This window comes from Gouania willdenowi, chromosome 1 (genome assembly GCF_900634775.1).
Source record: "Gouania willdenowi chromosome 1, fGouWil2.1, whole genome shotgun sequence".
NCBI classification, from domain to species: domain Eukaryota; kingdom Metazoa; phylum Chordata; class Actinopteri; order Blenniiformes; family Gobiesocidae; genus Gouania; species Gouania willdenowi.
The window spans coordinates 30,500,336-31,077,051 of record NC_041044.1 but is presented as its reverse complement, the minus strand read 5'-3'; the positions used below and the strand labels follow the sequence as shown (position 1 = coordinate 31,077,051).

Genomic DNA, 576,716 nt, shown 5'->3' with positions numbered 1-576,716 from the left:
GCCTTCTCCTAAAGGTTTACGAACACTTTTCTCCTTTGCCATTCTTCCACTTTTGTGTGTGTGCTTGGTCTTTAACATCTTTTTTTTCCCTCTATGATACGACATCTCCCTTTTGGCAACTACTTCCCAACTCGAGCACTATCAAATACAATAATTGCAGAAAAAGTTGTAAATGCAAAAAATGTGCATAGGAGTTCAGGATCTTGAAATCTTACTGATGGGGGCACAACATTATTTAAATTACTTGTAGGATTTTCAAAAGTAATATAAGTTCCTATTTTATGATACATATCGATACATGGCTATCTTTTGCCTGTCCCAATTTTAGCTACGATCTACATATATTTCAGTTATTGGGATTCGGTTTCTGTTTTATTCACCTGATTACAATTTTATATCACAATTACCATATTACTCATTAATATTGTTATCCAGCCGTAGCAGTTTCAACCCTCAACAATCTGTTTGGTAAAGAGGAAATCCAGATGTTCACTTTAACTTTCTGCTCTGCATTTTTCACCGATCATGGCGCTAACCTCGCAGTGACCAACTACTTTCATCTCCAGCATCTACATGACGACCATCACTCCAGAAGAGCCAGCCATCTGCCCACCTTGTGTTGGGTATTTTAGAGGCCAGCTCGCAGTTGTTTTACTAAGAAATATTGTGGTCAAACCAATGCAGCTGAAACACAAAAAGCCTTCTCATTTTCCAATTCATTGACAAAATAGGCACCGGAAGAGCTTTTAATTGTTAAGGTCTTGTTAAATATTCAATGTCTGAGAAAGATATAGATATAGTAAGATACTGCAGGTCAATTTTGTCACTGACAGAGTGGCTGTGTGAAGTTTCTTAAAAAAGGTGATTGATTTGTTGGCCTCTTGTGCTACAAAGTTATCAATTTCAGTATATACTAATAAAATCTCAGTATTTTCCCCATTACCTAACTAAGGGTCGTTACAAGAAATGGTTCGGACAGAGACAGTTTATACATACCAGTGGTGTGCTGAGTAATGCAACAGTTCTTGGTTCATGGGGGTACTTTTTGTGTTGTGTTATTAATCCCAGAGGGAAATTGCTTTCGTTACAGCCACTTAAGAAAAAAAATCCGAAATAAAAGAATGAAATGTTTAACAAAGACAAAAGAAAGAATAAACATTAAATACGTGTATAATTAAGTAAAAGACTGTTAAAAATAAGGATCGGATACACACACATTACAGTAGTAAAAAATAAAGTAAGATTAATTATAATAATAATACAAATATAATTTGACAATTTATCTCTGTTAGCGGGCTTCACCTAACCCAGGTGTCTAACCTAACCTTTACACTCTAAGGAGCCATTTTGAAAAACGTATGGTACGAAAAGCAAGTCCATTATTTTAAAGTAAATTAAGATACAAAATTGGATTAAAAAAAATTTTTTTTTCTCCTTTGTGTCACTTCAAAGTGTTATAGTGGGAAATGGTGTTTTTCACTGTGTACTGTGTTTGAAATGATTGGGAATTGTGTTTTTCTGACAAGGTCTCACTGCCCTACAAATGCGTAGATGAGCCCAACTCCATTCATGTGTGGTGATGGTTTAACACTGCTTGTTAAGATAGTAATAGCACATATTAATTCTGTCTCCACAAAATCCCACAAGACATGTCTTTTATATAAACAACAGTATCTTTTGATTGGAAGTTAAGGGCAGATTGAAGACTTTAAGTGGTTTAACACAGGCTGTCATGTTTGGGGTTGGTAAAAGTTGTGATTTATTTGGAGAGCGCCGCTTTTCATAATTTTGTTCTTGGATGAAAATATCCAAATACTCCAAAATATATTCATTTTGATTTTGTTGGTCCATCCATCCATTACAAAGGATCAAATCCAAGTTTTAAGGGCCTAACGCTGATACCGATTATTGTAAATGGCACCAGCTGAAACCAATAACATAAATTATTAAAAATGTTTAGTCATTTGTCACAGAGCTCTATTCGTCATTAAACTATCCTAGACTGCTTTGTATAGCAAATGTTTATATGAAAAGCTGAGAAATGATCATAAACTACCAACTTTTCTCTATTGACGTGTGTTCAACTCTCAAAACTTGAAACAGCCTCTACTAGACAGTAGTGGTTTATTACACCAATCAGTTATTAGCTGCAATATAAGAAAGTACATTCAATAAAAAAAAAAAAAAAAAAAAAAAAAAACAATAACCATAGAATATCTTTATTGATCCCGCAGTGGGGAAATTTACTGTCATGACAGCTCAAAGTGAAATAAAAAAGACAACAGAAGGCTACACACAGAAAACCCAAAAAACACTCGATAATAATAGATAAAATGAACAATACAATAATAGAGGATATATATAAATAGAAAAAAAGAATAGAAAAGAAAATATAAAGAATACAGATATATACATATTTACATGGTGGGGGCAAGGAGAGATATTTACATATTTACAGGAGGGATGCCCTTGACTGTTTAAAAAAAAAAAGAAAAACACCAAGCTGCAACTAAATATATCCACTAAAGAAACAGGTTAAATTCAATACACATATATTACAAATAAACTAAATGGAAACCAGTAACAAGTGCAATTGAATTGAAAAGAAAAGGAAAAAAAAGAGGCTATAAACAAAATAAAGGTTTTTGTGTTGTTTTTAAATATTTTTTTAACTGATTTAGTAAATATAAAAAACATGGTATATATAGACCCCTTAATGGCCCACCTCACAAGAGCCGTGGCTGGAGGCAAAAACAGGAAATGCCGCTGGCTGAAGACTGTGGAGGCTAGTATTGCTACAGCGTTAGAATGTCGTCTTGTTGTGTGTTTGGGTGCCAGAATAGGAAGAATAACATTAGTGGAGTTTTATAGAATTCCAGCGGACACTCGTGCTCGGAAAAAAAAGCCAACTGTGGTTTTGCCTCCATGCTAAGCCCCACCCAACAAAATACATCACAATGTTTGCAAACAATCAAGTACATAAAATTAGGTCTCAAATTCATGGAAAAACAAGGACTTCTCTCTGCTCTATAACCAACGCCTCTAACTGACACTCTAGGGGAGTGTCAGTTAGAGGTGCTGGAACCACGCCCACACATGGGAAGAGCGCCGCCTCCTGACTGTGTCTATGGGAGAGAGCAATGTGAAAGCAGCTCCAGCGTCGATAGTGCTTCCAAAAGTGCTTGAATCGGGTCAAACAAGGTATCAGCGGAAAGGTCTTCTCCGCCCGAGTCCGAATATGTGCATCCCTCCTGAGTAGTCAGAACTTTGCCCGCTAGAGGCGAAAAACAAAATTGAGGTGTATATACTTGCTCATTTCATGGAAAATGCGGCACCAGCGGACGCATTTTATTCCCCCGAGTCCGAATATGTGGTTTGTTTTTGCTAGGGGCCAAATTGCGCCCGCTGGAGGCCTCAGAAGTTTAGTGTGCTTCAGCAACAGGAACATGTTTATGCTAATGAGGGCTCCGATACCAAACGCGGCCCTGATTTCTGACCCGCCCATTAAATCCTGAACACAGAAATTGGACACAGTTTTTAAAACCTAGCTCCACAATTAAATTATAAATGGTTGAATGGTTTTGAACATGTATTACGGAATACATTTATGATCCATTTAAATGTCTCAGAGTTTGCTTTGCACGGTCTTTATTGTTTGTGTCCTTGCGTAACACACATGGTTAGGTACAATAGGTAAATATTAACCCATAAATAAATTACATTTTAAGATGCTTAACAAAAACATAAAACATTGTTTTCTGTCATTGGAAAATAAACAAGGGCTTTTTAATGCTAATTTGTAACAACACACTGCCACAACCCCCTAGCGACATGGCGGCCAATCGCATAGCGATGCGTTTCCTCGACAGAGAACTACAGTATCACGTTGACTGCATAGGCCCTGACGCATGAACCATATACTGTATCAGGCTTAAGCATTTTACGTTCTCAAACGTAAAATGCTTACATTGCATGTGGACAAACATGATAAACATTTTGCAGGGTTTAATAAAGGATTATCTTATTTTAACACTGAAAACATTTGACATTTAATACAGAAAAAAAACAAAAACTTTTTTAACATACATCATCTTAACACTAAGACTTGCAAAAGTTTGTCTCCGTTTTATATATTCATTGATGGCTTTGGGCTTTTTTAGTTAGTTTCTCCACATTTAGCACCCTCATCCTTTTTTCATCATTTTTTGCTTTTAAAAATGCATTGATCCAAGTGGGGGGATCTTTTTTTTTTCAACGCTTTTAAAGATGTGAAAATTGTAGTCGTTGAAAGAGTATAAAAGGTTAGGGTTGCATGCACCTTAAGATGAGTGTTAGAAACCCTTCTCCATGTCTACCAATGCACTACACAATCCATCTTTTCAGCTTAGTGTGTTTATTTGAGTTTTTGTTTGGCACTTTATTTTTTATTGTAAAACAATTAACTGGAAATTTTTGAAAGAAGAAACCTTAAATCTCTCTAATAAAATCCAGAATCCAGAGATGTCTTGCCCTCTTGAGATTTGTCCATTTTCCGGCAAGACCTAATCTTCAAATAAAAGCAACACTGTTTCTCTTAACAGCTTTTTTTTTTTTTTTTATTATTATTATTCCGTTTTCATACGTATTGATTTTGTGCTTTTTAAAGTGCTGACCTCTAAAGATTAACATTCTTTAAAAAGAAAAGCTTCACTTGAGCAAGAGCACTTCTATCTTACCTCATCTAATGCTGTCTGTGTTTGGGGTCATGTGTCTGTTATCTCTTCTTCAAACATTAACGTTATCCCCCCAAAGGCGAACAGTTTATGTTTTCAAGCTGCAAGAGAAGCAGAGCTGTTTCTGAACATTGGTGTGAAGATAAGAATGTGTCGTGTAATATTTACTTTGCTGTGTCTTCATGAACACTATCCTGTAAAATAAAGCCTTTTTTCTAATCCTCATGCTGCATAGGATTACCAAATATACATTGTCTAAATCTGATATCAATTCGTCGAGAAAATGTCTAGCGTTATTAAAACTGCATGTTATCCTGTTGATACGCCATAGAAATATACATATTTGAAAAGGAGTATTAATAAATATACGTTATAAATTTCCCATCCTTCTCTATTAATGACTAACAAAGAACATGTGTGGTGCGATCTTATCTAAACCTGTCTATACATTAACATTACATTTCATGAACACTAAAAAACTTGTGAATTTTTAAGTTCAAGCTTTGAATATTATTTGAGCCACTTGATAGTCCACAATGTCTTTTTATTTGAGTAATTTTGACTGTAAAACTAATGAGTTTAAAGCAACTTTTATTACATTAATGTCACTATTAGTGCAAAACTTAGAAACAGGGGAGCCCCATCAATTTTCACATAAGGAATCTCGAACAATCTCAGAATGGATCTTTCTGACCAATACGAGTTAATGTGAGAAAACTGGATATAAATTGTTTTAGTAGACAGGAGAAGCTACATTGTTCATTGCTCCCATCAATGCCGTCGCTGTTTATAAGCTGTCATGAAGGCTGTCATTACGCTCTCATTAAAGGATCATAAGGCAGGATTTGAGAAAAAATAAACATTCATTTTTTTTTTTTTTTTTAATGCTAATGGATGATGAAGCGCTCTAAACCAAAGAGAATGAGTCAACACATATTCTACCTTTTGTTTTGAAAAGATTGTGTGATACATTTTGTACTGCTTTTCGGAGCAATCAATTTTGATTCTGCGAGTGTGGAGTCAAATGACGCTGATGGTGACGTCAAATGACGCTGGTGTGTGAAAAAGACGGCTTGGAGACAACCACAGTGGACTAAACTACTGTTTGGTTCCGCAGAGACATGTGCACAGGTCTTGCAGTAAACAGTCAATGAACGGAGAGTAAATAACTAACCGTGTCACAATTCGAGTGCGGATCGGGATGCATTTTCTCGTCCAAGTTCGACCCAACAGTGGAAAAACCTTTTTTTTTTTTTCCTCAAAGAATTGACATATGTACGTTTGTTTTAGTGGTAAGCACCAATTTTATTAACAAACAACTATTAACGTCAACATCAGATCAGCGCACGAGTAACAAGAGAAAGTGAAACATAAACAGTGGCGCAGTGCACACAAGAGACCCATCAGATCTATTAACATAATCCATGTATCAAAGATAAAGATAATTTGTGTTATTGTGCAGTAAAAGGAATGTTTCAACGGTGTATTCCTTTATAATTGTTCTCTGCTCCATTCTACATCTACTGCGGATCACTGCGTTGCTACGTAAACGACACTATGTTTTTCCTGCTTGCTCTCAGAAGAGAAGGACGCTATTTTTCCCTCTCCCTCTCCCTGTATGCTGCTCTTTTGTCTTGTTTTGTCTTGTTTAATTCTAACCGGAGCTTCTATCAGCATCCCGATCCTGAATCTAATCATGGAATTGATTATCTGGTCTTTTTTTCGCTTTTGGTCAAGTCTTTCTACTAGAAGAACGGGCAATGGGAGAGTTCGCAAGTCCTGAGGACGTGGAAGACGTTCACCACCAGATTGGAATTTATGATATCGTGTCTTCTGTTTCTTTGATCTGGCGTTTTTCTGATCTATTGCAAAATTGGATTACGTTGGCAGCACTATTGGAAGCCGCAGTCAACGACGAAATGAGCCAAACTCTCCGAACTCCCTCAGATAAATTCCACCATGGAACTTCAAGAGGAGGATAGTTTGTCTCACAGGAAATGGCCACACTATTGGAATACTTATTGAACAGAACAGTAGGGCTGGCGGCCATGTTATGGCTAGCCCGTCTCAAAACACCTTCTCTATTCTCATTGGGCCCCCCCAAATGAACAGCCTGTGGTCTGTTTTCTTCTCTCCAAACTCTCCAAGAACGGAATGTTGATACGACGCTCTGACCTTTCCATCCTTTTCATGTACACCTGACAACAAACTCTCGAGGTCATCTCTACGTGAGAGTCAGCAGCAGAGTCTGAGTAAACAGGCTTATCTCAACGAACACTTTTACTTCTCCTATATCACTACAAATCCTATCTTTGTCACCATCTCCTCTGGCTCTAACCCTCCTCCTTCCCAGTGGTTGGTAGTAGGAGGCGCGCCATAAGGGTAGCGCCACACTGTGGCTGACCTGCGAACTACCCATCCTAAAGACCCATCCCTGTGCTAACGTGCTGTTGTATTGAATTGTATATTGTGTTTGTTGGTTTCTGTCGCAATGTGGCTGAAGAGTCTTTTTCATGATCCCAAACTCTGCCCCTCTCTACAAGGGCCTAGTTTGGTTTTTGCCTTTTTTACCTCTTCTTCTTACCCATTGTTGTTATCTCGTTTCTCATCTAAATAAGGGGCGCCGGCCTTGTGGCGAATCGCAGTTCTCCCGCTCCTGTGCTCCCATGTTATGTTATAAATGTTATGTGATTGTCTTTTCATGTTTTCTTGGACGGGGTGAAACTGAAATGTAATTTTGTTGCTCTGTAACATGTGCAATGACAAATAAACTCAACTCAACTCAAATCATGTGAGCAAACCCGAACACCAACTCTAATTATCTGTCCAAACCCGACCCGTCCGGTGCCGTTTGGTCCCATCAGGGTTCAATCAGGTGTCCATCCTCTATCCACAGTATCAGCTGTGCTCCGTAATAATTAACAGTTGATTCCCGCCCCCGCGGTTGATTGGCTGATGTCTCCAATTACGCTAACCACAGTGTTGTCACGATGGAGTATGATTTCTAAATCCTACCTTATGCTCCTTTAAGTGTTGTTCACTAAATGACACCTTTTGCTAAATTATGACACCTTTGGGGCAATGTTGGCATTTTTGGGGTCAGTGGAGGGTGGAGGGATCTAGTGGAGTTAGGTACGGTTAGTGTAATGAAGGGTAGATGACACCTTATTCATGCTAATGACAGGTGTCATGTCATAATAATGACAGCGTAATGTCAGGCTTTATGTATAAAACTTTGAATAAAGTGTTACCAAATATTTTTATCCTTGTTTAAACGAAAAGCATGACTACCTTCTTAGGATGTTGTCTTTAACAAACAAGCGTTATTCATCTTTGCAAACTAGACTTCGTGGTTAGACATCAGCTCAACTAAACACAGACTTGGTTAGCAGTGGTCTAACCTTTACAGGGATTATTGCTTCCGATTTTAAAGACAACCCTGTAAAGGTAAGCTGCAAACTTTTTTACTTTTTATAGCACCGTTAATACTCTGCTATATCCTTATTATCTTTGCACATGCTTATAAAAATACTTTTTTCTGTTATTGAGAAAAACCATTCAAACACAATTGACATTATGCTAACATTTAATTGTCTAATCAGTTTCCCTCTTGTCTACTTGTCATTTTTATGGCGAGAGACATAGAATCACGGAGTAGTTTTAGTGTGTGTTTTACTCAGTCGTCTGCAACTATGAATAATTTAGGAGCTGCACTGACTACATGGCATATTGGCCCTTTTATTGAGGACCCGAGCCATAATAACTATGATTATGAATAATGTACATTATTTTACCAAGTGCCCATGCATGCTTCATTAATAAATGATGAAAGGTTTAATGAAGAAATGTAACAAAATAAATGCTTTTAATACTCAGGCATTCAGAAACAGTTATATCATCAGTTGTATCCAATATATCCAACTGTGATCAAAGAAAAAAATAATAATTTATTATTTTTAGGACTATTTTGACTGTTACATTCTTCAAATCAAATTATCTCTATACATGACAGCATATGTGATATATACATTATTTTAATTGATTGGTTGGCAGGTCTTGGTGACTGATGAAAGGGTAGTTTCAAGGCTTGTTCTTTTTTTCAATATCAGATTCTCATTTTGGTTTATTTCAATTCAATTCAGCTTTATTTGTATAATGCAAGTTACAACAAAGTCATTTCAATGGGCTTATCAAAACATAATCTTCATAATAAGAAAGAAAAAACCAACAAGATCCACATGAACAAGCATATAGCGACCGTGGGAAGAAACAACTCCCTTTTAACAGGAAGAAATCTCCAACAGAACCAGGTTCAGAGGTGGCAGCATCTGCCTCGACTGGTTGGGGTTAGTGGACAGAAGGATCAACAAAGCAGGATAAAGAGATAGAACATTCTCTTTATCCTAATTGAGCTGTGAACCACAGATCAGGAACTGCCATCATCAGCTTCATGACACTTGAAACAGAGCAGAGAGAGAAGGGCGAGGAGAAGGCACTGACTGCAGAAAAACATGATACATTATTATCAAGTCAGCCTGCCTTGGCCTTGGGCCTCACTCCCAGTGGCCTAGTCATCTCTTCCCATTTATTGGTAAGCTAACAGTGACTCTAAGTGATTAGGTCAGGTCAGGGGTCTGCAACCTGCGGCTCTGGAGCCACATGTGGCTCTTTGACTCTTTTGCAATGGCTCCTTGTAGCATTTAAAAAAATATGGTATTGATGATTAATGACAATAACTTAAAATAAAATTATGATAAAAGAATTGGTTACCCTAAAAATGAATCACATTGTGCAATAACTTTGCCACCATCCTACTTCACCTCCTGCAACATCTACAGATCATCAACTTTCCTGCACCTGTGGCTAACCTTAAGTTTTAAATCCCTGCTAAGATTACCAAACCAACAAAAACACTATTTTGGAAGAAAATAGAGATTTTAATTGTGTGGGAAAAGATTTATTTAATTGCCAACATGTCGGCTCAATATGCATAATGCATGCTTGATTTGTTGCAAGAAATTAGCTATTAGCATGTGTTGACCGACAAGATCACTCACATGTCATCAAATTCAAGTTATTTTTTGTAGCCCTTCAACTCCATAAACTCATAAAATTATTTTATATTATTTTAACTGTATAGAATCTTAACACTGTATTGTCTTTATTGAGAATTTTTTTTTTTTTTTTTTTTGCTTCAGGAGGACTTTAATCCAGGCGAGATTAGGCAAAATGGCTCTTTTGAGAGTAAAGGTTGCAGACCCCTGGGTTAGGTTTTGATTCAGTCCTGTTTATGCAGACTGTAAATCATTACCAGCTATATCAGAATTTGAATTTCTTCCCATTTATTGAACCAGTAAATGTGACCGTTTACAGACGAGCTAATGTCCGCTCTAGCAATTAGATTATGTTATGATTCAGTCCTGTTCATGCGGACTGTAAATCATAACCAGATACATCAGAATTTGAATCTCTTCCCGTTTATTTGTAATCTAACAGCAACTCTAAGGACTGTAAATGCGACCGTTTACAGACGAGCCAATGTCCGCTCTAGCTGTTAACTTAATGCTATTATACGGTATAATCTTCAGCAAATAAGTAGGTTTTAAGTTTAGCCTTAAAGGTGGAGAGGGTAGCAGGGTTAGGTTAGAGAACAGCTAACAGGCTGGATGAACTGGACACATCATCGCCAAGACAGTTAGCTGTACCAGCTGCGTCTCCAACAGATCCCGTTGATGGTAAGTATAGTTTTGAGTTCCTTTGTAAACTATCCAGACAGTGCACTGCGAGCAGGGTTTTTCGTATCATAAATTGATCCGATTACAGCTGAAATATATCCTTACCCCCAATTTCCACTGGATGCGGCTCCGCTGCGTTACATCTCCACTGAGCCACCGGAGCTGATAGATTTCCACTTTAGTTTATGTGTTAATTTCCACCAGGTCTGCTGTGCTGCGTGTCTGCTCCTTCCCAGCTGAGGCAGTCCGGTGCTCTCCGCCAGTTATATACAGGGCTTCTATTTTTGGTGGACACCGGAGCACGGCGCATCAATCAGCACATAGCAAATGAAGCTAAACAGGAAATGAAGCACGTACTCCGCAATAAAATATCCAGTTACTTTTCAAAATAAAACACTTCAGATTATATTTCAAGTAACTACATCACCAAAATGTTATAATCTGTAAAAACAAAATCACATTCACTATATTGTTTCCTCTCATACTGTAACTGCACTGTAAACTACAGCACCTTTGTTTTAGTTCATGTTTTACTGGTGCAGTTTTATCTCTTCTCTTTTGACTGTTGCTAAAAAACTTGGCTATGACCAATCCAGAGAGTCCAACCTTCTTGTACTTTTTCGTTAGGAACACTGACCTGTTTATCTGTTTATTTTTGCGTTAATAACACATACCTTTAACTGCGTTCTCACGCGAATATATAAATATTGTGAGAACTCTTCTGTTTTGTGACATCATAGTCGTCCAACCGGAGTGCACCATGGCGCTCTCAAAATGCCACCGGTGGGGATTACCGGACAGCGATGCAAAAGCGGATCGGTGCCGTGGCACAGCGGAGACGTATCCAGTGGAAATTTGCAAATACGTGCATGAGTACAGATTTTTTTTTGTGGTTAACATTGTTGGAGCGATAGCCTAGAATAACAACTGTATTGCAACATTAATGTACATATTTACATAACTGAAATGTGGAATAGAGTGAAATTAGCTATTATTAGCCCCACACAGGGAAATGTGCAGAGCAGCAAAGGGGAATAGCAGAAATAGAGCACTCAATGAAAAAAGATAATTATAAAAAGTCAATGTCAATGTAGGCCAGGGGTCACCAACATTTCTAAAATTGTGAGCTACTGCAGAGCTACTGAAAAGTCCGAAGGGTTACAAGTTTGAAAAGCACTTCTTAAATACTGAATGTTCACAGTTTCACTTTAATCAGAGGGTAAGATAATAAGGAAAGCTAGCACTAACTTAAAAAGGTAAGAAATGTTTAAGTTTCAACATGCAACTCTTGATTTCTCCTAATTTATACAATTGTTTCATTTTGATCACATTTCATAGAAAATTATCATCTTCCTATTTTACTAGCTACTAACAAACTTTTAACTAAGCGTATAACAAAACATTTGCAACAATTTTGCCATATTTTACAAAAATCCACCTTGTGTTTTTAAAAATATATCTTATATATCATATTATATATAACATATCACTGACTATACAACAAATATGCAACATATAAAAACATTTGTCACAATTTTTCAGTGAAAATAAACATTTAAAGATGGTTAATTTCATACTAAAACGTATCACATGCTGCAGTATTTATTTAACTCTAAGTACTAACTACATCTGCCATTTGTGTTTTTTTGTGAGTTTGAATCCTTGAAAGTAAAGTTTAGATGGAGATCATTGGGGACCAGAGCCCCTGAGGGCACCTGACATGGTCCGTGCGGGCTACCTAGGGCCCGCAGGCACCGTGTTGGTGACCCCTGATGTAGGCTATTAACTGTATGTACAATATAAGAAAAAAAAAAAAAAGAAAATATTTATTTACACAGTAATTGTAGATAGATATTCTACATTGGGAAATTGCATTGACAGTTTCTCTGTTCTGTCTCAAAGTTAGACATTCTAATATTTCGATTTAAAAAAGAAAATAAAAAAAAAGTGTATACAACTATAATCTTAACTATAATCAATAAAACTTTTTTTCCTGTTTCTCATAGCCGCGGTGACGAGACTATTCCTACCATATCAGAGCATATCAAGGTCTCTAACCCCACGTCACAGGCCAATACCTTGTAACTTTGATGCTAGAGAACTGTTGTTCCATCATACTCACACACCTTGTGCTGTTTAACAAAAAAAATCTACAACCATGGCCCCAAATTGCTATCAGAAGCTGGAGCTGGCGAATGCAGGTTTGGGTGAGAGAAGAAGTACTTTTCAAGGAAAGCTTATGCTAAAGTCAATGATAACGCATACTGTACATAACATACTGCAATTTCTGTGGGAGTGGGAGTGTGTGATGAGGCAGGGAACAGAATTCTGGACATATTGTACCTTAGAGGATACTATTGCAGTAGTAAAGTCTGGATGTGATGAATGCATGGATGAGGTTTCAGCGGCAGAAAAGGAAAGTGACAGGTGGAGGAAAGCAATGTTCTTGAGGTGGAAGAAGACAGTTCTGGTGATATATGTCAGACAAAAGATACATGTCATACCTGACATGCTTTGAGCTCTTCACGTCTCATAGACTTATGATCAAAAATTAACATAATGAACTGTTTTGGGCTGTACTAAGTTTAACTTAGTTTTTTCACATATCCGATTTATCAAATGACATCATATTAGGAATTCTTTCTTTTGGGAGCCAAATGGTTCCAGGAAACAGAGTTTAACCTTTAACAATCTTATTTATGTTTTAATATGCTCCATCTGAAATGCCAATTTTATTCACAAACCGTATTTACTGTTATTTTGAATGCATCTTCTTTTGCAGGCATCTTTGCCTACAAAAGAAGATGCATTCCGGTGAATTCCGCTGAGTGAAGCTGGGAGATTTGAGCTTCTTAGGATTCGAGGCTCAACATGATGCCGGGATTTGTCTATAATTTCCTGCCCAAATACAGGGTACAGCGGGAAATATTTGAAATCACTACAGGCAATGATAGGGCATGCAGTAATTTACATTCGGCCACTTCAGAGAAGCCTGAACATGGATAAAGTGAGTAGAAAGGCAAACAAACATCCAATATTACTAGTACACAATACATGTTTACTCAAATGTTTATTTCTAGGCATTTTTTAAATTTTGTAAATATCTATGATCACCTTTCTTTTCTGTTTTTTTTTAAACACAGGAAGCTAGTGAGTCCTCAGACACACCTGGACCTCTGATTGCATGTCTGTCTTGTGGGGGTGTAATAGGCAGGTTGTTTTTAAAAACCCTCTAAATCATCCTAAGCCTTTATTTGTCCATCAAAAACAATTTATTTAAATATTTCACTTTAGACACTAGACACAACATTATTTTATTTACAGTCTGCATAGCTGCTGTACTTTATTTGTGCATAATGTTTAACATCACTTATTTAATGTAGTGTTTATATTGGCAAATGCATAGCTTTTACATGTACCAACCTTCCATAAATGGCACTTTAGTCATTTCAAAATGTTATAATGTGAATCAGTTGTACTTGAGTAACTTCAGCTTACAGTACTTATTCTGTTTCATAGTAATATTAGTTCAGTAAAGACTTTTTTCCTTTAGTTGTTTACAGTATTGAAGTTATTCAAATTGAGGCTCAAGTTCTGAAATACTGAATGTAATCTTAAGGAAATTATGGGAGTGACATTAAATAAAGCCCAAACTTCAATAAACACAGTGGCATGCAAAAGTTTTGGAACACCCGGTCAAAATTTCTAGTAGAAGAAGAAATGATTTCCAAATGGCATGAATTTACAGACAGATATTGAAAAGAGTGTATCATGTATAACTTTATGCTTTTTAAGAACATTTAATCTTCCATAATTTCATCTTCCACAATGAGCAGTAGAATACAGATCGTTTCACACAAAATACCAGTTTCAGAGCAAAAAGCTGAGAAAACAGCCTTTTTCTGAAAAATCCTGTCAGTGACTTTTTTTTTCTTTAGTGACACTTAAACATTGGTTTCCCTCGATAAAACTACAAAAACAACACTGAAAATGGGCTTTTGGTGGCAAAATTCTTATTATTATGTAGGAGGATGAGTTATTATTAATGGGTTATATAACTAAGAATATTAATTATGATTATTAATATTACTTCAAATTTTGCGGGGTGCCACTCGTTTTAACAGGAGAAATATGTCTAAGTTTTTAGACTAAACTCATCAATATGAAACCAGGGAAAAGTGAATTCTAACAGCAAATCTACACCATAATCACAGCTTTAATGAATCAGAGGAATCAAATATTATGTTTAACCTTTTATTCAAAAGTCAACAATTAACACAGTCAAATTATCAATTGAAATGGGATAATTAAATCATGATAAAATGCATTTCTAGGCTAATAAAAGTGAGGATTATATGTAATAAAGTGAAATCACTATTCTAGGAGAATGCTAGTCTACTAAATATTGAATAAAAATGCAGGATACATATTCGAATAATAAGATCATAAAATCAAAGAATAAAATCATAAAGAGAGCTCATAAAACAAAGAGAAGAAGACAGACAGGGGAGACGAACAAACATGAATGAGATGAACTGTGTGTGGAACATGTTATGAGTGTGTGTAAGTTTTTAGTTATGGAAGTATGTATGTGATCTATTGTGGATGAAGTTTGCTGATGAAAGTTTATTCAGGTACCTTGAAGATGATGTCAGGGTTGGACCTGGAGGTTCTGTATTGTAGAAATGCAGTAGGACGTGCCACCGTTGAGTTCTGTTGCGTTTCAACAGAGTATAGCCCCTTCAGCCGTTCCAGGCGGTTCTGGCCTTCGCAGCTTGATTAGAGAATGGCTCGTGGCTTACCCCAATGGGTCGCGGGCCGTGCTTCTTTCGGCTGGTACGCACGTCACTAGATGCTGGATTCGTCCGAACCAAGCAGCTGTTGATTCCAAAAATCTAACTGTTTCAACTAAAAATAAAATGAACTAAATGAAAAGGTGGGGAAGGGAAACGCGTTGAGCATGAAACGCCAGCGTCCCAAAACTGAAGTTAGGAGCGGCTTTCTTCCTTATAAAAGGTTATCTTTGGGACTTCCCTCCCAAGAAGGAAACTTCGTTGATTGGTTTAAAGTTGCCAGCATCTCAGCTGGCTGCCTTTGGGTGTGTCTGGGGTGTGTGTTTATGTGAGACAAAGACAAACAGGAGGGATGATTCCTAGATTTACACATAAACCATAATAATGAGTTCAGCATATTCAAATAATCTTTTCAACATCATATCTTGAAATATCATGTATTACGAAAGAGTTTGATACCAAACACGACTGGAAAATAGCCTAGGATCACTTTAGGAACCGGTTAATGAATTTTACTTGTAATTACTCATAAACATAAATGTCAAAAATCATGTTACGCCTCTTCTTTACTATATGGTTGCAGTAGATACCTCAAACTAACTTTTGTGATGTTTTCTGGTATTTTAAGCACTTTTTAAATGATGGAAGATTTAAAATAGCATTCTGTGGGTATAAAATTATCTGAAAAGAGTGGAATAGGACAGACAATATTTGCAATTTCTGTAGAAACGATTCCAATAATGTTTTCATTTGTAACTTTTCAAACATAATACAATTTTTTTGTAAATCTGGAAAGTGTCCTTCTGTGACATCTCACCACAGGGGGTCAGTGGAACAGTTCTGTGATCTTACATCATCCCAAAAGTATCTGTTTGTAAAGGAGGGAGTAGACGGATGTTCTTCCCCCGTGTGGAGTCGTAAAAAGAGTTCGTACTGAATATTTCAAAGAGTTGGGTCAGTCTTTTCAGCTACGGTATTGGGTTCAAAGGCCGCATAGTGGGGTTAGCTATGCACCTCAAAGTTGTGGGGGCAGTTATTGTGTAAACAGTTTGTGATAAAGAAACAGGCTCCTTGGTTAATTCCTGCTAGGGAGAGGGTCTTTAGGCTTGATGTGGTTTGGTTTCCTACAATTATTATTATGCTACCTGGGTGAGAGTTGTTTGTTTTTCTTTCTGTGTGTTGGTCTTCCTCCAAGTCTATTTCCCCATTAAACTCCACACACACACACAACTTCCTCCTCCTCCCGAACATGCTGAGTCTCACCGCTTGCTCCGGTTTGTTGATCGTTTTCTCTCATGAATGCAACACTCTCAATAGTCCGCTTAGTTCCACACATGCTCTGCTCGAGTGTGAGCTGCTGGAAGCTTCGCAATCTTCACCCGTAACGCCATTTTCTGCCTCGTACCTGGCTTTTCCCTCCCAGCGATAGTGATAATCATAATATCTCATCCAAAGGTGCGCTGCTGCCACCTACATGGCACCAGTTGGTCACCACATCATAGTACAAGGCTGATATTCATGGAAGAGCTTCATCACACAGTCTCCTTGCAACACATGTTGAAAAACACATTTGACATACATATACATCATTGGCAACAAGTGTTTGGATTTGAAATTACGTATGTGGCAGTGAATGAGTTAAGCTCACGGAACTGGCGAAGACGAACAGCTGATCACTCCTCGTGAGGTTCCTCGTCATATCCATATATTTGAAGATCGCACAAACTGGACATAACACATTCGGCCGCTGCTCACCCTGTGAGGCAGAAAAGGCCAAAAGGTCAATGGGAGAACATGAGCCTACAACCTTCGGCACAAAGGCCGGGTTGGATCTCAGAATGATCCTCGCATCACCTGGAAAAAGCTGAGCGCACGATGGGTGTACAGAGAGTGCATGGATGTCACTGACCCTCTTGGCTGACGCCAGAGCCAGTAACAAGACAGCCTTAAGAGAGGCGAACTTCAGACCCGCCTCCTCTAGTGGTTAGAACGGAGGATGTTTAAGTCCCTCCAGAACCACCGTCAGATCCCACGGTAGTACCAGTGGTCTGGACAATGGAGCCTGCATGCTCCCTTCATAAACCAGCAGATCAGTGGGTGCTGACTCGCCGATTTGTGCCGAAAGTCAACGTGACAGGCGGCGCTCGCCTGCAGGTCCTGCAGAAATGACAAAATCACTCTTGAAAATGGATGTGGCTCCTCTAGAGCCACCACCCCTCAAAAAGCCTCCACCTTGAATCAAAAAGAGATCTGGTGGAAGGGACTCGAGCATTCTGTATGGTGGAAATTGCGCTCTGATGATCCCACGGCGACAGATTGAGCCACTCAGGGGCCAAGCCCACAGTGCCAGATGGTCTGGGTGCGGGTGGAAAATTGTGCCCATCCCCTGTGACAGCAGGTCCCTGAGCAGTGGGAGCTGTCAGGGACGAGCACACAGCAGCTGGTAAATCTACGCCAGCCAGTGCATGGTCGGCCAGAGTGGAGCCAGCAGAATCGGCGTGTGGCCGCATTCCCTCTCCCTGGACAGGGGTGAGAACCAGAGCCAACTGGGGGAACGCGTAAAGAAGCACTCGCAGCCAATCGTGCGCTAGTGCATCTACGCCGAGGGGAGCCTCCATGCTGCGCAGGGAGAACATTGCGCACTGCGCATTTTCTTCCCCTGCGAACAGGTCCACCTCGGTCCGTCCGTAACTGGCCCACAGCTGTAGCACCACTCCCGGGTGCAGCATCCATTCCCAGCCTGTCAGGGTGGTGTCTGTGGAGATTGCCCATATGCGACCCTTCCGTCAGGAAGCCCGTGATAGCCCAGAGGAAGGACCGATGTGCACACGGGCCCGTAGGCGCCGAGGGCAGTGGGACCGAGACAACGGCAAGGTGTGCTGAGGTCAACGCACTGGCCTTGTGGCACGGATTGTGCAGCGGGGCTAACAACGAAGTGAAAGTGCCGCTGGGGACCAACGTGTGCCGAAGCAACAGCGTTGGAAGGAGCCATCAAAATTCTGATGAAGAGAGTCTATTCTTTCAGAATCTTATTTCAAATTATCATTGTACAAAATATTCTGTAGGTCTTGAAATATCAGTGAAAATCATCTAAAACGCCTGGCAATATATGGTTGGCTGCTCTGAAAATTACTGGCAGTGAATGAGTTAACAGCTTTTCAAAGTGTTTTTAAAAAAATATTTCCTTGATGGTATCACCTCTACATTTATTTCCATTCTGTCAATTGTATACTTGGTACATTTTAAATTGTGACTTTGATCTGGAAAAATCCAGCATCCATACTTACTTTGCAAATGTACACCCTGTCATTTCAGAAGACGATGGATCATCCTAATCCCTGCTCTGGGATTATGCTTGTGGATGTCTGCTACAATGCCATCAAGTTCATCGTCAGTCAGTGTAGTGTACAAATCTGACAACCTGCCAAAAGATTATACTGTACAACAGCTCTATTGACTTCTCAGTAAGATTTATTTATTCATTTTAAAAGTATATGTTACTAGTGAATACATTTCTTATTGTGTAAACAATATCAACAATAAAATTAAGATCTATAAAATACTCATTCAATCCATGGTATGCCATTCTCCTTATGATGGTTCTAGTTGACACTCCAAACAGTTCACCTATTTTGGCAGCGGGTAATCCCAGAAGAACGTATGACTCCATAATGTCCCCCCGTATCTCTAGTCAAGGTCGTCCAGATCCTGACTGCCTTGCTTCAACAACTAGTTGCATGCGTACCTAGGAAACCGCAACCATGATATCGGAAAAGAATTATGTGTAACCACAATATACTTTCTGAATCTATCAATGTACAGTATGTCTGATCCAGGCTATTACTGGAAAGTTTCATAATGCATGATTATAACCAAGGCTTTAAATTAACTGTTTAGATCACCAGCCAGCATGACTAGTAGATTCTTAAAGTTACTAACAAACCAGTTTTTTTTCCAGTGAAAATAAACTACATTATGAGTGCCACAGAATGGATTTAAGCGTTCATGTTTCTTTAAATATGTTTTATTTTAGTTGATTGCAGAAATACAATAAAATGATAAAAAATATAAACATTTAATTTAAAAACAATGTTGTAACAATGCCTAAATGGTGCAATATGGAACTTGTGTGGTATGTCGAAGAAGTGAAGCTTTTATAAAGTATATTCTCATAACTTAATAAACAAACTTTATTCAGATGAAAATTGGATCCCTGGAACAGCTTAGAAAGAATAGAAGTAATCAGTACTAAGAATTACATATACTGTAGAGAAAACATGTTTTACTAACATGCATGCTCTTAAATTGTAAACAAATCCCTCTCCCCACAAACTGTATAGTGCACATTTTAAAGGTGAACACATGGCCGAATACCGTCACTCATGATCCGACATGCATTTAGTATTAAAACTCCTCAATTTCTTCTTCTTTTCAGATCCTCTTTCATCTTCATTTTGCCCTGTGTCGGCAGCAGTTCAGGTTTTTCAACACCCGATAAATATTTCTACGTTTGTTTGTTTTTTCCTAACAAATTTTACAACTTGATTTTAGCCCCTATTGTTTGTTTTGCCCCTTTCCGTTTGTCTTTTCCGAACCCAAATGTAGCATGTATGCTATCCTATTTAAAGTACAGTTTAGGTACTAACAGATAGCGATACAGTTATGATTTGGTCTAGACTCAGAAGACTAGGTTTGACTTTAGGAGTAGAGAATGAGACACTGAACATGGTTTAGATTTTAGTGATACCATATATTATAATAGTGAAATCAGCCAACATTAAACATTAACAACAATAGACATAATAAGAATGAGAATATTAATGGCCATTCATAGAGTAACACGGGTAGTACAATTAAGTTTGTCATTGAACATTAAGTCATTTTGCAGTGCACATATGGTCCATAGATGCCCAAAAAAAGAGTTGAAGTTTTGCCTGTAATGGCAAGGCGTAACCACAGTTTAATGGCTTAACGGTTGAGTATCCATAGGTGGGAAAAAGAAGTCTAAGTATTGGAAGGGGAATATGTGTAGTGGTGCGTGGGCCGTTAATGAGTTGCGAGCAGGCACAACCAAGGAAGAGGAGCGGCTGCACAAAAGAGCCTCCTACCAGCCTGACCAGAGCAGTAAAGGCTCCGTTGGTTCGGTCCCAAGCACAATCTTCAGGCTTAGTGCCCAGACTAGGCTTCTAGCTCACCATCAACCTGGCCTGTATGAAAAACAGGTCCAATTAAATATCTGGTGTGTGCACACATTATCAAAACCATTCAGAAATACCAGTGCTCAATAACACAAGCTGCATTACAATTAGCAGTATTTGAATTTCAGTAATCCAATATTGTACATTATAATCAGTTTATAATATATAAATATGAATTGAGTAGGTAATATAATATTTGTTATTAATGCATTCATTACAGTGCTCAAGTATCAAGTAGACCAGCATCCACAAATAAAGTGCATGGAAGCCCAGTGATTAACTGGACTGCATTAAAGTGCATTGGATACCAATACAAATAAACTGGCTCAAAAGTGCTTAAATTGCATTCATCATTATTAAAAAGATAATACACAGTCATAAAAATAAGTTTCAACGCTAACGTTTCATTCAGCTTATCATACTCAGAGAAACTGGGCATACAAGATGCTATAAACTGCACCAAACAATCAACAGGTAGTGATAGTGGCTAGGCTAAGCTAACCCATTCAAATGAATAACATTATTCTGTTGTTTAATCGGTACACAGCTCCGTCTCAGATGCTCGGCGGCTCTGGTAGTTGCCTCCTGCAGTTTGGCAATTATTGCGTATAGTTTCGTGACTTTTACTGTTAAATTAAACAAACAATGATACAACGTACCTTCTGCGAACCTTTCCCAAGCTTGACCCTCTCTCTACTTCCGACAGCCAGCCACAGCTGTGTTTATGTTACCGTGATTGGGCACACTCTGTCACGTGACGGCGGAACGGTGTGATGCGACGTCACAATCAAGCCAATTGTTGTATGACACATCACAACATAGTGTTCATGGGCAATGTAGGATTTGTACAACCAGCGGTGTTGCCAGAGATATATTACGTTTTAAAATCTAAACACTCAAAAACCCTCAAATTTCTTAACCGAAAACAGCCCAATCTGGCAACAATGACTAGTTGCATCGTTTCTGCAGCCTGTTGATTCAAACAGACGCAGTGATATCTGTTAGTAACGTGACAATGTTACCCGCCAAAGTAAATTTTTACCTGCAATTGATGGGTTGGCGGGTGTTAATTTAAAGCCCTGATTATAACCACGGTAAGACTGACAGACCGGGGACCAATGAAGTGCTCACACAAACTTGCCGTTGTAGTAATTTACTGAATAAAACTGTACCAACACCTTTTTCACCTCAGCACACTGTGTGCCTCGGCTCTAATTTGTCCGTTTGTGTGAGCTGACAGGATCGTATTTTACGCTGGGGATAAGACACTTACCTCCTCAAGATTGCTCCACACAGCTTTGTCCATGTCTGCATTCGTCTGCACAGATATTTCTCCAAGACTTTCCATGACATCTTCCACCAACCTTAAAATGTAGTCTGTTGGAAAATGTTCCTCCACATACTGAGCAATTGCTAATAATTGTTGTCGAACGCCACTTCTCAAGTCGTCCACATCCGCCATATTTAACTTTCCTTCTTATACTTCAGAAAAATGTGTATGCATGTCTACTTCCTGTCCGTGACCCTACTTCCGGTCACCCGCGCTAAGAGCTAACAAACAGCTAATATATAACCACTGCAAGCAGGAATCATGTGATCAGGTATCGACTAGTCACCCTGGACAGAAAGACCCAGCAAGGGCTGTGGGCAGATCATTGTTTTGACATTGCTTTTACTTGACAGTTTGAGCCATCAAGTAAAAGCAATGTCAAAACGCAAATAGAAAAGACAAAGACAAAAGAAAAAAAAGCAACGACAGAATGTTTTATGTCAACATTTACTGCAGCAGATCTCTGCGTGTGTTAGCACCTGCTTGCCACTTGTGCTTTTTTCCAGTGCAAAAACAATCACCGTAAACAGTTCCAGATTTGATACCTCTTCCCATTTTTCTGCTCCCCTTGTAAGATCCACCTACTTTATATATTTATGAGAGGGGAATGCTCTAAATGGATTGAGGGCGAATTCTGACACGCAGCAGCCACGCACTCTTGATTCCCTGGGATGTGTACCCTTTATTAGCGCGTGGAGTGACATTTGCACACGTTGTAATACCCCTAAACCTTTAGTGAATCTAAAAAAACAAAACAAAAAAAGCAAAGTAAAACCATACCTATGAAATGATGTATTGAAGTCCCTGTTGTCCCTGTAACAGCAATATTTTTTTTTAGCTTTATAAGCACTCTTTTATCTACCAAAGGAAAGCTTTATTGAATAAAGTATATTGAACTTGCCTTTGATGCAAAATGCCATTTGAAAAGATAGCCCTGTGTTTCAAAAATCACAGCCCTGACACTGCACAGATAAAAAGGTTTTGAGTGACATTTCATTGTCATTGACTTGGGTGAAACATCCATTTCTAGTACTGTTGGTTTGTTGTGCGGCCTTGATGCTGTGAGCCATTAAATATCTGTGCACGGAATAGAAAAGTAGAAAATGGATGAATGATCTTTTACAGTTTTTGGCCAATTCAGATATTAGCTGGATGTGAAAATGTGATTTCTCTCGCTGGTCACGAATCTCAGCAGATTACTAGGACATTTGTACCCTGAAGAAAAAGAAGTTTGATTCTAGGGCTGCTAGTGTCTAACCTGTGTGAGCCCAGATGGGGTGAAATTATGCATGGCAATTTGAGTGCTTATCACAGCAATGCAGATGCCTTTTAGTTTTCCTTACTCTGTCAATGTTTGGGAAACGGAAATAGCTGAAAGCGACAAAAATGTCTTTCAATCAATCAACAAATTAAATGGGTGGAAGAAATCAAGCTTGTGTTTGTTTGAAAAAAGTACCAAAGAGGAAAACTGATCTGTCGTAAAAATTGCTGGATATAAAAATGTTTAAAGTATAAAATCTTGAAAGAACAATCTATGCTATGCTAACTACCTACTCAATACTCACTATACCTCTCTATTCATAATTCTCTCTATGCAACGTACTTGCCAGGATTGTAGATTTGACAGGTGCTAGTTTTTATAGGGAGGGGCGGTGCCAACAGTGGTGGTCCGTGATATAAGAAGTCACCAAAAGCAGTCTCGGACTGTCAGGGCTCGCAAGGCCTTATCTGCTGGCCAAAACATCATCAGAATACCATAGATATGTATTATTAAAGTGTTTTCCAAGTTCATTCTCTTCATTTCAAAGCTTTCCTTTTTGCTGCACTGCTTCCAGCATCAGGTTGGGTTTCTGGTGGTTGGCCTCTCTGCCATTATGCCTTACCAGGGTCCAAGAAATCTGCCCTCAGAATCAACAGTGCAGCACCCATAGCTTAAAGTGAATGGAAACGTGAATGAGTTTACGACACAGTGTCGAGTTACTGTGGATACCGGTGGAGTCATGTATGTCGGCTCACGTCTTTTGATTAGATAAGCACTTTTGAGTGGCAGCTATGTAGAGCTGAAGCTGTTCATTTTTACGTATAACGTCTGAAGGAGAAGAGAATGATGTTGTTGCAGATGTTATTTATATGGCGTTTTCAAAACAGACTTCAAGAGAAGCTTTCCCTCTGGGGAGAGGTAGGCCAAGCCTGAAGTTGGCGAACTTGACTCCTCCGGTAAAGCGTTTGTTCGCCACCCCAGAGCACTGCCTACGGAGCGGGACCAAAGCCCCTGATGAGTTATTGTCTGGAATGGCTGTTATAGACTTGGTGTTTAGAGTCACAGAAGTTTGTAACCTGTAAGGACTCAAGGCGACACCACACCACGACTGGGCTTCTCCAGGCTGTGGTGCTTATGAGAGCGTTTGGGGAAGCCAGAGTTGACCTCCAGCTCAACGAACAAGTGTGATGAAACGGAGCTCCAGAGAAATATTGAAAGCGTTTTGTGACACTGTTAACCGAGAGAGAGTCTGGTTTGAGGCTATGAATGTTTCCACTGTGCGTAGGCCATATCGGGGAGCAATCTGTGCACAGAGAGGCCAAGCTGAAGACCTGAAGACATATGTCAGGAATATAGGACATGTCACTTGCAGCGTTGGCCTCCTTAGCAATAAAAATAAAGGTTGTACTGTTGAAACTTAAAGTCATTGAAGTATCTGCTGTGCAAAGAAAGGAGGATGGATTTAGTCTCTAAAGAGTCAGCATGTACAGTATTTTGAATGTAATGCATTTTTAAAACTTTGTGTAGGATGAAGTTGTGCTTTTTTATGTATGTTTGGAGTTGGTTCATGGGTTTCTTGTGTTAGCCTCATTTGCGTAATAAATGCTTGTATAGTGACGTCATAGTGGTGTTATTATCAGAGGTGTAAAGAGTACTGATATATCCTACTCAAATAGAAGTACTGTTACTTGATTAAAACTGTACTCAAGTAAAAGTATAAAGTATGTCATCCATGCAATACTCAAGTAAAAGTAAAACGTGGCTCAATTAAATAGTACTCAAAGTTAAAGTTACTAGTTACTTTCACCCCCCACGTTTATTTTTGGTAATAAATCTTGCTACGGTTCCCTTGCATACGATTAACATCTATGTATGAACTTAAAAAAGAAGACTTCTTGCACAAAGGCATCTGTATGAAATAAAAAGGTTTGCCAGAATGTACAATTATTTTTCAAATAAAATAACACCAATGAATTAAATTCAAAATAAAGAAACAATTCTCAGGCTCCAAGTATAGCTACATTTATGAACTCTAAAACGGTGGAAAAAAATGTTTTGACGCCGTGCATTACATTTAATCTGGTTGGTCGGCTATGATGTGATGCATTTGATTGTTGTCTGGTTATTTATTTTTATTTTTTGTAGTTTCACAATTTCTGTTGATAATTTTGAAACAAAAAAAAATAAAAAATTACTCAGTAACGGTTGGGTGTAGAAATGTAACGAATTACTTCACTTCTTTTAAAAAGTACCTAAGTATGAAAATTACTGATTTAGAAATATACTCTAAAAAGTACAAGTACCCTTAAGAGCAACTCAATTACAGTAATGTGAGTACTTGTGAACCATTACTTTCACCTCTGGTTATGACGGTCGAGGTACCAATATGCATGGTATTTGTAATGACCAGGTTTCAACCCATAGATTATAATTACAATTTCAATTTCATTTAGCTTTTATCCACAGTGATGTAGTGATGTACAACACAAGCAGTTGGGGTTCAGGGACTTGCTAAACGTCCCACAGTGATGGCCCAGGTTGGATTCAAAACCTTGACCCACGATTACATGGCCGCTTCCTTTACCTTTACGCCACCATCACCTATAGAGGGCAGTCACTTTCACAACAAAACATGACAAAATGGAAATACTTAATACTAGTTGATTTATTTTTTAGGTATGCAGTAGCAAAAGGGAAACAGTTTTCAGACTCCTGCTGAATCTTTAAAGCTTTAACTGTGGACCTTTTTTGGTATTTAAGCTACCTTTTAGATGATTCTCCACAGTCACACCAGGGTGTTGAGATTATTTCAAAATACTAAAAACAATTGCTCAATGGGATATTGATATTTCTCTATCAAATACAGTTTTTGAGGATCAACACTGCATACTAACAGGGCGTTGTATATACAACACAAACTCTTATTTTCTCTCTTCTGATTTTCCATGAATCTGTCTGCTTTAGTGTTTGTTCAGCCATATTTTTCTTGTTTTTGAGTTTCTGTTTTATTTCGTCGGGCACTCCTCTTCTACCCTCCTGCATGCGCTCTCTTGTTACCATAACAACCAATGAATCGTATGCCCTTCAAATCAATTGGCATTCAACAGAGTCGCTCCCTCCACCACAAGCCACATTCATCCCATCACAGAGGCTCGTGGGTCCTGGAATAAGATCCAGTGTATAGAACATATACTAATGTTTTTCATACGTGGCATTTACACAACCATAGGTCAGTACTGAATGAACTGTATACTGATTAAGATGGGTCAACCATTCCCAAAGATCAATTCAAAGAAGAAACAAACCCCACCCGTACCATCACAGCTTTATTGTTACATTCTAAATGTGTCTAAGATTAATGCCCCATGTTCAAAAGTGTTTGTTTTAAATATAGCTTTCTAATTACTTTATGTCAATCTCTTTACTGCACGCACAATAAATGTTGACTTATCATTAATTAGATCCATCTATTAGACACTAGTTTAACCACATTTGCACATGTCTCACAAACCTGAACTCTAACTGTGAACTCAAACAATAAATCTGCTTTGTTTATGCTAACTTGGCTAACTAGTGTCACAAAATTGTCAACAAATTTATCTTCGGGCTGTCACCTATCAAGCAGGGTACAAACATAAGGATTTTTTTTTTTTTTTTTTAAATCTGAAGGGATTTTTTTCCTCTAAACAGAACCCATTAAAAAAAAAAAAAAAAAAAACAGGCATAGAACATAATTGATCATACTATGTGTGCCTCGATAATCTCAACACAGCAAATCACACACATTACCATTCTGTCCCACCATTGATCATTCTCCAAGCCAGAAATCTCACATGATTAAACGAGATCTTACAACGTGATCTAATGCTGCGTTCCAAGAAAAATGGATCTCTGGATTTTCAGACTTCATACTCAGTAAAGCCGGGGAAAAAAATCTAATATTATACAGATCAGCCATGTTTGAGATATTTCAACGTGCTGCCAAGGAACTCAAAGATTTGAATTTTCAATTCAAAAGTCGATTTCTGAGTGCCTTGGAATGCAGAGAGACTCGTCAACTTTCCCCACACATGGGCAGAGAACAAATTCAATCGTAACACACCTCAGACCATAGGATAATCTTATAGGATAATAATAAAACATAAGATAATCTGCCGTTTGTTGGGTAGAGGGAAAATCGGGACAAAAACTGCCTTAATGTGTTTATGTATATGCCATGCCTTAGTCAAACATTCCTAACATTTCTATTCTGTCAGTTATTCACAATAACCTTTTTGCTTTTAACTATGTTAATCCAACTCAGTAGTTTAAGTTTACACATGTTTTCCTGTAATGTAGGATGAGACAAGAGCAAATAACTTAGTTATATTTTGAAAAGTACGCACAGTAAAGGCGGGCGGACACTGTGCAATTTTTTTAATCACTGTACTCAGCTCCAGCTCAAATTGTGCGACTCAGTTGCAGTGTCTGAATGTGTGCAGCTCACGAATCTTGTTCTCAGACTGTACAGACCGACACTTTGACACATTCTGACTGCTCACACTGTATGTCCATACACGACACGACGGGGTCTTGTTTCCGGAAATGCAACATTAAAAATAGAAGAAGAAGAACTCTGAAGCGTCGCCATTAAAACAACTTCAACTTTATTTATATAGCGCAAAATACAACAAAGTAATCTCAAAGCACTTAACAATGTAAAATTCATAGTAAGAAAGAAAGCACTCAACAAGATCTACATGAACAATCATTTGATACAGTAAGACATCTCCGGCAGAACCAGGTTCAGGGGTGGCAGTCATCTGCCTCGACTGGTTAGGGTTAGTGGACAGAAGGACAATCAAAACAGGATAGGGGGATAGACCATCACAGTGTCCCAGACTAGTTGAGCCATGAACCATTAACCAAAAAGTGCTAGCTCCAGCATCAAGGCACCATTAATCAGAAACTGCCAGCTCCAGCATCAAGACACCTGAAACAGAAAAGAGAGCGGAGGGCGAGGAGAAGGCACAGACTGCAAGAAAAACATGATAGATTTTGATACTGGTGGTTAGGTTAATAAGAAGATTAAACAACTTGCGGCTTCCACCATGCTCTGAAATGCTATCACTACAGACAAGGTTTCGTCTTGTACTGGGCGCACGTAGTGATCTCAGCTATCACTACAGAGGGGACATTGTCTGCTTTGAATTATCGCAATTATACTGTGTACACTCTAGTAAATAAGTAGATTTTGATTGTAACAGTCTCTCGCAATGGTCTGAGGTGTTGACCATTTACGTTTAATGGTCTGTGATTGTGACCAAAACAACAAGACCATGTCCGTTTTAGGTTATTGCTATTATAGCATATACGCTTTAGTAAATAAGTAGGTTTTGAGTTTAGTTTTAAAGGTGGAGAGAGTAGCAGCCTCCCATACTAAGACTGGGAGCTGGTTTCAAAGGCGAGGAGCCTGGTAGCTGAGCGCTACTTCGGTTCAACTTCTGGACACTTGAGGAACTTGAAGAAGACCAGCAGACTGAGAATGGAGTGTTCTGCCTGGACTATAGGGCACTTACAGGTCTTTAAGATACACAGGAGCTTGATCATGTAGAGCTTTATAGGCTAACAGGAGGATTTTAAACTCTATTTTAGATTTTACAGGAAGCCAATAAAGGGAAGCCAATACTGCAGAAATATGCTCTCTCCTGTTAGTACCTGTTAATATTCTGGCTGCAGCATTCTGAATTAACTGGCGACATTTTAGTGAGTTACTAAAGCATCCTGACAGTAGGGAGTTACAATAATCCAATCTAGATGTAACTAATTCATGTATTGGTTTTTCAGCATCACTCTGGGCCAAGATATTCCTGATTTTAGAGATAATACAGAGGTGGAAGAAAGCTGTCCTTGTGATTCGTTTATTATGAGTTAAAAGTTAAGTCAGTATCAAAGATAATGCCTACGTATTTTACTGTGGTGCTGGGTGACAGAGTAATGCCGTCCAGAGACACTAATTGATCTGATAATTTCTCTCTAAGGTGTTTTGGACCAAATAAAATGACTTTGGTTTTATCCTGGTGAAGAAGGAGAAAGTTACGGTTCATCCAGGATGTGATGTCTTTAAGACAAGCCTGGAGTTTTAATAACTGATAAGTTTCGTCTGATTTAATTGACAGATAAAGCTGTGTATCATTCGCATAGCAATGGCAATTTATATCATGTTCTCTGATAATGTTACCTAGTGGAAGCATGTATAATGTAAAGAGTATTGGTCCCAAAACTGAACCTTGTGGAACTTTATGATTAACTCTGGCGAGAGCTGAGGAGAGATTATTAACATGAACAAAGTGGGTTCTGTCAAATTGGTAGAATTTAAACCTATGTAAATAAAAGCTATATGTTGGAGATACTGTATTTCAGGAGCTGTTTTGTTCATGAAATTATTGAGCACTCATGCAGGGGGGACATTAGTTTTGTTTCTAATTGTTAGAATGTTATCACGAAAGACATTGATGAAGTCGTCACTGCTGAGGTTGACAGGAATAGAGGGTTTGACAGAGTTGTGGTTTTTGGTGAGCCTGGCTATAGTGCTGAATGGAAACAGGATTATTCTTGTTCTCCTCTATTAAAGTTGAATAATAGGATGTTCTAGCTTTGCGGAGAGCTTTTTTATAAGCTAAAACTTTTTCTCCAGGCAGTAGGAAGTTCTACCATGGAGAGCCACTTCCTTTCTAATTTTTGCGATGCCTATTTTAGAAGACGTAATTCAGATTGCATTGTGATGGACCAGGAACTGGCTGGACAGACGTGGGCAGTACGGTCCGTCAATTTTACAGCTGTCCTACGGTGTTCGCGCATGCGCAGTGTGAGAGTTTGAGGCAAGCGGGTCCGTGGAGTGACCAGGATTTCAAATAGGTTTGATTTCCTTACAACCATACGATTGCTGATTGGGAGCTGGTCGTGAGGTGTTAATCACTTCTCGTGACCTCATGTAAACTACACGATGCACGACACGCAATTTAGCAAAGACTTGGCCCAATCCCAAAAAATGGACGCACGAATCAAAACTCAGCTCAAAATGGGCCAAAAATTGTAGTGTATGACCGCCTTTAACAGCCGAAGAACGCTGAGCACTGGCAGTAGGCCCGGGCATTGTTAGGGGAACCTTCATAACAGTAGGTATTGGGATAAAAGTCTCTACCTTTAAATTATTATTATTTTTTTTTTTTTCTCCACACCTTAAAAAAAATTGTACGCACAGTGTGTACAGGTTTCCGGCTGGCGGCGCCACTGTGAACAACTGAACCCTGTGACATGACATGCTGTCACAGGAAACAAGAAGTTGCCTCTAGCTTGCTATCTGTTTTTAAAATCTGCTCTACTGAGAAGCACTAAAGGTTTTCTATGGAGTTAGCAGTCCTGACTGGATTCAATCAATTAATGTGACATTGTTGCAAGCTGGCAGTCAAATGGAAACATTAAATCATCTTTCTCAGTATTCTGGCACCAATACACCGCCCCAGAGAGAGGCCGTTAGCTTGTAGAGAGTGATGCAGATTAATGCCCCAAAACATTCTAATTGACTAATGAACCTTTTTTTTTCTGGCAGCAAGACCGTTAGAAGCTTCAGAACCCTTGAAGATGAGCCCAAAGTCAAATCCAGTGAAAAATGACTCATTTTACTCCTGAATATAAGTTGACACATTTTTGTCCCCATTTTTTAAATAAATGAGCATGTGATGATGAATAAGGAAAGGCAAAAATTAGTACATTGTGTTTTACATCTGTACCATGCATGATAAATTGGATCAAATGGACACATTATCTTGCCTGTGATAAATATACCTGCAAGACTTTAAGCTCCAGACTAAAACTTTTTTTTGCCAGATATTAGGCCATGTGTTTATTAGAATATTGAATTCTTTCAGTTCCTTTCAACATCAGTTCCTTTCAACAGTCTGGTTTTCATCAGTTTCAATCAGGGTTACCACCATTTTTTCCAATTACAATTTAACTACATTTTTTTTTTTTTTAAATCCTCAGAAAGTCAATTACGATTAAGTTCTCAGTTACTGAAGTTCAATCACAAGTACTGAGCCTGAAATAAATAACCTAATAAAAGTTGACCTTCCTCTTGGTGTTAGCTTTCTGTTAGCATCACTTATGATAACGGGTCCTAAATCAGCTGTTAAATACACTAAAAACAAATATCTGTCGTCTAATTTCTTTCCTATCTATTGGTTTCCTTTTTAGGCTTCCGAATCAATCAAAATATAGGTTTTGATGTTTTTTTAAATGGTAAAATGTTGGAAAGCTTGATATGAAACACATTTTAATAATTAATAATAATTGTAACATGGTTCCCCAGTTTTGTGTTAAATTATAATTGACAACTTTTATTTTTAGTTTTCATGACAATTACAATTACAAAGTCTAAGCTCAATTACAATTTAATTATGATTATGACAGCAACAGATATTTTAAATTACGATTATACTCGCACCATAATTGTAATAATGATCAATTACACAATTACAATTACAATTGACCCCAACCCTGGTTTCAAGTGTAAGCACACAGAAATTCTGATGAGGCAAACAGGCATGTTCCTCAATTGTAGGTGTTTTCAAACAACATATGGAAAGATAAGGTTGATTCAAACTGTTGTTTCAACCTGATATTATATATAAGATATTACTTCAAATGGTAGTCATCAATTGTAGCATCCTGCAGGTACCCCACACTACTTGGTAGTAGGAGATAGGGGCTCAGGTGGTCAACAAGGTGAGGCTAAGCTGAAGGCAAAACCATTCACTTTGGATGACTGTGTTTTTGCTCACATGTTGAATGGTTGATTAAAGACCTATAGTTAAGATAAAGGTTCATTGTTTTGTCAGCCTGAAAAACAAATCAAAATGACCAAAAGGGGCTCAGCTGGATGAGTGGTTTAGTGTCTGGATCAAGACCTTCTGTTTTCATTCCCAGTGTCGAAGTGGCTTGAAGCACGGGAGACACTGAAGTCCAGACAGCATACAATGACAGGTTTAACATAGTTGAGTTTTATTAATGGACAGAAGAAAACCTCTTGTGAAGCTCTAGATTCTGCTCCCACAAACACGCAGGGAAACTCAATCTTTTCTGTTATAGAGGCTAAAAAACCTCCTGCAGTGGTGTATGTTTCAATAGTGGGTAACACAAAGCAGACAACTTGCAACACAGACAACGGTAAAAGATCAACCTTATTGTGTCACTATCAATCTCCTTTGAACCAAATTTGGAAGAATTTGTTAAGCCATATTGAACTGTAGAAGTTTACATATATATATATATATTTTTTTTTTTGTTTGGAATTTGTTGAAAATTGTTGGAATTTGTCAACACTACTACACAATAGTATGACACATGATATGTCTTAGCTGTTTATTGATTCATTTTTAAGGTTTGAATGGATTTGAACTGAAAATATTAGCAACTGTGAACCACATTTCAGCTCTAAAGTTGCAGATATGCTTTTAAAGTGGACTTTTTACAATTTTCCACATTTTCTTAAACATGTGTGTGTGTGTGTGTGTGTGTGTGTGTGTGTGTGTGTGTGTGTGTGTGCGTGTGTGCGTGTGCGTGTGTGTGTGTGACTATAATATCTGTAGAGCTTTATGCTGCAGTAAAGAGAAATACGCATGTTTTATAGCTTGTCCCTGAATGCACATTTCCCAAAGCTGAATGACTCTCATAAAAAGCTGCTACCCCCCATGCAGTGAGTGGCTAAACAGGCAGTAACTCGCTCAAAGGGACATAAATGCCCTTTTAGTGACTGCCAAAGCTCTACCAGCCTCCCAAAAAAGGTAGGATTTGACAGAAGCTTTTCATCGCTGTTGGCATCTGTGCATGCAGCAATGTAGTCTCTATCTTGTTGATGGTTGAAATCGGTCAAAATTACCTACAGCACTTGTTAGTATGTATATACCCATAATGTATATGTATAATAATAATGATAATTATTATTATTATTATTTTAGTGTGTTCATCGCACCATCCACCAAAATGAATTTCTTGTTGTTTTTTAACTGTAGTTTTTCAGACAAATTGATGCCCTTTGAATCTTTTCTGTTACAGACTAAAAAAATAATGTTAACATAGTTATTCTTTGATGTAAGTAGATCTATATTTCTTTCTTTTTTTGTTTTCTTCAATGTTAATAAGGATACAATGTTATGCAGAGGTGTACTGATAACAATTTTATAAACAAATGATACTATTTTTAGTCACGGCGGAGACTGGATGCAAAATATTATTGTCTTCCTAAGGGGGTTCTACACTTTGGAACTTGTAATGATGTCATGGGTTCTCTCAGAGTCAACAGCTCAATGTTGACAGGTAGTCATGGTAATCCTGAGTCTACCATGTTACCGTGACCGGAGCGTGTTGGCTGAGCTTGAGCTGCTTGGCGGAGGTCTGCACTCTCAGAGTGCTTTTCCAATTTATATATAATGTATAAATTATATATAATTTTTTTACTTACATTGTTTAATCATGTGGGGTGTGAGAAATTATACCAATGTTGTAAAAGCTGAAATAATAATTACAAAAACAAAACTGGTGTACCACAAATGTTCTACACAATTAGCATATTATAAATAATGGAGACAATTAAACCATTTTGTTGTGCTTCATTTGAACTCTGTGTCACCCACTTCATTGTTCTTACAGTAGTCAATATCTGAAGCTGGACTCAGGGGTATCATCGATTCTGTTCCTTTGCCACCTTATTTTCACGCCAGGAGGGATGTTTAGCTGCATCACCCGTTTGTGAGTCAAGCTCTTAGCAAGACTATACTAAAATAAATATAGAAAGCTTCTTTTTTTCCCTGTTTATGTTTTTTTTATTTTGGCTGTTTTTCTACATGATAATTACTGACATGTTTAACGTGGCAGTCTGCCTTTGAGTGTAGCAGCTTAAAGTGACATTTTTCTACACTATTAGGGTTAAAAAGTCTTCAATTTCAAGAATGTATTTGTTCCATTAGTTTTTCTACAATATTACAGCTAAGCTGTCAAGTACACATCCAGGATTTTATGTATTGTAATCCTGACTTAAGCATTTAAATGTTATAAAATTATATATGATAAAGTCCAATAAAATCTAAAGTTTTCCTAATGAATAATAACATGTAAATGGGTGTTTCTATCCCACAAAGTGTAAGAAGATTAACAACATTTTTAGGAGATCATTGCAGTAACGTGAGTACTTGTAATCCATTACTTTCACCTCTGTTGAATTGATTACTATACATGATGTACTTTATGAAAAAATATAAGTTGTGTTGGTGGTGGCACAAACATTTCAAATAAACACTTTATTTAAAACTTTATATATATATATATATATATATATACTTTTATTTTCTCTCTTATGTTGGATTTCACCAGCATTGGCTCTGGCAATGAATGTTTGCAAAGCATAATGCTAAAATACATGAACCATTCACAGGCTTAATTTCAGATTCAATATATTTGATATGCTATCAAATGAAATTAATCAGAACTAAATGAGTCATAAGGTTATGAAATAATGATAATAAGTCTGTCACGACTACAGAACAAATTTAAACTCGCTAGCAAGTGATTGGAATTTAAAAGTCATTCAGATAAAGAAGTACTTGTCCTCTGCCTTTCGGGGACTACACATCTATTTTATGTCATTTCATTTTTAATTGGAGATTGAAAAATACCACAGGCTCTTTATATGTGAATGTGGCATGAGTTAGAGTACATAACACACTTAGATATAGACTTTACATTGATATGCATGCACATCTGCAGGTCAAACACACAAACCATTTATAACGATAATGCCAAAAAGAGGGCTGGTTAAAAAATAGGACACAATGACACTACCTTTAAGATTATATATAGTTCAACTAGAACTAATTCTATTCTTTCCCCTTTATTTCCTAAAATATGGCACTTCATGAAGCTTTTTTTTTTTTTATAATCAGGGTTCTTATACACCCAGGGACAGTTAAATGATGACGCATGAACACATTGTTGAAAACTATTTTATAAATTCCAGTGTATTACTCACTAAGTGTACAACACTGTGTTAATAACTGAAATATAATAACTACATCTAACGCCTTTTCTTCACCTTTTTTCAGCAACAATGGTCTTTTCAGCTCATCTGGGTTTGTATTCCCTGTATTTTGATTTAGCTCCTCTATTCACTTTGGCCATTCTTGGCTCTATAGTTTTGGCGTGGTTTGGAGTTCTGTATTTACAGCTTTTTTCTGCTGTCCCTAAATCGGCAAAAAAAAAAAAATCTGTTGGCAATAGGAAAGCAAACCACTTCCCTCCCTTCACTCCAGTGAAGTGTTTTTTCTATAATTTCACAACAGTTTTCTGGCCTCTTGTTGTAACATTGTATGATGACAATGTTTGAACAAGGTAAGGAATAGATCCAAATACAGGAATGATGGCTTTTTTAGTAATCACGTGCATGACGTAAACATGTAACTAATATGAACGTGAGATTTTTTTACTTCAAAATCCTATGCACTGGTCTTATTTTTTCAAATTTTACACAAAATTCAATGTGTACCTTAACAAAAAACACTATGTCACAAACTCATCTTATGAGAAGACATTTGTCCCTGTCACTAAGCACATTTTGTTTACCAGCACAGACACAGACTGGCTTTCTTTGCACTGAGCAAACCTAAAGAAAATCACAAAATCATTGGCAGCATCCAAAAGTTTACTCAAGCCACTTACAAACATGCCAGCATGCTTGGCTCGCTCCAGTCTGTAATGAGGACCAATACTGGGAGTAAAGGACTGGTAACGGTTGCTTTCATTCTTTTTTTGCTACAGTCACGCTGTTCATTATGTTTGACTTTCCATGGTCAAACATATCATGTTTATTTGCTTTGTCAAACATCACATATGAGGTAACTTTAGTGTCCACCAGCACACAGCATGTGAAAAAAAAACCATCCAGTCATTTGTTTGTGGTCTGTGTAAGTATTATAACACAGAAAAAATTGCTCCATTTCAAATTTTCTCAGTTTGTGACATCACAAGCGAAGAAAATACACTCCCCTCCGCTAGTAACTCCACCCATGGACTCCATCCCCAGTACCTGTTATATTGCCTCGTATCGCTGATCTGACGTGTTTGTGACACAATCGATGCAGCGGTTGAACAAAACAAATGATTATCACCTTGAATGGACTGTTCTTGTAGTTAGAAAAGAATACGAGGAGGAGAAATTGAGTGTGTGCGAAGACGGGTGACGGGAGAGAGAGAGCTGATCACTTCTCCCAGCACTTATCATCAAGAGGGATGCAACGATTAATCGTAAGGCAGTTAAAAATCGATTCATAGGTATCACCGTTCACATCGATACTGCGAAAATTGAATCACAGTACTTTTTTTAAACAGCAGAGGGCACTATATATTTATCCTTCTCTTCTCCAGAAGTGTTGGCGGCGGGCGGAATCTGCTACTACTTTTTTTCTGGCCGCCTTCTACTCTTAAACATGTTAATAAATGATTCCTTACCCTTTAGCACCGAAAGAATGTCTGTAATATAACATGAATATCTGTAAAAGTCACATTTTTCTATTAGCTCTGTCTGCTAGCTTAGCATCTCTTCTTCACTGCAAGAATTTCTGCATGCCAACCGACCACTGGGTTACCAGCACCCTCTGCTGGTCCAAACAAATATCTGACGTAAATACAGTGAAATTAGTGGATTTTTTGTCCAATTGTTAAGGCACAAAATACATTTTCAGTTGCACTTTAAAAAAAAAAAAAAAAAACTATTATACAGTTTTGCATTGTTTACTATAGAACCAGAATTTACATTAATAGGCTTCTTCTTCATTTTATTATTCCTTTATTTTTTTCATTCAAGATTTATTTTTAGTTAAATTGCATTGTTTTGAATAGTTTATCAAGGGATTCTTTTGACAATGAAAAATAAAAGGAAAAAATTTGTGTACAGTCCCATTTTGTAAAATAAATTGTGCGAGAATGATATCGTGAAACCAGTATCCCGAATTGAATCATAATGGGAGTTGAGTGAATCGTTACATCCCTAATCATTAACAGCGCCGCTTTTACGGTTTAAATTATTAACTTACGTAGTTACTAAAGGATGAGTTCACTCAGAATGTAGGCTGATTCAAGAAGTTAACCGCTTAAATTTTGTCCTGGTAAGTTGCAGCTGCAGCCGTGTCACTGTAGCGGGAGGGCGCTATCACAGAACTCATTTTTACAGGGTCTTAAACCTCTTCTGTTATTCATGTTATTCATGTTATGTGTTGACCAAACATCAGCACAGATATGTCATTTACACCACAGGGAACTGTTTTAAAAGGTAAACATTTGTCATAATATGTCCCCTTTAATCACAATTACTAAGCTTTTAATTGAAAAAAAAAAAAAAAGCTATATACACAAAAAATATATTATAATCTAATTAGTTTCTCATCTCTTGGTTACCATGTCAGGCTTCCTAATCAATGAAAATATGGGTATTACTATTTTGATCTGGGTGTCTGTCAGTTTATCCCTAGATTTCAACTTTTTTTGGTACAGTGATCCTAAAGAGAACGGGTAAACTTAATGTGAAACATGTTTTAATAATGGTTTACTACATAGGCCTATGTGTAAACCATATAACTCAGTTTCGCATTTAATTACATTGTAAATGACCGTTTTTATGAAATTTTCATGCCAATTACGATTACAAAGTAAATTATCGGAACTCAAATACAATTCAATTACGATTACCACAGCAACATATTTTTTCAATTGCGATTTCAGTAATTATTACATCATAGTTGTAATTAATTACCAATTAAGCAATTATAATTATAATTGACCTCAACACTGATACATACATACATACATACATATTCTTAATACTGACATACAGAATAATGTTTCAGGGAAAAATACATAAATAAAAAATAAGATTAAAAAACTGCTTCCTTTCATACACTCTTCTGTAGCCCTGAATCACCTATGTACTTTAACTTCATAATATATTTGTGCCTTTTTAAAAAAAATACCTGAACACATTCCTACTATATATCAATTCATTTGATAATCCATAGCTTCACCTCACAGACAGATATGATTCTACTTTTCATGGTTTTGTTGTGGATGGGCTGTTTCCAGTTTAGTGGAAGTGGGCCAGTCCGATACGCTATGTAAGTGGAGGCAGACATGGTAACAGGTGATTGAAAATGGTCCAAAAGTGGTAAAAACGTGGCAAGAAAAGAGTGAGAAGTAACTAAAATGGTCCAAAAGCAGTCAAGTGTGGCCAAAAATGGGCAAAATGAAAAGAAACCAGGTGGTATGTAATGGCAAAGGGTAGCTTAAATGAACAAAATGTGGCAAACAGTTGTGAAAAAGGAGAAAAAAATGTAGAACACAAAGAGGCAAAATGTGGGGAAAAAAGAAATTTATTGGGCAAAAGTTAGCCGATTTGGATGAAAAGTGGCCAAAAAAAAAATAATGAAAGGACAAAAATTAGATAAAAGTGTCAAAAAGAATTTACAAAAAATAGGGGAAAAGGGATAATTATTGGATGAAGGTAGCTAAAATCTGAAAAAAGTGTTAGAACTTTTTGCAAAGGGGCAAAAATGGGACAAATGAAGTCGCAAAATGGTCAAAGGAAATAGGTAAAAAGGGGTTCAAAAGTGTCACCAATTTATGGTTTTCTGGGGGAATATTAATTAAAATTAGGACATAAAGAGCCACATGTTGAGCATCGCTGACTTACTGTAACAACTGCTTATACGTGGTGTCACTGATAATGTAGAGGGCTGGTCTGGACAGAAAATGCCAGAGGTGTATTTTTGTCCCAGTCCACCTCCGCTTCTATCCCATGCTGCCATTACATACAGGTGTTCTCTAATATGTGGTTTTGAAAAGTTACATTAATCCTGAATTGTTCTCTCATTGTAGATAATTAAAAAAAATTACCAAAGAAGATTACCATGAGCGATGTTGATTAATAAGGATGATTTTCTGTCAAACTGGTGGGATGGCCCGTTTGATTTTGATTTTGTATAGCCAGAGGCTGTTTGATTAGAGGTCAAATACTGCATTTCTAGCACTGTTAATTAAGCAGAGCTTAAAAGAGTTGCAGTCTTCAAATTGTAATTGAAAGGTCAGACAACATAATCACACTTCCTTTTATATCTAATTAAATCCTCACCTCTCGTTTACTGGTGCAGTAAGTACCGTTGAAGTGATTCTCCTTTTCATGTGAGCCACGATGTTCCTGCTGGAGACCACAGATCGGAGACTCAGATGTCCTTGCCGTCATGTTTATTGTGATTTTAAAGACATCTTTTTGAATCTTTACAAAGCAAAGCATTTGGACCGAGTTTGTGTCCAATAAATTGAACTGGGTAAGAGTTGAAAAGAGGTGCCAGGTGATATGATAGCTTTCATATCCCTAGGGAAATTAAACCAGCTTGGCGTATATCGCCTGTTGTGAAAGCATGCACTGGTCCTCAACAAATACAAAGAGTCTGAGCTTTTTCTTGGTGCAAGCCTTTTCATGTGTCACTAGCAGAGCTAAAGATAAAAAAAATAAGAAACCAACCTTGAATTTTGAAGGAGAAAAGCTCCCAAATTACTATGCAAGAATGTTAGGTTTTTTTTTTTCTTTGCTTTCCTGTATCAAGGATTACAGCAAACATCAAAGATACATTTTCCTACCCTTTCTATGTTCAACTACAAAAAAGAAAAAAAAGTCCAAATACTATGTCAAGCTTTTAAATGACTTACGGTACATATCTTCATGTGATCAGCAAAAGTGAGGTTGCCATTATGTCACTGCAAAAAACATGAAATATGATCATGTATTCATTTTTCAGGTCATGAGATCATGATAACTGTGGAGAGTCATTTTATTTGTTTTACAGATCTTTGCATAGTGATAATTCCGTTGTTATGTTATGTGATATTATTTCAAGCAGTAAAATAAGCACCTCGTCAGATTTAGCAATTTTACTCCAATATATAAATATTATATATTATATAACACCTATCACAAGGATTACAGGATTTAATGCTCAATTGGGAAACCTTGTGTAGAACATTATTTGATAGGGATGCAGTGATATCTAGAGTTCTCTGGACGGGACGATATACAATAACGACACCGGTCGACATTTTTGGAAAGGGGAAAAAATAAATATCAATTTGAAAAATAACAATCATTTTATTTGACTCATTTTGGGTATACTTACCCTGGGAATGAACTTTTCTACTCAAGTAAATATAAAATAAGAAAAAAAACAATAACATACATGAAACCATTTTTTCCTATTTAAATGCAAAAAGTGTTACGCTGCAAATAGAACGAGAAAGCAGACAATTTATGCTAGACTAAGATTAAAACCAAATCATGTCGTCATGACATTCTTCAAAGAAATATTGTAATCTGTGCATGATTTGATTTTAAATGCACATGTTTTTTCAACAATATTAGCATATCTACATTTTATCGCAGCAATTGAGACCTTTGAAAATGTACTATCATTCCCCCCCACGCCAAAAATGAAATTCCATCGAAGATGAATCTTGTGAGTGTCACATATGCAACATCCCAATATCTTGTAGCACGATACATCGTTATATCCTCACTAAATATGTATAATTTATTTATCATTTTGAAAGGGATCATGGGATCAGTTTCAAAAATCTAAAACTCTCTATCTCATAATTGGCAAAATCTAAAAAAGTCATATCTTGACTCATAATTGACTGATCTTTATGAAATTTGTCTAAGTTATGTTGGGTTCGTTTTTCAATCATCCTACTGAGTTTCATACAGATCGGATCCGGATTGCCCATTTCATCATAATTTCATGAAAAAATGGGGGCGTCCATATACTGGGCCTACTGTATCGTTATTAATTGAGACGGACATTTCTTCCAAGCCTTTACAGTATGAATGATCATGGTACCATGATCAGATTACTACCAGTATCTGGCAAAGAGGATATTTGACACTTAGTGCAGGTTTGTGCGCTCTCGTGTTTATTTATGCAGTTTTCTTCTGAACCCATTTATCACAATTTGTTGACATTTATTTATTTATTTTTTCTTTTGATATCTGTTACCGGTCCCAGATCTAATTCCGTTCTGTCATTTTGTAAGTTAGAATGAAAATAAAGAATCTTGACACCTCAAATATTTGAATGAGTAATGTTATTTAAACGTATTAAACCATGATATGCATCATAGTAATACATTATTTCATTTAGTCCAACAACTACATAAGACAATAGATAAATGCATTTACATGCAGTTCAAGAATGAATGAAACACTGTTATTCTAAATGAATAACACTTTGCACCAAAAACTACTTTGTAACTTAGTCCTTGTCCATCCTCTGAGGCTCTACTTCAATAAATTCTACTTTCAAAGTTGGTACAGTAACATAACTAGATATCCAAAATAAACGTTTCATTTATTTATTTATTGCTACTGTACTGGCAAAGCAGGAGTTATCAGGTTTGGTATTTTGAAATCTCTTTTGATGTATTAAATTCATTATTACAACACAAATATGGGTTTATATTAGGATCTAATTAAGTTCCTTTAAAGCCTCACTTATAAAAAGATTTTTTTTTTTTTTCTGATAGCGACCTGCAAAATACAACTGCCGTTTAAACAATAAGCACAAGTACATCCATATATTTCACATTAAGTTCACTTTTATTCCCCGTTATAACTAAACCCCTTTCTTTTACTAAGTATAGGTTTTCCAACACTGGTAATACGTTCTAATTAAAATTTAAATAATACGTCTCTCCCTCTATCCCATTTCCAATTTAATTTGCCTAATGTCTGAAGACTATGTTGAAACCAGCTATCCACACAAATTAATTTAAATCCTTTCCAAAGCTTATAGCAGAGAATGGTTCTGCTCCAACAATTGAGAGGGTCAGGGATATTTTACAAATGATAAAAACATTATTACTTCCAACAAATTACATTATATGTGTGTGTGGTTTTATTTTTAGATGCTGCAAAAAAAAAATAAAAATGAAAGCAGTATTAGATTTTTCTCTGGCAGAAAGTGTCTTGAATTATGAATCATTTGTGCTGCTATGTTGTCTTTTGTCAATTGATTTAATACTAATTCATTACTAGGTTATTGGATTTTTACTATTGTTGCAAAAGGAACCAAACATCATCAGCAGGGTAAACCTATCAGACTGTTATTCCCTCTAGTGTTATGTTATTTATTCATTCACCAGACGGATTCGAGGAACATGACTGTCGTTTTTCAAAAACGCTCATTAAAGCAAAGCAACAGAAGAATTTAGCTTCAGTTGTGGGTGAAAAATCAGAGGCTTTTGCAGTGCTGGAATACACCCTATTTCTGACAGATTAGGTTCATACTGCACAGTCTAAGCGGAGGCAAGGCCGAGTTGATAAACAACATCTGTGACTGAAAAATGTTACACACAGTACATTAGTACGGCCTGTTATTGGTTTAAACAAACCTGATCACAGTAGTTTGCTGGTTATTGTGGTTGGTGGTTATTGGTTAGTGTATTGGTGCAGGGGGATATCTAAAAGTCAGATGTATTATACAGTATATACCGGTACATAGGGCAATGGTTAAGGAAGAAAGCTTGCAATAGGAGGGTCACCGGTTCAAATTCCACCTGGGTCACACTGTGGGACGTTGAGCCAGTCCCTTAACTACAGTGTTGGGAACGTTGCTTTAAAAAAGTAATTAGTTATAGTTACTCACTACTTGTTCAAACAAGTAACTGCGTTAGTAACTAAATTACTCTATAATAAAAGTAACTCATTACCAAGGAAAGTAACTATTTGCGTTACTATTAAAAAAAAAAAGTTGCTCTATGTCAAATAATTCACATTTTTTAGATGCGTGTGTCATGAGGTGCTTCATTAATTTTGAGTTGCTTACAACGGATGTCGACAGTCTTCTCTCCTGGATATAATGAACACTTCACATATACGTTCTTGTCTTTGACCACAATTAATATAAAGTAGTGTTTGTATCGTCACCTTAAAAATGTCAACCTTTCATCAGACTGCTCCACGCTCGCCATCTCTGCTGCTTCATCCAATCTGCTCTGTGTGTGTGTGTGTGTGTGTGTGTCGCGTCGCATCGCGGGTGCTGGCACGTCACCTTAGCCAATCATAATCGCTCACCTTGTTTTTAACCCACCTCCTCACAACAGTTGAGTCAGAAGCCAGGGGTGCTTTCAGATAACATTTTATCCAATCAATGCATGTAACGCACCGCATTTAACGTTCAGTAACGATAACGGCGTTGTAAAGGCGTAAAAAGTAATTAGTTAGATTACCCCGTTACTGAAAAACAAACGGCGTTACATAACGCCGTTATTTTAAACGCCATTATTCCAAACACTGCTTAACTATAACTGATCGCTGGGCACCACACCCACTGCTCCCCAGGGATGAGTTAAAAGCACAGAACTAACTCCTGTGTTGTAAAAATTTAACCTGCTGTACAAATAAAAGACAGCGATCTGATTAACATTTGACTGATAGCAAACAAAAAGCCCTAACCAGAAACTGGTACAATGTCAAATCACCAACGAAAGAGGACTGGTTTGAGATCATCCAGGACATCTATATGATGGAAAAATTGACTCACCACCTAAAGCTTCAAGGTTATACCCATGAAAAGAACTGGCAGAAGTGGACTGTTTACAAAGAAGTGATGTGAACAACAATTAACTGGGTCACTTGAGAATGACTAAGAAGTAAAATGCACCCAGGAAATGCCCCTGAACATGTTTACCCTTTGTTAAATTATAACCTCCACCAAGCGTGAAGCGCAGAGCAAAAGGTTATGTTTTACCCTGTGTTTGTCTGTCTGTCTGTCTGTCTGTCTGTCTGTCTGTTGGCAAGATAACTTGAAAGGTTATGAATGGATTTGAATGATTTTTTTAGGAAATGTTGATAATGGGACAAGAAGCAGGTGATTCAGTTTTGGTGATGTTCTGGATTACCAAAAATGAGAAAATACCAAAAATATAGGAGAATAAGAGCTGTGCCTGAGTAGCTAATTGGTAATGCGCGGTAGCTCATGGGTAATGTAGTAGTGGTAGGGAACTGCATCGTGTGTATGTCCCGCCCGCCCAGTACTCGTGCTGTACTAGGTGGAGTTTTTTCATTTATTTATTCTGGATTTGTGGTGGACAGACATAGCTTTAGCCGTTGTCTTCAAAAGAAATATGAGTAACTTTAGCCATTTTCTGCTGCTACGGTAACAGACAAATAGGAGCTGTACCTGAGGCTGCACCTTTAAGCGCAACGGCTTATGGGTAATGCGCGGTGGCTTGTGGGTAATGCAGTAGTGCTAGGGAAGTGCATCATGTGTATGTCTCGCTCGGTACTTGTGGAAATAAATGAGCTACTTGAGTGCTTTTCTATTTGTTTTTTTTCTTCTGTCTATTTAATTTTTTTTTGTATTTTTGTATATATATTTTTTTTATATTGTTTTTTAATGTATTTTTTTTTTTTTTTTTACTTTTATTTATATCTAATTTGTATGCTATAAATTGCAACAAAAAAAAGCTTGGTAAATAAAAGCACAGAACTCATATTGTGTACGTACCTGTACGTATATGACAATAAAGATTGATTATTATTACATAAAGTTGAGGTCAATCACCCATGGCTCCCAACGCCCTCACAGGCATGTTTGTAGATAGGCACAAATTCATGATAGAATACGATAGTATATAATAATAGCCATGCTTTTATTTCACTTTAACTAATTTCCTTTCTTCTTTTGACTCCTGACACACTTACTGTATATACTAACTCTGGGTATGACCTTTTCAACTCAATAGGAAAATAAAAACAAATCACAACATTCTGATGTGTAGTAGATCATTTGGACTTTTCTATTTGACCCCCACCCTCTCTCGCCTCGTACCCTCAACGATATATCTTCTGAGTTGCCTTGTGTGTGAAATGCGCTATACAAATACATTTGCCTTGCCTTAAAATCGCCATATCTTGTCACATGATATATAGTCCCATCTTTAGTTTTAGACCATTTTTCTTATTTCTGAGTAAGGTAGGATAAAGTCTGACACCCAAAACATACATAAAATGAGAGTATGGATGGATATCAGAGCTACAGACAACTGACAACATTGACAGCGTTATCTTTGCTTTTTTGTGTTTATAACATCAAGCATCTGCAAAATGTAAACAGAATTAAACTCATTATAAAAACTGAATAGTATAGAAATGTTTAGCAAATTTGTAATCTAATTTATTTATTTTTTTTAACTAATACAGATATAGTTGATTTGTTGGTCATACATTTTAGCCTAATGTGAGCATTTCATTCACACTACAGCAAAAGCAACGAACATTAAACCAAATGTATTGTATATTCCCTACAATTGTGTTAATAGTTTGGCATCACCTTTTTATGTAAGTCATTACTTGTTGATTAGGATTGGAAATACATGTTATTGATTAGTTGGTCATCTCTCTAATAAATCACGCAAGTTCTGCATGTGTGTGCTTGTGTGTGTGTGTGTGTGGGTGTTTGTGGAGGGAATCTCTCCCTGACGCGGTGTCTGTTCGACCTGAAACTTTTTTGACTCCTTGCACATAGGTTGAGTGTGTGCATGCATTATTTTGGACTTATTTGGTTTTGCAAAATGTTTATTTTAATTTTATTTAGCTCGAACAGCACCTTGATGTTTACCCAGAAATGAAACCTATTCAGCTTTTGACCTCAGTGTGAGGGGGCGCTAGCGCACCAATCTGTTCATATACAACCTCTAATAATCAGTAGAACAAGACCCTCCTCCAGTCCACCAAAGAAGGTCAATATTGCAGTGTCTGTTCTACCTGAAACTTTTTTTTAACAGCTTCCACATGGCTCCATGGTGTGCATCCTTTATTTTGGACTTATTTGGTGTTGCAAAATGTTTATTTTTTGTGGTACTTCCTAGTTTGTTTGTTTTTTCTCTCTCAAGTCCCGCGCATTGGGCGTGAGACACGCATTTCAACAGCCTGTGACGGAGTATGTGCATGCGTGTGTTTGAGAGAGAACTCTCAAAGAAGATGGAGAGAGTCCTACAAGGCAAACCAGGAGGACAGGTAGCCACACACACACACACACACACACACCACACATAAGGTATTTATATGAAAAATATACTAAATGAATAAAATAAAACAAAAAACTAAACAAAATTTATACAAAAAGTACACAAAACAACAACAGAAATGCACAAAAATATACAGAAAGCCTCTAAAAACACACAAAATGACTCCAAAAAAACACCAATTACAGAAAAATACACGACAACAAAAATATGAAAATGAGTCAAAATACACAAAACTAAATATTTATACACAAAATGACAACAGAAATGCACAAAACTACACCAAAAAATAAACAAAAATATAAAAAAATTACTCCAGAACTGCACTACAATGGCAACAAAAAACAATAATTACAGTATACAAAAAATGCACAAAAAACACAACAGAAAGATACATAAAATACACAAAAAACGTACATTACCGAAAAATATACCAAACAAAAAAATATAAAAATTAATAAAAAAATAACAACAAACACATTTATCATGCACATGTCCCATAAAATTAAACCAGGGATATCACACACGCTATTTTACTTTGTACCCACAAATAAACCCCTTTATAACACTACAGAGTACAGAGTATGTACACCTCTTTGTACATCCAACCTACAAACACATACTCATTTGGCCATAATTGACAACTCTACTTAAGCTCCCACTATACATACTTCCAATGGGCACTGTACTAGTTTATATTAAAACTGTTAAGTCAGGACTGATTTCAAGCATATTTTCAGGTGACAACTGTTTGTGTTAGGCATCGTGTTTTAAAGCTGTGAAACAAAACAAAGGAATGAAACACGTCAATGACTTAAAACACAGAGGCTTTACTAAGTACCAAAGCATTTAGCAGCTTTAACCTGAAACATGTTTTTATATTCAAGTCAGAGCGTCTGCGTTTAAATTAGTGCCTATGTCTCACGAATGACTGTTATCGCTGTTAGTGTAAATTCATTTACTGCCTTATACAAAGTCAATTAAAATCTTTCAAGGACTGTTTGTCTTTAGTGCAGTTACTCAACTTTGATAAGGTAGCTTAGGTGTAGAATTTTGCGTTGGAATTTTTGCTGAAATTGATATAAATGTAGGCAAACATATTGTAGCTAAATCTTAATCTGTGCCTGCAGACCATTTGTTTTGCGCATTGTTCTTTTTAAGCTACAGTCACTCTTTGATGAATTGCTCTGTATGGTGTGAGCACGTCTTTTCCAAGCTCACATTTTGTGCTTATGCCCTGAATTACTCTGACATTTCATGCTTGAATGCTGTTATGACATTTGGTTTAAGGAAATATCATGGTCTGTTGATTTGGCCACGACTAACCACAGACACAGATGAATGTCAAATACATGTAAACCCTGTACTAAAAAAACAAAAAATAAAAAAAGTGTTTGCCTTCATCATAGTATAATTCAGATTGTAGAAATTATAACCTTTAAAAATGGTTCATGTGTTACTCAGCCTTTTTCCAGGTGTCAATTCCTATCTGTCCTCAGGTAAACATGACACTTCTGCCACAGTAATAATTTCATCAAGCATTCCTCTGTAATTACTTCTCTCGTTTAATAATTTTCTGTTTTTTAAAGGAAATTGAAAAGGCTGAGTGATTGCTTTGAGATTAAAGAGCTATTTGATGAAATTGAGCTTTCTATTGTTTTTCAGTTCTAAATCAATCAAAGACACCCAAATGATATTTACAGCCTGCTTTTTCCCCAGACACATTTAACAAAACATCACTCTACGGAAAACATAACGTGTAGTGCTAATTTTGACAGCATGTTGATTGAGTTTTACTTTTAAATGCAACTTAGTTTCAGTTACTTTAGCTATAGTCTAGTTTTAGTCATCTAAAGCAGTGTTTCTCAAATGGGGGTACGCGATGGTACTTAAAAGAGAAAGAGTGGAAAATTAACAAATATAGTGTCAGTCCAACCCCTGGCGTGACTGGAAATGATAAAAACTTTAGAAATAAATTTATTCAGGAGCCACTAAATCAGTATTTTTCAACCTTGGGGTCGGGACTCCATGTGGGGTCGCCTAAAATTTCTGAAAAATAAAATAGATTTTTGAAATTGTTATTATTATGATTATTATTATTATTATTAAGATCCGAAGGCCAGAATCGCCAGAAAGACCATATTGTAATTGCTTTTATTATTACTAGTACAGTGCCTGTCTGAAGTGGGAGCTTAAAGCTGCTATCCGGAGTTTCTTAGAAACGTCTCAATGTCGCGTCCTAAACAGCCTCACTTCCTCCCACTGCTTCTGCCAATCTACCAGAAGCCACGCCTCTACTTTTCTGCACGCGCGTTGCAGAACATAACAAGGTCACATCGGGTCACATTGATATATATATATAGGTCAGGTAAGAGCCAAAATCATGTTTACCTGTTTGCTGTTGTGACGCACTGCCTTGTTTCCGTGCAGTGTATTTACTTTGATTGACAGACTCATAAACAGGAAGTTGAAGCCTATTGGCTGGGTGCACTAGGCGATCGTTTTCATTTGTATAGGGGTCTATAGGACGAAGGAGGGACTTATATTCATTAATGTATATGAATGACCACCAGCAGTAGACCATAGTAAAAGACTAGATATTTTTCGCATTTCAAAAGAATCATACATAAACATAGATTTCTCAGAAACTCCAGATATCAGCTTTAAGTAGAGTTGTCAATTATGGGCAGATGAGTATGTGTTGGATGTATGTACTCTGTACTCTGTCGTGTTATAAAGGGGTTTATTTGCAGGTGCAAAGTAAAATAGCATGTGCCATTTCTCTGATTCTGTAAAACTCATTCATTCTATCATTATGCTCTAAAGTTGTTTTTAAATAGTTTTTTAAGCAATTTGGATTCAGAAATAAAAGACATAGCCAAAAAAGTTTGAGAATCACTGATCTAAAGGTCATTAACATTTTAGTTAACTACATCTGTTACAGATACAGTCTTACATTTCATTTATTTAAAAAGATTTTTATTCATGTCAACATTAATGAATGACATACAGGGGCAAAAATGACGGACAAATCCATGTTTTACATGTTATATAATCTGGAAAAAAGTGTAAAAAAAATAATTACTTTGTATTGTGAAAATCAGGCATTTTGCTTTGAAAAAAGAGAAGTACAGTTCATAGCAATGCTGTGTCTCTTCTATGACTGCAGTCTACTAAGTGATACAACTGTTATATTTTGCTTAATAATTGATGTGCACTTGCATAAAAAGTAAAGATGGCTGCGGTTAATGGTGGGGGATGGATGTCATAATAGCAATGTGAGTTTGTCATGTAAATGGACTTGATTTTTTATATAGCGCTTTATCACCACACTGAAGGAGTCTCAAAGCGCTTTACATATCAGCTCATTCACCCAGTCACTCTCACATTCACACACCAGTGGGACAGGACTGACATGCAAGGCGCTAGTCGACCACTGGGAGCAACTTAGGGTTCAGTGTCTTGCCCAAGGATACTTCGACACATAGTCAGGTACTGGGATCGAATCCCCAACCTCTCGATCAGAGGACGACCCTCTACCACCTGAGCCACGGTCGCCCTCATGTGTATCAAAGCCTTCGGGGATTTTAGTGGTTTATTGGCAAAGCACTGTAGGGAAATACAGTGTCAAAGGCTGAGGAAGATAAGTGAGGTTGATGCAGTACACAACTTGGATTAGCCCCCCTCCACCTCGTCCTTTTTGCATGTGAGTCTTCTGTGGTGACTAAATGGCTCTGACACCTGAGGTTAACATGGCAATTAAATGGTGTCAAGGAAGTTGCTCGTGTGTTTTAATACATGCCTCGTTTTCCCATTCACCTCACTGTCACTTGGCATTGAGTGTCTTCTGGGACCTGGCCTCTTTGTACCCATCTCTTTATTTTTGTAAATGTGGGTCTATGGTTTAATCTTTATCTCTTCCTGTCAACACTCTGAAATCAAGGAGAAAAGCACTCTGGTTGGCCTTGTTGGATGTGTATGGAGGTTATGAGAGAGTTTAGTTACTGAAGACACATGTTTTAAATATGGTTAAGTGTGTTGCCACAATGATCACCGCTTTCTTTCTTTTTTTAACGTATTATTATTTTCATAGCCCTGGTACAATATTTAGCCATTCATTTCATTTAAATTTCCAAAGACTGAGAAAAAAAAAATATTATCATCGAACCCTAGCACTTAAACTAATTGGCAAAATACTCTTCAAATGTCTAAATCACAAGTAATCCTTGTAATTAAGAGACACTAGAAGAGTACAAAATAATGTGGGTATTTGTATTACAGAATAATTAAAAAGTTCATGGAATAGTTTTAATGATTTATATTTTTCTCTTACCAGTGTGCTAAAACTTTCAACTACTGTATACACAAACCATGGAAAAATCTGGCCTGAAATGTGCCTGTCGTCTCTTTTCAAGTAGTGTCACATTGTGCAGTGATGCATCGCACTCGCAGCTCCTACAACACTGAGAGGGTCCCTGAAAGTCTCATTCTTCAAGCACTGCCAAGCTCCATCTGCAATGTGCTGGATCTCCTATATCGTGTCAAAATGACGATCCTTTCCACTTGATCTTAAAGAAAAAGACAACTTTCCTTAACTGGAGATATCTAGCTGTGTTGGCATTCCGTAGTTGAATTCAATTCAATTTGACTTTTATATAGCACCAATTACAACAGTCATCTCGTAGTGCTTATCAAAAAATCAAAATCTTAAGCAAAAATCCAACAATTCCACATGAACATGAATCGGCTACAGTGGGGAGAGAAAAAAAACTCCCTTTTTATGGGAATAAATCTACAGCAGAACCAGCCTCAGAGGTGGCAGCCATCTGCCTCAACTGGTTGGGGTTAGTAGACAGAAAGAGGAAAAAAGAACATGATAGAGAGAAAGAACATCAGTGTCCCAGACTAGTTAAGCCACAAACTACAGATCAGGAACTGCCAGCTCCAGTGTCAAAACACCTGAAACAGAAAAAAAGAGAGAGAAGGGCGAGGAGAAGGCACTGACTGCAGAAAAACGTGACACAGTATTAGCAGGTCTGCCTGCATGGAAACACCTCGTGCTACACTATGTTCACTTCTATCTCTTTTTTTGTCTTCTTCAAAATTTAGTTCATCACTTCTCACTTTAGCGGCCCACGCTTACATGTAAGCAAGAGTCACATTTGACACTCGCTCACCTCTGAAGTAGACTGCTCAAGCATCACAACCATTTCAAAGTGAGTGTTCCAACTCCCCCGTAGGTTTGACATCCTTAGAAGCAAGTTTTTACAGCAAATTACAAAAGAAAGTGTGGCATAGCCCAGGAGTACCATGTGAAAAACAGTCTTAGAGGTTTAAAGCATTTGAAACATAATCGCAGCTGAACGCAGTGTCGCACGGAGCTGTCAATCAATGCTCTTTGAAGGCTGAGAGAGCATGAAACACAAGTCCTTCCTCCCATCTTTTATAGGAGGGGCGGGGCCAACAGTGACGTTTAGTGATGTCACCGAGAAGCAAACATGTCACTGAACCTAATCTCAGCCAATAGGAGAAATCATTTGTAGAGGGCAGTCACTCTGATATTTTACAAATGAAGACGCTAAATTTAAATACTTTGACCAAAATATGAAGAGTAGCACTAGGATCAATAAACTATATTACATCATACCTACGTACATATTGCCCAGGTATTACAAATTTTATAGTAATATGTTTGAGAATTGTATCAATCACCATCTGAAACAATTTTTGATAATAGTTCAATGTGTCGGAACAAAATTACCTTCAACAGCAAAGTGTCACAAGTGTCCTCTGAGCTTATCTGGTCGTAAGCTGTGCTGCTTTATCTAAATGAACTGCCTCCAAACAAGTGGGACGCTGCCTAAAACAGCTGTTTCAGAGTGACCTTTGGTTGCTGCAAAGGTACCACGTTCTTTAAACAGAGCCTTCTCTTGTATTAAGTGCTCTTTTTTCACCTAGGTAGCAATCTTGTAAAAATACACAACCATGTAATGCAATTATCTTCATGACATAGACTTTATAGGGTCAATGTCACGGCTTATCTTATTAAGGGTGCAGCTTATAGTCAGTGTATGGTTTTTTTTTTCTAAAGCAACACCCTCTTCACCACAACTAAACTATATAATGTTTTGATAATGTATTTACTATTTAATAGAAACGAAAATGTGCATCCTTTATCCCCGAATAAAAGCTTGATAGTCCTATTTAGTACTCCCATTAAACTCAGGCCACTGTGGCCTGTAAAAGTGTAGTTTATTGTTGATCCAAGTAGAAGATCCGGGCTAAAGTGTAGAGATTGTCTTAATTACTAAATGTGCTCCCCAATACCTTTATTGTAATGCATCTATTAACAGCTGCTACAGGCATTGTGTATATACTAAGTGGTTCCCAAACACTGCCTTTTAACCTTTCAGTGCAAATGACAAACATATGAGGGTATGTTTGAAATGTAATAACACCATCTCTAATGTCAACATAGATAGCTCAACACAACATGCTTTGTGTTATTCTTATTACTTGAAAAATATTAGAACTGTAGGCCTATGGTGGGAGAAAAACCAGCTCAAGTTTTCCTCCCAGCTAAGGCTTTTCCAGTCCGTCGGCTCTTCTGCCAATGAATTTGTGTCCAGCTGTGTGGAGACAAAGTCTGGATGAATCCACAGTCCAACACATGGGCAACATTAAACTTAAGTAATACATCCTCACCCTCTGGCAAGTATTGAAAACCTGACGGGTTTGTTCATTCTATAGAAGAAATAGTATACGGTGGGTTTTTGTTGTTAAAATGAAAGGCTGACATTCTATTTCAAAAGCAGATACATTGTGGTTTTGCACAATAGAAATTGCTTTTAATGCAGACCCAAACCCAAATAGGTAATAACTGCCTTCATTTTTCATTAAAAGTGTAAAAATTTCTAAACAACTAAACACGATGTACATGTATTATTATACAGACCCAGCCAATTTGTGGCAATACAATTGCAAAGGACAACAAAACAATCTAAAATAAGCTGGTCAACCATTTTGCAAAACATTATAGCAATAGTATAGGGTGGGACAATACGCTGAATACACAGTTGAATTTGATAGACGATAATGAGCTCCTGATAATAATACAATATTTCTGAATGAAAAAAGAAAACAAAGAACATTGTAATTGGAAAAATATCCATGCTGTTATTTTATTTGGCTTTAAATCTGGACATATTTGCATATTTACACAAGGTAAGATGTTTTTAACTCAATAGGAAGAAAAATACATAATACCAATAATAATAACACCCTGTGACCCTGAAAACAGGAACAATCGGGTCAGAAAATTGATGTGTGGATAAAAATAACAATATAGTGGGAAGTAGATTGTGTGGAATTTCACCTGACCTCCCCCGTGATACCACTCATACCCTCAACAATACATCTTTTATCGTCCTACTTTTAGTGTTTTTCCTGTATTTTGGTGTTACATTGAACAAAATCTTACCTTCAATTTAACCATCCCACTGTATTTGTTTCTGTCACATGTGGCACAGGTTTCCTATAAATATCCACAGCTGGGAGCAATTTTAGTGTAACTGAACAGATGTTTATCTGGAGTATCATTGTTGGCAATTCTGCAGCTTTGTCTTTATTAGCTGTTGTGGGCTTTGGAATGGTTGTCTCTAAGTCCATCGTGTGTGTGTTGATGTCAGGACTGATCTTGACACGCCCTTGTGACGTAGATGTGTGGCTTCTTATTCCAAAGACTTGAGCTGCTTCTTTAAGCTGAATCTGCTTAACAACATTTAGCCACAACATGTGGCAGGTGTTTAAAGACTGCTCGAAGCTGTTCACACAGCAGAACTAAATGTTTAGGTAAGTGCTGCATGCATTAGGCAAAGCAAAATTATTTAACATTTGGAAACAAGGCTTTTTGTTGTTGTTGTTGTCTGTAATTTTTAAATGTTGTATGTTTAAAAGTATTTACTGTATGTATTTGTCCAGAACTGGTCTCCGGACTCGTTGTCTCAATGGGATTACCTGTATAAAAGATATGAATAGTGGGTATAAATAAAATAAACCAATTTTCTTCATGTCAAATTGGCCGCAAAATTGTCTTAGATTTGAAGTGTTTTAATGTATGCCATGTTTTTAGTTTGAGTGGGATTTCCATTCATCATATTATCTTGCTTTTCTGTGGGTTTAGTTTCATTACAATGGTTCCTTATGGGTTCCTTGGTGGGCTTTGTTCAGCCTTGTTTGAATTGTGTCTTTGTACCTTTCCTGTAGGATGTTGAGATGTACGTCTAAATCGATGGTGTTCGTGTTAGTGTCTGTGGCTTTGAGCCCCACTGTGTTCGACTGGTGTAATGTTAAATGTTAAGGGCTTTATCTGATCGCCATCCTGTGTCGGCTGTGATGGTCTAAAGCAATCCCTGCAACCCTTTTTAGTTGTTTTAGGGCTTTTCTCAAAGGCGGTTTCTGTTGTTTTTCCTATGTCCTGTCCCTGACTGGAGCTGTGTTTTTCAGCATTTTAATCATTCAGAACCTGTCTTGATATTTCACCTGTTGTTTAACATTAACCACTTCTTTTAATCTTCTAATGTAATATATTTTTCTGTCTGTCATTATTAGTACATTTTAATCCTGCCATTGTTTGCTTATAGTTAATTGTTAGACATGTACTAGACTATTTTGCAAAACTTAACAATTTCTTCCACTGCAGTTCAATCTTGTATTAATGAGTAGAGGGGTGTGAAGGTGACATTCTCACGACCTATAAAGGTTACTAGTGTAAATCTGATGTCTGTCAATGAAGATACGACCTAAGATAAAATAAATAATGAAATAAATATACTTCTAATACAATTATTAAAACTAAACAATAACAATTGCATTTTTTTTTTGCACAAGAACACAAATAATATGCATTATATTATGTAAAAATCTTTAATGTAGATCAACTGCATTTCTTTCAGTTAAAAAGGTTTAAATGCATGGAAAAAAAAGCCCATCTCCTATCAATGCACTGACTTTGAGACTCACTTATCTGCAATCTATTTTTTTTTTTAAACTGTCAATATTTTCAGCCATAATTAGCATGATCTGTAACCCTTTTAAAGTATTTCATATTTTTCCATCACAATAATAATAATAATAGTATAATATTATAATATTTATGCAAACTTTGTCCGATTATGCCCATTTTATGAGATATTATGCGGTAAAAATCTTTATACGTCAGTGATCCATGTGCTGGGTAATAAACAGCAGCTATAGCTGCTACACAGCAATGGTAGGGGCCAGGCAATTTTAGGCAAAATTAGACAATTCAGGGTAAAAGTTAATATGGACTAGATTTAAATATTATTTTCCACACACAATCTACATCGACTCTCAAATGAAATATGATGAATTTTGAAAATGTATTTAGCAAGAATTTGCAAGTATATGTTTACATTACATTTACAGTCAATCAAACCTTTTGAAGCCCTGTAGTCTCAGTTTTCGATCAATCAAAAATCTGTGTGGATTGTCTGTGAAGGACAATTTGAATATTTGTAAAAGTTGCTAATCTGTAGCACATATGGCTGATTTATTGTGAATTTCCAAAATGATAAAGTTAAGAGTCTTCCTGTAGCACCACCTTTTGGACGACTGGCCTGTTTTTGCAGCTGAGCCACTCTGGCATGGAACTGGACCTTTGTGCAAAATTGGGTGATTGTTCGAGCATGGGAAGTGGGATTACTTTGGTAGAAGATGAACGAAAGAAGAACATGCAGGATAACAACAGGTTTAAGCTGCCTGGAACCTAACTAGACAAAGTCCAATGCTACCTTCTGCACTGAGGGTAGTTTGTTCCGCTACTTGCATGATTTGTTTCAAATGGGATTAGAGTTGGATGTTTAGAAAAGTTACAACACACACAATGAAGATGACTCATAATGTTTAATTTATTACATATTTAATCTAATTATAGCCAGTATTGAAATGGAAGTATTGTATCCTGTGACAGTGATATATTAATATGTATGTCTAATGGTTTCATTGACCTCTACGTAAGCAATTCGCTTTTCCACTGGAAGAGTCCTACCCTTTTGACCTAAGGCCGCTTCCCTCAAGTCATCTTATTATGGAGTCATCGGCCTGCTGTTTGATGGGCAGTTACCTTGTGGACTGTGAGTCCTCATAGGATGCTAATTAACTAGAATGACAGGATAATTATGTGCTTGCAGAATGGACCTAATTCATATTCTTCATTGATTAAGCAATACAGACAAGGGTTAAAGCACAGTATTCTATCAAGCATTTTCGTTCCACTGTATCAGACACATGTTAGGGCCCAGTGACCAAGATTGTTGTTTCACCTGTAATAAGATACTTTTTGATCAAATTGTTTTGGCAGGTTCTATATTAAGCGGTTCACATGCTGTGTGTCAAGTGTCGGTCTTGGTTAGGTAACGATGAGTGAGTAAAATGAGGTGAGAGGTAAAACTACTAAATGACAAAATCAAATTCTGTGAGCAGTTATAAAAAGATGACATCATCTAAAAGATATTAAAAATTGCACCAATTAGCCATTACATTATGACCACAAGCCTAAATCATTAACTATCACCATTAGTCACCTTTGGTTGCCCTATCCATGTAGCCCGTTCACCTCATTTATCTCTTTGAACCAGTTTCGATGGACACTGATGATATTTTCAAGCATCACAGTCAGAAGTCAGTTTAAAACACTCACCAGCTTCTCTCCTTTTGAACCCAGTTGTCCAGTTTTCATTGAAACCATGCACAAAATCCTGTCAAATAAAATTTGAATATCAATCTGTTGAACATCATATGAATCGCCCTGTTTTGATTTCATTATTCATGCCGACTTTACTCAGCCCCTACCGTGGCAGACAAGGTTGAGCAAATACATCCTCAAATACATAAAAAAAATACCCACGTTGGGTGAAATGTGAGTTATGATTTTTTCATCCCTTGTGTGCATGTTTGCTGAGGTTTAAGCAAAGTTTGCTTTGTGTAATACTGACGTATATCAGGGGCAAAATTCCTTACTTGAGTGACGTTTTGACGTAGCAGGTACGCCATTTTAACTGATGACTGACTTTTGAGTGTTAAATGGTAGTAATTTAACAGCAGTCTTTAGTTAATGACATTTTTACTTAAAAACCGGTGAAGCCAACCCACTCTTTCAAGTTTACTGCAAATGTACCAATAGTATGCATGATAACTTATATCATGTGAAATGCTATTAGATTAAACTTACAGGATTTTTATCGGTAATGTCACCTTTATATCTCTTTACTATATTGACATGAATGATACCAACTGTTGTGTTGTGGCTAACTGCTAATTGTTTTAATTTTGTTTTCATGTTTGGGAGACGTGTCCATAACAGAGGAACATTCAGCTATATTTGTCCCAAAATGTCCAAAGAATGATGACACTTTTATGATCAGCGAACTAAACAAAGTTAAACAATGTGAGAACTATGACATCAATATGTTACGAAACCTCTTTTCATAGAGATTACCAACAGGTCTGGCGCTTTATCGTAATTCCCTATATTTAAACATTTTAAACATCACAAACAACTCGTAAAATTCTGTGCAGTAGGTAGTTAGAAGCAGAGCAGAATCAAATACATACAAAGGACAATTCAATCTTCTCTTATGACTTCTTCATCTGACATTAAGGATAATAGCCTCTGTCATGCTGTTAAAGGTTGGTCCAACAACGTCTCTGTCACGTCCTACATTAACCAGTATTTCCATAGCCTTGTCACTTTTATTGCAACATAAATCGGTATAAGGTCAGGAGTGTCCTGGCAGTGAGGATAGTAACAGGGCATGAGGTTAATTAAAAGACTGTATATATGAACCCCTTGAACTGTCTTCCTAAAAGAACCATGACTACTGTACAGACATGTGGACAACCCCTTTGTCAAACATAGAATAAATTGCATGTGTAAGCCCTGATGCACACCGGTGCTCAGTATTGAGTGCTGAAACCTAGTGCAGCATGTAGTGAAGCAATGCAGGCTCCCTCTCTCTCAACCGATGTGTCTGCCACTACGAGTTATGCTCACCTCTCCGTTAATAGTTTCTCCAGGCTTGAAATTAGCACAATTTACCTCACCGTGTGACACATCTTGGTAAAAAGGAAACTGGTTGCGCCCCTCCTTGCTCTCAATAAGCCCAAACGACAGAGCGAGCGAAGAACACGAGGGTATATAAAAGTTGTCAGCTTACATGACCAAGTAGTGTTGTGTGAAATGGCTTTAGCCTGACATTGTTAATGCTGAGCGGGCTGCCTACGCCATGCTCGATAAAGACAAATAAAAGGCCTGATAAAACCTTGATAGAATGCCGTGTAGGTGTTTCGGAATGTTTGTTAGTAGTGGTACAACATATATTTGGCCTCTATTATTGTAAGTGTTTTGGAACACAGGCACCTGTGGTTCGTTCAGCCTGAAGAAGTTTTCCCTTCTGTGTGTGTCACTTATTCCAATTTCTTCAATCAGTCAAAGATTGTGTGCAGGAGACCGAATGACACAAGTTCATCTTAAAGAATTTCAGAAGACACATTTAGTGTTTTTGGTCAGGACTCATTAAATAAATATGTTTGTTGCTATTTAAAAATGACACAAAACATTTGTATTAAACAACAACTATCCATCCTACTGTATTTCGTTTTCATACATTATCAAGAAAGAAAGAATGAAAGGAATACCAAATATTGATATTTCAAAATTGTGTAACACTATATTTCCAGGCATTCAAATGGTGGACCTGTTAAATTCGCGTATCATTTGTTAATTCGTTTTTCATTTTGTAACAAAAACATGAAAAACAAAAAATTATGGTATAATTGTAATTTTAAAAATATATTGCTGTCATAATCATAATTAAATTGTAATTGACTTTAGGTAATTGACTTTATAATTGTAATTCCCATGAAAATTCTATGAAAATTGTCAATTATAATTTAACGTATAACTTGGAACCATGTTACAGTTCTATGTGCAGTTCTACACATATGACGTTAACAATTCACTTATGTTTCATATCAAGCTTTCCCACATTTTACCATTTAAAAAAGTATTTTACAGCTGATTTATAACCTGTTATCATTAGAGATGCTAACAGAAAGCTAATACAGGAGGAAGGTTTTATTAGGTTATTTATTTCAGGTGCAGTAATTGTGATTAATTGTAATTGAACTTTAGTAATTAAGAAAGTAATTGTAATTGATTTTCTGAGGATAAAAGAAAATCTTATAATTTAATTGTAATTGGAAAAAATGCTGGTCACTGTAATTGTAATTGAAAAATGTAATTGACCCCAACCTTGATTGCCATCCCATGTAAACCCAGCTGGATACAGCACCTGACTATCAAAGACAATAGGTTAAGAGCCAAGAGCGAAACTCAAACCAACAATTTCAGCAACCTCGAAGAGGACGTGATACAAAACATGGTACCACTTAATAGTTCTTAAAGCAATTTACACAGAGATCATTATAGAATGAAGAGCTGGCACTGGAAACAGATAACTTGCATGCATTAAATAAAAAAATATAGACAGGTGTAGCACTGGGATCAAACCTTAAACTTCTTGATTAGAAGACAACCCTTCTCTGCCACCTGATCCATAGACTTAGAAGCCATTGATATGCAATTGGTTTTGTTTGTTTGGCTTTGCTTCAACTGTCTGATATTTTGAAAATACTTATATGATGACACTATCTGAACCTGTCTGCAAAGCTTAATTTTGCCATTGAATGGTTCGCGTAGTAATAATAAAAATGTGCATATTTGGAGCATCAGCACCCGCATAGAGAGTTATTTCAATCACAGACAGGCCAAGAAATAATCCCCTTTCCAGGCAAAGGCATCTGATATATTTGAAAATCCATAAACCAATAAACAAAGGACACAAACCACTTTTATTTGCTAAATTAGGCTACAGCCAAATGGAACCAGTTAAGAGTAGTGAGCCAGCTTTTCTGTGAGAGTAGAGACAATAATATTCAATGGTGAAAAAAGTGAGCTTCCCATGACTGCATAGTGTTGCTATTATGTGGTGGTCCTCTGACTGGTTAAGCTTGTAACCAAAGGGTCATCGGTTCAAATCCAGTGTGGGACATTGAGCAAGTCACTTAACTCTATCTGCTTCCAGGTCATCATATGCAAATTAGAATCTTCTTAACTTAACTGGTTAAATAAAGGTAAAATAAATAAATCCAAAACAATCATGGTCAGCTAATTTGAGTATAGTTTTTGAGGAAAAACAACAGTTAAACTCATCTAAGAAGCATAGAATCATGGCTAATAAGACCACTCAGTGTAAACCTCTGCCAAGTGCCAAATCTCTTCTTTTTTGCCAGATATTAGCAGTTATCTGGCTCAGTGATCCTGATCATGGTACCATGATCATTCACACTTTAAAGGCTTGTAAGAAATGTCTATGTCTTTTTATTAACTATACACTACTTCCAAATTACCCTGCGATGGACTGGTACCCTGTCCAGGGTGTACCCTCGCCCAATGAGTGTTGGAGATAGGCACCAGCAGACCCCCGCGATCCTGAAGAAAGGAGTAAGCGGGTCAGATAATGGATAAATGGGGAGTTCCAAATGTATGGGAACCCGTGATTCATTAGAAAAATTGAAATAAAATGTGCAATCCTCATTCGATCCGGATTAAACTAAGTAGCATGATTAAGGATCTAAACCAAATGGGGCTTAACTGAGTCAAATTTCATGAAGATCGGTCACTTACAAACAGATATAAAAATTTGAAATTTTGCCAATGATACGAGATTCTTGATTTTTTTCAAACTGATCCGAATCCCCTCCAAAATTGAATGCAGTCTTCCATGGCCTGACATTTATCTTTGTTTGAGATTTTGTCGTACTCCTGCTAACAGACAAAACCAACAAAAAAAACATTAACACCAGTAAAAAATATTACCTCCTTGGTGGAGGTAATAACACAGATAACGAAGGAATGTCACATAATTTAATTCACTTTTTTCATCAATTATTTGCTAAAAATGTGTCTTTCTTGAGTTTAGTATTAATGCAAACGTGTTTTTACAAAATCCATTAAACAGAAGAATTCCCACAGCCTTGATGGCCCACTACGATGGCCCACTAAGACCTGCATCCAATGATTTGGAAATGTTGTTTTTGCAAAACATTTACGAGTGTTGTCATTAATGCAAATCCTAATTTCTCCAAAAAATAACCCTAATAACAAGCTCCTTTTAAAAACTTCAGGTAATATCTTTCTATGTTGATTTTTGTACATGCTTATAGCCATGTGAGTACCAGTGAATTGATGCGTATTCTAGTTGACAATATGTTACAGCAACGCTAACGCAGATTGTCAGTAAATTACACACAAACACGGTCCTGTTTACAACTAACATACTGTCTCTAAATACCCACACCTATATGCACAGGACTCTTGACAGCTTAATTGAGTTCATATTACTCTAATGTATAAAGTGAGTAGTAACAGTGTACCTGTTTCAAATGTCACAGGGGAAGATTGTCATATCCCGTCTATCGCTTTCTGCACTCCCTGTTAATATTCAGAGTTGTTCTATGCAAACCAATCCCACTGTATCCTTTGGAGTGTTGTGTTGTGGAGGAAGTGTTAGCAGCAGAATTTGAGCCAAAGCTCCTCCAGTGGACTGTAGGGAAAATGAGTGCATAAGCATAACCAAACACATGCCAAAACCATCAGTCTATTTGATGAGCACATCCTCCTTATAGCTACTGGCCATGTGAATGCTAATTAGCATGAGTACAATTCTTTATTCCGGGGGACATGAGAGTTGTTTCAGAAATATAAGCCTTTCTTAGTGTCTGCTGCAGAATATGCTTGGCCCCCCTGGCCCCCTCTTTTCTTCCACCTTAGTATTTGTTTCCCTGTCCTTTTTTAGACCTAGCTGAATATTAATTTGATTCCACTGTTCAACTGAGAGAGGAAGAAGGAATGGCAGACTAAGGGGGAAAAAAAGGCCCCCAGCCATTACAATTTAGCCAGGCGTGTCTAAACTAGGGCTGTAGTCAACCAAGGAAATGGTTGGTCGACCAAGACTTTGGCACACGTAGCGATTAGTCGACCAAAAAAAAAAAAACGGAGAATGAATGAGCAGGTGCAGAGGAGGACGAGGAGAAAGAAAAAGAGAGGCAAATATTTAGTTCAGTTTTTTTGTGGTGCCGATTAGCTTTTAAACACACACCATTTATGATATGAACCTTATTCAAGCTTTGACCAGAACCCTGTTATGTTTGTTTTAGTGGTAAGCCTGCTTTTATAAATAAACAACTGTTAATGTCACCATCAGATCAGCGCACAGGGAAACAATCACAGGTGCACAGTGCGCACCGCGGCGCTAGAGACAGCATTGGATCTATTTACATAATCCACGTATCAAATATAAGGATATGTTCTTGTGCAGGAAAAGGATTGATTCAATAAGGGATGCTTGTGCTTCAAACCTGTCTTAATTTGTTCCTTCTCTGCTGCGATCAGAGTAGACTGCTCTGATCGGAGCAGAGAGGGAACAAATATATTATTCTATATTCTATATTATCTCAGCGAAAATTTCACATTTTCATTTGTTGATATTCAAGTTGAATGTTTTACTTAGTTGGGCTAGGTTAACGCTCATTTTTTGATGGTGAAGTTAGTTGAGAAACACTACATTATAAGGTATGTTTCAGCAAATGTTTATTTTTTTTTTAAGTAGATCGGTGTATCACAAATGCTCATTAAATTTGGACCACCCCCACCCATGAACAGATTAACACTCCCCACCCCTGCTTTGCCCTTGCCAGAAAGGAACTCTGCACTGAGAATTGTCTTTCTACGTTTGTAGCAGTCGATGAAATTGTGGTATTTTTTTTCCCTCCGCTCCATAATATGTATAAATGCAAATGGTCATTTTATCTGATGTGAGGTCAGGTTAAACGGGGAATGGGACACAGAGGGATATGATATATTTTATGTTAAGATGGACATAATAATGAAATATACTTAGCAGAAGCACTATTTTAGAGTATGTGGTTCCATTAATCGGCATGAAATATGGTGACATACAGTCTTTAAAGGAGAAGTGCTGATATATTTATGATTTAGTTTAGTAGTAATTTGTGACTTTAAGAATTAATTCACCACCTTTTTGGTAATATGCAGCTTTTCCCTAACTCTAACCCTTAAGAGACCAATGTCTCTGCATCTTATTTTATGTATTTATACATTATACGATTTAATTTCATGTGTTCTGGATGACTTACATTATATTGCATCACCTCAGTGCTCTGTCCTTGGATGCTGTATATCGACACCCATTTAAGGAGTCATACTCAAGGTCTACTCCATTCTGTGTCTATGTACACATTTCTCATTTACTGTCACTGATGCTGAGCAACATTTCCTACTGGATTTATAACCCAGAACTTTTTTTTTTTTTTTTTTTTGCTTTCTCTTGTATTTCAGACAGCAGCCTTGTAGGGTTGTTTGTCTGGAGGGAGATGGAAAACCAAAAAAAACTTAAAATACTTGTCTCGTACAAAGTGCAGTGGAGATAATAAAATAGCTATCAATTCAGTCCATTTGCAGCCTGATATGAGAAAAAAGAAAAAAAAAAAAGAAAGTCTGAAATCCATGCATGCTGACCTGATTCGTTTCTTTTGCGTGAACATTGCAGTTTCTTTCCTCTGATAAAAGTTAATGGTCTTCAAAATGGCTTCAAGCACTTAGCCATAAAAGTCAGTTTTTAGAGAAAAAAAAATTGCATGATTTTGTAACACCTTGGTAGTAATAGACCTATGCATGGAGCTCTGGTAAAAATTTCACCCAAGCTTGTGATGAACATGCTTTTAGCGCCTTTTTGCCATGAGGTGAAAGATCTAACCACTAAACCACCATTTGTGTTTGTAAAAAGAGAGAGCGCTAATCTTTGCAGTGTTGTATATTAGTATACATATATATAATATATATCTTTATTATATTTTTATTATTTATAATTTTATATATTTATTATATTTGCGGCCAATATGGCAGAACAAAGCCATTGTGGCCGAATGTAGCAAACCGAAATCGTCAAATATCTTCAAAAATATTCGTCATAGATACTCTACCTCCTTATGTCAGCGATACAAGTACACAATAAGACATATTTTTATCTTAGCACAACTTCCCTCAAATTGGACAATTTCTCCAAGTTTGCGCTCTCCAAAAATGTAGGTGTAGCACAAGTACAGCTTCGCCGACCGATGGTGTTTTGGCTGCATTTGGAGCGGAAGCGGTTTGATGCGAATTCGCGACTAATCAACCTTAATGAAAAAGTGACTTTTTTTTTTTTTTTTTTAGCTATAGATTTTGAATGGCAAAACAGAATTAGTAGTATTTAAAAAGCTGGTAAATTTAACCAAGTAGTTGAGCTATGTCTTACAGGGTCAGTTAGATATATTTTACTGTATCATACATGTTATTATGCAGATTATAGTGTGAAGTGTGTGTTCAGGCTAGAGGAGAGGGAAAAAAGAATCCTCTGCAATGTTCGCCAGCCTGTTACTGTTCTTTTATTGGGTCATTTGGATGAACTACTGACATCATGAACATAGTGAAGTGTGAAGGTGGTAAGTGGCATATGGATTTATTTGTTAACTGCATACACTTATGTTCATAACTTTATGTGCCAGATGAGTCTCATGATTTAATCACACCAAGTAAACACTTCTGGCCTATTTTTCATCACAGATCAAATTAAGACATTATTCTAAAATTACCAAACCATTTCAGTAATGTCTCATTTCTGTTTGCACATGTTGAGCCAAAGAACTTTCACACAAACCATATTTTTCCACTTTAATTTTTTTTTTTTTTTCTTCATAATTATGCCCAATTCTAAGTGTATTAAAGCAGAACTAAGTAACTTTTTCACCTTAATAAATCCTTCTCGTAGTCCCTGTGAGGATAATACAAGTGGGGTTTTTAACCACCTTCAGTGGTTAAAAACATGCTTCTCTCAGTTAAGACTATACATGCCTGTCAGCTTTGTTGAATGTCCATTCCCCTAATGCATGGCTTTCCATTTAAATTATCTTTACGGAGAGTTCAAAAAAGAACAAAAATTATTTGAGAGCACTATGTCCAGATTCAGTGCACTGCTTTCATTTCATTACAGGTCCAGCAATTAGCTTCTCCTCCCTCCCTCTCTCTCTTATAGCCTGTCATACGCATTAGTGCTTTTGCCTTTCCACTCCATCCTGTTCCCCTTTAGACCTTGTCAATCGGACAGACACCTCCTAAGATATTTAGGGTTGTGTTTAATGATTGCTTAAGCTCTGACATTAGTAAAACTGTCACTGATTATGAAAAATTACCTCCCCTTTTGCCCTTCTCCAGTGTGCTCTAAGCTCACTCTAGAAAATATGTTTTTTCAGTTTTTTTTAATAATCAAATGTGGTTGCTTTCTTCTTTCTGCCTCATTAGTCCAGGATGGTACCATGGCATCCAAAAGTAGCTCTTACACACACATCTGTTGTAAACACAGAGGCATGTCTGGGGCTTTGGGCGGAGGTGTAAAAAGTACTGATGTATGTACTGTATCCTACTTAAGTAGAAGTACTGTTACTTGATTGAAATTGTACTCTAGTACAAGTAAGTCATACATAAAATAATCAAGTACAAATAAAAAGTAGCTCAATTAAATAGTACTCAAAGTAAAAGTTACTTCCACCCCTCCATGTTTATTTTTGGTAATAAATCTTACCACGGTTCCCTTGCATACAGTAAACATCTCATGTATAAACTTAAAAAGGAAGAGACCAAATCTTGCTCAATTGGAACCTAATATATTTCCCACCGAGGCATCTGTATAAATTAAATAAATTCTAAAAACATTCTCAGGCTCTAAATATAGCTACATTTATTAACTCAAACTGAAAGAATAACAGCCATTCAATGCTGTTTTGGCGCCGTGCATTACATTTATTCTGATTGGTCGGCTATAATTGTTGTCTGGTCATTTCCTTTTTTCCAGTTTCACAATGTCCGTTGATCATTTTAAAACTAAAAATAATAATTGACTCAGTAACGGTTGGGCGTAGGAATGTAACAAATGACTTTACTTTTGTTAAAATATACTTAAGTACAAGTAAAATTACTGATTTAGAAACATACTCAAAAAAGTACAAAAACCCATAACAGCAACTCAATTACAGTAACGTGACTATTTGTAATCTGTTTCTTTCACCTTTGGCTTTGTGATAGCTTACGTTCTGACATAACTTCGAAATGTTTGCTTCAAACAGCTCTGTCACACATGTTCGCGCACACTCTCTTCACTCATTTCTTCATTGTGTTCGAGCATCGATATGCTTCCCCTAATATTCTCTCTACATATGTCTCTACACTGGCACAGCAGAATTCACTCCTTTACACTATGGTAGCATCACATTGTACCAACAGCAGTGTTAATTTTGATTTAGTTTTAGTCAAAAATCAGTCATCAGGACTTTTTATGGTCTAGTTTTAGTCAACTCAATGGCATTAGGATTTTAGTCGACGAAATCTGTTACATCATTTTGTCCCATGTGACAGAATTATGTTTTTGTTTCTAATAGTCGCCAAAAATATGAATATATTTTTGATATAGTTTTCGTCAACATGATGATTTTGTTAATTTCATCATAGTCTAGTTATTGCCACTTGAAAAAAGTGTAGCCAATAAAAACGTTTAGTTTACAAAATGAACACTGACCAACAGCACCCTCTGGTCCTTCTTTGTAGCTGTCCTCCCTAACTCCTTTACCCCTGTATTTCTCCCTCACTCGGCTGTAACACCGCACTCTGTTTATATGTTTTTTCCCCAAATACAGTCTAGCTAACCCCTTCCTTAGGGAGGCTGGTGAGGGTCACAGTTATGCAAAATAACAAACGTAAGTGCATAAGCAGCTATTTTATCATTGAACAAAATAATTACACAAAATGTTATCTCAATGGCATGCATGTATCTAACATGTACATAGTATAAAGCTGGATAGGCAGTTACCTGTAGAGTCAGTGATAAGCAATGCCATTGGCTACTTCAGCGGAATCCTCTCGATGTCAGGAGAAACAGATGGTGGAGGGATTGTGTTACATTAATGAAAAGTCCCTGATTCACTTGAGGTATCTATCTTACTGACAGCCTACGTCCCTGCTGACGACTTATCAAAGTTTCCTCATCATTTTTATTGAAGTTTTATGTCACCTCCATTGGCGTTAGCACTCATTTTTAACAACCTCAAGGCCAGCTGAAAGAGGAGGGGGCGATTATGATACCTTCACCTCTTGAAGAAGGCACCCAAGTGTCAAATGACAGCTTCTGCATTAACAAGATAAAAACATTCACTCTTTACTCACAGTACAGCCACAATTCTATTTATTAAGAAAAAGGGTCACATGATGTAGCAATCTCAGCATTTACACTGATTCATTTAATATTTAAATGAAAATTATATTTCATATCAAAATCAGTACATGTTTTATAAAATTGCATAAAGGAGAGCCTTGTGTGAAGCAAGCAATTACAATTTTTTTGATATCTTTGCTTCAGCCAAGACGAGCCCCTGCCTCTCCAGCTTATATAAGCAACAACAATTTTCGGGTTCATTCGCTTGAGATAGATGAAAATTTTAAATGACAAACTCTGATAAACACAAAGGAGATATCTTCAGATGTTTATTCTTTTAAATCACTTTTTTGGAATCTAAGTCTGTGACCATTTAAACTTCTTAATGCATTTTTGTGCATTTAAAAAAAGATGGAAATCTCAGAGCAGTGTGACACAAGTGTCATCATAGTATCATTTATTATTATGATCATTATTAATATTATATGGATTGGGTCATATCTGACTCTGTCTGAATCAGTTGTGCAATATTTTACCTGTTTTTTATCAAACAGAAATGCCATCTACAGTGAACCTCAAAGTTTAGAATATTCACTTCAGTTTATTCAGTTTTGTTTTTTGTTTTTTTGTTTTTGTTTTTTTTGTTTCAGTCTGATACAAAAAATGTTCAAACCTAAATCACAATTTAAAAATACATAACAAGACTGAAACATGCAGAAGCAACGATGTTTATATGCACAACATAAATAACATTCAAGTTACCTTTTCCAATAATACACAAAAGAAATGCAAGCATTTGAGTTGCCTTTGTTAAAATGCAGCAAAAATTAAATATATACATATATATATATATAAGTGATGTCCAAAAGCGCAGGCGGTGGTCGGAATCACCTGTAACTCTCTTTCTGGGCGCCTTCTACTCTAAGGTGTGTATACACCATACAAGTGCAGTCACTTCAATCACACGTGATGAGACACTTGAACATAGTGGTGCTTTTTGGTCACTCCATCACTTCATTGCACCAGTGATATGATGATCAGGTGTGTGTGTGTGTGTGTAGCCGGGGGTTGATCACTTCTTCTCCGGCCACTTATCATTAACAGTGCTGCTTTTACGGTTAAAAATATCAACTTATGGAGTTACTAAAGGATGAGTTCACTCAGAATGTAGGCTTATTCAAGAAGTTGCCCCGGTAAATTGCTTCCACTGTAGCAGGAGGGAGGAGCTGCTGCCTCGGCTCTACAGACAGTGATGGACAGGGGAGTTGTTGCTTGAAGTCGCGTCATTTACATTGATTTTGAATGTAATCTAGTCACTTCAGTCGCATTTGGTGTGAACGCACCTTTATCCTGGTAATTACTGTGCGTGAAATATACATGGTGTGGCATGTGAGTGTGTGAACAGGTTGAAATGCATGTGCCTCACGCCCAATGCGTGAGACTTGAGAGCCTTGCATATACTGCTAGCGCACGGCACACACAAACTTCATAAAACAGTGTATTTCTGACTCACAATCACAATAGCTGCTTAAATAGCCATGTGTTTTACTGTAATGTGTATTTTTTTTTGGTGAAAACAATAATAAAAGTGTGTGGATAGCATCTACAGACACGCCTACTCATGAATATGCTTAAGTGGGCTGCGAATCAGCCCTTTTTAAAATTGCTCAGAAAGTCTCATTTCAGAGGCTAAAACTCCTGAAAACAGGCGAGTTTGGGAAAATAAACCTCAAATACTATGTTGTTGGGGTTCTTAGAACAAATGGAGATGGGTGAAAAATAGATAAACTGATAATGATGCTCAATTCCTTGTCATCATTATCACGGATACCAGATTTCAAATGCATCATGCAAACAAAAACTAGGTGAGAAAATACATCATGCTAAGAAAAGTGCTACAAAATAAACAGAAGAAAAACCACAGTTACACTAATATAATTCACCAAAAGCCTACAGCTTTTTAAGCCTACAGCTTTTTTTTTATGAATATCTGACATTTTCTTTTTGAAAATAGTGTCACTCATTTTTATTTCTTTATCAACAGTATTCCACAAATGAACCCCCTAGAACAGACAGACATCTTTGTTTTACTTCTGATCTTGTTTTTGGTCAAATAAACTAATCTCTTAAGCTATATTTGCTGGTCTGTAGTGAGACGTTTTTTTTGAACGCCTTCTGGAAGAGCGTTTATTTTTGCTTTGAACATTATCTGTGTTATTTTATAATAAACAATATTTTTAAATTTCATGAGTTTTGATGTAACAAATATTTGGATGTGTATGGTCATAATATCCTGTTTTGTTTATCAATCACGCTGCCTTTTTTTGCAATAAAAACAATATATCTTACTAAGGTTTACACTCGGTTTACGGTAGTTCATATATGGGAATATCAAAGTGCAAGGAACTGTCATTACGTAAATCTTTTGTTTTACATAACACACCAAGTGTTTTTGTATATACTCTCGTTACTGTAACATTACACCAATCTGCTTAATATGTGTTGGTCTGTGTTTGCGTGAATGGAGTAAATAAGTTAGAAATGAAATAACTTTAACCACTTTCTTTGTCAACCAGAGTCTGCTTTTTCAACAAAGTGAAGTGCAGAGGTTTGTTTGATTCGACCGCATGGGTCTGTTTCCTCTTTCATTTTGCGTTGATCAGCCATGACCACCTTTCTTGCTTTGATTTTCACAGCATCCTGTTAGAGCATCTCTACAAACTCAGACATTGATGAATGAATGAAATTAATCATTATTTATTCATTTCATTTCAAAGTTTGAGATAAACAAAGAACAAATCAAATAAGAAGAAGCAGCAAAAACATATCTAATGTTGCAGCTCACTACTGAGATCTGGTTTACCTAGAATGAAAATGATGATTGCAGAATAAAAGTAACAGGACCACAGATCCTCATAAATGTTGATTGTCATGCAACCTTCGCCAAACTTGATTAGAATATTCAACATAATTATACATATAAATACGCACAGTAAAAGTCATTAAGATAGTTGCTTTTTTGCTTAACTTTCATGCAAAAGTGGTGAGTTCACTCTTTTTGTAAATTAATCCTTGAAACTAGTTTTAAACATATTTAGAACTGCATTTTTATTGATCGAAAAATAATGTATATTTGTCATAAGAGAGCTATTTATTGGCTACTGGATACATTCTGTGTTTGAAGCCAAATGATTTGGTGAAATGTGGAATAGTTTGTAAATAGGTGAAAAAGTTTGCTGCTCTTTCTACCAAATACTAGAGAAGTAATAGAAAATCCAAGAGGGAAGCAAACCCTCTGCAGGAGTTTCCCATTAGTGCAGTGTCCTTCTAACCCCAGTGACACACTGACCTCTGATACACAGCAGGCTAAAACTGCCCTTTCTCTATTACATCCTCCTACACTAAACACGCACCACTGACACATGTCACACATCACAAGGGAGGACAGAGCAAAGAAACAGGGCCTGGCCAATGAATCCAGACTGTTTTACATGGTAGTTTGTGCTTTACAGAACTGCCACCATGGAATAAAACCCCTTTAGAGATACCTCAGAGACAGAGTGGCTACAAAGTAAAGTCCTGCCAAACCAGGTAGGCTGCCTTCATAAAAACTGATGCTGAATCAATGTTTTATCATTTCAATTTGTTAGTACTGTACGTCTACTGAGATTCTGTTCGAAAACTCTTTGTTTAGACTATTATTTTATTTATTGTTTTTTATTATTAAATCTTCATTTTGTTTTTCAAATGCTGCAGAGTATCCAATACACCTAAACCTAAGCAAATATATTGTAAATTATGGATCATACTCTATTATTAGCATCTGTCTGTAGAAACAAAATTGATCATGTTCAAAGATGTTACTGCAAACTGTTTGATTCCTCAGTTGCTCCTTTATGTATATTTGACATTATACAATATACAATAATCTATATAAAGCACTACATTGTTAGTTACATTGACTCATTCACAACCTTGATGGTGAATGCGGTTTATTGTCTGACTCATTGATACTTGGGCACATGGACATGGTTAGCCTGGGATTGAATCACTGATCTTTTGTTCAGAAAGCAAAACCGCTCTACCACCTGAACCCGTGGGAATGGGCACCAGTTCATCTAAATACTGGTATTGGTATTTTTATGTTAATTCTTTATATGGAACCAAACAGAAATCATAGCTGCAATAGCAGAACAGATAAATATAGAAAGTGGCATTCTTTTTTTTGTATAAAACATTCACAAACAGTTGAAAATAAGATGTCGGTGTGCAGCTACATAGTAAGTTAACGATATAATACATTATTTTTCGCTTCTGCATATCCTGTTTTCCCCAGTATGATATGATTACGTCTTTAAAACATTCATATTGTAGCATTTCTTCTCTCTGTGTAGTTTATAAGGTGAGGTGTTCATTATGCCTATAGAAAAACAATATTGTGAGTGCATCAGATTTTTTTAGAGGCTTTCAGGTGAAATCATTGCTAAAATTATGTGGGAGAAAAAAAACAAATCTGACAACTCCAACCACCAGAGTTACCCTGCGTGTAAGCGGCAGACTGTAGCACCATCTACCTTAGATTATGTCTCAACGATTAATATAGCATCTCTGTACGATCACTTAAAAGAAGGTTAGTGATGATCCAGGTGGGAAAATGTTTACGTTTTTGAGGAAACTTTGCCCACGGGTTTTGAGTAGCAACTGCACACATGGACAACGTCAACAGCAAACCTGAAACAGCAGCTATTCAGTCCACAGTAACAGCTGTAGCTTTTTAACCCCTACAGCCTAGGTTCCCAAAGTGGGGTACGGGTACCCCCAGGGGTACGCAAATTGTCATAGTGGGTACGTGAATAGAAATTAAAAACAGACAACATTGGAAACTAGAATAGAAATAGAACAGTTAATATAAACGCTAGGCTAATGCTATTGCTAGGCTAATGCTAATGCTGGGTTAAAGTTAATGTTAGGTGAATACAAATGCTAAGTTAATGTTAGGTTATTGTTATAGTTAAGCTAATACTAGGTTAATGTTAATGCTAGGCTAATGTGCTATTGCGAGGCTAATGATAATGTTAGGTTAAAGTTAATGCTAGGTCAATAATAATGCTAGGTTAATGTTATTGCTAGGTTATTGCTAGGCTAATGCTAATGCTGGATTAAAGGTAATATTAGGTGAATGTTAATGCTAGTTTATTGCTATTACTAAGCTATTGCTAGCTTAATGCTAATGTTAGGCTAATGCTATTGCAAGGTTAATGATAATGCTAAGTTAATGCTAATACTAGGTCAATAATAATGCTAGGGTAATGCGGTTAAGGCTATTGCTATGCTAATGTTAATGCAAACCCTTCTATTCTCCCCGTGAGTTCGCTTCATTCATCCTGGTTGGTGTGTACATCCCACCGTCAGCTGATGTGCGCGAGAAACAGCACACACTCGCCGACCAGATCCTGTGCATGGAGCGGACCTACCCGGACTCTTTGATCATTGTGCTTGGTGACTTTAATAAAGGGGACCTCTCACACCAGCTCCCCAAATATAGACAATTAATTAAATGTCCGACCAGAGAGGAGAAGACACTGGATCACTGTTACACCACACTAAGCAGTGCTTATCACGCCGTTTCCCGTGCTGCACTGGGCCTATCGGACCATGTGATGGTCCACCTGATTCCTTCATACAGACAGAGGCTGAAGCTCTGTAAACCTGTGGTGAAGGAATCTAAACAGTGGACCAGTGAAGCAGTGGAGAAACTCCAGGAGTGTTTGGACTGTACTGACTGGGATGTTTTCAGGTCTGCGAACAGTTCTCTGGATGAGTTTACAGACGCTGTGACGTCCTACATCAACTTCTGTGAGGACAGCTGCATTCCATCAAAGACCAGGGTGAGTTATAACAATGACAAACCCTGGTTCACAGCTAAGCTCAGAGGGCTGAGGGCAGACAAAGAGGACGCTTTCAGGAGTGGAGACAGAGCCAGGTACAGAGAGTCGAAGTACACGTTTGGAAAGGAGGTGAGAAAAGCCAAACGTTTGTACTCAGAGAAGCTACAACTTCAGTTGTCTGCGAATGACTCGGATTCTGTCTGGAGAGGGCTCAGGCAAATTACAAACTACAAGCCCAGAGCCCCTGCTGCTGCTAACGACCTCTGCCTGGCCAACAGTCTGAATAACTTCTATTGTAGATTTGACAGACAATGGGACAGACCTGACTCCAACCCCCCTCACACCTCTGACCAGCCTCACTCCAACACCTTCACCCCCCACATCAAAGCTACAGTCTCACCACAGCTGCTTACAGAGGCTCTCTCCCCTATCTCCTCCCCCCCTCCCACAGAGACACCTTTCTCCATCAAAGAGAGAGATGTAAATAGACTTTTCAGGAGACAAAACCCCCGTAAGGTTTGTGGACCGGACTCTGTCTCTCCTTCCACCTTAAAGCACTGTGCTGATCAGCTGTCTCCAGTGTTCACAGACATTTTTAACACCTCACTGGAGACATGCACCGTACCAGCCTGTTTTAAGGGCTCCACCATCGTTCCTGTCCCTAAAAAGCTGAGGATCACAGGACTTAATGACTACAGACCCGTCGCTCTGACATCTGTGGTCATGAAGTCCTTTGAACGCCTCATGCTCTCCCACATCAAGGACATCACCGACCCCCACCTGGACCCCCTGCAGTTTGCCTATAGATCCAACAGGTCTGTAGACGATGCTGTAAACCTGGCTCTCCACTTCATCCTCCAGCACCTGGACTCCCCAGGCTCCTACGCCAGGATCCTGTTTGTGGACTTCAGCTCTGCTTTCAACACTATAATCCCAGCTCTCCTTCAGGACAAGCTTTCCCAGCTGACCATCATCGGTCTCATCTCTGATGGAGATGAGTCTGACTACAGGTGGGAGACAGACCGGCTGGTGTCCTGGTGCAGCCAGAACAACCTGGAGCTCAACGCTTTAAAGACAGTGGAGATGATAGCAGACTTCAGGAAGAACCCAGCCCCCCTCACCCCCCTCACCCTGGGAGACTCTACAGTGAGCTCTGTGGAGTACTTCTGCTTCCTAGGGACCATCATCACTCAGGACCTCAAGTGGGAGCTGAACATCAGCTCCCTTATGAAAAAAGTTCAGCAGAGGATGTACTTCCTGCGGCAGCTGAAGAAGTTCAGTCTGCCAACAAAGATGATGGTGAACTTCTACAGCTCCATCATCCAGTCCATCCTCTGCTCCTCCACCATGGATTGTGGCCAACCCCTCCCACCCCGGTCATAAACTGTTTCAATCTCTCCCTTCTGGAAGGAGGTTTCGGTCCATCAGGACCAGAACCTCCAGACACAAAAACAGCTTCTTTCCCTCTGCCACCATCCACATGAACACACCCCAAGTCACCCACTGAACCCCCCCCCACCCGATCACCACCTCCATGATGACATTATCTGCTGCACTGTATATATATATGTATCCTATTTATCCTTTATTCTCTATCTATCCTTTATTTATCCCTCATCCTTTATATTTATCATTATTATTATTATTATTATTATTATTATTGTTGCTGGGTTGTTCTTTGTTTTTTTTTTTTTTATTTTATTTTCTTTGTTGTTTGTTTTGTGCACCAACTACCAAGACAATTTCCTTGTACTGTCCTTAAAACTGTACATGACCATTAAAAACATTCTGATTCTGATTCTGATTCTAATGCTATTGCTAGGTTATGGCTAGGCTAATGTTAGATAATGCTAATGATAACTAATGCCAATGATAAGCTAATGCAGTGTGACGCAGGCCAGCATCTACATCCTCACTTGAAATGCAAATATTCTTCCTATTATATATTATTCCTCAACAGGATAGGTAAAATTCACTGTAGCGCTACATTATATATATACATATATATAACATTACATTATTATGTGTCCTGTATTATGTGCTGAGGTAGGGGGTACATGGCTTCAGGCTAACTGTCTGAAGGGGTACTGTGAAAAGTTTGAGAACCCCTGCCCTACAGTATGTGCTCCAGAGCACCTTTGGGGGAAAACTTGCTCTGGATTTTATTGAGAAATCATTTAAATGAAAACATTACAGTGGATCTAAAGGTGCAATAATTTTAATATTGCGCTATCTTGTCTTATGATATATCCCACCTTTAGTAGCTACGTTAGTGGCATTTCCTCCTGCTCGTCTTCATGACCGAGGTTATCATACGAGTACTGAACATAATGTTGTCGATGGGAAGAGTAAAATACTATTTTAATTTTCTAACTGCTTAGATTAAGAATCAACTGTTCATGAAACAAAATCTGTTTTTCTCTCAGTGAGAATCACTTAATTTCCCTACAGGCTAGACGGGCTCTTGATTTAAACAGTGTTCCAATGTTCGCTTCTGCATATCCTGTTTTCCCCAGTATGATATGATTACATCTTTAAAACATTCATATTATAGCACTTCTTCTCTCTGTGTTGTCCTGTGTGTAGTTTATGAGGAGAGGTGTTGGTGATGTGGTCAAGCACATCATGGCAGACTATTAACAAACATACCGCAGTATTCTCAATGGATGATTGTGATGGAGCACATGGATCACACTTGAAAAATGAACATTTTTGGATTGAGAAGGGAGGTTTGGGACACACCAACCACTTTTGTTTTTGGCACCAGGGTCCACCTGCATTTTATAATGACGTACTATCACTGATCTGTGAAGGAACAAATGGAAAATGTCCCTTTTCGGGAGGGAAAAGCTTTCCAAGCATTGTCTTGTTCTCTGGCTGCTATTGAAATAAAACGACCAATAACAGTAATGTCCTCGTTCAGTCTTTGTAATCTTCATCTGATATGCATACAGGTACAACTCTTTGTTCTTAAATATGCCCCTGGAATCAGTACTGCAGTAATACTCAACAATTTAATGCCCTATGCAGCAACTATATTTGCTTTTATGGGTACTTGTACTTTTTTGAGTACATTTCTAAATGATTAATTTTACTTGTACTAAAGTATGTTTTTAGAAGAAGTAATTGATTGCATTTCTAAAAAACATCATTACTGAGTAAATTATATATTTTTGGTTTTAATCGGACATTGTGAAATTACAAAAAATGAAATGACCGGACAACAATCAAATGCCTCACATCATAGTCGTCGACCAATCAGATTTAACGTAATGCATGGCACCAAAACAGCATTGAATGGAGGTTATTTTCTCTATTTTAGAGCTTATTTAGCTATACTTAGAGCATGATCATTTTTTTAAAATTTTGAATTGAATTAATTGGTGTTAATTTATTTTTAGAAAATAAACGTATATTATACAGATGCCTTTGTGGAAAATAAAAGAAGTTCCAATTATGTAAGTCATTGTCTCTTGCTTTTTAAGTTTAAATTAAATGTTCACTGTGTGTAAGGGAACCGTGGCAAGATTACCAAAAAAAAAAAAAAAACATGAGGAGTGAAAGTACCATTGAGTACCATTTGATTTTGCTACTTTTTACTTTACTTTACACCTCTGCTATTTAGTCATATCACCTATTCACACATTTTTGTATACATTTTCTTGCAATCAATTCTGTATTAACATGTACAAAATGTGACGGTATAGCTTTACGGTCAGGGACAGGTAGCGATGGAACTCCGAGGAGAGTGAAAGTGGAGGCAAGAGAATCTGGAGCAGTGGATCAACCCTAATAGCCTAGGGTACTATGCATCTTTAAAATGCACCACATGACACTTGTGCCTCCCTATAGTTCTGGAGAGGGGGGAATTTATTATCAGCCCAGAGATCCCTTCATGATGGCCAGCCTGACAAAGTTTTCCCCAGGTTCAATCAATCACTCATGTCCTCTGTAAAGAGGCACGACCACAAGGGGCCCTCGGAGGCTTTGCCAGCAGATTAGTCACAGCCAACTCTCATTTCTGCAGCTGTAGCACCACAAGGATGGAATGATGAAGTAAGGATGGCAGAGGAGTAATAGGTGGGGGGTAGACGAAAAGTAAATGAAGGGAAAACTGTGAGAAAGAGGAGAATGAGAGCAGGAGTTGTGTGCGAGTAGAAAGGATGGTTTATAGGACAAAAAGGAGACAAGAAAAAACAAAATCAAAAGCTGAATAACAGACCTCGATTATCACCTACTGTGGCTTTTCTATCATCTTCCATGTCTCAGTGAAACAGTATCTTCCATGTGTTAAAGGTTCATGTGATTTTTTTTTTTTTAAATTTCACCCATTTTTTTTCATGAAATTTTGTTTTTCAAACCAACAAAGGGTAATTTTAGGAAATTAGGATTGATTTAATTCACAGCTGCTGATACTTTAAGTGCTGCGGAGCAGTAGTTCACAATCAACGGTCCGTCATAAAAACAGGTACAAGTATTTTAACATTTATCACTGAAATAATTACAAAAATTATTCAAATTATAGGTGGTGAGCCACTTCTTTCTGTTAAATTATTGAGGAAACTCTTGTGAGAGCAAAAAACATTCCAAAGATAAGTAGCTAACCTTTACACCAGCCTCGTTATCCACTCATCTATGAAGAAGTACAAATAGGTGCTGTTGGAAACAACCAAAAGTTCTTGGACAGAGATGGGCAACTTTTATCATGCTGGAGGCAACAAATATGCGATTGTTTGATCCGAGGGCCACATTATCAAAAGTCATGTCAGCATTTAGAATAATGGCTAATAAAAGCATTAATTCAGAAAAAAAAAAAAAATAAGGCTGTGAATTTTTGTTGTCGTCATTTGTTTATTGAACCATTAAAGTGTTGAACAGATTTCGACATTTTTTTAAAAAAGTTTTTTAAATCAAAGATAAACTTTATGGCATGGAAGAGTCCATTAGATTTTGGTGGGGATTCGGATCAATGTACTGTTTCTGGATCTGTTGAAAAAAGTAAAAATTGTGTGTTGTAGTCATTTTGTGTGTGTTTTTAATCATTGTGTGTATTTTTCTTGTCTTTTAGTAAACTGTTCTCTCATTTTGTATATTTTTCAGTAATTTTGTGTCATTTTTGCAGTTTTTTTTAATTTATTTTCCTATAATTTTGTTTAGCCCTCAGGCTGCCAACTGCCCATTACAACTCTAGGAGTTTATTCATGTCCATGTTCACCAAACATTATAAGATATCTTGACTTGTAAAGACCAAAGTTCTATTTTTTATTAATCATCAGTATGTTTCATTCCAAATAGTTTGATTTGATAGTTTCATTCTTTAGCTCTGCAGAAACTCTGAGCCTTTCCTGAAAATCACATATATTGCTTCAGGGCAACGTCTAAAAACTGCTGGACTGCAGCTCTTCAGGCCTGGGTTTGCACACCCCTAAATCATTCTGCAGAAAAGTTCATCTTTTAAAAAGTTGTCCACACCAGAAATTTGCAGTCGGGACAGACAAACACATGTAGTTCAGCGCTTTGCGATGACTTTTGTTGCAATTAGTGCTATATGAATAAAGTTGAATTAAATTGAATTGAGCCTGGTAGTGCTATTGGTGACATTATTCCAGCATACATGATATAGATAGACATAAATCCTCAGGCAGAGTGACACTTTGTAGAACTTCTTTGTACTTACTTTATATAGATAGCTTATTTTTTGAAATCCCATCTCCACAGCAGACACATGCCACTTTCCCATCTGGAGATATACTAAAAGCTGGTTCATCAGGTCTTATCACCAAGGCACAGAGACTTGAATTTTCTCATGCCATTTCTTAACTTTTTTTAGCATAGCATTGCCTCTCACTCCTCAGCAGATCCTGCTCTATTTGTGAGAGCAACTTGCACTCACTCTCCAGAAGTTAGTAATACAATCAAATAAGAATGTGTGATATATCGTTGTCCACGATATATCGTCAAAAACATTCTCACCAGTAAGAATATGTCATCCCACGATGGAAAGGATAAATACCCATGTTGGAAATTAGCAACGCCCACGGGCCATTTGTTCCTCAATTTAGCCAAGAATGCCTTTAAAAACTTGTTCCAGGAGCCAAAATTGCCCACAAGTTTGTTGTCAACAACTTATTATTCTCTGGAGCGGAACGCTGTTCACGGCAGCTCCGCGGCGAAGCCTCCATGGTGTGCACCAACGCCACTCCCGCCCCCAGCCCTCACACCCACAGACGGCGGTGTTCGTCACGGCTACGTGAAGCTGCCATGCTGCGATACAACACGGACCACTACTTGGTTAAAACCAGACAACCATCCAACAAAGTGAACCAATCCAAGTTCCTCCGTCAGATCCACCCAAAGTTCCACAAACACAGGTACAGAGATGAACCAGCAGCAACGATTATGAACTGGAAACTCAACTAAAGCTAACTATGCTAAGCTAACCTACCGACACACAGACTGGGCTAGGAGTTAATAATCGATTTGTTTATGGTCAGATTTAACACTTGTATAGAAGAATAAAAGCTAAACATGTCACATGTTGTGTCAAATAAATGTTAGCATAAATACTAATGTCACTATTCACTATTTTTTAATTATATTTCATGTTTTTACAGACAAAGCTGGTCCCATTACACTAATGTAACTATTGAGATTATTATTATTACTGAATGATTAAATCATCAGCTTGATCTGGTTTAATTTTAGGAAATCAGAGATATATTTAGCAATCATAACTTTATGTAACTCATTATAAGATATATGAAACAAGATTCAGCAGCAGTAAAAACACTAATGAAGTTATTTGTGCTTTTCATGTGCATTTTTTTAGGAAATAATTTCATTTTAAATGAGGAACTAAATTAATTACATACAATAACACTAATAGAGTGATCCACATGCTAATAAAATAATGTATTCCATAAAATATCAGCTCATGAACTCTTTTAGTCAGCAGCTATTGTAGCCTTTTTAAATGTGTTGTGTTGATGTACTCACATGTATTTGCGTTTGTAAGCAACCTGTTTACACTTTAAGTTGGGAATTATTTTATTTATTTATAGTTTTTTTTTAAATTTATTGTGATGTTTATCGTTATTGTGATAAATACCAGAAATTATCAGGATCATTTTTTTTTAGTCCATATCGCCCATCTCTACAATCAAACAATATTTTTTTGTATTCGGCTATTTTGTAAGATGTTGTCTATTGAAATGTCAATCTACTGTTCATTTAAAACTTTTTAGAGCAGCAGAGGCATCATATTAAAGCTGCACTACCTGATTCTTGAACCATGACTGAGGGGCATGGCTGAATTTGAAGCGTAAATCCCGCCCTCCACTCTGATAATCCCTCCCAGTTTCCTCCTCTCATGGAAGTGCACAAAATCGTGCACGAGAGCTGAACGTGCACTACCGGTAAAACACGAAATATCAGAATATCAGTTCAAATTTAGTCCAAGACTGAAAACTAGTTTGCACCGTGCACGTGTTTCACGATATATTGCGGCAGCCAATGAGGAGGCTCCTTTGTGGGCTCTGTTCACCCCTCCTTTCTCTAAATCCTGTGATTGGAGTTGGAGGGGGTGACCGCCAAGATTTTGTCTTACGGGGTTTTATTAACTAAAATACTTCATTATAAGGCTCAGACAACACGGATTATTATTACTTTTACGATATACTATATGATTTTTTGTTTTTTAAATTAAAGATAAGAAATTGAGTACCCCAGCTTTAAAGAGACATCCATTCAAAATTGAAACCACAGGCATTTGGAGGGTTCACATGATCTCAACATAAGATAAAGAATCCTCTTTTGATGATATTACGTAACATCAAACGCCACCATTTACAACTTTTACACATTTTTTCTAAAAGGTACACTTCTCATTAGAACTTTTTATTTAAACTGGCCAATTCTGCACTGCTTTGGTGACTAAAAGCAGAATAATGTTTCTTAAAGCAAGACCACACAACACTCAGCAAGGGTTCAGAAATGACCGAGAAATGATATTTCACCTCCTCCTTCTTTCTGTCACACACACACCCACTCACTAAGGTTCTCTTTCTGTTCAATGTCACTGCCAACTTAGAACAACACTCAAACCTCTTTGAATATCTGCCTCCGTCACAGACTTTACAGTCAATCTCAAAAAGCTTTACTCTTTGTACCGACATGAGGTAAATGTTGCTTGATGTGTTTGCAAGGTTCAAAGAACAAGGACAGGCAATGCATAACGGAATGTAGTCAGAAAATGTTAAGCTTTACCTTTTTAACGAGTTTTCTATAAAATATATTGGTATTTTTTTAACATGTGCATTGATTAAACAGGAAAAATCCCTGCTGCTTCATTCTTGTCTCAAAACAGCTTGAAATGCATACATGTGGCACTAAAGCAGACATGTTTCTATTAGGGATGCACTGAAATGAAAATTTGTGGCCGAAGCCAAATAAAATATAAACGCTTGGCTGAATATCGAATGCGGTTGTTGAGTTTTTCACTATTTCTTTTTTAGTGCATAAATAGCCTAGAATACATTTTTAGACATGTTTTTCAAAGAAAGTAAATGTTTATTGAATATTCTGACATTTTTTTTTTTTTTTTTTTGATATTCCAGTAGCCTTAAAAAGTTGCTTTAAAAAAAAAAAAAAGCACAACAAAGTTTTTAATTTATATTAGACCTTCAAATAAAACAAAAAAAAAAAACTAAAGTGCATTAAAGGGGAGGTATGATGAAAAAAATCACTTTATAATGGTTTTACTACAGTGACAAACGTTCCTTTAGCCTCATTCAGAAGGCCAAATTTGAAAAAGTTAGTCTGGCTGTGTTTGTGTGCGGAAAGGAGGAGCTGCTGCTGCTCCTGCTGCTTTGCTCCTGCAGCAACGCGCACACACTCTTTCGACTCAAAATCGCTACACGTTGTTTGATTGCTTCTTACGCTACTATTTGGCCTTGCTTTTAACTCACTAAACCGAAAGCCGAATGTGGCTTTTTTTGCAATATTTGGCTGAATATATTCGGCCACCGAATATTTGGTGCATCCTTAGTTTATATGCATTGAACCTCCTCATTAACATTTCCTTCCACTCAGAGGTAAACTAGAATGAGCTCCTTTTCAAAAGCTAACTTAGTCAGCTGGGCCTTGCATGAACAAGGGTCAGTACCGATCACTGGATCAGCATCAGCATCCGTACCTGGAGTAGCTGAGGTCCCACATTGCGTCAAAGCCTTTTTCTGTGTGCAGTGTCTTTATACAGTTTGATGTAATGTTCATTAGCATCACCGCTGTGTACAAGTCCATATTTTTCGACTTATAGTAGTCTGTTAGGTGAAATATATGCCAGTAGGTAGATAATTTCAAACAAATGTGCTAAATATATTGACGTCACTTCCTTTTCGACTCGGCTGTTGCTGTGTAGATTTAGATTCACATATAAAATAAAGATCATGCACAAACACTATTGTTTCTTTATATTTTTAATGTTAATAATAATAAATGCAAACTTACAATAACAAAAAATAGGTAGTATCCTATTTAAAAAAAAGTGTCACAAGTCGGTGGGCACAACGCTTGCGCTGGGCGGGCCTAGCGACAGTGATATGTGCATTTCTATAAAACACCGAAAAAATCTCCACTAACACAAGATAAAGTCCTTATAGGGGGGTTGAGTTTCAATTTCTGTTTTCAAATGGAGCGGAGAGGATTTTTTTTCCCCGCACTTTCAAAAAAATTGTACGCGCAGTACAGGATTCCGGCTGGCGGCGCCAATGATTCAATGTGCTTTACATGATCAAAAAGTTCAACAGACAACAATCAACAGCTTAAAAATCTATAGGAACATTAAAATCTGCGGTAAAAACATTTAAAATCATTAGTAAAAATATTAAATAAATACTGCTGAATGTCAGATCTGAGTCAACACCAAGGTTTTGGACTTGGTCCTTAGCTTTTAAAGATTGAGACTCAAGATAGTCTCTGACAGCAGTCCTCTTTTCCCTGTTACCAAAGATAATCACCTCCGTTTTGTCATGATTTAGATGAAGGAAGTTTTCACGCATCCAGCAGTTTATCTTTTCTTAGCAGTCACACAACACCTCTATGGGACCATAGTCATCTGGGTTCAGTGATAGTTCTGGTTGTGTGTCTTTTGTGTAGCTCTGATAATCAACTTTACAGTTCTGTAGAATTTGTCCTCAAGGAAGCATATAAAGCCTGAACAGTAGGGGTCCAAGAACAGAGCCCTGAGGAACCCCACAGGACATTGTTATTCTGTGAGATTTCCAATGCTTACAAAATAACTTCGCTCCTCCAAGTAGGACTTTAACCATTGCCATTTTTCAAATGTACGTACATTGTGATAAATGCATACTTTTTGTCAAAAGTAAGATTACAACGTTATTTACAACAAACCTGTACAAGAGAACTTAACCGCTCACATCAAATTCTCCAACCATTCTCCTATGAAACCATATAGCTCAACACAATCTCACATAGAAATGTGACCCTCTCAACAAGATAGAAGTTTCACTGAACTTTCATCCAATAGTGACTATATTGCATTTTTTTTAAATCAGATTACGTAAATGGACATATTTTTTATCTGAACCTACATTGTGCTGGCAATGCAACATAGAGACGTCCTGTCCAGGGCTGTCCCCCCATCTCACTCCAAAATGTGTAATACCTATGTTTTTCCATAGCGCAAAACTAAGCAATTTCACGAAAAGGGCTAAAGCTACAATAGCGTCCGTAGCAAGAACCATAGCAACAAATAGGAAGTGTAATATTCTTTTGATATGATTTTGCTAAAAAACAACAAAGATTGTACCTTGAAACACAAAAAACTACAGATCATAAATAAACACAATGGATACTATAAGAATGAAGGGTACATATGTTTTGGGCTGTAGACAAACATGGGTATTACACATTTTAGAGTGAGACAGGTTTGCCATCGAGCATCCTATATGATAGAGAGATAGGTAGCTGCATATGCCTACAAACCTATGCAGGAGAAAAATGAGTAGAGAAGATGAATGAATGAATGAATAAATTAATGAAGTACATCAAAATATGATAAGCATGGATTTTAAAATGTATCTGGTTAGAATAAAAAAAAAAAAAAATAGATGGACACTGTAAAGATGGACAAAAGTAAAATGTAAAGCATCACATTTTGCCACGATCAAAGAAATCTGCCTGAATACTCCAGAATTCCTCATAAATTATTGGTGTTTTAAGTGCATATTGGAATGTTACAGGAGGAAAAACAGTTGCACATTTTGCCACGGAGAAAGGAGTTGAGGTGCATCCTTGAGCACTGAGATGAGCTCTCAAAGAACTGGGAGCATGGCCAGCACTCTGGAACCTGTGAACGAATTATAATGTGTTCCAAAAAACATTTCTTTCACTCTTTTGTTGCCCAGATATTACACAGATTTTTAGAAAACCAAAAAACTATTTTTTAAGATGTATGGCATACCAGAGAAGACTCCAGTAATGCCTGCAAAACCCATTGAACGGAATAATAAAAATATTGGCACGCATTATAAACTGGGAATGTTAGCAACAGACTCTGTCTGACATAACCAGCATGAACCAGATCAGATAGATAAATTAATGAGCAAATCTTCATTAGTCAAGAATATCAGCTAAGCTGGAAACAAAACTCAAATATATCTGAGTGACCTTCAATTATTTTCTCAATTATCTGAATTGTTAACTGGTGTTGTATCTCTACATGTAGCGCACAGGTACATTGTAGGGGTGTAACGTTTAGTTTTAGCAACGATTCGATTCGAATCACAATTCAATTCAAGGATGATATTGGTAAATTTAGGATTTGATCCGAAACGATTAACTTGAAATCGATTCAGAATCTTTTCAGCCAAAATAATAATTCAACCAGTGTGATGGTGAAATAAATACCTTTATACTGGACAGAGCAGGTTAGGTTTCATATTTTCCTGTTTCTTGTAAGGGAATTGTCTATAAATTAATTATGGACATAAATATTCAAGCAAACAACATTTAATGGCAAATAAAATAACGTCTAACCAGCACTTCAATTTAAATTGACGTGGCGTTAACTTTTCAGCTCTCATTTTCAATATTCAATACGTTTTCAATAAAAACACATATTAGGTTTACTTGGCTCTTCTGCTTGTTTTTTATACATGAAAATATTCTAATATCAATATCCAAAATGAAGTGCAACCAACATCTGTTCAGGCTAAATGAGCATGATGCTGAAGCCTGATGAGGCTTCTGCAGAGCTAATGCTAACTTGTTAACACTACCACCAGAAGGGCCCGGTGGTGAACACAGTTGTGCAAATCCTTTAGAATATCTCCGTCTGTGCTAAAGCCAAAATGTTTCCACACACTGGAACCCAAAGGTGGACTGATGAATTCTTCCTTCGCTGGCTTCTCGACTTTAGTGCCGTAACATTTTTAATATTAAAATTGCTTTAAAAAAACACATCCATATGAATTCTGTTGTGCTTAAATCCAATGCCTTATTTCCTTGTATTGATAGAATCGATTTATTGCCTTTTAAAATGATTTAAGATCGATTAATGTCATATGGAAGACTAACATGACGAGCACAGATCGATGTCGTTGGATCGTAGGAATATAAGTCGATTTATTGATCTAATAGACGAATCGTTAAACCTAGTAAACTGTCTTGAACATTATTCATATAAGAATGATCATCACTAAACCAGGCTTCTGTGCTTTTTTTATTGTACAGGGAGGAGAAACTATTTTTCAACTTGTTAGTTTGGTTTTTGTATGGAGGATAAGGTTGTTTTTTGTTCAGCTGGCCGTACCGTGGGGTCACTGTCTGGGGTTAACATAATCAATGGCAACCTGGACAGCCGTGGCTACAGGGTTCAGTGTATCTGCACCAGTATAAGTGGTATGAATGAATTTGGCTTTATGCGCACTCAGACAATGAAAATGCTACAAAAATCCAAGGATATTACTATGAATTTTAATATTTCTAATTAAGGTAATGGGAGGGTTATTGGAGTTAATAACACAAATTTCACGTTCAATATCTCTTTGTATTTGAGTTATTCTACGTTCATAGATTGGTACTGCTTACAAAAAAATAAATGAAAACAGGGACTTTTCTTTATAAATCATTAAACCTTTCACAGTGGTGTATGGTCATAATTGTGTTTTTCACTTATTCATAAGGTTTTAAAAGTTTGGGCTTGTGTTCTTTGATTGGTCAAGATAAAAATTCTTGGATTCTCAAGTGACAGAAAGCCATTTTTTATTCAATTGCTGCAACTCATCACTTCCTTCAGTGTCTTCCATGCACACAGTTATTGATCCATCTTGTAATTGTTTAGCCTTAGCTTTATGAATTTTAATAACGGCATTAATTTAAAAGCATACGCTATAAGTGGCTTTAAATTGCATTAACCTTTACCAAATTCATTCAGAATTTGAACTCCAGAAGTCTGTTGGATTTTGAAATGATATAAACCATTTCCTTTGTTAAAATCATCTTCCAATTTGTTATTCAAAGATCAGGAATCAAAAATCAAGCATTCTTCTGAAAAAACCGATACATCATACAATGTATGAAGTAAAATGAAAGTACAAATAACTATGGGGCCATCTTGGCACTTTTGGAAAAGCCAATGAACCTATGATTAAAATAAATGTTAACATAAAGCACTCACTTTGTTCATTCATACCATTTATAAGAGTAGCCTACATACTGTATGGGTTTATATGACCATGTTTCATATACTGTACAAACTCAGACACTGTTAAAACAGAAACAGCTTTATGAAAGGCTTAAAACATTAGAAAACAACTAAACCAGTGGCTACCAACCTTTTTTTGGGTCGTGACCCCATTTTTATATCACAAATGTGTGGCAACCCCAGAGACATTTTTTCTCTAGAATTTGTTTTTGCTTGTTATGCTGTGTTCCAGATATGATAAACAACAACAATTAAATTATGTATATATATATATATTTTTTTTTTTTTTTTTTTTTTTTTTTTTTTTTAATCAATTACTATTTCAATTCCAGGCGACCCCAAGGTTGAAAAACACTGAACTAAACCATGAGGTGTTGGCTGACGTGTCTAGACTGGTTATTTAAAATATGCCTCGCTAACTTGCTATTCAATATCTTTCATACGTCTCTACATGCAAAACATATTTTATAATAATATTACCTTATTTTACAATTTAATTGTTATTCATCAAAGTGCTATTTATTTCAAAATGTTGTTTTTATTTATTTAATTATGAATCTTTTGGGCTTCCATACATGGTTAACATAAAATTGTGTAGATTTTCTTAACTTTATGTTAAGAGAAAAAAAAAACAAAAAAAAAAAACTCATCTTATCAAAGGCTCAATGTGACACCCAGGTGTTTCTTTCAGAACCGAACAGTGTTTCACAGAACTTGACAAAAAAGTCCTGCTAGAAAAAAAAACTATGTATATATATATATATATAATTATTATAATCAGATCTGAGGTGACTGGCACCCTGTCCAGGGTGTACCCCCGCCCAGCGCCCTATGATTGGCACCGGCAGACCCCCGCGACCCTGTTAAACGGGAATAAGCGGGTATGAAAATGGATGGGTGGATGGAGATCTGAGGTGCTGTTTACATGCCCACCTCAACCAAAGCTCCTTTATAAACACTTCAATATCTAATTACAACAACACTATATTATTGTTTTCTCTGTAAGTGAATATATTGATTGTACTTGACCTTCATTTAGGTATTGAAATTCTAACTTCTTAAAGGAGTGACAATGATCTGAATTGAACACTCGGCTAAACCCTTTGTAACAGTTAGATATTTGGTCAAATCTGAAGTATATTATTATATTAGGTTATCATTAATTTAGGAAGTAAGTATATTAACTCATTGATAAGTGCAAAAATACAGGATTTCGTCACGTGGTGCGACTCTAACCACCTGCTCCTCAACGCCACCAAGACCAAGGAGATGGTGGTGGACTTTAGGAGAACCAGGCCGCACCTTGAGCCTGTCAACATCAAAGGTGACTGTGTGGAGGTGGTTCACACTTACAAATACCTGGGAGTGCAGCTGGATGACAAACTGGACTGGACTGCCAACACAGAGGCCCTGTGCAGGAAAGGACAGAGCCGTCTGTACTTCCTCAGAAGGCTGGCGTCCTTCAACATCTGCAAGAAGCTGCTACAGATCTTCTACCAGTCTGTAGTAGCGAGCGCCCTCATGTATGCAGTGGTGTGTTGGGGGGGCAGCCTCAAGAAGAAGGACGCTGGACGCCTGGACAAACTGGTGAGGAAGGCAAGTTCTGTTGTTGGCACAGAGCTGGACAGCCTTACATCTGTGGCAGAGAAACGGACTCTGAACAGGCTACTGTCCATCATAGACAATCCACACCATCCACTGCACAGCGCCATCTCCAGGCAGAGGAGCAGCTTCAGTGACAGACTGCTGTCATTGTCCTGCTCCACTGACAGACTGAGGAAATCGTTCCTCCCCCACGCCATGCGGCTCTTTAACAACTCTGGGGGGGGGCGATAAAATCAACCATAGAACACTGGACTTAATGCTAATCACACCATGCACCCTCTGTCACACACGCACTTTATCACACACACACATCTACTGTATCTTGCACACTGTCATCTGCACAACTGCACTTCAACTGGACTGGCACACACTATACTGTATTTCGATATTATACCATTATATTTTACCTTAGTACTTTCTTTGCACTGTTTTAAATTTTTTCTTATTTTTAAATTTTTAAATTTCTACATTGTACTTTCCCTGCATGCCCCTGTGTTCCCATACCTGTAAGCTGCTGGAACTGTGAATTTCTCTTGGAGATGAATAAAGTATCTATCTATCTATCTATCTAAAAGCTATGAATTATTTTTTTGCTTGCTGTTTATTTGTGGTTTTTCTTTTGAAAAACGATATACCAATAACAGCTTTCTAAGAAATTGTTTTGTTTGTATGTATTTTTTGTTTTGTTTTATATGATGAAAATGTCTTTTTAGCTGTTTAAAACTATTAAAATTACAATTCATAGCTCTGGCTCACTAGCTAGGATCACATTTTCAATACATTGCAACAGCAATAATATTGTTACACCTCAAAAACAAGCTCATGTATGTAAATTGGGGACTCTTCTCAAACTGTACTGTTAGCTTCTTAGGATTTGGAGGTATTTTTCCCAATTTTGAGCAGCACGGCACGCGCACCTTTTGGCCGATTGATTTAATTATTCAAAGTGTTGACAGAAGGTGTATTCTCCCTGAAGGCGATGCAGGGCACTGTTGTGCTCCAGGGCTGCGCACCTAAGTTACGTTAAAAAGATATTCACAGATTCCATTTTCTCATATTGATGTTTAATGTCCAAAAAAGTGCCACAAGCAAAGCTTTGCACCTGTTTGTTCTCAGCGTAACACATAGAACACACTTCAGAGCTGCTTTCTTCATTAGAGTCTGTTTGCTGAGCTAAAAAAATACAGTGATGTCAATGAGCCGCAGATCAAGAGGGAAGTGGGCAGGGACCGTCTACAAAGTGCAACATTTAAAGGACAGTTCAACAATAAAATCAGTAAATTATGTTGCTGTGGAAATCATGTGGAATCATAACTGAATCATAACATAATCTAACCGCTAGAGCGGACATGGGTTCGTCTGTAAACGGTCACATTTACTGGTTCAATAAACAGGAAATTCTGATGGCTCTGGTTATGATTTCCTCATAAACAGGACTGAAACATAACATTACCTAAACGGTCGCATTTACAGACCTTGGAGTTGCTGTTATCTTACCAATAAACAGGAAGAGATTTGTCACCTTTTTAATAAGTGCTGACTCGGCCACTGGGAGTGAGGGCCAATGCCAAGGCAGGCTGACTTGATAATACTGTATCATGTTTTTCTGCAGTCTGTGTCTTCTCCTCGCTCTTCACTCTCTTCTCTGTTCCAGGTGTCGTAAAGCTGATGATGGCAGTTCCTGATCTGTGGTTCATGACTCAACTAGTCTGGGACACTCTGATGTTCTATCTCTCTATCCTGTTCTATTCATCCTTCTGTCCACTAACCCCAACCAGTCGCAGCAGATGCTGCCACCTCTGAACCTGGTTCTGTTGGAGATTTCTTCCTGTTAAAAGGGAGTTGTTTCTTCCCACTGTCGTTAAATGTGGATCTTGTTGGGTTTTTTCTTTCTTATTATGAATTTTTTTATTTTGATAAGTGCATTGAGATGACTTTGTTGTTTAATTGAGTGTCACGCTGATCATATTATAACTGCTTTTCTAAAAATGGACTATCTCAATGAATATTATTCATAAATAATGCTCACTGTTATAATTTATTTTTTTACCATATATACTGTATATGAACATAGAAAACACTTAGCCTGATTGATAGTATGAATGACTCATAAAGAGACATTGAGGAGAGAAATGTAAGCATCATGTATGGTCTCATTCCAGCCCAATAACCAAAGGCCGTTTTTAGAAGACCAAATCCCAGGAATAAATGCCAAGAGCTTAACATCCTTACAATTTCCTTTCCATACTTGAATAAATGTGTATGCATACATAAAGGTGTACCATATATTTCCTTTAACTCCATTCAGATTTGCGATCAGTTCTGATCAATTTGGTTGAAATTTGCTTAACAAATGTTTTGCTTTTTGGAATCTTGCTCTGAAATAATAAAATTACAACATCTTATCAGTTAATGCTCTGACTGTACGAAGCTGAAGGGAGCACTTGATAACCTTTATACTGTCATTCCACCCACGTACGTGTCAATGTTTAATTCAGCAGGCTGCTCACTCAGTCAAAAGTAGAGTAAGTGTGCATATACCGTGCTCTTCTACGACAGCATTTTCAAATTACTAGATAAAGGGTATACATTTTTACATAAAACCATACCAACAGATACATTTTTTAATTATGAAGAATGTCAATAAATTAATTTTTTTTTATCTTAATGCAAGCAAATAAGTTTTTTTTTTTTTTTTTTTTTTAAGTAAAAAAAATTCTACTGAACTGGTTTTATACTGTAATCTATCCAAGAAGGATTTTATTTATTTCGCTGAGCAGTTCTTTTGCTTTTGTGCCTTATTGTCCTCTTGAAAATACATCTGTAAGGACAACCCTATACAATATCACTCATCTGTTTCTATCTGTGTTCATTCACCTTGCATGTCTTCTTATACACCTTTAATAAATTGAAATACAGTTCAGTGTTGTGACTTGTAAAAATACACACACCTTTTTTTACTTGAAGGCAGCAGGATGCAATCATGTGAGTATCTTTAAAAGGACAAATGAAATGTCCATCAGGTTATTAACATTAATGTGATGTTTGTTGGGACGAGAAAGTGGTTCCACAACTACAGTTTCATTTAGCAGACACGACATGAGCAGATAGAGTTGAGGGACTTGCTCAACATCCCACAGCCCAGGTTGGATTCGACCTGGTGACCCTCCGATAACAAACACGCTTCCTTAACCGTTACGCCACCATCGCCTGGGGTGGTTAAGTCTCAAAAGTAAACAGCAATTTTCAAATGGATGGAAAAACAGTGATTTACCCCTCAGTAATTTGATTATACTAAACAAATCCCCTAATCACAGCTTGACTACATGTGTTAAAGTAACTGCTTGTTACGTCAGCCACGCAGCACTGACTGGGAAACGTGATCTGGATAATTATAGGAGAAATAAAACCTAGGTGGACCTACGGTGCCCTGCAGCCTTCCTATTCGTCAGTTCACTGCTATGCAAATGCTAACCACTTTCACCCACCGTGTCTTTATATCAAGAACAGGGAGCGCTACCTTATGCTAGATGCTTGTGGTTAGAATGTGAATTTTAATGCACTGCTGTAAGGTATATTATCGTTTATGCAAATATATATATGAAACCACTTGATTCAATTGTACCTGCTGTTCCTAAGAACAATGGCAAAAGTAAAATGTATTCAGGCAATCTTATCTTTCAGTGAACTGAGGATAATAAAAGCACTTATAGATATGAAATATTATAATAAAATCTGGACTGTACAGGTAATGCCATGCAAGGTAGTCTTTTTTTATATCGTGGTATTCTGTATATGCTGGGTTTTTTTTAAATAATGTTTAGAAGCAAGGTCAGTTTATGAAAGTCAGAGAATTATATCATCTAACTAGACTGTAAGGATTGTACTGAAGCTACGAAACCTCGGGGCACGCATTGAAGAAGATAAATGAATAAAGTAATTCACTTCAGCTGTCTGCTTAGTTCTGTTACTGTTTTCCACTGCTAAATTTAAAATCTGAGAGTAATTACGAGAAGTTAATGCACGTCCTTCTAAGTCAATAGATGAGGAAAGAGGATCGAGAAGAATAAGATATGTGGTATTTTGAATTATCCCATAAATTATTATTTTTTTGTAATGATTCAAAACTATTCCCCCTCACTTGATAAGAACTGCAATGCTTATCAACCTTTATTGAACTAATGCAACTTTGAGCTGTGCTGGCAAGGTGTTGGTGATTTTTCGGATTGTATTATATTATACTATATGTCAGACGTAGGCAACTGGCGGCCCTCGATCTAATTTTATGCGGCCCCCAAAGTGAACTTACAAATTGAGAGAGAAATAGAAATACACAAAACAAAAGCAAGAATACATGGAAAATACAGTAAAAGACGGGAGAAAAACATGGAAAACACTCCAAAAACACACAAAACTACTCAAAAAATGAGCAAACGAGCAAAATTATAGAGAATTATAGAAAATGACAACAGAAATAGACCAAAATTACTCCAAAAAATTTAATATGACAGCACAAATACACATTATGACTCCAAAAAACACACTTTACAAGAAAAAATACACAAAAGGACAACAGAAATGCAAAAAAATGCCTCACGACGTGCAAGACAACATACACGGCGTGACAGAAAAACACACATTATTAATATAAAAACTCTTTGTAAATCCCTTTATTAATGCTCAGATCGCTCATTATTCTAAATGCTGACATGAATGTTGATAATGAGGCCCTCCGATTAAACAAACACAATTTTGTGGCCCCGCTGTAATAAAAGTTGCCTACCTTTGCTATATGTATCCATGATCTGTTTTTAGTTGTAATGCAAGTAGCTTAATGCATGCATACTAGATCATTAGCGTAAGGGGAAATTCATTCTGAAAGAAATGTCTCAAAATATCAATATTGCAGTATTTACTGGATCCTCCTTCATATTGACTTTATATTTCACTTGTGAGACTAATATATTAAAGAAAGTAAAACAAAAAAGTGACTCTTCTTTTTCTCCTTGGATTTTCCTCAGAGGGGTTGCTGCAGTGCATTATCTCTCTTCACTATCCTAAAATGTGACGACGACTAAGAATAAATTGACTACAGCAGTGATAGTAGCGTAACATAGGTACTTGATGGCCTGAAAAACACAATGTCACAGCCACAATTTTATTTTGCTCTCTGTAAATAATAGACATTGGTTTGTCTAGAATCCCAGTTCGCTTATGGTAAAAGGCAGGGTGCACCTCCTGTACCCTGAACAGACGACAGAAGCCAAGCACATTGTGATGTTTGCTCTTCAAATGGTCAAGTCCTCGCAAATTGATTCCTGTTTATTTTTCTTTAGTTCAGGCAGTCGGATTTAAGTGATTGCTCAAGCTCTTCATTCGAGCACTCATTTTATGATGAGGTTTGGCCATTTAATGAAGTTGTAAATGTGAAAATAACAGGAGGAAAAAACAAAGAAGGATTTGTAACTATAAAATAGCTTTTTGGTCTATCAGTGTTTTTCTGATATTATTTTAAAAGCCCAATTCTCTGGAGAATACTTCATACCCTTTTTTCCCTTATATATGCTGTGTTACAGCGCCAAACTCTTCCTGTACCACAGCCTACACCACATATCAGAGTAATCAATTTGCAGCAGTTTGCTCAGAGAGATCAATAACTAGTTTAAATGCAAAATGCCACCTCACATTTATGCAGCCTATATATTTATTCTGACAGTGAATATAACAGGCAGCTTTGTCAATTTGTGGAAAATATAAACAATTATTTTGAAAGAGTCAAAAATCTGCACTGCTTCAAGGTCAACACATCTGAACTTTATTTTGACCTTCCAAAGTTACACTTTGTTTTGCATGTAGTGGCCTATTTGTAATTTGAATAACTTTGAATTCAATTATATCAAATTTAATATTATGAAAAATGTAGCCAATGTTTTAAAACAGAGGGAATGTTTTCTTTTACCTTCTGAATTCAAGGTTTCTTTCACTTTCAGTGATAACTCTCAAGGCTCCGCTTATGAATTGGAAAAAATCTTAAATGACGTGAAGTTCTTATTAATTAACCAATTTGAGACAATTAGTTACGTAAACCTAAAGTTAGTCAAATATATTTTGGTGTTTTGTCAAGTTTGTTGCTGAAATGTTTCTTTTTCTTTTAACAAAAAGACCTGAGCTATGTTTCACTAATGATGTTGATTGATGGTTTGAGTTTCCATCAATATGATTGGATTGTCACTCAACCAATATATCGATCCAGTTCAATGGATCGTTACAACCCTAGTTATTACTGTACACATATATTGAATGAACTGTTGACAGCAATGTATTTAAGTATCCACCATTAAGTGTACCATGTTTCTTTATTATTCACTGCCACCTACTGCCGTGGATTTGGTGGTAGTCCAACATTTAAAGGGCCCATTTTAAGCTAAATAGACTTAAACATGATAAAAGTGCTGTTAGGGCTTCATACACATGCCCAACGTGTTTTTTTCCATTGACTCCCTCAATCGTTAGTTAGAGGTGATTTGCTCCTTTCTTACTGCAGGGTGAGCCCAAACACCTCGCTCCAATTTGATGACGAATTTGACGCGGCACTGAGCTGGAGAAGCCGCGCCTCCAGGAAGCTCTCTGCTGTGATTGATATGTAAACAGACACGCCCACAAAGGTGAGGATTTCAGCGTCCTTTGCACAGTGCTATGTATGTATTTTCTATAGTCTGTGTGTAGCGGTGAACGCGCCCCGCCCCCAAGCTCTGTCTCATGTTTATAAAGCAGCATGAGCTCGGCTACGGAGGGGGTGGGAGGAGGGCGGGCCGTCCTCTGGCCCTACGTCACCTTGTGGAGAAGAGGAGCCTGTTAGTGTAGAGTTGCTCAGAAAGTGACTTTTCAGAGGCTAAAACTCTGGAAAACAGGCGAGTTTGGGAAAATAAACCTCAAATACTATGTTTTTGGAGTTCTTAGAACAAGCTGGGTGAAAAATAGCATTATATGGGACCTTTAATCACATAATTAATAATAATAACCTTCATATTAAGAAAATAGAAATGATCTCACAACACCAATAGAAGAGGAGCTAAAGATGAAGAATGGAACATTTTTCCTTGGTGGATTTGCTGCAGTTTACAGACACCAGGAATGTTCTTGGCATTACCAACTCAATGATTCTGTCTTGTGATTTCTGTCGGGAGAACAGAAAAAAAAGTTTGACCTTTAATGCCAAAATTGTATTTTGTATGACACAAAAGATTTCAGTAAAGCGTTGCAGGCCAATACTTGTAATGTCGTGGCATCTATTGTCAGATACTGTTGAGTTTTTCATTAAATGGGAAACAACGGACAACAGAAGAGAATTTTGCCCGTTCCTCATACTGTATGTGTTCACCAGTTTTGTCAGTTGAGAGGTCTGCACACACAGATTGGTTTTTATTACTTTCCCTTATCAAAAGCTGCTTTCTATATCTGTAATAACTTTTCTGCTAGAATAATGGTACCACTTTCTTTACCGAGTGTCATTGCAGAGTGCAAATGGAGACTTTTTAAAAGGGGTTTTAATTAATGCTCCACCATTTTAATTATAATGTTTTTTTCACTTAATAAAACTAAAATATTTTGTGACAAGGTCAATGTTTACATTCATTTTCATCACCAAATGTTTAACAAGGTGATCAGTAACAATTCAGCAAATTTCCAAATGGACCATGATATCCATCTACCATCATCATGACTGGTATCAAGGATAAAAGAAGAATGAACGTGTATCCTTTGTAACGAATTGAGAAGCATACTGTATGCATTTATTGACTTCTGCCAATGTTATCCAATGTTATGTGAAAAAAAAGCTACAAAATTATAAAAACAGTCACATTGGGTGCTTGCCTCGTCGTATGCGCATATTCGCTGGCAAAGTCTACATCCCTGGCTACTTGCCTTTAGGCCCTAATCTGAAATGTTTCAGCATGTGCACACAGACTCTCGAGAATCTCACTCTCCATGTTGGCGATCTCAGTAGGTGCATGACCAGCCTGGCTCTCCACAATATGCACATTTGCCTTTCTGCACAAATGATTCCAGCAGAGAAGAAATGAAACAGAGTTGCTTAGAATTGCTTTAATGATGCGTAGTGGTGGAGTTCAATAACAAGCCTCTGGGAGAATCAGAGATAGGAGAGAGCTTAAAAAACACAGAGAATGAAACTGTGGAAGAAATAGTGTGACAAAAGGATTAGCAGGTCAAACGAGAAGAGAGACTCCGAATGCACACAAAATTAGGACAAGAAAGGAAAGAAGCAATGACTATTGACTTTGGTTTGGTTCGATCACTACAGCTAAATTAGATTTGATGTCTTCTTATTTACATAATGAGAGCACACTCTCTGCAGAGACGTTATAAAACCAGGGTAACTGAAGGACAGCAGATCTCACACCCAAGCATCCAAATCAAGTCTCATGTGAGGGGAACAGCCACATGAATGCATCAGGTAAGCATTGAGTGTCACGCTTTACACTGTGCAAAACCTTTGAGAGCTGACACTGAAAATTATTATTTCAAGAGAGGACTTGCATTGACATATTTCCCCAGGGAGACAGGCTAAGTAAGCCTAAGGCATATATTACCCACACTGCTTTGGGAATTCTCATAATTCCCAAGACCCATTGCTAATGTCCCTTACTGTACCTCTTTCTCATCTATCATACTATCAAGTGACCCAAATAAGACTATGTTCGAAAATAAAAGTGTGGATATCTTATGTATTAATCCCCTTGGGGGTTCAATAGAAAAAAATGAAAGTATGTAATATTTAGACATTTGAATATACCACGAAAACTCCATAATACAATAATACATCTTTTTTCAAACAGTGCCTTTATTGACATACAGTATTTGCAATACCTGTCAAGGTACAAAGAAAACAGTCATGTTTATGGTCTTACTTAGAGATGCATAAAAAAACAAACACAATATTATGGTATGTCATAATGTTTAAGAAAAAAAACATTTTCTCACTCTCTAGGCCAAGGTATTATACAACATTTCACTGGCGTTTATTGTTTTTGTTTGTCTGTTTAGCAGGTTTACGTCGAAAATACTTAATAGAGTTTGCCAAAATTGTCACCAAAGAAAAACCAATTGTGCCATGTACTGTAATTTCGGAGAAGATCTGAAACTGGATCAGTTTTAAAAATCAGAAAATCCCGAGCTCTCATCATTGGCGAGATTTCATTCAAATTCATGCAGATCGTTTCCAGATTGCACGTTTCATTGTGGCTTTTCAAGAAAAATGGAGGACCCCATACATTTGGACCTATTGAATCATTATTAATGGAGGTAGAGATTTCTTACAAGCCTTTAAAGTGTGAATAATATTCATGGGGAGGTTTGTCCTTGGTGGAGTTTTGTGCTTTCTGTGTGAAATGTGAATCAGCAACAGCAGTGTCCAACAGTAGTGACCTTCAGTGACAAAAGAAATGAGCTCGCAGGCAAATTACACAAACATCAATGTGCCTTGAAAATTGACATTAAGTATTTGCCACAGCAATCATTTAGAATGGAACAAGCGTGAAGATGTATCAGAGAATCTACTGAGGCTCTCATTCAACCGGCAGCTACAATCATAACAGCTTCCATAATGATTTTAATCAGCATTATGCATTTGTTTCATAATAATTAATGTGGAAAAATCAATAGAAAATAATGGCAAGAGAATATTTTCTCAGTAAAAAATGTATGAACTCTAACCATCTATTATTAATTTGAAGAAATATAATATAATTAGAAAAAAAACATTTGTACTGCCAACTACATGGCTCCATGATTAGAACATTTGACGTTGTACTTTTACATACAACAAGAACAACTATTGTTTAAAATATTAGTTTAAATTTTAATTTGATGCAGTTTTTGATAGATTTATAAATAAATGTAAAATTATAATAATATTCAGACATAATTGGATGACTGTTCAGAGTACTAATTCAAGCTGTAGTCTCAATGTGGCACATTAATCTTACTCTAAAAGAGAGTCAGAAATATGGGGCACCGATTGAAAAGTTGCACTTGCTAAATTCAATCCTGCAACATTCAGCAACAAACCACGTTTTACAAAACGTACGTGAACTTTTTTAATGTTACTTTTGACCAGATTTAGAGCAATATTTGTGATTTTTTTTCTTGTAAAAATACAATCAGTTGATGTTTAATCTAAATCTACATGTTAAATCTAAATCTGAATGTTAAATATTAAATCTAAATGTTGAATCTAAATTTAAATGTTAGATCTAAATGTTAAATCTTAATAATAAAAAAAATGTTAAATATAAATGTTTAAATCTTAAAATTAAAAAAAAAATGTTAGATATACATGTTTAAATGTTAAATCTCAATGTTAAATTTTAAATCTAAATCTTTAAATACTAATATTTGCATATTAGCTAAATATTTAGTTTCACCCGTGTCGTTTAGTTTTAACATGTATATTTAACATTTAACATGTACGATTTACATTTAACATTTAACATGTAAGAGTTATATTTAACATTTCTATTTAATTGCAATATTTACATCAGTGACATGTTAGTCAGGTATGAACCCAGCAGGTCTCTCAGATCTATGGACACAGGTCAGATAGTGGAGCCCAGAGTTCACAGTAAACATGGTGATGCTGCTTTTAGTTGTTATGCTGCAAAGAAGTGGAACAAACTGCCAGCGGAGCTGAAGTCAGTATCTAATGTGAACATTTTTAAATCAAAGTTAAAGGCACTTTTTTTCTCTACTGCATATGATTGAGAGAGAGATTTTTTGTCATGTTGATGTAATTGATTTTACTGATGATTTTAAATGTTCTTATTGATTTAAATGTTCTTATTGATTTTAAACAATTGAATGTTTTATCATGTAAAGCACATTGAGTTGCCTTGAGTATGAAATGCGCTATATAAATAAATTTGCCTTGCCTTGCCTTGCCTTACATTTAGATGTATTAGATAACATTGAAATTCAACATTGGTTTTCTATATTTATGAAAAAGTTAAAATAAAAAATAAAACGTAGTTTGTTGCTAAATGTTGCAATTTTTTTTTTTTTTTTTTTTTTGCATGCGCATTTTTACAATTGGTGCCCCATACAGAAATGTCCCAGTTTTAACAGAGAAATCCAGTTAAGTCGCTGCAGGCTTAAAGTCATATATATGAGAGGATATGTTGATTTGCTGTGGTTTTCATTGAAACTGCACTTTTCAAAGCTCCAAACTGCTGGTAATAACCATGTAAACATGAGTTTATCCATTGCTTTACATTACATTGTCCCTTATCTTTACTGTAAAGGGATATTGGTAAATCTCATACTGCCTTTCACACAAACATTTTAAAAAAGGATCTTAATCCAGAGAGTTTCCAGAAGCATCTAAAACACCTGCTCCTCAACAGGTGGATGGCGTGTATGAATACATAACTTCCTGTTTACAACAGACGCATGTACTCTACTCTCCGTGTATCATTCGTTCATTCATTTTTCATTATGCAACAAAAACATGAAAAACAAAAAAAAAACACTATTGATATTTGTTTAAAAAACCAAAATGAAAAAAAACCGAAAATGCCTTGTTTTCCAAAATCAAGCTCTTTTGCTTCGGTACAGAAAACAAAAAACGGAAAACGAACACCTTTATTTGTTTTCTCCATTACCGATTGGCCAAAGTACGTGACACGGAAGTGAAGCGTTACACATTCCGAGATATATTTAGCTCAGCAACGCTTAAGAGTCTCTAAATCCTCCGAAATGTCCGTGAGGAGGTTCTGTGTCCAACAACAGCTAAAGCAAAAAGGACACGTTTGCACAGTTGGAAGCAGCGATCTTGTCATGCCGAATTGCCGTTAGCATAGCCGTTAGCGTCGGATGAGAGTACACTTCCGGGTCATGTACTTTGGCCAATCGGAAATGGAGAAAATGGATAAAGGTGTTTGTTTTCCGTTTTTCATTTTCTGTACCATAGCAAAATAGCTTGAATTTGAAAAACAAGGCATTGGTTTGGAAACAAATATCAAATAATTTGTTTTTTTAATTTTTCATGTTTTTGTTACATAATGAAAAACAACGGATTCCCTATGTTAGGTTTAGACACATCTGCACATAAAGAGATCCATAATGGCTTTACAAGCGTAAAAGCAATGACCCTGGTCCTCTTTTGGAACATCTGACGTTGATGCAGCAACGAGTTAAACGAACAAACGTTGGTAGCCACTTAGAAACTGTAGTCGTCTTTGTCCTGTCTGGCAGCAAAATGAGACCTACCATTATGTAATTTCAATATGCATATTTATAAATCACATGTAAAGAAGCTTTTAATGGTTTCTCTTTCATTCACATCTAAGTAGGAAGTCACAATGCATATATGGTCATTAAGCTCACAAAAGATAAGGATGTTCTAAACCAGATTCTAGCAATCTGTAGTCCTTGCAACTGTCATTATTTACATACAGAAATACAGAAATTACATTTCATAAAAAACACATTCATCTTAATTGAAAACAGTGGCGACTCATATTCTGGAGAATATCAGAGATGGGGAAACTTTTATTGATGCTACCGTCGGATTTGAGGATCAGATGATCAACATTCATATCTGCACATCAGTACAAGAAAAACCAAGGGGTTTTTTTTAAGTCGTTTTGTTGTCCTTTTTGTGTATACATATGTCAATTTATAGTTTTTATGAGACATTTTATGCATTTTTTCTGTTATTAGTATGATTTTCGGTCATCTTGTGTGTTTTTAGAACTCATTTGTGTGTTTTGCTGTGTTTTATGTATTTTTCTGTCATCTTGTGTGTTTTTAGAACTCATTTGCACATTTTTGCTGTTTTTATGTATTTTTCTGTCCTTTTGTGTGTTTTAAGGGCTCATTTGTGTATTGTTGCTGTTTTTTTTTTGTGTATTTTTGTTGGGTTTTTTTTTTGTGTATTTTCCTGTCATTTTGTATATTTTTGGAGTCATTTTGCACATTTTGTTTCCATGTCTGTCATGTATACATAAATTGAGTCAGATCATAATTAGTATAACGATGCTTACCTGTCACCTAATCTTTTTGTCTGGATTAAAAAGGACATTGACAAAAGGAATATGTATTTTTTTTGTCATTCATATCCAACCTTGGACAATAATAAGGTAGATCAAAGAGTAGCCAGCAGTTCGTCCCGTATGCCTGGCAGTTTTCAGATCAAAGCATTTATTTAGCTCTCAAAACCTCAATCAAATTTGCATAGAACAAAAAGATTAAAAAAATGACATTCTTCTCACATTCTCCTTTAATCTAATACTTTTTTTTTCATTTAAAATAATGCCAGTGTTCTGCTGTGGCCCTTGGTCACCTGTCAACAGAGGACGTTATTTGAAGCCGTTTCTAGGAAGTGTTAAAGTTTATCCCTCCTTTATTCCTTTAAATTCTATTAAACAATCAAAGTTTTTAGTTTGTAGAATGTTAAACAGAAGTTATCCAACTGTGTTGCTTATTTAATAGCCAATTTCATATTAATGACTTTTAATGCATTTTGAACATTATAGAACCAAATGATAGATTACAAATCACCAAGCATCTAATATAAGTTTTCGCGGCTCAGTGCTCGGACCCCTTGAATCTGCTGTGGCCCAATGATTATGAATAAATAAAAATAATGTATTACCTAATATAGGGTCTATTAAACCACTCCTAGATTAAATAAATAGCTCACAAGTGATGCAAGTGTATGCTAATAGTTGTGTAGTTTCCTCTGGCAGCATCGTTTTTAGAGTTTTACATCCCAAAGCACGTTTTTAAGATTAGGGTAAATCATGGCGCTGGGCTAGAAGCCAAGCTACCAGAAACATAAAACAGAGAGCTTACTTTAATATTTAAATATAACAATTTGCCTTTTTTTTTTATTGTTTATTCACATGCACTTTGCTCATTTCATATTGTGTTTGAGTTGTTGGGCAGGTATTGAAATCGTAGCCATTTCCAAATAGAAGACAACATTGTTTTAACTCCTGTTTTACATTCCTTATATAATTAGACTTAATATTATCATATATAGAAACATGTACTGTCCAGCAAATTAGGGATTTTTAAACATTCATTCTATCATTTATCAGCTATTAATAGTAGTTTCCTTACATAACAAAGTAGTTTGTAGTAGGATCATGACGTCGTGCAATAAAATGTACAACTATTCTGTTTTCATAAAATGTACAATATCTCTTAAATCTTAATGCTGACTTTTTTTCATCAGATAAATCAATAATATATAGGCCTCATCGCTCAATAAATCAAAGATGATTTAGGTTGAAATTTTTTGCGGAGACGGGTGCAAATAAGTGTGAAAATCATTTTTATTCTGATATCAGAGGAAATATTGTGAACAAACTCGAACAAAAATAGTGTCAAACGAATCACTGTCATCCTTGTTTGACAAAAAAAACTCAAGAAATCACTATAAGAGTGAAGTAAAAATACTTCCATGTATTCGTCTACACGACTATAAATCCAACAATGGAATGTGCGAAATAGTCACCAAACGAAGTGTTTATTGTGAAAGTGAAAAAAAAACAACTTTCAAACAACAAATATGAGCATTTAACCTTTGTTTTGCAGTAAATTATGTTTGATTCATTGATTGATGAGGTGTACACTATGATTTTATATAATCAAAAAATACCAGGGGTTGCAGCTTCAATACACATCTATAAATCTTCTCAGGGCTTATTCTGTTCCTCGTGCTGGGCAGCTGCATCAGCAAAGTCCATTGTCCACTATATCTATCTACAGTATATCTCTGTGTACGTGTCCAAACTTCTCAATCTCACCTTGCATCTTGATGTATGTCGGTTGTATTGCATCTGATGACACGTGGGAACCTTCATCATTACAAAGAAGTCCCTCTAATGCCCTAAACCTATTACTCTGACCTATTGCTTCCTTTTTCACAAACATCTGTGCTCCTGATATCCTTCCCAGCACCACAGCCCTATTACAACTATTAAAAGGTTAAAAACGTAACTAAAAGTTTGGGCCTTTGTTCTATAAATTACAGTTTTGGGGTTGGCGCCATGCATAAGTTGGCATCAAGGATTGTTGTAAATGTAAATATATATATATATATGTATTAAATAAAACACACTGCAGCTTAAAAATTTTATCATTTATTGTTGGGAAAACACAAAAACTTTTGGGAAAGTATAATCCTTGAAAAAACAAACATGCTTTTTATTTTGAGCAACAAAGCAAGTTTTAAATGTACCTTCTTCTGCCATGTGATTCACTCATTCATTTATTCATTTATTCAGATTTCCCCACAGTTAGAAAATTAAAACATCTGTTTTTACTTTTTTTTTTTTTTCCTCGCTCATGAAAATGAGAGATTCCATTATTATCTTCTACACTTCTTCTACCAGTACAGGGTCCTGAGGCTTCGCTGGTGCTTTTTCGAGCTCCCTTTGGGTGCGAGTGCAGCAGCGCCTGTGTGTGTCATGTGCACCAGGCTTGAGATTCTTATGTGCATTTTTATTACATAACATAATATTATAGGAAATAGATAATCAGTAAAAGAGTAAGTAATCAGAATCAGAATCAGCTTTATTGACCAGGTACAGTTTAGAACAATACGAGGAATTTGATTTATTTATAAAGTGCTTTTTGCAGATAAAATCACAAATTGCTGCACAGAGCAATGGAGAAATGATTACAACAGGTGCAACATCATAATAGATTAATAAAAAAAATTTAAAAAAATCCAGTTAACTAAAAGCTTTTCTGAAAAGCAAAGTCTTCAACAATTTCTTAAAAGTGTCCACACAGTTGAGCTCCTGGAGAGACTGGTGCACGTTATTCCAGAGTCTGGGGGCCACAGCCTGGAACGCCAGGTCTCTTTGGGTTTTAAATTTAGTTTTTGGGATCTTTAGGAGACCCTGACCTGAAGACCGAAGCCTTCGCCCTGAAGTGTAGGGGCACAACAAGTCCGGAATATATTGAGGGGCCTGACCATGTAACGCTCGGAAAGTCAGAACTAAGATTTTATACTTTATGTGAAACTTGACTGGAAGCCAGTGCAGAGTAGAAAGAATGGGGGAGTGTTGTGTTCAAGACCACACTATCCGAGACCAAGACTTGCCCGAGACCAGAATGCACCGAGACCAAGACAAGACCAAGACTTCTGGGAGCCGAGACCGAGTCAAGACCAAGACTGAGACAAACCAAGACCAAGCCCATAAACATTTTTTTTTTAAAATTTAAAAAAATATATAAATAAATAAAATTATGACAAGATTCGACAGTTAAATAACATTCTCTCTTTAATTTTAATTTATTTTAAATACATTTGACGGAGAAAAAAGATGCCTGCAAAAAATTAACTAAAATATTAAAACTACTACTGCTTCTGATAAATTCACAATTATTCTACATTTGAAAACAAGATTTTTATGTCAGCTGAATGTACAGCAAGTGTTTAAAAGCATTTTGGCCAAGAAATAACATGGTGAAACTAAATAAAACAAACTCAAACCCTGGAACAGTCAAGTGACAAATCAATCAACAGTTCTTGTTGAGAAAGATTGTTATTATTCTGGATACAGTGGAAACAGAAACTATGAAAAATAGCTATATTGTGAACCTATTTATATTGTATTTATATTATGTTTATATTATATACAAATATGTAATTGGAGTCTAAAGCCACAAAAACACCACTTTAAAAAGAAAATACACTAATATAAGACCTCTTTACAGCGACTTGCGGCGATGACGCGCTGGTGACGACATAATCCAAAATGGCAGCGGCCCGGACTACAGCCGACACTACAGTACGTAATAAAAGCCTTAAAAAACATGGATATAATGAAAAGAGTGGATGGACATAAACATGCAGACTTTCACATGGACACACACAGACTTATTAAACACACGGACCTCGATAAACGGTACAGGCTTCACCGGACGGTAGGCACTAGGACCCAGAGGCGGAGTAAATGCGCCCCGTACTGCATGTACAGGCTGTAATATCACCAGTTTATCATATTACCTGTTGTTAGAGCTATATATTTACCAGGGAGCTAATATTTATTTCTGGTGATTGTTTTCCGGAGTTTTACTGGGATTTTTACCGATGATTAGTTTCTATCTCTCTTCCACTCCGCGGTCCAAACTGAAACCGTAGCCACACACACACACACACACACATACACACACACACACGTCACTCAGTCACATTAAGCAAGGTTGTGGTCATTATACGGGGTGGATTAAGGAATGAATAAAGGATTGTTTTATCTCGTTCTTCTCCTTGTTATTATCACATTATAAAAAAGTTTAAAAATAGCAGGAATTAGTGCTGGTCTCGAACGATCTTGAGGGCAAATTCCGAGTCCAGACAGCCCATGGCCAAGTCAAAATGCTTCCGAGTCCGAGACGAGACCGAGACCTTTAAAATTTGGTCTCGAGACCAAGACCGCTTTCGACTATTACAACACTAGAATGGGGGTAACGTGGGATGTTTTGGGAGCACCGGTCAAAAGTTTGGCAGCAGCATTCTGTATGATTTGGAGTCTGTTTAGGGTCGACTTATTAAAACAAGTGAAAACAGAATTACAATAGTCAATACGGGATGATATAAACGCGTGTATGACCAGTTCCAAATCTGATTTTGATAACAGATGCCTCACTTTAGAGATATTTCTCAGGTGGTAAAAACTGTTTTTAGTCAGAGCCAACATTTGCAGTAGGCAATGAATATGTTTTGCGAATATCACACTCTCTTTAATTTTTATTCCGTTATTTGGTTTTATTCCAAACTTTGCTCTTGACGTGGCGGACAATACCGTAATGAACATGTACTCAACAGCTGAGACTGATCATAAAGGAGCCAATGAAATTCAACTTTATCATATTTTTCAAGTTGACATTATAATAATAATTATTATTATTACGTCATTGGTGACGTGATAAGCCCCTTTCAGTCCATTGAACAGCAGAGTCGCCCCCTGTGGCCACAGATTTTTTCGGGTCACGGTTTTAATGTATTATTTCTCAGTAAACAAAAGATGTTTACATCAATTGTTTTTATTTTTTTTAACTTTTACTGATTTTTATAGCAAAGACTAAAAGGGACTAATCACGTCACCGATGATGTCATTTAAACATGGCGCCGCACAGGGTAAAGTAGTCCCAGTTAAAAACAAATATGGTGCAAATAATGTGTTTTGTTAGACATACATCTTCTAATAAGGACATTTGTAAAATCAGTGGATAATCCCTTTAAGAGTGGGCTAAAGCTTTCACCAGTGACACCTATGAGTCAGCAGCCCATTGAGTCACAGGGCAGTGTAGCTCAAAAAACCCAGACTATGACACCATCTGTTTATTTCATCATTAGTGCTAACTTTGACTTGAGAAGGTCACCACTTGCCTAGAAAAATAGGGTGTAACCCTGTAAGCACTGAGCATCCATTTTTCAGCCTATAAATATATCATGGTTTACTGAAACAAACATTACTGTTCTTTTCTTGATTTTCTTCTTTTATTGATCTAAATTTCTACTTATGACACCTTGATTCTTAAAAAATATGGCTAAATGTCCTGCACTGCACACTTGTCTCAGGGCTCATCAAGTTAATGCTGACGTTCGACCACAGTTCGACCACAGCATATGTGGAACAAAGTGGACTATTGAGAGTATCGTGATGGTGAGAGAAAACGATTAAAAAAAAAAACAGGCAAGCGGTGACACTCGGCATGTACATATTTTCTTTTAGTTTCTCATGCTCACTTGTGGTTCTCTGGCATTCACTAATGACTTATTACACACATTTTTTGCGGACTACATCCTTTAACACTTTTTAAAGCAGTGTATTTGTGGCGCTTGCTGATTTTTCATGGTGACTTATCATTCCTTCCCCGTAGTGGACGCTAAACGTGTAACTGTGTCTCATCCTGCTGATCTTTAGGAGGGTCAATTCTCTGTCCCATTTTCCAAGGTATTTACGCAAGTTCTTAGTTTTTTTCACTGGAACATCTTCTTACATTCATCCATCTTTCTTCTTAGTTGTTTAGACTAGCGTTCCTGCGTCTCCTAGCTTCCAGGCTAGGCTAACGTCACCGCCAGTGCCGGCTCCCACACCAGGCCGCCAACTCTACTTTTTAATAGAGGTTTCACAGCAGCTACTTTCAGATATTTTGGTAAGGTGCTTGACTGGAATGAGAAGTTAATTATCCGACACAAATCAGTGCAGTGCTCGGACAACTTAGCTACAGCTTAGAACCCTGAATCTCGAAGACCTCTGGTAAAGGACCCAAACTTGAGGAAGACAAATATACCACCCCGAGAGGATGAGAGGAAGATGAAAAAATGTATATTAATAGTGAGACATGCAGATTGAATCTGTATTTCTAATGTAAAATATTTCCAACGGCTGCGACAAACTTGGAGCTGTCAGATAACACCCAGCTCTTGGTGCTGATGCTTGTTTGAAAGAAAAACATCAGAGCAGACTGAGCTGACACCTTGCAGGCAAATCAGTGTGTCCACAGTATCAATGCTGTTTAGTTCATGATGCATCAAAATTCTTGGTTGATCATTATGTCACCTGCAATGTAAATATGAAGCAAACTGGGGGAATTCCAAGTGTATTCCTTGGTATATGTGTTTGATCACAAGGAAAAGAGACATTCTTTGATCTTTGGTGCAAAGTTGTCATCTATTTCCAGTAGAAGTATGCAGGTTGTTCTTAATATAAGCGCTAGATGTGCATCGATTACCTTAAATGTGACGGTTTAGACAGATTAGGAGAATTGTTGTTTAACATAATGATCGTATTTCTGTTAAGATGTGCTACCTACCGATTGCTTTAAAAAAACATGCATGTGTGTGCACTCCTTTAGTTCTACACTGACACAGCGTGGAGCATGAAAAGTCGTGGACTTTGCAGTCCCTAAACATCTGTGTTTTGTTTAAAGAGTAACGTTGAATAAAGCTATAACCATCAATTGTTGTTGAGCTGTGTCCAGGTACATGATTTTAATTCATTAAAAAGACACCGTATATCGTCTAGCAGATTGTCAATTTTGTTGTTGGTGTTTACCATTAGGATTATCTTTCTTTGAAGGCAAGTGTGAAGATGCCATCTTGTCTGCTTAGTCCAACCTGTAGGCAATTTTGTGGGATTATTCGTGGGAAATTGCAGGATTTTAGAAAAAGGAAGAGTTCTTTCAACAAATTATGTCAGCAGTCGTGATATAGGCGCGAGAAAATAGCAGGGCCCTGGCAAATACTCTGGAGTTTCAATACATTTATGAATTTGGCAGGACTGAGATTTCTACAACTAAATAATTTGGTATGTTACACAGTGATTAATACTTCTTCTCTCATTTTTGCTTTCTTCTGTGGCTTTAATTGAACACTAAAAATGGCTGGATTTTGGCCACGGGCCTTGAGTTTGACACGTGTTAGAGTGAATTATTTAGTTACCCAACTTTGACCACATAAGCGAAAGATAGAGAGTCATTTGGGCATTAGACCAACAAAGAATAAACTAACATTTACTGTACATATCAAACGGAAATAAAATTATTCCTGCCTGAAGATCTAGCAGTTACAATTTTTGCTTTTGGCTGAGAATGGAGGTTTGTGACATTTTTGTGGCTTCTTACGTCACGAATCAGCACTGTTAGCCCCGCCCCTCAAATAAAAACTAGCGCCTGTTAACTCTGCAACCTGTGGCGAGTAGGTTGGATTGAGGGAATTGTGAAGAGAGAGGTATAGTGAGTATTGGGTAGGTAGTTAGCATAGCATAGCATAGCATAGCATAGCATAGCATAGCATAGCATAGCATAGCATAGCATAGCATGTTCATTGGATATTTTATAGTATAGACTGGGCGTGTCTTAACTGCTCCAGGAGCCACGCCCATAATCAAGGCTTTTTTTTCTGCCTAGACACATGTCGGCCAAAACCTCAGGGTTTAGTTTCTCTTGAAGTATAGCAGGTTAATTGTTGACAATATGAAGCATTCTCTAAAGGATATTTTATACCATCACTATTGAAGTTGATCTTAATGTCACAGTGACAAAGAAACAAAAACAACAAAAAAAAAGTGGAACCTAAGAATTGAGAGATGGTGGAGAGGTCTGTAGGCAAATGTCAGTGATTGTGGAGAATGAATTGTTCTGGGCATTGCTACACTTATGAGCTGTTTCCCACTTAGTTCATTACACTCACACACACATGCACGCACACACACAACGCACACAGGCTTATTCAGAGCTAGCATGACAGCTTGGCCCTGTGATGCAGAAAGTGATAAGCTCATCTCCAAGCCTCTGTGGTGCTGAAAAAAGAGAAAATGTGAAAAACGGAGGGGGGAATAAAAGGAAATGAGACCAGTAAATCCTCCAAAACAAAAAACAAAGTGCAGTGTGAGAGAAAAGGAAATGTTATAAAATGAGAAAACAGCAGAACTAGGCCAGTCCAGACAAGAGAACATTGTAGGTTAGTAAATGATCTTCAGTTTCGTTGTAGCAGCTATTTGATGAGAAATTAGATTTTCTTTGTACGCTGTTTGGAATATTAAAACGGAAACGTTGGATGTATGATCAAAAACCGATACCCCAAACTGAATCCTATTGATGTCTCAGCAAAAAACATCGAAACCATAAATATTCCTTTGCTAATCCTTTCCCAACGGGTTTTGCTTCCACCGTAATTCTGAACCACTGACCAATTTCCTTCATCATCGATTGGTGGAGAGAAAGAGGCAACTCTTCTTCGCTATGGATTTTCATGTCATAACGATGACTGACTGCAAATAACCACTCGCCAATCATGTCCTACTTTCAGAGTGACCTTTCTTTACCACTGCTCAATGCTTTAATACAAAATTGTTTTCATGACAGGTGATCTCTGTCTTAAACTCGAACATAGAGGGAGGACATGGGTTGTAAATGTAAACTGAGGAGACAAAAATACATAATTTTTTAGCTTCTTTTTACATAAAAATGTTGTTTCATTTGAGCAATACGTTTCTTTAAACCTAGAACACTATCGGCGGGTGATTTTCAACCAAGCAAACATATTTACATTATTTTCATGAACTTTGTCTGAGTGCCTTCATTCCGGAGTAGCTTCAACATCTTCTCTTATGTTTTAGAGGCCCACTGTTTCCTTCAGGCACATGTTTGGATGACTTTTCACCTGGCAATAGTGTTAGTGTCCCAATATTGTAATACTACACTATGTACCGACTGCTTCTAAACAATAAAGAAAGTAAAAGTAGTCCTAACATTTCCATGCTATCTTTATTTCGTTCAGTAGTTAATAATAAATATCACAAAGTAGTGATTTCCAAAGACATTCATACAGTGATAAAAATGTTTTAGTCGGATAATATTTTTTATCCAATCGAAAAATGCCAGTTTTTGTTCCATTCTCCTGCAGCGGTTTGTGTATCAAGGAGACTATGCCTTCACCAGGGAAGCCTCAAATACCCCAGAAATGGGTGGACCAAAGACCAAGTTTGCAGTTTCATTTTTCAGTTTAGTTTCTTTTTTCTTTTCTGTAAGAATTTTTTGTTCTTACGTTCTGTGGCGGCTGGCCAATAGAGGGCGCTAGGGCGTCGCCCCATTGCTCACCACGTTTGTTTGAATAAGACATGAAAAAAAGAATGAAAATGAATAATTAATTAAAAATTATATGAAACAAATGTATATCTGTATTTAGATCATCAGAATAAATAATATATAGATAATCATTATGTGTAAAGTCGTTTTATTTATCTGTGTCTGATTGGTGACGTGTTTCCTCCTTGGGGCGCAAAAATCTTTACTGTTCACTCTCGTTAAAAGTTGTACATGCGCAATTAACTTTAATACAAGTCAATGGAGTGACTCTGGGCACAGCTTACATGCGCCCAGAGACAATCTGCGGCTGTGCAGATTTGAATGCAGCCAGTTTATTTACACACCACCCCATCCCCATTATGTATATTCATTTACCACTTCCTTTGTCAGCTTGTTTTCAATTACTTGTTAAACTAACTAAAAAAAAAAAAATAGGGAAAATCTGAAAAACAAAATTAAAAAAAATTTAAAAAAATAAATTTCAAGAAGTATAATAACCCTGACACACACTCATTCACTCTATTGTAAATACCAGAGTTTCTCAAATTAGGGTACGTGTACCCCTAGTCGTATGCGATGGGGTTACTTCAGAGAGAAGAAGAAAAATGTACAACTGAAATCATTACAAATATAGGGTTTTATAATGTTTACTTTTAGTTCAAAATGATAATAATACGAAATATCACCAGCAATTCACAAAACGACAAGAAACACACCAAATAAGAGAAAAAAATATACTGAATAATAAAAAGAAAAGACAACCAACAACAAAATACGCAAAATTACACCAAAAATACACAGAGAGAAAAATACTTACTATTTCCAGCAACACACAAGATTGCTACAAATTACACAAACATTACAGAGAAACACACAAAATAACATAAGAAACAACCAAACGACACCAAAAAAAAGACTGAGATGGAATAATTTAAATAATACTTACCACACACAAAAACAAAAATCACAATATTACATCAGAGACACACAAATTGACAGAAAACACACAAAATGATGATAATAGAAATGATCTTGACTAGTACATGAACTGAAAAAACAAGAATCTTTCTCCTGGTCCCACATCAGGAGGGAGATGATCATAAATGATAAAAACTACAGAAATAAATCTATCCAGGAAGCACTAAATACTGTTTCATTCCACTTATTTACATAATTAGATTCTTGTGTGTTAAAATGTGTGTTATCACTCATTCATTCCATCCTTATGATCTATAGTGGGGTTTTTTTTCCGCAGAATTCTAAGCAAAATGTGGTAGTTGGACATAAGGGGGTACTTGGATTCAGAAGTGAGAGAAAGGGGACACTTGAGTCAAAAAAGTGTATTTCTGTGGAAATAAATGTGGTTAGTTTGAAAGCAGTTCTGTAACTGCAATTTTCCTTACTTATTTGTTCAAAGCTAAACAAACCCTGTTTTTGGTGTTTGTCTATTTTGGAGTTGTAGCCCCCACTGTTGAAAAATACACCAGCTGTTACTGCTTACATTCCCAATTTTTCAGTAATTTTGGTTAATATTTTTAGAATCCACCCATGGTAGTTTTTTTTTTTTTTTTTTTTTTTTTTCTTTCACTTTGTTAGTCATAGCATATACAATAAAATGATACAACTCTAATTTATCATGTGTTGTCATATTTTGAATGTCTTTATTATGATTACTTTTTATTATATATATAAATATATATAGCGATATTATAGTAATATTATAGCTCAAATGATCATTGGTCATTGCAGAGTGGGTCAGTGTGGGTTAAAATCTGTTAATATATTGATTATATGTATACATATGCACAAAATTGATGGAAAAATCAACCTCACTGTAATTTTTTTAGTTCATTTTAAGGCCATTTTCTTTCTGGGTAGAGTTTGTGGGTTCCCCTTTACAATACAGTGAGTCAAAAACTAGATGCTTGTTTTTTTTTTTTTTTTTTTAGTTATTTTAAAGCTTTGCTTTCCAAATGTACAATCAGCCCAATCAGGCTTGGCTTAGCATTCCACACTAAAAAGGGTGACACATAGAAATTGAATAGGTGTATAATAGATGTGACGTCTAAAAGTATTATTTTATTACATCAGCATATATTTGATTTTGCACAAGCTTTTGTCAGAATTCACACAATCCATTTGAACATCTCATTCTAAATGTCATCACAGTCATGGATCTGCTCACTCAGACACAAGTTTCAGCCCACATCCATTCTGCTCTCACACTTTCATTCATTTCCCTCGTGTAAACTCAAAAAAGATATAAAAAAAAGTATGAATCTAAGAAAAAATTCTGAAATAGATGCAAAATGATACTGTTGTACATTTAATTTTGAAATATTATTGTTTTGTAATAGAATTGCCTTGGTGTGACACTAAAGTCATTTGTTTTAAATGCTTATTATAAAAATATAAACAGATCATTTTTGTGGCCTCTTGGAGAAAGTGCATGCTTGTTTCTAACTAGGAAGAAAATGACAAGAGGTTTTTGGTCATACCTCTTATTAAGATATTGTCGAGTTTTTTTGTTTGTTTATTTGTTTTTTGTTCATTACTTTTGAACGTATTAACCTTTAACAATACATTTTAATATTGTGATAAACAAATGAAATCAAATGAATGTGTATTTATTTTTGGATATTTTTACAACACAGAAACCCAGCAGAGAATGCTGAGAAAACGTTTCAAATTAAAAACTAAAATGAAATATATCATAAAATAGTAAAAAAAAACAAAAACAAAAAAAAAAAAAACTGTTATGACTTATTTTGTCTAAATAAATAAATGATGGAGAATGTTGTAGCTCTGATTAGCTTTGCAATAATATGTATGGCTATGAACCTGCTACACATTTATACTACCAGTCCCTTATACTGACCAGCCTGATCAAATTTGTGACATCTCTTTTCATTAGAGCTACAGGATGCAGGATACAAACACAGACACTCAGTAGTGAGTCATGGATTTTGATTTTCTGGTTTTAAGATATGAAATCCATAAAAGTACCACTCTGTAGTCATAGAAACACTTTCTCATCTAACTGCTTGCAAATTCAGAGCGAGAGATATGTATTAAAAATGCATCGCTGTTTCTTTTCGACTTACTTTATGTGCTCATTACTGCGTCCATTTCCAGTGACTGAATTATTATAAAAACAGTGCTGAAATATTGATAGTCTATGTAGTTGCATGATGAGAGACAAGTATGGGTGAGCTGTCTATTTTACCTTTTATTCTAGCTTTCTGTAAAAGACTATTTTTAACTATTTAATACATCAAAAACCTTTGTATCAGGTGCACATGTACTCTTCAGGTTGCAGAGCACGTGGGTATGCCAATATAAAAGTGCTTTTTTTATGCTTATAAAAATAAGAATATCACAATTATTACCAAAAAACAACGCAACAAGGCAGTCAGTAAAGCTCTGTCCACCATTCCAGTAAAATATATCTGTCTAACATATTGGTATACAACTTAATAAAAAGAAGCCGATAACATTTACCTATGATTTTACTCCCAGCGTGTTAAAATTTATTGAAACATTGTTCCAAGGTAATCCTTTGAAAGCAGGTCAGGCAAAGAAAACTGATCTGCTTTCTGTCATTGTTTATGCTTCTCATTGATTAATGGGTGTTGCTTCGTCTTCCGGTACAACAGTGGCAAACGGCCAAAGTCTAAAAGTAAAGAATATTAAAAGATCATTGAAAAGTTGGAAGGTGTTATTATTGATTGCCTTAAACGAGAAGTGAAACACTCCAACAAGTGTCCTTGATTAAGACCATTGGGACATTTATTAAACATTATGGCCTTTTTCACAAGTAGAAATTTATTTCATGTGAAAATGTCCATGTGTTACTTTTAGCACATATACACTGTTCCGTTAACACTGTCTCACTCTCTTTAGCGTTAGTATTCGACACACGAGGTGACCCTTTGGCGTTCATCTTCGATGCTGTGGGTCCGTAAGATGCTTTTCAACAGGCAAACGTTTGTTTTTCAACGAGCTGACGTCAGGTTACTCGAGTTTTTCTTTGCACTTGTTGAAGTGTTCATGTTGCTGTCCATATTTTTATGGTTTTAACAATGTGGCCCAGCCTGTGACGTTGCAGGCTTAAAAAGTTGCAACTGTCAAAGGCTACAAATTAATCAAAATAGTTTCATTTCCTCGTTGAAGTGCCAGTTTACTTCAAAAACTATGGTTAACACAAACAGAAACAGTGTCTACAATGTCACATAGCTAGGAGTGGCATGCTAAACTCTTATTATCGATCCATTTAGCTCATGTATAGTAATGGCAGAGGCCATCATAAATTTCTAATGTTCCCAGCTACTACATGCTACTGTACCTCATACCATGTTTAAATAAGTGAAGCGCATGAGTGAATCAAGCATGAGTTGACATGGGAGCATTTACAGCCTAAAGCCCCATATGTTATTACCTAACTGCCTAACTATATTTTAACCCCAATTTAAATGTGCTCATCATATTTGAACTAGTTTTTAGGGTCTTATGATAGTTTTATCTCAAAAAAAAAAAAAAAATGGTTTTCCATTTTTTTGCCTTACTTTAGCCCTATTTTCGATTTTTATATTTTGTTAATTTTCACATGTTACTGTGTTTTAACCCCAGATTAAATGTGCTCATCATATTAGAACTAATTTTAGGGTCTTATGATAATTTTATCTCAAAAAAAAAAAAAAAAAAAAAACTAAAATGTTTCTATTTTTTTGCCCTACTATAGCCTTACCTCCGATTTTGGGCAATTTTCAATTTTAGTTTTATCACAAAAAAAAAAAATTGGTTTTCCATTTTTTGGCCTTACTATAGCCTTACCTCTGATTTTGGGCATTTTTTAATTTTTTCTCATTTTTCATGCCTAACTACATTTTAACCCCAGTTTAAATGTGCTCATCATATTTGAACTAGTTTTAAGGTCTTATGATAATTTTATCTCAAAAAAAAAAAAAAAAAAGATTTTCAGTTTTTATGCCTTACTATAGCCTTCCCTCCGATTTTGGGCAATTTTCAATTTTTTCTCATTTTTCATGCCAAACTACATTTTAACCCCAGTTTAAATGTGCTCATCATATTTGAACTAGTTTTTAAGGTCTTATGATGATTTTATCTCAAAAAAAAAAACAAAAAAAGATTTTCAGTTTTTATGCCTTACTATATAGCCTTCCCTCTGATTTTGGGCATTTTTTAATTTTTTCTTGTTTTTCATGCCTAACTACATTTTAACCCCAGTTTAAATATGCTCATCATATTTGAACTAGTTTGTAGGGTCTTATGATAATTTTATCTCAAAAAAAAAAAAAAATGGTTTTCCTTTTTTTGGCCTTACTTTAGCCTTACCTCTGATTTTGGGCATTTTTTAATTTTTTCTCATTTTTCATGCCTAACTACATTTTCACCCCAGTTTAAATGTGCTCATCATATTTGAGCTAGTTTATAGGGTCTTATGATTATTTCATCTCAAAAAAAAAAAAAAATTCAGTTTTTATGCCTTACTTCTGATTTTGGGCATTTTTAATTTTTTTCTCGTTTTTCATGCCTAACTACATTTTAACCCCAGTTGAAATGTGCTCATCATATTTGAACTAGTTTGTAAGGTCTTATGATAATTTTATCTCAAAAAAAAAAAAAAAATCCAAAATGTTTCTATTTTTTTGCCCTACTATAGCCTTACCTCCGATTTTGGGCAATTTTCAATTTTAGTTTTATCACAAAAAAAAAAAATGGTTTTCCATTTTTTGGCCTTACTGTAGCCTTACCTCCGATTTTGGGCAATTTTTAATTTTTTTTCTCATTTTTCATGCCTAACTACATTTTAACCCCAGTTTAAATGTGCTCATCATATTTGAACTAGTTTTAAGGTCTTATGATAATTTTATCTCAAAAAAAAAAAAAAAAAAAAAAAATTCAGTTTTTATGCATTACTATAGCCTTACCTTCGATCTTTGGCAATTTTCAATTTTTTCTCATTTTTTTGTTTTCACCTTGCTATGTTGAGCCTTATTTTAGAATTCAGAAAAAAAAAAAAACCTTCCATTTTGAAATCCAAGTGGTCTCCCATCCAAGTTCTGACCAGGCATAGCTCTCCTTAGCTTCTGAGATCTGACAAGATTAGCCAATCACAGGCAGGTATGAACATTTGTGGAGCTTTCTTTGAAACATGGCATTTTTTGGGTCTTTTTATAAATGTATATAAAAATAAATAATTTAAAAAAAAAAAAAAAAGGTTTTCAGTTTTTATGCCTTACTATAGCCTTCCCTCTGATTTTGGGCATTTTTAAATTTTTTCTTGTTTTTCATGCCTAACTACATTTTAACCCCAGTTTAAATATGCTCAACATATTTTAACTAGTTTGTAGGGTCTTATGATAATTTTATCTCAAAAAAAAAAAAAAAATGGTTTTCCTTTTTTTGGCCTTACTTTAGCCTTACCTCTAATTTTGGGTATTTTTTAATTTTTTCTCATTTTTCATGCCTAACTACATTTTAACCCCAGTTTAAGTGTGCTCATCATATTTGAACTACTTTATCAGGTCTTATGATAGTTTTATCTAAAAAAAAAAAAAAAAAAAAAAAAAAAAAACCAAATGTTTCTTTTTTACCTCCGATCTTGGGCATTTTTTAATTTTTTCTCATTTTTCATGCCTAACTACATTTTAACCCCAGTTTAAATGTGCTTATCATATTTAAACTAGTTTTAGGGTCTTATGATAATTTTATCTCAAAAAAAAAAAAAAAAAGATTTTCAGTTTTTATGCCTTACTATAGCCTTCCCTCTGATTTTGGGCATTTTTTAATTTTTTCTCATTTTCCATGTCTAACTAAATTATATCGCTAGTTTGAATGTGCTCGTCATATTAAAACTAGCTTTTAGGGTGTCATGATAGTTTTATCTCAAAAAAAAAAAAAAAAATGGTTTTCCATTTTTTGGCCTTACTATAGCCTTACCTCTGATTTTGGGCATTTTTTAATTTTTTCTCATTTTTCATGCCTAACTACAATTTAACCCCAGTTTAAATGTGCTTATCATATTTGAACTAGTTTTTAAGGTCTTATGATAATTTTATCTCAAAAAAAAAAAAAAAAAATCCAAAATGTTTCTATTTTTATGCCTTACTATAGCCTTACCTCCGAATTTGGGCAATTTTCAATTTTTTTCTCATTTTTCATGCCAAACTACATTTTAACCCCAGTTTAAATGTGCTCATCATATTTAAACTAGTTTTAGGGTCTTATGATAATTTTATCTCAAAAAAAAAAACAAAAAAAGATTTTCAGTTTTTATGCCTTACTATAGGCTTCCCTCTGATTTTGGGCATTTTTTAATTTTTTCTTGTTTTTCATGCCTAACTACATTTTAACCCCAGTTTAAATATGCTCATCATATTTGAACTAGTTTGTAGGGTCTTATGATAATTTTATCTCAAAAAAAAAAAAAAAAAAAAAAAATTCAGTTTTTATGCATTACTATAGCCTTACCTTCGATCTTTGGCAATTTTCAATTTTTTCTCATTTTTTTGTTTTCACCTTGCTATGTTGAGCCTTATTTTAGAATTCAGAAAAAAAAAAAAACCTTCCATTTTGAATTCCCAGCCGAATTCACCCGCAAGTTCCTATCTGCTGCTCAACCGACCAACGGTTGAGCAGCGCACAACAGACCAATCACGGAGCGTTATTCTTCAGGCCGTCGATCGATAACTCATTCATTCAGGTAAGACGCATATTTACGCTTTCATTTTAGCTGTTTATTCAAGACTGGGCTTTTAAATATACAAATCTTTGATAATTATGTTGAGAAAAGGCTATTCTGACCTTAACCAGCCAGTTTTCCAGCCTGTTTCTGGCTTCGTTTTGTTCGTATGATCAAGCACTTTTCATATTATCGTCTTGGGAAAACGAACTAAAAACAAACAAAAAAAACAAACAGAACAAATTGCCAATTAAATGTGGGTTTTGCTGTTTGGAATATGGCTCTTATACAGTTTTAGCTTGTACTATTTCGATATAATTTGAAGTGGGGGGGCGATCGTTTTGCGCATAGCAAGCTAGCGGCTAAAGGCGTTAGCCTACATTTTAGCCGTGTTTATATTGTGTATATATGTTTATATTATATTATTGTCATCATTCTTTACTCGTTTTTAACTCTCCACTGCTGCTGCAACATCGAGAATTTCCCCAATGTGGTAAAAATAAGGCTCATCTTATCATTGTCTTATCATTATCTTTATTATTATCTTATCATTATCTTTATTATTATCTTATCATTATTTTTATAATTATCTTGTCTTAGCTGATTGTCATGCTTAGCTCACCTGTGGAGGGGTGTGTGTGTGTGTGTATTGCAGGCGTCCTGTGTGTTGTGTAATTTTAATGTTGTTCCAGCCTGATGAATGGTTTATTCATGAATTATAACAGTAATAATAATAATAATAATGCATCAGTTTTATATTGCAATTTGATTTAACACGGGGAAGTTTAAGGTGACAAATGACCAAATAATTGCCTTTAGACTAGTAAAATATTTGTTATTTATGTATGTTAACCATCACAAAGCTGCCCTGTTTGCTGGAGCTGATTGTTATGGATAGCTCACCTGTGGAGGTGTGTGTGTGTGTGTGTATTGCAGGCGTCCTGTGTGTTGTGTAATTTTAATGTTGTTCCAGCCTGATGAATGGTTTATTCATGAATTATAACAGTAATAATAATAATAATAATGCATCAGTTTTATATTGCAATTTGATTTAACACGGGGAAGTTTAAGGTGACAAATGACCAAATAATTGCCTTTAGACTAGTAAAATATTTGTTATTTATGTATGTTAACCATCACAAAGCTGCCCTGTTTGCTGGAGCTGATTGTTATGGATAGCTCACCTGTGGAGGGGTGTGTGTGTATTGTGTGATGTATTGTGTAATGGGGAGGAGAGAGCATAACAATGGCTGTCAGTTTTAAATCAGTATCTATTTTTTTTAACTATGAAGGCTAATAATGGGCTATTGTGACTAAATACTCATATGAAATGTTTTATTATTCTAGATTACAACGATAGAGATGGAGAGCAAGAGCCATGAATGCGACGTGTGCAGCAAAAAGTTCACTGGAAAGTCGAACCTGACGCGGCACATGAAGCTTCATGGTCCAAAGATGCACAACTGCAGCGTGTGTGGGAAGCTGTTAAGCACTGAGCCCCTGTTACGCGCCCACATGAGGATCCACCAGTACCCCAGCATCCCTCTGTACAAGCAGGGCCAGGCCCGGCTCCAGTGCAGCGATGCAGCCACGGCTGTGGCAGGGGCTTCCAGCAAGGCGGTGGACCCGACCTGGCTGGATCCCCAACTGGCGGAGGCTGCTGCCAAGCAGACTGGTGGGGAGCTGTGGAGAGGCCAGTTGGTGATCAGCTTCGGGAAGTATTCTGGACAGTCATTCCGATGGCTCCTCGAGAATGATGTCGGCTGGGTGGTGTGGCTGCTGGCCGAGTATTGCCAGAAGGGTGAGAGGAGCGAGCAGCTCAAGTGGCAAAAGGAGCGCATGCTGGAGTATGTGCGGGACTTCCCTTCTGTCACCTGTCACCTCGACAAGAAGTTGAAGGTATGCTCATGCTTTTTTTTAGTCAGCACTGGTGTTGTTGTACATAGCAGAGCTGTGTGTGTGAGTATCTTACAGTTGTGTGTGAGTATCTTACAGTTGTGTGTGAGTATCTTACAGTTGTGTGTGAGTATCTTACAGTTTCACACTTTATTTTCTGCAGAAAAAGGCAGCAGTGCCTGCGGCTAACTCGCAGGCCCAGCATGACTCTACCTACGCCAGCGACGCAGAGCTGTTGGCTGCTGCAGGTAATATATGTCATGCTAATATGTACATGAAATATGCATTGCATTGGATGTTTGTGCTATGTTGAATTTATTATCACATCAGATTTAAAGGAGCCATCTGTAAGATTCTGGGTGAAACTGGAACTGCAATCATGTGAAGCCGTAGCCGATGTAAGAAATTACTAAAAAAATGTCCAAAATAGGTCAACAAAAATATCCACAGAAGTTCTGGATACTTTAGAACCCTCCACCTCCCCCCGATTGGGAGATTTCATCAAATATCAGCACAAAATCTAAACAACAACATCACTTAGGGGCTGCAAATCCGTTTTTGAAATGAGAATATCCTGGCTAAATTACGGTTGTCAGTGATAGAAGGATTTAAAATTAACATTATTTTTTAATGTCTTGTAACATATCAGCACCATTTAATGATAACTTAGAATAAAGATGATACATAATTCTTATGGTTCCTTTAAAGCAATAGGCTTCATGTCATGTCTTTTCTGTTTGTGTGTGTGTCTTGTGTTTTACAGAGAGTTTCCTGGATGAGTCGGAGATGTCAGTCTCCACTCAGCTCACCACCTTGGGAGAGCTCGCTCCATCCACCAGTCAGCCACCGTCAGCGTCCCAACAGCTGCTTCCCTCTTCCTCTGCCGGCATCCAGCTGGAGGGTTGGCAGAAGTACTGGGAACAGCCGCCCGCGTCGACCCAAGCACTTGGCATTGCCCCGGCCAACATCAGGTGGCTCAAGTGTGACGGCACCTACGGTCTGTATGAGAGGGCGTCAAAATACAGGAATGCCAGAGGAGAGACTGTGGAGAGGAAACTGCTGAAGGAGAAGATGGAGTTCCACCCACCTCCACCTCCTGTGTGTGTTAAGGGAGCGCTGCCCAGCATGCTGGCCTTCTTCTCCACCCCGGCCTTCTTCTGGCGGCCAGTCGGTGTGATGAAAGCCAAGATCCGCTGCCCCAACACCAACTGCCCTGCGCCGCCTGGAGAATTCCTGGAGAAGAAAGGCTTCGGCAGCTACGCCAGGCAAGTGTGTGGCATGACGCACAATTACACCCTCCTGACGGAGAAGCTGAAATGCCAACACTGCAAAAAGCTCAGGAAGGCAGCACACGGTGACGGTGATGACGATGAGGAGGAGGAGGAGGAGGAGAAGGAGGATCAAGGGCGGCAGCAATACATCTGGCTAGCCTACAGTCCCAAGATCCTGATGAGCCTCGCCCCCGCCGTCAGAAGCATCTTGCCGGCCATCCTGTGTGGGAAGCGTGCTGTGGACAGAGGAGTGGTCACCCTGCTGAGGCGACCGGCTCAACGCTGTCAGCATGAGCAAGGTGCAGCGACTCCTGCAGCAGGGCCACGACCAGTGGTACATGGAGCGGCGTGACCTGTACCAGACCCTGCTGTATGAGGCCCACACGGCTGGTTCCTCTGCAGCGGCAACAGCATCTCAGAGGGGCATCCTGTCGTTTGTGAAGCCTGCCGGCACCTACACCCCTCCCATCCCCCAGTCTCCCCTTCCGTCGGCCCGCGTGCTGAGGCGTGCCCACCTCATCATGGAGATGGAGAAGATGCCCGTCTACCGCAACCAGATTCTGAGTGTGACCGGCGAGATCCTTTGTATCGACGGCACACGAAAAGTACGTGGTCGTTACATTGATTATCACATTGTGCATCATTGGACACATGATTAGTGTTTTAATTTGCTGTGATTTATTTCCACAGATTCTGAAGAAGATCTACGGAGAGGGCAGGGGAACCATGCAGTATGTCACCAGCGTGCTGAATGAGTGGGGTCAGTTTCTGACCACTGTGGTGGTAGCGGCTGAGTCTGAGGGGTGCTACGCCCGTATGGCGCGGGGTCTGGTGGCCCGGTTCGAGCGCTCCAACGCTCCTGCGCCCAAGGTCATATATGCAGACAACAACTGCTGCCGGTATGTTTAAAAAAAAAAACAATCTCATTTAATAATTTAATAATCATTTAATCATTCAGTCATTTTGATAATTCAAATCTCACATGAAAATGTGAAACAACACTCGATCCAAACACCTGCGTGCATGTTGTAAAACACTGATTTTATTTTTCATAACTCCAGTGACAGTGGCTCCTCCTTCCTGGAGACACTGTTCAATGACTGGGCGCAGAGGGGGACCGTAGTTCGCCTGGACATCCGTCACTGGCTCCACCGCTGGGACTCAGTGGTCCTGAAGCAGAGCCACTCCAAGTACGGGGCGTTCATGAGTGCCATGGCGGGGGCGGTGCTGGCCTACAACCGGGGGGACATGATGCTGTTGGTGCAGGCCGTGAGGAGTGGCAGTCCACAGCTGTACGCCCAGTATTCGGACGAGGAGATGGTGGGCTTCCTCAAGTACCACCAGGTCAAGTCCTACGTCAGGCGCCTCACCCGAGGGGTTGAGGTATGTCGATGTGTGCGTCGTATGAATTCCACTCTGAAAATCAGTGATGGTAACCAAACTCTCCACTGTGTGTGTTCCAGGAGACGGCCTCTGTCGTCGAGGTCATCCTCGCGGACTTCAAGGGGCCAGCGGGTCTGGACATCGACGGCATCCCCCTCTTCAAGTCCACAGAGGCTGTTGATGCACACTGGGCGACAGCAAGCAAGCACCTTGGATGCATGCAGGTGGGTTCATGTCTATGGCTAACATTCATCAGGTGTCAAGACCAACATGCCAACTGCACACCAGGCTATTAATATGTTAGTTAGATTTATTTATTCATTTAGTATTTTCTTAGATATATATTTCATTGTTTATTAACATTATTATTCATGCCAATGCTACAAGACAACTAAGATTGTGATGATTTATTGTTGAAATTTAGCTACTTTCCTCCTGTTTCTAATATTTCCGTTAATTAACACCTTCCTCCATAATTACATATTCTATATATTCCCCATGATTTATCAATATTAGAACTGTATTAACTAAAGCTGTGCCATTTTTATGGATGTAAATATGTAGATATACTTTACTGTCATCATTAGTATTGCTAGTGTGATGTTTTGGGGGGGTTTCTGTTTTTTTTCTCACTATCCTGTGCTAATCTGTCACTAATCTGAGTCGAGTCACCTTTATATTATTTCAAGATGCACACAACAAATTCAATTTTTTTTATATGTATATTCCCTCCCTCCTTTTTTCTCTTCTTCTTTTCTTCCCTTTTCCATGTGCTATGTTATGTCAAAACATTTTTTGTACCGATTGTTTATTTGTTCTTTCGTGTGTTAATACAATAAAAAAACAATTAAAAAAGGCACACCAGTCTAAGAGCCATGTTGTGTGCTGTTGTGTTTAACAGGATCCCCCTGGCATTCAGCTGTACGTGGCCGTGAAGACGGTGGTCCTGAACGGCGTGCAGCTGAATAAGTACAGGTGTCGACGTGGCAGCAACTCGCTGGAGGGGCTGCACGCGCACCTGTACAACGGCATTCCCTCCAAGAGATGTGGGATCATGCCATTCCAGGTGAGCCAAAAAGGAAAACGCAACCAAATTCTTTGTCAGTGTTTTTTTTAAATTATTCATTACATACAGCAACACATGACATGTTTTTTTGTGTTTCAGGTGTACCTAGTTGCTTTCGCTGTGCAGTGGAACAACCGGATGGAATCCCTCCGGGTGGCTGGTGGCCAGGGTCGGAAGACCACCTGCATGGACCCCCGGCAGATCCAGCGCATGAACCGGCAGGCCGAGGTGCTCTTTGGCAAGGAACACGTGCCGGAGCCCAACTTCGCCGCTCCTCTGCCCTACCCTGAGCAGTACCGGGACCCGGATGAGGAGGAGCTCCTTGGTGTGGAGTACGCCCTGTGCCAGTCCACTGCCTTCACTGCAAGGCAGTACTACGCTCAGAAAGGTAAGGCATTCTTAAACAAGCACACACACACATATAAACTGCCTTGTCACACTGTACTCATCAATAAAATTTCATGTTTTCAGCGGAGGAAGAGCAGTCTCGCCAAGAGGAGGAAGAGGAGGAGGAGGATGAGCTGGCTGATGAGGGTGTGGCCATGGAGGAGGAGGAGGAGGACCCCATAGACGGTGTCTGTGAGCAGCACGTGGTCCTCACCCAGGCAGTGAAGGTGGAGGAGGAGGACAGCCCAGCCCTGCAGGACGTGCTGGTGTCCCAGCGGCATCTCCATCTGCCAGGGATACAGGAAGTGGAGGTCCTGGCCATGCTGCTGCTGGAGCTGACCGATGACGCCGACCACCACCACCTCGTGCCGGTCAACCTGAGGCAGAAGATCCTCACCGCCGCGGGCTGTCTCCACGAGCACGACCGGACTGCCGCCAACTTCGTCAAGAAGTACGAGTCCAGGTGGGGCTACACCCTGTTTGGCCGTTGCCTCGGACCGGACACCCCCGATAACCGCGCCGCCCAGAAGACCAAGTTTGGCTGGATGAGGTACCCTCAGGCTGCACAGGTGACAGAGGACAACCGGCTGCTCTACCTCCTCATTAAGATGCTGAGGAACCGCCCGCCCTCCAGCCGCCTTGCCTCTCCCAGCAAGGTGGCCGCCTCCATCAAGGCACAATATAAAAGGATTGTGGATCGCGTGACAGACGATCCCGTCCTCTGCGGCCTCTCCATCCCACTGCCCAACATCAACAATAAGTCCATCTCCAGCTTCTTCTCTCGGGAGGAGAAGGCTGCCAACTACAGAGCTACGGTGCAGCCCAAAGCCAAGCCCCACCGCACCGTGCTGTCTGACCAACCGCTGCCCGACGCTCTTGCGTTGCCGTCGTCGCTGCCACCACCAGACCGACGGCAAATGCAGTTCGAGCAGCCTCGCCACACGGCCGGGAAAAGGCGCGGAGAGAAGCGGAGGTGAGCAATCGGGCTGTTTTCACTTTTTCACTTGTGTGTGGTGTTAAAGGGCTAATCCTGATAAATGAATCCTCATGGTCTGTTTTCTACATCTGCAGGTTGGACTTTGAGGAGCCGGACCCAGAGGCGGGACCTTCAAATCGGCCCATCCAAGCCCAGCCTGCTGCCGCCGCCCCCCTCTACATCCTACCTGCAGTCCGGGCAGCTCCCATACTGCTGGTGGTCCCAGCACAGCCGCGCGCTCCATCAATCCAGTTTGCCGGGCCTTCCTGCAGGCAGGTATTCGCCCCCGTTCTGCCCCCCCCTGCTTTCATCCCCAAGCCCATCGTCCCCAATAAGTCGGGGAGGCCCTGCGGGGCATGCAAAGTTACTCAGTGTGGTGGCCGGAGGAAACGCTACACGCCCTCCAAGGACAAAGCGGTTGGAAGCAGCCAAAAAATTTACACTTTTTGTCCTGCCACAGGGAAGTCAACCACCCCTGGCTTTGAAGGCGTGGTGTACACCAGCTTTGAACACTTTAAAAGTGTGGTGGACGAGGAGCTGGAGAGGAGGAGAAGCCATTAACACTGACTGTTGACACACCTGTTGCTTACTGACTGTTGACACACCTGTTGCTTCTCCCATATTTTATATTAATAAAAGTTGTGTTGTTCTTTAAAAGTGTGTCTTCTTTGTAAAAACAATGAAACAATTAATAGTTAACAGTGTTGGCCCAAAGGAAAAAGGAGTTATAATCAGTCAAATTAGATTTACAATGATTATTGCTGTTCCTCAACCTGACCAGCAGGTGGCAGACGACCTCAAAGATCAGATCCAGGTTTTTGCTCAATCCAAGGACCGAGAATAGGGCCTTGGGGGGGTCATGAGCCATTCCCAGCCGAATTCACCCGCAAGTTCCTATCTGCTGCTCAACCGACCAACGGTTGAGCAGCGCACAACAGACCAATCACGGAGCGTTATTCTTCAGGCCGTCGATCGATAACTCATTCATTCAGGTAAGACGCATATTTACGCTTTCATTTTAGCTGTTTATTCAAGACTGGGCTTTTAAATATACAAATCTTTGATAATTATGTTGAGAAAAGGCTATTCTGACCTTAACCAGCCAGTTTTCCAGCCTGTTTCTGGCTTCGTTTTGTTCGTATGATCAAGCACTTTTCATATTATCGTCTTGGGAAAACGAACTAAAAACAAACAAAAAAAACAAACAGAACAAATTGCCAATTAAATGTGGGTTTTGCTGTTTGGAATATGGCTCTTATACAGTTTTAGCTTGTACTATTTCGATATAATTTGAAGTGGGGGGGCGATCGTTTTGCGCATAGCAAGCTAGCGGCTAAAGGCGTTAGCCTACATTTTAGCCGTGTTTATATTGTGTATATATGTTTATATTATATTATTGTCATCATTCTTTACTCGTTTTAACTCTCCACTGCTGCTGCAACATCGAGAATTTCCCCAATGTGGTAAAAATAAGGCTCATCTTATCATTGTCTTATCATTATCTTTATTATTATCTTATCATTATCTTTATTATTATCTTATCATTATTTTTATAATTATCTTGTCTTAGCTGATTGTCATGCTTAGCTCACCTGTGGAGGGGTGTGTGTGTGTGTGTATTGCAGGCGTCCTGTGTGTTGTGTAATTTTAATGTTGTTCCAGCCTGATGAATGGTTTATTCATGAATTATAACAGTAATAATAATAATAATAATGCATCAGTTTTATATTGCAATTTGATTTAACACGGGGAAGTTTAAGGTGACAAATGACCAAATAATTGCCTTTAGACTAGTAAAATATTTGTTATTTATGTATGTTAACCATCACAAAGCTGCCCTGTTTGCTGGAGCTGATTGTTATGGATAGCTCACCTGTGGAGGTGTGTGTGTGTGTGTGTATTGCAGGCGTCCTGTGTGTTGTGTAATTTTAATGTTGTTCCAGCCTGATGAATGGTTTATTCATGAATTATAACAGTAATAATAATAATAATAATGCATCAGTTTTATATTGCAATTTGATTTAACACGGGGAAGTTTAAGGTGACAAATGACCAAATAATTGCCTTTAGACTAGTATAATATTTGTTATTTATGTATGTTAACCATCACAAAGCTGCCCTGTTTGCTGGAGCTGATTGTTATGGATAGCTCACCTGTGGAGGGGTGTGTGTGTATTGTGTGATGTATTGTGTAATGGGGAGGAGAGAGCATAACAATGGCTGTCAGTTTTAAATCAGTATCTATTTTTTTTAACTATGAAGGCTAATAATGGGCTATTGTGACTAAATACTCATATGAAATGTTTTATTATTCTAGATTACAACGATAGAGATGGAGAGCAAGAGCCATGAATGCGACGTGTGCAGCAAAAAGTTCACTGAAAAGTCGAACCTGACGCGGCACATGAAGCTTCATGGTCCAAAGATGCACAACTGCAGCGTGTGTGGGAAGCTGTTTAGCACTGAGCCCCTGTTACGCGCCCACATGAGGATCCACCAGTACCCCAGCATCCCTCTGTACAAGCAGGGCCAGGCCCGGCTCCAGTGCAGCGATGCAGCCACGGCTGTGGCAGGGGCTTCCAGCAAGGCGGTGGACCCGACCTGGCTGGATCCCCAACTGGCGGAGGCTGCTGCCAAGCAGACTGGTGGGGAGCTGTGGAGAGGCCAGTTGGTGATCAGCTTCGGGAAGTATTCTGGACAGTCATTCCGATGGCTCCTCGAGAATGATGTCGGCTGGGTGGTGTGGCTGCTGGCCGAGTATTGCCAGAAGGGTGAGAGGAGCGAGCAGCTCAAGTGGCAAAAGGAGCGCATGCTGGAGTATGTGCGGGACTTCCCTTCTGTCACCTGTCACCTCGACAAGAAGTTGAAGGTATGCTCATGCTTTTTTTTAGTCAGCACTGGTGTTGTTGTACATAGCAGAGCTGTGTGTGTGAGTATCTTACAGTTGTGTGTGAGTATCTTACAGTTGTGTGTGAGTATCTTACAGTTGTGTGTGAGTATCTTACAGTTTCATACTTTATTTTCTGCAGAAAAAGGCAGCAGTGCCTGCGGCTAACTCGCAGGCCCAGCATGACTCTACCTACGCCAGCGACGCAGAGCTGTTGGCTGCTGCAGGTAATATATGTCATGCTAATATGTACATGAAATATGCATTGCATTGGATGTTTGTGCTATGTTGAATTTATTATCACATCAGATTTAAAGGAGCCATCTGTAAGATTCTGGGTGAAACTGGAACTGCAATCATGTGAAGCCGTAGCCGATGTAAGAAATTACTAAAAAAATGTCCAAAATAGGTCAACAAAAATATCCACAGAAGTTCTGGATACTTTAGAACCCTCCACCTCCCCCCGATTGGGAGATTTCATCAAATATCAGCACAAAATCTAAACAACAACATCACTTAGGGGCTGCAAATCCGTTTTTGAAATGAGAATATCCTGGCTAAATTACGGTTGTCAGTGATAGAAGGATTTAAAATTAACATTATTTTTTAATGTCTTGTAACATATCAGCACCATTTAATGATAACTTAGAATAAAGATGATACATAATTCTTATGGTTCCTTTAAAGCAATAGGCTTCATGTCATGTCTTTTCTGTTTGTGTGTGTGTCTTGTGTTTTACAGAGAGTTTCCTGGATGAGTCGGAGATGTCAGTCTCCACTCAGCTCACCACCTTGGGAGAGCTCGCTCCATCCACCAGTCAGCCACCGTCAGCGTCCCAACAGCTGCTTCCCTCTTCCTCTGCCGGCATCCAGCTGGAGGGTTGGCAGAAGTACTGGGAACAGCCGCCCGCGTCGACCCAAGCACTTGGCATTGCCCCGGCCAACATCAGGTGGCTCAAGTGTGACGGCACCTACGGTCTGTATGAGAGGGCGTCAAAATACAAGAATGCCAGAGGAGAGACTGTGGAGAGGAAACTGCTGAAGGAGAAGATGGAGTTCCACCCACCTCCACCTCCTGTGTGTGTTAAGGGAGCGCTGCCCAGCATGCTGGCCTTCTTCTCCACCCCGGCCTTCTTCTGGCGGCCAGTCGGTGTGATGAAAGCCAAGATCCGCTGCCCCAACACCAACTGCCCTGCGCCGCCTGGAGAATTCCTGGAGAAGAAAGGCTTCGGCAGCTACGCCAGGCAAGTGTGTGGCATGACGCACAATTACACCCTCCTGACGGAGAAGCTGAAATGCCAACACTGCAAAAAGCTCAGGAAGGCAGCACACGGTGACGGTGATGACGATGAGGAGGAGGAGGAGGAGGAGGAGGAGAAGGAGGATCAAGGGCGGCAGCAATACATCTGGCTAGCCTACAGTCCCAAGATCCTGATGAGCCTCGCCCCCGCCGTCAGAAGCATCTTGCCGGCCATCCTGTGTGGGAAGCGTGCTGTGGACAGAGGAGTGGTCACCCTGCTGAGCGACCGGCTCAACGCTGTCAGCATGAGCAAGGTGCAGCGACTCCTGCAGCAGGGCCACGACCAGTGGTACATGGAGCGGCGTGACCTGTACCAGACCCTGCTGTATGAGGCCCACACGGCTGGTTCCTCTGCAGCGGCAACAGCATCTCAGAGGGGCATCCTGTCGTTTGTGAAGCCTGCCGGCACCTACACCCCTCCCATCCCCCAGTCTCCCCTTCCGTCGGCCCGCGTGCTGAGGCGTGCCCACCTCATCATGGAGATGGAGAAGATGCCCGTCTACCGCAACCAGATTCTGAGTGTGACCGGCGAGATCCTTTGTATCGACGGCACACGAAAAGTACGTGGTCGTTACATTGATTATCACATTGTGCATCATTGGACACATGATTAGTGTTTTAATTTGCTGTGATTTATTTCCACAGATTCTGAAGAAGATCTACGGAGAGGGCAGGGGAACCATGCAGTATGTCACCAGCGTGCTGAATGAGTGGGGTCAGTTTCTGACCACTGTGGTGGTAGCGGCTGAGTCTGAGGGGTGCTACGCCCGTATGGCGCGGGGTCTGGTGGCCCGGTTCGAGCGCTCCAACGCTCCTGCGCCCAAGGTCATATATGCAGACAACAACTGCTGCCGGTATGTTTAAAAAAAAAAACAATCTCATTTAATAATTTAATAATCATTTAATCATTCAGTCATTTTGATAATTCAAATCTCACATGAAAATGTGAAACAACACTCGATCCAAACACCTGCGTGCATGTTGTAAAACACTGATTTTATTTTTCATAACTCCAGTGACAGTGGCTCCTCCTTCCTGGAGACACTGTTCAATGACTGGGCGCAGAGGGGGACCGTAGTTCGCCTGGACATCCGTCACTGGCTCCACCGCTGGGACTCAGTGGTCCTGAAGCAGAGCCACTCCAAGTACGGGGCGTTCATGAGTGCCATGGCGGGGGCGGTGCTGGCCTACAACCGGGGGGACATGATGCTGTTGGTGCAGGCCGTGAGGAGTGGCAGTCCACAGCTGTACGCCCAGTATTCGGACGAGGAGATGGTGGGCTTCCTCAAGTCCCACCAGGTCAAGTCCTACGTCAGGCGCCTCACCCGAGGGGTTGAGGTATGTCGATGTGTGCGTCGTATGAATTCCACTCTGAAAATCAGTGATGGTAACCAAACTCTCCACTGTGTGTGTTCCAGGAGACGGCCTCTGTCGTCGAGTTCATCCTCACGGACTTCAAGGGGCCAGCGGGTCTGGACATCGACGGCATCCCCCTCTTCAAGTCCACAGAGGCTGTTGATGCACACTGGGCGACAGCAAGCAAGCACCTTGGATGCATGCAGGTGGGTTCATGTCTATGGCTAACATTCATCAGGTGTCAAGACCAACATGCCAACTGCACACCAGGCTATTAATATGTTAGTTAGATTTATTTATTCATTTAGTATTTTCTTAGATATATATTTCATTGTTTATTAACATTATTATTCATGCCAATGCTACAAGACAACTAAGATTGTGATGATTTATTGTTGAAATTTAGCTACTTTCCTCCTGTTTCTAATATTTCCGTTAATTAACACCTTCCTCCATAATTACATATTCTATATATTCCCCATGATTTATCAATATTAGAACTGTATTAACTAAAGCTGTGCCATTTTTATGGATGTAAATATGTAGATATACTTTACTGTCATCATTAGTATTGCTAGTGTGATGTTTTGGGGGGGTTTCTGTTTTTTTCTCACTATCCTGTGCTAATCTGTCACTAATCTGAGTCGAGTCACCTTTATATTATTTCAAGATGCACACAACAAATTCAATTTTTTTTATATGTATATTCCCTCCCTCCTTTTTTCTCTTCTTCTTTTCTTCCCTTTTCCATGTGCTATGTTATGTCAAAACATTTTTTGTACCGATTGTTTATTTGTTCTTTCGTGTGTTAATACAATAAAAAAACAATTAAAAAAGGCACACCAGTCTAAGAGCCATGTTGTGTGCTGTTGTGTTTAACAGGATCCCCCTGGCATTCAGCTGTACGTGGCCGTGAAGACGGTGGTCCTGAACGGCGTGCAGCTGAATAAGTACAGGTGTCGACGTGGCAGCAACTCGCTGGAGGGGCTGCACGCGCACCTGTACAACGTCATTCCCTCCAAGAGATGTGGGATCATGCCATTCCAGGTGAGCCAAAAAGGAAAACGCAACCAAATTCTTTGTCAGTGTTTTTTTTAAATTATTCATTACATACAGCAACACATGACATGTTTTTTTGTGTTTCAGGTGTACCTAGTTGCTTTCGCTGTGCAGTGGAACAACCGGATGGAATCCCTCCGGGTGGCTGGTGGCCAGGGTCGGAAGACCACCTGCATGGACCCCCGGCAGATCCAGCGCATGAACCGGCAGGCCGAGGTGCTCTTTGGCAAGGAACACGTGCCGGAGCCCAACTTCGCCGCTCCTCTGCCCTACCCTGAGCAGTACCGGGACCCGGATGAGGAGGAGCTCCTTGGTGTGGAGTACGCCCTGTGCCAGTCCACTGCCTTCACTGCAAGGCAGTACTACGCTCAGAAAGGTAAGGCATTCTTAAACAAGCACACACACACATATAAACTGCCTTGTCACACTGTACTCATCAATAAAATTTCATGTTTTCAGCGGAGGAAGAGCAGTCTCGCCAAGAGGAGGAAGAGGAGGAGGAGGATGAGCTGGCTGATGAGGGTGTGGCCATGGAGGAGGAGGAGGAGGACCCCATAGACGGTGTCTGTGAGCAGCACGTGGTCCTCACCCAGGCAGTGAAGGTGGAGGAGGAGGACAGCCCAGCCCTGCAGGACGTGCTGGTGTCCCAGCGGCATCTCCATCTGCCAGGGATACAGGAAGTGGAGGTCCTGGCCATGCTGCTGCTGGAGCTGACCGATGACGCCGACCACCACCACCTCGTGCCGGTCAACCTGAGGCAGAAGATCCTCACCGCCGCGGGCTGTCTCCACGAGCACGACCGGACTGCCGCCAACTTCGTCAAGAAGTACGAGTCCAGGTGGGGCTACACCCTGTTTGGCCGTTGCCTCGGACCGGACACCCCCGATAACCGCGCCGCCCAGAAGACCAAGTTTGGCTGGATGAGGTACCCTCAGGCTGCACAGGTGACAGAGGACAACCGGCTGCTCTACCTCCTCATTAAGATGCTGAGGAACCGCCCGCCCTCCAGCCGCCTTGCCTCTCCCAGCAAGGTGGCCGCCTCCATCAAGGCACAATATAAAAGGATTGTGGATCGCGTGACAGACGATCCCGTCCTCTGCGGCCTCTCCATCCCACTGCCCAACATCAACAATAAGTCCATCTCCAGCTTCTTCTCTCGGGAGGAGAAGGCTGCCAACTACAGAGCTACGGTGCAGCCCAAAGCCAAGCCCCACCGCACCGTGCTGTCTGACCAACCGCTGCCCGACGCTCTTGCGTTGCCGTCGTCGCTGCCACCACCAGACCGACGGCAAATGCAGTTCGAGCAGCCTCGCCACACGGCCGGGAAAAGGCGCGGAGAGAAGCGGAGGTGAGCAATCGGGCTGTTTTCACTTTTTCACTTGTGTGTGGTGTTAAAGGGCTAATCCTGATAAATGAATCCTCATGGTCTGTTTTCTACATCTGCAGGTTGGACTTTGAGGAGCCGGACCCAGAGGCGGGACCTTCAAATCGGCCCATCCAAGCCCAGCCTGCTGCCGCCGCCCCCCTCTACATCCTACCTGCAGTCCGGGCAGCTCCCATACTGCTGGTGGTCCCAGCACAGCCGCGCGCTCCATCAATCCAGTTTGCCGGGCCTTCCTGCAGGCAGGTATTCGCCCCCGTTCTGCCCCCCCCTGCTTTCATCCCCAAGCCCATCGTCCCCAATAAGTCGGGGAGGCCCTGCGGGGCATGCAAAGTTACTCAGTGTGGTGGCCGGAGGAAACGCTACACGCCCTCCAAGGACAAAGCGGTTGGAAGCAGCCAAAAAATTTACACTTTTTGTCCTGCCACAGGGAAGTCAACCACCCCTGGCTTTGAAGGCGTGGTGTACACCAGCTTTGAACACTTTAAAAGTGTGGTGGACGAGGAGCTGGAGAGGAGGAGAAGCCATTAACACTGACTGTTGACACACCTGTTGCTTACTGACTGTTGACACACCTGTTGCTTCTCCCATATTTTATATTAATAAAAGTTGTGTTGTTCTTTAAAAGTGTGTCTTCTTTGTAAAAACAATGAAACAATTAATAGTTAACAGTGTTGGCCCAAAGGAAAAAGGAGTTATAATCAGTCAAATTAGATTTACAATGATTATTGCTGTTCCTCAACCTGACCAGCAGGTGGCAGACGACCTCAAAGATCAGATCCAGGTTTTTGCTCAATCCAAGGACCGAGAATAGGGCCTTGGGGGGGTCATGAGCCATTCCCAAGTGGTCTCCCATCCAAGTTCTGACCAGGCATAGCTCTCCTTAGCTTCTGAGATCTGACAAGATTAGCCAATCACAGGCAGGTATGAACATTTGTGGAGCTTTCTTTGAAACATGGCATTTTTTGGGTCTTTTTATAAATGTATATAAAAATAAATAATTTAAAAAAAAAAAAAAAAGGTTTTCAGTTTTTATGCCTTACTATAGCCTTCCCTCTGATTTTGGGCATTTTTAAATTTTTTCTTGTTTTTCATGCCTAACTACATTTTAACCCCAGTTTAAATATGCTCAACATATTTTAACTAGTTTGTAGGGTCTTATGATAATTTTATCTCAAAAAAAAAAAAAAATGGTTTTCCTTTTTTTGGCCTTACTTTAGCCTTACCTCTAATTTTGGGTATTTTTTAATTTTTTCTCATTTTTCATGCCTAACTACATTTTAACCCCAGTTTAAGTGTGCTCATCATATTTGAACTACTTTATCAGGTCTTATGATAGTTTTATCTAAAAAAAAAAAAAAAAAAAAAAAAAAAAAAACCAAATGTTTCTTTTTTACCTCCGATCTTGGGCATTTTTTAATTTTTTCTCATTTTTCATGCCTAACTACATTTTAACCCCAGTTTAAATGTGCTCATCATATTTGAACTAGTTTTTAAGGTCTTATGATAATTTTATCTCAAAAAAAAAAAAAAAAAATCCAAAATGGTTCTGTTTTTTTTTACCTTACTATAGCCTTACCTCTGATTTTGGGCATTTTTTAATTTTTTCTCATTTTTCATGTCTAACTAAATTATATCGCTAGTTTGAATGTGCTCGTCATATTAAAACTAGCTTTTAGGGTGTCATGATAGTTTTATCTCAAAAAAAAAAAAAAAATCTAATATGTTTCTGTTTTTTTGCCCTACTATAGCCTTACCTCTGATTTTGGGCAATTTTCAATTTTTTCTCGTTTTTCATGCCAAACTACATTTTAACCCCAGTTTAAATGTGCTCGTCATATTAAAACTAGATTTTAGGGTCTTATGATAGTTTTATCACAAAAAAAAAAAAAAATTCAGCATTTTTAATTTTTTTCTCGTTTTTCATGTCTAACTACATTTTCACCCCATTTTAAATGGGCTCATCATAATTGAACTAGTTTGTACGGTCTTATGATAAGACAATTTTCAATTTTTTCTCGTTTTTCATGCCTACCTACATTTTAATGCCAGTTTACGTACAAAGGCAGTGTAGAGAGCTGCATTGAGACGTAAATGCTATACGTAAGTTCACAGCACATTAGTGAATTGATATCACGTGACCGCTGCTGCTACGTTCTCTAGCTAGTGGGTGGGATTACACTACAGTGTGGATGACAGCGCTAGAGATGATAGAGAAACTTTGTTTTGAGGAAAAACGACAGCTTTTAAAAGATGGGAGACCAACATCTGAGTTACCAGAGCTTTAGCAAAGGTAAGGTCAGAACATGTTTCATACTTTTCACAGTGAATGGTACAAAAGGAAGGATTGACTTTGTGGATGCTCCTCACTGAGGCTGTTCTAAGTTGTTGTCATTTTTTCCGTGTTTCTGTGTTTCCAACACAAATAACAGATGTGCTGCCGTGTCATGAGATATATCTTGTTGGAGAGTATGGAGGCTATATTAAATAATTGTTAATGTTTCTTTAATGGTGTTTATGATGTTTATTTTGTTAGATGGCTAAACACTTGTTCATGTGGATCTTATTGGGTTTTTTCTTTCTTATTATGAATTTTATATTTTGATAAGTGCATTGAGATGACTTTGTTGGAAATTGCTTTATACAAATAAAATTGATTTGAATTGAATTAACACTTGACAGCAGAAACATGTGAAATTGTCATTGGTGATCTCGGTTTGCAACGTGCCTATCCAACCCTAGTGGTCACGGCATGTCACTGCTGGTAAATGTGAGGAAGATTTTGAAGCCTGAAGGTGGTGAGCTCATGTTCTCCTGTTGGCCTTTTCTGCCTCACAAGGTGAGCAGTGGCCTCATGTGCTGTGTCCGGTTCATGCGGTACACACTTACATGGACATGACAAGAAGCCTCAGGAGGAGCGATCAGCTGTTCGTCTCCTGGGCTAATTCCCGTAAAGGGAAGCCTTTTACTAAGCAACGCCTGTCCCACTGGATTATGGAGGTTATTGCTTTGGCTTATACAAGTCAGGGTCTGCGGCAACCTGAGAGTCTGTGCACACACTCAACTCAGGGTCTTGCCACATCCTGGCCTTTGTTCAGGGGAGTGTCTGTTCAGGACATTTGGGCGGCGGCGTGTTGAACCTCGCCTCCCACGTTTGTTCGCTTTTACATGCTGGATGTCTCCGCTCCGTGCGTGGTACGGGCGGTTTTACTGTCCTAATTTGTACACATATCAAAATGCCAAACTATACAATGTGGTGTTCCACAGGGTTCAATTTTAGGGCCAAAACTGTTCATTCTATACATAAACGACATTTTCAAAGTCTCAAATTGCCTCAAACTAACGTTGTTTGCAGATGACACAACCATTCTATGCACAGGCAAAGACATTAACACTCTAATAGAGTCAACAAATGAGGAACTATTAAAAATTCAAACTTGGTTAGATGTAAACAAATTAGCCCTAAACGTCAGTAAAACAAAATTCATTAATTTCGGAAAGAGAACAAGTAAAAGAATATAGGGTACTAGGAGTGTGGATGGACGACAAGCTGACCTGGAAAAAACATATACAAATAGTTAAAAACAAAGTTGCCAAAAGCAGTTACATCCTATGGAAGCTTCAACAAATCCTACATACCAAATCACTTAAAACAATCTATTCTTCACTCATAGCATCGCACTTAAATTACTGCTCCGAAATATGGGGTAATAACTACAAAACGTATCTTGAACCACTATTTAAACAACAAAAAAAAGCTATAAGAATTTTACATAAAGTACCACACAACACACACACAAACGATTTATTTGAGAAATCAAAATACCTAAAACTGCAAGAAATAATACACTACAACACACAAATACACGCATTTAGGGCTGCATCAAAAAAACTACCACATCGAATACAAAAACGTTTCACATACAATCAAAATCCCTATGAATTCAGACATAATAATGTGTTTAGACCAAACAGGGTCATATCAAACGTTGGCAAACATAGTACTGTGCATAGAGCCATGAACCTCTGGAACAGCCTTGACGAAGAGACACAACAGTCAGATAATCTGAAACAATTTAAGGACAAAACGAGGAGTAAATTTTTACACACATACAGATCTCAAGTCAACTCTTCATTGAACGCTACAGCGACGACATGGAACTCATTAACTGGTCATTGAGCGCCATTGACAATGGCCCCAGTTCTATGAGTAATATGAGTGAGATGTCTCACCAGACAACCCTTCTTGCTTGGTCGATTGAGAAAAGGTGGTTATTTTGAATGATGTGTGCCCGTCCGCCTCTTCTTCTTACGTATACATTTCACCAGCCAATCAGCATTGGCAGATCGAGAAAAATGCTTCTGAGTGCTGCAAATGGGAGTGCATTCTACATTTACACATCTCAGTCATATAGCTCATAGAACCGGGGTGATGTAAATAACCTAAAGATTTCTAACCATCATTGTTGTGGCACTTTTTTTTTTCATTAGAACGTTATCAATGACTTCACAAGTCACTGCTGTTAACCAAAGTAATGTTTTGGGACAGTATATAAATAAACTAGTGTCAAGGAACAAAACTTTACAGTTTATGTATAACTGTTAAACTTACTTTATTCGGTCTAAAACAATGGTACACTATTGCCATTATTAACTGCATTTAAATAAAAAAAATAGATCAGGACTCATGTTTTCACCAGGAAAGGATTGTGTTTAAAACTTCCTCCACATCAGTGGGAGGCAGTTGGCAACTGTGATGATCTTCCTACTGCCAAGGTTGCAGATTTTATGACAGTTTTCATTGGATAATATTTATCTTGGATAAGGTGTGCCATGACTAATTTCAGTTTAAAACGCTGCACTTTAATCATGTAAAGCACATTGAGTTGCCTGGTGTGTGAAATGTGCAACTCAAATACGTTTGCCTTGCCTTGCCTGAAGGTAACCTTATCATAGTTGTCGTGAGCATGCATTTGTAGTATAAAGAACTTTGCCCATAATAAACAGTGACTTGTTTGTGCCATATAATGACTTGGCTTCAATCCAAATGCTTACTAAGAAGGAGTTTTATATTTTGTCACTGACTCTAATTCTGCTGTCATGCACCTTTTTATCAGAAGTGGCCTCCAAGCGGATGACCTTCTTTTGAAATAGTGTACTGTGCGACAGATCGTTGCACACCTTCAGAGGTGTAGGGAAGATGTATTAGGACTGGCATTTCCTTCCTCAGTTAATATTTCCTAACAGATGGCGAACACTCAGATTTATTTCTTTTTACCACATCTGAGGTCACACAGCAACTAGAAACTCTGAGCATTTTGCATAAAGGTCTTATATTATACTGTTTTTCATCACTTTCACACAGCTGTCAAAGGTCCAGCAACACTGTATTTGATATGCGTTGCCCCAAACAACATCCGTGGTCCTGATTTTCAGCTGTCTAAAAGTTGGTCAAATGAGTCCGGTGAACAGGCTGTTTCTGTGCCTTCACCTTTAAATGCTAATGAGCTCTGTCTGTTGACGCCTACTTCTGTAGCTGGGACAGAATATAGGCACTTATGTTGATTTGTACAACACACAATACAGCAATTTGCGTCGCTAGCTCTGAGCAACGACATTGCGTAACACTTCTGCTATCTCACCGCTGGACACACCAAACCTCACCTCGGGGATGAACGCCCCCTTCCCTGATGTTTCCTATCACCACTCAGAGGGGGTCGGCCTATGTAGACGACTTTTTTGGTTACGTAACGACAGGAGCTGAATCTGAACAGCCTGAAGGAGTGTCGTTTTACCAGTGGGTGGGCTGCAGAGACCATGCAGAAATATTTTATTTTCCTCATTCTGGGAGTTGTCAGGCTCAGGGAGGACCAGTTTATTAAAAAATGAGTTTTTCATAATATGGGACCTTTAATGACCTAGTCAATGACTGGACTAACACTATATGTTAGTGCCTAGGTTCCCAAAATGAGATACGGGTACCCCCAGGGGTACACAGATTGTCATAGAGGTTACATGAATACAAAAAACAAATTGAGAACTAGAATATACAACCAGTAGTCAGGACATTTTTTTTATTATATATTATTCCTCAACATGATAGGTAAAATTCAGAGTCACATTTCACTGTAGGGCTACATTGTATGTGACCTTACATCAGTGGTTCCCAACCTTTTTTGGGTTGGGAACCCCATTTTAATATCAGATATTTTTTTCTTTCTTTCTAGAATTAGCTTGTGATAATGTTTGTTATTACAAAGATTAGTGCACAAAGTGACAAGCTGCACCCTCTCAGATATTTCTATACTGCATTTCGTTTGAACTAGATTTATGTTTGGGAAAGTGAAAGCATAGAATACAGTTATTTAATAAATTTTTAATCAAAAGTTATTTCATTATTATGACTTATTAAACATTTCAGGGGACTCCATTTGACCCAAGGTTGTAAAACACTGTATTACATTATGTTTTTTTTAACTGTGTAGGGGGAACATGGCTTCAGGGGTATGGGAGTGTGAAAAGTTTGTGAACCACTGTGTTAGTGTATATGCTTTTTTGTTGATTGTGTATAGTGCAGATAATGTAATAATGAAATCCCGATGATGAACACTAAGACCCTTGTGATTCCACGAACTTTGCCTTTTGAGTAGAAAAGTTTATTTACTTAAAAATTTCAGTTTTTAATGTATTTCATTTGAAATGGTTTCCTTTCTTGCTCTCTTGAATCTAAATAATCAAATCTTTTAGCAGACGAAAGATTGTGTGATGCAATTTGAAGACAATCACATGGGATATGCATACTTGGTCCATTGGGATGTGAACCATTTTCTTTCCTCAGCTCGCATACTTCACTGCCCTTAGAATACATACATTTGCTCTGGATGAATGATCTTTCCCCTCATTTCAATTATCAGAATATACAGCTGTGTGAATATTAATTCAAAGTGTACTGAGCCATATTTTAACCCTCAGAGCAAACGCATCTTATTCGGTGGGTAAATATCTGTCTCTGTCATTAAACCTCTGTCATTAGGGTCAGGGTTGTTTCTTCTGCACCAACATGAATGGAATGGTAGCATTCGGGGCCTGAAATCCAATAATATGAAATCCTTCCAAAACATTGAAACTTACTCTTTAAATAGGTTCCTCTAGAGTAGGAGTCAGAAACCTTTACTCTCAAAGAATCCATTTTGCCTCATCTCGCCTGGATTAATGTCCTTCCGGAGCTGAAAAAAGTACAGTCTCAATGAAGACAATACAGTGTTTTAAAATCTATACAGTTAAAATAGTATCAAACAATTTCATGAGTTAATGGATTTGAAGGGCCACACAAAATTACTTGAATTTGATAACACATGATCATGTGATGTCACATGCTAATTTTTAGCAACATATCAAGCATGCATATTAAGCTGGCATGTTGGCAATTAAATACATTTTTCCCCGCACAATCAAAATCTCTATTTTCTTCCAGAACAGTTTTTTTGTTAGTTTAGTTATCCTACCAGGGATTTAAAACTTAAGGTTAGCTATAGGTGCAGGAAAGTTGATGGTCCCTAGATGTTGCAGGAGTTTAGGTAGGAAGGTGGCAGAGTTATTGCACAATGTGATTTATTTTTAGGTTAACCAACGGTTTTATCATATCTTTATTTGACGTTAATGCCATCAATACCCTGTGTAAGAAATAATTCATTATTTAATTTTGGGTTTTTTTTTTAAAGCTACAGGGAGCCATTGCAAAAGAGTCAAAGAGCCACATGAGGCTCCAGAGCCGCAGGTTGCAGACCCCTGTTCTAGAGCAGGAATGGGCAACTCTATCACAGCGGGGGTCACAAACATGTGATTGTATCTGATCCAAGGGCAACATAATCAATATTCATATCAGTATTTAGAATAATGACCAATCAGAGGTTGTTGTTGTTTTCTGTATTTTCCTGTCATTTTGTGTAATTTTGTGGACAGTTTGCTTTGGGGGCCGTAAAAAACAGCATTATCATGTTTAACATATTTGTGTGTGTGCTTGTTTTTGAAATAGCATTTTGATTTGGAGAGGTAATAGAGTTTCACAGGTCTGTCCGATGGGACACATTCAGAAGAGGCCAGAGGTTCATCCCTGTTTAACCTATGTCCCTCTTTCCATTCTCCACTTAGATCAATAACAAGCTCCTTAGCCACAGATGGTCTCCAGGGACACAGACCTGGAATCTTCCCCCCGTCAGCTCATTGTCTGCTGCTGACTCTGACAGCTCGGGGCATTCAGGCCTGACCAATGCACAAAGCCTAAGGGCCTCTGCGGAAAGGGGACATTCTGTAGGTAAAGCCCCATTTCTGAATGTGGATATGTATTCCTACATCACACAATTATACTACAAGAACACATTTCATATTTCCCAGCATCTTATACAAGCCCTTCACTTTGTCTTTACTTCAGAGGGAAGTGTACTTAATTTTCTCTGTGTGCATTTTCTTTTTTTTTACCTCCACTAAGAAGGACATATTTTCACAGTTTCACACAAAATTTTACCAAAGATAGACCTTAGGCCATGGAGGATTAACTTAAATTCTGGAGGGGTTCTGGATCAATATACTGATTCTGGATCAGTTTCAAAAAATCGAAGCAAAATAAAAGCAATGAAATCTCATCCCGCGAGACTTCGCTGCAGGAAGATGGACGCTCAGAACCTCCTAATAACAGTCACACATTCTTCTGTTGTTTCATGTCGAGTTTGACACTAATCATTTTTAAGTATAATGCTAAGAAATGTCCCAGTCTTCTCTTCTGTCCACACGTACCGCGTCATGTTTACTCAGAGAGAAATGGTCATGTGACCAGGTATGTCACATCCTGTGATGTGTATTTGCGGAAAATGTGTTTTTTTTCTTTTGCGACACATTTCAATATCAAAACATCAGAAATTTCTCCTCATGAAAACGTAAAAACTATAGTTTATTTACATAACCCTGGTTCTCTGAGTAATAAGAGTGAGATGTCTCACTATGGGATATTTACGTCATATCTCAGAAGCCAATCTCATTACGCCAATCCTGATTGACTGGTGAAATGTATTCATCCATGGCGTATATACCATAGTGGCGTATATATACCATAGTGGCGTATATATACCATAGTGGCGTATATACCACAGTGAGACATTGAAACGAATGTTATGAAAGAGAACTTTTTAGCGATCCTGACCTATCAGTTTGACACCAATGTACCTCAAAGAACTCATCAATAGTCACAAACCAACCCGACATCTCTGCTCTTCTGACAGTCCCAACTGCATGCCCCCAAGACAAATCTTCGCACTATGGGAGATAGGGCCTTTCAGGCGGTTGGGCCTCCACTGTGGAATGCCCTCCCCAACCACCTGAGGACGCCACAGTCTATTGAGGCTTTAAAAAAAAAAAAACTAAAGACCCACTTATTTTGTATTGCATTTTTAAAACATGTTTCTTGCTGTTTTCACTGTTTTATATGTTTTGTGTTTTTATCTGTCGCACCTGTAGCACTTTGAGATGTGTTTTTACGTGTAAAGTGCAATACAAATAAAATGTATTATTATAATATTTTTTAATATTATTATTATTTAGATTTTGCGCATTTCCAAGAGTAATGAAAACGCAGCTTCTTATCATTGGGGAAATTTCAAAAATTCATATCTGGGGTTGTAATGTATCAAGTTTAATTTGAGTCGGATCCAAATTGTGAATTTCATCGCAATCTTTCCACAATATATGGGTACCCATACATTTGGACCTACTGTAAGGTTATTAATAGTGATAGAAGTTTGTTACAAGCCTTTAATGAAGTGAGAATGATCATGGTACCATAATCAGGATCACTGATCCAGATCACTAAATATCTGGGAAAGAGGATATTTGGTGCTTGGCAGAGGTTTGTTGAGGTTGTTGTTCTTGTTAATTCGCATTAATGAACATGGGCTCACAAAATGCTGTTCTGTATTTTTCATACATGAGTGTTTTGTGGTTGATGATACTGATATTTCATATTGCTCTGAGATTAGGTTGGTTGAAATCTATTAATTGTTTTCTCTTTCTTTTTTTGGTTTTCAGTTGTTCAGTTATCTTATGCTGATCATATGATCAGTATACCACACTCTGGACAGAATCCCAATCCATCAGAAAAGTCAGACAATCTCCGTCATAGTCACTTTTAGAGTTTAGATCGGGCCCAAAAAATCCAGCCCAACCTGACCCGAGCCTGCGTGCATAAAGCCCGACCCGACCCATTAACTTAAAATGTAGGACCGAGCCCCAAGCAAACCCAACAAAAATTATTATTTTATTGAACGTATTGCAGCCGGTAGATTAATAGCGCGGTGCCTCACTTAGCGAGGGGGGGGCGCACACACTCACCGCAGCCCAAAAGGTATTGTAATGACGTGACTCGAGCCGTTATCAGAGTTTTACAGGCTTTAATGGAGGTCGTAGTAACATGGCAAAAAAAAAACAATCAAACACACAAAGAACCATCTTACACCGTCATACACTCACACTACCGTGGGAAGAGAATTGTTCACTCTTTTCCCCGCTTACGCCCTCCCAGCCAATCAACACTCAGAACACATGTAAACAAAGACACACATTGGCATAGAAAGCTCAGCATCAGTTAGACACTGAATATCCACAAGTGGAACATAACCAGAACATAGAACCCAGTCCGTTGCAGCATTGCAGACCAGACCGGGCGGAGCTTGCGTGGAGCGCAGACCTGACTGAAGCACGCAATCATGTTTGTTCCCTGGACTGCAGCAGCAAGTGAGGAATGAGCAAAATCAGCAAATAATATTCAGTGAATGTGAACGCTGAACAACAAAACGCAACACAACGCCGTCAATATCCCGTCCCATTTTTGCATTTATTAAAAAATAATATTAATGTAATAGAGATTAAAAAAAAATAAATTTAAAAATGAAGCCGAGCCTGGCCCGGCCTGACAGCTGAGCGAGAAAATGAGGCCCGCGCTCGGCCCGAACTCAGGTCGAGCTCGGGCTCGGAACAAGAATCTAAACTCTAGTAACTATAACCAACAACTTTTTCAAAATATTATGATAAGGCCATTATTGCTATCTATCAAAAACAATGAGCAGCATGAATTGTAGAAGGAGTTGTAGGAATAGGTGTAGTAGTGAGAATAGTTGTGTTAGTCATCCTAATAACACTTCTAAATTCCCAAATAATCCCCTAGGTTTCAGATTATGAAGGATACAAAGACCTTGGCTAAAAATCACAAGAGGCTTTTGGGGTCTGTAAACATACTGAGAGAAGAAACCTTTCTTTCAGCATTTGAGCTGCACAGCATGCTGTCACTTCTTAGAATTGCTTATAATAAACGTCTTACACTTTTAGAGATACTGTATGCCTCAAAAGCTACTTGAAATGCTGGGGTGAAACTAGGGGGTGGACTAGGCACACTAAATAATAAAGTACATGTTAGATATCAGACTGGAAAACAATATTTTCTGCTTCTATTTTTTCTTTAAGAATGTATGCCCTTTGTATTGCAGAGACTTTACTGCCATGTGTGCAGTTGCTCAATGATGGACTTGCGGGGTGTCTAATGTCTAGGTAGGCGTAGGGCAGGGGTAATGAACCATACAACCCTTTACAGGATAGGAGGATAGGGAGGTATAACAGATGCATGAATGAAGGCTTGGGTTATGTGGATCAGGTGATCTAATTAGCATATATAGGAAAGGTTTATTATTCGCAGCTGAGGTTGGATTTGCCATCTATTTGATCCATTTTTGATATTCCCCTTTTTTTCCATATGAGGGCTGTGAGATGAAAAATCAATTATATTACAGCAATACAGACAGCAAGGCACAGTGCACCCTGGACACATCATCAGCTTAAAGTTAATTAGGTTAACACCCAGAGGCAGCCATTTACAGACACCAACACACACAGCAATCAAATTTGAAACAACAAATAACCTAAAATGGAATTTACACTGTAACCTCTGATTTGGGCCATGAGTCAATTTTTCACCTTTTTTTTATTGAGCCAGTAATTTTCCTATATAACATTGTAGGTTTATTGTCCTTCAGTTGTCATTGAATGCCTTTAAGTTTCAGTGACTTCATCGAGTACAAAGCTGCTGTGTTTAGTTAGTGATCTTTAACATGTTGATCTGATAACCCCTGAGGTCAAGACATCTGCAATTGTTGCCAGATTTCAGCATTCAGAAGTGGGCCTTTGCAATAGGATAGGGATGGTACATTTAATAGGTAACAACCCAATTCCATCGGTACTACCGTATTCATGTAAAATCAAATGGTACCTTGTTTTGGCATACTTAAATGCATCCTTGTGACTTAGGGAGTGGAAGAGTAGGCGGTCAAGAATGTAAGAACATCAATACCTATGGGTTCAGCAATCATGGCTTAAAGAAAGCATTTTCAAAATACAATGCAGATTACGCTCGCTGCAACATTTTATTGTCTTTTACTCTGATGCTGTAATAATCTTTAAATAAGCCTTTTCACACTCTGGAACTGCGCATGTGCGACCTGGGGGGTCATAGGTTGAGAGGAATAAAAACGTAAACAAGCTAGTTCACTCTGTTGATATTTCTAACCTAACAGCGATTGTAATTTTATTCCTGAGATCTTTAGTGTTTTTAATAGTGTTTATATTATTAATATTACACATATTCAGACTCGAGGAGGGGACCAGGGATTTCCTCTGATGCCACATTCGACCAATTCGAGCACTTTGAAAAACCGATGGAAGCAGCTCAGCAGCAGTGTCGAAGCTAGGGCAGTCCCCTCGCTTCCACACAGGTGACCCCTGGTAGACGAAAACATTGACTACCTGAGTTTCCAGGGGGCAAAATTAGGACTCAACCTGTGAATGATGCACATAGCCGAGCACTTTTGTAAAACCGATGAGAGAAACAGTAACACAGCGACAGTAGAAATTCTGAAAATGGCTGGCACTGAATGAGTTAAGAAAGAAAACTAGTAGTAAAGAGTTTCCATGTTGAAGAAGTTTGTAAAAACAACAAAACGCGATGTTACAATATGAACAGTTCACAGTTGTTTTTATAAATTTGTTAAAGTTTATATATTGAGAAATGAATATATGCCGTGCCATGGCAAAGCCAGGACCAAGTTGACACAAGACAAACAAAGACAAAGCTCAAAAACTTTTCTGAAAACATAGTGATTTTTTTAATTTATTTATTTTTTTGCAAAATATGCTAGTTGAAGCTATAAAGAAAGCACACCATGCTTCAAATAACTGTATCAGAGGTTTTAAAATGGTGAACTTTTTAATGGAAAACGGCTTGTTTTAGAGCAAGATTTCTACCGAGTTGCTTCTCAATTTCAACAGCTGAATACCAGACCAGCTTTTTTCATAGGTTTGGGCCAATGAACTACCCGTTGTAGTAAAACACATTTAAGCATCTGTTCTCATTGTGAGACGACAAACGCTGCTTCAGGAAGTGTGTGTTCATCGCAGCAGCAGCAGAGTAAACCGTAACTATAGTCAGGCGTTTGATAGTCGCTCATTGCAGACACACAAATTGCTTTATCTCCTCCTCACTTCTTTGACCACAGAAATAATGCATTTCAGCCATTATTCATTGGTTTTTTTTTCCAACCACTACATCGCATTGAGTTGATCAAGTGGAGAACACGTCAGCTTATGCTATACAAACGGCTCTTAATGGTGAAACTGTTTCTGAATGCTCATGCTGGCTTCAATTCATCTATATACTGAACAGAAAGAGACTAATTGTTGATAAATTGCTTTAAAACGGTTAAAACAGCTACTCACGAGAATCTTCCTTGTGTATTTTAGAAAGTGACAACATTCAAATAGGCATAACCTCTTCAAATATTACTTAATTTATATACCACTTGTGTAACACAATTGGAAATCTTAGAACTTTACGTATATGTAGAATATTTCTGGTTTTCTCATGGCCCATCACATATGTTAAATAAACATTTATTACCACACAAACACACACAAAAGTGCTGAAAATGGGTACCATTGACGGCGTTGAGTACTGATACCAATTCCCAGGTATCGGGTATCAGTACTTCATCAGTTCAAATGTGAAAGTTACCCATCCCTAGAATAGAATGATGTCCAAAGTTAGCTGTAAAATAATTTATCCACATAACTGTTTTAAAATACTGATGTGACTTCACAATGCTGCATTCTTGTCTGGACATTTTAATTGCAATGAACCAAATCACATCATGTTTTTAGTCTTCTGTCACACAGCCTATGCCAAAGATTTCCCTTCCATTCACTACTATGCACAAAGTTGCACGTAAGCATTGTGTTTTGTCTATTTACCCCGTCATCCCAATTTATGCATATATCTTGTCATTGTTCACATCAAAGCAACTCTGATGGCCTTCATAATCTATCCCTAAAACTACAGGAGATGTTGGCTTATTAAAAAATAATACAACCTGTTTCATGAGGCAGAAAATGTCTGGAGAAACATCTGTGAAACAAGTTGTGTATTAAATATGTAGGAGCTACATTCAAAATTCCTTTTTGCATGGGATGGCAGAACTATAAAGAGAATCCAGAGTGTGAGCCTCCGGGCTCATTCAAGTCTCCTTACATCTGACAGTCAAAGTAGAATGATCTTGTTCCTTCCTCACACTGTTTTCCCAACACTGAGAAGGAAAATGTGAATATATTGTAGTCACTCCAAAAATGTGTGACTCAGGGATGTTTCCGGGTGTTTGAAAAAAAAAACAAAAAACATTTAAGACTTTCCTTTTTTGTCTTCTTAGCTGTTCTATAAATGAAACCGCGCCAGCTAAAGAGTTAATTAATGCTGTTTTTGAACTGAAGCAGAGCCCTCCAGAGACATCCAGGCTCCTGGGGCTGGAAGAAAGAAGGAAGGATGGAAGAACGCAGCAGTGCAACAGGAAAAGGGAGAACAATGTCAGTAGTTGGATTAAAGACACTGGGGTTCAAAGCCTTCTAACAACCTTTAACTGTAGCGATTGCTTCATTTTTGAGAGCAGGTTTTAAAAAAAAAAACACTACGTAAATGTTATTGGGAGGAGGAGCGGGTGAAAATGATCTTCTTCACCAATAGATTCTAAGACAATTTAATGAAACGTATTTTTTGCGTGTTTTGTTTAAAATTTATTTTAAATACTAGATTCAAACATCTATTACAAAATACTAAAAAGTAAAATTATATATATATATATATGTTCGACAATTGTTTTTCTGCTGATCTGATGGGGGTTAAAATACACGTAACATTCAAGGAGTTCAGGCTTCTTAAAGCTAAAATGAAGGCTATAAACATATGACTACATAAAGCTCAAAATTGAAAATGCTATCGACAATTTGAGTGTTTTTTCAATTTATTTTACATATTAGAAATCAAGGAGCATGTTTAGCAGAATGTTCTCAGAAGCCACACAATTTTAAAGCACTGAGAATAAAGCAGGTATTAGTTGTTGTTTTTTTTTAACCAAAACTTGAGAGTAATTATCTCATTCTAAAGATCTTGTATATAGATAAACAAACTCAAACCTAAACCATCTCTCTTGCTAGAAGGTCATTGGTTTGTATTGTGGTTCTAAAGCACAGAGTTTGCATGCTCTCATGGAGATTTTTAAGAACTCTCTATTTCTCCACCAAATTTCCTAATACACAACAGGACATGCTTAGAGCTCAAAGGCAATGCATGTTATTTTGTCACAACTAGGGGCTGTTAGGTGTATTGTGAATTTTGGCCTGATGAACAAAAGATGGTCTTCAATAATAACGACGCTAACTAAACAAACAGGCAGACTGCTTTTCAAGTCAAATATCAATTGGAGGCCTTTCTCGACCTTCAAATGTAAATTATTGTCATTCATGCATGAAAACAGGAGTCTAAAGATAGCACATGGAATGGTTCTTAGAAACTGGCTGTATTGACTGTAGATCCTCTCAGGCAACAAATGCAAAGTCAGATCATTTGAACCTTACAAAGAAAGACGTCGTAAAAAAAAAAGTAGGCAAAGCAACAACAGTGTTGAGGTTTGGGTGCTTTATTTGTGACAGTCGGTTTAAGAAGTCTTTGAAACACATTGAGTGCCTCGAACAGGCAGGCAGACCTCTCAACCTCGATTGAAATGTCAGCGTGCACAATCGCGCACCTTGTATTCCTCGTCCTTTCAGAAACGCTCGTTTTATAATGCACAGCCTTTTTCCACATGAAAAGGCTGTTGCTTAACCAGGGAGCCACTCTGGTCAACCATTGGCTATCACGTTGTACGCAGTTTACCTTGTTGCTTAGCAAACTCATTAAAACTGGGGCTCAGAAGTCTGTTTTATATATATTTAAATATATTGGATTGAAAATGGCCCTGTGTGAAAATAAGCTGGTTGTTAAAACAATTATTCATGCTGCATCAGGCCTTATTTCCACCCCTTTTAAAACAGTGCAAATGGTACGACCCACATGTGCTTCTGCTGCACCGTGGATGTATCAAAGAGCAGGAGATGCACAGATACACAGCAGCAGCATGTTTTTCCTCAAAGAAAGGAAAACCAGGCCAAAAACAAAAAAAGAAAGAAAGAAAGAAAGGAGAGGGAAAGAAGGTGAAATCAGGGAAATCTGCTGCTTACTCATTTTTTTCAGAGGTAAGCTTTAAAATATGCATCTTTTTTTAGGCAACATATTATTTTGTTTGAATAAAACTACGTGCACTGCTGCATATTTAAATGCATTTATTAAATTAATTATTAAAAATAAGAAATATTTTGAAGACTGTTTTGCTGTCCCTATGATTCTAGTTATTCTATCTTTACCTTTTATTAACCTTTGTACACGTTTGCTTTTTGTGTGTGTCAGTTATACCCCCCCCCCTCAAAAAAATAAAATAAAATGAAAAATTACCAGCCGCCCCTAAATTGTAGCAAAAATATGTCACCAACACAATATTCAATAAATAACTAAAATATCGTAGAACAGATTTATAAAATACAAGGTGATTGCAGTTCTTTTCAACCTTAGGGTCAGGATCCAATGTGGGGTCACCTGGAATTAAAATGGGGTTGCCTATAATGTCTAGTAATTGTAAAAAAAAAAAAAAAAAAAAAAACTAAATAAAATAAAATAAAACAGAGGTGAAAGATGGTTTAAGAATGTATTTTAAAATGTTTTTGAATTATTATTTTTTCAAATACACATCACACACAATAAATGTCAAATAACTGTATACTATACTTAAAGTTTCTCAAATATAAATCTAGTTCAAATAAATAGCAGTATAAAAATACCCACTTGTCACTTTGTCACTAATCCTGGATAATCTCTAGTTGTAACACACTTTAATAAATATGATCAAAAAAATGTCTCTGTGGTCACTGGACATTTGTGATATTAAAATGGGTTCACGACCCAAAAAAGGTTGGGAACTTCTGGGTTAATGTGAAGAAAAAAGAACGTTTGAATACTAGTATAATTTCTGGGCGGAAAAAAAAGAGAAAAATTGTACATAGCTTACATTAGGGGCCCAACAAGAAGGTTTGTACCCAGGGCCAAAAATGTGGTGCTACGCCCCTGCTTCTTGGTCAAACAACTCGTCAGTTACATTGCCCCACCCACCTCAATGTATTTATTTTCTAGGGACCTATACTCACAATATGGAATCTGTACTGTGCCTAAGCAGCTGTTCAATGCTTCACGCTTCATTAGCATTGCAGAATTGTAAAAGTTTGCTTGAGTATAAAAAACTTGATCATTTGTGCACACGCTCAGTTACTGTAAGTATGCAACAGGCAAACATTGTGATGTATGCACTGTGTAACCATTTTCCCACAATAACAATAGCAAAGACAATGACAAAGGGTTCATGTTGGTCTGAGGAACAAGTTGAATGTTTCTTGCACAGTTTGGGCAAGGGACAGTAGGCTATCCTTATTTCTGATATTGAAGGTTCTTGTTCATTGTTGTGTAGTGTGAGTGCAAGCCAGCAAGGGAAAAGTGTGGTGGGGGTTTCGTGCTTCTCCAAGGTACGGAATAGTGATGTAACGGTTAGGAAAATGGGCTTGTAACCAGAGGGTCACCAGTTCAAATTCAACCTGGACCATCACTGTTAACAATGTTGAGCAAGTCCCCTAACCCAAACTGCTTGTGTTGTTTGTCACTTTGCATAAAAGTGTCTGCTGAATAACATTGTTCTCTTGAAAAATAGCCAGCGCTAATGCTTGTGCACCCTGAGATATCCTGTCCAGCAATTGGAGGCCCGGGGGCCACGTGCGGCCCTCAGTCCAATTTTTTAAGGCCCCAAAAGCAAATCCCCAAAAAGCATAATTCAAGAAGTTGGAAGGAATATGAAACCCAACATAATACACAAAGTACACAAAAACACACAAAAAATGAATTTCAAAAATACACAAAATGACTCATAAAACCTAAAATTACAACAAAGGCAGACAACAACCACTTAAACAAACAAAATGAGTCGAAAAACACACAAAACAACAACATATTAGTGAATAGCTCCAAAGACACACAAAATGACAGGAAAATACAGAAAACAACAACTAAAATAAAGAAAGTGACCCCAAAAACATACAAATTGGCCACAAAATAAAAAAAAACACAGAAAAATACACAAAATGACACCAAGAATATAAAAAAATGACAAAAAACAAATATTGACTCTGACAACACACAAAATAACTAAAAACTGACAAAACATCAAAACCACAAAGACAAAAAAACAAAACCCTTTTTACCCCCTGTATTAATGCTGTTATTGGTCATTGACATGAATATTGATTATTTGACCCTCAGATCAGATACAATCACATTTTTGTGGCCCCCGCTGTGATAGAGTTGCCCATCCCTGCTGTACAGAGTCTGCTTGTGTTTATCCCAGCTCAGACTGGGACATGAGGCATGGTAAACCTTCAATCTGTTACATTTACTCACACATTTTAGAGACTTCAGACTGTGTTTAAAGTGCTGCAGGAAACTGGAATGCCCAGAAAAGATTGGTACAAACACGGGTGAACAAGCAAAATCAAAACACTGTTTGGTCTCCTTGCAGTAGGGCACACATGGTTACTCTTACACTACAGCAGCATCATTGGGTGGATGTCATTGGACAGGGCCTGCATTGTTAAATATTGTTGGACTTCCTGCCCAAAAATGTATTTTAAGATTTTATTTGATATTTTTTTTTTAGAGATACAGCAAAAACTGATGATAAAACCATGTTTTCTATGAGCCTTTAATACTTTTTGGGAGCAACAATGTTTTAAAACACTAAAGTCTAACATCTCTGCAGAAAGGCCCGCTGAGAACCGGAGCGTGTAAGTAGGCCTCTGGTACATGACTTAACTATAAAGCCTATTGCACTCCTATTGTGCAGTCAAAGGAGAACTGGATCTCTAAGTGGTTAACAAGTTATCCCTCTTGCTTGGTTGAGTGCACAAACATTTGAGAGAGTAAGGGTCGATCTGGCTACACGATTAACTATTGAAAAGTTAGGTTTGCTTTGTTTATTGTGAAAATAAAGCCTGATATTTAACAAATTAATGTTGCACGGAACCTCTGACACTTCTGTATAAGGAGACTTTTGATGGGCTGAAGAAAAATACAAGTTGTTTTTTTTTTTCTTAAGCTTGAAAGCCTTGATGCATCCAACCAACAAAAACCAGCAAAGCTTCTGAATACTTGCACAGCTTTTTGTTTAAATACACAACCTTATGTTGCTTTACCTTAGTCAACTTTAAGAAAATGTTTCCAACCCAGCACAACCTCTCTGATGAATAGTTGGTTTGTTTTATTACCTAGTTGATAACATTTTGTTTGACGAGCAAATCAATCACCGAAAAAAAAAAAATTTGAATGTTTACACAAGTCCTTCTTTCTGCCATTCATTTTCCATCCAAACAACGTAATGTGTTATTCAAGTTATTTTGTGATGCAGATATTACATTTATCTACTTGGCCTTGGAAGCCTTAGTAGATCTTTTCATCCAGTCTGATGGAAAAATGCAGAAGGTCTCAGAGCTTTAGGTGGATAAATATTTCATAAAGATAAACCAACATTTTTATTGAAATATTATCCTTTGTATGTTTTATTTGCATGATTAAAGTGGGTATGAAAATGATGATGCTGATAAATGGTGAAATCAAATCTTATAATTGTAAATTTTTCCTTCCTTGCTTTTTGCCTCTTGTCTTTTCTTAAGTTTTTTTTCACTCTGCACACGTATTGGCTGATATTTCCTTTGAATCTTAACATTTCATCATGAAAATACAGGCATATAAAATTGTGGATGCATATACCGGTAGGTTAGTTCAAGTGCAGGCCTTGGTGTATCTTCTGTCTGGAGAGGTACCGTATATCCATTCAAGGACCATCACAAAAAGCCCCAGATTCCACTTTATGCCTTTGAACGATTACTTCTTCTCGTCTTTGAAGTCAAGCATTTGTTCAGTATTCCAACAAAGACTGATGCAAACAGAACGGTCCAAGGAAAACCATGAATCATTTCAGCTGTGGCTTGCTGTGATGATGCATTGCCAACCGTAGAGTTACTAGTCCTCTGGCCCCCTCCCGTAGAATCAGCTTGTACTGACATTACAGCTCAGTGTTTGTGTGTTTGCGTGCATTTTTGCCATAGTGTTTGTGTGCGTGTTGGACACCCACGGTTAGATTTATTGGATTTGGTGATCTCTCCTGTTGTGTTCTCTGTGGTACAAGTGGGCTTGACTTAGTTTCTCTGTGTGACACCGGCAATGCTTTGGACTGACCTTGCAGTAGAGGTGTCACTTCATTGAGTTGCTGTCATTAGTCAATTAGACAGAATTAGGCACTGGCTAACAGGACAAAGGCGTGCTGTGAAAATCTTCTCCCAGTATTATTCTGGGCTTGGCAAGGTTAATGGTAATGGAGTGGGAATGGAATCAGTCACAACAGGTCTGTTTTTAATGTGTTGATATAGAAAGCCTTAGGATATGGTTACATCAGCACCTCACAGGGAGAACCATATTGGGTGGAAAAAAATGAACCACACTCCAATGAGCACAGAGGTTAATGAGATGTCAGGTCAGGATAAATCCTTTAATAGCTCTTTCATACAGAAGTGTGCCGCTCAAACCTTCATTGGTAGTCAATTTCAGTTTATCAACTGGCACCATGCAACCGGAGCTTAATCCAGATGTAGTAAGTAGGAGTATTTTTTGCTATAAATATTTAAATATCATAGTTTGAAGTGTAGTTCGCGTCAGTGTCACGAAAAAGACTTTTAATACATTTTTCGTGCTTGGAAACTCATATTCTCGTGTGACAGGCACTATATATTTTCATTTACACAAATTTACGTGGCCCATTTTTTGTTCACCCTGCATGTCACAAAATGTTGTTGCGCTTCCGGCTGAGGAATGCAACGAGTTATCAATTTAACCATAAACCAAACCCGAAAGAAAGTGTTGGGATATAATGCAACTGAACAACTTAACTTCCAATCGCAACACATTGGCCACGTTTACATGGGAGCTTTAATTCCCTTTTAATTCAGAATAAAAGTTATTAGCCTCACGCTCCGTGACCCACGCCCCATACAGTTGAGGCAGAGGTGCTGGCTGCCTCACCTCATGCTTTTTTTTAGTGCGGTTGTATGTCAACTCGACAAGAGCAAATATGTAATAAACACACGTGAAATACAATACCTATTCTATGGAAAGTGAGGACGTATAATAAAAATGTCTACAAATATTACATTGGTGACAAACAGTGAGAAAACAAAAGGCATACGCTCAACCCAGTTTGTAGAGGATTTGCTGCTGCCTCACCTCGTCCTCATCTGAGCTGAGTCGCCTCCCACAGAGAAAAATGTTTGAAATGTTCAGGAATCAAACAGAAATTACATTCACTGCACAGATCAGTTGAAAAAAAATTATATATTTTTTATTTGATCATTAATAGTTGTTTTTTTTTGCACGTCACTGAAACACTAAGCAGAACACTTTATAATTTAATTCAGAATAATTCATTCCAAATGAAAAAAAAAACATCATGTAATCTTGGCCTGTGAGTTTGAAAGTTGTGTAGGGCAACACAAAAAAAAGGGATTTTTGGTGGAACGAAAGAAAAGTTATTATTTTAGTGACGGTGACGTTTCCCAATGAGATTGTGTTGTGTATCCTGCTTTAAAACAAAAAAACAAATAATGTAGATGTATTTTTCAACAGCTTTAGCCTTTTTTTTTTTTATTATTGTTGGATTATTATGGTAAATAGATGAACTTTGTAATGAGTATAACTGTTTTTCTGTATTGTCTGGGAAGACTAAGGAAATAGGCAAGGGACTAAAAATGTTGTTTGAATGACAGACGTGAAGACAATGGAGGAATCAGATTTGCTATTTCACATATTGAGCAGAAAACAACAGTTTTGCAGACTTGTTAAAGACAACATTAAAGTATGAAATCACGCCACTGCAACATTTGTATGAAACATGTCAGGTACCAGACTTGAACGTGTCTGTGCTAAGTATCATATCGTGACCACAGTCATTCTTGTAGCAAAAAAGGCTGTTTAGAGGGAAAAAAAACCATTTTAAAATCAACAATAACAGCTAATCAGCAAATAACAGGCTAAAACAAATGCTTTTAATATGTGTTGAAAAAGCTTTTTCAATTCCTCCTTATGCCAAACTTATTAGCACATAAAGCATATTTTTGCTCCATTGTAATAAATGCACTGGCTCATACTGTGTTTTGAGCTCATACACTGTAATTGCATTAAATGTTGAGTTCATTACACTCCAGCTGAACGCAGCACTGCTTACTTCCATTGTGTGAATCTTACAATTTGAATGAACTTTAAAGATAAGGGCCTTGTTTCTTGATAAAGCAGTTATCTGTATTTGACGGTTACAGCTGAATGATTCATAAAAAGCTGCTGAGCAGGCAGACTAATGGTTAAAGTGCCATCCATCAAACACTGGTAATCCACTCTTTAACCCTGTTGAAGGCTCATCTCCCCCCCTTCCCCCCCGATGGGCAAATATGGTCTCCTGCTGATGAGTTCCTTGCATGCTGCTCATTTTAAAAAGCTAATGATGAGTCTATACTCAAGTCATTAGATGTAAGGACAGTATTAGTTGCTATCAGGAGGTCATGTGTCTTCTCCATCCCTGGGGTGTGATGGACATTTTCTCCTGATTGCTTGGGTTTCAAACTCAGTAGGGGTCACTTTCCTCATTCAATTACAAATAGAAATAAATCACACTGTTTCTTTAACCATGTAGACCAAATGCTGACCGCTTGATGATGACTTTGATTTTGCTAAGGTTATTTTCCTTCCATCTCTCTCTCTGTCTTTGAGCAATTTTACACAGTGACACTGTTCCTCATTAATGAACCAGCTGGTGAAATACCCAGCTGAACAAAACAAACTCAGTAGTGTGAAGACCTCCAGCAGCTTTTAACTCCCAGTTTTGGATAATACCCAAGCTGTTAGTAAAAAAAAAGAAGGTGAGCATGCGGCGCAATTTGGTATCAAATGCCCACAGTTTCAACTCTTCCCCAAAAGGGAAAGAAATGATTGTCTAAACTGATGTTGAATGTATTTCTAAGATGCAGTATGCAATGTTTGGAGCTTGTGAGGGCACTTCAAGAAATGTTCAAGAGAAAAAAAAAGATGTTCCATGGAAGAAAACTGGCAGCCTTGAACACATTGAGAGAAAAGGGCAGAACTTTTAGATGATTGTGCTTTCATGAATGGTCGACTGGGCAAAGAAATGTTACAATTTAATGAACCCAATCCACATCCCAGTATGGTTCGACTGGAGAGTGGCAGATAGTAAGGCTGGGGTTAGAGGGTTTGAAGATCACAGGAAAAAGCAAGTAAGAAAAAAAAACAGCAGTTCATAACGTGTGACCAAAGCATGCTCTGCCTGCGTGTTTGGAGAAGTGAAGAACGACTTAATGTACCACTGTCAAGCCTTTGTGAGGTGCAACAATTCACCCACATTGTTATAAACATTAAGACTACCCCAGCTCTGATGCTTACCTATTGACGCACGCTTAGCGCTTCACTTATTGCTGTTGCATGTGCTGCGGTATACAGTCAACAAAAGCTGCTAAACAGGCCACACAATATTGTTCTGCTACTCGACATTAAGATACATTGTTCGACCGCAACATTTTGCTTAGAAAACTAATTAAGAACAACTATAGAGCATAATGATAGAATGAACGAGTATTAACACACATTTTTAAAGAATCTAATTTTGTAAATAAGTGGAAAGAAACAGTATTTAGTGCGGTGGTTCACAACCGTTTTTTGGATCGTGACCCCATTTTGATATGAAGAATTTCTGGCGACCCGAGAGATATTTTTTTTCTAGAAAAAATGTCTGAGCTCAGATATATATATTTATTTTATTTTAAATGCATTTTAGTTTAACTATATTTTTTATTTCACCAAGTGAAAGTATAGAAATACAGACAAACAAATTCAACCTTTTCCTTTCTTTTTGGATAAATGATGTTTGATCAATTGATTTATGAAGCTTACACTATGATTTTATCCAAACAAAAATATTGGGGGTAGCAGCTTTGACAAAAAAAAAACAAAAAAAATGTTATTATTTTCACTAAGACTTCATCCCACTGTTTAAATCTATATTTTTTTGTAAGATAAATGAGACACAACAAAGTGCAGAATATTTTACTTCCCACTGGTAAAATAAATTTAACAAAGTTGCATTTTCTCTTTTTGTAAGAGGAAAATCACCATTTCACATATTTCCCAGTTTGAAGAGCTTTCTTTAAAAACAGTTTCTAAAAAGGTGTGAGAAGCCGGGCCCAGGCCTGCTATTGCTGCCCATCACCACACGTTGCTCTAATGGGACACCACTCACAGCACCTATTGCTCGCTAACACTACTCATATCTCACCTTCTCCCTGAAAAAAGTGAAACTGACAAAATAAGAGCACCCCCATTGAAACTGTCCATCACTCAAAAGGTCAGCACTACACCGTGGCCTCGGTCCCTCTCCAAACTCCTCACCCTGCAGAGCTCTGTCCATTATAGCCCAAGACAGTACCGTGGCCCTGCACTCTCCATCCCCCCATCTGTCCATCACTGCCAAGCAGGGGAGAAGGTAATTGGGGGAATTCTGGCAGAGCAAAGCAGAGGCTTCTGAGAGCAAACACAGAGCGCAGAATATGCAGCAGCGCTTTGACAGCAGCTGCTCAACACATCTGTGGGTATCATGAAGACTTCTCTGGAGGTTGCAAATGTAAGAACGCTCAAAGTCACACAGTTTCAACATGCCATTTCACAATAGAGCAGTGTTTCTCAAATCAGGGTACGCAATGGTACTACAGGGGGTAGTTAGGAGAGAGAGAAATAGATTTATGTACTGTATTTGTAAATAGTCTGTCCGTTCATGTATGTATATATACATATGTGTTTGTGTACATGTATGTATATATGTATGTACATGTATAACCCATGTGTATATGGATATATGTAAAACCATGTACATAATCTATTACCCTTTTATAACACAAGTTTACTGTGTAACATGATTGTACATTTTGTTCTACTATTGGTCAAAAAAACACCCTAATTTTTCCAGTTATTTATTGCAATTCAAGTCGTGCAAGTCCAATGAATAGCTTGAAATAGTACAAAGGTAAGTATTGAACAGCCAGAGGTTAAAAAAAAGGTTTGGTTACCCAAAAGTGAAAAATAATGCTAATAATGCTTTTTTTTAAAAAATATTTTTTTTTTTTTGTGTGTGTACATTATCACACTTGCTTTGGCCATGTAAATGTGTTTCCCATGTCAATAAAGCAGTTTTTGAATTGAATTGAGAGAGAGAGACAGTGGAAAATGAACAAGTAAAAATGTCAGTCTTTAAATAGAAATCTATTCAAGAGCTACTAAATCAGTGTTTTTCAACTTTGGGGTTGGGAACCCATGTGGGGTTGCCTGAAATTTCAGAAAAATTAAAATAGATTTTTGAATTTTTTTAATTCTTCTTCTTTTTTTTTAAATTAAAACAACATGCAATATAAACAAATGTATTTGCATACTTTCACTTTGTGAAATAAAAATCTAGTTCAACTAAAATGCAGTAAAAAAAAAAAAAAAAAAAAAAAAAAAAAAAAAAAAAAAATAATAATAATAATAATAATAATAATAATAATAATAATACTGAGCTCGAACATGGTCAAAAACTATTTCTAGGAAAAAAATGTCTTTAGGGTCACCAGAAATTCTTGATATCCAAATATGGTCAAAATCCAAAAAAATGTGTGTTATCACTCATTCACCCCATCATTACGCTCTATAGTTGTTTTTAAATAGTTTTCTATGTAAAAGGTGGTAGTCGGACAAAGGGGGAACTTGGATTCAGAAATAAGAGAAAGGTGTTAGACGTACAATAATAGTTTCACATTAATAAAATATCCCATTTTTAGATGGGCTCATTTTCAACTGAATCTGTAAATATCCCAAGAAAAATTGCTTGGCAAAGCTGATAAAGATGAATCAGGGAGAAATAAATAGTCACAAAGCTCATCAGCTGCCTACCCTTGTCATGTATCTTCAAAGCAAGTGTGCAAATAGCTCAGTGTTCCAGCTTGTTTCTACATCACATGATTCATGTCCATAGCAAAATGGTTCAGGAAAAATAATGAATTAGATAGATTGCTCCTTATTTAACACAGTAAACAAGGTGAATAAAGGAAGCAAGTGTGTATTTGGTGTCTAAGCGAAGCTTTTCACCTTATGATTTAATGTTCATTTTTGCTTATAATCATACTGGATTCTTAATTAGACTGAGTACCGAGTCACTTATGAGCCATACTTTTCAATTTAATTAAATAGTTTGAGAGAGAAAAAAATTCAAATTAGGCAGAAATATGAACTTGCAATCAAAGTCCTGCTAGATTTGAAGTACAAATGGTTTTCTGACAGGAATCCCCCAAAGGAGCATCATACAGGAGCTGTTTCGGTCCATTAAAGCTTGTTTTGGGCAGGAGCCTCATAACTCCTGTGTAATCTCATCACGTGAGACTTCACTGCAGGAAGACGCTCCAAACCTCCTTATAAAACTCTGTATTATTTTGTTGTTTCACGTCAAATGTGGCTGGCAGTAATAATTTATAATATAATAAGTATAATACTAAGAAATGTCGCAGCCTCCTCTTATGTCTACACATACCGTGCCATGTTTTCTCAGTCATGTGACCAAGTACGTCACATTGTCATGTTCTGTTGGTTAGTTTAGTTATTCTGTCTTTGTTGATTTGGTTTGTGCTTAACTCTTGTCTGTGTTTCAGGGATTCCTGTTTGTGGCTCCACCCCTCAGTGATGTCTGTGTGCTTGGTGATTGATTAGCTCCCTCATGTTTTCACCCAGGTGTGGTCCATTCCTAATCAGGCCTCCTCCACTATTTAACTGAGTGCTTGGTCACAGTGTGGTTGCTGGTTCGTTGATGTTGTCAGGTTCGTTGTCTCCCTCTTCGTGTTCAGCTGTGTCTGGTCTTGCTCCCTGTTCCCTCCTGTTTTGGATTTAAGTTTTGTTTTAAGAGGAATAAACATGGACTGGTTCCAAGAACGTTATACCTCTATCCTGCCTCCATCTCTCCTTGCATTTGGGTCCACACCCACACCGGACCGTGACACACATCATGTGACCATGTACATCACTTTCTTCTGTGACATTTCGATATCGAAACGTCTGAAATTCCTCCTTATGAAAGTGTAAAAACTTTTTAGGGATATGTCAGGTTTTTTTTTTTTTTTTTTTTTTCAAAACTCAGTCAATTCAATTCAACTTTATTTATGTAGTGCTAATTAGAAAAAACGTAATCTCAAAGCGCTATCAAAATATTGAATTTGTGATTAAAAAAAAAAAAAAAGGAAAAAACCCACCAAATCTACATGAACAAGCATAAGCAACACATATCTTATCTTATCCAGTGTTAACATTTTTAAATCCAAGTTAAAGGCTCTCCTTTTCTCTGCTGCGAATGACTGAGAGGGAGATTTTCAATCATGTTATTGTTAATTTAATGTTTTTCTTGTTGATTTCAAAGTATTTGGTGTTTGTTTTTGTTTCTTTATACATTATTTTTATTCATGTGATGCAGTGATTCCCAAACTGGTGTACGTGTACCTGTAGGGGTACGTAAACACCTCCCAGGAGGTACACAGAAACATTTTTCAGTTTATTTTTTTAACATTGTAGATTTTTTCTATCATACATCAATAATAATATAATAATTTGTGGCTCAACTCTTTAAAATACACCACAAGGTGAAGTTCAAAATCTAAAATGAGCAAAACATCAGAAATAAATTAAGTAAAAGGCCTAAATTTAAGGTTCATGTTAGACGGGACACAGGAAAGAGTTTAGACGAGCCTGCGCAGACACAAATGAATAATGTATAACATGAGCTAAAGGGTACTTGCAATAAGAAATGAAGGTTAAGGGGTACATGGAAAATAAAGATTGGGAGACAGTGTTGTAAAGCACATTGAATGGCCTTGTGTATCAAATGTGCTATTCAAATAAATTGGCCTTGCCTTATGAATAATGTTTTTCTCAAGCTGCTTAGAAATATCCAATGATTCATTGATAATTAGGTATAGAGTACTCACTGTGAATGTGGAGACCCCCTACCGACTGTTGACCACGTCTTGACCAGCTACCCTAAACACCAACCACCAAATGGCGACCTAGGCCTAAGGAACCTGGACGGCGAGATGCCGGGATGGCTTGCTGCAACAGAACTGAGGCTCTGAAGACATACGCAAGAAGAAGAAGATTTAAAGTAGAGACACACACTGTTCTGAACATTTAGTCTCACAACAGATATAAAGTGTTTTATTTGTGTTGAAGCAGCTTGAAAAATCCATTTGTAGGCATCTCTGATAAGGTCTACGTACCTTCTCTTTATGTTAATGAATACAAAGGCATTATTGAGTTGTCTTGGGAAAAGGAGCTGGAATTGTTGTCAGAGAAAAGTAAGAAGACCTTGGATTTGAGCTTAAAGCTTGTATGTGAAAATAACTTCAAAACGAGTGGAATTTAACTCTTTAACACCTGTAATATTAACATCTCCACCTGGGGTTTTTTATGTGCTTATTTTGTCTATAAAATGATCAGTAAATGTCTTATGAGGAAATGCGTTTAACTTTTTTCCCATAACACTTTAGGCTTCCAATAATTTTATTTTTTAAACAATTTATGACACTAGTGCAGTGCCCGTAGGAAGTATGTATTGCTGTATTGCTATAGAAAAGTGGGAGGTTTAATATTTAGCACTGTAATATAGGCTAGCATACATCTGCAGCATACTGAGAGAGAGGTGTGTGTGTGTGTATGTGTGTGTGTGTGGCACGAATCAACTAAATGGACTGTGCAGAGCATAATATTTAGCACATAATATAGGCTACATATTTATAGTGAAAGTCTATTTTGTTTTATTATTTTTTTATTAATATTATTGCTCACATTAGTTACAAACATTGCTCACTGAGGACACCTGCTGGTCAATAATTACAGAGTGTTTATTTTAGGATATTAGTCCCACCTTAGTCGTTTTTAAAAGCTTTTTGTGCAGTCACTCCTGTAGATTCTATCAACTGAGTTACCATGACTACCTGTCAACATTGAGCTGTTCTGCAAAGCTGCATTTAAGACAATTTTATGAAATAATTTATGAAGGGTATCATTGCAGTCCAAACAAATCCGACGTTGCGCACCTTTTAACCAAGCAGCAGCCATGTTGAAAGTCTCAGGTCAATCTGAGCCTGATTTGCAAAGATATTTGAGGAACAGACACACAGACACACACACACACACACACACACACACACACATACATACAGACAGACAGACAGAGATTCCTTGCTTTTATAGATATTCTACCAGTTCTACCAGTGTAATATCAGTTTAAAATGAAGAAAAACACAAAAACAAATAGATTTAGTCAGAAGAAAACCATGAAAGCTCACAAATATATAAAATCTAGAAAGTACAGACTATTTACAATTAAAAAAATGTTTCCATGTTTCTAAATGTGATAAAATAGGCCATTTTATGGCAACTATAACAATTGCAAGCCAAAACAATTTATTTACGTGCTTTCTACAAAGGAGGGGGACGTGATTATTGTAACGTTTATAGGTTGTCAGTAAAGCGCAACATGTTAGCTTTTAGAAACAGTTGGAATTTTTCCAAATGAGGGAGTTTTAACAGAGTTACAATCATTTTAATGTCCGCATATCAGGATGTGTCGCCGGCAAAGTGGAATTTATTTATCTATTTTTTAAATACCATGCAACTTTTATGTGATTACTTCAATAGAAAACAGCGGTAAATACAGATTGCTTTGTAAAATGTAGCTAATTTTAGTCTCCTATAGTGTAAGAAGTGTGATAAAATGGCTTCTACAGCCTAAAATAATCCTGTTTCAATAATCTACAAGAAAATATAGTGTTTTATTAAGCAATATTCATGTTAGTTTGCGGTTATTTGTTTTTTTTTCTTTTTCAAAAAATAGCTTAAAAAGGAAAGAGGAACATTTCCCAATTATTTTCAAGTTGGATGTTAAATCATTCCGGGTACCTCCTGCTATGTGCTCCCCCTGTTTGGGAACAACTGGTTTATGGTATTTCCCAAATGTCTCTTTCATCAACAATATATACTTGAAATAGGTTTTTTGATTATGTTAAGAAATAAGTTTTCAAAAAAGTTTATATTATCTTGATTTAGTTTTTCGATTATTTTGTACAAGTAAGCGAAAACAAATATTTCCATGGCAGCCTGACAATCAGATCTATACTAAATGGTTTGTAAAAACAAGCAGCCGGTTCAAATAAACAGTTATATAAAAATAAATGAACAATAAACAGAGAGGGAGGGAGATGAAAGCAAGAGATAGAAAGGGCAGGATGAAGAACAACGATCAAAAGCCTGTGTGCAATTGGCACATACGAGAGTTTTCTGAGCAAAGCTGAGCTGGAGGTGAGGTTAGATGTAGGACACGAGTCTCTGTCAATGAGCTATGCCTTCAATTTTTCATATCTCGAAACCCGCGAGTCATTTTTGCAGCAGCTCAATTCACAAACCTCACCTCAGTGCTGCACTTTAGCATGTGATTCAGGTAGGGCCGCATGTTGTCTCACATCAACAATCAAGACGTGCAGCGAAACTCACTAGAAGAAAAATGGTTTGCTGGCTTACTCTAAGTTGGGCCACTTGCAGTAAAATCCTCTTTTTCCTCTCCTGTTTAAAACACAATTGGGTTGGTGAGAAATGATTCTAATTGTCATTATTACCATGCTAATTATCACAACTATTATTTACAGCCAACACGGAACAATTCATCAGATAGTCAAGGGGAAAGATCACCTTTTTCAATTTATTCATCTCATAATTATGTTTAAAGGTGCAGTCTGTAACTCTTATAAGTAACTTTTTGTCATATCTGGTATAGCTGTCACTATGTAAGGACAGGCTCATTGAGTTCCTCCTGCTGCTCCTGCAGCCTTTGGCAGATTCCCAAAATGCACTGCGACCGAGCAAACAGAACCAATCAGAGCCGGGATTGTGTTTGATGGACTGTCTGACAGCTGTTGCTCACAGTCCCCACCCCCTTCCGCTGTGGCCAAAACACAGCAATGCTCGTTGCAAGGTAGTGTCTGGAGCGCCGTTTTTTTTTTTTTTTGTTTAGTGTATGGTCTGCAGGAGTAGAAGATGGAATTGGCGACTTTTCTGCTTGAAAGGTAATTACTGCTGCTTGATTTACACTCTGTGTTGCATGTGATGTTTGTTCGTGTGCACGCTGCCATCACTGCAGCCTTCGTGTGGGCTGCTGTGAGTGACACTGTGTTGTTACACTGCTGCTGCTGATAGATTGGTGTGTGCACATTGAAAGAGAGAAGCGCTGCAGTAACATGCTTTTAACAGAGCATATTTTATTACTGTGATGTTGCTGTCGGGCTAACGTTAGGTTGTTTGCTCCGCTGAGAGAGGGACTTTAGAGGCAAGGCAAGAGAGCAGCAGAGAGGGAGGGGAAGGGAAGGATCTGAAAGTAATGGACTGCACCTTTAATAAGTGTTTTTTTTTTTTTTTTTTCCAGCAGCTTTTACTTTCTGCTTCATACAGTAGATACTGTATGTATACATGTTTAACTGTAATGGCACATTGCTCCAGTATTGCACTGCAAAACGCTGTTTTTGACATAAAATCCATGTTTGTACTTGTACTAAATCTTTTTCTCTCTCTCTTTTTTTCCAGAATCCATTTAACTAAGCTTTTAGTTTAAGGTTAGTGCAAAGGGGGAAAACAACATCTCTCAGACTTTTGCTCAAACCACAGATGACGCTTAGCGTTGGAGAGATACTAATAAATTTACATTTTTTGATCAATATCAGCAGTAACAAAGAATGCAGAGCTGCTTTTGGCTATAGGCGGCGTATGCAACTGCACAATACCCCCATCAGCCACTACAGGTGAGTTTTAGCAGAGCCATAGATGAAAATTAACTCAAGTTCTACAAACTAACTAGAGATGTTTGATTTTAATTAGAGGTTGCAATGACTAACTTGTTTACAACGTAAATAGTTTTTGAAAACAGTTTCAAATTTATTCAAGGGTGTATGTTTTAGTAAACAAATTAAAACTTTAGTTTGGATGACTAAATGTAAAGATCAAATTCATGTAAATATTACTGATTTGAAATTAAGTTAATGTGTTGTTTATCCTAATGTATAGGGTCATCTAAACCCGACAGGAACATATTTGGTTGTGGGTGGAGTTAATATTTTTATAGATCAACCAGCACAGGTGTGCAGAACAGTGTTTTGTTTGTTCAGTGTGGACACGATGAAATTTGCAGAATGAACTACATTAAACCAATTTGACATTTTCTGTTTTGATCGGTGAGTTTATAAAAAGGCTCTCAAATCATGAAATAAAAGAAACATCGGTAACACTTTACTTGACGTTATATACATAAAGGCTGACATTACACTGTCGTCATTATGGCATGACACCTGTCATTAACATGAATAAGGTGTCGTGAAGTCTGTCATTAAAGAGCAACTAAACCCCAATTTTTTTTTACTGACGTGCCACTAGGAGGGAAATTCAAAAAATGCTTTGATTATGGGCGGGGCTCCTGGAGCAGTTAAGACACGCCCAGTCTAAACTATAAAATCTCCAATGAACCATTTATGCTATGTTAACTAGCTACTCATTACTCAATATACCTCTTTATTCACTCTTCTCTCAATCCAACCTACTCACCACAGATTGTAGAGTCCACAGGTGCAAGTTTGTATAAAAAGGGGCGGGGCTAACAGTGCTGTGATGCAAGATGGACCCAAAACGTCACATGATCTTGTTCTCAGCCAATAGCAAAAATCAACTGTAATAGCCGGATTTCAACCCATAGATGGCAGTCACTCTGACATTTTACAACTAATAATGCCAAATTGATTGTCAAGAGTTGGACCAGGATCAAGAAACAGCACTACTTCATACCCAAATACATTTGTATTCTACAGAAAAAAAAGGTTTGTGGGTTAAGTTACTCTTTAAGTGTCTTTCATTACCCTAACTCTTCGTTACCCTAACCCCTAACCCTAAGGCAAGGCAAGCAAATTTATTTGTATAGCGCATTTCATACACAAGGCAACTCAATGTGTTTTACACCACCCTACCCAAAAAATGCCAACATAGCTTCAAAAGTGTTACAATTTAGCAACAGGTGCTAACGACAGATAGTGATAGCGTAACGTATAAAACTTCAAGTAAAGTGTTACCGAAACATCAAATGCAGGTGTGAGAGTAATGGAAATATTTTCACTAAGGTGGACATGTGTCATAACATCAGTTACGCTCGCATTATTCAGGCGGCTTTATAAACTGGGAGGAATCTGCCACTACAGGAGTACTATTATCTCCATGTCGTTTGGTAAACTTTGGGCCCCCAAACACAATAATGCCTGATTGTATTATTGAATATAAATAATTCCTGGGTTTAATTCCTGGTGTGCACTTGGGACACGTTTGCAGTTTTCATGCTCTTCCTGGGCGAGCATTAAAAACATGCAGACACCATAACAATCAGTTGAACAGCGAGATAACAACCCACCACTAATTAATTACAGTGAATGTTTCATTTATTGAAGACCAATAAAAGAACATCTCTATTTGACCAGGCTTTGAGTTTATTGTGGATTGAAACACTTTTTTATTGTTGAACATCAAATATGAAATGTCAGTCCAGGAGGTTGAATCCATTGACACAGAACTGTCGTGCCCACCAAAACCTCTGACACTTTCAAAAAGATGACTTGGAGCAAAAGAAAGCATGAAAGATGGACTTGTAGGTTCAAGAATTTAAAATAAATTCAGTGTGTGTCTGTGTGTATTACCTACAATTTTACAAAGCCGTGCCCGAGCCTACAGAAGATCATAAGCGCCTTCATAGAAAGGTTGGGACTTTCTATGAAGAACATTAAACGGGCAAAGGAATATTTTATTTTATGTCTTTGTTCATCGACTGACTGAAAGTGAAGCTGTGATGTTGGTGAGTTTAGGGTGAACGTTACATTTTCTGCCTTTATCTTTTTTCTCACAGATGTTTGTCCACATCAAGAGACTCTCCATTAAAGCTGTGAAACATGCAGCACACTCCATGTAGAGCAAAGGCCGTTCACGCTGTTGTTTGTAAAGGTTTATTATGAGGATAAGTTACTCTTTCAAACATCATTATAAAAATGGATGAAAAAAGATACTTCGGAGGTCAAACAAGGTCAAGCTCCCTCATTCTCCTTTTGTGTTGCATTATGAAGAGGCCAAAGACAATATAGGCATCCCTTTACAGCACCAACTTCCATGTGCGCAGATGGCAAAGCGTCGAGTGTCAGAAGGATCTTGATACCATGGACTAAAAGCCAATAGACCATAATGCAGCATCTGCTTGGATGCAGTTCATCACCATTTTCCCTCTGGACTTCTGACACTTATTTTCCTCTTTGCATATTTCCGTGGCAGGCCTGAGAAAAGCTTGTTTAGGGCAATCAGAAATCAGTGTTAATCCTCATCATAAAGCCCATCCTGTTTGGATATCTCCCCCTCTCCTCAGTTTGCCCTTCTCTGCATCCATATTGTTGCAACACTTGCTGTTTGTGTGTTCTGGGGGTGAGCGGTATAGTCACTGTGCCATGTTTCATTTGACTGATAGAGATAGATACAAACAAGAAGGATTATGTCACTAAACACAACAACACAGTCAAGAAATAATCCCACTATTAACTGAATGGTGTTGCCACATTTCCCCTGTGGCTCTGCTTTCTGAACTGAGATTATTCTGGGATGCACGGATGCCTGATGCATGTTGTGTTTAGCGGTCATTAGCAGCACAATGTGGATACATACAGTAGGAGAACCCTGTTCATTATCAGCCATGGAGTGCACAGTTATCTTAACTCGTGCTACTTTAGCCATTATTGGAGCAATTACGCTTGTCGATGCTTTTGATTTGATCCACGAGGGATCAAGGTCATGTTGGGCAATTAGCTGATTTGTTCTCGACGTTTTAATGGCAGGGAGAGTCAGCCATGCCTTCAGGGACCTGACAGAGCCGCTTTTTTTTTTTTTTTTAAAGGAATACATCGTGCTGTCCCTTTAAAATGAGCTAATTCACCAGACTCAGTGGGCATGAAGAGAGGTTACAGCAAAGCCGTATAAAGCTCCCATGGATGGGATCAGTGCTGACCTTTCCTCGCCTCGGAGCAGCTCAAACTTTTCAATTGGCAGGACTTTGTGGGGGCTTCTTATCTCGCTGACTGACAATCTCTCAACACCTGAATCCCAGCTCTCTAACAGCTGATCTTCTTTCCCCAACCTTTGTTTCCTCCCCATGACAACTCAACAAGCTTAGAAGGGATTGTTGAAGACTTCAGTGGTTAATGCAAGCATATGCTTTTAACGCAGCGTCAGCAGATACCTTATGAGCCTGATGGGAAACTGATATGGCTGCAACTATCCGTCAGATGGGATTGGATTTTTAAAGACAGAGTATTTTTTGTTCTGCAGTATCTTTTAGTGAAGATTGTTGTTTGCTAGATGTACATACTTATTCAGCTTACACGCACACAAAGTACAGCCCAAGATAATGGCTTTACCTTTTATGATAATCTAACCTTCAATAAATGTGCGTTTGAAAATGCTTCAGAAAACGATAAAGACGCCAAAGAAAGGAACATTGCATCACATTCATGGCTTAATCCATAAGATAATGGTAGATACAGATAATGGAAGCCCAAATGTCATCCTCATGGTAGTAAAAGTAAAGGGGTCAGCAGACCAATGAAAAAATAAAAATAAAAATCAATTATTCCTACAGAAAAATCAAAGATGATTTGATCTTGAAATACCTGCAAAGAAAAAGGAAATACTTAATTTTGCATTAAGAAACTGGTAAAAACATTGTTTTGATCCCATTAACAATGAGACCTGATACCATTCATCTTGAATGCACAGTCTACTAAAGATCTCTGACCCAGAACTGACCTTCTTCATCTTCAAGTGTTAAGAACTAATGGATTTTTGAGTTTATCAGATTCCTCAAATTAAAAGTTGTATCTTAAATATAATCAAACAAGTGCTGTGGACTGAAATTTGAAAGCAATGAAAAAAAAAGGACACAACAAAGTCTAGAATGTCAAGTAGAGGGATTTATTAGCGAAGGCTGAATATAAAGGTGTTGTATGCAGGGATTTCTATTCTTTGAGCAAATCACTAACCACAAACTAGTCGAACCTCTTGGTCTATCAGATACGCTACACATATTCCCTCATCAAAGTTAGTGATGTAATCATTAAATAAATCAGATTTAAAAAGGCATTACAGTAGACCATAAGTGTGCTTTGGTAAAATAATAAAACACCATATGGATTTATATTACTATTATTATAATTATCAGGAACAAGGAAACTACCGGGTTGCCAGGTTTCTTAAACATAAGTTACTCCTAGTACTACATGTTAACATTCAAATTGAAAGGGAAACATATCAAGAGGGATCGCACCATTGTCGATATCGCCCCTTAATAACTCCTTTACCGAGCCATTCCAGAACGCCATTCTGTTTAAGTGTATATAAGCAGCCAGCCAGTAGCACGTTAATGGTACAGCAGAAAAAAACAACATTGCTCCGAACGCCACGCCACTTCCTACTGATATGTTTCTTTCTTAACTTCCATCTGTAGTAGAAGTCGTGTCACGTTTCGGCCCTTACATATTAGGCTACAATAAGTTTCATAAATACTGTTGGGTGAGTGCTGTTGGCCTGCAAGCCAAGAGGACCACAGCGTCCACGGCAGTTTAATGCATACTGTAGTCCTCCTGAGGTGGCACCAAGCACACACAGGGCAAAGAGGTGGGTTCAACACAATGTAAAGAGGAACTTTTTCAACAACTTTTTTAACTGCAGGGGATGGCATTTTTCTACCGTATTACTTGTTTGAACCTAAAAGGAGTCCATGGCCTTGAATTCACTGAGAGCCTGGACAGGGGAGATGTGTTTTTTCTGGGAGCCTCGTCGTACGCGTGTCTGGCACTCCTCGGGCTTCTCCCTTTTTACAAGTGGCTTCTTCTCTGGAGCTTTCATACGCCAAGACACCACCGGTGAGTTGACAGCGGCTGTTCCGTACACCTTCTGGTATTTGGTGGACGCTACATACGATGCCTTCACAGTCAGCACTACGGCATTCATGAGGTTCTTGGCAGCTTGGATCAGGGAGGTGGCACTATCCAGCTACAAAAAGGTAACAAGAAACACATGATGAGAAGAAAAACACTGCAACGCATGTCAAATAAGTCAGTGTGCCTGCAAGAAGGAGGGCGAAGGCTTTCTTGGATTTATCCGTATTAGGTCTGCAATTAAGCAGAATAAAAACATTCCCTCACTCTATGACATCTCATATTAGCAGCATTTAATTAGGGAAGGCGGGGGTCAACTCTTCCTCGGTTTCTTGCTGTTTTGTTTGGATGACATTTCAAGGGTTGGGGGCAAACGGGCCTCTTTCTATATCACACTGAGACGAGTCAACGGTTGAGATTTAATGAGTACGGACTCCAGCTGGTCAGAAAAAGTTCAAATCTCTGCAAAGATTGCATTTGTAGACGAGACCCACAGTATGTCTTAGTGAGTTTTTGCCAATTTGTGAAGAACTTTATCAAAACCAGTACAAAAAAAGCCAAATGTTATTTCATCACACCCGCAACACGGAAAAAAAGGAGAGAGCAGGTCAGAAAATGGTTGATTGGATGGATGGATATTCCTTCACAGCACATAAGTATTGAGAGATATTTTTGCTCAATAAAATGAAGCCTATGTATATTTATGAAGCTCTGAGTCTGCAGGGATAGGTTCCAGATCCAATGGTCCAAATGATTGGTACTGGTATGCTGGACCATTGGTTTCTGGGCTGCAATTTAGGAAAAAAAAATAATTAAAAAAAATACATTTTATTTATTTTTTAAGTACATTACTCTTACATCTGCTTTTGCACTAACATCCTTTACTTATCTGCACTAGTGCGATCCTTGCTGGAGATCATATTTATTGCACAAAAGGTGCACAAGATTAAATCCCATCGATCTGAAACATGCTTTTAAGCTTTTAAAAATCTGGCTCTTAATTTTCCATTTGATGATATAAGCTTAAGCACCAAAACAGCTAACATTTATTTAACAAAAACAACAACAACATACTGCTAAATAGCATGAAAGCGATTAGAACAAAATCATCGTCTTGAGTGAGCATTAATAATAGAATTGATCAAGCATGAAAATGTGAAATTGAAAAAGAAAAAGCTTGTGGCCCAAAAGGTATTATTACTTGATAATCTAATTGCTCCAGTCCAAATCCGCGTGACCCTTCCTATCATTTTCTAGGCTTCTTCATGACCTTGAACTAAAAGGTGTATTCACCTGCAGAGCCTGATCATTCAACAATAAAAACCATTTGTGTTCTGTAACCGTGACCCTGAAAAATGGGAACCAGTGGGTCTGAAAATAGATGGATGGAAGTGTTCTGTGATTTGAACAGATCAACCTACCCCAGAAACGATGAGCTCTCCTCCCAGGTTCTGGACCTCGGCTTTCACCTTGCTGCAGATGTTGAGCTGATGACAGTACAGAGCAATTCTCTGCAGGTAAGCCAGCAGGTCCTGCTTGCATGCTGAATCAGGGCACTGAATGAAAGGGTGGCACAAAAAACAACACAACAACAAGGATCACTCAAAGCTGGATATTTGAACCCAAAGTAGTCGTTTGTCTGAGTAGCAAAGCGGCTCAAAATGAACACTTTGAAACCTGACAGATTGTTTGTGCTCTTTAAAATCAGATTTAGAAACAGCCAAACATCTAACTGCAGTCATTTTAAGGTTTACTTTATATTTTCATTTAGATTTTTATTTTCTGGTTTTACTTTATCTTGCTTTATATATGCAGTCTTGCTTTTACTCACATATTCTTTATAATAGTGTATATTATACAGTAGACATATATATATATATACACAAATATTTTATTCAAACTAAAATGTGGCAGCAACAAAGCCGCAGTGATGCCATGTTGGCGAGAGCAAACAGCTAACATCCCACAGCGGGAAGCTTCATTTTAAAATTAAAAAAAACAAAAAACCTTTTTGGACATTTTTCCTAATCAGTGTGTGATGCAAAAAGGTTTGTTTAAGGTCCCAGATGGTTTGTGATTGTGAATTAAGGCATCAGTGCTTGCAACCAAAATACGGAGGTACTAATTACACACTAAATTGGAAATGTTCAGCCCTTTATTTATTTATTTTTTCCTACTGAGGTAGTTTGTTGCTGCTGTATGCTTCAAAGGCACGCTGTGTTAAACCTCAGGGAGCCAAGCTTCTGCATTTCATATAAAACAAGGCTGTCACAGCATGCAGCACAAGAAGAAAACCGATCAATCAACAATGAATGGACATAATACTTTGCAAAGCAGCTGCTCTTCTGCTTATTTCTTCCCTTCCCTTTTTTTTTTCAACCTTAGCTTTTGAAACTAGCAACATCAGTTTTTGTCGAGCAGCACCAAGTCAGCAATGGCCACGGTTACATGATGTTTTTTTTTAAATTTATTTTTTATTATTATTTTTTATTTTACTTTTATTTTTGTTGTAGGTTTGAAGCTCAACAATAACATACGATTTCACTTTCATCCGCTGAGCAGGAGAAGGGAGATGGGAACTAATCGCCGGTAAATAAAACCCAGTAAAACTACGGAAAACAATAACCAGGAATAAGAATTTGCTCCCTGGTAGAGATAGTAGCTCTATCAACCGGAACAATGATAAACCTGGTGCAAATAAGCTTCATGTCTCAGAGGAAGCCAGTTTCATTTGCCGATGTCCGTATGTGTGTAATAAGTTAATGTGTCCATGTGAATGTCTGCATGTTTATGTTTCCATCTATCCACTCTTTTCACTATGTCCAAGTTTTCTTAGGCTCTTATTAATTAAATAGTCTCGTCTCAAGTCCGAGCGGCCATCTTGGATTATGTCGTCACCAGCGCGTCATCATGACCGGCCGAGCATGTGCAGAGCGACCGGACTTCACTTAAAGCAGAATAAAGTGTTTACAAGTATTTAAAATCGGAATAAACCAGCCACCTAATTCAGATTTAAGTTGAATTTGATATTACCATTTTCATTCAGAATTAAGTGTTTACAAAGTCAGTTTATAGAGGACTTAACTTTTATTCTGAATTAAAGGAGAATTAAAGCTCTCATGTAAACGTGGCCAATAAAGGATATACTCACACAGCATAGCAAAGGAACCAATAGGAATACGAGCAGAGCCTATTTTTCTTCACATGTTTCTTAGTTAATTCAGTCTGGATGCCTTCCAGGAGTGAGCTCTGGCCCACTAAGCTCCCAGTGGGTTAGGAACACTGCATCAGCTGCTTAAACACTGTGAGCATCATTCTGCTGCAGCACCTTTCTTTCAACTATTAATATTAAATGTTCCTAACTGGGACGTTCATCAGCACTGCGTGGGTAAGCACACGGCTCATTTCCAGGTCTTGCGGGCTTGAGCGTGAGGAGATGGTTAGTTAAACATTGAGCTGTGATATGAATATGCCCCCCTCCAGACTCACGGCTCTGCTTGTCGCCTTCCTGAGAATAAAGGCCTCGCATGTAAAAACAAATACTATTGACTTGCTACAAGTGCCATTCACTGCTGCTTTGGAAATAGCGAGTCAAGCCCGTTCTAGTGTCGCAAGATGAAACGTTTGATAGCACAGCCTATAAATGTAACTACAGGGAACAATTCAGCTCATTATTTACTTTATAGTGTCTTGTTTCTCTTTCAAGGCAAGGCTTTGAATAGCACCAACTTCCTCTCAGCTAGAGTCTAGATGAGTTTGAGTTGCCAGCTCATAGAGAACCAGTGAGGCAAGTGGAAAAGCTTCTCCTTGGGCATTATCCCTGCACCGCCAATCCTGGCTAACATGGCTGCTAACTGCTCTTCACACGGCTGGCACATGCTCACATGCACACGGCTGCCTGCGGCAACTTTGATGCGGACGTGACACAATTCCCCCCCTATTGTAAAGCTGACTAATAGCTTGCTTCTTCTACCGATTCCCTGTTGATGTAAATAAATTGTATGGGCCATTACTTTGCCAAGCTCATTTAACCTCCCTCTCTGTCTTTATCCGTCATAGTGGAAGCGTATTCATGGCTAACTAGTCAGGAAACACCTTGTGGATGCTGACCTGACTCAGCCATGGAAAAGCATTTCATTTTGACACACAAAGGAAAAAAAAATTGTGGTCAAAAGTCATCCATTACACTTAAAGCCTGCCTGTGCTGACCCATGAGGTGAATGTGTCAATACTTTAGGAAGGACATTGTTTAAACATCAACATGCTAGATGATTTATTTATTTCTGCATGTTTGTTGATTTTGCAATAAAAAAGTAAATGAACTTGCAAAAGGATTTTTGTAGTCTGACACACCTTCTGATCAAAATTAAAAGTAAAATGATCTTTACCTCCTCACGACAAATAAAAAGCTAAAGAGGGAACATTTTAATTTGATAATATAAATTGTAACAAAAGGACATAAAAGCAAAGCCGATATGAGTCATGCAATCATCAGAGTGACTCGAGGTAGCTGTGCTGTGACAGTGGTGTAAAGGAATAAGGGCGGCTTTCACAATAAGGGCAGCACTTACATGCACTTAAAGTTAGTCATCCACCATAATGATGATGTCTGGAAATGTTTGCATCCAAAACAAGAACAATAAAATGTTTAAAAAATTCATTTTGGTATTATATTTGTAAATATTTCTATTATTGGATTGAAGTGAACTCGTTGTGTCACTCAGATAATCAAAGCTCTACTTATTTATTTCAGGTTCAGCATGTATTAGAACAGAGATGGGCTACTTTTATCTCAGCATCTGAGGGTCACATTATTAAAGGAGCATAGAGCAGGATTTAAAAAAAATAAACATTCATTTTAAGTTTTTTTTAATGCTAATGGGTGATGAAGCACACTAAACCAAAGAGAATGAGGCCACACATATTTCTACCTATTGCCTTGAAAGCACAGTAGACCAAACTACTATTTGGTTCAACAGATGCATGCAGAGGCATGAGCACCATTCTTGCAGTAAACAGTTACATGAACGGTGTAAATAAATAACCGTGTCACAGTTAGAGGGCGGATCGGGTCGCATTTTCTCATCTGAGTCCAATCCAACAGTGAAAACCTCATTTTTTTCTAAAAAGAAATTACATAATTATGTTTGTTTTCTCTTGCACGCAAGAGACCCATCGAATCTATTTACATAATCCATGTATCAAAGATAAGGATAATCCATGTTATTGTGGAAAAGGAATGTTTCAACGATGTAAAATTGTCCTCTGCTCCATTCTTCCTGGACCGTGGCTCAATGCTCTCACTGCTACAGATAAAGTTGTATTCTTCAGGGCTACAGCAGCTGCAGCAGGAAAGGAAGAACGCTATGTGACCGAACCGGACCACGAGTTCTAAATATGTCTGTGCAATGTTTTTTTGTTGTTTTATTTTTGTGTGCTTTTGGAGTCTTTTTGTGTATTTTTGTTGTTGTTTGCTAAATACTTCAGTTATTTGTGTGTATATTTTAGTCATCTCGTATGTTTTTGGAGCAGTTTTGATTATTCAAGTCAAGGGGTGCCTGTACTATGAAGCTGGGTAAGCATATACAGGATATCTCTCCATCAGCAGGCTTCAATTAACATTCTCTGTCAGAGATCCCCTGTACTACAAAGCTGGTTATCAACACGTTCACTGAAGCCAGGTGATTTTAACCTGGCTTTGTGTGCGCTCTCGTGAAAGGAGCGGAGACTGCAGCGTCTGATCAATCACAAGCACAGAGAAAACGTGCAAAGCAACTTACGTCACAATTGAGGAATAATTCTGTAAAAATAAGATTTAAAATCCATAATTCAGACTAAAAACAACACTGTTAATGCAGCAAGAGCAGGAAGGAAGGAACGCAGGCAGATAATTGATGATGTTAATGCTTAAATCTATGTGATTATACAATATCAAATAGGGATGTAACAATTAATCGTAAGGCAGTTAAAAATCGATTCATAGGTATCACGGTTGATATCGATTTTCTGAAAATTGAATCGCAGTACTTTTTTTAACCAGCAGAGGGCGCACAAGTGTATCCACAAGTGTAGGCGGCGGGCGGAGTCTGCTACTACTTTCTTTCTAGCTGCCTTCTACTCTTAAATATGTTAATAAATGATTCGTTACCCCTTTAGCACCGAAAGAATATCTGTAATATTACTTGAATATCTGTAAAAGTCACGTTTTTCTATTAGCTCTGTCTGCTAGCATAGCTTCTCTTCTTCACTGCAAGATATCTGCATGCCAACCGACCACTGTGTTACCAGCACCCTCTGCTGGTCCAAACAAATATGACGTAAATCAGTGCAATCACTGTTTTTTTTTTTTTTAAAGTCCAATTGTTAAGGCACAAAATACATTTTCAGTTGCACTTTTAAAAGAAAAAGAACTATTATGCAGTTTTGCATTGTTTATTATAGAACCAGAATTTAAATTAACAGGCTTCATTTTCATTTGTATTATTCCTTTATTTATTTCATTCAAGATTTATTTTTAGTTAAATTGCATTGTTTTGAATAGTTTATCAAGGAATTCTTTTGACAATGAAAAATAAAAGGAAAATAGTACCGTATTTTCTAGTTTTTTTCCCAAAAAAAAAATTTGTCTACAGTCCCATTTTGTAAAATGAATCGTGAGAGAATCGTATCGTGAACCCAGTATCGTGAATCAAATTGTATCGGGAGTTGAGTGAATCGTTACATCCCTAATATCAATATATTGGAGAGTACACATGGAATAAATCCCGTAAATGAGCACAAACTCTGTGACGGTGAATGTTTAGTTAAGTGAAGTTCGCTAACGGAGAGATATATTTATCCAGCTTCGTAGTACAGGCCCATAATGATAATAAACAACACCAAATAAACACCATAATAAATACATTGCAAACAAACAATTATAAGCAAAGGGTCAGTGTTAAACATTAAAGATTCCTTTTCATCTATGCTTGTGCGCCGGGCAGCACTGCCAAACTGTAGCATTTGTTTTTTTTACAGAGAAGATTCTTAATTACACATCAGTTACACTTGGTTTCACTGCTGTCAGCTTAGGTGACAGGAGCTTAGTGTTTGTTCTTATGCACTCTGTGTCACAATGGCTTCCTCTGTGACAGTTAAAATATAATATTGAAGTCTGAGCACTTCCTTTCAAACACCTGCACATTTGCAGCACTTACATACATAAACAACTCGACTCATAACAAAGGTTTTTAACAAAAGTCAGCGCCGACAGCAGGGGTTCACTTAAAACAACAAAACACAAAATAAATGACTATAAATAAATGAATAAGAAATAACAAAGCAAGAAAGGTACTTTTTTTAAGTGATGGTAATACTGAAGACAAAAAGTCATTGTAACTCACAACCTTTTCCTAAATGTCCTAAATCTAATTTAGATGTATATATAAGAAAATATTATCACATCAGAATATAAAATTACTAACTATCTTAAACGTTTTCTAAGAAAACCTGTCTCCTTTGAACATACCTCAGAGTAAAAAAAAACGGCACAAGGGCAGTAACTCCAGAAGAAATAATTGCGCGCTTCTCATTTTCGAACTCCATCAAGGTATTGATACCCTGAAGCCACACCCAAAATTTGGTTATCCTATCTTAAACGGTTTCTAAGAAAAGCTGTCCCCTTTGAATATACCTCGAACAGAGGAAAGAAAAACAGAATAGGGGCAATAACTCTGAAAAAAATAATTGCGCGCTTCTCATTTTCGAACTCCATCAAGGTATTGATACCCTCTTTGTTTTAATAGAACAAGGATTAGCACAAACCCAGAGTTCAGTCTAAAGTTGGAGAGAAGGTAATGTGGCTGTCGAGTTATTTCAAATAAGTTAACAACTTCCTTAGTGATTTTAATAGAATATATTTATATATCTCACGGCATCTATTTCACAAATTCTCATGCTTGTGTTGATTGGTCCCATTCAGAAAATGTTCAAAGAGAATTTAGGATTTCACTCACATTTTCCTTTACTTTTTTTTTTTATTAATCCAAGCTAATGAAAATCCTTCATTCTAAAAGGAAAATGGTAGCAGATGACTTTCTTCCTTTTACAAAAAAAAAAAAGCTAACAAAAACATATTCTTGAATTATTAAATGAAAAGTGAGACAAAGAACAACTACTAATACAAACTGTTAGAAACAGTTACTAACAATATTCACAATGGGAGAAAAATCTGCATTTTTAGTTTAAACTGAGTGGCAGAAACAGCCAGAAGAACCTGAGTGCTTATGTAAATAAAAATCAATTAGATGTAAGATATGCATGTATTGGCTAACACATCAAGCAGAAACAAGAAGAGTGAGGGATGTAGGGTAGAAAGGAATGAAATGGGTTGAGGTGTCCCTGGAGCTTTCTTTATCTCAAGGGCTGTGTTTGAATGACTATGAAGGAGCATAACATGCAGTTGGCCTTCCAAGCGCAACAGTTTTGTGTTTCACGTGTTCATCAATAGGGCTGACGTCAAGTCATGACGACATGATTTGCTACTTAAGGGACCTGTCTGCGAGCAGTGGGGCTGCTTTTATTTCCAATGAAGCCACAGTGCTCCTGGTTATTTACCTTAATGTGAGAATGCAAAATACTTGTCCTTTATGATTACACAGAGAAAAGAGTATTTACAGTTAATGTATCTGTTATATAAATCCATTAAGGGCCAAGAAGAAAGAAAACTTTTGATGTTTTCACTTGATGAACTCTTCTTACTTCCTAATAGACATTGTGAGGGAGTTACCCACAGACAGAGCATTAGTGCATTAGTATAAAAAGTAATGTTTTCTGTAACAAGAGCTGTCTGCTCTCATTATCACAGCAACTCTTGACAAACTCGGCAACATATCAACATGTGATCACATCCATCACTACTTTCTACGTAAAAAAATAAAGTAAAAGTAAATTTGAGGACAAAAACACAAGTTCAGGCCTGCTTTGTTCAGCCCATCTCTGATTAGCCTTCAAACAACCTGATGTTATTTTTTTTTTTTTTGCTTTCCTGGTTATAGTTTCACTTTGTTTAACTATTTAATTATCAAAACTCTACATGCCTAAAATAATAATGTAAAAGACAGTTGTACGTTATTATTCTTTTACTAGCTTATAGTAACCAGTGACAACTTCAACAACTTTAACTAAATAAATATATTTCAAGTTCAGTCATTTGATTAACAGTCTGTGAAAGCTGATTTGTGAGTTTCAGAGTTTGAACCTACTATTGCTGAGTATTCAACCAACCTTTAAAATTATACATTACCCAGGTACATGTGATATGTTATAGTAGTCCCATTTTAACAGAAGAAAGCCCCACCTAAAGCTGTTGGAGACGACATTCTTTATCAGATTAAGACATAGACTCGCCGCTGCCGCACAGATCAACATATCAAAGATCAAAGTTTGTTTTGATCTCCACTGTAAAAAAAACAAAAAAAACCTGTTTATTAACATTCTCTGAAAAGTTTCACGCACTGCATTGTGGGATGTGGAGTGTTTTTACTTTATTCTTATTGTGATTTCTTGTGTTTGTCCTCAAGAACTCTGCTAAAGTCACTTCCCAACACATTCTATAAAGCTTTATATTACAGGGAACACTGGGAATAAAATAGAACAAGAATGGCGAGAAGTGAATCACTGTCCTCCTTGTCCAATAACGAAACACAAGAAACCAAGGTAAGACATCCCACAATGCAATTCATGAAACTTTTCCAACACTGTCAATAAGAGAGTGTTTACAGTGGAGATCAAAAACGTTTTAGCAGCGATTTCAACCTTTTACATGTTCTTTTTAATTCAATGATTTTTGATGTATTGATCTACGAGGCCTACAAGATGCCATTATCTGGTCAAAATGACCGTCTCCATCAGCTTTAAAACACTTTTATAATAGTTTGTTGAAATAAAATCTAAACCAACGGATAAAAAAGTTAGTAATAGAAACTAAAAGAGGGCTAAGACAGCAACAGCCATTAAACACCCATTAAAAACCCCTCTATTAGTGACTTCTGTATGTTGTTGTTGCTTATTCTTCTCTGTCCTTAGACGCTAGTGGCTCTTTATTTATAAAAGGCTTCTTAAACTGTTTTCTTATCTTTAATGGTCAGAGTTCAAAATCATCATTGGCTGAGGTGCACTTAGGATTTCTTTAAAAAGGTTAGTTTCCAGAATTAAAACATAACAAAGCAAGAGAGTTTAGAGCTTGGAAAAATCTTCTCATTACAAAACATGAAAATAATGGTTTTGAACACAGTTTTCAAAAGTTTTTATCCTTTTACTTTTCTAGATGTGATTATTTTTAATAAATCTCCCTTCCAACCTAAAACAGAAAGCAAGAAATTACGTGTCGCTTTAAAAAGTGAGCATGTAATGTAGAAGACAAATCAGTCATGTAAGTTATAACTAACTAGTAAATAAAATGTCCCCCCAGTGGAACAAGCATCATTCTAACTTGTTTACTGCGGTAGTGAGAAGAGTGCAGCGGTGGCGGCTGCTCCTCCAGCCCATAGACTGTAGCCGCGGCACGAGCTCAGCCCTGCTTCACACCCCAGCCCTGAGAGCCAATCTTTATCCCAAAGTTACGGCTCTGACTTGCGGGCTTCCTTTACTAAAAAATCCACGTTTAACTGAACTATCACGGCGATTTGTGCACCATTAACCTAACACAAAACTACCACGAAACTGTTCTTTTGGTGGTAAACAGAGGCTAACTTGTTTCAGCTGCCCACAGCAATGGCGCTGGGTTGGGAAATGCCTGTATGTTGTGACGTCACGTGGGAACTATTTATATCCAAACCTGTGGTCACGTGACTGCCGTAAAGTGAAACGTTCTCCAGGCATTCTTCAGGTCACGTGACCTGGCCAAAGACGATCCGTCTCTCCAAACTTACATACTTCAAGAGGGAAGCCCCGCTCGGAGCATTGATACTGTCTGTATATTGGCATGAGGAATCATTTAAAAGAACTCATATGGGTCAACTCTGTAGGTCAAAAAGTCCACGGTGTGCCTTTAAAATCACTAAAATGAAAACGAAACATTACCGAAAATACAACCCACTTAATTTGCTGCTGTTGTATGATGTTGGTGAGTTGTCTTTGTGATTAGTTTTGTTCATTTGGTTTAACGGTTTGGTTAGCCTATGGTCATGGGTTGAAGCCTCTTCTGTTGGAGGTTTATTGGCTTTAGTCGGTCATGATTTGGTAAAACAATTATATTTGAATGTTTGTGTGGGTTCAGTTTATTCCTAGTCTCCTTCTGTGGGTCGTTGATTCCTGTCTGTTTAAATAGACACATTTTTATACTATTTTATGTGGGAAGTTGTGCAGAGTCCTTTCATTTGTTTGCACTCAGGTGTGCCTAATTTCCTGATCGTCTCCTTGCACTATTTAAGTGCTGGTGCATTGTCCCTGTTCTGCCTCTCCCTGCCCAGTCTCTCAGCATTTATCATGTAGTTTTGTTCACTCTGCTCTATTCTTCTTTCAGTGTTTGGCTCTGTTTGTTCTTATATTTGATTTCTACTGTTCGCAATCTGTGTTTCCTGTACTTGGCTTTTGTATTAAATATGTATTTATTAGTTGAAAGGTTTTCCTGTCTCTTGCTTTCTTCAGCCACCTCACCTACACGCACAAATGTGACAGTTGTGTACCCGCTACTTCATTTGCTGCACACACACTCGCAATACTATTTTTGGATACACCCTCTTCCCTCGACAAGCTGCTGATTGATTTGATATTGAAAAAGGTCTGTCAGCGTGTTTTGGAGAAGTACTCATCTGATAATGAATGCAACATCTCGATTGGGAGCTAATTATGTTTGAGACACAACTTGGTTCTACTTCCTTGCTCTCTCAGTGTTAGCCCCGTTGGGAGGCAAAGTCATGCACCAATACAGCCCACTGCTCTCGATATGTTCATCAGCTTTCACATAATAAGGTTTCTATTCACCTTGGCCATATTCTCAAACCTCAATCTAGAAACTACTGAGCGACAGTCAGAAACACTCTCAGAATACATGAATGATAACAAAAGTGAAACTACCTGATCCGCGACAGCACGAGCCAATTTGTCCATCCTGGAACCAGCCTCAGCGATCTTCTTAGCGGCGTTGATCACATCTGAGGAGTTCTTAAGAGGACCTTTCCCTCTTGAAAAGTGTACGTGCAACAAAGAAAGAAATCAAGATTGTTAGCTTTTGGCATCAAATTTCCCAACAATATGAATTTTTATACATACTGGATGAAACAAACGCTTTACATTTAGCTCAGGTGAATAATTTAGGAAAGTGTGTATTTGCACGGTTGCCATACGGACAACCCCCGTTGCTATTGGTACGGTTACTGAAGTACACGCACGTAGTGTTTTAGGGTTAGGATTAGGATTAGGTTTAGGTTATAACCCAATATGGCAACAGTTTTTAGAGTTTGGGTTAGAGTTAGGTTTAAGGTAAGATTTAGTCTTAGTTATGCAATGTAAACTGACCAATGACTGACCTATCACCTAAACTGGCCAAATAGGGGCGCTGCGTAAGGATGGAATGTCTGTATATTGATATTTCAACCGTACGGTTAGCCACTGCCATAATTTAAAGAGTGTGCTGTGAATCACAGAAGAAAAACACTATTTATGTAACACAAGCAAAAACAAAGAGAGGGGGGAGATTTCTGAGCTTTTAAATATAATCCATAAAACAAAACATGAAACAACAAACAGTAGAGGACTGGAATGTGGGTTTTTTTTTTACATAGAGTCACAATATACTGAGTCATTGGGATCACAGCCAAAACCCCATTTTGCAGTTTTGTTTGTTTGTTTAAAAAAAGTCCTCAAGGCATTTCATTTGTCTTTAATATCAAAACTCTATATCTACACGTATATAAAATAATGTATACTGAGTGTATACTGAGATAAAAGGCCAGTACGATGATGTTGTTTCCATTGCAATCCCATTTATCCACCTCTACATTTATATATATATGTACTTGTATAACCGGACGCATATGTGTATGTATACAGATATACAGAATGTAAAATTCTGTACATAACCTTTTCCCCTTTTATAACACTTGTAACTTAATTGTAAAAAAAAATTCTATATATATATATATATAGTGAAACCCTATTTTTTATTTATTTGTATTTATTGTTTATTGATTAAAAAAAGGAGAAAGAAAAACTAAGAGCTGCATTTCATAATCGACACGAGTCAGCATCTGAAAAAATAGAAACATTTAGGGGAAAAAAGTCATTGTCAACAATGCAAGCAAAAAAATTAACTACCGTTTAGTCATTCATCAGCATCAAATTACAATCCTATTCACATCCTATAAGCATAATATTATTTACCTGGTGAAATCTGTCATCTCCATCATGATCATACACATCTGCTTGGCCAGTACAATGATGTCGTTTCCATTGTCGTCCCATTTCGCCACCTCTGCATCCAGCTTACATTTCTCCTGTCTGAAGCTCTCCACCTGCTCAGCAATCTTTGCCTTCTCCTCCTGAGGAAGCTGTGCCATGATGGCCTGCAGGGAAACACGGGAGTAGAGAAGAAATGCAAGCATTAAGATAAGATGAATGTTGACATGGATGAGAAGGCCATTTTGTGAGTGTGAATTTGAGCAGAATAAATTGCCAACATGGTGCCGAATGGGAAACACCAGAGGAGAAGAATTTAGGTAAACGAGAAAGATAATATGGAAGAAAGGGAATGATATGGAAATGAAGCATGAAGTGGTGGTGGGATGGGTGGGGGGGGATGGGGTGTTGGAGAAGGAAGGATTATTGAAGAAAGATACCGATAAAGCAATGAATATAAAGAAAGAGTTTGAGCTCCGTTTGTTCATTTCATTTCTGAGTGGTGTACTTTTTAATCCACTCTGTCGGTAAGTTTGGAGCCTGACAGCAACTGCCCTTCTAAAAAGCCTCAAAAAAGTTCAAAACTTTACATTTAATGACTCGACTTTTTATAACCTTCAACCATCTTATACCCATAAAAAGCAAATCCATTTCTGCTATGAGAATACATTTGCTCTCTCAGTGGCCTTTGGAGGGGGAAGTGGGGGGTGGGGTGGGGTGGATGGGGGTGCGTGGGTCCAGGATGGCATAAATCTTGTGGCAAGGTCACAGGCACAGTGAGGAGCTAGTATTATTTTGGAGATAAATGTATAATTACCTCACTCCTTGGAACAGAGAATGAATAATGCATTTGTCCAACATTATGTAGGGTAGACAGAGGAGTAACCTGGTTTCCATTAGGTCAATTCTATTGACTCAAAAAGATGGAGAGTGGATGGATACAGTAAAACAAGGAGAAGGCATTTTTTTTCTTAATCTAATGTTTTTTTTTTTTGTTTTTTTTTTAAATCATCCAAATACTGAGTTTCTCTTTTCTTCCTGATCATTACTCCGGTGGCAAAGCAAGTAGGTGGTGTGTCAAAAACTCCATCATTGTGCTTCTTTACACCACTCAAAGGTGTTAGGAAGAGAACAAATAACATGCACAGTCCGTCCCGAGCAACAAACAACAGCGATTGAAATAACAAACAGACGGACAGTGACACTAAAAGAGGCAAATGCATTCATTAATTGGGGGTTGGCCTTTTGATCAGTCAGTAATTAGTGCTGCAAAGCTTTAATGGTGCTTAGAAACTATGCAGCAAAAACAAAAAAACAAAAAAATCCACCCCTAAAACCCAATGTAGATTTCCTCTGCTGCTGGTGCCAAAACACACAGCAGCAGCAGCAACAACAACAACAACAACAACAACAACAACAACAACAACAACAACAACAACAACAACAACAACAACAACAACAACAACAACAACAACAACAACAACAACAACAGTGTGGAGGAAAATCCTATTAAACAGTGTGTGGGGTGAAACCACTGAGAACATTAAAAACAATCCCAAATTAATATGTGTTTATACTGCACAGTAAGGAATAAACAGCAAAAAAATACTAAGCAATTCCATCTGGAAGAATTGCATGTACGCTTGTAATCGTGCTAAAATGTGTAATGAGAAAGGGAGAATGGTAATGGGAGACCACAAGAGCCTTTAAATGAGTATTTTTCAGTTTATGACTCTGCATTCAGTAAGTGCACAAAGTAAATATACTTACATTTATGATATTTCCTATTTCAACTGATTTTTATCATGTGGTAAGCAAGTTGTTAAAAGCTACAAACAGCAGCAAGTAACCAAATATACCGTATTAATAAAGACAAAAATTAAAAAAAGCTAATTTTACAACACAAATCATTTCAAGGAGATGAAGGTACTCTATAATCTCAATAACAATGCTGGTTTATTTTCCATTTACAAAAGGTTTGGCTTTTGGTTGTAGGTTTTTTTGGACGAATGTTTAACAGGGGATCATATTGATGACACTTCTCCCCCACACAATCCTTACATTTCTCTCAGCTTTTAATGTTTAAACCACCCACCCACCCACTCACTCACTTCTTTTGTCTATGTCATATTGTCTTCTAACGATGCTCTTGTTGTTTTTAAGATGTAAAGTGTCTTTGAGTGTCTCGAAAACCGCTTTAAAATAAAATGTATTATTATTATTATTATTATTATTATTATTATTATTATTATTATTATTATAAAGGTTTCACCACATTACATTTTAGAACTGTTCCCTGCCGACCTTGGAGCTAATTCATATTTTTACAAAATAAAGTGGGTTGATGGCTGGTGGGTAAAGACAGAGTAACATAAGGTACATATAATAAAGGTAAACTGTTGCAATGGGGTAGTTGTTCCCTAACTGGTGGTGAGCGTGATGGGAGGTGGGGGGGTGTATAGAATTATTATTATTTTTTTAAAGAAATGTATAATTCTGTTCTAAAATATAGGATTACACATTTGATGTTATTTGTGTTTTTAGTTTGAAGAATAATAGTCAACATTATTTATCTTTTTCAATAAAGGTTACATTTTGTTGAAATTTTGTTGCGCCTGAAAACTTCTTTTAACTCATTGAGTGCCATTCACGTCTATAGCACTCAATCTATAGACGTGAATTGTGTTTTTTGGCTGGGGTTGCTAGGAGACAGTGTGAAGAATGTCTCCGGTGAATATCTAACTTATACCATGATGTAGTGACCAACCGATGACATGTAGGTGGTAGCAGTGCACTTTTGGATGAGAGATCACCCGTGACATGCAGAGCTCAGAGGGAGAGGAAAAGAGTTTACGAGACAGAAAATGGCGCTATGAGAGTTGATGCTGAAGTTTCCAGCAGCTCACAGCAGCACACACTCGACCAGAGCATGTGTGGAACCTAAGTGGACTATTGAGAGCGTTGCAATGGTGAGAGAAAACTATCAAAAAGCAAGCGGTGACTCTCGGCATGTCCAGGAGGAGGAGGAAGTTGCGTGTGTGGGAACTAACGGGGGAGAGACTTGGAGGAAGGCTAAAATATAGTAAGCGAACCATTCAGAAGAACGAAATATGCTCGAAACAAAATTATTTTTTCTGATGAAATTAGAGACTTTAATCTTTCAGGATTCAGATTGTGATAGTACAAAGTATTCTGTAGGGCTTTAAAAATTAGTCAAAATGTTCTAAAATGGATGACACTGAGGGCGTAGAAAAAGTTTGGAAATCACAACAACAGGGTAATCCTGAAATGACAACAAAAAACCTCAACTCTTGTCTAGTTGTCTTTTGTTGTTTCAGTTAACTCAGCATTTCTGAATATAAATGGGTCAGTGTATGTTTTGGTCATTGAATTTTCTGTTCAGAAAAGGAAATCGAAAAACAAAAAACGAGTGTTTTTTTATTTTTTTTTTCAAATTTAAAAACCAAAATTGAAATTTAAGGCATATTTCTTTATCAGGGTGAAGAAGGGATAAAAATAAATAAATAAATAAATAAATAAATAAATAAATAAATAAATAAAAAAAAAACATTTAAAAATTGGTATATATACCAGAGGTCAAAAACAAACAAACAAAAAAGGTTCGTTTTTCATTATGGTGAGACCGGAAATTGTTCTTTTCAAGATAAGAGCACACACTGCTGTTTTTCTGGTGCCAAAATATATGAATTATGGCAAAACAAGGCATGGCATTAGCAGAAATTGCTGCAAAAATATTGAACAAAAGTGGGATTTACAGCAAGACGTAAGGAGAATTTTGCACAGAAAATGGTTTAATCCGACTCACTGATATATCTATATCTATATAGATAGATATACATCAGTGAGTTGGATATATGTAATATGTGCAATATATTTGTAGCAATTTCTGCAGATGACAAACCTTGTTTTGTCATTTCAAAAATGATTTCAGAATACGGTTGAAAGACATTTTAAACAGCACACAAAATATAGAGATAATTCATATATTTTGACACTAGAAAAACTGCAGCGTCCTCATATGTGCTCTTGTTTTGAAAAGAACAACTTCCGATCTTAGGATCGCCAAAAGCAAAGTTATCTTTGCTACAAGTATGAATGAAGCTCAACAATAGCTCAGGATTTCTCCCTCCATCTTATATTCCCAGCAGTCCCTCGCCTGACTCGTCTACTCATTCTGTGTGTATTTATGCAGCTGTCTTGTTTTAAGTGTATGCCCTTTAATTCTAACTTTTCATCTCCGGGTTAATGTTACTGAATTGAATTTTTCAATACTTAATTTATTCAGTCAAAGGTTTTGTTCTGATCCTGTTTCTAACAGAGACTTGTGTCAAAGCACCGCTCGCCTTTGTCTGAATTGTTACACTTTGGTTAACTGTTGTTGCTGTCAATTAGCTTACTGTGTGACTAGTGGTCCAGGTTTAAACTTTGGATCCTCTAAATTAGCTCATATATTCAGTTAACTCATCCAGGCGCGTCTCACCTATTGGCGGATGTGGGGTATGCGACACCCGCACTTTCAAATAAAAAGGAAAAATCCTCCTACTCATATTTTACAGAGAGATTCAATGTAGAAGACATATTGATCCAAAAAAGAGTTAACAGGTAGTATATAATGACAAAAGGTAGCTTAAATGAGCAAAATGTGGCAAACAATAGTGAAAAAGGGCATAAATGTGGAACAAAAAGAGACAAAGTGTAGGGAAAAATAGAAACAAGTATTATTTATTGGGCAAAATGTAGCTTTTTTGGATGAAAAGTGGCAAAAACGGTTAAAGAATTCACAGAAATGGGAAAAAGTGGCAAAAACAACTGGCACAAATTAGAAAAAGGGATATTTATTGGCAAAAGGAAGCCAAAATCTGAAAAAACTAAAAAGTGTAAAGTTTTTTGAAAACGGGGCCAAAACGGGACAAACGAAGTTGCAAAATGGCAAAAGAAAAAGGTGAAAAAAAGGGTTGAAAAGTTTCTCCCCTTTAAGGTTTTCTGTTGGAATAATAATTAAAATTAAGACATAAAATGCCACATGTTGGGTATCATTGACTTAATAACAGCTTTATCATGGTTTTGGTAAATTAATTTAATAAACTGAATTGGGAGCCGACCCTTAGAACACCCTCACTTTTAAAATTGTTGCTCCCTGAATTCATCAGTGAAGATAACAGATGAACAATAATAAAACAAATACATGTTAAAACAATAGCTGGTTTGGGGACTAATTTTAGTTACCACGATGCTTCCATTTCCAATTATTAACAGCCAATTAAACAAGTTGTTACAGTAACTAATGTTGACAACAAGAAATAACCAATAAAATGTTGCCTGATCAATAGCTGCCTCTCTGCAGGTAGTGACACCGGGCAGAAGTCCTTGACCTCAGAACTATAAAAGAAGATTTGCTGGATTCTAACCCAATCTTCTACCCACTGGTTCAGACTTTAATTATTCCATCTCAGCTGTTACTATAATTACGCCAAGCTGCTGATGTCAAACCACGGGTAAGCTTGTAATGCGTAACATGATAAATATGAAGGGAGAAAAACCTCTTGAATAGGAAACAAAATTAGAAGAACAAAGTTTTCTTCTTAAAGTCATGGAGTAAAGAAGGTTGGGGAGTGATTGTGGAATTTGATTCTTATACCAATACAGTCTGAAAATTGTTCAACAAAAGAGCTGCATATCAGTGAGGAAGAGAGAGCGAGCACAAAAGATTGCTGCAGCAAAGGGGTAAACAAATGCACCATTTGGGAACGTCAAGGGAGCAGGAAGGCCTTTGGTGACGCACCTCCCTACTCCCTTCCTTGCTCTCTAGAATTCACTTATCCCCAAATCCCCATCCCCGACTTTTATGATAAGAACAAGGAGCGGGCCTAGGGAGCTTAGCATAGTGGCAAATCCAGCCAAGAGAGTGCTGTGCCAATACACTCTGCGACTCGGCTACATCTGCAGGGATTAGAGCGCTTTCCGGGTTTCTTCACCAAGTGCAGCGTCTTGAAATTACTTTAATTTGTTTCATTTGAAATAAACTGCCCAACCACTCAAGAGTTCAATTTTATGGATGACCTATCAGCAATGTTATCCAATAACTGTGTTAAGAAATGTTTGGTGGGCTTTCAGTGGGGGTGACTTTGTGCCTGCCCCTCTGTGCATCATCTGTAGCGTGTTATCGAGGAAAGGTTCGCATTTCCAGGTTGTAATGCAAAGAGACTTTATATGTCGGCCTCGTTCCCCAGTGTGTTTGTGTGTCTACTCATTATGCACGTTTGCTCTAATAACTCAGCTCTATGCATAAGCATCATACAAGTGACAAGTAGAGCACCGTGCAACTGGAGCCCTGGGAACAAAACCTCCAGGGACGAACCCCAGACTTGATTTATTTCTACATTGAGCACAAAGTGACAGTGAGATAGAGAAAGCAAAGGTAGAGACCTCACGTCTCTCTTATGTGGGTGATACTCTCGTCACTGGAATGACTTGAAGGCAGGCGTGTCCAGGGTTGGGAGGGCTACTTTAAAAAAGTAATCCGGTACAATTACAAGTTACTTGTTAAAAAATGTAATCAGTAACTTACTCTGAGTATCACTATATTAAAGTAATGTAACGAATTACTTTTAGTTACTTTTGGATTACTTCAATACAAAACATGCAAATAAAGACACAAAAGGATAGGATATGTGTATCCTGCTCACTGTATTATTTTAGACGAACATTACATTAACAACAACTACATTCAAGGAAATGTTTTAGTTTAACACAAACTGGGAGAACCCACAGTAGTTTAAATAAATAAAGCATTGAAAGATTAGCAATCAATGTATTCATTGATTATGAACAATTCAGTTCAGAATCATTGCCCGAGATCAAAGACCATACTATAGCGATTATTGTATGGTATATAATAATTGTTTTTTCAGTTTTATAATATATGTAACACAAAAAGCACCACCTGAAAATGGAATGTCAGGTTTTAACAAGTTCTATAATAATAGCTACAAAGGTTACTGACAACATAGTAAAAACTGTCATTTCTATTAGAAAAAAGTAGGTGTTTTAGATATGAACATGCTCCAAAGTTAGCTGTAAGTAATTCCCCTACACTGGTGTTAGCATTGTCTTTTATGTGCCATGTAATGTACAGGTAGTGACGGTAATTCAATATGTGCCAAATACAATTTGCTGAAAATGACTTCCTTACTAACAAATGCAGTTAACCTGCATCCTCTCTAAGAAGAGCTTTTAAAAGACTGGTTATAACTTACAGCACAGTGTAGATCAAATAATACAGACTATAAGACATAGCAAACACATATACAGCCATTATGTTACTGCACACTATGATCAGAATTAGCTGTTACGATAATAGGTTTATATTGTAACAGCTCTGCTGTGTTTTAGATCTGTTTGTTGTAGATGTTCCTAATTCCTACAGTGTTGGTAGACAGTGAAGGCAACTGGAGAATGCATGGCACTGAGAGAAGGGGCAGAGGTGTGTGTGTGTGTGTGTGTGTGTGTGTGTGTGTGTGTGTGTGTGTGTGTGTGTGTGTGTGTGTGTGTGTGTGTGTGTGTGCGTGCGTGTGTGTGTGTGTGTGTGTGTGTGTTGAGGGTTTGTCGAAACTCACAAGTTAACTTTGGATTCATCCTCGTAAAATTACCCCTCTGTGTTTTATTTGGCGTGATCATGACCAACAGTGACCAGATAATAATGGTGCATGCTTGTGTTTACGAATCAATCCAGATTCTTTACAACGTCCGTACAAATGTTACGATACCAACTAGTTTTTTGTGGACAAACTTCAGCACCTACATCCATTCTTTCCTAATACTTAGTTACGTCATACTGTTTTAGGCAATAAGTAGTAGCGTCAGGTTAGCAAGCTAACAAAGCTTTACTTTATCTTGCTGTATTTCAAAAAAAAGGGGAAAAATGGGACAAAGAAAGTTGCAAATTGGCCAAAGCGATAGGTAAAAAGGGGTTAAAAAGCTTCCCCCGTCAAGGTTTTCTAAGGGAATAATAATTAACATTAAAACAAAGAGCCAAATGTTGAGTATCAATGACTTAATAGCAGCTTTTGCATGGTTTTCGTAAATCATTTAATAAACTACCATAAATTGGGAGTCGATGGTTGCCCTACCCTTAGAACACCCTCAATTATACAATCGCTGCTCCACCCCTGCTTGGAGGGATCATGGATGTAAATGTCAGCGTACTTATTTCACCTCCTATAAAAAAAAAAAACAAAAAACAATTGATTACTCATCCTCTTGTCTGTTTAAATACAAACACAGAGCCTTTGTGTGGATGGTGAGGTGTAATCCTGACGTGACAGGCTGGAGAAAACTGGGCAGATCACCAACCGTTCACTTCAAACGCATTCCTTTATGAATCTGCCTAATACTTAAAAGAACATACTTAAATCGTTTTTTTTCTCAGAGGTCAGAACCAATATGAGCAGATAAATAGGCAATATTGCTCAATATCGTGAGAAGATCTGTCAGTCTGCCAGTTATAAAGCATGCAGGGAATTATACTTCAAAATGAAGAAACAAAATGGGGTCATCAGTTTTTCAGTGTTAAAGTGTGAAGTGTTAATGCTATGATTTTTGCTGCCAGGCTCTTCTAACCTCCTGAACTACTTAATGGTCTGGAAAAATTCATTTTTGATGTTGGTTAGTATTTACACTGAACCACTTGAGAGGTTATTTAGGTTACGTTTACTATACAAAGACCCAAAGATTATCCTTTGATTTTACTTAAAGGAACACTGTGTAACTTTTGGCCACTAGGGGCGCTAGACCGGTAACTTTCACGCAAGCGCCCCTAGTGGCCACAAGTGCCACAGCACTGTCGCAAAAATCAACAGTCAGTCGGGCCAGCCTCACTCGTCTTTTGACTGTGTATGCAGACAGTAGTTGACCTGTAACTTCGGGATTAGGATTGGCTCTAAGGGCTGGGTCGGTCGGACTGGGGTGTGGAGCGGGGTTGGGCTCGCGCTGCGGCTGGAGGAGCAGCCACCGCCACAGGGTCGGGGCGGACGACGGATCGGCAAAGGGGGCCAGGTCTCGGCGGCGTCTTTTTAGCCTCCTAAGAAGCAGTTTTAAACTTTTTGCAACCTTGGCATCCATGTGGAGAGAGAAATCTCCACATGGATATCTTCAAATGCTGCACATGTATATAGGTTTAGGCAGGTACATTTAAATTATGGCAAAAAAAATTGTTAACAATAGTCTATACATACGGTTCCCTTTATGAGCAGAGAACTACATTAACTGCAGAGCTGAGAATAATTTTCATTTAATAAAATAACTTAGCATATAACACACAGCCATCGCCACTTTTCTGACTACTGGTATATCCACCAAGTTATAACAAAAGGGACTTGCTGCGACTTTAAAGTGCTCACAAGAAGAGCTACCCACTCAAAACTCTGGCATTGCCAGACAAACTGGAATGCAGTTAAGTACTCTGTGTCTCCTTTGTGTGCAAGCAATGGAAGGTTTATTATCAGATGGTCCAGCACTCTTTACGCTGCGGGTGCCTTTGTGGGAGTGCTTCACACTTAGGACCCCCATAGACCTTCTAGCCCAGTTTAAAGTGAAACTTTGTCATTATTACTTGTCTTCACTTAGTTTTAAAAACACAAATTACCAAGATTATCAGAATTACCAAGAGCCTGACACCAGCAGTGTAGTGGGCTCACTTTATATAAAAAGAAGCAAATTGTTCTAAGTGAACTGGATGAAACGTTTAGAGAATTTACCTTTACACTGGAAGCAGCAAACACTCTAATGATAGCTCGGGTATAGCATAAGGAATAGCAATGTGACGTTACAAAACTCACAGTGTCAGTGTTCTACTGACTCACTACATTGCACACTGTCTGACAGTACATACAGTATGTAGCTAAAGCTGTCTGCTTTATTTGTATGTAATATTCTTCAGATGTACTGCACAAAATACCTTTTTGGGAAAAAGACAGATTTGAATTTTATAAGTCGAGTCTTTGATCAAATGTATCTGTTTTTTCCAAGAAGACGCTTTCAGATTGATAAGAGAATGTTTCAGGACTCAAAACACAACATATTCATTAATATCCAGCAGTGTCTGAGATTTTTAGTCCTGATATTGGGATGTGCATTGATCAACTAGATGTAAAAGGGTTGGATATCTAGCTTTAGTAGCATTTAGCATGAGAGCAAAATTTTGTCTAACCTAAGAGTTCCCCAAACAATGTTAAGGCTCATAAAAAGGCTGTGTGTCTGATACATTTGGAAAATGAGGTACTATGACTATTATAAAGCCAGCTTCGCATCATTATATATTAAATGTTTCAGAGTTCACACGAAATTTTTTAAAAGCTACCTCTTGAGTTTCCAAGACTTGGCTTTTTGTAGCGAATGTATTCTCACTAAATGGAAGGTTGCAAAGCAACTTAAAAACCAAAGAGTTTGTGGTTTAAAACTTCTTCTTTAGTAAATTCTGTTGTAAATAGAAGGAAAAATCTCTTCTGTCATTATACACAGTTTGTCACCTCCAATGCACATCATCCTCAGTCATTTTTCTTGTGTTACTGGAGGCCTTTTGCTGTATTTGCAATTGATTCAGATGTTGAAATGACAATATATCATAGAAGGTAAATAGAACTCACTATAATCCTAATTTTGCCTGCATCTTTAGTAGAGATAGCCTGTGTGGGCTGTTGTACCGTACTTGTTTTATTTACCCTTGTCTCTTTGAGCATTACCTCTGCCTGTGCACACTGTCATTTTCAGGCCTGTGCCACAGGGAAGACAGTGAAGATCCAAACAGCGCCGCTGCAATCTACTCGACATGCAACACACCGCTAGGGCCTCAGTGTTTCTAGAGTGGAGCAGTGCTGATGCTCTCTTTGTTTTCTTTAAGATAAGCCTCAGTTGCAAAAAAAAAAAAAGAAGCTAATGTGCAACAGAGCAGAAACCTCTGTGATAATAACTGAAGTCTTGGCATAGAGCTCTGTTGCATTGTGTCTCATGTCTACTGGCAAATATCAATGCAACAATATATCGTTATACTTCATTGCGGTACATAACATTATTGATACACTAACGCTGAATTATATATATATATATATATATATATATATATATATATATATATATATATATATATATATATACATATTCTACAAGATGTATATATGCTGCTGAATTTCCACATTTTGGGACAAATAAAGTGTTATTTATCTTACCATAATGATCTATATGGATCTTTGTGCTATTATTGTGAAACAAGTTGGATGTTTTGATGTTGGGCGGACCTTTTGGTTCAGCTTGGATTTCAGCCTCCAGCTGAAGCAGCTACGCATTCTTAATTAAAATTCTTTAAGGATTTATGGCATAGTGACATTTCAGATAACTTCATCTTGAACTCACCCTTGCACTTTGTCCAGCGATGAGTTGATCGTCTTCAGTCTGCACACTAGTCCTGCTGCGAGTATCATAGTCCTCCTGTTCAAAGTCAGAGTCATCTTCCAGCTCCTCAGGTGTCTGCAAAGCACATATAGACATGGTCAGAAAAAAGGAGCTGAAATTGAAATTAGAATAATAAAAAAGAAATCAGAAGGCGGGTGGAAAAGGCAAACTTTCCCTTGCCTTCTAAATTTGGCTTAAGGGAAATACTAGCCTTGTTTGCTTCACTCTGGGTTATGTGCTAAAGAACCTTAGCTTAAGAAATAAGGATTCCAACAGCTGAATGTCAAAGCTGTTGAATACAATGCAGAATAAGTAATGAGACTGCGACTGTACAATAATGAGCATTTAAATAATCAAGATCGAATAAATATCATACACAATGCTGTTTAAAGGTGCTGTATTATGAAAAATTCACTTTAGAATGGTTTTGCTACAGTGATATACATTCCCTTTGCCTCATTCAGAGTCAAAGTTGAAAAAGTTCTGTTTCCTCACTCCTTTGTTATTCCGCATTTTGTAAAAAGTCAGCTCCAAACGGGTGAGTTGGATTTTTCTTGCGTTGTGATGTCACAACACCGAAACTCCTCCTCCTGACAATCCTGGCTCCTCCTACCCTACATAAGAATGTGAGCTCCTCCCTCTCAAACTACCTCACAGGTAAAACAAACACAGCGATGGCAGGTTGATATTACAGTAAATATATTTATGTTCAGTTTATAGATTATCCAGTATTTAGATAAGCCGAAGAGCGTTCACAATCAGTTTAATTTTTAGTAGGCAGTTATACCACCTTGTATCGCCTGTATGGGATGATCTGACGTGTTTGTGACCCAATGCGATGCAGTGGTTGGGCAAAACAATGGACTATTGTCCTAAATAGACTAGTCCTGTGGTCATAAGAGGCATGGAGGACAAGAAAGCGGAGTAGCAGCACAGGAGTGCTTGAAACTTCCTGCGGCGCAGCGTGTGGTCACAATCAGTTCCGTTTTTAGTTGCCGTTATACTGCCTTGTATCGCCTTTGTGGGATGAGCTGATGTGTTTGTGATCCAATGCGAAGCAGCAGTAGGAAAAAACAATGGACTACTGTCTTAAATGGACTATTTTTGTGGTCAGAAGAGGATTTACTGCCGCTGCTGCTGTAATAAACACACCCGCTGAAGTAGCGTGTGTGTTTAAGCCCACTCGTGTGTAAGCATGAGTGGGCCCAAAAAACAGCCTGTTTTTGAGAGTGCTCTAAAAATGACTTTTCAGAGGGCTAAAGCTCCAGAAAACAGGTGAGTTTGGGAAAATGTTGTTGTTGTTGGGGTTCTTGAAACAAATGGAGATGGGTGAAAAATAGCATGATACTGGACCTTTAAAAAAGGGAAAAGAAACTGGATTTCTGTCATGATTGGAATATGTTTCCCAATCATGACAGAAATCCAGTTAGCTTCAAAGTAAGCCTTTACAAACTGTACAGAAACATTGAATCAATACATCAATATATGACTATGTTACAAGACCTTGACACACCTAAATATTTTTCAAGAGGTGATAATAAATCTAAGGTTTAGTGGCAATAGTCACACTGGCTATAAAACAACAACTACAAAGTAGCAGCTTGTTGGTGGATTATCGCCTTTGGCAGCAATGAATAAAATTTACAGATGTAGGAGCCGATACAATGTAGCCAATCCCAGTAGAGTCAATGAGGTGACAACAGAAAATAACTAAATGAAATGTGTTCCTACTGTTCTCTAATGAGCGTTATCAAGAGAAAGCTAAAGATCTACTCTTTGAAAATTAGCTCCAGATAATTAATTCACGCAGAGCTTAAACCGTATGGAGTGTCATTAGGACCCCTTTGTTCAAGTAATCTTATTTATCAACAGTTACAGCTGCAAAATGTTTTGATGTTCACATAATGCACTTTATTTTACACAGAATATTTTAAAACAATACTTGATTTCAATTGAATTGCATTTTATTATAGCAATACACAAACCATCCCATGAATGGACTTTAGATGACGAATCAAAAGCTGAATAATAATAATAATAATAATAATAATAATAATAATAATAATAATAATAATAATAATAATAATAATAATAATTTGCTACAAATTTGTGTCAGAAATTTCGCGCATAATATCCCTTAATATGTGGGCATCGCCATTTTGGAGATTTCAGCCAATCAGCGTTCACATACAAAGTTTGTCCGACCCTTTAAGCGCTCAGTTACGTTTCATTACGTTATTTGGACATGCTGATATTATTGCTAACAAGACCAGGAACCTTATGGTAGATGGATTTTGACATTTTATTACAAATCCACGCATGCCTTTCAGCAAAACAAGAAAAACAACTTAAAATGGGTAAATCTACACTACCAATGAACTTCATAAAACTAGTTCAAAATGTAATATATGGAGCACGTCCTTGAGTAATTGCTATGTCAGTCTTTCAAACATGTTGACCAACCAAACGTGCATTTAAAGCATTTTTATTACAGTTATAGCTTCTAAATCATCTGTCATTCTTACGAGTAAACTTTACATATAATAGTCTTTTAGGCTAGCTATGTTGACACAATAATTTCCCTTTATTTTCTGTTTCAATCACACAGTTTCACCTAATAGGGACAGTACTTATTTGCCCTGGGGATAAATAGAAATTGAAACGACAGAGAAAAAAAAAAGGTAATGGCAAGGGAATCAAGGCACCGATTATTGTTACACAAATAAAACACTCAAAACTGATCATATACATGTCAAAACTTTTAGTCCAGCAATGCGACACCATTATTAAATAGTTAGAGTTAGGGTTTGTATCTTAGCAGTCATGCTCACAGCCTTCCTGAATGAGTTTGCATATCCTCTCTCTCCAAAAACATGTATGTTTGATTAAATGCAGTTTCTATATTGACTGTAAAGGTGAACTAAAGAGTACAAGTCATGTTTGTTCAGTAAAGAACTGGAAGCTAGTCTGGGATGAATCCTGTGCTGTGAACAAGCTGGGATTGGCTCTGAGCAGTAAAACCTTCCATTCAATTTAAGCACAAATATAAGTCAAACCAATGACTTCTAATTACGCTCATAGATAATGAGTCCATTACAAGTGGAAATATAACTGGACGATCAACCAATCAGGACTATGGGCTGAAGGGTTTTTATAGTTTGTGATTGTAGTGTATCCACTGTCTATAATGCATTTTTTTTTATAGAAAAGTCTTAGTAATGAATTAGGTGCGCTTTGTTTTTCCTGTTTTTTTATCTTTTTTTTTATTTTATTTTTTAAACAAAATCTATGCAATGAAAGCAAAACTGCTCCAATGTCAAGATTGTGTTTATTTACAGTGCATCACCATAAATAAAGATATTTACTCTACAGTTTGGCTGAAGTCATGCTCGCACGTCCATTAAAGACCGTATAAAGGAAACCTTCTCAATCATTCATTTCAATGAGGTTATTGTGCAGTGCAGCAGGGGTGCCAACACAAAGGACGAGATTGCTTTGATCAGTGCACAAAGTAAATCCACTCTTTACTTTGTGGACGTTATATCGGAGAGATAAATCATTTTGTTACTGTGCTAAGTTTTGAGGCTTCCTGCCTACCTTCTGAAATCCCAGACTGTAGTGTCTGGCATCTGATAAACCCTATAGGATCTATTACTCAAGCACACTCTCCGTTCCAGGGATTATAGAAACCCTGAACTATAACTGCAATGTTCCCTTGTCTACAGTTTCTCAATGCAGAGCCATTTATTCAGTTTTAGGTAAAAGTCAAACTTTATTTACAAGATTAGATGCAGGTCAGTGTAGGAGCAGAAAGTTAAATAAACAACTGTATGCAATATTTGATACTGTGTCCCCGCATGTAAAACTGTTTTTAAAAACTTCTTATTCTTCTTACACAAACTTCTTTCATGTCCTGCCTCATATTTTTAAACACTGTGGAGAATTGGATTCCTAATCTATGGGCCAGTGTAGTCCTGTTCTCAAATAGCTATTATTCAGTTTAAGTACACACACTGAGAAAAAAAATAAAAACCTATTATTTAATGCAAGTCGCATCAATGATTGCCATCTATATGACATAATGTGACACTAGAGAAAGTCAGAATCTTCCATGTTGTTTCCTCAGTAAGTAATTGAACTCTGAGAGGATTATGAAGCCAGCTGGTCCCGCACAGTTCAAAGCTGCCTGTTTTACATTATTTACCAACATCAAATTATTTTCTATAATTAGATTTTTTAGAGCTACGCTGGGAAACCTTCCAACAAGCCTACAGTTGAATAAATGAATTACACGGTGAACAGAGGTGGGCCAAGTCGGGTGTAAAATGAAGATACCGTAACATTACAGTGGTCTTGTGAGGCAGAGGAGCTGAGGATAATAATAATAAAAATGTATATTAATAAATACTATAGCAGCCTCATGAATCCCCCCCACACACACACACACACACACAAATTGGTTTCCAGAAATGTACAGGTGACTACCTCAGAAACTGAGATAGTTTCTAATAACCAAATATAGAATTTTTTTTCTACTTTGTCTACACATGCTGTCAAAGGTCAACACTACAAGAAGTGCAATATTTTAAAGACAGCAATGCATGTTTTGTCATTGCAATTAAATGAATGAAGTTATTTTATTGCATAATTGCCATCACCAGCCCTCCTTAAGGAAGGGTAAGAAACACTTTATTATAGGGAAGATATAAAAAAGAGAGGGCAGTGTTACACCTAGATAAGGGAGAAGGGAACTGGGAGTCACGGTAGGAAATGGAAAGAGCATGGAAGAGTTGACTGCTTTAAAGTGAGCGTGAGATTGAGATGTGATGTTATAGTTGTGCATATTGTGCTTATTGTGTTGTGTAATCCGTTCAGCCAGTCTGGTAGTAAGTGTGGAGCTTAAGTATAACGGTAGTGGCCGTGAACAGAGGGCAGGAGTGAGTGGTTATACCTAAAACTGGTATTTGGGATCAACGTCCAGTGGAGGAGCAAAGGCCCACGCCCAGTATACGGCCAGAGCCGCGTCAGTCAGCCAGCCAGCGGGCACCCACCGGCAGGCCCATAGCCAGCAGAGGCCGGACCCCACGCCAGAAGGAACCGGAACAGAAGCAGCACCGGCAGCAGCCCGCCCAAGGACGACGGCCATATCCCCAGCTGCCAGGGCCACCAAGGGGATGCTGCAAGTCGCCCCACCAGCCCCCAGGCGTACCGGCCGAGCGCCCCAGATCACCCTTCATCGATGCTGCCACTGCTATGAGCCTTAGTTATTGTCAAAGTCAGGACCCTCTCCAAGGGCCCAGCCAGACATTCATACTGGTATGCGGCGCGCACAGCCGTGGATACATTTAATAATATTGTAATCAGAGCCGGCCTTCCCGCTAGGCAACCCAGGTGGCTGCCTGGGTTTTTAAATAAATTACAAAGGAATAATAAACATGAAATACACTTACAGTCACTTACATGTTTTCTCTTAATTAATTATTTCTATTAAAAATCAGTAAATTATAATTTTTAAAATAGGTTGTGTACACCAACAAAAAAATAATTAAACGTTATTGATTTTTATTCATTGATACACATTTACCATTGACAAAAAATTAAACCCCAATCATATGTCAGGTATTAGTGAGGAATTCCAAACACTTTATGAAAAATATGTTTTTGTTCAGCATTTCTTTACTCAGAGGAGGCAGCAGACATACCCTTATCATGAGGACAGCTTTCCTGATGTCACGGACGCCATCATACACCAGACGGGATGCATCAATGAACTCATTCTCCTCGAAGGCCTGTGGTGGGTTTGTACTCAGCGCCTCAATAGCAACCTCCACTTGTTCAGCAAAACGAGGCATGACTGCAAAAAGGGGGGGATGTGTTTCGGCAAAGAAAACAAAAGATTACTTGTGAGTCTTCGACATTTTCAGAATGGGTGACATACAGAAAGGGGAAAATATGCTCTGGAACATGCAGTTGTTGGTTTTTCATTACAGTTGAGAAGTCATTTGCCACACTTTATTATTCTTGCAGGAGAGAAAGGTGAGATGACATCCTTAACATCTGTGTAAATGACAATACGCTGCATGCACGTCGCACACCAATTAGCTGCTTCACCTTCGCTTACCCAGCAGGAAGTTGGCTGGCCTGTCACACATCAGTTTTTGCAAATGAGGTTGTGTGGCATATGGTTGGATGTTTGTGTGCGAATAAGGGAAGAAGCTGGGAAATAAACGTGTGCGCTTCAGCGTTACAGGACAAGGATGGTTACTTGTGAGCTCAGCCTGTCAAGTCGAAAATGTCGATGAGTGGAAACAAATTCATCAAAGACTTTGAATGCTAACAAAAGCAAACCAACAAAAAACAAGCCCCTATTGACCATAAAAAAATTGTTGGTTTTATTGTCTGTATCAACTGGCCAGACCTGCCGGAGAAGCATTTTGCTCTTTGTGTGTTTTAATGAATTGTGCTGCATGTGAATAGACCGTATTAAATATTCAAGAATACAGGAAAAGGGTTAACATTTTTTTGCTGAATATCAACCCCCAAAATATTCAGCACTCATAATAATTGAATGCAGTATAAAAATAGATTTTTGACATAGACTTTATGGCCACGGACATTACCATAACAAAAAAAACAACTTGGGTTTACGTGCACAGCTGTGGGTGCTCGGTTACAGTAATTGCAATGCTTTAAAAATTGAGTGAAAACACAACTCTGTCCGCTGTAAACGGTTAAGCTTTTGAACGCGGAGGTTTATTGTTTTCACTTAAAGAAAGAAGTAATATTGTTTTGATGTTTTACATTGTATCTTTCATTATTTGTGCAAACAAAGGCACTGTAACGTCAAAGAGCTTCGGTTGCCATTTTTTCTATTTTATTGCATTTTCAGATATCCTTGTGTTTAGCAAACCACATGTTTTGTTATTAGGAAAGTCTTGTTTATGACATTTTTAACCCCTTTTAGTACAGTTTTTCTGATTGAATTTAAGAAAACAATTTTTTTTTTATGTATTTACATATTGCATTTATCTATAATTTGGCATCACTGCATGGAGAAAACATTCCTCTGTCAAGCTAAGCTAAAGCTGTTAAAAATCTGGCACAACAGAAAAGCGTAAATACTACTAGTACTAATGCGCTTTTCTGTTGTCGGTGTAAAGTTTACATAAAAAAAATAATGTATGAGGCAAAACAAATGGGGACATGGGGTGTGGTTTGTAAATTTTCATTTGTCATTTTGTGTTTGTAAAAGAATAGTGAACATTGTGTGGAGTGACGGAGGAAGGTTGGTGGGGTCATTAATTATGTATTTATCAAGTTAAGGGGCAGAAATATAAGAATTGTATTCTTCTTACTGCTCCTTTCCAATCATGAAAATGTTTCATTTGGACTGTGATATTACAGTATTTGTTGATTTGCATTTTTATGAAAGGAACACGTAAATCAAAATAAAATAAAATGTAGTCGCATGTCGTGATTGTACAAAAAAACATAACCTGCAACAAACTACATCAACACTAGAGTTTTGAAGCACAATGTAAGAAAAGGAGAAATGTACAATAAGGACAAGTGCAGAAGAAATAGCATCACAATGTGGAATGATTACTGCAGCTGAAATGGTACGTCAACACCACAAAGTCAACATTGAGTCTATTATTAATCTCCACACTTACACGTACACCCACTGCTCTCATATGAACAGTATACACAACCAATTAACCTGTTTGCACTGAAGCTCTAACTGAAATTCAGAGAAAAAGAAAATAATAAAACGCTATTTTATTTTTTCCAAAACATGAAAGGCATTATGAAAAGTGTCTTTTTTTAATTTCATATATAAGTCACTTTAGTCCACCTAATGAAAAGCGTAAAATAGGCTTTCGGGAATTGCTGGGAAGGCGATTTAAATGGGGAAAATTTAAATGCTCTCCGAGCTCTTAATGGGCAAAGTTGCTGATGGTAAGGAGCAATTTTACTCATTCCGGTTGAAAAATGATGAAGGGAATTAAATGTGACCATATAGGAATTAAATCTTTTCACCCTCTACGCTTACACGTGACCAAAGTGGAAAGAACAATGAATGCTTAAAAACATCAAAGCAGCGATGGTGAAACCAGGGTGTATAATAGGATTAAAAAAAAAAGACAGCTCGACCGACACATAAAATTTAATTTCGTCAAAGGACATAAATAGAAAAAGCCACAATAAAATAAGGAAAAAAGGTATGTGATTGTATATACCGTATCATTGTCACATCTACCTTAGTATTTTTATGAGCAGCTGAAAGGTGCTATATAAAGGCTATATTCAGACTGCTTAAAAAAGCAAAGTTTCTTTTAACAAAGAATGATTCTTAAACAATTGCTTATAGATGACAAATTGAGGCATTACATGTAAAAATCAATAAACCAATAACCATCCAGCCAGTGCTTGTGCCTGAAGTGCTGGTACAAGAAAAAAAGCTTTAGCGTAGTAAAGCAATGATTGTTGTTATGCTATAGAAAAGCTTCTCAAGGAGTTCATTACAACCTTAAAATACATCTGTTGGCAGTGAAACACATCTGTTGATAGATCTGCTCCATCTGATCAGAAACATACATAGAATGAATAAGATACACCATTGGGCAGGACCAACCACTGTGTTCACCTTTTCCCAAAATACATGTTACTCACTCACTCAGGCATGATCTACCAATAAAGCCTGCTCTATGTTACACTATTACACCTAAATGTATGCTGTAAAGATGCACAGCATTAACAACAGTTGGGTAGTAACTTAAACATTTTATTGTATTTTTTTATTTCATGACTCATTTCTAACCAAGCCTAATTGACAAAGACTGTGGAATTGGACTTTTTTTTCTTCCTGGCAGCCCTTTATACAGTTTTGTTGCCTGTGTGACCAATTTTTGACTAGGTAATAAAGTATTTATGATCTGACTTTAATATTAATGTCATGTATAGAGAGCCGGCCATAACAACTACCAACAAGGACCCCACTGAGGCAACTAAACATTGATTATCTCACTATAGTAGTGTCTGTCAAAAGGTTGGATGTATTGGCCAGTCGAAGTCCAGCCAGGTCCTAAAGCTGATATTTTACATTTATAGAAAAATGAAGTTAATGGATATCAGAAGCTTGAGTTTGTCGTGGATAGGAAGTGGATTGAAAGCATTCATAACACATGAGTATTGTTAAGGTTTTGCTGGTATTCAGGGTTGCACTTTAAGCCAGAGAAGTTACAGGGACTTCTAAGGAAAACTCAGCATTCACATAATGAAAAGCACATTGAAAGGCCTTGTGTAATAAATGTGCGATGCAAAAAATGCCATGTCTTGCCTATATCTGGCTTCAAAAACACAGACCACTAACTATATTTTAGAAATCGATCATATATTATTAAAGACGGTGGCAAGATTCATTTTTTAAAGGTCCCACACAAGGTTTCACCCATCTCCAATTATTTTAAGAACCCCAAAAACATAGTATTTGAGGTTTATTTTCCCAAACTCGCCTGTTTTCCAGAGTTTTAGCCTCTGAAAAGTCACTTTATGAGCAACTCTACACAAACAGGCTGATGGCCTAGTTATGCATATTCATGAGTGGGTGTGTCTGTAGACGGGACACTAATTTCCTCCTCCCTGGCCCGCCCTTCTCCCACCCACTCCGTAGCCGAGCACATGCTCAATGCGCACATTTGTGGGCGTGTCTGTTTACATGTCAATCACGGCAGAGAACTTCTTGGAGGCGCGGCTTATCCAGCACAGTGCCGCATCAAATTTGTCATCAAAGTGGGAACGTGTCATCAAATTGGAGCTCACCCTGCAGTAAGAAAGGAGCAAATCACCCTCTAACTAACAACTGAGGGAATCAATGAAAAAAACACTTTGGGCATGTGTATGAAGCCTAAATAGCACTTTATGATGTTTAAAGCACAGAAAAGTCCATTTAGTGTAACGTGGGCCCTTTAATACCTATCAAAATGTGCTGCACAGATGTAAGACCTTAGAAAGATTTTATTGTCTACGTTTACTAGAACAGGAAGTATGGACACAATATGAAGGTAGTTTCAATGTTGTGGTTCATTAGCTTAACACATACAGTGTTATTACTGGTTGGGTCCCCCACACTGTGATGATAGGTTAAACTGTTTCACCTCTATCCTTATATCATCCAGCTGCTTGCATAGCATTGTTCTTCGTCAAATGTTTCCCTCTTTACTCGTGCACTACTAGACCTCACCTCCTCTCCCATACTTTCACCATCTGCTTTCCATTCTATTTGCACAGCTAAAGAAGCAGACATGATACCGTAGACCACCAACAAGATGCCCTCAGGCCTGTTCTAACAGCAGCATTAGTCATCAATTAGATCTCTCTGAAATCTGATTTTCTTGCCAGGTTTCAAACTCACAAAGATAAATACAGATAATCTTTCAATGTTTTTTTCTCACTGAGAGATTGTAGCAAGTGTTTCTGAGTGTCGCAGATTTGGTGTATGGGTTATGATAAGATATGTTAGTGGATTTTTGTAAAATATCACATAATTGTTAAACTGTACAAATCCTATATGTTTTATGATTAGTTAAAGTTGTAATTTAGGGGATAGTAAAAAAGGAACATGATGATTTTCTGTGAAATGTAACAAAAAGGAATCAATTGCATACACTTGGAGAAATTAAGTGTTGCATGATGAAACCGCAATACCTTGTTGCGCAATATATCGTCCCGTAACCCCAACTGTTCCACAGACTCTACACTGTTGCTTAGGGAAGGGTTAAATACAGTAAGAATTTCTTATATGTTCAACACGAGCTTACGTAGAAATGCGACACAGTCACGAATATAATTGTTTCACCACGATTTTCACTTTCTTTTCGTGCCGCGCGACACGACTTTTGAAACTCAGTGTGTTTCGATTGGAAGTTATGTTGTGCAACTGCATCTTATTATAAGCATCTTATATTGAGAAATTTATCAAAGTCCATTACGTAAGAATGGGCTGGTATTTACCAGTAATTATGTAACAATAAAGTAATCATTTTTTTCAACTAATTAACGCAATTTGAGAAAGTGCTAAAATCTGATGACCATTTATATTGTAAACTAATTTATTTTTCTTTTCTATTCTTTTATTTTTATCTCGGCGTAAACATATGTTGGCAGACGGTGCTACTCCTGTGAGTGTATTCTGAATAAAGATCTAGAAAAGGATCCTGACAGCTATTATTTCAGTGGTAGGCAGTATAAAGTGTCTTTGCTTTTTATCTCTTGTTGCACCTCTATTTAGCGGATTTGATCTACTGATTTACAGGCATGACATGTAGGTGGCATGTGTGGCATTACTCACAGCGAAACCCTTGCTAAATCCTTCACTGTGGCTGGATGTAATAACAAGGAGCAATACGACCCAACCTTCACTATAGGGCACACGGACATGGGCCATATATCAGTGTTTTAATCAAACCTCTCTAGGCTACACATTAATGATCAACTTTAAAATGTGTCCCCCTTTTTTAAGGAGAAGATTAGTTTAAACACAGGATGTAAGTGGACAGAGTGGGTGCACCAGGGTTGGAAGAGGAAGAGTGAGAAAAGAGAGCAAAGCCATAACCACTTTCCCATTAGGCTATTGATTTTTCACCCTCTCAAGGACACACTTCAATTCTGGGCCCATGTGTAGACTGTCTGTCAGGAATCTATGGCTAAGCTTTACACAGAAGAGTTGTGTGCTTTGGCAGCCTGTATTTGGCCTGGCTATAAATCGGACCACACTCAATATGAGAAAGAAGGATGGGAAAATTGAGACAAGGTCAGGGGGCATGTTGTCCTGATGATTGCAGCATCAATGTGGCAGCTGTCAGACGTACAGACAAGACAGTGGTTGTGACTGGCATGAGTTGCCTTCAGCATAAACACAGGGGCAACATAATAATAATAAAAAAAAAGCAATGACGCCAACTCAATTGACACAATCTTGGTCATTGGCTGAATGTTTCACACATGCGCACTCTGCCAAGAAATGTAGAAAACAGGGGGTGACTACGCCAATGGATTCCGCTAAAATCCTTGCTCAGATCGCTTTGAGAAATCCTCTGTGACAGTAATTGATTTTTTGGTAGAGTCTCGTTAATTGGACTCAGTACCCTCTAAAGGTATGTGTGGTCCTATCTCCTCTGCCTTTGTTCAGCTACACTTAATCATCTTTCCTTCAGCTATAGATTTCTTCTCGACTGTGTTCAAATCCATAAGACAACGGATCTGTAAGGACTGAGAGGAAAAGCAGGCGAAAGTTAACAAGGATCAATAAGTGCTTTATGGCTGAGATCAGATGTGCATGGTAGACCTTAAAAACCCCAACTGACAATAAGAGGGGAACAGGAATGAAAAACAAAATAGCTCTTCATCAAAAAGAAAAATTGAGCCAATGAAACGCTGGCCTAAGACAGGCGGCACTTTCCCCACTTTAATAGCTCAATTAGCATTTAGAATTGAAGATGGGGACCTGCTTACAAATTTAGAGGATTGTTGCTTTGGAGTGAACTTTATTATCTTCAAACCCACTACTTAAGTATGCATCCAATTTCTTGTTTTCTCCCACTTTAGGTTGTTAGCTGTAAGACGCTGAAATAGTAGAGTTCATAAGTACCGCTGAGATTCCGTCTAATTTGTATACCCTGCTGGTTAGAAAAGGCAGAGAAGAAAGACAAAGTGGTGATTTTAATTGACGACATTGGCTTAACACAAGAGGGTCACATTTAAAAAAAAAAAATCATAATGTGTGCGCTTTATCAAAATCCAAACTGTACTGTTTGAGAGAAGGATTGGTTTAAGGTCACTTCACAACAAGAGCTTGCATTTCTGTGTAATGTCAAAAAATTAGAAAGCCTTAAAACTTATATTTACAAGTGTATATCCTTATCGCAAGTTTCTCAAATGTAATAAAATACAATTATCTTGAACCTGATTATGATGCATCCTCTTTCATCAATATTGCATTGGTTTATTAAATATAAATCCAACCACTTAAGCATATACTTATTGGGAGATAGGAAGTACAGAACAAGAACCCACATCTGGGCAATGAAACAATAAACCCACAGAGAAACAGTTGCTGTTCTGTCCAGTTTAAGCCTAATCACTCAGAATGTACTTTGATTCCAGGAAGAAAATACTTCACGAAGGCTCCAAGCAGAAATTATAACAAAGTGACAAAAAACATTATCAAAAGATAAACAGATGGTTTAAAAGTAAAATATAGTTAAACACAGAGACCAAGACACATGTTGTATTTACACAAGAATAATAGATGAGGATCAAAAACAAATATAAGTACAACTATAATACAAATATACAAGTCAGGGTTGGGGTCAATTATAATTGTAATTGCATAATTGAAAATTAATTACAATTATGGTTACAATTATTAATGTAATTGAAATTTTAGCAATCTGTCGCTGTCGTAATCGTAAGTACATTGTAACTGACTTTAGATAATAGACTTTGTAATTGTAATTGCCATGAAAATTCTACAAAAAATGTCAATTATAATAAAATGCAAAACTGGGGAACCATGTTACAGTTGTATGTACATTTCTACACGTATGTAGTTAACAATCATTAAAATCCAGTATGTTTCATATCAAGGTTTCCCACATTGTGCTATTTAAAAATAAATACATACATATAAAATTGAGGGGTATACTGACACAAAAAAAGCTCAGATGCCAACTTCAATAATGTTAAAACCTATATTCTCATTGATTAGGAAGCCTAACAAGGTAACCGATAGATAGGAAAGAATTTAGATGATAGATATTTATTTTAGGTCCTGTTATCATAAGAGATGCTAAGAGAAAGCTAACACAAGAAGCTGGTTAACTTTTATGAGGTTATTTATTTCAAGTTCAGGACTTGTGATTAATTGTAATTGAAATTTAGTAATTGAGAATGTAATTGTAATTGACTTTCTAAAGATAAAAAATGTAAATGTAATTGTAATTGGAAAAAATGCTGGTCACTGTAATCGTAAATTGAATTGTAATTGAACATGGACATTTGAAGACATACTGCAGTTGTAACTGCAAAATTTAATTGACCCCAAACCTGATACAAGTATAGTCCGTAACTCCAAACTACAATCGTTGAAGGCCCTTTGTCAAAGTGAAGAGTTGTGAAGTTTGATGGCCAAAGTCAGGGATGCACACTAATACTCACAGTGTTACAAAATATATTTTAAAAATATGAAAGATACATAAAGAAATTTAACAAAAGTTCACTTTTCAATGAGTAACCCAGTGGTGTCCAAACAATCTCACCAGTCAATCAGTAAAATAGAAGGTTTACAAAGCTTGTGGGTTTGAGCTGCACAAACACAGCATATGGCATTAGTCAGCTGAACCCTTTACTGACACATTCCCATATGATGTAGTATCGCCTGTAGCACTGCATAAGCTTGCCAATAAATTGGGTGTAAAGTATAAAGTCTGTCTTCCAAGACTCCAACAAGAGGAAAATAACACTGATTTTATACTAAATAATTAATGAACAAATTTAAAAAAGTAACTAAACCCTGAGGTTGTGGCTGACGTGCGTCTAGGCTGGAAATGAAAAAAAACGCCTTGATTATGGGCGGGGCAAATGGAGTGTTTAGGACACAGTTTATTCTATAAAATATCTATAGAACAATCAATGCGATGCTAACTACCTAGTGACAGCCATTTTCAGAATTTCTACCCCCTCAGTGCCGTTTTTGAGCATTTTGACTGATTTTTAAAGACCCATAGAATATTTTGTACTATGACTATCTGAGATCTGACACCAGATTCTGAAAAATTGAATCCTCTACTTTCGTTTTGTTTCTGGCTTCTTTCATTCTCCTGTAATTAGCCATCGAACAGAGAGCAAGCAGCGATAGAGTAAGTTTTACACAAATCTTCAGTGTCAGAGCAAAAAGCTGAGAAAACCGCCTTTTTCTGCCAAACTTCAAAGCTTTTTTTTTTGCTTTAGTGACATCTCTAACATCTGAACATTGTTTCCTTATATAAAACAATGAATGTATTTCTTACTGTATTCTGGCATTCCTCCAAGTTTCTCTCCCGTTAGTCTGAACACACGCAACTTCCTCTTCCTCCCGGACTAAAGGTCCACACATGCTCTGGTCGGATGTGCGTTGCTGTGCGCTGGTGGGAACATCGACATCATCTCTCGTAGCGCCATTTTCTGTCTCATAAACTAATTTCCTCTCCATCTGAGCTTTGCATCCAAAGGTGCACTGCTGCCACCTATATGTCACCTGCTATTTTGCTATCTGGCTCGCAGTTGAGGCCCACCCTCCCACACAGACATAATTTATTCTTCCTCCCGACATGCAGCGCTGACCCGGTTAGTTGATGGTTTTATCTCACGATTGCAACATTATCAATAATCTACTCAGGTCCACACATGTTCTGTGGTGCTGTGAGCTGCTGGATACTTTACAATATCACTTCATAGCGCCATAATCTCACTTGTTCCTCCTTCTCCCTCCCAGTTAATGGTAACATCAGTGGCTAATCTCACATCTAAAGGTGCACTGCTGCCACCTTCAGGGCACCAGTTGGTCACTACATCACCCTACAGCTTAGATATTTATGAGGGACCGCCGCCAGGGTGTATTCTAGTAATCTCCGTGAAAAAACGCAAATGACGAGTTTTCTCGTCAATGGCACTGAGTGAGTTAATACTGACTATACCTCTCTATTCACGATTCTCTTAATCCAACCTACTCATCACACATTGCAGTCGGCAGGTGCTAGTTTTTATAAAAGCGGCAGGGCCAACAGTGGTGGTTCGAAATGCATGAAGCCACCAAAACATCACAAACCTCCATTCTCAGCCAATAGCAAGATTTGATTGTAATAGCTGCGTTTGAACCCATAGAGGACAGTCACTCTTACATTTGTATAACAAAATACCAAATTGAAATGAGTTGGAGAAAATGTAATCAACAAAACTACTTTATACCCAAATACATTTGTTTTTGGCAGAAAAAAAGTGTTTTTAGGGTTTCTTTACTCTTTGAGGCTGAAACACGGAGACGTTTTAAACTATAATGGTCTTTACTTGATAATGTCACCAAGCCTGGACAATGAGTGAGGAAACAGATGAGAATCTACAGTGTAATTGTATTATTTTATTTCACTTTATTCATGTGAAGGCTACATCCAATTCAAGTGTGAGAAATATTATAATTATGTCTTAAGCTTCCTCATGTGAAAATGTTGGGTTGTTTCATCATAACTCTTTTGTGATGAGTGCCATGAGACTATTTATTTTTGCATTTCTCGTTAAAAAAAATAAAGGTGAATTTAATGAATTATTACTCAAACCTGTCTCATTTATTTTTACTTTAAGCCATTAAGACCTCTAATGTTACGTCCATATTTACATGGTAATGTAAGAAAATAGCAAGCATATCATGACCAAATTTGGAATTGATCTAATGTTGCTACATCAACAGTTCTCCCATGTAGCGCCAATAATGCTGACATAATGCTTTTGGATCTTGCTGACTCTTGAAACAAGTTCCTTGCTCTATGAAGGATTAATAGTTACACCAGCACTATCATAAAGTCCTCGGCTGTGACAAGGTTATGGTCATACCAAATTAACCTTAAGTGTGCATGAGACGTCGTTACTGGGCCTAATCAATTAATTACGTCAATCAATTAATCTGATATAAGCTATAATGGAACAGAATGGCTTAAGACACCATATTACTGGGCCTTCAAGTAGGCTATTACGACGCGGTAGAGCACCGAAAGAAGAGCTCAGACAGAAGTGTAAACATACAGTATATAACCTGCATTATGCTGGACTTCTAAGCTCCCAAAATGTGGATCAGATTGTGTCTCTAGATTTTCACAGCATATGAAAGTAATGAGCAAAACAAAAAACACAACACCTCAGTGAATGGACCCTAATAAGAGAAATAGAAAGCCGAGTGACAAAAAATAATAACATCAGGAAGATGGCAGCATAGGCTGATGTGAACAAGGGATAGTAGTAGAATATATTTATATGGGCAGGTAATTGCTAAATGACTTCGTTCCTTTCATCTTGTGCTTTGTTTTGTTCACCTTGTAGGCTGTGGATTTTTAGTGCATGTACAAGGATATATTTTGGGGGATTTTGTTAAGTTTTAGATTTTCCTTTAGCCGAAATACAGGAGATTTGTTTTTGTATAAAAACTCTAGAATGAACAGATCCATACTACTCAAGTGACCCCAGTGTCCCCCTCTGCGCACCTCATCACCAGGGGGAGCAGAACTTTCAGTCGCTCTTCTCCCCAGCTCTGGAACTCACTCCCTCCTGACCTCCGAAACGCAGATTCACTCACCACTTTCAAATCTCTAAACCCATATTTTTCAACTTGTCTTCTTCCTCTGATCAACATTATTCCACTGATCTTCCATTATTGTCCACCTTGTTTTTTCTTTTTTTTATTTTGTTCTCTACTGTTTTTTAATCTGTTTTTCTGTACGGTGACCTTGGGTACCTTGAAAAATGCCTTTAAGTGTATTATTATTATTATTATAAGTTCATGTTAAACACATTAAACAATTAGAGCACACAGAAAGGCTTGGAAGAAATTTCTTTCAACATCTATCTATAAAAGCAAGGGAGGTCTGTGTGTGTAACGGACCACCATTTAGTCTGGTTACAGTCTGTGTCACGATACCCGTCCATTGGGTGGTAGTGACTGCAGTGTTGAGTCAGATCAGTAAACGGTTAGACAGGCACACACAATAAACGACAACAAAAAATATGAAAATGACTCAAAATACACAAAACTAAATATTTATACAAAAATGACACAAAAGACAACACAGAAAAACACACCAAACGACAACAAAAACATGAAAATGACTCAAAATACACTAAACTAAATACTTATAATCCCACATGAAAGCATACTTCCGACGGGCACTATACATTACAGAAAAAAACATCACACGGAAAAATATATAAAAATGAGTTAAAAATAAACCAGGGAAATTGCACACGCTATGGGGTAATTGAGGAACCAACCCGACATACAGTAGCTGACTAAAATTTCATGAAGATCGGTCAATTACAAACCGAGATATGAATTATGGAAATTTTGTTAATGATTAGCGATAGGGATTTTTCTTTAAAATTATTATTTAAAATTTAATGGGATCTTTCAAGGTATGAGGTTTATCTTTGGTTGAAAGTTTGTGAAAATACTTTAAATACTTTTGACGCTATCTGACAAACAGACAAACAAAAAAAAATAAAATTCTCTGCATAGTAACACAGCCTGGCATGCCAAGGTTTTTATGGTCTTTGGTTTTATCATCAAACTATCACATTCCAGCTAAATGACTGATACATTAACAATCTGTAACATGTTAATGTGTTTAATATTTGAAGAATCATTTTGTTTAACCATTATACGCTTTTTTCATAGTTTCCCAAAGTGTACTTTTTACGTGAATTCAGACAGACATTAATGAAAATGTTCTCATTTACAACACGACCAAAGATCTAAAACAACAAACAAAAATCCAATATTTATTTGGAAGTTGTGCATTCGATTTTTTTTATGCATTACAAATATTAATATTTAAAATATAGTGGACAAAATGTGACAAAGTAAAGCTTTAAGCAGTAATAGTCGCTGACATTTACTGGTCTTTTTTTCCCTCTGGGCTCACTAAAGGGATACCCACTCATCCCTAAAGACATTCAATGAATGACCCAAGATGACTTAACTTGTTAATAGCCTCTGTGTCCTCTCCCTGTCACACATTATTTCTGCTTGCAACTCACTGTTTAAGTCACTACTTAAGAAACTTTGGGATTCTGTTTACGTACTTAAGTCTGGCTAAAGATTTAGTGCTTCTTGGATGACTATCCTAGTAGCTTGTTCTTGCTGAATCACTTCACTTACTTGCTACATTTTTTTTTTTTTAGATTAATATCGTTGGAGGTGAGACCATGACTTTTCTAACAATTTATGTACTGAATAAAGAGCCTTAAGTATTTCTCAAAATACAAAAAGAAAGGAAAAAAATCAGATTGCATGCAGTGTGGGACTATCTCTTGGCTATGGACACAATAGTGGTGCCTTGTAGCACAAAGGCACAGTTAACTAAACAAATAATCAAAAGCAATTCTGGCTCATTACATCTTGAAACTCTACACTTTACTTTTCATTGTATTCTCACAGTTTAAACACTTTCTTGCCAAAGGTAAATCTAAACTTTATCACCACAAAAAATATTAAAGCAAACAATTTTCTCCTGGCAACTGATAAACTCACACCAAAACATCAGAAGGTAATGTTTGCAATGCTTTAAAGTAGCAGTAGGATTACGTGTGCTGTTAGGGGCATACTTGATTAATTGATTTCCAAGTTAATTAGACTATTTTCCTCATTATTTTGAAAGACACGGGGACACTGATTCCCATTTGTCAACCACTTTGTTGCCGAGATGTAGTAGCTACTAGATTTCACTTTGACATAATGACACATTTGACTGCAGAATATTTTGTTTCAAGGATATTTCATAAAACGGACATTTGCACAGGTGGCTTATGTATCAGAGCGCCACACTTCAACTCACAGCGCTCCCGAGAGCGACATATTCCTTCACTAATGTTTTTAGAAAGAGGTGATTCTACACATAGATAGGATTCTTTGGAAGGGTACCTCAATAGTTTAGTAAAATATATATATAGGAGGTAGTTAAAAGCCCTGTTTGTCCACCTGCCTTTGTTCCAGACAAACTCAGGCCTCCGGGAGTTGATATAGATGCAATACACACACCAGGGTTGGGGTCAATTATAATTGTAATCGTGTAATTAATAATTAATTACAATTATAATTGTAGCTGTCACTGAAAACATCTGTTGCTGTTGTAGTCATAAACTAATTGCAATTGCGTTCAGATAATTCACTTTGTAATTGTAATTGGCATGGAAATTATATAAAAACTACAATTTCATTAAAATGCTAAACTGGGGAACCATGTTATAGTTCTATGGCTTACACATAGGTAGTTAACAATTAGTAAAATATGTTTCATGTCAAGTTTTCCCACTACATTTCAGTTCACTTAGGATCATTTTACCTTTTTATTTTACATAATATAGAATTTAGTGGTATACTGACAGAAAAAAGGCTCAGACGCCCACACCAAAGACATCAATACCAATGGTTTTATGGATAAGGAAGCTAACCAAGAGATAAAAAACAAAGTGAATGAAAGATAATATTTTTTGTGTATTTTACAGCTGATTTAAGACATGGGTCAAAACCGACAGGTGATGTTAACAGAAAGCTAACACAAGAGGAGGGCGATCCGATCGCCATCAGACATTCCTGCACAGCTGCTCCAACGCCAGTCAACCCCGATGACAGAGGCTCCACTACAGCCAGTTGTGATCTACTGATCTATTCAAAAAAGATGGTGTCCATCCAAATTTAGATGGAGCGCAAATGCTAAAATCAAATTTATGGTCTATGATTCAGAGCTCTGCACGTGCATGACTAGCTGAGAATAAACAAGCAGCTAGAGACACCTCCATAGATAAGCCCCCTACTCAAAGCACAGAGCAGTAGAGGAGTTAACCATAAAATATAATCAAAATTAAAACTACAAACAGAACACAAAACAATGAAAAAACTATTAGATTTGGACTATTAAAGATCAAATCGCGTTCACCTTAATCTCTCTTAGTGAATGATCTTATAACTGACCATCAATAAGGTTTATTATGCCTCACAGAGACTTGGCTCAAAAATGAAGATTTTGTTGTTCTTAATAAAGCCAGCCCTCCCAGCTATGATAACCACCATATTCCCCGCGAGGGCGGTTGGGGAGGGAGAGTGGAAGCAGTTTTTCACTCTAGCTTATCAGTCACACCAAAAACCAAACTTAACCATAATGAAAATAAAATGAAATAAAAAAAACTCATACTGGTTATAGTTTACCGTCCTCCTGGTCCATATTCAGAGTTTCTCTTTGAATTCTCTGACTTTCTCACTGATCTGGCATTGAGCACTGATAAAGCTATTATAGTAAGTGACTTTAACAGCCTAAATAAATTATTTACCTCACTATTAGATTAAATTGGCTTTACCCAAAATGTAAACAAACAAACATATTATCTTAATTATGCCCAGGACCTTGTTCTAACATATGGATTATATATTGATCACCTGACAATATACCCTCAAAATAATAGTCTTTCAGATCATTTTTGTCATCCTTTAAATTCAGAATATCAGTTTGCTTAAACTCTGAGAGAAGAGTACACTATAGTAGATCACTGTCTGAAAAAGCTGCAGCTAGATTTAAAGATTTAGTTCCATCACTGCTTAACTCTGATCCATATGATATCTCAATAGAGAGTAGCTATCATTGTCTTACGACAGAGAAAATAGATGATTTTGTCATCATTGCAATGTTGTCACTGCACACAGCTTTGGATGCTGTTGCTCCGCTTAAAAAGAAGACGGTATGTCATAAAAAAAAGTTGCTCCTTAGTATAATTCTGAAATGCGTCTTTTAAAACAGGCATCGCGAGCATCGGAAAAGAAGTGTCTCTCTTCAAACATGGTAGAAGTTCATATTGCCTGGAGAAAGAGTTTGTTAGCTTATGAAAAAAAGCTCTTCACAAAGCTAGAACTTCCTTTTACTCAAATTTAATAGAGGAAAACATGAATAATCCTCGTTTTTATTCAACACTGTAGCTAGGCTCACCAAAAGCTCCAGCTCTGTTGAACCCTCTATTCCTGTCAACCTGAGCAGTAATGAATTCATCAACTTCTTTACTGATAAAATTCTGACAATTAGAAACAAAGCAAATGCCCCCCAATTGGTCTATCTGAACTGACCTCAATAGTTAGTGCTTCTAAACCAACGACCTGTCTTTTAGATTCATTCCCAACTCCACTATTTAAATACGTTTTTCCACTAATTAGCGCTAGTGTGGTGAACTGGATGAATACATCTCTAGTAACAGGTTATGTACTGCAGGCCTTCAAAAATGCTATAATCAAACCTCTCTTAAACAAACCTATCCCTGATCCAATTTCCCTTTTGTTTCCAAAATTCTTGAAAAAATCATTGCAGGTCAACTATGCAATCACCTACGTAGGAACAATTTTTACGAGAGCCTCTTAGCCTCACTCGCACACACTGAATAAATACTTGTATATGTGACCATTTTGGTCGCAGTCTCAAGCCCTGTCAAAGATAAATTATGAGAGCAAATAGTGTCTCTGTATGGCACCATGGCACCCAGCACCACAGTAAAAAACTCAATCAATCAATCAATCAATCTTTATTTGTGTAAACTTGAGCGTTATCTTTGATACTGACTCATCCTTTAACTCTCATATTAAGCAAATCTCAAGGACAGCCTTCTTTCACCTCTAATATCTCTAAAATCAGGAATATCTTGGCCCAGAGTGATGCTGAAAAACGAATCCATGCATTTGTTACATCTAGATTAGATTATTACAGCGGGTTGCTGTTCGAGTCTCACTCGGGCCAACACTAACCCCAATCCAATTTCTTGAAGTTGAATTTAATTGAATTTAATTATGTTTTATGAGCTTATTAAAGGCTCAGTAATTGTGATTAATTGAATTTGAACTTTAGTAATTGAAAACATGATTGTAATTGAAAAATATAATTGACCCCAACCCTGATACACACACATAGATGTGATATAAACTTGACAAATAACAATGTTTAGGAGTTCTACAAAAATGTTGAGAAATGCCAGCATGTATTTTCAAAGACACACTACATCTAAAGGACACTCGGCTCAGCAGCAGCTTATGTACACTACCTGTCAAAAGTTTTAAAACACCCTAATTTTTCCACTTATTTACTGCAATTCATGTCATGCAAGTCCAATGAATAACTTGAAATGCTACAAAGGTAAGTACTGAACAGCCAGAGGTTAAAAAAAAGGTTTGGTTACCCAAAACTGAAAAATAATGTACATTTCAGAATTATGCAATTCTTTTCAGAGAACACAAAGTGAGTTAACAATTTAAAGCTGTTCTGCAGCAATGAAGGTTGAATCAGCCTTGAAAGCTGGTGCTACTAATTCCTACAGGTGTTCCAACTTTTCTTGGTTACTTACAACCCCCTCTGTCAGCATAAAAGCAGTGTTGGAACACACTGTGGTACCAACCCTCATGAGCATCAGGTGAACAGTATTATTCATTGTTTCCATTATTTCTTTTTCAACTCAAATTGCTTATTTGTTCTATGCTTTCATTTCAGAGTGCAATGACACAATAAACTGAATAAGTTTTAGTAAAAACTGGAAAAAGTGTGGTGTTCTAAAACTTTTCACCAGTAGTGTATGTGCATCTGTTAGTCACTAATGATGCAAATACATGTGTAAGTCTGTGTGAGTGCGTGTGTGTGTGTCAGGCATCTATATGAATTAGCATTAGGGAAAAAAAGGACTTTTACCAGTATGTGGCTGCACAATTTGCATGATAAGGTGACGGGTTTAGTTCTGCAGCACTCACCAGTCTCAGACAACAGCTTAATGGACTCCAATACACGCTCGGTGTAGACCCCTGGTTCGTAGTTCTCCATCTCAGCGTTAATGATGTGGACCACACGTGCAGCTCGGCCGCGGATGGCTCCAGCAGTTCTGTCCAGAGTGTCTACATCTCCCTCTTGTAGCGCAATCACACATTTGTTGACATCTTCAAGAATGTGGTTCTCTTTTGGAACAGAGATAAACAGTGAACACACTTGAATAAAGTTATTCAACCCTCAGGAAAAATAACAGCCATGTAAAATAAAAATGGTAATACTCATACGTATAAACTATTGATGTAACGTGGTTCCTATCAGTGTTTTTTTTAGAGCTTATTTACTGTTACCTGCTTGGGAAATTTTCTTTATCAATAATATGAATTCATAATATTAAAACATAGAAGTTATACAACAACACTTTACTTGAAGTTTTATACATAAGGCTGTCATTATCTGTGATTAGCATGAATAAGGTGTCATGAAGGCTGTCATTAAGTGTCGTTTGTTAAACGCGTAATGTCAGCCTTTATGTATAAAACCTGAAGTAAAATGTTAACAAAATTTAGGGGGAAAAAAACTATTTTAGATTCTGTTAGTTCTTTTCTATTTATTTAAATCATCAGACCCAAAAAAATCATTGGCTATAGTTAAACAATGAATCGTACCTGACACAGAAAGAAAATCATCAACAGAAGTAATGTCATCCACAGCCTCGGTCAGGATGCGTACTTGCTTCTCCCACTGATCCTTAAAAACATCCATGTTGTCCTGAGCCACTTTGCTTTGGGGGCGAGCAGCCAGCGTGAGAGCGGCGTTGATAACCTATAAAAAGGTTGTTTTATTTTTGCAAGAATACAACATGACTTCAGATGTTTCAAATTGTTACATTTCTAAAACATATAATGGCCCAGGTGAGGTTTGAACCAGCAACCCTCTGATTACAACCTCAGTTTTGGATTCAGCTGTCTGACAGCTGTTGTTCACAGTCCCCGCCCCTTTTTCGGAGCTAGAGCGCCATCTTTTTTTTACTGTGTATGGTCTGGAGGAGTAGAAGATGGAATTGGTGACTTTTCTGCTTGAAAGGTAATTACTGCTGCTTGATTTACATTATGTTTGATTTGTAATTGTTACACTAGAACTCTGTGGTACATGTGTTGTTCATGTGCGCGCAGCAGCCTCCATGTGGGCTGCTGTAAGTGACACTGTGTTGTTGCTGCTGCTGTTGAGGTGTGTGCACATTGAGAGGGAGAAGCGCTGCTGTAATATGCTTTTAACAGTACATGTTATTTTACTGTGATGTTGCTGTCGGACTAACGTTAGCTTGTTAGCTCCTCTGAGGGAGGGACTTTAGAAAGTTTGGATGGAGGGCAAGAGAACAGTGGGGAGTGATGGGGAGAGAGGGATCTGAGAGTTGTGTACTGCACCTTTAACTCATGTTGCAAAAACGGCAAAAGTCACTCAACAATAATCACCGCAGCATTACAATCCCAAAAGAAAGTTTTCACAAGCGGAGCCTTGTTGGTGTTGTAGCAGCATCTCAGCGGCTTATGCCAATGACGACATCATCATTTGTTACCGTGTGATTGGCTAAAACGAATCATGGTGGACAGGCCCTTCACCCAATCAGCTTCAAGCATTCTGTTCATGTTCCTCCCTGGTTCAGAAAGGATTCGCCAGACACAGACTCAGATCAATGTGGAGAACTCGAGTTAGAGGGAGGGCTACATATCAGTCAGGTTAACCTAAACTGAAAACAGAGAACAATGTCCCGCTCTTTCTTTCATATCTTCTTTGTACATCCATCCATTTATTTTTTTTTAGTGTGTCACGAACTGCCAGCATGTACCAGGAGAAATGTCTCTCTTAAGTATCCCAAATTAGTGAGCACCCATCAGTGAATATGTTTGAACATGCAATTATTAAAATAATAAAGAGATATTTTAATCTCTCTTCATTTTTTCCCTGACATAAAACTATGTCCAAACCTTGGTGAAAGAAACAGGCTGGTAACCTTGGAAATATAAATAGATACCGTCATTCAGTGGACATTTTGAAAAAAGGCTACTACACAGAACGAAAAAACAAGCAAAAGTGCACTAGTATTTACAAAGTTGACTAAGACTTTGATGATAAGTGCATTATATTGTGATGTATAGCATTTTAAAAGTCCTCACCTGTGGACAAAGGCTGTCAATTTGAGTGGCAGCCATCCGAACCAATTTCACACCTTCTTCATTGTTGGAAATGGAGCATGCCAGGTTTGCTACCTGCACGGACAAAGGAAAAAAAAAAAAAAGGTTAGTTGCATTAAGTTGTACCCAGAAAACCCTCTTAATGGTCAGGTGAGCACACCATTTATTTTCTAATAACTTGGCATGCAGATATTTTAACAGAAATGACTGTTTCAACAGCATCTTGTAACTAAACTGGAAGCAAATTTTTGGCTGAGACAGTTTTATTTTAAATCTGGCATGAACATGACAGATTCAGTAAAAAAGGCCTTACCAGGGTTCCTGTGAGTAAAAACAAATTGAGGGAAATGAGTTACAATAATAAAATAAAAATGGCATTAGGAGTATAATAACTCAAGTTTGTGCTGACTTTCTGACTGGTAAAAATGAAACACAGATACCAATAGACAGCAACTTAATGGTAATTGTGTCTCTTAATAGAATGTAGTGTAGATGAACATTTGAAGGCTTTATTGAACAGAAAAGGCAGAATGTCATTCAAACACGGCCATCTATATTGTACAAGTGGGATGAGGATCAAGTCTTCCCAAAAGGTTTGCCTGATTAAAAATAATATAATTGATTGTATTTAAATAACTGAAAATGACCCGTTTCTGAATGCAGGAGGTTTGTGGTAATAATGTACATTTTTAACAGGCCTAGTTGTCATGAAGTCTGGTTCGGAGAGCAAGTTGTCAGATCGCACAAAGTTTTCATTCTGAGCGTTTGAACGTCATGTTAGTAACTTTAAAGCAAACAGAAAGAATCTGTGTGACAAAGCAGAAAGATGAGTTGAATTTAATGTGTAAAAATGTCATCAAAATCCTTGGATTTCCTGTGAATTTGCACTTCCATGTTCACACCATATGTATACAAAGGACTGAACTCATTAGGGTGACATTTCCCGCATTGGCTGTGATGCATTAGGAGCGTGCCTAAATAATTACGGGGCCCGGTGGTGCGACCACATGCTTTATTGTGTAATTAAAATGCCAGATGGTTCAAACGTATGCAACGACTTTTTGTTTGATTTATGTAGGTTTTTAAATAGAGGTATATAATATGTTTTCAGCTCCACTCTTTATCTTTCTTTAGACAAAATCAGGTTACATTTCTGAACCGTTTGTGGAATTAGACCAGACATGTGTTAGCGTTAGCCAACAGCTCTAGAGTGTTAAACTCATCATATGTACTTGATAGTATTTGGAAGACTGGTGGTCTCTGTATATAATAATAATAATAATAATAATATATACTGTATATATAATATATACAACAGAAAAGGATATTCTGGGAGGAAATGTATGCCACCATGATATATTATTTTACAGTGTGGCAGAAGTGAATGATCTGCTCCATCCATGAAAGTCCTCAGATTTTAGCAGAGGTGTAAAGAGCACTTATATATGTTACTTGATTGAAATTGTACTCAAGTTAACTTAAGTCACACATAAAATACTCAAGTTCAAGTAAAAAAAAGTAGCTCAATTAAATAGTGCTCAAAGTAAAAGTTAATAAATACTTTCACCCCTCCACATTTATTTTTGGTAATAAATCTTGCCACGGTTCCCTTACATACAGTAAACATCTCACGGATAAACCTAAAGAGGAAGAGACAAAATCTTGCATAATTAGAACTTCAATTTTTCTTAAGGCATCTGTATAAAATAAAAGGTTTGTCAAAATGTACAATTCTTTTTAAAATAAAATAACATCAATAAATTAAATAAAAAAAATTGAAAACAGGCTCTAAGTATAGCTACATTTATCAACTCAAAAAGTGAGAAAATAACCTCCATTTAATGCTGTTTCTGGCACGGTCCATTACGTTTAATCTGACTGGTCGGCTATGATGTGATGCATTTGATTGTTGTGATTGTTGATTTCATTTTTTGCAGTTTCACAATGTCTGTTGATCATTTTAAAACAAAAAATATATATAATTTACTCAGGAGCGGTTGGGTGTAGAAATATAAGTAATTACATTACTTCTTTAAAATGACTGATTTAGAAATGTCCTCCAAAAAGTATTAGTAGCCATAAAAGCTACTCAGTTACAGTAACGTGAGTACTTGTATTCTGTTACTTTTACCTCTGCGGGCCAGCTCATCTGTCAGTAATTATCAACACATTTTATAAAACCTACAGTATGCCAGGGTTGGGCTCAATTACATTTTTCAATTCCAATTACATCTTCAATTAAAGATTAAATCATATATGGTACTTATATATATAAATGCCATATACTGTATGTTGTTATATGAAATATGTCCTCTGCATTTAACCCATCCCTGAGGAGCAGTGAGCAGCCATATTGCGGCGCTTGGGAAGCAGCTGGGGACTTGCTCAACATCCCACAGCAGTGGCCCGGGTGAGATTCGAACCAGCAACCTTCCGATTACAAGCCCAGCATCCTTAACCAGTAATTGTTGGACTTTAGCTATATTCTACCTAATTGAAAACATGTATCTACTTCTTACAACTAATCCCCATTTCTCACCGAATCAGTTCCTATATGAGCCTATGATTGAAATTTAGCTAAACAGACACGTTGCCTAGTTGCCAGTCTGCATTAGTGCTTGTAGTGCTCACATGTCTCTGATTAGGACAAATTGAGAAAAATCTAATATGTGTTGAGGACTCTTGCTGAGAGCTCTGCCTCTTTAGCACTGACAGCAGTGAGAACGTAGATGAATAGCAGTCCAGTGCGAGGCACAGGGTGTGTACGTGTTTAAAACAGGTCTGGGAGAAAAGGAGAAAGACACTGTGATTGAGAGCTCGCCGTTGACACAATGTGACTTTTCAGAAAGGATTTGGTTAGAAACTGGAGAAAGCACATCTATAAGTAGCTGAGATTAGCGTACTGCTGGTTGAACCTATTGTAAATTGTAAAAAAATTATTTCAGCTATTTCATTCTTTCCTGCCAACAAGAAAAGGTTTCAAAAGATCCTATGTGTGTTAATAGGTTTGAAAACTCTGACCATTACTCTTAAAATGTGTTTTTGTGTGTGTGTGTGTGTGTGTGTGTGCGTGTGTGTGTGTCTTTTAGCTTGTTTTTTTTAATTTTTTTATTTTATTGATCTTAAAAAGCAATTTATCATTGTAAGAATGTGCATTGTTCCCACAGTACATTACATTGTGAACTACAGTTGAGTAAAGGACTTTAAAAAAGATAAATGGTGAAGCACTACACATTCAGCACATAATTGCATTAAATTGAACCATTTAAGGGGTAAAAATGTGTATTTCTCTATTTTTCTATCCACTTATATACTGTAGTTTTTGGTCTCTGGTTTTGCTCAGCTTTCCGACTCCTGCAGTGAAGCCATGGGGAGCAACAGGTCAGAGGGTTTTCTGGCTACCTCCCACTCCCCCCTACATATATAGTGAAATAGGTCTTGACCATAGCTTGAAAATGCAGCAAATAAAATACTAACTGTACGTATCAGAGGAGGTGCTTCTCCTTTGGGTTTTTTTTTTTTCTCTGAGCAGAGGAAGAACATACCAACACGGATGGTTTGAGTGAATACCACGCAAGCCTAATGCTGATATGGTCAAAGATGTCGAACAGAATGTGTAATTTAACGAAAAAGGCTTGCTCCAGGGAACGTGCGTGTGTTAGTGCAGTCAGTGAAAGAGAGAGAATCCAAGCCCATTCTTCATTTTAACCGCAAACAAAAGAACTATTGATTTGGTCTTTTTGCTCTGTCTTAGATAATCACTTCAATTCTAATTTGATGAAGGTTTCCATGGCAGTTGCAGAGATTGGTATTCTCAGTGATCCAAATCACCAACATGTATCTGAGTAACAGGAAGTTGCTCTCATAGTGTGTGTGTGTGTGTGTGCGTGTTTTTAGACTTACAGTAACATCTATTGGCAGGGAGCACTGATTATGATGACACATATCAACAGTCACACTCATTATTAACTTTGTTTGCACGCCTCTGAATATAATGACTCAAACTTTATGACAGATGATGGGATTTTTCCCACTTTTCACAGTGTGCACAGAGAAGCAGCAGGATGTAGAATACAGCAAAAACAATAATAATAATAATAATAATAATAATAGAAATAATAATAATAATAATAATAATAATAATAATAATAATAATAATAATAATAATAATAATAATAATAATAAATCCATAAACCAGGGTTGGGTCAATTACATTTTCCAGTGACAATTACAATTTAAATTATCCATGTTAATTTACAATTCAGCTGTTATTACAGAGACCAGCATTTTTCCCAATTAAAATTAAATTACAATTTTTTTTTTTTTGTCCTCAGAAAGTCAATTACAATAACGCTCTCAATTACTAAAGTTAAATTATAATTATCACAATTACTGAGCCTCTTGTGTTAGCTTGCTGTTAGCATCTCTTATGATAACAGGTCCTAAATCAGCCGTAAAATACACTAAAAACAAATATCTATCATATAATTAGTTACCTTGTTAGGCTTCCTAATCAATAATAATATAGGTTTTAATAATCTTGGTGTGGGCGTCGGCCTTTTTTGTGTCAGTATACCCCTAAGTTATTTTTTTTTTTACATGGTAAAATATGGGAAAGCTTGATATGGGACAAATAACATGGTTCCCTAATTTTGCGTGAAATTATAATTGATCATTTTGGACTTTTTTTTTTTCAACTTTTTATTGACAACTTATAATTGACAGTTTTTATAGAATTTTCATGGCAATCACAATTACCAAGTCAATAATCTGAACTCAGTTACAATTTAATTATGATTACGAAAGCAACAGATTTTTAAAAATGAAAATTACAATTATAATTATGCCATAAATGTAATTAATTATCAATTAAGCAATTACAATTATGATTGACCCCAATCCTTCTTAAAAACATCTTTTTTACTAAAAAGATTTTAGCTGAGCATAATTAAAAAAAAAAGAAAAACACACAGATAGATAGATAGATAGATAGATAGATAGATAGATAGATAGATAGATGATAGATAGATGATAGATAGATAGATAGATAGATAGATAGATAGATAGATAGATAGATAGATAGATAGATAGATAGATAGATAGATAGATAGATAGATAGATAGATAGAAAGATAGATAGATAGATAGATAGATAGATGCATTTGAACAAAATTACGTTGCATTAGCCACAACAAAAAACAGTTGAATAAGCAGCGAGAATACAAGAGTAAAAAGAATAAAAACCAGGTCAGGTCAGACAGGGATTCAGTATAAATATGTAAATATATCAGTGCAAAGAGTATGTGCAACAAGAGGTAGATAGAATAAATAATGTGGAGGTCTGTTAAAATCTGAAGTTGCTTAGTGATATTTAGTATTTATAGGTGTTATATTACAACAAATCTACAAAACTACCAGAACTTCTAACTGCTTTCTTATGCTTCCTTATTGCAGACTGGTGCAGGGATTCAACACTCACATGTGATACACACACACACACAGACACTGAGTAAATAAATCAGTCTGTCAACATAGATGCCGGAGAACATGCAACAGGGGAATACAGTATTCAGACTGTGAAACAATTACAGGTCCGCCCCCACAGGAGCACCTCTATTTGTTTTAGTCACAAGCCGTTGGCTCCCAGAGGTGATGACTGTACACTCAGACACACTATGGACTGAAAGTGACAGAAGCTGGTTAAAGTGCATGACATCAGGCAGAACATGCCATGGAGGTGGTGTGAGGAACAGGACTTCAGGGGATGAAGTTGTAGATCAGCCGCAACTGACTACAAACCACACCTTCAGAAATCAATCCCTATTAAGGAGTAAAGTGCATATATCGCCTCAGGATGAATGAAATGCAATAACTTCAAAGGGAGGAACAAGCGTGGAGCATACTAAGCAAAGAAGTTGTAAAAAAAAAAAGAAAAAATAAAGAAAAGAAAAAGAAGGAAGGCTACAGAAGCGATAGATTCTCATGCATGGTCACATGATGTCTCTTCTACAGAAAAAATGAAACCTAACTACCTATAGATCCTAGCAGTGTTGTATTACTCGAGACCAGTCTAGAGACCACATTTTAAAGGTCTTGGCATTTTTACTCTGTCTTGTCTTGGTCTAGGACTGCCCAGACTATTCAAGACCAGCACTAATTCCTCCTTTTTAAAACTGTTTTTAAAATGTGATAACAAGGAGAAGAACTGGATAAAACGATAGACATAATGTGTTATTCACGCATTAATCCACACTGTATAAGGATTGTAATCTTCCTAATGTGACTAAGTGACGCACACACCACTACACGCAAACGAGAGAGAGCAGTGGGAGGCTATACATTCGTTCACGTGACCTAAAACTCTTGTTTTCGTGTAGTTGAGTTTTACATACATGACAGAGTTGCACACATCTTTTTTGTCCGTCAAATGTGTTTAAAATAAACTAAAGATAGAATGTTATTTAACTGTCAAACGTTTTCATGGTTTTATGCTCATGGTCACGGTCTTGGTGCATTCTGGTCTTGGGCAAGTCTTGGTCTCAGATAGTGTGATCTTGAGCACAACCAGGTTCGCAAAATGAGGCACGGGTACCCCATTGATACACAAATTGTCATAGTGGGTACATGAATGAAAACTAAAAACAGCGTGACAACATTGGAAACTATAATATAAATAGAGCAGCAGTCAGGAGCCTCCGTGCACTGCGACAAATAACACATTGGTGTCTCTAAGACAACCGGTGACAGAAAAAACGATCTTATTCAAAAAACGCAAATAAAGCAAGAGCTACATTGCTCTGCACAAGTCAAAACCATGATGCCTTTGTGTGAAAGTGGATTTTTAGCTTTGACAATAATAAAAACAAAATACAGAACAAGACTTTGCATCAAGAACGATTTAGGACTCAGATTCTCAAATTTAGACAAACTTTGCAGAGTTCTCTGCATCCTCTCAACCTCAACCTTCTTTATTAAAGTTGTAGCGAGTAGCAGAGGTGAAAGTAACAGTACTCAAATTACTGTAATTGAGTTGACTTTATGGGTACTTGTACTTTTTTGAGCATATTTCTAAATCAGTCATTTTAATTGTACTTCAGTACGTTTCAAAAGAAGTAAAGTCATTCATTCCATTTCTACACCCAACCATTACTGAGTAAATTATTATTTTTTGTTTTAAAATGATCAACGGACATTGTGAAACTACAAACAATAAAATGACCAGACAACAGTCAAATGCATCACATCATAGCCGACCAATCAGAATAAATCCAATAAAATATACATATATATTTATGGTGTTGTACATAATTCTATAATTTACAGGTCGTGCATCCAGCAGAGATTCCACTCCTGTTGACAGAGCTAAGAAAAGTAAAAAAAAAAAGTATGTTCTCCACATCACACTGCAGTAAAAGAAAAGAAAAAAAACAATAAAAGTATGGTAATTGTATATATTTCTGTAATTTACAGGTTGTGCATCCAGCAGAGGTTGTGGGAAAGACTCTGGCTGGCATCAAACAGACTGGCAGCCAAATGTGCAAACCCTGGACCCCAGAATGCTGCCACAGAGCTGGATTTCGACGTGCCAGCAGCCTTCCTGGAGCTAACGTTCCTGACTGACGAGCTGCTCCAACGTGTTGTCGATCAGACAAACCTGAATATCAATGTCAGTATTTTCAGGCACATCCTGAAAGTCTGCCACATAGCAGAGGTAATGTTTGGACTCCAGTGTCAGTTACAGAACTTTAAACTTTCTTTTCCCACAGGTTATGTCAAAAAGCCAAACCTTGAACTGTACTGGAGTGTGGATGAGGTAGATGCAACACCCTATTTCAATAAGAGGCTCCTTCATTTCAATGACAAAGCATCACAGGATGCATGTGACAAAATGTATAAAGTTCGCCCAGTGTTAGATTACATTGTGGAAAAGTTCAGAGAGATGTACCAACCAGGGAGAAATGTTTGTGTTAATGAGGGAATGATGCAGTGGTGGGGCACCTTTCTTCCAGAGTGTACAACCCACAAAAACTAGTGAAGTATGGGATCAAGTCCTACATACTTTGTGTCTCTGCCACAGGGTACTGCCTCAACATGTGGCCTTATGTAGGGGAAGCTAGTACTCTGTCAGATACCGTGTTCTCACTCCTTGATCGTCTCCCTTCAGGTTAAATGTCTGAAGGGGTACAGGACTGTGAAAAGTTTGGGAACCACTGCTATAAATCAGAGGTGCCCAAATTATTTCCAACGAAAAACCAAAAATGAATCGCAGCGGAGGGCCGCAGGCCAAAACTAAACATTCATGTTCCAGTGCATGAAATTAAATATGCCAATAACATAACTGTGCAAAAAAACCACTTAAAGTAGTTCTGAAGTTGAAGAAAACTTTTCTTTATTGTGTTTCATGGCATAAAATTATGAAATATCTAACATTTAGAGCAATACAAATTCAACAAAATGGGACACAGCATAGCCCGCCTATACAATCAAAACACTAAATTTTTCGTGCCTTGAAAAATCCTTTAAAACTCGAAAAAAAATGACGTAATTGGACCTAGGCTTTAATAATAATAACAATAACCATAATCATAATAATAACAATAAATTACTTTTATTCAGCGCTTTCCAATGGAAACTCAAAGTATGTAGCTTTAGATTTTTTCTAATAAATCACTGTACTGTATTTCATATATTTTTATATTCTAAAAAATATCAAAAAATAAAAAAAACAATTTCAAAAACTGGCCAAAACGAATCGCTTGCGGGGCAACTTGAGATGATTGGCATTGGTAATTTTAATGCTGATGTGTTCATATGATGATGCTAGTAATGCTATTACGTTACTGTATGGTGTACAATTAAAATAAGAACATTCCTTTGAACTAAATCGTTGTTCTCTTTCAACTTAATATATTTTCCTACTCCACACTCAACTCAAAGACAAAGTGGAACAAAATTGCAAGTGACTCTAATGCACTCAGGAGACCTCTCTCCTCTTCCTAACTCGGGATGAAAATGAGCTTAAGTCCCACTTTACTAAGTGACAGGTCCACTAATATCAAGGCTGACTAGAATGCAATCATACCCTTCCTTGACTAGTAATCTCCTGCAGACCCCCAATTTTAAACACCAATGCAGCTACTCCCACATACACAGCAAAAATTGCTGTGCTTTCTGAATTATAATTAATTGTGGTAAAATGGTCTGTTTATTTTCAATGCTGCGCTACTCAAAGGTTAAGTATTTTATTAAAGCATTCAAAACTATACTAGTTCATATGAATCAAAACCAGAAAGCCATTCACTACAATAAAGGTTAAAAGGCCCATGTTAAGCTAAACGTGCTTTAAACATGATAAAAGTGCTAAATGGGCTTCATACACATGCCCAAAGTGTTTTTTTCATTGATTCTCTCAATCGTTAGAGGGTGATTTGCTCCTTTCTTACTGCAGGGTGAGCCCAAACACCTCGCTCCAATTTGATGACGCGTTCCCACTTTGATGACGAATTTGACGCGGCACTGAGCTGGAGAAGCCACACCACCAGGAAGCTCTCTGCCGTGATTGACATGTACTGTAAACAAACACGTTTACATTTCAGCGTCCTTTGCGCAGTGCTATGTATGTATTTTCTACAGTCTATGTGTGTACTTTTTAACGTCCCGCCCCCACGCTCTCTTGTGTTTATAAAGCAGCATGAGCTCGGCTATGAAGTGGGTGGGAGGAGGGCGGGCCGTCCTCTGGCCCTACGTCACCGTGCGGGGAGGAGGAAGTCAGTGTCTCGTCTATAGACACGCCCACTCATGACTATGCATAAGTAGGCCACAAATCAGCCTGTTTGTGTAGAGTTGCTCAGAAAGTGACTTTTCAGAGGCTAAAACTCTGGAAAACAGGTGAGTTTGGGAAAATAAACCTCAAATACTATGTTTTTGGGGTTCTTAGAACAAATGGAGATGGGTGAAAAATAGCATGATATGTGACCTTTAATAAAGAAGTTTACAGATCTAATACACACAGGCTAGTATAACCCCTATGCTCCCAATAAACTAAGCACAATCCTGCAAAGAAACTGCATTGTGTTTGTTTCTTGTATCAACTGTCCTGTATAGTTGTGAAATGATTGGTTCTGTTAAACTACAAGCAACCCAGGTTAAAATATCTACAAATGCTCCTCCATAAACAACATTTAAGTTCAGTGACCCGATTTCACTCGGTCAATGAACAGCTAACAATGCTGCCACAAGTAGAGACCCAACATAACCACGTGTTGCTCACCATTACAATAGGGACATGCAGAGGTCTGTGTGAGGGTGAGACTGATATCGGGCGTGCAGAGGATAGTCCACTTAGACTGAGAAGGTTTTAAGTCATAAGGAATTACTTGCACATGCATTAGCCTTGATTGTAGGAAATTCTTCCCATGTTGGATTATAACAGTGTTTCTAAAATGTTTTTCTATTGCACCCCCTTTGAAGAACGAACAGTTTTCAGGTGCCCCCCCCCCCAAAATTTCAAGAAAATGTGTAAAAAATGTTGCCTTTACTGAAAAAGGTAATACATTGAGACTATTGTTCTTCTATGCAATCACATACTTTAGAACATTAATATTACAGTTTGAGTGCAAAGAAAAATGTTTTTTTCATTCTTCATGCTCAATGTTCAAGCCCACCCCTGCCCCCACGTTTGGTTACCCATGAGGATTGAGAAAAAATCATCCTTTTGCTCTGCTCCTTCTCTGCACATATTAATTTTATTTATATATTTATCACTTCTCCGGTTTGCATAATATTATAAAAGTACTGATGGTATTTAAAAAAATCTATTACACACCCATGGGCGGATTTTGTAACTGCAGATGTTTCTACAGTATATGGAAAATAATTGTCTACCTCAAAAACAATTTAAGCATGCAGAGAAGTTAGCTTATTAATTTTAATTAATATCAAGGCATTTAAAGAACTTGTACACAAATCCAAACTGACTCTTGTTCAACTAATAAAAGAAACCTTCCCACATTTATTTTTTTGGGGTTTTATCTACCCTCCCTTAATAAGCAACAAAAAGTTAATTTGCAAACCTTACAACACAAAGCACAACACAAAAATCAAGTTTAAATGATGTGTTTATAATTGATCTTATTAAATAAGAAAAAGGAATGGAGAATTTCAAACAGAATTTAGCTTTAAGGCACAAATTTAAGCAGCCAGATTACTGAGTTTCACTAAAAATGCCAGAAATGAATTAAATATAACAGTTCTCTAATAAAAGTAATGAAATAACAGCGGGGCATTTGTAATGAAAGCCAGAAGTCTGTTCACAGTAGACATGCTGTGTGTTTGCACCTTGAAAGGTCTAGAACCAGTGGTTTCACCTGTGACAGTATTGAAATAGGCTTTAAACTCTGATTTATTTATCTTGAAAATTGAAAGCTCAAATGAAGAAGACAGTATTGAGGGAGAGTGGGCAGCTAAAGATAAATACCCACAATAAAATGTATTGGCCTCAACAAGAGACACAGAGAGGTAATTGAAAGCAATATAAACAAATCAAATCATGTGTCTACACATGCTGTGGATTACTGCGTCTCTGTATGGAGTCTTGGAAATTGCATTATTCTGTGCAAACTGTTGGGAATGACAGAGCATTGGGAAAGGAAAGGAGAGGCAAACAAATGGCTGACTTACATTCCCTTTGGCAGAGGTGAAATGTGCACACACACGCACACGCATACGCACACGCACACACACACACACACACACACACACACACGCACACGCACACGCACACGCACACACACACACACTCACTCACTCACACTTCTTTTGGCCTCAGTGTCTTGCTGCTTTGCTGTGACTGAAAAGCAAAGGCTGGATAGATGGTCCTTTCGTCATTTTTCTAACTGCACTCGGAGTCAGATGGGGGGGCTCGCACTCAGCGCCACCTATACATTCGGATAGCAGTGACTGCTGAGCTCGTTCTACAGCGGTTTGTTCATCTTACAACATTTATTGCCTTTTGCTCAAGCCGCTACTGCAGCCACAGGGGTCAGACTACCTCTTACCAGCCCACTACAACCACAACCCCCCACTACAGAGAGAGAGAGAGAGAGAAAAAAAGCATTTTCATCACAAGTATTGATTTCACTTTGCTGACTCTCTCCTTGTTTTTGAGAGTGCTAGCCAAGCAGTCAGACCTGGCACCAAAACATAATTATGAAAATGGACCTCTGGGTTGTTTCTTTTAATGTGTTTGTACAGCCCATCATCCCTCCGCAAGACATTTAAAGCTAGTTCCAGAAGGATTGAAATGCTTGACCCAGTCTAGCGTAACTTATATTCTTAACCAGGTCAAGGTCCCTCACCATGATCACATTATTTCAATTTGAGACTTTTGTTATTATTAATATTACTACTACTACGACGACGACAAAGACGACTATTACTACTTATAATAATAATAATAATAATAATAATAATAATAATAATAATAATAATTATGGTTCATGGTTTATTGTTACATTTTTTTGATTTATCTATGTTTACTGAATGCTACACAACTTTATATTTAAATGGTTTTTTTTTTACATTGTATTTCAGGAAATACAGTTTACAACAGCTATTGACCAAAATATTGAATTTTGGCTTTCATTATCCCCCACCCCCATCAGACCTATAAATCCCATATTGGTCGGGCTTTATATTGTCAGTACTCTTTTATCATTGGCAGCGTAATTAAATATATCTCTGTGTTAGTCAGTAGTATGACTCATAATAAAATATTTTAGAATTATGTTTTGAAAATGTGTCTCCTAACTAGGTAGCAACACAGTTTTCTGCAGCAGATTTCCATGTAATAACAATCCTTAATCGGATTAATGTTTGTTTCCATTTAATCCGTGTTAGGGTCTAATCTTTATCAACACAAGCTGAAATGAAGTTACCCTATATCTTGCTGGCAGTTCCAATAGTCTCTCCAAAAATGCATTAGAGCATTATCAGTACTTTATTTGATTTAAAGATTTGTATGATATTTGTGATTGTCTGCAGGGTTATCTAATGAATATTGTCACTTATTTCACAAGGTGCCACCAACCACAGTGTATAGTCCCACACACATTCTCAACAATGCAACACCTTGACATTTCTCTGTGCTTTTCTTCATCTTCCTAAGGCAAAGAATAAGCATGATTAGTCCTGTTGTATAATAGATATGGAGTAGGAAAGGTCAGCGGTTGTCAGTCCTTAATGTTTCAACCTTTAAATTAGGGGTGGGATGAAGTTCTAAAAAATGAGCTTTGAGCATGACTGAAAATGAATAATTACTTATTATGAATTATACAAATGTAACAATGAAGAGGGAGGAGTAGATTTATACAACACAAGGTCAGGGAAATCTTTCAAAAGAAGAGAAACTAAACAATTTACCACAGCAACATTTAAATCATAAAAAGCCAACACTCAAAACTTACAGACATGATTTTGTAACCCTTGTTTTTAAGGGTTTTTTGAGATTTCAGTCGCACAAAAACACCTCCTCCTCCTCCTCCTCCTCCTCCTCCTTCTTATATATAAAAAAAGTCCTCGTAAAGGTGTTAATTACACCTAATATATAATGCAGTGTGTTGTGAAGCTCCAGCACTCTGATCAGTAAAAATCTAAATGGTGATGTAATAAATACATGTTAATGCATTTAGTGATGTATCTTTTCACAGCAACAGTAAAAACATGGTAACTACAACACACATGTATTTCTCTTTTGAATATAACAAGTCATTGTAGGGGCCTCTTTTTGGTACTTTAATGCCAACACTAGTTAAAAAAAAAAATCACAGTTTTTTTTATGAATGATGTCTGTGTTAAAAAAATATATTATTTTTTTTTTAACTGTAGAGCCACAAATAAATAAATACATACATAAATAAGAAGAAAAAAAACACTATAATAATCAGCGTTATCTGCATTTCCAGTTAAATAATGAAATTGTTCTATTACTCTGTAACATTATTACAATTGGCTACATTTTGATTGGGGATGTTAAATACAACAGCTCAAAGGACCCAGTAATGTAAGTCAAACCAACAGTCTGCAAAAGCTATTGGTGCAATGACTCAAACTATGGTATCACTTCTATAGATAGAACTTCATTTGGCTTCAAGTTTACTAAATCACATTGACCATGGAACCACATGTGTTACAGGTGCCATTCTGGTGAAATACAAATTCTGTATTCTACATATTCAGAAAGTTTAAAAATGTAACTGCAGTTATCGCGCCTTGGGGACAGTGACCCACAGCTTTATATTTCCACCTCTTTTAAATGAAACAGTTAGTGGTATGCTAATGCATCATTTAGAAAAGTTGCTATCAGTTGGTGCCCGTATGGGAACATTTAGGGGTTAGATCCAGAACAGTAGACAGCAGGTCCTGCCATTATTAAAACATCTTTGTCGCTGTCCTCCAAGGTTCTCGCTGCATTGGGTCATTACATATTTCTTTGAATGGTTGGCTTTGCAATAACCCAAATGTATTTATTAAAACTGTCTGTTACTGACCAATTATTGTTGACACAATAAGTAAACTTTGCTATTTAGGTATCAAGAAATGTTCTGTTAATGTATACATTTAAGTAGCTAATTTTTCAAAAAATTAAAATAAAATGAATGAATAAGGAAATTTGTAAATTACTGAAAGATGAAAGGGTTAGATTTGGATTTTAAGGGTCAACACATTAACTAGGCAAGTACCCTTAAAAAAAATAAATAAATAGATAATAATAAAAAAATTAAAAAAAACAAAACAACTGAAAAAAGAGAAGGGAGCCAATGGTTTCTATCTGGCTGAAGGAGACATACTGGTATTTATTACTGCTGGAGCAACAATAGTTCTTTCTGCAAGTTAAACATTTCCCTCCCAATTACTTAGGGTTTGTAAGCTTTTTAAAGGGACGGTACTATGAAAAAAATCACTTTATAATGGTTTTGCTACAGTGATATACATCCCTTTAGCTTCATTCAGAGCGCCAAAGATGAAAACGTTCTGTTTCCTCCCTCCCTTGTCAGCTCCAAAACGGCAGTTCCATTTTTAGTACCAGTTACATCGCCTCGTATCGCCTTCAATTTGATCTGACGTGTTTGTGACCCATTGCGACACAGCGGTTGGACAAAACGAATGATTATCACCTTAAATTGACTATTTCTGTGGTTAGGAGAGGAGAGGAGGAGAAGAACGCGACATAGTAGCTCTGGTGAGTGATTCTGATTCTGAAAACAGCTGATAACCTCTGCTGCTGCTGCTGCCGCATACACACAATGAAACAGTGTTTGTCTGACTCACAATTACAATAGCCACTTAAATATCTATGTGTTTTACTGTAATGTGCAGTTTTTTGACTGAAAACAATAACAACAGTGTGTTGATGGCAAAGGAATATCGCTTTGGTGATCACTGATCTCCCTCGCAAGAGCTATGAAGTCAGTGTCTATAGACACACCTACTCATGAATAAGCATAAGAAGGCCCTAAACAACCCGATTTTAGAACTGCTCAGAAAGTCACTTTTCAGAGGCTAAAACTCTGGAAAACAGGCGAGTTTGGGAAAATAAACCTCAAATACTATGTTGTTGGGGTTCTTAGAACAAATGGAGATGGGTGAAAAATAGCACAATACTGTATCTTTAAAAGTAAGTAAGTAATGTTTATTTATACAGCATCTTTCACAGACAGAAGTCACAGAGTGCTTTACATATCAGCTCATTCACACACCAATGGGTCAGAGCTGCCATGCAAGGTGCTTGTCAACCACTGGGAGCAACTTGGAGTTCAGTGTCTTGCCCAAGGACACTTCAACGTATAGACTGGGATCAAACTCCAAACCTCTCGATCAGACAACAACCTCTCGACCACCTGAGCTAGAAATACCAGAACTATAGTGTCTTAAATGAACATTTTCAAACTCACACACTCATCTTCTGCACCCACTTTATCCTGTACAGGGTCTCAAGGATGTGGTTGTCTTTCTAGCTTACATCAAGGGGCAACACCCTAGACACGACACATGTCGAAGGGGCAAAAAAATACAAATAAACATGTTTTTGGACTGTGGGAGGAAGCCATAATATCCAGAGAAAACCCATGCAAACACTGCAAAAACAGGAAAAATCCCTATGTAAATGTCCAGCTTGGGAATCAAACCCACGATATTGCATCTTGCCAAGAGGAAGAAGTGCTGCCCTTAAATGTCGATCAGAATTGTTGATTGGATTATTTTTAGCACACTGATAATCTTATCTATTTTTATCATTACACAAATTACCAAAAAAAAAAAAATCATAAAATATTTCTATGAGTAATATGAGTGAGATGTCTCACCAGACAACCCTTCTTGCGAGTGAGAAGAGGTGCTTATTTTGAACGAGGAACTGTACATCCACCCCCCTCTTACAGAGGGTGAGAGTGTCCCTGGTGGATGGACAGTTCTTACCAGACCAATCAGCCAGATGGGCTTCTGAAGGCTACGGGGAGTGTATATCCCATAGTGAGACATCTCAAAAAATATTATGAAACAGAACTCCCTTTTGCAAAGCTGCAGGTGCATATTTTATTATCCATGCAAAAATTTAATTCGGGAGTGAGAAAAAGAACTGGGACAACCAAGCAACATTGTTTAACTTAATGCAAGCAGTGCTGAAATATTAATCAGGGAAGACTTGAATCTGCTGCAATTATCCTTCATACAGTTACCACAGAGGTGTGAGTAATTGGAATGAAGCAGTGAAACAATGACGCTCTGAATTCCCTGCATGAGTAACAATTGTTCCTTTTTCTTGGCAAAGTGTCTGTTCAGCTTTTTATTGTATTTGCTACATCCTTTGAAGTAAAAAAAAAAAAGAGAGACTTGTAATTATTTTTGGCTGAAACCCTTGTGGTAGTTGTTAGTGGGTTCTTTACATATGGATGGAAACAAATGATGAAATAATCAATGATATTAACAGTAAAAACATTTGAGTGTGACAGCCTAATCTTATCATCTGAGAATGATAAACAATCAAAGCTACACTACACCCTGTGTGTCTACTTGCCTTTACCTTCTGTCATTATATCTTCTTTGTTTCATGTTAGTGCCATAGGCAGGTTGGGGTCAATTACATTTTCAGTTACAATTATGTTTTCAATTACCCATGTTCAAATACAACTCAACTACAGTGACCACCATTTTTTCCCAGTTACCATTAAATTACATTTTTTTTTTCTCAGAAAGTCAATTACAATTACTTTCTCAATTACTAAATTTCATTTACAATTAATCACAATTACTGAGCTTGAAATAAATAACCTAATCAAAGTTAACCTTCCTCTTATGCTAGCTTCCTGTTAGCATCTCTTATGATAACAAAAATACACTAAAAACAAATATCTATCATCTATTTTCTTTCCTATCAATTGGTTACCTTTTTAGGCTTCCTAATCAATGAAAATATAGGTTTTAATATTTTTGGTGTGGACGCCTGAGCCTTTATTTTCCTAAATGGTAAAAAATGGTAAAAAACAAACCTGATATGAAATATATTTTAATAATTGTTAACAACATATGTGAATAACTGTACATAGAACTGTAATATGGTTCTCCAGTTTTGCATTAATTGTCAATTTTTAGAGAAATTTCATTATAAAGTCAATTATCTAAACTCAATTAGAATGTAATTACAATTACAACAGCAACATATTTTTAAAATTACTATCTTAATTACGCCATGATTGTAATTAATGATTAGTTACAATCAATACAATTATAATTGACCCCAACCCTGGCTACGGGGCTTGGTATTACCTGTTTTGGTCCCTGATTAAAGAAGGCTCAAGAAGTTTGATTGAAAACTGAAGTTTATGTTGATTTGTATACAGCTAGTATTTCCTGTTTCTTCACTCCACCTGGGTTTACAAACACTATTATGATCTCCATCTCCGAGATCATCTTTTGGTTCTGAACAGTAATGTCTAAGGCTTTCTTTCCTGGGAAAAGCTGACGACATTCACGAGTCATGTTAGAACACATCGTTTCCATCTTTGTGATTACATGAGATGAGTAAAAAGGTGTTAGTAGGGCAGTGTCAACTGCCTAATCACCTTCGAATTTAGACAAAATCATATCCTCCCCTTCATTTTCTCCTCTCCCTACCACTCTAGAGGGAGAACGGATGGCTCCTTCTGCTACATTAATCTAATGACAATGCCCCGTGACTAAGACCAGCTTAGCAGGCATTGCTCATCCCCATTGGCTTCTCTTTCACTTTGCATGCCATCTTCGCATGAATGCAATAGGGGCAATGACAGAGGAGAAGTAAAATGAAGAGACAGAGGGAGACAAGCAACGGACGGATTACACTGCACTGATGTCCGTGGTTACTGGCCAAAAGATACCAACCAGCAAGGATTTTTGAAAGATATCATTTTTTGAAAGTGACAGAAAATAGTTCAGAAAAATCCCAGATCTAATCTGTAAATAAACTAAAACAGAGTTATTCTACAGAGCTTGAGAAGACAGACAGACCATTATCAACCAAGTCACAAGTACGACACAGTCTTAGCTGGAAGCAAAACAGCAGAAAAATGAAAGCAAAAATTCCACTGAGCAAACACTTCTATCTGACTGTGATATTGAGTTACAGAAATTGCAAGAGGAACAACACAACCCATCAGTTTTACCACAAACTCTGAGTTCTTGTGCACACAAACAACAGTATAACGTCAGGTGTGTGCAAATTTTTAAGTCACTGGTTAGGTTTTTGATGCTAAGGTAACACTAACCACAACCCAAACAAACAACTGCAAGCTTGGCTTAAGACAAAAGCACAGACAAGTTCCTTCTATTTTTCCCTAAGAAGACACGCCTAAATATTCACGTCCTCTTTTGTGGACACAGGCCCGTAGCAAGAGCGTTGGTATGTGGTAGCAAGACATTGGTGTGTGGTAGCAAGAGCGTTGGTGTGTGGGTGCACAGTGTTGGTGTGTGCGCAAGAGTATTGGGGTATGCGCGCAAGAGCATTGGTATGTGTGCGCAAGAGCATTGGTATGTGTGCGCAAGAGCATTGGTATGTGTGCGCAAGAGCATTGGTATGTGTGCGCAAGAGCGTTGGTGTGTGTGTGCGCAAGAGCGTTGATGTTTGTGTGCGCAAGAGCGTTGGTGTTTGTGTGCGCAAGAGCGTTGGTGTTTGTGTGCGCAAGAGCGTTGGTGTTTGTGTGCGCAAGAGCGTTGGTGTTTGTGTGCGCAAGAGCGTTGGTGTTTGTGTGCGCAAGAGCTTTGGTATGTGTGCGCAAGAGCTTTGGTATGTGTGCGCAAGAGCGTTGATGTGTGTGTGCGCAAGAGCGTTGGTGTGTGTGTGCGCAAGAGCGTTGGTGTTAGCGCGCAGGAGTGCCTATTCATGTCAGAGGGGGATGTTTTTACTCAAATGACAATTTTGTCAATATAGAATGAGGTATATCTGCAATGTTCATTTTAACCAGGCAGTATTGAATTGTGGATACATCTATAGCAGTGGTTCTCAACCTTTTCAGCCCATGACCCCCAAAGGGAAGGTTCCAGAGACCGGGGAACCCCACTGTACCTGAAGGTGGTTGAACACAGACCTGTGTATCCTGGATAAACTACAACATCCATTGTAGTATAATGTATTTTTTTTTAAAGTCAATTGTTATAAAAAAAAAAAAAATGTGTAAGTGCACCTATTGGTGCCAATTATCAAAACAGTGCCTCTGTATATATCCGAGCCCATTTTATTGAGTATGGACTTGTGTTATTGATGCTAAAAAAAAAAAAAAAAATAGTCTAATAATTGTGCCCACCCATGCTTTTTACATGCCCCCCTAAAGACCAAGGTCTGGCGACTGGTCTGTGTGTACATCCGGTTTGTTTAACTCCAGGAAGCCAAAACTGCTTTTTCTTTTCTTGCTGTTCTTTTTTGCCCTTTTCTCCAGCCTTCCAAAACATTTGATTCCCAGTTTTTGATAGTGGGAGCCCAGTCCAGTAGTTCATAGATGATTAAATCAAAGGAATTTCTTCCAATTTATTTTTTCTCAATAACATTCACGGTAATTTAGTGTCTTAATAATGCTTGGTTGCCTGGTCATGGTGATTGACTTTTGTTCACACATAAATCGAGTGTGACTTACACAACATAACATTCAGTAATCATTCAGTTCTTTCTGTTTGTCTGCAGTGGGAGTTGCTGTTTATCATCTTTCGTCAGTCTTCTGTTAGCTCTTTTGTCTTCTGGATTTGTATTTTTTTAAATGGATACATGATCCATGTCCTGTCTCTGTATCCTGCATAAACAGTCATTATTCATTCATTATCTGACCCACTGATAGGGATACACACAAATAGACAACCAAGCACCCACACACTCCCCTTCATGTGACATTAAACACTAATTCCTCATTTTTAGTTTATGGTTTTTAGTTTAAAAATTCTTGTTTTTGTCAGTGTTAAATAAATACAAATACATGTTTTTTTTTTTCATATATTTTAATTTAATTGTAGCCAGTTTATATCCTGTGAGAGGTCAGGTCTACAAAACCAGCAACACATCAGAGAACACTAACTACTAACTACCAGAGGTGAAAGTATTGGATTACAAGTACTCACGCCACTTGTACTTGTACTTTTTTGAGTATATTTCTAAATCGGTCATTTTAATCTTATTTTTGTGGAACATAAATTAAGTTCCAATTGTGCAAGATTTGGTCGTAAGTTTATACATGAGATTTATTACCAAAAAATAAATGTGGGGGGTGAAAATAACTAGTAACTTTTACTTTGAGTACTATTTCATTGAGCTACTTGTTGCTTGTACTTGAGTATTTTATGTATGACTTACTTGTACTTGTACTTGAGTACAATTTCAATCAAGTAACAGTACTTCTACTTGTTTCTGCTAACTACAAAACATAACATTGTTTTTACAATTGGATTGAACAGTATAGGTAAATAAATGTGCTGAATATCTTCTTTAAAAAAATAATAATAATAAAACACAAGCTTAAACTAGTCTATGCACTGCATTAATTTTAATTGCTGTGAGGGGCTTTAAGCTCAAACTAATAAAGAATGTAGCAGAAATATCATTTTCCATCTGACACCTTTGTCAACCCTTTCAGTGGCCTATGCAACGTTTTGCCGACGTCCACAAGATGAACAGGCTGTGCGTAATGTTGGCTTTGCATCTCATTGGAGGGATGTCACTTCAGCCTTACCCCTAGGGAACCAGCGACCAGAAGTCAGCTGTCAAAACGCAAAGCAGCTAGAATAGCCTAGAATAGCACAGGGTCAATGAGAAAAAAAAAAACAGTCCTTCCACACATTAAGAGCAGCGAAGGCGTCTACATTAAAAGTGTGGCAGATGAGGTCAAGCTAACTGCCAAATAATCTTTCCCACATTAAGAGTTAATGGAACAGATCTGTTTGGGTGTGACAAAGCCACACAAAGCTGAATAGCTCACATTATAACGCTGCGGGTTATACAGAACAGCAAGCTGTTCTCTTTCCGCTATCATGTCTCTTTTATTAGAATGACAATCATTCAAAGTTACTGAACTAATTCAAATAAGGCTCACCAAAAACGTGTCACAAGTTTTGTGAGAATCATATTTGTTCGTCCAGACCAGGGTTGAGCTCAATTACATCTTAAATGATCCATGTTTAATTACAACTCAATTATGACTACAGTAACCAGCATTTTTTCCAATTACAGTTAAAATTAGAATTTATTATTTTTCCACAATTACAATTACCTTCTCAATTACTAAAGTTTAAATTCAATGAATCACAATTACTGAGACTTTAATAAATAACCCCATAAAATGTAACCTTTGTCTTATATTTGTTTCAGTTTGATCCATATCTTAAATCAGCTGTTTTTTCTGTCAGTAGACCCTTTGAATTCAATGTATTTAATATTTGTAAACTACATATGTGTAAGCCATAGAACTCTAACATGGTTTTGTGTTTTAATTAAATAGTAGTTTCTAAAGATTGCCCATGCCAATTACTATTACAAAGTCAACTATCTGAACTCAATTACAATTCAATTATTATTACAACAGCAACAGATGTTTTTATTTAGGATTACAATTGTAATTATGCCATAATTGTAAACAATTATCAATTACACTTAGAATTGACCTCAACCCTGGTCCAGACTAAGGCTATTATTACTCAAACAATCAAAGTGCGAGTACTGATTGTGACACATGTATAATTCATTATCAAAATCTATTTCATAGAGTCAAACCTCAGTTTTTTGTTCCTACAAACTTTTCCCAGTTTGATTTGTAGCTTTGCCAGCGCTACAGGAGTTAGGAAAGCGTCTCTATGCTAAACCAATACCTAAACAGACAGCACTGGTCTGAAAAACATCAACTTTACACAAAGGCAAACTTCACTGAGAATACCTTGGCTATTCTTATTTCCAAGAGATTTCTCGAGAACATCCTAAAGTAGAAGCCTTGTTTTTTTAAAAAATGGATATCCTCTGTAATAATTCTAGATCTGGAATACTCTCCACTGCATACACTGGGCTGTTGTTAAGCAACTGATATGATATTGATAATAATTTTGTCTTGAAACTCATTTATTTAACAGCTACTACTGTGCTCACCTTGTAGCCTTAATGCATGACAGGGTTGGGGTCAATTACATTTTAAAATTACAATCACGTCTTCAAATATACATGTTCAAGTACAACTCAATCAAAAAATTACAATTATTATTTTTCTCCTGAAAGTCAATTACAATTATGGTCTTAATTACAATTAATTACAATTACAGAGCGTTTAATGAATAAGCCCATAAAACATAACCTTCCCCTTGCGTTAGCTTTCTGTTATCATCTCTTATGGTAACGAGTTGGTATTTAAATCAGCTGTAGAATACACTAAAAAATGTTATCTATCATCTAATTTGTTTTCATCTCTTGTTTACCTTGTTAGGATTTCTTATCTATGAAAACATTGGTATTCATATTTTTGGTGTGGGCGTCTGAGCCTTTTTTGTGTCAGTATACCCCTCAATATAATTTTTTTTAATAGTAAAACGTTGGAAAGCTTGATATGAAACATATTTTAATAATTGTACATAAAACTGTGACATGGTTCCCCAGTTTTGCTTTAAATTATAATTGACAATTTTTATAGAATTTTCATGGCAATTAAAATTACAAAGTCAATTACAGTATCTGAACTCAATTACAATTTAATTATGATTACAACAGCAATATATTTTTAAATTACAATTATAATTACATCATAATTGTAATTAATTATAAATTACTTGATTACAATTATAATTGACCCCTACCCTATTTTCCACTGCCTACACTGGGCTGTTAAGGCAGCATCTGTGCGATTTCACTCTTGCAATTCCGAAAATAAAAAAAGCAAATGCATGGTAACCCAAGTACTTGTGGAGTGTTCAAAATGTCTGATTTTTGATCGACTGAAATAAGTGCATGAGTATGATGTAAGTGGATGTGCAAAAGTAAGGTGTGGAAAACATCCACCCTGTCCTCTCTGGACAGCTTCGGACCATTTTAAAACTTAACCTTAAAACTAAGGATGTCCCGATACAACATTTTCACTTCCAATACGATACTGATATTGCAACCATGAGTATTGGCCTATACCGATATCGATCAGATACATTATCAGCACAAATCATACATACTTTTATTACTTATTTTGTAGTGTGGAATGATAGAAAAGGCTTGATCAAGTGAACACTTTCCCTCTCCATGATGGTGTGCCCCAGGGCTCTGTCCTGGGGCCCCTCCTCTTCATCATCTACATTCTAACACTTGGTCACATCCTTCGTACACACAATATCCATTTCCATTGCTACGCGGATGACACCCAGCTCTACCTCTCTACCAAACCATCTTCATCTCTTTATCCATCCTCCCTTACCCTCTGTCTACAAGAAATTCATTCTTGTTTATCTTCCAACTTCCTCAAACTCAACAGCTCCAAAACAGAAGTCCTGCTTGTAGGCACCTCCTCCACTCTCTCCAAATCCAACAATTTTGCTATTTCCATCAACAACTCATTTGTCCTTCCTTCCCCTCAGGTAAAGAGTCTGTGTGTTAACCTCGACAGTACACTCTCCTTCCATTGTCACATCAATAGCATCACCCAGCCGGCATATTTCCATCTACATAACATATCTCGTCTCCGCCCCTCTCTCACCCCACGCCACCACCATCCTTGTCCACAGCCTAGTCACCTCCCGGATTGATTACTGCAACTCACTTTTGTTGGGCCTCCCCAACAAATTGCTCCAGAAACTGCAGCTCCTCCAAAACTTTGCAGCATGGATCATCACATGGACCCCTACCACTCACCATATTATCATACCTGTCAAGTTTTGGATTTGAAAATAAGGGAAATTTTCCATCCCACGCATCCAACCAAGCTCCAGTATCCCTTATATTTTAAGACAGGTGTACAAGAAATCTAAAATAGCCACTTGTCAACCACTTATTAAATACAATTATGTGATTAGAATCTGGTAGGTTGATCTTTATTAAAATTGAAATGCTGTGAACATTCCTACTAGGGCTGGGTGATATGAACCAAAACTCATATCTCAATATATTTTCTCAAAATGGTGATATACGATATAAATCTCAATAATTTTAGTCTGACCAGAAAGACAATTCTGGTTTAAATTTGCTGATGCAAAATGCCACACAGGGACTTTTATTAAGATATATATATATATATTTATATATTGATATGCGAAATAACGTAGTTTTCTATATCGCCAAAATAGAAAACTCGATACATCTTGAATCTTGATATATCGCCCAGCCCTAATCCCTAAATTATAAAACAGCCTAAATAAAAACATAAATGTGTATATGAAGCACATGTGTTTATTTTAGATATTACAACACATCACATATTTACTGTTAATTTCACATTGCTTGTCTTTAAGTTAGACATTAACGTTTTAATTTAATTATATATTTTCTTATAATTTCTCATGCTCACTCATGTGGTTCTCTGGTATTCACTAATGACTTATTAGACACATTTGTTGCAGACTTTACATCTTTAACACTTTTTAAAGCAGTGTATATTTGTGGCGCTTGTGACTGGCTGATTTTTCATGGTGACTTACGTCGTTCCTTCTGCTGTGGTAGATGCTAAAATCTCAGTTACTAATCTAACAGAACGTGTAACTGTGTCCCATCCTGCTGCTCTTTAGGAAGATAAACTCTCTGTCACATTTCACAACGTAATTACACAAGTTCTTTGTTTTTTTTTGCCGGAACGTCTTCATCCATCCATCTCTTTTCTGAGTTGTTTCCGGTTTTGTTGCCGCTGTCGGCACTAATCTCGCGAGAGCTGCCACTCAGGTATGTACTGTATATCACCCCGGTTATCACAACCTGGCCCCTCCTTACAAATCTGACCTCCTCCACATCGCCACTCTTGCCCACACACTCTGCTCCTCCTCCACTCTCCAGCTCTCTGTCCCACCGGCCAAAGTCATCACCATGGGGCACAGATCTTTCAGCCGCTCTGCTCCCCAGCTCTGGAACTCTCTCACCCCTGACCTCCGCACCATAGATCCCCTGCCACTCTTCAAATCCAAACTCAAAACTCACCTGTTCAGACAGTCCCGCACCACCTAGTCACACACTCACCATCTCAATTTTGTACTGTTTTATTCCGTTGAACCTGTTTTTTATTGTTTTCATTCTGTTGCCCCTGTTTTTATTGCTTTTATGGGTGTTTTGAAAGGCGCTTTTAAATAAAATGTATTATTTTACTGAAACAGAGAACAATAGTCAACAATTCAAGTTCACTTCAGTTATTTTTTACTGTCAGTATATGGTGGGAACAACTGAGGGCGGAGACAAAAACAACAAAAACTTATCGGAACACTTATGTCGGAGATTTTAGATGCAGTTCGAAAAAATCCGATATTCATTTTCTGGCTGATATCGGACCAATATCTGATATCAATATCGGATTGGGACACCTCTATTTAAAACATAGCTGCAAACTAAACCATTGTATGAACAAGGTGATAGAACATGAGTCACCCACGTGTGTGACAGAAGGCCATGTAGAGAGGCTAGCTCAGCAGACATTTGCTGCAAGATTCAAATATAGTGTAAGGTTAAACTGTGCAGGTGTGTAGCAACATGTTGGTCGTTTTGTCACATTATATCTACAAAATTTGCACATTTAAATAGTCAAGAATCATACCTAGAGTTAAAACTATTAATTACTTTAAGTAGGCAATTATTCAGCCAAATATTTTCTTCGATTTACTTTAGAAAATACTTTAGAAGCCAAAGCTATTTTTTAAAAAATGTGAAAAGACACATTTTAAAATTACAAACAACCATGCACCGGATATCATCTCAAACAATAGTATGAGTAAACAAACCACACCTAAAAATAGGTCAAGAAACTGTGAATTTGAGAGGAGGGAGATAGATCTAAAGAGACAAAACTACAATGGGTTACATATAAGAGGAAATGAAATTAGGTATAATATCCTGTTTGTCCTTTCTTGGATTTAAGGTTCATCCTGCATTGCTTTTATATTTGGGGGGAAAAAAAGTGAGCTGTTACAGCAGCAGCTTTGTGGGCATGAATTTAGAGATTGAAATAAAACATGATTGAATGTGGCCCAGATAAACAAGTCTTTTTTATTAATGGATAACAAAAAAACACACACAGATTCAATGAATGTGGATGACAGGGTAAAACAGGAACAAATATAAGATGACAGATTTGTTATAGTGCAGATTCTACTTTAGATTACACCTGTAATGACAACCCTTTCAACTTTAAGTATTTAATCTAAAATGCAAAAAAGTAACAACATTAACACATACAGTATTTATATCATTTTTAATTAAAATCTCCAATTCTGTTCCTGAAATAGTCACTAAACCCCAAAAACACCAATTTTTTCTACTGAATACATACAGTATGTATTTGGTATTATGTAGTGCTGTTGATTGATTCTCTCAATCCAACGTACTCACCACAGATTGTAGAGACCACAGGTGCTAGTTTTTATAAAAGAGGCGGGGCTACCAGTGCTTGTTTGTGATGCAAGATAGTCCCAAAACATCACATGATCTTGTTCTCAGCCAATAGCAAAAATCAATTGTAAAAGACAGGTTTCAACCCATAGAGGGCAGCCACTCTGACATTTTACAACAAAATATGCCAAATTGAAAAACTTTGAGAAAAAATGTTGAGAGTTGGACCAGGATCAATCAACAGCACTACTTCGTACCCAAATACATTTGTATTCAGCAGAGGGTTTAGTTACTCTTGAAGCTCACTACCCATTTTACTTAAAGGCACACCGTGGACTTTTTGACCTAAAGAGTTGACCTATACAAGTTATTTTAAATGATTCCTCAGACCAATATACAGCGCTTGACAGCATCAATGTCCCGAGCGAGGCTTCCCTCTTGAAATACCGACCATGTAAGTTTGGAGGAGACGGACCGTCTTTCACCAGGTCATGTGACCTGGAGAATGCCTGGAGAACGTTTCACTTTACGGCAGTCACGTGACCACAGTCTCGGCTATTTATAGTTCCCACGACGTCACAACATACGGGCATTCCCGACACGGCGCCATTGCTGTGGGTAGCTAAAACAAGTTAGCCTCTGTTTACAGCCAAATGAGCACAATATGGTAGTTTTGTGTCGGGTTAATGGTGCACCAATTGCCGCGATAGTTTAGTTAAACATGGATTCTTTAGTAAGGGAAGTCGGCAAGTCAGATCCATAACTTCGGGATAAGGATTGGCTCTCAGGGCTGGACTCGCGCTGCAGCTACAGTCTATGGGCTGGACTATGGGCTGGAGGAGCAGCCGCCACCACCGCAGACCCGGTACTCGACCCGCGTCGTCTGCCCCGTTTGCCGAGGGTCGGCGCAGCAGCTGGGGTCGGGCAGTTTCTGACCACCGCCAAAGGGGGCCAACAACGGCGGCGAGGCCAGGGAGTAGGGGGGAGCGCCACCGGCATGGCAAGGAGGGCCGAGTGCCGGGGAGAGGAGGGCGGTGGTTGCGGCTGCTCCTCCAGCCCATAGACTGTAGCTGCGAAACAAGCCCAGCCTCGCTTCGCACCCCAGCCCTTAGAGCCAATCCTTATCCCAAAGTTACAGGTCAACTACTGTCTGAAAACACAATCAAAAGACGAAGGGAGGCTGGACCGACTGATTGTTTGTTGATTTTTGCGACACTTTTGCTGCGGCGCTTGTGGTCACTAGAGGCGCGTGCGTGAAAGTTACCGGTCTAGCGTCCGTGGTAAAAAATTATACTGTGTGCCTTTCAAGCACTTAATTCTCACCCAATCTTTTGTTTCTTATAAAACATGCAAACATTATGATGTGTTCTATAAAATCAATCTAGGAAGGTTAAAACCAATGCAATCCTAATCTAAACTTTAACAGAATGATATAATGAGTACAACGTAGCTTCATATGCATTACATTTAATTTATCTCCCAAATTCATTTTGGTAACAGTTGTTCATTTTAGTTTGCACAGGGCACATCATAAAAATTAAAAGCTAATGTAGATCCTCTTATATATATCATAGGACAAGACCTGTAATGTATAAAGTGATGAGTTGTATAATCTATTGGGGGGGTCCTTATAGCTTTGTAGGCATGCTGCTAATTAATCAGTGGTGGGGGGCGTCTACTTTGCCAGCTTGCATCATTTGGCATTTGTAACCTGTTGAAAAATCCGTCCTCTAATTAGAAGTGATGATCTACTTTGTGTAATGAGAATTGATGTCTTTTCTTCTGCACCATCAAACTTTTTCTCTCCTTCGTTTTCCGTCTGAAGGCCCCAGTCCTCCTTACTGCTTCACACAGACATATTTTATAGCTGAATACTGAAAAGAACTTAATGGTACATCAGAAGATTAATGGAGTTAATTTTCAGCTAACTTGACTCCACAATGACAGCCCTCATCACCTCAGAAGCCTTTTCGTTGTTGGATTTAAACTTGTATAAAAAATAAAAAAAAACTCTGTGATTGTGCCTTAGTTTCTGCCCAGTAATGCTACATTGAAGGACAATGTGCAGAAATGATACACCTCATAAAATACAGCGTGACTTAGCTACACTGATCAGGTTACCTCCTGCCAGTGTCAGGGACTCCTAAATTTTCAATATGAACACATCTCCTTTCTATGCGGCTTTGCCAGCCTCTGCTAATGCTGGGTAAACATTGCTGCTGCTGCTGTTTGCCACTGATTTAGCACATGTTAATATTACATGAGACAGAAGGGCCCTTTGATGATGTAAGTGAACACTCAAACTAGGGCTTTCCACCTCGGGGAAGGGGAGGAAGGGCTGTGGAGCAGCTCCTTTGAGATTTGTTTCACTTCCGCATTTGCAATTCGGCTTGGTCGCATGCAAAAGAGGATTGTACTAGTTTCTAATACTCTTTCTGACACAGGCCTATAGTAATAGTAGCATACATGTAAATACATGCATATCTATTAGATAAAATAACTATTCTGAGCTTTCTTTTTTTAATCAATATTCATTATTCAACACTGGATTATATGCAAATGTGTGTACTTGGAAGTGCAAGATAGAGCTTTAGATATTACAGTATCCAAACGGATCCACAAGTTTGGTCACTCTGATCCACTTGGAGCAGATAAAGAATAAGCTTTACTCTTCAAGTTCTTGAAGCTGCAACACAACACAAGTTTTAGGATGCATTAGCACAGGGGTTCTCAACCTTGGCGTTGTGAGATACTGGGAGGGGGTCGCCAGGTGCCTTCAAGAAACTGGGAATATTTTTTGAACAGTTTCAGCCCATTTTTGCTTATTTTTTATCATTTTTGATGGAACAACACCAAACTTGCCATATTTAATCATCGTTGCTTCGTTGAATGCATTTTTGCTATATTATTTCCATTTTTGCCACTTCTCCATCGAATGTCAATGCTTTTCTGCATATTTTTTCCCCACTTTCAAGACAGTATCGGCACTTTTAAATCCTTTCCATCACTTTTCCCACCTGATGTTGCATATGTTGTCTAATTATTGTCACTTTTAACCTCTTTTAAAAAAAACTCTCATATTTCATGCTCTTTTTTTTGCCAATTTAACCACATACATTTTTTATGTCCATTATTTGCCAGTTTAAACCACTTTTGCCACTTTTAAGCCAATATTGACACTTTGAACCGTTTTTACCACTTTTTCTGTCCGTTTTTGGCCACTCTCATTTGCAGCTTTCAACCAATTTCCGTGGTTTCTAAAATCCTGTTTCACCACCCTTTCCACCATTTTTTGGTTCTTTTTAACCCTTTTAAATTCTGAGTAAAACAGGGATTTACATCTTTAAGATAGCTCAGCTCATCTAGAACACTCAGATGGACTATCCTTCTATCCTATTCTGTTTGCCCTTCTGTTCACTAAACTCAACCAGTCAAAGCGGATGCTGCCACCTCTGAACCTGGTTCCACTGGAGATTAAAGGAGGGAGTTTTTTCTTCCCACTGTCGCTAAATGCTTGTTCATGTGGATCTTGGGTTCTCTCTTTCAAATGGACTCGCTATATAAATGAAGTTGAATTGAATTGAATTGAATATACTATGGTGTAAATCAGTGTTTCTCAAACTTTTTTGGCCCAAGTACCCCTCTTTATTACATCCCTTTAACAGACTACAACATTTTGCTCAGAATTCGATTTGTTAAAAAAAACAAAAAAAAAAAACAACTATAGAGCATAATGATGGAATGAGCAATAACACACATTTTAAAGAATCCATTTGTAAATAAGTGTATCGAAACAGTATTTAGTACCACCTGAAGAGATTTCCTGTCATCTCCCTCCTGGTGTGGGACAAAAACTGACCCTTGTATTTTCGGTTCATGCTCTAATCAAGATCATTTCATCATCATTATTATGATTAACATTTTCACCTAGAAATAAACATTTTAAAACCTTATATTTTAATGCTTTTTTGGTTGATTTTCCACTTTCTCTCACTCTCAAGTACCCCCTGTAGTGCCATCGCATACCCCCATTTGAGAAACACTTCCTGGATCATTACTGTTATACAAACCTCGTAATGTCATGACTTCATAGAACAGGACACAGACCGAGAAGTGATTTCGAACCATTTAAGGCAGGGCTGCCTATTATATTGATCTGACGCATATCGTCTTAGCGACCAGTTGATTGTAATAACAATGTGCTACTTCTGATTTCAGCATCAGCAGGATGAAAAAGCTGGAGTCAATTACAAGATATTTCCTTTCTTTACTGCGTCATATGAACACATGAGACACGCATGTATCCTTGACCGATGTGAACAGAGCGATACATAACGTGTCGGACCAGTGATAGCTATGGAGGCCACAGTTTTTTTATCCAGAATTAAATAGACCTGACACTGTTTAACTAATAAACCGAGTCCCACAGTAAGCATTCCTACTGCTGCTGAAGAGAAAAAGTGTTGTTTCATCCCTACAGCAAGAACAGTTAGCAGGTGTAGAGCTCTGACTAAACACTGCAGATCTGCAACCACTGACATTCAGCCCAGAACAGGGCCAAATGTAAGTTGGTATAGGTCCACAAGAAAACAGGAAGAATAGTGGGAGAAAGAAGGAAATGTGCCATCTGGTTTAGGCTGACGAATCGGTTTTCCCACAATGCAGAGCTGGAGTACAAAGTTTTATATAGTGTTTAATTTAAGAAGATTGGTTCTGCAATAGATGTTACTGATGTCAGATCGTTGTTTTTGCTGTTTTTGTTTATATTCCACTTAAATTTTGATATGAAAATTAAACAGACAAAATGATACAGGAAATACTTTGTTGTTGCAATGATCGTTCTTGGTGATAAATGTGGGCACCCCTAACCAAACAAAAGTAAGTTTCCAGTCACGCCCTTTTAAAAATAAAGGAGGACCCCTCTCCATTCTAGTTGAACGCTATGCTCATCTGCAAACAACTCAATTAATGGGTGGGTTTTAAGATCATTTTGATAACAGTTAATCAGTGTTTTCACTCTTCAACAAATTTAATAATGATTTCTAAGATTGAATACATACATCCTACTTTTGGTAATTGATGTATGGTACCTGATTAAAATGGGTGCCTTTATCCTCTTTAATAGCATAACCCCACATACTAAAATTGTGCATAAACCTATCAGCTGTACAAATGATTATAATCAATCGAGCTGTATGAGAGTAAGCAGGCGTGAGAATAACGAGATCAGCTTCAGGAGGGAGAACAGATTCTTGATGAGCCATTAACCTGCTGTCGGTAGGGTAAAATAGCTGTGGGACATGGTTTAATTTACCCTTTTATAAGTAGGTCGTTGAACTGATGAGCCACAGGAAGAGAGTTACACCCATGGTGATGGTGCACAGGTTGAGAGAGACATTGAAAGAACGGTCATGATTATCAATGTATCAAAGCTTTGACAGCATCAATACCTTCATGTACAACAATCTTTCTAAATCAGTGGGTCACAAACTTTTCACAGTCCTGTAGCTCGTCAGACATTTAACATGAAGTCATGTACCTCCTACAGCAGCACACTTAAAATACTGATTAAAATGTATTTTTTTAATTGTTATTCTTTTTCAAATTATAACACCACACAAAACAATCTTAAACAACTGTATTTTACATTTTCAATTTCTCAAATATAAATCTAGTTCAAATAAAACGCAGCATAAAAATATCTGAGCTGGCCCACTTTGTTACTTTGTGCACTCATCCTGGCAACAATAAACACGACAATAACAAATAATAATAATAATAATAATAATAATAATAATAATAATAATAATAATAATAATAATAATAATAATAATGATAATGATAATGATAATGATAATAATAATAATATGTAACCATGGGTATGGCAATGCATTGAGGCTACTGACTGGTTAATTTATATTCTATTTTTGATTAAAATTTTTGACAATTATGACAATTTGCATACCTCTGGCGGTACCCGTACCCCACTTTGGAAACCTAGGTTCTAAAGCAAAAGTACATATTTGACATACTGGAATAATTCAAATTCTACGGGGTCTATTCTTCCGTCTGGACTTAAGCACTTTTTTACGCTCCTGCAGTTACGCGCTTCTCTTCTGCGCGTATTCTCAGGTCCAGGTTCCTGACACGCCCACCGTGCGTAGTCTGTGAATGAAGGTGGTCTGAAGCAAAGGACTGGGGCATGATGTCTTTTTTGGGGGGGCTGTCGAGAAAACACGGAACATTGAGTTTTCCCAATGCTTGTAAATGTCATTGAAATCCATCAAAATTGGAAACGCCTTTAAACAATGTAACAGGTTGATTTGATAAGATTATTGATCAGATTATTGCACTGTGAGGATCGGCCGCTTTCTTCTGTCCGAGTCACAGGTAAAATCTGTCTTTTTCCCCCCATAATAATGACATATTAACGTTTGTTTGCGTGGAAAGCCTGATTTTATTAACTTCTTAAATTCCTGCATTCAGAAATGATCAGCGCATAAGTCAACATCCGTCATCAACAAGGTACCTGCTCTAAAGCGTGACCGAGTGTGATACGCTGCAGGTTTGAGGAAATAACCCCACACAGTGTCCTGCTTTAATCCAGAGGAGACAGAGGTGTTTGCAGTGAAACAAAACCATTGACTTCCTACATAATACGCAGTTTTAAATATAAATTGTTCAATGCCTTATGGAGCTGATGTGAGCGAGTCCGAACTGAGATGAGCCTCATTTAAATATGTGTGGGAACAGTTTCTGGTATCCATCCACTCACGTGCATTTCACCAACCTCCGCATATGAGAGCTTCTTTCATTCTTATTTACTCTGTAGTGGATCAAACTGTGGCTTTATGTTGGACATAGTATGAAAAAAGTTGGACATCACTGTGGCAAGGTGGACAGAAGTCTGCGTCTGTCAGAGTTTTAATTAATGGAGCAGCAGCAGCTGAGGTACCAATCGGGCGATCACAGCTGCAGCTCCACGACACATGAGTCCGTGTGGCCTAAAATGTAACTAAGTCCATATTTCTAGTGCAATATAATGTTTCACCTTATCGGGGCGCTGCCCTTATTCCAGGTTTGGAAGCGTGTACGAGGAAAAGCACTTAAACAGACAGGAGTAACGCGTGTAAAGCCAGATTTGAATAGGAACGCCCACATTTCAGGGCTGCGCCACCCAGAGTGCGTAACTGGGATGGAGGCACGCAGTGACTGACTTAAGTGCAGGGGAAGAATAGCATGCAGCCAAAAACGACGCCGCTGCACGGCTTTTTTGACTTACGTACATTCTAATTGTTTGCTGATATGTATTCTATTCATTTCCTGTGTTTATTAAAGCCGCTTGTTTGTCGACTCAACCGGTCGGAAATATTTGGTCAAAGTTTATAAATAATTTCATCTACTTTAACAACAGTGCTTACATTTCAGGTTCTATTATCAGATTAGAGCCTTTTTTCGTGGTCAGACCTCACAGTGAAAATTAATTATCTCATGACTAATAAGATAAATCTGGCTCATGCGTTTCTGCGACGGAGATGAAATGTATCGTGTCTGAATCCATTTTATTTCTGAACAATGCGCTTTTCACATCAAAAGGAAAAATCTAAATGAAGGATGAACTGGAAGGAAAAGGAAATGTGGAACATATAAAGTGATCCGACTATGCCCCCATGGGCACATTAAAGAATTAAGGGTTTATGCAAAGCTATATATCACATTACCATTTGAAGTCTATTTGCACAAAGCATCATAGCGTGACGCTATGTCAAAAGCCTTATTTCTTTTTTGTGTTTTCTTTTGTCACACTTAATCTTACATAATCCACTTAGTGCCATATCTTAAAAACAAGACAATAATTCCACAGGTCTGTCATAGAGCACCTTCACAGCAGTTTACCCACCTCTCAGTGGGGACGCTGACAACGTTGTCTCAGTGCTGAGCTTATCTCCATGGCAATTGGCTTCAGCAAGGTGAAGTAAAATGTGTCACATTAGCATTGCCAGCAATCCATGCATTATGGGAAGAGATACCAGACCCCGGAGTTGACTCTCTTAAGCCTGCAGGGGAGGACTGGGGCAGCCTTTTGTAAATACAAGCTTGATGCCAGCATCATTTCCATTTATTTAGCTGTCTTTCCCATTCTTTCAGGGGCCATAGGGATGCAATACAAAGAATATAAATGTCAGCCTCAGATTAGAAGATTGGCTGATTCCATCCTGAGGCACAACATGAATTCCTGAGGACAGGGGCTGATGACGAATTGCCTCTCTGTAAGTGGTCTTAGTCAGAGGGAAATTAACAAAGAAGCCAAAAGGGAAAACTGCCAAAGATGTTGGTGGCATTATTAGAAATCAACATTTAGCTAATTACTATTCATGTACATTATGTATGCATATTTAAAATAAAAAAATACAGTTTCTTGAGTTTAAATAAACATTAAAATAAAGGCCCTGTTTACATGACAACGTTTTGCTTATTTCCGTTTTTGTTTCCAAAAAGTTCCGCATTCACATGGCAACACTTTCAAAATGATCTTTTTTTTTTAACATTGGACGTCGGGCAGCATAAAAAACAATGTAGTATACATGCCAAGCCAATAGATGGCGGTATAATTTTTCAAAGAAATAAAATAAGCAAACACAAGTAAGAATGTCCGTGTGCATCACTCTTTGGATTTAAACTGAATTTCTCCAATAAAATCACTTGGATCAGTGGAGACGTTTTTCATGTCTGCACCAGACTCTGATCACAATTACAGAGCTGCACTGCTACTCAGAGCTATTTGACCAAACCTGGGGTCACGCTTCATTTCTATCTTTTTAACACGAACTCTGGTTGGACTCTGGTCAAGGTGATGTGTTTCTATAAGAGCAAGATGACGCACAAATGTTTGATGAGGATGTGAATGGAGGCTGTCCTCTAGTACATGACTAAATGTTGTTATAAAATGCATAAATGACTAGCTTTTGACTCGTCGTGTTACTGCGTGTGTCACATATGTAGAAGCAGGTCTCTGAGCTGTGTGTGTTACAGCATTAAACCTTCATTAAACATGAAATTTGTCATGTTTACAGTTGTAGGCAGAACAAGTGGCATTCAAATAAAGCTGAGTTATTAAAGAAACTCTCCTACAGGTGCGCGTCGCGCATGGATGTGAATAGTGTGTCAGGCATCAATGGGTTCAGGCTTAAAGAGCGATCTGCTTTATTCTGGTTCAGGTCGTATTCTGACGGCTACGGGCTGGGTCGGGTCTAACTTTCTAGGTCTGATTAAAACACATCTGAGGCTCTGCAGTCTCAGTGCACATACCCGTGATACAGAAAGTTTAGTTTTCCTGTTTAAGCGGACACGGAGGGGGTATTGTTTTTCAAAAGTTCTGTTTTCAAGCACTAAAACGCTGTTGCCGTGTAAATGCACAGCCATAACGCAATAAAACATTTTTACGAGAAAATGTTCTCGTGTAAACAGGGCCTATGCTTGTCATAGATTTTTTCAGGTTGGTAGGGAGGAAAATCCATATTGTTATTTGTTCATGTAATCAAAATCTATTCCTTTCCTGGTTGTGTCCTGTAGTAGCGTTGATCCGATTACCTCTCATATCCAACTTTCATTATAGTGAGGCTACCCTTAATACTCTGCTGTAAGTAAAGCTCAAGAGGAAAATTCTTACATTAGCCAGTAGTCTCCACAGTCCTTAAAAGAAAGATTAGCAACTTTAAAGGCCTACAATTTATTGATAGAAACAAAGACAACGTCAGTGCAGTATCATCTTCATTTTTGCTTATGTGAGGCAAAGGGTGTAGACTGGTATCTGGGTTGTGTGTATTAACATTTTTTTATATATATCTCTATATATACGTAGATATATATAGACCAGTATTTATTTGCATTCATTCATAGCTGGAAATTGAAACAAAGCAACCTTGTTATGTCCAGTTTAAATTACCATCAGATCTATTGATAACATTAAAAAGAAAATGATGGTGAGTGAAAGACATCTTTTAAGAAAAAGAGACTATCGTGATGACTGGTTTTGAAGGTACAAAAATCCCAAGAGGGAAATTTCTAGCTGTGCCCATTCTTTATTCAAACAGAAACAAGAATATCTACCCATTCTACTTTACAAAGCAGCACTGCAAACACCAAACTTAAAAGCATTTGGGGATGCTCTAGCAGACCCAGGAGAGCTGACAACATTAGAAGAACTCATACGCCTCCATTAGGACCAATGAGTTCTGATGCAAGACCTCGGCTACAGCTAACGGGGCCTTTGGGGCCTTTGCGATGCATTAGGGGCCAGCTCTGCAAAGGCTCTTTGAAAGTTACATTACCTAAAAATACCAAACACCTATTCCAAATATACTAAATAACAGGTTTTGCCAAAAAAAAAAAAAAAAAACACACTAAAAATGTCCTTTTCTTTTCCTTGATTTATAATCAGAACAACAACAAACAACTGTAAATATATTTTTGGTAATGTGTTAGTAGTTTTAAAATTCAGTCTATTTCAGAAACTTTACTATCTTTTCTATTTTGGGGCATTTAGAGATGAGTTATTGGCTTTTACATTTTTTTCATTAAACAATGTGTTGTTTAATATTCAAATGTGTTAATTCCACTAAAAAATCTAAAAAAAAAAATGGTTTTGTATATACAGTACAAAAAAGATAATTGCCTAGGAATCTGGTAGTATAGAATATAGAATGTATATTATAAAAAAATCTTTAACACATCCTCTTTCCTGGTTAGGGATGTAATCAGTATACATGGCTGTAGAAGCAGGATGGAATGACGGTTATATTTGAGTTGTTCATTGTTCAAAAAATACTAGAAATATTCTAAGCATGAAATATACAGTATGTTAAGTGCGTGTATGCCACCACATACACAGGCAGACTTCCTCTTAGGTTAATAATATTCGAGCACCAATGATAGCCTAAACATGTAGACCTCCTTCAACCATAATCCATCCACCTTAGAGTTAACTGCCTATTTTGACGTTTTATGCAGTGACCCCCAGGAAAACATATTTACTGCTGCAGTATATCTCATGTAGCCCAGCCATGAAGGCCAGTGTAGCATTGGTTACATTTGACTTGATATCGATTCCGCATAATCAGAGAGGATCCTTCTCCTTGATTCCACTTGAGTCCAAAGTAAGGTCATTGCTGTAAATCGAAAGTAGGAACATCTAATGAACTTATGATGACAAACAAAGCAGCAAAACCTGAAAAAGGCTGCATTAGGAATGTAGCCGAGATTACAATAGCAACATACTTGGAAAGGTCAAACATCTCATAACAGTCAGTTTTGCCACTAATGAGTTTTCTATTAAAAATACCGTATTTTTCGGACTATAAGGCGCACTTAAAATCCTTTATTTTCTCAAAAATCGACTGTGCGCCTTATAATCAGGTGCGTCTTATGTATGAAAATAGACCCGGTCAGACCCATTCATTGATAGTGTGCCTTATAATCCGGTGCGCTTTATAGTCCGAAAAATACGGTATATTATCATTCTTTTATTCTTTTAGCAGTGCAATTTCAGCTGTTACAACAGAAATGTTCCCTTTTATCTAGTGTCACACATTTCAGTATATTTTTAAATTACGTATCTTTTAAAAGGTCCAGTATTATGTTATTTTTCACACATCTCATCAGTACATGAGGTTTGATTTGCCAAACTTGCCTGTTTACCAACGCTTTAGCCCTCTGAAAAGTCCCTTTCATGACACTTCTAAAAACAGACTATTTTGGGGGCCTTTATGAATATGCATGAGTGGGCGTGTCTGTAGATGGCAGACTTCATGCTTCGCTCTTGGAGAGAGCTTGGCTTGTACTAATATTATACTGCATTTATGTTTGGTGTGTGGGATTCCAACAGCTTTATTATCATAGCGGTTATCTTTTGCTATCCACAAACTGCACATTACAGTAAAACACACGGTTTTCTTTTGCCACTCAAACGCAAACACTGCTTCAGGGTGTTTATGACAGCAGCAGCGGAGTCAGTCAGCTGTTTCAAACTCTCAGCGGAGCTGCTACGTCGCTTCCTTCTCCACCTCACCTCTAACCAGGGTTGGGCTCAATTACATATTTCAATTAAAATTTAATTTTTTCAATTATCCATGTTCAATTACAATTCAATTATGATTACAGTGACCAGAATTACTAAGCCTGAAATAAATAACCGAAAAAAAGTTAACCATCCTTGTGTTAGCTTCCTGTTAGCATCTCTTATGATAACAGGTCCTAAATCAGCTGTAAAATACACTATAAACAAATATCTATTATCTAATTTTTTTCCTTTCTATTGGTTACCTTGTTAGGCAGCCTAATCAATGAAAATATAGGTTTTAATATTTTTGGTGTGGGAGTCTGAGCATTGTTTGTGTCAGTATACCCTTCGATTTTAAATTTATTTTAATGGTAAAATGTAGAACAGCTTGATGTGAAACATATTTTAATAATAACTAACTACATATGTGTAGAACTGTACATAGAACTGTAACATGGTTCCCCAGTTTTGCGTTTTCATGGCAATTACATTTACAAAGTCAATTATCTAAACTCAATTAAAATGTAATTACGATTACGACAGCAACAGATTTTTAAAATTACAATTACAATTATAATTACACCATAATTGTAATTAATTATCAATTACATGATTACAATAATAATTGACCCCAACCCTGCTTCTAACCACTGGAATTGTCCATTTAAGGTGTGTCGACGCAATTATGCAATTACAAATTGCTCTAAAAATTATGCAATTACAAATTGCTCTAAAATGAATATACAATTACAAATTGCTCTACAAAATAGTGAACTTGTAGTGTGATTTGTGTTGCAAAGCCGCTTAGGCAGGAAGTTAGGGAGCCTCAATGTTAGAGATAGAGAGCTAGATAAATCTTAAATCATTATGTGACGACTGATTGTTGAACTTTCGTGCATGTATCCTAAATCAAATTAATGGTAAAGCTAGAAATCAAAAGCATAGTAGCTTTCTCATTATGTTTTCCCAGTAACCAACTCAGAATTATAATGTGCATATAATTCTACCATTACAGGTGATAATCATTTATTTTGTCCAACCGCTGTATCACATTGGGTCACAAACACGTAAGATCATGTCAAAGGCAAACGGCTACTAAAAATGGAACTGATTGTGAGTGCTCACACCGCACTTCAGATTATCTATATGCTGAACGTAAATATATTATCTGTGGATAAAGGGACAAGTGGTTAAGGGAGCAGGTGTGTAATCGTAGGCTCACTGGTTCAAATCTCCCTGGTCCATCACTGTGGGATGTTGATCAGTCCCTTATATTAACCATGACTGCTCCTTGGGCGCTATACCATGGCTGCTCACTGCTACTCAGGGAGGGGTTAAATGCAGAGAACACATTTTGTGTATGTAGCTTAACATATATGACAATAAAGTACAATATATATTCTATATTAAACCGCAGTGTTTGTTTTACCTCTGAAGTAGTTAAAGAGGGAGAAGCTTACATTATCACATTGTTATAAGGGTGGAATGAGCCAGGAGAAGGAGTTTCCACCTTATGATGTCATAAGGGGGCAAAAATCCAACTCATCTGTTTAGAGCTGGCTTTTTACAAAATGTGGAAAAACAAGGGAGGGAGGAATTAGAACGTTTTCAACTTTGGAATGTATATTACTTTTGCAAAACCATTATAAAGCATTTTTTTCATAATACTGCCCCTTTAATAAAATAAGTATTTTGTCCGTCCATCCGAGTTTTTTTTATCTGTTCGAGGAATCTTCAAAGGGGATAGCTTTTCTTAGAAACCATTTAAGGTATGATAACCAAATTTGGTGTGTGGCTTCAAGGTCTCAATACCTTGAAGAAGTTCAAAAATGAGAACCGCGCAATTATTTTTTTATTCCGGAGTTGTTGCCCATGTTCCTTTTTTTTGACTCTGTTCAAGGTATCTTCAAACAGGACAGCTTTTCTTAGAAACCGCTTAAGATAGGATAGCCAAATTTGGTGTGTGGCTTCAGGGTATCAATACCTTGATGGAGTTCAAAAATGAGAAGTGCACAATTGTTTTTTCCCGAGTTAATGCCTTTGTTCTGTTTTATTTCACTCTGACAGCTTTTCTCAGAAACAGTTTAAAATAGGATAACCAAATTTGGTGTGTGGCTTCAAGGTATCAATACCTTGATGGAGTTCAAAAATGAGAAGCATGCAATCATTTTTTTTATTCCAGAGTTATTGCCCTTGTTCCTTTTTTTTACTATGTTTGAGGTATCTTCAAAGGGGACAGCTTTTCTTAGAAACCGTTTAAGATAGTTAGTAATTTTATATTCTGATGTGATAATATTTTCTTATGTATACATCTAAGTCCTTAGATTTAGGACATTTAAAAAAAGGTTGTGAGCTATAATGAGAACCAATCTGGCGGCGGATGTTGAGGACTGTCTTTTTGTTTGTGTTGGAAAAACCTTGAGCGGTCTACGATTGATGTTCACTTATGGCAACGTCAAAGAATCAGAAATTCTAAAAACCATTTAGCATTTCAGGGGCCATTTGTAATGTTTGATTATATGTTTGTCTTTTTGACCCTTGACAGGTCTTTTCAGGGATTAATTAAGAATACAAGGATCAAGTACATAGGGGAAAGTAACAAGACAATTTTGTACCTAAAACAGCAGCATATTTAATCTTCAGTAATGCTGACTATAATTAAATATTCTATCTACATTTGAAACACAAAACTTTTTTGAGGGCTAGACACACAAGCCTTGCTTTTTGAGTTTTGATTACTATCTTCCCTTGCCAACAAAAACTAATTTGACTGTGGAAATAAAAAAATAGCTTGAATCCATATGGCTTTAGGCTACCTTATATATTAATTGACCATAACAGTAGAGGACAATGTTCTTTGCCCTGATATTCGTTGAGAAGAGGAACAGAGTTAATGTTGCATTTCTCAGTGATTATGACTTATAAATGTTCATGCTGAGTGTGCAGCTGCTATAGAAGTGGAGCTTGAAAGAAAACATTAGTGTGACTTTGCAATTTGTGAGTTTTCTTGACTATGGCAGGTTTTATGGCAGTAACTATGGCACCATTTCAAGTCAACGAGCAAGCGCTGCACCTAGGTTAATTACTGTTACTGGCTTCCTAAAGATAGTCAAGATGGTAAAATTAATGTGAGGTAATTAGGAGAGGCATAGGGCTAAGGTTTGCAGGGAACAATAGAGAGAGATATAAACTCTGGAAATTTGAAGCCAAAAAATGTCTTTTGTTGTGTTGATACTAATGATGTCTTTGAACTTTCAAGTAAATTGCGTAAAACAGCCCTTCCCTGAAGTTTGTGGAAAATACACTGACCAGGATAGTAATCAAACTAATATATTAGAAAATCGTAATGGTGGCTGACATAACAGTTCAGTCTGTGGTGGTACAAAGAAAGATTATGACACTGATGATGATATTCTTGCCAGGAATTTTGAACAGCAACAAGTTTTTTCATCTAACTACGCTCATTTATAAACTAAGACTATCTAATAATGCATATTGTCTCTTCTCCTGCTCTATTAAAAACCTTAAAATTAGTTCCCTATTCAGTGACAATAATATCATTTGGCTTCAAACCCACCATTTACATTTTTGCCCTCAAAACAGAGACAGAAATCCCTGATACATGTCAAATCATTAATGTATCTTCCATATCCGCTCATGAAATTAAAGATGTGAAGTTATGGAGCCTTTCCCTGCTTACTGAGAGTTTCTCTATATGTTAACCAATGAAGATGTTAAGACATTTACTGTAACTAGTACAGTGCCTGTTGGAAGTATGTATTTATGTGGGAGCTTAAGTAGAGTTGCCAATTATGGCCAAATGAGTATGTGTTTGAAGGTTTGATGTACAAAGATGTGTACATACTCTGTACTCTGTAGTGTTATAAAGGGGTATATTTATATATATATTTATATATCTTTTTCGCTTGGTGTATTTTTATGTAATGTATGTTTTTTGAAGTCATTATGTGTATCTTTGTATCTTTCTATGTTCTTTTTGTGCATTTTTTGTACAATTATTGTTTTTTGTTGCCATTGTAGTGTGATTCTGGACTCATTTTGTGTATTTTTGTATAAATATTTAGTTTTGTGTATTTTGAGTCATTTTCATATTTTTGTAGTTTGGTGTATTTTTCTGTTATATGTCATTTTGTGTGTTTTTGTAGCCTTTATGTATATTTTTGTGCATTTCTGCTGTAGTTTTGTGTACTTTTTGTATAAATATTGTTTAGTTTTTTGTTTTATTTTTACTCATTTAGTATATTTTTATTATAAATACCTTACGTGTGGTGAGGGCGTGTTTTGAGATGCACATACAGTACTCTGTCACAGGTTGTTGAAATGTAGAGAAAAAAGAAAGGGATCCGCGGGAACTAATTGAAACTTCTGGGAATTCTTCCATTGTCGCAACTCTCTCTCTAAACGCTCTGTGTGCGTTCAGTATCTACATCCAAGGTTCGCACTTGGTTATATAACACGTGGTGAAAATATCAGCGTTTATAATAATGCTGTATCCACGGGGAAATTTGCTGTTCGCTTTCAACACAGCCGAGGTCATTACCCGCCAAAAACTTCCGGGTCCTGTTCGTCTGGTCTAAATAGCAAACAGTCAAAAAACATGAAAATAAACATTTTGAAACGTAATCACCTTTCCTCAAAAGAGAAGTTCATACTTGTGAAAGAGCCTTAAACTATCTTCCTCTCTCTCTCACTCGTTTGCCTGCGCACAGGTCTGGTGCTACTCCAGGTCTTCTGCGAGCGACTGGCTCTGGCCGCACACGTGACTGTAGTTCGCTACTGTGATTGGCTTTGGTATGCACCAGAGCTGAGCTGTGCAGTGAAATAGATATAGAGATCAAAAGCTGAAAAGGTTTCACTTCTGGGTGAACATGAATGTGTCGTCCAGGCGAAATAAAATTTAAATAAACGTTTCGAAATGACCACACTCGTGGTATTTGGAAGCCATTGACAAAGTTTCAGGTCGAATAGACACCGCGCCGTGGAGATATTCCCTCCACAAACACACACGAGTACACACAAACACACACACACACGCACGCACGCACGCACGAACGCACGCACACTGACCTTTCTTGCATTATAGATAAATAGATATTTTCTCGTTGTTCTTAAACTAAAATAGAATTAGGTGTTTTTTGCAAAAACTGTCAGTTGCAGAGCACCGTGTGCTTTGTGACAGCACCGACGGAAAGCAGTTCCATTCAAAAAATGCTGCACTAATAAAGTTAATGTTGCTCAGTAAAATGGGGCTGATTTACTGTTAACATCAGGACATTTGTACTCCTTGATTGCATTCAAGTCAAACACATACTTCATGACTAAGGTAAACAGCAGGTCTTTAGATGCATCAGAGACCTGTGCTTCTTCTTCATCTTGTTAACACATTTTATTTTTTCTTGGTGAGTGAAAAATCTCTAAAACCCAAAAGCCCAGAAAAAATATCAATCTTAGCCTTACTGTTTTGGAAAAGCATTTATGTCAAGGCTTAAAAATTAAAAGGCAAAATATTAGTAAGTACTTTGGACACAACATCAATTGAACCTAATACATTTTCATCGTCACGTCACATCTTCTACAGAAAGTTTCAACTTGTTGTTTTGCTCACAATTTTAGGTTCACTGGCTTTATTATTGCATTCTCAGCAGCGGCAGCCGTTTTTGTTGCAAACGTGCAATATTTATCAATAGAACAGAAAGTGTTTGGTTTAAGGACAGAAATACAAACGTGGACAAGTTTGTTGGTATTATCGAAGAAAGAAGAAAAAAAACATGATAGTTATTGTTGAAACTGAAAATGGGCGGATAAATAAACACTATTTAATGAAAATTAGACATTGCTTTTATTGTGGCCCAACAAACTAATCTACAATAAATAAATACAAACTTCACCCACTTTTTATCATATATTTTTTGGAAAACTAAATTCTAACCAGTGAACTTGTTTTTTTTTTTTTTTTTTTTTTTTAATCTATTTGAAATATATTGCTTTGTATTATTTATGAAAAAAAAACTTTTTATTTTTGTTGCTTTGTATATGCCCTTGTTAATGTATTCTATCATTTTTTCGTGTTTCGGTTTGTTATTACATATCTTCTGCCATTTGACCAGGTTGTCATTGAAAATGGGAATTTGTTTTCAATGATTTATCTGGTTAAATTAAGGTCTAATAAAACAAATAAAAACACAAACAAGTTGTGTCTTTGGCTATTGTGTTTGTTTTCTTTTATCTGACAACAAGGTACCAATAACTTAGTCCAAGTCTGGATGTAGCAACATATAACTGATAATAATGCAGCAAAAGTTGGTTATAAATAAAACATACCATAATGATAATAATTATATACATACTGTATATCTTTTTTTATTTATTTTTTTAGCTTATTTTGTTTTAAAATACTTGTTCTAGGAGTCGCTGCTTTCACTACTTCTCAGAACAGCATGAAAAGCACAGTTTGATGGATTACTGAGTGCATTCTAACACAGACCTTTCTCTCAACAAGCCACACTACAGAACTCACTCACACGTACTGTCCCTTAGAGGAGAAAAACACTAAAGTGGCACATATTGTGCAGCTGTTTGATAATACATGTGCCTGTGTGGCTTTTTGCATTAGCAAATTAAACCCAGAATTGTCTTTCTGGTCAGACTTCATTTGAAATAATATTATTGAGATTTACATCGTATATCGTCATTTTGAGAATAAATATGGAGCTATGAGTTTTGGTCCATATCGCCCCCAGCCTTATTTTCACAGAAATGAATATAAATTACAAATGTGTTAACATACAGTTCAGTGGGCCAAAGAGTAGAGTTTGTATATTCTCACTATAATCAAGATAGTTTATCTGCATAATTTAAGATTCCCCTTCCTCCAAACACACATTTAAACTGATATTTGTGTATGCAAGTGCCATCACAAATAGCCAACACTTCACTCTGATCTGTACTTTTGTCATTAGATTGCTTTTGGCTCCTTTTGCCATCCTGTATGCATATGTTTGGTGCCTCAATAAGCAAACACTGCCAACATAAACAGAAAAAAAATGTTATAAAACATCATAAATATACCATTTTTCTTTCTTCAAACCTTGAGCTTCTTTATTTAATGGCTCCCAAATCGCAAATGTACTTTTTATGATGTAAAGTTTATGTCTGTAACACTGCTAATGTACAAGCTTAGAAAAAATGAGCCATTCCACAGCTAACAACACTTGAATTCATTCTCCTTTGCACTTAAAAAAAGGAGGCACCAAAATATTTCAGGGGAAAAATATTGTTTGGATTTACAAAGATTCCAGTATTTTGAATTCAAAGGAAAAGTTTTTCAGTGCAGTGTCAGTGATTGTAGTGTGGTGTGGTGTCGATCTTCTCTCATCAACAAACAGCCGGTGGGGAAGAAAAGGGCGCACAAATCACTCACTGTCCTCGCTTATGTCAAAGGAGGATGCGCTGCTGTTTTAAATGACAATACGTTAAGAGCTGCCTAAATAGAAAGGTTCAAAAGTCTGCTTTGAAAGGGACACAGAAATAAAAGAATCCAGCACAAGCAGCAACAAGAACTAAATATAAACACAACCAAACATGGAATAATAAAATCTTATGTGCACAAATTCTGCAAAAAAAAAACAAAAACTTTCACAGTGACTAACATACCACTTAAAAGTCTTCATCAGCGTTTTCCAGTCTGAAAGCTGACCGTGATAATGGACCTTGTATGAAACCACCGTCTTTCTACATTATTTATCCAAGATCTTTCCCCATCTCTGATATACCTAACACATGCTTTCAGGAGTTTCTATCAAAAGTAGATAGCAAGTTGGTTTGAATCCATTTTGACCATATAAATAAAACACTCTATAAAATTAACAAGTGTAAAATTGTGAAAAATAAGGGAGTTGGAGCATGAATCCAGGGTTATGGACTGTAACAAGAGCATTAACTGGGAAATGTGCTTTCAAAGCACAGCACATTTTAGGATTTGCAAGCCAAGCTATACAACAAGTGTAATTCATGCCATTAGAGACGTGTAAGTGATAGGTTAGGCTTCACAATGTGACGCTTGTATTGATTTGGCTTACAACCTTTGGCTCACAAAAGTACAAGAGAAAACAAACCCCGTAATTATAAAAGGTATATTAATAGCAGGGTTGGGGTCAATTATAATAATTGATTTAAAACAATCTATCACCGTATTAATCATAATTGAATTGTATTTGAGTTAAAATAATTGACCAGGTCTATGGCGTACAGGTATGAAGTTAACAAATATTAAAATATGTTTGATATGTTTTCCCACTATCTGTCAGTGAATTTCCACACTCATACAGGTAGTAATATATATATATATATATATATATATATATATATATGTGTAATTGAAATTTAGTAATTTAGAACGTAATTGTAATTGACTTTCAGAAGAAGATAATAATTGAATTTGGGAAAAAATGTCAGTTATCATAATCAGAATTGAATTGTAATTGAAAATAGATAATTGAAAACGTAATTGTAATTGAAAAATGTAATTGAGTACCACCCTGATTAATACCATAATGAGCATTTGTCTTCAGCAATGAGAAAAATAGATCATTTACAGTATATTCCTCATCACTTCAATGTGAACCTATTTTGATTGCATTAAAAAAGATATTGTGTTTAAATACACGTTGAGAGATGTGAATAATTTGTGCTTTCCAAGCATAATTAACCTTATATCTAATCTTAACATAGAACAATTAACTATAATAGCAATTTCACTTGTGTTATCTCTATAGTAATGTAAACTGTTTATTTTGCCCTGGTTAATGACAAGTTGTCATGGTTATGCTTTCCCAAGCAATGCCAACATAGCTCCAAAGATGTCATAATTTATCAAACAACACTCAATGACAGCCTTCATGACACCATACAGTATATTCATGCTAATAACAGGAGTCATGCCATAATAATGGCAGCATAACGTCAGCCTTTATGTATAAAATTTCAAATAAAGTGTTACCCAGTTTTTCACAGTTGCAATAATCATGCAGTAAATATCTTATACATAAAACTCTAATTTTCTATGCTTTGAAAAAAAAAAAAAAGAAGAGATGTCAGTGCAAATGTGCCCCAATGTATAATTCATGACTGACCTCCACCAGCTTGTTAGCATGTTCACGAAACACCTGGGCGTACTCTTTGACCTCCTTCTCGTTTCCACTTTTGGCCGCCTCAATAAGCACCAGCAGAGGGACGTTGGTCTCCAGGAAGGAGTCTGAGATGTGGTCCATAACTGCCTTCCTCAACTAGAAAATCCAGAAGAGAGATAAAATAGGGTCACAACATTAGAAATATCACTGTTCCATATACGTGTTGCATTTTAACAAATATAATAGCAACACAATGGTGTGGAAGAGGAGGTGAAGAGGGCAGCATAAAGGTGATGGAAAGGATTCCCACAGAGCTGGAGTGTAAAATGTTTATAAGGTGTCACGTCTACTATAAAGTGTTTTACAGAGGCTACTTTTGATTTTTTTTTAAACAGAGCACAATCTTTTTTATTGGAATCATTTATTGGGATAAAAATAATGCCATTGGGAAAGTTTTTTCATATAACAGTAAATTGACCCAGGTCCTGCAATCTGGGATATTAGATAAAATACCAGAAGTAACAATAGAAGAAACAACTGCAGAGAAGTCCTTTATCTTACACAGGGAAATAGTCATTTACATTCACCACCACATTACCTAAGACAGATAAGAAGAAAAATTACCACTCATTCGACACAGCGTTCTCAGGCTCAAACATACATGCTAATAATTGATGAAAGACCACCTGAATGATAATAATAGTATTTTTTTTTTTAAAATAAAATGCATATAAAGATGTATGTAAAGATGGAGATTACAAGAAAAGCATAGCTTGTTTGTTTGAAAATACAAGCCTGTTTATGTTTATGTTTATGTATTAGGATCCCCATTGCTGCTATTCTTCCTGGGGTCCATAGAAAAATAAAATACTAAATATATAATAACAGAAAATACAATTACAGAAAGATAAACAAAGATCTGGACTTTAAAATACATAACTTGAACAACAGTTATCAACATTATTATCATGTAATGTACAAGTAATATCCTTGTGTCAACATTATACCAAGTTTTTAGCAGCAAAAATGAACATGGAATTTGGTAATACTCTCTATAGCAGTGTTTCTCAAATGGGGGTACGTGTACCCCTAGGGGTACGCGATAGCACTACAGGTGGTACATGAGAGAGAGAGAGATTATTATTATTATTTTAAATTAAAACAACACACAATCTAACCCAACTTTATTTCTATACCTCACTTTGTTAAATATAAATCTAGTTCAACTAACATGTAGTACAAAAAAAAAAAAAAACCTGAGCTCAAACGTGATCAAAAATAAATTTTAGGAAAAAAAACAAAAAAAATAAAGATTTTTGGGGTCGCAATAAATTCCTAATATCAAAATGGGTTCATGATCTAAAAAAGGTTGGGAACCACTGCACGAAATACTCTTTATTTCCACTTATTTACAAAATGAGATTTTTTAAAATGTGTCCTATCATTATGCTCTATAGTTTTTTTTAAATAGCTTTCTAAGCAAAATGTTGCAATTGGACAAAGAGAGGTACTTGAGCAAAAAAAGTTTGAGAACCACTGCTCTATTGTTTTAGTAGAAAATGGGAAAATAAATGTCATGAAACACTAGCATGTACCTTAATAACAAGTTGATAGAGGCCTATATAGCGTATTGTGAAAACACTTGACATAAATTATCCTTTAAACAAAAACGTCGGCAGGAAAATGCTGTGTTACAACTTTAATAAACAAAACAGGGATTGGGTTTTCCAGGTGGACATTTTTGGCAGGATTGGTCCGTAGATCCACTGCACCTATTAGGGGCGTACTGAGCCAAGGGATCCTAATAACTATGCAAGTTAGTGTACCAAACTGTGAGGGTGAGTTTGAAAAATGAAATGCTATAAATGAGAGATTTCCCAAGTTGTTTGTCTCTCCTGCACCATCAGCATTCTAATGCCCACGCCAAACTCCCACAGAAATTCATCTTCAATTTTTCTGATCTTACCTCCCTCTATGCTACGCTCCACCCCCACACGTGTTAGCATTCCGAACATTTCTCCTGTATTCTGGCAGCACTTAAGTGGAATAGACCTGGAATTCCAATGGGTAGCAAAACCATTCCTCATTACCCGTTGGTGGAGAAGCTATTTGTTTCCCTATACTATAGTCTAGCAGCCCCCAAAGATTTCAGCTCCAAAAGCTTCGTGCTTTAGCATTTGTGGATTTGCCAGCGTTATATTCCAGGTTGTGTTAAAATCCAAACAATGTTGGTTTTTTGGCTCAAGTAGCCTCTTTCTTTAATTTCTGAATCCAAGTACACCCTTTGTTCGACTTGTACATTCTCTTTAAGATCATTTCTATTATAAATTTGTGTGTTTTTGGTGTCATTTTATGTATTTTGTTCTTTTTATTATTCAGTATATTTTTCTCTTATTTTGTGTGTTTTTTGTTGTGTGTTGTTGGAATTATTTTTTTAATTATTATCTCTCAGTGTGTGTGATGATGTTTAGTTGTTTTTACTGTGGTTTTGTTTCTTTGTTATTTTTGTGTTTATTGTAGTGATCTTGTGTATTTTTCTATCATTTAGTGTGTCTTTGTTGTCATTTTGTGTGTTGCTGGTAAGAGTAACTATTTTTCTCTCTTAGTGTGTTTTTGGTGTCATTTTGTGTATTTTGTTGTTGTTAGTCTGTTATTTTTAATTATCATCTCATATTTTGTGTTTTTGTTGTTGTCTCTCTATCTCTCTAGTACCCCCTGTAGTGCCATTGCCGACCCCTAGGGGTACACATACACCCATTTGAGAAACACTGTTTTAAAGCATTTGGTTGTGCATAACCCCAGACAAACTCATTCTATAAAGAAAACGATTAATTCATCTTTTTTTACGTTAATGTTTAACTCAATAGATATTTATGATATAGAAAACCAAAACTCTAGTGTAACTATTGTTACTTCTACGGTTCTTGTACTGTGATGCGTTCAAGTGTACTCCGACTTTCTAAACATCACAAACTCCATGTAAGCGATGGCGATGCAGCGTGAACGTCACCTTACGTTTTTAACTTTGGGATAGAGCAGTGGTTCACACCTCTGACTTTGGTAGCAGGCCAGGCTTAATTGCAGAGTGGTGATAAAGATCCAATGTGAACCTTGAGGCAATGTCCTTAATGGTTCATCCTGTTCTACCTGCAGATTGCTGCCCAAAAGCCAGATATATGGGAGGGTTGTGTGTGTCAGACAATGATGTGCTGCCGCGACCCCAGCAAGGGAAAAAGCAGTTTGTCAAAAATGAACAATACTTTACCACAAGCCCAGAATAAATGAAGAACATGTACCACAGTCGACACGCAAATGAGCATTAGCGTCAGTGTTTCTGCCTGGCCATCACAACAAGTGTGCCAAAGTTCAAAGTATTGGCAATATAGTGTAGTAAAATGTTTATTACTATGAAAGCTTAAAGCTGATATCCAGAGTTTCTGAGAAATATGTGTGTATGTATCATTCTTTTGAATTGCAAAAAAATACTAGTCTTTTACTATGGTCTACTGCCGGTGGTCATTCATATACAGTACATTAATGTATATAATTCACCCTATAGACCCCTATAGAAATGCAAGAAAGCGCAGACTTCACCCAGCCAATAGGCTTCGACTTCCTGGAGCGGACCACTGTCAATCAAAGTGAATGCGCCGTCACAACAGCTAACAGGTATCACTGAGCAACGTTATGAAGGAGCCCTCCAAAACTCCAGTTACCCATTCCACGATTGCAAACGTATGAAGCTTCAACTAAAAAAGAAAATAGAAGTACGGGTACAAAGCTCACAAACGTCTTTGTGACCGCAACAGGATTTATCTCGGAGCTGCTTTTCAAAGGTAGAGGGACTTGTGGCTTTTAAAAGGATTCTGAACAGACTAGGATTTGGCGACATTTCTCATGGACAAGTAATAAACATGTTTTAATCAAAATTTATGGCACTCTAACAATAAATGTGTAGTTTCTGTAGTTATGTGACTTTGGTAAATTGGCAGAGGCAGGGGAGGAAGTAGAGCTGTTGAGGGCGGGACATTGAGTCGATTTTAAAAATGATAACTTTCTCTTAATATCCTTGTTTTGCAGATATATTGTTTTTCATTTTTTTTATATTAATTAGAATTAATGTTTTTTTTATTAACATTTAGTAATGAAAATAACATTTTGTGATTTAAATATAACATGATGACTTTGACCTTAAGGATTTTTATTTTGCTCTATTGCTTCAACAATACACACGTTTCAGTACATCATTACATCCAAAAATGTGACTGGTTTGCAAACAAAATGCATGAAAACATGTACAGTATAAAGTGGAAAACAATCTAATAACCATATGCTGTTACATCATGCATTTCCAAAGGTTAATTGTACCACTTTAATTTAAGTTGCATATTTTTGATTCTGAACACGTAGCTGAGGGTACCTAGGCATCATCATAGCAAAATGTCTTATTAAAATTGTTAAGAGCAATCAGTAAAAACATGGGCCACGCCATGGCTGACAGCAAACAGCCTTTGCAAATCAAGTGTTAAGAATGAGCTCTCAGATTTGATATCTGTAAGATGATGAGTTAGAGTGTATAAATTAAAAGGGAAAGAGGGCCTGACTAATCATTAAGAGCCCAATAACATCCATCCACATTTGATACATTGTCCCAAATGCAACATTTTAAGTGTCCTGAACGATTAAAAGAAAGATTACATGTAACAAAAAAGCTAATACTGCTTTAGAAAAATGCAGACAGTAGTAATGTTTCCGACAGCTACGTTATTTGTGATTCCTGAAGGCCACAGCATTTACGGTATTTTTCATTATTTTTCAAAAGTAATTTACCAAACCAATAACCCTAGCATTCCTAAAAAAAACAGCAAAAAATCCATAAATCTGAGAGGTTGATGACAAAAACTTTTCCCATTCCAGATAAGCTTTCATGGTAGGAATGGGATAAACAATTATTTTTTAAACGATCTAGCGATTATTTTTTTCGATGCATCGATTAATCTAACGATTCATTTTTCCAGTTTGATTCGATTATCTCCCCATGAATTAGCTAAAAGTAATTAATACATGTTGATTTACATATCTAAAAAAAAAAAAACATGAATTCCTTAACATTGCAATATATGTGTATTGCTATTCAACTCCAAACTCCAAAATAAAGTTCAAGTAAGTATAAGAGTGCAAAACAATGCATTCAGAGTCAGAGGGTAGCATTCAATAAAAAATAAAAAGGCAGTGGGAGCTGGCAGTCTGTCATGGTGTCCTTTCTCAACCAACAGAATTTAAGATTTATGTTGAAAACACATAGGCCTAGCTTACTGAAAAAAGTGCATCTTTCATTCACATGAAAATAACAACAACTTAAAGTAATACACTCTGCCACTCACATTTTTCTGAAACTCAAAAATCCAAAAGCTAATACAGAAAGTGCTTTTCCAATAAAAATAAACTTTCCTTTTACCTTTAGAATAGTGTGTGTGTGTGTGTGTCTGTGTGTGTGTCTGTGTGTGTGTGTGCTGCTGTCGTCACGGCGAGTGTTTCCTCCTTGTAGCGCCAAAGCGCTGCCGTCCGGTCACACCTGGCATAAAGGATGAGGCTTACGGGGAACAGCTACCTTCGACAAACGAGTGCGTGTCTTCACTGCCCTTCACTTTTGAAACTCGGAGGAGCCACTTGCATTCGTTATTCTCCGGCATCGCCATCTTTGTTTTGGCCGGACATCGCATCGGTGCGCATATTTTGCGTCGACGTATTTTTTGCATCAACGTCATTGATTACGTTGACGTGCCCTATTTCACGGACAACGGAATGGGATAGTTTTGGGGACGTACTCATGAAAATAGTTGGGGACTCTCAACCTTAACCAACAGCCATTTAGCTCATTTAGACCCAATCCATTGTTGAATTGTTTAAAAATGTTTTTTTCTTCCTTTAATTAGCATTTGCATGTTGAATGTGACCAACAACTCCTTTGTAACAGGTTACGTACAGAGGCTTTTAAACAGCTGTAATAAAACCTCTTCTTACTAAAGTGACCTAGTCAACTACATACCAATGTCATCTAGTAAAAGTAATGATCTCCTTATAGCCTTAGACAAAGGATTTCTCTCAATTCTGGTCCTTTTAAATCTCAGCGTAGCTTTTGATACAGTGGACCATGATTTACTGAAGATGTAAAGTGTAATTGGTGTTTAAGGAACACCACTAAAGTAATCTAAACGATACCAAACAAACAGAACACATAGTTTTCATGTCAATCAGCTTGTGATACTCTCTTTTTTTATCCTGTTCTGTTCTCTTCTTCCTGTCTATTAATCCAAGCTGATCATGATATATTAGTTCGATAGTTCCACCACTGAGTCTAGTGCTGCTGGAGGTTTTTTTTTATTGATAAAAGGGAGTTTTCCCTGTTTCATTGTCGCCTTTGCTTGCTCGTGTGGAACTGTTGGGTTTTTCATTAAAACATGCCTTTATTCGTTATATGATACGTGCCATGAAATGACTTTGTTCTATTAGGTGTTATTTAAATAACATTGAATTGAAGGTTTATGCATGTTTGACCACTGGGTTTTAACCTAGTTGGATGTAGAATTATTGGTACGGGATTTTAGGTCTAAGTTTCAAGTTATTGAATCAGAATCAGAATCAACTTTATTGGCCATGTAATGTATTTTATACACACAAGGAATCTGACTTGGTGAACTGTTTGCTATGTCTATATGCAGTGTCAGACATAGCATAATATCTAAAATGATTTGGTAATAGCAAGTCTAGTTTTTTTTTTTTTTTTTTCATTACACAGCAAAGGAATTACCAAAACAATATCTGGAGTAGTTTGTTTGAAAAAAGACATTGAAGCCGTTTCTCCTTTACAAACAGAACAAATAAAAACAGCTGCACTAATCATCAGACTAATTGTGGGAATAATTTTATATAGCTATAAGAGGAGAGAAGAAAAATATGTGCGGCACAATATGTGAGCCAGTTTTGCTAAAGGGACTCCTAGAATCAGCCATCAGTCACAACATGACCTGAAGAGACTACTTGACAGATGCGTTCATTATAGATAAGATGACAGGGGGTACAACACATGGCTCATTACGAGTGGCTCTTCCAAGCCGGTTACAGTTAGAATACAAATTTACTATATGAAAGGCAGGGAATAAAAAAGGTTGGCATCAGCAATTACTTTATTTTAACAACAAAAAATGAATAAAAAATACATTTGTATATAGCCTACGGCCTGTGTGAATGAGAGATAACAGGTGTGATCAGTTATTTCTGTAAACAAGGACAAATTTAAAATTACTCAAAAATGTGAGGTAAATCAGGCATATTTGAGCACTAAATTCTTCTAATTAATTATATCTAAATAAAAGACACCTGTACTAGTTGTGTTGCAAACAACTGTGTTTTTAGTATTAATAATAAATTAGTGGGTCCCAAACTTTTCACAGTCCCGAACCCCTTCAGACTTTTAAACTGAAGCCATGTACCCCCTACTGCTGCACACTTAAAAAACATAATCATGTAATGCAGTGTATTTCAATGTGGTCTCCTGAAATAGATAGTAATTTATAATTAACAAAATTTAACAAAAAAAAAATACTGAAGCTGTGTGAAGTACCCTCCTGCTTCAAAAGCTCCAGCATCATCCCAGTCCCAAAGAAACCTGCCATCACAGGACTCAATGACTATCGACCCATTGCTCTGACGTCCGTAGTTATGAAGTCCTTTGAGAGGCTGGTATTGAGCCACCTGAAGGACATCACAGGACCCCTGCTGGACCCCCTGCAGTTTGCCTATCGGGCAAACAGGTCGGTCGAGGATGCAGTCAACGTGGGACTGAATCTTGCATCACCTCGACTCCCCAGGGGCCTACGATAGGATCCTGTTTGTGGATTTCAGCTCTGCGTTCAACACCATCATCCCGGACATCCTTCACCAGAAACTCACCCAGCTCACAGTGCCGGCCTCCACCTGTCAGTGGATCACCAACTTCCTGACTGACAGGAAGCAGCAAGTAAGGCTGGGAAGCATCACATCTAGCACCCGGTCACTCAGCACTGGCGCCCCCCAGGGGTGTGTTCTCTCCCCACTCCTATTCTCCCTCTACACCAATGACTGCACCTCAGGGGACCCCACTGTGAAACTCCTGAAGTTTGCAGACGACACCACCGTCATCGGTCTCATCCGGGATGGGGACGAGTCTGCCTTCAGACGGGAGGTGGAACAGCTGGCTCTCTGGTGCAGTCAGAACCACCTGGAACTGAACCCGCTCAAGACTGTGGAGATGACAGTGGACTTCAGGAGAAATCCCCCCCCCACTCCCCCCTCTTACCATTCTGAATAGCGAAGTGGCTACCGTGGACTCTTTCAGGTTCCTGGGATCCACAATCTCACAGGACCTGAAGTGGACCTCCCACATAGACACAACCAGAAAAAAGGCACAGCAGAGGATGTACTTCCTGTGTCAGCTGAGGAAGTTCAACCTGCCACAGGAGCTGCTGATCATGTTCTACACCTCCATCATTCAGTCTGTTCTGTGCACCTCCATCACTGTCTGGTTTGGATCTACAACCAAAGTAGACAGACACAGACTACAAAGGATAATCAGGACTGCAGAAAAGATCATTGGTGTTGATCTGCCCTCCATCTAAGACTTATACCTGTCCAGGGTCAGGAAATGGGCAGGTAGCATCACTGCAGACCCCTCACACCCTGCACACAATCTGTTCAAACTCCTCCCCTTCCGGCAGACACTACAGATCACTGTACGCCAAAACTACCCGCCATAAAAACAGTTTATTCCCCCAGGCTGTCACTCTGATCAACACTAAACAGTCATAGAGTGTCAGACCTGTTTCTGTTACTGTGAAATAACCATGGAACTAAACATAACAACCCTGGATCAACCTGTCACTGAGAATGTTCATGTACATACTATTTAATTGAAATGTTTACCTGCACTACTCATCAATGCACTAGTGCACTATTATCTTATTATTATTATATTTTGTTATTATTATTGTTATTATTATATTTTATTATTATTATATTTTATTATTATTATATTTTATTATTATTATATTTTATTATTATTATATTTTATTATTATTATTATTATTATTATTATTATTATTATTATTATTATTATTATTATTATTATTATTATCTTATTTTATTTTATTTTATTTTATTTAGTTTTGCACATATTAGTCTAACTACTGTTTATATTTATGTTTATATATATATTTTTTTTTTTCTAGTTGATTGTTATTATTTAATGTTTACACTATCAGAGAGAGCACAGTTCACCAAGTCAAATTCCTCGTGTATAACATACATTACTTGGTCAATAAAGTTGATTCTGATTCTGATTTTTAAAACATTTTGATTTTTTTTTAAATTACAACACCACACACACAAAATAATCTTAAATAACTGTATTCTATACTTTCACTTTCTTAAAGGTGACATTTTTCACCCATCTCCATTTGTTCTAAGATCCCCAAGAACATAGCATTTGAGGTTTATTTTCCCAAACTCGCCTGTTTTCCAGAGTTTCACCCTCTGAAAAGTCCATTTCTGAGCAATTCTACACAAACAGGCTGAGTGGCGGCCTACTTATGCATATTCATGAGTGGGCGTGTCTATAGACGGGACACTGACTTCCTCCTCCCCGCACGGTGACGTAGGGCCAGAGGAGCATGTGTATGAAGCCCAAATAGCACTTTTATCATGTTTAAAGCACAGAAAAGTTAATTTAGCTTAACATGGTCAATTTAAATATAAATCTCGTTCAAATATCAGAAATCAGAAATGCTTTATTAGCCAAGTGCAGTTTTTTAAGACAGTACAAGGAATTTGACTTGGTAGTCAATATAATGCATATTAGTACTTTGTGCACTAATCCTGGCAACAACAGCATTATCAAAAAAACTAATTCTAGAAAGAAAAATAAGTCTCTAGAGATGCCAAAAATTTGTGTTATTAAAACTGGGTCACTACCCAAAAAAGGTTGGAAACCACTGACGTAATGTCAGACAATGAAAACCCTACAGTACAATTTGTCTCTGAATTTTACCTATCCTGTTGAGGAATAATGCATAATAATAAATTAAAATAATAATAATCTTTAAGGAATGTAAATCGGTAAAGCAATGTACTGTAGCTCTTGTCCTATTGGTGCTTTTTTGATGAGATTTGACTACTAGAAGGTAGTCTTACATCGGCTAATGTGTAATTTGTTGTATTGCATGCAGGCCCCTGACTGCTGGTTGATTCATAGTTTCCAATTTTTATTTTATTTCATGTACCCTTTATGACAATTTGCGTACCCCACTTTGGGAACCTAGGTAATGAACAATACGTTCAAATTAATATTATTTATATATAATATCATTTGTTTTCCTAAAAAAACGAACATTGTAAAAGTAATAATTGTATTTTTCAGGTGAAACTAATGGGGAGCAGCCATTTTTGGCTGGATGTGAAGTCAAGTAGTAAATTCCAGGTTAGCTACTGCAGGTAAACAGGCTGTAGGTCGACTCCGTTTTAGACGTAAAAATGTGGCTATGTGATAAAACGGGGTGTGTGTAAATATCTGTTGGACTCAGAGAGAGATAAAGCTTGTGAGGACAGTCATCATCACTTTCATGTGATTCAGAAAAAAGGCTGCCAGAGACGGCAGATGGCCATCACCCGGTGCTGATGCCCACTGCCCTCCGTCCTGAGAACTGACGCACCATGAACTCATAGTGGACTGCTTGGAAGGCTGCATTACAGCTACAGTATAATAAATCTGCATGGATATGTTCTCCACAAACCATCGCTGAAAATGGTTTTCATTGATGGGATGATTGGTTGGTACTTTAGCACACTTGTACCTGAGAGTGACCTAACAAACAGATGAGTTATCCTTCTCAATCAAGACTCAAGTGACTCCCAAACACGTGGAATAATTATAAAGTAAATACTCTTAATTAGACAACATAATAGAAGGGAGTTACTACCAGCCTGTGAAAATGCTGCAATTGTACCTGTGGCGCGACCAACACAGGAATAAGATTTTTAGACTAAACCTTTATATCCAATCACAATCTTTTGATAGAGCTTTCAATTGAAGTTTACAAAGGATACGACTAACACAAATGGATAGAAATAATGGAATTAACAACCAGAAACAAAAAATCGGTTCTTTCTCAGAACCAGCTCCCAGTAATCCAATTCCTAGGAATCGTTTGTGTGTTTGTATTTCAATTCCACTTATCGCTTCCTCTTACGTCACAAATATGTAACGATAAACTCCTCCAGGTCCTGTATATTGTGTTCATGCTAGCACCAAGTGAAGCTCCTTCCACCATATAGTCCACTGAGGAGAATCCACCTCCTCCACCCGCAGCTGTGCTGTCCTCCGTTCTCTGTTTGGAGCATCTCTGTTGCTTCTTGCACGAACTTTTCTTCCAAAAACAACAAACTTCAGCAAGAACACACACCTCGTCGCCAGTCTATGTTCTCATAACAAGTAATCAAACACGGGAGACGGACTGGTACTGATTGTAGTCTTTAGTTTGCTCTTTCACACGTTCACACACACGGCTGATGACATCACATGTAACAACGGGGACGGCGTCTCTGAAGGTCCATTTATAGAAATGTAAACAAAGGCTAAACTAAAGCTTTACCATTTAAATACATAACAATAAGTGCAGCTGTGCTTCTGGTTAATATGTTCTTTTTTTTTTTTTTTACAGAAGAATTATTTGTTTTATGTCTGAATTAGTTTTGGATCAAGTTGTTCAAGTTCAGAAATAAAAAAGACAAAGATAATATAATAAAGAGTTAAAGCAAACAAATCAATTTGTATTATTTAATTCCCTCACCCAATGGGAATCATTAAGGAATCAAATTGATAAGCAGTATCGATAATGGAATTGGAATTGCTAAATTCTTATCAATTCTCATCCCTATTGGTCAAGCTTGATCTCTTGAGATTTGGTGAGATGTGAGTGTACCATTTAGGGTGTACTCACACTGGCAACCAGGGCCGTTCCTAACCAGCTCTGTCCATGTGTGAAACCATGGGGGGCCATTGTCTGGCCTGCGTAGGTGTGAACTGCACCGCAGGGGGGTTAACGGCCCGATGGTCCTGCTGGAAGAGGTGGTCCAAACAGCGTGCCAGACTGGCACGGTTGGCCGCGCATGCGCACGCACAACTCGACCCGCGCGCAAAATGTGATGACGTTGGTACCGCGCAACGCTTTACGCCACATAAACATCCGCATACCGCAATGATAGCGGTGTCAGAAGTGCTCGTTAGCCGATGAAAAGTTCAGAGTTGGCGTTACCTGATATATATATATATATATATGAACAACACCACAGAGAACTCATGGAGGAAGAGGACAACATGACCGTCAGGACTTCTCTTTGTTCAGCCGACAGCGGGACAGTAACGGAGTGTAGCAGCTCATCATCAGGTCCGGGTATTTCCGAGGGTATAAATATACATATAAACACATATTACTGGTATATTAACCCATATAAACCAGAAAAAATGGAAATTGGACATTGTACTGCTGCTAATGTATAAATAATATAAATATATATATATGGTGTTTCAGTGTTCTGGGACACATACTCACTAACTCTGTAGAATGAAAACAAACAGTGTCTTGGGGAGCAAAGTGTAGTGTATTAATTTATTCATCTAAATGTAACCAAAAACAGAACATCACAAATACAAGCCCAAATAAATGAAATGTCTGAAAGAAAGGGTAATAATTTTCCAAACAAAAATCAATAAGCCAGAAATAAAGTGCAACTTTTTGCACAATGTAACATGAACCTTAAAAACAAAACATTTAAACATTGGAAGTACAAGGATGGGAATATTATGACAGCAGAACCTGGAAAAAGACTGCAAATTGTTGCAACTATTTATTTATTTTTAATCTTATTTTAGTTCTCTTCTTAGGTCGTGTCGTGTTAGTGCACATGTGGCAATACCAATTTTCAGTATGTGGAGTTCCTGTTAGTCCTGCACAACTATAATGAATTGCTCAGAAATCTACATGTGTCCTGTTCTCAAAATACCAGTAATATGTTACACATTTGCAGCCGTAAAATGTCCCATTTCTATATTTTTTGGTTTATATGGGTTAATATACCAGTAATGTGTTTATATGCATGTTTATACCCTCAAAATTACCATGGAATTTTGGGTTTTACTTGGACCCCTCATCATCACGTCTCTGCAGAAGACCCTCCGCTGCACCTCAGCACTTTAACAACTCACTAATTTCAATACACTATTTCTACCTTTGTTTTTCTGTTTGCATGTCATTTGCTTTGTATTTAATAAAATGGTTTCTCCAACAGTTGGTTAAATCTACACATTTATACTGTATATAATGCACATGCAGGATGATGTGTAACAATAATCAGTAAAATTAGCTGTAAACACATTTTGTAGAACTAAATATAAGGTTATGCTGTGAACAGAAAGAAAGAAAGACGAGCCAGATAATTATAAACTTTAGAATATAATACAATCATAACTTTTAATCATGAATATGACTATACTCAAAACAACAAACTTTGATATCTTTGTCACACAATATCTAAGCTTCCAGTGAATAATTTACAAAAAAAAAAAAAAAAGTTCACTGATGGTGACATTGAGATCTCAATGTCACCATCAGTGAACTTTTTTTTATTTGTAAATTATTCACTGGAAGCTTCTCTGGTGGCGTGTGCAGTGGTTATTATTATTATTATTGTATGAAGCCAACATTACTGCAGCTCTGCACATCATTTTTGTCCTGTTAAAGCATTTTTATACAAAGACTTAAAAACAATCTGAAATTAGTGCTGACTCAAGTAAATCACCTTTATTATGCATTATAACAATCTGTTCCTTAAGTCTCTAAATTATTGAAACAAGTAAAAACATCTAAAAAATAAAATTGCAGATAATTAAATAATCATTTATTATACATTTCAATAAATAAGTGCATCCCATGTTGACTCTGAGTTTTATTCTGTCTGTTGTCTGTAGAAGTGATGGGTCTAGATCAGATGATGAAAACTCAGCTCATGGTTTTAATGTCCAGGGAGGGGCGTGTCCACTCTGCATGGACTTAAAGAAGAAGAAATAAAAGAAGAGTTAGATAATGTCATGTTCATCAAAAGGAAAACTGAAAGTGATGGAGATAAATATGCTCAGATGGACACAGACACACACACAAAGTTCAAACAAACACACAAATACTCTGTCCTAAACTGTCTCACAGATTAAAAGCATCTATTTACACTTATATTAATGTACACAAAGACTAGCTCCACAAAATCAGAACGACATTTATTGATCCAGAAATTAAACTGATCTTACCTTTATAGGCTCAGTTTCCTCCTTTGTTTTCAAATCCATTTGAACCTCCATTCATGGTGGTTTTTATCGTCAGAGAGAGTCTTTCATTTTCAATAAATCCACCATTATTTGGTCTGTTTTAATCTCATTCTTTCTCACTCACTTGGTTCTCTCTGTTCCTTGTGTCAATTTCGTCAAAACAAAGCGGCATCTTTAATGTTTCCGTTACGTGTGAGTAAAATTACCGCAATGTACCGACACTGGCTGTAAAGAGCAACTTATTATCTTTCATAAACTGGTGGAATTTCTCCGATAGAACAAATATGAGCAGAGTTACGGTCATTTAAATTAACGTGATGCGTTCAGGGGCCCTGGGAAACCCAGTCCGTGAAAAGAGCACGTGTCTGGGTAAATCTGGGTGTCTGGGTTACCCTATGCAACAGAAAATATGAAATTAACAGAATGTACCGTCAACAACAAACCCAGAGTCGCTTAATTGTGACGTAACGCCATACGTGTGTCATAAATTAACGTGATGATGTGTTTCTCTGTGGGAACCGAGTTGAGCTGGTGATCACGTCCGTTCTACCGTGTCAGAAAAGGGACAGGGAAGGGGGGGGTTCCTGCTGTGAGCTTGGAACGGCCCCAGTTGCCAGTGTGAGTACACCCTTAGACTTTTAAAGCATTGAAACTTACCTAATCGCAAGGAAGCATTTCTGGCATGATTGTGTGATGTTTAGTATGTCAGTATTTACATCAAATTCAGGAAAGCTGATAAAACGGAAATAAAACTTAAATAGTTACTCTAAATTGGAGAAGAAGAAAAAAAAGAAAAAAACTGAACTGGGTATATACTATGAAACAGAATTTTTAGAACCTCGCTATACAAATGAAGGTGAAGGCCAGATACATACGTATACCTTTTAAATAATTACAACACCAAAGTCAGCTCACCTGACTCCTTCAAATGTGCCATGAATATAAATGTATTTTCATTTTCACACAGAAATTAAACTACAGGACAAATATACTGTATTGAAAATATCTAGCTCATACTATACTTTTAAAAAACCAACTAAACCAAACCAGTGCCAGATTAGACCTCGAATATTCAAGCATGAGTTGACATGCTAATTACTGAGCCACAAAACGCAAAGATTACTCATTAGCTTGCCTTGACATTTTATTCTAATCTGTTCGGAAGCCTCCGGGTCAAAGCTCAGTTGATTTCACGAACAATTTTAATTACTTGTAAATGTGCTAATTAAAATGCATTTATCTTTCCCCCTACTTTCAGCATCATATTTCTTGTTTGAAAAAGTAAATAATCAACAATGAATAAATGGAGAAAAACTTGTCATGTTGTGTTACGGTACATATCTGTGTTTATTCAGAGGTTTTTGTATTAGGCTTTGCTTTTGGAATTTTAAAGGTCTTGTTTAGATTGATATATTATGTCTCACGTGTACATTTTCAGCTTGTGTTTCATTCAGATAAAGATGAAAAGTGTTTTTGTTTTTTTTTTGTTTTATCCTTTTGGTAGAGGAATCTAACTCTCTACAAACACATCATACAATCATTTTTTTCAAGTCTACTTTAAGTTCCGAGGTCACAAATTTCAGCCATTCTACTTCATACACCAAACTTAACTTGAAACATTCTTTAACCAATAGAGCTACGATTATTTTTTAAAAACATATTTATATTCATGTTGTGAACTACAGTAACATCTGTTTAAATAGGAGTCTTTTCACAGAGTCAAAGCTTGATCTGACATTGAAGGGTTACTTGAATTAACCTGGATTCATTATGACGTTTTCACATTTTGTTTGGGGGCATGTATGGTTGAAATGTATTATCATCAAAATGTGTTTTCAATGAAATTGTCGCCTGTGTAGAAGCAAGACTTAATTAAGAAATATGGTCTCCAGGTCGATATTCAGTTATGACTCAAATCCACAATCTATCGTGAAGAGTTACATTCAGACCATCACATCCAGTGTCTATACTATTCCATTGGGATGATAATTTACTTTATGCTATCATATAAGAAAACATGAGCTTCTTTTTTACATGGTTTCTCCATGCTGGTTTCCAGATGGCAGGAAACACTGATATGAATCAAGAGCTGGTAAATCCCATATGGTTGTAGCTTTTACCTCTTCTTTGGGTCCAATCATGTATCTAAAAGCCTCATAATTGATGATCCATGATTGATGACATTCTTTCTGTTTCTTTTCTTTTTTTTTCCTTTATTTGCTGTAATTTTAGCTTTGATCTTAATCTTGATTCTTAAAGGTTTTACCCTGCTTTTTAATGGATAAATTATTATTATTATTATTATTATTATTATTATTATTATTATTATTATTATTATTATTATTATTATTATTTATGTATTTATTTTAATCAGATATCTATTAATATGTCAACAAACATGAAATGAGGCCTACATCTAGAGAAGATATGTGGTTAATGTTGGAGTACTTATCAGTACAAAGAATATTCATTTGCAGTATTATACAAAATAACTTACTCCATGAAGACAAAAGACAGTTGCAAATAAACATTTGAAAAACAAAAAGTACAGAAAAATGACAGAAACAACACCACAGACGTGAAAAACAACAAAAGTACACAAAATGACTCCAAAAACACACAAAACAACAACAGAAATATGCAAGAAGACAAAAAATACACAAAAGGAACAACAAATGTACAAAATTACAACAAAAATACACAAAATAAAACAAAAACACAAAAAAAACTACAACAATATTACACAAAAACACACCTTTGTTGAAATTATTCAACATTCTACATGCTTAATGTATTGTTGATGCGGCTCTCGGATCGGACAGTCACAATTCCGACAAAAACCGTATGCAGTGCCTACTGAAAAGATGTATTTCTATAGTTATTCATCTCCCATCTGGTGTGGGACAAAAGACTGACTCTTGTGTTTTCAGTTCATGTTCTAATCGAGATCATTTCTATCATCATTTTGTGTATTTTGACATTGTTTGTCTGTTCTTTTTATTGTGCAATATATTTTTCTATTATTTGATGTATTTTTGTTGTCGTTTCTGTGTGTTGTTGGTATTATTTAAATTATTCTCTGTGTTTTTGGTGTTTGGTTGTTCCTTATGCTGTCTTGTATGTTTCTTTGTTATTTTTGTGTTATTTTGTAGTGATCTTGTGTATTTTTTAGGTCTAATTTTGTGTATTTTGTTGTTTGTTCTTTTTATTATTCAGCATATTTTTCTCTTATTTGGTGCGTTTTTGTTGTTGTTTTGTGAGTTGCTGGTAAGTTTAGTATGATTATTGTTTCTGACAAAAAACAAACATTATAAAAACCCAATATTTTTTATGTCCACACGACCCTGAAAATAGGACAAAGCGGATCTGAAAATGGATGAATATTTCCTCTTTCTCAAGTACCCCCTGTAGTGCATCGCGTACCCCTTGTGGCACACATATTCCCATTTGAGTACCACTGGTGTAGAATGTTGAGCACTTACATTTTCTAAAAAAAAAAGATTGGAGTAGGAACCATATGTCTTGCTGTCATTCCCTGTTTCCTTTCAAAAATGCTTTCTTTCTGTCATTTTTGATAATCTGTCCCAATATTGGATCCCTTGGGTTCACCATAGAAATGGAGAAAAAGGAGATGTTCAGTAGCTGGAGTCTGCTCCACCCTAAAGGAGGCAGTGCCACCTTCATGTTAGACAAAACTTGGGCTTTGTTTGACATAATTACATTACCAGTATAATGCCTTCATGTGTGCTGAGAGCGAGCCCTCCCCTCTAGGATGAGAACTCAAACACACCGCCCATTATGTCAAGTCAACCCCTGAGTCAATAGAGCATCCTGTCAGAGTGAACACCGCCTGCCAGGCTGTCAAACAGCCCTACCAAATGCCCACAGGGCTGGTGGTTACGTTATTGCCTCAGCAAAATTCCCACCGTGGTCTTCAAAGGTCAGGAAGAATACAATTATTGCAGTGCTCTGAAAGCTACAGGCAGATTTGTATAAAAGCCTCAGCAGGAAATAAGTGAAACTGCACAACAGGACTTAAATAAACATGTTTCCTTTGTCTGAGAGAAAACACTGGCTGCAGTGTGCTTGTGGTTATAATTAGATAATGGTATGATAATCTATATATTCCACTTCTTTTTAGACTGAATGTATACATTAGAATACATTGATTTTTTTTTTTCTAAAAACAAAAAACAAAAAAAATGGTGTCCGCCTTTTTTGCAAGTGAGCAAGTTTCAACAAGGACAATCCCATTTTCTGCTTATTGGAAAACGTTTACAAATGATTATTGACCTGGACCTGTGCCTTCTGTAAGAAGTATATATTATTAAATGCTGCAGTTTAAACACAACATTTTAAAGTTTAATCAAATGTCTGCTGATTGTGTCAAAACCCAATTTAGTTACAAATCGCAGTTTAGGAACAATCATTTTAAAGGACTGAAAGCGATGACGACAGTTAGGACGGCAGCCCAGATTGCCTACAATTCGCCACTTGGTTTTTTTTTCAACCCTTGGGATGTCATCACGTTATTGAGTGGTAACAGAAAAATAACTCATTCCCAGGTGTTGTTTTTAGGCAGTGGCAATCCGTATGGTTGCCGTATCAATATACCGACATTCTATCCGTACGCAGCGCCCCTATTTGGCCAGTTTAGGTTGTGTGACTAAGACTAAAAATTACCCTAGAACTAACTAACACTAAGCCTAAAAATTGTTGCGATATTGGGTTATAACCTAGCCCTAACCCAACGTGTGTGTACATCGGTAACCGTACCAATAGCAGCGGGGGTTGTCCGTACGGCAACCGTACAAATAGACACTTTCTTGTTTTTATGATGTTTCTAATATGACCCTAAAAACGCTGTTTGTAATTGAATTTAGGAATTGGTTTTCTAAATCTTAATTCTGGAAAATAAACATCATACTGGTATGTTGAATGGAAGACAAATAAAATAGCACTCAGAATGTGTGTGTCGAAAGATTGTGTGCCTTGAATACTGCAACTGTGTTGATATGGATTTGATATCAGTCAAAGTTTGTGTCAAACATTTGAAACCAGCACATTGTTGAGGTAATACGCTTTTATTTGATACAGTATATAACAAATCTTAGGTTGCATATTTTCTGGATGCAGAAGTAGCTTCAAGAAAAATCAGTTTAGTCTGTAATGATCACAATAATTGAAAGAAAATTGAAGGAAAAGTTGTTGTTGTTGCTTTTTTAACCAAATAATCTATCTGACATTAGATAACTCTTACTAACATTTGAGAACTCGTTGTGGTGAATATAGCTCATTTTTGCGCAAAAGGACATAAAAGATAGATGAGCTAACTAACATCAATAATTTATAATAATGTAGTTTTTTGCTGTGAATTTTATTTTCTTAAAGAGCTATACTTTAAATTAAAAATGACACATATTGCTCAGAAAAGCGTATTTAACTCAAATTCATTATTATTATTATTATTATTATTACTACTACTACTACTTATGTCATGAGTCTGCTTAGTTAGTTATGGTTTACCTCCTTATTCACTCCCTGTTCCTTGATTTTGCCTGTTCCTGTTTTCCTGCTCTCCACAGCTGCTCCTCATTCCCTAGTCAAGTTGGAGGAGGTTATATATACTCCCTCTGTTCTGTCAGTCTCTTGCTAGATGGTCAAACCGTTAAGAGAGACTTCAAACTCCTAGAAAGTATTGAGAGTTCCTGAGTTTGATTATTAAAGTGGGGAATTGAGAGTTCCTGTTTTTGATTATTAAGTGTGGAATCTGAGTTCTTTATTAAATAACAAATCCGAATGGGGAATATTTCAGTTGTCTTCCTGGTTTTGTGCAGGGCCCGTTTATTCAATCTTATTTAGATATTTCAGTATCTGTCTACTCCTTCCTGCGTTGCATTTGAGTTCTTCTGTATACCTGTGATAGTACCATCTAGCCAGATATGAACTCAGCATCACAGAAGGAAAGCCCAATGGAGCGGCTAGACAGACTAGAGAAGTGTATGGAGCAACATCAGGCTCAGTTACAATCTGCTACTTCTGATGTTCGTCAGGCAGCTGCAGCTAATGATCAGTCCATTGCTACTCTGTCTGCTCAGATCCAACAGCTGGCAGTTACTGTCACTCAGTTAGTCACTGCTGTTGATCCCAATCCTGCACCAGCTCCGCCCCCCGCTGATCTTGCTCCTCCATTACCAGTCTCTGAACCTCGAGTGGGTACCCCAGAGCGCTATGGTGGTGACCCTGAAGGATGTAATCCTTTTCTGACAAACTGCTCCATACTCTTTGCCCTACAACCACATACATTTTCCACCTAGAGGGCCAAGGTGGCTTTTGCCATTAATCATCTGACTGAAAGGGCTCGGTTGTGGGGAACGGCTGAGTGGGAGCGACAGACACCTGCTTGTTCTTCCTTCCAGGCCTTTGCGGATGAACTCCGTAAAGTTTTCGGTGAAACCTCTTTAGGTCCGGACGCAGGGGGAGGTTTACTAGGAATGCGACAAGGGGCCCGCACTGTTTCTGATTATTCTATTGAATTCTGGACCCGAGCCCTTCAGAGCCAGTGGAATGCCGCTGCCCAAACGGATGCTTACCTCCTGGGTCTGAATGACTACATCAAAGATGAGCTGGTTTCACATGACCTTCCCTCATCTCTTGATAAACTGATTGAGCTTGCCACCAGATTGGATCGTCGTATCCAAGGCCAACGGCAAGAAAAGAGGCACAGAATTCCTGAGCGACTTACTGTTCCACGACCACGTCCTCCAGTAGATGTAAACCACTTTCCGGCTCCTCACAATGGTGGTCTCGAGCCTATGCAGGTGGGCCGAACCAGTCTTTCGCCAGAGGAGCGAGAACATCGTCGCCAGAGAAATCTCTGCCTTTACTGTGGAAAGCCCGGCCATTACGTTTTCAGATGTCCGGTAAAAGGGGCACGCTCATCAGTAGAAAGGGGAGTACTGATGAGTCTTTCCTCCACACCATCCCCTATCAAACGACCCCACTTCCAGGCTCGCCTGGTGCTCAAACGTGGTACTCACACCCTGGCTACTTTGATAGATTCAGGCTCTGATATTTGCCTTTTGGATGAAAACCTGGCCCAACAATTAGAGATCGAAAGTGTTCCTCTTCCAGCATCTGTTCCTGCTAATGCTCTGGATGGCAGACTCCTGGGTACTATCACACATCGCACAGTTCCTGTTCATCTGATACTGGCTGGCAGGCACCATGAGACTGTCCAATTTCACATTCTGAAGACACCACAACATCCTGTTATTCTGGGGTTCCCTTGGCTTCTCCGACATAACCCGCATATCAATTGGTCTACAGGTTCCTTTATTAGTTGGAGTCCGTATTGCCATCAGATCTGCCTGAAACAAGCGATACCAGCACCAGGCATGCCCATTGGTTCACACAACCAGTTCATCCCCTTACAGGTGACGAAGAAACGAGCGTCCGCCAACAAAAAGAATCAAAAACCTCGTGAGTTTTACAACGCGGCTCAAACGGTGGCAAAGAACGAGTCATTGAAATGTGCGACGTCGCCGCCGTCGGCTCTCTGCCAATCACAGGCCAGTAAACCCAGTCACGCTCTCACCGGTTCCGAAGTCGTTTCCAGGACGAAGGAGGTGGCGACGCACACTCCACCTCGGCACAACAACAACGCAGCAGCGGCGGGCCACACCCCTGGCTCCGCCTCCAAAAGGAAACAGAGGAAGTTGGCCGTCAACTTTGAAGCAGCGAAAGTGAATGAAATGGAGAACTCCAGACAGAACGACTTCTCTGGGGAAGAGCTGGTGGAATTCCACGATAGGATGTTGGAGAGTGAAGAAGAGGAACAAGAACCTGAGACAATCCTGTCCAGCTCCCACGTGGTTGGCCAGCCTCACATGGGACGTGGAGGAACGGGTCAAAGCTGCTCTGGAGGACAGTCCGGGACCCAGCACTTGCCCTGACAATCTCCTTTTTGTTCCTCAGCAGCTCCGGTCGGATGTTCTACAATGGGCCCACAGTTCTAAACTCACATGTCACCCTGGTATCCAGCGGACTAAGGAGTTCCTGCGGCAACGGTTTTGGTGGGGTTCCCTGGATGAAGACACCAGGGATTTTGTCAAATCCTGTCTTGTATGTAATCAGTCAAAACCTACACACCAAGCACCTGCTGGATATCTTCATTCCCTACCTGTTCCTCATCGACCTTGGTCCCATATATCCCTTGACTTTGTTACCGGCTTACCTGCTCCTGACAGTCGTAGATCATTTTAGTAAGATGGCTCATTTCATTCCTCTTCCTAAACTTCCGTCGGCGAAGGAGACCGCCCAAATTATGTTTCTAAATGTTTTTCGCCTGCACGGACTACCTACTGATATTGTCTCGGATCGGGGTCCACAATTCACCTCCATTTTCTGGCGGGAGTTCTGTTCGCTTCTAGGGGCTACTGTCAGCTTGTCTTCAGGTTACCATCCTCAATCAAATGGCCAAACCGAAAGAATTAACCAACAGATGGAAACTATTTTGCGTTGTATGGCTTCCAAGAGCCCGTCCTCCTGGTCCCAACAGTTACTGTGGGTCGAGTCCTCGCATAACACTCTGCAAAGTACGACCACAGGCCTTTCACCTTTTCAATGTGCGTATGGGTATCAGCCACCCTTATTTCCGTCCCAAGAGAAAGAAGCGTCTTGCCCATCTGTTCAGGCCTTCATCAAACGCTGATACAGAACCTGGAAACTGGCACGGAAAGCCCTGCTCCGGTCAGCACATCATTACTCTGCTTCTGCTAATCGCCGCCGCTCTGAGGCTCCTGTATACCAAATAGGCCAGATGGTTTGGCTTTCCACAAAGGATCTCCCTCTTAGAGTTGAGTCCAAGAAACTCGCTCCAAGGTTTATTGGCCCTTTTGAAGTTGAGAAGGTGGTCAACCCTGTGGCTGTGCGTCTCAAGTTACCCAGGGCCATGCGCATTAATGCCACTTTCCATGTCTCGAAGGTTAAACCTGTCCATGAAAGTCCTCTTGCTCCAACCCTACCTCCTCCACCACCAACGCGTCTGATTGATGGGGAACCTGCTTAAACGGTCCGACGCCTTCTCCGTTCCAGGCGCCGTGGCAGAGGACTCCAATACCTAATCGACTGGGAGGGGTATGGTCCTGAGGAGCGATGTTGGGTACCTGCCAGGTTTATCTTGGACCCGCGTCTCATTCGAGCTTTCCATGAACAACATCCGGACCAACCTTCGGCGGCCGTCACTGCTTCTGGCCGATCTGCTTCTGGGGTGCCTTCTGTCCTTCCTCCTGCGGCCTTGGATGACCAGCTGGACAACAGTGGTTCTGTGGAGGAATCGAGTGGTGGTTCTTCTGTCTGTTTGGAAGGGGGTTCTGGGCATTCTGAGGAGTTCTGAACCTCCACCGGGTTCCCCTCCTCCCTCCCGGTGTGGTGGTTGCTGTTGGAACGGCAGGAGCCGTCCCTTGAGAGGGGGGTTCTGTCATGAGTCTGCTTAGTTAGTTATGGTTTACCTCCTTATTCACTCCCTGTTCCTGTCCATGTTTTCCTGCCTGCCCAGTTTTCCTGCTCTCCACAGCTGCTCCTCATTCCCTCGTCAAGTTGGAGGAGGTTACTTATACTCCCTCTGTTCTGTCAGTCTCTTGCTAGATGGTCAACCCGTTAAGAGAGACTTCAAACTCCTACAAAGTATTGAGAGTTCCTGTTTTTGATTATTAAGTGTGGAATCTGAGTTCTTTATTAAATAACAAATCCGAGTGGGGAATATTTCACTTGTCTTCCTGGTTTTGTGCGGGGCCCGTTTATTCAATCTTTCAATCTTATTTAGATATTTCAGTATCTGTCTACTCCTTCCTGCGTTGCATTTGAGTTCTTCTGTATACCTGTGATAACTTAGGTCAGTGTAAGATGATGTATTAATGTCTATTTTACATAAGACTTAAACGTCACTTTGTGTAAAAAAAAAAAATACAGTGAAAGAACCTGAACTTGTTTTGGCTAAACTGGTGCCCATTTTAACTGGTGACCAACTTCTGAGCTCAATCATGAGAAAAATGGTTCAATTGTTTCCTCTTTTTATTCTACAGAAATATTGCATAAAGGAATGTGGAGGAATGTGGCAAGAGCTGCTCCTCCTATTAAAAACTATATAAAAAAAAATCCTCACATTTGAATAAATTAGTGGATTTTTCATACTTTCACAGAAAGGGTTTTTAATTAATGAGAGTCTCCCAAAGGCTTTCAGATGCATTTGCACATTTCACTTCATCAAAAAAGATTACAGTTAGTATTTTTGTTTTTTAAGTGAAATATATCAATGTTATTTATTTATTTTAAGAAAAAGAAGAAAAAAAAAAAAGATTAATTATGCTCCAAAATGAGTGCAGTGAGTCAATTGTATTGTTAACTCACCTGTCGACGCAAGTCCCGAGTCTTTTTGGTCATTTTGTCAATGGCTGAATTGAGCGGGTCCCCTTTCTCTTTCCTGCCAGTCTGTAAAAGGCAAAAAATAAAATAAAATACAACATTAGTGATGCTATTCAACATGAGATATTCAAAAGAAATTACATTAACAGGAATGCCTAAAATGAAATACGCTGTTCACACGTCTATCTCATTATTATTCTGACACCATCAGCACCACAGTGCAATGCAAGCAGTAAACAACACATTGTACATGACCTGAGGGATCTAAAGTTCCCAACATGCTGTACTGGTAGCCTGTCATTTAGCTCCAGGCTGTAGGGGTAAGGTAAGGGGTCGTTTTTATTAAATTTTTATATATATATATATATATGCAGTTCTTTTTACACATGTTAAATCTCAAAAGCAACCAAAAACGACATTAGAGACTTGTGATTGAACAATTTAAACGATGTGATGGACAAATGTTTAAAAATGTAGATACATTTTTGTTCCCAGAAAGAGACAGGACAATTACCTTAAACGTTAACATTGTTACCTAGCAACACGCTGCTTTGGAAACAGCTATAGCAGTAGTAGCTGTAAGATTAGTCATTGTCAGATTTTAAGCGTTATGCACGTGTCCACATGCCGTTCATGATTTTCCCTGCTTTAAGATAATCAAGCATGGATTTGGAAAGATTTCCTTTTAGTTTTTTGCCACCTGTGCGCTCCATTTACTACTTACAACATGTACTGTTTTTACTATGAGACCATGGCAAGGAGACAGGTGACTTATAGAACTCTAGTTATTGAATTTCCACTTCTACTACTAGAGGTGGGACAGTATTATATATATATATGTATACAGTGAATTCAGGTTTGATTGATTTAGCCTTAGAACCTGTGAGCTTGTTTAATGTATTTAATGCTGTGTGAAAGCACCTCAAAACCCTCACATTGTTCTGGTGTCATGTACATTTTTTTTTTCATGAAAAAGCACTTAAGATGGTTCATCAGCAGATTGTAAAACACAAGCTTCTGTATGAGCAATAGCCGCATACACAAAATATTAGTAGAGTTGCTAGGCAACAGTCGGAACATTCTGGCCGGCATGAGGCTATAAAGGCTGAATTGCCTTCTTGGCCCTTACAGATGAAGCATGAACCTGGCGACACGGATCCCTGTTCATCCATGACTGCTTGAAAGTATATAGGATATTATCTTGAGATGCACTGATTTGGGCACACAATGGGGTCTGATTAAGAGGGCTACTTTGATGTTATCCTGTTTAATGAGATTTCAAACAGGGGTGTCTATTTCTGAGTCTGTGGGGCTATTGTTCTGCCCTTTTGATAATTGAGTGGAACATAATGCCCGATTTTATGTGTCAGACAGCTCAATGAGCCTACAACAAACACAAACCTCATGTGAAAATAAGCCCAGTATGAACACTGCCATCACATTAAAGCACTGGTACATTTTCAGGAGTGGGAATCTTTAGGCGCCTCCTAATTAGAATATGATTATTGTGACTGCAATTAGATTATGATTCGATTATTGTTCCATCATGATACACCTAAATGCAGTATTTTAGAGCAATTATTTGTTTACCAACGTGACCACTCATGAATTGCTGCTTTTAAAAAAATAGCATTTGCATTCAGACACAAATGACAAATGTATGTTTTTTTTTATTTTTTTACCATTTATTAGAGCAGCCGATATCTGAAAACTGTTAAGTTAGAACTACATGATAAAGTGCCAAAGTAACAGCCTACTTGCTTTTAATATATACAATAAATTAAACAAACTCATCAGCTAAACCATAATGCGTCATTCCATTGCAGCATTTTTTGTAATTTATCATATTAATAATCAATTATTGGAAATGCATCAATCTAAAAATGACTCCTCCCACCCCTAGTAAATGTGACACAGACTAAGGAGCTGGTTGTGGACCTGAGGAGGACTGTTATCAGCCATTTCATGTACGTTTTATATTTTCACTATTACAAGGAATTTGGGGAAATGTAAAGAACACAACAACATGTACCAAAGCCCTTGTAATACAAAATGTATTTTAATATAATATATATTACAGACATTAAATAATTGATTTAGGTTTGACAGTTTGTCTGTCATTGATTGTTTCACATTTTTAATTGGAACGTCCCACGACAAAAGGACTTGTGGGTAATTCCCTTCATCGAAGTCCGCTCGCATGCACACTTCACATAGGTGTGCATGAAGGGCGCATAGTGGGTGGAGCTAAAGCACACTCCATAAGATTGGGACACCCTACGCACTCGCACCCTTCAGGAGAAGCGCACAAGGGCAACCGTGGCTCAGGTGGTAGTGGGTCGTCTTCTGATCGAGAGGTTGGGGGTTCGATCCCAGTACCAGACTATGTGTCGAAGTGTCCTTGGGCAAGACACTGAACCCTAAGTTGCTCCCAGTGGTCGACTAGCGCCTTGCATGGCAGTCCTGTCCCACTGGTGTGTGAATGTGAGAGTGATTGGGTGAATGAGCTGATATGTAAAGCGCTTTGAGACTGCTTCAGTGTGGTGATAAAGTGCTATATAAAATCAAGTGCATTTACCATTTACCATTTACAACTGAGGGGTGCAGCGGCGCAAGTGTGGGTAATGGGACGCAGCCCAAGAGGCCGGTTAGCCCTGTCTCCATCCAGGGGGTCAGTGTGGGGACTACAAATACCTGGAACTGGTGACTGACAATAAAATAGACTGGGAGAACAACACAGAATCCCTCTACAGGAAAGGGTCACCAACACGGTGCCCACAGGCACCAGGTAGCCCGCCTGGACCATGTGAGAGGTCCTCAGGAGCTCTAGTCATCAATGAGCTCCATCTAAAAGTTTCAAGAATTCAAACTCACAAAGATATTAGAGTTGTAGTTAGTACTTAGTAAAGTTCAATACTGCTGATAAAGTTTTAGTATTGTTTTTATAGTAGTTTTATGTGTTATTTTTGGTTTATTTTAATTTTGTTATTGCTTTACATGTGACACTGAACTGCTTTGTGAATATGAGTATGATTGATAATTGTATCACTTTGAAAAAGCCCATAATAAAATATTGTGGAGAAAAAAACTCCAAAAATCAAATTAAACATCTTTAAATGTGTTTAAGTGTTGCAGATCTTCTGTATGGTCAGTGGTAGGTTATATATAGGAAATATGTTTAAAAACGAAAGGTGGTTTTCATGAAAAATTTTATGAAAATGAAACAATTGCATAAATTAGGAGAAATAAAGTATTTTATGTTGAAACCTCAACATTTTCTATACCTTTTTAGGTTACTGCGAACCTTCCTCATAACCATACCCTCTAATGAAAATGAAACTGTGAAATCTGAGTATTTAGGAATATATTTTTTAACTAATAGCCCTTTGGACTATTCGGTACCTATGAAGTAGCTCCGTTTCAGAAAGGTTGGGAACCACTGCTCTAGAGGACGAACCAGATTTCCTGAGATGGTTGAGGTCCCTCAACATCTGCAGAAAAATGCTCAGGATGTTTTATGAGTCTATGGTGACGTGTGTGATCCTTTATGCTGTGGTTTTCTAGCTGAGGGTCATAAAAGGGACGCCAACAGACTGAACAAACTGATCCACAAGGCCAGTGACGTTGGGATTAAACTGAACTCTCACAGGATGTCACTCCAGCCTGTGACAATCAAACTTCACGACTCCACACTTTAACCTTGTATATATCTGTATTATATTTGTACATTTGCATTACTATGATTATTTTTCCACTGTAACGTGTGCACTTGTATTTAACCCTTATTTAATTAACAGTCTTTTACTTCATTATGTCGGTTTTCTTTATTCTTTCTTTTCTTTCTTTAGTGGTTCTTGGTTTCATTTGTAAAATTCTCGAGCCTCTGCAAGAAAGTAATTTCCCCCTGGGATCAATAAAGTACTTCTGATTCTAAATAGTATAGTGAAAACATTTTTCTCCTCTTTTTAATCCATTCAATAGTCTTCCTTCCATTTAGACCTTTGAACTAAATACAGTAAGGGCCTATAGGTTTCTTTTAAAAGATCCAGTTTTCTACTTAGTGACCTCCAGCTACTCTTCTTTGGCTCACTAAAGATGTGACATTCACAAAGCTTCCAATTTATAGATTAACTGCTATAATCTTTGCACATGTTGCCCATGTCAATCACCAAGATTTATTCACACTTCAATGCAAACATACCATGTGAGAAACTCCTATATGTTCAGGGTCACTGATGATAAAGTACTAAAAAAATGCTTAAAGCCATTAAAATAAATTATAATTCCCTTTTTAGGGCTCACACAGCAGACGTGTGGTATTCAAATCAACATTGGGAAAAAAAGAATTTGCCTCTCAGGAAACACATGACCCTAATCTTACTTAAATCCCTATTTCATTAAGATTTTATTTCTATTTATTTTTTTATGTGTGGTGACCACATTCCTAGCTGTCATAAATGTTGTTGTTTATCTATCTATCTATCTATCTATCTATCTATCTATCTCACTACAGCACTGTGTTTTGTTTTATAGTATTTGAACTTTTTTTTTTTGGAAATACATAAAAAAATAACCCCAGTTGTAAGTAGGTGGAGGGTCAGTGAAAATGGTGTTCTACTGCTTTCCATTACGTGTTGCACACATGTACAAACACTCATACTTTATTGTTGAGGCACAGACAAGTTTTTTTTGTCTTTTTTTTTTTAAGTCCAAAATGGAAAATGTGACAACACGAGCCATTGTGTGGCCGAAAGAGCCTAATCTGTCATTAGGGTTCCACAGGGACGGGGGGGATTACAGATGCTCACCAACAACAACTAAAAGTAGTTTAATTGGAGCTTTTCTGAGGGCAATATATACATAATAAAATGAAATAATGAGTGAATAAAAAACATAAATGAACAAAAAAAAAAGGGGAAGGAAAATGTAGACAGCTTTTATTCAAATTTACATTAAAGAGATTAAGTAAAACCAATGATTTGTGTGATTTACTTCAACCAAGAAATGCTGTAAAATAACTGCTTTATTTCCCCCAAAACCTCTAAATCTTAGTTAAGAAGATTACAACCGTGATGTTATACTACCTGACTAAATAATGCACATAATATTTGAAGCTCTTGTTTACAATTAAGCCTTTTTAGAATAGAATAGAATCATGGCCAAGTTATGTAAGTTATACACACGAGGAATTTGACTTGGTGAACTGTGCTCTCTCCAATAGTGTAATCATTAAATAATAACAATTAACTAGAAAAAAATATAAACAGTAGTTAAACTAATATGTGCAAAACTAAATAAAACAACAACAACAACAACAACACAGTGATGAGTAGCATTTTTAGTTTTAGGCAGCATTACATGATCTAAACAAAGCTGCCACAACTTGCTATTTCCTTTTTTTTTATGATCACACTTGTATTTATTAATCAAGTCTCGTTTGGCAAGGTTTATAAAATATTTGGTGTTAAAGATTTTCTAGCAAATATCAAAACATCCAAAATTAACCTACACGCTTGAATGTTCTTCTATAGGAACTTATCATACGTGGCCTTTGGTGATGATGGTTCACAGGTTAGTCAATGTTCACTGTGGTGTTTGACACATCATTGCACCTTTGAAAAACACATGGGGTGTGTGGGGGGGGGGGGGGGGGGGGGGGGCATTATTGTGAGCAATTCTCTTTTTATGAAACATGAAATCTATTTGACTTCCCCCCGCTCCCTTCCAGGTGTTGCTGAAATGTGGGAGCACTAAAACATACCAGTTTGCAGCCGTTACAAGCTTTGACAATATGCTTGGCGGTTGATTAAATTGTCGCCAACATCCCAACATTGATTGCTACTGCAACACAATTTAATATACATGTTTGGTTTTTTTTCCAGGTAAAAATAAATTCCCAAGATGCTTTCCAACCTGTACCAAGCCATTATTTGGCACCACCCGGTGTGCTCTCATTCACTGCTGGGGAAAAGAAACAGAGGAGAGCGGCTGAAAATAAACATCTATTGTGTGGAGGTAATGGGGCAGTCGAGGAGAAGTTATGCTTGCTCACGACTGGTGTGTATTGCAATGAGGACTGTGAGCACTCTCTCAGGTCCCCTTGATTCTAGTCTATAATTCAGAGGTGCCTTGTAGCATAAAATGTTAGACTGCACCTTGAACCCTTCACTAAAATAACAAAATAAATAAAAAGAAGAGTGGCAAATTGGGAATCTTGAACCAAAGTTGGATGAATCAAGGAAATTCCTTCAGAAGTGACCTTGCATTTTGCAAATACTTCTGTACTGTAAAACAACTAGCAAGGTTAAAAAGAAAAACAAGATATATGTGTATATTCTATGTACATTAGTAAAAACAAATTTATTCTATAACATTTTTTAATATAACTAATGAATTATAATTTGTCATGAAATTGTTTGTTGACATTTAGGGTGCATTGACACAGACAGAACCTAGTGTCATTTTTTCTGCTGGTCTCTAAGCGTTTCCAATCAAAGTCTAGAGCAATTAGGTGCGCTGTGAATGCAAGTGCACTCGGTGTGAATTAAAGACAGGAAATATGGGAGATGACGTAGAGCGCACGGCAATGTGGGTGTTCAGTAGAAAAGGAAACTGAGAAGGCAGAACTCTCATAGATGAGAGCCTCTTCTTCCAGTTTCAGTTTTTATGCCTAGAAAAGTCTCTACTCCAGTAACAGCCACCTCAAGCGGTTAGCTCATGCTACTGCCCCTTTGGTGTGGATCAGAAGGTGCGCTCTGAACGCAAACCCAGCCTAACCAAGTTGATACAATTATGGCAGTGGCTATCCGTACAGTTGCCGTATCAATAAACCGACATTTTATCCGTACGCAGCGCCCCTATTTGGCCAGTTTAGGTTATGTGATTGGTCAGTCATTGGCCATTGGTTGCGTGACTAAGACTAAACCTTACCCTAAATCTGAACCTAACCCCTCTAATCCTAACCCTAAAAATGGTTGCGATATTGGGTTATAACCTAAACCTAACCCTAACACGTGTGTGTACTTCGGTAACCGTACCAATAGCACAGAGGGTTGTCCGTACGTCAACCATACTAAAAGACACTTTCTACAATTATCAGCTGTTCTCCGCCTATTCGGACCAAGTCCAGGACTAAATCAGTGTGAAAACACCCTTAGAGGGGCAATGGGTTAAGTTATGTTCCGTCAAAGCCAGATATCACCAGACTTTCACAGGATGTTGAGATATTCTCCAACATTCTTAAAAAATGTGTTGGGTTCATCAGAGTTGCTGAAATAATGTGTTAGTTATTGTGGGTTACAGTGGATGGCTTTCTGATGGACTGACAATCTATCCAGTGAGATGACCTCTTTTACCTAGTGTAGTGTAGTGTAGTGCCGAGAGCGGCCATTGATCCTACACAGGAGAGAGGATCGATAAATAGATTGGCTTGTACATTAAAGGTGAAAAGATGGCTTTTTTTAAAAAAAAAAAAACAATAATTGTAAGCTTCGGTGAGCAATGACAGAAGCCTTATATTAAAAATAAGTTTAAAAAAAGTCAAAGAAATGTAATTATCTTATAGTATTTTGTATTGACCTGCTGCCACTTATTCACATTCAGTATTATTGATCAAATCTGCCTATGGATGCTGAATGTTTAACAAGAGCACACAGAGAGTGCAAACCTCCACCAAGTGCCAAATAAACTCATTGCCATGATCATGACCTGATCATGGGACTATGATCATTCACACTTTAAAGGCTTGGAAGAAATGTACATCCCCAATAATAACGTTACAGTAGGTCTAAATGGACCAACTTCAATCTGGATCTGATATGAATGAAATTAGGGTGATTGAAGAACAAAGATCAGTCAATTATGAACTGAGATTTTTTGATTTTTTTCAACTGACCCAGAATCAGTATATTGATTCATAGTTGGTCAAAAGTTTGTCAAAATCTGTTAAGTACATTTGTCCTAATCTTGTTTACAAACCAAAATATTACCTCCTTGTAGGGGGTAAAAAATGCAGTAATACTTGCAATACCCACTACTCTCCAGAGGTGTAAAGAGTACTGATAAATCCTACTCAAGTAAAAGTACAGTTACTTGATTACAATTGTACTCAAGTACAAGTACAAGTAAGTCATGCATAAAATATTCAAATACAAATATAAAGAAACTCAATTAAATAGTACTCAAAGTTAAAGTTACTAGTTACTTGAACCCCCCACGTTTATTTTTGGTAATAATTCTTGCCATGGTTCCTTTACATACAGTAAACATCTCATATAAACTTAAAAATTATTTTTAAAATAAATTAATTAAATTCAAAATAAATTAAAAAAAATGTCAGGCTGAAAAAACTGATTAATAATAATAATAATAATAATAATAATAATAATAATAATAATAATAATAATAATAATAATTATAACAACTAAAAAAATACAGTTGGTTGGCTATGATGTGATGTATTTGATTATTGTCTGGTCATTTCATTTTTTGTAGTTTCACAATGTCCGTTGATCATTTAAAAAAATAAATAAATAAATAATAATACTAATAATAATAATAATACTAATAATAATAATAATAATAATAATAATATACTCAATAACGGTTGGGTGTAGAAATGTAACTAATTACTTTACTTCCTTTAAAACGTACTTAAGTACAAGTAAAATTATTGAGTTAGAAAAAAAGTACTAGTAACCATAAAAGCAACTTAATTACAGTATTGTGAGTACTTGTACTCTGTTACTCTCACAGCATCCTAGATTATCTTGATGCATCAGACACAGAAAATACTGTATAAGTCATGTGAAGGGGAAACATGAGCCATTGTTTCTCATCGTCTTCCAAGATCAATGAGGTAAATGATATCAATTTTGTCTTCTTGTCAATTCAATTAGGTCAGAGCGGGAGGCGCAATTACTGTCCAATGTGGTTAGACTGTCTGCAGCAGGCTTAAAGAGCAAGACACATTGATGATAAGAAGGTAAGAGAGAGTGTTTGTGTATGTGGGGGCAGGGGGCTGGAGGGGGGTGGGGATGATAATAGTTGTAATGTGATGGTTGGGTTACCAGTAGATAATGGGTAGCTAGATGCTCATTTAGATTTGTTGGGCTCCCTCAGCTGCACTGCCACAGATGGGCCAATTCCACTTGTTCTCATTAAGTGCAACTTAGAACGATGCAACAGTCGCTATCAACTGGTTTCATTACAGGATACAAACAAAAAAAAAAGAAAAAGAAAAAAAAAAATGCTGTGTACGTCTAGATCAGTGGTTCCTAAACTTTTCACAGTTCCGTACCCCTTCAGACATTCAACCTGAAGCCATGTACCCCCTACTCCTGCACACTTAAAAAAAAAACATGTAATGCAGTGTTTTTCAACCTGGGGGTCATGACCCCATGTGCGATTGCCTGGATTTCAAATGGGGTCCCCGAAAAGTCTAATTTATAATTAAAAAAAAAAAAAAAAATACTGATTAAAAATTAATTTTTAAAATGTTTTAAAATGTTTTAATTATTATTTATTTGAAAAAAAAAAAATAGTTTTTTTTTTTTTTACGCAAAATCGCCCTAATATAGCCATTTTTTCATTTTTTTATTTTTATATCTCTCTCAATGTGAATTGATTTGATTAGTGTTCATAAATAACAGCCATAATTTTTGGACTAAGAATTTAAATTATTTTCAGATACCTAATAAATACTAAAACCACCACTATTTTAATGTGTCTCCAGGCACAACGTAGGAAAAAAAATATTATTCTGATAACATTTGAACAATTGCATTTTAGATATTGTTTGTTTTCCTCATCTGGAGCTTTTATTACCTGGTTTTCCTTTTTAACTGTTTTCACTAAGAAAGTTGATGACGATGTGTAGTTTGAACACATACACTATTTTAAGTCACAATGGCAGTAACTGCCAGTAAACGTCATCATACGACTACTCCTTATTGTAATAACGTTTATTCTCAAGTGAGTGAGTGATATGTTATTGAATATAGCTTATTAAAAGAAACTTGGTTTGAATTTATTACTCTTACTAATAAACTATAACACCAGCTTACAATTTATTAAGAGCTGCTGCAGGGACACAGCTTATTTACCATTTTAGGAAGTTCAGTAACTGTTTTGATCTCCTGCTTATTAATATGTGCTTAGTCAATTTATAGTTATATTTATAATTATAAAAAAATGTTTTAATCAGAAACAAGAACAAGACTATGTAATCATATGTTAAAATTAATGGGTACCATTTGTTAATATTAATTGTTTGAAAAAACTGTTAAAGGGTTTAGAGCAGAGGTGGGCAACTTTTATTACACAAAAATGTGTTTGATCAAAGGGCCACATTATCAACATTTCTGAGCATTCAGAATAATGACCAATCTGAGCGTAAACAGAAGAAAAAACTACGTTTTTATTGTAATTAATGGTGTGTTTTTCTGTCATTCTGTGTATGTTTGTTGTTGTCTTGCTTGTCATGATTGCATTTTGTGCATTTCTGTTCTCCTTTTGTGTAATTTTCATGTAAAATGTATGTTTTTTGGAGTCATATTTTGTATTTATGTTGTCATTTTGTGTTTTTTTGGAGAAATTTGGAAAAATGTGCATTTCTGTTGTTGTTTTTTACTTGTTATAACTGTGGGTTCGAAGAGTATTTTTTGTGTTCTTGTCTTTTTGCGTACTTTTGTTGTCATTTTCTGCAATTTTCTATATTTTTTTAGTCATTTTGTGTAATTTCTGTTGTTTTGTTTTATCTGGAGTAATTTTGTGTATTACTGTTGTTAGGTTGTTCATTTTGTAGTGTGCTTTTGGAATATTTTCTTGTCTTTTACTGTATTTTTCTGCAATGTTGTAACCTTCTGTATTTTTAAAAAAATGTATATTCTTGCCTTTGTTTTGTGTATTTTTCTGTCATTTTGTACATTTACTTTGTGGGCTGCATGAAATTAGACCGAGGGCATGGTGGCCCCCGGGCCATAAAGGCTTTCTTGTGTATCATATAAAAAAATACCAAAAATGAATAAAATAAATCAATAAAAATAAGGAAAATCCTTGAACCAAACCAATGCTGTGAGGGTTTGCAGAACTCCTGTGTGTCTTAAGATAGCCAGCGGCCACTCAATCTCCAATTGCCTGTTCTCACTACAGATCCATGTCTTTTCCAATCTCACATGGCTTCCCCGTAGTATCCGTAACAGCGGTGCTTGAGAAAGACACTTTCTTGTCAGTAAGAGTTAATGCAGGCGAGAATGGCGCCGCCTGAAGAGAAGCCGGAGAGCCTTCTGGCACAAACCCTCTTACGCTTAATGGCTGATGCCGTTTGCTTACTCCTCTCATTACACTGGCTCATGTTTAGACTGTGAGTCTGTCATTGGCTATTAGCGTCAGTGGTCAAGCAGGCTGTGCATGAGAGGAAGCATCTGGCTTTTTATCAAGCACTTGTGAGTGGGAGATAAACAGTTAGCATACTTGGATGGAGAAATACATATAGTTGAGTGTTAGATTATTGCATTGCAATATCTGAACAGTTGGTCAACACCAGAAAAAATATCATTTTTGGAGCAAGTATTTCTTTATTTTATTTTTTTCAGAAACACTTTAGTTTGTGTTTACTTGTACATCTAAATACATCTGTGTGATATCAGATATCGAATGCTCATATTATCAACATTCTCTACAAAATAACTAAATTGAACAAGAATCTGTAAAATTATCACAAAATGAGTCCTGTATAAATCATTGCTAAACTATATTTTAATAATGTCAATAACATTTCACCAAAAATGCCATGGGTGATAGAACGAAATAGAATCACCACAGTTTTTGTGTAAAGGCCCTTACCCTGCCATTGAAACTTAGCCGAGGTTGGTGTTCACTTCAGCATTGAAGTTGAATTCAAGGTTGTGTCCCAGAAGACCTCGTGTATATTTCATCATTTCTTTTTTTCACTTTTTCTAAACTTCAATATAACAGTTTCCATCTGTAGTTTTACAATGAATCTCTGTAATAAGTTCAAAAGTCGTTTTTACCAAAACCTAATCCACACGTTTAAAGCTGTTGAAGTGTACAAGTGTCAGGGAAAAAAAAATCCCATAAAAACGTAACCATACATGGCTAATGCAGGGGGCTTTTTTATTCCCTTTGATCTGATTCTGTGTAATGGCTGCATACTTTTTTATTTAAGTTTTTTTTTGGTAGAGCAACTGTAGCCTTAAAATGCTTCCAAAATTCTGTTTTTCAGTGACAAAGGACACACAGAAACAACTCATATAGGGGTACAACCAGAGTTGGGGTCAATTCTAATTGCAATCACACAATTGATAATACAACTACAATTATGAAGAAATTGTAAATGTAATTTGCTTAAATCTGTTGCTGTTGTAATCATGATTAAATTGTAACTTCGTTTAGGTAATTGACTTTGTAACTATAATTGCCATGAAAATTCTATAAAAATTGTCTTGTAATTTAATGCAAACCTGGGGAACCATGTTACAGTTCTATGTACAGTTCTACACATATGTACCAGTAGTTAATAATTCTTAAAATATGTTCCATATCAAGCTTTCCCCACATTTTACCATTTAAAAAATAAATAAACTGAGGAGTGTACTGACACAAAAAAAGCTCAGATGTCGACAAAAAATAATAAAAACAATTTTTTCATTGATTAGGAAGTTTAACAAGATATGAAAAATTAAATCATAAATATCTGATTTTGGATATTTTGCAGCTGTTTTAGGACCTGTTATCATAATAGATGCTAACAGAAAGCTAACACAAAAGGAAAGTTAACTTTATTTAAGTTAATTATTTCAGCTCTGTAATTGAACTTTTGTAATTGACTTTTTGACGATAAAACATAATTATGATTTTTTTTGTAATTGTAAAAAACAATTGGGTCATTGTCATTGTAATTGAAAACGTAATTGTAACTGGAAAATGTAATTGACCCAAACCCTGGGTACAACTGACAAGAAATCTCAAGTCCATGAAATACGTGTTGCATCCCATTGATATAAAAACATACAACACTTAAAAAGTTTCTTTGCAGCTGGTAATCTGTGAATAAAATATACAGTACAACAAGAACATTGTTAAAACTAGACTTTGGTAATACTTGGTGTTGTATTAGTTCTAATTCATTTTTTTTCTGGAACAACATGAGCACTAATAGAATTAAAAAGGTTAAGTATTCACTATGGTGGGCTACAAGCCAATGTTTTCAGGGAGTAGCAGAGAAGAAAATGTGTGGTTATCAGAGAGAGAGAGAGAGAGAGAGAGAGAGAGAGAGAGAGAGAGAGAGAGAGAGAGAGAGAGAGAGAGAGGGTGCTGAGGATAAAAAGTCTTGTCCTGCTGCAGCAGCAGCAGTATGTGGAGGTAGAACAATGCTGCCTGCAGTCTGCCTGAACTGAATAGCAAGTAGACTGTGAGGGAGGGACTGAGGGAAGGGCAGCAGAAGAGAAGCAAGGGAGGGGGATACTCAGAATAGGTTAGAGAAGGGTGAGAAAATAACGGAGCGGTGAGTGATCTGGGAAACCAGATCTGTAGAAAAAAAGTGAGTCATTGGGATAAGAGGAAAGGTTTGGGAATCAGGGATGTACTTTAGTTTCACTGCAACAACACCAATTAGATATTACACGTTTTTTTTTTCTTATACACATTTTATCATCCATTCCCACAGACACACCAACATGTGAACCTCGACAAGCAGCCGACAGCTTGTCAGATGAAAAAAAAAAGATTAAAGCTCAGCTACCAGATGTTGGGAATACAACTAGAAACAGTGCTCCTGTTATGACCCTAATATTAACGTTCTGTAAACTTCTCCGCTTTTTTTTTTCTTCAACATTTCATTCCCCAGCTCGAATGAGCCAACCAATGTTTGAATGGATAAAACCAATCGTATTATGACTACAAAGGTCAGATTCTTAATAATAGATACATTAACCTATAAAGGATCATACATTCTCTGTAATGAAAACTACATTAGGGAATTAAAAAAAAAAAACAACAACAGTTAAAGAAGAATTTAAAATGTAAGTAATTTCTTAGAGGGTTAGGCTTAAAAAAAATAAATAAATAAAAAAAATCTAAACTTTTTTTTCCAAACAATTTGTATTTCTTTTTTTTTTTAGGGGGGGTATTTACAGTATTTATACAGCATGGTGCAATGTGAACACACTGTAAGAGTGACTACTTTATTGGTAATTTTATTAAGCTACAATGCATTGATAAAGCAATATCAGTATATATCTGTTATGGTAATAAGACTAATCACAAACTGTGTGAGTTATCACAGTACAATAATCCATTCTCAATTTGGGGTCTGGCTTAAAACTATGTTACAAATAGCTAATATCACATCACTAATATTTTGCAGTACAAACAAAATATCAAAACATTAAAACATAATGTAGTAATAAGAATGGAAAGCAAAAATCAACTGCTAGGTTAATGTGCTCGTAGTCGATTTTAATTAGTGTAAAATAATGTAAAAACAACTAAATACATTTAATTAAATGTTAGCTTAAAGGAGCAGTATTTTATAAAGGATTTGCTACAGTGATATGCATCCATTTAGCCTCATTCAGAGGGTCAAAGTTGAACAAGTTCTGTTTAACCCTCCCTTGTTATTCCACATTTTGTAAAAAGTCAGCTGCAAATGGGCGAGTTGGATTTTTCTTGCTACTTGACGTCACCTAGTAGAAACTCCACCTCCTGACAATCCTGGCTCCTCCTACCCTATAATAATATGAGCTCCTCCCTCTCAGACTACCTCAGAGGTAAAACAAACACTGCGGTTTAATATAGAATACATATTATACTTTATTGTCATATATGTAAAGCTACATACACAAAATGTGTTCTCTGCATTTAACCCTTAACTAAGAAGAAGTGGGCACCCTGTACCACCCGGAGAAGTTCCATTTTTAGTATCCGTTATACCGCCTTGTACCTCCTTTGAGATGATCTGATGTGATGGACAGTAGGACTATCACTTTGAATGGACTATTCCTGTAATAAGTAGTGGAGAGGATGACAAGAAAGTGACATAGCAGCTCCAGTGGGTGTTTGAAACAGCTGACTCAGCTGATTGACTCCTCTGCTGCTGCCGCGCACACACTCTGAAACAGTGTTTGTCTGACTCACAATCACAATAGCCACTTAAATAGCCATGTGTTTTACTGTAATGTGCAGTTTTTTGGCTGAGTGTGTGGATAGCAAAATAAAATCACCAGTGATCAGCTGTTGTGTGGAGTCAGCATCTACAAACACGCCTACTCATGAATATGCATAAATAGGCCCCAAAACAGCCCGTTTTAGAACTGCTCAGAAAGTCACTTTTCAGAGGGCTAAAACTCTCAAAAACAGGCGAGTTTGGGAAAATAAACCTCAAATACTGTTGTTGGGGTTCTTAGAACAATTGGAGATGGGTGAAAAATAGCATAATACTGGACGTTTAATTTTTATTCCATTAAACACTGGTGTTTTCTTGCCACTCACTCTGCACAACATTATCACAGCACTGAGCAAAGCAAAGAATAACAGCGCAGGATATCCCTGAGAACAAATCAGGTTGTTTGTTAACATATGTATGTATTCAATCATTTCATCTTAAGGGAAGAACGGTGATGCAGGTAAACTAAGGTGAAAAAGTCAGATAATGAGATGTATGCAAACAAGTTAGCCATTTTTTCAGAGCTTGCAACCTTTAGATACCAAACATAAATAGAATGCTTATCAAGTGATAATATACATATGCAATGGTAAGAGAGGATAATGATGACTCATGCTGCTCCTCTGGGTGGGTTGCTGTCTCGTAGGTAGCATGATTCATGGATTAGGCTTGGCGTGGTAAAAAAAAAGCCTTGGGTCTGACGGTGAAATGAAACGGATCAAGCATAAACTTGCTAATGATAGCGTGATAACACTAACAGAGCAACTGACTGCTGTGACTGAGCCAACCATAGGGACAGAGACTGTATAAACAAACAAATATACTGTATACAGTAAAAAAAAAAAAGAATGGAAAAAAATAGCGTGCTGTAATGCTTTAATGATCCTAGGTGCAACAACTTCAAAGATTCCTGATTCTAGCTGAAATAATTAGGTCTTCCACTATTGTTTCATACCGACTTTGTCAGCCCAGCCATGGAGCAGTGCAAGCCACTACCAGAGCTGCTATTAGCTGCAGGGAATAAGGAACAGCAAGGCCACAGCATATCTGTATGTGATGTAAGCATCGCAGGATTGGATTTAGCGTCATGGTGGGTGTTTTGGGATTGATGCCTTTTCAAAGGATGTCTGTTCTCTCCGTTAAGCTGACTTATAAAATGCATTCCTACAATGTAACCAACCATTTATCCATCCAGGGTTTTCAGGAAATGACATGCAGACATCACAATTGAAAACATTGGTCGTCATTTGTCAAACCGTCTTGGAAACAGCGACGATCCTAGGATGAAGAAATGTGTGTAGCGCTATACGGCTGATTCAATGAATTGTCACACACAATTTAAATGAGCACTGATTAGAACTCAAACGGATACATCGATTGACCTGTGGAAACAAGGACATGGTACATCCATATTTTATCTGCATATGACAAGAGTCATGTTTTCAGGAGCAAGACACAGAAATGAATTGGCAGCAACACCAGGGGAGCACAACACCAGCTAAGGGTTAAAACAGCAATTGGCAGATACAGTATTGCTAAAATAGGACTAACATCAAGTACAGCCTATACCAAGGAGACATACGCTCACCACTTCAGTTCTGCAAAGGCCTCAAACCCCTCCATCAGATCATCAACAACCCTGGCTATAGATACCAATTTAAAGTAGGAATAACAATCATTCACCTGCTCTATGTGGATCAAGTGGTATGTTAAGAATGAGAGAGACATCAACTCGCTGATCCACACCAGATATATGAAGCAAGGACGTTGGGGTGTTATTTGGATTATTGCAAGTGTGGTATACCAATCTGCCCCAAAGAGGAAAGAGCTTAGGCCGAGGAGTAGTGGATTTAAGAGTCACTATTCACGATGAAACATCCAAACTTCAGGAGTTCATCAAGAAAAGGTCTCCAAAGGATAGGCTGCTCAGGGAATACCTCATACAATCTCCAAACGACAGCAATGTAGAAGATGAGCAGGCAACATAGAGGAGCAAGCCCCTATATGGAGCATACCACAATCATATAGAGGGAGTGGCTGGAAAAGGCTGGACTAACAGACAGCACAGAGGCACTGATGAATGCAGCACAAGAACAAGCAAAAGAGCCATAGAGGCCAGGGTCTACCACAACAGATCAGACCCAAGTTTAAGGTTGTGCAAAGATGCATCTGAGCTAGACCAGCTAGACTGTAACATCAAACATTTTTACAACTACCAAGAGCTAAAGGAACAAAAGGAGCAGATGTTTGAAAATCAATATCTATGTGGTAGCCATGGTTGTAGTAGCAATATGGACTGTGACCGCCAAACTGGGAGAATGGCTCCTAAAGCTTTATTGAAAACAGTTTTGCATCACAGGGTGCAAAGAAATATCCATTGGCAGTAGTTTGTCAGAAATGACCACACAGCTTATCACGCCATAGGAGCCTTGGACTCAGAACTGCACCAATAAAGTACAATGTTGTGTCATACGGAGAGAGTAGCAGCTAAATTATTTTGTTTGTATTCTCCTATGAGTGTGTGTGTCTGTGTGTGCAGGTGTAAAATCTGAAACCAAATAAAAATCACTCCCTGTTTACAAAGCCATAAACTTGTTGACAAACTGTACATTTTGGCAGCGTGGGTAACACTTAAACCTATCATGTTTTTAAGCCTAGGTGTAATCTGTAAAGGAGAGTCGCTTGGATTTTAAGTAACTACTTGTTGTATTGCTGTAGTTAGAAAAACACAAAAGTCAGAATGGGCCAGAACCAAAAGTTGTTGGTCAAACAACACAACACAATACAGGCAGGGTATTTTTTTTGTATTATCATAATCATGGATCATGTGTAGAATCAGGCTATTTCTAATGTATGATTTGCACATGACTATGTCACCTAAATAAAGAGGCCTGCCCGCATGCAGTTCTTGTCCTCACCATTGAAACGTGGGGGCACTATGTCTAAATGTCACTTGGTAACAAAAAAAGAAAGACTACCCTGACCATTTGCGCTTGGGCAGTCTGTGATTGACAGCCTTAAAAGGCGAATGCCGGAATCAGACCTTGTCCACCTGAATAAGCACTTCGTGAGTCAGCTAGAGTGGCAGTGGATGAGTTCTGTGACTGGAAGTTGCAAAATAAACCACCAGGCAAAACATTGGAAAAGCTTGCTCATCATTGTGAGCAAACTGCAGCAAAACCCGCAATAGACTGTGCGACAACAGCCTCTCGTTGGTCCTTTTTGTGGATCTTAATGAACCCCCATTAGAGAGATTTGACCCAACACCCTTCATCACATCCTGGTTTAAATCAGGTCATTACCTGTCCACATCATGGGCAAAAGCAAAGTTAGGTGATCCCAGTTTTAAGCTAAGCGCTAATCTGTAGGCCTATAAACTGTATTATTAATTGTTAGCACTGTGTTGTGGGTTATTGCATTAAATGCTGCAGATTTTTATCATGATTGCGGACATTACTACATTGGGGGGCATTACACAGCCGTGTATTGAATTTTTTTTTTATTATGATGGTCGTGTGTGTTCTGTCATTGATTGGTTTGTTGATTTGCGTTATAGTATTTCAGAAGTTATTTTGCTCATGTTGATGCGGACTTGACCCCTTGTGGACAGGCTGACATGTTTTGGATTCGATTAAGTTTTGATGGATGTGATAAGTGTCTACATGTGCTGACATAAGGGCAAGCAGACGTACAGGCTTGTAATAATGGATGTGTTGTGCAAAGCGCTGGTTTATGCTTGATGGGCGCAGGATGTTGCGAGGTGCGCGCACCAAAAATGACGTCACCGCGCACTATTCTGAGGCACACGTGGAGTGCGCCCCACATATAAGTGAGCCCCCCCCCCCGACAGCCGCGGTATTGTTCACACACTGAATACAGGAATTTCTAAATCAGGTTCAGGTGAGATACAGTGCTGCTTTTTCCCCCCAGATCCCTACCTTCTTCAGCAACATCAGCTTGTGATAAGTAGCTCATTATCAGGCCATCTACAGAGTGGGACAATGACACATTCACTAGATTAAGGTCTGCTAGGCAGGAGCAGATTCATGCAAGACTGTGGCTGAACAGGAACTAAGTGCTAGACCACTGACTTGTTCCCATTTTTTGTGGTGAACAAAGGATGCCACATTACCCATAGGCATCCCTGTGTTTAGCTTGACTTATTAAAAATGATTCCTGTTGTATTTCCTGCATCAAATATAGGCCATTTCAGCTGCCCACCTGCACCAAAGCCTTGTTGACCAGATGGGGCTGACATAATTAGGATGATAAGCCACAGCAGAGAGCTCACCCTGCCAGAGCATTAAAAATGAGGCTGGCCAGCTCAGGGGCTCAACTCACCCTCCGTTCTATGCCCATAATTCCTCTTTCAAACTTCAATAACCTGTTCCCAGACAGAACATGCAGAGGCATCAGAATGACCACAGTTTGTCCAACATGTCACAGAATGTCCTAAACCAAAATGGAAAAGCAACAATTGATATGTATAGCACATGCAATTTTAGTTTGAGTTTTTTTTCATCCATTCATGCTATACTTTATGTTCATATTTATATCTTAAACACTTATTATAATCCTCTCACTCTCTCAGGGTGGTGTGTTTGTCCTCCTAAATGTGTGCTTCTCCTTAGGGTCTTCTAAAAAGTAATAAAAGAATCACAATTATAAATTCAGCTTGAAAGACATATATATATATTAAAAAAAAAAGTTTATTCCTTAAAGGAGCATAGGATCTAGAAATCAGACTCCGTAGTGACGCCACGGTGGTTAGTGTAACTGCAGCCATCAGCCAAGCCATCAACTCTCTAGGCTCAGAGCACAGCTTATTAGATATTGTAACTAGAGGATTAATACCCGACCGAAGCCTGAAGGGATCCGACGGCAACGGACGGGTTGGGTTCGGACAGATATTTATAACTGGTTTTCGGGTTTGGTCACAGTGTCGTTTGCACACAGCGTTCTTCCTTTCCTGCTGCAGCTGCTGTAGCCCTGAAGAATATAACCTTATCTGTAACAGTCAAAGTAGGATCCCAGTGGAGGGAGGATGGAGCAAAAAAGGACAATTATAAAGGAATACACCCTTGAACCACTCCTTTTTCTGCCCAATAACATGGATTATCCTTATCTTTGATACATGGATTATGTAAATAGGTCTGATGGGTCTCTTGCGTGCACTGCGTCCCTGTTTGTGTTTCATTTCGCTTGTTACCCATGCGCTGATCTGATGTTGCCATGAATAGTTTAACGTTCATGTGCCCGTTTACTGCAAGACCTGTGCACATGCCTCAGCATTCATCTGTAGAGCCAAACAGTAGTTTAGTCCACTGTGCTTGTCTTCTTTCAGTTTGCAGTCTCCAAGGCATCTTCTCATTCTTTTTTTATTTCCGGTAGGCCATGTCTCCAAGCCATCAAAAATGCCCACTAGCGTCATTTGAATTCACGTCTGCAGAACTGCATTGGAAATTTGTGCCCAGAACAGCAGTACAAAATGTATCCCACAATCTGTTCAAGGCAATAAGTAGAAATGTGTGCAAGCTCATTCTCTTTGGTTGTGAGCACTTCATCACCCATTAGCATTAACAGACTTAAAATGAATGTTTATTTTTTCACAAATCCTGCAATATGCTTCTTAAAGAGCCCATGTTAAGCTAAACTGACTTTTCTGAGCTTTAAACATGATAAAAGTGCTATATGGGCTTCATACACATGCCCAACGTGTTTTTTTTCATTGATTCCCTCAATTGTCAGAGGGTGATTTGCTCCTTTCTTACTGCAGGGTGAGCCCAAACGCCTCGCTCCCTTGATGACGTGTTCCCACTTTGATGACAAATTTGACGCAGCTCTGAGCTGGAATAGCCGCGCCTCCAGGAAGCTCCCTGCCGTGATTGGCATGTAAACAGACACGCTCACAAAAGTGTGCATTTCAGCATCCTTCGTGCAGTGCTATGTATGTATTTTCTATAGTCTATGTACTGTATGTACTGGTGAACGCCCCGCCCCCACGCTCTGTCTCATGTTTATAAAGCAGCATCAGCTCAGCTACGGAGTGGGTGGGAGGAGGGCAGGCCGTCCTCTGGCCCAACGTCACCGTGCATGAAGGAGGAAGTCAGTGTCTTGTCTATAGACACGCCCACTCATGAATATGCATAAGTAGGACGCAAATCAGCCTGTTTGTGTAGAGTTTCTCAGAAAGTGACGTTTCAGAGTCTAAAACTCTGGAAAACTGGCGAGTTTTGGAAAATAAACCTCAAATATTATGTTTTTGTGGTTCTTAGAAGAAATGGAGATGGTGATGGTGGAAAATAGCACGATATGGGACCTTTAACTAAAGTAGAATATAAAAATTAACATTTTTTGTAACTATTGGTAATTTATCTAACTCAGATCTATGGACACAGGTTGGATAGTGGAGTCTAGAGTTCACAGCAAACATAGTGGAGCTGCTTTTAGTTGTTATGCTGCAAAGAAGTGGCAGTGAAATCAGCATCCAATGTGAACCTTTTTATATCCAAGTTAAGGAGAGGGATATTTTGAATGATTTTATAGTTGATTTTATGTTTTTATTGTTAATTTCAAACTTTTTTTATTGATCTTTAATTATCTTTTTGTTTCTGTTGCACTTTTTAACAATGTGAAGCACATCAAATTTACCTTGTTTATGAGCGATACAAAAACATTTCCCTTGTCTATTGAATATAGACAGTAACTAATATGGTAATGTGAACACACGTAGCTCAACCATCAGAGACTCCCAATCACACTTTTACTGGAGTGATAGATTACAGTGTTTAACCACTGAGCTGATGTCAGTGTAATTTTAGCAAGTAGGACCGAAGTTCCTCTAACGTCCGTCTGTGTGACCTTGGCTGATTTTGGTGCACTCTGTGACAAAAGAACCAAGAGATTTCAAAGAAAAGAGCCGACTATGTCACAATCTGAGCGTTTAGATAGTGTTGCTTGCTCTCTTTTAAAGTCCTTTTCGCGATATTTAAAAAAACTGACCTCCTTTAAACAGGATTTCAGAAATAACCATACTGTTTTTGTCCCTGACTTTATTCAATTTTTTTTTTTTAATTTCTATGGCAAATACCTTGATACTTAAGTAGGCTACTGTGCAGGTTCTCATCTCATGTAATTTCATGTGTCTCACGATGAATATAGTCTCCATTTGTTTGGAGAGTTAAATTGATGTCTGAATGTAATTATCTGTTTCATTGAATTGGCTCAGGGAAAGACTATATTGTGTAACCTGGGAAAAGACACTACAAGCACACTCCGGAAACCTTGACACGAGATAGAGCAAGAAAAAAAAGAAGAGGAATAAATAAACACTGGAATTAAAAATAAATAAAAGCTGTTATAATGTACACATTTTAACCCAACTTTACGAAGGGTGCACCCATAATGTCAGCACTTCTTTTGAATCATTTCTTTATCTTGTTTTGTTTAATGAAGCGATGAGTGGAGATCATTCTGACCTGAGGGTGAAGCACCCCTTTAATGAGAAATTCACGGACCCTTCTTGTATAATCTGTCCTTTGCACTACATCTCACTAATCAGAGTTAATTCATAGGCCTTGATTGGTCTTCTTACCTTACCTTGCAGCAGGGACAACACTAACAAAAGCCCTGGTAAATTAAAATCTTAATTTTGTAGAATTTCAGCCTTTTGCATCAGAGATGTGTCTGTTTGCATTTTTTTTTAAACTTTGCTTAATTCCAACATGAGAGGTTAGTGGACATATGAAGGATGTCGAGGCTTGTTTGGCTCTGGATGAGGCAATAGGCCAGAGTACTCGGTGTGTTCAAAAGCAAGGGCTTGCTGCTCATGAGAGCACGGTTTTAAACTTGGCTTGGTGGCTTTCAATAGGATTTCTGTGTCATCTGACAGCTGAACAAAGTTCCTTTGGCAGACAGAGGCGAGTTACAGGCACTGTTTGATGTAGCCTCTGAAGCCCAAACCGTTAGGAGTCATGGCAGACATGAAAAAAAAAAACACACTAAGTAAAAAGACAAATATGTGTAAACGAGAAAAATATGCTATGTATGAAACTCGCACATCCGCAAACAAACTGGATAAAAAAAGTGAGCAGCAGTGGCAGGTGGCCTTACATTCTTTCAATGAAGAGTGATGGGTGAAAAATATGCATCGAGTTGTAGCCATGGTTACTTTGTCTTCTTGTGAAGGCAGATCTAACTCTAAGAGTGTGAAAGCTTTTAGTTGTATTGAGACGCAAGATAAATTATTTTGTGTGTGCGTGTATGCAGAAATATTGTAACGTGGAAGGAATGAGAAAGACCCAATACAGACAACAATAAACATTGATGTCCAAAGGATTTCCCGATAAGTAATATCCATCCATCCATTGATTTTCTGACCCATTTGTTCCTGTTTTCAGGGTCACGGGGGTCTGCTAGTGCTTATCTCCAGCTCTCAATGGGCATTAGGCGGGGGTACATCCTGGACAGGGTGCCACTCCATTGCAGGGCAACACACAGACACACAAGGGTGATACTAAAACCCAGAAAACATTCAGAAAAATTTCAGAGACAGAGGAAATTCTGCCCCGTACTGCATGCACAGGTTGTAATATCCCCAAGTGTATCATTATGCCAGTTGTTAGAGCTACTATCTTTACCAGGAAGCAAATATTTATACCTGGTTATTGTTTTCCAGTGTTTTATTGGGCTTTATTTACCAGCGATTAGTTCCTACTGCTCCAAAACACATCGAAACCAGTTGTATTTTCATTATTTATTCATCTTTTTAAATCATTATTATTTAAAAAGTTACCTCATTCAAATGTAGCCTACGTATATGTTCATAACAGTAATGAAATAATGTTGCATAATAACTTGTAAATATGCAGTAGGGACTACTTGCTGGTAAATAAAGCCCTATTAAACTGCTGAAAACAATTATCAGGAATAAATACTTTCTCCCAGGTAAAGATATTAGCTCTAACAATCAATATGATGATAAACTTGGTGATATTACAGCCTGTGTATGCAGTACAGGGTCTATGGCCTATGTTTCCGTGTTTTAGCATCTCCTGACACACAACCACTCACATTCACTCCTACGGCAATTTCAAGACTCCAACCTAACGTAACTTTTTTGGATTTTGAGAGGACGTCGGAGTACCTGGAGGAAACCCACGCAGCACGGGGAGAACATGCAAACTCCACACAGAGAGGATAAGTAACATTTCCGATATTTTCTAGATCTGTAAGCTACACTGTGAAACATAGGAAAAATTAAGTCCCACTCATAGGTGGTTTTAGAAAGATGGTATATGGGGCGGTGTGTAGCTCAGTGGGTTGAGCGCCCGCCCCTCACCTGCAGCGGGTCCAGGCTCGATTCCCGGCCTGGGACCCTTTCCTGCGTGTCATTTCCTGCGTGTCATTCCCAAACTTTTAAAATGCAACACTCCATGTGTGGTGAACTACTGGGAAAAGGTCTACAAACATGCGTCTCATGAGGAAAGAAAAAGACCCTTCAGACACTGGAGAAAAAAACATTAGGCAATAAAATGAAAATGGTTAAACACAGTTGAATAAAAATAAAAAGCTGTGGGTGGAGAAATATTATTATACTTGGGAAGTTCAAAAAGATTAATCAAATAAACGTTACAAAGAAACAAGCGAGACCTTTGAACTAATAAGCGCAGATTGCTTTTCTTGTCTACATCTTGTCCAAAGGGGGCATTAAAATCTTATTTTATTCATGGAGTGTGAAATAGTGGCTGAGTGGCTCAGAACTAGTAAAACCAAATGGCCAATCAGCCTTATGAAATATACAGAGAATGCAGCACTTTGCGACGGTAAAGAACAGATTTTTATGTGTCTTTTTAATTACACCATGGATTGTTTCTAAAATAATATCTCACAAAAAAAAAACAAAAAACAAAAAAAGCTTTGTGAGTTCTCACATCCTACAACGTTTCATATTAACAATTTACACAGAATTTGATCCATTACCCCAATCCAAAAGGAGTGTAGTAATTCAAAAGTCGATGAATGTTGGAATTCGAAACCCAAAGGTTTTTTCACCTAAATTCTTTACAAATTAACCAACGGAGCAAGAAATGTGCTTTGTGAAATTGTAAACAAAACTGAAGAACTGTGTTTAATTTGAAAGTAATCATCATTTTCCACTTATTACAAATTTCCAATCACATTTGAGACTATTCAGTTTTAAAAATGAATGTTATAAGGAAGTAATGTCTTTAATATTTTGTTTTTGCATTGCAAGCATAAAGTAGATGTCATGCCCCTTTAAGCCTTCAGATTCATACTGATACTGTTCACTAAATCCTCTCAACCTACAAGAGCTCAAAGTTTACCACACAATGAATGCTTTTAACATAGGCTATAATCACACGTGTGATGCTGCAGTAAATGTTGTTGGTGCTGGCTGAAGGAATCTTTGAACAAACATATGCATCGAGGTCTTGTAACCCATAGCGACAACCATGTTTCTCCGGTTTTAGCTCTGGGTAATGATAGTGTTTTTGCTGTTTTATTTACTCCAGCTGCATATATTATACAATCTGTTGAAATAATAGAAAGACGAAGAGTGTCAGATATGTTTATTTCATTTCAGAACCTCTGGCTACCGTCTACGCTGTTATGCGTTAAAAAAGAAACAAAAGAACAAAAAAACCCTAACAACTAAGATATTATTCAAGTATGTTTGTCCAGGATGATTTCACCAACCAGAATATCACAGTTACACGCAACAAAGACAATTACATAAATCAATATCAAGCCAAGTAATGACTCGGTCAACTCTCAAATCATTCGAGATGCAATGCAATATTCAATCAGCTATTAGCTTATAATTCAAACCCACATTCCTATCCACTTTACCACCGCATCAGGCCAATTAAATATATTTTGCATCATTTTTTGGAATGACACAGACAGATGGCTTCAATAAACACTCATAGTTGGAGCATTTGGAGTGGTAATCAAGGATGAACCGCAAGAATAAATGTGCCTTTAAACTGCGGCATACATACTGTACATACTATATATGTGTATGTGAATTTATATATATAAATTTTACCCACAATAAATCTGTCATTATTTCTCTTTCTATGCCTGCATTGACCTGTGGAGGTGGTTCTCAATGCACAATTTATGTCCACACACCATGTGACTCACACTTGTGCTGACCCTAACACCAAAGCAGTGAGCCAAAGCTCTTAAAAGTCTAAAACTGATGGCCTGGATGCTCTCATCTCCTGTTCGCTGTGTCAAGTCATTACAGTACACTGTCATTAGCTGATGGTGTGCTCATCCATTTTAGCTGAGAAGGATGAACGTGAAAGTGAAGCTGAGAACATTTCAGTGTTCAAAAAAAGATTTACAGTTCATTTTGTCTTTGCAACCTAATGTAAGTATGACATTCTTTGCTTAAAGCTGCAGTTCATAGAATCCTCTCTCCACTCCGTTTTGAAACCAAAACCCAAACTGAACCTCCCTTACCGGTAAATTTTATCAACGCTCTTAGCTACTTTGTTCTCAATATAGACTATTGACAAATTTATGGAATTTATCTTGTGTTATTTTCTGGTGTTTTAGAGACTCTGACATGAACACACGTATCACTCTAGCTACTGTCCGGAGCAACGCGGCTGCTGCCGTCAGCTCGTCTTCGCCAGAGAGCACACAGAGGCGGCTGTGATCCCAGCTGCCTGACAACTATCACTCCGTTTCTAGACTATAGACTTAATTCACCTTGAATAAGCTTATCTTGGTTTACACGCTTCTGCATCACTCTCTCTCTGACACCTGTGCGTGTGTGTGGGGCGGACTATGCGCAGTCACGGGTATCCATGAGAACACAAAGCGATCCGTTCCTCCTCAGGATGTTTGTAGCTTTAAACTGTTGCTTCACCACCTCGATCAGCCTTTTACCTCTTGATTTGCTGTGTAACTGTTGTGTCTAATGCTGTTATGGAGACTTTTGGTGGGACGTCCGTCATTACACTTTTACTACCAAGGGTACCTGAACGCCCCTAGACTTTAGTCGAGCAGCCAATAGTAACGCCAAAAACAGCTCATAGAGCACACGTGTTTGTAGAAAGACCTCTGATTGGCTGAAGTCCAGCGTCATGCTCCTGGATTTATAAATGTCATTTTACAGAGCCAGGAGAAGGAGAATAGCTTCACTGTCCACTCAGAACACTTTGATTACAATATGCTCAAATATGATTATGCATTTTGACCAAATTATGCCAAAAAGTTACAAATTGCAGCTTTAATAACCAAGGGAAGTGTTTAGGTTAGCACTGATTTATAAGGATGTGAAATGTGAAGTTAAACTGCAGTGAGTTTGACAAGGAGCTAAAAACAGTGTGGGGCAATTGGATAAATGTGACTCCTTGTTGTAATTGTAGTAATCAAAGTGAGACCTAAACTCATTTTCAAGACAGAAACCGATCAGTCACAAGTAGCCAGATAATTTACCTTCGCCATGATTTCGGCAGTGGGCTGGAAGTTTAAAGTGGAATCCACTTCCCTCTGAAAACAGCATCATTGCTTGTTTACCACTCAGGTGAAAAAGTAACGATAATTTAGGTTTTTTGACAACATCGTTTGAAATAATTTATGTTCATGCTATTATAAAAACAAACTCATTTATATTCGATAAAGGGCAGGAAAAGCTGTTTTTAAAATTAAGTCGGATAAATAATTTAAGGCATATTCACAGCACACTGGTCCGTAACAGAATGACAGACCAAGCCTTAGATCTATATTAGATAGTTTTTAAAGTGTATTGCCCCAAATGCATCCACTGTCTTGCATTTCAGCAAAAGTTGAAAAAGCCGTTCTCATGAGCTCCCCTCAGAACAGGCTATGCGAATGAGCTATGTCTGGCCACGCCCACTTCATGCCCCGATCTGCGAGAAGATGAACACGTTAGCAGCAGTAACTGAGCAGTGCTAACTTCAGTGCTAACATTTTTTTAACAGCTAGCAGCTTATCAAACAAGTTAGGCTTATGCAGCAGAAGAAACACAAAATGATATGTTCCACATTTGCGATTGAGTCAAAAAGCTCTCTATGGACCCATGTTTTCAAAGCAGTCCAACGTAAAATGTTTGGGACCAACTTCTGGTACATATGGAACCAAATATGGTCCTTTCATAAAAACATGTAATTTTTAAAGAGTAACTAAACCCGTTTTCTCTTGACCTGCCAATAGGAGGGAAATTCAAAAAATGCCTTGATTATAGGCGGGGCTCCTGAAGCAGTTAAGACACACCCAGTCTATACTGTAAAATCTCCAATGAACAATCTATGCTATGCTAACTAGCTACTATTCACTCAATATACCTCTCTATTCACTCTTCCCTCAGTCCAACCTACTCGCCACAGATTGTAGAGCCCACAGGTGTTAGTTTTTATAAAAGGGGTGGGGCTAGCAGTCCTTGTTTGTATCACAAGACGGTCCCAAAATGTCACATGATCTTGTTCTCAGCCAATAGCAAAAATCAATTGTAATAGCTAGGTTTCAACCCATAGATGGCACTCACTGACATTTTACAACAAAATATGCCAAATTGAAATACTTTGACTAAAATGTTGAAAGTTGGACCAGGATCAATCAACAGCACTACTTCATACCCAAAGACATTTGTATTTAGCTAAAAAAAAAAAAATGGTTTTGGAGTTTTGTTACTCTTTAATGCTATATGGCAACAATGAATTATCACAGCTGTTTCTAAAGGTGATCAGATTGTCAAAAAACAAAACAAAAATGCTTTCATATCAAACTAAAATTCAGAAATCCAAAAGCAGTTTAATGTAAATACATCAAGAGGCCCAGACATTACAGCCAGTGATAGTGAATGCAGAGGGTGAGGGGGGTGAGGGGGGTGGGGGTGTGTGTGTGTGTGTGGGGGGGGGGGGGGGGGGGCAGTGATTAAAGCTCAGGGTTTTAGCCCAACCCATTCTGGATATGTAAATGTATGAAGCACAAAAAAACAGAAAGAGAGAAAGCAAGGGAGGATGCTAAAAGGAGAGGAGGAGAGGAGCAGCATGAGCAAGTGAGTTAACGATCAAGAGAAAGCAGGCGAGAGAGAGAGAGAGAGAGAGAGAGAATGCACTCTGAATTGCGAGTGGCTTACGACACTCAGTGAACAGAAGGTGCTTCTACATGCGCTGTCAGTGTACTGGTCTTCAGCAAGGGATTGCGCTCTCCTTTGCTTCCAACATTTACCACCCCTGCCTGCCTGCCTACCAGCACCAGCCTTCAGCAGCCTCTTTCAGCAGGCTGAGAACACGCCCGGAGAGCAGGGATTCAATGAACATTGAAAACCACATGGATTATAGGCGGATTCTTCATCCATATGAGCCACTGCTGTGAAATGGAATACTGTTACAAATGACAGACATTGAACAGGATCTTCAAATCCTGTTTACTTATGCCTGTTTTTTTTCTCTTTTTTTAAAATCTCTTCTTTCATACGTCAACGAAAGACTGGATGCATTTAAACCTCACAAGTCTAAGATTTCTGTCGGAGAAGGACAAAAACCTAAATCTGCTGAAACTTAAGCATGGAGGGTGGAGAAAAAAGCAAGTCAGACATCTGAAAAAAAGACATTTGTTATGTATTTTTTTCTTGTTGCCTCTTCATCCCTCTGATCATTGCAGCAGAGGACTGCAGAGAAGCATAAGAGACGGAGCTCATGCATGCAGACAGGGGAACTTGTACTTCCTACCATCTCGCTGAAAGCTACTTGGAATCCTTCTCTTTCTGGCTCTTTCACTTGAAGAGAACTAAGACATTGTAAGCCTGCCAAGGATCTGGTGTCCACTGAAAAGGGAGGAAGGGGGGGGATTTGTACCACAGTGGGGTCTTTTTTAAGATTCGCACATAATTAGGTTTCAGGCACAAAGCAAGATGCTGAATGGAGATTGTCAGCTTTTGGATAGGGGTGAGTAGGTCCTTTTGAATCAGATTGATCAATTAGTAAGGACAGCTTTGTTTTTCAAACGATCTTTTATCTACCGACTACTTGATTTTTAACATACGCAGATCCTCTATTCGTCGGATTTTGAATGAAAATACCCTCTGTGTACTAATGAAAGAGTACACAGTCTCTGTCTGCAACTAAAATATCAAAGAACAAATTATCCAAGTATGATGTGACTAAAATACTCTGATAGGTGCGAAAACAATTTCCAGAGTGGTTCAATGGACATTTTCTCCCCGACATCCCTGGATATTTATGCTAATGGATTTCCTTTTAATTGGACTGTACCTAAAGTGGCCACTGAAGAAGCCCCCTGGGTTGATTCTGTGTTCATTAGGTATTTTTCTACGGACGGTTTCTTTGGCGGAGGGGGTTTGTCCAAAGCTGTGCCGCTGCGACAGCAAGCTGCTGTACTGTGAGGGACTCAACCTCACAGAGATTCCCCAAAACCTGAGCAGCGCCATGGGCCTGTCCATGAGAGAGAACAACTTGACAGAGCTGCATGAAGGCCAACTGGCTGGTCTTTCACAGCTTACCTGGCTCTACCTTGATCACAACAACATTGACATTATAGAGGAGGGAGCATTTGAGAGACTGAGACGGGTCAAGGAGTTAGACCTGAGCAGCAACCGGATTGAGAGTTTGCCAAATGGAACATTAAGACCACTACCAAACTTGCGTATATTGGACCTCTCATACAACAGGCTTCAGACACTGGAGCCAGACTTGTTCTATGGCCTTAGAAAGCTAACTAATTTGCATTTGCGCTACAATGCTCTGAAATTTGTACCAGTGAGGATTTTTCAAGACTGCAGGAGCTTGCAGTTTCTGGACTTGGGATACAACCAGCTGCAGAGCCTTGCACGGAACTCTTTTGCTGGTCTCTTCAAGTTGACTGAGCTGCATCTGGAGCACAATGAATTGGTAAAGGTCAATCTCGCCCACTTCCCTCGCCTCACCTCTTTACGTACACTGTACATGCATAACAATCGTGCCACAATTGTTGTCAACACCCTGGTTTGGACGTGGCATTTCTTAGAGAAGATTGACCTGTCAGCAAATGAAATTGAGTACATTGAGCCACACGTTTTTGAGAGTGCACCTAACCTCAAGGTGCTGATGCTCGACTCCAATCGTTTGGTCTCTTTGAACCAGCGTATTCTGGACTCATGGTCATCTCTGAACAGCATCACTTTGGCAGGGAATGACTGGGAGTGCAGTCGCAACGTGTGTGCCTTAGCCTCCTGGCTGAGTGCCTTTGGGGGTCAGCGTGACAGTTCCCTGCTGTGTTCAAGCCCCGACACTGCACAGGGTGAGGACATGTTGGATGCAGTTTATGCTTTTCAGCTATGCGAGGATCCAGCAGTCGAGGTAACCACAGCCGGCCTGTTTGTCTCCACACGGGATTTGACCCAAGGTGGCTCTGTGTTCCTGGGCCCCTTCACTCCCTATCCTTATGATGGTGAAGGCAGTGAGGTTGTCACCAGTTCTTTCACAGTCACTGTAGGCCACGATGACTTGGAGAGCACCATGCAAATCCACAAGGTGGTCACTGGTACAATGGCACTCATCTTTTCTTTCCTCATCATAGTACTCATGCTTTATGTGGCATGGAAGTGTTTTCCAGCTGGAATAAGGCAACTGAGGCAGTGCTTCAGCAGTCAACGTCGTAAGCAGAAGCAAAAGCAAAGCATGCAGCAGATGGCTGCAATTTCAACACCAGAGTACTATGTTGACTATAAACCCAACCACATTGAAGGAGCTTTGGTAATTATCAATGAATATGGCTCTTGTACTTGCCAACAACAGCCTTCTCGGGAATGTGAGGTGTGACCTTCCTTTTTGAATAAGTCTTGAAGAGAGATTGTCTGGATATACATTAAAAACTCCTTTTTTGGATACAGTGAGAAGAGGAAAAAAAGATATAAGAGAGGAGATATTGGGATCTCTCGGACTTCTGCTTCATGGGTGACTTTTGTGGTGGATTTTCTGCATTTGCTTTTTACTGTTGATCAGAAACAACAGAGCATAATTAAAAACCTGACTCTTGGACCTGTCAGTGCTACACATCAGAATCACAAAGGAATACGTTATGGGCGCTGAGGCTTTTCCCTTATGGATGTTTATTTCAGCTTTAATGTGTCTTTCTAATACAGGACTTTTGTTGTTTAGAAAAACTCGGGACACAAAGAAGTAAAACATCAAAAAGCTTACTTGTACAATGGTACACAAAACATTTGAAAAGCATTTAAAATATTCAAAAAAATATGTTTCAGTTTAAGTCAAGATGTAAAAAGACATGTCTGTGTAAAATATAATAAAAGATAAAAGGCAAATGTGGATAATGTTGAAAAAAAGATAATCTATTTCTTGTAAACTACAAACAATGTTTAAATAAATGAATTGCTATTCACAGTGAACTCATTTGTACGTGAGAAGCCTGTCAAAGAAAATGAATGACAAATGATGCAGTGGTTGCGCTTGTGGACTGTAGAGCTATGACTCTGCAGTGTATCAAACCAAATAAATAAGATGGGAAAAGAAACGGGGTAGAGGTAAATCTGCATCTCATTCTCAATGTAAAACCCATAGTCTGAGTTTTTGATCTCTTCTATGTTTGAAATACATTTACAATTCAATGTGTTGGCGCACCACTAGTATAGTTCTCCTCTCTCCTATCCATTGCCTGTTAATATATATTTAAACAATCTGTTTAATTTGTTGTCATGCGTTTGTTCTATCACTGTGTGTGCCATCCAAGTAAAGAAATCCACATGTTAAAGATCTAAAGCTATGCCTGTCATTGCTTCTCTTTAGCTGTTACTGAGGGGTGTCTCCTCCTCTGAATAAATCAAGCACACAATAGTCAAGAATAATCAAAATCTTGTGAAATTCAAGTAAAATGAACATCAAGTAGACAAAAACCCTGAAGAGAATCACGGATTACTTTCACAAACAATTCATCAGGGTGTTTTTTCATGTAAATTGAAATGTTGGTTGAATATATGGCCATTTAGGCGTGTGTGTGTGTGTGTGTGTGTTCTCCCTTAATTTTCATTGTGTACAGTCATGTGCAGAGACATATGTGTTTCCTTTGAATTGAACTATATGTCCTGCTAGAGAAAGATGGGGAACCCACTGACTGCTAAAATAGGGAACAGACTGCTCTCTAGTGTGCATTTTCTCTTACTGAGGCTGCATTTCCTTACTGAGCACCATGATCAGTATTATTCATTTACTAAACTAAGGGTTTTTTTTTTTTGTTTTTGTTTGGGGGGGGGTTCATTATATTATTTATTATTATTTTATGTGGGGATTTCATAAGAAAATGTATACAATTTGTAAGCAGGAATAAAAATCATTCTGAGCTTTCTGTGACAATCATTACAAGATTATATTCAAAACGTCTACAATCTTAAGTTGAACTGTCTTATATTCAAAAAATCAGAGGAATGATTTTTGTTGGTTCTTAGAAAAGAACTATGGTGCAAAGGTTTCATTGAAAAAGCATTGTGTAAAGATGATGCAATGCCTTGGTGTAAATCAGAATGACTGAAGCAGGTGAGGTACATTTCATTTGTTTGGGGGAAAAAAATTGATTTTGTGAAGGCTAACAATTAAATATACTTGAAAAGCATGACTACTTACTGCTTGTAAAATGTACATTCAATGTCAGAAGCAGTGAACAGCAGCAAAATGTAAAAAAAAACAGATTTTTTTTCAATAAATATATTCCTCTAATCATAGAATAACTAATTTCTCAGAATATTCATTACGTTACTCATTTTTTTCCATGCCTAAAATTATTTCTTTCAGGCAAAACTTCATTTAGGTTAAGGCCATTGTCTATTGTAACAAGTATCTCAACACTTCAAAACTACGGTCAGAATTCCACATATGAATTTATATGTATACAACAAGCTAATGGGTTTATTTCAAAATATCACATTATCCAAATTTGACAAAAAAATCAATTGTCTTTACTATTCTTAGCAATTTCAATTGATCATGTTTCTTAAATGGTGTAGAAAAGGTTTACTTTATTCTATTTTTACAAAGAAACCTTATTCAATCAAAAACAGCAAACTCTAAATGTAAAGCGTTTGACTATTCATGTTCATGAATTTATATTAGCTTATTGTTTGTATGCATACTTAATAATAAATATGAGCCCTATGATATTTATCAAGCATTGTAAAAAACTAAATGTATTTACATAATTAAAATACAAAGGCAATAACAATAGTGAGGCTGCTATGCATCCTCACTAATTAAAAATAAACTAATTAATTCATCAATGAAACCATTTACATTACTTAATATGATGCTGTAGGACATGTATTTAAAGAAGAAAAACATTTATTTTTTTTTTTCTTATTAGTCATTCTTATTAGTAACATAAACAGTCCTGGCACGCTAAATCATTCAAACCAGTTGCAAGAAATCACATGGTTAATGCTGTAGAATGACTAATTTAAATGCCTCCAGGCAGCGCTAAAGTAACAATAGCACTGATATTGCAGTTGTTTGTTAGGAGGCATTTAAGAGAGTGATGGAGGTTTAAAGTGGCCATTTGGGATTTATGAGCCATTTGTTGTGTATGGTAGCAAAGGTGTCCTGTTTAATGATTCAAAATAGCTGTTATTCAGACCATGTCATAACATGTAAATGCAAATAAAAGCTGCATGTACTGTATGACAGGGCATCATCACTAAATATCATCTCTGTTGGGAAGGCCAAAGCCCTGTCAACATGCAATGGCAGAGGCTCTCAGACACCATTGTCTATATAACTAAGTAATCTTAACTTAAAAGAAACTAAAACAAAAATACATCAATTCATTTGACTGACAGTGAATCAAATTCAAACTTGACCTCACAAGGAGGAGATATGTTTGACATTCTCCATTACAACTGTCCTAATTGACTGTAGGAAAAATCATTACAAATGAGTTGTAGCCAAAATGATAATGAAGCTAACAAATCTAATGTCCTGCCCAAATTGTCACGCAAGATATCGGTTATGAATCATGTCTTTAGAGTTCCATAAATGATTAAAAAATGGAAAAGGAAAGAATAGAAGAAACAAAGCAAATGTATTTAACATTGATTTAACGAGTGTCCTTCAAAAAACCCATCACTGCATCAGAGAAAAAGTGCATCTGCTGAAGAGCAGTTAGGCACAGAGACAGAACATTGCAGCTGTTTGTCAGCCAGAGGAAATACATGGGGCAGAGTCTATACTGATAAGTTCAAGTCTTAAAAGCTTGTGTGTGCAAATTTAAGCATATGGTGTATAGCAATAGCATAAGTGTGTAGAGTAAATCTTCAGGCAGCCACTTTGCTGACACATTTCAGCCAGAGAGTATGACCAGTTAGGCACTATCAACAAGACTCAGCTTCATCGTAATGAAGAAAACCACCATCATTGTCTTGTATCAAAAAATAATCAGCAGGACTTCAGTTGTATGTCTATGTCAGCATTCTGACATGTGATGCTGGTACAGGGGTGTTCATGACAGTGACAAAACATCACTCTGCTGATCTTCAGGAAACAGCCTGCATCACAAATCTGCAGCAGGGTAGGAGTGTGGGGCCTCAGAGACATAAACAGATCCTTAAAAAATAAATTAACCCGGCTTCCTGTAAGGGATATTGATCGAGAAACATTCTGCCATCTCATTGGAACTGGGACTGAGCTGCATAATAAACGCTTAACACCCCCTCATAACTGGATGGAGAGCTAAATCACGGCTGGCAGCATGTACTGCAGTGGGCTGTGAGAGGCTGGTGATGACTGATGACAGTGTGTGGGTGGCTTTTCACTGCTTCTTTTATAACAGGTGGGTTATCAAGATCAATATTCTAATCATTGTCAACATTATCTGGGAATCCAAAAACATCCGGCACACCGGTTCTCTCTCAATTTGCACATCCTAAATAAAATTCAGACAACACGTTTGGCTAAAGAATGATAAATACTCTGGTACAAAATAGGAGGCACACCTATTTTTGGACTACAGTGAAATGTCCAAAAGAACCAAAATGTACCCAGTATTATTATTATTAATTTTTTTTTCAATGTTATAATTTTCACTTGCATTAGTACTTTTCCTCATGAAGACTCTTGTGCACAAATGACAAAATCCACCCACACATTATGATTTTATTTTCCTGACATAAACGAAAATATCAAACTGTCAAGATATTAATAAAGAAAGAAAAAAACACACAAAAACATTTTCTTAAGCAGACAAAAGGCTAATAGGGCTTTTATAATTACATCCATTACTTGGCTCTACGGAAAGACTATACTGTAGCTCTCTCTGCCCACTACCTCATTTACATGCATCATACTGAGCCAATGCTGAATTAATAATAATGACTGAGGAGTCATTATTCTTACCTACACTACATATAACACTGTAGGAAGACCACTTTTGGCTGCTAAAGGTGAAACTAGCAAGTGAATGGGAGTTAGAGGGCAGAATATTCATTATACTGGCTGAAATGATGGAAGAAGAACAGGCAATTATTTCCAATATTACTCTTGCAGGATTCATAGCTAGGAAAAAATGCTAAGGGTAGGTTGGATAAGCCTATGCTAATGTTTTTTCTTTTTTTTTATACATTGAACATAAACCATTGTGGTCAGGAGGTGAGATAACACAGCAACAGCTGGGCCTGCATCTAAGGCTCTATATAACCTGTGTGAGTGCAGATGTGGGTCACAGCCTAATATTCAGAGTATTACAGTGGCTGAACAATAGAGCTTTATCCAGCACTGGATAAAGGATTTCCTCTTCATTTATTACAGTTACTCATGCCTTTATAAAAAATAAACAGCAGGGACACTGATGAGATGAAGAAATAAATCTGCGACTAAAGTTTTTCACACATCTGATCTCATTTGGGTTTGTGTGTAATTTGATGTGGTCCTGTAATTATTTTGTTGCTACTAGTTCTACAAAATAGCATAAAAGTTAAGATACTGTAGATGTGTGAAGAAAATTGCAGCATCAACACTGACAGTGATCTACGACGCAAGTTTATAAATTCTGCAAATAACTATGTACTCCAGGTGAATTAATACTTGTGTGTAGGGGGGGAATGTACTTACTGTAAATACCTAAAGGTCATGGTGTTCAATTATCAGTAAGGCAAATTTAACAAGACCAACCTCTGCTAAAAAGAAAAAATGCTGAGCAGGAAGAAGTGAAGAAGTGTGTTTTCCAACACTTTCTGGAATAAAGAATCCAAAGAAAGCAGAAAGTAACTCAAACTATATACTGTATATATATATATATATATATATATATATATATATATATATATATATATATATATATATATATACAAACTGTGGGAATGTATAAACTTGCGACATTTATATGGATAGTGTTGTATATAAAAAAATCCTGACTACTACTACTACTACTTTTCAATAATATGCTTCTTTTACATATATGAAATATCTGAAACTCACAGTAAGATAAACAGGCACAGAGGAAAAACGAACAATGGATGGATGACTTGCCATTCTCTGGATAACCAATGCATCCATCTGTCCATAACAAGGTGTAAATACAAAAGCTATCATACAGTATTGTGATGACACTTAAATCATTTTATCTTTGCTGGAACTGCCCTAGTCCTATTTTGTCCTGTTTTTAACTTTGCATTGAGCACTACTTGATTTGGTGCAGTTGAAAGATCCATGTTGCATCTGACATTTATAACTTAGTTGTTAGCTGGCAGGAAATATCTCTTTTGACAAAATGTTTAGCCACTAACTGAAATCATATCCTGATGTTGGAACAAAGAAAACATTGAGTCATGAGTTGGAAACACAAATATTGGGAAACACCGTTGCAAACTTTAAGGTAATTTCTGTTTTTTGTACGGACATCCTTTCAGCAAAACCTCTTTAATTTTAATTTTCATCTGACAAATTGTTATATTTATTACATTGTACTAAGTGTATGTAATTGTACTAAATGTATTAAGAGTGTGTTTACATCCACCAAAGAATTTGAGAGCAGTTAAAATGTTGTAGGATCTAGATTGCTTGCTCAACGCCCTTGTTTGGGTCCAAACACAGGAAGTGTGGAAAATGAGGATGCAGGAAAACTGGCTTAAAGTGCAACAATGACTTGACCAATAGATGAGAGCTTCTTCATCCCAATTCCGTTGGTCTTCCCAGAGAAGTCTCTACTCCAGTAATGGCGGCGACTATAACAATGTGAGAGCACCCTACTATGTTGTCTGCTTTTCCACTAACCTTACCTTGAGTTGACAATATCATACTGTTGTAAGACAGGTTATTTTTCACCTACTGATGATGCGTTGTTGCAATATTAATCAAGCTCCTCTAGGTTTTACAGCATGTTCACACCAAACGCGTCCAAAGCGTCAACTGCATCAGGTTTACATAGACAATATATGGTGGACGCGCTTCTAGGGAGCGTCAGACGTCCCGCGGCACGTTTTGAAGCTTTTTGCGTGATGGACACTTTTGACATGCGTCCGGCGCCTCCAATGCGTCCGATGCTGGAGTTGTGATTGTTGAACTTTTAGGGCATATCGCGGCGCGTCGACCAATCAGGGCCATTCCCCAACTGTGACGTAGTCAGAATAACGAGGGAAAAAAACACTAACTGAAGGCGGACACAGATGGACAGGCGCTCTTCTACTGGAATAGAGCACCTATGCGGGTCAGCAGGTCATCAAACTGGGCACGGGAGAGATGGAAGTAACGCTGAAAGCGACTCTCGTCCGCGTGCAGCTCTGGTGAATCCAGAAACGGCGCCGAGGCACAAATAAAGCCAAGCCACTCTCTGGATAATGTAGAGCCAAAGAACGGGAGACAGAGGCGGCGTGTTCACCAAGGAACTCCAAACTTTATTCTCCATTCACCCACACTTCACTATAGCCCTCTGACATCACAGTGCACACACTGAGTCACACCAAAATACATCCAACCAGAAACACCGCCTTCTCAACACAATTTTCCCCACAACTTTACAGTCACTGGGTGAATTATGAATGTAACTGATTGCCACAATATCACCATCGGCAACAGAGAAGCCCCTCCTCTCAACGTCCTCCCTTCTCAACTTGTTTGGACGCTCGTCCCGAGCATCTTCGACGCTGGTTCTGTATTCAATGAGCAAAAGTGTCCAGCTACATGCGTGAGGCACGATTTTGACGCCCAAAACGCGTTTGGTGTGAACGTACCATTAGAAGCATATAAATACATGAGCTGACAATTAGATAAATAGGAGGCCTGTATATTGCATGGCCAACACATAAAGACACAGAACCATTCAATTACCCATTTACTATTTCAGGAAATTTAAGCAACAATTAGCCTAACATGCATGTTTATGGATTGTGAGGAGAAGCAGGACTCCTGGGAAAAATCCAACTCAAGCACCAGAAGATCATGGTAACTCCACACAAAAAAAGATCCCAGAAAGCCCCTCCGTCTGACAATCGGCAACACATTTTATAATTCATCTGAATACTCTATGATGATGTATTTTAGCGAGTGGGACCATAAAAGGTATTTTAGGATTGTAAGAGTTATCGCAGGTTAAGGAAGTAAAAATAGACGGCATTAATCATTTCTCATTTATCTGATCAGTGTCAGGATGAATAAATGCTATTCTGCCTTTGCTCTCTCTCTCTCCTCCCTATCTGTAAGGGCAGATTGGCATCTCTCCAGTAGCCAATGAGATTGGCTGCATAAATGGAATTGCCCCCCTTCACTGGATGTCAACTGAGAAAAAGGGATAGTGCTGGCTGTGTACAAGGCCATTGTGCTAAAATGTATCACTCTAGCATCAAGTACTTTGGATGCCATTTTGGTAGGAAATCCACACTTTGACACGTTTTGTATTTGAGCTCATTCACCCCAGAGGCCTAATGAAAAAAGACAAGAGAGGAACTTACCTGTCATTGTAAATGCAATGAAGGGAAGCAGATGATCCAGAAGGGTGCCGTAAAGAAAGACAGAAGGAAAAAAAAGCCTGTTAAAACATTGACTTTTACATTTGTATTTCTGACAAAAAAACAGGAGTTAATATAATACCATTGTGCTCGAATAGTAAAAAGACAAAAGCACATTTTTCAAAGACAAGCAGTATACACACAAGTGCAACAGAAAGCACTGAGATTAAAACAGGGTACGCTGGCATATTTGCATGACACAGAACAGAGAGTCTGCAGTACCACAGTTAAACTGACGGTGCATTTAATGTCTAACTTTCAACAGCCATTGCACATCACAGCAGAAACGTGAAAGGGAGGAAGAACCTTTTAACGGGGAAGGGGGGTGTGTGCTGACAAAGAGCAAAGACACTGGCATCCAGTTCTGCCAACAAAGCAACACACCACAACTACATTCCTGTTTGTGTGCAATCCGACAATGCAGTACTGATTGTTGAGAGGGCTGCATCACATCCTGCAGTTAATTATCCTTTATATAATGGTCTGCATTGCTATATATTACTTTAAATATTGTTGCATTATGGAGAGAGAAGGAATGTAAAACCACAGTCTTTGGAGGAAAAGTCCTGCACGTTTCCTGTGTGACAAACCCCACCCTCATACTGAAGTGTGTTAGAGAGAGCAACCTCTAAGTGTTAAGGGGTGTTTTAACACAGTGGTTCTCAAACTTTTGGGTCAAGTACCCTCTTTCTCTTGCTTTTGAATGCAAGTACCCCTGTTATGTCCAACTGCTACAATTTGCTCAGATTTCTGTGAAAAAACAACTATATAGCAGCATAATATTGGGACGAACGAGTAATAACACATTTTATAGAATCTCATTTTGTAAATAAGTATTTAGTGTCTCCTAAATATATTTATTTCTATAGTTTTTAACATTTCTGGTCATCTCCCTCCTGATGTGGGACCAAGACTGACCCTTGTATTTCAGTTACTATTTCTATCATTATTTTGTGTGTTTTTGGTGTCATTTTGTGTATTTTGTTGTTTGTTCACTTTATTGTTCAGTAAATTTTATCTTAGCCACGGGGCGACTGTGGCTCAGGTGGTAGAGGGTCGTCTTCTGATTGAGAGGTTGGGGGTTTGATCCCAGTACCTGCCTATGTGTCGAAGTGTCCTTGGGCAAGACACTGAACCCTAAATTGCTCCCAGTGGTCGACTAGCGCCTTGCATGGCAGTCCTGTCCCACTGGTGTGTGAATGTGAGAGTGATTGGGTGAATGAGCTGATGTGTAAAGCGCTTTGAGACTGCTTCAGTGTGGTGATAAAGCGCTATATAAAATCAAGTCCATTTACCATTATTTAAATTATTCTATCTCAGTGTGTGTGTTTTTCTTATGTCATTTTATATGTGTCACTATTATTTTTGTGTATTTTTTCTCATTTAGTGTGTCTGTGTGTTGGTGGTGGAAGTATTTTCCTCTCTCAGTGTGTGCTTTTGGTGTAATTTATTGTTGTTGGTTCTTTTCATTATTCAGTATATTTCTCTCTTATTTTGTGTTTTTGTTGGCGTTTTGTGAGTTGGCCCTCTCTGCAGGCTGTGGTGCCCACAAGAGGCTGCACGCGCATGCCCCCCAGCGGCTGGCTGCAATCCTTACTTAGTTTTTGTTATGACTGTGTTTTGTTTTTTGGTGCATGCATGCTGAGGAGGTTTTTTCCTATTCTACACTCGGCCCCCCAATAAGGAACTCAGTTCAGGACCTGCCTTTTTCCCCTCTCCTTTACTCCTGTTCTGAAGAGCGCTAAGAATTTTTTTTAAATTTTTGCAACTGATCCAGTTTCTGTATATTGATCCAAATACTCTCCAATCTTCCAAGATTTCAGGTCTATTTTTGATTAAAATGTCAAAATCCTTCAAGTTAATATTGACGTAATCCTGCTAACAGACACACAAACAAATAAATGGTGATGAAAATATTACTTCTTTGGCGGCGTCATCAAAATATAACCACATCTTGATAACACATGTTAGGTTTCAACTTCTGCATTGACTTATTATCAGAATGAAAAGCAACAATACAAGGAACTACAGGATTCAATACTCCGAAAAGGCATTTGCTGTGCTCTGCATGCACCAAGGACATGCAACAGTAAGGTTAAGATCACACTTTGGCAGAATACTGAAAGGCTAGTGCTTGTGGATTGAGATTCCTGTTACTGGCTTGTTCTTTCCAGCCTTATGGTGAAATGTGTGATTGTTTGGGATCATGATGTCCCTGAAGGCTTGCTGTGTGTGAAGCAGAGTTTACAAGGTATAAACAAATGAAATCAGAAAAGAGGGGGAGTGGAAATTTGTGCTAACTGTGGACATTTTTGCAGACAGGAACACAGAGCAAAAGACGAAGAAAAATGAACAGCTTTTTAAGACGAAAAATGTACATAAGTCTGGACTTAAAAAAAAACAACTGTCACCAGTGTTTTTAAGCATAAAAAAAACATTTAAAAATGCATGAAACTGTCAACATAGCTTCTTCTTTTAACCACGACACAATACTAACCCTAGAATGCTATTTCATGCATTACTTTGCTGCTTCTTGCAAAGTATATATGTCAAATATATTTTGTCTAATAGGCTATACATAAGCCAGAGTTTTAAATAATAAATTATGTACAGTAAAAATAAAGGAGAGGAGAAAAAAAAAGATACAACAATATTTCATTTCATTAAATGAATTAATTCAATTCATAATATTTTGTTTTTCTTCAACTTAGCATTTCGATAATAAAAAGCTGTATGCAAACAGATAAATAAAGCAAACACTTTGGAAAGATTAAAAGCAGGTTAAAGGTTTGGACAACACAGAGAACAGCCAAAATCCACCAGATGGTCCCAGAACAAGCATCGCCTAGGGCAGCCTCCAACCCCCTACTCCTATGATTTAAAGCACATTTTAAACATAGGCTAAGACCAAACATCCTTCTTTATGCATCCTTGAAAAGCTATTTAGGAATCACATTAACACAGCCACACACAGCTTTTCACAGCTGGAATTAAGCTATTATGGTCATTTAGCAGCAAATCTCTTTTTGATGAAATCTGTTGTTTCTCTTGTAATTTCTAAATCGGTACTTTTGAAACCTTTTCGCTTTCAGCCCTCATGAAAACAACACTTTTTTTTATTTAATTTCTTTTCTGAAACCCCTCAGTTTAAACGGTTAGTCAAAACAATGTGAAAGTAAAAGCTAACTAGCCTGAACAATTGCATTTTATTTCCTCGGATGAAGCAAAACACAGAGTGAGCGACCTCTTTTTTTTTTTCCTTCCTCGTTCACAAGCCCTTGGACTGACCCCTTCCACACCCACACACATACAGAGAGAAGACCGTGAGCTTAGCGTTTGAATGGCATGTGGAGAGAATCAGGAAATATTAGTGATGCTACCTTACTAAAGTACATGCAGCCCCTCAGCATTCAACCACAGACACAGGCTTCAGGCCTTGAGGACAAACATGATTCAGAATCAAATCATGAAAGCTATTTCATTAAGCTGAGCTGCAATTCAATAGCTACAAATATTCACCAAATGCTTGTTAAAAAAATGAAATAAACACTGAAAAAAGCCTTAGAAAAATTCCTCTAATTCTACACAGGGATGCAATAAAAAATGAGCAATAGCAAAGGTGTCTCTACATTATAGCACAAAAACTACTCAATCATTATACAGTTACAAATGGGCTTAAGGGTATTTTGTCTCCTCAGAACATTTTAAAATGTAATGCCCTAAAGTCTATTAAGTAATGGGGGTAAAATAACATAAAACCATGTGACAAAGAGCCTTATTGAGATTACTGGCATGCATGTTTTAGAGCCATAAGGACCTCCACAGGGGGGTGGCCAGAAGAGATATGCTTTTCAGTTATTGTTGTTTGAGAGTCCACTGAGCCTCTTGATCCCTGGGTAATCTCCAGCTATCTGTCTGAGTTATCACCTTAGTTGATTTGGGTCACCCTTGCTACTATGGTTTTAGGTTGTCCACCCTCCCCCACAGAGCGCATGCACACAAAATCCCATGAGCAGTGATGAGATAAGTGGGAAACCTTAAACACTGGCATCAAAAACACTTTATTGTTTTTCATAGACTTAACATTTAGTCATCTGCCTTTCTTATTAAACCAAAAAGCTCAGAGTATTTTTAAAGCTATTTTAAGAGATTCTGATGTGGCATATATTGACATAAAGGAACCTATAGCTGGTATTAATAAGCTATTAAAATGTTGTACTAATGACACGTGTGCAATGGCCAACATGTATAATAAATGTAAAGTTTATTTACAGTAATATGAGGTGTTATAGACCTTTAGACTGTTAAGACTTTTTACAAATCTGTATTTTGTTTACGTCAACAAAATTCATTAATCTATAGCAGTGGTTCTCAAAGTACCCCCTTTCTCTTATTTCTGAATCCAAGTACCCCCTTTTGTCCGACTACATCATTTTGCTCAGAAATCTTTGAAACAACAACTATAGAACATAATAATGAAATGAATGAGTGATTACACATTTTAAAGAATCTCATTTTGTAAATAATTGAATGGAACAGTATTTAGTGCCTCCTGAATATACTAACTAAGACGGACCTTTGTATTTTCGGTTCATGTTCTAATCAATATCATTTCTATCATCATTTTTGTGTTGTTGGTATTATATAAAAATTATTCTCTCTCAATGTGTGTGTTTTTGGTGTCGTTTGGTTGTTTCTTATGTCGTTTTGCTGTTATCTTTGGGTATTTTGTAGTGTTTTTGTGTGTTTTTCTCTCATTTAGTGTGTCTTTGTTGTTGCTTTGTGTCTTGCTGATAATAGTAAGTATTTTTCTCTCTTAGTGTGTTGTGAAGTGGTGGAATCATACAGCGAATGTGCAGTTGTATGGCAGGCTACCACAAGTAGGAGACAAGATTGCAAGTTAGCTGGACATTGCCTCCGTCATCCAGAATCGAATGCCCACAACCTTGTGCTGTGGCAGCCAACCCCTGGACACCGTACCAGAGGAAGACCAAGACTGAGCTATGTGGACATACTCCAACAACATGCAGGTAGAGTCCCCTCAACAGAACTGGTATTAATTAATGGAAGACAGGAACATTTGGAGAAAGCATGTGGTAAGTTAGTAGTAAGTATGTGTTTTTGGTGTCATTTTGTCATTGTTTGCTCTTTTTATTAATCTGTTGATTTTTCTCTTGTATTGTGTTTGTGTTGTCATTTTGTGAGTAGCAGGTAATATTTAGTATGATTATTTATTTATTTTTAAACTAAAATAAACATCATAAAACGCCATATTTGTAATACGTTCATTTGGTAATTTCCCCTTTGTCTCCCTCTCAAGTACCCCCTGTAGTGTCACCAGCACTGTTCTATAGCATCATGTCAAGGCCCACAGACACCATTGTATCCAGCCCACTAAATAATATCTTATTCCAATCAAAATGTTTACACAATGTATTCTGGTAATTTTCAAACATACCATGATACGCTTCATGAAAATTTTGCCTTTCTTGGATGTGTCACCCAATAGCAACGGGTGACATGTCTATAATAGCCGTCCATACATGTTAATTTATGTGGCACGCAAGCAAACATTTTAGCAAAAATATTGTGATTTGTGAGAACATTTGACATTTGGAGAAATTAGATGCCACGTGAAGATGTCCAATAAGATACCATAAATATGAACCGTAGCTTTAAATTACTTGCTTTAATTTATGAAGACTAAAATAATGCTTAAGAATAGTAATAAGAATAAGAATAATCCCAGTGACTCTGAAATAGGACAACGTGCGTCTAAAAATGGATGAATTATAATAATAAAGCAAAAGCTGCCATAGTGCACCCTCGGTCCTTCCGACCACCACCAACACTCACTCACACACTACATTCATACGAGGCAATGTGAATAAAGTGCCTTGCTCAAGAACACAACGACAATGACTTGGATAGAGCAGAATTGGAACCCCCAACCCTTTGGTTATTAAACGACCCACTCTACCACTGAGCCATGGTCGCTTAAACAAATACAGCCAATAAATAAAAGTCTTGGGACACCACAGTCCAATAGAAACTGCCAACAGGCTGAAAAAGTCTCTGCATTTCTCATGCAAAACATGAAAACAAAACCAGTGACAGTTTGAAAGAGAATGAGAAATCTCCCCAATAATAAGAAAAAGAGAAGTCTATTCACAAAGAGAGGAATTTTGGCCCACGGGGTCAACCGCACTCAGTCGTTTCAAGCATGATTCCATAAAGCAAGTCCTCATCCTCTTGACTGTGGCTGACATGTCAGACGACTGGTGAAAACAGCGTGTTCCCTTTTACTTTATAATTCCCGTATAATGCATCAGCAAACCAGCCTCACTTCAACACTGGACCATTGTTTGAGGAGAATGTGGGACATCAGTCACAGTTTAAAGAGCAATTCATCATCTAGGTCATGGGAGCTGTTGATGCTTCTTGCAGCACATAAAGGCAATGCTGTGTGCTTCACACACTCATACACAACACAAGCATGTTTTATCATCACGACCTTTTGTGTGATAAGAAGGAATAGGAAAAATGTATTACAAGCCTGTTCTTCCCATTAGTAGAGGGGTATAAAAACGATTGAAATCTATATTCATATTTTCTATCTTGAATATTAAAGAAAACATTACATGCAAAATTGTGAACATTGCATGAATCAATTTGTATAAATCAATTCATACCGATGCAAACAGGAATATTTGAACAACCCCTTACGCTCTCAGGATAATTTATCAAGTTTGCATGCAACAATATGAGTGCTTTGACTGCAAAGTGACCACGATAAAGGTATTATTTACAGAGGAGCAATAGAATATTAAAATGAATATATCAATATTGTTTCCTTCCCATACATACAACCAAGAAAATGTAGAAGATCTTTTTGAATTAAGTTGCAAAGTGGATCCAAAAAACATATCCAAAAAAAATAGGCTTCGTGAATATACTTTTATACATTCATTGGTGCAATTTATACTAAATATAACCATTTGTGACAATCCCACCCACACACACGGCCTTAAGGACTAGCCAAAAAAAGGGCAAATATAAAACCCGTCTACTTTTTCTCTATCAGCTGTATATTCAGAATGTTTACAAAGACACTTGCAGGAGTCAGTGTGAGAAAAACAAAAAAAGTAATGAACAAATATTAAAAGAAGAAAACCACCATCCTTCAGGGCTGTCTGCTGAGCTGGGTATTGTTATTTACTTGAAGCAAGTCTTTATTAAAATAACCTTGAATGCACATGTATCATTCATGCCTGATAAAGGCATTAGTGATGGGACCTGACACAGACTTTGCTTTTTCGATGCATCCAGCTGCTAGATAAAAGATGATACAAAATGAAACTTGCGATTTCTAAAGTTCTGATTACGAGTAAAAATTAAACTGCCTTTTGTACTCTGGTGGGACCTTGGGTTGGGAAGCAGGATAATATACACATTTGACGACTCCGATCAATATTTTCTAAACAATCCCTGCCTTATAAAGTATAAAAGATGGGGATATTAGTCTTTTTATTCAAATAAAGCAGAAAAATATGTACCATGTTTGTTCAGCTAAGTCGAGCATATACACATTTGGAACATTGACTGATTTTCTGCATGCTTGAATGTTTATGTGGATTTGTTGTTTTTTTTTTTTTCCTTTTTTCTTAATATTTTAATAATGATAATAATAACGACTTGGATTTATATAGCGTTTTTTTCGAGGAGACTCAAAGCGTGTTACAGAAACCATTATTCATTCACACCAGTCACTCACACAGTCATACCGGTGGTGGTAAGCTACAATGTAGCCACAGCTGCCCTGGGGCAGACTGACAGAAGCGTGGCTGCCATTTCGCGCCTAAGGCCCCTTCTGACCACCACCAACAACATTCATGCACAATTCTTACCCATTCATACAAGGCAATGTGGGTAAAGTGCATTGCCAAGGACACAATGACAATGACTCGAATAGAGCGGGATTCGAACTCACAACCCTTCGATTACTGGACGACCCATTCTACCACTCTCTACCACATAGTTGAATTGAATTGATTTGAAATGATGAAATGCCGTAAACTAGTAATATTATGGCTAAAACACATTTAGTACCAACAGATTAAACTCCCATACGGACATATTAATGCAAGCACGTACATGCACAATGTCATGCAGTGTGATCAAGGTGTCCAAACAATAAATCACAGAAGCCTTTGACAAGGTGAACAGAGGACAATTAACTAAACATAAAACCTTACAGCTAAACCCAAAATATGTTCTACGCAAGATAACAGGTTTTAACAATTTCACCCCATAAAAATCTGACAATAACAAATGATAATGGTAGCTTGACTATCCTTTGAGGATCATTGTGCAGGCAACAATGATCCTGAGACAGATGGAGGCCCATCTTAGCAAACCCACAAACCAAAAGAGCCATCAATCAAGTTTAAGTGACTTTATGAGGTTGGGGTGTGATTTTCTATTTATTTTTTATTTTTTTGTTTCCCCATTGTTTAGTGGGAAAGAGTCCAGTAATACAATCATCATGGTTAAGCATCACAGTCACCATTTTCTTCGCTGGCGTGTCATCAAGAATCTCATCCACTAGCATATTGGCTTTAACAATCTTGGAAGGAACCAACCATGAGTCCCAAACTTGATTTGGCAATCCACAGTGTCAGAGTCCCTGTTGAGTTTGAGCGCCAATGCTAAGAGGGTTGATATTTTTGGCTGAGCTCTTTAGTTACTAATTAAAACCAAACAAGTCCACAAAAATGAACACATTTTACTTGAAATTATAAACTGTGGCGATGAAAAAGATGTACAATTACCTCTTTAAAATGGGCTCCTATTAAGTCTGACAGTAAAGAGTCCCTATATCGTGTGCCCGTGTGGATTATTTTGCTAAATGTATGATGGTAACATAATAAATAAACTATTGCGAAAAAGTGCTAAGAAAACAGACGTAGAAGCGAGAGGAAGATCTACTAGAGGCCTGTGTTGCCAGAGGATGATTTGAACAGCCATTTTTAGCTTAAGCTCCATGTTTTGTCAAGTCTGAGGCGATAAAGCTAATAACACCCTCAAAACACATTTCACTTTATGAAACCCAAGCACCTGGTGCTGTTTACAAGAGATTTCTTCAGAGGAATTTATAAAGACAATTGTTTGCTTGAGAAAAGCTTTAGACCTTTACATATGCTCAAAGTAGAGCATGTTCAGGTCAGGTTATGGTTGGGGACTCAAAAAAGTGAGTTGGAGACCCGGTTTCATGGGAGTTTAATTCAGTTCAATTCAACTTTATTTATATAGTGCCAATTACAACAATAGTCATCTCGTAGTACAGTATTAGTTATCAGAATATAAAATTCTTAAGAAGAAACCCAACAATTCCACATGAACAAGGATCAGCTACAGTAGTGTTTTAACTGAAAGAAAGTGAAAAAAATCAATCTAATTTCAAAGAGAATTTATATTTATGATTTTGTATTTTTATCATTTAGCTTCGTCATTTAAGATTTATCTGCCTGTACCTTGCTTCAACTGACAGAAGTTTACATTTTAGCCCTGAACCACAAGAATGTTTTATGTGTGTGGAATATAAAAACACAATTTGTGTAAATCTCTCATCATAAATCATAGCCCACAGCCTTTTTGCAGCTGACAAAAGCTCACTGGGTTGTTTGCAACCTGCCTGGAGTACACATCCCCAGCATAACGGATACTGTAGGCTCTAAACTTTTAAGTTGACAAGTAAACCATTTTGATTTGGCCAGGCCACAAACACAAAAGCCACAAAATGTGTGATATACATCCCTTTAGCCTGATTCTAAGGGCCAATGTTGAAAAAGTTATGTTTCCTCCCTCCCTTGTTATTCCACATTGTGTAAAAAATCAGCATCAAACGGGCGAGTTGGATTTTTCTCGTTACTTGACATCACCTAGTAGAAACTCCGCCTCCTGACATTCCTGGCTCCTCCTACCGTATAAGAATGTGAGCTCCTCCCTCTCAAACTAGCTCACATCTAAAACAAACACTGTGGTTTAATATAGAATATGTATTATACTTTATTGTCATATATGTAAAGCTACATACATGAAATGTGTTCTCTGCATTTAATCCCTCCCTGAGAAGCAGTGGGCAGCAACGGAGTAAAACCCAGGGAGCAGTTCCATTTTTAGTATCTATTACGGTGCCTCCTATCACCTTTGACATGATCTAACAGAGCGGTTGGACAAAACAAATGAAATGCACTATTCCTGTAGTTAATAGAGATGAGGAGGAGGAGAAAGTGACTTAGTAGCTTAACACTAAGGTGAGTGTTTAAAGCAGCTGAATTACTCCGCTGATGCTGCTGTGATAAACACACAGCCTGAAGCACTGAGACGAACTCACAATCACAATAGCTGCTTAAATGGCTATGTGTTTTATTGTAATGTGTAGTTTTTTTGGCTGAAAACAACAACAACTGTGTGTGTGGATAGCAAAAAAAAATGCTTGAGGCATGAAGTCTGCATCTACAGACACCCCGACTAACGCATAAGTAGGCCCCAAAACAGACCATTTTTAGAACTGAACTCAGAAAGTCATTTTTCAGAGGGGGTAAACTCTTGAAAACAGACCAATAAACCTCAAATAGTATGTTGTTGGGGTTCTTAGAACAAATGGAGATAAATAGCACAATACTGACCCAGGAAGAGACAAAATCTTGCACAACTGGAACTTAGCTTATTTTACATAAAGGCACATGTATAAAATAAAAAGATTGTCAAAATGTAAATTTAAAAAAATAAATAAATAACCAATTAATTCAATTAAAAATTAAAGTATAGCTACATTCATGAATAACCTGCATTTAATGCTGTTTTGGCACAGTATATTAATCTGGTTGGTCGGCGATGATGTGATGCATTTGATTGTTGTCTGGTCATTTCATTTTTTGTTGTTTCACAATGTCCGTTGATCGCTCTAAAACTACTAAAACGTCACCCCGTAACGGTTGGGTATAGAAATGTAACAAATTACTTCTTTTAAAACATACTTCAGTCAAATGACTGATTTAGAAAAACACTCAAAAAAGAACAAGTACTTAAAATCTGGTTGGCTGGTAAGAATCTACTAGCCATGCTGGCTGGTGATCTAAAAAGTTAATTTAAAGCCCTGACTGTAATCCATTGCGTTCACCTCTGGTTATATGAGAAATTGAGTCATCAGTTCACATACAAACACTTGAATAGCCAACTAGGAGAAATACAATAGTCAGATGAAATAAAATTAAAGTTTGCTGAAACTTTTTTTTATGAAAAATCAACTTATTTTAGGTTCAAACCCAAAAATAAGGATCAAGTGTGTCAGATAACGACATGAGAGTCGAAGTGCCTGAATATTTTATGTCAATTTTGAGTAAATGACATTCTGGCAAAGATCAATGCCTTGAATCCTTTCCTCTAGTTCAGTATAAACAATTGCAATCATGAGGAAGACTTCAGCCTTGACAGTCGTCCAGCATACACTTGCCGCCTCTTCCCTGAGGAGAGTAAGTCACAGAGAATCAATGCAAAATGGACTGGCTGCTCACACAGGGCTGTATCAAAGCGTATTCATTTAAAGCTCACTGGAAATGCTGCTGTGGTAAGACAAAGAAAGCAGAATATAAAGAAGAAGAGACAGATGACCTCAAATGTAGCGTATGGGTAATAAAATCTAAGTAATAAAATAAGTTACTGTATGGCCCCGAAACAACCCTTTACCTTTCTTTTCCCTCTCCTCCAGAACCTGGTTCTTGTGTCTTCGCCTAAGGATGGTTGAAACCTTATATATGCACTTCTGCTATGTGTGACCAGGTGGGTACCCGTGAGTGTTAGGAGTTTGTTTATGCTACTGGGTCACTGTCTGTAAAATTCGATCAAGTCTGCACTACCACAAGCAGCAGCAGATAGTTTTGCCACCTCCTTATTGCCTGTTTGAAAAGCGTCCAAAACTGAGATGCAAACAAAACACTCTTGAATAATGTCTTGATGTAAAATATCAATTAGATAAATTACAATAGCAAATAAATAACGGGCCTGCTTCTAGAAACGCTATGCAGCCTAACAGTTTACTATTACAAAGGCATTTGAGCATAAAAGAAACCAAAATGTAAATCATTTTTGGCAGCATAACAAAGACAGGCTGCAGTCAAAAAACCAAGCAGCAGAAAACTGCAACCCCTGCCCTCACAAGCCAACTCCAAACACTAGACACTCAGAAGAATTAAGGATGCCATTCTGAGCAATTATGGAATTTAGTGGTCACATTGTCACAATGATATGGCAAGGGAGAATGATTCAATTAATACATCATGGGTCATTAGCCATTTTTTTCTTTTTTTGCCAGAGGAAAAGCCAGTCCTGAAGGTACCAAATGACCAGTAAAGTGGAGGGTAATGCAATTAGATTTTACAGTTATTAGATGATAAGAGAGCGAGGGGGATAAAGGGATGAAAAGACTGAAAGACACAGAGAGACAGGAAGGAAAATGAAAAGAGACAAATTGTTTTCCTAATTATATTTTGGCCATCCCCTTTCCTTTTGCTGTCTTGTTTGCAGATCTACTTTCTGTGAGTATTTGTCCACAAGACGGGAAAGGCCAGAGGAGAGGGATAAGTGTCTCATTATCAGAACTAAAGTGTTACTTTGCAAAATGTCGCCCATACCCTCAAAAAATTATGTAAAAGGACAGATTAAATGGACTGTCAACCCAAGTCAAATGTACAGAGATGAGCTACATTACCACAACATTTAGCCTTGAGTAAAAGAAACAAGGATCTGTGAGCTAACAGAGTCCAGGCAACACATAACCTAACACAGGGTTATTTAAAACATGATAGAACCCTCCCTCTGGATATTTTTATGCCAAAACTTTATCAAAAAAAAAAAAAGTCACAACAACTACAGCTGTCAAAACAAAGATACAAAATAACAATTCAATTTTTTGAAAAGCCAATGTTTGGCAATTTATAGAGTAGGCATTTTGGTTAATATAGCATTTACACAATTACAAAAACCAGTTAAGCTAAATGCTCAAAAATGTAACTATATATATCAGGGTTGGGAATCAATTATAATTGTAATCACGTAATTGATAATTAATTACAATATGGCATAATTATAATTTAAATTGTTTTAACCTGTTGCTGTCATAATCGTAATTAAATTGGAATTGAGTTCAGATAATTTATATTAAATTATATTAAAACAGATAAAATATTAAAACAATTGTCAATCATAAGTTAACGCAAAACTAGGGAACCATGTTACAGTTCTATATGTACAGTACTACACATACTGTATGTAGATAACAATTATCAAAATATGTTTCATATAAAATTTTCCCACATTTTACCATTTAATAAAAAAGTAAAACAAAAATCAACTATATTTTCATTGATTTTTTTTTTTTTTTTTTCATATTTAATTTTTAAAAAGCAGCCAAAGTTTTACTACAAAAAGCTTATCAAATCAGCAAATCAGTCAGACAAAAGTTTTACATGGTTTTAAAAATGCTATTTTAAAACTAACAAACAAAAACAAAAAGCATCACACATTTGGAATAGGTCTAATTATGTACTAAAAATAGACTAATGCAGTTGTCAGGTGCACGATAGATAAAGGAGAATATGCATTCCTTTTGGATGTCAGATTGTGTAAAATATTTTCATGCAACTGCACAATTTTATTAAGAATAATTCAAGCCTGGCTGAGCCAAAGCCTTAATTCGCCTGGGACAGCCAGCCAGGCAAAAACTTGGATTTCTAGGCCCAACGAAAAACCCTCTAATTTACCTCCTCAGCCTAATAGCAATGTTTCCATCTCTAGAGCCCTCTGCAGAGTCTTGCCAGAGCAACTATGATTAAATGTAAAGAAATCTTTCATCGAGGCAGAGCAAACGTCTATAGCAAAATCTTGTTTAATTACAGAAAGACTCTAAGCACAGCCAGTTTGAAGCTTTGGGCTCATCTCCTTCTTACTTGTATTCCATCACAGTTTTATGGATGTCTGTGTGGTTAAAGAGGAATCAGTGACAAGTAATGACAACAACCCTCCTCCACTACACGCATACACACATCACTGCCTTTTTGCCCCCAGAGCATGCCAACCTAGCAGCTGGCAGAGAGCTGAGGGATGGCAGGTGACCAGCAGAGGCAATGCTGCTCCTCTTTTGGCTGTGGGACTTGGTTCGACCATGTTTTCCATGTACCTATAATACAACATTGCATTTAAGTTATGAGCATTCAAAATGTATACATCCCCATTTAAAAAAAAAAAAGAAAAATGTATGGCCATAACTTCAAATAAATCGCAAAATATGATATAATTCTTTCAAACTTTCTAACCCCCACCTTGCATCTCTATTCTCCAGTCTGGCCCTTTGCTCTTCCCAGCAGGCAAATGCCCTTCATTTCCTCAGTCCTTCCTGTCTCAGTGGGACTTTCATCCCTACTGATATCTGTTGTCTCGGATTATAACCCAGCCTCTTCCCACAGATACAACTCATCCAGCATAGATTTAAAAAATCTAATTGTACAGAGCAATTAATGCTATATGTGGTCCACTGTCTGTCACTAAAACAAATATAATTGCAGGTTTGTTATTAGAAACAAGGCAAAATACTGATTTAAAATGCAAAGCATAACATTTTCTATTTTGTTATTTTACGATGTACAAAACAGGGAACGGGACCTAGATAAGCAAACTGCTTCTCTCGTCTCCTTTTTCGGCATATACAAAAAAAAAAAAAAAAAATGTAAAAAAAAGTGAATGTAACCATGTCTGAAATAAACTGAATAAATAAAAATAAAATAAATAAAAATTATTAAAAAAAAAAGGATGCAGGTGGTGGTTGTGAAAAGAAAGTACAATGGGCACTAAAAATCCCTCAAAAATAAGGAACTGAGAAACATCAATATTATACACCCTTAACCCCTTAGAACCTGGACATAGACTGTTTTATTTTAACCTTTCAGACGGTACTGTAGAAGTACTCTTAGGATGCAAATAGGGTCATTTTAAAAAAAGCCAACATTTTTAGCACATTTTGGATTAAATACAAAGTCATATTAGAAAAGGGGTCCTAGAGGGTTACATTATTGTGATACAGCAATGCTTTCATCTTATGAAGGGTGGCATCTTTTACAGTAAGGCTGTATACTTCATGTTATTTACTTGACTTTTATATAACTGTAATCATGCAGGGCTTTTACCACCCTTCTCAGTTGAAAACACTCACTCATCCACTTCAACAAAGTAGCACATTAACAAAGGGCCCATAAAACATTTTGATGCTGATAACATGAATTGAAATTAAAACAAGTGGGTTGTAACAAGTGGATGAAAACAATGAGAAATTATTCTTTTCAAGCTTACTTTTGAGACATTTCAAATAAAGTATTGTTAAATGTACGACTGAAGGTATGAAAACGAATGTACAATCACAGTTATACAAGCAGGTCTACCAACAGCCATATCTGGAGCATGTATTTTATCTGTATGTATTTATCACACCTACTGAATCTCCAAGTATCATATAACCAAAATACCAAAATTATGAAATTGATCAGCTGGTCTCTCAATGCAATTGACCACATTTTTTCGACAAAAAGAATGGGCAGAGGAGGGCCCACATGTCCTGACGGAACGTTTGCAGCTGGATACACGATGGACTCCTGAGATAAGTGGAGGATCGTGTGTCTGTCCATCCTTTCCAAGGAGGATGTTGAAGATGTCTACATAATTGGAATTATGATAACAGGTATGCTGCTTATTGGAGCTGGCAGTTTTATGATTTATCGCAAAGTTTGGATTACATTGGCAGCTGTTTTGGGAAGGCTGCCTGTCACTAATGAAGGGTTGTGCACGGCTCCTAACACTCAGACGCATGCAATAAACGAACTAAGTAAGCAGGGTGCTACTTTTGAACGTCTACATGGTATGGACTTGGAGAAGTTGACAGCTCAGCCTGGAAGCTAAGGGCCACCATATTGGATATATTGCTCTGAGACCTGGACAGAAATTGTGGTTAGCCTGGCCGAAAACAAATATTATCTTCATTTGGCTTGACTATAAAGCCAGCCATTCAAGGTCGGTTTATCTCTCTATTCTCCTGGATGTTTGTGTCGAATGACGCTCCGTCCCCTCCTCCTCTTCCAATCACCAGACTGAACTGTACAGAGATGAAGCGAACAGGATCATGACTCAATGCCTTCTTTGACCCCCCCGTCCCCCCTCCCTCCCACGTAGTGGTAGCAGGAGGGGCGAGTGATTAGTGTGTATGTGACTGCAGGTGCGCCCCCCAGCGTCTGGTTGAAATTCTTTCCTCCTTAAGTACCTCCCCACCCACATATGCTTTGTCCTCGAATTATAATTTTTTTGCTTCTATGTGCAGAGTGCTAATTCCACACTGTGTCCCTCACTAATGGGGCATAGTTTGGGACCTGCCTTTCCCCCCCCTCTTCTGACCTCCTGTTCTCCACTTCTCATCTAAGAAGACATGCGGGGCGCTGCCTTGTAGCTTGAGACCCACAGTACTCCCGTTACTGTACTCCCATGTTATATGTGATTGTCTTTTCATGTTTTCTTGGATTGAATGTAACCGAGACCGAATTTCCCCTCGAGGATGAATAAAGTATTCTGAATCTGAAGCATGTGTATGATGTCCGAAAACGGCTATTGTCGTTAACAATTACAAACAGGCTGGATAGTAAAGTGTAGTGACACCATTCTGCCTCACTTGCAACTTTCCTAGATCATGGCAAATGCTATTGAGGCCATAAAGAACAAAAACAGTGTCATGTAACTGGGTGTAAACAAAGGCTAATCTGCTTTAATGAACGCTATTGAATGTTCGCAAATAAACTTGTGTCGTCTCCATACATGTACAATGTCCATTGCAAGAATTGAATCATTATTTTTTTCTAATTTCATTTATTTATTCTGAGTCATTCAGTTTGTGTTATTTAAATGTTACATTTAGCTGGAATGATATTAAACTATGTCTAACCTCAATCCAGCCGGTATACAAAATTGTTGTTTGAGTACATTTGGTTTTTTCATTAATACTAGCATTATCCTATGTCGGATCATTGAGCTCATGAGTGACATTTAAAGGTGATATTTGGATTAAGTTCACATTGTACATTCTGAAAAGGATGCCATTTATTGGAGGGCTAACAAAATCAGACCCTAAATAAATGTATTTACCCCTATAGCCAATTTCTATACCTCAAAACACCCAACAAATTTGTTTTTGCACTGTAGAAAACCATACACTCAAGCACATATAATACACAAGCTTCAAAATGCATGGTCCAAGAACTTACATTCCAATTACTAATGAGGACTTAATTAGTTAGTTGACTTTATAAATTAGCCTTTGAATTCTGGCAAGATGTTCTTTTAAAACTTTAGTGGCATTGTAAACGTTAAGCAAGTAAATGTGCTCTACGAGAGGACAAATGAGTTCTAAGCAGCGCTTATGATCCATGAAACTTAATGGCTTCCCTGTGAAGAGCATATGTACATCAGCATCCATGGGCTCTGAAACAGCTGCTTTATGAGTCCCCAGAGAAAGATTACCCTATTGCCCTGTTTATGGATTTACTCCCTAAGGGACTTGCTGCTGGTTTGCTTTGATTAGTGTGTAATCTGCTGTGAGCTGAAGAACAGAAAACTTTTAAAGGCACGAATTCCTTCTAAGTAATTTAATAATTCACATATGAACTTAAAAGACTACAGAGAAAAACAAAGTGCAATGACAATATCTATTGTCCCTCAATATAGTATCTGCAGCCTACTACCCGGTGTAAGGTTATCATAATTTAGATTGTTGGTTCACTTCATGTCATTTGTTCCCATTTCACAAAAAAATCAAAATGAAACAAGGCATTATGTGTCAAGTGAAGTAGTGATCGACTGATTCATCGGCAGGCCGATTTTTTACGGTTTTACGTGTATCGGCATCGGCCGATGTGCGCTGCTGCGTTCGCCGATCCACTTTATTAACAGAGCGGCTGCTCCGTTGCTGCAGACAGAGAGCAGAGCTCCTCCCCCCACTAGCAGAGCGTGAAGCAAGCTCTTCAATCCCAACGGCAGGTTTTAAACTTACAAAGCATGTTTTAACTGTTTAACTTAGCAGTTCCATGGGTCCACGTGTTGTGTCGCACTTCTAGTTAACTAGCAGCTGGCTGGAGGTTTGTCGTGTGTGCGTGTGTGTGTTTCGTTTCCTCTCTCTCTGCTTCACTCATCGCTGCGCTGAGAAGTTTTTAACTTTGAGAAGCAGTTTACTTGTTTGAATATTTATTCCTGTTAATGTTGATGTCATTTAGAACAGAAACTTGAACAGTTTGTTGCTTAATGCACATCCGACATCACGTTATTTTCCTCTGCTAATTTATGTTCTGGGGTTGTGTTGGAATGAACTATTATTCATGGTTTCTTTTTGTGTTTAATACTAAAATTATATATCTTTATACTCAATAATCATGTTAATAAAATATATCTTTAGTCAGGCCAACTTTTGTGAAAGCTTTTTTCAGGACAACGACAATTGTGGATTGATCTGTGATGAAACGATTAAACTAAGTATGAATATGATGCAGTTTTAAAAAATGTACAAAAGCTATTTCTTTGAACAGTGCAGAAATGAAGGAGAATGTAAATCTCACCAATGTTGATGCACATGTTTATTTTGTTTGTTTTTTCTTAATAGCTCGATGAGAATATTTATTTGTATTGTCCATTTAGTTTAGTTTATTGGATTTTGCTTATATTACTGGTGAACAATTAGGGTAGGACTTGACAAGCCTAGGCTTCTTCCTGTCACTTGTCGTACAAATCAAAAGTGTGTTATATTGAAACTGAATTTGTATTTTATAGCGATTTCTGTTGAGATTTGTTTATTCATTTTCAATTCTTTTTTATTCGTTCATTCAAATTTCCAAACAATTAAACATTCCCATTAATGCATGTTTCTGTGTTTTGTGAGATCCTAAACTTCTCCGAGTCATTCAACCTTCAACCATGTTTTTCAATTTCCAGTGTCATTATCAAATCACATCTGAAGAGATTTGTAAAAATGGTATGATAGAGCAAGCATGTGAGGTGTTTGTAGTGCACATTATTTTACACTTTGAACACTTCAATATGCATTTTCCAGCTTTTTTCTGTGTGCTGTTACTGCCCAACTTGCTGATTTACCGGCATTCCTTGGGCTCGGCTTTCATCAGTACGGGACTGCCAGTCCGACTGACCTGCTTGAGCAAAGGTGAGCAAGATCACAGAGAGCCCCTGGCCAGTTTCCTCGGAGAGAAATGATTAAAGAGGCAAGGCGGGAGGGAAATCTACCAACAAGCAGTCTACCACAGCCGTCCTCCCCTCAGTTTCCCCTCTCACCTCATCACACACGCCTTCCTTTGTTCACACTTTAGTGTTCTTTCAGCACCTTTTTATCTTCTAGTTATTCTACAACATACTTTTATGTCTTTCTATACCAGTACTTATCCGCAGTTGTTCTTTTTCCTCTCTTTTCCTGAGATAGACCCATTTGTGACAATAAAGCCATTGTTCATTCAAATGTTAAAAAGTGCTTTCTTTGTAGCTCTTTGAGATTTATTTAATGTCAAGTGCAATACAAATAAAATGTATAATTATTATTATTATTACTATTCTTAAGTAAAATGACTGGAGAACAAACTGAAAACTTCCATCGTCCATTTCATGTGTTTTTTGGACAGCAGGGCTTGGGGTCAATCATAAAAACAACAATAATGATGTAATTATAATTTAATTGTAATTGTAAATCTGTTGCTGTTGCAATTGTAATTGGCATGGAAAATCTTTTACAATTTATTTAACATAAAACTATGGAACCGCGTTCTAGTTCTGTGTCGTATGCATACATAGCTACTAATTATTAAAATAGGTTTCATATCAAATTTACCTGTCATTTCTCTTAAGGATTAATATAGCATTAAAAAAAATAATCTACAGGTATGCTGAGAGAAAAACGGCTCAGACGCCGACACTAAAAATATTAAAACCAATATTTTATTTGATTTGGAACCCTAACAAGGTAACCAATACATGAAAAACAAATTAGATGATAGATAATATCTCTAGTGTATTTTACAGTTGATTTAATACATGGGTCAAAACTGAGCTGTTGTCATGAGAGATGCTAACGGAAAGCTAACACAAGAGGAAGGTTCATTTTATGGGCTTATTTATTAAATGCTCAGTAATTGTGATTCATTTTAATTGAATTTTTGTAATTGAAAATGTATTTGAAATTGACTTTCAGGGGGGAAAAAAAAATAAGAATTGTCATTTTAATTGCAATTGGTAAAAATGTCAGCCAACATAACTATAAATGAATTGTAATTAAATATGGATAATTGAAGACGTAATTGTAAGTTTAAAAAGTAATTGACCACCAACCCTGGTGGACAACATATACTGTTTGAAGATATTAATTAGAACACCGAAAACTACAAATCTAGAAATGTAACAATACGTATCAATTTAAAGTAATGAGGTAATTACTTTAAATTGCCATGGTTGCCATGTTTTAAATAACCCAGTTTGCACACAGCAGTATTTTCCAGCAAACTTCAAGGCAGTCTGTTTTAATAATTCAAATATTCAATCGATTATACTCACATCTACATAGAGAACATAATCACTATTGGTATCACATCTAATTCTTGGGATATAAAATATTTTATTAGTATCATTAAATACTTAAACCCATCTCGTGACAGTAGCTGCATTTACCAGATTATTGGACAAAGGTTTGGTTCTCTGGCATCTTTATAAAAATTAGACATGGAAGAAGAGGAAGTTGTATGAATCTGATTTGTTGTATCTTATTGGGAGTAACATCATCCATAGAACAGAAAGATAAACAACAGCCTTTGATGATGAGCTTCCAGTTAGTATAAGACTAAGCTAATACGAAAAAGACAAACTTTTGATGAAGAGGCTGAAACAAGGTCAAGTCAGGGAAAATGGCACTCAAACAAAGATTAGGAAGTAACACGGACAGGACCAAAACGTGCCAAAACCTTAAATTTCATACTTGAACATGGATATGCTAACATATTAATGCCACTTTTAGAGATTGACAGAAATAGGATAAGGATATTTGGTAGTCAAATGTAATGCAATTTGCAATGACGCATACAGTATGGATTACTGCTGTTTAAGCAGGGGAATTAGTGTAGTCAGAAAAAAAAGATAGAAATCAATTTCACTCAAGATTCAATAGTAAAGTGCAATGACCTGTTTTGCATGTGTAACACAATCCACATTTACAGTTATAAAGATGTGACAACAGGTCACTTAAGGGACAATATTATATGGCATTTATTAAAGTTTGACTATTTGCATGAGGAACTGCTTTCAAAGCAGGACTGTACCTGGTCCAACACTTCCATATTAATAAAAAAGGAAGCCGACTTTTGAAAAAAAACAAAAAACAGAAAGCTTTGAAAATGAGAAAAGAAGAGAGAAGAGGCTTAGCTTTGTCAGCGTTCAGAAGACCTTGAGGGGAAATTGGTCTCAGTTTCTTCCACACAGAGGTTAAAGGAGGAAAAGAATGAAAATAAATCCATGGCAAGTTATATGTGGACTAAGAAGGCATGATTGTGCAAGTGCTGAGACTTTAAATGATTAAAATACTGCATTGTATTGGTGAAAATCCTACATTCATTTAAATGGGCACGCATCAGTTGTTACATTCTGTTGTGATAAAAGTTGTATTCTGGTTTGATTGTGACAGGTAAACAAATAATTACAGATTATTTTTAAATAAAATAAAAACCATTTGAACATCTCTGATTGTTTTTCTCTGTTGGAGTTTCCTGTACACAGTGTCTTTCTGTTTCTTTAGTTTTCTTGTCCCTGCTCGAAAAAAGAAAAAAAAACTAATAAATGAAATGAAAATTAAAAGAAAGAACCTCTGACAAACACCAAATATACTTTTTACCAGATATTGGCAGTTATCTGGATCAGTGATCCTGATCATCGCACAATGATCATTCACACTTTGAAGGATTGGAAGAAATGTCTAACCCCATTGAAAATGATACAGTGGGTAGAAATGTATGCTCACCCTAATTGTGATGAAATGCGCGATCCGGATCCAATCCCCAAAATTTTCAGGAATCTTTCATGGCGTAAGGTTTGGTTATAAATTTGGCAAAATCCGTTAAGTACTTTGACGTAATCCTGCTAACAGACAAACTAACAAACAGGTAATCATAGATAGATAGATAGATAGATGGATAGATGGATAGATGGATAGATGGATAGATGGATAGATGGATAGATAGATAGATAGATAGATAGATAGATAGATAGATAGATTCTTTGTGCAGCAGTCTGTTGCTCACATTAAGAAGTTAAAAACACATAAAAAAGCAATAAATACATAGTCCAAGAGAAGTTAAAGGCACTGCAAGACAATGTTCAAGACATTTCCCTCTCTCCTCCTCTGCTCCTCCCTTAAGTTGAAGATATAACGTCCTCAGAGGCACTTATTAATTAACAAATGTGTGGCAAAAGAAGAAAATAAAACTTGTTTAAAATTGATCGCAGGCAAATCGATCAGAAGTGTTTTTCACGCTTTTTCACTCCCTGTATTCAATATTTTCTCTAAAAACTGTATTGTTGGATAGAAGATTTTTGTCCCTGCGTTATTTATTGATTTGAAAAGGTAGCAACAAAAACATAAAGTAAGAGTGCGCGAGGCCAAACTCTGTATCTAATCCCATACTGTGGCATGCTTCAGTGGCTTCTCCTCTCATCTAGGCCAAAATGAATCGGGTGAGGAAGCATAGCCTCGCAGCTCTAACCTCACACCTCGGTGGCGCCCACACTTAAATTGGCTTCTTTTCCTGCTGTTCCACAACAGTAATTACCCATCCTATCCCCAGTCAACAACAGGCATGTGGACAAACAAATAAACAGTTTACCTGGGGAGATGTGTCACAGTGTTTTGCACCCATTTGTTAAAAGTAACTTAGTAGGTAATAAAATCAGAGCGGTTGTGTTGGGAGGGAGTGGCCGTGCCGGATATTTGTACTTGATGCACAATTTGTCATCTTTTTAGATTCAGAACAAAGCATCTGAGTGTCCTTAGGTCCCGTTTCCTATAATGTCCTTGTGTCTTAAACAGTACCAGTCATGCAGACGTAAGAAAAAAGCATGGAAGCTGTGACTTGGTTTAGTCTGAGAAACCCACTCTGAACAGTTCATGTCACAAACACACAAAGGTTTGCATCTACCAATTTGAATTTAAGAAAGCAACATTACCTTTAATGTGAAATGACATTCCTGATAGTTTATAAAACCACATCATGACAAACGGCAAGCAGAAACTCATTCAACCTCTTTGTGTATAGCATTAATTGTGCATTAATTTAGTATATAAATTAGGGGTGGGAACCTCTGGGTACCTCACGATATGACAATACTGCGATCATCGATATATTGGTCAGAAATCAATCTACGATAATCTATGACGTAACAAGATAAAAAAAAAGATTAAGAGAAAAAATACAATTTTTATTTTTTTTATCTCTGAAAGAAAATAAATTGAAAAAGTGTCCTATGAACAGTGACACTATTTTAGTGCAACATTTCTGTAAATAAGTGTCAACATACCAATGTAAACGAATAAGTATCTACAATAGTGCTTTCCGTAAACAAATATAGGGTATTTCTTACCAGTGACACCATTATAGTGCAATATTACAGTAAACAACATATTGGTTCCTTCAACAAACAGTGACATAATTTCTGTGAAGACCTACCTGCACATTTTAGTGAAAAAGCAGAAAAGGTGCGAGCATATCGATAATCGATTGTGCAAAAAAAATATTGTGATATATCGCCGTATCGAGATATCGTCACACTCCTAATATAAATGCTGCTGTATCACTGTAAACGAGTGAAATACTTTAACACAATGCATAATAACAAATGGATTACCTGTCTTCATTTAAGTGCTACAAAGTTGTGGTGTTGCACTGGTGTTTCTGACTAAAGACCATATACAAGTCCACTGTTGTACTTTCAAATGGGGAACTTGACAATTACTGATTCAAAAACAAGACAGTAAAGCACAGCACAGCCGGGTGTAAATTATTCTAACTTCAGGGGATAATGATATCCACATTTGTGGTTTGTTTATGGTCCCTCATTTTAGCCCTAAAAACAATAACTCGTGTGTTAAGTACGCGTGGTAAGCTCATTATTAGTATTCCAAATTAATGCGGAGATGGTGAAAACAAGTATGACAGTTAAATCTATTTATCATGAAATGTTTCTTTTATTAAGAAGACTACCTCTGTTTGTGTTTAAAAACAAACAAACAGACTTTTAAGACATTAAAAAAAAAAACTAAATGACTACGAAAACACAAAAAACAACACATAACAATAGCTTCAAAGACACACAAACTGTCAACAAAATTAAACAAAATGACAGGAAAATACAAAAAATCACAAAGAAAAAATGGAAGGTCACCTCAAAAACACACAGATCAACAACATAAATACATAAAAACACACAAAATTACAAGAACACACACATTGACTCCAAAAACACACAAAATTACTAAAAACTGGCAAATCAACAAAACCCCAGACAAAGACAAAAAAAAGACAAAATCCTTCCCCCTGTATTAATACTGAAATCAGTCATATTCTAAATGCTGACATAAATGTTAATAATGAGTTTCCCATCCCTTTGTTAGATAATGGTGTTGTGCATTTACGGTATAAATGTGCGACCGCAGTAGTTTCCTTCACCCCGGATGTGTCGCTTGCACATAATGGTGCTTTTTGGTCACTCCATCACTTCATCGCTCCAGTGACGCAATCACCAGGGAACAGTGTGTGTGTGTGTGTGTGTGTGTGTGTGTGTGTGTGCGTGTTGAGCCGGTGACGGGGAAGAGAGAGGGATGATCACTTCTTTTCCTTCTTGCTCCGCTTTTACGGTTTAAATTATCAGCTTACGGAGATATTAAAGGATGAGTTCACTCAGAATGTGTTACGATCAGTAGTTACTGTGGTTTTCAAGAAGTTAACCCCTTTATTTTGCCCCGATAAATTGAGGAGGCCGTACAGCCTCCGCAGCAGCCGTCTGCACTGAAGCAGGAGGGAACAGGGAGGGGCTGCAGCCTCAGCTCTACAGACAGTGAAGGACGATTGATTTGTCGCTTTATGTTGCTTAAAAAGTTCTGATTTTTCAACTTTGAGCAACGAGGTCGAGTGCGACCTTGTTGCACACGTTACGTCGCTTTAGGGGAGATAACTTGAGATCGCATCATTTGCATTGATTTTAATGTAATCGCGTTGCTTCAGTCACTTCAGTCGCGTTCGGTGTGAAAGTACAGTAAGGGTGTCAGAAATCAAGTCTGATTTCCCAGCTGGCTCTCACCTCAACCATTTGTCATTTGCAAACAATCTCAGAGAGCATGTGGTGGACAGCCAGTTGCCTGGGTTACAGTTTGCTGCAAAAGTTCATGCCTACTAGTCTTGGTAGCAAAGCCAAGGTTGTCCACAGGTTGGCCCACAGCTTTCCCAGCACTAAAGGGAAGGTCAGAAGGCACAGCAGAGTAGATCAGGGACAGAGCCACTAGTGTTCTTATCCTAACAACAAAGGGGCCTTGTCTTCTAAATGTAACCTTCATCCTCCAACAATTAATCTTGTGTACCTTGAGTAACTTAAGTCAACGTCAGCCATCAATTATTTTTCCTACATACTGTAGCTAATCATTGCTTCCCTTCAAGCCAGCAGATGATTCATCACGGTCAGCTCATCAGACCCTTTGTTTCTGTTGGCAGGCATTAAATATTTTAATATTTCCTCCAGGTAATCATTTGAGAAGTAAAGCACTCTATTCTCAAAGTCATTTAGGGGATGTTTGGGCATCAATGTGATTTTTCATCATGTCAGGAGTGAAATGGGTAATTGTGTTTAAGTGAAAACTAAATTAGTTAAACGACAAACTGTAATCAACTTTATAAAAGACGAAGTGACGAAGATCAAATCTAAATCTGCACCTGCTTATAATGAACAAGTAGTGGCTTTGTTTTGCTAATCTATGCGTGCACAGAAACCTGGATGTTATAATGGTTTACATTGTGTTCCTATACAAGTACAATTTTCTGTGTAAAACCATATTATCTTTTAAATTAGACTTAATTTATTTAGTTACCGGTAATTATTGTTATTCATTTCCTTTACAACCTGCATTTATGTAATGAAAGCTCTCATATCGTTTTGGCCAAGGCTCTAAAAGCTCAAATCCCGTCTGAGTCAGGCGGTTTCCAGACTTGTCTAGAACAGCCTTTTCTATTGCACTTTACCTTCAACCTCTTTTCTCATCGCAGCACAGAGGCAGACAAGGTTCTCCATCACTTTGACTTAGGTTGGACGGCTGGATGTATGGGCAGCGACGAGGTTGGAAGGGTATTGCTTAGAGTCTGGCCAGACACATCTCCCCTTAGATCAATCACATTTCCCCTTTCTGTCCTTGAACCTCTTTCTCTTCTTTATGCTTTATGCTCGTTTTGTGAGGCAGGATGTGTGATGGACTCTTAGCGGCACACAGAAGCACCATGCAGCAAGTGCTCTTATTGTGGTTAATGCCTGGACAGAGTTGGAAAATACAATAACCTGAACATTCCTTTGTAGAACCTGTTCTGAGCTTTCATGCAACTTTTACTAACTATGTACATGAATGTATAATTTCCTGTCATTTACCACAGGTGGCAGTTTTCTTTTCCATTTGAAAACAAATCATTTCATTCCATTAGTGACACCCCGTCGTCTTGCTCACTACTAGTCAGCTGCTGACAGATAAAAGGTTTGACTGCCTCTGTACTGTGCCCACACGTGTGCCCAAGAGCATGAAAGCAACTGTGTCCTTCATCTAGAGTTGCATCTGCAGCTCCGTGTGATCATTGTCGTCCTGACACACTTTGTTCTGGCACTGTCAATCCAAAACCAAGAAGCCATAAAGCAAGGCTGTCTGCCTGAAAGCACCCATCTGTCCACCGGCACTCGACACCACCTAAACTGTCTGATCTATTACAGAGACTCGGTGTTTAGCACGGCTGACACTGATAACATGACAGCGGAGGAGGAAACAAGTGGAACAAACATACCCAAACCCTGACGTGTAAATCCACGTCAAACAGTGAGCAGTATTTACTTTTGTCAAAAATGTAGATGTATTTAAATGAGAGACTTGAGTTGGTGGATAAATTGAAAGGAGTGGGTTATTAGCTTGTCACTAAATATAATAGGGCAACACAAAGGCTTCAAGTTATATTTTGAAAAAGTTTTATTCTATATTTTGGAGAAAAAGTAGATTTGATAGTTGGGTATAGGGCTGCCTGATTATAAAAAAGTAATAGCCACAATTATTTTAGTCATAATTGAAATCACGATTATTTGTCAACGAAAAAGTTCTTTATTTTTTTGTACAAAAAAATTTAAAATATATTCTTTAAACATAAATAAAATCCTTCAAACACTAAAAACAAGTATGTTCACACGGGATGTGTCTTTGCTCTTGGTGTTCATCATTGATTTTAGAGAATTTGACTTGCCTTTTTGCTACGTTTCTCCTGCCATGTTTCAAGACCACGAGCAACAACTTTCCTCGTATTGGCCTGCGGGCTAGGCTAGCTTTAGATTTTAGGGGGCGGGACAGAGGATCGTGCATACGCGTGCTCAAAGTCAGTATTAATAATTGGTGTGTTCCAAGCTTTATTCGTTGTAGATATTCAAAATTGTGTTATCCTGTTTATCAATTAAAATATATGTAAAATAAAATATGTCCTTAATAATCCTTTTTTCTCTCGCTTATTTTCCCGCTTATTCCTGCTTTTCAGGGTTGTGGGGAGTACAATAATAATAATAATAATAATAATGCATATAAATATGAACATACAGGATATACAAAGAGTATTCCATTGAGTTTCTTCAAACATCCACACACGCCTGCTCCATTCACTGCTTTCCATCTGCATATGAACATTTTTTTTAAATCTTTTATGGTGTTTTGGATTTTTTTGCTTTATTTGTGCTGCAGCTCTCTGTCAGAAATGTGAATTTGATTGTAAACACTCTGAGTCTGTTCACACTCGTCCCCAAAAGAAGCAAACGTTCCAGGCAAATGAATCCAAGAGAGGTTAAAATGGGGCGACCGTGGCTCAGGTGGTAGAGGGTCGTCTTCTGATCGAGAGGTTGGGGGTTCGATCCCAGTACCTGACTATGTGTCAAAGTGTCCTTTGGCAAGACACTGAACCCTAAGTTGCTCCCAGTGGTCGACTAGTGCCTTGCATGGCAGTCCTGTCCCACTGGTGTGTGAATGTGAGAGTGATTGGGTGAATGAGCTGATGTGTAAAGCGCTTTGAGACTGCTTCAGTGTGGTGATAAAGCGCTATATAAATCAAGTCCATTTACCATTTACCATTTAAAATGTTCCAGGATTTGCTATTGTGAACGTGCTAAAGAAAGCTTGTCATTTCATGCCATAGCATTTTGGTTTGAAGAATTGAAACTTTCAATGCATTTAGATATGATTAGATCTGAAAGGCTTTCAAGTAGAGGTTGATTTTTCTTCAAAGTGAAACATGACCATATTCTTAGGCAATGTTCACAATCAATTTTTTGAGGGCCCACCCTTTGAGTCCAGAGTGCACACCATACTGCACAGTCATTTTAAATATGTTAACTTGTATTCTGTGTATGTGGGCAAAACATTCAGGTGCACGTTTTTACCAGAACCAAAGCACAGACGATAAAATAAACGACGATTATTGACTGAGCTACATGATCCAAAGCACAGCCCTAGTCTGGCAATGAAAACTGTTACTCAAGCAGAGAGAAGTCCAGGTTAAATGGATTCTAACAGTATCAAATTTCGAAGAATCTCCAAATCCTATATGCTACTCTGCAACTAATCTAATCCTCTGTTTGACCCTGGGAAGGAAAGAAGTTGGGAAGGAAAGTAGTGAGGAAGAAAGGAATGTTAACAAAGCTAGGAAGTACGGAAGGAAGGAAAGTAGTAAGAAAGCTGGGTAGGATGAAAAGAGGGAAGGGAGATATTAAGGAAGCTAATAAGGAAAGTTTCCTTGTACACTGAGGGGTGGATTCACTAAAGGTTTAGGGGTATTAAATCATGTGCAAATGTCACTCCACGCACTAATAAGGGGTATAAACCCCAGGGAATCAGGACTGTGCGTCTTATACGCATCACAATGCGCTCACAATCCATTTAGCGCGTTTCCCTCTGATGAAGATGTACAGTAAAGTAGGCGGATCTCACAAGGGGAGCAAAAAAATGGGAGGGAGAAATGCAAATACATTAATGCAGTGGGCGCAACGCAATTCATCAAACCAGGAACTGTTTGCAGTGACTGTTTTATGTGATGAAAATAGTACGACTGACAAGCAGGTGACTAACGGAACGGACACATTAATTTAGTGGGAAAAATATCATTAGGTTTAAAAAAAAAACACATTTTTTGTTGTTTATTTTGTTTTCTACATTATTAAATGTTTGTGCAGTAGACAAAGAAGTCCACCAGCCTTCAATTGAACTTCTTCAAATGTCATTTGGTGCTTCTCTCCACAGTGAACGATCAAATTGTTCATTTAAATGGGGGCGGTCTCAACCACGTCTATACACGCAGCTATTAGTGCCGCAATGTTAGTGAATTCCCCACAGCAGGTGGGCAAACTGCACCACCAAAGGATTTAGGGACACACCTGGTTTACCAGCCTTTATTTCAGATCTTAGTGAATCCACACCTGTATGTCATATATGTTTGTTTGTCAGTATGTCACGTTAATGACAATTTGTTATTATTTACAGAATCAAATGTGTAAAACTTAATTACAGTAAAACAGAAATTAAATGAGATATCAAATTCGGAAAAAAAAAAAAACGAACATTAAGGCGAAAGGTTTTTTTTTGGTTTTACTTTTTAAACCACATCTCTAGAGAAGAATGCTTTGTGCTCAAATAAAGGCCAGGCCATGGTAATGAGGGGGTATTTTACACCATTACAAAGCACATGATCTTTCATAGTTTGGTACTTTTGCTGTGTTGCAAACGTTTAAATGGTCTTGGAAGCAGAATGGGCTTTGTATCCTTTATGTTTAATCGCTTCAATGAGTGTCGGTGAATTAAATCTCCTTTTGAGCAGGGGTATTCGTTTGCTGCATGCCAGGCTTTGTATAGAATTACACACCTCGAGTCTTGGCTTTATATAACCAGATTGCATTAAATGTACATTGTTTCTCTCAAGAGATTTACAAGTATATCGAGAATTTTCATATATTGTAGGTGATTTGTTGGCTTACAGGAAAAGTGTGTTAATGTATCGTGGAAGGGTTGCAAACAGCTATCTCTTCGAATACTAAAGAGAAGGTCACATCTCAAGGCCGTGTTTACCATGGTGACAACAGAGTAATCCCATCACCGTGCATCAACCTGTTTTATTGCATTTAAATATAGGTTTTAAAGCTCTCAACCACTTACATGTGAAACAAGGACAGTATATTTTTAATAGCCATAAGCACAGAAACGAACTTAGCAAAATATGTATTTTGAATTTAAATTACATTTTTCTTCATTTAAAACTAAAACATGTTGGGCTCGTTGTGCACCTTTCACAGACTAGTGTCACAATTCACCATAATAGCATAAAGTCTACAGAACATATCAGAATATGTTCAAGATATCAACTATTGTTTGATGTCAGCAATCCAGTCAGTTTGTTTCTTTATTAGTCAGCAAACATTATCACTCTGAAATGTTCCTTTATACCTGTTTTTATGTTTTGCCTTCGCTAGTGAGAGGCCTCCAACTCTCCAAAGGGAAAAAAAACAAAACAAAAAAAGTATTGAATAAATAACTCATTAGCATGCAGTGAAAGTGAGTAGATGTAGCATCATATTAATTAAACATTTAGTTGCCTCATCTATATGCCTGGATGCTCTTGTTTTAATTGCAGTGAACACAAGCGTGAAACCACAAGAGGGAAACATAAAAGAAATGAAAGTTAGAGTGACAGTCTTTGGAAATTCACTAAAATAAATACATTTCTTTTTGATATGGAACATATGTATGATTAACATATATGCCTACCTATCATGTAAAGTCAAAATGTATGCATTGGTACAGTCAGATCATCTTAGGGTCAAAGACATACAAATTACCACAGCTGCCCAATTATCATTGTATACCTGTAGAAAAGGGTGTTAAACCTAATGCGTGTCTCCACTCTGAGGTATAAATCAATGATGAATGAGATTTTGTTTTTGTTTTTTTGTAGGCTGAGCATAGCTATGAATATGTTATTTTTTTTAAAAATGAAAACACATTTTTTTTTTTTTTCTTCATTGCTGCGGCTGTGCGCTGTGATTTCTACAGTTCTGAGTTGCGTGAACGCAAGAATAAAACTGGTTGTTATAATTCCACAGTTGATTACGTGTGTATTTTTCAGTTCAGATAAGAGAGCTATTTTTTCCAAACATAATCTAAGACAATGCTCAAGCTTCAATTTCTGCTTTATAATCCAAAAAAATTTTTAATTTTAAAATTCAAAATTAACAAAATAAGTGCACATCGTACAGTTTAAATACATTTGTAGACGGCCTGATGAGTTGATTCCCATCAATTTTTTTTTTTTGGTGCTATTGTGACTCCTGTTTTTTTCAGTCGACATGACAACCCTTCTTTTCACCTTCAATATTGAGAACGACATTCTCCTTGGGTATGAACAGCTGATCTTACTGTTTGGATCAAACGTCACGTTGCGTTACTGTTGTGAACACATTCCATTTCCATTGGAGAAGATTTGAATGTTTGAAAAGCATAGCAGGTATCACTATGGGTTGATCCGATGGAAGTGGTTTTACCACAAACCATATTTAAGGCAGTGCCAACTTTTTTATCCTCTCCATCTTGGCACTCAGTGATTAATCAATAGATGCCACTACATTTAGTTTGTAATCCAAAAATACAGCTCAAAGCAATAGTTGTGGGTTACAAGATAAATGTAAGTGTATTCGTGGAGCTCTGAGTGACCCTCCCATAGATAACAGACAGAGCTATCAATCTTCTTTACTTGACATTTATTGATTTGTTTCAATTTCCCATTTAAAGGTTGAAATTGAAGTGGAAAAAAATGTTTTTCCTACAGGCAGTTTTGAATATAACAGTAAAATCGGTTTGGACATAGCCTTTTAACAGCCTTTGATATGCATCATGGGTCTAAAACATCTTGTCAAGCCTGTGCTCTCACAAATAATCTTCCAGAGGGGGAGCATGCATGGGAAACCCTCTGAAGTGGAGATTAGTAGACACTAGGGATGGGGGACATTGACTAAAAAATTATTACCGATAATATCTGGAATTTATCACGAGAAGGATAAATATCACGATAAAGAAAAACTATAAATAAATAAAACTATTCCCAACTTAAAGTGTAAACAAATACAAATACATTTGAATTCATCAACTCTAGACACATTAAAAAAAGGCTACAATAGCTTCTGACTCAAAGAGCTTATGAGCTGATATGAAATCATTTTCAAAAAAAAGCACATGAAAAGCAAAAATGGTGTTTTGACTGCTACTGAATCTTGTTTCATTTATCTTTTAATGAGTTACATAAAATTATGATTGATAAATATATATATCTCTGATTTCCTATAATTAAACCAGATCAAGCTGATGATTTAATCATTCATTATATTTAGGTGTAATAATCTCAATAGTTACATTAGTCCAATGGGACCAGCTTTGTCTTGTGAACACGTATAAAATATCATTTAAAAAAATAGTGTTTCACAAGTTGGGACGGATGAATAGTGACATTAGTATTTATGCTAATATTGAGTTGACACAACGTGTGACATGTTTAGCTTTCATCCTTCTATACAAGTGTTGAATCTGACCATAAACAAATCGATGGCTCTCTGTGGTTTTACAGACTTTTACAGATAGAAAGAGCCCCACCCTCAGATAAGAGGGACAGAGGGTGTGAGGAGGAGGAAGGAGTGGAAAATCCCTGTTACAGAGCACTACTTAGAGTTTTGGTATGAGACCTTGAGCAGAGACTTTGTTGCTGGTACTGTGAATACAGCACAATCTGTCTGTACTGCGGGTAATCTAACATGAAGGAGCAACGTCTCTGTTCAAAATTGCAACAATGTAATGCAGTCATCGTGTATGAACACATGACAAATTGTACACATGAACACACATTTGATGATATGATGATTAATACAATAATTTCCATAACATTGTGTTGTTCAGATACTCAGGGGAGTCCAGCATGGGCCATGTCATGCTCTCCTATGTGCAATATGTAAGCTCAACTCAGGTTATATTTATTTATCTATCTTTTTGTAGAGTATACTTCTGTTCTTTCCTTGTTTTGCACTTATACTTATACTGTCTTGGCTGATTTGTTGTTGTTTGTAGATGTTGTTCGTAATTTCTTTCAATCTGACTCAGAGACGTGCACAAAAACCCCATTGTACCTGTTCTTTTAAACTTTTACATACGACAATAAACTAAATTCTATTCTTCTCTATTCTCTTTCAGGAACTTTTCCACTGATTTCCAAACTTTTCTTTAAATTTAATAAAATGACATGACACATGATGTTACCCAAATACAAATTCATCTGACATAACTGATAAAGATAACTGATATTAATTAGAGGGACTATAAGACCCTTGAGCAGAAGATAGCATCCCTGTGAGTGTATTTGGTAATAAAAGAGGACTTTAGCATTCCTCTGTGACTATGCATTTTAATAGGTCCAAAACATACTAGTGGCTAACATACACAAGAAATGCTTTTATAACTGAGGATGATCCAACGTCAATAATCTTACCCTGCAAGTGATATAGTTGATGGGTGATAATCAGAAGAAGTGTCCTCATGCACATCAATATTTCATAAGGTGGCCGCTCTGTAATAACTTCAATAATCAATCATTTTATCAATATCAACCTCCTACAGGTGCAAATCATCAAAGACAGCACATGTAGCATGAAATATTCCTCACTTTCAGATAGCTCTTGTGAACAGTCATCTGCTCTGAACATGTATTTTTTGGTAAAAGTGCTGCTTGCTCATTCTTCTACTCTTTTCTAGATTAAAAGATTGATGCATAAAATATGATAGTAATTTTGATCACAGACTTTAAGGGGGAAAATGATAATTTGTAATCTATTATGAATAATTATCCCTATTATGAAATGAAAAAAAATGACAAATTACACTCTGACAGATTGTATTTACCAGTTACTGTTGAATGACTGTTACTGGAAAGAACATAGTGCTCATTATGGAAATGTAGTCTTTAAAGTTTAGAAAGATGTGGCAGTTCTGCAGGCCAGGAGGACTTTTAGGCCAAATCATCAGACAGATTTTACAAACTATTATTACATGACAGAGCACCAGAGGCATTGTTTCTCCTGCTGTTGTCAATATAACAATGATAGACACAATCATGTAGTAAATATTTGGCAGAAGCTAGAGCCAAATACTCTTTGGCATTTTGACATGGGAAATACAAAAAAATTTAGCTCTTCATGAAAAACATATACTTACTGTAATTTCCGGGCTATAAAGCGCACTGGTTTATTGGCTGCATTACAATAATTTAGTAATTTTTTAAGAAATTGGTGCAATTTTGAAGGACCTTACACAATAAAGTAAAGAGGAGTCCTCAGCTAGGGAATGGTTATATAGTACGATATTTTCTCCAATTTTTTTATAAGGAGGAAACAAAGGCAGGCCAATTATAAGTGACTATGATGCTGACTCGGCCATTTGTAAAAAGGGGTTGAAAAAACCCTAATATATACAATATATTTTTAGCTTTCAATGAAAATACAGTGCTATTCAAACTTATTTTTTATTAAGAAGGCATTTTATTGAAAAAGAGGGCCAGCTCCAAAGTTCAAGAAGCACCGCTCATACAACAGACGTAAAGACTTTTCTCAACAACTGAACTTTTCAAGGGAAAGTGTGCCTTAAAGTCTTGTGAAAATGTGTTTTGAAAGCTAAAATCACTGGCTTGTAGTCATAAATGACCACCTAAAGTGCAGCAAAAAGTCAGCGTTACCCTCAGGTCATTTGCAAAGCACTTGCATTTTAAGTGCAAGTTTAATTATAGAACAGACAAGAAGGTAGTGACGGCAAAAAATAGAATGAATAATGTTTATATATCAGAGTGTCTATCAAACTTAAACACATAGGCATTCATTTGGACATTTGGTGTATTTGGTGGCTGTTAAGGCTTCATTGGACTTTGTGAGACACAATAATAATGTACTTACAGTAAATGTCAAATGTCAATAAATGGCAGTTATGTGTAGGGTTACGTTTTCAAATAGAAATAACAATACACACCAAGACTAGGTATTAGCACTAAGATTGGTGAAATCACAAAAAAAAAAATAATTATTCTTTTTTTGTATTGCAAAAAATAAAATAAAAACCACTAAAGCATTTCACAACATTTTCATACCATCACCTCGATGGCTTCACAAACAAGGTCAACTGTGTGAGTTACAATGTACGACCAAAAGTGGTCTTTAAAGCTTTGGCATTTGGTTGAAATTGAACCCATTACGTCTCTATGTGGAATCGCATCCATTATGACATTTCATTGAAGAGGCATCCTTGGCCATGAGTGAAGTATCTTGAATATTATTTTTTCCATGTTTTTTCTTTGTGTCACCCAAGAAAATACATTTATAGTGCTATAAAGAATAAAACCAGGGGAATGCAAGTGTCTCATATTAGGGTGCAGTCCTGAGAGATAACTCAAAGCTGACATCAAAACTCTAAAGTTTACTATTTTGTGCAAGGTAAAATAATGTGGACTGCAAAGTAAAGGTTTGCTTTTGGCCTATTTCTCAAATTAGCTTTGAGACATATTGAGGCTATGACCAGTTTAACAAATCTGTCATTGCTGAAATGAGACACGAAGAGGGTGAGAGTCATATTGAGGGCTAAGAATAACAAAATAAAAGAAGGAAAGCAAAAACAAAAAGGATGGCATTTAACTTTTCTAAACCAAATAAATAGGCACCTATAAATGTTTAATGAATGGACAGGTACGTAGATGACGCCATTTAATTTGTTGTCAACTCCTAGACTGTTCTTCCTTCAACACCATCAAACCGCAAAATTTAGTCCACAAACTGCTGCTGCTTGAACTTCCAACTTCCATGTGCAACTGGGTACTGGACTTCCTGTCAAAAAGACCAGTCAATGAAGATCCATGATGTCCTCAGCCCCCTGCTATACAATCTGCTCACATTCGACTGCTCTGCTAAACAGCCGGGCTATGTTTGAACGTCTGTTCTGTGGAAACTCTAAATCATGTCAATGGCACATTTGGTATTTGTAACTGTCTACTGTTAATATCATGTTGTGGACTGTATGTGTGAACCGTGCAACTTGGTGGCAAATGTGTTTCCCCATCGGGGATTAATAAAGTTTCTCTAATCTAAACTGATTGGAAACTGAAGTTTGCGGACGACACGGTGGTAGTGGGCTAGATATCCCGTAGCAACAAGTCAGTCTACAGACAGGAAGTGGAGGAGCTGGTAGACTGGTGTTGGGACAACAATCTCTTCATCAATGTGGGGAAAACAAAGGAGATGGTTGTGGGCTTCAGAAGAGGACACTGCCATGCCCCTCCTCCCTCTCCACATTGGAGGAAATGCTGTGGAGATGATCCACAGCATTAAGTACCACATCTCCAGAGATTTAAAGTAGATTATAATCATTGTTATTTATTTCTATTATGTTTATATAGCACTATATATACAGGAAATTAATTTTTATTTGCAGTGACGTGCCGTGACCACTAGGGCTGGGTAGGCACGTTGCAAACCGAGACCACCAATGACAATTTCATATGTTTCTGCTGTCAAGTGTTAATTCAATTCAAATCAATTTTATTTGTATAAAGCAATTTCCAACAAAGTCATCTCAATGCACTTATCAAAATATAAAATTCATAATAAGAAAGAAAAAACCCAATAAGATCCACATGAACAAGTGTTTAGCCATCTAACAAAATCAACATCATAAACACCATTAAAGAAACATAAACAATTATTTAATATAGCCTCCATACTCTCCAACAAGATATATCTCATGACACGACAGCACATCTGTTGTTTGTGTTGGAAACACAGAAACACGGAGAAAATGACAACAACAACAACAACTCAGAACAGCCTCAGTGAGGAGCATCCACAAAGTCAATCCTTCCTTTTGTACCATTCACTGTGAAAAGTATGAAACATTTTCTGACCTTACCTTTGCTGAAGCTCTGGTAACTCAGGTGTTGGTCTCCCATCTTTTAAAAGCTGAGGTTTTTCCTCAAAACAAAGTTTCTCTATCATCTCTAGTGCTGTCACCCGCCCACGAGTTAAAGAACGTAGCAGCAGCAGTCACGGGTCATCTATTCACTAATGTGCTGTGAACTTACGTATAGCATTTAGCATAGCGCGGTTACGTGCAAAGGCAGCTCTCTACGCTGCCTTTACGCGTAAATTGATGTCACATTGGGGACCTGACTGCGCATGCGCAAACACGTAAACTCACGCAATGAGAACGGAGGCAGAAGAGCGACGTGCCTTTGGGAGGGGGCGTGGCCTCCCTCTGCCTTACAGCGGAGGGAAAAAAAAATAAAGACTGCAGCTGTTCCAGGAAACAGCGCTGTTTAGTAATTTGGGCTATGAAACGCACAAAATGCGGACACTTTCAAACTAATAGGTACTGTAGGCTATTGGAAATGGAAAAATAAATAATTTATAATTTAAAAAAATATATATAATTAAATAATCAGAATATCAATTCACCCTTGGGTAGGCACTGCCTACCTTGCCTACCCTGACGGCACGTCACTGTTTATTTGCTTGTATGCTGCTGCCCCCAAGGAACACATTTAGTTTTTCTGGAAACATGGAAAATGACAATAAAAAAAAAAAAAAAAACCTTGAACCATGCACAATATCTCTTAGTTCATGTTGATGCTAACATACTCCACCAGCCTGTAAGAGGTTCTTCCGCCTTTAATGTCCAGCCACAGCAGAGACGAGTGGAGGTGACGTGTCACTTTTCAATGAAAGCTTGAATTGATCTATTTTGACTAAAGATCCTAAGTGAGTACCGTAAAAATGCTCAAGAATCATCCAGTGATAATAAAACCATTATTGTGAAGAGGAAGGCCATTGACTTTTTTGATAACAGTGTGTTTGAAAATAAAACAAATCAAAATCTACTGGTGGGTTTGATGTTTTGGTCTAATTCAGCAGACAATCAAATGGCAAATCACTCATCACACTATTGACAGCACTACACTGATCATCTGCCATCTCTCTCAAAACCAACACAATATCAACCACCTCTTCACTGTAACCTTTTATAAAAATTATAGAGCTGCCTCAAACCTACAGGCATATCACATAGAGCCACCCTTTAGTTGACACTTCATACAATAAAACACACTAGAATAAACATTTCAAGAATCTCATGATTCACTACAAAATGATTATTGTCCAATTCCAAAAGGGAAATGCAATATCAGCCAGTTTGTACTAATCTAACAAAAAAAAATATTTTGTCAAATGGAAATGGAAACAATCAATGTCAAAAAAGAGTATAATTATAGTGTAAAATTGCTGGATCTAAAAAATTAAAGCTGCAGCATGTAGAATCATGAAACAACCACACTCACCCTCCTCTCCGTGTTTCGAAACCTATGTTCCTTACCGGTATCCTTGTGAATGCACACAACTGTGGAACTCTTTTTGATTTATTCTCAATAGAGATTAGAGACAAATTTAGGGAGTTTATCTTGTGTTGTTGGAGAGTTTTCTGATGTTTTAGAGACATGAGAGCACAAATCACTTCATTGTTACTGCTTTGAACAGAGTAATATCCACCACTCGCACTTCCAGACTCTAAAATTAATTGTGTCTGTCTGTTCTCACTCTCCCTCTGAAACAAGTACGTGGGGCAGATCCTGTGCAGTCACGCGAGAACTCAAAGCGGACCTCCGAATAGTCTGTTCCACTCCAGTATGTTTTGGTCTTTAGATTGTTGCTTCTCAAAGTCGCTCTTCTTTTTTCCGGTTGCTTTACCATGTAACCGTTGCCCAATGGGTACTTCTCTTGCTGGAATGGCCGGCATTCTACTATACTACAGAGGCTGTCAACGCGCATTGACTTTAGTCGGGCAGCCAATAGTAACACCCCAAAACAGCTCACTCCGTTTGAAAAACGATCTCTGATTGGCTGAAAGGTAACGTCACCATCCTGAATTTCTACTAATATATAGAGCCAAGAGAGGGAGAAGAGGTTCAGTGTCCACTCAAAACACTTTGGATTACAATAGGCTCAAAGCCAAAAAAAACCTTACATACTGCAGCTTTAAAAGGAAAATAACAATAACTGTGGAATATGTAAATATTGCAATTTCTTCTTAAATTTTGAAAAATTGGTTATTTACATTTTTGAATTATAATACAAATCATGTTAAATGGGAGTCAATAATATAATCAAAAATTGAATTAATAATCAGTTTTTAATCAAAGACTTCAATATATATATAAATATATATATATACTGTACACACATATTCTATATACTGTATATACCAGTATATATATATATATATATATCTATATATATATATACACAAGCTTCAACATGGGTATTGACAAGTAGGAAAATCATTTCATATGTGAATGTCAAAGATCTGTTTCTATTCCTGCATATAACAACCATTTGTGAAACAGCTCGGATGCATTTTCGAGGAACCAGGGCGAAGCGGCCTGCAGTCGCAATCTACCCACATAATGAGCACCCTTGTGTGAGATGGTTTCACTTTGCTAGCCTTTTAATGATTGTGTGTGTGTCAGAACTTAATGAGTTATGTAACAATGTGGCAGGTACAACTCAGACAATATTCTGACACATTCCCTATGCAGTGAATTGCTCTTCACCCGCAACACTGTGCTCCTTTGAGAAATCCCGAATGAAATATTTATAGTTACCACACTAATCAAATTCATGTAAAACCTCAGTAACAACTTGAAGCTGCCACCATGTAACAAGCCTGACACGGAAACTTTACACGACCTGACATGTGCTCATCAAACATCTAAGCACTGAATGGGAAGCTCTACCTCTGCAACTTTCATTAGCCAGCAAGAAATGGAGATAAGGAACATAGATCAATGATGGGTTTTTTTTTTTTTTTTTTTTCATTTCTTGCTTAATCGAATGTTTTTTTCTTTAAAGACCAAATCCCAAATTAATCATATTTTATTAAAAGTCAATTGATACACAGCAAATATTTATTAGAATATGCTGTACCGCAACAACAGATACTTCTGCAATAAAAGGATCGAACAATTAATTTTTCTTTAAGAGGCTTATTTCATATGATCTTTAGTGACTTGATGTTTCAGTGTCGTGACATTAAAAACATAAATAAATAAAATATAAATTAATTACTCCAAAAGTAGAGAAGAATCTATTCTATAATTTGTAGATAATTTTTGTAGCACCAGTGTTAATACAGTACACACGTTACATTCTGCGCTTTTTTCAATCATTTGAAAAAAAAAAAAAAATACATATATATATATATATATAATTCATAATATAATAAAGGCAATTGAAATTACATAAAATCATACTAATAATGTGGGTGGTTTCTTACATATTTAAAGATTAAATCTTAGAGGAAATTGAGCGAGAGTGCGAGTAGCTTCAGCTAATAGAATAACTCTGATTAAAGAACTGTACATTGCAGGCACACTGTACATTTTTCATGTTGAGAGAGACTGTACATATGCTCACAGTATATGAAGAAATGTTGCAATGACGCACAGCTACAACTCCTCGTTTGATGTGTCACAGTTTGCCAACAACCAAAATAGTAATTTACATGATAGCAGACTGTATACTCTTCCACTGAGTGGGAGACTTAGTGAAAATAAAACAAATGTAAAGACACTTACCTTTTAGAGCAATCGCAGTAAACAGCACATGTAGACAGAGGAAACAAGAAGAAGGGGAAAACATTAGCATATTTTTAGTTTTCACCACTGCCTAAAAAATGGAAATAACTAGGCTGGTTATTCCTAATTGTTTGATTTTATTCATTAGAGCGCATTTCTTTTATTTAGTTAATCTGTTTTCAAATGTGTATGACTACAAATCATAGTGGCTTAACACTAGCATGCCCAAGGTTTTCTTACTCCTGTTGCCCTGCCCAGAGGCCGCCAAATGACACTCATTTGCAACTCAGTGGGGCCACCTCTCTTATGTAAATAAAGCCATTCGATCGGAATGTGCAGCTAGGCAGTGACAAACTTTGGGGGTTGGTGTAAATGATGGCCAGTGTTGAGAAACCAGTTTCTCCCAGGTAGATGTTTGTTAATCCAAATAACATTATATGGAATTATTGGATAAGAATGGCCAAATTAATATGAGCCATGTGTGTTGTGATCAATTAATAAACCGCAATAAATAAAATTAGAAAAAGAAAAACAGTAATAAAGCAACCAAGCTCCTGTTTCCTACTCCTGTATTTTAAACTATTTACCTTTATTGTTTTTGTGCTTATAAATCAAATGTATTGTTGCTATTTATGGTAAAGCAAGATTTCCGAGTGTGAAAAGGACTGTTTGAGTTCTCACTTTAAAAAGGTAAATTCACGAGGTCCACCATTCACTAACCAGGTCCATGAATTATTTTATTAAGCTATTATTTTACAAATTTGAAGAAAGTGCACAAGATGCACAAAGAATCAATGCTTCAACAGGGAAAAACAATCTCAATCTCTGTTTACACCATCAGTTATGCTGACATTATCCCTCTTGACCTTTGACCCAATGCGGAAGTACTGAACCATAGTGAAAGTTTGAAAAGGCTTATCACCTCAAGGTGAAAAAATAGCCAACTCTGGGCAGATATTTCACTGACTCTGACGACTGAGAAGCAAGGATGTCAAAAGTTTACAGCTCTCAGCAGGCTTTGGAGATGATCCTAAATGACGCCAACCCCTGTGACTCCGATGGAGAAGAAATATCCCTACAGCTGAGTTCTGACTCTGAAATTTCTTCCGGTAAGATTTTCTAAACATCCTTTTTTTTGTTTGCTGATTATGGCAGTTGTGTTTTTAATGTTTCATTAATCACATCTCAAAAATATGATCACCCTATACATGAGGAGGATTCGCCACCTTCAGAAAAGAGAGGTCGCCTGGAGACACACGAGTGGCTGACAGAGAGGGCAAAAGACGGCACAGTGTGGCGTGAAGAACAGGTCGGAAGGCCTCTCCATCACAGCCCAATTTAAGGTCACGTCACAGATGGAGAGCCAACTGCTTTGGCCAGAAGAAAGGTGACGAGTCGCTTACAGAGTTTCTTCTGCTTCATAACTCTGGAAATGCTTCGGACCATTCAGGAGTGGACTGTCCAGCATGCACTCCAGACACAACATGAGAACTGGTTCATGGCCATACCTAAACTAATGGCGTTCATTGCCATCCTGCTTCTGTGGGGGATTGTCCGCCTTCCATCGCTGCATGACGCATGGTCAGCAAAACTGGGACCGCCCCTGATCAACAGGATTATGGCTCGAAACCGTTTCAAGGACATCATGCAGCATCTACGCTTCGACGACAAGGACACACGCGGTGAACGAGTTGCGACTGACCGGTTTGCTGCAATCTCTGACGTTTGGGGGTCTTTTGTTGCCAACTGCATCACTTCGTACAACCCAAGCAGGCACATCACCATAGATGAGCAACTTTTTCCAACTAAGACTCGCTGCTGTTTCTTGCAATACATTGCAACGAAGCCGGACAAGTTTGGTATCAAGTTCTGTGTGGCATGTGACCTTAAATCCAAGTATGTGTGCAAAATCATCCCATATCTTGGCAAAGACCCCAGTCGTCCACCTGGGGAGAGATTGTCTGAAAATGTGGTGATGAAGCTTATGGAACCGTTTATGGACAAAGGAAGAACTGTTACAACCGACAATTTTTTCACTTCATTGTCACTAGCACGTCGACTGCACAGCCGGAAGACCACCCTCCTTGGCACAGTCAATAAGATTCGCCGGTAGCTTCCAGATTCAGCTAAAAAGAATTTGGCCCGTGAGGAATTCAGCACACAAGTGTTTTCAACCTCTGGTGCCACACTGACTGTTTATGTGCCCAAACGAAAGAAGACTGTCTGCCTCCTCAGTAGCGTGCACAGCGTGGTGGAGACTGAGGCTACTCGGAAAAAAAAGCCGAACACAGTCACCGACTACAACAGCATGAAATGCGGTGTGGACGTCATGGACCAGATGGTTCGACAGTACACTGTGCATTCAGGAACACGGCGTTGGCCAGTCGCTGTGTTTTACAACATGATTGACATTGCAGCGCTGAACGCACATGTGCTTTATCAGGCATGCACTGGGGTCAAGGAGAGAAGGGTGGACTTCTTGCTGGAGCTTGCAAATGAGCTTGCCCAGTCTCATATGGCAGCCAAGGAGGTGAATGAGCAAAACCTTCAGCAACAACCACCCACACGTGATGTGGGGAAAAGGGCATTGTGCCAGTTGAAGTGTTGCTGCAGGAAAAACCGTGCCACCAAGCGTTGGATGTATTGTGACAAGTTTGCATGTGGCAAATGCATAAAGGAGGTGTGGCAGTGCCAGAATTGTTCACAAAATCTCTATTAAATAAATTTCACCAAGAATGCAAACAAACTGTTGCCGTCTCACTATTACTACTTACTACTTTCTGTTGCAAAAGTTGAAATATAAGTTGCAACCTCTATGTAGCTGCTGTATGGGAAACACAAAGGAGATTACAAAAGGTCTTTGTGTCCTGGAACCTACCTAGCCACCCCCCCCACCCTAGCTGAGGGGGGAGTAGTGGCCTCAGTAACATAACAATGGTCACAAGCTGAGTTGTTCACACCCGCCATCTGACACCAGCTTGGACATTAAAGGTATAGGTGTCAAATGACACCACTCTGGTCATGCTAGTGTTAAACATTGAGGTTGGGAGCCATCCACAGGCTAATGGCCACAGCTGCATGATGTTTTTTAATATGGAATTATTTATTCCGAATTAAATCATTCAGAATTAAAGTGTTCTGCTTCGTGTTTACATGGAAATAGTAATTCCTGAACAAGGTTTACATGGAAAACAGGTTTATTCCGTTTTAGATAATTCTGCTTTAGGTCTGGGGGTTGGGAAGGCTCTGATTGGACAGGGGGAGAATGTGACGTATCACATCTATCAGGAAAACACACAACAAATTACTTTTATTGTTCGGCTGTACAGCCTGTGAATGCAGTACGGGGACGCATTTACTCCGCCTCTAGGTCATAGTGCCAGCCGACCGGTAAAGCCTGTTCAGTTTACCGCGTTTACCGAGGTCCGTGTGTGTTTAATAAGTCCGTTTGAAAATCTGCATGTTTTATTAAATAGTCTAGGATGGAGTCCAGGCCGCCGCCATCTTGGATTATGTCGTCACCAGCGCTTCATTGCCGCAAGTCGCGCATGCGCAAAACAATGCGAATTAACTTAAAGCGGAATTAACCAAGTTAAGTGTTTACAAGAAAGAGGAATTAAAAACGGAATAAACCAGCCACTTAATTGGGAATTAACTTTAATTCGGAATTAAATTAACATTAGGAATTATGTCTTTACAAGGTCAGTTTAAAGAGGAATTAACTTTTATTCCACTTTAAAGAGGAATTAAAGCTCTCATGTAAACGTGGCCAATGTCTACAGGGTGAAGCCACAATCATCACACTGATGCAGAAGGATGGAGTCGCACCCTTCTATGTGCATGGCGATGATGCTCTGGTAAGTAGGGGTTTTGTCTCCATTTTTGAGGCTTTTTATTGTGAACCAAATGTGCCCCACAGAGAATAAAGGAATTCATTTATACTGTAAGTTTCCATATTGACTTTTGGAGAAGTTAAAAAGCCAGTGCTGGAGGAGTGGATCCCTCGTTTTTAACTAAAAGGAGGTCTTGTGTAAAACCATCTCAGATATATCAGAAGGCCCACTAACATACATTTAAAAGGGCCTTAAAACCAAACCTGCAGCGCTCAGAGATGTTGTAATGTTGACGTCGTCATGTGTCTTGGTTTTTGCCAGTACCTTTGCTGCTGAATTTTGAAGCAACCACATTATTGCCAACATGAAAGATAATATCGTACTCAATATCAAATATCGAACTCAATGCCAAAGGTAATTTTGAGAAAATTGTAAAAAATGCGGTCATTTTGGTGACCTTTTCTTTGCCCTGCTTCAGGGCCAATTATTAAAACTTTACTTTTATCGTGGTTCAGTTGAGAAAATGTTCCCACCATCCGTCGCTTATCTGACAAGCTGTTTTAAAGGGCATCCACTGGACCGCATTACACTGCATGTATTAATGTCATTGAGCGATAATATCAGTCTGAGTATCAACAATAATGTAAATATGATCGAAAAATGCCAAAATTCTACCATAATTTGAACGTGATTGTTGACTTGTAAGTTTTAAGCACTCTAGATCTGTGATTCAAGGTTATCAAAAACATTCTTTATAAAATACAGAATTAAAAGCCATGTATGCCATTAATTATTATTTATACCTTAAAATACCCAAGAGTATGTTTCCACTCAAAGACTGAGGTTGAGAGGTCATAAAGAAGTCAATAAAACACTTTAATGGGTCCATTGCAGCAGAACTATTATCAACAACGCTAAACACCTTTCCTCTTCACTTCATAGTAACTCTACATTCTCGTCTCGGGATGAATTACTCATTTGTTTTCTTTAATTTAAAGTGATTCATGATTGCTGGTGGCTGATGAGGTATTCAGGTCTTTAGACATAAACGTGCGTGAGAGACTACAGAATAGGTAGAAAATGGAATAATATGGTGAGAGCAACACCCTCCACTGTGGTTTTAAATAAGATCCCACTTGCATTTCTCAAACAGATGTCGTTACAAACCAACCAATCATTTCCGCAATTTCTTAACTGCTACTATCAACAGCTTCTGTGCTTTGATTGATATTTTACGATTCAGTATGTCAAATGCACAGATGTTTTCATATGCCAAACCTTTAGAGGGCTGACAAGAAACAGGTGGGGCACCAGCTGAGGCCTTTAAAATTAAAACCTTTATTAGAGTCGAATGCTGCATGCTATGTTTACCGGATTTGAAAATTGCTTGTTAATTTATTGGTTGGTTAAGTATGTGTAGTGCATGTTTCTACCCCAAGTGTCCTTTTCCAGGATGTACGCAGTGCAGTGTGAGCGTGGAAAGCATCAGCAGCTCGCCCTGCAACACTTTACAGGATAAAGCGGGTAGAGTTGATTACTGATTAGAGTGACCATTCATGAAACCCCCCCATTACACGCACACAGGAAATCAGTGTTATTTAAATAGATTACTTTCCATTCTCTGCTCAACAGTCAATTGTGTCTACAAAAATACAAAGGGAAAGGAAAGGCAAGTATTTTCCATCATGAACATGATGCAAAAGCATCTTCAGCTTTCAGTGTTAGCCAGATCATGGGTTTTTGTTCTACTACAAAATACCAGAGAGATTGTGAACCACATATGTGTTAACATGAATTTATTGAACTGTCAAAGCAGAGAAAATACACCTAATCTCTGCTGATTCAGCTTGAATAGTTATTTCATCCTAAAACCAAATGAAGCCAGTGAGTAGATAGCATTTCTGGAGTTTAAACCAGCTCATGCATCAATTAAGATATTAATTAGAAGAAGGAGGAAACGACATGAGCTGAGGAGCTATTTTGGCCAGACTCCTGATGCTCCAAATGATGGTGAATCATTTGTACTCGAGCCAGATCATCTGATTATGATCCAGTTATCATTGCACTGCTCCAGTGAGCACAATTGAGACGGGCTCTGTTTATCTGTTCCATTGCTGCAGCAGTGGCTTTGCACTGCAGTGTCACAGCACCACACCCTCCATTTCTTACCTCCTTTCCTTTAATATTCAGTCAATTTCACTGTTACTAAAGTAACTAAAAATGTACTTTATTTGTCCCTCTTATACAGGATAAACTGATACAATAGGGATTCAGACATGACTAACCCAAACCCTACACACAGTTTAGGCAACGGCTGACTTGATTTAAGTTTAATAAAAACGATCTGTTTGTCCTAAACAGACTTTATGAAGATAAAAAAAGAAGGCCAAAACAATAATAAGAGCACTGAGAGAGTTAACTTCCACCAAATCTTTTCCAGATATTGACAGTAATCTGGATTAGTGATCCTGATCGTGGTCAATTCTGAACCGAGATGTGAATTTTTCAAATTTCCAATGATGAGACTGATCCAAAATCTGTATATTGAAACAAATTAACCGTTGTGAAAATATAACCTCCTGTGCTAAAGGTATTAAAATAAAAGCTCAAAAAGACTGTTTTATTTATTTTATTTTTTTTTGGGGGGGGTTGTTACAATTATTTTATCTTTTTAAACTCTGTAGCACTTTTATATTTTTGAGTGTAAAGTGCTCTACAAATAACTGTATTACAATAGTCAGTATTTAAAGTGCCAGCAAGGCTTAGACATGCTTCACATATATCATTTACACACACATCCACATGTACTGTATGCTCAATTTATATACTTCAATTCACCGTATTATTGATTATGTGCTTTTTTGACTGTAGGAGGCAAGCATACCACCCATCTCATGGAGAATATCTCCATGAATGAACCTGTCCTTCCTGCGAAGAGGCAGCAACCGCAACACTATCACAATCTGAAGGTTTGTTTTTAGAGGACGTTTACAGTTTGACTCCCACATTAACACTTTAACGATAGTCGATTTATCAAGGTAATATTTATGTATTTTACACAGAAAGTTGACTGTATAAATAAAGTGGACAAGGTGTAGCATCAAAGAAGCAAATGCTTCTTCATCCTCCCTTTATATGATCTTTTATTTATGTATTTTTTGTACTTGTTTTACTCACATGTTTGAAATAAAGCATTCATTCATTCATAAATACATTCTTGTTGTTGGTTATTTTTTGTGGGGAAGTATTAAACGAGTTTGCAAAAATCTATGCAATTACTAAATTCATACTCAGAAAAAATAAAAGCTCCAATTGGGACTTTTTAATGCAATGGTTTCTCTATAGAATTAGTTTTTCGGTCATGTTTATTTTAATGCGCGTGCTCAACTATCTTTATACTGCATTTTTATTTGAACTAGATATATATTTGAGAAAATGAACATATAGAAATCTTAAGTTGGAGATTGTGTAGTAAAGAATAATAATTAAATAGTAATAATAATTAAATATTATTTTAATCAGTATTTTTTTTTATTACTAGACATTCCAGGTGACCCCACAGTTTTAATGACTAAAAATAATGGTTGTTATTTCAGTCCCATATCAAAGTGCGGTGTAAAAAGAGACCGCTGAAAGTTTTTCTAAGGTATCAGCTGGTCAGAGGTAAGATGGAGTCAAGCAGAGTGTGATTATTTCCTCCTGACAGTTTACCCATGACAGACTGATTCAAGTCAAGTCGAAAGGTTAATAACTTATTGTAACCTGACTGACACTGGCAGACTTCATGCAGTCTCCTCTGCCTCTCAATTGTATTCTTAACTGTGTTTTAAAAAAGATATAAACTGTGATCAGATCATGGTCTGTCATTCAAGTTCTCTTTATTTGCTCATTGCAAAGTGTTATAATTAGAATTTGCTTTTGTGCCTTTGATTGAAAACAACAGAATAGCTTGAAAAAGTAAGAATACAGTAGTTTACGTTCATCTTTAAATGGGTTTGATTCATTATTACATTTACAGTTTATAGTCTCCTTTTTGTTTTGTTTTTTTTTTTTTATGAAAGAAACCTTTTTTGTTGTTGTTGCTGTGACATCTCCACTCAATGTTCTTTTTTTTTTTTTTTTTTTTTAAAGCTTCAGTATTGTTATTTTCATTTATGGTAAATTAGTATACAATACAGAACCTCACTGTACAAATATAATACTAAAATTGTATATTCCCTGGATCATAATCCATGTGTCTGATTGCCTTAAAAAGGCCAATTGTGACAAATATTTTACGACTCATCTAGCATTAGAATAAGTAATAAATGATGCATAAAGTGTGATGTATGTCAAAGTATGTATACACATATGCAAAATAAATACTGTGCTATTGTTATTACTCTATGGATACAGGCCAGACCGTGTGTTTTTCAGTTTGAGACTGAGAAATAAAACCACAGTGCTAAAGCTGAAGCCCACATTATTTGGTCTTTGTTCGCAATTAACAATCATTCAACGTACGTACTGTTAAAAATTTGACTCAATATTGCGTTACTGTGCTAACCAGGGTTGGGGTCAATTATAAATGCAATCGCATAATTGATAATTGATTTTATCAATTGACAATTGATTCTTAATTGACATTTTTTTAAATATGTTGCTGTCATAATCGTAATCAAATTGTAAATGAGTTTAGGTAATTGACTTTTTAATTATAATTGCCATTAAAATTCTATAAAAATTGGAACCATGTTACAGTTGTATGTACAGTTCAACACATATGTAATTAAAAATTATTAAAATATGTTTCGTACCAAGCTTTCCCCCATTTTATCATGAAAAAAAAAAAAAATGAAATACAGGCGTATACTGACAAAAATGTTCAGATGCCCATATCAAAAAATAAAACCTATGTGTCCATTGATTAGGAAGCCTAACAAGGTACCCAAGAGATGAGAAACAAATGCAATGATAGATATTTGTTTCTAGTGTATTTTACAGCTGATTTAGGACCCATTATCATGCTGACAGAACGCTAACAAAATAGTAAGGTTAACTTTTATTAGGTTTTTTAATTCAGGCTCAGTAATTGTGATTATTTGTAAATAAACTTTAGTAACTGAGAACGTAATTGTAGTTGACTTTCTGAGGATAAAACATGTTTTTGTTGTTCTTGTAAATATCTAAATAATATTTGCATATTTGTTTTATTTTTTGTAAAAATCTGTATCATATTGGTATATATTTGTATTATTATTATTATTATTAGTAGTATTATTATTAGTATTAGTAGTAGCTATCCTACTTTATTTTCTACTTCTGTAATGTGTATGTATCTGATCCCTATTTTTAACAGTCTTTTACTTAATTATACACTTATTTATTGTTTATTCTTTCTTTCGTCTTTGTTAAACATTTTTATTCTTTGATTTGTGATTTTTTTTTTCTTTGGCTGTAACAAAAGCAATTTCCCCCTGGGATTAATAAAGGAATTCTGATTCTGATATGTAATGCAATTGTAATTGGAAAAAAAATGCTTGTCACTGTAATCATGATTGAATTGTAATTAAACATGGTTAATTGAAAATGTAATTGTAACAGAAAAAATGTAATTGGTCCCAAACCTGGTGCTAACTACTGGCACCTTGAAAGAATGGATTGTATTCTTCTGCAAAACAAAAATTTCAATCGGACAACAATAAAACATGTTTTAAACAATTGCTCCACAGCACATTGCTCAAAAACCTTTCAGCGTGTGTGGGGATGTGTTGTTGAGCTATGATGTAGTTATTTTAAATCTGCCTGTATATATTCATGGCGTGGGGCAAAGTTTGCGTCTCGTCTTCTCTTCATGTAGCACAGAGAAAGACATTTGCCTTGTTTTCCCCTCTTTTCTGTCTGAAAGCTCTTCTGTAATCTATCACCGACTGACACAGCAACAGTATGCGTGAGCAATTTGACTGAGTGGGTACCCCATTGTTCCACACAAAGCATGCAGCATTTACTATAGACTGCAACAATGGCAGTGTGCATTTTTATTACAATGTCATCATCATCCATGCATACATAACTATGGGATAGAATTACCACATTTATAGCACTAGTGAAATTAGATTCTGGCGGATCGTCAGGTATTTAGTTTAGAAAATGGAATGCAGATATATTTCGTTTTTTTTTTTTTTTTTTTAGCCAAAAGAAAGTGTTCTTTTAAGAGATAATATTGATCTCATTTCAAAAAGTGTTACAATTTACCCCCTTAAAAGCAGAGTTAATGAAAAAAATAATAATTACTTACTAATTTCAAATAATTGACAAATTTTCTGTTTTCCAAGTGCACATTTAAGGGATCAAAAACACCAACTTATTAGTATTTGAGACCGATTCCCAACTAAGGGTTTCTGAAATCTGGCATTTCTTTTCCAATGGTTATTCCACTGTGCGAAGCAATTGAACAGATGACAGACTCACAAAGCCGGTAGTGGTTTATCTACTGCCAACTGATGTGGAAGAACCTGCAATTCTATTTGCCTAGTTGCATGCACCAGTAATTACACAGAAAATTATTCATTTTCTAAAATATTTTTCCTCTTTTGTTCTTCTATCAGCTCTTCAGATTTACCATATTATTCTCTTCTAACCTGCAACTTCAAAAGAAATAAACAGTGCTTCTGGCTTTTTTCCATCTATCACATTGCTTATTTTCCAGGCCTTTGTGCACAAGAGACACAACAAATGTATGGCACAGAAATGTAACGTATGCAGCAGTAAGTCTTTTTGCATCACAACATTTATCGTAATGGGAATGTAAATTTGGCCCAAATGCTGAATTTGAGTTTCAAATATATTTTGACGACCCATATCTTGAAATGCATTCACATGACAGAAAAAAGAGAGTTGCACTGATTCAAGAAGGAGCTAAAGAGGACTCCCAAGGATGCAAACAACAGCACTAATAATGAGTTTAGTTGGTCATTAGTACTAAAGTACTGGGAATAAGCTAATGCACTTTGAAACTAACAATATTGAAAATCCGATGTATTACAACCAAAAAACCTCTACTGATTTCAGAAACATGGTGCTAAAGAAGATAATGTTGTTTTTTGGCCAGTACACAACTATACCAAACAAAAATCTCATTTTTCAAAAGCTGAACCAGATCCAGTGATCTACCTCACTGCTCCTCTGCTCCATCACTAGCTCCTTTGCACTCATTTTTTGAAATAATAGCAGTTCATTTACACTGCTTTATTTTTTGCTACTGTCATTATGGTCCTATACTGTTTTTGTTCTCGAACCGTGCAACAAAATTTTGTTCAATATACTATGTATATTTAAATGACATTACATTTTGTTCTTCTATGTACACAAAGGACATAATCCTTTGAAATATTGTTCGCAAATGTGTCTAAATCTGTGTCACTTCTCTGAGATAATCCATCCACCTCAAAGGTGTGGCATTTATGGCCCGAAATGTGTGTATATTCGGACTCATGAGGACCAGACCTTAAACAATCATACCACGTTTGGCCCGATCCGAGCGCGTTTAATCATATTACACATGTAAATATTCAACATATCCATGGTTGAATCACCATAACATAATTGAGGTTCAGTTACTTGCAATTGTATAGTCTACAATTAAAAAAGGTTTATAAACAAACCAAGTTCTACATTTTACAATTGAGCTGTTTTTTAAAGAGTTTTTTATATAGAAGGGGCGGGTCCAACAGTGGTGGTTCGTGACGCAAGAAGTCACCAAAACATCACAAACAGCCAACAGCAAAAATAATTTCTAATAGCAGAGTTTCAACCCAACAGAAGCCAGTCACTTTACAGCAAAATATGACAAATTAAAATACTTTGATTAAAATATTAAGATTTGGAGAAGAATTAATCAACAACACTACTTCATGCCTAAATACATTTGGTTTTGGCAGAGAAAAGTGGTTTTGGGATTAAGTTACGCTTAAAAACATTTCTTCTTTTTGTTATCTTTTTAAAAAAAAATATATATATATAAAGTTGACCAACTCTACCATGTAAGGAGGATTACTATGTTCTTTCAATAGATATTCATTTCAGAACGCTCAGATGAGCAGAACACATTCAGCATGAATACTAATTCTTATTGATTTGAAATTGTTCAACGGGCCATGCTTTTTGCAATGAAAAGAGCACAATTTAGTCATCTCACCCTAGAGCTAATATGCACTATTAATCGAAATGCTTCATTTAGCAAATGTTTGAATTTAATGCCTCATATTTGAGATGGGCCTTATTAATGTAATAAACTTAAGTGACATTTGATGTGGCTTGATGTGAACTCTATTCAACTCCCACATGCGGACACTCAAAGACAGTCTTCAGCCTTGAGGCAAAAAAACACCTGCATGGGGTTTTAATGTAAACAACCCTCTTTGAGCCATTATTAGATCTTTTTCTTTACTTAATTTGCCTGAAGGTAGGTCGTCAGAGGCGAAGCTTGCTCCTAACCATCTGCCTCTGTGTCCTTTCTTTGCCCACTGTCATTACTACATTTCCATTTGATTGTGCTTGCCTGGCCTCCCTTCTCTGTCCTTTACTTTCTTCTTGCTTTGAGTTGTCTGTTTACTCAACCATTGTTTAGCTTTAGGCCAGCTAGTTTACCTGGAATAGTGTTCTATTTTCAGTGACAAAGCCTAGTGGCTATTGCAGCAGTGAAAAAGCAGAGAATCCTGGCCTTACAAGCCTTTATATTGAAAATATAAATGCAAGTGCTTGTTTAGAATAAAATAGGACACTCCTGGGTTTACAAAATCTTCAAAAAAGTGTAAAGAAACACAATTATTACAAATTGTGTGTTCTTTTATGTTTTCTTTCTTTTTTTAAATTACATTTTCAACCCCAATTCAAAAAGTTAAACATTGCTTTTCATTATTTTATAACTGTGTACCAATACCCTGCAGCCGTATCTTCGTCTCTCAAATGCATTATTATTTACTTGCCGATTAGGTTTTCTTTTTAGGATTTGTTTTGCCTTTTTTCATTTAAATGGAAAATGGAAACGTAGCAAATGGTACGTAAAATGTGACTTTTGGTTTTTTAAGTATACCGCAGCATAAAAACATTTACTCTCATAGCTAAAACGTTCATATATACAATACAGAACCATAAAAATAAATGCACATACATAGCAAACCTGCCCCTTCCACGGTTCACTTTTGATCATCTACATATGCACTGTAACTTCAGAGCAGCATGACCGTAGGGCAGAACAGATTATGTCTCACTGTAGCTGCTAAGCAGTGGGATGCTTGCATTATTGAAACTGCTTGCTGCTTGGGTACCAAAAAAAGAGAAAAAAAAAACCATTAGATAAGACCACAGGATTTATAAGCATTGCAAAAGTGAGGGGGCTTTGGGGCGATTTTAGTAATTATTGTAATGACTATTATAGAGGTGTCTATTGAAAATGATGCAATAAAAAAAGAAAAAAAAAGAAAATGATGCAATAATAATTAGCTATCATTTGTTAAGCTTACAATAAATACTTTTAAAGATAAAGCCAAACAAAAAGATGACCTTGAAGGCATTTGGTTGACTCTCTCGCAATGATGAGCAATGATAAACGATAAGCCCAACATGGTTGCTGTAAACATCTTGTAATACAACATCAGTGTATTTAATATGTGTAATGAGTGTTTAGTTATTCATTCAACAGATTCATGTAGAACATTGTGGCTTAAGATGGGGCAAAATCATAGTGCAAATTGTAAAAAATAAATTCACAATTCCCCTAACTGAACTTACTGGATTGCTTTCAACCTATAGCTCAATAAAGATTGTTTGATGAAGCAGATGGAAAAGCCTGAACATCAAATTAAATGCTAGAGGAAGCTTTTTAAGGTGTCCTAGTTAAAACATTGACTTGAATCCAAAAGAGAATCAACAAGAAGAAACTAAACTATAATAACTTGAACTGAACTGAACCTCAGGTGTGAAATTTTATAATTGTTTAGTGCAAAACTGAATAGGTCTCAATAAGGGGCGATAAGTCTTTGACTTTTTTATTAGGGGTTTACTCTTTAAAGGTTTGAAGAACATTTTCATGGGATTTTCAAGGGAAAGTAGGGTTTTCTATTTGTCTATAAAAAATAATGCAAATGGTTTAAATGTTAAAGGCAGTGGCTGAGCATTGTATAACAGCATTGTCACCCATTTCTTGGTGCAAAACATCTTCTCCATATTGCCCTTGAGGTAAACCAACACCAGCATTGAGTTTCAATATAAACAACCCTCTTGTAGCCATTATTAGATCTCTTCTTTTTCATTTGCCTGAAGGTAGGTCTCCTCCGACTCCAGCCTTCAGACTCTCATCATCTTTGGGCCCACTCCAGTCTTCAGCATCATCGACCACTCCATCCTCCTCTACATTCTTGAAACTCACCTCAACATCACTAGTACCGCCCTCGCCTGGCTTAAGTCCTATCTCTCCGACAGACTATAATTCATCAGCATCAATAACTGCTACTCCTCAACCGCTTCTGTATCTCAAGGCATCCTGCAGGGTTTATCACTTGGCCTTCTGCTTTTCATCCTTTACATTCTCCTGCTTGGTAATATCATCTGTCATCATAATCTCCATTTCCACTGCTATGCTGATGACATCCATGACTCCACCTAAAATATGACAAATCTGATCTTATCATCAAAAACGATGATTGCATAGTTGACCTGCAATGATTTTTTCAAGAATTTTGGAAACAAAAGGGAGATTGGATATTGGCCTATAATTGGACAAGTCGCCAAGGGATCAAGGGTAAGTTTTTTAAGGAGAGGTTTGATTGGAGCAGTTTTAAAAGCCTGTGGCACATAACCTGTTACTAGAGATGTATTAATTTAGTTCACCACATTAGTGCTAATTAGTGGAAAATCATCATTAAATAGTGGAGTTGGGAATGGATCCAAAAGACAGGTTGTTGGTTTCGAAGCACTAACTATTGAGGTTAAATAGACCAATTGAAGTGAAACTATGTAAATAAAAGCTGCATGTTGGGGTAATTTCAGGAGCCGTTTTGTTTAAGAAATTATTGAGCACTCCTGCAGGGAGGACATTAGCTTTGAGTTGATGAAGTCATCACTGCTCAGGTTGACAGGAATAAAGGGTTCAACAGAGCTGGAGCTTTTGGTGAGCCTGGCTACAGTGTTGAATAGAAACCGAGGATTATTTTTGTTCTCCTCTATTAAACTTGAGTAATAGGAAGTTCTAGCTTTGAGGAGAGCCTTTTCTTTTATGAGCTCACAAACTTTTCTCCAGGAAATATGAACTTCTACCATGTTTGAAGAGAACCACTTCCCTTCCAATTTTTGCGATGCCTGCACTACTGACAAGATCATTTATTTTCTCTGTCTTAAAACATTGATAGCTACTCTCTATTGAGATATCATATGGATCAGAGGTAAGAAGTGATGAAACTAAATCTTTAAATTTAGTTGCAGCTTTTTCAGACAGTGATCTTCTCGTGTACTCTTCAGTTTAAGCAAACTGATATTCTGAATTCAAAGGATAACAAAAATTATCTGAACGAATAGGATTTTGAGGATATGTTGTCAGGTGATTAACATCAAAACCAAATGTTAGAACAAGGTCCAGGGCATAATTAAGATAATGAGTTGGTTTGTTTATATTTTGTTTAAAGCCAATGGAATCTAATAGTGAGGTAAATAATTTATTTAGGCTGTTGTTTTCATCATCAACGTGAATGTTGAAGTCACTATGATAACTTTATCAGTGCTTAGCACCAGGTCAGTGAGAAAGTCAGAGAATTCAGAAAGAAATTCTGAATATGGACCAGGAGGACGGTAAACTATAACTAGTAAGATGGGTTTTTCTATTTTATTTTTGGAATTACAAATTCCCAGAGAGAGGCTTTCAAATGAATTGTGGTTGAGTTTGTTTTTTGGGGTGACTGATAAGCTTGAGGTAAAAGTCGCTGCCACTCCCCCTCCCCGACCACTCTCAAGGAGAATATAATGATTATCATAACTGGGAGGGCTGGCTTCATTAAGAGCAACAAAATCTTCATTTCCGAGCCAGGTCTCAGTGATAAGATCATTCACCACGAGAGATTAAGATGAAAACAATCTGATATTTAATAGTACACATTTAATAGTTTTTCATTGTTTTGTGTTGTTTGTAGTTTTAATCTTAATTAGATTTGTATAATTAACTCCTCTCCTGTGGGTTTTAGTTTGCACTATGTGCTGCTCTATACCTCTCAACACGGTGTTTATACGGTAAAAGTGCCCTGTGCTTTGAGTAAGGGGCTTATTTATGAAGGTGTCTGCAACTGCATGTTTATTCTCAGCTAGTCATGCATGTGTGGAGCTGTGAATCGTAGACTGTAAGTTTGATTTTAGCATTTGCGCTCCATGTAAATTGTGAGAAGTTGTGCTGCTGCAAGAGAAAGCTAAAGCGTTCTATACCTTGATTTAGTGTATGAAGGGGACCAGAGATGAACACAAATATCCCACATGCCTTTAAAACGTTAAAGAGAAGGTTAAACTCGCTCATGGTCCGTATCAATTCACGTCAGGTGATATCATTCGTCCCTACATGCAACACCACATTAGTAACCCTTGCTGGCAGCGTGGGTAGCATTTGATTAAGTTTGTTTAAGTGTGAACTGTAGCATCTGGGATAGAGTGTGTGATGGCATTAAATAATCTAATGTTCTTAGTTATCGAGACCCCAATAATGAGTGATGTCGGGGGGAAAAGAAAGCTGGTAATGTGTGTAAGCTTGATACACTGACCGGGACCGTCCTGTGGCGGGCAGTCATTGGCCATCATTGCTGGCTGCAGTGAAGTCTCTGTCACCATAGTTGGCTGGCGTTGGGGCGTCTGATGGTTTTCGGGTTGCTAAAGGCTGCAGGGAAGTCTCCGTCATCGGCGCTGTTCGGAGTTGAAGCGGCTCTGCGTCCAACGGTGAGGGGGTCGCTGATGTCTGCGTGGGATCCTCCTTTATCAGCTGGCATTGAAGCTGTTCAGCAACAGGTGGAATAGGGCGATGCTCGTCAATGGCTGTGTGTGTGGTGCTAGAATGCCTCTGGACGGCTGCTCTAAGGAATTTTTAACGGGCTGCAGATGATTTCGATCGGTGGGAATTTAATCCAAGCGGTGGTGGAGGCGTTTTCCTGGTGGTTGTTTCAGTCGGATTTTCTCCATTTTTGTATTAAAGGGCTTCAAAGCTATTATGGAGAGTAAGTGGAAGGGGGACGTCATTTTCCGCGTTTTCCTTTTATTTGCGGACGACAACCTCGGCCCACAATGGCAGGCGTAGTGTGGAACAAGGCAGTCTTGAACCCGGATTCTCCCAGGGAACTGTATTGTAGTCATATAGAGTACAATGGAGGAATACTGTCCGCATACTTGGAGAGTAGTTCATCTTTCTTTTTTAGCTTGTTAGAAAGGTGACAAATGTCTTCCCGTTTTTGGTCATTTCTTTGTTGGCGTTTAATAGTACAATGTCATTCTCTGACGGCAACTGAGAAGCAGCGTCTCCACCGTCTGTAGATGCGGCCATTTGGCCATCTTGGTTGAGCAGATGATATATGATATACATATAAAATATATATTTTTTAAAAGCAAAGTGAATTTCCGTAAAATATAAAAATTGTTACATTTTACAAATGTTACATGTTATACGACCAGTTAAACGTTGTTTGTTGGAAGCTCGTAAAAAGGCAAGATAATAATTTTCTATGAAATGTAATGAAAATGAAACAATGCATAAATTAGGTGTAGAAATAAGGTGTTGCATGTTGAAACTTGAACATTTCCGACCTTTTTAGGTTACTGCTAGCCTTCCAAATAATCTTACCCTCTAATAAAAGTTAGATCGTGAACATTTAGTATTCAACAAATGCTGTTCTAACTGGTATCCCTTCAGACTATTCAGTACCTATGAAGTAGCTCACAGTTTCAGAAAGGTTGATGACCCCTGCTACTGTATAAGCCTATGGAAGTCATTTAAAGCTGGCAAACACTGTGCGATTTTTGGCCCATTTTGAGCCGATTTTTGACTCGTGTGAGTCTCTGCTAGATCATGTGTCGTGCATGGTGTAGTATACATGGGGTCACGAGAAGCGATTAACACCTCACGACCAGCTCCCGATCAGCAATTGTATGGTCGTAAGGAAATCAAACATGAAATCCAGTCGCTCCTCGTGAGGGTACCTCACAGTTGAAGCAGTGCCACGGACCGTCTCACCTTAAACTGTCACACTGCGCATGCACGAACACCGTAGGACTGCTGTAAAATTAACGGACTGTACTGCATGAGTCGCACAGTTTGAGCTGGAGCTGAGTACAACAATTCAAAAAATCGCAGTGTATCGCAGCCTTAAGAACCACGTCAGATACCACAAAAAAGAAATAAGCAATTTTTTGAACAAATTGAGGGGTATGGATCATTTTTATTAATCTAAGAAAAATTATGGTGTGGAACCTGAAAATTCAATTTGGCATTGCCAAAAATGTCTACCCTTTCCAATCATACTGATACTCCATGATACAAAGACGAGCACTAAAAAGAGGCTACTTGGTCTGCCATCGATTTAATTAGATCAGGTTAAAAAATTATTTGAGCGTAAACTGTTTTTTTAAATGTACTTCCTAAACTGTCTGCAACATGCATGTGTCATTTTAGTTTTATGATCAACCATGAAGTAAAAATTAAAACAATTTTTTGTTTCTCTTGACGAACATTAAATGTAAATCGGTCCATGTTAAATTAAAAACAGTTCAGGAGTACATGGTTTTCAAAGCAACAGCGTCCTAGTGCATTTATCCTAAGGTTTTGCTAAATGTGATGAAGAAAAGCAGAATATGGGTAATTTAAGTAGGTATTTTAACACATTCAGAGAGAAAGTGATTTAAAAACAAAAGTGATCAAACTACTTTGATGATAGTAAGGCTATATAGTATATTAATTGTTTCTAGTGCAGCAAGTTGTATTTATGTGCTTGACTGGAATTTTTTTTTTTTTTTCTAAAGCAAAAATCACAAATATTATTTGACCTTCAGTACTAGGAAACTGGACTGCATGCATTAAAGAAGGATATGTCTGGTTCGAATGTGGTAAACATAACTTGTAGAAATAATTGAAACAACTGAATATGTTTGGAAAGTTTTACCATTAATAAGCTTGATGTGTAAGTGTAATGCAAGAGTCTCAGACAAAATATGTGTGTTTATTTATGAAAACTGCCAAACCCTGTAATATCTGTAAAAAAAAGTTTGGATCAGAAAAAAAATATAATCTTTGGATTGGAAATGTGAAGATTCCTGGAGGAATTGTTTTAATTTCGACCCCAGCCTGGAGTTTTCACTTGTCCTACTTAAAGCAGACGCGCTCACGCTCACCCGTGCACTTGTTAGCTCTTAGAGTGGTTCTTGAATATCAGTGTGCTCCAAGCCAATGCTGTTGTAAGGTTAAACTATATGACAGCCCTCGTTTCACAGCAAACAACCCAGTCCTGCGGCTGAACTCTACATACTTAGTGGTGTGATTTCTTTCTTTTTTTTTTTGCATGCTCCATTTATGTTGATCACACATGGATACACTTAGTTAGTGGTGGCTCCATGGACACGCACATAAAATAGAGATTCCTCAGGAGAAGCAGAGATGAAAAGCAAGATGTAGGTGGATAGAGGAGTCAATATCTAAATATACACCGTTTAATGGCTCCTTTGTTTGTGTGTAATTGTGTCGAAGAGAGATTACCAAAAAGAAGACAGAATACAGGCCATGTGAAGGGACTACATGAACATGTAAATACAGTATAAACAGGTACAAAATAGCGTAGTCTAACACTAATATGGTCAGACAATACCATGTAGGTTTGGTTTATTAGCTTTCTAAATTGACTGTAGGAGCTAAAACATGCTGTGTCTATGTTCAGTGTGTATTCTACCAGTATGTTGCCCACTGAACAAGCAGCAATGGCCTTCTACAGTGAAAAGGTTTGTGGGTAATGCATGGATACATATTTGTAATGAAGTCTTTAATTCTTAATAATTTGACCATCCATATATGTTTATGTATTAACAGGGTTTTCACATCTTCGCTTCCCATATCAATATCAGCATGAATTATACATATTTGTATTACTTATTTTGTGGTGTAGAAGAATGCTAAGAAAAGCTTGATCAAGTGATATTACTCAAAAAGAGAATAGTCAGACACAGTAAGTAGGAGAAAAACTGACCCCTTAATTATTAACCAATGTGTTAATTGAATAAAATAAATAAATGGGAAAAAAAATAAATAGATTAGAAGACCCTGAAAAATAACCTTAATAAATCCAATAAAAACAAAAAACATGTTTTTTTAAAGTAACAAAAAAAACCCTAGTTTAACTTCAACATATGACACAATTGAATGCACTAAACGAAAAAATTAATGAAAGGACACCCCAAAAAACTAAATAAATCCAAAAAAAACAATATATATTATATCCCAGACCTTAGATACAATCCAATACTTATTTTTTGCTGATATTGGAGAGATGTGTGGTGTATTTTGTGTATTTTAAATAGTTTAAATCAGCATGAGGTTGAACAGATACTTGATTTCTGTTTTGTTAAAACTTAAAACACCAAACACAAAAACTAGCATCAATTAGTCCCATCTTGCAACCATAAATTGTTTATGCCTGAGCTGAGACACTTTAGTTAAAGTAAAATCAAGTGGAAAAAGATTAAGATTTTTTTTTTTGTTTTGTTTTTACATATATAGACAAGGCTTTACATGATCAAAAAGCGCAACAGAAAACAATCAACAGCTTAAAATCAATAAAAACATTAAAGTCGGCAACAAAGAAAAGAAAAAAAAAATTAAATTCATCAGTGAAAACTTTTAAAATCATCAACAAACATAATACATCAACAACATGACCAAAAATCTCCCTTTCAATCATACACAGTAGAGAAAAAGAGTGCCTTTAACTTGGATTTTAAAATGTTCACATTGGATGCTGATGTTTGTTTGGAATAACGGCGTTTAAAATAACGACGTTAGGTAACGGCGTTTGTTTTTCAGTAACTGGGTAATCTAACTAATTATTTTTTACACCGTTACAACGCCGTTATCGTTACTGAACGTTAAATGCGGTGCGTTACATGCATTGATTAAATAAAATGTTATCCGAAAGCATCCCCGGCTTCTGACTCAACTGTTGTGAGGAGGTGGGTAAAAACAAGGTGAGCGATTATGATTGGCTTAGGCTGCGTCATGTTTCATGGTATCCAATCAGAGCCAGTGTTTTTACACATGTGCCAGGAAGAGGAGGCGGGTTAAAAACAAGGTGAGCGATTATGATTGGCTAAGGCGACGTGCCAGCACACGACACACACACACACACAGAGAGAGAGCAGATTGGATGAAGCAGCAGAGATGGTGAGCGTGGAGCAGTCTGATGAAAAGTTGACATTTTTAAGGTGGCGATACAAACACTACTTTAAATTAATTGTGGTCAAAGACAAGAACGTGTATGTGAAGTGTTCATTATATCCAGGAGTGAAGACTTTGTCCACATCTGTTGTAAGCAACTCAAATTTAATGAAGCACCTCACGACACACGCATCTAAAAAATGTGAATTCTTTGACATATAGCAACTTTTTTTTTTTTGTTTTTTTAATAGTAACGCAAATAGTTACTTTCCTTGGTAATGAGTTACTTTTATTATAGAGTAATTTAGTTACTAACGCAGTTACTTTTTTGAACAAGTAGTGAGTAACTATAACTAATTACTTTTTTAAAGTACCGTTCCCAACACTGATAACAACTAAAAGCAGCGTCACTATGTTTACTGTGAGCTCTGGGCTCCACTATCTGACCTGTGTCCATAGATCTGAGAGACCTGCTGGGTTCAGACCTGACTAACAGCTCACTGATGTATTCTGGACCAAACCCATTCACAGATTTATACACCAGCAGCAGAACTTTAAAGTCTATTCTGAGGCTGACTGGGAGCCAGTGTAAAGACTTTAAAACTGGACTAATGTGTTCTGACCTCTTTGTTCTGGTTCATACCTGAGCTGCAAAAACTGTATTAAACACAAAGCAGACTTTTGCAATTAAAAAAAAAAATCACTCTGTTTAACATCATGCAGTTTTGAGCACACAGCTTTATTATGATTTAAAGATTTATAGAAATTAGACATGTCCCGTACGTGTTAATCCATCCATTAAAAAGTTCAACGGCCCACTTCAGTGCTGGTAATCAGGCTTGGGGAAGAGATAGATTTTTATGTTTTCCTCTTTCTGAAAAATGACGTCTCTGTTATCTTCATGTCTATTTTCAGCTAAAAAACAAAGCTCATTTCTATCAGAGTACAACTACACCCCCATCATGTACTGCATCATATACTGACTCTACCTTTTTGATTGAACTGCAACTCTCTGGCAGTCAAGCACATGTAAAATAAGTTTTACACCTGCTGTACATCAAACATTGGCGCTGCTCCAAACACAGCAACTACTTAATATCAGAAGATTTTACTTTTGGAGAGTTTAACTAGTGTAGATAGTGTAAAGCAAAAAAGTAGCCATGCTTATATTACATTAAAGTCATGAGTTATTACATTGCAGTTGCATGCACTGTGTTCCACTTATAGTTTAAATAACTGCTTTTGGTTGTAGAAGTTCTGCATTTTTAATGATACTGGCTATGATACCATCCAAGCAGGGCTTTGGATCTGTGAAGTTTTCACATTAGTGTAGAAAAGAAACCTCTGCTTGGTTAGAAGCTGCAAATCATCAATTCATCTCTTGGTGAAAATGAGCCTAGAGCATGAGTCTGCATTTTGGGGTGTTTGAACAATTGGAAAACAGTGTGTGTTCATGCATTAGTGCAGTGGTTCTCAAACTTTTCAGCCCACAACCCCCAAAACAAAGGTTCCAGAGACCGGGGACCCCCACTGTACCTGAAGGTGGTTGAACACAGACATGAACCTTAAAAAACAGTCATGTGGAGACAGGGCTACCTATAAGGGGTAATAAAGGGGAGAGCACTTTGAGGCCCATCCATAAAGTCAGTAAAACTATGGTCTATTGTTCTATGAATCTGTGATAACCACATTTATTTATTTATCTGAATAATATCCACTGTTATCCATGAAGTTTATTATTAGCTATTAACCATTGTATATTGTCACCGTAAAGATGTAAATACTTGTTTTAATCAGAAATAAAATCGGTTAAAAGTGACCAAAAATGGTGGAAAAGGTGGTGAAATGGGATTTTAAAAACTACAGAAATTGGTTAAAAGTTGCAAATTAAAGTGGCCAAAAATGGACAGAAAAAGTAGTAGAAAGGGTTGAAAGTGTCAGTATTGGAACAATTAGTTTAAGCTGGCAAATGATGGGCATGACAAATCGTAGATGTGGTTAAATTGGCTAAAATCAGCATGAAATATAGTGAAAATAGGTAACTTAAATGTGACATTAGGTGTGAAAAGTGGTGGAAAGAGTTTATACAGTAAGTGCAGAAAATGTCTTGAAAGTGGAAAAAAAAAAGTGTGCAGGAAAGGCATTTAAGTTTGATGGAGAAGTAGCAGAAATGGGAGTAATGTAGCAAAAATGCATTAAAAGGAACAAAAAGTAAGGCAAGAAAAAGTGATTAAAAATAGGTTAAAACATGGCAAGTTTGGTGTATGTGTATAAAAAGGGTAAAAATAAGCAAAAATAGGCTCAAATTGTTAAAAAAATATTCTTAGTTTCCTAAAAGCATCTGGCGACCCCCTATTTAGTGTTTTGCGCCTCCAAATGGGGCTCTGATCCCAAGTTTGAGAACCGCTGCATTAGTGCATACAAGCTTATTGGCAAATGCATTAGAAGCAGCAACAATAAACAAGGAAATTACAGTAGAGTTGGTACGTTTTTGTTTGGAGTATTATTTAAAAATAAATAACTACATCATTTGAAAATGATTTAATCAAAAAGTCTAAATCTATTGAAGTCAAATTTCAACACATGTTAAACAATTCACTATTTTAATTATAATCTAAAATGAAATGAAAATGAATATGAAAAAGAAAACTACCCATCGTTTCCCTCAATGTAAAGTTTAAAAAAACAAAACAAAAAAAACTTGTCCTTTGACATTTAAATGGAGTAATATAACCAAAGGAAATCAATGGAGCTTTAGGGAAAGAAACAGGAGGAAACTAAAAGTCTATAAAGTACACAATCTATTTCTTTTAAAAGGTCAGAATGTTATGAAGCTTGGTGGAACAGGACTAGCCTCTGTCATTCCTACCTGACACTCAAGTCCATCTTTTATCTTCAAAAGTTCAAAGTATGAATAACAAGAAACTATTACCATTACTGCATACCTTTTCTCTACCCATGTAATTCTTTATTAATTACATTGAAATGACCTTGTGCAGGTTTATGGATCAGGAGACTGCAGTGAAAACTTCCCACTGCTGAAGTGTAACATTATAGTTAAAAGTTACCGGTAACTAAGAACTGAGGGTCAAACGGCTGCTCCTGTTTGTCGAGTGAACTGAGGGGGTGGTTTGGAATTGATAGAAGACCCCATTGACCCTAGTCTACAGAATAAATAGTGGGGACGAAAGTAGCATAGTGATTCAGTTCAGACTGTGTTCATGAATTGCTTTTAAACTACTGAAAAAAGACCGACCATTAACCCAAGAAACTCACCCACTTCTTGCATTTAACTCATTCAGTGCCAGCCATTTAGGGTTAGGGTTGGTTTCCTACTATAAAACTACAAAAACAACATTGAGTCCAGGTTTAAATTATTATTATTTTCTTATCTGGATCAGAGTTGAATGGTTCGCTTACTGTATTTTGGCCTTCCTCCAAGTCTCTCCGCCCGTTAGTTCCCACACACGCAACTTCCTTCTCCTCACGGACATGCCGAGTGTCAGCGCTTGCCCCGTTTTTTTTGATAGTTTTCTCTCACCATTGCAACACTCTCAATAGTCCACTTAGGTTCCACACATGTTCTGGTCGAGTGTGCGCTGCTGTGAGCTGCTGGGAACTTCAGTATCAACTCTCGTAACGCCATTTTCTGTCTCGTAAACTCTTTTCCTCTCCCTCTGAGCTCTGCACATCACTGGTGATCTCTCATCCAAAGGTGCACTGCTGACACCTACATGTCACCAGTTGGTCACTACATCGTGGAATAAGTTAGATATTCACCGGAGAGCTTCGTTACACTGTCTCCTAGCAACCTCAGCCAAAAAAACACAATTCATGTCTATAGACATGAATGGCACTCAATGAGTTAAGTACCAACGGTCCAAAAGTTGGGTAATTAGCCACATTCAGTTCGTTTGGACATGCCAACATGTCACGATCTGTGCCCAAACCATTCATTCCTCATTGTATTCTTGAACATGACAACATCCACCCACTGATGGTGAAAACAGTGTTTGTGCACAAATGGGAGTTAAATGATCTGAAAAGTGAAACAGACATGACTCTTAAGTCACCAAGTGGAGGAAAAAGAATCCAAACTGCCATGTTCCAGGATCAGGATCCTTCTCAATACCAAGAGCATCTTGAGAAAATTATGTTTGTTCAGTAAAACAAGGTTGTGTATTTGTTTTAGGTTTTTCTTAAAACAACACTCCATAATCTAAAAAAAAAAAACTTGTTTGTGCTACTTTTAGATAACCTGCATGATTTATTATACAATACTACCGAGCTTGGTCGCAGAACATTTAGAGATACTACCCGATTTCAAAATAAATATAAATTGTCTGCTCTGTGAAGGAACCCAAACTGTAGATGTGATTAAATGTAAATGTATTATACACTTTGAAGGATCCAATATTTACATTGGATTGCACATAACCTATCTTGTGCATTCTTGTGCAAAATCCAGCTTGCATTCTGATTTCCCAACACATTAGGCACGTCGTATCTATAACCTCAACATATGTAGCAACTAATACAGTTAGAGCCCATGCCTTTGCTTTCATGTGTGCTTACTTAATGGAATTAAAGTTGATTCCATAGTTTGAACCCACTCTATATTTCAATCATGTTAGCACTACTCAACCTAACGAGCCCTAAAGGGGCATTAGTATCAAAGAGAAGGGAGCGAGAAGAATAATGCTGACATTTTTCTAATGCAATAGAATTTCTCCATCTGAAAGCCATTTCTTACATTTATATGTTCCTAGATAATTCTATCTCATCTACCATTATAAGTCGGTCTAAAAACCTAATTAATGTCTAATTTATCTGATCACCTCAATCAGAGATTGTGACAACGGCATTTAGACAGCGCTAAATACTGGTTGTCTTCTGCCTATGGCACAAACAGTTCCTTCTATAGACATGAAGAAAAGTGATAATAAAATCAAGAATATAGCATAAAGCATTTTTAAGAAAGCTGCTGTTTGAACAATTGTTTATTTTTTATTTTTAGATGCATCTAAAAACCAAGTTTATATTGAATAAAAGATGCGTTTGTCAGACATAAACAGGGAACAATAGATGGGGTAGAATAGAGTTTACATCTAGATCAGTTGTCAAAAATGAAAAAAAAAAAAAAAAATGCATTCCATGCAATTAAAAGCTTTAATAGAGAAGAACATGTAAGGATCGTCGAAATGCAAGTATTATAAAATAGTGAAACCAGCAATAATAATATGAGCTAAAATACATCTACACTTTCTATATTTTATAAGCAAAACCCCTATTGCCCATATATATATATATATATATATATATATATATATATATATATATATATATATATATTCACAACTTGAAAGTGGCAACTGATTGTGACATTTTCTGGTGGCTCAGTTTTGTAGTTTTTGCGAAAAAGAAAAGAAAAAAGACAAATAATTAATAAAGTAATGTATATTTTTCAAGAAAAGATTGCACGACATGTAGAGTCAACCTGAGACAACAAATGCAGACATTGTGAAACAGTTTTCGGTTTGAGGACAAAACTTTGTGCAGATAAGTAAAGTTAACTCATCCATGTCTTTGTTCTCTACACTGGTTTAAGATCATTGTGGAAAATAAGAGGCCGTTACCGCAAAGTACTCGAAATGTCTTGTACTCATACTCAGTGTATTTTTTTACTTTTACTTGTGGATCTATATAGACAATCCAAGTACACAAAGGTTTTCCATGAAAGAGCCAAACCCAGACTTGTTTGTCATTGCAAGAAATAGATTTTTGCAATGCCCACGCAGTAATATGTTCTATAGTCACTTTGCATTATACTTGGCGCAATGACTTTAAATGCATGTACAAAGCCATGGGATCCCATTCCATAAAGCTCTGGTACCTTATTTTTGTCTCTTCTTAAGCCACTGTAAAGGAAAAACAACAAAGATATTTGGACGTCTGTTGGTATTGACACTATAGAATTGGCTATTTCAGGTAATGATGTTTATATCTGATGAAGGTTTCCCTTTTATACGATGTGAGGTTGTGTCAATTAAAGCAAAAAGTCCACTCCTACATGGCATAAGAAAGCAATGCAACAACAATTCTAATTTCAACTCTTGAATTCCAATGGCTGAGAAGAATTTGATTTATTAGATTTCCTGTGGGTCAGCTGCTTTAGCTGTGGTTAACTAACCCTCAAACTGAAGTAGTGGACATAAGAGAGTCCTAAGTGAGGGCCCAAAGTGAACTTGCGATTCTTATCTTTATATCGGTCCTGTAAAACTTTAAATGTGGTATTTATAGGTGGAGAAAGCAAAGTTGGTTCAAGTAAGTGGCTTGAACACAGTGGATTGCAGCTTGTCAGGTGGTGCATTAGGTGTTGACAGATGAACGGTAGTGCATAGGACGCTGAAGGAAAAAAGATTTATTGCTGGTTTGAGGACATTTAATGTGGTGTAAGTGCAGAGTCTAGGGGGTTTGTGACATGTGGACAATGGGGAAAAGTAAAAAAAATAAAAAATTAGTAGTAGAATTCAGACATATTATGATTTGAAAGGCTTTAGGGAGAAAAACAATCCCAAGACATTTTAATAAACGATGTCCAAGACATGAAAAAAAACTGAGCACCGAGTAGAAAAAAGAAAAAAAAAAAAACACTACCAATTGTGTAACATATAAAGCAATAATACAATAATAATGCTGAACTGACAGAAATGTGCATGTGTCCTGTGTAGATTACAGTAAAATAAGGAGAACAATACCAATATCAACAATAGAATGAATGAAAGATCAATGAGACACGGGATAAAAAAAAAATTGAAAACACAAAAGACAATTAATGGACAGAGATGAAACCTCAATAAATAGAATTAAAAAGAGAAATTTGGTTCGTACAAATGCAAGTTATTAGTGTTTGAAATACAATTAAGTTTTATTAAAATTGTAAAATTGTCGGAATTCCTTCAATGTAAAAAAATACAATGTACTGCATTCATTGGAATTATTTTCAGGGAAATTGCAATGACTTCATTGCAATCACTGACTTTATAAAATTTTAAATATGAAGAGTACAGATAAGAAGCGCTTGCTCCCCTATGACAGTGCTTGTCAGTGCCTTCACACCACCACATACCCAATTAGCCCAAGCAAAACCTGCTGAGCAAAAAAGCCAGCCAACTTGCAATTGATGTAGCTACAAGCGCATGATGGATGACACTTCATCGAAGGCTGCCATCTTGTGTTAATCTGATATTTCCTGCTCCATCGTTCCGATCTATAGCAGAGAAGTTGCATTTATAAAGCCCCACCCAAAGTAATCATTATGGATTTGGATTACTGACAACTGCAATCCATTACATCTCCAAATAGCCAGAACACATATAGAGCCTGAATTGATTACATATAGTATACTTGGTTTGTATATTTGTCAAGTCATGTGTTATTTATGAATTAAATGAAAACCCATCATAGTACACTAAAGGCAAGACAATGAAATCATATGTAGGCAAACTACACATAACTACAAACTCAAACTGGAATGCTTTATTCCTAAAATAACTGCTGCAATGGCAGGGAACACTGAAATATTAGATTGTGTAATTTCTGAAAGATAAGTGTCTCTCCATCCACACCTACCTGTGTTCAACAGAAAATAACAGGCTTTTACTGCACTTTTTGATGTTAAAATAGCACCTCTTTATTTGTATGTAAAGGCTCTTAGCCCAGAAGCTCACGATCGATCAACTGTGAACTTGCCAACTCTGAAAGTTTTAGCAGAATTTTCTCTCATTATCTTTAAGCTTTATTTTTCAGTAAAATGGCAAACGAAAAAAAAACAAAAAAAAGAAGTGTATGGTCAGAAAGGTATGAATACATCATTCTGTGGTGTGTATTCAGTCAACACCAATAGTTGATTGAGCGTTCTCCTCGGCAACTCCCACGGGAGCTGTGGGACCACGGAGGACATCAGTCTCTCTCTAATGATCGCCCCCACCTCTCAACTACTGCTTGGTTTTATGTGCCACATTCAGCAAACGGTGACATTTGTGTGCTCACTATCACACTCCTTAAATCCTTCTCCTTTCCTGCTCTCGGCCTTGCCATGGTGCCCCCTTTCACACTGCCAGGGGCTTCAAGCTATGGCTATATTCTGCCCAGGCTCCCTTGACCAAAGCTGGTAATGCATTACTCTCCAGATCAATTGATAGATTGGCCCTGTCTGAGCTGCCGTAACTAAATCAGCTCCTCCTGATGATTCAGCACCAGCCAGGGAGCCGGGTCTGCTGTCACCAATCACTGATCACCAGCAGCCCAGACAGGTATGGACATTCTCTTGTCACTTGAACCTAATTTATTGCCAGCTACCACATTGATTAACCTTGTGCTGTGGTTCAAACTTCCTCTTCAAAATTTGTGTGGTGGGAAACGAAGCTGGTTCATGATGGTGGAGGATGAAACGTAAAGGCAACTGGTTGTGTACATGACTTTGGTAAACTTTTGAGAAAGAAAAAACAGAAGCACCTGGCATTTCCCTTAAAAAGTCACTAAACCCCAAAACGTTGTGGTGTTGATTGATCCTGGTCCAACTCTCAACACTTTAGTCAAATTATTTCAATTTGGAGTATTTTGTTGTAAATTGTCAGAGTGACTGCCCTCTATGGCTTGAAACCTGGCTATTACAATTGATTTTTGCTATTGGTTGAGAACAAGATCATGTGATGTTTTGGGACCATCAAACACGCACTGTTAGCCCCGCCCCTTTTATAAAAACTAGCACCTGTGGGCTCTACAATCTGTGGATTGAGACAAGAGTGAATAGAGTTATATTGAGTAATTGCTAGTTAACATAGATTGTTCATTGGAGATTTTACAGAAAAGACTGGGCGTGTCTTAACTGCTCCAGAAGCCCCGCCCATATTCAAGGCATTTTTTTGAATTTCCCTCCTCGAGGCAGGTCAAGAGAAAGCAGGGGTTTAGTTACTCTTTAATGCTGAGTACACACCGGACGCATCACAAAATGTTTGCGCGACCAGATTATGTACAAAGTCAATTAGACAGACGCCGTAAGAGGCTAATTCTTGTCCTGTTGGGCAGCGCGATTTGATCCGCGCAGCAAGAGTGTTGGCTGCGGCATTTTCCGTGACATTCATCATTCGCTTGAGTTGAAAATATTGAACTCCAGCAAATGTTTCGTGTGACGTGCAGGCGCGAAAGCAAATCAGAGTTGTTGACAACGATGTCAGGCCGTCAACACGGACGACAGTCTTTTCACCCATTTCAGCATGGAGGAGAAAATAATCATGGCAGTGTGTGACAACCCAGAGCTCTACAACATGGCCATTTTTTTTTTCACCTGGAACCGAGAGGCGCAATTCGCGCATATGAAGCGAATATGGGGAAAACGTTTTTAGATCCTGCGGAAGCTTTTGCGCGGTGCATGCTTCTGAAAAATTCCTGCCGCGTCCAGCGGGAACGCAGCATAAGGGATGCAATTAGGAATGTTTATCCCTGTCAGTAAACCTATAGAGTAGGCTTGTATAAAGCTAGCATGACCAACAGAGCGCTAATATCAGTTTTATATGCATGCAATAACACATCATTAATCAATATAGCCCCATAAAGCTTTTATGAAGTAATGCAAAAAATACATTATTAGCCACAAATTGAACAACAGAATCTCAGGTCGAGCGGAGGGTTGATCCTGAGCTACAGTGACTGAGTGTGTCGCCATAAAACCAATGTACCTTGCACACACGTTTTGTTAAGTATAAAACTATTTAGAGAAACCCAGTGTAGGGACAATAAAAACATGCAAATTCTTGCCAGAAACTTTCCCGAGGCCTTATTGGTGCAATGCCAATACGCTAACCACTAAACCATGGTGGTGGATCCAACACTTGGTTTTTTTAATTATCAGGTAGCTGCAGTGGGAAATCCATCACTCGTACATCTCTTTTAGAAGATAATGACCATAATAATCCAAATCTGCCAATTAACATGTGTCCTTACGACAAGCAGAACTCAACAATAATAAAAAGATAAAACTTGACTAGTGTTACAGGCAATTAATTCTAAGCTTTAAAGATGCTTTAAAAAAATGTGTTTTTTAATATATTCCAGGTAATTGTGCTGTTATTTACAAACCAGCCACTCTAATCCAAATCTCACCTACTAAGGCTGTGCAATTAATCAAAATTTGATTATGATTTTGATTATTACACTCAACGATTATAAAAATAACATAATTGAATTATGAAGATGAATTATATTGCTAACTTTAAGTTGTTTAATGCACATGCATGTAAGCTCCTCCGCCCCGCCCCTCTTAAAGCTAAAGTGAACATACTTGATTTTAGTGTTGGAAGGATTTTAATTATGTTGAAAGAATATATTTTACATTGCTTTGTACAAAAACAAATAACTTATTGGTTGACAAATAACAGTTTCAATAATCATGATTTCAATTCTCATTAAAAAAAATTGTGATTTTTTTTTATATATATATATATATATAAAATCGAGCAGCCCTACCACCTGCTAAATTCTAAATTTTTCATTCTATTCCAAATTCTTGCAAAGTCTTTTTTTTTGCATTGTGCTAAACTGTGTGAGCGCAGTAGTACATGAGCACTGAATGCCCTTGAGAAATAGTAAGTGTAGCATTAAAACCAAGGGCATCGATCAATGAGCGATGCTAATGGAGAGATGATCTAACTTTTAAACCCAGGAGAAGGATGAACATCATCTTTACAGTCAAGACATTGTCTCTAATAATAAATATCATCATAGGGGAGAAAAAGTGTCTGGGGGAAATACTCCACTGGCTAAATTACAATGAAGTGAAAATGAATTGATTTCCCTGTTTAAAATATAACCATCCTTGTTTATTGCAATAATATCATGTGTTTTTATTCAGATCTTCATCTTTTAAAGGAGCTGAATTTATAATTTAACACTGCACTGTATGCAGAACAACAAATACATAATTTTTATGATTCCTTATGGAGCAAAACATGACAGACCATACTTGAAACCATAATGCGTTTTCTACATAATATCTGTGCCACAAATTTGGTTTAATCTAAAGAGGGAGGCATGTAAAGCTTTTCCTCTGCACCTTCACTGTGGAGAACGGCATTAAAGGATTAAGCACACTAATCTGATCCCACCGTAATAATAATAATAATAAAAAAATAAATAAAAAAAGCGTCTGACTCACTTTGAATTATTTCAAATCAGTGGTCCCAATTTACCGAGCGAGTACCAGTACATAGACCATTTCATACCGGCCCAATTAAAAAAAGCTTTAAAAAATGAAATGCATGTAATTTTTGTGTTATGGGAGAGTGGCGTCACTTATTTTTGATTAATTATTAGTTTACTTTCATTTTTGTATTTCGATTAATATTGTATTGTATGATGTGTGCTTTGGTTATTGTTTTATTTTTTGTTATATTTTCTTTTATGTGTGAATGTTACTTGTACATCTTATCTAATCTGTTTGCTGTACTTCGCAACTGTCTTGCAGTCTGTGATGTAGACCTTAGGAAGAGTAGCTACTGCTTTTGCAGAATAGCTAATGGGGATCTAAATGAAGCAAATGAACCAAACTGCGGCATGGAGGTGCTGATTTTGAGCAGTACAGCATTTGTCTGTTGCACACTAAAGGTTTATAATAGCATTTGTTTGGCAATTCTATTGTCTTTATTTCCAATGTGCGTTATTGTCTGCTGATCCAAGATTTCCCGTAAAAAAAGCTTTTCTACTCTCAATTGAACCCATCCTTAATGAATCAAGGTTCAGTTTGAAAATAAATCCACAGTTAGTTGTTGACTTAACCATATTTTAGAGGAAAAAATCAACAGTCCTAAGCCATATAGGCATTCTATCCTTTAGTGCTAGGAATTACGATCAGCTTTTTTGCCAGACAGCCAGAGGCTAACAAAAATCTCCCAGCTGTAGCCCCTAAATCACAACTCATGGGCCTAATGAGCCAGCGCATGACTACTTTAATGAAAGACTGTCTTGACTTAACAAGAGGAAAGGGCATTTGGGCATTTATAAACCCTTATATCAAAAATTTAAGTCACACAAGTTTCACTGAATCAACTTCCAGGCTTTCCTGCCTCACTGCCAAAGTTCTTGTCTTGGTCTTGTTAGCATTTTACAAATGAATATCTCATACATGTGACACATTTTTTTTAAAGTATGACCTATATAGCTGGAAAATGTATAGACAAGGTTACAGCATAATTTGATGGAGGCCGATATAATCGTTCCTCTTTTTTTGCTGATGTTGGAGCGATGTCCGACATCAACGTCAGATCAGGACATCCTTAGTTTTCCCACTACTGCAGTTTAAGTATGAATGCATTCAACAGGATAATCAGGCCAAATTCAAGTGTGGTGTATTTTGTACATTTTATAATCTTCAAATCAGCACGAGGTTGAACAGATACATGATTTCCAGTGTTTGAAATAACAGCGTTTAAAATAACGGTGTTAGGTAACAGCGTTTCTTTTTCAGTAACAGGGTAATCTAACTAATTACTTTTTATGCCATTACAATGTCTTTAACGTTACTGAACGTTAAATGTGGTGCGTTACATGCATTGATTGAATAAACTTATCCAAAAGCACCCCTGGCTTCATATGCAGCTGTAGTGAGGAGGTGGGTTAAAAACCAGGTGAGTGATTATGATTGGCTAAGGCGGCGTCATGTTTCACTGTAGCCAATCAGAGCCAGTGTTTTTACACATGTGCCAGCACACGCGCCACACACACAACCACTAGAGATTTGATGAAGCAGCAGAGATGGAGCAGTCCGATGGAAAGTTGGCATTTTTAAGGTGGCGATACAAACACTACTTTTAATTAATTGTGGTCAAAGACAAGAACGTGCATGTGAAGTGTTCATTATATCGAGGAGTGAAGACTTTGTCCACATCTGTTGTAAGCAACTCAAATTTACAACGACACGCATTTAAAAATCTGAATTCTTTTTTTAACAGTAACGCAAATGGTTACTTTCCTTGGTAATGAGTTACTTTTATTATAGAGTAATTCAATTATTCAATTCATTACTAACTCAGTTACTTTTTGGAAGTAAGTAGTGAGTAACTATAACTAATTACTTTTTTAAAGAAACGTTCCCAACACTGCTGATTTCTATTTTGTTAATACTTACATTTCTTGTGAAACTTGTCTTGGTTCTTGTCTTCATACATAAGAGAAATCATTCCTGCCTGTGGCGATCAAACTGTACAATTCATCACTGTATCGTGACAGCTTTGATTGTTGTATATATCTGTAATATATTTGTACATTTGTATTATTATTATTATTTATCTTATTTAATTTTTTGTACTGTAATGTGTGCACTTGTATTTCATTAACAGTCTTTTACTTAATTATGAACTGTACATTTCTCTTTCTTTCTTTCTTTCTTTCTTTCTTTCTTTAGTGTTTATTCTTTTTATTTGTAATATTTCTTGAGCCCCTGTAACGCCAATAATTTTCCCCTGGGATAAATAAAGTATTTCTGATTAAAAAAAAAACTAAAACTAAAACTTTATTGACCAAGTAATGTATGTTATACACACGAGGTATTTGTCTTGGTGAACTGTGCTCTCTCTAATAGTGTAAACATTAAATAATAACAATCAACTAGAAAAAAAATAAAAAATATAAACATAAATATAAACAGTAGTTAGACTAATATGTGCAAAACTAAATAAAATAACAAGATAACTATAACAAGATAATAATAATAATAATAATAATAATAATAATAATAATAATAATAATAATAATAATAATAAAAAAAATAATAAAATAATAATAATAATAATAATAATAATAATAATAATAATAATAATAATAATAATAATAATAATAAAAATAATAATAGTAGTGCAGGTGAACATTTAAATTAAATATTATGTACATGAACATTCTCAGTGACAGATAGATCCAGGGTTGTTATGTTTAGTTTCAGGGTTATGAGCACAGGAGTGAGAATAAATACAGAATTTGGCTGTGGTACTGAGATCACAGAGGATCAATGGACATTAGTTTGCCAGTTTCTCACATCCACTAATGACTCACAGGATAAACTTTAGCTACACAGTGCCAGCAATCCACACCACTAAGGAGGGATGTATCCAATAAGACTTTAATTTTGATCTTTGATTGAAAGCCAAATACATTTTCTATTTCGCAGCTAATATAAGAGTTCATGTGAGGTTATATTTTGTATATTTGTTTGATTTTAAGAAGAGTGAGAAGAGAGCTTGAAATGTGATTTATTTATTTTTAAACTGGCCTACATTTGCGAGTAATCATCAGTTTTCCCTCCTGCTTTTCACAGCAGAAGCAATGGCAGGTATGTTTTGTGTGTTTCAATTATGAGAAAGGTAAATATATTGAAGTGTTATCAAACTAAGCTATGGACAAAGGGAAAGAGTCAAGTGTAAATCAGTCACAAAGTTACGGATTAAATTCAGAACAAGCTTCATGAACATGGTGGGTTTTTATACATTGATTAGGATGACAATTTGATTCATAACTTCACCATCTAAATTATATAAAAAATATGAAAATCAACCACAGTGTTTTATCTTTTATTTTTGTGCTGGGATTAACAATAATCTCACACTTACAAGCACATCGAGTAATTGCCTAGTCATGTAGAAAATGAAGGGTATTTCTATTTCACATTCTCTCTTTTCAGCATAAATTTATGGCGTGTGGAAATATAATGTTCTCTCTTATTATTGGAGCCTCTGGCCATCTTTTGCATGACTTTCTCGCACACATTCACAAAGTGGTGACGAGAAGAGCACAATGTAAAAAAGATGCGCCTTCAAGTGAGTTTGTTTGTGTTTCAAAATGACATTGTTTGCCAGGCGACCAAGGATTATTTCTTCTTCTTTGTCTTCTTCTTCATATTATTATTATTATTATTATTATTAACTCCGCGAAGCGCGAAGCGCAGAGCGGAAAGTTATGTTTTACCCTGCGTCTGTCTGTCTGTCTGTCTGTCTGTCTGTCTGTCTGTCTGTCTGTCTGTCTGTCTGTCTGTCTGTCTGTCTGTCTGTCTGTCTGGCAGTTAGCAAGATAACTTGAAAAGTTATGAATGGATTTGGATGAAATTTTCAGGAAATGTTGTTAATGAGACAACAAACAGGTGATGAAATTTTGGTGATGTTCCGGATTACCAAAAATGAGCAAATACCACTTGTAGAAATCACATTAAGCGTGGATGTGCCTGCTCCTTTAAGCGTGGTGGCTTATGGTTAATGTAGTAGTGGTATTTAGACTGAATCATTATAAAGTTAATTTTTCACTCCTGTATAGTGGAGGTAGAATAGCTGTAGCATTAACTACTGGCTTTGATTGACCAAAGTATGGACTTCTATCTCTCTCCCTCGCTGCTCTATCTCTCTTCTACTCTGCGGAGCAAAGCGAAACCGGGTGTTATTGTCGAGCTGCTGCTTCAAAACTACAATAAGAATAAAAGACAAAATAGTTCTCATGTGGTCTTCTATGTTGTAGCCCTGTCCAATCAGAACCCTTCCCAACCCCCTGAACTAAAGCGGAATTGAATAAAGCCGAATAAACTGGTTTTCCATGTAAACCTCAATTTGGGAATTACTTTAATTCCGAATAATTAACTCCGGATTAAAAGCATCATGTAATCGTGGATCAGTAAGGGTGGAAATGAGCTACTTGGTGAAAGTCTGCACTCTCTGAGTACATTTGACTTCTGCATATTCAGGCACAAAGCCATGGCTTTATGTACAGAACTTAAGTGGAATACCTTAATATTTTGTGTGAAAACCAAGAGCCTGATCGATGCTAACTGGCTGAGTACATGTTTACAGTCTAATTAATAAAATACAACTTCCACTCTACTAAAACTGGAAGGCAAGAAATTATACCATTAAACAAATCATCAGTAAAAGTGCATTAAGCCATTGGAGACCATGGCCATGAAAACAATATTGGCAATGGGTTTTGCAAAGGTTTCATAATGATTATATATATTTTGTCATATATTATTTTTAAGTTGATTCATTTTATTTGTATTGTAGTAACTGATTTTTTATTTTATTTTTTTAACTAATTCAATACATGATTAGCCACAAGGGCACTGTCTCAGACATGATGCTTTAATGTATCAGAACATGTAAAAAAAAAATTAAAACTCAAGGATTGTGAAAGAAAAACTAATTAAAAAAAAATGTAATCATAACGACACAATAGGCATTTATTGTTTGCCAATGTCTGCGAGAAAAAAAAAGTAATAAAAGGACAATTAAACACATTTAACTATATGATAAAAAAAAGGTGGTAGGTAATTATTTTACATCTAACAATGAACTGATAAAATATTCAATGGACATTCTTTTAATGACCCAAAGTGTGCAAGGTCAATGACAGAACCCAGGAGCCCGTTAGTGTGCACACACAGCTCTCATGGCTCACTGTGCACCAAAGGGTAGGTTGAAGTGGAATATAAATTGTGATGATTAATCACTGTCTTGGCCAGTCTCATAGCCTTGACACATTGGAAACAGACAAGGAAAATAAATTTAAAGTCTAAACCTGGTTGTTTACAAAGAAATGTGCTGATGAAAAGGGTCTGAATGACTACGTGTAAACACTTCAATGCCTACCTATCAGATTCAGTGTTTGGAATAACGGCGTTTAAAATAACGACGTTAGGTAACAGTGTTTTTTTTCCAGTAACGGGGAAAACTAACTAATTACTTTTTAAATTAGGAGGGCGGTGGAAATTGGCACACTGCAGTTTTGGATGCGTTGGAAATTAGGAGTTAGCTCGACATTACAGAATTATCACAATAGGTTAACACAGGGAAACTCCAAAGGAAATCCTGAGTTGTAACATGTAAAGCGTAATCCCAAGAAAGAAACTTACATTGTTCATGTACTCGCTCAACAAGTCTTGAAGGGCCTGTCGAACTGCGTTGCACTCAGCCACGATGCGTTCACGGCGGTCATCACGTGTGCAAGAAGAGTCAGCCATTAGTGCAGCACCACTGATTATGCTCTCTAAGCGCTCCTCCAGAGAAGGCCGGAAACGAGCCTCACTGAATGTCAAAGGGTCCAGGATGATCTTATTCTGTGAGGGGAAAAAAAATAGACAACAGAAGGTCAAGACAGTGATATGGGCTCCGGCTTGTCAAAGCCAAACCAGTAGATGACTGAAGAGAGGAAATGGATGCGACAGTTTGATCCATTATGAAAGAAAACCACTTACTCATCACTTTGAGTTGCTTCAATATAAAAACCTTTTTTCGGTTTTTATATATGCTTAAAAATATAAAAGACACAGAAAAGCCCACTATGATTTGTTTGGTTTACATTTCAACACAGAAAATTAAAAGTACAAGAAAAACCTGCCGTCATGACTTAAAGATATTGTGGAGGATGTTATTTTGGCTTCCAATTCCGGATGGATCATCTTCTAGACTATTGGTCCCCCTAATTGTCAATCATTCTGACGTAAGGCCGTCATACGTGCTCGTCCCCAGCTAGTTTTGCTTGCTGCGCATGCGCACTAAACATGTGTTCACACCAAACGCGACTGGTGTGAGTGAAGCAACAAGATTACATTCAAATCAGTATAAATGACACAACCTCAAGTTATCTCCCCTCAAGCGACTTGACTTGTGTGATTTGAGCGACTAGTCAAACAAGCCGTAATAGCTCAAAGTTGAACATTTTTTTAAACGACTTCAAGCGACAACACCCCCGGCCGTCACTGTCTGTAGAGCCGAGCAGCAGCCCTTCCCTCCGCAGCGGAGGTCGGCAGATGCACACACACACACGCACTCCCTTGTCATCACGTCACTGAAGCGATGAAGTGTTGGAATAAAAACGCCACTATATTCATGTGACTCATCATGCTACAGTCGTGTTTAAGTGTCTCGTTAGCTACGGTTTCAGCCATTTATTGAAGTAAGCTTGTATGAGCGATGCCAACACCAACTTGTAAACAGAGCTGTGCACGAGGAAAACTGGGCTCGTGCACGCTCTCTCGCACAAGTTTAAAAGGCGTTCCCTCTTGGGAGCAGGTAGAGTGTTGTGCATGTGCATTATTTCAAAAAGTGGAGAGGGCGTTTCTTTCCTAAACTTGGGGAAAATCCTCCTCTATACCTTCAAGTATGTGGACGCTAAGCAGAGTTGAAAGTAAAGGATAACAAGTACTCACGTTACTGTAATTTTGTTGCTTTTATGGATACTTTTTAAGTATATTTCCAAATCAATGATTTCACTTGTACTTAAGTATGTTTTAAAATAAGAAATTAGTTACATTTCTAATCCCATCATTTACTGAGTAAATTATTATTATTTTTGTTTACAAATGATCAACGGACATTGTGAAACTACAAAAAAACATGAAATGACCAGACAACAATCAAATGTATCACATCATAGCTGACCAACCAGATTAAATGTAATGCACGGCACCAAAACAGCATTGAATGTTGGTTATTTTAGTTTTAGAGTTCATATATTTGGATATACTTAGAGCCTGATTAAATGAATTGGTGTTACGTCATTTAAAAAATATTGACCAACCTTTAAATGTATACAGATGCATTTGTGGATAATAAACCATGGCAAGATTTATTACCAAATAAATGTGTGGGTGGGGGGGTTAGTATTTTATGTATGACTTAATGTACTTGTATTTGAGTAGAATTTCAATCAAGTATCGGTATTTCTACTTGAGTAGGATATATCAGTACTCTGTACAACTCAGGCGCTAAGGATGTTAAGAATTTGAAGAAAAATTGCATTTGCACCCAACTGTCTACAGAAAATACAAAGTATGTCCCTATCAAGTTCCTTTTATAGTATACTTACTTAACTTCCATTTTGCTCATTTAATGGTGGTTAAAAGCTACCAAAGCTACTTTAGCACCTAGATCAACAAGATGTGTACCTCCTATAAATTAACGTGCACCAGCATCTCTAAAGGGATAAAACCCTAGAAATGTAGCTTTGTTGAATTTATAAGGACTTTAGCTGGCATCAGGGAACAGCTGAGAGAGAGGCAGCGGTGTTTGGTCTCTTTACACCCATCTACTCCTGGGGCAGGATGACAGACTGTCAAATGAAGCATAATAACACATAAGGTAAGAGAGAGCAAATGCTGCACAAGACATCTGCATCCAGGCCAGGAAATGTAATAAATCAGGGGCTGTGCAAACCTATTACCTAACAAAGAAGAAAAGTGAGCTTTCCCTCCCCCCAGCATTTTAAACAATAATTTAAAATAGCTTGACACAAAAGTTATTTTTGATTTATGGAGTGTAAGAAATGGCTGTGCTTTACACAGTAATAGTAGCTTTTCTAACCTCACATATTGCACGACAACTAGACGAGCCCTCTTCAAATCATAAGCTAAAAAATACAATCTTATGTTCTACTTCACTTGCGGCATGCGCTTCCCTTGGTGATGTCAACATTAATAATTAGCATTCTGGTTTTTTTTTTCTGTTTTGTGTTTTAAAAGAAAACAAGATAAAACAAATCTCAACATACTGAAAATCTTAATGGGAAAAGAGAGAAGAAAGCACATGGAGGGAGAATGACTGAATTCCCTGAGGACTTGAATTAATTGTTATTCCACAGACGGTGTCAGGTTGCAATTATCACATGGAGAAGGAAATGGGAAAAGAGTGGAGAAACTCGTGAATGCTAGGCTGACAAAAGCTGGGAGGTTTTTAAGGTATACAGTAATTGGTAATAGCTGGAAACATCCTCCAAGACAGCAACAAACGTGACTGATAGTGGCCATTTCTGCAATGTGTTTAGCCAAAGTAAACGCATTTAGTTGGAATTTTAGTTTTCAACTTTTATGAAACTTCTTGTCACACTTACTTTTCATTTCATTCATGTTCATTCTGTCATGGTACAGATCACAAGAAATATTCAACCCCGTGACACTCCATGTCCAGAAAGGAGCAGGGAGAAGAAGAAGAAAATAAATAAATCTCATATCGCCTGCCCCTTACTCAATGAAAACACCAAACAACTGGTCAGCAAAGTTTACACTAACTGACATAATGATATTACAGCATTATTGGAAAGAATAAATAACACAATAACAAATTCCAGGACGTACACACCTACCCTCAGTACTAAAATAGGAAAGCTAATAACACTGAACACCATGTTCATATTGCATTGAGTCTCTTTTTGTACATTCTCTTAAACAGTATATAATACTCACAGCTGTAGTAGTATAAATACAGAGTAAAAGTTTAAAATGGAGGCATTAACCATTTGTGTAATAGCACTAATTTGCAAGTTTATCCTTATCAAAATATGCATGAGCCCTTATTTCCGGGCATCCAATTATTGGCCCCACTTAGGGCGTAATAGAAAAAAAATAGTACAGTATAAAAACTTCTTGCTAACAAGTATTTCCTTTATGAAAATATTTGATAAACACTTTATCGTAACTATCCGTTAAAAGTAGTTAATAGATCATTCATAAACTGTTAGTTAATGAGTTATACATTGTCATAAGAAACTATTAACAACTGATCTGTAAAATGTGAGTTAATACTGTATATATGAACTCATAAGTATTAGTTATTAGCTTATGCATGTTATTGGGACGTTATTTTAAAGTTGCACCTATTGCTCATTTATTAACTGTTAGTAAATGAGGAATAGTTGCAACTTTAGAATATCGTCCCAATACTGTATATAAAGTTTTAACCAATACTTAACAAGTCATTAGTAAGTAGTTTACTAATAGCTTAATCATGATCTATTACTAATTCATAAGGTATAATTATAAATCCTGAACATGTCATTTATAAATTGTTAACTAGATTGTAAGTTATCTATTGGCTATCAATAAGGTACAGTTAAATCCATAACAAACTTCTAGTAAATATTCAACAAGCAATTTATCACTAATTAACTAACAGTTTATTATTGATCTAATAACTACTTATAACAGATAATTATTGTAACGTTTTACCAATTATTCTTTCCAAAACGTAGAAAAAATATACAAAATGTAACAGGTACTAATAAAGTCATTTCTACATAGCAACTCAAACTTTTGAACTTTCTGTTCAAACTTAATTCGAGGCCAATCACTATCAGTCTGCAACTCTAAGTGAATATATTATGGATTGTGACAACGCATTGTGACCAGCGGCGACCCATCGCCCCCTCACCCCTCACCCAAACCCCACACAAAAGGGTGAGGTCATTACTTTGACTCCACTTTGGGGCATCAACCAGTGAGACGGGGCACATTTCACATCAGCAAAGATCAAACATGCCTTCAGGACTTTCTGATATTTGACAACAACTGCTTTGTCTAAAGAGAAAACTTTAACCAAGTCTTGAACATAACTGAACTTGAACTGAAATGCCTGTGGGAAACCCATTAGAGGGTTCAACGGCTGTTTGAATGTTGATTATTACTCTATTTGACAAAGTTCTGCCAACACTGACCCAGAAGGGACTTTTGTTTTTTTTATATAAGCCATGCCATGATTGATTAACTTAATGAAGAGCACTTGATTTCATCTTTAGGCCTCTACCTTATTTTGTGGCACAGTGGAAGGTAACTGGAACAGCTTAGCAGGGGCTTTGTAAGAATGTGTGGGTGTGGTAAATGACTTTGGATTAGTCCCTTACTCTTAAGCTGCTAATCATCTTGTAGAAATTAGGAAATGCAAATGTGTAAATGACTGGGACCATGTAAAACCATTTGCAATAATTATTGGGGCACAGAACAATATTTTCAGCCCGTTTCTAGGAGACGGAACATTTATTTTACCCGAGATAAAGGGAAAGTAGATAAAGAAGGCAGATCCAGAAACGTACAAAAAAAAAAAAGCAATACTGAGTAACAGCTTTGCTCATAGTATACAAAAAGAAAAGGAAATATTAAAAAATGCACTTGTTGGTGCAGAATTATTGAATTCCCATTGGAATAATTAATAATTAAAGGATATGTACTGTATGTAATGCTTCATGACTGGAAAAGATGTTTATGTCTTTCTTTGGGGATAACATAAAATATTCATTTGAGTCGTATTGTCAATATTTCTGCAGACACTTACTACACGGTAAAAAAAAAAAATTAAATAAATACTAAAATGTAAAGAAATCCAAACAAATAGGACATTAAAAGTCCACATGTATAGCTTTTGTGAATAATTTATCACAAAAACAAGAATAATGGGCCAAGTGGATAAGAAAATGGAAAGGAAACATTAATAAGTAAGCAAGCATAACAAAGAAATCAACTTTAAAGTGCTGCACTGCATGGTCCATTGAGATCACAGCACCCTATAGGACTACATATTCATGACAAATCAACTGCAACAAAAATAAATACGCACAGACAAACGCTTGGTGAAGCTCAGTTGGAAGCAGCAAAGTAAGAAATTGTTGTTGCGTGATCCACTAAACTTGCTGGAGGAGAATCAATGATAGTTTCTGTGAGTCAACAACTTGATATCAGAAGCAGATGAAACCTTTCAGGATGATCAACATTTGACTATATGGCCAAAATAATATATTTGTTTATGACACCTTTTCTGTAACTCCAGACCAAATGCAGGCTCTTTCAAATTTCCATTTCATTTCAGGCATCAACATTGCCACATCAGAGTCATGTATTCCCCTGGGTTTGGACTGCTTGATATCTCTCATTGCTTTTCTGTTTGTTGCCTTGCCCCAAGAAAAACCAACAGTCACATGCAAGAAGATGCATCAAAGTAGCAAAGCTGTAATATGGCAAAATCCTTTTCAGTGGTGCTTTTTTTTCTTTGATAGGATTTATGTTTGACAAAAGCAGAAGTCAACAATTGCCAATAAGAGATTATTTTTGCTATGACACAATCTGAAAATGTAAAATGGTGTTGCTACCGTTTGGTTCAGGGGTCTTGAATCTCTGTCAATATAGATATAGAATATTTATCAGTTTACAGTATGTCTGCCTATGTATTTATTTTCTAAACAGATGCAGTATATGTAGTATAACAGCTTAGCGACTAGACGATATGAGATCAGAAAAAAAAGATTTTGACTCATGAGAAATAAGCTTTCCTCCCAGTTTTCACTAGCTAATTGCTGGCATAGATTGGGCTTCACAAATGAGGGTGAAATAAATCAAATTTCATCTGGAATGGGAGGGAAAAACAGCCGGCCTAAACAAAAGGTAAAACTAAAAACTAAGGTATGATGGTGTTTTTAATTTAATGCTTCAGTATATTAGCTTTGTTCATGGCATAGGTCAGGAAACAGCTTTGTAACCATGTGTTAACCACTTTATTTAGATACAGAAGGGGGGAAAAAAGGAAGGTCCCAAACTATGCTCCCTTAGTGAGGGGCACAGAGTGGGATTAGGAAAAAACTCCTCAGCACACAGAATTGCCAAAAAAAAACACAATTACGATACAATTCAAGGACATTGCACATTTACTTTAAAGAGTAACTAAACCCCACATCAACTTTTCTTCTGCTGAATACAATTGTATTTGGGTATGAAGTAGTGCTGTTGATTAATCCTTGTCCAACTCTCAACATTTTAGTCAAAGTATTTCAATTTGGCATATTTTGTTGTAAAATGTCAGAGTGACTGTCCTCTATGAGTTGAAACCCGGCTATTAGAATTGACTTTTGCTATTGGCTGAGAACGAGATCATGTGATGTTTTGAAACCATCTTGCATCACAAACAAGCACTGTTAGCCCCGCCCCTTTTATAAAAAACAAGCACCTGTGGTCGCTACATCTGTGGTGAGGAGGTTGGATTGAGAGAGGAGTGAATAGAGAGGAATACTGAGCAATAAGTAGATAAGTAACATAGCATAGATTGTTCATTGGAGATTTTATAGTATAGACTGGGCGTGTCTTAACTGCTCCAGGAGCCCCGCCCATGATGAAGGCATTTTTTGAATTTCCCTCCTAGTGGCAGGTCAGGAGAAAGCAGGGGTTTAGTTACTCTTTATGCATTGCTCGGTCATCAACCTAAAGTCCCTTTTTTTATTCTGTATATTAAAAAAAAGCCATACCACCTTCCAACAAAATAAAAAAATAAAAAAATCACCAAAACCATAGCTCTCTAAACAAATATAATCAAACTCATAAAAGATACTCAAAATGCTTGGGGTGTCAAATGAGCTGTATTCAAAAGTCTTATGAATTACGGGTCTGTGTCTAAATGTTTATTAATGCAGCAGATGCCCACAGACAGAGTCATAAATCATCCAATACAGTAGCATAATGAAGCCAACAAGGAAGCTGGCCTGCCCAGGTAATGGAAGTTGGAGCTGTGCCCAGGCTCTTCGGAAGCACACTGACTTTGAGCCTACAGTAAGCTGAAGGGAGAGTATTAGATTGGAGATGTAGAAATATAGTTGGGAAACGGAGCTTGCCAACGACTGGACGCGAACGGTCTCCAATAATTTACTACCTGTGTGATGCGTGAAAATATTGAGTTTTCTTCCAATCAGAGGCTATGTTTTGTTTTATGAATATTAAAATAGTGGTTTCACGTCCAACATTCATTAACGGCTGGACAAAACTCATCATAAGTTGACAATTTTAATGGTTATTTGTTCCATGTGCGTAAAATATTACATTACAGAGTAACTGCTTATAGCAAACAGAGCTTTTAGTACTGAATATAAAAGCCATTCAGCATATTCATGACAAGTCTGGCCTATCAGAGCATCTATTTTGGATGATTTTGCCAAAAGTAAAAAAAAAACAAATTAAAAAAACATGCTTTGCACCCAAAAAGCTTCTTTATGATATGAAAGTAATGCTTTAGATGTGTTGGGGTAAAATATTGTTGTTTTTAACATATATAGGCCAATGTGTTTGACAACCCAGCTGTAAATGTGAATACTAACACAAAATATCACTTTTAATTTATTTAAGTTAAATAATGTTAATTTATTTATAATAAAGCTATGAAGCAGCAACATAAAATTCTTAAGACATTGTAATAATCATGTTTTCATAGAAGTGAAATATTCTAATAGATAATCTATAAAAGTTATCCTGGGGGAAGAAAAGAATTGGCCACCAAAAAAATGAAGTAATTCTGATTTAAAGAAATCCATATGGTCGATTTTATAGTTACATATCTGGGCATTAATCAACTGCCTAATATGAGTATCAAAAACTTAGAAATGTTCCAAAAGGAAGAGCGAATTTCAGCTTTTTTAATTCTTATTGATTCAGAGAATGGAGTGATGCCATGACCAGATTTAAATTATTACAAGTATATTTTTCTTTCTTTTTAAAATTTTCTGAATATACTATTAGAATAATAATATTAAAAAAAAAATCACCTGATGGGTTAATTTTCTCAACACATGGTGTTATAGTGTTACAGAAATTAGCAGAATATACTTGGATAATTGCAATGTAGTTATTTTAACAAAAAACACGAATTGGATAACGCTATAAAATCTATAATGCCTGTACGTATCTATCAATATCCAAATGATTCACATCTTTTGATATTTTACATTATTTTTAGTAATTTTTATCTTTATCAGTTAAATACCTACAACATTTTAATTTTTGCATTTATTTTCTTTTTAAGTAGTTGATTGAAAATATCCACTCCTTATATAACAGACAGAAGTAGACATTTTACAAACACTCTAAATGTGTGCTGTCAAAAGGCCCTAAAACACAAAAGCGGTGAACACTTACGCAGCAGGTGAACGGTCAGTGTTCTGATGAGTCACAAAACAGTCTGCAGCCTTTAGTGAGCGAGCTATTCCACGTATTACTCTGCAGTAAGCCACCACCTCTGACGCTGTCAAACAAAAAGGAGCTGGCCTCACGGTTAGCTGTTTGACAGCAGCATCCAGCTGTTTGAAAGGACACATCCAGACGGTCATCAGCAAAGGCACACCTGCCATTTTCCTCCCTAATCTCATTTGATGTGTATAAGAGATAGGTTGAATCAATGCTTCTGGAAGTCAGTGTGTTCGACTGTGCGTGGGTGTCCAGTAAATAAAGAGATAAGGACATCTTTGATGGGATACAGAAAACAGCCTGTTTTCTCCTAGATAGAACACACACAGGATTTTTCTTTCATTTTTTTTTTGAAAGATTAACTCAAATTTCAAAAACATATGGTATCTTCAATGTAATATTTTCTTACAAGATAACTTTATAAAATTCAGAAAAGTTGGTTTAAAAGAAAAACAGTTATGACATAGGAAGCCTTCCAATGCATAGTCCCAACAAAAAAATGCAAATACAGCACAAAGACAAGAACTGCACATTAATTAGTATCCCTTTCTCTTATTTCTGAATCCAAGTACCCCGTTTGTCCTACTGTAACCTAGGTTCCTAAAGTGGGGTACGCAAATTGTCACAGGGGATACACGGATAATATATATTTATATATATATATATATATATATATATATATATATAAATATATATATATTAGAATATAAATAGATCAGGCGGTAGGAGCCTCCATGCTTTTGTAAGACTACCCTCTAGTGGTGAGCTAATTCATTACATGGCCAGTCGCCCTGCTCTCGCAGACTTACAGTATATAAATCTAATTAATTGATTTACACCCGTGAGTGACAGGTGCTCATTTCACCGTGCGCGGCGAACCGTTGAAAAGCTGCAGCGGTCACAGATTTTTTCGGGTCACAGACTTTGGCGCAACACGCCAGCCCCTGGGACACGGGAGAAGCTAAGTAAACCCAGGAACACTGCTTCTTCGCCTACCCTACCGTGAGTCTACGATAACTGTTAAGTCCCGAGGCTTCCTCACAGCCGGGCGTTTAGACTTTGTTTGGGCTGTTTTTACGATAGCTTCGGCTTCCTTCACCGAAGCCCGTGTTGTGCCAAAATCTGTGACTCAAAAAAAATCTGTGACCACTGAGGCTTCTTGGCAGTAAAGAAGAAGAGTGCTACGTCAACTGCGTAAATCTCTTCGTAGCTATTAAGGAGCTATTTACTCACCCTTAAACATGACGCCCTGGTGGGTAAAGTAAATGCAGACTGGAGGAGAATTACAAACAAGTTTAAGGGGAGTAAACGTCCGCCAAGAAGCCGCAGGGGTTGGAACTGTCGCCACCTGCAGTCACAGATTTATTTGGGTTACAGATTTCCCGGAAACATCCAGGAACATTTCGGAGACAGAGTAAATTCTACTACTATTTTTTTTACCAGAGAGAAAATATTTATTCCTGGTTATTGTTTTACACAGTTTAATAGAGATTTATTTACCGGCTAGTAGTTCCTACTGCATATTTACAAGTTCATAAATAATGTTATTATTGTGCACTGTTCCTGTGATGATACAAAAGCTGCATCTGAATGAGGTAACCTTTTAAAAAATAATAATTAAAAAAATAAAAAATAAATAAAAATACAACTGGTTAAGTTGTTTGCATCACCTCAACCTCACCCTTCCCATTAAAGTTGCATTTTACAATTTCATGATGATACAACTACATTTATATTTCAAAAAGTTAAAGTATAGAATGAAAGTTGTTAAGCATTGTGTGTTAATTTAATAATAAAAAAGAATAATGATCAAAAAATTTCAAGAATCTTTTTTTAATTCATCCATCCATCTTCTCCCGCTTAGCCGTTTCCGGGTCGCGGGGGCAGCATCCTCAGTAGGGAGGCCCAGACTTCTTTTTTTAATTTTTCAGAAATTTCACACAACTCCACAAGGGGTCTCGACGCCAAGGTTGAAAAACACTGATTTAGTAGCTCCTGAATAAATTTATTTCTATAGTTTTTTTTTTAGAATTTCCGGTCATCTCACGCCTGGGGTGGGACTAAGACTGACACTGTAATTGTTAATTTTCCTCTATATCTCTCTCTCACTCACGTACCCCTGTAGAGCCATTGCATACCCCCATTTGTGAAACACTGAATCAGTCTGTTAAGCTTCTCCAATAGTGCTTGATTATTTATTGTCCATGATTAATGAGTCAGAGTCCGTCCTAGTAAAACCATTTCCTTAAAAACTGAAATCTTCCTTCCCTTCTTGGAAGAAATCTCTACATACCAGTCAGAGTAGCCATTGTGCTTGTACAGAACAAGCAGATGAAATGGAAAAAAAAAAACATTGTGATAACGCAAGTTCTATTATCTCATCTGTTAGCGGCAGACATTTGCCCCCAGTGGCTCATGCACATGCATGAAAGCCCACTTGGGTGCCGCTCAGACTTTAACATTATCAAGTACAGATATAAAACATTATTCAAATACAAAGACCTTTAAATTGTTCAACGAGGTCCTTAACTTTTTTTTTTTTTTCAATGGACACATCCCATTATCCTTTCAGTAGTGCTGCTACTAGCAACATAACACTGAGGTCAAATGAGGGAAGTACAGCATGAGTGTCCAGGGTAGAAGTAGTGTTTATTATTTCTACCTCTACATAGTAAAGCCGAAGATCATCTCCGGACACTAACACTAAGGTAGTCATTAAAACAGAGGAACGCTAAAAGAATAATCCAGAAAGGATTTGACCCTTGGCTTTAGCTGGAAATTGGGATAACTAGGGATCTTTATCCAACAACATAACTTTCAAGTTATCGTTTGGATTGGCTATGGTGTGTGAGCTCCTATCCTTGTCCTCATATGTGACACAAACCGAGATAACTTTATTTTCTGATTTTCTGAAAATGCTAGATGAAGCACTTCATAGTTTAATAACAGTATGTTAGGATTTAAAATACTCCGAGTGAAGGCAGGCATACACTGCGCAATTTTTGACCCTATTTGAGCCGATTTTCGACTTGTGTGTCTGTTTTTGGGATCGTGCGAGTCTCTGCTTGATCGTGTATCGTGCATGGTGTAGTATACATGGGGTCAAGAGAAGCGATGAACACCTCACGACCAGCTCCCGATCAGCAATCGTAGGGTCGTAATCGTAAGGAAATCAAACATGTTTGAAATCCAGTATCCCCTCGTGAGGGTATCTCACAGTTGAAGCAGTGCCATGGACCGGCTTACCTTAAACTTTCACACTGTGCATGCACAAACACCGTAGGACCGCTGTAAAATTGACAAACTGAGCTGCCCACGTCTGTCCAGCCAACTCCTGGTCCATCACATCGCCGTGTTTTCTTTTTTAATGCTCTTTTTACTGAGATTTGCGAGTTTCTCTCCACTTCTGGGTTCTTCTTCTTTGTCTGTTTTAATAGCGACACTTCAGAGTTCTTCTTCTAATTTGTACGTTGCATTTCCGGAAACAAGACCCCGACGTGTCGTGTATGGACATACAGTGTGAGCAGTCAGACCGTGTCAGAGTGTCAGTCCGTACAGTGTGAGAACATGAATCCTGAGCTGTGCACATTCGGGCTCTGCACATGAGTCGCACCGTTTGAGCTGGAGCTGAGTACAACGATTAAAAAAAAAAAATCACACAGTGTATCCCAGCTTTAAGAGTAAAAACCACCGATTAACATATCAGCTTTCTTTGGGTATTCACATACTATTTTTTATTGGTTTCAGTCACTTGGATGCATTCTGAAGTGGAACACATGGCTAGTTAAGCAGTTAAGCAGCTACAAAAAAAGGTCAGACACCCACACCAAAAAAAATTATACCAATATATTCATGGAGAAGGAAGCCTAACAAGGCAACAAAGAGAGGGGAAACAAATTAGATGATAGGTCATATTTTTTGTATTTTACAGCTGATTTAAGACATGGGTCAAAACTGACCTTTTATCACAAAAGATGCTAATAGAACATAAAACATAAAAGTTTTTTGGGGTTATTTATTAAAAGCTCAGTATATGGAAATTATTGTAAGTTAAATTTAGTAATTGAGAACGTAACTTTCTGGAGAAAAATAATAATTGTAATTTGAATTGTAATTGGAAAAAATGCTGGTCAAAGTAATTGTAATTGAGTTGTAATTGAACATGGATGATTGAAGACATCATTGTAATTGCAAAATGTAATTGACCCCAACACAGCATATGCTGTCGGAGGTCCACACTACAAGAAGTGCAATCTTTTTAAGGCAGCAATGCATATATTCATATATATATATATATATATATATATATATATATATATATATTATTTATTTTACTTTTTAATGGTACTTCAGTAAACTGTGTTTTTATTGCTGGAAAAAAATAAGACCCATTGGCTAATGGCGTGACATGTGATACACTCCAGTGACGTGCAGTCAGGGTAGGTAAGGTAGGCGGTGCCTACCCAAGGGTGAATTGATATTTTGATTATTTGTTTTAATTATAATATAATTATAAATTATTTATTTTTCAACTTCCGATAGCCTACAGTACCTATGAGTTTGAAAGTGTCAGCATTTCATAGATGACTAAACAGTGCTATTTCCTGGTACGGCTGTACAGTTTCACTCCGCTTTAAGGCAGGAGGAGGCCACACCCTCTTCCAAAAGCACATTGCTGCTTTGCCTCTGTTCCCATAGCGTGTTTGTATGTTTGCATATGCGCAGTCAGTTCCCCAAGATGAAAACCACTGAACGTAACCGTGTGATGCTAAATGCTATACATAAGTTTAGAGTGCAAGAATTGATCCAGCGTGGCTGCAACAGCTGCTACATACTCTAGCTAGTGGGCAGGATAACACTACATGCAGGATGACAGCGCTAGAGACGATAAAGAAACTTTCTTTTGAGGAAAAACGACAGCTTTTAAAAGATGGGAGACCAACACCTGAGCTACCAGAGCTTCAGCAAAGGTATGGTCAGAAAATGTTTCATATTTTCTACAGTGAATGGTACAAAAGGAAGAATTGGCTTTGTGGATGCTCCTCACTGAGGCTGTTCTGAGTTGTTGTTGTCATTTTCCCCGTCTTTCTGTGTTTCCAACACAAACAACTGATAAGCTGTTGTGTCATGAGATATATCTTGTTGGGAGAGTATGGAAGCTATATTAAATAATTGTTTATGTTTCTTTAATGGTGTTTTACAATGTTGATTTTGTTAGATTAACACTTGCCAGCAGAGACATATGAAATTGTCATTGGTGGTCTCGATTTGTAACGTGCCTACCCAACCCTAGTGGTCACGGCACGTCAGTGATACACTCACATACTAGGTTGGGATCAATCTCATAATTTGAGTATGATCCCAAATAAAAATACAGCTATAGCCAGATCATGATCTGGAAAAAATAGAATCAATTAAAACCAAATTTATGTGCTTAAAATAAAAAAATAAAAATTGTTGTTAACTATGAAAGTATTAAATAGGAAAATGGGGTAATATTTGTAATATCCAGATGTGTGCCATTATTGGCAGCATTGATGCTAACAGGCCTGCTGTGGTACTTGCTAGAACCCACATTGATGCAGAGAGAAAATGACTCTCTGTTGAACTGAACTGAATTAAATGAAAAAATGTGACCACTCTTGAAAAAAATTACACTTGTGACATGAGGTAACGCCTCTTTTTCTCTTCCTCATCAGTCCACTAAAGTGAAGGCTTCTCAGACATATTGACAACCATTTTTAGTGGGTTGGGTTTACAGCCTCACATGTAGCAGATAAACCTTGAGAAACCTTGAAGCCTGATTTCTCACTAAACTACTTTGGGGACTGCAAACATTTAAATGGCCTTATCGTGTTCAAATACCTTTCTTTTCCATGTGTGTGACATCATTGAAAAGCTTATAAGCCACATTTCGAGCATTTTTAAATTAGTGTGACACTATCTCGATACGGTGATACAGTTGTGTGCGAAAGTCAGGGCACCCCTTTAAAAACAGCATATTTTATATATTTAAAAAGTTCTATTCATATTTACTGTCTCTCTGGTATATGGGAAAAAAAGACAATATTGTCAGGAAACATTAATGCATAGTTACATTTTATTTTATAAATTGAACAAAATTACAAAAATGAAAAACATAATTTTGGCATGTGCAAAAGTCGGGGCACCCTACAGCATCAGTACCTTCAGTACTTAGTAACACCCCCTCTGGCAGATATCACAGCTTGTAAACGCTTCTTATAGCCAACAACAAGTCTCTGGATTCTATTATATGTGATTTTTCCGCATTCTTCCTTGCAAAAGGCTTCCAGTTCTGCAATATTCCTAGGACGTCTTGCATGCACAGCTCTTTTAAGATCTACCCACAGATTTTCGATAATGTTTAAGTCGGGAGACTGTGAAGGCCATTCCAAAACCTTCAGCTTGCGTTTCTTGAAGTAGTCCATGGTGGATTTGGAGGTATGTTTAGAATCATTATTCTGTTGTAGAAGCCATCCTCTTTTCAGCTTTAGCTTTTTTACAGATGCTGTGATATTTGCCTCCAGAATTTGCTGGTATTTAATTGAATCCATTCTTCCCTCCACCTGAGCAATGTTTCCTGTCCCACTGGCTGCAACACAACCCCAAAGCATGATGGATCCACCCCCATATTTAACAGTTGGCAAGGTGTTCTTTTCATGAAATGCTGCTCCTTTTTTTCTCCAAACATACCTTTGCTTATTGTGGCCAAAGAGTTCTATTTTAACTTCATCAGTCCACAGCACTTGTTTCCAAAAGTCATCAGGCTTCTGTAGTTGTTCTGTTGCATATTTTTGACGTTGTATTTTATGATGAGGTCGTAGATAAGGTTTTTTTCTACAGACTCTTCCATGAAGGTCTTGTTTGTGCAAGTATCGGCGCACAGTGGAAGGGTGCACCACCACTCCTGAGTCTGCTAAATCTTCCTGGAGGTCTTTTGTGGGTTTTGGTTTACCTTTCTGACCAGACTACGAGCTGTTCTCGCCGAGAGTTTCCTTGGTCTTCCAGATCTCTTCTTGACCTCCACAGTTCCCCTCACCTGCCATCTCTTAATTATGCCTCGCACTGTGGAAACTGCAAGCTGAAAACGCTTTGCTATCTTCTTGTAGCCCTCCCCGGCATTGTGGGCATCAATTACTTTCATTTTTTCTGTCTTACACAGCTTCTTAGAGGAACCCATGGTTGCTGAGTGTTTGTACAAGGTTTGTGGAGTCGCCGTATTTAAGAAACCCTCAAATTGGCACCAGCTGGCACTCCCTAATGACAATTGTTGACACATGCTTCAGGACCAATGAGCTGGTAGAGGTCTGAGCTTGTAAAAAGAATCTGACACTTTGAAACTCTCAGGGTGCCCCGACTTTTGCACATGCCAAAATTATGTTTTTCATTTTTGTAATTTTGTTCAATTTATAAAATAAAATGTAACTATGCATTAATGTTTCCTGACAATATTGTCTTTTTTTCCCATATACCAGAGAGACAGTAAATATGAATAGAACTTTTTAAATATATAAAATATGCTGTTTTTAAAGGGGTGCCCTGACTTTCGCACACAACTGTATATCGTGATATTTTTACACACAATCGATTAACGATATGCTCACGCTAAATCTCGATTTTTTTATATTAAAAAAAAAAATATATATATATATATATATATGGTAACACCTATTAACCATTAATTAGTTGCTTATTAGCATGGAAATTAGTAACATATTCACTCTTAATTAGTCATTATTAAGTATTTATGAATGCCTTATTCTGCATGGCCTTATTATACAACCAGTAAGCCATTAACTAAGAGTTTTCCCTCAATAACTTAGTCGTAAGTAAGGAAGTTGTTGTATAATGAATTACGATCTCAATATGTTAAGGTTAGAGTTAACGTTAACGTTAACTCTAACCCTAACACTAATCCTAAACATAATCCTAACCCTAATACTAACTCTAACTCTACCTAACCCTGTTTGGACTGCCATTAAGTGTATAATAAGGCATTAATAAGAATAAGGCATTAATACGTACTTAATAAGGCATTATTAAGTATTTATTGATAAGTAATTAAGAACCGAAGAAATCAGAAGAAATCTGTTACTAATGCCAATAAGTAACTAATTAATTGTTAATAGGTGTTCCCTAAACCATATATATATATATATATATATATATATATATTTTTTTTTTTTTTTTCTCCTTAAAAACTTTTCTGCTTTTTCACTAAAATGTACTGTCACTGCTTGTTGAAGGAACCAATACATTGTTTACTGGAATATTACATTATAATGGTGTCACTGGTAAGAAAGACCCTATTGGAGATACTTATTCGTTTACATTGGTATGTTGACACTTATTTAGAAATGTTGCACTAAAACAGTGTCACTGTTCATAGGACACTTTTTCAATTTATTGTCTTTCAGAGAACTTAATCTTTTTTATTCTTATTATGTTATGTCATAGATTATCGTAGACTGTTTTCTGACCAATATACATATATATACATATTTTTCTGACCAATATACATATATATACATATATATATATATATATATATATATATATATATATATATATATATATATATATATATATATATATATATATATAATCGCAGTATCGTCATATCGTAAGATAATCGTTATCGTGAGCTTTGTATCACGTATCGTGAGGTACCCAGAGGTTCCCACCCCTATTTTAAACAACCCAAAACATCCATGGGGAGATGTGTTTCTTGCATTGCCGTGGTCAGTCAAAAAGAAAATGTATATACCCTCGACTAGTTTAAACTCGACTCACAAGAGATGGTGTCCAACTGTTCGGTACTAAGATTTCAAATTTTAATCATCATTCAATATTCATTCAAATCATGTTTGAAATACTCACAGTGTGAGGGCTAACACTGAACAAAGTCAGCAAGAATATCCCAAGACACAAAAGTGCAAGCGAGCAGCATATGGAACATGAATTATTTTGTAGTTGAAAAGCTGTTTACAACACCATTCAATTGTTTTCAAATTAACTCTTAGATATCTCATTTCATATGAAATATAAATATACACGGTATAATATTTAATTAAGACAAAGCCATATGACCTAACAAATTACCACATTGTTGCAGATATTAAACCTTTTTCAATTTATTCCACAACATTCCACAAGAATTGTTAACTAACCAAAGAAAAACAGAAACCTGTTCAATGACAGCTTTTAACTGATGTGCTGTTGTGCTAAAATTAACTAGAAAATAAAATAACATTCAATAAAATATATAAAACGGGCATATGGTTTTTGTTCATTATTTCAATCACTGTTTGGTTGGTTGAATTCAATTTAGAAAGAAATATGTGCCATTACAGCTATCAAACACCATTGCAGATAACAGAGACTTTAAGATGTATGAGGCTGTTAACTAAATGACTTATACCTATTAGCCATAACATAACTAATGATAGGGGAAGGGAATACGACTGATTATCTAATGCGGCCCCTGTTAGGTGACGAGATGTATTAAGCAATAATTGTCTTAAAAGTTATTGAACTTGATGCAGGAAAATGGAGAATGTATTATACAATGATGCTGGGCAGCACAAAAGTTCCCACCAATCCTGTTCACTTTCCTTTAAAGCGTACAAAACTATAGAAATACGCCTGCCATAATTAAAACTCAAGCTGCCACATAGGGACTTGTCTCCATTTGAATATGAATACACTTCCTTTTCTAGTACTTTAAATTCTGTCAAGCCAAAATGATAACCTCTCCTGCCTCCACCCTTTCAAAAGAAACCATTATTCTATCCACCGCCACTATAGCAACTAATGGCAAACTTTCTATTTTTTTTTCCCTCCCATTTTTCTTTCAAAAACATATTCTTCGACACAATTACAACAATTCATGCATTCTGCTTCCACTGCCATTGTGTTACCACAGTTACAGCAAAGAGTAATTTCAGGAAGTCTGGATTTGATGTGAGAGGTTAACATTACATCTGTGCACTCTTTTCACAACAACTACGCATGTTGTTTTTTTTTTATATTTAAGTCGCAAAAAAATAAAATAATACATTTATTGTATAGCGTTATTATGACCGTCACCAGCCATTGCTAAGAAAGGGTACGTTAGTCTTTATTAGGTGGAAAGTGTTGAAATAAAGGGCAGTGGTAATACCTGAGTGAGCTGGGGAAATACAAGGGTACAGTAAAATAGAAGGACGAGAGTGAGGCCATTTTGGTTGAGCTGTTGGTTTAATGTGTTTCTACTATTGTGCAGAGGAGTGAAATCTGCTGTGTCATAGTATGTGTAGAGACCAGAGTTGAGGTCAAATATAAGTGTAACTGCCTAACTGATAATTAATTACAATTCGGGCATAATTACATGTGTAATTGTAATTTTAAAAATATGCTGCTGCTGTAATTGTAATTAAGTTTAGATAATTGACTTTGTAATTGTCAATAAAATTCTATGAAAAAATGTCAATTATAATTTAACGCAAAAATGGGGAACCATGTTACAGTTCTATGTACAGTTCTACACATATCTGTATGTAATTAACAATTATTAAAATGTGTTTTATATCAAGCTTTCCCACATTTTACCATTTAAAATACATTAAAATTGAGTTGTATACCGACACCAAAAAGGCTCAGGCATCCCCACCAAAATAATAAAACCTATATTTTCATTGATTAGGAAGCCTAACAAGGTAACCAATAGATAGGAATCAAATTAGATGATAGATATCTGTTTTTAGTGTATTTTACAGTTAATTAAAGACCTGTTATCATAAAAGATGCTAACAGAAAGCTAACACAAGAGGAAGGTTAACTTTTATTAGGTTATTTATTTCAGGCTCAGTAATTGTAATTGACTTTCCGAGGATAAAAAATAATAATCTAATTTTAATTGGAAAAAAAATGTTGGTCACTGTAATTGTAATTGAACATGGGTAATTGAAGACGTAATTGTAACAGAAACATGTAATTGACCCCAACCGTGGTAAAGACATATGTAGAAAGGATATTATTTGTTAAAACAAACCAATGTCCAGACACTATAAAGATAAGAGTGAACAGAAGGAGTTTATACTTTTTATTTATAATTATGCAGCGTTCACCTTTGAGGGATTTTAAATATCTGTACAGTATATGAGTTTGTGTGAAAGAAAATGTGTGATTTGTAATCATGCAAACAACCTTTTTAACCTTAATACAACCAAAACAGAAAAACAAAAATATTGGATAAATAATAATAGATAAATAAATAAAGAATACAAATTTAAAAAAATAAAGAAGAAAGAAAACTGCAGCAGCGCAGTTCTACTTCTACCAAAAGGGAAAAAAAATGTCATGCTACAAGCTTAATTCAATTTTTTTTTTATGATTCTCATTTGATAAACTCCTCTCATGACATTGACTCAATGCTGAGTCTGAGTCATCAGAAAAAAATGGAGCTTGATAGCAGAGCACATCAAAGAATTCTATATTTCATAGCCTTGTTGCAGATGAAGCTAATCAGTTGGCACAATCACAACAAATGCACATGCAACACTGCTACTCTAGCCCTCTTTTGTTATTTGATTTTTCAACAGTCTTCATTGATTACAATCAATCTGTACATTGACTACTTTTTGTGTGTCATATTTATTGCATGTTCGGTTTGGTATTTTATTTTTTGATGCAGCTGCAGACCTTTCTTCCAATGAAATCACTTTATTGTATTTTTTTGTGATTATGAACGTGCTGAAGTTGAATGGCCACCAGAGACACTTCACTTAACTATAAATTAGGGTGATTCAAAAGAGCAAAACAGACAATTTGTGCATAACATTTTCTACATCACGTCGTCTCTTCAGCATGGTAAATTACATCTTTGTTTCTGTGTGTTTAACATTGTATTGTTTACATTCCATGTATTTATTTTTTTTTTTTAAATAGAGCCGCTTACATCCTCTGATTAATGTGCAACAGTGTGAGAATGTATAGAAAAAAGGAAAGGCTACCTACAAAATTTTATAAACGTTTTTAATTGAACTGCTGCACTAGGAAGAACCTCAACACAGTGATGCTATCTGTATCAGGCAAGGCTCTAAGGGAGGAAAAAATATGCACTGCAGCAATGTAAACACTGTACATGCTTTAGTAGACGCCATTACACGATTTAAAAGAGTGGAAAAGGGATGAAGGCAAAAGAAGTGTAACTAACAAGATGAAGGCATAATGCCGGGAGAAGCAAGAATATGAAAGGGAACAGTCTCTTTCATCAATACAAAACACTTTTGAAAGTAAAAGCCATGTTGATTAAAAGGAAAGCATCATTTGACTCAATGGGGAGTTCAACAAGTCCTTGCTTTGCTTTGAATTTCACAAATTAAAACTTGAATTTCATCTTGACCTTCAACCTGACCTTCAAAAAAAAAAAAAGACATTTCAGTCATTCAGAGTCAAGTTATTGAAATTAATCTTACTACATTCCTGTTGAATGTCGTCTGTTATCAAAGGTTTCTACAGAAAAGGTGTATGCCTCGGATATACTTACTGGTCACTCAGCTCTCCATTACGGTAAAATGACAGCTAAGTTGGCGTCTCAATTTAAGCAACTTCTCTGACACATTTAGAGCATTTTTCAAATAAAGCCAAAAGAAGATCTCCCAGTCTGGAGTTTTGCTTAGCTATGCTATGCCTTGATTATTAAATGACTGACACATTAATAATACATTTACTGTGTAACTAACATTCATGTCTTAGGTTAAGATGAAGAGAAGTTGCATACAAATGAAGAATGTTAACTTCAAATTTATCCTGATGCCTTCAGAAATGGTTACCAGTGTGTGGGATTGCACGCTAATAATGTGTGAAGTGAAAGTGTCATTTAATAAATAGTACAATTTAATTACAATAGTAATTAATGACCTGTTAGAACTGACGCTGTTGTGGTTTAGAGAACAAGTTAGATCATTTATATTTATATAAATAATGAATTGTACTTAGTATAGTTATAGCTATAGAACATTATTACACAATGGATAAGCTGTAAATTATGATGCAGCTCTTTTATCGGAGCATTCTGACCTGTTTACATTCCTCTAACCTTTTCTATTTATCAGTCTAAATTACAAATCCCAGCACTGACCAAGAAACTAGTCTGAAATAGAAATGATTAGTTAGTTCAAGTCAGACTGTCTCAAAATAGTGTTTGTGGGTAGCACCCCAACAATGACAATAGGTTGGATAAGTTTCTTGGGACAGGACTAGTCTGACCTGGCCACTGGTTCCAAAAAAGCAATGGGGTAAAGATTTACCAAGAGGGTATGTAAATGATAGTCAACAAAAAATATATGTATATGCTGTATTCAATTATTCGTAGGGACTAGCTAATAAGCTACAATTATTGAATAAAACATGTTATACAACATACTTTCAAGACTGTTCATTGTAAGTTCTTGCCCTTAACCTCTTTGATGCCATACTCTTCTTTCTTATTTTTTCTCCTTTTCCTTTTCCTCGTGGCATGGCAGGGGATAGTGGCCTCCTTGGCAACTGATATAGGACAGTTGATAAGGGGGATGATGAAAAGAATTAGAAAAAGACTCGCTGCTACAATAAACTGCATTGATCCCGCGAGTATATGACACTCGAGATCTGTCATACTACGAAAGCAAAAGCAGACAAAGTAGGAAAGTGTTCTTTTAAGTCACCATTTATTTTGTTTGCTTGCCTGTATTGCCTGAACAAGGCACTGCTCCTCTGCCGAATAAAACTAAGCCTTGAAAGGTGCTGGGGATTGCAGCTCTCTACACAAAACAAAAGTCATTGATAGTGAAGAAATATTAAGTTTCTGTCTGTTTTAGAACATGTTATGGTGAAAAATTACCCCAAATCTACCAATAAGTTAAAGAGGGGATTAGATAAGGCTGAGCAAATGGAATAACACTGTCCGGATGCAATGCAGGGCTTAAACATGGAGGATTACTTGCCTGTTAAAAGCATCTCTATCTACAGTATGTAAAAGACTTAGAAAACCTATTCAGTTTGACATCTAATAATGGGTAGCCTCATGTTTGACGAGGCATGCCAACAAACACATGGATTTATTTTGGGTTTTAATACGCAAATGTAAAGAAGCCTAATTTAGCAACAACAAAATCTGGAACATACACCTTTGGTTTGTTGATGCATTCATTTACCGTAATTACCCCGCTCGTACTGTATACAGAGAAAGTACATTGGTTATAATAACTTGTCCTCTACCAGTAAATAGAAGCTCTAAAAAAGCTGTCTTAATATTACAGTGCAATCATTTCTCGTCCGTCCTGGAAAGAAATCATTCTTCAGTCACTGATAGTCTTTCGCATTTCATTAACACAACCCAACTTCAACCCATCTTTGGAATCAACTTCAATCTATTTTCAGATCCAACTTTAGGTCACATCCTCAGTTTTATCATCAAGGAGCGAGTTTGGGACTCACTGTCATAAATGTTTGCGCAAGTATCTATTATGATAAATGCCCATAGGCTTTTACTATTATAGTGAGTGCATCATAGCGTGATGTGAATCAAACTGCCAAAGTCCTCTGACAGAACATTAGTCAATCTAATCTAACAGCACAGAATCTATAACTGGAAATAAACAAGTACAGCTGAGTAATTTCCCAAAGCTGCACAATGAGCTTTTAGGATGCAGAAAGGAAAAGGCCCGGTGCACCTCAGCTTGTAAGCTACAACTCTCTAACTAGTATGGATCCAGTTTAGCAGTGACCCGTCCCACTGCCCACTGTTTTTTCATGCTTTATTTCCATTGAGACAAGTCAGGCAGTTGCTGATCGGGCTACAGTGACAAACAAAGCAGTACTTCTCTATCTCTCCTGGTCATGTGCCATTACTTCACCTAAGTCCCCCATTTATATTTCTTTCGACAGGTGCATCTGTCCATGGAGAATGAGGCAGTGTTTAAATCGGCAGGCAGAGGATGTTGTAATTAAGGGGTGTACCTCTGGGCTAGCATGTGGCTCAGCCAAGGTGAAAATGACAGAAGGAGTTGGGTTCTATTGAACACAGCAGGGTTTCTGTCAATAAGAGTGCCACTTGGCTTTGCATTAAAAATGGTTATTAATGCTTGGAGTTTGTGTGCATCTGTGCATAATTGGGCAGCTGTGCCAGTTTATTGCAAACATTCCTCGTTGGAGTGTCAGTAGACGCTATACAAACTGGATTTCTTACTGCCAAAAGCTCAAGGAAACTACTGAAAGTGCTACAAAACCATGTGTCGTTGTGGAAAAAAAGAAATTGCATGCATTTGTGAAGAGTGAAGGTAAAAGAAAAGCTCTGACAATTAAAAAAAAAAAAAACAATGTGTGCAAGGACTGATATCACAATTGGCAAGAACGCTATCTCTTAGTTACAAATGCATCTGCATAAACTGAAACCAGGTTGTTCCTTAGCCACTGCTGCAAGAACTAGCCCAGCAGCATCTCATAGAAAAGCAAGGCACGCAGAAAGGTCATCACTGCGCTTTCACTGTGTCTATACTAACAATGAGGGAACCATCTATTTTCAGCATTGTGTCCATACTAACAAGTAAAAGTTCTGTTATATTTGCAGAGAGGAGCGAACAGGTAGCCTTTACAAGAGGAAGCCAGAAAGAGAAAAGGAAAAAGGTTTTAAAATATTCTGGTGTTATTAAGTTTTCCCATTCTTTTACTGTACAAACCGTGTAAACCTGCACTGCTTTAGCTGCATTGCTTGCCACAGTGACTAGCTGTTATACAAACATCTTCTGAGCTAGCAAATAAATCCACCTACAGTTGTTTTGTATAGTGCACCTGTGCAGTTGCCTACAGGCCATGTATTATATAAATGAGAGTTTTGCATACAAATACAATCCTGCTACTAAAAATATGCAGTTTGAATGTAAGCAAGGTGGCTTTTCAAACATCTGTTTGGTGCTGTTCATAATGCATCTGATGCTTAAAACAAAAAGGAACAGAAAACATGAGAGAAAAGAGTGAGAGAGAGAGAGAAAGGCTCTGTAAATAAGCACCGAAAAGTGAGGAAAGAAAAAAAAAAAAGAGGGCGAGGACAAGCAGATGGAAATATAAACCATGGTAAAATGATCCAGTGCGACTTGGATGTCTGCCGCGGGCTCAAAGCTACGCTCCACCAGTGTATGCATGTCTGCAGTGTGTGCGGATGAAATGTGCTTTTGTGTACGCAGTGCATAGTCACAATGTTCTGATGTCAGGAGCTGTAAGTCTACCAGACTTGGGGAGACAAAGAGGAAAAAAATGTGGAAAGCAACAGCTCATGTCTACTCTTGATGTCAGTCAGACACTCTCTTTAGTGTAGTGGGAGAGAAAACAGAGATTTGGGCTCAGGACTGCTTTCCAAACAGCTGCATCGGGAGATACGGTAGACGACTTATAGATCTGTAATCATTCAGACATCAAAAATACACTAAGTCACATTAATATAATAATTAAAATGAAAAAAAATCCTTCAAGGTGAAGCAAGCTCTTCATCCGAACAAGAGAGAAAACCTCTGTTTCTAAGGACTTGCAGGAAAAGGGGATAAAAATGGAAAAGATAAGTGTGCGTGGGGGCGGAGGGGGATAGAAAATGGCATGTGGTGAAGTGACTCAACACTGCCATCTGTAGGTCACGGCACGAGCACATCAGACATGAAGGCTGAGTTTAACATATTTGAACAGCTGCACTTTTGACCACCTGTTTGCACAGATACGCATGAACCAGCTGTGGCAAACAAAAGGACATGGCACAGGGCCAACGCAGACATAATAGGAAGAGAAACTGTCCACAATCGAACAATGAAACAGCGGAACCCTGCTCAGGACGAGGGCAAATTTAATTTGCTGTTTAGGTGAGAAGAATGAAAGCTGAAGACGAGGCAATCGTTTTGATGCGATCACAATTACGTTAAAAGACACCGCCCTCGTCTTTCCCCCTGCTCCGGTTGGCTCATCTAATGAAAAGTGGCAGCAGCAACAGAAAAGCAGAAGAAAGAACATCGATAACTCATAGTCGAGCTGGCACATTTTTTTTGTTCTCCTGCTCAGTTTTATTATCAAAGCCACAGTGCATCTTGTGTTCTTTCATACTAAAAGGGTGACCATAAGAAGTACAATTTGGCTTTCATTTGCTGGTGATGGATTCATTTGGCACATCAGATACGAGTAAAAGCAGGAAAGACCAGCGGAGAAGCAATTTAAAATAAACGATTGTGAGTGCTCAAAAGTAAGACAATCCACAGATAAATAATGACACAAAGGAACAGCTGGTTATTACTTCAAAAGACCACTCTAAGATGACCCTTCTACATGTACATTGAGTTTGTTAAACCCCTTCATGAAGCAAGCCTACCAATGCAAATTATATAAAAACAAGCTTGGGGTGAACCTGAAACGCCCTCATTGTCCAAAAAAAAAAAAAAAAAAAAGAGTTTGTATCCCAACTCTTCTAGAAAATGGTTGGAATTGCTATAGTATGTAAATTATGTGTGGTGACTTAAGAATGAAGGCATGTGTAAAACAGTGGGTCTGTAGCCCAACTTCCCTTTACACTGTACCTGTCTTCATAATTCAAAGCTTCAAATAAGGAATGTCATTTGAACATATGAAATGACTAGCTAATTAGCAAAATCAATACGTGGGGACCTTGTAGTGATGTGTTTCTTTACCCTTTTTGCAAAAAAATCAATATCATTACTCCAGCTGTCAAAGTTAACATGTTATTATCACATTATCTTATTAATGTCAATAATTTTAAATTGAGTTAACTGCAATTTTCTTCAGTAACATTTTATTTGAAGGGGTTTACATAAGGCTGATATTACCAGAATCAGAATCAACTTTATTGGCCAAGGGTGTATGAATACATACGAGGAATTTCTTTTGGTGACCTGTGCTCTCTCAGGTAGTGTAACATTAAATAATAACAATCAACTAGAATAAAGAAAAATAAAGAAAATAAAGAAAAATAAATAAAAAAAGAAGTATAGACATAAATATAAGAGTAGTTAGACTAATATGTGCAAACTAAATAAAAATAACAAGATAATAATAATAGTAATAATAATAATAATAATAATAATAATGAAATAAAATAAAAATACAATAATAATAATAATAATAAGATAATAGTGCAGTAGTGCATTGATGAGTAGTGCAGGTGAACATTATAAAAAATTATGTCCATGAACATTTTGCAGTGACAGGTTGTTCCAGGGTTGTTATGTTTAGTTCTATGGTTATTTCACAGTAACAGAAACAGGTCTGACACTCTATGACTGTTTAGTGTTGATCAGAGTGACAGCCTGGGGGAAGAAACTGTTTTTATGGCGGGTAGTTTTGGCGTACAGTGATCTGTAGCGTCTGCCGGAGGGGAGGAGTTTAAACAGATTGTGTGCAGGGTGTGAGGGGTCTGCAGTGATGCTACCTGCCCGTTTCCTGACCCTGGACAGGTATAAGTCTACGCTATCATTATTATGACATGGCAGTGATGGCACCTGTCATTAGCATGAATAAGGTGTCATGAAGTCAGGTCTGTTATGACATGTTAATGTCAACTGGCCAAACTGTAAAAATTGGTGGGGTATTTTGCCCTGATCAATGTCAAGTTGTCATGACAAAGACAATTGTTGATCATTGTCTACTTTTAATGTCAAGCTGTCATGACAAAGACGATGGGTGGTCATTTTGCCCGGGTTAATGAAAAGTCATGACAATGCTTTCCCAAGAAATGCCAACATAGCTCCAAAGGTGTCATAATTTAGCAAATGACACTTTAATGCTAATGACAGGTGTCATGTCATAATAATGACAGCGTAATGGCAGCCTTATGTATAGCCCTTCAAATAAAGTGTTACTTTTTCTTGTTCTTTTTTAAGGCGTCTGTAGTTCATCGGACATTAGTTCATACTAGTGCTGTGCGATATGGAGAAGATTTTATATCACGATATAGGTATATTTATAACCCAAGAACAATATAGTAATTCCTCCTTAAAATTATAGATGGCGCATGCCATAATAGAAAACCGATATAACTCATATACAATGTTCCAACAGCCTCATATTTGATACATATGGGTTGCCAACCCCGGACACTCCTTCGGACCCTACGACGACTGGCCAAAAAAAAAAAACAGTGTTTCACCTCCGGATACCACGTTTTTATACCCCACTATGATATATATTGTTATATTGCACAGCATTAGTTCATACTATTGCAGGCTTCGAGTCACCACAAATGATTAACCACAATGCGTTATGGGAAGTGAAGGCATTGCATGTCTTTTTTAATTTTGGGAAGTTATGTAGTTTTTGTTGTTGTTCCCCTGCACTTTCTCAATGTGTGCAAAGTGTGTGTGTGTTATGACCGGCGTTAACGTGTGTCAGAAAAGGAATAAACGTTCATTGTTCTGCAACTACCTGCAGACACGAACCACAACTGAGACTAACACCACAACAGTCACAGAAGGTTAATATTAGTCTAGTTTCAAAATTGTTTACCTACTATGGTCTCAGTCATTAGCAGTGTTGGAGGAGAGCTTTTTACTGCTGAGTCACTGATTGTAACTTAAAATATAGTCAGCGCATTTGTCACATACATGAAATATGATGCAGCAGAGAGACTTGTAGCTTTTCAACCGGTTCCCTGAACTACACACAGTCTGTTCCTGCATAACTGCATCTTTGACACAGCCTTAGCTAAATGCATGCTTTGCTTTTAGATGGTTTAAAAAAAAAAAACGCAAAGATTATACTTGATCATGCTTTTGTAACTTTGTAGTTTGAATAGGGGATATCTAATTTAGCACTGAATTAGCAGTGGCAACAAATGACTTGGTTTAATTAAAGTTCAGATTTCCCAGAAGGAAATATTAATAGATATCTGCGTCCTTGTAAAGTAAATATTCATTTAAAAGAAGCACTTTGAACAAATACTGAACCTTTGTTGTTGTTTTGCACAATACATTTGCTGGAACAGAGTTGCTTATACGTTCCATTCATATTGCCACGACACAATATACAGAGATTCAAGGGGGATTGATAGTTATTAACAATTTTAATTGTTTAACTTTTTTCATTGACACCAGGTTATTTTAAATGCAATGATTAGTGCAATCATTGCATTTAATATAACCCATTGTCAATGAACAAAGTTAGAGAAGCTGAGGTTGATGGTAATACAAAAGAACTTAAGACGATGGATGAATAAAAAAAATCAAATCAGTTTAACTTCACTAGTTAATAGTAGTCATAACATGAGCTCTAACTGACACCTGCCAACCTGTCAAACATGAGGTAAATCAAAGTATAAAAGTAGGATGTGGGAAGAGGATGCATCAAAACTTCAATGAAATATTAGCACAGAACAAAAAACATAAATCTGGTGATGTCTGGAGGGGACACATTTTCAGAAGAACAAAAGACTGCTTTTTCTTTGGTGTCTTTTTTATTTCTTAAATCAAAATAGTGAAAAAAATCTACTTCATAAAAGTTTAACAGATTCACTAAAATGGTTCAAGCAATTTGGTGCTTAATGGATTAAAAAAAAGAAGAAAAACAATGGCAATGTTCTGCAAAAATATGTACACTTCACTGGTCTTAGCTTTACATATAGTGTTTATATTTAAAAATGTAAGTTTACAAACCCTTTTTATAAAATATATCAATTTTGTTTTACTTTTTTCTGTTATTTATCAGGAAGGAGGAGGGTGCTGGGGCCTCATTCATATCATAAACTTGCTTATTTTTGTGATGAGAATTGCATTTCTATCATTCTGAAGCAAAAAGGTACTGAGTAACTACTGTAAGCAGAAATTGTCCACTTTTTCTCACAATTTTTCTGCATAAGCTTGCTGCTGCATTACTACCGCACACTGTGGTTGCATATGAAATAAAACAACCCTTGGAGAAATGGCATACCCATCTATCAATACATTTTAGATTTACTTACGGACAGTAAAAGGAAGGGAAGTCCATTGAATACATTTTGTGAATGTTCTCTTCCTCTGTTTTGTCGTGCATTTCATCTAACACACTTGATTAAATACTAAAGGTAAAAAGGTGCATCCCGCTACGGCAAACAACACTGAGATTGAGTGAATCTGAACCAGTGCTGACCTCCCTTTTCTCTCTTCATAAATTGTGCAACTTTGTGTCCTAGGTTGACTCATTCCAAAATAATCTTGGATGTCAGGAAGAGGAAGTACAGACGAGGTCGTTCCATCTTTCCTCTTATTCATATGCTGCCCTTTCACTGGAGCTATAGACCTAGTCTGTGCTCAGCCTTTAAAAATCCTGAATAACCTTTAATGTCAGGAGTTATACATGTTCAGGAGCTGCCGTGGCAAGGAAATCGACACCTTTGCCATTTTGATTATAGAATCAAAAACATGCTTTGCTCTCTGAATTTCAGACTAATTTTAGGAAGGAAAACCATGAATCAGGTAATCTGTATTCTCAGTGTTCTCAGAGATGATTGCATATTCTTGCGCTGGGTTAGAGAAAATGAAAGGTTTTTTTTTTTTTTTTTTTTAACTCTTCATTCAATTGATCCAAAAAGAAAAAAAACTTGTTCACCATGCAATTGAGAGTTATTCGAGGGTAAAAGTTACACTGATGATTGAGTCACTTATCGCACATTTGCCTTCTCTTGTGTGAACAAACGTTTTCTCATGTTTGACTGAGTGAAGCTTTAAAAACATAATTGACTGGCTTTAAAAGATCAAAACCAGTAGTTGAATAAAATCACTTTGTTCATATTCACTCCACTTTTTTCAAAAAAAGTAACAGAAAAAAATGACGTTAATAATAGTACGTACAGCCACTTTATGAATGTGTTCTGTCACGTCTGAAATAAAACCTATATGAAAAAGGTTGTACTCGAGTTCCAAATGTTGTTTAATGACTCTGAGTAATATTGTTCATATTTAAATTCAAAAGCTGACTGAAAACTGAAACTTCTTGTTCGAATGTAGATCATTAAACACAGAAAGAAATGTTTCTCCCTTTCGTTAAGAATAAAAAAAGAAAAAAGAAAAGTAGACAGCAGGGTTGGGTTCAATGATTACAATTATGGCATAATTGTAATTTTCAAAATCTGTTGCTGTCGTAATCGTAATCAAATTGTAATTGAATTCAGATAGTTGACTGTAATTGTAATTGCCATGAAAATTCTATAAAAATTGTCAATAATTTAAAGCAAAACTGGGGAACCATGTTACAGTTCTATGTACAGTTCAACACATATGTAGTTAATTATTAAAATATGTTTCATAACAAGCTTTCCCACATTATACCATTTAAAATACATTGAAATCGAGAGGTATACTGATGTAAAAAAGGCCCAGACGCCCACACCAAAATATTAAAACTTATATTTTCATTGATTAGGAAGCCTTACAATTAACCAATGGATAGGAAATAAATTAGACAATAGGTATTTATTTTTAGTGTATTTTCCAGCTGATTTAGAGATGTTAACAGAAAGCTAACACAAGAGAAAGGTAGCTTTTATCAGGTTAATTACTGTATTTCAGGGTCAGTAATTGCGACTAATTGTAATGAACTTGATTTGAGAAAGTAATTGTAATTGACTTTCTGAGGATACAAAAAATGTTTTAATTTAATTGTAATTGGGAAAAAATGCTGGTAACTGTAATCATAATGAAATTGTAATTGAACATGGGTAATTGAAAATGTAGTTATAACTGAAAAATGAAAATGACCCCAACCACGGAAGACAGTAGGGATGGGATGGTGAACAAAAAACATGAGGCAATTTAGGATACTGGACTCACAATAACGAGAAAAATGGGGAAAATAACCATGCTTTTATTTGGCTTTAACTCTGGCCATACTTGTATACTTACTCTAAGTATAACCATTTTAACTTAAGTGAACATGAAATAAAAGAATAAATTTTTGTATTTAAAGTGCAAAAAGTGCCACTACAAATAGAATGCAAATACAGATACGGTCAATTCATGACAGTATAATATTAAAACCAAATCATGTCATTCTTAAAACACACAGAACTACACAGTCCAGAATTAAGATATTGAGATAAAGATATAATATTTTTCAACAACATTAGTATGTCTACATTTTCTGGCAGCAGTTCAGACCTCTGAGCATTGACCAGGTCTTCTGCAGTTGAAAAGGCATGCTTGATTCGGGACGGATGTAGCAGGAAATGAAAGGTATGCTTTAACATCCCCCGCCTCGCTTCACAAAATCGTGATACCCCTCATACTGTCGACGATATATCTTGTGACATTTTTCTACAACCCCTGGCAAAAATTATGGAATCACCAGTCTTGGGGGATGTTCATTCAGTTGTTTGAATTTGTAGAAAATAAGTAGATCACAGACATCCCAAAAAAGTCATTTAAAATGGCAACGTTCTGGCTTTAAGAAACACAAAAAAAAAATCAAGAAAAAAATTGTGGTAGTCAACAACAATTGCTTTCTTAGATCAAGCAGAGGAAAAAAAAATATGGAATCACTCAGTTCTGAGGATAAAAAATATGGAATCACCCTGTAAATTTCCATTTGCAAAACTAACACCTGCATCAGATTAAATTTGCTTATTAGGCTGCAGTTAAAAAGGAGTGCTCACACCTTTTATAGCTGTTGCACAAAGCAGATTGACATGAATCATGGCTCCAACACAAGAGATGTCAGTTGAAACAAAGGAGAGGATTATCAAACTTCTTAAAGAAGGTAAATCATCACATAATGTTGCAAAAGATGTTGGTTGTTCACAGTCAGCTGTGTTTAAAGTCTGGACCAAGTACAAACAACATGGAAAGGTTGTAAAAGGCAAGCATACTGGTAGACAAAGGAAGACATCAAAGCGTCAAGACAGAAAACTATATGCAATATGTCTTGAAAACAGAAAATGCACAGCAAAACAAATGAGGGACAAAGGGGCGGAAACTATAGGTTATTTGCATAACCCCGGGTTCTCTGAGTAATATGAGTGAGATGTCTTACTATGGGATATACGCCTCTGCGTCATATCATCCGTCGCAGGTAGTCCCTCCTACTATAAGTAGAGGGGGCGGAGAATACAGCGCCATTCAAATAAGCAAACCTCACTCACCTAGCTAGAAGGACTGTCTGGTGAGACATCTCACTCATGTTACTCAGAGAACAGGGGTTATGTAAATAACCTATAGTTCTCTTTCATAAAATTATTTTCAATGTCAAACTATGGAAAATGGTAGCTCCCATATTGCAGACCAGCTTATCATGTGTTGCACCAGCCCACAGGGCAAGCACTGTTCCGATCAGGATCAGGAGAACCGCCAGTGCCATGCACGGAGCAGAGACATCCAGCCGGTAAAACTGGATAAAAGTGAGGGGTGAGGACCAACTTGCTACAGCACAAATATCTTGAACAGACACTCCCCTGAACAAGGCCCAGGATGTGGCTGCAGACCCAGACTCGTATAAGCCAAAAAAATCGCTTCCACCACCAAGTGTGACAGATGTTGCTTCGTAACAGGCTTCCCTTTATGGGGTGGAGCCCAGGAGACGAAGAGTTGACCGCACCTCTTGAAGCTCCCTGTCATATCCATGTAGGTGCACACAGCGTGTACCGGACACAACAAATGAGGCCGCTGCTCACCCTGTAAGGCAGAGAAGGCCGTGGGGTCAATAGAAGAACTAGAGCCCAACACCTTCGGCACAAATGCCAAGTTGGGCTTCAGCACTATCCTCATATTGCCGAGGAAAAACTGAGCGAACGATGAGCCAGTAACAACACTGCCATTTTGCGCGTCCCATCGGTTCAAAAGGAGGAGCATTTATTTTAAAATGTGAGACTAATTTAATGACAAATAAGGACTTATTTTTTAAGATTCATGAATTTAATGCCTTTTAAGATTTTTTAAGGGTCCGCGAGAATCCTGAAAACGTCAAAAACTTCCCTCTATCAAACCTGTTGATAAACAGTGTCACAAAACTTTCACAATATGTTAAGTTGCAGACATGTTTTATTTCCAAATAAGACATCAAATAAGGATTAAAAATGGCAGGAAAAAACAAGTAGTTGCGCAGCCATGAACAATTTCTTATAAAGGGGGTTTATCAGCTCATTACTATTCTGAGAGGATCTGACCATAGCCTTTGTCTCTGTGCTAAGTTAGGAATTAAACATGCAGCAGCTTCAGAACAGCACAGAGGGCTGAGCAAAGACAATTTGTCTCATTCCACCGCTGCCGGTCTGCTGAATGGAATCAAATTAAGCACATCCTTCCTTAACCGTTTTACATAAAAACAATGCTGATATGATTACCTCATCCAAAGTCCTTGTGTAAAACAACCAGCGACAATTTCAGAAGTTACAATTGCAAACATTCTTACAGTGTTTACTCTCACTGCTCCAAATGCCACCATTGTTAAAATTCCATCATTTTAGAAGATCGACCTAAAATGTCGGGTAATTGTTTTTTTTTTATTTTTATTTTTATTTTTATTTTTTTTTATTTTTAAAAATAAAAATAAAAATAAAAAAAATAAAAAAAAATAAAAAAAATAAATGTCGGGTACTTGTAATTTTATAAATTTACCACAAGATGTCATTTGTCCTTATATCGTCATAGTTAAAACTCGCTAAAATCAAGGACTAAAATATAGCTGATGATGGCCGTTTTCTCTGAAGCACAAATCAGAAAAACAAGTACAGTAAAAAATAAAATATAGGGCACCATAATGTCAGTGCATCACATAAAAAGGTCAATAAACTGTAAAAGTGGTTAAAATGTCACTGCATCAATAATAGGAACTGAATGGCTATTATGAAAAACATCTAAAAGCAAAAGGTTTTGAAGGATTGTGGAATAAATACATTCATATTAAGATATGTTTTCACTTGTCGCTTCCTCAAAATATGGATTGTGCTAATACAATATAATATAAATACACACAACAAAATGAAGCTACTTTGATGCGTTATAAGAAAAAGGAAAAACAGTCTAATTTTTGGTTTAAATTAAGAAGTAGTTCAGCAATCATAAACATTCATTTTAAATCATTACAAACATTATTACAATCCCATAGGTTGATAAATAGTCATTGAATTTCTAAAAAAAAAAAAAATAATATACACATCCTGAATATTGCAGATGTACAGTACAACTATACACTACAGTATATCTGTAACAGATTTAGTCAACTAAAATCTTTGTCGTTTAGTTGAATAAAACTAGACTATAACTGAAATACTACTGATGACTGAATTTGATTTGGACTAAAACTAATTTGCAGTTTAGTCAAAAGACTATGACTAAAACTAAATTGAAATATGCTTCCAAAATCACCACTGTTAAAAATAAGCTTTTTAGGCCTTTATTTATATGTAGTTGGTAGATGGCTCAATGGAATATACTTGTAATTATCTGTATTGTATGTTTTCTGGAGGTGTGCAATTCTATTTAATCCATATCTAATTAGCAATCTTTTATTTAACTAAGTAAGTTTTCTTTTCTATGTTTTAGTGCTTCTTCATTTCATTTGAAATATTTCTTGAAGCATCTGTAAGAAAAAAAAAAAAAGAAAAAAAAAAGGCTATTTCCCCCTGATTCTGATTTACAGGTAAACTAAATTTTGAGGAAATTGACAACTGAATATAATCACAAATGACCTGCTTGTATTTTTAAAAAGCCACACTTATGCAAAATCATTATTTCCTTATTACATTTCATTTTGCAATAATTTTAGTCATTTGCCTTTATACCACAGAAAACTCAGCATGAAGCAAATACTAACACTCCTGTTCTGAAAGATGAGTGCACTTAAATGTCTTGTAATGTTTGTAATTATTTCAATCAATCACTGCTGTTTTGGGTCTGACTGATATTAATTGTGTGTTAGGGATTAGAGTAAAACTATTAAATATTAACTGCGGCAGGTTTTCGGTTGGGGCCTGGTTTGAAGACAAAATGGCAAATCTCATTAATCTGCTCTGAATAAAACTGTGTATTAGAAACTAAAATGGTTTACTATGTAACTAGTACAGATGACATACAAAGGAGTAAACCACTGCTCTCAAATCTAATAGCAGCTGCAGCATCTTGATCACTGACAGTTGAAGTGAATCACATCTCTTTAATACGGCCCCTGATAAAATATGGCTTATACTGACATTTTTTGCCTTAAAGCCAATGATTCAGGATCAATGGAAGTATGTAAATATGATTACTCTCGTCACTATCAGCTAGGGCTGGGCGATCTTGCCTAAAAAAAATAAAAATAAAAATCTCTCTCAATACACTTAAAAAATGACTGCAGACATCAGGTATATTGTCAAATGTGCAACTTTATTGCTGATTGTCCTCAAGAGTTAAAATGTATAGAACAATCCCAAAATAAAAAGTAAATGAGGCTCTGTCGTTCAACAAATTCAAGCTTTAACCCAGGTTTAAGCAAAAGTGCAACAGCAACTTCACAGTAGCTGAAATTTTCTGATTAAGAAATCAGATAACTACATATTTTATAACATAACATTACAATTAAAAAAATAATAAACTCTTCCCTTAGCATCTCAGCATAGTGTGTGGCACACACATATCCTACCTAAAGGGTAAACAAATGTAAACAAAGAGGGGGCTGGCTCACATCGCGCTACTGTAACCCACAAGGACGGAACGCGAAAAAGTCCGAAAAAAACTGTGGTGGGAAAAAAAAAAAATCAAAAGAAAAAAAAAAAACTCAAAAAAAAAGGTTTTTAGCCCAGCCCTACTATCAGCATCTATACAGTTTTCAGAGACTTATTAACAGAGTAAAAGCTGACTGATGTGGTGAACAGATGAGCTACTGCCACTAAATCTAAACCAAATGTGTTGGTGCTGATAGAAAGTGGAATTCACAATACATTGTTATGAGGTAGCAAAAGGTTATTAGGCAGAAGATCATAGTTATTTAGATAATACATGTTTATTTACTGTTTGTGCTGCTCATTATAAAATGATAGTTGTTTTTTCTACTTTTGTTGTGTCACCACTAGATGGTAGCAGAGCACTACTTTCTATAGAGAAATGGATCACATGGTGTGTCAGTGATGGAATGCAATTCATTTTCCATGCAAATGATTTTTGATTTATTGACGCTTAGTCTATATCTGATAAAAATAACAATCATCCTTGCAGCTTTAAGGAAGCTTAGTGTGTGTTTCACTTCCCCTTTCAAACACCCACGATAGTAATGCTTAGGAGACTTTTTTTCACTTTGTCAGCAAAAAACACACATGTAATGGTTTACTGTGCACAGCATTTAAAAAAAAAAAAAAAATTATAGTAAGAATATAGTAAAGCATTTAAATCCATCCCTCCATGCCACTCCATTAGGGGTGTGGAAAAAAAATCGATTTCACGATATATCGCGATTTTTTGGGTGCAGATTGTAAATCGATTTTTTTTATTTAAAAAATCTTTTTTTTTTTTTTTTTTTTTTTAAGATATTTATCAATATTTTTGTGTATTTGTGCAATATTTCAGTTGTTGCAATGCTTTCAATGTGTTGCAATGGTGACTTGATGCACTTGATTGTATGATGGCAACGTATGTACAGGCATTTTATTTTCATATATGTTCTGTTCAGATCAGAGTTTAAACTGATACAATAGGATAAGTTACTATTTTTTTCTTATTTTTGGGCATTATCAGTAACTAAGGGTGATTTATCCTCAATGTTCTCACTTACAGTTGTTACAATGCCGTCATTATGTTGTCATGGTTACTTTGAGACTTCTAAGTTTCAGTGAAAAGAAACAGGATGTTTTTGAAGCAAATAGTTTTGACTCAATTTGTCCTCTGAATGATCAATATCTTCTGATGAACATATACAGCAACTTGATTTTTCATCTCTGCGTTTGATTTTGATATTAACTGGGTAGAATATCGTGATATATCATGATATTATTGTATCGTATTGCAACACCCTTGTCAACACTCACCCCTACAATTCATATCCTATAATACAACACAAAATGATTCCTACAATGTAAATAAACCAATGCTTACAGGGGAGATCAAACCAAAACTTTTAAACAATAATTTCAATCTTTTTCATCAATTTTTCTAAACAAATATTCTTCGTCCTATTGACTTAAGAGGTCTACAGTATGTCTTCATCTGATAAAAAACTAAATCATAATAACTGCATCCCGAGCAGCTTTAAATGCAACATTACAGTAAATTTAGACCAAAAAAAAAAAAAAATGTATGAGCCTTACGGATAATTAAAATGTACCTTAGTTTGTGTAACAATGAAAGTTATGAGGACAAATGTAATATGGGTTGGGGTACATTTTCAATCACCCATGTTCAATGACAATTCATTTACAAAAACAGTGACCAGCATTTTTTTTTTCAATAACAATTAAATGACAATTATTTCTTATCCTCAGAAATTAAGTTCTCAATTACTAAAGTTCAATTACAATTAATTACGATTACTGAGCATGAAATAAATAACCTAATAAAAGTGAACCTTCCTCTTGTGTTAGCTTTTTGTTAGCATCTCTTATGATAACAGATCCTAAATCAACTATATAATACATTAAAAACAAATATATATAATCTGATTTATTTCCTATCTATTGGTTAACTTGTTAGGCTTCCTAATTAATAAAAATATAGGTTTTAAAATGTGTTTTATTGGTAAAATGTGGGAAAGCTTGATATGATATTAAAATTTAATAATTGTTAACTACATGTGTGTAGAATACAACTGTAACATGGTTCCCCAGTTTTACGTGAATAATAATTGACAATTATATTTAACAGAAGAGAAATTACAATTACAATGATGCCATACTTGTAATTATGTATCAATTACAATTGACCCCAACCCTGAATGTAATACTTATGAAAAGCTGTTTGTGGACTTACATCAAATTCGTTGAGGGCTGCAGCCAGCTCTCCAATCCCAGCGTGGCCGTGCTTCTCATCAGTGGGAGACGTAGCCTGAGCTGCACTGGAAATGCCTCCAATGGCCTCCTGGACCTGCTTGAACACGTAATCGCGGTTGGCTCGCGTCGCTGCCACGTCTGGGTGGCGCAGAAACGCCTGCGAGGCTGTGTAGAGCATTGTGGCGTTTTTCTTGAGCGCGCCGCGTGCAGCAGCCATCTCATCTCGACACTGAGGGTCCTTCAGTTCCTGAGAAGACAAAGATTCATAGATGAACATGCATTTTCTAGTCATTCAATAAATCATAACCAGAAATATAAATATAAAAACAAATATGAAGGAAAAACACTAAATGTATGTCCAATCTTATGAGTTGGGTTTGTTCCTGTCACACAAAGGTAAACATTTTGATATATGGCATACAGTATAAATAGTCAGTATTCTAACTAGGCCAGATTCAAGATTCATCAGGCTTTAAATTTTGGTGATATAGAAATTTTCAATATCGCCAAAGAAAGATATATCTTTATTTTATAGCAAATTTTGTATTAAAATCATAGCTGAAAGTAACAGATTACTGTAATTGAGTTGTTTTTATGGGTACTTTTTTTTGTATATTTCTAAATCAGTCATTTTACTTTTTTAAAAGAAGTAAAGTAATTCATTACATTTCTACACCCAACCATTACTGAGTAAATTATTATTTCTTTTGTTTTAAAATGACCAACAGACATTGTAAAACAAAAACAAAAAAAATGAAATAACCAGACAACAATCAAATGCATCACATCATAACCGACCAATCAGATTAAACATAATGCACTGCACCAAAACAGCATTGAATGCTGGTTATTTTCTCAGTTTTAGAGTTCATAAATGTAGCTATACTCAGAGATTTTATTGATGTTGAATTGAATTAATTGGTGTTATTTTATTTAAAAAAAAAAAAAAAAACTGTATATTTTATACAGATGCCTTTGTGGAAAATAAATTAAGTTTATACATGATACGTTTACTGTATGCAAAGGAACCGTCTACACTGCGATAGATAAACCACAGAAAAGCTCCTCAAAATGCTTTATAGATGTAAAGGCATACAGGGAAGGACTTGGTCTGCAGGCAACGATATTTGGAAAAAAAATACGGTTTATTAGTGGTGCAGACCCATACGAGTCGGCTTCCTCATCTTGGATTAATGATGACCCGGAGAGTCTCCCGTCTAGTATGTATCCTGATATTGTCAGCTACCTGGATTTTACCAAGCCCGACACAGCAGAAGACCTTAAATCTTATAGAAGTTTGGAGGTCGGGTGCGGCTGCAGAGCACCGGATATACTGTATATCGGCAGATAACTCAGTCAGTTCTAATAATTTCACAGTGAACCTGAAGCGTAGTTACTGTAAAATAGTATACGACCACCAGGCAATCTTAGATTTAGGCAAATCAAACAGTTATAGTCCGTTAGATGCGACTACTCTGGACCTCGATCCTCAGATTGCTACGCTGGCTACATCCAGTGACCTGTGAAGCTGCGGAGCTTCATACCAGCGGTGTCTGCCAGCGGAGGAGACGTAAGCAGTGTGATCAGAAGCAGGAGTGGGGCTAACAACCAAGCTAAAAGCTAATCCTCAGAGAACGCCGCTTCCTTCCATCCTGTTCTAATGTCCGCTCCCTGGAGAACAAACTGGACTACCTGAAGCTGGATTTAAAAGCAAGACCGGAGATGAGGGCGGCGGTGTTTGCATATACACCATCAACAACTGGTGCAACAATGGTGAGCTAGTCTCATGTCACTGCTCTCCTGATGTAGAACTACTGACTATAAAATGCAGACATTGTTCTTCCCTGATTTATTAGAACTTTTGGCAGTCTATAAAACTCTACGTGTTTTTCACATTCTGACCGATTAGTACAGCCAACAATATGGCAATAGTTCACCATTTCCTCTCAAAATTTGGGATTTGCTCGTTTGTGTGCTGTTTGTCAACCTGGTGCTTATCTCCAAAATGGCAACTTCCAGGTTGATGACGCGCCGTGAAAACCTTCTATATCGTTTATCGCCATTTTGGGAAAGATGTTGAGATAGTCATTTTAGTCCATATTAGCCAGCCTTAATTCTAACCACACCATGGTGTGTGTGTGTGTGTGTGTGTGTGTCACCTGCTGTCGGCGAGCTGCCACATAGTTGAGCTTCACCATCTCTTTTCCAAATTCTTTGAAGCGGTTGGCCAGGTCCTGCTCATTGGTTGCATTCTTTACGCCCTCCAGGGCCTCCTCCACCTGTCACACACAAAAACAATTGTTTGGAATTTTCTCTGCAAACATGTACAACAACTCTGTGAGGGTTTAGAGTAAACTGCACATTTGGATTACTTTAGGAACTATCATGACAACAATACTGCATAATTTGTGTCAGAATTTAAGGTCTTTTAAAACCACAACCATGTTTGAAACCTTGGTGATGCTATTTTCATTCATTTATGTGTAGGACTGCACTATAAAATCAGTCCATCTGCAATGAGAGTGTCGCAAAAGATTAAAAAAAATGAAATAAAAGACAAGTGGTAAGGAGATGATAGTTAACTTTTAAGTGTCCTTTGATAGGCCCGAGTGAATCACTTTATAGGTGCTGCAGAATGCAGCAGCATGGTTGGAGAGGCCACTGAGTGTATATATATTTGAAATAAAAAGGGCAAATATAAGTGGGAAAATGCAAGCAGTTAGAAATTCATTTTCAAATGACACCAACTGCAGATCATTCCCTCTAGCACTCCGATAGCTCCAAAGCCCTGGGCTAGCGGTTGTTTTTCACAGCAATAGTGATGGTGTAGTAGATCAACCAGCAGCACTTTAGTGGTAATGGTGAGACCAGGGTTGTCCTTCAAACCTCATTTATATGCTAATGTCAGCAAAAGTGGACAAAGATTGCATTACTTGTGTAGACCCGACACAGCTGATTATATCAGATAGTGTCATTTAAAAAAATAAATAAAATCAAACAAATGTGTTTCTTATTTTCATAAGAAACTTGTATTTTATATATCCATTTGTATTTGGAAAAAGTGAAAACAATAGTTTAACATGTAATTCAATGGTGAGTAACGACATTTTTTAAAGTACAGTCCACACTGTTGTTTTAGATTAGCAGGAGCTAATATTGTACTATTACTTTATGAAACATGATATTGCATTAACGTCACTTTTTTTTTTTTTTTTTAATCAAATTAACTGGAGTCTAAGACTTGCAGAGACAATCAACTACATCAATTAACTCTTAGCTCATTTCTTTTTAGAATAATTATAATTTGGCATCCATCAAATTATTTTCTAAATATATTTCCTGTGAAAAAAATTTATAAAAGAAAAAAAAGAGAAAATTATATTTTGCAGCTATTTTACATAAATTTGTGTAATCTCAGGTAGCATCAGCACATACATGCAAACTAAACATAATTGATAATAGTGAATAAAGAGGCTAAGTAATTGAAAGTAACAGAACAATATAGTTGTGAATAAAATGTAATTTTTTCTTTCTTTGGTTGTCACCAGTGTGCACCTCTTTTTTATAGTATATAGTTGTACGGGCAGAGAAGAATTTTAAACAAAAATTGACTTTAAGAACCAAACAATTTAGATTAGCCAATCACATACTGATTATATCACTAAACATAATTTTTAATCACCAGGCAAACTGAAAAGAAGAGATTCCCACTTACGATTTTAAGGTGGGCCAGCAGCCTCATGACATCAGCCATGTCGGCGAGGATGAGCAGGCGGGTGACAGCGGACAACAGGGCGCGAGCAGCTCTCACCATCGTGCCCCGTTTCACAGAGGAACATGGATCATCTGCAAATTCGGAGGAGGCGATGCGCATTGTCTCACCTGCGAGGGAACGAGAAACATTGAAAGATCCATTTTATTTATTTAAAAAAAGGACCACCCACTGTTAGAAAAAAAAAAACACCGATGGGTGTAGCAGATTTAGCAGAAATCTTATTTTCACCTGTGGTCCTCGTACGTAAAAACACAGTAGACAATAAATAATACTACCCGTCAGTGCAAGTTTGTAATAGCAATGTCGTAATGCTATTTTTTTTATCTAGTTAGGAAGTTGTAACACTAGACTAACAAATCAAACAGGATTGTATACAGTTCAGCTAATGCAAAAAAATTGTATTCAGTACATCATTTTGGGTTTAAAAAAAGAAAAAAACATTTAATCTGTTGACCAGGTTTAATAGAAATACAACCGAATGTGGAATTCTAACGACATGGTATTGATAACAGTAAAAACAATAAAAGACTGTATTAGAGACACAGCTTTAACATTGTGCCTGTTTTCCTGAGCAAACGTATAAACCGTACAGTGGTAGTAAATTAGAATGTGGTTGTGTATTATGCTTCATCACTTTATTATTCTATGCAATAAATTGTATATACTGTATAATCTATACTGTCAAGCCTTTGCTTTGATTCTTGTATTGAGTTTAAATCTAGGAAAGATCTATATGGATGATAGTCTGTCTAAAATGATTCTAACAGGGTTCAATAAACATCGTCAAGATCAGTGGTTCTCAAACTTTTTTGGCTCAAGTACCCCGTTTCTCTTATGTCTGAATCCAAGTACCCCCTTTGTCGGACCACATTTTGCTCTGAATGCTAAGAAAACACTACTATAGAGCATAACGATGGAATGAATCAGTGATAACACACATTTTAAAGAATCTTGTTTTGTAAATAAGTAGAATGAAACCGTATTTAGTGCCTACTTAATAGAATTATTCTTACACTTTTTTTTTTTTTTTTTTATCATTTCCAGTCATCTCCTTTGTATTTTAGTTCATGTTCTAATCAAGATAATTTCCATCATCATTATTATGATCATTGTTGGGTAAGTTACTCTAAACTTAGAATATATTTATATTACTAGTTACTGGGATAAAAATGTAATGTATTTGTATTACAATATTAGTTTTTTTTAAATGTAACTGAGTTACACTACTTTGAGTTACTTTTGGTCCAGAACACGAATAGTGTTGGAATAACATCGGTCTAAGTTTTGTTTCAAATACTTCTGCCTTTTCAGGAGCAGAAAGCTGTTTTTTGTTCCCCATAAGTTATATAAACTATAATGATCTTCTTTCTTTCCTCAAATAATTGCAAACAATGAAAAAACAAAGCAAATATGCACTTAAATTAAATATGCATGTAACTTGAGTTACTTTAATTGTAACTAGTAATATAATACCACTTTTCACTTTTGTAATGAGTTACACCACTGAGTTACTTATATATTACTGTATTATATTACAAAAATGACAGTTACTCCCAACACTGATTATGATTATCATTTTTAACTAAAAAACAACATCTTTTTAATGCTTTCATTTGTTAATTATCCAGTCTTTCTTAAGTTCCCCCTGTAGTGCTACTGCGTACCCCCATTTGTAAAACCCTGGTCACAGCTGCCTGTTTATACACACTATGTCCAATAGGTGGTGGTGTAGGCACATGCAGCCTCGAAATTAACCCTTTTCTGAAGCAATATGGTGGAACGCATAAATCTGGCTGTCACTAGTACATTATAGTATATATGTATATATTTCTATTATGTAGAGCCATGATTAGTAGTAGTTATTAGTTATGTTGCATTGTCCAAGTTTTGCAGCTGCTCAACCACTACTAATTTCTGTGTGTCTGGGAAATAAACTGGATAAAAAAGTTGCAGCTTGCACAAATCACATCATCGTAAAGACACATGCACGAATGCACACACAATCCTGGTCGTCAGCTCATCAGCTCACACTCAACCTCCTGTTCAGAAGAGGCATAAGTCTGGCCCAGTAAAAAAGTCTGATTGCTGAAGCCTCTCACGGCCTGAAATCAGCGTCATTAATTTAATCATGAAAAGACGATGGAAAAGGCTTCATCTAATGAGGTCACACGACAAAGGTCTGATGAGGGGTTGGAGAGATTTAAAGGCATTTTTACGAGGCAACTATTCAGAGCGGCATGTTTTTATGCAGCTACACCCAACAGGCTTGTAAAGAACAGCTAATTTCCTTGCTTTTGGCTTAATAACAGAGAGTATCATTTCTTTTATATCACATTTATTTTATCCTAAATTCACACTGGATCTTATGTTTGAGTAGAACAGCAATCCATAATGTGCAAGGTTGGGGTAAATTACAAATACGTCTTCAAATACCCATTTTTAAATACAATTACTTTGTAATTTTAATTGTAACTGGAAAAATTGTCAGTCAATCATTATTTCTCCCCCTGAAAATCAATTACAATTACGTTCTCAATTACTTAAAGGCACACCGCAGACTTTTTCACCAAAATAATTTTAAATGATTCCTCAGGCCAATATACAGAGCTTGACAGTATCAATGCTCCGAGCGGGGCTACCCTCATGAAATACCGACTATGTAAGTTTGGAGAAGACGGACCGTCTTTGGCCAGGTCATGTGACCAGGAGAATGCCTGGAGAACGTATTCACATGACCACAGGCTCTGAAATACTCATTAGGCTAAGGCTTTTGCTACTATTTTTCCACCTGTTCGACTCCTGGTCATGGCTGAGTCAAGCAAAAACTTTAAAACTGCTTCTGAAGAGGCTAAAAAAAACACCGCCAAGACCCGGCCCCCTCCGCCGCCCCACCTTCCGCCGTGCGCCGGACACCGCCCCACGCACGCCGGGTCACCCGTCCACCCTGACCCCGGCCGCCGTGCCAACCCTCGGCTATGGCGGCCGACGATAGTGGCGAGGCCAGGGATTGGGGGGGAGCGCCACCAACACGGCGAGGAAGGCCGGGCCTCTAGCGGCGGGAAGAGGAGGGCTGCGGCTGCTCCTATAGCCGCAGCGCCAGCCCAGCCTCACTTTGCACCCCAGCCCAACCGACCCAGCCCTTAGAGCCAATCCTTATCCCGAAGTTACAGGTCAACTACTGTCTGCATACACAAGCAAAAGACAAGGGAGGCTGGCCCGACTGACTGTTGATTTTTGTGACAGTGCTGCGGCACTTGTGGTCACTAGGGGCACTTGACATGAAAGTTACAGGTCTAGCGCACCTAGTGGCCAAAAGTTACACCGTGTGCGTTTAAATTCAATAACAACTAATCACAATTACTGAGCCTTCAATAAATAAGGCCATAAAATGTAACCGTCCTCTTGTCTTAGCTTTCTGTTAGCGTCTCTAATGATAACGGGTCAGTTTTGACCCATGTCTTAAATCAGCTGTAAAATACACTAAAAATATGATCATTATCTAATTCGTTTTTCAACTCTTGGTTACCTTGCTAGGCTTCCTAATCAATGCAAATAGTGGTATCAATATTTTCCGTGTGGGCGTCTGAGCATTTTTTGTGTCTGCATACCCCTAGATTTATATTTATTTTTAATGGTATATTGATCGTCAAGAGAAACGACAGGTAAATTTGATATTAAACATATTGCAATAATTTCTAATTACAGTACATATGTGTAAACCATAGAACTATAATGAGGTTCCCCAGTTTTGTATTAAATTACAATGTTTTTTTTGTTTGTTTGTTTTTTTTCTTTCTTAAAAAAAAAAAAAAAGATTAAAAAAAAAAAAAAAAATAAAAAAAAAAATTGTAATGGACAGTTTTTATATAATGTTCATACTAATCATAATTATAAAGTAAATTATCTGAACTCAATTACAATTCAATTACAACAGCAACATTTTTTTCCAGTTACAATTACAATTATAACTGACCCAACTATGATGTGGTGTATCACATTTCCAGTTAAATGCAGAGGCTGTGTTTAATTGAAAGCCTTTTTAATGCAGGACAAAGTCCTGCCAATAAAGTGAAACAAGGTTTTGCATTTACTAGAAGAACAAATGTCTATATTAGCATATGCAAATAAAAATTGAATCTTAAATACAGCCTGAGGATCTTAAGACTTAAACATTTAACTTTTTGACATAGGGCTGCTTTGGTTTAGGCAGACATGCATAATGAGTGGAAAGATCAATGTTGTCTATTTTGATGTGCGCTGGGGCGATGACCTCCACAGAAACAGCCTATTTCACACCTCGCAGGAGCTGCATGCCAAAGCAGCCAAGCCACTGTTCCACAGTGTGGCCACTCAGTCAAGCTGACGGTGCAGAATGATGAATTCAGAGCTTTCACAACTTGCAAAGCTTCATTACGATGCTTCTGTTGACTTAAAGAATCAGATTTCTTTGGGAAAACCAACATTTATCTTTACATTAGAAGGTCAATGAGATAAAAAAGAAAAACAACTTTAACTAACTTTGACATTTCTCCATCTAAGAGGGCTCCATCAGATTTAGCAGTATGTAGTTAAAGGGGCAGTATTATGAAAAAATCACTTTATAATGGTTTTGCTACAGTGATGTACATTCCTTTCGCCTCATTCAGAGGGCTAAAGTTGAAAAAGTTCTGTTTCCTCCCTCCCTTGCTATTCCACATTTTGTGAAAAGTCAGCTCCACTAATACGTCATAATGGGGAAACTCCTCCTCCGGACAATCCTGGCTCCTCCTACCCTACATAAGAATGTGAGCTCCTCCCTCTCAAACTATAGCAAAGGCAGGTTGATATTACAGTTAATATCTTTATGATCAGTTTATAGATAATCCATCATAATTTAGTCACAACCAGTGAATGACTACCGGTAGGTGCATTATTTTAAAGCAGCTCTTTAAGTACGTATAAGCAGAATTGTAAAACCCACCTTGCTTACGAACGTCCTCCACTGCTGCGATGAGCTCCTCCTTGAGGTCCTGACTGTCTTTGGCAATCTGATCTCCCTTTTCCAAAAAGTTCTGGGTAGCCTGCTCTACTGACACAGCCAAAACATGAGCCTTCTTAGAGCGCCCCTTCTTCTTACTGGACGGGCCTTTGTTGCTGGTGTTCACCAACGTAGTCACCTGGAGGAAAAAAGGTCAGTAATGTTAGCAGAATAACATCAAGAGGTATCTGTGGCTGGGTGTTTGGAAATGATCAAAGTGAAACTTGCATTACTGCAGTATTTTTCCATCTACGGTTCAGCAGTCTGTGGTGTAATAGAAGTTTGGAGAGCCCTGTTTTACAAGAAATTCACTACATTTTTGCACACACAAAGCCTGGATATAATAGGATTTATCATGGACTTCAACACATTCAGAGATACCAGATTTTGGAGCTTGAGTTCTGACTGTAAAATGTTCCATAGTTTTCCAACTACATCCAGCTCTCTTTCCCATTTTTGTTCTGACATTAGGAACAGTCGAATGTAAAAAGCCCTGAAAACAAAGACTGTTTACCTTATTATTCAGGATCAAAAGAAATAAAGAGTAAGACAAAAACATCTCAATGGTAGATACTGTATACCAATGGCGAAGCCGGCGTGTTCGTAAAAGTGGCAAATAAGTTGATTATAAACCTCATGAATTATCAAAATTGGAATGTTACATTAACTACCCATGCCCCCAGCGTAGGTCCTGGCTGACCCTTAAACCAGGCTTTACTGTCAAAACAACACCTGGCGTTTTGTCCTGATGATTTATAAATTAGGGAACTGCCCGTCGCCATGCAATAACATGACTGTGTGATCATTTAACTTTGCAGGATAGCACAGTAACATGCAGGGCCTTCAATGGTTCAATCAATGTTTATTTATAAAAGGCACTTTTCATACAAGGAGATGCAGTTCAAAGTGCTTTTATGTAGTTTAAAATACACCCACCTCGTACAAACCCCGCCCAACACACACAAGTTAAAATAAGGACAATGGCACATGGCTGGGTACAGAGGATCTAGGTAAGGAGACATCACGAGAAGCTGTCTGCACCAGGAGAAGGACACAGACCGTGGGCACAGGGTGCTGAGTCCAGCAAAATAGCAAAAGCCATTTACCATCACTGTGGGCCACGAGACAGCACCACTGCAGCCACAGCCCATCACAGCCCCTAGCGCAGAGGGCCCCAGAGGAAACACTGGGATAGTAATCCTAAACGACATAAACTATAACAATCCTAAAACCATAAAACCAACAAAAGATAACAATAAAAGCATGAACGAAAATTTACATTTACAACATAAGATTTTACAATCCTAAAACTATAAAAACAACATAAATGACAAAAGACTGACTGTAATACTCTGTAGAAGGGTTTATTCTTTGTTTTAACTCAAAGCTACTTTAGTTTAGACTATGGAAGCAAACGAAGGACCCATACAAAAATCCACTGAAACTCTTTCAAAACATGAACATTCCCAACAAACTTTGCCTTAGAGCCAATTACAAAACCAACAGAACAATTCAGCTTTGGAAAATGATTTTCCCGACTTGCTTCTCTGGACAGAGTGCACTGCACAGGATCAATAGCACTTGAAAGTGTCACATTAGCGTTCTACAGAAGCATCCTTCTATGAGAAGTGGAATATGATACTTTCGATTATAGGTTCACTTCTTCTGAGTACAGATATGGATTTCTCCCACTCCACATCGCAGTTGCTTAAAACATGACCAAAAGAAAACATAAATAAAAGTGATGTTTTTCACAACTGATCCAAAACTGTTCATAATGGGAATTTTAGCAAACTTATAACTTTTTAAGAAACCTGCAGAAACCGAGCATTTTTTTTTACTGAGAGCTCAATGCTTTGAGCTTTGTCAATCAACATTCCCACGCAGAACGCTTAACTTAGCACAGTCCTCTTCACTTCATTAAATGAAGCAATAAAATAATCAATTTAAAAATAGTTAAGAGTGGAGGGGGAGAATCAATTCAAATATAGTTAAGAGTGGGGGGGGGAGGAAAAAAAAAAATCAATGTTGGAAAGATCTAAAACATTGAAATAAGACAAAGTTTATCACAGTATGGGCCGCAAAAAAATGTGATTGTTTAATCCACATTATCAGCCACATTATCAACATTAATGTCAGCATTTAGAATAGTGACCAATCTGAACATTAGGAAAGAACGAAGGGAATTGTAAGTAAGTAAATAAAATGTATTTGTATAGCGCTTCCCACAGACAATAGTCACAAAGTGCTTCACAGTAGTAAAATAAATAAAATAGAAGGGTATATTAGCACGTAACCAAGTAAATAGTATAAAATAAAACAAAACACAACGCTAGGTCAGGTTGGACTAAAATGCTTGCTGAAACAATTAGGTTTTTAGGTGCTTTTTTAGGTTGTTTTGTATTTTTTCTGTAAAATTTTTGTATATTCTTCTTTTGTGTGTTTTTCCAAGTCATTGTTTTTGTACCTTTGTTGTCATTTAGCATCCTTTTCTGTAATGTATGTTTTTTTGGAGTCATTTTGTGGTATTGCATAGTTATTAGTCTTAATGGAGTCATTTTGTGTATTTTTGTTGTCATTTTGTGTATTTATTTTGTCATTTTGTGTTTTTGGATTTATTTTGTGCATTTACTTTAGTGCAGTGACATGTAGAGAGAATATGAGTGGGAAAACATCTCAATACTCAGACAGTAACAAGATAGAAGAAATCTTTCCTTTCCTGAACACACTGACAGACACTGACACACATCAGTTCACGGTCAAAGAGTAAGAGCTGCTCATTGCTAGTCAAGATACAACTGTGAGAAAATTGGTCTGACGATAACTAAACATGCACAATGGCGTGATATGATCCCTCTGATGAATATAAACGGGAGACTTTTGCTTTGGAAAGGCCCCAAAGAGCAAAGTCATGTTTCTGTCTAGGCTGCATAACTTAAATGCCACTAGCCTGGAAAACAAACTTTAATGATGAATGCCTTTCCTTTGTCATGGGTCCAGAAATAGAAGTGCTGCTGTTGGAGCTGAGCTTTGACTGAGTTTTGTTTGCAAAAGTATATGAAGAAGTAACTTTTTTCACCATCATCTCTTCATGTTAGCTTCACCCTATGTGCAGAAATAAATGTTTCATTAGCTAAAGATTGAATAGTTAAATAGCCTATTATTATGCTAACACACTAAAACTCACAAAAATCTGAAATGTCTACAAAACCCAATCTAGAAGTATCCTCTAAGACAGACATGGGCCACATGTGGCCCTCAGTCAAAGTTTTTACGGCCCCCAAAGCAAATCTTCAAAAATTGTAATTCAACAAGTTTGAAGAAATATGAAGCACTAACCTTGCCTTCAAGATGGATTCTCCTGATGTTCACAAACACCAGAATCCATCTTGTGCTGTTACTGCTTTTGCCTTTAGAAACCAAACTGAACCAATCATGAGGCAGTGTTGTGGTTTAGGGTGTGATATCCGGGTGTGATAAAGGCAGAAGCGCCAAAGCAAAACTGAAGCATGCGCAATAGCGGGGAGAGGAACTAGCTGGGCTACTGCTATTAGTATAGCTCCAAATCAAAATAGAAAGATGTCGACGCAGGAGAATGAACGTGTGGAAGCTGCTATAAACTCAGTTTTCCTTTTTGAAAGAGCAACAGCGAGAGGCACTTTGTGCATTTTTGAACAGTAAAGACGGCAAAGTGGAGCCTTGTTGTTGTTGTAGCAGCCTCTCATTTGTTACCATGTGATTGGTTAAAACAAATTATGGTGGACAGGTGCTTTGCCCAATCAGCTTCGAGCATTCTGTTCACGTCCCTCCCTGGTTCCGAAAAGATTCGCCAGACACAGACGCAGATCGATGCGGAGAACTCGAGTTAGAGGGAGGGCTACACATCAATCTGGCTCTTACCAGGTTAATGAAGCCCAGCATAATACACAAAATAACTCCCAAAACACACAAATGGGCAGCAAAATGCACAAAGTACACAATTCCTAAAATACAAAAAATGACTCATGAAACATAAAACAATGACAAAGACAGGCACAATAACCACTTAAACAAACCAAATGACTACATAAACACAAAACCACAAAATGTTACAAACCGACACAAATGACACAAAATGACAGGAAATGACCAACAACACAAATACAGAAAGTGACCCCAAAAAACACACATCGACAACAAAAATGCAGAAAATGAAAGAAAAATGCACAAAATGAAAACAAGAACACAAAAAAATAACAAAAACACATGAAATGACTAAAAACTGAGAAAACAACAAAACCACAGACAAAGACAAAAAAAGAAAAGAAAAAAAAACTTTTTTTCCATGTGTTAATGCTCAGATTGATCATTATTCTAAATGAAATAAAATATTCTGACATGAATAATGATCATGTGACCCTCAGATTAGATACAATCAATACAACAGTGTTGTCAATCCCTGCTCTAAGATAAAGTACTCTAAGTAAAGTGTGGAAAATCAAAAACACTGAGAGGGGCAGTTGTTTTTATTTATCTTTCTGTGTTTTTGCTAAAATATTACTGAGCAGGCATAAGTCATTATGGTATATTATGTATATACCTGACTAATCAGGGCCAATTTAGTTGACATTGAGTTTTGCAACCTAAAAAGCTTGAGAATCAAATTTACCCACAAATACCTCACAGCAGGCACTGAAGTTAAATCAATTTAAAGCCCTTTGTGCAGCCTTGGATTTTTATATAGTTCTTACTGGCTCTGCACGTGTCCCCTTCAGTGAAAAACAGACTCTCTGGAAAAGAGACAATTCACAATCTATATTAACAAAATACATTGAGACTTTGCAAACTACGGCTGATTCTTTCACTATACAACAACTGCATGTTTTTTAGGTTTTTTTTTCATAATTTGAGACTGTTAAGTTCAGTTTAATCATCTTTCTTAGCAAGCACTCAAGTGCAAAACAATGAGATGTAGTGCAGATGAAATCTGGCATCTCACCATTGACCTGGCAAACAAGTATTTTATCAAGAAGAGTCACTCTGCGTAGGATGCCAAGAGCTGACATAATCAACTGAGCAGCATGCTCAGCAGCACCCTCTGAAGACCTTATGGTGGTTAGCGGTATGAAGGCATATACTACTACTAATGGATGTCTGGGAGTAACTGTCAAGAGCAATGATTGAAAAGAAAAGAGAGCTGCATAAATAATAAAACGTGCCACTGCTGCCAGTGATCGTCAGACATTTACCGGTAGGTTTCACCCTGGATTTCCACTGGATGCGTAACTGTACCGTAACTGCTGCGAAACAGCAACGCAGCTGATAGATTTCCATTAAAGTCAATGTGTTATTTTCCACTGCGTGCGAATCTGCTCCAGCACAGCATGACTACTGAGTCATGCTGGCTGCCCTCTGCAGCGAATACGCAGCACTTCTATTTCTGCTGGACGCTGAAGCTGTGCTGCAGCAAGTTAACAAAAATAAGCCCGTGCGGGACAGGAAGTAGTACATAGACACAGAATAAAATAACTGCATTATTTTGAAAATAAAATACTACCTGTCCAACGGGAAAAACACAAACCTTCCAGAACCTCCAATGGGCCCATTTTGGACTCTATCTGATAATCAAGCACATATTTGGACTCAGGGGAATAAAACCTGTCCGCTGACACCACATTTTCAAAAAAATTAACACTTTTTTTTTACAGCAATAAAATTGTGCGTTTCGGCTCTAGCGGCCTCTACCCAAAAACCAAACACACATTCGGACTCGGGATACCAGACCGTTCCGTTGATACCATGGTTGGCCCGATCCAAGCACTTTTAAAATTGTATTTCACATAAATATTGCATTTATCCATGGTTGAATCATATGTACAGTATGTATCGTGCGATTACACGTGAATCAGTCCTTACCACCCTCTGCTTGCTGCAGCAGATGAGCAGCAAACGAAGGCGTTGGGGATTGCCGTACTGCAGATTGTGCTGAAGTCACGCAGCGAAGCAGTTTCGGTGCAGATACGCATCCAGTGGAAATCCAGGATTATCCAAATTTGGTGCGACAGTGTAAATGTAGTCACAGTAAAAGTGATTAAAGAAAAAATCCAGTCACCCTAAAGGTAAACAAAAAAAAAAAAAAATCAAATGTTTTAGAGAAAGAGTCTACAAGATAAACATACTGTATTCCTTTTCTTGCTTGAAGTGCAATTTAAGTTTTAAGCCCGACATACCTCAACACTTTTAATTGTATTCATAATCAGCAAGTTGATATTTCATTCATGAATTGATAGGGTGAGAGTTTGATAATGCACTTTGGGGGGAAAAAAGGTTTGATCTAGAAAAGATAAATTATTCCAAATTGCATTGGCACAAAGACAAGCGGACACAGCACGTTGGGGAGGGATGGCGGGAATTTCTTCACTCATCTAACAGGTATTCATTTGTTTTCAAGGAGTTTCTGTCTAATGAGAGACAACAAACTCTTGTGTGCAGCAGATGTTGTTCCTTCAATGGATTTGTGCTTTTTAAGGTGCAACTCACCAAGCGCCGTATTGTCATTAGAGGTGTCGTGACACCAATATCAGTATCAATCCAATACAATATCAGCACAAATCATGTTACTTATTTTGTAGTGTGGAATGTTAGAAAAGGCTTGATCAAGTGATTTTAGTCAAACAGTAGGTACGAGGAAAACTGACCAATTTATTATTAACCAATGGGTTACTGAAATGTTAACCTTAAAGAGTAACTAAATGGACTTGGTAAATGGACTTGATTTATATCGCGCTTTATCACCACACTGAAGCAGTCTCAAAGCGCTTTACATATCAGCTCATTCACCCAATCACTCTCACATTCACACACCAGTGGGACAGGACTGCCATGCAAGGCGCTAGTCGACCACTGGGAGTAACTTAGGGTTCAGTGTCTTGCCCAAGGACACTTCGACACATAGTCAGGTACTGGGATCGAACCCCCAACCTCTCGATCAGAAGACGACCCTCTACCACCTGAGCCACGGTCGCCCTAACTAAAGCCCAAACCCACTTTTTTCTGCTGTAGACACATGTATTTGGGTATAAAGTAGTGCTGTTAATTTATCATAGTCCAACTTTTAAAATTTTAGTAAAAGTATTCTAATTTTTTCATATTTCGTTGTAAAATGTCAGTCAATGCTGTCTAAGGTTTGAACACCGGCTATTACAATTAAATTTTGCTGAGACAGATTATTGTTACCAACTGTTACTATTGGCCCCACCCCTTCTATGAAAGCAGGGAGGAGGGAGGAGGGTTTCCTCCTATCACAGCCCTCAGTGAGCACTGACTCACAGCCCTAATGCGGAACTCCAAGCTCTGTGCGTTCCTGCGATGATGTTCTGTGCTACTATGAATAGCAGATTTTCTGCTCTAATCAGAGGGTTCATCAAGTTACAGTATGTGTGTATCCTTGTTTGTGTATCCTTGTTTGTCTCAAACGTGCATGTACTTCTCGCTGCTGTGTGTGTGTGTGCGAGGCTGCGGTGTAGAGCAGGGACTGTTTGTTAGTAATATAGCGTTTTTTGGGCTGTGCGTGCTTGTGTTTGTGGGCCGTGTATTGTATGTAGTTGTTGAGAAGACAGCGCTCTGTCACTGCCAGCACTGAGTGGGCGTGTCTTACAGTTTCGGGAGCCCCACACATATTCAAGGCATTTTTTAATTCCCCCGGAATTATGAAACTGAATAAGAAAATCTTATAATATATATATAGTCAAAGATTTTAGATGCAGAACATTATAATCCAATAATTGTTTTGTTTTTTTTGGTGATATCGGACCAATATTTGGTATCAATATCAGATTGAAACACCCTTAATCGTCAATCCACAAACCGTTTAGATATAGTAATTAATAGATAACATTACAGCATTCATCCTGCATTATACACAGGGTTAAATATACCTGTTTTGCTTTGGTGCTGAAGGGAGCACCCAGAGTTTGCTGCTGAGTGACCACTTTTCATAAGTTTTCCATAACCACAGAACTGAACAGAGAGGTGTGCAGATAATGCGACATTCTTTCATTCCAACTAAACATGAATAGAAACTGCACAACTAAACAACTGCTTTTTAAAGTCTTACAGAATATGAAGATTTTTAAATGACATCACTGAAAACTCAATTTACAAATATTTGTAAACCAAGTGTTTACAGATTATATAGCTTATTTTCCAACACTTTGCACTGAACTTCTACAGCAAACTTCAGTTACAAACATTCTACTTGCTATGGTACAGTGGGAGAATGAAAGCATTCCATATTAAATAATCCAATGGTATAAGGTACTCTTAAATATATTTCTCTTCAAGTGAATGCAATGCAAAAATTGCAAAGAAAATTTGATGATCGAGAAAATTATTAGGTTTCATGTGCGTGAGCACCTGCTTCTGTTTTTACTTCAATCCATCCTTTAACTTTAGGCATTTTTAAGATGAAGACAAATTCCCTCAATGAACTAGACCAGTGGGATATAAAATAGATGAGATGAGACCTGAGGGCCTGTCCTGAATTTTGCAGTGCTGAAAATGAATATAAGTCGGGAGAAAAAAAATGCATCACAGATAGTTGTGACACTTTCCTTCAAAAGCCTTACTCAGACATTTTTGAAGTATTTGGCTTAGAAAACAATAAAAAGCTGGGGAGATAATCTTAAAAAACCAACTTTTAAACAGTGCAGACTATACTTTTTAATTGCTTTGGCAGAATAAACTTAGCAAGATGGCTTTTGCTACTATCTGAATTTCTTCTGAATTTGAAACTTTGTGTCGGCTGCTTGTGGCCTAAATTGCACAACTCTCTCATCATCCAACAATAAATAATCCATCCTCCTGTTTCTCCAAAAAGTTTCTCAGTATCCCGAATATGAATTACTTATGAATTCAAGAGCGTCATCCCCAGAGCTCTCCAAAAATGCCAATGCAGTCGTCCTTGAAGGGCAAACTCACACTGGCAACTGATGCATTTGCAATATTTCAGTATTATTAACCTAGGGTTCCGTTTTTTGTCATCAAGCTGGTAAAAACTCTACTTTTTAGAATTGTATTATGATTGAAAAGAAAATTCGTGAACTTTTCAAAAACAAACTTTTTTTGTGTTTGCCATGTCTATGAAGAGGATTTTTTTTTTTATTTACAAAAAAAGTTTCACAAACTGTGGCTCTTTATGCATTAAATTAAGACACTTCAAAGAGCACAACATGCAAGGGGAAAAAACTCAATCTGACAGACTGATTTGAATCAAAATTAAAATTTCAAGTTTTTACTATTGTCCCACTTTCTTCATGAACAATAACAAACCCCAATTGTAATAACCGGCGTTCAACCCTGAGAGGGCAATGACTGACATTTTACAACTAAATACGCAACATTTAAATACTTTTACTGAAATGTTAAAAGTTGGACTACGATCGATCAATCACTTAATACCCAAATAAATATGTATTCAACAGGAAAAAGTGGGTTTAGTTATTCTTTAAATTGATCTCTATAGACAGCACGTGGGGTATTTGGCTGCCTTTATAAGAGTGCATTCAACAAGCCAACGTCATGGATCAGGATGATGATTTATACAAGTTAAACATCTTTTTCATTGGCCATGTATAGCTTTCATACAACCCCTGGAAAAAATTATGAAAACACAAGTCTTGGGGGATGTTCATTCAGTTTCATTTTGCAGAAAATAGGTAGATCACAGACATGCCAGTAAACTAAAGTCATTTAAAATGGCAACGTTCTGGCTTTAAGAAACACTAGAAGAAACCAAGAAAAACAATTGTGGTAGTCAATAACAATTGCCTTCTTAGATCAAGCAGAGGGGAAAAAAGTATGGAATCACTCAGTTCTGAAGAAAAAAATATGGAATCATCCTGTGAATTTCCATTTTCAAAACTGACACCTGCATCAGATGAAATCTGATCATTGGTCTGCTCACACCTTGGAGAGCTGTTGCACAAAGCAGATTGACATGAATCATGGCTCCAACACGAGAGATGTCTGTTGAAACAAACGAGAGGATTATCAAACTTCTTAAAGAAGTTAAAACTATCACGGAATGTTGCAAAAGATGTTGGTTGTTCACAGTCAGCTGTGTCTAACATCTGGTCCAAGTAGCAACAACATGGGAAGATTGTAAAAGGCAAGCATACTGGAAGACCAAAGAAGACATCAAAGCGTCAAGACAGAACACTTGAAGCAATATGTGTAGAAAACAGAAAATATACAGCAAAACAAATGAGGAAAAAATGGGCGGAAACTAGAGTCGACGTCTGTGACCGAACTGTAAGAAACCACTAAAAGGAAATGGGATTCACATATACAAAAGTTTACCTAAACAGAAAAGAACAAGCTGATTACAATAGGCTAAGATAAAGCAATCATGGACTGTGGATGACTGGAAGGAAGTCATATTCAGTGATGAATCACAAATCTGCATTGGGCAACATGATGATGCTGGAACTTTTGTTTGGTGCCGTTCCAATGAGACTTATGAAGATGACTGCCTGAAGAAAACATGTAAATGTTTACAGTCATTGATGATATGGGGCTGTATTTCAGGTAAAGGCACTGGGGAGATGGCAGTCATTACATCTTCAATAAATGCACACGTTTATGTTGACATTTTAGACACTTTTCTTATTCCCTCAATGAAAATGATGTTTGGGGATGAAAACATCATTTATCAAGATGATAATGCATCTTGCCATAGAGCAAAAACTGTGAAAACTTTCCATGAAGAAAGACACATAGGGTCAATGTCATGGCATGCAAAAAGTCCGGATCTCAATCCAATTAAAAATCTGTTGGTGGAAATGGAAGAAAATGGTCCATGACAAGGCTCCATCCTGCAAAGCTGATCTGGCAACAGCAATCAGAGAACGTTGGAGCCGGATTGATGAAGAGCACTGTTTGTCACACGTTAAGTCCATGCCTCAGAGACTGCAAGCTGGTATAAAAGCCAGAAGTGGTGCAGCAAAGTACCAGTGGTGCGCTGTAGTGGTTTTCTGTCTGTTTGTTTTTCATGATTCCATATTTTTTTCTTCAAACTTGAGTGATTCTATACTTTTTTCCCCTCTGCTTGATCTAAGAAAGCAATTGTTATTAACTACCACAATTTTTTTTCTTGATTTCTTTTAGCGTTTCTTAAAGCCAGAAAGTTGCCATTTTAAATGACTTCAGTTGTGTGGCATGTCTATGATCTACTTTTTTCTACAAAATTAAACAACTGAATGAACATTCTCCAAGTCATTATTGCATAATTTTTGCAAGGGGTTGCAGTCGTAGTTAGAAAACTGCCAACTTTGCTCCTTCACCAACCTGCCTAATTAGTATATAGCATTGTTTACAAGTAAAAATTTGCATACAAACCTAAGACCCAAATCAGTATCAAGTATTGAGACTTCCTATGCTTATTCATAGCATAAAGCAGGGGTGTCAAACTCATTTTAGTTCAGGGGCCAAATACGGAGCAGTTTTATCTATAGTGGGCCACAGATTTTAGGTGGGAAAAAATTAACAATTTTAACATCATTGTGGAAAAATAAAAGCCCCTAAAAATATTGTAGAGTTTCATCAAATTGGTGAATTTGAGATATCTGTAACTGGATTATTTGGTAATTTACACAATAAACAATGTTTTCTCTGTCATTTTTATTTTCTCCTGCATGCCAAATTGTTCTAAAGGGACGGATTTGGCCGCCGGACCTTGAGTTTGACATATATGGTATAAAGCGAAATGCAATTTAACAATAAGAATATGCTATGAATGGACAAGTATTTGCAACTTGTGTCACATGAGCTTAGACTTACACATTTTGGTTTGGAAAACTTCAAACAGGAAGTGAAAACATGTTTATTTAAAGTATTACTTCATGCATTTAGCCGCTGCCTATTAAGCATACGTATTCAACACGAGGGATGTGTATTGCCTGGCATCTGGCGATACGATTCGTATTCCGATACATTGGTCACGATACCATATGATACATCCCGATATTAAAGTAAAAGGTGAATATTGCGATTGTTTTTAAATATATGACTTAAGAAACAACTCATCTGTAAATGTGTACACCTTCATGAGAATATTATGTATGAAATATATTTTATTGGCATATTTTACACTCAAAACATTGGCTTTAACATGCCATGTGCTAACAACTTAAAATAAAAAAATAACATACAATCTGCCTGTGGCTTTTTAAACTATCGATCTGAGAATCATGCAACGTAATATCGCGATATATCACCGAATCAATTTTTTTCAACACCCCTATTCAACGCAAAATTAAATGAGCCAATATTCTCAACAGTCTGTGACGACGTGCAAGTCCTTTAAAACACAATTGGAAAAAGAAGAAAAAAAAAGACAATGGCACAAAGGGAAAAGACAGGCAGTCTTTTCTATTCCTGTTTTAGCATCAAATGAAAATGAAATAAGGGCAGCTTTTTGTACAATGGCCTGAGAGGCATACCAAGAAGCTAAAGCTCCTGACTGGCTTTGAACATCACTGCAACTCACAGGCTACAAAGTCTCTGAGAAAGGCTGCCATCCAAAGGAATAGAAAGGAGCACAAAGAGTGGAGGACTTCTTATCTTCAAATCCACTGAGTTTTTCCATTCATTTCAAAAGACAGCTATTGAAAAATGAGGCAAAAATGCATTTCTCTCAAACAGAAACACTTTCATGCACGTATGGCTTTCCAGCACTCTGAGAAGGTGTTTAGTCTGACAAAGCAGTAGATAGTCACAATGTTCACCTTTTTCAATAAAGATTAGATTTTTTGTTGAAATTTTGTAGCAATGGGCCTTGAAAATGTGTTGTTCTTCAAAAAAAGGGTAGCACAACAGAAGTAAATTGGAAACCACTGGCTTAAGTACGTAAATTATATTTATATAGCGCTTTTCACAGATAAAATGACAAAGTGCTGTACAAACAAGGTGAACTAAGACAACAGCAGCAACATCACAAAAGGATAATAAAACACAAGAGAATTTAAAACAACAGGAGGAACATCATAAAAAAAGATAATAAAAGTTAAACGCAAAAGCCTTTCTGAAAAGCGCAGTCTTCAGATGCCACACAGTCAAGCTCATGGATTGAAACAGTGATGTGGCAGGATGTCTTATTAATAATAAAGCACCTTGACAAGAGCTACTCTGCATGTGTGCCACCCAGGTACCAACCAAAGCTAGTGGAAACAAAAAGTTTGCATTAAAAAAAATAAAAACTCCAGAGCTTATCAAAGAAAAACAACTGCCAACTTTCAACCATGCCTTTAGCAGGCTGCAAGGTGAAACATCTAATCACCAAGAATATAGTCTAAAACAACAATATTCATATTTGCATGTTGCTACAATGGAAAGTAACAACCAACAACTAAACAAGTTAATAATAAAAAAAAAAGTACTAAAGGCAAAAACCTTTTGGATCCATACTAGTGAAAATGGTACAGAGGGCACTAAGATGCTCAAATAAAAGACATCATCTTTGGATATTTTCCAGGAGCTCTCTCTAGTTTGTAAAGTTGGATGAAAAAGGCAAGAATGCCGTGCCAAACACCAAATACCATGATCAAGCAAAGCCTGTGAAAGAGGAAGAACTACAGCAGCGAGATCAGAGCGTACTATAAATCTAGTTTGTCATCCTTGAGATGTTTTAGCCCTACATAATATTAATGATTTTACACTTATTAAAATATTGAAATAAATAATGATTCATCAAGATTGAGGATCAAATTCACAGAAAATGAAGTTGTGCTATAACGACCGGCCTGATTTTCTATCTTATAGTGACTAGTGAAGATGAGCAGACTTTGGTGAACAACCTTCATACACAACATCCTCCAACAAAATTAACAAAATACAGTGAAGGACATCCTATATGAGTTGTAGGGCTGGGATAAACAATTATTTTTTAAACGATTAATCTAGCGATTATTTTTTTCGATGCATCGATTAATCTAACGATTCATTTTTCCCAGTTTGATTCAATTCGACTCGATTATCTCTAAAAGTCATTTATACATGTTGATTTACATATCTAAAATGAAAAAAAAAAAAATTCCTTATCATTGCAATATATATTTATTGCTCTTCAACTCAAAATTCCAAAATTAAGTTCAAGTTAGAATATAAAAGTACAAAATAATGCATTCAGAGTCAGCGGTGGCATTAAAATAAACTTTCCGTTTACCTTAAGAAGTGTGTGTGTGTGTGTGTGTGTGTGTGTGTGTGTGTGTGTGTGTGTGCGCACGCGTGTGCGTGCGTGTTGTCCTTTAGGACGTTTAAGGGAAAAATAAAAGGTCAGACTGCAAAAGAAAAACTCCATTAGATGTCTATGTGTACAGCAAACATACATTGTGTTTAATTTACAAATCAGGACGGACTACTAGGGTATCACCGTGGTATGTAAATGTGTTGTTCGCGCGTGCGGCTGCTGTTGCTGCTGATGTCATGGAGGGTGTTTCCTCTTTGTCTCGGTGACACGCTGCCGTCCGGTCACACCCGGGATAAAGGACGAGAGTTACGAGGAACAGCTACCTATGACGAACGAGTGCGTGTCTTCACTGCCTTGCACTTTTGAAACTCGGAGGAGCCACTCGCGTTAGTTATTCTCTGGCGCCGCCATCTTTGTTTGGGTCAGACGACGCGGTGCGCACATTTTGCGTCGACGTATTTTTTGGCGCGTTGTCCCGGCCCTAATGAGTTAATATGAAAAATCCCAATTGGATTGGCCAAATTTGGCAAAATCTTGCACCGTAAAAAGAGATAGACAGTATACAGAGTAAAACAATAGTCGTAAAATGTATGGTCGCCGTGATTGACTGATTTCTTATTAGAAGCATTAATATTAATTTATACAATTGCAATGTTTTAATTTAAGAGAGCTTAATTCAGAGCCATACATGCAATGAGACTACTAACTTGCACAAATATATTATTTCGGTGTTTTGGTTTTCTTCGACCGATAATTTTCATTTCGGTGCATCAGCTGCCACTTAAGACTGTTTTCCTGTAATTATTTTAAAACATGTTACTTTTCCGTGCAGTATACAATTATTTATGCTATTAGAGGCGTGCTGTCCTCATATGTTGTGATAAAGTGGCCTCTGTGCTATTAGCGAGGCACTTGCCTAGTGCTGAAGCTGTGGTAAAATAAGCCTTGCTATAAAATTGAGCCTGCTATCTGTTAGCCTGTTTGTTTGTCCTCCTGAGGCATCTTTTTATTCCATCCAAACTCACTGAATCATCTACGTTGACATGAAAAACAATCACAATGTCTGTTTCATATTCCAAAATGTTTCACAATTGTAGTGTAGCTGTAGAAATGATGGAATATCCCATTTAAATGTTGGTCTTTTCCCCAGAGGCGTGTAAAAATGGATTTCTGCACAATGAAATTTTCTTTTTTTTTTTTTACTTCAGATGAGTGCAGTGTAGGGTCATATGCTATATAAATATGTATTATAAAACCAATCAATAGACAATATAAGTAGCCATATTAATAAACCACCACTGTTGATTTAAAAAAAAAATAAAAACAATATTAACAATATTAAACTAGGCAACACTTAATAATGGTATACATGTTGTACATGAATAATTTCTTCACATAATACATCATCTTTATCATAGCCTAATACATGGTCTTCAAATGTATGTGCATTAAATGATTAGGATTTACTGTAAACAAATATTTTCTTTACCAGAGCATATCATATGTCAAGAAAACTGTTTGCAATACGGAATAAACAGTTTTTTTTATTTTTTAATGGTTAATGAAAATTATTCTTTACATTTTGTTGTTGAATTAATCCTCAAATTTGCAATACATTTCTTAATAAAAAAAACTTGATATGGATTTAATTGTTGGTAAATAAATGAAAAGTGTCCTTACGCATTTTAATATTCGTGAGAGGGCTTAATGAGTATTATATAATATATTAGAATTATAATATATAATATATTATATTTCCTGTCTTATACTACTGAGAAAAAAAGGGGTAATATTTTACTTGAAGTTGTGTACATAAGGCTGACATTATCTGTCATTAGCATTAATAAGATGTCGTGAAGGCTGACACCTTTGAAATTATGTTGGCTTTTTTTGTATTAGGTGGAGGGATCTAGTGGGGTTAGGGTGAGGGTTCAGGGTTAGGGTTAGGGTGAGGGTTCAGGGTTAGGGTGAGGGTTCAGGGTTAGGGTAACTAACAACTAGGGCTGGGCGATATGGATCAAAATTCATATTCAATATTTCTTCTCAAAATGATGATATACAATATAAACCTAACTAACTTTAATTGAAAAAAAGTCCAACCAGAAAGGCAATTCAGTTAAATGTGCTGATGCAAAATGCCACACAGACTAAAAGAACATAACAGTGTGTTAAGAATGGTAAAACGTTTTTTTACTTGTGTGTGTATCACAAACATGGGCAACTGTCGGCCCAAAAAGTAAATGCACAAAATGACAGCAAAAAATACACAAAATGACTATAAAAATACACAAAAGAATCTACAAAATCGTACAAATAAACGAAGAAATACACAAAAGAACAACAAAAATAATGAAAAGGACACAAAAAGAGAAGAAATGCACCATGGGACAAGAGCAATACATAAAAGAACAAAAATAACAAAGCAAAAGACACAAAAGAAGGAAAAAATACAGGAAAACAAAAATCCAACAACATACATACCAAAAAATACCCAAAACGACTCGGAAAGACTTTCAAAATTTCTTAAAAATACACAAAAACAGGGGTGGTGTGTAGCTCAGTGGGTTGAGCGCCCGCCCCATTTACGGACGCTGTAGTTCCTAACCTGCAGCCGGTCCAGGCTCGATTCCCGGCCTGGGACCCTTTGCTGCGTGTCATTCCCTGCTCTCTCTGATCCCTTTCCTTTCAAGCAACTGTCATATAAAGGCCACTAGAGCCCAAAAAATTCTTAAAAAAAAAAAAAAAAAAAAAAAAAAAAAAAAAACACATAGGAAAACAAAATGCACAAAAGAGGAAAAAAATACACAATGGGACTGGAACATTTATAAACTTTGCTTTTCATGCTGTTCTGAGAAACAGCGACACCTAAAACAAGTATTTTAATATTTGATAAAAATATCAATATAGGCGATTTTGTAATTTTCTATATCGCCAAAAAAGAAAACTCGATATATCTTGAATCTCGATATTATGCCCAACCCTAATAACAACAGTTAATGTCAGCCTTCATGACACCTTATTCATGCTAATGGCAGGTGTCGTCATAATGCTGACAGCGTAATGGCAGGTGTCGTCATAATGCTGACAGCGTAATGTCAGCCTTATCAATAAAACTTAAATTAAAGTGTTACCAAAAAAAGAAAGAAAACCTCACATTAGTGAATACTAATAATCAAATTAACCTAATTAAGAACCTAATTATTGTTTGTTTTTGTCAAACTATGACAGAGAGTCCTTCAATGTGCAATCTAATTGCTTTAGTGTCACGTCCTCCACCTCTAACGCCACTTAGGGGCGCTGTTTTCCCTGTTTGCTTTTATTTTTGAACCTTCAGTGGTGCTGTGACTGAGTGGCCTGATTGCTGTTCCAGCTGCAGGAGGCAATCAACAGTCCATATATGCGGCATCCTAACCATCAGTCAGTGCCAGACCGTAGCCTACTCAGAGATCAACTCAGAGAACTCTCACCAGATTGGCTCCAGCTTCCGCCTGGTACAGTCTCGCCTCTGCCTCCTGTGGTCTCCGTTTCTGGGACCTTCCTCTGCCTGTTCCTGCTCGTCTGTCCGTCTGCCTCCATCTGTATTGGGTCGTGTTCCCTTAGTTTGCCGTTACTGACTAATTTTTGCTAAACCCTTTCAGCTAATCCCTCTCTCCTCTCTTCCACCAGGTCTTGCAAGCTCCCTCAGTTATTAAATAAAACAGTTAAATTCAGTTCTGTCTCCGTGTGTTTATCATCTACACCTGAGCTTTTACCCGCCTCGTAACATTGAGTTGGGAAAAAAATATCAAATACTTAGATTAATTCACTAATTATTATAGCTTGTAGTCTGCATGTGGATCTGTGTGCTTCCAAACAGTAATAACAAGGAAAAATGTACTTTCAGACCAATACTGCTTTCATCAATCACAGAAAATCTAATTAAGAACCTAATTAAGTTTTGGATTATCACGATACAGATAATAATTCCAAAGATAATATTTTCTTTTGACATTTTGATGGACAACCTTTAAATAACGCTAACAGTTGATCGATGAAACTGAAAAACTAATTTATTGTAGAATGAAAGAAAATAATTGTGCCAATCTTACCAGGAAACCCTAAATGTACACATATACAATATTGTGCTAAATACCTATACCTAGTTTTAAAGATTATCTAATATTTCTATTATTATGTACTGAGTGTCCACTGAAATCGGAGTGTTAAAATTCATTGTTTTTCCACTTATAATATTGTTTTTCTGAGATAAAACACTACTAGGAACGACACAGACAAAAAACAGGAACAAACCTCAAACTCTCCAAATGTCCCAGAGGAGAGCTATAGCAGGAAACCTCAATAATTGTCAATGGAGAACGTTTTGGAAGAGTAGTTTTTAGAGCACTGAGTGGTGAGATTGTCACATTATTACAAAATTAAAAAAACTGCAGAAATGAATAATGATCAAGGCCTTTCCTCCTTAATCAGGGCTGATAAAAATATTTGCTAAAAGAGATAAAGAAAAAAAAAAAAAAAAAAAAAAAAAAAAAAAAAAAAAAAAAAAAAGAGATAAAGCAAAAGTCATGAATATAAGCTATACCAGGCAGTGTTTCTCAAATGGGGGTACGTTTGCCCCAAGGGGTACGCGATGACATTACAGGGGGTACTTGAGAGAGAGAAAGTAGAAAATGAACAAATAAGATGTCAGTCTCAGTCCCACCCCAGGCATGATGTGACCGGAAATTACAAAAACTACAGAAATTAATATTCAGCAGTCACTAAATCAGTGTTTTTCAACCTTAGGGTCGGGGCCCCATGTGGGATCGCCTGGAGTTTAGATGGGGTCACCTGATAATTTTTTTTTATTATTATTCTTTTTACAAAATTAAAACAATACACAATCTTAAACAACTATTTATGTACTTTCAAGTTGTGAAATATGAATATAATTCCACTAAAATGCAGTAAAAATAAAAAAAAATATATATATATATCTTAGCTCAAACATGATGAAAAACTAATTTGTAATTTTAGAAGAAAAAAGAAATGTCTTTGGGGTCGCCAGAAATTCTTCAGATCAAAATGGGGTCACGATCCAAAAAATTCAAAAATATTTAGTGCAGTGGTTCTCAACCACTGCACTAAATACACATTCTCTCCACTTATTTTACAAAATGAGATTCTTTGTAATGTGCGTTATCAATTGTTCATTCCATAATTATGCACTATAATTGTTCTTAAATAGTAAATCGTTTTCTAAGCAAAACACTGTAGTCAGTCACAGGGGGTACTTGGATTCAGAAATAAGAAAAAGGGGGTACTTGGCCTTAAAAAAGTTTGAGAAACACTGAGCTATAAAATAATAATCGGACAACTCCTTTCTCCTGCTTTATAGCATCATAAAAGAGCTCACACTGCAGTAGGAGAATAGCTAATGCCCAAATCATTCTGGGAAGAATTTTCATTGAAATTAATTATAGAACACAGGAACTTCTGCAAACCGTATCTCGTCAAGAATAAGGTAGATCAAGCAAAGGTACAAGCAAATTTATGGCAGCAACATATTCTTAGGTCCCCATAGGCAAACATAACGAAAGCAATTTGTAGTCAACGGTAACATCTATTTACTGAAGTGCAAATTTGTTAGTCGACACTTCATAAGCCATTTTATTAAGTGTTTTGGTTGTGTGTGGGTTTATATTTGAGTGCTTCTTTCTTAGTGACAGGGTCTATTTTATCATTTTGACTGTGAATTTTTTATTTAAGTGCAATTCGCCTAACAAAGACTGAGTTGCAGACACAAAAGTGTTCTAAAACAGTGTTCCCTTTCATTGACCCCAATCATCACTTATTCAGACATGAGTGAACAAACAAGGACATTGGAAATTTCAATTTCAATTCTTCAATAGATTCATCAGTCAAAGAAAGGTGTGGGAGTTATAATCGACTACATGTTAACAATGAATAACCTAAGCAACACAACATGGCACAGTCCTGTTCAGCCATCTGTTCATCTGAGAGGACAAACAAGGCCAGTGGCCAGAAACCTGATTTTGTTGGCAGTGATTCAATCTGGTTAACATCTTTGTAACATTGGACATGGCCAAGATGGAAAATAACATTGTTCTCTGCTCTAATCCTGTGCAAAATAAACAATACTGTATTGCAAAATAAGGGATTCATTTTAATTTGTGTACCTTTCTTTCTTTGGTTATTCCGTTTTAAAACCGAATCTAAATAACAAATAAACAGTGTGGTTATTTTGTTTTACCAATTTAAAACCAAAACAGAAATACAGAAAAATCAAAAACCAGATAAGAAGCTATTTTTTATTTATTTTTTTAAACTTGTTGTCTTTGCGTGATATTGTGATATTTATGTGGAAATTAGAGCGAGAACTGAAGCTGCACCGGGTTTCCCTCCCCAGGTCCTGGACCATGTCTCCACACACAATAGGACTGCTTAGGTTTTATTTCAGCAGTTTTCTGGTCATGCTCATGTCTTCATTCAGTCTGTGGATGTTTTAGCTCGTAAAAAGCTGCTCACAATTATGCTTTGTTTCGCGGTGTTACGATCCAAATAGTATCCAAATAAACTGGTGACTGACTATTGCCTGTGAGGAACAATAGATGTTAGAACTTCTATCATTTGACACTTTTGCAAAAACAATTACAGCTTTTTTAAGGACAGTAAAAAAATTTTTTTTATTTTGGACGTTATAAATGGCACCAACAGCAGCCGTCAACACACATGGAAGTTGATCACAAGAAACAAGGAGCACCAGTAGATTCATTACTCCACCTCTGGTTCCACTTATCATATGCACGTTTTACATAACATCCATCTTTTTGGTTTTGATTTATTTATGTATTAATAATGTTTCAATTCCCCAATAATGTGACTTATGCATTGCTTCTTTTTATGTCCGGGAGCAAAAGTCCGCCCAGTCACCAGTTCATCTGGATACTATTTGGAACGTAACACTGTTCCGTAAAGTTGGCAGATATTTACAGATTCAGACTTCCAGCATCAATAACTCTTTAACGAAATGTCAGCGACACAAATTACGCCTCTGCCATCAGTGTGAGGTGAACAACATGATACAAGATCATTTTCTATCAAACGCAGCAGAATAAAAGTCCATCTGTGTGTGCCCTCTGTGTGGTGAGATAAAAACATGAAGCTCACCACAAATATGCAAAAATCATACAAACAGAACCAGATTTAATTTTAAAACAGAAAAACGCTGCTTGTTTGTTTTTGGGTTTTCCATTTTTCCGTTGCTGGTTCTAAATGAATTAAACAAAAAAACAATCCCTTTTTTCTATTTTTTTATTTGGTTTTGAAATGAAATAACCAAAGAACGAATGGTACACAGATTCATCTTACTTTTACTGATGCTGATTCTCAAACTTTAGTGATTGCCAAAAAAACTAAAATGTAGAGTGAATAGTGCAACACAAAAGCACAAACATTTTGTTGCTTTTTTGCCTCATCCTGATCACAAAAATAACAAAAAAAAATACCAGTACCTGTGTGACCAGGGGCTCCAGGAGTCTCTCCACCGTCAAGGTGCGAATTTCGAGGCTCTTTGGGTCCCATTTTAATAGGATAGGGGAGGTGGCGGTCGTCATGGTCTCTGTGGACAACAGAAGTACAAGCAAAACATCAAAAATGAGGGGAAAACCGACAAAACATGTAGTTTCATTGTGTGTGGAGTTTTAGATACTTTTACATTGTAATGGGAGTGTTGCCTTCATGAGCAGTTTTGGTAGAATTTCAAATTTTTCTTTGCAAATACACCATGATTATCTTTTTTTTTCATTAATTACCTGTATCGTTCAAAATCTGACCTTTTAAAGCTTCAGGGAATTGAAAACATTGCTGATTGTCCTTCATTTTGATGCACTAAATTACCTCAGATGTGTACGCAGGGTTGGGGTCAATTACATTTTCCAATTACAATTATGTTTTCAATTGACCATGTTCAATTGCAACTCAATTCTGATTACAATGACCGGCATTTTTTCCAATTACAATTAAAATCAAAATTGTTATTTTCCCCCTGAAAATCAATTACAATTACATTCTCAATTACTAGTCAATTACAATTACTGAGCCTTTAATGTATAAGCCCATTAAACTGAACCTCTCTCTTGTGTTAGCATCTCTTCTGATAACGGGTCAGTTTTGATCCATGTCTTAAATCAGCTGTAAAATACACAACACTAGGGGTGTGTATTGCTTGGCATCTGGCGATTCGATTCGTATCCCGATACATAGGACAAGATACGATACGATATAATATATCCCAATATTAAAGTATAAGGCGATTGTTGCAATTTTTTCTTTTTACATATATGACTTAAGAAACAACACTGATCTGTAACATTATGTATGAAATATATTTTATTGGCATATTTTACACTCAAAACATTGGCGTTATCATGCCATGTGCCAGCAACTTCAAATAAAAAAGTAACGTCCAATCTGCCTGTGCCTTTTAAACCAACTTTGACTTTAATGCAACTTAACTTTAGTGCAACTTAACTGAGGTATATGCCTAGAGCAACAAATAAATGCAAAAAGTTCATACTTTTTTTTTTTAGATTTGATTGAAAAAACACAAGCTGGTCAACATGTCCAGGTTTCAGAACACTTCTTTGTGCAGTTACAATGTCTCCCTAGTGGAAAACACTGTCCTGGTTAAATAAAAATAATAAATAAAATTATGGATGCATTTTGAATCGATACGAGAATCGTGCAACGTAATTTCGCGACATATCGCCGATTTTTTTTAGGTTTTCAAATCAATGAAAAATATTGGCGTTAATATTTTTGGTGTGGGCGTGTTTTTTTTTTTTTTTTTTCTGTCAGTAGCCTTTGATTTGATTGATTGATTGATTTTAATGGTAAAATGATCCTGAAGAAAACCGACAACTGATAATTGTTAACTCCATATGTTTAAGCCATAGAACTGTAACACGGTTACCCAGGTTTGATTTAAATAAAATAGGAAATGACAGTTTTTATAGAATTTCCATGCCAATTACAATTACAAAGTCATTTATCTGAACACAATTACAATTTAATTATGATTACAACAGGAACAGATGTTTTCAATTACAATTACCATTATAATTATGTCATAATTGTAATTAATGATCAATTACTAGATTATAATTATAAATGACCCCAACACTGCTGTGCAACATTTGTTCTTTTTATGAACAAATTACTGTAAGATAACTAACGGAAAATATATACATCTTTTGTAGACTTCACCAACATGGATGCAGCAGTCATTTAACCCATCCCTCAGATTATCTGCCCTTTACCAAATAATGTTTGTTCAAGCCAGCGTTTTGAAGCCCTCAAAGCTCAGTGGGGTTATATTAGGGGAATGCGAGGACAGAACAGCTGGCCCCGGAGCAGCAGTGCATTGCTACCAGTAAGCAATTTCAGAATGGGCCAGCTGGGACCAACCCAATCTACTGCCAATGTCAATAAAGCAGAAGGGAATAAAGAATGTGAATAGGCATGACAGATCTAGGCCAGAAGCCACTCACTCTACACAATATTGGTGGTTTAGGATGAATAGCCAGTAACAAATCTAACATGCAGACATGCTTAGCCTAAAGTTAGTCTGCTATACAAAAAACAACATGCTAATACCTTATATTTTATTATCAAAAATAATCATGACAAAGTGTAGAACAGAGGTAACTTTTATTACAGTGGGGCCACAAAAATGTGTTTGTTTGATCAGAGGGCCACATTATCAACATTCATGTCAGCATTTAGAATTATGAGAGAGCATCAAACAACAAAAGGTTTTCAATAGTAATGTTGTGTTTTCTGTGTATGTTTGCTGTTGTCTTGCTCATTGTGAGGCGTTTTTTGCATTTCTGTTGTCCTTTTTAGGGGTGTCCCAATCCGATATTAATATCGGATATCAGTCCGATATCAGCCAGAAAACAAATATCGGATTTTATTGGACTGCATCTAAAATCTCCGATATATATTATATTATATTTATTCAATTGTAGAATACTGTAGATATTACATTTAAGGTTAAACTGTATGTAACCAATTGGTTAATAATAAATGGGTCAGTTTTCCTACTGTAGTTGACTATTGCTCACTGTTTGAGTAGCATCACTTGATCAAGCCTTTTCTAACATTCCACATTACAAAATAAGTAATAAAAGTAAGTATGATTTGTGCTGACATCGCACTGGATCAGCCAATACTCAAAGCTGCAATATCAGTATCGTATCGGAAGTGAAAAAGTTATATCGAGACATCCCTAGTCCTTCTGTGTATTTGTTCCTGTAAAATATAGGTTTCTTGAGACATATTATGTATTTGTGCTTTCATTTTGTGTTTTTTTTGGAGTCATTTTTGTGTATTTCTGTTGTCATTTTGCTTGTTTGTTAGTACGGTGGATTTGTAGAGCCATTCTTCCTGTTTTTCTTGTCTTTTGGTGTACTTATGTTGTAATTTTCTGTAATTCTGTATATTTTTTTGGAGTAATTTTGTGTATTACTGTTGTCGTTTTGTTAATTTTTGGAGTAGCTTTGTGTGTTTTTGGAGTATTTTCTGTTTCTTTCTCTCATCTTTTACGGTGTTTTCCTACAATGTTGCAATTCTTTGCATTTTTTTTTTTTAAATGTATTCTTGCTTTTGTTTTGTGTATTTTTCTGTCATTTTGTACGTGTACTTTGGGGGCCACATAAAATTAGATTGTTGCCTGTGTCTGGTGTAGAAGATAAAGTGAACGTACAATCCCACTGATGAGAAAATAACAGCACACTGAAAAATTCCAGTGTGCTGTTGTAACGCAATTAACTAACATTACAGGAACATGACACCAAGTCAAAACTATGCTGAGGATGTTGTGATGGTGTGCAATACAGTGTGTTTTCTATTACACTGTGTATGTTTTCTATCACACTAAGTTTTCTATTACACTGTGTATGTGGTTTCTATTATACTGTGTATGTGGTTTCTATTATACTGTGTATGTGGTTTCTATTATACTGTGTATGTGATTTCTATACTTTGTACAGACATTTCACTGCATTCTAAGTGCTAGTCACAACTACAGTACATACAACATATGAACCATTTTACAGCATGTATAGAACATAAACAGCTCAGTGAGGTACAACACTCAATCAATAATGATATGTAAACATATAAAAAGCCCCCCCTAACCTAACTGTGAAGCACACATTTTTAAATATTATGCATATCGCCTAAAAATTTAAATTTAGCTTTGACTTGAAACTCAATTCTTCAATTATTGCTGCCCTATTCTTTCAAAAGTTAGAAAAAAAAATCTCTTCCACACTTGTCAGAAATGCTTATTCACAAAAAAGGCATCAAATATCAAAAATAGGTAACACTTAAGTTTAGGGAACACCTATTAACCGTTCATTAGTTGCTTACGAGCATGCAACTTGTAACATAGACTCCTAGTTAGTTATTATTAAGTATATATTAATGCTTCATTCTGCATGGCCTCATTATACAACCAGTAAGCCTTTAACAAAGAGTTTTCCATCAATAAGTTGTTGTATATAAATTACGATCACAACATGCTAGGGTGAGGGTTAACGTTAACCCTCACCCTGTCTGGAGACTCTGCCATTAAGTGTACAATAAGGCATTAATAAGTACTTAATAATGACTAATTAAGAGCCAATATGTTACTAATGCTATTGAGCAACTAAATAATGGTTAACAGGTGTTCCCTAAACTACAGTCTGGCTTTAAAAATATAGAAGGCAAATCTAAGGACAAAATTGAAAATAGAATCAGCACGAGAAATAAAACTCTCCTATTTTTGTACATATGTTCCATGTATTGTACTTTTAACTTGATTGTATACCTTCTTTGGTCGCATAAAAGAGCAAAAGCTTCACTTCTCTTTCCCTGTGCCTCAGGTCTAATATTTGGTTGAAGAGTACCATATTGGATTTTGAGTTTTTGAAATAATGCAACTCAAAAGAAAAAAACTGGGCCATCTGCTAAAAGTTTTTGGGGCTTGTTCTAGACAAGACGGTACTGCACAAACAGCCACATTAATATTATAAACCTCCAGGCTGAGCAGTGATAGATGTGAAAAAATTTCACTGGTTTGCAAACAAGTGACAGGACAGATAACTTTCAAATACAGACAATTTTTGCAGTCTCCAGCAGCTGTTTTCTTTTCCATTATTACTTCTATTTTGAAGTCGAAGCCAGAGTTTTATTATTCATAGAAAATGGTTTCCTGACTTAAATAGGACCATAAAAGCTATTTGAGTGGAAGTAACTATAGCCTTTAGTAACCCACAAGTCCCGGTAATTCAAAAAGAGTTCTTTGCACTTAGTCTCACATGTAGCTTTTTGAGAATTGGTGAAAAGGTTGCACAGGAACCCGAGAAAAGTCCACAATGAATGTGTTTAATGTCTGGCACATTAAACGTATATGCAGCTTTTTCTTATAATGACTTGAGAGCTATTCCTGTCCGATGATAAGCACCATCTGAAATCCTATTTTTTTATTCATATATTGGTGAGCACTTGGGGACTGTTCTCTCACCCAAGGGGTTGATGGGTAGGAGGTGTGGTTTTACGCCCTATATAATGTGTTGGCGCGTTTTGTACCTTGATTCGTGTGATGCTGCTGAACTGATAAAAGCTGTTCTAACCTCCACCTGAGTCGTTCCTTCATCCTGCCACATTGGTGACCCCGTGGCGAGCTGCATGACCCGCCACACCGTGGGAAATACTCTGCGCTCAAGCAGCTGCTGCTCCGGAGATTCAGCCTGTCTGCCGCAGAGAGGGCAGATCAGTTGCTTTCCCTGCCGGGATTGGGTGATGGCTCGGCGGTTGATTTAATGGGCGGCATGGTGTCATTACTGGGATCGGATGATAGAGGCTTCCTTTTCCAGCACATTTTCCTCCGTCAGCTTCCGCCTTCAGTGCGCACTGCCTTAGCCAACTCCCCAAGTTTGGCAGCTGCCGATTATCGAGGGTTGGCTGAAGAGGCTGATCAGGTCCTGCTGGCTACCAGACGTTCCTCCGTGCTTGGCGTGGCGTCTGAACAACTACAGCAGCCGGATGTGGATGAGAGCTCGGCAGTGGTGGCTGGAATCTCCGCCCGGAGACAGCGCAGAGGCTCCCTGTGTTTTTTTCCACCTGCGTTTTGGCTCTAAGGCACGGCGCTGCGTGCCTCCGTGCAAGAGGAGCTGCTGTTCTTGGAGGATTCCTGTTCTGGGAGACGGTTCTTGGTAGACTTCGGTTCTCAGAAGAGCCTTCTTCCCCCAGCAAAGTCCGACCTGTCATCACGGAGCAGCGGACCGTTGCTGAGTGCAGCGAACAGATCATCTATTGAGAGTTATGGCATCAGGTCTGTGACTGTTTGTTTTCATAGGCGCATTTTTAAATGGGATTCTGTTATTGCTTCCATTACAGTTCCCATCATAGGTGCAGATTTTGTGTGTGCAAATGGTTTATTAGTGGATGTTGCTAATCGCCGTTTGATTAATGCTGTGTCTTTTGCCACTTTTCCGTGTCAGACTGGGGGATTTGGGCCGTTAACACATGCTAATTTCTCTGCATCCAGTGGTGTTTATCAGCAGTTATTGGCAGGTTTTCCATCATTGACCACTCCTGCTTTTTCTACTGCTGTTACGAAGCATGGTGTGGAACATTTTATACCCACCACGGGCCTGCCGGTTTTTGCACAAGCACGGTGCCTTGATGCCACAAAACTGGCGACGGCAAAAGAGGAGTTTTCCACTATGAAGCGTTTGGGGATCGTCCGGCGTTCCAACAGCCCGTGGGCTTCTCAGCTTCACATGGTGCCCAAGGCTGGGTCATGGCGTCCGTGCGGTGATTTCCGTCGCTTAAATAACATCACCGCACATGACCGCTATCCCATTCCGCACATTCAGGATTTTTCTACGCAACTGGCGGGTGCGACGATTTTTTTGAAGGTCGACCTGGTGCGCAGTTATCATCAGGTTCCTGTGCATGCAGAGGATGTTCCTAAGGCCGTGGTGATTAGTCCGTTTGGCCTCTTTGAGTTTTTGCGCATGCCGTTTGGTCTCAAGGGGGCAGCGCAAACCTTTCAGAGGTTGATGGACTCAGTGTTGCGCGACCTTAGGTTTGTGTTCGTCTATTTAGATGATATCCTGGTGGCCAGCCCGTTGGTGGAGGATCACCTGTCGCACCTAAAGCTGGTTTTTCAGCGCCTCGACGAACATGGCCTGATTGTTAACTTGATTAAGTACCAGTTTGGCCTACCGGTGATCGATTTTTTGGGCTATCGTATTTCATCTCAGGGCGTGGTTCCTTTGCCGTCCAAAGTGCAGGCCGTGGCAGATTTTCCCTGTCCAGTTTTGGTTAAGTCCCTGCAGGAGTTTCTGGTAATGGCGAATTTTTACAATCGTTTCCAGCCCCATGTGGCCCACCTCCTGCAACCACTCTATGGGGCCCTGAAAATGGGGAAAGCCAGGGACCTGGTTGATTGGACCCCTGAGCGGGTCCTATCTTTTGACCGGGCTAAAGCTGCTCTGGCGGATGCAGCACTTCTGGTGCACCCCTCGCCCACCGCACCTGTTGCCCTGACAACAGATGCTTCGACCGTTGCTGTGGGGGCAGTGGTTGAGCAGTGCGTAGCTGGCGTGTGGCAGCCTCTTGCATTTTTCAGCCGTAAGCTTAGGGACAACGAGCGTAAGTACAGTGTTTTTGACAGAGAGCTGCTGGCACTGTATTTAGCAACTCGTCATTTCCGTTTCCTGTTAGAGGGCCGTTCTTTCACAGCCTATGTCGACCATAAGCCTTTGATTTTTGCAATGGCTAAGGTGTCTGAGCCATGGTCAGCTCGTCAACATTGCCACCTAGCGTTCATCGCTGAGTTTACGACAGACATTCAGCATGCTGCTGGGAAGGCCAACCCTGTTGCTGATTGTTTGTCACGTGTGCTGGCATGTCCGGTGCTCCTTGGCGTGGATTTTTCTGCCATGGTGGCCGACCAGGCCAGTGATCCAGACATACTCGCCCTTAAGTCAGCCAGTACAGGCCTTAGGCCCGTCGTGCCGGTTGCCTGGCGCCGTAGAGTATTTGAGTTGATTCACTCCCTCTCGCACCCGAATGGTCCGGGCGTCGGTCAAGCTGGTCGAGGCAAAGTTTGTCTGGCCTGGGAATCGCAAAGGGGTCAAGGAGTGGGCGGCTTTGTGCGTGGCGTTACAGCACGCTAAGGTTCACAGGCACACCAGCGCACCCCTTGAATCATTTCCGATTCCAGCTAGGCGATTCGATCACGTGCATGCGGACCTGGTGGGTCCTTCGCCTTCCTCACAAGGCTTTACACACCTGCTGACGATGGTAGATAGGAACACCAGATGGCCAGAGGCAGTTCCTCTATCTTCCACGACATCAGCAGATGTCGCTCGTGCATTCCTTTTAGCTTGGGTCGCGCATTTTGGTACCCCCTCAGACATCACCTCCGACAGAAGTCCTCAGTTTGTCTCGGAGCTCTGGTCGGCGCTGGCTAGATCCCTGAGCGTGCAGGTTCACCGTACTACCTCGTACCATCCCCAGGCTAACGGTTTGTGTGAGTGTTTTCACCGGTTGCTCAAGGCGGCGTTGCGTGCTGGGCTTTCGGATGGTAACTGGGTGGATTGTTTGCCATGGGTGATGCTTGGTCTGCGTTCAGCTCCTAAGGAGGACTTAGATGCCTCCCCTGCTGAGTTGGTCAGCCACTCCGTGTACCGGGGGAATTTTTGCCTGACAGTTCTGCCCCGTTTTTGCGTCCCGCGGTGCGTCCTTTTTTGCGTGAGAACGCTCTCACGCCGGTGCACCATTTTTTCCCGTGTTCTTGCTACGGCCCGTTTCGTTTTTCTGCGGCATGATGCCCACCGGTCGCAGCTTTGGCCTCCTTATGATGGCCCATTTAGGGTGCTTGAATTTTGTGCTGAATGTGGGTGGGCTCAAACCTGCACACATGTTGTCTGATGAGGTTGTGTGTCCGGCCCAGGTCCCCCGTCGTGGTCGGCCTCGCGTGTTCAGTGCCCTGATTCGGGACCTGTGTTGGATGAAGTTTCTTCTGCCCGTCACCCGTGTGGACATCCACGTCGACTGGTTCTGCCAGCTGAGTCTGAAGTGGGGCGGCGCAGCCGTTTTGGCAGGCTGATCAGGCCTCCAGTGAGGGACTGAACTTTGCCCCAGTGAGCCCCTCTGTATGTTCGGGGGGGGGCTGTGTGGTGAGCACTTGGGGAATGTTCTCTCACCCAAGGGGTTGATGGGTAGGAGGAGTGGTTTTACACCCTATATAATGTATTGGCGCATTTTGTATCTTGATTCGTGTGATGCTGCTGAACTGATAAAAGCTGTTCTAACCTCCACCTGAGTCGTTCCTTCATCCTGCCTCAATATTGTAATTTATTTAGGAAGGAAAAAATGTATTAGGGTCATTTAAGTTATATATATATATATATTTATCATACATTCTTTTATTACATATTTTGTAGCGTGGAATGTTAGAAAGGGTTTGATTAAGTGATATTACTCAATACAGTAGGTCCAAATGTATGGGCACTAAGGGTGTGAAAAAACAATCAATTTCATGATATATCGCGATTTTTTGGGTGCCAATTTTAAATGTTTTTTTTTGTTTCGTTTTTTTTTGAAAAAAAGATTAAAAAAAATCTTTTTTCTGATATTAAATCAATATTTTTTTAATTGTATTTTTCACATTTTCGTAGACGTGTGTTTTCTACTGCTGGAGACATTGTCACTTCTCAGTGGAGCAGCCTAACTACTAGTCATGTTGACCAGCAACTGTTCCTACATTAAAAACCTTGAAAAGTGTGCCACTTCCGCAAATCCACTCCGGTAGATGGCACGTTGATATAATTATCTATAAAGCAGCAAAGGTCTACATGCGTGTGTGTGTGTATGTGTGTGTTCGTGGAGCAAATTTCTCCCCGACAGGGTATGAGTTCAACCTGAAACTTTGTCAACAGCTTCCAAATACTACAAGTTTCTGCAGCCGTTATTTTGGAGTAATTTGGTTTTGCAAAACGTTCAAAATGTTCATTTTAAGATTACAGCTCCCTCTCTGTATTGAGCGCGCTATTTCCGGTTCTGGGTTCATGACTTCACTGTGTCGCAGTTTGTTTGGGTTTAAAAAAGAAGGCCAATATTAAAGACGTGTTTGTACAGGTCAGTGTTCCTAACAAAGGAGTACAAGAAGTTTGGACTCTCTGGATTTGTCACAGCCACAGTTTTTTAGCAACAGTCAAAAGAGAAGAGATAATACTGCACCAGTAAAACTATGAACTAAAACAAAGGTGCTGTAGTTTACAGTGCAGTTACAGTATGAGAGGAAATAATATAGTGAATGTTATTTTGTTTTTACACATTATGACGTTTTTATTTTATTGAGGAGTACGTGCTTTAATTTCCTGTTTAGCTTCATTTGCTCTGAGCTGGGAAGGAGCAGACACGCACCGCAGCGGACCCGGTGGAAATTAATACATAGACTAAAGTGGAAACCTATCAGCGCCAGTGGCGCAGTGGAGACGTAACGCAGGGGAGCCGCATCCAGTGGAAATTGGGGGTGACGCTCCCTAGAAGCGCACCCACCATATATTGTCTATGTAAACCTGATGCTGTTGACACGATTCGTGTGAACACACATTAATCTCAATATAATCTTTCTGGTTGAATAAAGGTTAAATAATTAGCCAACAAATCTACTGGAATTGCTTCTTAAATGTGGTTAGTTTTAACTGAATACAAATGTTAAATGACAAAGCTGCTGAGTTCAGACGCTTGATGATTAAAAGTCTGTAGCTTATATTTTGCCGAGTAAGGATCACAAATGGTTGTTCCAGTGCACTGGCTTTGAGGCTTTATAGACAAACCTTTCCCTGAGTTAGCAACTACAAAAGCTGCATTACTGTGGTGCTCCATCACAGTCATGGTGCTGGTGTTGAATTTTGCAGAACCGTGATGGAGTATGTAAGCATTTTACAGCTGCAGCTGGGGAGATTTTAAGCAACATCTAAACACAGCTGCCAAAACAATTTGTCGTGATTGCTCTTTGATTTTGCTCACCCAACAATCCTTCCATGCAATTTCAATCAAAGCGTTCATCAGGGGATCGAAAAAAGTGAACGCTGGTTGAGAAAGTTTAAATAGAGATAAGTTGTGTACACAGCAGATGCGAGCACTGAGAAAAAACATTTATGTTCTGTCTTTTGTTTGGATGAAACTTATTTCATTAAACAGGTAGAATGTGTGGTGTTGTAATGTAAGTTCTTTCTTCCTGTTGCGGTTAGTTTTTATAGCTACTTTATTTTACAGCCTAAACTGCAGGTAGTAAAATACTTTACTACCGCCAGCTTTGATTGTGGCAGGAATAGTTTTCTCAGCAGTGATGCTGATGATGTTTGTCAAGAGACAATTATGGAAGAAAAAAAGCTTCGGTTTTTCTGAATTGATGAGATAAAAATAAGCAAATAAATAAAAAAAAAAATGCCCTGTTTTTCTAGGAAATAGTTTTTGGTTTTTCTGAGTTGATGAAAAATGTTTTTATAGGAAATATGTTTCAGTTTTTCCCCTTGTAAAATTAACTCATCAACTCAACAAAAAAAAAGTATCTAATCAATTAATAAAAAACAAAAAAATTTTGCTATGAAAACAGATAAACAACATTTTTTTTTTTATTTAGTTTTTTTCATTGTCATCAACTCGGAAAAACTGAAAAATATCTATAAAAACAGAAAAACGGGGCCAATATTTTAAATTTACTTATTTTTAGTTCATCAACTAATACAAACATTTCCTATAATAACAGAAAAACAGTGCAAAACATTTGTATTAACTTATTTTTATCTCATCAATTAAAAAAAAAACTAAACTTTTTTTTCTTCTGTGAATGCATTAAGCTTCCGTAGACAATACTAATGTTTGTAAAGTTTAAAACTTTTGGGGGATAATTAGATTGTTACTTTTCCTCTAAAATGGGGTTCATTCATTCATTCAATAAAGTAAGCTCAAGTTGTCCACTTCAGGATGACATTTTACAAACCAAGCAAATATTTTCCCCTGAGCTAGTGGTGATGAATGACACCTTTTTCAAACCTGAAAATCCCATTAAGAAGTAGTCCAGTATAAATTCAGCAGCACTAATATTAAGTAGCAGAGACAGATGCAGTCACAATGTCTGACAGTTAATTAAGTTGTCCTTTCAGACTGAGTGAGCACCAGCAGCCTTTCAACGATTCATGCCTTTTTTTTTTCTTTTTTTTACTTCTTAACAGGGAACCATTTATTTATACCTCAGTGACATTTTGATTTATGACAAATAAAACTATACACCCAACGCACATATGGATCTTTGGAAAAACTTTCCTAATTAGAGTCCAAGTCTTAACCCTATTTCAAAAAGGAAGCAAGGAAAAAATGTGCACAAATGATTCATTAAGGACAAACATTGCTGCCTGCAGGGATTTAGAGGAGGAACCATTTGTGGTGTTTGTTCATTAGCTTTTTAGATTTATCTGCAAATAAATTGCTTTTGCACAACATTTTAATTTAAACTTAAGACACTACTTTTGAGTCATTATTCAATCAAAGGTATCATGCAGTCACTATCCTTAGTGACATTCATAGACAAACCAGTTTGAGTCCAACCAGGCATGTGCACAGACACTTTGAGGGGCAGGTACTCAAAACAGAAAAAAAAGGCTCCCATCGCAAAAATGATTAATAAAATTATCATTCTTATAATTCACAGCAGGGTATTTCCAACTAACATTTTTTTAGTTACTGTATTTCACACAGTTATTTTAGCTATTACAACAAATACAAACTCAAAATATCAAATTGAATAAATAAATGAATAACAGGCAAAAACTATGGGGTGCCAAGTCTATAAATGTAGTATAAAAGTTGTAGCTAACACATTTTCATTATTTATCTCACTTTTCTCATATCATACTCGTCCTGAAAAATGCACAGGGAGCTGTGATCCACGGGTCAAGGAGAATGGAGCAGAGGACAATTTTAAAGGAATACATCGTTGAAACATTCCTTTTTCTGCACAATAACATGGATTATCTTCATCTTTGATTCATGGATTATGTAAATAGATGCGATGGGTCTCTTGCGTGTCTCTTTGTGTTTCACTTTCTCTTGCTCCCCGTGTGCAGATCTGATGTTGACATTAACAGTTTGTTAATAAAATCGGTGCTTACCACTAAAACAAATGCACATATGTAATTTCTTTGAGAAAAAAAATGAGGTTTTCACTGTTGGGTCGGACTCGGACGAAAAATGCGGCCCAATCAGCTCTCTGTGACACGGTTATTTATTTACTTGCCGTTCATGGGACAGTTTACTGCAAGACCTGTGCACATGCCTCTGTGTACATCTGTGGAACCAAACAGTAGCTCAGTCCACTGTTGTCTTCTGTCATAAAAATGAAGCTGACATGAAGTTGGCAGTTTAGCTATTTCACAGGAGAATCATCCTTGGTTGGAGTATAAGCAGCATCGCACTCACACTAATAATATACCACAATATAACTCAGCACACTGTCAGTAGCTGAAATTAAGATCTAACTTTCATCTCAACAATTATGGTCTTAAAATAAACAAAAGTCTAATTTGCAGAACAGTAAAACTGTCTTTAGATTATCTGTCTGCCTCTCTCTCTACCTTCAATAAACGACGGTCAGTAAAATGACCAGACAAGGCTTTTTTTCAGGAAACTTCAGACCAGTAACAACGTAATATTTTCTGCTGTATTAATGTTGCAGTTCATTTGGCACCAAAAAACACCAGGGGACTGCACAAACACTGTTATTACCAGTCTGTCTGATGCTGGTCTGTGGAGGATGGGGAGGTGATACCATGGAGCAGGCCACAGGAGAATTCTCACAAAAACTCAAATAAACGCTCCGTCAGATAACAGAAGTTCTGTTACAGAACACATTCGGGGTGTATTGATGACAGAGGGAGTAATGGATATACTTCAATTAATAAAAAAAATAAATGGGCTCCAGCAGAAAAGGCACTTTTCTCATGCAGGGCACGAGGACTTTATCTATTCACGTTCCTGTTATTTTCCCAGTGTTTAGGTTTATTGAACTTAAACCATTTTGTACTATGATTGTTCAATGAAAACTACTTACAGAAAACCTGTGATGAATGCACAGCATTCTGTCATTTATGACCCATGATCAAACTGTACCTGCTTTAGCAGAGATAAGAGTCTGGTAGAATGTGCTTTTCTTGTGTTATTTCAACCTTGCTCTTATTGAAAGTAATCAGTCGGTTCAACGTCTAAATCAAGATGCTTCCTCTGTGCGCACATGTGGGCTTGGAATGAATTCACTACAGCCATGTATTAACAAATGAGGTTAATGCATGATAAGCGTGCTTGGAACAGAGCAATGGCACAAATCATGTCCTGAAACATGACTTTACTTTGATGACTAAGGGCAGATTTTAATAAAGCATGCATGTGAAATTGTATAAGACAATAGCACTGAAACTATTTTGCTTTTACTACAAAAAATCATGACCCAAAAAAGACCCATAAAATGAGCCAGCTGATGGAAAAGTGGTATTTATCGTATTACATTGTTTCCCTGAAAAGCATTATTCACTAAATACGATGAGCTTTTTTCCCCCCCTTTTTAACCATTCAAACCTAACATTCCTGTAATTTGTCACTGTGGAAAGCTAATATGCCAACACTGCATTGACCCAAATTCAGAGCTAAGTAAAATACACAGCTGTGCAAAGCTATGCACAAGCCTCTTAAAGCCAGAGTCAGGGCTCAGCTTGTCACATTCCTGCTCTCCAGAGACACATTCTCAGAACAACCCAAAATAAGCTGATGAACAGAGGTGAAAGTAATTGATTACAAGTATTCACGTTACTGTAAATGAGTTGTTTTTATGGGTAAATCTGTTATTTTACTTGTACTTAGGTACGTTTTAAAACTAAAGCAGTTCGTTACATTTCTACACCCAACTGTTACTGAGTACATTTTTTTAATGATCAATGGACATTGTGAAATCACAAAAAATGAAATGACCAGACATCAAATGCATCACATCATAGCCGACCAATCAGATTAAACGTAATGCACCGCACCCAAAAAACACTGAATAGAGGTTATTTTCTCAGAGCATTGCCAGAATATTCTACAATCACTATGTAGCCCATGATGACAAAGCATCGGTTATTGGTTATTTTATTTTTTTTAAAGAATTGTACATTTTGATTAACATTTTATTTCATACAGATGCCTTTTTGAAAAACATATTAAGTTCCAACTGTGCAAGATTTAATCTCCCTTTTTTTAGTTTTCTCTATTCAAAGGAATCCCCTGGCAGGATTTATTACCAAAAATAAACCTGAGTATGAAAATAACTGGTAACTTTTACTTTGAGTACTATTTAATTGAGCTACTTTTTACTTGCACTTGAGTATTTTATGAATGACTTACTTGTACTTGTGTACAATATCAATCAAGTAATACTTGAGTAGGATATTTCAGTACTCTTTATACCTCTGCTGATCAATGTGCAACACAACCTGTGAAATTCACTAAAATATCACTAACTGGAAATACAAATAGCGTACACACATGCACTTGCTTCGTAGCAGGAGTTTTTCATTGGTGGGGAGTGACCCAAAAGGGTTTCAGTTGAACACTTGAGTACTGAAGGTGATTTTTAATACCTGGTTGTCATTTTTTTTAACACTACATATCCTATACAACAGTCATTATGGTTTTTCAATACTTTCCAAAAGAAATAAAGTGAATGGTTGAACTATTGTGTATAATTATGTTTGGTTTCTATTTGCATTTTGGTTTGATTTAATTTGAGTCATCATGTTATTCTATCAGGAGATATTTTCCTCTCCATTGTGCAACAGTCAGTAATTCACATCGATGAATGGTCTCTGCAAAATGTAATTATTTTCAGCAATCCACTTTCTTCTCACTGTACTAAGGCACTGTAGGGTTGCTTAAAGTTACCATGAAAAAGGCGAGGATACTCGATCAATATCCAATTATGTGCCTAGAGTTTTTTTGAGATAGAGTTTTTAGATTTTTTTAGATTATTAATGTGAGAGGGACTCATTCACTCACTTATCTTTCTGCTAGTTTCCATAAATACAAAAAATATTTCACTGAACTTGCATTACATAGCTTGTGGGTTCTCAAGCCAAACCATTTCAAAACATAAATGAATCTCAGCTAAAGAAATCCAAAGACACCATGCTTTTAAGTTGAACAATATGCACTACATACTGCCAGCGATAAGGACTCAAGTCACAAATGTAATAACTTTAGACTTACTTGACTTGAAGAAATCACAAAGGACTTGCAACTCCATTTATAACTTGAAAACAAATGACTAAACTCAGACTTGAGCCAATAGACTTCCAACCCTTCCATGACAAAATATTTTATAAAATGCAGTTATTATTAATGATCAATAAGTCTTCTCAAACCCCTGCTGGACAGCACTCTGCCATCCGGGCAAACAGGACTTTGATTGACAGGTCCACCTTTAAACAAACGGACAGCCAATCAAGAAGCAGCTGTGCTGAGATGTGCGCGCACTAGCAGAGAGAATTATTCCAAGAGTGGTATCCTTTGAAATGAAAGATTATACCATGATTAATAATTAATCTGGAAAAATTCTACCTTGTTCTACTTCCCAGTATGATTATTGTTTGTTTGGTTAAAAGAGGAACTGTGAATATTTTAAAATCTAAAATGATGCTGTATTGAGTTTTTTTATTGAAGCATTATGTCAGATTATATCACTGTTTTTTGACAAATGTGTTCTCTGTTCAAGTAATTCATCATTTATGTGAGTTGACTAAACGCTCTGTAAAACAGCTGTAGCTGTGAGACATTATGTACTCTTGACTTGTTAAGACTTGTAAATTAAAGTTGAGGACTTTTGACTTGGACTTCATTGTCTTGACCTCGGGACTTAAGTGTCAAGACTTGAGACTTTACTACAACTGCGTAAAAAGATGGAAATGTCAGAATTCTCTTTCTTGAAAGGAATTAGCTATAAGACAGACAATATATTTCCCAACATGTTTTTGGAGAATATCACGCATTTTCAAAGTATTGTTCCCTATAAAACGAGGAGCAGAAGTGTGAAAGATTCTATGGACAGACATGTCGCAGGTAGCAAAACATATTTACTAACAGCGTAATGATTTTATAGCGTGACATTTGGTTGTGTAAACCTCACATTTGTCACCTTGAAAGGAAAAAGAGATCGCCTTTAAATACATTTTTCAGCAAGAGAGAGGGTTGGATTATTTTCATCTGTAGATTTTGCAGCCACAGTAAGGTAAATCATCATAAAAAATGATCTTGAAAAGTCTTGACAGTTTAATTGGAGACCAAAGCAGAATAAACATATGAAGAAAAAGTTGCTAAAATGTAAAAAAAAAAAAAAATACAAAAAGATCTCAATTATCATCCCTAAATACAGCTTGTTTACATATTGGCTTAGTCATGCTTTATGTTCTGGATTAACCAAGGACAACTATCAAGAGGATATGGGTCAAATGTGAATATAGGTTGATAATCTCATAGCAGACATGTCAGTTGTGTGGGTGTTTACTACTATGCAGTCATGTGTGCGCGTGCATGTGTGCATGCATGCGTTAGAGGGCAGATGGTAGGGACTAATTGTAAAGGCTCAACCGTGGAAAGAGAGTAACGATAGGCTTTCATCAGACAACAATACGAAAAAGCAAATTTATATAAAAACCTACAAGAAAGACAAAAGGTACCTAATGCAATTTAGCAATTAAAATACTTGAATCAGCAATTTATTGAAGAAGAGAAAATCATTAAAGTTGAGCTTAGCATGGCAAAAAAAAAAAAACTATACTGTTGATGCAAGTACGACATCTGGAGTTATGGTTAGATCTGAAAACATTTCACATAGAATTTAATTTTATTTCACCTTTTCTCTTTATGAACACAACTGAACTTAACATGTACAATATACTTGAGTAAGATTGAGTAACTTGATCCTATTTTAGTTTTACCTATTGTAGCCTTAAGTTGGTTTGACAGAGAATGATTTGATTATTATTATTATTAATAATAATAATAATACTTGTGAAAATATGAATATTATTTTGTGTAAATGTCATGTTTTTTCAAAATTAATAATGCTGGCCATTACTATAATAACAAAACACAGGAGACATCGTGATTAGCATGCACTAAGAAGTGTAGAGTCGGTGTTTAAAGGTTCTCAGATGTCAGCAAATAAAAATCATGTGACTTTTGCTGGTGAATAGCCAGATGAAGAAAGCAAAATCTCTAAGACATTGCAAACAGTCAGCATTTACTGTACGATCAATGAAACTCATCATTTTATAATTTGACAACATTGTCCTTCAGTGCTCACCTTGTAGAAGCAGTCAAAACCAGTCCTGGAACTATTTATTTGCACTCTGACCTGCTTGTTAATTTACTTTGACATCAGAATATAATACACTATCACGATTCACATGTAAACAAAATCTGGATTGAAATTAACATTATTCCTATAAATGAAAATGTTTTGACTGCAAGTCACTGTAACAGACAAGTGATTAAATATCACAGCAGGCTAACTAAAACTGATTATGAGAATCATTTCAGAGCAGAAGGTGCCAAGTTATTTGTTCACCCATTGATCTGCAGGTATTTCTATTAAACACAGTAGTAAGCAGCAATATGATAAGCCTTTAATATCCCATTTATCCAGTTTATTTATAGAAAAAGCCAGTTTAAATTCACTGAGATTAAGGTTTGTTCATGTCCAGTTTTTTTTTTTTTTTTTTTGAGCAGAAAGATAATAATAATTTCCCAGCCATCTATTTCATGCTTCTAGGCTAAGCTGTGTTTGTCAAGCTCATGAATAGCATGTGGCCAGCCTATGGATTTTCTGAGAAAAAAGAACAAGCAACTACCAAACAATACAAAAAGATAATTCACCAACACAGAGCTCACAAACACAATAACAGGGCTTTGGGGGAGGGGGGAGGCCATTTCTCTGGGCCCTTACTGGTCCCAGATGCAGCCTGTAATGGGGATGGAAACAAGCCAGTGAGAGCAAATACAGTTAATCCTCAAACGCACAGTACAATAAGATAATAAGAAGCTTGAATATTCAAAAGGAAAACTTTGAAATGCAACTCATTTTTGATGGGATCAAAACAGCAAGGTAGCACAAAGAGAGGAGCATCAACACATGCAGCAGAAGCACAGAGGGAATTCAAGGGTTGGTCAAAACTTTGTAAGCTTTGACAAAAGTTACAGATAATTTGTCAATAGCTCATGCATACACAGCTAAACTCTGATAGCAATGGAAAATAAATAATCTACTAACTGTTAGGGCTAACAGAAACAAGTGGCATTCATCTTCCTGTGTTGAATGTGCACAACACTAGAAATCCATTCAACTGTAGTATAGCCTATTTGACCTCCCACTAACTGTAGGTAACCTTGGTAGGCAATATTTAACAACTACAAGCACACAAGCAAAGATACAATTTGACCAACTTCTAGAACTCCTCCACTGCCCCTCTGTCCCAAGGAGTCCCCCTGGGCTCTGTGCTTGGTCCTCTCCTCTTCACCATCTACCTCCTCCCTCTCGGTCAAGTCATTTGTCGTTGTGGTCTCCGTTTTCACGGCTACGTCGATGACGTGCAATTATACATCTCCACCAAATCCATCGCCCCTGAAATCCACTCCACTCTGACATTAAAACATGGTTCCAAGAAAACTTCCTGATCCTCAACAGTGACAATTCTGACATACTCCTCATTGGTCCAAACAACTCCCCCACCCAAACATCCTCTGACTTTCACCTCGCCATTGATAACTCCACCCTGTGTCCTGCCTCTCACCGCCGTAACCTTGGTATCATCTTTTAAACTCTCCTTCGACCACCACATCAAACAAACCATGAAAATTGCTTTTTTTTTCACCTCAATCGTCTCTGGCCGCCGAAACGCTCATTCATGCCATGTTTGGTCAGATGTGCCGTCAAGTTGATTCTGGACCATTGTTTATATTAGGTCTCGCTTGATTTCTATAATTTTTCTCTTCATTTAAGATTTTGTAGTTCTTTCCTTTTTCTGTAGTTCTTTTCTCAACATTGTCTTAAACATTATTTTATTTATTATTACGAACAACACTAAGTTGTTGGAGATACTTCTGCTCTTGTGCATCAGAGCAGCCACAGCCGGTAGTCAACTTCACTTTTTACATACGAGACACGACAAAGGTCCCAGCTCATGGTCCCGCAGCGATGGCCAACAGCAGATTGGAACCTGCAACTCTTCAGTTACAAGTCTGCTTCTTTATCATACCACCACAGCTTTAAATAAACCAATAACTTTCAGTTACTGTGCACAACTCAAAATACCATGAAGTTTAATATTTTTCTTGCACATAATTGGTTATATGTTAAATAACAATACCAATAAACTCAAATAATATCAAAAAACCTCAGCAAATCACCTAACCTTTTATAAGTGTGGATTACCTTTGTGTATTTACAGAACTATTCCATTGAATAAGAGAACCAAAATCTGATTTCGAAAACCCCCGCACATACATTTTTGTACCAGCTGTAACTTTTCTGTTCCTTCATACATAAAAAATGACAGGCAAGCAACCAACAAAAAAGAAAACACTCTTCACAATCTAATCATGTAACAATCCTGTTCCTTTGGGATTGTCACATTTGTGGCAGGATCATTAAAACCTGAGCTAAAAGTCTAAAAGCAGCACAGCATTGTGCTCTAGTTAATACATTTCAATGAGGAAAAGGCACAATCTTTAGCTTGGTGGATGGTTTTACAATATGTTTCAATACTTTCTAACTAGTTTTACAATGACATGGCTAAAACTTTATTGGAGGCAATTCCACCCTCTAATTAAAGCTGCTATCAAAGCCCAGCTTTAATTTAGTAGAAAAAGGGGTTCAACTCCTATAACTAATATACAGGTCCAAACAGTCTCTTCCCTCGTAATCAACAAATCAAAATTGTATTAAATTAAAGCCATAATTTCAACCACACAATCCAAGCATTTAACTTCCCCAAAACTCCAAGCTATGATTATCAATGCTCAATTTATCTAGGCATTAAAATACTAAAAATCAAACTTGGCGTCGGTAAACATACCAACAGACAATAACCCAGACACAATGACCCTCATTCAAAGCACAGCAAAATCTGACTGAGTCTTAAAATAAAGTATTAAACAAGCCTCAGTTGTCAACTAAGCAAGCAGACACACTTTAAGAACAGATCAAAACGGGTTATTAAAACAAAATAAAATGAATTTGAAAGAAGCTTAAGTTATTACTGATAGCACTTTTTTTGGCAATGTTGAAAAATGAGGGCCATTGTGTTTGAACATATGAGGATGACGATTATGATGAGGACTTCAACTAATACACAACTCTAGTTTGTTTAGGAATAATGGCAGTAGCTGGGTTTCCATTACAGATTTTCACAAAATAAAAGCAGTATTTCTAAATGTCGACAAAGTAAGGTATATTTGCACTTTGAACGTGTTTCCATTGACGGTTGTTTGGGGCAGGAGTCTCGTAACTCCCATGAAATCCCATCCCAAGAAATTTCGCTGCAGGAAGATGGACGCTCCTAACATCCTTATAAAACTCTATATTTCTTTGTTGTTTCACATCTAATGTGGCAGTAATGATTTTTAAGTATAATGCTAAGAAATGTCCCGTTCTCCTCTTCTTTTTACACGTACCGCGTCATGTTTTCTCGGAGAGATGTGGTCATGTGACGTGTGTATTTGCGGTTACTTAATCAATTTATCATGCGCATATCCCATAGAATTAAACCAGGGAAATCGCACACACTATTTTACTTTGCACAACTACAGAGTAGAGTCTGTACACCTCTTTGTACATCCAACCTTCAAGCTCATACTCATTTGGCCATAATTGACAACTCTTCTTAAGCTCCTCCCACTAAATGAATAGATACTTCCGAAGGGCACTGTACTAGTATTAAAAAAAAAAAATCAACATATACCAGGGTGGCCTGCTTTCAGTTTAAGGCAAACTTACAAACTTACTTACCGCACTCATGAGTCCCAGAGTTAAGAGACTTAAAACTGAAGAGGTTAGGGAAGGGCAGAACAGCTACTGATCGTTTGTTTTCCTTCTTTTGCTTCACTCCTCGTCTACATGATCAAACGTAAAGTGCAGGAACAGGAGTGAGAAAGGAAAACGAGTTGTGTTTAGCAGGGTAAACACGGCAACCTCCAAGCTCTGCTTCAGTGTGTAACAACACCATCAGTGGGGAGAGGGGTGGTGAAGTGGGGGGTCAATAAAACTTCCTCTCCCAGGAGACCAGTAACAATGCTCCCGCAATCCAAAGGGCTACCAGTTTGAAAAGCTCTTCTTGAATACTAAATGTTCATGATTTCACTTTAATTAGAGGCTAAGATAATAAGGAAGGCTAGCAATAACTTAAACATAACGTGCCCGCACTTGAAACTTCAAAACATTAACTGTCACGAAAAATAATTTACATTGATTTATTGTGACCAAGCTAAGCACTTCAGTGAATTTATAGTTGGAAATGGTTCATCCATTACATTTATAATACCGGTATAGGAATAAAGCATTATTAAATATGATTACTCACCTGTTTATGAATAGAATTTTATTACATAGTAGTTTCTGTGATAAACACAAAGGTAAAAAGAAATGCAACCAATCAAGAGCCCTGAGTCACCTTACAGCAAGGTATCAATGGTCCACCTCCTTTCCTTCTTTAAAATCAGTCCACGACAAAGTTTTTTTTCAAAATCCTCATTTACACTGTTTTTCCACCAAAAGAATTGTCAGACTGAACATTTTCTTCATTACCTAGAATCCCCATATTAGTACCAATGTTTTGATGCATGAATTGTTGCTGGGTTATGAATTCACATTTACACCTACATAAAATATCAGAGTCCAAAAATGAAGACTTTTTTTAAAGAATGCCTTTTTTTCACCAAAAATTATCAGATCGGAAAAATCTTAGCACTAATCTAAAGCCTCAAGTGAATGTCACCTTAGAGCAAGGTATCAATGGAATCCCCCCATTAGTACCAATGTTTTGGAGTGAGAATGGTTGGTGGTTATTGCATTAAAAGACCTACACCACTCTACACACAGACAGACAGACGACAAACTGATGACAATACCCTTCGGCCGAAGTTGGCGGAGGGTAAAAATGTAGGAAAGATTGACAGGAAACACTTTATTTCTCCTAATTTATACAATTGTATGATTTTCATTATACACCTCCTTGAAAATGATCATCTTCCTATTTTACTAGCTACTAACAACTTTAAATCAATTGTAGAACATGTCACAATTCCCCTTAAAAATGATTGGCTTCTTGTTATTGTTGCCATTGTTTTAATTTGTATTTATTTTTTTTTTGGGGGGGGGGGGGGGGGGGTTCCTGTAATGGGAGAATAAACCTGTCTGTATTTATCAATTCAAGATAGGCCATATCACATATTTTTCCGTTTTGTTCATATCCGTTAAAGCTACTAATATAAACCCTGACCAACATGTGGGGGATATGACAAGAGGCCCACAGTAGAGCCTGGGACACAGAGTGTGTCCGTGGCATCCCTCGCTGCCAATCAAAAGTTCAGCATCTAAAAACAGCCTCTGTGTGACCTCTGCAAGAATCACAGGTCCAGTTTCTCCAGTTACAGGGTGGGAATATAGTGAACATTAGATTGCAAAGCACCATACATTTCACTCAGTGATGTACAGTTTTGTTAAAGAGATCTAGTAGCTAATGAGGCATCAAAGCAAGCTAATCACAATTTTAAAAAGTCTCAAATTGCTTTTAGTCTTGCAAGCACTAATGAAAAACATTTTCAGCATAAAATAAACAGCCCAACCAAAAACAACTTAGGGAAGGGCAATTAAAATCAATTGGTCTAAGGTTTTACAAACCCTGGTTTTGTAAACAAAAACATTACTTTGCAGAAATTAATACAGAAAGTATGGTTAACATCAGTAGAATGATAGAAAGTTTTCTCTGTGTTTCCTAGATAGACAGGTTTTAGATAGAAGGCTTTACATTAGAAAGCTATTATCTAGCTTTTTCCTGCAACACTAAAAGCTGTTTGCATGTTCTCCCCACGCGTGCTCTGGTTTTCTCTGTGCACTCGGTCATTCTCCCTCAAACCAAAAGCATGTACTGTATGTTAGTTTAACTGGGATATAAAAAATGTGTATACGATTGAAAGGGAGTGTGGATGCTTGTCAGTCTATATGTGCGGCTCTGTCACAAACTTGTCCAAAGTATATCCAACCGTTACGTGGGTAAGTTGGGCAAATGAGTGACTAAAATCTCATTTTAAGGAACTGTAAAAATGAAAGAAAGATAAAAACAGCTTTTGCCTCATAGAGATGTAAAGAGTTAATGGCATAATGCTTTACGTTAAAGATGGATGTAGTCCAAAAAAATTTACTAAAACAAAATTATTTATAGATAGATATGCACATATATGTTTATCCACAAGGAAGCTTATGCCGTTGGTATATTGCCAGTCAGTCACGCAATAACTTGCGCACATGCATTTTTCCTGCAATGATAACCTTAAATGCGAGTTTTTACCCTACATAAAGTACTACTGCTGCACACCAAATGCGTCACGAAATGTTCGTGCGACAAGATTACATAAAAAGTCAATGGATAGACACGGCCCAGAGGTGAAATCCTTCCTGTGCTGCGGTGCGGTCCCATCCGCGTATCAAGAGCATTGGCCGTGCGAGCGCGCTCCCAATTTTTTGTCATATTTGCACCTCCGCAAGAGTTTATTGAACTCCTGCGACTGTTTTTCATGACGAAAGCCAATCAGAGTCTTCGTTGACGATGATGTCAGGCTGTCAACACAAACACATTATATATTTCCTTGAAAATTATCATCTTCCTATTTTACTAGCTACTAACAAACAACTTTTAACCAATCATATAACATGTAACATTTGTAAAATGTTAGATTTATCATTATTTACAATATGACACTGGTCTGTTCACCCATTCAACCATGGAGTAGTAGCTGTGTGTGACCACCTGGAGCTGTATGACATGGCCTTTATAACTGGGACCAGACCAGGAAGGATTTAGCATGGAGGAGAATCAGCGAGGAGTAGTAGCAGGTAAAAGTTCTTTCTGTAGTTTTCATCTTTGAAAGTCGGCACTGAGCTAGGATAGCATTAGCCGCTAATCACACAGGCTTTTTTCACTGATGGTTTATGTTTATGGGAGGAGAAAAAGGAGCACAGCTCCTCGCTTCAGCAGGCAGTGAAACTCATTGAGTTGGATGTGTTGCTGGTGGGCGGTGCTTTGCTTCAAACGCGCATATGAAGCGAATGGAGACATTTTTTGATCCTGCGAAACCTGCGGAACGTTTTGTGCCGCAGAAGATAAGAGATAAAATCTAATAGAAAAAGTGAAATCTGTTCGAAGACCTGTGGCCTCATTTATAGAACATAATATAGAATAGAATCTGTACTAAAAGTGTGCGCGCACTGAAAATGTGCTGCATGGAAAAAAAAAAAAAAAATAATACTTTCATTTATAAATCACAGCACAGCTGGAAGATTACGCAGGTGAATTAAATTCATGTTTCACCCATGACACGTCCAAAGGTGCTCATGAATGTTTTTTGCATCAAAATGAGCCTGCCAACCAATGGGATTCTACATTAATTAATGGCAGAAATAACACAGAAAACACATCTGTACTGTAATAAAGTGAAAGTGATCAGAGCGCTCTTCGTTTATCATCCAATGGGATTAATAATCTATAATCTCACGCTTTGACGCATTAATGGTGTAAGTAACTTCCTGCCTGCATTCCTTTCTTCCTGCTTTATCTGCAGCAACAGTGTTGTTTTTGGTCTGAATTATGGATTTTAATTCTTCGTATTTTTAAAGAATTATTCCTCGATTTTGAAGTAAGTTGCTCTCCACAGTTTCTCCGTGACTCTGGTTGGTCTGACGCTGCAATCTCTACCCGTTTCATATGAACGCGCACATAGCCAGGCTGAAATCACCTGGCTCAAGTGAACGTGTTGATATGATTCAGTACCGCCAACTGTCGCAATATTTGAATCACAAATAAATGAAAAAAACAACTTTAATGGAAATTACCTAAAAAGGTGTTTGGGCCCCTAATCGAATTGTACGAGGCATAATCGTAACCTACGTTGAATTACTTTTCAAACAATATATCACACGACTGTTCCCATAAATTTGGAAATTAATGGAAATGGGGGGGGGGGGGGGGCCCTGGGCCCCATTTCAAAAAAAGGGCTTCGAGCGTCTCATCATATTCATTCATACCAAACTGCATTCCGAACTAACAGGAGTAGTAATTTGAAAATTGGGGCCCCCATAACACGTACGGGGTAATGGGCCCCATTTATATATTGGTATGCGCCAATAATTTGATACCACCAACCGTCGTAATATTTAGCTCGCAAATACTGTAAATGAGAACTCATTGCGTACACATCCATAGATTATACCTACCAAATTTCAGCCTGATTTGAAGATAAGAAATAGAACAACGACAACAACGTGAGTGGCATTTTGGGTCCGGTAGCCCGGCCTAAAAATGCTCTGTAAATATTGGAGCAATAACTTAAATTAAAAATATATATATATTTAATCACTATCAAATTAAGCAGTAAGTCAAAACTAATGTGTTCAAAGACACTCACTTAAAATTTAACCTTTAAAATTCCCCCCATCACTTTCATCTTTGAGAGGTCGAGGTGTCTTTTGCCTTTCTGCTTCACAATTTTAATATACACACGTTGCACACTGTCATGCAGGGAAACAAAGTTTGTCTAGGAGCAATGAATCAAGACCATGTGACTGCAACTGTCAAAGCAGGCATGCATAATAAAGTGTTGCTAAAAAAAGTTGGGGAAAAAAGTCACAGCACTTAAGAAATTAGGTACAAACTGCAGATATTGTAGAATTTCAAAAACAATGAGCTGTTATAGCAAAATTATGCATTTTTCATTTTACCAAATGAAATGTTTGTTATTTCGAGATTGTCCTAACACTGAACCCTTGAGCTGCTCCCTGTAGATGACTGGCTGTAAGAGTGTCAGAAAAACTCTCATGAAAAAAAAAGCGCAAATATGACAAACGTTTTTTCACCCTAAAACTGTGAAATACAACTCGCTACAACTTTAACAAGAAGGGTGATTTGCGTTACAGTGCTTTGCGTTAGCCAAACGTGCTGTCAAAACTTTGATGCTCCTTTTTCACCATTACTTGTGTGAAAAGGGATTTTCAGATTTGACAAACATGAAAACAAAACAGAGAACAAGACTTTGCGTGGAGAATTTATAACTCAGACTGAAATTCAGCCGAACTCTGTATGTCCTCTATATCTCACCCTTCTTGTTAAAGTTGTAGCGAGTTGTATTTCAGTTTTAGGGTGAAAAAGAGTTTGTTCTCTTAATTAAAAATAAGATGTTTTCTTGTGTGCTTAAGGATTATCATGATATTTTATTATATATTATTGCTCAACAGGATAGGTAAAATTCAGAGACAAATCAATCACGCCAACATTAACCTGTGACTCCTCTGACCGCATATGCCTCTTGATGACTTTTTAATGTTTTATTATAGGCCGTGGCTATTGAGATGGAAACGTATCAATAGACTACCAGTCTATTCATTTGGAGCGCCCCCCACTGGCCAGTTTAGGTGACGTGATAGATGCACCACGTGACTTAGAGTTCCGTCAGTTTTATTTTAGCTCATATTTATTTTTAGCGACCCGGCTAACCCTTTTATTTTAGCCCTAACCCTAACCCAGGAAATGCCCAAAATTGTTTTTTTTTTCTTTTTAAAGGTGGAATTTGCAATGTAAAATATGTTAAAATGAAAAAATATATATGACAAAAGTGGGATTCGAACCCACAGCAGCGGAAGGAAGAATCCTTGAGTGAGGCAGAGAAAACAGAGGCACATTATGCTGATATAGAAACTTTCCAGAAAACGTACCCATAGTCCAGGAAGCTATTGATACATTTCCATATCAATCCTCTATTATATGAACTTGTATGTTTTAATATCTGATGATTGTCTTTTATCAAATACTGTAAAATATACATTTTTTTGTTGTTGTAAAATGTGTAAATGGGAGTGTGATATGTTATTATGTAGTTACATTTTTCCACTGTATATTTTATTGTTTATTTCCTGTAATTTCTATTCTTTTCGGGTGACATTTGAAGATTCTGTACAGGGACTACAGATAAAAAATAGCCTTCTGGTTAAATCGGCTACATTTTCTATATGGATATTAATGTACACTGTCCCTGTTAAATAAACCAATAAATAAATAAATACATACATTTCACTGTAGGGCTACATTGCATCTGACGGTACATTGTGTTTTTAAAGTGTGCAGAAGTAGGGGGTACATATGGCTTCAGGTTAAATGTCTAAAGGGGTACAGAACTGTGAAAAGTTTAAGAACCCCTGATGTAAAGCATTGATTCGGTCAATTAGCCATACTGGGAAAGGTTCACATCCTGGTCATCTTTCAGCAGTAAAGTTTTATCACAAAGAAAAAAAAAAAGAAAAAAAAAATGTGAGTAAAACAAAGACTCAAAGTTATCAAAGACATTTCTATTTAGACGATAACGTGCTGCAACAATAACGGAGGTTAACTAACTCATAGAAGACTAATGCAGATGTAGATTATTATTATTTTTATTGTGCTATTTCAGTGACCGGTTTGAGGGAGCATTAGCTTTAGCCAGCAGCACAGTAGGCTAGCAGTGTAGCTTGCCTGGAACCAAGCGGTCTTTCAGCACTGATAGTCTGGATAGCAGAGCTCAGAGAACCGTTAGAACCCCGTTAGCAAAGAGCACAGATTTAGGATAAAACTGCTAACCCTGTCCGTAGTAATGAAGCACAACGGAGGCCTCTTGTGGCACAATGAGATGCACAGCGCCCCAATGTGTGTGTGTGTGTGTGTGTGTGTCGGGGTGCACTTAGCCCAGCAGCTCGGGCTACAACGATGAATGAAAGCCGGACCTCGCCTAAGCTAAAGTGCTAGCAACACAGCGGCTCGTGCAACACGGCTCCCCGTTCAACAACGCACCTTTCACGGTTGCTGAAGACGCCTCGAGCAGGTCCACAAACTCGTCTCACAGAATACTCCACCCAAAAGAATAATATCTCCCTCGCTGTTGTTGAGGCAAAGCCACGACGTGGAATGAAGGCTGTCTAAATAAAAATGTAAAAAAAGAAAATCCAGATGCTTTCCCCGGTCTTGTGGTGCTGAATCTGAAATCTTACACGCTTCTAAAATTCCTCCTCCTTCCTCTTGTAGCCTTGCGAAATAATGAGCCGTCGCTGCGCACAGCCTACAACAACAGAGTGGGCAGGTGCAGAGGACGCTGGTGCGCCAGTAGCGGAGAGCCTTGCAATATAGTGGGTCGTGTGGAGGATTCCGATTCTGTCCAATAGGAAGCCGCGCTAAGATCGACGCATGCGCGTTTCATCAAGCAAGGCGTGATTTTTTGTAGTCTCGACTCTGTCCCGAGCAGTGGAACATCAGCCGCACATGTGAAAGGATGGATGGACAGACACCACCAAACAACCCAATAAAGATAAATAGAATATAAAATTTCCATTGATGACCTTTTACATTTAATGGTGTAAGTGTTTTCTATATCACTGGTGAAATGAAATCATATTTTTACAATTTAAACATTATTAGTTCTTCGTGGATAAGCATCAAGTATTTTTACATTTTATTTTTTTGAAACTATTCCATTCCGAACATTTTTTTCAATTAATTCAAATTTAAAGATGAGCTATATTCTGTAATATCTGCTTTTTCTACCTTATCCCTGATCATGTCAGAGCAGAGATTTGTCTTTGTGTGCCACAGGTCACACCCTGCTGTTTTCCCTGACCATGCAGGGCTTTGTCTGGATGCATGATTTCTCAAATCAATACTTCACTCGTGAGAACATATGGAATAGAATAGAATAGAATAGAAACAATTCACGTTTGCAGAAAAACAGTATATACAATAAGAGAGCAGATCTCGAGAGTAAGAACAAAACTGTTACTGATTAAGAGGCAAAATTAAATAACAATTTTCTTTTTCAAACTTATTGGAACAGTGAACCCATGTCAGTCATATTATACATTTAGTATATTAATATTACTGACCCCGAGGGGTTATACTGACTGTGAGAGGTTCATGTTATGCATTTCCTTTGGGAAATGCAGTTTGTGTAGTTCAAATTGATTTTTGAGAACTTAACAACACCAGATACTGTAGCTATTTTAAGTATCATTTATATTTTTATTTATTCTATTTTTCTCACTTTGTCTGCACATGCTGTCAAAGATCAACACTACAAGAAGTACAGCATGCATGTTTTGTTATTGCAATTAAATAAAGTAATTTATTTTATTGCATAACTGTGACCATCACTAGCCATCCCTAAGGAAGGGTAAGAAACACTTTATTATAGGGAGGATATAAAAAGAGAGGGGCAGTATTACACCTAGGTGAGGGGGAGGGGGAACTGGGAGTCAGGGTCGTAAAATGGGAAGTTACATATAAGTGGGAGGAAGGGAAGAGTTAAGAGGGAGTCAGGGTTGGAAATGGAAAGGGTGGGGAAGAGTTGACTGCTTTAAAGTGTGATTGAGATGTGATGTTATAGTTGTGAAATCAGTTCTTCCAGTCTGGTGGTAAGAGTGGAGCTTAAATATAATGGTGGTGGCTGTGGACAAAGGGCAGGAGTGAGTGGTAATACCTAAAACTGGTATTTGGGATCAACATGTCTAAGGTTTAGCCCAGTACGAGTTTATCTCACAGCCCAAGACATGTCAGTGCATCCATGACCAATGTTTGTGCAAGAACTGCTTCTGCGAGCCCAAGCGCCACCCCGGCCAGAAGATGCAGGCAGGCCAGCAGAAACAGCGGGGGCCAAAGCGCCCCCCCACCCCATGACCGAGCAGCCCCTTCACATGCACCATGAGATCCCAAGCCAAGAGGCAGCCACCACCCCCCACATACACGCCCGAGAAAGCCCCAAGGAGCCGAGGACCCAGCGCACCCCGCCACCGACCCCAACCTTCAACCCCAAGGCCTCCCGGCAACACACATCCCCTCACCCCCACCCACACCCCAGCACCAAACCCCCCGAGGGGAGGGTCAAAAAGAGCCCCCTGCCCGAGACCCTAGCGGAAGAGCAAAGGCCCACGCTCAGGAGACAGCCAGAGCCGTGCTGAACAGGCAGCCAGTGGGTGCCCGCCAGCATAGGCTGGACTCCAGGCCAGAAGGAACCGGAACAGAAGCAGCACCGGCAGCAGCCCGCCCAAGGACGACGGCCACATCCCCAGCCGCCAGGGGCACTAAGGGGACGCTGCAAGTCACCCAAACGGCCCCCAGGCGCAACAGCCAAGCCCCCAGAGCGCCCCAGATCACCCTTCATCGATGCCGGCAGCACAATGAGACTTAGTTATTGTCAAAGTCAGGAACCCCCCCAACGGCCCCAGCCAGACGTTCATACCTGTTTTAAGTGCCATTTAATTGTTCATCTTTCTTAGCTCTGCTATAACAGGTAACAGTCACTTTAAGGATGTCACCTACCTAAGATAGCATATACAAGTATACTGTCTTACCCTAAATATAATAATAAAGTTCAGGTGATGGATAGAAATATTAAAACATTTCACATTTCATCCCTGTAAATGCTATATTCAATATTATTTGAAATATCTTCTTAATATTTTGATGTAATACCTTTAACAGAAACTGCAGTCACGTTGTTTTTATTCAGGTCCACTTGTTGGTAAGTGGTTGAGAATGCTATCTCTAAGCAAGAAGGGAATTAGTCTGTGCCCAAGTCTGAGTTTTATTCTCTATCTCCGTGATTCTGGATGCAGTGTATACAAGCGTAACCTTTTTTTTTTTTTTTTTTTAAGTCTGTGCTTTGTTTTGTGGCGTCAATGCCCATGGTTGGTGGTTTATGTCATGACAAAAGAAGATGATTTATTTTTTTTACTTATCATAGATTACAATAAATAGTTGGTGCAACCAAGCTTATAATCAAACCCTTGTTTGTGATGATAAGGCAGTGTCTGATTAGAATTACATTGAACTATATTCTCATTATTTGGAAGAAAATAAAGTTTAAATCTTACTGTGATTCTTTGCACAATACATACATGCACATATGCTCTCCAGAGAGTTATTTTTGCAACATTCTAATGATAGCTTTACAGCCTTACTTTGAGACATTGCCAATGGACGAAAAGGTCAAGAGCATCTCAAATGCAATGGTTGTTACATGGATGACAGAACCAAAGCCCTTTTGCCGGTGCGTTATCACACCAAGCTGCTACAGTACAGCACAAGCTTTCCATCCACAAGAAAATGAAACCAGAACATCATGTTTACGATTAACATCTTCTTTTGTCACACTCAAGTCCCAGTTGAGTCACTAAAGCGAAAACAAAATGTACCAGACGTTGCTGCTCTGTAATAGAAGTTGCTGTTTCTAATGGGGTGTTTTGTATATGTTTGGCCTAGATTTTTTTTTTTAAAGAATTCAACTGTATATACTTTAATGATATATCCATTTCTGCAAAAAAAAATCTATGACTAAAAGTTTTAGCGAAAAGAGTTTGAATGCTTCCAGCTTTTATTCACACCTCACAAAACATTCAAGGTCCCCCTATGTTGAACCAGAGAAGTAGCTTCATTCCTCATCCTTCTCATCTGTGATCACTCAGCTTTCCCACGCCAGATTGCAGGTGCATGGTGTTCACGCCAGAAGCTCCTGTGTCTCCCCTAGGGTCTCCTCCCAGCTGCATTTAGTAAGAGAGAAGACAGGGAGGCCAGAAAAGGACAATCTTCCCAGTAGCTTGTGCAGTTTCAGCTATGTTCCTGTTCTGGATTTTAGAAAGTCATTTGAAAAAAATAGTTATTTCAACTTATCAGTGCTGCTCACACCGATCCCTCAGGGAGAGCCCAGATACACCGCAAACGAAAGTCCTTCTATCCGCTGCATGCAAGAGCTTATGACCGTTGATAATGTTCACAGCACATGGATTTAATTGTAAGCTCTTGCCCCCCAAGTTCACAACAGATGTGGCATCAGTCCATCTGTCATTTGTCACGTGACATCCCTGAAAATGGCTGCTTTAGCTGTATTATCACACCATAGCTCCTCTCATTTCCTCTAAACACATCCTAACCTGTGTCATTATTATTATTGCATCATATCATATCATCAGCAGTTGCTTTGCAAAATCATAGTTCATGCACTTGACCCTAGCCCATCAATAGACATTTTTTCCAAATTCTTTTACCAATATTTTCCTTTTAACGCCTATTAAAATTTGCTATTGCTCACATTTGTATTTTTATTTTTGCCAAAGAGAAATGTATAGGGATGCACCAAAATAGAGCAAAAAAAGCAACATTCAGCCTTCGTTTTGGTGAGTTAAAAGGATGGTTGAATAGTAGCGTGTGACGCAACAACGCAATCAAACAACGTACAGTGATTTAGAGTCGAAAAAGTGTGCGCTCGTTGCTGCAGAACCAGCACCAGCAGCAGTTCTTCCTTTCCGCACACAAACACAGCAGACTCTCTCCTTTCCGCTCTCCGTCGTCCGTCACCGCGTAAAAGTTGGAAGCCAATAAATTCCACAACCGAGTTCGTTGTTAGCGCTGTGAGCCACAAATCCGTAAAACATCCCCATCGTTTCCTCCTCAGTTTACAAGCTGCATAGGCTGGTGTAGCATTAGCACTGAGTGCTAACAGCTGATGTGTGTAAACAATGGTTCCGTGGCTCCAAGCAGTGACTCCCAACACGATCGGCAGCAGAAAAACTAGTGCAGTTTGCATTTACGTATATGGCAATAAAGTATAATATATATACTATATTAAACAGCAGTGTTGTTTTAGCTGTTAGATAGTTGGAAAGGGAGGAGCTCACATTCTAGGAGGCATGTTAGATGACGTCACCTGCCAACGTGGGCAAAATCCAACTCGCCCGTTTAAAGCTGACTTTTTACAAAATGTGAAATAACAAGGGAGTTAGGAAACAGAACTTTTTCAACCTTGGCCCTCTGAATGAGGCTAAAGGAATGTACATCACTATATCAAAACCATTATAAATTGATTTTTTTTCATCATACCTCCCCTTTAATGCACTTTAGATTTGTTTTGGAATGCATGTTTTGTTTTATTTGAAGGCCTAATATAAATGAAAAACTTTGTTGTGCTTTTTTTGAAAAGCAAAGGCTACTGAAATATTCAAAAATGTCATAATATTCAATAAACATTTACTTTCTTTAAAAAATCATGTCTAAAATATTGTGAAAAACTTAACCGCATTCGATATTCGGTATTCGGCCATGCGTTCATATTTCATTTGGCTTTGGCCTCAAATTTTCAAATCGGTGCATCCCTAGAAATGTATTTAGATACACTATTATGTCATTTCACAGGGTAGCTTAGAGAAGAAAATCAAATGTTATTTCTTAAAATAAATCAGTTTATTTTATTCTTTTAACATAAAAACAGGGTCTGACATCTGCAGGTAAGCCTAAAAAATGTAGCCATTTCTTTATGTAGATAAGCCACATGATTAAAATGATGTATCCATCCATATTACAGCCAGCTGTGTGTATTGCTTTTATCTGCTCTATCATTGTCATCTAAATCTGCTTTATGTGAATAAAAAAACTGCAGCAGTAATCTCCCCGATGTTCAGCATCAATCATCTGTTTTCCTCAGAATATATTTTCTACTATTCAAAATATCTTCATGGTATAAATCTATTTAATTTGTTGGTCACCGGTTCATTGACTGTATCTTCCAGTTACAAGCCTGCAGTTTAACTTAATGTGCCAACTATACTGTTATTGTATTCCACTAAAGACAGGCCGCATGGAACAATACAAGATGCAATCACACAACTGCACGCTGAGATGTCCTTTGAGATCTGCTTTGGTTGGCATGTGTCTATGTAGCTAGACATGGCCACTAAACAACTGCAGCCTGGCTGGGCTTATGCTTGGAACACACACACATTCCTCACACACAGTGCCCAGCAGCACGCTTGCTTTGCATATAGAGTCTGGGCAGTGGGCACTCAAGGGGCTGTAAACAGAAAACAGAAAACGTCCCTGGACCAGCTTCCACTGTGCTTTTGACATAATGAGGTCATCATTGTACTCAATCCCTGGTACTTGCGAGCTGAATAATTAAGACTTGAAGTCCCTGAGCTCTCAAAATCCCATACTTTATGCTGTGAGTCAAAAAGGAAGAATTTAGGACAGGAAAGAGGAGATGGAAGCTGCAGTTTATAGATACTGACAGTGGCGTTTATTACAAGATAAGGAGAATTATTTGGGCGTAAAGTGGCAAATACTGCAAACAGCTTTAGCGTCTTCTTGCTCACTATTCCTTTGATGTACAATAGTTAAAGTATTCCTTTTTTTGCTGTTTTGCACTTGATTTAACTATTCTCCTTTCGGTGAAATTAATAATTTAACTAACTATCAAACAGGAATGATGATCTATCACTCAATGTGATTCAAAGGCATTTATCTGTCCTTTGTAGAAACATATGTGAGGTCATTTAACATGACCCAATCTGGGGTTTTATGCCTCTGATGGCTGTGCTACATGGTTAGAGAAATAAAAAGAAATCCATGTATGTCTCAAATTCTTGTTCTTCTTCTTACTATAATATATTTTCTTCCTCATATGAAACAAACTGTATTTTCTCTGTATTCAGACATATTACGCCTTCCATACCCTCTGGCCATTCTTCTTCTTCTCACTATTATTATAATTATAATATGTTTTCCCTCATATGAAACAAACTGTATTTACTCTGTATTCAGACGCATTCTTTATCAGAACCAGTTAGAAAAGAATAGAATAGAATAGTTGTAACATTTCAACAATTAGTTACAGAAACATCCCTCTTGGACTGAATCCCACAGGATACCATTAGCTCCCCACATAGGGAGCCACAGACCATCACATTTACCTTCCTGTTCACTAAAGGTCAGGTTCTTAAAAAATGTTCACTTGATGCTGAATGTAACCCAACATCTAACGCGCTATAATTAGGAGTTTTTTCTTTGTCTGTGATCATCAAATGTCTAAATGGTTTTTCTTTTCAACCATGAAGCTTTTTATCCAGTGAGCGTAAACACAGTTTGCAAAGTTCACTGTTGATTACATGCATTCAAAGAGGAGGCGGCCTCTCTGTGATCACGCTGCCCTTTCTGCCTCACCTCGTGCCGTTCTTTGGAAGTATCTACGTTTGTAAGAAGTGTGCTTACTAAAAGAAAAAAAAGCTTGTGAGGCATAAACCAAATATGTGCTCTTTTTCTGTTTGAATGCAGTGTGAGGAAAATTACAGTAACTGTCTATCAATTTCTTTGTTTCTGTACTTCCAAGCTGTCATGAGATGTGATTGTGTTTGGACATAATTAAGATAATATTCAGGAAAACTAGAAATCATAATTATCCAGGTGGCTTCTCAAGTATGGTAATTTGATTGTAAATACATACAAATTCATAATATACACATTCAGCAAGCTTTGTGTAGAAATTCAACTAATTTGGCTGGGTTTCCTTATGGAATAACCCCCTTTGGTTGGCTTTTCTAGTTTTATACTTGGAGAATTAGGCTAGAAAATGAAGAAAATCACAAGATTTAAGAAGGCTGTTATGGATTCCAAATGAAAGGGATTGCGCATTTATTATCTTAACACTCAGGCAGCCAAAGACGTCAATCAATCATCTCAACAGCTCATGGAAGACATGGTAAATAATTCATTTTTGGAGGGTTTTTTGTGTGGCTTTTAAAACACTAACCTAAACTGTTTAGTGTTCATATTTAAGAGATGTGTTTCGTTGCTGAATAGTATTGGATCTATTAGGAAATATAGAATGCAGCTAATTCTGAACATTAGCTTTAAGGTCACAGAAAGCTTAGAACTTCATATGGCCTCAGTCCTCCCAGCCTCATTATCACATACCATTCACATTCACGCATTTACAGCTGCCGATACACACTCATAGCAGCAGCTGCTCGAGCATGAATGATTCATAGTTTGTCATTACTTCAGCTCCTTGGAAAGCTGCCAAGCTGATGTCTTTCTGTTTGTTTGCTTTTTTTTTTTTTTTTTTGTCCCAGAGTGACAATCTCTTCGAAAGAAATAAGAAAACATCTGCAGCATCTCTCAGAGAAGCCCTACACCTGGTTTGAACAGAAACAACAATGCCATCTCACTTGTGCACAGATTTATTAGTCGGACAGTTATATATAATATAATAGCGTTGAAATGTACGTGTATGTGGCTTCATGCCTGTCTCCAAAAAGCCAAAGCCAAGTGAACAGATTAACTAAAGGCCAGTTGTCCTGACCCCTGTGCTGATGAAGTGATTTAAACGCCTTGTGCTTTCCCATCTATAATCCATCATGGACCTGTTTCTGGACCCTCTGCAGTTTGCCTACAGAACCAACAGGTCTGTAGATGATGCAGTGAATTAACATGGCCCTCCCCCCAGGGGTGGAACAATGATTTTAATAGTGAGGGCAGGGCAACTGTCGATTCCCAACTTAGTTTATTGAAAAAAAAATTTCTAAAACCATGATAAAGATTTCATTAATCTGGCTCTTTATGTCTTGTTTAATTATTATCTCCCCAGAAAATCTTAAAAGGGGGAACTTTTTAACTCCTTTTTACCTTTTTCTTTGGCCATTTTGCAACTTTTTTTGTCCCATTTTTGTCCCTTCTCCAAAAACGTTTTTTGTTTTTTCAGATATTAGCTTCCTTTTGCCATAAATATCCCTTTTTCCGCATTTTTGTCCATCTTTCCAAGTTGTTTTTGACACTTTTATCTAATTTTTGTCTCTTCTTTTTTAGAACTTTTCATACAATAAGCTACCATTCGCTTAATAAATAACACTCTCTTTACTGCTTTTGGTCACTTTTTAGACTAATTTCACTCTTTTCTTGCCACTGTTTTTCCACATTTTTTGCCACCCATAAATTATTTTTTTGTCACTCCACTTACACTATTCATCACTGTTAACTCTTTGTTTACCTTCTCGGAACGGCGGCTTCGTTAAATGGCTGGCTGTGATTGGCTTAATCACCATCCAATCAATCCAAGTGGACCAATTTTGTTTTCTACAATGGATATCTCAGTAAAAAGGGGGATGATTTTTTGTTTTTATGATAGCGCGGGTGTCGCATCCCCCATGGCGAAGACGCGCCTGCCTCCACCTAATCCTTCAGAATCTGAATTTCAGAGGAACCTACTTCCTGACAGACAGGAGACAGCTTTCAAACTAGCAGACCATTAGCACAGAGGATGTCCTTCTTCAGACAGATGAAAAAGTTTCACCTTCCCAAAACTTCTACACTGCGATAATTGAGAGCTTCTTCACTATATCCATCGCTGTATGCTGTGCAGTGTCATCCATTTTGCAGAGAATGTTTTATGCCTCCACTAATCAAGATGAAACAAACACATAAGTGAGCTTTTCTTCCCGCTGTTTAGCCGGCGCTCTCATTTTACCAACAATGATTATAATAAAGGCACAAAAAAAAGGTTTTACTGTGGTGTCTAAAATCAATTACCAATGCAAGCCTATAAAAATATACCGCATGGATTTTATTAGTAAAGTGCATTTGTAATAGATATGCTGTAAAGTCTATTGCAGCATTTAATATGCTGTTCAATTATTTGCTTTATGTTCGAAAAACTATTTTGCAAATAAAAAAAAACAGGACAAAGACTTGCTGCCTGTAAATAACCATTACATTTTTGGGCCCACATCCTTACATTTGCTTGTTGTAGGTTTCTGCGTACAGCCATTATATTTGAGACATACACTACAAGACTAGTTCAATAATTTGACTGTTCATCACATTTGAAGGGAGGTTTAGATGTAAATGTTTTCCCAGGGTGCACCTGGGTGGGTTTTCTTAATAAACTTGCAGGGATTTAACAACCAAGCTGTGGATCACTGTGCTTCCCTTGTAAAGGGATATTGCAGGATTAATACTATAATAAACTAACATAATATAAGAGTGTGATCATCTTTATATTTGTTTTTTGTAATTATCATGGAAGAGAAGCAACCCACCCTTTACATATAAATGTATGCACAGTGCATACATTTGAAAGCATTTTAATGTAACATACAGCAACAATTAAAAAGGGGAATTCTTAAAAAAAAAATAAGAAAACTGAAAAAAATAATTCCAATAAACTTTTGCATTATACATTTTGGAGTCTTTGGACACAAAAACACACAGTTTTGGCAGCTTAAGCACTGGAGGAGCAGCTGTGAAATTGCAATAAAAGGAAACATGCACAACAACAGAATCCTTACATATATATAGTTAATAACCTTACTATACAAGAATTCAAAGAATGCCAGGTTAACCTACGACATCCAGTAATAAAGAATTAAAAAAATGCCACAGCTTGAAATCTAAAGCTATACTGTAAAAGTAATAAAATATGCTTGAACATATTATCAAAATAATAAGCACAGAAGTGAATAAATCATTAAAAAAGAGATAAGCCATTTTAAAAGGTGAATCTTGAGCTTACTTTGAAAAACTTTAACAGCTTGAGGTTCCCTGACAGGCTGTTCCACAGACGTGTTCCGCCATTGCAATTAAACCAAGCCCCACCATAAGTTTTTGTTCCCATTGTGGGAACAATTAAAAGTCTATTGCATTAGGACCTCAGGGTTCATTGAATAAAAGTGCTTCAGATTAAAAAAAAAGAAGGCCTAAAATAGTGAAGACATTCAAAAACAAATTAAATAATCTTAAAAATTTGGATCCTGAAATGCAGTGACCTTAAAACGGGTGTATTGTGCTTCCCCATAAATGTAGCTTGTTTCTTCTGCTTTCATCAGTATTAAAGCAAGAGAGATTTTTCAGAGAGAGATATTTCCTGTCTTCATGCCTATTTCTCTCCAGTGGCAGCAACAGTTCAGCACAAATGCAGATAGATGACTCTTTGCTGCAGTGTAAAGTGGAGCTCTTGTTTACTAAGTTGAGTGCAGATGTCTCTTTAAAATGCTCCTGGGGAACTCTGAATAATATCAAACGTTATTCTCACCTGCAATTGATCTGCCCCAAAAGCAGCTTAAAGGCAAATGTAGACACAGCGGCAGATAAAAAACAAAGATTGCAGATGGATGGACAACAATGCAGCCCAAAGCCCACAGAAATATAGGCTAATTGCTTGTATGTACTCCATGACATGTTGGAACAATCATTGCACTTACATTGCTTTGTAATTGTTTAGCTAAAACTTTCAGTTTATAGACAGAAGCACACTAACTTGTTAATCTGTTTAAATCCTAAACCGTTTTTTTTTTTTTTCTTCTAAATCACATGGGACCCGAAAATATCTGCGTTGAAGAGGCTGCTTTCCTGTGACATGCATGAATAGGGGCGAGTAGTTATGCACCCAATAAAACCTAGAAAAAAAAGAATGTTGCTTATGGCAGAAGTATAAAAAATGAAAGTGCACAAGAAACAGAGATAAACAGTTTTTTGTTTGGTACACGTTAAGTATAATAATTTTGTCTCACCTTGCTTAGTTACTAAACTAACATTTTTAGTGGGAATTGCTCACGGTTGGATGACAATGATGAATGAGGCAAAAATGACAGGAGGACAAATTACATAATGCCTACTGTGATACAAATGTAAACATGAACACATTTAAAAGCTCTTCCTCTCCAAACTCCCAGCAGTCATAACCATTCAATCTGCATCGGGGAACCATCCAGGGCTGTCCTCTAAGCCCAATGCTATTCGATTTAGCTATCGAGACACCAGCCATTGCCCTCCGTAGTTGTAAAGACACACCAGGTGTTAAGAGAAACGACAGAGAACACAAGGTGTCTCTGTATGCCGACGACCTCTTGTTGTTCATCTCAGACCCGACTACCGCATTGCCCCATGTCTTATCGCTGCTCAATCACTTCGGTTAACATTCCAAGTATAAACTAAATCTCCATAAAAGCGAAATCTTCCCATCAACAATGAAGCACGCTCATTAGACTTTAGCTACCTCCCATTGAAAAATTATCTCATTTGGTATTTACAGTCACTCGTAAATATAAAGACTTATTCAAGGAGAACCTTGTCAAAATGCTTGACCAAACTAAACTAAAATTCTCTCAGTGGTCCCCTTTGTTCATATCTCTCGTGGGACGTATCAACAATGTCAAAATGAACATCCAACCAAATTTTTTTTTACTTATTTCAGGCCTTACCGATCTTTGTCCCTAGAGCGTTTTTTGTCAAGCTTGATTTAATTATTTGATCATATCTATGGCAGGATAAACGCCCACGCCTCAACAAACCCTTCTCCAGAAAACCAAAGCGAGTGGTGGTCTAGCGTTTCCTAATCCTCGTTTCTATTACTGGGCTGTCAATGTGCGTTGCTTCTCATTCTGGTCCTTTTTTCTCAACCAGCCTAAATGCCCTGACTGGGTGGGTATGGAGTTAAATTCCAACAAAAATATGTCTGTTCCTGCACTAACAGGATCATTGCTTCCTCTCCCCCCAATCCAATCCATTAAAAACCCAGTGGTTAAACACTAAGAATATGGGCTCCATTCAGGAAATTCTTTGGGCTTGACAGTTTTTCTCTTCTAAGCCCGGTTGAATCAAACCATATTTTTTAACCTTCATTGCATGACCCTGTTTTTTTGTAAATGGCACGGGAAGGGTATTATACACTTTAAAAGTTTGTTCATAGACAGTAAACTAGCATCATTTGAGCAGCTTGGCAAAAAGTTTAATCAACCTAAGTCTAACTTCTTCAGGTTCCTACGGGCAAGACAACTTCTCATTTCAAAGTTTTCCCCTCATTTTTATAAACAACCACTGTCGACACGGTCCAGTCCCTGAACTCATATCGGAAAAGGCTTTTTTTCTGTTCTCTATAACATGATAGCAGACCTAAAGCGGGACACTACAGACAAACTTAAAAGATCATGGGAGGAAGACTTAGGCCTGTCTTTATCTGAAGTCACTTGGAGCTATACTTAAGTGCTTTAATACATCATTTCTCTGTACTTGCCACTGCCTCATCCAGTTCAAAGTGGTACACATCTCTCTAAAGTTAAACTCAGGTTAAATCAGGTTTTTATCCTGACATTGACCCATACTGCAACAAATACCAGAGTGCTGAATCATCACTTATTCATATGTATTGGCAGTACCCTAGTCTTCATACATTTTGGACAGAGTTATTTCATACCATATCTAGGACAATAATTGTTGAACTGAATCCCTCTTGTTGCGATGTTTGGGGTCAATGATGGAGAAGTACAGCTATCGGTTCAAAAACAGCAGACCTTATCCTTTGCTTCTATTCTGTCTAGGCGTGCCGTGCTGCTCAGATGGAGACGCTGCCCCGTCCACGCATGCCCAATGGTTAGCAGACATTATGTATTCCTTAAAGCTAGAGAAGATAAGATTCTCACTCCAACATTTAAATGCACAATTTAACAAAATATGGGGACATTTTTTTTTAAAATTCTGTATGGAACATTTAAAAGCCTTGATCCAGACTAGAGGCAGCTTGTTTTTTTTTTTTTTTGCTGATTCAGATGCTTAATTAGATCTCAAATGTGACTGTGGATTTTATTTTATCTCATAGCAACACTGGCGGTGGGTGGTTCTACAAGGGTGTTTTTGTTGTTTGTACATGTGGAGATAAAAAAGAAAAAAAGTACTTTAGCACACTTTACTCTTTAGATGTACAGTTAATAGCTTTGTTTTTTAAGGTGTTGCCCTGCCTTTTGTGGGAGTGGCTGTTGACAGCGCTAACATTCTCTATTTTCATTGTCTGAACAGCGCTGTGTTTCATGTACAAGATTCTGACTAAAAGCTCCTCTTCTCACGTGTTTGTATTGTTTGTTTATCAAATACAACATATTCGCTGTGAACAAATGCATTAAATCAATTAAATTAATATATTACTGCAGACCTGCAGAACAGGGATAAATCTTAACCAAATGTAACTCTGCTTATACAGCTACAGGATTAAACATGAATCTAACATACTGTCGCAGTAATTGACAAAAACCAGTGTAACTAATTAAAGTCAAAATATTACTGCTGTTCCAACCCCCTTCAAAACATAATGCAGAATAACAGATTAACACAAATAACTTTTTGAAGATCAATCCATTATCAGTTAACTTACATTTGTATTAGCTTTCACCCGAAAAAAAAAAAAAAAAAAAAAAATTGTGAAAATTATGAGAACTTATTGTAGTATGCCGAGTTTTAAAAAAAAATGAGTGGAAATGCAGTGGAAGAAACTTGGTTATAAGCAGGTAAGAAAAGGATAGTTCACATTGTTCAAATGTTCACATTTGGTGCAGAGCCTTAACCCTTAAACTTAACTTAAAAAAAACAACAAAAAAAAAACCTAATACCATTGGGTCACTTTTCCACACCACAACTTGAAGGTCCTCTCAAATAATTAATTATAAACAATTTTGGAAAGAGATCAGTAATGCATGTGCATGTCTTTAAAATCTCCTAAACCTTTTGTGGCTGTTACTAAATATTGTCTGTATTTGAACATGTACCTAAAATGCAACTTTGTTGCTATTTAAAGCAAACAACCACAATTTTCAGGAAACGCAACATTGAACGGAATAACAAAAAAAACCAAACAAATTTATGTCCTGAGTTTTCATCTTATAGCTGATAATCTCACCTGACGTCTGCCCCCTCCTTTACACCACCCACCGTCCACACAAGGTGAGAAAAAAAAGCTGTGAAAACATCTCATTAGTCTTTAATTTGCTCTTACAACAAAACTTTCTTTCGCAATGCAGAACACAAAGTAACATTACAGTAAATGTTACCCAGCCAGGGCAGGATGTGTGACATTTTCAGATGTTAAGAGCCACCTTGTTCTGTTGTCATGGAGATGCCACATTGAATGTAACAGCAAGATATGCACAGTTACAGGTGTTTGTTTTCCCCTCATTACTACTTCAAACGTGACCACAGTGGGAAGCAAATGTCATCAATAACATGGACTTCTGAGGAACACTTTTTCATTGATTTGTGCATAAATAATTAAACAACAGGTCTGATAAGCAGGCGTATAAAAGCCACGATAGAAACCTGAAATGAATACACAGCCTTATGTAACAACCAAGTTTGAGTTTTACTGACTTCACTCTCAAGTTCACATAACTTTTTTTTTTTTCTCTTTTGACTGAAGTAAAGCAGTGAAAAACTAAGATTAAGTTCAAGTGTGGTGCAATCTTGTTGTTTTGTTTATATAAAGGGCTTCAGTCTGGATGGATGCTGTAGTTTGGTATTCATGAAAGCATCAAAGTGGAAACTGTCAAGAGGATGTTTTTGAAAAGATGGACATGCTATATTTTATAATCAGGAGACTTTATGGCTTAGTATATACACATATTCACCTCATTAATGCAGACAGGATAAGAGGGGTGGATTTCATGTTGGTAAGATCAATATTTTCATAATTGCTAGCAGTGGCCTACTGCATGTAGTAGTGGTAAAGATGATGGTATAGCATTTCATACACGGAGCAACTTCATGTGCTTTATATGATTAGAGCAATAACTAGCAGTTAGTAGCATCATAAGTATACATTTTAATCTGTATATTGAATTGAAAATGATTCTAGTCGAGACAAAAGGCAGCATTAACACCATTGATTTGCCAGATAAAGTCAATAATTTAGTCTGTTAGTTAAATAAAAGTGTCCATTTAATGATTTAAATTATTACTAATATATCTGAAATTAAATATATGCATTAATTCAATAGTGTAAATACTATTAAAGTAGTATCTGTCAAAACTTCATCAATCTTCTCTCAACTCAAGATAATTAATTTTAGCAAAACATTTTAGCAAAATTACAAACTACACAGACACACATCAAATGTAATTTTTGTTTAGTTTTTAGCAACATGCAACACAAGGACAAACAATAACACAGTGCAATACACCGATAGCTCACTTGAGTTGATAGAGAACGTGAATTTATTGAGAAACCAAAATAAAGCAATAAATGAAAAATAAATTGAAGAAGAAAATGAACAAGAAATGACTACTACATTTGAAGTGATTACTTGGACACCTAAGTAATTGGAGATATTCAGTAACCAGCCAACTTAATCATAAATACAAAACATTTTAGCCTGTATATGCACATTTTCTCTTCTATAGTATATGGAAGAAACTGCTATTGTCCAAAGCTTGCAGAAGCGTTCGTGGTTCCGACTGAAAAGACTGCAGCAAATATGTTTTTTTGGGGGGAAATGTGGACAGCAGTCTGAGATGTGTGTATGAATATGATCAAAGCAGCTGATGTGTATCAACATGGAACAGCAGCAACCATGTATACAGCCTTGTGGGACAAACAGACCAATGCTTTGTGTTTCTCACATGCAAAGCAAACACAGTTTGAAAATGTATGAAAATCCAGAGACTTGAGACTGACTGTGTGTCACATGTGCCTTTACTGAAGTGATGCAACCCATGTGACATTTGGACGGAAGCTTATTGCATTCACTGAAGAAGAAAAAGCTCTTGGTTTTAAATAATGAAATTAAAAAATGATTTTTCCCCCATCTTTTATAAAATCATGAATTTTTGTTTTTTATATAGGAAATGTTTTTCTCGGTTTTTCTGAATTTCCTATAAAAACTTATATCATCAACTTAGAAAAACCAAAAAAATATTTCCTATAAAAAAAATAATCTCACTATTTCAGAAAAATGGAAAAAATATTTCCTATAAAAAAAAATAATCTCACTATTTCAGAAAAATGGAAAAAATATTTCCTATAAAAACAGAAAAAAGGCAATTTTTTTATTTACTTATTTTTATCTCATTAATTCTGAAAAAACAAAAAATCTTTTCATTTAAAAAAATAATCTCTTTAATACAGAAAAACTGCAAAACATTTCCTATAAAAACAGAAAAAAAGGGGAATTTTTAAATATTTATTTTTATTTCAACTCAGAAAAACTGAAAAATATTTCCTAAAAAACTGAAAAACAGGCAAGTTTCTTTTTTTAATTTACTTTTTTTTTTTGTCTCATCAATTCACAAAAACCCAAACTTATTTTTTCGTCAGTGAATGCAATGAGCTTCTGTATATTTGTTTTCTTCAGCCAAGTAAAGATCTTCCTGCATCGTAGAATTGCAATTTTTCGGTTTCCTAATTTGAATGTGGTGATTAGGGTAAAGTTTGTAAACCTACTTTTTTTTTTTGTAAATGATTATTATTCCTACGTTTTCTGCATTTTAATGCCACTCAAAGCAAAGAGTGAGATGAGGATGAGGAACACAGCAAAGCAGAGAGAAAAACTGCAACATAAACAGAAAAGTGCTCCAGGCGCCCTCTCCTGCTCAAATTAAACTGAGCAAGTGTGACTTTATCATTTTGTGGTAATAATAGCAAATACATCAAAGCTGTCAGAGAGATGAGCTCAATATTTTTCTAGCTCTGAGTTACAACTGTTATCCTAATTAGTGTCGTGCGACTATAGCTGCCATGTTAGATTTATTCTCTCTCTCTCTCTTATTTAGCAGCATTCTCTGAGGAGTTGAGGATTAATCCAAACATGATCCACAATTTTCCTTAATTCCAAAACACCTCATAAACTTTTCCTAGGATGAGTCACCGTAAACCATATAAATAACACTTACAAATAATTGTGGACTCTTACGTCAATCAAAATATTGACATTTCCATGGTTGAAATAATATTTGAGGCAGCAAATGAAGTAAGGATTCAGCACAATTTCATATGTTTAACTTCTAGGATGGACCAAGAAACTTTCATTTATGGATTTTACATATTCTACATGTGGTTGCATGGCTTTTGTCTTATTTTCTTCCTAAGTTTGAAATCAATTTGTTTTGTACTGTGCAAAATACAACTTATTCTGACTTAATATCATATTTCACACGCATATTTTCAACAGCTTATAAGAAAAAACACATTGTACGCTAATGAGCATATGGAAAAACTGAGAGAACAGAAAGTATTTTGTCAGGGTGGGGGATCTGTTAATTTCTTATGTCTAGTTTTTTTTTGTTGCATTTTATTTTTAAAGTTGGATTTTATGTTACTTCTTTGGTCTTACTGAGCATACATTCAATTAAACTTTAATTATATAGTGCAAATTATACAACAGTAGTCAGATTTGACTTTAGGTGCCCTAGGCAAGAGTAGACTTTCACCCTCTATTAATGTTATTTTTATTTTAAAATTTAGAATAATGCACTATAACACAATGAAACAACTACAGGTATAGTGCAAATGTCTCGAGGGAACAATAACAAAAATGATGCAAAATCCAGAAGCAATGCAAAACAGTGCACTAAAATGTTAAAATATAAAAGTTTTGTACATTAAAATTTCTACTTTCCTGTTTGGTTTTACTAGTCAGTAACACAAATCTTAAATAATTTAATATTAATATTAAATTAAGAGAAAACATGTACAGTGATTGCAAAAGGTGTGTTTCACGTTTATTATACCTTTTTAAATTATTTTTTTTAAAAAAGAAGAAAGAAAATGGCTGGGTGCAATTTGACGCCCCTCCAGCAGATGACATTCTAGGTGGCCGCCTGTGTTGCCTGTCGGGAAGGCCGGCCCTGACAGTAGTCATCTCGAAGCACTCATTGATCATGAGTTGTGAGTTTATACATGAAAATATACTTCATGGGGGGCAGCCATGTTTGACTGAAAATGATGCCCAGTCATTTATTTAGGTAAATTAACTTGATTTATATGGTGTTTTTATACCACCGCAGTAATAACACTATCACCTCATTCACACTTACATTCACTCATCCAAGGGACTGAGCTGCCATGCAAGACGCTAGCCGACCATTGGGACCTACTGTAGGGTTCAGTGTCTTGCCCAAGGACACTTCGACACACAGACAGGTAAAGCCCTCTAAATCAGATTTTTTACATATTTTCTTTGTAATCATTTTATCTATCATTAGTGTGTTGGGGTTCCCTCTGATGTACCCCCATCTGAGCAGCCACAGCAGTCAGTTGCACTTTTAAGAGCTGACGGAGATCAAGCTGCGAGACACGGCGAGGACTGACTGGACTTACCAGGGGATGAGAATGAGGTAACATTGAATTATTTAGAGGAAAAAATGTCATTGAAGATGAGCAGTGATGACTGCAACAGCCCAACAAAAGAAAAAAATAGAATTAAATATAAAGACAGTGTCATGATTCATGCCAACCATATATATGTATACAATAATGCAAAAATCATTAGTAACATACAGTTGATAATGCTGTCAATCATTGTGACAAGAGAGTAAAGATTTAAGTGAAATGACATACATTTTTCCATTTGTTCATTTATTAACAAACAAAAAGAAAAACAAAAACTTTAAGCATTATTGCAGCTCATTTTTCCCTACGTGCCATGGGCTATAAGTTCCTCAAACACCATAAACCAGGGATGGGCAACTCTATCACAGCGGGGGCCACAAAAATGTGATTGTATCAGATCTGATCGGCCACATTATTAACATTTAAAATAATGATTATTCACAGCAGGGGGTGGGGGTGTAGGTGGTTTGTGTTTTTAAAAATCTTTGTCCATGTTTTTGTTGTTTCTTCAGTTCGTAGTCATTTTGTGTTTTTGTTTTTGCGTGTGTTTTTGTAATTTGGTGTGTATATCTGTCCTTTTCTGCATTTATGTTGTGAGATTTGTGCGTTTTTGGGATCATTTTCTGTGTTTTTGTTTGTTGTTTTCTGTCATTTTGTGTAATTTTGTTTACAACTTGTGTGCCTTTGGAGCTATTCTGTAATGTCACGTGTTGTTTTTTGTGTTTTCGTAGTCATTTTGTGTATTTTTGGAATTTTTTCTGTACTTTGTGCATTTTGCTGTCCATTTGTGCGTTTTAGGAGTTCTTTTGTGTATTAAGTTGGGCTTTACATTCCTTTCAACTTCTTGAAATACAATTTTCGCCAGTTGCTTATGTTCATTTGCCAAGAGCCCCCCCCTCATCGTAACAGCTTTTACCAAGAAGAAACCTTCATTGAAACCGCATGCATTATATAAACTCCAAGCATGTAGGTTTTTTCCTCTGGTCCTCTGTCATTTTCCAACTATTCTCATCCTTTTTTCCCCACACAACCTTTAATCAGTATAAGCTGAGTGACTGCTGGCAGCAGTGCTTATATCTTACACCAGGGGGCAGAAGAGCTTTACCAAGCATTTGGTCGTGATCTTCTAATATCCTTCAAAAATAATCACTAGTCAAATCAGTTTAAGGTGGGACATTGACATATTATGAACAATTGTTTGTCAACCTTTTATTTTGTGCTTTTTTTTTGTATCCAGAGTTACCAATTTTAGAAGTTAAAATCCTCTATTAGGTAGCTGAATAAGCCTTGTATGAGAAGACTTGTATATGGTTGGGAGGATTGTGTTTTGGGACCTGACAATCAATGAATGAACAGCAGCACACACCCAAACAAACACAGACTCCTGAATAAAACCTTAGCCAGGGAGTCCCTCAGCCATGGCATAGATGTACTCTGTAGCTGTCAATGCACAGAGGGAGATAAAACATCAAAAATATTGTGACAATGTTCATTACCTAAGTTAAAAGTACACTGCTTTTATTTATGAGAAGGAGAATCAACTGTGGATTGGGTTTAGGGTTATTTTACAAAGCTGGAGGATGTGTTTAACAGCAGTGAGCAACGCCCACACTTTGAAAGGTACCTGTACTTGCCATTTTTACATCAATCATGTTTTATGTATTGCCAATGAATAAAACACATATATTCATTCAAAAGCAAATGTAATTATGGAATTAGTGGGCAGAGACTATTCCTGGAAATGGCATTTATTGACGGGTTAAAGGAGGGATGAACCGTCAAAAAGGTACGTTCTTGTTCTCAATCAAGATTTAAAGGGGCAGTTTTATGAAAAATTCACTTTGCCAAAGTTGACTAAGTTGTTTCCTCCCTCCCTTGCTATTCCACATTTTGTAAGAAGTGAGCTCCAAACGGACGATTTGGATTTTTTGCACAGTGTGATGTCATAACGTGGAAACTCCTCCCCCTGACAATCCTTCTACCTTATAAGAATGCGAGCTCCTCCCTCACAGGTAAATCAAACATAGCGAAGGCAAGTTTATATTACAGTTCATATCTTCACGTTTAGATTCAAGATAATCCAGTCTATGGATAAACCAAAGAGAGCTCACAAACAGTTTCACTTTTAGCACCTGTTATGCCACCTTGTATCGCCTTTATGGGATTATTTGACGTGTTTGTGACCCAATGCAATGCAGCGGTTGGACAAAACAATTGACTATCGCCTTAAATGGACTCTTACGTGGTCAGAAGAGGTGAGGAAAAGAAGAAAGTGACGTGGCAGCTCATGTGAGTCTTTGAAACAGCTGACTCAGCTGATAGTTGAACGTTTACTTCCCTGCGGCATCTTAAATGGATTATTTCTGTGGTGAGACAAGGTAAGGAGGAGAAAAGAGACTTAATGATTTACTGTTGCTGTTGCTGTGATAAACACCTTCTTATGCATATGAATGAAGGCCCAAAACCAGCCGGCTTTGGGAAAAGTGATTTTGGGGAAACAGACCTAAAATAGTATGTTGATGGGGTTCTTAGTACAAATGATGTGTAAAAAAATAGCATAAATCTGGAGGATGTTATTTTGGCTTCCAATTCCAGCTGGATCATCTAGACTATTGGTCCTCCTAATTATCAATCATTCTGACGTAAGGCTGTCGTACGTGCTCGTCCCCAGCTAGTTTTTTGCTTGCTGCGCATGCGCACTAAAGGTGTGTTCACACCGAATGAGACTGGTGTGACTGAAGCGACTAGATTACATTCAAATCAATACAAATGACGCAACCTCAAGTTATCTCCCCTCAAACGACTTGACTTGTGTGAATTGAGCGACTAGTCAAGCGCAACTTAGTCAAAATTAAAAAATTCGAACTTTTTAATGCGCGTGCTGCATAAACTGTGCACGGAAACTAGGCTGCGTGACTCAAACCAGTATCACTCTGAGCAGCAGAGCATCATGGAGGAGTTATTAAAAGTTATGGCACTCTAACATATTCTTTGTTACGCTTTGTCCGACATCGTGAGTTTCCGTAAGCGCTCGGGTGTGCGTTTCCCTTTAAATGTTGTCGCCGCAAGGAATTGTGGGTCAGCATTATTTCGTCTCCTTTGGTAAAAGATGCATCAGTGTCTCCTTGACGAAAGGAGTTAAAAAAGGAAGTATTGAGCCTCTTTTCCTGAGCTCAAAGATAACTCGGATGCTCTTTATCATGGCCACCACTTAAACAATTCAAGGGGTGAATGAACAGTGGATAGGAAAGGAGATAGGAGGGACTATTCGGACACAGCCTTAGAGTTTTTTGCATGTGCACTTCCTGTTTTTTAGCGTAGGCCAGCTGAAGTGTGCTTACCGAGGCACACTTTTATAAATGAGACCCCAGAGGAGCAGTTATTTACTTATTACTTGTTCCACTAGCTGGGCAGTCCATGGATTGGTGAAGCTGCCCATTTTCTGTGAGAATGATGGAAAACACTTAGTAGTTTGACGTTTTAAATGACTCAAAAGCTTTCTGTACTTTTTCAAATACAATTTATCAAGTCATGAGTTTTCTATCCCTGTAACAACAACTTGCTGAAAAGTTTTAATATGCACGTAGTTGTTTAAGTTAATTTGATACATTTCATGGTTTATTAATATGTTATTAAAGAATTATCCTCCAAATGAATCAATCAATCAGGACATTCTTACTGTCAAACAAAACACAACAGCAACTGTGAAAAATGAATACTCGTACTAATGGCTTTCCACTGCTTACTTTATCACATGAATGTCAGAAATGTCTGAAGCACCAACATGTATGAGGAGTATAACATTTATTTTGTATCTTGCCTCCAGCATGAATCCAAAAGCCACCAGTGAGCCTTTTAAAATTTGCATATCCGACTGGGAGCTCAGCTGCTCACGAAAACTCATTTTGACTTGATTATGCATAAGTGGATTTAATGCTCACCCTGGTCTGCTTTCAAATTATTCTGTGCTGATGTCCTCTCAGGTCTGAGTCTGACATGTAAATACATTTTGTGAAATATACATCAGACATTCGTGCATCTTTATAACCTGTATTAAGGCTAATACACTATTAGTGCAGTGCCTCCAATAAACAAAAAAACAAAAAAAAAACTTCTGTGAGTGAGGGTACCTATCTCTATTTGCCTGTTATTAAAGTGCAACCCTTTACAAAACAGACACTATTAAACACTCAAGATGTCTGATATTTAGAATTCAGCTAATTACAGTATTTTTCCTCATAATTAAGCATAAAACCATGCTGCCCAAGAAAGACTGCATTGTACAAGGATTTCTTGTTTGTGTGGTGTGATCCAATCAGATTGATGTTAATCACTTCGGACACATTAATCATCTCTACATTAAAAAAAGTTAGTCAAGCATTTCTGCACCTTGATACGATATTATCACTGGGAGGTTGACGGCTTTGGATGACACTGCAGGCAAAATGCTCACACAGACAACATGAAAATATAGAGCGCTTTGGAAATTGTAATTAATTATGTTTTTCATTAAAAGGAAAAACCCAATACAGCACAACAGAAATCAGCTGAAGTCTCTTTAGCTCGTGATTACAAGGAGCTAAAACGTAACCTTCAGAAAAGTTTGTGCAATGATCCAAACATACTCATTCCTTCAGTCATTCCCTTTTAACAAGTGACACATCATGCAAATATTTACACCCTTATAAAAACTTCTTTAATTTTCCAGCCAATCTTGAAGATAGAGTTGCTTTAATTTAAGAGTTTCTGTTTTTTCTGCTGCCGTTTGGTTTAACGTACTGTGAAATACCTTGTTAGTGAAAGGTGCTGCATCAATACACTTGCCTTGCCTTTATTTGGGGATAAGGAAACCTAATAAAAATTCTTATAGGTCTGGAAACAATCCCAAGCAGAACATTGCAATGCAAATTCTTTCAAATTACAGAAAAATTCTGCATACAGATGGTTGGGAAGTTCCTAAAAATGACTCAAAGTCTTCACATAATCTGTCACAATAGCTTTATAACTCATTCAAACAATATAATAAAGACGTATGACATGAGCCAGCCTGTCTGAGATGATCAGCTACGACTCATAGTGCTATCAAAATTCATAATAAAAGTAAAATTCTCTGGTCTTTGGAGAGAGCAGACGTGTTTTCCTTTGCTCCGATAACACGACCTTGGCTACAGCTGGCTACAGCTGAACAGCCTGAACAGCCTGAAAAACTGGGCCCAAGACTGAAGGAAAATGGTGAAAAAACCGCAGGGAGGCCCTTCAGAACCCAATTCGGGTTTGGAAGAGGTCAAGGAGATGATACGCGAGGGTCTACAAAACCTATCTGCCGAGATAAAGTCGTTGGAAAAGACGCTGGAAAACTCACTGGAAAGACTACAAAGCGAAACAAAGGTACTGAAAGAAAAGAATGAAAGAAATGCTGAAGAGATAAAATTGTTGAACGCGAGGGTTGAACAGCTGGAACAAAAGGAAAGAGAGAAAGATGTCATCATCACAGGCCTAAAGATAAAACCCAGGAGTGACGAAGAAACAAAATCGATTGAACAACAGGTCATTGACTACCTGAAGTCGAAGGACATTGTCCTGAACCCTGACAACATCAACTCCTGCCATCTCCTGCCAAAGAAAAATGATAACAGAGCTGTAAAAATAACCTTCACGAATATAAAATTCAAAGGAGAAATACTCAAGCAAGGAAATAAACTCAAGGGAACGAAGGTGTACATCAATGAAAACCTGACGAATCAAAATGCAAGCATTGCATGGAAGGCACGCCAAATAAAAAAAGAAGGAAAGATTGTGAAGACGTGGTCAAAAAACTGCAGGATTTACATCCAGGAAGAAGAGGAAGGAAAACCAGTTCTCATCAAAACGATGGACAACTTGGGAAAATACGAAGGATCCACCTAAACAACAACATTACTGATGGTAATCATGGATATGGACCCAGATCTATATAAACACTGGAAACAAAACTCAGACTGTGATTATTTTACGGAGACCGAATTAAATGTGGAAACCAAGAGTAAAAAAGGTCTGTCATTTATTCATTTCAATTGCTAGGTGGTGGGGTGATTAAGGATTACATTAAATTTAAATTCAAAGTGTTTATTGTCATATGTGCAGTTAGAAACACGTTTTTTTTATATACAATGAAATTACTACCTTGCTTATGAACTAAGATATAATAATGTGTTTATACAAGTTAAATCTAACAGTGGAAAATACAACACTGCCAATAAAACTAACAACAGCAGTTAGAAACACGCTTATGAACTAAGATATATTACATTAAAATACTACCTTGCTTGTGAACTGGGATGTGGTGATGTGTTTATACAAGTTGGATCTGATCCCATCATCAGACAGTGGAAAATACAACACTGCCAACAGAACTAACAACAGCTGGATTACCCTTGATGTAGAGACAAAACAAGGTGACATTGTGGATGAAAAGGGAAGAACCTTCCAAACACCTTCGAAAGAGGAACTATTCTTGAACTGGAGGAATGCTAACAACGTCTGGCAGGGAACAAGGCCAACACGAACAAAGATAGAGGAGGACAACACTGACAACAGATGAGAATACACAAAAAAGGACGTTCAGAAGAAATCAAGAATGTTTTGACCAGAGAGACATGTAAACCCATGTAAATTTGCGATGGTAAAACAGGGGACGGGACCCGGATAAGCAAACTGCTTCTCTCGTCTCCTTTTTCGGCATGTACAAAAAAGAAAAAAAAAAAAAAAAAAAAGTGAATGTAACCATGTCGGAAATAAACTGAATAAAAAAAAATAAATAAAAAAAAATAAAAAAAAAAATAAATAAAAAAAATCCACATGAACAAGCATTTAGCGACAGTGGAAATAAAAAAAATTCCATTTAACAGGAAGAAATCTCCAGCAGAACCAGGTTCAGAGGTGGCAGCCATCTGCTTCTACTGGTTGGGGTTAATGGACAGAAGGACAAACAGAACAGGATAGAGAGATCGAACATCAGAGTGTCCCATACGAGTTGAACCGTGAAGTCAGGAACTGTTATCTGCAGCTTCAGAGAGAAGCTGCGAGGAGAAGGCACTGACTGCGGAAAAACATGATACAGTATTATCAAGTCAGCCTGCCTTGACCTTGGGCCTCACTCCCAGTGGCCTAGTCAGCACTTATTATCAAGGGGACAAATCTCTTCCCGTTTATTGGTAAGCTAACGGCGACTCCAAGATCTGTAAATGCGACCGTTTATAGACGAGCCCATGTCCGCTATAACGGTTAGGTTATAATGTGATTCAGTCCTGTCTCTCTCTGGACTCAGATAATCCCTCAGCACTCAGCCTTTATCTGCATATATCCTAGCACCATGGCATCCACCTTCTGTTTAAACTTCTAGTTGATTTTGTGAGTAAAATAAAACCTTCTATCGGAACTGACTTGTGTCAGTGAGATGGTTAATTCCAGAAGTCCTCTTCCCTGTTTAGATCTGTAACCTGCTGTCAGGAGGCTGGCTCCAGTAGCAGCACAATTGTTAACACGTAGTCAAGGTCTTTTTCCATGAGCAACATGACGCACTTAAATCTGAGAAACCAAGCAGCAGCAGATTCATTGGGAACCTAAGAATTTCTAGGCTTGTTGGTCTGCCCTTTAAGCTTGGACAATAAACCCAGTGTATATGTGACTAGCAGAGGTGGCCAAAGTACTAGTCTTTAATACTCAAGTTAAAGTATGGATACTTAAATAAAAAAGTAAATCAATAATAAGACAAGGCTTTTAAACCTGCAAATTCCTTTTCTTTTTTTTTTTAAGAAGTTGTAAAATACTACATGGAAACAAGTTAAATCTGTTACATTTGAACACCTGGAGAAATTAGCACTCATAAATAAAATGTGTAAATAAAATGTATCAAGAAAAACAAGTTCAAATGCTCAAGAAAACCCAGAGCATTTTTAAGAACTTGTATAAAACTGGCACATGGCTACTCCAGCTTCGCGATTTTTTGGTTTTATGTGTTTTTGCGTCGTGCCGTCATCTTTGAAGGTCTTAAAAGCAACAAACTCATTTTTAAAATGTAAGGAGTAGAAAGTACATATATTTGTTTTAAAAAGTAAGGACTAAAAGTGAAAAGTGGCAAAAAAATAAATACTCAAGTAAAGTACAGATACCGGGAAAAAAACTACAACGTATTTGTGCTTGATTATTTGTCCTTGACTTCCTCTCACCAAAACTGCCATAACAGTGGGGGGCTCGTCTCAAGATCTAAATACATCAAATAAGCAGGTAGGTGCAGAAACATTTAGATTAAGATTTAGATTAATTAGAGACACCAAGCATTCATAGATGTGCAGGTTGTTTAAATTTATGGTGACTCATTGATACAACACATTGTCTAATTTTAACTACAATTCTAAACAATAATCATGATTTTTTCACAAACACGGTCATTCCTGTTCTGTAAACCGTAATCGGAGCAAACGGGAGAAGAACTTTAACCTGTCCAACAAGTCATGTGCATCTGCAATGTTTCATTAGTTGGCAGCACCTTGCATATTAAAGCAAATGTATTTGATCATTAAACATGTTTCTGGGATGAATATTAAAAAAATCCAATGAGTATTTGCTGGTAGACTTGCAAGAGATTTTCAAAACATTAAAATGGAGTAAAAATCTGCAAAGATCTTTTTAATAATGTAAATCTTTCCTCCTATATGTAATGTAACAATAAGGCATACACCTGACTCAAATTGAAAACCCTTGGAGCAGTTTCTTATTGGTTTTAAAACTGGGGCAGAGAAAAATTCTCCGACTAATATATATTGACTACTAGCTTGAAGAATGACCACACTGAAAGCTGACACAACAGAAGGATGAAAAAAAAAAATGCTGAAGTAAGGTAGGAAATCAAGTAATAGAGAAAAGTTGAAACAGGGATTCAGAGGAGAGAAGAGGAGGGTAAGAAAACAAACAATTTAAAGCACAGACACAAAAGAATCCATAAATTGTTAGAAATGATTTCACATGATTACACACAGCAAACCACCAGTAATGGAATAGATCAAAAGAAGTACCAGTAATACAAAGCAGCAAATAACTATAACACCTATTTCTAGATATATTGTATCCTGCAACAATATATAGCAATTTCAAAATGTCACAAGAAGTTTGTCTTTTAGCTGAATTATGTCAAAAGTTGTGAACAGATTTTTGACAAAATCTTAACCAATGATAAACCTTACGCCATGAACATGTCCATTACATTTCGGAGGGGATTCAGATGTGTATATATATATATATATATATATATATATACACTTGGAAAAATGCTTATCCCTCATCAATGGCAAAATTTTAAAAAATCATATCTCAGTTTGTAATTGACTTATCTTTAGAAAAGTTGACTCAGTAATGTCAAGTTGGTTCCTTAATTACCCCACCGAGTTTCATCCTGATTGGATCAGGAATGCCATTTCATGGTGTTATTTTGAAAAAATTGGGTTCTCCATATTTCTTGACCCACTGCATTGTTATTAATGGGGATATAAATTTCTTACAGGCCTTTAAAGTAGGAATGTCAAGCTCATTCTCGCTCAGGTGTCGAATACGGAGTAGTCTAGTCTTAAGTGGGCCACAGATTTTAGATGAAAAAAATAAATAACCAAAAAACAATATAGATTAAGAATTGTATGACTATGAGCAAAGCAAATTTACTGTATATATCATATATATAATTTTATCAACTATGGTGTCCTAAATGATACAACTCTGCAACAAAGGAGGTCCATTTATTGTGTACATTTTTAGAGATATTAGCATTGTTTAAATAGGACACAAGCTTACTCTTAAAAGGTCCCATATCATGCTATTTTTCACCATCTCCATTTGTTCTAAAAACCCCAAAAATATAGTATTTGAAGTTTATTTTCCCAAACTCGCCTGTTTTCTAGAGTTTTAGCCTCTGAAAAGTCACTTTCTGAGCAACTCTACGCAAACAGGCTGATTTGCGGCCTATGCATATTCATGAGTGGGCGTGTCTATAGATGGGACACGGGATTCCTCCTCCCCGCACGGTGACGTAAGTCCAGAGGACGGCCCGCCCTCCTCCCCCCACCCCCTCCATGGCTGAGCTCATGCTGCTTTATAAACACGAGACAGAGCGTGGGGGCGGGGCGTTCACCGGTACATTCATAGACTGTAGAAAATACATTCATAACACTGCACGAAGAACGCTGAAATGCTCCCCTTCGTGGCCGTGTTTGTTTACAAGTCAATCAAAGGCAGAGAGCTTCCCGGAGGCGTGGCTTCTCCAGCTCAGTGCCGTGTCAAATAAGTCATCAAATTGGAGTGAGGTGTTTGGGCTCACCCTGCAGTAAGAAAGGAGCAAATCACCCTCCAACTACCCTCTAATTGAGGGAATTAATGAAAAAAACACTGTGCATGTGTATGAAGCCCATATAGCACTTTATGATGTTTAAAGCACAGAAAAGTCAATTTTGCTTAACATGGGCCTTTTAAACTCCTTAGTGTGTAATGCATTAGACACTGAGTCACTTCTTATGTCTGCTTTCCAGTCAATTCACTCTTTAGCTCCCCACTGTCTGTGTCAGCCCTTTGCTCCTACGCTAACATGATTCATTTTCCACCTACAGTGTGAAACTCAGTGTAGGTCAATAGGCTGAGAGGCTAGCAATTGAGAACCCTCTTTCAGAGAAATTGATTATTAAAGATGTAGAGCCCAGGGAAGCGTTGGTGTTTGGGGATACTCACAAAGGCTGGAAAGCAAATGAAGGGCTAAAGGGTTACGCCTCCACTTTCAACATATTTGATTTTCCTGCAATCACCCATGTGTATAAGCCTGACAAAAAATTACTTTAGAAAACCTAAAATTAGAAGTATCAGAGACAAGTGACTCGAACCTATAGAAAACCAACCCAAAGCAAAAAAAGAATTTCATCTGTCTTTCTTTCAGCAATTCCTGTTCTTTATTGACCGTATAGAAAACTCTCTCTAAGAAAACACAGCAATCAAACAATTGACTAGAAATGAGCACACATTCCTTGTTGCTCATTGAAAAAAAACCCAACAAAAACTGTTCCACATTTTTTCTGGTTTAAATCACAACTTGCCTGCTTAGTTTGACATTACAGGCTGTAACCATAGCTCATAACTCCTAATTTACACTGATGCCCATTAAAGAGGAGGGAGCCAAGGGAAGTACAAAGTCTGAGAGGGTCCTGTAGTCCAGGTAACGATTTAGCCCACCCGCCCCCCATACACACACTTACTGAGACTAATAGGGTTGGAGTGAGGGAGTATGCTGGGCTTTAAGAGACACAAGGGCAAAATAAATAAAATAATGGGGGAACAAGCCTGAAAAAACAAAACAACCAGGGTTGGAGGGGTTGGAAGTGCGTGCAAGGTTTCTTTGATGGTCTGATGGAGTTTGCTGTGTTTCCACCTGTTAGAGTAAATTGTAAAAACAAAACTTTTGGCAATGGTTTCATCATAAATAGAATGTTTTTTGTCTAGAAGTTACAAGTAAAAACTTCAAAAAAACATCCTCCAACTCACCTTATTTGTAACTGAATGGAGATTCGTCAACATGTGTATTGTAAGAATATATGAATACTTCACAAGCCCCTTGCTCTGTGATTACATGCCCATTGTAAAAACTATTACAGCCACCATATGTTTACGTGAATGTCAAACGCATGATGTATGTTTCTATCATGTAGCTGTGTTTGAGCGAGTCATACAAATGTAAAAAGTGGGTTTTTTTTCAGATTCTACAAAGATTTGGAAAAACTGGAAACTTGAAACTGAAAACTTTACTCAGTAATTATTCGCGAATATTTTGAGCCAACAAAATTATTTTATCAACTTTAGATCAGGTCCAACTGAAGACTCTACGTGCCAAGTTTCATGCTGATTGGACAAAACCCCAAAGAGGAATTTAAAAAAGTATCTTTTTGATATGTCGTGACTTACAAAAATCAATGTGCTGTGGGAGTGGGCGTGGCCTATGCCAGATGATGCAACTCTATGTAAGGAACATGTGGATATGAAATTTATGAAAATGTGAATAAAATTGTGAACGTTAGAGGCAAAAATGTTTTTGCAATTATAGCGCCACCAAGTGGCGCAATTTTTGGTATGGGTGGTCTGTGTGGTCTTCTATATCTACCCTGTAAATTTCACTGCCCTCAACATCATAATTCAGCAGAAATAAATGTTTGTTTATTTATGTGTTATGATGAAAAAAGCCACGCCCACTTTGACCAAATAACTTTGAGATATCGCCTCAGGAGGGACCCAAGATCATACCCACCAAATTTGGTAAAAATTGGTCTTGCCATTTAAGAGATATAAATATTTGTTATTTTCAGCGCCCCCTAGTGGCCTATATTAATCAAATTTGGCAAATACCCTCACAGTTACACGCCAACTAAGGATCTCAGATTTGGTGTTTTTCGCAATTATTTTGACCGAGATATGCGCTAGTTCGCGTTTTTATAGCTTGCTAGAAAACTTTACTCGTTAATAATTTGCGCATATTTTACCTGAACAAAATTTTTTTGTCAACTTTAGATCAAGTCCAACTGAAGACTCTACGTGCCAAGTTTCACGCTGATTGGACAAAACTCCAAGGAGGATTTGGAAAAAGTAGGTTTTCCAGTTTTTGTGATTTTGCGCCGAGAAAAGTTTAGGCGGAAATAGGCGTGGCCTAGCCCAGGTGATTCAGTGCTATTCAAGGAATCTGTGGATATAAAGGTTTTAAATTTGCAACAAACGGTGTGGGAGTTATTGGCCAAAACACGTTGACCTTTGTTATAGCGCCACCTGCAGGCAGATATATGTGAATTTTTGCATCCAAGGTACGCGGCGTGGTCTGGACCCAACCCCCAAAGGGCATCGCCCTACCTTGCACGGTTTAGCCTGCAGCACCACTTTTACCAGGGGAAATAATAAAAATCCTTATGATTCCAATAGGGTTCCTAGCACCGCTAGTCCTAGGAACCACGTATGCCTACTTGTGCGGTTCCCTGGCCCCGCGGGCTTGGCCCCCTAATAATAATAATCGGAACGATAACAATAGAGTTCCTAGCACCGCTGGTCCTAGGAACCACGTATGCCTACTTGTGCGGTTCCCTGGCCCCGCGGGCTTGGCCCCCTAATAATGTAAATCAAGCAGCAGTAATTACCTTTCAAGCAGAAAAGTCACCAATTCCATCTTCTCCGCACCACTGTAAAAAAAGACAGCACTCTAGCTGCGGGAAAGGGGCGGGGACTGTGGGCAACAGCCGTCAGATAGTCCATCAAACACAATCCTGGCACTGATTGGTTCTTTTTGCTCGGTTGCGGTGCATTCTGGCAATCTGCTAAAGGCTGCAGGAGCAGCGGGGTGGACTCAATGAGCCTATTTTTTTCACACAAACTACTAGTTTGATATAAAGCTGTCCTTACATAGTGACAGCTTTAGCAAATATGACAAAAGTCACTTTTATAAGAGTTGCAGACTGCACCTTTAAGTGCTTTTTTGAATTTCAGGTGTTTCCATTAGCCGTTTTATTGCGCTATTCACTGTTCTTTTTTCACTCATAACTAATCCAACCTCTGAACCAACCGTACACTCTAATGTGGAGTAAGCAGTTTATTTGCTGCTTTTACGGATTACTCTTGTTCTTTGATCTCACGCTTACAAGATTAATTATAGTTTGCTGCTCATTTTTGGATTTGAGCGACAGAATAATTATGCACCTTTGCTCCTCTAAATTTCTTTCAATTTGGATTTCTAACTTGGCCTGTGCCAAGTTCATGCTGAATTACTTTACATATGCTTGATTCATTCACACATTTGGGTCACATCAGCATCCAACCAGAGACAAAAGTCAAGTTTTTAAATGTGTGCAATTTAAACATGTAATAAACTGATTTTACTAAAGTTATTTAATATCGAGTCTACACACTACTATTTCCTTTAGATTTACACCAGAGTGATGTTTTTTTGTGATAGTTTAAACTTTACTCATACTTGATGTGTTCACTTGTAAAGATGATGCATCTGAGATTAATGTGAAGGAGGCGACAGAAGTTCGTTGCGCAGACAAAAATGTACAAGTTTTTGCAGGAATACAGCTGGTTGTACCTGGTGAGGGATACAGAGCAAAGCGCGGCAGGGAGGAGGACGACGTGCAAAATGATCTGAATGAAAAACAGCTTTCTGTGGAGACACTGAAGTAAGCGCAGTGGAAAGAAAACAGATTGTACCAAACTACAATTATTTTGAGAAAATGGGCCATTTAGCTAACCTCAGATAACACTAAACCTGACTGAATTCAAATAACATGATTATACGCCACCTGTTCTCAGCAACTGAATACAAGCAAATATTCAAATGGCCTTTATACATAATGAAAAACACAATATAAAAGGTTCTGTTTGAATTCAAAGGTGCGGATTGGTAATTTTTGCTCAAAATAGTGATTATTATTAAGGTTTATATTGGCTTAAGAACTGTATAGATTAGATTAAATTTATTTTTAAGAAGTAAGCACATGATTTCCATGATTGTAGAAAACAAACGGAGGTTCCGCAACAGAGAAATTGGATTAGGTGTTTTCCCCTCTCTATTTAAAATCAGGCACCAACATGAGAGAAAAATGTCAAACATGCAGTTTTGGGGACAACATCATGCATTTATGTGCTATTTTACACGCCTGTTATCCTGTCATTCCTGTTCATGTTATCCTGTGATTGAAATTGAATGCATAACTTTATTTTTAGTGTGTTTTTAATGTGTTGTGATGAACAAGCGGTCCATATTATTATGACTGCATTGAAATCTGAAAAAGGAAAATAACGTCTCTTAAGATGTCAAGTGTATTTCTACACATTTTCAGACAACCTGTAAAAACTCACACAATGAACTAATGCCCTAAATATGGTATGGGGTGGGACTGTTCAGCAGAGACCCATAAAATACATTCTGATCACTATGATATAAGCAATTGTGTACCACTCTCTGCTGTTTCCTACACTATCATTTAGAATGGATCTAACAAAGAATGTGCAACTTGTTTTTTAGATGTGCACCAGTGACATGATGATGTGAAGATTAAACAAGTTTGTTTTTTTTTAGAATTGCAATTCTGATCTAAGAAATGTATCAAAGTGAGTGAGAAAAAGTGGAGAGATCAAAGGCTCCTGACGCACGAGAGTTTGTTGGCGCCTGTCGACTGAAACAAACAAGGAACGTGCATTATTGGCATTTATGGCAACACTGTAATATGTAATATGTTATTTGCAACATTGTGATAATGCAATGTATACGTAAAGGTTTTTGAGGTCATGGTAAAGAATTCTTGGAACATGTAAAGAGAAAATATGCAATACAAGTGTACAAAACAAGCAAGAGTAATTGACTGAAAGGGTTGTGGAGTGAATGAGGAAGTACAGTAAAGGGCTTAATTATCAGCATAGAAAAGAAGCTGCTTGATAAGAAACATGGTAAAATGCTATCCAATTTCTGTCCAAAGGCTGAATTAAAAAGAAAGGTCAAGAGGAGAATTTCTATTCATGAAACCCTGTGGAAATCCAAGTCATAATTACTCCATTTAGCCTGCTGCGATATTTTTAGCTGTATTCGCTGGGTAATAAGGGCTTAGTTGAGTTTCATGTTTTCATGCGTCATCGGAATTAATATTGTGTTCCTCACCTTTATTTTGTTTATAGCTGAAGGTCTGTTGAATGAGCCATTCATCTAACTAGACAGGTGCCATAATCAGAGCAAAAACAATCAATCACAACTGAATGTAATGGCAGCACATATATATATATATAATATCTATAAAAAAAAAAAAAGAAAAGTATTGGAATGTGGAAAAGTAAAAATAAAACAGGTCGTACAAGAATAATAACACTGATGTCAAATCTTTCTAGAAGATGTTTAGGTTCCTCTTTTTAAAGGATTTTAAAACTCTTTAAAAAGTAGCACATTTAAAAATTCAAGCAAAAGTAAATTAACAAGCAAGTCAGAATTTACAAGTAAGTGTGAGGTTTTAAACCTCCATTTCCCCCATCCTTTATACTGAAAGACAGGGATATAAAAAGCAAATAAACACATAGATTATTCATTAGTAGTTCCCTTGAACAGTGGTTCTTTCTCTTATTTCTGATTCCAAGAACAAAAAACAACTATAGAGCGTGACGATGGATGAATGAGTGATGACACACATTATAAAGATCTAATTTTGTAAACAAGTGGAATGAAACAGAATTTAGTGCCTCCTGAATAGAATTATTTCTATAGTTTTCATCATTTCCTGAATTTGTGATTCTCGCCAAAAGAAAAAATATAATTAAATATATAGACCGTCTCAAGATTCACGCCAACCACAATGTGTGGAACATATACAATAATGCAAAAATGATTAGTAACATAACTGATGACGTTGACTACTACGTTTACGCATTGTTTAATGTTGTATATAATGATCAAATCAGGCCGTACCGTACATGAACTGCTGCAAACCAAAATGCAGTTGATATGTTCAGCACCCCCTGTAACTTAAAGAAGAAGAGAGTAAAGTTGCTCAAATTAATACGTTTTATTATTTATGATGTTCTACATGATATATCACATAACACTCAAAACATGTGCTTTAATGTGCGAGATATACTTTAACATGGAGGGACACACTAGCTGGCAGTTGTAAATCATTAAGTTAGACAACAGGTAGGATAGCATAGAAAGGATACAAAGAATTAAAAGCATTTAAAAGTCCAACAACATAGATTATGACCTTAAAAGTCAACGCAACTCCGCCTTTGCCGAATGCTGAAAGCATGCGCACTCCCATGACAGCCAGGGGGACGCCGATTTTGTCGGGGAGGGGTGAGTAGATTGGAACGCTCAGTTCACCGCTTTACATCCAGACAAGCGTGCACTGAGGGCGGGGTTTACTCGTTCTCTGTTCCAGCCACTTATTTTCTCAGTGCATCACTACAGACAACAGACTTGTGTGACAGCATACTTATGAGTCCACGGAGCACACACGGTGTCCGCCATGTTGTAAACAAAAGTCTGAGCTGCTCCGGGAAGCAGGAGGGTCAAATGTTACTGCTCTGCTGCAGTCCATTAAAACTTTTTACTTGATTTTATTTCTTGAACCTTTGAATTTTATATCACTGTTTTTTTTTTATTTCCTAATCACTATGTTTTTTGGCACTTAAAGTATTAGTGTATTATGTACATTATATTAAGAATGGGGAAAATTGTAATGAAAATGCTTGACCGCTGGTGGGGGGCAATGCCCCCTCTGCCCCCCATAAACTCTGTATGATTTCCGGTTATCTCCCACCTGGTGTGAACCGACTGACCATTGTATTTTCAGTTTATGTTCAAACAAGATCATTTCCATCATCATTATTATGATTGTCATTTTACCTAAAAATAAACATAAAACCCCATATTTTAATGCTTTAATTTTTCCCCCACTCTCTCTTTCTCAAGTACCCCCTGTATTTCCATTGCGTACACTTAGGGGTACACGTACCCCCATTTGAGAACCACTGCTCTAGAATTTGCAGCTGAAAAACATTGTCCCAGATGGCACAGCACATTGAGGTTCAGTTGGAATCCATGCTTTATTCACACTTTTCCTTTGTGACATTCAAAGCAAGAGCATTTTTTCAGGCTAATTGGTGTGTGGGTAAAACACATCACAGACAGTCTAATTCCCTTTCATTTACATATGTTCTCATTAAAGGAACCACTTAGGTTGTGTTGGGTTCTCTGAGTCTATATTTAGCCTGCTGGTCATGAGATGTGGAGGCAATAAAACATTAAGACAAGTTCATTCCCAGCTTAAGAAAATGAACATTGAATCGATATGAGATCACAGAATATGAATCAAAAAGGAACAGAATTAGGAGCTCTGATTGCTGATCTACTTGATGAGCCTTTTAGAAGATAAATAATAGAGGACCCAGACCGTTCTGTTCTTAGGTAGACATAGGTTAAAATGCTCTTTCTGCTGTGATGACGAGGCTGCTCTGTCAATGGACATCATAAATATCTTTGGCATGACTCTTTAATTCAGAGGCTGATGGACTGTACAGTGAAACTCGTAAATTATTTTATTCTTTCACTGCTGGAGATTTACAGACCCTCCTGCTCTGGAGCTGATAACATGACAAGCTCAGAACTGATGTGGGAAGAAACCAGAATCAACAGAATTCACACAAGATACGGCAGAAAATCAACGACGCATTTTCTTCTCAAGTAACCCAGCACTTTGTAATGCCATTGGAAGAAGAAATCACTGATTAGCCTCAATATTAAAACAAATTACCATACTGTTCTCAAGTGACTTATTGGTGAAGGGGTTAATGGGCATGCTGGGGCTTTGAAATCAATCCTATTATGACCAGTAACAATGCTCATCTATAGAAGATGTTTAGATGGAGGTTCTGCGTTTTCAGTCTTATTTTGTTGATTGATTAAAAAGCTGTAAATGCGTCATCGCTGTATTGTAATCAAGGTCACATATCAACATGCGTTCCTCTCTTATCCTCTTTACCAGATATTCACAGTTATTTGAATTACTTATCCTGATCTTGGTACTATTATCATTCGTCACACCATGAATAACAACATACAGTAGGTTGAAATGTATGGGCACCCACATTTTTGGGGGGACACAGCTGAATCAAATTTCATAAAGATTGGTCTTTTTTTCATTTTTTAAAAAGTAATCAAACAATATATTAATCCTTATCCCTTTCAAAATTTAATAGATGATTCCATGGCATAAGGTCAATTTTTGGTTAAAATTTGGTCAAAATCTGTTAAGTTCTTGCTAAAAGAAAAAACAAATTAAAACCAGTGAAAATATTACTTCCTTGGTTGAGGTATTAATAGAACACAGATGACTGTAGGTGCTAGAAGATGGACTGAATTGTTGTATATAAATTAGGGATGTGAATCTTTGGGTGTCTCACGATTCTGATTCTCAGGGTCACGATTCGATTCAAAATCGATTCTTGTTTTAACCGATTCTCGATTCAAAAATGTATACAATGCAGTTTGTATAAGTTAACTTTAAATAAACTGATTCCAATGATGTAATCACACAAAGGCAAAATCAAGACAAAAGGTAACATTTATTCATGCTAAACAAATAACACACACACTCATTGTGCTGTCTATGTAATACATTGTAAGTTGGGGTCGCTGTTGTTTCCTGTTGGGATCGTGTCAAACTGTAAAGGTCTGGGTGAGTTTGTGTGTTTTGACCTAACACTGTTGCCGTAGTAGTCAAAAGTCGCCATTTTGAAAGCCCATGACCTACTGGTCTCTACTAACTAAGTTCTCGTATTTTCGGCTTGAAAAAACACATGCTTGTTGTGAGTATGTTTAAGTGTACTGTTTGATAACACTCCTAATACTGTGTTTGTGAAAGTGCCGGAAATGATGAAAACAATAGAAATGCTGATGGTCAATCTTTTGGAGTGTATGTGTAGCTTGGAGGTGTGCGTGTAGCAGTGCTCTGATGGACAGGGTTGGATCGGGTCACACACACACAGACAGAGATTCCTTGCTTTTATTGATTACATGATTCCGTCCGCGATAATAATGTTAGGTTGGATTGTGTGACAACCAGACAGCTTGGACAAAGAGGATCACCATTTGGAGCTGCATAGCAACAGCCCTGGGTTTAACACCATGACATGTTTACATACTGACAACTAAGCTATCAGGTGAGAAAACAAGTTCATAAAAGCAAGGAATCTGTGTGTGTGTGTGTGTGTGTGGGGCTCGGAATTATGCCGAAATTGGAATTCCGGCTTTTTCTCGGACCCGGTTGGATCCGTCTCATCAAACATAACGCACGTAGTCACCTTGACTGGCTTCATCACCTCAATAATCTTATGCAACATCCCATCCAGGGTCCGTCGGTCTGCTGTCGGGTGTGTGATATTGCTTGTTCTAGCTTTATTATATTCCAAATGAAATATAAAAATATTGTATCTTCTGTCTCGGAACAAGGCAAACGAGCTACAAGTGTGAATACACCTTTAAAGTATAGATCGTTGAGTTAAGACCTCTGCATTCTTTAAAATCCTACAGATCAGACAATAAAGGTCTGGAAGATCTAAAGATCTCTTTTCTCATTAAATCACAAGCTTTTGATTTTTTATCAGTGGAAACTGCTCTCAGAATTGTCCCTCTGCTCATGACAATTCATCCAAGCTTATGACTCTGTCATCCTTTTAGTCGTACCACTTACACACCGACCTTTAAGGTGGGAGCAATAAAACAAGTCTTTGCAGGAAGGCTCTCACATGAGGAAACTCAAATCTGTGGCACAAAAATAATACTTAGATGCACACAGCTCCAAAGCAACTGCCATTAAAAGAGTGAGTTAGCTCTGAAAGATAAAACAAACTCGAAGAATGTTGTTATTGGTAACTTCTGCAAAAGTTTGTGAAAAACTGAAAAGAAAAGTCAGCTGTTTTTTGTCTTAAATATAAAAGGGATCTGCATCGTGCTGTAAAATGTGGTTCCAAAAGCAAAAAAAAAATAAACACGTAGGACAATTCCTATACAGTCATTGTAAAGGAATTACAGAATACATAATTCTAAGAGTGGTTAAAATGTATGCTGGTGATTCCAGCCAGTAGATCACCTGTGTTAAACTCATGGACCTGCAGCCAAATCCGGTCCTTTGGAGCATCCCATTCAGCCCGCAGGAGAAAGTAAATGTAAATTAATTAAAATTAATTAAACGTAAATGAAACTCAACACTCCTGGTACTTATATCACACAATTGCATTCTTTTTTTAATGTTAAACTTAAGTAAAATTGCTGATTTAGAAGTACCCATAAAAGCAACTAAATTACAGTAACATGAGTACTTGTATCCTATTACTTTCACCCCTGCGATTAGCAGTAGCAAAAAGACGGCTACAAACAGCTACATTATATACAGATATAATAACTAGATAGATAGCACATGTGATTTTTTTGTTGTTTCTGATTTTCCAATATCTGTCTACCTTCAAATACGTTCCGAATACTCAATTTTGGTATTTTCAAATGTCAGTTGTGATTGTCAAAATGCCTGCGCTACCTGTATGATCCCCTGCTAAAGTGATAGTATTGAATAAACACCAATATTTGGTGGCAATATGATTTTCATTAATTGTGAAAGAGAACAGAAAATGTGCATCATATTATCCACAAATATACAGTAGAAAATACTTTTTTGCAAAAACAAACTGAGTTGTATTAACTAGTATAATGCCTGTTGGAACTATGTATTCATATAGTGGGAGCTTAAGTAGAGTTGTCAATTATGGCCAAATGAGTATGTGTTTGAAGGTTGGATGTACAAAGAGGTGTACACACAATGTTATAAAGGGGTATATGTGCGGGTGCAAAGTAAAATAGTGTGTGCGACTTCTCTAGTTTAATTCTATGAGACATGAGCATGATAAATTGATAAAGTTTGTACCAATGCAGTGGTTAAGGTAGAATCTGATAAAAGACTCATAAATTCAAACAAATAATACTATTTATTTAACATTTACCATTTCTTAGTACAGGGGTGCTTATCATCCAAGGTTAGTAATTAATATACAAACAATGTAACCTAGCAAGCAGACTGAGAATAATAAATCATGAGTGTGGCTCACACTTCCAGAGGAAGCATGGTGTGTGTGTGTGTGATTATGGTTAGTGCTGTTTATTGTAGGTGTTAAGGTGCTGTTAAAACCTTTCCTCTTTGTGGTTGTGGTACCACGTAGAAAGAACAGGCAGCACTCACACACACACCAGCCCCGCGCATGCACCCAAGTGTACGTGTGTGTGTGTGTGTGTGTGTGTGTGTGTGTGTCTCGCTACCTGTCCATCTCTCCTCCGCGTGCTCACTAACACACACATCAGCCGTGCGCATGCATGCACTCAGTGACTAACATCAGGTTGAAATGCGTGTCTCACCCCAATGTGTGAGACTTGAGAGCATAGCTAGTATATCAGTGTGAGCGCTGCTGCTCAGACGCCTCTCCCCCCTCTCCGGTCTAACCCTCCGTCCGGTGTAACCTGTGTTGATTCCGCGGTGTTTCAAAATAAAATGAAAATAAACATTTTGAAACACCAAATAAGTCCAAAATAATGGATGCACAAATGCGTGCAATGCGCATGCTGGTATTCGCTCCACACACACACACACACTTGTTATTAGATATAGATGGTGCACTGAGGTCAAAAGCTGAATAAGTTTCATTTCTGTAAACTGTCCGAGCTAATCCGCATTCAAAATAAAATAAAATAAAGGTTTTGCAACACCAAATGAATCCAAAATAATGCATGCACACACTCAACCTATGTGCAAGCAGTTTCAGGTCAAACAGACACCGAGGGATGGACAGAAATTCGCTCCACAAACAAACACATGCAGAACTTCCTTGATTTATTAGAGAGATAAACCTCTACTGCCAATTCTCTTTTCTCAACTGCTCTGAGACGTGCACAGCCTCTCTGCACGTTACTCAGTCTTTGATATTGGAGCTGTGATGAGAAAAATGGCTGCAGGTGTGAACCCTAAACTCAGCTGGGAAAGATAAGAAAGAACAGCAAACCTAGAGCGAAACAAAGGTAAAAAAAATAAAATGAAAATAGCACAACCCGCACACAACTCAGGTCACTACAAAATACGGTGTCACAATAAATAGATTTCCCCCAGCAAACTACTCAACAGGAAGCCTACAAGTTGCACACAGAAGAATTAACAGTGTAACACTGATTGTTAGTAGGGGTGTCCTGATCAGATATTGGTCTGATATTAGCCTAAAAACGAATATCGGATTCAAACATTTGGTTTTTTCGATTTAAAATTATTTTTTTTTATTCCATTGTAGAATACTGTAGATATTATGTTGAAGGTTAAAAATGCATATAACCAATTGGTTAATAATAAATGGGTCAGTCTTTTCTCATACCTACTGTTGCTGACTATTGTTCTTCGTTTGATCAAGCTTTTTCTAACATTCCACACTACAAAATAAGTAATTATACTTTTTTTATTAAAGAGTTAAGTAAAAGTAAAAAAAAAAAAAAAAGTATGCATAATTCATGCTGATATCGGATCAATATCGGCATCCGCTGATACGCAAGGCTGCAATATCGGTATCATATCGGAAATGAAAAAGTTGTGTCGGAACATCCCTAACTATAAGAGTAATCAACCACATGAAAAGATAAATTTGAATTTGACCTTTTAAGAATTCAAAAGGTCAATTTTAAAGTGTTCCACTAACCTAAACCGGATCTGTGTGTGCAACCTCCTAGTGCTTTGTAATTAATAACTAGCGAAGCAATTAATGACATAAAAGCTAAGCATTCATTGCTCTAACATGGTGTAATGTCATTATCCTGATGCAAGCTGATAGCGCTACAAAAAAATTTCAAATTACGAACACTTTTGCCTGATTTAAAATGAAGATTTGCCCTAATGAGACAAGATTACAATAGTTAAAGATCAAGAGCCAAATGGAGCACATCCTTTGCCTCCATTTTGCCAAAAGAAAGTGAACCAAGTTGCACTCAGCTCCATGCTGTTGTGTATGCATGACAGCAAACAATTAAACATAGCTCCAAAATCATGGCTCCCAATTAGTGAGGCTCCGGTAATTAAATGTCTCTGCAAAAACGTAGGTAATTGCTGTGTGGAGCAGCAGGAAAGCCTATTTTTGGTTTTGTGACTCCCATTATTATCCCTGCATAACAAACTGACAGCTACCCACAGTGGAATCAGTGAATGTGTGTATTTGGAGTCTGTAGCTTGTGCAGACATTTTAGCTGTCAGACCCCCTGAGCACAAGGCCGTACAACCTTAAAGTTCCAGGAAGGAAAAACTCTTTCACAACACAACAGATGACACGTTGACATCCTGTGGAACGGATTAATATTCATAGAAATATCATGACTGATGCTTTGCTCTCTCACTTCACTTCATGTTGCTAAAGACAGCCTTTAAATGAGCAAAAAGGGAAACCCTCTCTAATCAATACACAGGAGTGTCAGGAGAGTTCCTGACTTGATCAAAATGAAAAAAAGATGCTCCTCCCATTCAGCATTTCTGCAGCGTAGCTCAATCACATTTGAGGTTTATAATTAAATTACTCCAAGCCAATGCACACTGACGCACTCGTGCTGCGACTAGATGAATATAAATGAGAGTGACTTCCCATTCAGCTTGAATAAAGAAGGATTACTGAAAGGTACGGCAAGCCTTCAAAAGAATTTCAACTCTCTCGACTCAAAATTGGCTTATTGGTTTCAAGCGTGCTTCTTGTTAAAGGGATCCTCCACTGTTTTTACAAATGTGGCCTAAAACATTTGAAATGTCCTTATTAGAAGATCTATGCCTAACAAAACACATTTTGCATCATATTAATTTAATTAACTTTTAACAATGGGACTACTTTACCGTTTTTGAACTTTGTATTACGTAGGGATGTAACGATTCACTCAACTCCCGATACGATTCACGATACGATTCTCTCACGATTTTTTCATTTACAAAATAGGACTGTAGACAAATTTTTTTTTTGGGAAAAAACCTAGAAAATACTGTATTATTTTCCTTTTATTTTTCATTGTCAAAAGAATTCCTTGATAAACTATTCAAAACAATGCAATTTAACTAAAAATAAATCTTGAATTAAATAAATGAAGGAATAATACAAATGAAAATGAAGCCTATTAATTTAAATTCTGGTTCTATAATAAACAATGCAAAACTGGATAATAGTTCTTTTTCTTTTAAAAGTGCAACTGAAAATGTATTTTGTGCCTTAACAATTGGACTGTCATTGCACTGATTTATGTCATATTTGTTTGGACCAGCAGAGGGCGCTGGTAATACAGTGGTCGGTTGGCATGCAGATATCTTGCAGTGAAGAAGAGAAGCTATGCTAGCAGACAGAGCTAATAGAAAAACGTGACTTTTACAGATATTCAAGTAATATTACAGGTATTCTTTCGGTGCTAAAGGGGTAATGAATCATTTATTAACATATTTAAGAGTAGAAGGCAGCCAGAAAGAAAGTATTAGCAGACTCCGCCCGCCGCCTACACTTGTGGATAGCGCCCTCTGCTGGTTAAAAAAAAGTACTGCGATTCAATTGTCAGAAAATCGATATCAACCGTGATACCTATGAATCGATTTTTAACTGCCTTACGATGAATCGTTACATCCCTAGTACTATTACGCCATCTTGAAATCATGTGATTGAAGACGTCACAGTACCATTTGCCTGTAAAAATACCACAGTTTTCTATTAGAGTGAAGCATTCAGCCTGCTTTGTAGGCATTTTTTTGGTCAAAATGCCAATTTGTGCTGCTTTTGGTTGCTCTAAATAATCAGGAAAAGTTAAAGTTGTCGATTATAAACCTCTTGTTTACTGAAAGAGAATAAAAATAGTTGTCACCCAAAACATAATCTATGACCGCGGGGGGCAAAAGTTCCCACTCTGTGGTTTTGTAGTAGACAATGAAGCAGAGAAAAAGAGCTCTTCTAATGGAGAAGGACTCCAAAATGACATCTATCCTTAGGGTTTGTGTGTCTTCAATAGTCCATGATTTACCCGCTTACTTTAGCCACCAGAGCAAAAGCCGTGCACTGTTAAAGGGAGAGTAAAGGTCCCATAGGAGAGCTCTTCTTCAGGATCCCTTAAGTAAGAATATTCCTAATCCTAATTATTTTTTGCTTATGTGTTCCATGGTTTAGTTTTTGTATAGAAAATGTCATTAACTACAGCATGTATTGGATTTTTATAACCTTACTGTTGTATCAACATTTTACTATTATTGGAGAAATATAGTTTGAAAGAGGCAACATGTTCTTTTCAGAGTTTGTATGTTTTCAAGAAAAAAAGCCTTGTGTTTAATGACAGTTATTATTAAGTAGATGATGAAGAGTCCGTACGTTCATCTGTCTGTACTGGTGTTTTTAGCAAAACATATAGAAAAATGTCATTTTTGCACTCTACAGAGGTTCAAGGCAGATCATATTTAACGTTGACATTTATCTCTGAATTATGTGAAATTGCTCGTTAACACAACAATACATAATTGATTAAGATTTGGTAAACCCATTAAAGGTGCAGTCTGCATTTTGCTAAGGCTGCCACTAAGTAAGGACAGCTTTACATCAAACTAGTAGTTTGTGTGAAAAAAACAGGCTCAATGAGTCCCCCCTGCTGCTCCTGCAGCCTTTGGCAGATTGCCAGAATGCACCGCGACCGAGCAAAAAAGAACCAATCAGACACAGGATTGTGTTTGATGGGCTGTCAGACAGCTGTTGATCACAGTCCCCGCCCCTTTCCCGGGGCTGGAGCGTCGTCTTTTTTACAGTGTATTGTCTGGAGGAGTAGAAGATGGAATTGGTGACTTTTCTGCTTGAAAAATAATTACTGCTGCTTGATTTACATTATGTTTGATTTGTAATTGTTACACTAGAACTCTGTGGTGCATGTGTTGTTTGTGAGCGTGCAGCAGCCTCCGTGTGGGCTGCTGTAAGTGACACTGTGTTGTTGCTGCTGCGGCGTGTGAACATATAGAGAGAGAAGCGCTGCAGTAATATGCTTTTAACAGTGCATGTTACTGTGATGTTGCTGTCTGGCTAACGTTTGTTAGCTCCTCTGAGGGAGGGACTTTGGAAAGTTTGGAGGCAGGGCAAGAGAACAGCGGGGAGGGAGGGGGAGAGAGGGATCTAAGAGTCATGGGCTGCACCTTTAATAGGAAGAAGATAAAAAGCAGAAAGATTTAATAGCATAATCGACTCTGGCTTTTAATCTTTATCACATAATCTTGGGTTTTGGAAGTTGAAATTGTCCTTTTCTTCCAGTGTGTTGCAGAACTCTTGATTAAGGTTTAATTCTCAGCACTGCTTGTGGCAATATTGACCTTACCGGCCGCGGAACATCTTATCTTCACTGAAGTCAGGAGATGTAGAACTAATCTTAAAGAGAAATCTAGAGCTGCTTATAAAGCTAAGGATTTTAAGATTTAATTGGTTTTACAATGGTGCATGACTCATGAATCATGACTATAAATATTATACATTTAATAATAATAGTGAGGCTGCTATGCATCCGCACTAATGAAAAATCAACAACTATTTGGATTTTAAAAAAGATGTAAGTAAAAAACATCATCCGAGCTTTGATCCGTGAGGCAATGTTGCAAAGCTCACTTCTCATTGTCACTGGTAGAACATCAGTAAAGTTTATCAAATCAATAACAAATGTCAAATATATATATTCAAACAACGTGAGCATTAAAATATTTTGTTGTGGCTGTTTATTTTGTGCTGACAGTTTCCTTGTGTCATAGTAAAAGCAGAAATATCAGTATCGTGACTAATGATGACAATACATTTAGATGACAGGATAGGATCTATTGACACAAAATTGTCTGAGCGTACGATAGGTTATTAATGTAATTATAACTGCTATCCTCACGAGTTTTAATAACACCAAACCTAATACAGACTTTTTACAAACAAAAAAATAGCTTCTAACTTGTGATAAATTGTAGATTTCTCTCTTGGTCAGGTATAAAATTGCCAAGCTCACATCTTCGTTTTCTAGGTGTTTTTTTTTTTCTTTGTCCCTATCACTGCCATTCATTCTCCTTCATCAGTCTGATGCCTCGACATCAGAGCTCACTTCCTGGCTGTTCCACTGCCAAGTCGCAGTCCTAAATGACTCACATCGGTTAAAATGTCACATTAATTCTACTGCTGAGTGGAAACACATCTCACAGTGGACAAGACAGATTCAGGACCTGGTGCACGCAGCACAGGAATCCTAATTGAAATAGCGAGAGATGAAAGATGTGAGGCTGCCTTTGACAAAAAAAAATAAAATAATGGGAATAATGATCAAACAACTTTCCCATCTCTGCTTTCTTCTGTGGTTGCTTCCTGACTTGGTTTCTGTCAGAAAAGAACAAAGTCTTCAATTTGCTGCTTTAATAAGGTCTATCACTTTTAATCTCACCAAGATTGCATAAAAAAAATAAACGAGCTAAATACAGGTATACTGTATATCAAGATACCCTTTAAAAATGTACTTTTTTTCTGAAAAAAAACCAAACATTTCTTTTGTGTTTTCCATGAGTTACCTGTATATACTCAAACCAATTGTCATTAAATAATCATGAATAAATAATGACTTGATTGTGAAAAGCTTTCGGTGTCTTTTCATTTACAAATAGTGGACAATTTCATGCTGACGAAAATGAACTATTCAAACGCTGAGCCTGCATTCATCCGCTCAAATATCATCCAGATGTTATAATTGGATTTGTGTTTCTTGCATGTTCCGGACGTGAATATTTTTATGTACGCTTGTGCCAGAAATTAGCCTGATAAATTATTTCTGCTTTCATTCAAAAATACAAAGTGGAGGTAAAGGTGCCGGCTTAGAATGAGTTCCTTAGCTTTTCATGTGCAGGCTGAACAAAGCCAATAAAGAAAAAGGAAATATCTTTGTTAAAACAAATGTGAATATGAATTTAAAACGTTTAGGTTTTTAATTTTTTTTCATATAGCTAAGCTTTGCTCCTATTGTTTTAGAGATAATTTACCCCTGATTTGAAATTTTCATATATGACGATTGACAGCCGCGGATCTTGCGTAGCTCTTTTTATGTATAGCTATTACAGGACGTCACGAGGGAAAGCCGAGACACCGTTTAACAAGATATTTGACTTAAAATCTATCGTGGCTTTGTACAAACCTCTATGATCTGAACAAGCCGTTGGTAGAATTTCCAGAGGAAAAGATTCTTATGTTCTTGGTGTAGGTGGGCTTGCGTAAGTAATCGGGGCTCCTCCCGCGCAGACTTTGGCTCCAAATGACTTCAAATTTTCAAGATGGAAGCACCCCTAAACGCTGTATTTTCACTTCAAGAACTTTAAGTGGGAACAGCTACAGTGCACGCCCACTGCTCTCGCATAGGAAACAAGTTCAGATGAACTACGGCCAGGCCTGTGGATGTCTCCAAATAGCACGTACCACGTTCCCGAGGATTCGGTCAAATGACTCAGTTCCATCAAGTAAAAAAAGGTCTCTGAGAGGCTCTTGACATCCGCTCATTGAATGTCCATGTCTAATTACAGCCCGATTCAACAAACAATAACGGAGAAGTAGTCATTTGAAAAATGAGACCCACGGGGGCCCCCAGCACCCCCGTGGCACATATGGAGTAATGGGCCCCATTCATATATTGGTATGTGCCAATGATTCGGTACCACAAACCGTCGTAATATTTGACTTGCAAATAAATGATAAATCAACTTGATTTTTTTTTTCTTTTGGGGCTCCAAATCAAAAATTGGGCCCCGAGCGTCGATGCGTACACATCCATAGATTATATCTAATAAATTTCAGCCCGATACGTTCACGAATAACTGAGGAGTAGCAATTTTAACTAGTGTACACAACAACAAGAAGAACAAGAAGAAGAAAGTGAGAGGTGTTTTGAGTTCGGTATCCCAGCCTAAAAATGTCCACCTGTTAGAAAAGGTGCAACAGTTGCTGGTTTTCTGTATGTTTGAAGAAATAACTTCCAACCTTCAGGATATAAGCTCCAATCCTGAGTTAAGATAATTTGAAAGAAACAATCAAGGAATTGAGGATGGTTGAAATCCAGACTGGTTCAACAACATTTTACTTGTCGGTTGATGACAGACATTTTGTTGTAATTTTTGTCGTCGGTACTTCTTTAATTTATGTTCTCACCACAAGTCATAGAATCACAATCATGGAATAAATGGTTGTTGGCGAAACTGTTTTGTATAAATACTGGTTCAATAGACGATCTTAATAGATTTTCAAGACCAAACAATTTTGGTATGATATTGCCTGACTCATAATTAGGGGGCCAAGCCCGGGGGGCCAGGGAACCGCTATGTAAGCATGCACTTGGCACGTAGATTCTTCAGTTGGACGTAATCTCCAGTTAACCCTATGAGTTTGCTCGGGTAAATTATGCGCAAATTATTAGCGAGTAAAGTTTTCTAGCTAGCTATAAAAATGCAAACTGCATATCTCGGTCAAAATAAATGCTAACAACACCAAATCTGAGATCCTTAGTTGGCATGTGACTGTGAGGGTATCCGCCAAATTTGCATGATGTAGACCACTAGGGGGCGCTACAAATAATGAATATTTATATCTCTTAATTGGCACGACCAATTGTTACCAAATTTGGAGGGTATGATCTTGGGTCCCTCCTGAGGCGATATCTCAAAGTTATTCACGATTGGTCAAAGTGGGCGTGGCTAATGACATAATAACACATAAATAAACAAACATTTATTTCTGTTGAATTATTATGTTGAGGGCAGTGAAATTTACAAGGTAGATATAGAAGACCACACAGACCACCCATACCAAAAATTGCCCCACTAGGTGGTGCTATAACTGTAAAAACATTTTGGCCTTTAACGTTCACAATTTAATTCACATCTTCATAAAATTCCTATCCACATGTTCCTTACATAGAGTCGCATTTTCTGACATAGGCCACGCCCACTCCCACAGCACATTGCTCTTTGTAAGTTACTACGTATCACAAACTTACTTTTTCAAATTACTCCTTGGGGTTTTGTCCAATCGGCATGAAACTTGGCACGTAGAGTCTTCATTTGCACCTGATCTAGAGTTTAGCAAAAAAATTTGCTCGGGCAAAATATGCGCAAAATATTAATGAGTAAAGTTTTCTAGCGAGCTATAAAAACACAAACTGTTGCATATCTTGGTCAAAATATTTGCTAACAATCAATTCTTAGATCTTTGGTTGCCATGAGACTGTGGGGGTATGAGCCAAATTAAAAAAAAAATAGGCCTCTAGGGGGCACTGCAATTATGAGAAATTTATATCTCCTAAATGGCACAACCAATTTTTATCAAATTTGGTGGGTATGACCTTGGTTCGCTCCTGGGACCGTATCTCAAAGTTAATCGCGATTGGTCAAAGTGGGCTTGGCTTATTACTACATTGTGGCAGGATGAAGAACGACTCAGGTGGAGGTCAGTAGAGCTTTAATCAGTTCAGCAGCATCACAAGAATGACTGATACAAAGCGCGCCAAAACATTATAAATGGCGTGAAGCCACACCTCCTACCCATCAACCCCTTGGGTGAGAGAAATATCCTCAAGTGCTCACCACAACATAACATATAAATAAACAAACCTTTATTTCAGCTGAAGTATTATGTTGAGGGCTGTGAAATTTACAGGGTAACTATAGAAGAGCACACAGATCACCCATACCAAAAAGTGCACCACTAGGTGGCGCTATAATGGGTGCAAATGCATTTTGGCCTGTAACTTTCACACTTTAAATCACATCTTCCAAAACTTCATATCCACCTGTTCACAGCGAATGGCACGTTGGCCTGTGTCCTGACGCTCGCCCCGAGCCCATCATCCTTCGTGACGTCCTTTCAGGGGCTCCGCAAAACCTGGGGTCCGAGTCGCACCCCCTTTCATAACTGCTTGCAGTTCTAGTTATACTTTATTTTGAGTAATTACTTACTACTGTGAGATGAGATAAGGTATTGAATTTTTACTCCAACAATGGAACATTTCTGCAAAACTTTGTGTGGATACTGGTACCGAGATCCAATCTATCTATGCTCACAGAAAAACTGTAAATGATATCAGATGTTGAAATTTCATGAGGATTTTTTAGTTATTTAAAAATAAAACTGACAATAAAAGAGTGTTAAATTAAAGAAACAAAACTAAAAAACCTAACAGAAACAGATCTTATGAATAAAGTGCTAAAACATTATTAGTTTACAATCAAGTGATAAATAATATAAAATAATATTCCACACTTTTTTTTTCACTTTAAACCCGCAATACTGTGTATTTGATGAAAGATCAGATATCCTCCTGATATCATCCTGCTGCAGTGTGAGGTCTCACCAGGTTTCTCATAATGCAGACGGTCAGAGAAAAATCTCAGATGAGGTCCTGAGGGCTTTTTTAGAAAGTTCAATTTGACTATTATTGCATTTTCTCAATACAAACGGCTGCTGTGAGAACGCATAGCAATGAGTCTTCTAGGAACACAGCAGTCAGCACATGGTCAGATCCACCAGCAGCAGTTTTTATTCCAAGAGAAATAAAAGAGATTAGTGTTTTCCAAAAGGGTTTATAAACCCTTAGTTTGTATTTGATTAGTAAGAATAATTATTTAATCTATTTCGACACGAAAACAAAGATAATGTAACTCAACAAATAAGGACGACTGACCATGATTGTACTGACAATGCAACTATGTAGACTCAGTCTCACGAAGATTGTGAACTTTCACAAAAATGACATGTAATTTTTCTTGCTCGGTGACACGATTTCTGCATATTTTTTGTGCCGCTTGGCACTAAAGGTCTTTGTGTTGCATAACACAATTTATTTGTAAGCTAATTGGCATTTATCACCTGAACCCTAATTCCTAAACTTCAATACATTTTTTAAAATAAATTATAATCGCACAAAATAGGTTCCGACCAAAATACATACATTTTAAATTCATGTCCAGCATAACAAAAAACATGTGGAAATCGTGTTGCACAAACAAAAAATCAAAACTTTAGGTTAATCACATGACCCCGGTTCTCTGATTAATGTGTGAGAGATGTCTCACTGTGGAATGGACGTCCCTGCTGGCAGTCCTCAGAAGCAACAACCTGATAACGCCAATCCATCTCGCACAGGTGGAGATGGAGCTGGGGATTTGGGAGAAGACAGAGAGCATTGTCATCCTTCTTTTTGGCCTCACACCGTTGTTGCATGGAAGCCAACGCGGAACCAAAAATCCCCTCCGGGACTACGGGCATATCTAGGATGTAGCCCTTTTCCCCGTCTGAAAGGTTTGTGAGGTTGAGCCCCCGTGCTCGTTCCGTTCATTGCTCTCCTGTGGCCTGGAGCGCGCAACGCTGGATACGGAGACACAGGTCGGCGACAACAGACATCTCCTCCCACCTGGCCGGGTCCTGAGTTGGCCCAAAGTCCTCGCACAGCTCAGCCTGGTAGGCTGTGAACAGGGAGAGAACATTGAGCGCTTTGGCCGTCGCCTTGTAAGGCCTGTCAGTCAGGGCTGACTGGAGACGGTCAGACTTGGACGGCAGGTTTGGCTTCCGGGGGGACACTGCTGACAGCCGTGGAAGCAGGTGCGCTGCAACGAGTGGCTCACAGCCGAGGGATGAGGCAATGGGCACCTGCTGCTGAAGGGGCGATCCTTCCATGAACGCGCCACTTCTTCTAGCAGCTACGGGAAAACAGGGAGAAGTTGCCTCGCTGCACCCCAGGCCGTGGGAAATCTCTTCCTTTAGTAGCGGGACCTGGTGGTCTCAGTTACGACAGCGGGCCAGGGGACGGCCAGCCAGGAAGCAGCGCGTTTGCACACGTCAAGCATGTTTGAGCCAAAAGGAAACGGAGGCAACTGTGCAGCCCGAGCCCAAGTGATAAATACATTGTCATCCTCTTCATCCTCTGATATAAGGAGTTCAGAGGTGACACCTTCATCTTCCCTACAGTCCAGTTCCAGGACATCTTCCTCATGTGGAGGGACAGCGGTCAGGTCGAGGCTGGGAACTGAAATTGGTACCGGGCTCTGCTGTGGCCTCCATGAAGGCCCCCACCTCCACTCCTGCTGTAACAGCGGTGCCGTGCTAAGGGAGACCGGGGTCATGTCCAGACAGCCTAGCTTGGCGTGCTAACCATCTGCGGAGACTCTTCACTGTGAACACCACACAGTGCCGACAACAACCGGGGACATTGATCAACAGCCGAGCATGTTCCAGCCCCAGGCAGCCTGCGTAAACCTGGTGTATGTCTTTGCTCGATATTTTCTTCCCGCAGCGACAGAGTCTGGCCTCACCCTGTGGTGTGAGGGGCTCTAGTCTCCATCCTTCGTGCGCTGGTTTGCAGAGAGCCAAGGCAGTTAGCTAGCATGCTAACATGTGGCAGCTAGCTGGTGGAAAGAAAACAAACAAAAACCGGGAGAAAACAAAAACCGGCACCCAACAGACATGGTGGGGCGCCAAGGGCAGTGCTAACCGAGCGTGTAGGGCAAGAGAAGCACTGGCCGATCAGGTGTGATGAAAAAAAAAAAAGCTAAAAAGCTGAATGCTTTTTAGCTTATTTTTTATTACACCCGGCAACAGAGGCTAAAAGAAGATCTGTCTATGCACAGGTCAGCCGACTAGTAAGACGCGAGAAATGAGCCGAGTGAGAAGAGGTGTTTGAATGACTTTGCCTGCGCTACTTATTGTAGGTCAGCCAATCAGTTTTAACTTAATGAGATTGTTGCTTCTGAGGGCTGCCAGCAGGGTCTTGCATCCCATAGTGAGATGTCGAACTAAATATTATGAAAAAAGATACCATTTTGTGACAGTGTCGAGATAGATTTGGGACTGCAGTGCCCACTATTATTTATAGCTCCTAAATTGTTTACCCATTAATGATCACATACTATTTAGTAATAATCTTAATAAAAACAGTTAAACATTGCTATTCAATTAAAATCGCTATGCATGTTATGTTGTTTTAATTTATATATTTATTGCAGTTTGTCATTCTCAAAGCATATTTCTCTTCTATTTTATTTTATTTTTTCCTTTATTTTTTATGCATGATTAGATTAATAGTGCTGAAGCTAATTCCACCAAATGCCCATTTTAATTACTCGATTGTTCATAATTTTCAATAAAACAGAGTGACTGAAATCATCTTTTAATTTGTAAATTAGCAGCGAAACTGTTGAGTTATTACCTAAATTATGACTAGTGTTGTGCATTCCATCAGAACTAATGTGACAATGTGCTGCAATAATGAAAGAAGTGATTTTTTATTTAATTTTTTTTCTTAATCAAAGCTCAAAGTGCAGTAATCCCAATCAAATGCTATTGATTTTGTATCAATACGGAGTAGTAAATAGAATAGGCGTTCCTGAGGATGATGGTACTGCTTCTCCTTATTTGTAGTGTGATAAACTAGACTCAAACTCTAGCTGAGTTTTTTACTGCTTTGTCCTCTTTACAGTCTGGTTAAAAAAAAAAACAACCTTTTGTTTCTTCATCACAAGTCCCAAGAGTGAGCAGTTACTTCCTAAAATTTTTCTAATTTTATGTATTGTGGTTCAGGTTTTTCCATTATCAGCTGCAATTTACAGTTGTCACAACTTACATTTACCTGGAAAAAAGTAAATTATTCTAAATAACACTGAAAACATAAACCGTCTTTTAGCAGTACGTATTCAAAAAAGTCCCAACCCAAATAAATAATATAATATAAAACATTATTTCACATAATGTAATTTATAAAACCCAGGAGCTATGCGAGTGACGAAGAAACAAAATCGATTGAACAACAGGTCATTGACTACCTGAAGTCGAAGGACATTGTCCTGAACCCTGACAACATCAACTCCTGCCATCTCCTGCCAAAGAAAAATGATAACAGAGCTGTAAAAATAACCTTCACAAATATGAAATTCAAAGGACAACTCCTGAGGCAAGGAAATAAACTGAAGGGAATGAAGGTGTACATCAATGAAAACCTGACGAAACAAAATGCAAGCATTGCATGGAAGGCACGCCAAATAAAAAAAGGAGGGAAAATTGTGAAGACGTGGTCAAAAAACTGCAGGATTTATATTCTGGAAGAAGAGGACGGAAAACCATTTCTCATCAAAACGATGGAAGACTTGGGAAAATACGAAGGATCCACCTAAACAACAACATTACTGATGGTAATCATGGATATGGACCCAGATCTATATAAACACTGGAAACAAAACTCAGACTGTGATTATTTTACGGAGACTGAATTCAATGTGGAAACCAAGAGTAAAAAAGGTCTGTCATTTATTCATTTCAATTGCTAGGTGGTGGGGTGATTAAGGATTACATTAAATTTAAATTCAAAGTGTTTATTGTCATATGTGCAGTTAGAAACACGTTTTCTTGTACAATGAAATTACTACCTTGCTTATGAACTAAGATATAATAATGTGTTTATACAAGTTAAATCTAACAGTGGAAAATACAACACTGCCATTAGAACTAACAACAGCAGTTAGAAACACGCTTATGAACTAAGATATAATACATTAAAATACTACCTTGCTTGTGAACTAGGATATAATAATGTGTTTATACAAGTTGGATCTGACAGTGGAGAATACAACACTGCCAATAGAGCTGACAACAGCTGAATTAGCCTTGATGTAGAGACAAAACAAGCTGCAAACTTGTGTGTCCAAAAGAGACATTCCCGAGTGGTGACATTATGGATGAAAAGGGAAAAAACCTTCCAAACACCTTCGAAAGAGGAACTGTTCTTGAACTGGAGGAATGCTAACAACGTCTGGCAGGGAACAAGGCCAACACGAACAACGATAGAGAGGAGAAGGACAACACAGATGAGAATACACAAAAAAGGACTGTTCAACAACTGAAGAATGTTTGACCAGAGAGACATGTAAACCCATGTAAATTTGCGATGGTAAAACAGGGGACGGGACCCGGATAAGCAAACTGCTTCTCTCGTCTCCTTTTTCGGCATGTACAAAAAAGAAAAAAAAAAAAATGAAAAAAAAAAAAAAAAAAAAAGTGAATGTAACCATGTCGGAAATAAACTGAATAAATAAAAAAAATAAAATAAATATCTAATGGAATTACCTGAATTTTTAAATGTATCACTTTGATTCATAGTCTTTTACATTATTGTAGCCCGATAACACAGGCTTTTAATCACCAGCAATATTATAATATATAAAAGCTATTACATTATTTTTTTTACCTTTTCCACTAATGCTTACGGGCTGTAGGTTCCCAAAGCAGGGTACGGGTACACCCAGTTGTACGCCAATTGTCATAGAGGGTACGTGAATAAAAAATAAAAATTGTAAACTAGAACATAATTCTACCAGCAGTCAGGAGCCTCCATGCATTGCCACAAATTACACATTAACCAATGTAAGAGTAACCATGATGACAGAGAAACAATCTCATCCAAAAAGCACAAATATGACGAGAGCTACATTGCTTTACCCATTTACCTTCCTTACAGATTATTATATTATTATACATTATTATTCCTCAACATGATGGGTAAAATTCAGAGAGTCACATTTTACTGTAGGGCTACATTGTATGTGACATTACATCAGTGGTTCCCGAACTTGGGTCGTGACCCCATTTTAATATCAGAAATATTTAGCATTTCCAGAGCGTTTTTTTCTTTCTAGAAATAGCTTTTGATATGGTTTGTTGTTGCCAGGATTAGTGCACAAAGTGAAAAGATGTATTTTATTTGAACAAGATTTATATTTAAGAAAGTAAAAGCATAGAATACAGTTATTTAAGTATATGTGTGGTGTTATAATTTGAAAATGTTTGAATTATTATAAATTACGAGACATTTCAGGGCACCTCATTTGAATTCCAGGTGACCCCACATGGGTTCACGACCCAAGGTTGAAAAACATTGAATGTGCGGCGGTAGGGGGTATGTGGCTTAAGGGGCACGGAACTGTGAAAACTTTGGGAACCACTGTAATTATTTTGTGGCACAGAAGATTGAGATGTGATTACACAACATCATTTGCATACAAGCGGATTTGAGAAATTGACCAATTAGCAAAGACGGTTTGCTCATAGCAGTGTTTTATTGTCCCATTTTAGACACATTAGAATCAGTGTCAGATGAAGCATTTTTCTCCAGAGGGGGCTACGACTCCAAAATACATACACCAAAAACAGGGGTTGTGTAGCTTTGAACAAATGACAGTTTGAAAGCAATTTTGTGACTGCCATTGTCCTTACTCTAACTATATTAATTGCCACAGAACCCATAAACAAGCAAGAACAAATGAAGTATATACAATAGAGTGAATGAACGTGTGTTAGGGTTATTATACTTATTGAAATTATTTTTTTTATTTTAGTTTTATTTATTTTTTTCAGATTTTTACAATATATATTCAGTTTAACAAGTAATTAAATAAAAACAGGGGTGAAAAAAGTGTAAATGAACATACATAATTTAAAGGCCCATTGTGTAACTTTTGGCCACTAGGGGCACTAAACTTGTAACTTTCACATCAAGCGCCCCTAGTGCCCACAAGTGACACATGCTGACGGTAGTTGACCTGTAACTTGGGGATAAGGATAAGGATCGGTCGGGCTGGGGTGCGATGCAGGGCTGGGCTCGAGCCGCAGCGGAGTAGCAGCCGCCGCCCTCCTGTCCTCCCGGTGATCGGCCCTCCTCGCCGTGTTGGTGGCGCTCCCCCCCTACGCCCTGGCCTCGTTGCCGTCGTCAGCCCCCTTCATCGGGGTCGCCGTGGACGGGGGATGGGCGACCCAGCATGCACGGGCGGTGTCCGGTGCCGGGCGTAATGCGGCCTCCTCAGAAGCAGTTTTAAACGTTTTGCTTGCTTCAGCCATGATCAGGAGTCGATCAGGCGGAAAAATAGTAGCAAAAACCCAAGCTTTGCTCCATGAGTATATCAGAGCTTGCGGTAACGCGAAACGTTCTCCAGGCATTCTTTAGGTCACATGATCTGGTGAAAGACGGTCCGTCTCCTCCAAACTTTCATAGTCAATATCTCAAGAGGGAAGCCCCGCTAGCAGCATCGATACTGTCAAGCACTGTATATTGGCGCAGACTCCTCGCGAAGTCTGCGGGGCCAATTAAATGCAAAGCTCAAATTTTATTACCGCATGGACTTCTACGCGTCGTTGGTGTCACACAAAACACTACTTGGCATTGTATCGACTCACATTAAATGTAACACCGACCTGCATTTCACCCTCCTGGTGAAACAGTAGGAGCGATGAACACGTACTTAGAGGAAATACTGGCAGACAAGCTACAAAAGTAGCAACACCTAAAAACATGTCCCCGGAGTACAAGGACTACAAAGAAGTGCTAAGAATCATGGGACATGTAGGATTTTAATGGAAAATACTACGCGCCGGTGCACCCAAGTATGTAAGCTCTGAAGAAAGCGGACAGTTCGCGTCAAGTCCTTTGTGTGCGGGGTCCACCCGAGTATGTTTGAGCCTTTAGCTGCACCCAGAGACACTCCATTGACTCATATTGAAGATGAGTTACTGCACATGTACAACTTTTAACAACAGTGAACAGGTATAGATTAGTGCATCCCAGGGCGGAAACACGTCACCAATCCGACACAGATGAACAAAACAACTTTACTCATAATCATTAAATATATTTATTCTGATTATCTAAATATAGATATACATTTGTTTCGTGGTATTTTTTAATTTATTATTAATTTTTATTATTTTTTTATGTAAATGGACTTGGACTTGATTTTATATAGTGCTTTATCACCACACTGAAGCAGTCTGGGACAGGACTGCCATGCATGGCGCTAGTCGACCACTGGGAGCAACTTAGGGTACAGTGTCTTGCCCAAGGACACTTCGACACATAGTCAGGTACTGGGATCGAACCCCCAACCTCTCGATCAGAAGACGACCCACTACCACCTGAGCCACGGTCGCCCGTATGTCTCACTCAAATTAACGTGGTGAGTGGTGGGGCGGCGCCCTAGTGCCCTCTATTGGCCAGCCGCCACTGATTAGAATACAGTTTGTTATCAATCACAGCAGTAATAGAAGCAAGTGTTTGGTCCTTAATTTGGAGGGTTTAGAGGTGTCATGTAAAGAAACCTTTAGGCTAGCAGGAAACTTTTGAAGATGATTGTCTTCCCTCTCTCATCATTCCTATTTTACTCCACCAATACCGATCCTAGAAAGTTTACTCCTTTGATGTCAACTTTGAACCAACTTTATGCGACCGACTCGTTTCCACCCACTAAGCTACATGAGACCAAACATAAATGCCTGCAAACCACAAGTTATTTTCACTTGGCTTGATGCACATTATGCAATGAATCCTCTTGTGTAGGATCATTTCATGGGTTAGAGTAAACTCTCAACCCAGAAGCAGGAAATAAATCGACCCCTTACACAACAAATGATGAACAAAGCATTACAGAGTGACTTTGCTGCCCTGGTGTCAGCAGTCTTACAAACATCTGCACAATCCTGCAAAGTCCTCTGTCGGTAAAAATGTGCTCTGGTCTGTGCACTGTTATAATTTCTCAAAATTAGCTCTTTCTATTTTTAGGAGGATCTGCATGGGACGTCTCATAACAAGCACCAAGACAGCATTCAAATTTACTTTAATGGCTTTGAAATTACGGATACACAATTCCATCCTGTGGATAAAGAGACAAGTCAAAGGGAGAGCTTGGATTGAATGTTTTGAGCAGCCGTATTAAGCTGCCAAGTCTCCAACATTTTAGGCAAAGAAAAAAAATCTCATGAGTCAAAACACAAATTTATACAACTTTTGTGAAACTTTGGTCTGAACCAAACTGAGTAAAAAATAAACCTAAGTGTAAAAGGAGGTAAGTTTAGACAAAAAGAAATGCATTTTAAACTGCTTAGTAATGATTGAAAATATATGTATTTTCTGACCTACACTTCCTGTGTATGAGCAGAAGGCGGAAACTTCCCCTAATGACATCCAAGGAATTTTCCCACATCTGAGGAGCGTAACAGCCGGTGGGATTAATTTCTCCACATCTTTAGAGGAAATGTTTTTTTTACATGTTTTTTTAGTTTTAATGTGTCAAACACCTCTACGTCAAAAAGGTCACAACAGTTTTTCCACATATTCTGAAGCACTTTAGGTCAGGCAAGGGCAACTGGTCCATAAGGCCCTAGATCTAATTTTGTGCAGTTCCCAAAAAAAACTGCAACACACAATAGTCCAAAAACATGCAAAATAACAACAAAAACACAAAATGAGGACAAAAATACACAAAATTAGTCCATGCATATGAGACAATAAAAAACAAGCAAAAACAAGAAGACAGTCATCAAAATCCCCCGCCAGATTGGTTCTCATTATAACTCAACGTTTTCTTAAATGTCCTAAATCTAAGAGCTTAGATGTATACATTAGAAAACATCACATCAGAATATAAGATTGCTAATAATTGCTTACTTAAACGGTTTGGAAGAAAAGCTGTACCCTTTGAAGATACCTCAAACAGAGTAAAAAAAACCGAACAAGGGCAATAACTCCGGAAAAAATAACTGCGCACTTCTCATTTTCGAGCTCCATCAAAGTATTGATACCCTGAAGCCACACACCGAATTTGGTTATTGTATCTTAAACCGTTTCTGAGAAAAGCTGTTCCCTTTAACTCGGACGGACGGGGCTCAAACCTATATCCCCCTTCCACACTTGTGGTGGGGGGTAATAACTAAAATGACAGGAAAATGTATAAAACTAGCACAGAAATTGTCTAAACCATTTGTATTTTCCTGTATCGATGTTCAGCTAGGTCATTAATCAAAAAGCTAATGCTTTTGTTTATGGACTGTTTTTTAAAAGCTCTAAAGAAGTCAGTCATATTCACGCTGTACAAAGAGCCTCAGCCCCAGTCTTTAATGACACACAAGGTTTTACATATAAAATGATTCTTGTCAAATATATGTGAATAGGCAATCACACTTTTGGCGGAGCTGAAAAAGTGGTAATGATGCAGTTTTTACAGGTTAATGATTCGTCATTTTTCAGCCTTGAATTCACTCTTTTTTGTGCATTAGATACTATTTTTGGACTGTAATGGAAAAGCTTGAAGGTTGAAATTTCAATTTGGCTTGTGAGAGAAAAAAGTGGCTTAATCATATTGAGACACTTTTCCTTGGTGAATGTCTGCTTGTCTCTCCATGAGCTGCTGCTAGCTTTGACGTATGGAGACAAAAAAAACCTCCAAGCTATATGTATGAACTGCATTTCCGACGGAATAAATAAATGTCAAAAGAAAGCAGAGCACATGGCCCATGCGACTGCAGTAACTTTGCGAGGGACATCTCATACTTCACAAACGTTATATCATGTTACATATGATCACATTAATGGATATAAATTATATTTTCACCAGCTTTCTCCGCAGGTGTGTTAATCCATCCGCTACCAAGATCCACTAGAATGCCAGAACATCTGGTTAACACACAGACAATATCATTTACATACATGCTTCAACTTTTAGAATTCAAGGATTTTTGAAAAGACAAACCTCCATTCAAGTCCTCCATTAAGCCCTTTTTTCAAACATAAAAATAAAATACAAAAACACATATACAAAATACATATGCATGCTAAATCATGTCAAGCTCATGGAATTGCCTTGTGTATGAATACATTTGCCTTGCATCAAATCATTCAACTAACCCTGATGTTTTTGTGGCGTTTATTTTCAAGCTTCATCCATGGTTGGCGTTAGTCACAGAGTTATATATTTAATCGTCAACTTAGAAAAGGTGCATGAATAATGGAAAAAACATATTGAATTTTAACATCTTGCACTGTGAAGGGAGCTATTGAGTGTCTTGCAGTAGTGCTTCTCCATTAAATGTCTGTAGAAAAAGGTCGTGGAGTTTTGCTATATTAAGTGCTTGTAATGCGCCATCTTCACAAAAACTATAAGTACTGAGATGATCAGTCAGTTCACCATCAAAACAAGCCCATTATTGTGCACTCAAGGCTCCGGAGCCATGATTGGCAATCCTGTAGGTTGTCTGCACCAACACAAAAACCCAGTTCTTTATTGCAGCATTGGTGAGAAGGAACTCACATTTACTTTTAATATAAAAAACAAAAAGTTTCCCGGGTTTGATTTTTGTTGAGATTCAAGAAAACCAATCATTTCATATTGTAAAATAAAAGGTAAAATAAATTTAAAAAAAATTGAGATATTTTTGATAGGATGAAGCTTGAATAAACACAAAAAGACAGCTGATAAAATTCAATGAAAAATACCATGAAGGACTATTTACAGTGCACCTGAACCTAATGGATGTTAGAAGTCTGCAACTCCAGAACAGTGGAGCCCCTGTCCAGAATGTTTTAGATCCCACCCTCCTTTAAAGGGGACATATCAAGCTAAATCCACTTTTTTAGCCCTTAAATGCATTTTGTTGTATATTTAGAGTGTTTAGAAGTACAGAAAAATTCAAATTAGTCTCTTCAGGTGCTCCGTTGATATCTTTATATTCTGTTTTGGTCATATTTTTCAATCTGTTTCGATTTTTCGATTCTCTATTACGTTTTTTGAACAATAACGTCACAGTATTTGTAGAGGAACTGCCAAATTAGGACATCGACTCCAGGCCCAACACTTCGAGCAATCCGCCATTTTTATTTCTCGTTTTTATTTTGTAGTCCAAGCTCAAGGATGCTGAAGTTACGAGAGGATAAGTCAAAATGTTCGGTTGTTGGATGTAGAAACCCACACGCTTTATTACACCATCTCCCAGCATCAGAACCTTTTCAAAGTGCCTGGTTGAGTTTTATTTTTCACGGAAATGCATCCACATCTGTGGGTAAGGTCATTTTTGTGTGCGTGAAGCAGTTCAAGGATGACTGCTTCGCCAGTATAAAGAAGGATTTGCCAAAAGACTGTCTGATTGAGGGGTCAATTCCTTCTATCTTTGGATACGACAAACAGAGCACTTCGGTAAGCTGTAAATAACACTAAAAAGTGTGATAAGACGTCCCTGTCATTGCTTTGTTAGCATTAGCAGTTGCAACGTCTTCATACGTTAGCGCTGTGTGCTCGTTTTAGATCCTTGATGATATGGCCTACGTGATTTATTTTAAGTCTAAAGTTTTCATAAGTCATTTCATTTTGCCATTTTTGTCTCCGAAAAGACTGTATTAAAATGCATTTTGTGACGTTCGCTTGGCGCTAGCATTAGCTCGGCGCTAGCGTTAGCTCATTTGTTAGGGTTCTGCAGGTTCATCATCTTCATTTTCATCTCGCTCCGCCGGAGCGATTATTTGATTATTTAATTATAATTTTATTTATTTATTTTTTAATTATAAATTATTTATTTTTCATTTCCAATAGCCTACAGTACCTATAAGTTTGAAAGTGTCCGAAACAGCGCTATTTCCTGGAACAGCTGCACAGTCTTTTTTTTTTTTTTTCGCTCCGCTGTAAGGCAGCGGGAGGCCACGCCCCTCCCAAAGGCACGTCGCTCCTCTGCCTCCGTTCTCATTGCGTGATTTTACGTGTTTGTGCATGCGCAGTCAGGTCCCCAATATGACATCCATTTACGTGCAAAGGCAGCGTAGAGAGCTGCCTTTTCACGTAACTGCGCTATGCTAAATGCTATACGTAAGTTCACAGCACATTAGTGAATAGATGACACGTGACAGCTGCTGCTACGTTCTCAAGCTAGTGGGCGGGATAACGCTACAGTGTGGATGACAGCGCTAGAGATGATAGAGAAACTTTGTTTTGAGGAAAAACGACAGCTTTTAAAAGATGGGAGACCAACACCTGAGTTACCAGAGCTTCAGCAAAGGTAAGGT

The 576,716-nt window shown here is 37.4% G+C and overlaps 4 protein-coding genes and 1 long non-coding RNA gene across 5 annotated transcripts; 4 read left to right on the top strand and 1 right to left on the bottom strand.

Moving 5' to 3' along the window:
• The first annotated feature begins 124,736 nt into the window (after positions 1-124,736).
• On the top strand, positions 124,737-126,686 carry LOC114457931 (uncharacterized). Its single transcript, XM_028440128.1, has 4 exons — positions 124,737-124,762; positions 124,862-125,150; positions 125,234-126,122; positions 126,221-126,686. Exons 1-4 carry the CDS (start codon positions 124,751-124,753, stop codon positions 126,684-126,686), a joined length of 1,656 nt encoding a protein of 551 aa, XP_028295929.1. The 5' UTR covers positions 124,737-124,750.
• Positions 126,687-127,102: 416 nt separating this feature from the next.
• On the top strand, positions 127,103-134,639 carry LOC114457852 (uncharacterized). Its single transcript, XM_028440009.1, has 11 exons — positions 127,103-127,117; positions 128,443-128,994; positions 129,155-129,239; positions 129,755-130,872; positions 130,958-131,166; positions 131,329-131,650; positions 131,731-131,874; positions 132,551-132,715; positions 132,815-133,103; positions 133,187-134,075; positions 134,174-134,639. Exons 2-11 carry the CDS (start codon positions 128,458-128,460, stop codon positions 134,637-134,639), a joined length of 4,224 nt encoding a protein of 1,407 aa, XP_028295810.1. The 5' UTR covers positions 127,103-127,117; positions 128,443-128,457.
• A 36,202-nt stretch (positions 134,640-170,841) lies between these two features.
• Positions 170,842-513,416, bottom strand: ctnna2 (catenin (cadherin-associated protein), alpha 2). Its single transcript, XM_028456891.1, has 18 exons — positions 513,112-513,416; positions 484,378-484,484; positions 462,586-462,781; positions 457,566-457,732; positions 456,010-456,129; positions 453,831-454,097; positions 415,051-415,254; positions 295,526-295,606; positions 270,709-270,861; positions 222,430-222,522; positions 220,921-221,077; positions 220,240-220,440; positions 202,373-202,524; positions 196,632-196,745; positions 185,190-185,371; positions 183,885-183,990; positions 173,249-173,383; positions 170,842-171,942 (listed from the first exon to the last, which is right to left on the bottom strand). Exons 2-18 carry the CDS (start codon positions 484,477-484,479, stop codon positions 171,655-171,657), a joined length of 2,718 nt encoding a protein of 905 aa, XP_028312692.1. The 5' UTR covers positions 484,480-484,484; positions 513,112-513,416; the 3' UTR covers positions 170,842-171,654.
• LOC114469521 (uncharacterized) lies at positions 221,125-238,287 on the top strand. Its single transcript, XR_003674787.1, has 3 exons — positions 221,125-221,136; positions 233,960-233,963; positions 238,121-238,287. It is a non-coding gene; the product is annotated as an uncharacterized LOC114469521 (long non-coding RNA).
• Positions 324,794-328,484, top strand: lrrtm1 (leucine rich repeat transmembrane neuronal 1). Its single transcript, XM_028457010.1, has one exon. The coding sequence runs from the start codon at positions 325,970-325,972 to the stop codon at positions 327,545-327,547; it is 1,578 nt and encodes a 525-aa protein (XP_028312811.1). The 5' UTR covers positions 324,794-325,969; the 3' UTR covers positions 327,548-328,484.
• Positions 513,417-576,716: the final 63,300 nt, after the last annotated feature.

What these genes read in the sequence shown, in the direction of transcription:
- LOC114457931 (XM_028440128.1), top strand. An exon ending in GCAGTACTACGCTCAGAAAG is followed by an intron (nt 125,151 to 125,233) that starts GTAAGGCATTCT and finishes TCATGTTTTCAG; the next exon opens with CGGAGGAAGAGCAGTCTCGC. An exon ending in AGGCGCGGAGAGAAGCGGAG is followed by an intron (nt 126,123 to 126,220) that starts GTGAGCAATCGG and finishes CTACATCTGCAG; the next exon opens with GTTGGACTTTGAGGAGCCGG.
- lrrtm1 (XM_028457010.1), top strand. Translation starts at nt 325,970, where the DNA reads ATGCTAATGGATTTCCTTTTAATTGGACTGTACCTAAAGTGGCCACTG.
- LOC114457852 (XM_028440009.1), top strand. Translation starts at nt 128,458, where the DNA reads ATGGAGAGCAAGAGCCATGAATGCGACGTGTGCAGCAAAAAGTTCACT. An exon ending in GCCTCACCCGAGGGGTTGAG is followed by an intron (nt 131,651 to 131,730) that starts GTATGTCGATGT and finishes TGTGTGTTCCAG; the next exon opens with GAGACGGCCTCTGTCGTCGA. An exon ending in AGGCGCGGAGAGAAGCGGAG is followed by an intron (nt 134,076 to 134,173) that starts GTGAGCAATCGG and finishes CTACATCTGCAG; the next exon opens with GTTGGACTTTGAGGAGCCGG.
- ctnna2 (XM_028456891.1), bottom strand. Translation starts at nt 484,479, where the DNA reads ATGACGACCGCCACCTCCCCTATCCTATTAAAATGGGACCCAAAGAGC. An exon ending in TGAGCGAGTACATGAACAAT is followed by an intron (nt 295,607 to 415,050) that starts GTAAGTTTCTTT and finishes TGCCTTTTACAG; the next exon opens with ACTGGCAGGAAAGAGAAAGG. An exon ending in AAGCTGTCCTCATGATAAGG is followed by an intron (nt 196,746 to 202,372) that starts GTATGTCTGCTG and finishes TGTGCTTTGCAG; the next exon opens with ACACCTGAGGAGCTGGAAGA.